Below are 552,947 nucleotides of genomic sequence, written 5' to 3'. Positions count from 1 at the left end.
ATTCTCGAATATATATATATATATATATATATATATATATATATATATATATATATATATATATATATATATATATATATATATTCAAAATATGCAAAAAAAAATTTTCGATTTTTTCAAAATTACAAGTGGATATAACCCCTTAAATCATTTTAAATCAGGGGCCCCCACAACCCCTCTTGTGGGTGGAATTTCGTAAAATCGGTTCTTAGCTGGCTTCTACTCGGCGGAAGGAATATTCCTGCCAAATTTCAAGTCTCTAGGTCTTATAATTCCACAGATATCGTGATGAGTGACTATATCTATAAAAAGTCTGCTATATATAGCTGCGTCTCGGTTGAAAATTGCTATTCACTCCAAAAATTAAGTTTCCATTTCTGAAGTTCCACAAGTATCTCATCCACAAGCTCCAACTTTTTTTTGGGCTAACGATACGGTAAAATGATGTTATCACTTTTTTGTAGAGAATAATTTTTCCCATAAATCCCACCGATTTACTAGATGAAATTAAGATACTTGTTGAACGTCAGAACACTTAGTAAGATTTTCTACATAACACTCCGTAGGACAATCAAGACAACTTGTATGACAATAGGCAGGAGAACCAGCAATACTAATTTTAAGACCATAATTGTATTACTCGAGTAAGCCCGAGGAAATGCGCGAAATAATTTTATTTTCTCTAATAAAAATATTAAAGTTTTTATTTATTCGAAACAAAAGAAATAACATCTTATATTATTTTTAAAATAAATAAGTCAATAATATCATTCGTTATGAAGTTCGCTTGGTAAATTTTATTGTACTTTTTTCTTTCTTTAAATCTGTAACGAGCTCTCTGATTGGTCTATTTCAATCCTCAATAACTCCCAAAATATTGAGAATTTCGAAAAATTTTATTCTTGCAATTGTGCTTAAAATCGCCTCTTCTATCCAAGTTTTCTTGGTCGGACACTAATTCTGAATCACCCTGTATATATATATATACATCATAAATATCATATATATTACATCATAAATAAAAGCTTCCAATAAAACTTCGAGTCCATAGAAATTATTATTTTAAAATGAGAGATTTTCATTGTTAACGCCCTGGTAATTCCTTTTAGAGTTAGAATTTAAGAAAATTCAATCTCAGCCGAACTTGACATTATCCACGAAGATTCCAACTAAATTTCGAGACTGTAAAAGTTCCAGTTTGGAAATTAAAATTTTCGATTTTAACACACTTACCCCCGCAATGCCGATCGGAAGTAGAATTTTTTAAAATTTGTTTTGAGATGATCTCGTGAATAATAAAAGATTTCTACCAAATTTACAGCTTGTAGAAGCTATATATTTTAGAAATTATGATTTTTTATTGTTAACCCACCCCGCGATCCTTATTAGGGGTGGTTCGTCGTAAAATCCGCTCTTAGATCATTTCTGTATCACATACAGAAAAGAGAAAACTTTCGCCAAAATTGGCCACAATAGGAGCTATAGTTGGGAAATTAAAAATTTTAATAGTTAACACCCACCCCCGCAAACCCCGCTGTAAGGTGAGCTATCGTAAAATTCGTTTGTATATTATTTCTACATCTCTCACAGAAAATTCCTACCCAATTTGGAGCCTATAGAGCTATAGTTTAAAATCGGGAATTTTCCATTGTTAACGCCCCCGCAATCTTTTTCGGGGTGAGATATCGTAAAATTCGTTTATGAATTCTTTCTACATCATATATAAAAGATAGCTTCCAAATTGAGAGTATGTAGCACCTATAGCTTAGAAATTTAAAATTTTCATTGTTAATACCCACCCCGCAATTTATATTGGAAGTAGGTTGTCATAAAATCCGCTCTTAGATCATTTTTCTACCTCAAATATAGCAGATTCTTACCAAATTTGGAGCTTATAAGAGCTACACCTCAAAAATTAAAAATTTTCATTGTTAACACTCACCCCCGCAACTCCCTGTGACGTGAGCTATCGTAAAATTTGTTCATAAATTATTTATACATCACGTAAAGTCGATTCCTACCAAATCTGAAATCGATAAGAGCTATAGCTTGAAAATTAAAAATTTTCATTATTAATGCCCACCCCCGCAACCCGCTGAGGGGTGGAATATCGTGAAATTCGTTCATAAATTATTTTTACATCACTTACAGAAGATTCCTACCAAATTTGAAGTCGATAGGAGCTATAGCTTGAAAATTCAAAATTTTCATTATTGATAGCCACCCCCGCAACCCCCTGTGGGGGTGAGATATGGTAAAATTCATTGATAGATTATTTCTACATCTCTTGCAGAAAAATCCTACTAAATTTGGAGTCGATAGTAGCTATAGTTTTGAAATGAAAATTTTTCATTGTTAACGCCTTCGCGAACCCCTTTGGGGGTGGAATTTCTTCAAATCCGTTCTTAGCTGACCTCTACATGGCAAAAGTAATATTTCTCCCAAATTTCAAGTTTCTAGGTCCGATGGTTCTCGAGACATCGTGATGAGTCAATTTATCTATAGAACAGCTTCTATATATATATATAAAATTAAAAAGAGTCTTAGAAAAAATTAGCCATTGAATATTTATTGATTTTAAAATAATGATTTTTTTTTTAAATGTAAAATCAAATGTTGACTTACAAAAATTCCTATAATTAAAAATTCATGATTGAATTGGAGTCGTTTAGCGTTGAAACTTATCGGAAAAAAATGGTTCTAGATTCTTTATTGGCGGTTAAGATTAAAGCTCACACCCGGCACATAATTTAAATTTCTAGCCTTATTAAAATTTGAAAATAAGTATCAAGATCAAAACAACTAAATTTCAAGATTTGGAATTATGAAAATAGGTAGAGGTCACTATCATCTCCGTTTTTGGACCAAACATGGCTATACCGTCATTCCCATGTTCTGCAAACGTCGACCAACATTTGGGAATCTCTTAGAACTAAGGTCAATTAATAGTATTACTGTAGTTTAAGTAAACAGAAAACTATAGAGTTTTATGATTAATACTATTACCTGTATTAAAATCATAAGTATAAAAAAACATCAATTATATAACAGCATTACAATCATTTCAACGGTTTTACAAAATTACCTGGATTAAACATGGAAGTTTAAATGTTTCAACAGTTAATAATGCCAACAATAAACGGTATTGACTTTTAATTTTTCATCAGTTTTTATACTTAAAAAATTTTTTAACCATTATAGAATTACTCTTAATTTAATTATCAATTTTTAGACATCGCTTTCTTTTATTTTAGAAATTTTTAAATAACTTATTTTTATAGAACTCAGAGACATTAATTTCACGCATCCAGTTAAAGTGATACTATTATTGGTTGTATGCGAATTAGGTATAAATGTGTAAGTATTCAAGAAATAATTATTACAATTAAAATTGATAAATAATAAGTAGCCTATCAATCAAAATTTCAGGGAAATGGCTTTGCTCACTGGGCAATGCTTAATATCATGACCGTTGTTATATTAGGACTTCAGTTTAGGTCCAACTAGGTTTTTACTAAATCGCCATATATTCTATTATTACAATTAATTTTGTTAACTATCTGTATAGCATTAATAAGTATTGTGGGTTATCTAAGGTGTATATTGGAGATAATTATGACAATCGAAGAATAGATTGATAATTAAAATAACTGATATGTTTATGACTCATTGTCACACAGGTCTACCAAAGAAGAATAATTTATAAAATTCTTGAATTAAAAAAAAAAAGTAATTTAAGGGGTTATATCCACTTGTAATTTTGAAAAAATCGAAAATTTTTTTTGCATACTTTGAATGTATATATATTCGAGAATATTATCTGTAAATTTCAAAGTAATCCGGTAAATAGTTTCGGAGTAATGAGCGTATTTGTAAAGACGTCTCCGAGCGTTTGAAAGTAGGCGGAATTGTAACTTTAAATAATAGCCAAAACTTTAAATGCGTTTTTCTCGAAACGATATTTTCAAAGTCGGTGAGTAATATTTCTCCGAAACGGCTTGACCGATTGACTTGAAATTTTCACAGGATCTTCTTAGATACTTTTGTCAGGTGATGATCGAAGGAATAAAGTTTTTAATAAAAATTTCGATTTTTAAGTCACTTTAAAGTGTAAATTTTCGTGCAAAAAGATTTTTTTGTAGGGAGGCCGCCATTTTGTCTAAAATCAAAATTTTGGTTTTTTTTTATTTCAAATAATTTGGATCAGAGATATCTTCCTCACCGCCAGACACCTTTTTTTGGAGGACCTTCAGGAGATCTTCTACAGGAACGACGGAACCCAATATTTTTATTAATAAAATATAAATTCTTAAAATACGTTAAATTCGCTAAATGTTTATATATTTTATGTATATATTCAATAAGAAGCCTCTCCAGAAAAAATTAACAAAAAAACACATTTTTTCGAACTTATAAATGGATATAACCCCTTAAGTCAGCATTCCGTACTTTGTAAAAAATGAATATTTTTATAAATTCTTATTCTGCGAGTATTTTATTTTCGGATTCCTGCTGAAAATTTAATTGAAAATTTTAAAACATTTGTAGAGTTATTGACGTGTACTGAGAATTTATAATTGGAAAATTTTCGTAAGAAAAATGGAAGTTAGGTAACTAAAAGCTATTTTCTATTTTTACTTCCCGCTAAGATTTGAAATTGAAAATTTTCGAAAATCGGGAAATTATTGGTTTTACCCCGTTTCCCGAAAATCGAGTTTTCATTAGATCTCGACGTTTTGAGGTCCCAGAAAGTTTTCCTGACTATTTCCGCGATGATGTCCATACGTCCACATGTATGTGTGTGTGGCCGTATAAAATATGTTATAACTTTTGAACGGCTTAACCGATTTGACCGCGGTTGGCGCCATTCGAAAGACCTTGACCGAACTTAGATTTCTAATACAATTTGGACGGATTCTGACCAACAGGTTTTCAGAAATCTCAAAAAAACTACAAAAAAATTTTTTTTTATTGTGATTTTTTTGGAATTCCTTTTAAACAGCTTCATCGATCGATTCCAAAAACGACTCAGCTTTTAACATAAAAAAATCACGTCGATCGTCGATGGGTCGATCAAAATTGGTTGATTTGTTCGTGAGTTATCATTGACAAAAAAGTGATTTTTTTGTATTACTCCGAAATTTTTAGGCTGATTAATTTGTGTTTAAAAATAAATCATAGGATTCAAAAAACTGCGTCGAATGCTGCCAACTGCGTGAAAAGCAGTTTATTAATTCAAAAGTAATTGCAATTTAAAAATTTAAATAATAGTGTTTTATGAAACTCTTATCAGACTTTTGAGCTGGAAGAACTCAAAAGCATAGAACAGCTAACTGTTTGCGCTCAGAGAGTTCAAAATAACACATAAATTATGTTTGTGATCTCGAGGAGCTCAAAAACGCTATGAGTGCAATTTTAAGCGTTTAGGTATGGAATTAGCGGGAAGTTGTAGGGATGGCCTTTAGAATCAGCCGTTTGCCTAATTTTTTTTTTCAGTATTTTTTTTTTTTTTTTTTTTTTTTTTGTATTTTACTGATTTCAGTGAAGATGGCAATTTCTCACGAATCAACTAAATTAAAGAATTTTTAATTTTAAAGTCATATTTTCCAAATCGAAGATTAAAAATGTAGATAGATACATTTTGAACTCTAAGAGCTGGAAATCTCAAAATTTAAAAAAATTCTAAAGAATGTAAAAATTATACTTTGAACTAGAAGAATTTAAAAATTTACGATCAAGTTCTGAAAATTAAAAATCTGTCAAAATTTCCAAATCAATAATTTGCCAAATTAAAAATTTAAAGAATGAATAAATACATTTTAAGCTTGAAGAACTCAAAATGTGAAAGACTTGAAAAGGAAACATTTTCTAGTATAGTTTTTCAATTTTACATCAGATCGAATTTTTTTTGAGAATTTTTGTAAAGCTCTCTTTACCGCGCTAAATGCCGCCAAATATATCAAAATCCGTTTATTTATCTAAAAGTTATTGTAGTTTAAATATTTTCAAAAAAAGATTTTACTGAATACAAATTAGATATTTGAAGGTCAACAGTTTTATTAATTTTTTATTTGCGTACTTATGAAAAAATTTATACGACTTTCAGTCTATGGCTGATAAAGAGGACCTGAACAGTATAGGAATCACTTACCTTAGTGGATATAAACTGGTTATTTGTAAGCATTATAACTTTTTTAAATTATTTTTCTTAACAATTTATTTACAATAAATTTTCATGAGTACTAGACATCTCCATAGAAACATCTTCCCGTGTATCATTAATACTTTTCGATAAGTTAATGTTATCATTATTATCATCATCCTCATCCTCCTCATCGTCATCGTCTTCATCTGGCTCAACTTCAGTTTCTAGTAACCGAATCTTACGATTATTTTCACTCAAAACAGCAGCAACTTTACGCTGTCCTGATACAACAATTTTATTAGCCGTTATTCCATTGAATGATTTCGGTAAATTACTCCCAATCAAATCATTAATAGAATAAATGATTTCATCGGGATTATCAAATAATTTGTCTTCTTTAATTGGCAACTGTATTAAACAAGTAGTACTATTATTTGTATTCAATACCAATAAGCTTAAGTAACTTGTTGAATAGAACTGTAAATCCACTATCTTTAAATCAGTTGAAGTTTTTGAAAACGAATCTATAAATAAAATCCAAATTACAAAATCATGAAACCACATATGATCTGAACCGGAAATGAGAAATTAATAATTACCTTGTCGATTATCCAAATCAACCATTGCAACCTTGAAATCCATTTCTACTTTTTCATCATCATTATCATCGTCATCATCATCGTCATTATCATAGTCTTCACGATAAACATCATCACACTCATAAGCTTCTATTTTAAAAATTTTAAAAATTTTACCATTGCTATCGGTGGTAGCAAGAAAAAGTTCACCATTATCATCAACAATTTGTGAAGATATGCTGTCATGATTATGATGGTAATTGATGTTATCATTTTTGTGCGACTTATTGGTAAGTTCAATGAAATTGTTTTTGAAATGATTCACCAGTCCTTTGTAAGCATCAAGGAATACTTTATCAATAGTATCAACAACAGCATCATAAGATTGTAAAAGTGACATATTCAAATTTTGCTTGATAATTAATGGATGCTCGAGTAAACATTTATTTTCTTGTAACATAGAACCCCATTCACTACCTTCGACGGATAATGGAATTTTCAATGGCTCTCGGCGTAGATACTGCCCTAATTTTTCTAAATTTACTCCTTTCCGCCGTCCCGTACTTGAATTATTGTTATCAATGTCATTGTTGTTGCTACTGCTGGTACTAGCGTTGGTATTATCAATTATAGTTAATGTACTCGCACTTTGGTTCATTGTATCGTTGGCTTTCGTATTTTTGCTAGTGTCAAAATTTAGTAAAAATTCTGCAATAAATGTTAATTCTTGTTGTGATATTTTGCTTGCATCTTGTTGTATTTTTTCGTCGGTCAATTTTGCTATTTCAACGTATAACCATCTGAAAAACATTAAACATGTAAGTTTTATTTGAAATTTTATATTTTATTATATCTCGTTCTGAAAAGTAATAATTTTGAAAAATAGCAAGTTATAGATTTATATCCGATTTTAAGAATTTTACCTGAAAAATGATTTATATTCCTTCATACTTTGATCAATAACCTGCTCGATTTCAGACGACTTAGCCAGAAATGTTTCAACTGCATGTAATGCTATTGTTATTTGTTTATCATTTTCCAACCCTAGTGCTTTATAGTCACCACCGAATCTCGCCATGCCTTGCATTTCTCCAAGTTGATAAGCTAATGCCATACCGACACTATTCAAATGTTTCATCACCAGTTTCTACCAGAACAAGTTAAAATAAAAATAATTAACCTATCAATAAAAGAAATATTAAATTTTAAATAAAAAAATTACCTGGATATTACCATAACAAATATCAATACTGTGTGCTAATTTCTTCAACCCTTTATCTGACAAATCATGTAGTAAAAAGCTAGCCAATTTACTTGAAGAAATACCAATCATTAGTAATTCTAAAAAGTCAGCAGCTAGTGTACCCGGTGGTTCATTGTCTTCGTAGCGTGTTAACTTTTCATCCATTTCCAGCAAAATAGTTTCCCAAGCCTCGGAAATGGCCATCAATGTTTGCGATAAATAATCCATTAAATAATCTATTTGTGCTTGCATTTGAGCTATTTTTAAAAATGCTCTGCTGCTTTCTAATAAAGAACACGATAATCGGTATACTTTTATTGTTTTACTATTGTTAACTCTGCAGCTCACCCAAATTGGATTGCCGCAACCTCCTGTTATCTCTGACACAACACCATCGCAAATTTTTAATTTCCCACAATAAAACATGCCAAATACATACATCGATATTTCACCAGTTTCATGACCTAAGAATAGTATGTCAAGAGATTTAACTGAGAACTCCTTACGCCCGGACTCTTGCGTAAACGTGTGATTCAAACTTGGTAACGGTGGCAAGTACGGACCAGTTGGTGTTATTGCAGACTTTTCATCATTTGCTTGTAAATTTAATTGTTTGAAATTGTCATTTGATGAATCTTGCTGAGATAGTGATAACCAAGCCATACATGTTATGTGATTATTTGGTTTATATTTCTGTTTGTGTATTATATTTTTATTTTCAATGTCAATCAAATGGAGTACTTTGGTATTGTCATATGAAACAGCCAACAATTTACCTTCAGGATGCCACGATATATTTGAGATTGTTTCTGATTCTTCTGGCGGGCTCACTAACCAGACACGTTGCCATGTTAGACGATGAAGTGATACTTCACCTAAAAAGTGAGAAAAAATATTAACATATGTTTTTACTCAAAAATGGGAAATTAATAACACTGAAATCAAGAGACCTCTGGCAATTTTTAGTTTTATTTAACAAATAAATTAGTGCATCAGTGCCAAAGTTGACGACATTAAATTTAGCTGTCACTTCATAATTGTTTTAATTTTTTTTTTAACAAATAAGTTACAGCAAAAAAAAATTATTAAAAAAATGGACTTGAAGAAATTTTTAAAAATTAAAAATGCAATTTTTTTAAAATAATTTTTTAGAACAAATTTTTTGTTAAATAAAATTAAAAATTGTCAAGTGTCAGCTAACTTTAATGTCATCTAAAGTTGGGGAGACTCGAGTCTGAAGAAGAAAATTATAATAAGTGGCCAGATTTTAATTACTTAAAAAAAATGTCATAATTACAATCATAGTCATATATTGCCATGGTAAATTTTTATTTCTTGTCAAAAATAGAATTCGTAAAAAAAAACTTTAATACATTAGGTGAATATAAAAAATTTTTTTAATCATAAAAAATTTTAACAGTGAACTCCAAAAATTTCTTTTACTAATCATTATATTTTTAATAAATTTAAAGAAAAAATAGATTTTGGTTTTACAAAAATTGAATCATAAAAATTTTAAGCAATAAAAAAATTTTTCAATAAATTATGATTTTCATAATTTAATAAATTTTATATTTTTATACATATAAAACAACAAAGAAGAAAATTTTGACAGTTACTTAACTAATTAATTGAATTTATAATCAATAATTAAATTAAAATGGATAGTATTTAAAAAAAAATTAACCTTTTTTATTAGCTACAGCTAGAAGATCCATTTTAGGTGACCAACGCATTATTGTTACTTCTGTAGCCAGTTGACGTTCTTCTAATTGTCTTATTGTTCCGGACATTTTTTTTTTTTTTTATAAACAATGATATCTGTATTAAAAATTTTTTAAACTTATTACCTAAGTAGAAAATTTTAAAATTGTATAAACATAAACAGAAAATCAAATAATAATCATAATAAAGCATGTCAGCGTTCTCTGGCAGGAAATTCATTATGCGCATGTGCCAGGTTTGCAATAACACTGAAGTTAGCCGTCAGCTGTTAATTTAAAAAAATTTTTTAATAAATTAATTACAATAAAAAAGTGCTTCTGAAAATTTTTACTAGTGTTTTTTATTAATTTTAACATGTGAAACTTTTTAATTGAATTTTTTTTACAATAATTTAATTGTTATAAAATTCTAAAAAAAATTTTTAATAACTGTCAACTTCGGGGTCATTTGAGTGATCCGAATGGAAATGTAGCCAATGTAATAATTGTAAAGGAATTCAAAAAGTAACTTGCTCTCTAACAAGTTATATCCTTTAAATTAAAATAGATGAAATAAAAATAAGTGTGTAGTTAACTAAGTATCGAATTATCGCAAAAATATGGTCCCCGATTCCTTATTGGCTAAAAAATCATGGCGCGCGAAGCGCACAATTTAAATTTCTAGTACATTTAATACTTCATACATAACACTTAATATAGGTCAAATAACAGTAAATTCTATGGAATAAAATACACACATTAAAACATTTAAATATCATGTCTATGAAAAAAATTAAACTGTAACCCATGAAACATTACAAAAGAACGACCATTGATCTGTCTTCTAAGTCTCTAAGTCATAATTAAAAAATTAGCTGTCGGTAAGGTAAATTTTGTTAGGTAACTAGCGGTGGAGGAAATTTAAATTGTATATCTAATTCAAACACAACCTTTTTATACTAAATAAGAATAATTCTTTTTGAAAATATTTATTGTTTTCATTTATTAAAATATGTAAATATTAAGTAGTAAAATAAAACAAAAAATCGCTTATTTAATGGGAAATTATTTATTTTTCTTCATAAAGTAATTTCTTTTTTTTTTTATATAAAATATTAAAATCAAACTGTTTTTTATTTGTTTCAACTTAAACTATTATTTATTTATTTATACACTTTCTCAACATTTATCAATAATTACGTTCTTGTCATATGAATATTATAAAACAAACAATTATTTTTTATATAAATATATATATGTAATTAGAATAACATAAATTCGCTAAAAAATTATAAAAAACAGATTTAATCTTGAAAATGGTTGAGCGATTCGATTTTTTAATGATAAAAAACGCAACCAAAAATGATCAATTCCTGGGAAATATTTAATTATTTAAAGAAAAGTTTTAATTTCAATGACTAAGATTGTCTATAAAAAAAAATTTTTTTCATTTTATTGCCGTAAATTATTTTTATTACATTTATGTATTTTTAAATCCACTCTTATAATTTAGATGAAAAAGATGAAATTATATCGTGTAAGCAAACTATTCGTAACGTGATTGGTCAAATATAGCACAAGCACGAACATGTATGCAAACCCTAAATTTAGGCGCTCGCACAAATTTGAATTTAATCTCTATGAAGTTTTCAATGTTATTGAATCAATCTAATTCAATTAGCCGGTTAAGCTGTTAGCTCAAAAGTTAAAGCCTAGAAAATTACATTGAGAAAAAAAAACAGAATTAGTTGATAAGGAAAAAAGTTAATGATTAAAAATGACAAAAGGATTCCTCATGGAGTCTTAGGACTAGGAACGAGATGGTAATTACTCATGTGCCGACGGCAGTTCAAAGCACACCCCTTAACGGTATGGAAGCTGCATTACTTCTTCCCCGATAAGGGCCCATCTCCCCGAGGCTGTTGAGTTTCAATCCGTTAGAGTACCGCATTTACTCGTAATTGAAATCTCAATCGCATCGTCGAGCCTTTACAGGTTTCCAACCATGACTTGTTGGACCGCCTTGAGGGTCCCTGGTGTCAATCCTTATATATTGAAACTACCCAATGCATAAGCACATGCGAGAAACTTCTACTGTGGCGCCATCCGTCTTCGTTAATGGTCACTACAATAACTATTAGATTGTGCAGTATTTAAAGTAGAACTTTTTAAATTTTTACATCTTTTTACTTTTATGTAATACACTTATACTATTTAAAAAGCTTTATTGGTTAAAAAATTTTCCCCCTCAATTACTTTCATTTATTATTAATCCAGTCATTTTAGCGAGGTAAAATTATCCTAACAATTTTCAATTTTTTCAAGTCATAATATTTAAGCACTTAACTTTTTAGTTCTTTTAAGTTAATTCTATAGTCCAGTCGGTGTGGACATAAAAAGGGGTTTGTTGGCAACTTTTCGACAAAATGGTCCGATTTTGGATTTTTTTTTTTTTTTTAAATACTCAGAAAAATATTCTGAACATTTGTGTGTATGTGTGGGAAGTGTTGTTGTTTTGTTTTGTTTAAAAAACAGCGTTTTAGCGTTAATTTTTAAATTAAAATATCTCGGAACCTACGCAAAAGTACTCGAGATATGTGGCGTATAAAATTTAGAAAATTAAATAGGGAATAAAATGTGCTAAACCCGATGTCTCTACGACCGATAGTTTACGAGACATTAATTTTTTAATGAAAACAAACGCGGTTCCGCTCGAGCGCTTATAAACAAATAGCTAGAACTCCGCAAAAAATCAATCGATTTCGTTGTTTTTTTAATCGAAGCTTTTACTATCTTGTATAAGCAAAAAAATTGGCTAAGCTTAAAAAATTTTATTTGAATTTATATGAATAATTTTCAGTTTCTTCTTAATTTATGCCATAAAAAATATTTACAATAAAAAAAAAATTTTTTTCTTGCATAAATAAATTTTTTCGGCAAAAAAGAATCGACCTCAGAAAAAACATTTGAAAAAAAATTTTTTTAAAACAAAATTACAAATTACTAGTTTAAAAAAATATAAGCTCTACAGGGTTTCGATGTCCGTACCGAAGTATTGAATATGCGCCATTCCCCTCAAACCGCTGTCGGAGAAAAATGGGGGAAATAATCATAATGTGAGGCAAATAATAACAATAGTCAGCGGCCGCTCAGAAACTCGGAGTAATTTCTTTTTACACGCTTATTTATATCAGCTTCACTTGTGTGTATATGTTTGTATGTTTGTAACCGATTTCTTTGGGCGCGATTTTGACGCACTTTAAACGGCCAGATTTAGTTCAAACTTTGTAGATTTATCGAGGACCGATGACAATACACTAATTTGATAAAATTATTCCGTTTTTCAATTTGCAAAATAAGATTTTTGTTAATTTATATAATTTTTATCTATAGTCGATAAGTCAGAAATTTTTATTTTCTAACCATTATCTTTAGACGATTTATCTAATATTAACAAAGTGCATGCTGGTAAGTTAGTCACCAAATAATAGTTTAAAATTAAAAAAACAAGCTATTATAAATAAACCAAACTAAAAAGTAGAAAATCAATAATAGTTTAAAGAAACAAAAAAAACATGCTTTTTATAGAAAACCGAACTAAAAAAATAGAAAATAAGTTTTAATAAATTTAAATTAAGAATAGTGTTAAAAATTTCAAAAAATATAACTAATAACAGTGTAAATCAAAAAAATGTATTTTATTTTAAAAAAAGCGTGAGGTGCATGGGTCAATAGATATAAATATTCTATCAACAGATATGAGTAGAGTGATTATCATTTTTAGAATATCTTAAAAAGCACCCCACGCTTTTTTTTACAATAAAATACATTTTTTTTTAATTTACACTACTGTTAATTTATATTTATTGGAATTTTTAACACTATTCTTAATTTAAATTTATTAAAACTTGTTTTATCTGTCAAAGAGGACCAAAGAGGTTGTGCTGTCGTCTATAGCGAGCACGAAGAGCTCTATAAACTACCAAAGGCATTTTCTATATTCTCATGCGAGTCCTATGCTCTGGAAAAAGCAATCGAACTAAGTATCAGGCTCAAACTGAACAAAACACTCATACTAACTGACTCCAAATCCGTACTCGAGGCCGTTAACAACTACAATAATAGCGATACGAGAATACTGAGTATCCAACAAAAACTGCAGAACTAAGCTCGCCAAGGATACTGCACTGTACTAGCTTGGGTTCCGTCACACCAACAAATCCCTGGTAATGATAAAGCCGACTCAGCGGCTAAAAAAGCTCTTGGAGAAGACCTGGACTGGACACACGCCCCAGTGACGCTAAATGACTTCAAAAAGTCTATCGATGAATATATATGGATAAAGTGGAACGGCCTCTGGAACTCCAAACAAACAGTTCTCCACTCAATAAGACAGCATGTGTGAGAAGTCCAACCCAGGATAAATAACAGACGGAACCAGTTCATTATAACGAGATTACGAATAGGTCATACAAGGTTGACACACAGTTACCTCTTTACAAAAATACCAGCACCTGTGTGTCCGCGTTGCAACGACAGGCTAACAGTAGCCCACATAATCACCCAATGCAACAAAGCAGAACTGAATGACAGAAGAATACCAGGAGACATCCGGAAGTGCCTCAACGATCCTGACAATATTCCCAAAATCTTAAAACTACTTAATGACAATAAAACTGAGATTTAACCCACGTAGTACCATAGATAATCAACTTATGATATTCTGGTAAATTAAGTAAAAATAAACAAACATGTATCTGTAAAATAGTAGTCGCTAATAACCTATGTAGTTGATGCGACTTTAAATAAAATAAAAAAAAAAAAAAAACTTGTTTTCTATTTTTTTAGTTCGGTTTTCTATAAAAATCGTGCTTTTAGTTTTTTTAAACTATTATTTATTTTTTATTGTAACTATTTTTTATGGCATAAATTAAAAAAAAAAACTAAAAATTATTCATATAAATTCAAATAAAATTTTTTAAGTTTAGCTATTTTTTTTTGCTTATAGAAGATAGTAAAAGCTTCAATTAAAAAAAAAGAAAAGTAAATCGATTGATTTTTTGCGAAGTTCGAGCTATTTGTTTATAAGCGCTCGAGCGGAACCGCGTTTGTTTTCATTAAAAAATTAATGTCTCGTAAATTATCGGTCGTAGAGACATCGGGTTTAGCTTATTTTATTCCCTACTTAATTCTCTAAATTTTTTACGCTACATGTCTCGGCTACTTTTGCGTAGTTTCCGAGATATTTTAATTTAAAGCTTAACGCTAAAACGCTGTTTTTTAAACAAAAATAAAAAAAAAAAACAACACTTCCCACATACACACAAATGTTCAGAATATTTTTCTGAGTATTTGAAAAAAAAAAATCCAAAATCGGATCATTTTGTCGAATAGTTTCTAACAAACCCCATTTTATTTCCACATCGTCTGGACTATAGAATTAACTTAAAAGAACTAAAAAGTTAAGTGCTTAAATATTATGACTTGAAAAATTGAAAATTGTTAGGATAATTTTACCTCGCTAAAATGACTAGATTAAAAATAAATGAAAGTAATTGAGGGGGAAAATTTTTTAACCAATAAAGCTTTTTAAATAGTATAAGTGTATTACATAAAAGTAAAAAGATGTAAAAATTTAAAAAGTTCTATTTTAAATACTGCACAATGTAGTAGTTATTGTAGTGGCCATTGACGAAGACGGATGGCGCCACAGTAGAAGTTTCTCGCATGTGCTTATGCATTGGGTAGTTTCAATATATAAGAATTGACACCAGGGACCCTCAAGGCGGTCCAACAAGTCATGGTTGGAAACCTGTAAAGGCTCGACGATGCGATTGAGATTTCAATTACGAGTAAATGCGGTACTCTAACGGATTGAAACTCAACAGCCTCGGGGAGATGGGCCCTTATCGGGGAAGAAGTAATGCAGCTTCCATACCGTTAAGGGGTGTGCTTTGAACCGCCGTCGGCACATGAGTAATTACCATCTCGTTCCTAGTCCTAAGACTCCATGAGGAATCCTTTTGTCATTTTTAATCATTAACTCGATCATTAACTTGTTTCTTCATCGATTATTTCTCTTTTTCTTCTTAATGTATTAATTAAGGCTTCAACTTTTGAGCTAACGGCATTTGAACGGTAATTTTTAAATAAAAATTTTCTCCGTGTAGTTCGATTAATTCAAACTCAAATATTTTTTATGAAAATCGGTTCATTCATTTAAAAATTATTGCGGTTTGAAAATTAAAAAAATAGTGTTTTTTTGAACTTGTATTAGACTTCTAAGCTCGGAGAGTTCAAACTTACACGAAAATTATATTTAGGAGCTCAAAGCGCTCAAAAACGTCATGAGTGTAATTTTCAACGCTTACGTATGAAATTAGCGGGAAGTTGCGGGGATGGCTTTTAGGGTCAATCGTTTTCCTAATTTTTTTTTTTTTTTTTTGAGAAATTGCATTTTCTTCGAGTAAATAATTTGTATTCGCTTGAAAAGATTATCATAATTCAGGAAAATAAGTTTGTTTTATAAAATTTTACGTGTAAAAAAAATTGTCCTAAAAATTTCAGAAGCGTGGACATCCAAGCGTCACACAACGAGGAAAATTTTTGGGACAATTTTCAAACATCACATAAATAATCGGAAATATAAAAATATACCCGACAAATAGCAATCGATAGAGTATACTACTGTCTTCACCAAATAGTGTGTGATTCATGTTTTAGTATCGAATAATAATAAAACTCTTATGACCATTGGGTATACTCGATGCTTTAGCGATCAGTGATAAAAATTGAAGCCATTAGTGGCTTTATCTTAAAATTTTCATTTATAATCTATTATTAATCACTTTAAGCTATGTTTTTAATGACCTACACTATTTTATACTTTTAAATCCATATTGGAAACTTGAACGTGGCTCTGGCCGAGTATTGATTTAAGTCGTCATAAATTTTCACAAAATTTTGCAGAGTTATTTGATTCAAAATCGAGTTATGTCTGTCCAAAATACATTTATAATCGATACACGGAAATTGTTGGGTAATATTAAAAGTTTTGAGTTGAAATCAAGAAATTAAGAATGAAATTGATGTGCATTTTTTTCTTTGTGTTAAACATCTGTTGTGGGTAGTCTAATTATTTAATTTTTTTGTTATAAGTTTTTTGACTTTTCTATATCACCAACTTGTAAATTAAATATTTTTGTTACATTCAGTATCTTTGGCATCAGATTTATCAATAAAACCAGATGATAAAGAAATTACCATCAATGAAGGTACTTTATTACAAATAAATTGTACAGGTTCAAAAAAAATGGATTTCTTTTATTCAATAAATCTTGCAAAACTGGTAAGTAATAGAAAAATAAAATTAAAGAAAAATGTTTAGTTTTGATTTAATTAAATCTTTTCTAAAGATTATATGATTGATCAATACTATGTTAAATAAATACATATAATAGTATGACAATATTGTAAACTTTTTACATCTAAACATCACAAAAAGACATTATTCGACTGGAAACATTGCGATAATGTTATTAGTATACAATAATATTTTTTTTTTTCATTCTTAAATAGAATATTCTACCGAAAGAAATTTTAAAACAGGAAGATAATGATGGAAACTTCAGTACAATAATATTTAATCGACAAAACGCTAGTTATTACGATATTGGATGGTATGGTTGTGTCAGCAATAAATATAACTACTTTCATCTTACAAGAATACCAGTCACGCCCAATTTACTTAATGACCCAAATATGAGATGGATTTATGTTAACGTCAAATGTAAAAATACAATATAGTTTTTTTTTTTTTTTATAAATTAAAAACAAAAATTTGAACTATACGTTTATTGATTTAAATTATCTCATAATTATTTTTTGTTGAAGTGGTGTATTTTAATTTTTCCTTAAAGAGATCCTCGTAATAGATTATCAAACGTCTACCTTCTCAGCACTTATTTCTTTAAACCATGATCAACAATTATTTGTGATTTCATCTTCAGAAATTTTTTCTTCCTCTTCTTCCTCCATTGGCATTTCTTCTTTTTCTACTTCTACCTCTTCAAGAGTTTCAGTTTCGTCAACTATAACTGTTTTCTGTGGCTTAACAGCTGATGAAATATTGGCGTACTGTATTTTACTTCTAATCGACTAAGTAAAACCGGCAATTTCAGTCATATAGAAGTAACAGTTATGCGAACTAGTTGGTGAAGTCTAGATCATGGGAATTGTAAATTTCAAGTTTTTTCTGTTTTTGGTTTTTTCCCATCGTGTCAACATAATATTACATCGACCACAAATTTATTAGAAAGAATTGAAAAGTTTTAATTCAATTTTATTTCTTTCAATCAATAAAAAAGAGAGGAATTATGAAGTATTTACCGATAGAAATGAATCAATAACAATTAAAAGATATGAATTCCTTTTAATTTTCTTCTATTACAGGTGTGGAAAGAAATAAGGATCATTTACCGATTAAAATGAATTAAAAGAAATCGAAAGTTTTTAATTCATTTTAATTTTTTTCAATCGTACAAACAAAACAAAATTAAGGATTATTTACCAATAGAAATGAATTGAAAAGAATTCGAATTTAATTCTTTTCAATTCTCAGCAATGCTGAAAATTCAAAAGTATTTACCGATTGAAATGAATTCAGTAGAATTAAAACCCGTGAATTTATTTCTATTCTTTTTAATAATTCGGGAAGCCAGAAATTGAAAAAGTATTTATTGATTGAATAGAATTGATTTGAATTTATTTTCTAGATACGACGAAAAAATCCAGGAATTAAAAGTATAGAAATGAATTCATTTTTCGTCATTTTCAATTCTTTTCAATTGATTTTTTTAATCAGGGATAAATAATCCTTCCTAAAATCAATTGAAAAACGTTCAAAATTATCCAAAAAATTTTTCAAAAGTCTCTAAAATTTGTTTTCAAATAATTAAAAAAATATTTTAACATCATTAAAAAAATGTTTCACATAAGATTGTAAGGATAAAATTTTAACTAAAATGTTTCAAAGAATGCGCATTGATTCAAAAGCTATCTTAGAAGTATCCCGAAAATCATAAAAAAAAAAAAATACTTGAAATTCACGAATAAGTTACTAAAATGCACTATCTTAAAATTTCCGATTATTTATATGATGTCTCAAAGTTGTCTCAAAAATATCCTTCATTGTGTCACGTTTGGATGTCCACGCTTGGGACATTTTTGGGGCAATGTTTTTTCACACGAGTTGGCAATTGTTGAATAACATATCGTGCATAGTTGACCCGACGACTTGTACTATAAACATTGCCCTCTTCACAGATGACTATCCAATTATCTCGACTATGCAATATACTATTTTTAAATGCTTAAGAAAAGATTATAAGACATCATTTTTCACCAACATTAGAAAAACTCTCGAAAAATTCGAGGATCTCTTTAATATCATCACATTTATTGTTAGTTTTATAAATTAATTCTTTTCGTTAACTCTTATGACTGATAAAAATAATTTTCAGCAACACCATTAATACGAAATAAGGAAACAAACATTGGTTACTATTTACATAATACAACAAGGCAATTTAAATGTGAAGCTTATGGATATCCATTGCCGTCTATAGAGTGGAATTACTCAGACAATTTCAATGAATTAATAAGCAATTCTACAAGAAATATAAATACTTCGGCTATAAGTATGACAGAAGTAATATCTACTATTCAGTTAATCATAGGACCCTCCGATAATCTTTCGTGCAAAGCGTGTAATGATTTAGGCTGTTATACTTCGATCATTAAGACTATATTTACTCTAGGTAAGGAATCTATATTTAATTAATTAATCTTAATCCCAATATAAAATAGAGATAGATATATGAGGCATCAATTTATTCGTGATGTGATTGGTCGAATATATCATAAGCATGAAAATATATGCAAACTCTATATTCAGGCGCGCGCTTGCGCGCGCAAATTCAAATTCTAGTAGAACTAAAAAACTAAGGTTGCATGACCATTTGAGAATGTTTTTATGAAAAATAGTTGATGTAATGAACATAAAAAATAGATCTCATGAAATTAACATATGCCCGTAAGATTATTTTCCTAAGATAATTATCATACTTTTATTAAAAATACAATATTGTTTGAATCAAAAAATATTGATAAAATTTAAGTAAGGCTGACAATTTTTGAGAGACAGTTAATTATCAATAATATATATTATTTCAAGACTTATTTAATGTGACGATATTAATGAAAGTTGTTTACTATTTCATGAAGGCTGCATAATTTAAAGAAAATAAATTTGTGTAAAGAATATATTAAATACATATCGAGTATTCATTAGAATAAACTTTGTATATGGTGAGTACAGATAACAAGGCCAAAGTGACAGAAATGATATTTAAAATAACCGCTTCCGCTAAAGGGTACTCTAGTAGAAGTGTCTAGCACAGAAATGTCGCGAAAAGCTTTAGAGTACGCATTTTTTAGAATTTTATATTTAATAATTTAAAATCATCGTTCTAATTTTTATCAATATCTGAAAAAGCATTGTTGCTAAAATTGAGTGATGATTGCTATGATGTAATACCAATTTCATTAAGTATAGTAAACTATTTCTAGTATGTTTAACCCATAGGCTTTATCATTTTGCAGTATTAAAATAAGGTCTATTGGTAAGATTTTTGAAAAATTCAATTTTGTGTTGATATAATGGTGTAAATTACCATTATATCGTTACATTTCAGGGCTAATGTATTAAAATGAGGATTAATGATACATTTCGATAACACCGGTACCCTTTACCGGCCACACGGGCCGACTAGTTACCCCAGGCTTAAAAAAAGTGGAATTAAAGATCTTAAAACTTCAAATTAATACAACAAACGGCGTCTGCGTGGGGTGCATGGTGTCAATAGTTATAAATATTTTATTGATAGATATGAATAGAATGATTATCATTTTGAAAATATCTTTTTTTAAAATGAAATTATTTTTTTTTTATTCACACTATTATTAATTTATGTTTATGAAAATTTTACCTCGCTAAAATGACTGGATTAAAAATAAATGAAAGAAATTGAGGGGGAAAATTTTTAACCAATAAAGCTTTTCAAATAGTATAAGTGTATTAAATAAAAGTAAAAAGATGTAAAAATTTAAAAAGTTCTATTTTAAATATTGCACAATGTAATAGTTATTGTAGTGACCATTAACGAAGACGGATGGCGCCACAGTAGAAGTTTCTCGCATGTGCTTATGCATATGGTAGTTTCAATATATAACGATTGACACCAGGGACCCTCAAGGCGGTCCAACAAGTCATGGTTGGAAACCTGTAAAGGCTCGACGATGCGATTGAGATTTCAATTACGAGTAAATGCGGTACTCTAACGGATTGAAACTCAACAGCCTCGGGGAGATGGGCCTTTATCGGGGAAGAAGTAATGCAGCTTCCATACCGTTAAGGGGTGTGCTTTGAACTGCCGTCGGCACATGAGTAATTACCATCTCGTTCCTAGTCCTAAGACTCCATGAGGAATCCTTTTGTCATTTTTAATCATTAATTTTTTTCTTTATCAACTAATTCTGTTTTTTTTTTCTCAATATAATTATTAAGGCTTTAACTTTTGAGCTGACGGCTTAACCGACTAATAAATTAGATTGATTCAATGACATTGAAATTTTCATAGACGTTAAATTCAAATTTGCGCGTGCGCCTGAGTTTAGGGTTTGCATATATGTTCATGCTTGTGCTATATTTGACCAATCACGTTACGAATAGTTTGCTTAAAACTTTCGCAAGCGGAACTTTATTTTTTTCAAAAATCATCTAAATGCCATTCTAAATCGAATGGCACCTTAGTTATTATATAATTTTCGAAGACTGCTGAAAAAATTTTACCAAAAGGCCCTAATTGACTAGACTACATACCCTCTATGTTACGTCTTAATACTCACGCCTGAAAAGTGAAAGGTGTACAAAATAGGTTTCGCACAAAAAAATCTTACACTTCACATTTCTTTCATACTGGGGGCCTTATGTGAAAATCGTTTCTTAAGGAGTAAACTTAAAAAAAAAAAAAAAAAAAAACGGTTTTTTTTTAATTCGTAACTTTTTTTGGGTTTGGTAAAAAATTCTGAAATAATTACTAAAAACGTCTTTTGGGGGGTAAAAAAACATAGAGAACTTAAATCGAAAGGGGTCGGGTAAAAAATTTGTCGATTGACATGGAATGACCCTTATGTTTTTCAGATGTACCTCATGGATTTGGTATGGAAAAGCCAATTTCTAACGTTGCAGTTGGTGATGTGTTTAAATTGACGTGCTATGCATCAATTTATCGTCATACTAACAATATTAGATGGTTCAATGGAAGTAAACATATAACAAACTCTGGTAAATATTATTACAATCTAAACGTTGACCCATACCTGTTGCATAACGTGAATCAATATGAAAAGAATTAATGATGCAGAAACAAGCTCATATATAACTGCAGTTATATCATGATGTGTTCGTATCAGAAAAAAGCGCTATTCAACCACACCCGACATCGATCAGTAGATTTCTTGTTTGTATATGGAATAAAACCCGTTATTTAAAGGCAATAATATCCTAAAATTTATTTTTTATTATTTTTGCAAACAACGACGTTAGACCGACTACAACAAATAGATATTCAAAGACATTTACTCAAAAAATAGAATTTGTAACAAATTAAAGTCATTTCATGATAAAAGCTAAAAATTCATTCATTCTTGATTTTTTTTTAATTTTCCCAATTACGAAATAAATTGAAAATAGTATCAAAAGGCGACGAATGATAGCTTAAATTAAAAATAATTATGTAAGCTTTAAAATAAATTTAATAGATTTGAGCTTACTTTTTCGGCTTAAAAATTGTTTAAAGAAAAAGAGCTGAAATACGTTCGTCGAAAAATTTTTTCAAATTTTCAAAATCACGAGATTAACTAAAAAAATCATCAAAACTAGTCGAATAATAGCTTAAATCGGAGGTAATTAAATGAAGTTTGAGATAAAATTAGTAGATTTCGTTTATTTTTTACAGCTGAAAAATTATTTCCATAAAATATACGAAATTCAAAATTTTTCGAAAATAAAAAAAATTTTCGATCATTCACAAGTCGTAAACTAACCGGCCGATTTTGCTCATCTTCGAAAAGTCTCAATTTGTTATCGTACTTTTTTGAAAATTTTGCATCTATGATAAAGTAAATATCACTGATAATCATTTTATAAAAATGAATTGATTAGTAAAAACATTACTTGAGACATTACCACAAACAAAATTCAACGATATTGATGTTTGATTGCTTAAAAAAAATCAAATCATAACTTCGTCTCTTATCGTGTCAATAGTTGGGGCTTTTACCTTATATGAATAATTCGATAGATATGTAAGAAATTGTCAGCAAATATTATATTTAAGAACGCAATTTTGGCAATATTAAAAAATCCATAACTTGAATACAAGCTCGATTCCTTAGCTCAAATTTTCAGAGCTTTTTAGGAACATAATAAATCAACCTTTCTGAAAGTTTGAAGGAAATCGAAGTTCCGATAAAAAAGTTCTATCCATCTGAAAACTGTAATTTTTTATTAAATTAAATTAAATTTGATTGGTTTCAGATGACTATAACTTTACTTAATAGAATCAATCAAGTAAAAATTGCATAGATTTTACTAAAGTATACCCTAATGGAAGACATTAGCTACTGCTCGACCCTTAATTTCAAACACTGTACATATACTAGTGTTTTACAAATAGGTAAAATTTAACCAAAACAGTTCGTTAGTTAAAAGCTGTTAGCTAAGCCTTGTGTGAGTTTAGACCAAATTAATATTTTTTAGTAGATTTCATAAAAATCTAACTATTGCAATGGTCCTCATGACAAAACTTTTGAAAAATTTTGCTATATTCCGACTTAACTCGACGAGCTGAGTCAGAAAATACATATGGTTCAAAATTTTATATGTGTATGTATATATATATTTATATATATATACGATATAACGCGGCTTATCACCACGATAGCGTCGTCAATTTACAATGGATCTTTACCAAACTCAACATACTTATTCTACAGAAAGATACTGAAGTCAAGTTCGAAGATGAGCTTAATCGGTCAAGTATTTTAGAAATGCCATGATTTCAAAATTTTCAAAATCATAAAAATTTTAATTTTTTCATTTTCGGACTTGAATAACTTTTGAATGGGATAATTTTTCAAATTTCTGTAAATTGCATCTGAAAGCTCTTTAAATAAGCTTCAATTTGAGTACCATATCATATCTGTAGTCCCAAAATTATGTCCTATTCTGCTATGCTAATTATGAAATTTGCTATTGCACTCGTTTTTTTTTTTTTTTTTATAAGCTTCTGCCTGCTACTTTTATCAACGAAATGTTCTATTTTTTGACTAACTATGACTTGTATTAATTAATAGAGTAATTGAAGTCTTTAAACTGTAGATTTTCTTGATTCAAGGATTATTTTCTTGAACAAAGTTTATTTTTATTTTCATATGAACAAACTATTTTCAATAAAGTTGATAATATTTAATAATGAATTGTATAATTTTTATTTTTAACAATTAATATCTCTGGAATTTTTAATTCAAAGAAAGAAAATTTTTGGAACTAGTCATCGAAAAAGGTAATGTTTCCTTATTAAAAAAATATTGTAATTATTCAGTAAATTATGACAGAATACTTTGTCTGTAAATGTCACATTCTTTCTTAATTATATCTCATTGAAACAAATATTTTATTAAAAAATTGTTATCAACGAAATATCATCATTATCAATGAAGTATGTTAAGTTTGAAAAATGATCCATATTCATTACAGCTATCGTCGTTTCCGACCGCAGTAATTTTTGGATTCTTACATTTATTATGAAATCTACTTCCATTTCGACGGCCGAATGGTCTTTTTTAACACGCTTTTATTAACTTCACCTGTATGTTTGTATGTAACTCTCCTTTGCATAAAGAGACTACCATAATGATATTATTTAAATTTTGATTATTATCAACCTAGAACCCAGGTGATGACCTTCCTAGTCATCCTCTGATGACCATCCCGAAGTTATATCTCGAAACCAGGTGTTTTCCTCCGTAGGTTTTCATCGGAAATGGCACAGATAAACCCGTACATTAACCCGGAATCCTCTGATGACCATCCCGAAGTTATATCTCGAAACCAGGTGTTTTCCTCCGCAGGTTTTCATCGGAAATAGCACAGATAAACCCGTACATTAACCCGGAATCCTCTGATGACCATCCCGAAGTTATATCTCGAAACCAGGTGTTTTCCTCCGTAGGTTTTCATCGGGAATGGCACAGATAAACCCGTACATTAACCCGGAATCCTCTGATGACCATCCCGAAGTTATATCTCGAAACCAGGTGTTTTCCTCCGTAGGTTTTCATCGGGAATGGCACAGATAAACCCGTACATCAACCCGGAATCCTCTGATGACCATCCCGAAGTTATATCTCGAAGCTATTTGTAATCTTTCTAGATCATTCCAGAAATTTCTAGACTTTTCAGGAACATTCCATACCGATTTCAGCCGTTGCACACAATTTGGAATCTTTCTAGATCATTCCAGAAATTTCTAGACTTTTCTAGAACATTCCATACCGATTTCAGCCGTTGCACACGATTTGGAATCTTTCTAGATCATTCCAGAAATTTCTAGACTTTTCTGGAACATTCCATACCGATTTCAGTTGATCATGCAGTCATTTATCTGGGTTCTCGGCTGTTTGCTGCGGACAAGCATACGTAGCACTCAGCCGATGCAGATCTTTGGACGGGATTCGAATTGAGGACCTTGATTGCTCCAAGTTGACGGGTAAAACCCTATGTAACAGCGAAGCATTAGATGAAATGGAACGACTAAGAAATAATTCATAATAAATATAGTTTAAAAAAACTAAAAAAACACGCTTTTAAAGAATATTTTGAACTAAAAGTTAAAAATAAATATAGTTAAAAAAACTAAAGAACACGCTTTTATAAATAATATCGAACTAAAAAGTGGAAAATAATTTTAAAAATAAACTCAAAAAAGTAGTATATAAAAAATACTAGCAGAACTGAGAGAAAAGCGTGGGGCGCTCGATATATGAAAATTATGGCACAAGGCGCTCCACGCTTTTCTCTCAGTTCTGCTAGTATTTTTTATATACTACTTTTTTGAGTTTATTTTTAAAATTATTTTCCACTTTTTAGTTCGATATTATTTATAAAAGCGTGTTCTTTAGTTTTTTTTAACTATATTTATTCAATTTGCAAAATATGCCCTGATAGCCACCTTACCTATAACTTACTGTCAATCTACGTCCGCAATTTAAAGCAAACTTGACGGAAAGAGTTGGCAAAGCGAGCGATTACCTATTAGTTACCTATAACTTACTCTGCAAATAGACGTCAAAACTTGCTGTACAAGTATTTCCTTCAAATTGTAGTAAAGGTGAAAGGAAATTTAACTACAAGTTTGATTGTTAACTTGTATTCAAGTTGCGGCCGTAGATTTCTGTCAATTTGCTTACAACTGTTGTTGAGTGAAGAATTACCGCCAACTTGATGTATAACTTAACCGTAACTACTGGGAGTCATCACTTACTGAGAAAGCGCTGGCTATCAGGGGAGAGTCTACTGAGAAGACTGTCGTTTGGTAGGAGTCTAAGTTATATAGAAGCTGAAATATAAATTATTAAAATCAGTGAAAAATCAACTTTTTTGAAAATTCAAAAAATTTTCCAGTGATCGGATTTGATTATATCGGGCCTGAATTTTCAGGATCGTCTTTTTTTAAGGTGTACTTTTGAGGAAAAAATCGGCATCAAAATCGTTGACCTAAGTGCGCACATTTTCGTCGAGAATTAATGGATCTGCCCATATATAACATAAATAGATACATAGACTTTTGAACCAATACTATTTTTCGACATTACTCGATAAAATGAAACATATGGTGACAAAATTTTCTTAAAACTACGACATTAGACCGGCTACAATAGATAGATTTCTAAAGCAATCTATTTAAAAATGTCTCATAAAATTATCTAATCGATTTTTGAAACAAAACAGCTTTTCATTGCAACAAAATATCTTTGTCCGTTTGTTTAATTGTTGTACAACAATATTTAAGTAATTATTATTTCATAACAAAATTTTAGGAAGAATCCACATCCAGCCTACAATTATTAAGAATCATTCGTATGTGTCAGAGTTGTCAATTTATAATATAAACCTTCAAGATGCCAATTACTATACATGTCAAGGAGAATCAAAAGATGGTTTTCGGAAACTTGACATATGTGAACTTACTGCTTTTGGTAATCTAATTATTAACAATTGTGATAAACATTGACTTTAATTATAATTATTTATCACATAACTATTACTATTTACAGATGAAGACCTATCAAATATGTGGATTGGAACTTTTTATGAATTAATATTGATACTATTTTGTATATTTATCATCGTACAATTTTCGGTTATATCAATTTATTTTTTACTCAAACTGTGGTCTAATAATTTTTAATTATATTCATTCTGTATATTCTGTATTTTTTTATCTAACCTGCTTTAAAAATGCGAGTTTCAATGCCTGTTGAGCCTACCGAAACTAGTTAATTTCAAACCAATGCGACTATTGCCGAGCACGAATCAATTATTTCTTCCCGGTGGACAAAAAATGATGATTCTCTGCTCGCGAGATGAAGTTACAGCCTTATTTTCAATCCCATCTGAGTAACATTTGTTTATTTTATACCTTTATAATTTTCATTCTAACCGTTCACTGTGTTGACATATTATAATTCTGTTACTAAGTATAAATAACAATTACGAAAAAAAAAATTATTCAATTTACGGATAATTTTTAGTAAATAAATAATAGTTTTAAAAAACTAAAAAACACGCTTTTTACAGAAAACCAAACTAAAAAATTGAAAATAAATTTAAATTAAGAATAGTGTTAAAAATTTCAATAAATATAAATTAATAACAGTTGTAAGCAAATTGACGGAAATCTACGGCCGCAACTTGAATACAAGTTAACAATCAAACTTGTAGTTAAATTTCCTTTCAACTTTACTACAATTTGAAGGAAATACTTGTACAGCAAGTTTTGACGTCTATTTGCAGAGTGAGTTATAGGTAACTAATAGGTAATCGCTCGCTTTGCCAACTCTTTCCGTCAAGTTTGCTTTAAATTGCGGACGTAGATTGACAGTAAGTTATAGGTAAGGTGGCTATCAGGGCATATTTTGCAAATTGAAAAATGGAATAATTTTATCAAATTAGTGTATTGTCATCGGTCCTCGATAAATCTACAAAGTTTGAACTAAATCTGGCCGTTTAAAGTGCGTCAAAATCGCGCCCAAAGAAGTCGGTTACAAACATACAAACATACAAACATACATACATACAAGTGAAGCTAATAAAAAGCGTGTAAAAATAAACCATTACTTTCTTGAATTGAAGTTTTTATTTTCCTTAATAACTTTTATAATGGAATAGTATTTTCGCTATTTGTCTGAATAAATTATCTAGTTCTGGTTGGCTCTAGACATTGAAACTAGCATTTTTAATGCAACTTATATGGAAAATGTAATGTTTGTGACGCGGGATGAAACACAATATCAGACCAAATGATGCCAGCCCTCGCTTCGCTCGGGCAGCTAACTTCAATCTGGTCTGAAATCGCTTTGGTTCATCTCTAGTCACACAATATGCTATTATTAATTATGAATTATAGTGATGAATCAATAATAAATTTTCAATTAAAAAATCAAATATTTTACTTTTTTGGCTATTTAATTAAAAATCTTACGGAAAGCGAATAAAGTAAGTGACTTTGATCAGCCACCCATACAAAGAATGATGATCGATCGATTGAATATGAATAATTCCAATTAATAATACCAAAATTAGATGCTAGGTAAAAAACACTTTAAATATTAAACTGTGGTAAAAATTCTGACAGTTTACTTTTTAGTTTATATCCAATCTGGTTTGTTGACAGCACTTTTTCTTCGAGTTTCACATATCGTTTTAAAATAATTCGTGAATGATTCCATGATACCAACGATAAAATGCACTTAATTATTTTATAGAACATTATTAAACAATAAAATTTAATTTATACATTCTTTTCCTTAAAATGAAATTTTTTTCAGAAGTTTTTTTGTAATAAATTTTTCAATAAAAAAAAATTCTAAAAATTTTAAAAGTGTCAGCTAACTTTATTGTCATAAAAAAATGACATACAATTATATATATAGTTATAATGAAAATTAAGTTAACCGAAATCTGAAAATTTTTAGAATTTTTTTCTATTTAAAAAATGATTACATAAAAAATAAAAAAAAAATTTTATTTGTAAAAAACTTGAAAAACTGTAAGTGCAATTTTTAATAAGTATTTTTTTTGTTCTAATTTAATTGACGAAAAAAAATCAAAAAATTAAAAACATCAGCTAACTTTAATATTATATAATTATAAATAGTTCTATATAAATGATAAATGATTTTTGTAAATTAAATATAATTTTTTCACTTGGGAAAAACCACGTCGATTGCTGGTAATTGAAATCGGTCAACTCATTCGAGAGATATTGTGAACGAAGGAAAACCGAAAAAAGTGAATTAGCGGAAAGTTGCAGGGATGGCCTTTAGGATCGACCGTTTCCCAGATTTTTTTTTACATAACTTTGACACTTTTTTGGTCCGTTTTTGATGGGATAAAATGATTATTAGAATTCATAAAACAACGTCGACTGCCGCCAAGAACGTGGAATTCGGCTGATTAGTTCGTGAGTTATTTTTGTCGAAAAAATTTGGAAGTGAATTTTTTTTAATTTCTTTAAAATTTTTGGTTTGATCAGTTTGTGTTGAAAGTATATGATAGAATTCAAAAACCTGCGTGGGATGCTACCAACCGCGTGACAATCGGTTTATTCATTCAGAAGTTAATGCGGTTTGAAAATCCAAAAAACACTGTGTTGTTATAAAACTTCAATCAAACTTTTAAGCTCGAAGAGCGCAAAAGCTCAGAACAGATCATTTTTGAGCTGAGAGAGCTTGGAATAATTTATTAATTGTATTTTCGAGCTCGAAAAACTCAAAATCGTCATACAAGTGCAATTTTTACTGTTAGATATGGAATTAGCGGGAAGTTGCAGGGATGGCCTTTAGGGTCAACCGTTTACCAGATGTTTTTCATTTATTGAATAGTTAAAAAATATAAGATCCACTTTTCGTATTGAATTTTTGATAGTAATTGTTTATATATTATTCATATTTATGAATGCATTAAAAATTTACTTTATTATTTGCAGATATTTTTTTTACGCCCTCAAGATATTTTCCTGCATCGATAATGTCATCGATTGTTAGATCTCTTTGTCCTCCATCATAGATGAAAACGAATCGTGAGCTGGCTGGTTTTTTAATATCTGGAAAGGGGTGTAATATGGTATCAAGATCTAATATTCCTGACACAGAACCATCTACTGACACTGAGGGAAATTCAGATCGAGGTGGATGTACTCCTGATTCCATAGACGGTGAAATTGGTGGTGATGATGGTGATGGTTGAGTGGAATGATGCTGACTTGCCAGGTTATTCTTGTCCAAAAACCCGCCGAGAATGTCTCCAAAAAACGATTTTCCATTTTCTACTTTGATTTTAACTGAATCTACAACCTGATAAATAAAACAAAAATAGTGAAAATAATTATCTTATTAATTTTGGATGCAATGTTATATTACGGTCTCAAAAGAACTTACATCGTCAGCAGCATCAGCAACTCGATATTTGAAATCACCAAATGCTCTTAGAACATCACCTGGGGCAGTATGTTTTCCATCATCACGATGTTTAATTTTATTAATCTTAGGTATTTAAGAAAAATATTTCATTAAAAAATAGATCTTGCTTCAAAAATTATATAAATAAACCAATTTTATTACCAATTTATCAACTGCAGTAGCTTCTCGGTGTTTAAAATCGCCAATTGATCGAATGAAATTCCCAGGGGCACTTGGATGCACGTTTGATATATTGACATGAGGATTCTATAAAAAAACAAACAAAAGTATGATGTAAATAAAAATTTTTATTTAAATTTATTATCGTAAATTGTTCTTGTGTTTTAGACAGTAAAGAAAAATTCCCATGTTAACATTGGAAAAATTCTTAAGTTAACACTGGAAAAATTCCTATGTTAACATTCCCTGATTAAACAAAATGATTTGATATGATTAAAAATGATTATTTTTCTAATTATTTTTAATCCTGTCAAATCATATAAATCATTTCAAATCGTATCTCTTAAGGGGCATTCAACATTGTGAAATCATTTTTAATCATTTTGTTTAATAAGGGTTGGAAAAATTCCTATGTGACATAGGAATATTTCCTATGCAAAAATAGGAAAAATCCCCATGTTTTTTTCTCCGTGTATATGACTCTACAAAAATTAAATTTTATTCTATCCAAGCTGTATATTGATTGATACACATCTTTACGGCTCAGAATAAATATTTTGTTATTTTGATTAAAAACTAATTGATTGATACAACATTAAATAGTTTGTGTAACGACACAACTAACTTCCCAGTGAGCACATTGATATTACAATGAAGTAAGATCCTTTATCCCACTTCCTATTAAACTGTACGTTTTCTACAAACCTTAAAACGAAATTGATTGAAAATTTAGACTTACTTTCAGAATTAGCACACCTCGATAAAGTTTTAATCATGTACCTGCCTAAACAACTCAATTGCATAAATCGTTATAGAACAATTTGCTGTAATTTAATAGTTAAAAGTTTAAGAGAATCAGTCCAAAATGTAAATACTTTCTTACACTGAATACCATTGTAGTATTCTTTTATTTTTATTTTTGTTTTAATTTGTGAAACTTTATGTAAATTGATTAATAGTCCATTACAGAATGGACCCTATGGCAAACTGTGGACCCCATTGCAACCAATGTGTGTGAAAAGCAATTAAATATACATGTATATAGTTATAGACAAATAGGTTATTTTCAGTATAGGAGAATAAAATAAAAATTAAAGCTCGTTTAATGGGCTTTAAGATGCAATTCACATTTTCAATGAAATTCGATGTTACTTCATCCAGAAGCTGTCCGCATTTTCTTGCTATCAAATATCTGACATCTTTTGACACACAAGGGCTGAATATTTCTCACTAGTATAATGTGCGAAAACATTAAATACATTCTGTTTCAACAACTTTTGCGTGACTGATGGAGTAAGATTTAGATAGACATTAAATAAATAATAGTTTAAAAAAACTATAAAACACGCTTTTTATAGAAAACCGAACTAAAAAAATAGAAAATAAGTTTTAATAAATTTAAATTAAGAATAGTGTTAAAAGTTTTAATAAATATAAATTAATAATAGTGTAAATAAAAAAAAATGTATTTTATTTTAAAAAAAGCGTGGGGTGCATAGGTCAATAGATATAAATATTCTATCGACAGATATGAGTAGAGTGATTACCATTTTTAGAATATCTTAAAAAGCACCCCACGCTTTTTTTTAACATAAAATACATTTTTTTTTATTTACACTATTATTAATTACATTTATTGAAATTTTTAACACCATTCTTAATTTAAATTTATTAAAACTTATTTTCTATTTTTTTAGATTGGTTTTCTATAAAAAGCGTGTTTTTTAGTTTTTTTAAACTCTTATTTATTTTCTACTTTTTAGTTTGGTTTATTTATAATAGTTTGTTTTTTTAATTTTAAACTATTATTTGGCAACTAACTTACCAGCACGCACTTTGTTAATATTAAATAAATACCCTGATAGCCACCTTACCTATAACTTACTGTCAATCTACGTCCGCAATTTGAAGCAAACTTGACGGAAAGAGTTGGCAAAGCGAGCGATTACCTATTAGTTACCTATAACTTACTCTGCAAATAGACGTCAAAACTTGCTATACAAGTATTTCCTTCAAATTGTAGTAAAGTTGAAAGGAAATTTAACTACAAGTTTGATTGTTAACTTGTATTCAAGTTGCGGCCGTAGATTTACGTCAATTTGCTTACAAGTGTTGTTGAAAGAAGAATTACCGCCCACTTGATGTATAAATTAACCGTAACTGCTGGAAGTCAACACTTACTGAGAAAGCGCTGGCTATCAGGGAAAAATCTTATTTTGCAAATTGAAAAATGGAATAATTTTATTAAATTGATGTATTGTCATCGGTCCTCGATAAATCTACAAAGTTTGAATGAAATCTGGCCGTTTTATGTGCGTTAAAATCGCGCCCTAAGAAGTCGGTTACAAACATACAAACATACAAACATACAAGTGAAGCTAATAAAAAGCGTGTAATAAAAGCATGATCACACGTATGTTATCTGATAAGAAAAGTTTTCATATTTACCCAAGCGAGTCCAGAGGAAATGAGTGTTGCGAAAAGAACTTGGATAAACATTATCATTTACTTCGACAGATTCAAATAAATTACTTTTACTAAACTTAGTACAAGAACTCGATTCTCTAACAACAAAAACCTATTTATGTATCTATTTATACCTATATCACTCGTTGTCGAAAAATGTGTCATGATAATATAATATAGTCATTACAGTTGTTTAAATACTGAAGGTAATTAGCATAATTAAATCGTAATTATCATCGATAATCAAATGATAAACAGAATAACCCAGATTGTAATTCGGTCAAACAAGCTATTTGTAAATATTATGGTAGACAATGATTAAATAATTATAATTTATTTCTTAAAAAATTACGTTTCACAATCGTCATGAGTATTTATTCTAAAATAACAAAAAAAGGTTTTCTTTATGATGTTTATGATTCACTAACTCGTAATCACAGCATTAAGAGCTTCAATTACTAATCAGTTTCAAAAAATCAGTGGGTGTAAAAATTAAAAAATTACTTCTATCGATGAGCTCGGCAAGCTATAATATGAATTGCTTCCTATATTTTGTATAGCATTCGAGAAATTACTGTTCAAGTCGAAATTCTTTTCATCTTAGAATAAAATTCTACCTAGAAACATTTGTATAAAAGCTGTCTAATAAAAGTAAACTACGTGATTACTTCAATTAATTTATGTAATAGTTCGAAAAAACAGATTCAACAAAATATTTGTTCGTTACAGTCGCAGATTAGTATCATTTTGATTAGCATTTTTTAGTAATATTTTTTCAATCTTTGTCCAATATGCTTACAAACAGCATATGAAACACTTGCTCGTAAATTAAATTTAACATAATTGACTGAAATTGTTTTTCTCAATTTATGATTCAACTAAAATTAAATACTAATTAACACAATTATTAGAGATACCTTATCCCGTAAATCATCAATACACATAAATCATGAAATTTATATAATGTAAAGAATGGAATTTATTGCGAACGAAAAAAAAAAAACATGATTTTTTTTTTTTTTTTTTTTTTCAGATGTTTTATTTTTACGAATAAATGAGCTAGATAAATTATTCGTTAGTATAAAAATCCTACTTGAAAAAATATTAGTTATTAAAATATAATTGTAGGGGATTTAAATGCCAGAATTGGGGAGGAAAACACAAAAAGTATAAATGAGGAATACAACGCCAAAAGAAAATCAAAAGATAAGGTAGTAAACTCTGAGGAGAGAAAACTGCTAAAGATGTGTCAAGAGTTAGGACTGAGGATAATGAACGGAACATTAAAAGGGGACAAAAGTGGGAAAATAACATTTGTAGGAGGGAAAAGTGAAGCTCGGTGCTTTGTGCTTGATTTAATATTAATGCTAGATACACAGTAAAAAATTTTGTGTAAAATTAACACAATTTTTATGTTAAAAACGGTCCACACAATATTTGTGTTGAATTTCAACACAAAAAAAATATGTTAAATCTTTAACAGAAATTTTGTGTCAGAATTTTACTCTAGAGAAAAACAAATAATCTAACACAATTTAAGTGTTAACAGTAACACAAAATAAATGTTAATTAATCAACGCTAATTTCTATAAACAGTCTAATATCATAAAAAATGAAAGTTTTTTTGATAACAATTGATATTAATGTCGGTTTTAATTGAAAACGAAGATTAGGTGAATAATTTAAAATACAGAAATTCACAATATTTACTGCAAAATTAGATTTATTGGTAGAGTTAGTATAAGAACTTAATTATTATTATCACATATTGTTTAATTATAAAAAATAGTTTGTAATTATAACTAAGTAATTATAACTAAGTATTTGCATATTGATATAGTTCCCAGCTTTTAGTATACGGTAAATCCATCACATTGACAATAAACGTTTCACATGATGGTTCAATAGAGTAACCAAAACAAGACGGTAGAATATTTTTAGTTTTCCAAGATTCACATATTATAAAATATTCGGAGTCGTTATTAAAGAACGCTAAAGTTTTACTAAAAACTGGTAAATCATCTGCGAAAGACGTGCAAATAAATTTATTAATTATTAATTTAGTTCCTCTGAACTCGATACTATTTCCAACAGTAAAAACTTATTTGTAATATCAATACCATAAAAAGATTTTTAATAATAGTTTTAAACTGGAAATTTTCAATCTCTTGTTTCTTAGCAATTAAAAGAGTAGGTTTTTTTTTCAAAGGATGTCAACTGATCATTCCAGTATGACAATGTATGTTTTTAATGCCTTTCTGCCAAAGTGTAAGCAATGTCTTTAAAGTTTTTCAGTTTGTCGGCTAAACTTGTGAAAAACCGTTTTTACTTTCATACCTCATTGTCCATTGTATTTTCGGGGGGCCCATTTTCAATATTACCAGGAAATAGTGCAGTGCAATATGATCTTTTGGCGTAAGATTAACTGAGTACTCTATTAGTAAAAGTTTATGATGCTCTTCGATAAGATAAGGTAATGTATTCAACATTGTTTGATTAATTTTAGGCGCAAGAACAATCTTTAATATGTTTAACAGTAGTAAAATAAGCTTCCACTTGTTATAATTTTTTTTTTCAATTTTCAAAACTAAATCAGCCAAAATTAAGGGTAAAAAAGTGATTAAGCAAAGCGTTTGAGCAGCGTGTTGACCAATACTATTCGAAGCTTTATTCAAAAATATGGCACTTGGTTTGTTTGTACGGTTCTCTAAGCCATAATTAAACGCCTGCACTCGGTTGTTAATATCGTATACGTCAGTTAATTTAGATTCTACACAATAGTTCAAAAATAGTTTAATATCCCTTTGACAAAGGCCTTCAAGAAAATCATGCATCACGTCTATGCTATAATTTTCGCAAATTTTAAAATTTGAAAGATCACAAAAAGGACTAACACGTTTAATGCCGAAAAAATTGAGTGTATCGCGGTTGGCACAACAAAGTCTTCTCGATAAGTATTTGAAACTTTCGGAAGTTCTCAGTTTACATTTATTAATTTCATACGTTTTTTGAGCATCACTTTTGTGAAGCGTGCAAATTCGACAATAATAATTAGAGGCAAAAGATTCGTTCATTCCCAATAATAAAGCACCGCCTAAATTATCGAATGATAAAGATACAAGTGTTCCTTTTATGCTAGAGTTTAAAGATTGTATAAATATCCCCTCAGTCTCTAAAATTTTGATGTCATGCAAAATGACATTCAAAACCGGATCAATGCCAAATTTTTTCACATCGAGGTTATAACACAATTCTAATAAATGAATGTGGTTTAAATTAGAGTTAACATATGATGGTAAATTTAAAATAGTGAAATAAAAAGCTCCAATTTTATGAACTCCAGATCTACTACCTAGAGGGTTGCAGACCTCGAATTCATCAAAATAAATTTGCAGTTTGTAACAGGGTAAAATTACCCTTAATCGATAAGTCACCGAATATCGATAATTATTCGACATAGCACTGGCGCGTCTCGATCTTCGGGCCTAAAGGGAGAATAGGAGGGGGTGAGTTTGGGTTAAAATAGGTGAGCCGTGCAGTGGAACAGGGAGAAGTAGTGTGACCGCCAGACTGAGTGCCACGGAAATCAAGAAGGACCGATCCCCGGAGTAGTGACGAGACGAAGGAAGCCAACTACAACTAGGACTTCATCCTCAACGAGTGAGTTAGATCATCGTTTTGTTCGTCAAGGTGTCAATTATTGCTCTGTGGGAAGGAAGTGGACCGCGGTTTATCCAATACCCAGTTACTTCTCCTAATTATTTATCAATTGGATCGTTAATCGACGAAAATTTAATTCAATAATTAAATCGTAGAACATTTGCTAGTTTTTGGATTGAGTGATTTTCATGGGGGTTTATACCCGGGGATCGCTCGATCGACCTTGCGGGGGAAGTTTTAATATCTAAAAGTTTTCAATCAATTAACTAAAATCTAAGAAAATTCATTAAATTAATTTTTCAATAATTAACTGAGTAAAATTGATTGACTTTTGTCATTGAGAAAAATAGACAAATTTTTATTCGTGGAATTTTCGTCAAGCGTCAGTTGTGTGTCGCATAAATTCCAATACCCAAGGTCAAGCAAAGACTTGACTAGCGTATGTTCTAGCAATTGAAATTGACTATTTCGACCTGTGTCGAATTTTTATAATTGATAAAACGATCAGAAAATTGTTGACAATATTTTATATTAAGAATTAATTACTGGGATTGTTATATTTGGAATTTATTATTGAAAATAGGATAGATCGGAAAATTATTAAGTATTAATTGTTAAGAATATTATAGTAAGAATTTATTGTTGAAAAACAATACCGATCGAAAAATATATTAAGAAAATTATTAAGAGTTAATTATTGAAAATAATATAGATTGGAAAATTATTAAGAATATTATATTAGGAATTATTTATTGAAAATATTTTATTGTAAAACTAATTATTTTATATCACGTATAAATTAAGTAAATTTTGGGGATTAAGTCCGTAAAGTAATTAAATTAAAATAAATGACACTTGATAATTGTCAGCGTGGATATTAAGTCCAAGTAATCAGTGATATTGAGTCAAGGTCAACACGAAAAAAAGTTTAGTAAGAAATTGGTCATTATATAGGAATTTTCGTTTCACCGATAGCCAATGATTGAGTAAAATAAAATTAATAAGTAGAAATCAATTAAGCGAAGCGTGGGTTATGTGTGTGAAGAATTGTATGGGTTATGCGTGATAGAGAGTGTTAATAGTGTTAAGTGCGGTAGTCCTGTGGACTTAGTTAAAAGTGTGTAAAGTTAGTTCGTTTTGGTAGTCCGGTGGACTTGTAATTTTAAGCTTAGTTTTAGGTCAGGTGTGGGAGACCGTTCGTTAGAAAAAGCCCAGTAGTTTTAAGCAGGTGTGGGAGACCGTTCGTTCAAAAAAGCCCATTAGTTTTAGGTCAGGTGTGGGAGACCGTTCGTTAAGAAAAGCCCATCTAGTTTTAAGCAGGTGTGGGAGACCGTTCGTTCACAAAAGCCCGTCTAGTCATCGTATCGTCGTTGGAAGGTTCGTTGTAAATATCGTTTTTTTCGCAGTTGTTCTCCGCTTCGTTAGATTATAAGTGTGTGTGTGAGCGCTTAAAATTGTTAAGTTTGTTAAAATTTTATTGTTAATAAATATCGATATATTGTTAGTTAAGATTTTGTTATTCAACAGCACCTTCCTCCACTCTCTCTACCCTAAGATAAGTTTTCTCAGCTCCGGACCGGTTCCAGGAACCGTGATTAATAATCCTGGTGGCGCCCTGATAATTTTTATTGTTGTTAGTTTTGTTAGTTAATTTTAAAATTGATTAGGAGCTAACCTGAGCAGGTAAAACTGTTACAAGTTGAATTGCATTTTCGTTATCTTTGAAAAACTGGCTATTTTTAAAAACTTCGCCATCAATAAAATTAGTATAATCGGTATTATTTGGATTAATAGGATGAGTAAAATAGTTTCTTACAGCGGAAAATTGGAACAAAAACTTTAATGTCTCTAGTAGGGGAATGTACGTAAAGGTACTTTGAAGTGATACTTGTTTGTAATGTTGTTTTTCTTTATCATATTTATTATATTTATTATCTATGCGTATACCGTGACATTTTCTCAAAGGTTGTACAATTATATTTTTGACATTTTTATTGCGTAGATATTTTGATGATTGATTCAGTAAAGGAAACTTAAACTGATTAATTAAACAAATCTGGTCATCAAAATTCGAACAAGCTAAAATATCATCAAGTAAAGGATAAATTAGTTCAATATTTGTTTTGATGATTGTATCTATAGTTGTATCAGGTAAACCGAGAGTATATAATTTTCTAACATATTCGTCAATATTATGTTGCATTTTGACTTTCTTGGCCAGAATGACTTTACTATTATTTGTAGTAGATTTTATGGTATCAACATCAAGCTTGTTATTATTTTCTGATTTAAAATTATCATCGTTTGCAACTTTATTATTTGCTGTCTTTGTAATATGATTATCGATAGCAAGCACTTGAGAATTATTATTTTGTGTTACACAGCACTTTAAATGTTTTCTAAATCCATTATAAGTAGTAAAACTAGCAGAACAATTGGAACAATTTAATATTAATTTTTGTCCTTCGCGTAATAAATGAAAATTACGTAGATGGTCACATAAATAAGTTATTGTTGGACAAAGTTTCACGCAAATGTAGCACTTTAAAGACATATTGGAAACAAATATTGAAATGAAAGGTACAAGTCATATACTTTTTAAATACTTAACAAGTTACGCTAGTTAAATAATACTAAATTATGTACGTATCACAAGTTTAAAATCTAGTGACTAAAATTTTCATCAGTCCAATATATAAAAATATATAAAATCTAATCTTATATTGCAAGTGATAACATCATTTAGTTTGTCCTACAATTTTTCTACAGCTTCAAGCTTTGTAAATAAATCCTGAATCTTATTAGTGCACGTACTTGAAATGTCATAAAAATAGTTTTGTAAAAAAACCCAAAAACTTTTTAAGTCTATTTCAAACTCAACATTGAACACATAGTGTGCTTTAAAAAGAAAATCAAGTGCCTCAATAAAACTCAATGTTGGTATTGATATATAGTGCTGGTCAATTTTTAAATGATACTGACTAATGTGTTTTTGCTCGATCCAACTGCAATTAGTTTCGGCTGACGTGATAATTCTCTACTTACTGATTGTATTGGAGTTCCAATCTAAAAGTAATAATATGGATAATAATTATATACTTTTAACTCACAGTTGATAGTATGATAAGTTTTACAGATGGTTATTATACGTACGTTATTAAAAACAATCAATTTTTCGATGGCACTCTTAGCTTTTCCTCTATTCGGTCCTTTTTTACCTCTAGCTGTTGGTGGTAGAAGTTGTGTTAATGCTATTATAGAATTTGTATCCTCATCCCATTCTAAAAATTATTGAATGTATATTAAAAATTCGAACGATTTTAAAAATATTATATAATAATAATTTGTCAATTAAATGAAACAAATTTCACTATTATTTGACTTAATACACACCGAGTAATTCTTGATTGAGCTTTTCTGTTTCGTAAATTTTTAATATTGAATTTACTCGTTCAGTATAAGAGGTTTTAAAATTATTTAGATTAATTTCAGGAAAAATTAATTGAAACCCAATATCAATCTGTAACAGACAAATAAATTACAAGTTAAATAAAATATTATTATATTATTTGCTGTAAAAAAATTTCATATCGACTCACCAACTCTGGAATATTCAGAAATCGAGGGAATTCTATAAAAAAATTTTCATTCATATGATGAAATCTGCGTTCTTCAAATGTATTGATAGTGTTTTCTATAATTAAATCTTTTTCTTTCAGAGTAGCTGTTTTCATAAAATTAATAGCAGCTTTAACATCAACAGCTTTCTTATTAGGATCAATTTTTAGCAGTACATCTACACTGTTGTTTGACACCTTCTCTTTGCATAACTTTTTGGGATATTGCTTTATTTCAGATACTGAGTTTGATCTTTTTTTACGTGTTTTGTTAGCTAGAGCAGTTGCAATAAAACCTTTATTTGTAGCGGGATCGAAATAATGCTCCTAAAAATATTCCACAATAGCATCAAACTTTGTTTAAAAATTAGCCGAAATATTGCATACATTCAAATCTGTTGAGAATGACTCAAACAATATACCAGCAAATATTCAATGATTCATACTTACGTATCCCAGATCTGTTTTCAAATTTCGCAGTTTTGGAAACAATTCAACAATTGCTGATGCATATTGACATTTCTCTGCCGCATAAAGGGATCTTTTTACTTGGTCTTTGTATTCTAACAGATGATTCACAACCAACGTAACAATAATTTTACGACTCGCATCTGTCAAAATACCGAATTGTTCATACTCATTTATTAAATCCTCACCATGTGGACTGTCAGAGATAACTTTTTTTAGTTTCTAAAACAAAATTTGATATTAAATTATTATATAATAGCTTTACTCTATATACATAAAAATATTAAATTTTAATGCTACAAAAATTATCCAATTTCAAACGTAAAATATTGAAAAGATAAAAAAAATTCTTTGTGTTAGTTACCTCTTTCGTAAAAATATCGAATCTTTTGCACGGATGTAGATTTGTTTTTTTAGAAGGAAGCTCGACTGTTTCTTCGTCAGGTAGATGAACAATTTCTTGAAAAGATGAGGCAGTAATCTCAATCAGTGGAAAAGAAAATTCAACTGAATCTACTGGATTTATATTTGTAAATTTTTACTATTCATTAGATTATAATTTATTATTAAAAAAAAAAAAAAAAAAAAAAACGATTTCAAAAAGCTTACGGGTTTTTGGTTGACTATCAACAGTTTTAATTTTTAAAAAAATTAAAATTTATGGTTCGACCATCAATAGACTTTCTTTCATCGGTAAAGTGAATTTACGGTGAATTCACCGTCGTTTGACCGTAGTTTGACCGTCACCATGAATCCGCTGGGGAACTTACTGTATTAAAAATTTTTTTCTTCAGTAGTTATCTTCACGAAATTTCTTTTCTTCACACTAGTCAAAACTTTCCCTGATAGCCAGCGCTTTCTCAGTAAGTGTTGACTTCCAGCAGTTACGGTTAATTTATACATCAAGTGGGCGGTAATTCTTCTTTCAACAACACTTGTAAGCAAATTGACGTAAATCTACGGCCGCAACTTGAATACAAGTTAACAATCAAACTTGTAGTTAAATTTCCTTTCAACTTTACTACAATTTGAAGGAAATACTTGTATAGCAAGTTTTGACGTCTATTTGCAGAGTAAGTTATAGGTAACTAATAGGTAATCGCTCGCTTTGCCAACTCTTTCCATCAAGTTTGCTTCAAATTGCGGACGTAGATTGACAGTAAGTTATAGGTAAGGTGGCTATCAGGGTTATTTTAAATAAATATACCAATAAATTAGATGGAGACTTTAACGAACGAAAATAAAGTAACAATTATAATGGAAACGCTAACTAACCGTTTGCCGCGTAACCTCAAGAAAAGACGCGTCCTACCCTGATAGCCAGCGCTTTCTCAGTAAGTGTTGACTTCCAGCAGTTACGGTTAATTTATACATCAAGTTGGCGGTAATTCTTCTCTCAACAACAGTTGTAAGCAAATTGACGGAAATCTACGGCCGCAACTTGAATACAAGTTAACAATCAAACTTGTAGTTAAATTTCTTTTCAACTTTACTACAATTTGAAGGAAATACTTGTACAGCAAGTTTTGACGTCTATTTGCAGAGTAAGTTATAGGTAACTAATAGGTAATCGCTCGCTTTGCCAACTCTTTCCGTCAAGTTTGCTTCAAATTGCGGACGTAGATTGACAGTAAGTTATAGATAAGGTGGCTATCAGGGTAATAACACAAGCTTTGTGTTACCGTTTGCTGGACAACACAAAATTTGTGTTGATTTTTAAGTAACACACAAAAAGTGTTATAAAAGATGTATTAACACATTTTTTATGTTAAAAAATATGTAACACAAATAAAAGTGTCAAGTTAACATAAAAAAATCAACATAATCATTTCTAACACAGACCGTTCTTAACATAAATACTAAAAATTTTTTACTGTGTAGAGGGGAAGATGCAGGAATTGAATGGATAAAAATTCTGAAAAGAATTGAATCAGATCACCTACCGATCACATTTAAACTAAAGGAGAAGATGAAAAACAGAAGTAATCACTGCAAAAAAATGAGGGAAGAAAAAATTCAGGTGGATGATGCAAGAAAAATAGAGGAAGACAAATTACTGTGGAATAAAGAAAAAGAACAAGAGTATAAAGAAATCATGCACGAAAAATGGAGCGAAATAAACAATGCACAAGAGGCTGAACTAAAATGGGAAGACATAAAGGGCATGATTTACAAAGGAGCAAAAAAAAACGGAAATGAGTAAAAGAAGAAAAATAGGAGGACACAACGACGAGAGGAAAAAAGTTTGGTTCAATAATGATTGTAAAGATAAAAGAGAATTAGTGTGAAAAACGCTAAAGAACCTGACAAAGAGCAAGAGATGATTGATTGATTGATTTGTTTATTTATGCCAAAGCCTGCTGGCCAAATGGCAAGTAAAAAAAATACAGAATACAATAGATTACAAGTTTAAAAATATTAATAACAGAAATATAAATACAAATATTAATACAGCATACAATAGAATACAAGTTTAAAAAATATTAATAACAACAATTTTGCAGATGTAACAAGCACTCTGATTACAATTTTACAATATAATTATGATTTCGATTTCTCTTACAATCTTATAAACATTTATAAACTCTATTTATACATCTAGATTGAATAAATAGTCAAACATTTTATTCTTGAAAACCTCAAGACTGGACGCATTTACAATATCAGACGGAAGTTCTTGCCACAGACGTATAGCAGTAATTACAAATGTACCTTCATAGGTAGTGGTTGCAAAGCTAGGTATTTTAAAATTTACATTGTTTTTTTTTTTTGTAGCTAAACGATTTGATCGTCTAATATCGACATCTTCTATGAACAATTCACGTAGATAATAAGGTTTATTTATAGAGAGTAATTTATAAAAATAATTTGCTAAATAATAAATTCTACGACTTGCGATAGAAAGCAACGATTAGTCTACGTCTGTAAGGGGTCACATGATCATCACGCTTTAAGTTTAAGATAAAACGGATGACAGAGTTGAATGCTCTTTGTAATTTCAAGTTATTTTCTGAAGTAGAATTTGACATGACAATGGTGCAGTAATCTAAAAGTGGTAAAATAGTCGCCGAGACTAGTAGTCTTCTAATATCTGTAGTAAAAATATTCTTCCTCAATTTTAAACTATACAATGTTGAGTTTACTTTACTTACTGTCTTAGAGACATGGATATGGGGACAATACAGGATATAAACTGGAATTAATAAAAGCGAAAAAGGAGTATAAAAGCACAATAAAAAAAGCAAAAGAAGAATGGTGGGATGAAAAAAGAAATGAGATCAACAAAGCAAAAGACATGAGTAAATAGTGGGAAGCAATCAACAAGTTTAGAAAAAAAAACAATAAAAAGGGAAATTGTGGGAATAAAATAAGTGGAAAAACGTGGGTGACACATTTTAGAAAATTATTAAATAAAAAAGAAGAAGCTCATGTAACAGAAGGTAGAGAGGAAGCCAGGGAAAACGAAGAAGAAGGAAATGAGTGGAATAAGGTAATATCCGAACAAAAACAGTTTCACTGTAAAAAATTGCGCCAAGTCCACGTTCATAAAACTCATCTCAATAACATCTACACTTTGCAAAAAAAATAAGACTCGTTACAATAATTTTCATTCTATACAAAAAAAAGTTAAATACAAAAAAATACCAAGAAACCGTCATAATGTTGAAAAAATTGAAAAAAATTTGTTGAAAATTTAAAAATTAAGAAAAAATTTTTTATCGTACTTGGCGCGCGTCATTGAGTACCCCAAATTTTTTCGAACGAATTTCAACCCGAGAAAAACGATTTCGCTTGAATTTATGTAATGTAAATATGTATAATTATATAATATATAATATATATTAATTTTGAAAATCAAATCCTAACAAAAAAATTAAAATTCTGTTTCTCTCATAGTAGCTAGTAGCATTAAAAAACTTAACGTGACTGACCCGTGTAAACTCTTCGGTTTCAATCAATTAACTAGCTTATCAATGGGGATTTTAAATTTTTTATGTATATATAGTTAAAGTTTAACATTTTTTTGAATTAAAAAAGTTGTTAAATCTAGATTTAATGCTCTACTACACATTAATTTAACAATAACAATAATTATTTTGGTATTGATAAACAATGATAATGATACTTTTAACATCAATTTATCATTACCGATATAATAAATTTCATTTTTATAATGATTATTATTGTTATTGTTACAATGACATTATTGTTAATAAAGGGGACAATGCATCATACGCATAATTGTAATACCTATGGCCTAAAAATTACAATTATTTGAAATCCGATCGATTGAATAACAATGCCACCTACAGGCAACGACTACAAAGTCGTAGAATGTGTACACTATCCAATGAGAATTGCCTAAATCTTGAACTGCTGGCCTGAAGGAAGAAAGTAAAACTCAAACAATCTTTAGCCTGTTGTGTATTTAGTCTAGTTAATAAATGAAATTCAATAGAAAGAATAGGTTTGAAAACCATCCACATATGAAGTTGTTTGATAGTTTGTTCTAGAAATTTTGTATTTATAAAGTATTTTAACATTCTTAATTTCAAAATTAAATTTTTCTCGCGCAAAATTGAAAATTCATAAATGAATAAATTAATGCAGGCAAAGCTATTCTAATATGATAGGTTGTTTATTCATTAATTTTGATAATAAAATCCTAATAAAAAAATTGAAATTCTGTTTCTCTCATAGTAGCTAGTAGCATTAAAAAACTTAACGTGACTGATCCGCGTAAACTCCGCGGTTAAAAGCGATGAACTATCTTATTAATAGGGATTTTACATTTTTATTTATATACACTAAAAATTTTAACATTTTTTTGAATTAAAAAAGTTGTGGATTTGGATTTAATACTCTAATACACATTAATTTAATAATAACAATAATTCATTCAGTAATAATAATGATAACGATATTTTTAACCTCAATTTGGTATTACCGATATAATTAATTTCAGTCTCATAATTTTTATTATTAGTGTTATTGTTATTATGACATTGTTGTAAGTAAATGACACAATACACCATGCGCATAATTGTAAGACTTTTAACCTAAAGATTACAATTATTTGAAATCCACTTGATTGGATAACAATGCAACCTATCGGCAACGACCACAAAATCATAGAATGGTACACTATCCAATGGGAATAACCTCTGATTATGATTGTTCATATACAAAAAACCTTTGTTCCAACTTCAAATTGTTTATTTCTTGTTTAATTAACATTATTAATAAGCTGAATATTTGTATTCTAAATATTTGCACTGCGCATGCGTCAACTTTACGTTTAGACTTTCAGCGCGGACTTTTGAAAATTATATTGACCAACACAGTGATTAGAGTAAGTGTATTTTTCTTGTAATTTCAATTATAGAGGTCACAGGACAAAAGGGCAACGTGTAGTTTTTAATAATTTCATAATAAGTTTTATTTTAATAAAGTATTGAAATTTTTTGTTAATTGTTATGGATTTTTTTTTTTTTTTTTTTTTTTTTTTTTTTTTTTAATAGTTCGTAGTATTCATGAAAATAGAATTGATGAAAATAAAAAAAAAAATGTACATGCATTGATTAACAATTCTCTCGATATTTTTAAAAAATTTAGAATGAAATGAATATTTATTAGTTATTTATTTATTTACTTAATGACATTGATATTGGCTGACGTCTAACAATTTTTTTTTAATTATTTGAATTAATTAAATAGTAATTCCTAAAAAATTACACTCGTAAATTTTTTAATTTTTTACACATGAGATGTGCTTGTCACTATAATTTTCAAAAGACCGCGCTAAAAGTCTATATACGTAAAGTTGACGCATGCGCAGTGCAAATATTTAGAATGCATACATAAAGCTAATTAAAAATGTTAATTAAACAACAAATAAAAAATGTGAAGTAGGAACAAATGTTAAATATACATGAACAATCAAAAATAGAGGCTTGATGACCCAAATTGCTACCAAAATATTAAAAAATACGACAGGGGGGCTAACTTAAAGGTACATTATTAATAAATTTTTTTTAAAATAAATAAATGGAGAACGATCAAATGTTGAGAGTGAATAATAAAGAACAAACAAAAAGCTGAAAACGTGATAGAAAAAAAAATCAAAAATTAAAAGAAAAAAATTTGGGGTTCTGACTTTAGTGTGCTATCCCGTTGAATCTACAGTTTATGTAGAAATAATTCCAGTGCACTCTGGTGGTTGTAGATGCAAGCTGTGAATTAACTTTTTTCAGTGTAGTTGCGTATCTATAGTAAGATTACTACACATTTTTATTTTATCTAGTCTGTGGCGGTGACTTTTCTCCTTTTCTCCATGAAAAAAAAGTCAGGATCGAAATTTCTGGGCTTACTATAGTTTGTGCTGATAAAATTTAATAATTTTAAGTGAATTAAATGTTATAATTGATTATAATTAATTAATATCAGTAAAATAGAGTATGACTTACTTTTATGATATATCATTTTGGAAAAAGGAGTACCATATAATTAAATAAAATTTTGCAACCTCGAAATACCATTCTGCTTACAGTAAACTCAGTCGGTAGTCTGGCGCTCCGTTTACAACGGAATTTTTGAACGGAACTTGGCGCCAGATTCTACCGAATCTGTGGATGACAACGTAGGTAGTGACATCTGAAAGCGACTAAAAATATCACACTGATTTTTAAGTGTAGTCTAAAAATATGAAACATTGGAAATTAGATTTTTAGTTAAGAATTGTTTCTATGCAGAGATTTTTGAATAAAAAAATTTAATTTAAACAGTTATATTCAACGTTGTCTGAAGCGAAATAATTCTGATTTATAAAAATAAATCATTTTTTCATAAAAAAATTTCTCCCTAGCACTTTTGCTATTGAAAAATGAAAAGATGAATTTAATTTTTTAATTTTATATTTTTGTAATAAAAAGATAATTTTTATTTTTCATTTTTATTTCTGTGATAAGAAGAATACTTATCATTCAAAATAAAATATAAACTTATTTCACGAAAAATATAAGTATGAAATGAAGAATAGTTTATATTGATGAACTAAATTATCAATTAGAAGCTTTTCATTTCAGATAAATTTTAAAAGAAAATTAAGTAACTTTGAATTTAATAATTCAATGATTAATGATTTAATAACAATCATGATAAGAATAGAGATAAATATTTTTATTCCTATTATTTTTGTCATTAATTTAGTATTACCATTATTATTATTTTCAGTATTATCGTTACTATTATTATTATTATTATGATACGGCTCCGTATACATGCGAAGTTTTTCGAGTAAAATTTGAATTTCCCGAGAATCTACAGATTCGGTAGAATCTGGTGCCAAGTTCCGTTCATTCCGTTGTAAACGGAGCGCCAGACTACCGAATGTGTTTACCGTAAGCAGAACGATAGTTTTAGGTTGTAAAATTTTATTAATTCTACAGAACTTTTTTTTCTCCAATATTACTCTATAATTATACATTATATGTTATATTATCAATATTAATTGATAATGGTCATTGAAAATAATAAATTCTATTTAAAATTAATTAAATTCTCTAGCATAAACTATAGCGATCCAAATTTTTAGATTTTGAACTTTTTTCTTATGGAGAAAGTGACATGCCACAGACTAAATAATTCGAGAATGTATGGTAACTCTCCACTAGATGGGAGACTACAGTTAAAAAAAAAAGTTATGACTTCGCGTCGATGCTCACTAGGGCTCGTCAATGTTACTCTAACACAAACTGTAGTTAGAAAGTTCGAAATCGAAAATAAAAGAAATAGTAACAATCATCACCAATATTACAAAAACCATGAAAATTTATTTTACGATTTTATAAAATATAAATATTATGATTGATAATTTGTCTATCAATCTAAACCAAAGGATATACTTGATGGAATTTTATTAATGCTTATTAGTTACTCTACGAGAAATAAAAGTTTAACGTGATTTTATTGTTACAATGGTTTGTGCACTAATTTTCCGCGGCAAAAGTACATAATTTGAATTGAAAATTTTTTCAATCACATAAAATGTTGAAATTTTTTTTTTTTTTTAATAAAATCTATAGAATTTACTATCAACTTTACATATGAATTTTTTTAAATTAACTTTTTTTTAAATTAAGTTCTATTTATTAACTAGAGTCAATATCTACAAGAGCTCACATTGTTTGGATTTGGTTTCTATGTAATAGTCAGCTGATCATTGCCTTAGTAATTCTGTTCGAGTGTTCTACAGACATAGGTGGCACTGCTATACTGCGACCAAACTGCGCGGACATTCAAAACGACAATATTCTGTACATAATGCTTATATTCATTATGAGTTTGATGAATCGTATTATTTACTAACAACATAATTATGATAATAATAATATGTAATAAAAATAATCATGCTAATAATAACAATGAAAATGAAGATAATACTGATAGTTATTATAATGATAACAATAGATTGATGTTAAAAATAATTGCATTCATAATATTGAACAATACGATTATTTTATTAAATTATTAAGGATTGTGGTATTAAATCCAAATTCACAATTTCCTAAATTACAAAAATATAAAAAGTTTTTCCTACGATTTTATAAAATATAAATATTATGATTGATAATTCAAGTCTACCAATCTCATCCAAAAGATATACGCGACTAATTTTCATGAAATTTTATCGATGCTACTAGTTTCTTTACGGAAAATAAAAGTTTAATTTATTTTTATAATAATTTTATGAACATTTCATATCCGTGGGAAAAGTACAAACTTTAAATTAAGAATGTAAAAAAATTTTCTTATGAATACAAAAAAATTTACAGAGTAAACTACTAACTAAACTATCCAACAACCTTCTATGCGTATGTTGTTAAACATATTGTTCTAATTTAATTTAATTTATTAACCAGACCAAATAGATAATACGCTAAACATTGTTTGAGTTTTACTTTCTTCAGATATACCAGCTGTTCAGGGTCTCGAGAATTCCCATTAAGCAGTGTGTACATTCTATGATCTTTTGGTCATTTCCTGTAGGTGGCATTGTTATTCGATTCAGCGGGTTTCAAATAATCATAATTTTTAGATAATTCGTATTGTAATTATGCGTTTGATGCATTGTCTTATTTACTAGCAACAATATCATAATAATAATAAATGATAATTTAGGAGCTGATTTTTAAAATGGTATCTTTTCATTTTTGATTAATCGAGACACAGAACTGATTATCTCCAATTCTAAATATTTTTATCGAACTTTTTTAATTTTGCTATAAAGTGCTATCGGTTATGAAGCTACAATTTGATTTTGATTTAGGAATCTTCATAATTCTTGAAGTAATAAATATTTAAGAATTCAAAAAACTGCTTTTTTTAAAATATGAAAAGATTCCCTTTTGAAAATCAGCTCCTCAATTGTAATCATATCATAATAACAAATAAAAATAATAATAGTAATATTTATAATAATGGTAATATCGACAAAGCTAAAAATAATAATAGTTACAATATATTAAAAGTAATTATATCGGTAATAATAAATTGATGTTACAAATAATAGTAATATTAATATTTATTATTATTATTATTATTATTATTATTATTATTAAGTTTTAAACATCATAAAATTAATAACAGTAATAATAATAATAATAACAACACCAATGATGGCAATACCACAACTAATTACAATCGGCTTATTAATTTGAGTAGTGTTTATAACTGGTCAAAACTAGTGGAAATTCAGGACCCTGATAATTTCTTCATTACACTTACTGATAGTATTAAACCACTAGTTAATAATGCCAAAAGCAAGCCTAGAAATGTCCACAATAAAAATAAACCGCGAAATCAATGGATCACTAATGGTCTCATGATCTCATGTAAGACTAAGGAGAATCTTTACTATATGTGGAGATTCAATAAAAATAATGTGGAACGTGAAATTCAGTATAAATCCTATTGAAAATTCTCAATAAAGCAATTAAATTAGCTAAATGTAATTTTGAAGCGAGAAAAGTAAAAAACTATCATAATGATAGTAAAAAATTATGGAATTATGTGAACAGTAAGCTAGGGAAAAACTCTGTAAATAAGGATATTGATTTCTTAATTAATAATAATGATAAAATTGTTGCTGATAAGAAGGATATTGCAGATAATTTTATAGATTTTTTTAGTAATGTTGGAAATAAACTTGCGAACAATCTTGGTTATCTAGAAGAAGTAAATATTGAAAGAACTGTAGAACCCAAATGTAATAGTATTTTCTTATCGCCAATAAATCAGACTGAAATTGAAAAAATTATTAATGAAATGAAAGAGAAATCAGGTGGAGTAGATAATATTCATAGTAAAGTATTAAAGTGCATTGCCAAAGATATTAGTTTACCTTTAGAATATATTTTTAATTTATGTATTAGTAATGCAATCTGGCCTAACGCGCTGAAAAAAGCTGATATAATACCAATTTTCAAATCTGGCAATAAACACCTGGCAACTAATTACAGGCCAATATCACTGATATCTAATTTAGCTAAAATATTTGAAAAAGTAATTTATGTAAGATTGTACGAATTTTCTATAAGTAATAACTTGATCTCAGATAAACAGTTTGGATTCATGAAGAACAGAGGCACTGATGATGCTCTAGCTTTTGCTTCTAGTTTTATATACGATAATTTAGATAAGAATCGTGCATCAGTACTGGTTTTCTTGGATCTAGCCAAAGCTTTTGATACAGTAAATCATAAAATTTTGTTAGATAAATTGTGGCGCAAAGGAATCAGAGGTCTACCTCATAAATTGATTGTAGATTATCTAACAGGTAGAGAACAATGTGTGAAATTAAATAATTGTTCTAGTGATTATAGATTAGTAAAAATTGGTGTTCCTCAAGGGACTATCTTAGGGCCTCTTCTCTTTATAATGTACATAAATGATATATTTAGTATTCTACCTCCTAAAGCGCTTGTATCATATGCTGATGATACAGTAGTTCTGTGTAGTGGATGTAATTGGTTGGTCGTTGCTGACCGTTTAACTGACTGGTTAAATAAGCTAGACCATTGGTTAAAAGGCAATCAGCTAACGCTGAATGTTGATAAATCTACTTTTATTAATTTTGGTTGTTCTACGGACAGTGTACCTAGTAATTTTCATTTGTTCATTAAAGATAGAGAGTTGAAAAGAGTTGAAAGTTGTAAATATTTGGGGATAGTTTTTGATTGCCATATGAAATGGAACATACATATTTCCGAACTAATGAAAAAAGTCAAGTACTTTACCTTCCTCTTTTATAAATTAAGTAATTGGTTAAACCCATCGATACTGAAAATTATTTATCATGGTCTTTTTGAAAGTGTTATAAACTATGGAATTATTGCATGGGGTGGTGCCTATGAGAACGCTTTAAAACCGATTGTAAATCTGCAAAATAAATTGTTAAACAAAATGAAAATTACGGATGATTTGTTAAGACCACTGAAGATTAAACAATCTTTTATTATCCAAGCTTTAAATCATTACTTTTATGATTGTCAGAAATTATATTTTGAGAGAATAAGTAATACCAGGTCTAAACAGATAACTCTTCCAAAAGTTAATAGAACAATAAGTACCAAAAATGCAAATTACATAGCAATAAAATACTTCAATCGACTTCCAAATAATTTGAAAGAACTAAATTATAATAAAAGATTAAGAAAACGTATTGCGAGATGGATTAGTTCAATTAAACTTTAATTAATACTAATCGATATTTTGTGAAAAATTAGTAAAATTATTCTTAAGTTACTTTGTATACTACTGACTAAGTTACTCTAATATTTTGTATAAATTTTTATAAATGTATTATATTCCTTCTGGTGTCTATGCACAGGTGCTTTATGCATCTCTATAGAATATTTTTACCAGAAGTAAATGTTATTATTATTATTATATCCTAATGGCTATTATTATTATTATTATATCCTAATGGCTATTATCCTAATAAGAAGTATAATTTTGAATTTGATGTATTTGTATGCAGTATTTAACTTAACATGTAATATTCATAAATAAATATTACTATAATAATTTGTAACAGTTTTACCTGCTCAGGTTGGCCCCTAATCAATTTTATAATTAACTAAACAAAACTAACAACAATAAAAATTATCAGGGCGCCACCAGGATTATTAATCACGGTTCCTGGAACCGGTCCAGAGCTGAGAAAACTTATCTTAGGGTAGAGAGAGTGGAGGAAGGTGCTGTTGAATAATAAAATCTTAACTAACAATATATCGATATTTATTAACAATAAAAATTTTACAAACTTAACAAATTTAAGCGCTCACTCACACACTTATAATCTAACGAAGCGGAGAACAACTGCGAAATAAACGATATTTACAACGAACCTTCCAACGACGATACGATGACTAGACGGGCTTTTTTGAACGAACGGTCTCCCACACCTGCTTAAAACTAGATGGGCTTTTCTTAACGAACGGTCTCCCACACCTGCGTAAAACTAATGGGCTTTTTTGAACGAACGGTCTCCCACACCTGCTTAAAACTACTGGGCTTTTTCTAACGAACGGTCTCCCACACCTGACCTAAAACTAAACTTAAAATTTAACGTCCACCGGACGACCAAAACTAACTCCACACTTTACAACTTTTAACTTAAATCTAAGTCCACAGGACTACCGCACTTAACACTATTAACACTCTCTATCACGCATAACCCGTACAATTCTTCACACACATAACCCACACTTTGCTTAAATAATTTATTACTTTATAAATTTAATTTTATTTTACTCAATCATTGGCTATCGGTGAAACGAAAATTCCTATATAATGACCAATTTCTTACTAAACTTTTTTTCGTGTTGACCTTGACTCAATATCACTGATTACTTGGACTTAATATCCACGCTGACAATTATCAAGTGTCATTTATTTTAATTTAATTACTTTACGGACTTAATCCCCATTATTTTACTTAAATTTATACTTGTTAAAATAATTTTATAATATAATAATTTCGATAAAAATTTCCTAATATAACCTTCTTAATAAATTTTCCTTGATCGGTATTGTTTTTCAATAATAAATTCTTACTATAATATTCTTATCAATTAATACTTAATAATTTTCTGATCTATCTTATTTTCAATAATAAATTCTAAATATAACAATCTTAACAATTTTCCACTCTATAATATTCTCAATTAATAATTTTCTTAATATAAAACATTCTTAGTAATTAATTCTTAATATAAAATATTATCAACAATTTTCTGATCAATTATCAATTATAAAAATTCGACACGAGTCGAAATAGTCAATTTCAATTGCTAGAACATACGCTAGTCAAGTCTTTGCTTGACCTTGGGTATTGGAATTTATGCGACACACAACTGACGCTTGACGAAAATTCCACGAATAAAAATTTGTCTATTTTTCTCAATGACAAACATCAATCAATTTTACTCAGTTAATTATTGAAAAATTAATTTAATGAATTTTCTTAGATGTTAGTTAATTGATTGAAAACTTTTAGATATTAAAACTTTCCCCCGCAAGGTCGATCGAGTGATCTCCGGGTATAAACCCCCATGAAAATCACTAATCCAAAAACTAGCAAATGTTCTACGATTTAATTATTGAATAAAATTTTCGTCGATTAACGATCCAACTGATAAATAATTAGGAGGAGTAACTGGGTATTGGATAAACCGCGGTCCACTTCCTTCCCACAGAGCAACAATTGACACCTTGACGAACAAAACGATGATCTAACTCACTCGTTGAGGATGAAGTCCTAGTTGTAGTTGGCTTCCTTCGTCTCGTCACTACTCCGGGGATCGGTCCTCGATTTAGTCGGCCATATGTTTTCTTTTCTAGAGCACTCAATTGTATCCACTTTGAAGTAGTTTTCATAGCCAAACACGAGAGGGCGTTTTAGTAAAATCATAAATGATGTCTGGAAGATTAAAAAATTTCAAATAACATACGTATGACATGTCGATTTCACCTAAATTTTGTAAAACTTATTATTAAATAATAATAGTTGATTAATTAAATTCATGCATTTTATAGGTTGACTTAATTATAAATTTTTAATCATTAAAAGGATGTTTATTTATCCTGAAAAAATTTGGGGTACTCAATGACGCGCTCCAAGTACGATAAAAAAATTTTTTTTTTAATTTTTAAATTTTCAACAAATTTTCTTTCAATTTTTTTAACATTATGACAGTTTCTTGGTATTTTTTTGTATTTCACTTTTTTTTGTAGAGAATGACAATTATTATATCGAGTCTTATTTTTTTTTGTAAAGTGCAAACGTTATTGAGATGAGTTTTATGAACGTGGACTTGGCGCAATTTTTTTACAGTGAAACTGTTTTTGTTCGGATTTATATTGCTCTGTACACATCCGGAGCCGTATCGTTCATTTGCCGTACCTTTAGGCACAATCAATTTGAATTTATTAATACTTTCTCGCTAAAAGTTTAAAGTAAATCAAAGCAATTAAATAAGAAGGTAATTGTAAGCGAATCACCGTAGTTAATTAGAACATATGTGTGTGAGTCCCTTCAAGATTGGAGTTTACTTGAAGCTACAGTATATGTAGAAAGAATTTCAGTGCATCCTGGCGAGTGTAGATCCAAGCTGCGAAATATCTTTTTTTAACTATAGTTTTCCATCTATCGAAGGATTACTATGCATTCTCGAATTATTTAGTCTGTGGCAGATCACTTTACCCATTGAAAAAAAGTCAGGCTCGAAATTTTTGCATTGCTATAGTTTGTGCTGATTAAATTTAATAATATTAAGCAGATTAATTGCTATAATTGCATATAATCAATTAATATCAGGAAAATAAGGTATGAACTACCATTATAATACAAATTTAAGGAAAAAAAGGACCGTAGAATTAAAAATAAATTTGCAACCTCTAAAAAACGTGATTATTATTATTATTATTATATTATATTATATTGGCACCGAGAGTATGTTCTCATACGGCCGTTGGGTGATTTGTGGTAAGGGAGCTGTGTTGGTTAAGAACTTGCCTTAAACCTAGGCGGCGCTGGAGCGAACTTCAGAGAATCGAAAGATATCAGCATGTGAAAAATCTTTCGACTCGCCGGGATTCGAACCCGCGCCTTGCCACTAGAGTTGTATGAACGGATCAACGCATTGAACCGCTCAGCCAACATCGAGGCTAAAAAACGTGATGCTTACAGTAAACACAGTCGGTAGTCTGGCGCTCCGTTTACAACGGAATTTTTGAACGGAACTTGGCGCCAGATTCTACCGTATCTGTGGATTAAGGACATATTAGTAGACTTGAATTCGTAAAAGCAATAAGAATGTTAGGGAACAAAAAAGCGCCAGGAGAGGACGCAATAAAAGCGGAGTTTATCAAAAATTTGCCACAGGAACTGATTGATGAACTAAGATGGATAATAAACGAAATCTGGAGAGGTCAAACTTCCAGAAGGGTGGAAAAAAGTAAGGATTGTGCCAATATTCAAATGCGGGGATGAAGAAAAAACAGAGAATTATAGAGGAATATCACTTTTCAATATAGGATACAAAATATTGACGACAATAATGGTGGATAGGGTTATGGCATGGGCTGACAGAGAGAAAAAAATAGACGAAAGTCAAGCAGGCTTTAGATGAGGAAGAGGCACCAGGGACCACATAACTTTACTAAACTCTCCGATAAACAACAAGATTAATAGGAAAGAGAAGCTTTACATAGGATTCATTGATTTAAAAGTAGCGTTCGATACAGTGGATAGAAAAAAATTAACTAAAAAAATAACAGAGGCAGGTATAAGCGGAAGGATGAGGAATATGATAGTGGAGATTTACAAAAAAATAACAAGTGAAATTCAGCTAGGAAGTATGAAATCTGAGGAGTTCGAGGTAAACCAAGGTGTCAGACAGGGGAGTGCATTGAGTGCAATTTTATTCAACCTATTTATAGATGACATAGAAGTAACAATCAAAGCGAAGTATGTAGGTGGTACAGTAATAGGAAAAAAAATAAATAATAGTTTTAAAAAATTAAAAAACACGCTTTTTATAAAAAACTAAACTAAAAAATAGAAAATAAATTTGAATTAAGAATAGTGTTAAAAATTTCAATAAATATAAATTAAAAATAGTGTGAATAAAAAAAAATTATTTCATTTTAAAAAAAGCGTGGGGTGCATGGTGTCAATAGTTTTAAATATTTTATTGACAGATATGAGTAGAATGATTATCATTTTGATAATATCTTAAAAAGCACCCCACGCTTTTTTTAAAATGAAATAATTTTTTTTTATTCACACTATTTTTGAGAGATATTATTGTCGCGAAATCGAATTTCTTTTTGAAAATTTTGGTAGAGCTTTCTTAACCACGCCAAATGTTGCCAAGCATCCTAAAATCGGATGGTTTGACCAAAAGTTATTGTGGCTTAAATATTTAAAAAAAAATTTTTATTAGATACAAACTAGACGTAAGAACTCAACGAACTCAAAAACTTGGTAACAGGTTGAATTTGGAGCAATTTGCATTTGAAATTAGTAGGAAGTTGTAGGAATGGCCTGTAGAATCAACGGTTTTATTAATTTTTTTTAACACTTTGTAACAAATGAAAAAATCAATACAAGTAATGATTATATCAAAGTCATTACTGTAATCAACCAATGAAATTATTGATGTCGTGTATAGTTTATCTCTTAAAAAGAAATAGGAAATAACGTGAAGGTTGATGTGACCATGACACTTTTTCAAACGTATTGGTGACTAATGACTTCTTTAATGCATCAAATATTATAAGTTTACATAATAAATCGATAATGATATGATGAATCAAATTACTTTTGACGTCTATTATTTTTAATGTCTTTTTTTCAGTATAAGTTTTCACTTCAAAAAAATTTTGAAAACGGTTGACCCTAAAGACTATCCCTGCAACTTCCCGCTATTCAATTATTACACGCTTGCAATTTTGCCGCTTTTGCGATGTTTTTGAGCTCTTCTAAGCCGTTTAAAAGTGATTCCAAAAAAACCACTAAAAAAAATTTTTTTTTGCAGTTTTTTTTAGATTTCTTGGAATCTACCAGTCCGAATCGGTTTAAATTTTCAGGAAATCTAAGTTTGGTGGAACTTAATCGAATGCCACCAACCGCGTTTCGATCGGTCAAGCCGTTCAAAAGTTATAAAACGGTCACACATTCACACATACTCACTACATATATACACACACATATACATATAGACATTGTGACACCTTCTCGGGAACCCTCGAAATGGCTTCCTAGGATCTTAAAACGTCGAGATCTGTTGAAAACTCGATATTTGCAAAATAGGGTAAAATCAATAACTTCCCGATTTTTGAAAATTTTTAATTTTCTTAGCGGGAAGTTAAAAAATTAGAAAAACGGTTGACCCCAAAGGCCGTCCATGCAACTTCCCGCTCATTCCACCCGATGATCTTACTATATTCTTGATATTCTTTATATTCTTTTTCTCACCTTTCCTCAAACTTATTCTCTAAAAATTTTAAAAATTTATCTTTCCTCTATTTTTTTTTTTCTATAACTTAATCTATTTTATTATTATTATTTTTATCGACAGATTCGGTAGAATCTGGTGCCAAGTTCCGTTCAAATCCGTTGTAAACAGAGCTCTTATATATCCCGTATACCGTAATGTATAAGAGCGTTCAAAACTCAAACTTTGAAATTAAATATCTCTGAAACGAGGTGGTCAAAATTTTTCAAATTACGCCAATCGATGCAGAATTATATGAACATTAATCTGCCAAATTTAAAAAGAAATCCTAAAAAAACGACTCTGGCGAGGGTACTATCTTAAGTTAATACTAATTGTCAATTTTTACTATAATTACAAAAAATACTAAAATCCGAATAAAAATAGTTTCACTGTGAAAAATCGTGCCAAGTCCACGTTCATAAGACTTTTAAGGAAAAAAAATTTTTTTTTCTTTACAAAAAAATATAAAATCAAAATATTAAAAAATTCAAGTAACCGATATGATTGTATATAATTTTCGGAAATTAAAAAACGTTTTGTTGTTAATTTAAAAATTAACGAAATACTTTTGGAACGTACTTCGTGTGCGTCATTGCGTATGTCAAATTTTTTTTTCAATCTTAGTAGATCGATTTTAGAATTCCATAAAAATTATATTTTTCACACTAAATACGTTCTGAAAGTATTTCTTTAATTTTTAAATTTACAAGAAAATATTATTTAATTTCCGAAAATTATATACGATCACATCGGTTCCTTGGATTTTTTACACGCTACTTATTAGCTTCACTTGTATGTTTGTATGTTTGTGACCGACTTCTTTAGGCGCGATTGAGACGCACTTTAAACGGCCAGATTTCGTTCAAACTTTGTAGATTTATCGACGACCGATGACAATACACTAATTTGATAAAATTATTTCATTTTTCAATTTGCAAAATAAGATTTTTGTTAATTTATATAATTTTTATCTATAATCGATAAGGCAGAAATTTTAATTGACAACCATTATCTTTAGCCGATTCATCTAATATTAACAAAGTGCATGCTGGTAAGTTAGTCACCAAATAATAGTTTAAAATTAAAAAAACAAGCTATTATAAATAAACCAAACTAAAAAGTAAAAAGTAAATAATAGTTTAAAAAAACTAAAAAACACGCTTTTTATAGAAAACCGAACCAAAAAAATAGAAAATAAGTTTTAATAAATTTAAATTAAGAATAGTGTTAAAAATTTCAATAAGTGTAATAATTATAGTGTAAATAAATAAAAATGTATTTTATTTTAAAAAAAGCGCGGGGTGCTTTTTAAGATATTCTAAAAATGATAATCACTCTACTCATATTAATTACATTTATTGAAATATTTAACACTATTTTTAATTTAAATTTATTAAAACTTATTTTCTATTTTTTTAGTTCGGTTTTCTATAAAAAGCGTGTTTTTTAGTTTTTTTTAAACTATTATTTTTAATATTTTGATTTTATATCTTTTTATAAAGAAAAAAATATTTTTTCTTCTTAAAAATCTTATGAACGTGGTCTTGGCGCGATTTTTTACAGTGAAGCTATTCTTGTTCGAATAATTTTTAACAGGCTGTATTTTGCATGGAATGACTTACATATATTGTTTACTTGTACAAATACACATTGTTGAATAGTAGAATTTCAAAAGCATGCGAATTAGTGCATAAGTAAATACTGCACAATCTAATAGTTATTGTAGTGACCATTAACGAAGACCGATGGCGCCACAGTTGAAGTTTCTCGCATGTGCTTATGCATTGGGTAGTTTCAATATATAAGAATTGACACCAGGGACCCTCAAGGCGGTCCAACAAGTCATGGTTGGAAACCTGTAAAGGCTCGACGATGCGATTGAGATTTCAATTACGAGTAAATGGGGTACTCTAATGGATTGAAACTCAACAGCCTCGGGGAGGTGGGCCCTTATCGGGGAAGAAGTAATGCAGCTTCCATACCGTTAAGGGGTGTGCTTTGAACCGCCGTCGGCACATGAGTAATTACCATCTCGTTCCTAGTCCTAAGACTCCATGAGGAATCCTTTTGTCATTTTCAATCATTAACTTTTTTCTTCATCAATTAATTCCTTTTTTTTTCTCAATCTATTTATTAAGGCTTTAAATTTTAAGCTAATAGCTGAAAACCGGTTAATGAAATTAGATTGATTCAATATATATATATATATATATATATATATATATATATATATATATATATATATATATATATATATATAGAGACTAAATTTTCAAATGAAACTCTTATTTATTTTTAAATCAATAAAAAGAAATTAAGAATCTATAAATATAAGAAAAAAAAAAAAAGGGAGAGAGAATTTTATTTTGGCCTCGGATGACTCATATTGAAATGATATTTATTTATAATAAATTAATGTAATCAATTGATAATTAATTTTAATATTTTGTTCAGAATCTATCAAAGTGATTGCTATTTCTAATAAATTAATGTGAATAATTGATATTTTTCAACAAATTTTGCTCAGAATATAATAAAGTGATTAGTGACGATGAGGAAGAATAAGAGCTGTAAATTGTTGAAATTTTTAATAACTTTTATTCATATATATTATTCATATTTTTGTATACGATGAAACTATATTAATGTTAATGTATTTTTGGAAAAACTACACTGAAAAAAAAAACTAACTTGAATCAAGAGAAAAGTTCTTGAACCAAGAAAATAATTTGAAAGAGTATAATTGTCTTTAATCAAAATGAAAAATTCTTGAATTGAGTAAAATTTACTTAAACCAAGAAAAATTTCTTAGTTTAAGAATTTTCCTACATAAATAAAGAAGATAAAATTCTTCATAATTATTTCTTTGATTCAAGTAAATTTTTTTTTCTGTGTATATTTATATATGCATATAATAAAAAAAATATCAATAAAAGACAAAAAAATTTTAAATCTCATGTATTGTTATTTATAATTCAATTCTTATTAATAATTGCGTGGTTATTATTAATTTTTTTTAATTAATTGTATGTTTATCTTGCGTTGGAGACAGTGAGACAGAGATAACTTCTCTTAGTTTTTATGAAAATCTAATTATCACTTTTTTGTGAAATAAAATATACTCAGTAATTTCTCATAAGGATCAGTGGTTAAGTCAAAAGTATTCTGATGTTAATAACTTTTTCAGTTCTTTGTAGATCTTAAAAAATTTAATTAGTTAATTATACCTTATATTGATTTACCAATATGTGAAGTTTCATTAAATTCTGAATGTTAATTTTAATACTAAACTCATTATTAGTTTTTATTATCATAACTCTCTGCTGTATTCGGATATTCTATGTGTATCCCCACTCAGTGACATGTTACCTCACCTCATACGTTTTACCACCACCATCTAAGTTTCATTTTGATGCATGTTAAAACTTATTCATACTTTAAATTAATTAGTTTATTATTAACTTAATTTTAAATGATTTGAATGTTTAAATCACTTCAAATTATTCCAAATCATCTAAAAATGCTACTTTATTTTTTAATTTGATATGACTTCAAATAATTCGTTCCAAAATTTATGCTCGAAAGTCAAATAATCCAGACAATTTGGAATGATTTAAAATAATCAAAACCGCGTCTCTTTGAATCATTGCAAATTAGATTTCTTAATCAGGGATATGACCATGCATAAATGTATAATTAATCATACATAATTATATGATTAGACAAAAACTTTTTTCATCGAATTGCTTAAGCACACAAGCTTTTTTCAAAAAGTTGTGGATATACCAATTACAAAAACGATAATTACATTTAAACGTTAGGATACGCAGATAATAAATTTATTAAAATAAATATTTCTAAATCGGTTGAATTAGTTGAAAATTATTGCAGAAAAATTCAATATTTTGTGATACCACGTGATTCTTGTGAAATAAATTAATTGAATACTTATGATTAATGACACATCATGAAGCTAGCTTCGGTATAGCACTTATCCGAAATTGAATGGCTATTACCAAGTACGTTGCGACAGTTCCTGTAAACTAGAATGAATACTATCTTTAAGCAAATTATAAGCAAATTGTACACATAATGGATGTTGTCTCACTTACCGTGGCCAATAAAGTTCGATCTAGAGGTATGATATCGCATGCATTGAAGTTAAGCGTCAAATGCCAGAGCTCATTCGCAAACTTTATCAACTGTAAAAGCAATTCAATTTTATGACATTTTCCCGTTTATATGAATTAAATGAGTAAAAACAAATATAATATAATAGTTTTAAATTAATTTTCACAAGAAGGCCAAATCTTAGAAATTTGTAACGAAGTGTTACGGGTCTTTCATTATCTGTTGAAAGTTCCTGGTCCCTGCTAGTCAGTTATCGACGGGTCCTAAGATGCTATGGTCCAAATTACTCGCGCCCCTAGCTGTAAGTTAGTAACTCCCCGAAGTGGAGGTACTGGCGCACTTGACGATTTGCGGTTACAAATAATACAAAAATCGAGAAAAAATGAGATTAGATTTTCCTGTGAGGAGCTACATGACACGGTAACCGACGGCTTTAGCTGCCTGCAAAGTCTTTCACGTGAACAAAAATCACATCATTACCGGAGACCAGGAGTAGCAAATCTTTGAGGGACTAAACAAAAATTTGTAAAATTCCAGGTATTACAATCAGGTCTTAGTAATTTCTCGAATATGCGAGAGCAGCTAAGCCGTTCAGTCAGCTGAAGGTCACTACCATTTCATGCTCAGTCACAATCGCTACGTTAGGACTGAATTTATTGACGACTAAAAGATTTATTGAATCGTGCAGTCGTAAGTTAGTATAAGAATCTTAATTGTATTTGGTATGAATGACGACGGCTACTTGACCCGTGAAAAAAGGCGACAAAGATCAACATCGGGCATCATCGATGAGAGAAAAGTTGTCTCTCGAGAAACCACTATGATCATCAGTCGACGAAGGTCAGTCATCGGAATTGAGACAACCGTGATCAAGTACGATTCTTATGTATTTTAATTCATGGAATCTGAATCTAAACGTTATGTAGCTCATTGAGCCGTCAAAATTTGAAAAAATTGCAAGAAATTCAAAAAAATCCGCAAGAAATCACAAAAAATTGAAATTATCGAGATAAATAGTATATTACACTACAAGGGCAGAAAGTTGAGATTCCTGTACTCCGCGTCCGTGAAATACACAGTTTTCATATTTCATATTTGGATTTTTGCTAGTAATTAAACTTGTAGATGTAGATCCCGATACCAGGTCATTTGTATTAATATTTGAAGATGTAGTTTTTGATGCCAGATTATTTGTCTCACTATTAGTAGACATTGATTCGGATTTTTGTTTATTTGTTATAATATTAGATGTAGATGCCGATTCTTGATTTTTTGATACAGGACTTTAAACATTAATGGAGAAATTATCTTTAGTTCAAGGTTCAGTGCAACAAAACACAAAAATAATACTTAATCTGAATCTAAGAAAACTCTTCGTCTCGATAACTTCGGTTTTTCATGATTTTTAGCCAATTTTTTCGATTTTTCGCAATTTTTTTAAATTTTGAAGGCTCAACGGGCTAATTAAAGTTTAGATTCAGGTTCAGTGGATTGAAATACATGAAAATCAAACCTGATTCGCGTCTACAAAAATTTTATCATTGCTATGATTGCAGTTTTTCGCAATTTCTTGCGAATTATTTGGGGGTTATTTGCAGTTTACGATTTTAATTTATAATGTTAATTATGAAATTGAAAAATAGTGTGGATGCGTGTATGTAAAGAGGACTACGCCGGTTTCGTGGCACCCTCTGGGTCCGGGGTAGAGATCTCTTAGAATAATGTGAGGGTCCGGGCGACAGCGTGAACTAAGATAGAGTAGCGTGGAGACCGGTGGATACTGTAGCTACATGAGGATCAGCTGGACAGCGTGAAATTATTAACTATTTTGTGAGGGGATAGTATAATTTTGAGAGGGCTGGTTACATAAAAAATTTTAGAAAACGAATTTCTCTGTAATAATTTTGAAATTCCTAGCAAATCTCTCACGATCATGTTGAATCTTTCTGTAATTGAATCCAGCTTCTGGAAACTAAGAAATAAATTCCAGTGATGCCCTAAGTAAGTAATAGGGGCAACCAAGGACAAACGAAATCCTGTTTCAAATTGTAAATTTACCTTGTTTTTAATTTTTTTATCTAACAAATACCGATCAATCAGCAGATTAATGATTCTTGCAGTTTTTCTATTCTGAAACAAAGTAAAACCGTACAGTTTACAGAACAATGATACTATTAAAAAAGGTCATGTCAATTAACATACTTGCTTTATGATTTCCGTAGCATTAGAAGTCATCATAAGGAATAAAAAAACATTGCGCAGTAAGAAAAATCCATATTCGTACAACCGAAGATCAATTTCTTGTATGTGAATCAAAATTAAAATAATGTAGTACAAATTGAAGATACTTCTAATCGAAAAAATAATAATTACTATCAAAATAGGAAGTCCAAAGAAACTCATAATACCGTCACTTATTTCACAAATTTCTACATAAATGCGTTTGATAATAAATATGTCACTAAGAACTGACTCTCGTGATAGCAGTATTTTGTTGTCAAAGGTGCCCAACTGCGAAAGAGTATTGTTCACACTAGTAATTCTCACTTTGATCATATTCAGGAACATTACAAACTGAACAATCAGCCAACTACTGATAAAATATGGTAGAGTAATTACGAATACCTTGGCAGAAGACAAGTAGTACAACACCCTTAAAATTACAATGATAGTAGTCAACAACGAAGTCATAGCAAATATTAAGTAGTTTTTATTGTTATCATCCGTGCTATGATCCGAACAATCGTTCAATATTCGGTTGACACCTTCGAAGCGATTGTTCATATTGACCAACAACTTCTGCCGAAAAACATAAATTATGGGTATTATGCTCGCGCAAATAATCGAAACAAATGAAAGTTTCACTGTCACAGTTTCTAATGTAAGTGTGCTGTTTTCCACTAATGACAAACGGAATATAATCCAAATATCAGTTATGAGCACGAAAATAACCAACAAAACGTTGTAAAATGATCCCCAAAAGGAGAGCTTGCTCTTGAAGTTCTTATCATCAGCGCTCCCGTTCTTTCGAAGCATTCTGGTATCGATAGTCCACGGTGATAATCCTAAGATCTTAAACCAGATATTCGAGAAGCATATAAATCTTAGTTTATACGCTGAATAATGATGAATTGAAGTCGGTATTTTATTGAATTCACTCAGATGATTTAGCTTCATATTTCTAAATTACTAAAACAAAAGGTATTTATACTATTCTTTTGCAACTACGACTGACTCAATAATGATTTTTAAATGCACCGGGTTTTATTCTGTGCGTGATCAGTATACATTTTTTCCATTAGCGTTATTATGCTGACTCACATCCCATCACAGTAAAAAGCATTCAAGGCCTAAAGAGAGTTCATTATGAATGTTTTTATTATCTTCAATCAAATGAAAAAGCTGTTGATTGAAAAAATTGGAAAATGTACCTTTCATGAAATTTTTGTTAGATTAAATATGTTTTTATAGTACAAAACTTTGGTTAAATTACAACTCAGTGTGTGGCCAATGCAGTAATAAAAAAGGCAATTTGGCAGCTGAAATGGAAGTAGATTTCTCAAATAAAGAAAACTTATTTTTAATAAAAAATATTGTGTGGTTTCATGAACCCACGATGCAAGTGAAACTTTTTTTTGGATTCTTGACATTCAAATAAAACATTCAGAAAATGAATCAATTAAGTGTATTAAAATTCGGTTTTTAATCACAACCTGATAATTGGTAAATGAAGTGTCTGCCCAGGGGATGTTGTCGTGATTGTGCTTATAGTTATTCACAGATCTTAATGAAATTTAGTACACATCTTTCTCAGAAGGTTATCTCAAATTAGTTCAAAGATGAGCTAAGTCGTTCGATAAGCTCAGAAATAATAGAATTTAGGATTTTGTTCATTAATTCCAAAAAAATCGTGGAGTGCATGGGTCAATAGATATAAATATTATATCGACAGATATGAGTAGAGTCATTATCATTTTTAGAATATCTTAAAAAGCACCCCACGCTTTTTTTAAAATAAAATACATTTTTTTTTATTTACACTATTATTAATTACATTTATTGAAATTTTTAACACTATTCTTAATTTAAATTTATTAAAACTTATTTTCTATTTTTTTAGTTCGGTTTTCTATAAAAATCGTGTTTTTTAGTTTTTTTAAACTATTATTTATTTTCTACTTTTTAGTTTGGTTTATTTATGATAGCTTGTTTTTTTAATTTTAAACTACTAGACTTAACACGCTCGCTTCGCTCGCCTTCATTATTTTAAAAATCCCGCCACTATCTCGGTCGACAAATCAACAACCGAATAAAATAGTCACAGAAGTGACGTAAAACGATACGACATCCGGCCATCAACTTTTTAGAAGAGGATTATTTGGCAACTAACTTACCAGCGTGCACTTTGTTAATATCAATAGATAAATCGTCTAAAGATAATGTTTGGAAAATTAAAATTTCTGCCTTATCGACTATAGATAAAAATTATATAACTTAACAAAAATCTTATTTTACAAATTGAAAAATGGAATAATTTTATTAAATTAGTGTATTGTCATCGGTCCTCGATAAATCTACAAAGTTTGAACGAAATCTGGCCGTTTAAAGTGCGTCAAAATCGCGCCCAAAGAAGTCGGTTACAAACATACAAACATACAAACATACAAACATACAAGTGAAGCTGATAAAAAAGCGTGTAATAAATTTTAGAATATTATTGTCTTTTAATAACGTGTTTTATTTCTCATACAAACAAGAAATCTACCTATCCATGTCGGGTGCGGCCGAATGGAGCTTTTTTTTAGGACAATCTCATATTTAGTACGGTCAATTTATTTTGGGTCTATACTTTAAATCAATATAACTTTTTTTTTCCCCTCCGGGTGTAAAGCGTCAACTTTAGCCCCGCTGCGCTAAACAAAGTTTCCGCTTTACACCTTCGTCAGGGAAAAAAATAGTATACACTCCTCGGGAAGTAAATAAGAAAGCCTCAGATCACATGTTTGTTGACCTCGGCTTCGCCTCGGCCAACAATTACATGTGATCTGAGACATTTCTTACTTTACTTCCCTCGGTGTGTAATATACTATTTTTTTTAAACTGGATACAATGTATCTTGCATAAATATTGTTTTTAATGGTTGTATAAGGACAAAATTTCTTTCAATAAGCTTTGAATAAATAAATAAATAATTCTAAGAAATTTTTTTTCATGAATGGTCAACGTTATAAATCCTAGAGAAATATCAATATTAAAATCTCGGTTTAGAAGGGCCTTTTTTGTAGAAAATTAAATATTCTAAAAGTTTAGTATTAACTTTTTTTTGTAAATTCCATCTTTTATGAAATACCCACGGAGGCTAGATATAAGGAGGACGATCGACATAGGTAAATGTACAGTTAGTGCGTCCGGAAAACTGAGGATAGATCATTTTCAAAAAGAAGCCGCTAGGGCGTCACTACGTTCGCTAATGTCCGGATCATGGCGTCCGTTTGTTATTGTTTATTAATAACACCAAATTGACATTCAGTTAGTTAATTAGTTTTTTAATTAATAATCAAAGTGATAATAGTTTAAAATGGTAAATAAATGTATAGTTGATGGGTGTTTGAGTGGCCGGATAAAAGATCGTAATAAAAATTAAAATTAAATAGTCGAAACACGTCTTTATTTATTGTGCCACAGGTAATATAACCTAACTTAGTATTTTTGTAAGAAATAATTTTTATACTAATTAAATTTATATTAATTAAATGATTATAAAAAAATTTTACCTATAGAAATTAAAGGAAATTATAAGTGCTCTTTTTCAAAATATTTTTTTAAATAATTTATGTTACAAGAGTCCCAAAAATTTTTATATCAGTAGATTTTAGTATCATTTTTGATCAAATTAAAAAGAAATTGTAAAAAGGTATAACGTAATTTTTTTCTTCTTAGAATTAGTTTTAAAAAAATTGCATCGTTACCATTTTTTTGGAGCTAACGTTTTACTCAAAGTAACTTATTAAAATTATTTCCAAATATAACTTCATGTCAATTTTTTGTTTGTTTATTCAAGTGTCCAGACTTGTTAAAATTGTGGTACTGTGGATTAAAGCAAGATCTCACCCCAAAAAAAGATTATGTCTGTGAATTACATTTTAATGATCAAGATATTATTAAAACTGATAAAATATTATTGACTACTGGAATTTATGAAGAATTACCTCGAAAAAGATACTCGCTAAAGCCTGATGCTATTCCGACGTTGAATCCGAACCGTGTAAACAAAGCTTGCAACAATGAAAATAACGAAGCTCAGTATATGCAATGCCATTTATTAATTACAAATGACCATAAAACTAACTCACCACAAAACCAAGAACCAATAATTAGTAATGATCTCATAAACATAATTAATTGTGAGTCACCAAAACGCATTGACGTATTTGAAAATTTTGAAGAAAATGATAATTGTGAGAACGAAATGCAGGTAAGAAAAATTAAAATTTCGAATTATTACTCTGCAACTTAAGATAAAAGCACAAACAATTAGGAGGCCTAATTACTCTTGTTTGTTAGAATATTTATTTAAGTACTTGAGATATTGAGAAAGTGAAGCTCCCTGCCTTCGTGGAGCAAAAAAATAGTATACACTCTACGGGAAGTAAATAAAAAAGCCTCAGATCACATATTTGTCAACCTCGGCTTCGCCTCGGCCGACAATTACATGTGATCTGAGACATTTCTTACTTTTCTTCCGTAGGTGTGTAATATACTATTATAAATAATAAGAAACATTCACTATAAAAATTATCAAGTTTACTCGAATTTATTATAGCAGTGTATGAGAGTTAAATTTGAAAAATATTGTTATAAAACAAATAGTCTTTCGAAAAGAAATTATTAATTATTTTTTTTTCATATTCACGTTCTTTTCTCTATTCAATTCTTTAAAACAAAAGTAAATGAAATAATTAAAGAATCATGTTATAAGATATTTCAATAAGTCAAACAATCTGAATTATGAATATGTTAAAAAAGTTAAGTCTTTAGACATGTCTCTTATATCGTCTCCTATAAATTTAGAACTATTATTACAAAAAAAATAATCATTAATTTTTGTTTATTTAATCATTTCAAGCCACGTGAGTTATCTACTCCTGAATTACGTCTTGAGAAATGTTCTTTATTAACAATTATCAACGTGTTGAAATTCAATGCTTTGCCACAAAATTGGAGTTGGACAACAGATTTAGTTAATCCAAAAATATAGTTTTATGTCATTTAGATAAAGTATCCATGAATTTAAAATTTCGTATAAAAATAAGTGAAGACTTCAATATATCAGTAAGAATTTTTAGATCTTGTAATTTATTTTTTCACAGTATAAACATAAAGTTCCGAACGTTGGTTGCTAACGAATGTTCAAATTTCTTCGAAGCGAACATTACACAGAAATATATCAGTTCTCAAAGTTATTTTCTCGATTTTTTCGCGTATTTTTGAAGATTTTGATAGAATAGCTTTCAAGAATTTTGAAAATTCATAAGAATCTAATGTTCGAACGTCAGTTTTTTTTTTTGTGGTAATGTTAACATTATACTTTTGATTAGTTACTTAACTTGAAAACGCAAGAGTCGGTAGAATTCAATACCAATTTTTCCCAAATATCTGATTTTTGGGAGTTTTTGAAGGAATTGGAAAACTGTGAGTTATGTGAAGGGACTGGATTACTTTTCCATTTTTGGCTACGGACATTAATTTTTGTTATTAATAAATTTAAAAAATTTGCTATCGATTTTCCATGTTTAAAAAATCGATTACCAAACTTAATAATTATTGTGTATCTTAAGTACGGAGCACATTAGTATACTCTACAATTGCCTAAAAATGATAATTCTAAGGTTTTTTATACTTGTTAAATGAACTTTACTAGTATCATTTCTCATTAATAATAGATGTTCATCGGCGTGTTCTGGTGTGTCATTGCCTGACGAACAATATAAGAAACAAATGAATCTTTTTCGATGCTTTGCTTGTCGGCAATTGAGACGGAAATTGCAAAATCGATCGTACAAAGTCAAACCCGACATTAAAAGTTCGTACACTGACTTGAAGTACCAGGAGAGCCTGAAAACTAAACAAATTCAGCGCCTCAAACGTAAAGTAGGTATTTACTTATTTATCGTTTCTTCATGTATACTTGATTATTTACAGGTTGTGAGTGTTTAAGATCAATATTCTTTTATTTTTTTCAATAAACTTAAAAGTTTGATACAATGCTCGTTACATTACATTATCATTTCGTCAATACGGTTTAGTTTGTGAATACAAATTTAATCAACTACAATCTGAGAACTTAAATTAAATCACCTGTAAATGCCTATTTAACTATTTAACCCTTTACAGAATGAATCACTCATCAAAATTATAGAAACGCAACGACTTAATTGTATGGCAATTAAAGATGAAGCTCTAAGAGCGGAAATTTCTATTTTGCCTCCCGTGCAACAACTAGCAATTCGTGCTTGTTTTAATGCAGTAAAAGCTAAAAATGCCAAACAACGAAGATATACGGTTGAGTGGGTTTATGAATGTTTGCTACTTGGTATAAAAAATGCTGCGGTATATGAACGACTCAGAGAACGTCAAATCCTCCCTCTTCCCTGCAAAGACACCCTTAACAAATATATCCAGAAGTTGGATAGCGCTTTTGGTTTCCCTAAAGCCATATTCGACACTCTTCGTATTAAAAGTTCACGTATGGAACCACATGAAAAACGGGGTATCCATGCACCATTCCTGTCACACTTTACTACTAACTGCAAATCTTAAAAATGCAAATCTTAAAAACGCAACCATTTTAACTATATCTAACAACTCTACTTAGCTATCGAGTATGATTATATTAACAAATCCGAGCGCATAAGTTTTTAGCTGAAAAAGTAATTCGTATTTGATATTTTTAAATAACTCTTTAAAAGCTTCATTAACTTTTAACAGTAGCTGGCTATTATTGTTAGACTACATCTGATTCACATTTATTTCATTCTAACAATTTTTTATTTTTTCTCCTAGGTACCCTTTTAATAGATGAAGTAGCTTTAAGTGAAGCCGTGAAGCTAAATCGGAGAACTATGCAGCTTGATGGTTTTGTAGACTTGGGGGCACATACTCCGGAAAATTTAATCAACAGTCGGGCTGATCATGCCTTAGTCTTCATGTACCAACCTTTTCAGGGTAACTGGGTGCAAGTAGTTGGTAGCTTCCTGAGCAGAAATTCTGTCACGAGTGCCATTCTTCACAAATTACTCATTGAATGCATCGTATTACTGGAGAATGCTGGGTTTTATGTTGATGTCGTTACTTCTGATGCAGCTCAATGGAACAGAGGAGCATGGACACTTTTCGGTGTCAAAGATGGACAATGTAGCTGTGATCATCCATGCAATTTTGACCGCAGACTTTGGTTTATTTCGGATTTTCCACACTTAATAAAATGTTTCAGGAACAAAATTATGAAACGATTGTTTTTTTGGGTAAGCTTCTCTTATAATATGATTTTTAACACCAGTGTACTGTTATTCACGATTGAATTTTCAATTTAGTTAGCATTGGAATGAATATATTCATAAGTGACCTATTTAATTTTACAACTATCAAATTTTTCAATGATTGTATTTAATTATTTATGAAAATGTTATTTATTTTTTAGACTCCAGATGGTTTTGTAAGAAAAAGTCATTAGGAAGCTTTATTATTGCATGAAATTTATCTGAAAGCCAATCTAAAAATAGCTTATCAACTAACTCCCCAGCATTTAAATCCAGAAGGATATCAAAAGATGAATGTCCCGTTGGCTTATCAGGTAATTATAATTATAAAGCTGCGAGAGTAAGTTAAAATGAATTTAAGATTATCATTAACATCGAGGTAACTGGCCTAATATTTATCTTTAATTTCTAACAATTCATATTATAAATAGCTGATTCAGTTAAAATAAATAATAAGATGTATTTATTCTTATTTTGATAAAAAATTAATTTTTATAAATTTTCAATCATAACAACTGCTTATCTAATTTTAATGAGAAAAATTAAAACTTTTTGTTTTTAGCTTTTTTCGAAAAATATACAAGTTGCAATGGCGACTTATAAGAACGCTACTCCTGAGCTCAGTGATTGCGATCCAACAGTGGTTTTTATTAAAAGAGTAAATGATTTAATTGAAGCCATGAGTTCACGTACTCCTTTGAATGCTTTACGTTTAAATGATAATTGTCCCCGAAAAAAGGTAATTTTTAATATATACATTAGGTCTTTTGATAGCTTCATACAATTTTTTCGCAATAATAAAGCGAAAATTATAGTTCTAAACGGAGAACCATTGTCAACATAAAACCATCATTATACCATGTGTACATGATCACATATTATAACCAATATTGGAAAATATTTATAAAGTATATATATGTAAGTATATAACTATAAAAATAATTTAAGACACTCCAATCTTATCATGACATTATTCCTACTAATGTTTGCACATAATCCAGTCTCGCAAGTTTACTTACATTTTCAATATGAAACTTATTAAACGAAACTTCAAATGATAGTCAAATTCAATGAATTTGAGTTTATTAGTTGCGGAAGTTCCTAATCTTTATCATAGCTGATATTCTCTTGGACTATGTATCCTATTTTCTGAAACATGCATTTTTCTAGAGTAATTTCTACTACCATAAGATAGAGGATAAATAAGTAATGCTATTTATTTTTGCTAGGTAATAAGTGATTTTATTGATTATCTGAAGATTTGGGAAGCCAAAGCTAATGAAGAAAGAGAACTTTATAAAAAGAAGAAGAAAGGCAAAAAACAAAAATCAAAAAATGAAAATGAAGTTGATGATAAATTTTTTTCGCAATTACTCCTAGTACTCTTACTGGATTAAAAATTACGTTACAGGCTACTTTAGAGCTAAGTGAATTTTTGCAAAAAGAATGTAATTTTGAGTACTTGATGACATCGCGGCTTAATCAAGATCAATTAGAAGTATGTATTAATCGTTGGATTTTTATCAAATGAATAATTAAAAATTGTTATAGTAAATATTCTTTTTTTTTTTTAATATTTGAATCTTATTTAATTTATAGAAGTTCTTCGGTATAATGCGGAGTGTTTGTCGTTGCAACGATCATCCGGATACAATCCTTTTCGGGCAAGTTTTTCGATTATTGTGTTCATATTCATTAGTCACGCCGCCGAAAGGGTCCAATGTCACAGCTGGTGAATTACTACAATCTTTAATGCAGTCCAAAGATTCTCTGGCTACAGCTAATGCATTAAAAAAATTGGCTGAATGAAATTGACGCTATTGTTGAAAATGGTATTTCTAGTAATAATTATTCGTCTAGTGATGATAATAATAATACATTTTCTCATCCAAATACCTCTGTGGCTAAAAAACCCTTTGAAAGCTTGTTAGACGAAGATAGTGATGACGATAATGATGATACTATACCGTCATTTATTAGAAAACCATTCGAAAGTTTATTAGACGAAGATAGTGAGGATGATATAGAGGACGATGATGATTTGTATCACGATAATCATTATCCGTTCGAAAATTTAACTGAGGTTGACGATTCTTCTACTGAAAACAACATTAATCATCATAATCAAAATAAAATTAATATTGATTCAAATGAAAACTTTTTACAAAGTGAAAATGATTGGGAAGGAAGTAATAGTTTTCGTGATGACCAGCATTACCATCATGATTATGATGTTGTTTCCACCAGTGATGGTATAGTTGCTTATATTGCTGGATATGTTGCGAGAAAATTTCAGCGAATGACTTCTTGCTGTGAATGTATTGAAACATTACGCTCTGCGAATTCCTCTGAACGTGATCGGGTCATATAATTAATGAGCAATGGTGGATTAATTTTTCCCAGTGAAAATTTATTCAGACTAATTAAAAAATTGGAACAAATAGTTTTAACCGTAGTTGGTACTAAAACTGTTAAAATAAATACTATGCACCAAGTGCTAGAGAAAATAGCAAAAGCTAAATGCCTCCCCATCCTAGGATGTGATGAACACAAAAAGGAGCTTACGGCTAAAATATTGAATAATTTTGTAATTATGAGAGGTAATTTTTAGCTAATCTTATCAACCGAACTCTTAACGAACGAAAGATGATGGCCAAGAAACATCGTAAAATTTCTAAACTAGCTTAACTTATTAAACTCTTCAGTAATATTCTACTTTCAACATATATACGCTTATTAATTAAGAATAAAATTACCTAAACTATTTGAATACTTTATTATTATTATTATTATTATTATTATTATTATTATTATTATTATTATTATTATTATTACTATTACTATTATTATTATCCCAATTCGCAACTAAAAATGAAATTTTAATGTTTTCTTTTGATAAATGTGATTGTACATTGCATTCCGCGTCATTTATTTAAAAACCTGACATTAGAGACACTTGCGCACTCTAGTGGTGAAAGATCTGTCCTCCAATTTTCGGACGCTTGTAATACATTACGATCGTCCTCCTTATATCTAGCCTCCGTGTTAGTTGGACTGAAACCATGGCTATCAGGGACTGATGAACGGATCTGACGTGTGTACTACCTTTCCAACAGATGACACAGTGTTATTTTGATGCTAATATGAATTGGCGGTATGTAGAGATGTGCATTTACCACGGTATTTTGATCTTATGTGACGAGACCGTCATAAATACCGTTTTGTGATGGTGAGTGACGTGTTACGTTCCCAAATTTTGGGTGTAATTAATTTTTAAATTTAAATAATTTATTTAAATGTCCAGATTTTGACCTCGTTAGGATATCAATAGACTTCAGGTGGGTCATGTCACTGATTCCTCCGCGAAGTACTTTAAATATATATAATTTAATAATTCAGATTTTTAATTTATTTATAAAATATATATTTTAATATTTTATTTTTGTTTTACCTGCCTACAGGTAGGTAATGGTAGAGTGCCTGAACGCTGGCTAGCGCTCTGGGCGATTTCACCAGGGTGAGAACAGCTAATAAGCGCTCTCACCCTGGGGGTAATAGTTAGGATATTTTGTGGATAGAATACCCGAACGCTGGCTAGCGCTCTAGGTAAAGGAACCAGGGTGGAACGCTGATAAGCGCTCTCAACCCTGGGTTGAGGTTTTAATAAATTTCTATAATTGTTTAACAATTAACAAAATTTATTATCAAGGAATTGGCAGGTTCAGCCTCGGACCAGCAGAGATTGTTCCTCTGCTAAGTCCTCGGACTGACTGCTCCAGAAGAAGTCTGAAGACTGAATGTATATATCCGTTATAATAATTACAATAAGTTTTATAAGAATTTTTAGCGACGTTGCATCTCAGGTTACCCTATGTGAACATCAACGCAGTCCAAAACCTACAACGTAGACTGTTTAGTCTACTAGGCTGCGTTGACGTTCTAGAAATCTGTTATCTCGAGGTATTTCCGTTGCGAAATACCTCGGATAATAATTCAATAATTTAAATAATTATTTAATAATTTTTAAAATAGATTTATAAAACTTTAAATAAATTTAAAATTTACGAGAACGTAACAGACGTCACAAATTTTTTTTGAACATGTGAAAATTACGGTCACATGACATCACGTTAACTTCGAATCGAAACTCACAAATGAGAAAATCATTTGTACAATCGCTATCATTAATGCCTGGGTACGAAACAAGTAAGTTGTAACCAATTCCAACCCAGGCATTAATTATGGCGATTGTACATGGGTCCAACACTCCAAATTGTGCTTCAGATTTATACATTAATGTATGAATGTACACAATTTTTTCAATGAACATTTCCAATTATTATTTACAGGTTATCTTGACATTAAGAGTCTTGGGCGCACTCAGAACCAGTGAAATATGAAATCTGAATGTTCAGGATGTTGATCAAATGATAATTTGATTTCCAGTGTCCTCAAACAATCAACGACAACAAAAATTGCTACCTTGTATTTTTATTGTTGGAAAAGAATACTATGGTCATATAACGAAATATATTTCGTTGTGGCTAGATAATTTTGACAGTAGACGTTTTGTCTTTAGTTATCATTCGGAAAAAGGTAAGCGCCAAAATATTTGGAAAAATAAAATAAGCAAAATGTCGAGAAAAGTTGCTGAGTATTTAGAGTTAGAACATCCGGAAACTTACACCGGTTTGCGGTGTTACTGACAAATTCTGGTGCAAATTTAACAACAGTCAAACAGTTGGGTGGATGGCGATCCAGTACCGTACACTGAGAGAAAATTTTATTCAAGAGTAATATAATTTTATTACTATTTAATAAAACGTTTATTTGGCTAATTCCAAATAAAAATTTATTAAATATTAATAAAATTTTCTTACATACTAATAAAAATTTTCTTAACTACTAATATACGTTTTATTAAACACTAATAAAATTTTATTAAATACCAATAAACTTTTCTACTCACTCAGATTTTAAAATTTAACAAATGAACTGATAAGAGTTCAAAGTTATTAAATAAAATTAAAAGAGAAGCAGAAAACCTGACAATTTAGAAGAACCTTTTTAAAAAATAAAGACTGATTTCATAAATTCAATAGAGTATTTATTTATTTTTATTATTTAAATATAATAAAAACTCACATGTCTACGATATTTGTTCAATATATATCATACTTAAATAATTAATTAACGAATACATTAGAAGTAGTCTATTTTAATATGTTTTATAAATATTAGCGTATTCTAAATTTATAATTGACATATTATTTTTTATAAAATCGATTAAAAAAATTTATTAGAAATTAACACTCAAGTACCACTTCAGCTATAATATACCTCCAACATTACGAGCGAGATTAATATCACTTGATTCACTGACTTTAATTGAAATCAATTAGAGTATCTTTGGTTTAGTGAAAATTTATTTACCATAAAAATAGATATCAACATTTTACTTATTAAATGTTTTAATATATTTTCAACAGCTTTTAATTATTTTGAGAAAACCATAGCTACTCTAATTGATTAAAAATTAAAAAAAAATTTTAAACCCACTTGTTCCTGATATTTTTTTTAGTATTTTTACCCTTAGTCCAGCTTTTGGAATCAACTCTTTGATTTCTTCTTGACTACTTAAAGTGATGTAGTCGTCGAAGGTTTCAAAATCGTTTAATTCATGTTCTATACAGACAAGATATAAGTCGGGAGTAAACAAATATGTTAGGTTAGGATGTTTCGTTGGAAAATCTTATTTACTATTTATGAAAAAGTTTTACTGTGAAAATTTATTATAATTAATAAAAATTAATATTTTGTTATGGAACATGAATTATGTATATTAATTAAAAATAATTTTTTTAACAATTTACCTGAAAAAATTGTTTGACTACAAAGATAATAATTGCCAATCCTCTAACAACTTTTTTATATGTGTTTTAGCACATTTAACTTCTATATTTTTATGTATTTTAATAAATTAAAAAAATCGATAAATATTTATTTATTTTTTGTTTGAATTATTATTTTTTTCCCCTCCGGGTGTAAAGCGTCAACTTTAGCCCCGCTGCGCTAAACAAAGTTTCCGCTTTACACCTTCGTCAGGGAAAAAAATAGTATACACTCCTCGGGAAGTAAATAAGAAAGCCTCAGATCACATGTTTGTTGACCTCGGCTTCGCCTCGGCCAACAATTACATGTGATCTGAGACATTTCTTACTTTACTTCCCTCGGTGTGTAATATACTATTATTGTAATACTTCAGGAGTGAGTACAAACTGCGCGAATTTGTGACAGCAAACGAACGCGACACTCGTGGTTATTTTAATAAACACATATTAGTATTTAATAAAATTTTATTAAATACTAATAAAATTTTATTAGTCTTTAAGAAAATTTTATTTATATGAAATATAATTTTATTAATATTAACTAAGTTTTTTTTTCAAGTCCAAATAAACTTTTTTATTACTCTTGAATAAAATTTTCTCTCAGTATAGCAGAAGGTTATATTGAACATTCTTTAGCGAACTGACGACAAATCTACCAACAAATAATTTATTCTCACCAAGAAATTTCATCTAGTTCCACTTCCAATTGTCAAGCTCCATCTGCTACTATCACCAACGAAACTCCATCTACCTCCACTGCCAATGAAACAAATCCAAAAACAAACTTGAATGATCATGGTATGTCCGTAGAAAATTTTTTACCTCCTGATTCTGATGATGAACTTTTTTTTTAAGTTAAATTGAATGTTTCTGATGGTGATAAAAATTTAAATCCATCGGCGACTATTGAAACTCATCATTCTGTTCCAAGATGTACAGAAATTACTAATACATCTGCCTAGAAATCAGTTCCAAAAGTGGATTCAACTCAAAAAAGAAAGTTGAATGAAATTCGCAAAATAGCTTGTGTAGAACGCTTGAAAAAACTTAAAAAATTGCAAGCTAACTTAAAACCATCTGTGATAAAAAAATTAAAAAATAATGAAAAGGACTCCATGACAGTAAATTCTTCATTTGTAAAAATCGAAAATTGTACTATTGGTCACTTGACGATTCATAAAAATCCATGTAACTGTACACAACAATAATTCGAATTAACAAATAAATTCCATAAAACTCTGAACTAAAATTCAACTTTGGTAATTAATTAATTGCAAATAAATTCTTAATAAATCTTTATCGACACAAAATTCACTACAAATTATTGGACTTAATATTCAAGCTGATAATTAACTAAAAAATAATTCTCATTGAAAATAACGAATTAATTTATCTAACAATTTTCTTGAACTTAAGTTCGATTCAATAAATTAACTACGTAGAATTATTTCAATCTCAATAAACAATTTTCAGAATTAAATTCTGAATATATCTCTCAAATTAATTTCCATAAATAATTCCCAATTGATTGAATCAGCAATTGAAATCTAACGCGTCGTAATTTAATGAATTAGATATAAATTATTTTATAATATAAAAAATATCAAGTAAAATAATTCCAATATAAAATTCCACTCTTATAATTTAGATGAAAAATATGAAAATATACACAATAAGACAAACTATTCGTAACATGATTGGTTAAAATTAAACTGAATTTAATATATATATTGTAATGTGATTGGATACTTTTACCATCTAATATAAACGACACAAAAATATATCACAAGCATAAAATATACTTTGTCGTATCAAATGCATACTACACAATGCTGCCAGAATGCGGGATATTTTTACTATTTTTATAGTAGTTTAAATTATTAATTTAATTCCACATCGTTACCAAATTTAATCGAATAATTATTGTAACTATACTAGAGTTTCGCAACGTTGAAAATTAATTTTCACAAATAAAAGTAATAAAAAAATCTTTAATTGCATCAAATATTTCAACTTTATTAAAAGATTGTAGTCATTATTATAATGAAAGATCTGACTGAAACGATTAATTTATACTATTATGGAAGATGGGATAAATATACGACTTCTAAGTTTGGATCATAATTGTGCTGTGGTTTGGGACAGTCTTGCGGGAAGAAAGATAGGTCATAGCATATTCTTACTTCTTGGATGTAGACGTTATCCGTTCTTTGTCTCTGAAAAAATTAATAAGAAAGATTGATTAGCAGTTTTCAATTGCAACTCTACCGTAAAATAATTTAAAATATCTGGCCTATAACCTTCGGTAAAGTCGTTGACACATTTCTGAGGTGAATCTACTATCAGAAACTTGCTAAAGATCCGTTCAAGACCCATTTATAAATCTACTGTAACCTTAGTAAATTTGATATTAGACAAGTTTTTTGACCAGAATACTTAAAAAATTTGAAAAATCCAAAAGTGCACGCCTCATAATCTTATTTTTCACCATAAGATTGATTAAAATGAAATGTTAAAAAAAAACTCTGCTATGGCTCTGTGTGTGTGTGTGTGTGTGTGTGTGTGTGTGTGTGTGTGTGTGTGTGTGTGTGTGTGTGTGTGTGTGTGTGTGTGTGTGTGTGTGTGTGTGTGTGTGCGTGTGTGTGAACCTCTTATAACTTCTGAACGGATTAGCCGATTTAATCGCAGTTGGTGTCATTCGAAAGGTTTTCGTCAAACTTAGATTTCCTGAGAGTTGGAACCGTACGGGCCAGTAGATTTCGAGAAATTGCAAAAAACGTAAAAAAAAAAAATTGTTTTTGTTTCATTTTTTTTAAATATCTCCGAATTAGCTGAACCGATCGACCTCAAAAACTAATCAGCTCTTAACCTTGAAAACTTGCATCGATCGCCACCTAGAGCGTCAGAATCAGTTGATGCGTTCGTGAGATATTCGTTTTCGAAAAAAATTGAAAAGAATATTTTTTTGTAATAACTTCGAAATTTTTGATCAGATCAATTTTTATTTGTTCTAAATTTTATAGAGCTTAAATAACTACTTCGATCGCCATAAACCGCGTGAAAATCGGTTGATTCATTCGAAAGTTGTAGCAGTTTGAAAATTAAAAAAATTGTGTTTCATCGAACTTTGATAAGACTTTTGAGCTCGAAGAGCTCAAAAACGTACTAAGGGCAATTTTGAGAATAGAATTAGTGGGAAGTTGCAGGGATAACCTTTAGGGTCAATCGTTTTCCTAATTCTTTGAATCATAATTGAGTGGTTATATTAATTAATAAAGTTTTTAGTGTGGTACTTTAGATAATAAAAAAAAATTATTCCTGTAGGATTATTTTTTCGAGCAATTTTCCGGTCAGATACCCGGAACCATAAACACAGGCACACGGACATCCAGAAACAATTATTTTTAATGTATTATTTTCTAATTGATTCAATTGATAACAATTGTTCAACAATTCCCGAGCAAGAATCTATTGACAGAATCTTACGCTAGAATTTTCGAAATCTAAATGCAGATACTTTGTCGATAATCTTGAGCCACACTTGCTCAAGACTTGACAAAAATGATTAATATAGAAGTTTTTTACTCTAAATATTTCACAGAAATAGCGTCAGCAACTTTTTCACCGAGTTATATTAAAGATGCTGTAAACATGCTTAAAAAATATGCTCTTTATCAAATGATATAGGAATATATTTACCTCATTAAAACTCAAAATAATTTCCGGTTTAGCTCTATGATGTCTATGAATAATATCATAAATGTCTTGCAACTTCATTTTATCACCAACATTGTAGCCTCCTTTGGCTAAAGTATCTTTAAGCTTTAACTCATGATGCAACTGCAAGGCCATTTTGAAGTAACCAGCAGTGTCACCAATCCTCTTTGCGCGTATGGCGCACTTACCGTGAGTGTTAAATTCGTGTGACCAAAATGATTCGTCAGGATTGTATTGATCATCGAAAACCGAAAACCAGTTTTCATGCAAGGGACCAGTTAACCTGTATCTTTTTAACTGATCCAGATCAAAACGAGCAGAGCGCTTGATACATCTTACAGGTGGCTTTTTGCGAGGGTCGTTAACTGCTGAGGGCCATAATCCATGAATGTACCAATCTGTCACTAAATTGTGATGGAATACTCGTCTTTGTCTCAGTTTTCGTCCTGCAAAAGCTTGCGTGATAGGCCAGTGAACGGCAAATGTAAAGTAATCAAAACAATCAGCAGCATCTGCATAGTCATTTTTACAAGTATCATCACTAGCTGCTATTGAGTGCACAGAATTCAACGAGTCCGAACGTTTAGGACTAATATTTTGAAGACTCTGAGTCCTTAGGGGAGGAAGAGCTGTTGGAAGAAAACTTCCTGCAGAAGACTTGGTAAGAGATGTTTTGCTTACAAAAGTTTCATCACTACTTTTAACACCGTTGCAAAATTCTGTGTAGCATCCAGGAACATTTTGCGCAAAATTACCTGCTACACTCAATCGTCGTTTCTTATCATCAGGCTTCAAACTTTCAGAATCTAAGATACCACTTGCAATCAAAGGTCTTTTCACGGTTAGAGAATGAGGCGGCACATCAGGGTACTTGCTCAAATCATGTTGCGTTTGGCGTGGTACAGATGCTCGAGCACGTTGCAGTTGACTTGTATATTTAGTTTGCGATGATGAACCAGCTCGCAAATTGTTGGTCCCAGGTTCATTGTATTTAAAGTCTAATGGCACTGATTTTGTCAATTTTAGATTATTTTTTCGATTATGTTCAGATATGCGTGCAGTTTCTTGAACCATATCGTTCATGCTGAATGAAAAATGATTGTTTTGCAGAGCATTATTGTTATTGTTGAGTGGTTGTTTATTACTATTACTTGAAGATCTTGGAATTAACGTTTGAAACGAGTTTGTTGATAAGGATTGTTGAGAGGTGGATGGCTGAGGTGAAGAAGATCTTGATGTTTGTGGGGATGACTGTTGTGATGAAGGATTTGAAGGAAGGTGAGGTGTTTTGGAAGATCGTGATAGCTTGAAAAAACGTGAGGAAGAGAGTGATTTCGATGATGATGGTAATGATGATGATGATGATTTCGATGATGATGATGATGATGATGATGATGATGATGATGATGATGATGATGATAATGATGATAATGATGATGATGATGATGACGATGATGATGATGATGATGACGATGATGAAGTCGATGTAGACCGTGAGCGTGATGAAAATATTGAAGGTCTAAGATTAGATAGAGCAGGAGGAGTACCTGGGGGAGTGTAACTTTCACTTGAACGAGAGCTTGTCTTAGCGCTTCCGCTATTGGTCCTATAAATTAAAAAAATATTTAATTCAAAATAACATAAATTTATTCAATAGGTCCGCAGTCTTTATGTTCATGCTTAAAACCGAATCTTAAATAGTAATTTGTCGACCAGTGACGAATTATTTATGAAAACGCATTAAAAACAATAAATTAGATTTCGCTTTTAGGCTCCATATATCGTAGAAATCGCACATACGTTAGATTAAATTACACCCGGACCGAGTTGGTGGTAGTCCATTGAAAAGTTACATTTGGGGTTGCATTTTTTAGAGGACGTATTTTTATTTTTTTGATGTGTAGGGGGGGTCAATGTAAAGCTAAAACCAAGTTTGTGGGGTCGCCACCCTTGTCCCACAGCCGCCATCTTGAAAATAGGGGTTGAAATGGCTTTTACGATATATTTACGATATATTTTTAGAAAAATGATAAAAAAAAAAGTTATTCCAAAAAATAGAAATTTTTTTGTCGAATTTTTGAATATTTTCGCTTATAAATTTTTTATTTATAGTTCTACGACAAAAAGTTACGAGACCAAAGTTGTAGAAAATTTAATTTGCAACAAAAAATGTTAACAAATTTTTTTTATCTAATAAATAGTTTAAAAGATATATCGTAAAAACCATTTCAACCCCTATTTTCAAGATGGTGGCCGTGGGACAAGGGTGACGACCCCACAAACTTGGTTTTAGCTTTACATTGACCCCCCCCCCCTACACATAAAAAAAATAAAATTGCGTCCTCTAAAAAATGCAAGGTTAGGCCTAAAAAATGTAACATTTCAATGGACTATGGTCGGAATCTGCCAAGCGCACAATGCAAAAACATTGCATTTTACACATCATTATGGATGACTTAGTCTATTTTTTACGTAAACAACTATTTTCAAATAAATATCAAGTTATTTTCAATAAAAAGTTATTCAAAATAAATACATATGTATTTATATGTATAAATACATATTCTTACATTTGTTTCTTCAAACTGTATGACCCATGAGTGCGTCCAGAGTTGGATAAATCAGGCAACAAAATTGCCAAAGCCACCAATAAAACAATAGAATGCCCCTTCATCTTATTGATTCGACTATCAAAAATTCATTTTCTGATCAACCTCTAATTAAGCGTACTTTTTTTAAGACAACCGTTTGTGTCTGATTAAACATCACTCGTTACTTATATGAGAAATTATCAAAAATACATTAGATATCTCTTTGTGTGTGTTCAATACTGATAACTGATACCCATGAAATATATACAAAATAAGTAAAAATAGCGCTCGATTAATCTGAAGTAATGATGTGGACTAATTAAAAAACTTTGTTATTTCAAGGTTAAATAGTTTTTTTGTTGTTAATTGGCATTTTATCTCATTAATGAGCACAATTACAACGAAACGAATTTTTATGGATTTGTTATTTTCAGTTTAATTGATTGCAATGACGTACATCACCATTATTTTATCATTAGATAGTATTATCGACATTATGAAAAAGTAATTGAGGTTTATTAATTAGTCTACTAAATCAAAAATAATATTTTTAACTTACCGCTAAGAAAATTGAAAATTTTCAAAAATCGGGAAGTCATTGGTTTCACCCCGTTCTGCAAAAATCGAGTTTTCAACAGATCTCGACGTTTTAAGATCCTAGGAAGCCATTTCGAGGGTTCCTGAGAGGGTGTCACCATGTCTGAATGTATGTGTGTGTGTGTAAGTATGTGACCCTCTTATAACTTTTGAACGGCTCGACCGATCGAAACGCGGTTGGTGGCATTCGATTCGGTTCCACCAAACTTAGATTTCCTGAAAATTTGAACCAATTCGGACAGGTAGATTCCAAGAAATCGTTGTCGATAAAATTAGGAAAAAGTGCATTTTTTTCATTTTTCTTAGATTTTCGGTTTGATCAGTTTGTGTTTGAAAATATATTGTAGAATTTAAAAAACTGAGTGAAATGCTGTTAACTGCGTGAAAATCGGTTCATTTATTCAGAAGTTATTGCAGTTTGAAAATTCAAAAAATACTGATTTATTAAACTTATATCAGATTTTCGAGCTCGAAGAGCTCAAAAACGTCATAAGTTCAATATTAAGCGCTTAGATATGGAATTAGCGGGAAGTTGCAGTGATGGCCTTTAGGGTCAACCGTTTCCCAGATTATTTTCATTATATACCAAGAATATTTGAATACAACATAAAATCCGTTAATTTACTTGTCGTTATTTGATTTTAAGAAATCGTCAATAACGTCCCGATTTTCGATTTAACATATTCTTTCATGAATAAATTGATTATTTAATTTACTTATAACTTGATTCAGTAAAAAAAATGGCGCTAAACCGTCATAAAATATTATTTTAGCTTTTAGAGTATAGAAAAACATCATACTGAGTTTCAATCTTGAAGAGGCACCTTTGTATTAATAAATAGATATAGTTTGAATCCGTTGGATATTGTGCTCCAAAAATGTAGTAACCTTTAAATAAACAATCGCATACTGTAATTGACAACATAAATTGATACTTGTTGATTTCGTCTACAACTAACAGCACCTGATTATGCTCTGTCATGTTCTTTTGAATGAGTACATATGGTTGTACGGTATCATGCTTACTATAAGCACGTAACGTGTTCTCTGTTGCACGCCACATAAGCAAAGCGTTGAAGTAGTGCTCTATTCTCGATACTTAAAAATAAAACGGTTTTCTCAAAACTAAAATTGATTTTTTTTATTTTTATCGCAGTTAAGTTTAAAAAAAAAGTTAGACAATTGTAAATGCACTAAAGAAATAAGAAACTTACATCATCATAAGCGAGAAAAGTTATTTTCAAATTTGCTTCAGGGGCATTGGCTCTTAATGCATCATTTAATCTCTGTTCATAATGATAATAAATTGTATTAGGATTAACCTCATGAGCAATTTGGGAACATACGATGTCTACTGTAGCGTTAAAGTTAGTTTCTGACCTGTCCGGCAAATAGGCCCAAGAAATACTAAAAGCCAGAAAAGAAAAAACAATTGCTTCAAAAATGAAAATAGATAGATCTATGAAAATAGATAGTTCTGTAAATAAACTTCATATTGCTAATAACATGGTTTCTGTTAATAAGCACAACTATCAACATACCTGTCGCATCTAATCCTGCAGGTAGAATGATATTAGTAGTTGCAATGAATATTGTAGAATAAGGGTCGAAGTGGTCAACTAACTCAGAATCGCCTATAACTACAGTTGTTTTACCTTCTTCAAAATTGGTTCGAAATTTAACTTGCATTGAGCCATGTGAATGATTCGTCAAATTTTCTAGTTCAATTCTGTTTTGGAGACACAATTTTGGTTGAGTCAACGAAAAAATCCTTGGCAAATTGTTCATAAAATTACGCTGCCATTGGCGCATATTTAATTGTTGGTTTCGTCAAGTCATTGTTCTAGGAGCTTGTGGGTACCTAAATAATGAAAAAAATAAAATAATTAATTAAATTTCAGTAATAAGTTCGAACAAAAAAAAAATTATACTTACATCTGTCTCAAACTTTCATAAATATCGTAATTGTTTCCAATTTAAGAAGTGCAAGCTCTGTGTAAGCATCTGGAGAAAGCCATTTCTTCTTCCAGGGAATGATTTGGAGCGTGGTTATGCTGCCTTGTTAAGCAAAGAATATTTCCCATTTTGATTCCTTGCCCAGTATAAAGTATTAGTCGGAGAGCTGATGACGAATTTTGAGAAGGTTCTTTAGGGATCGTGCCTCTAGAGTGTCACGCCAACTAGTGACTAAAACGCGAACCTTTTGAGCAATAATAATAATAATACTATCCTTCTGTAACATGTGATTTTCGATAGATTTGTTTTTTTATTGCGATAAATTTTTTAATAATTTACAATGTCTTCATCAATAAAGTCGTGTTGTATAAAAGGTTGTACAGAAAAATCTCGCAAAGAGCAAGGCATAAATTTGCCGGTGAAATTTTATACTTTTCCACAAAATACTAGTGTTTATCCGTGGAAGGAGAGTAAGCGTTTAAAATGGATAAATGCAGTGAAAAAATATGTGTAAGTAATTAACAATTATTACAAAAAATAAATACATCTTTTAAGTTAGTATAAAAAAAAATGTCTTCATATTTATTTTATTAAAGTTAGTAAGCAATCATGAGATAGATAATAATTAAATAAAAATATAACCTAAAATTTTTTTTTATTTCAGTAAAAATCCAAAAGACTGGAAGCCGAATAAAAGTACAAGAATTTGTAGTGTTCATTTTATTAACAATAATAAATCAGAGCACCCACTTCATCCATCGTATGTTCCTTCTATTTTTCCGGAAAAAAAAAATACTAAAAATTTAATTCAATCTGTTACATGACGATCATCATTGAGCTAAACATAAAAAATTAATGAACTTGTTAAGATGAATTTGATTAAATATTTAATTACATCAAGAATGAGTAAAAATAATAAACAAATTAATACATACTGTTAGTTTGACATTATAAACTTTAGATACAGTTGTCTCTGCAACAACATTGGCGGTTATGATAACCGGATTATTTAAAATTCTTTTTTCTATCACATTCAGTACATGTCTTGACTCGAAAAGTTTTTTGCCTTTCGAATCGTTCTGACCGCGAATATTTTCATCATTTTTTATTGGCCGAAAACCATACTTTATTATTTTTTCCATTTTTTATAATTTTTTTTCATTTATTATAAACAAATTTTTGCCCATTTTGTACACACTTTTTACACTAGAGCGCGCGAGCGTCAGCTGAAGTGCTGCCTCTACAGTTAGTGCACGATCCCTTTAGGCAAGCTGAAATTGCGAAAAATTTTAATTTCGTCAATTGGCGAATTCAGTCCTGGAAGTTTTTTTTAGCAAGGTAGCGATTATTTCGCTACTGCGCACCATATAACATTTGCAAAAAAAAAGTTCAAAAAATATATTTTAGGCAACTTGAATTTTTTTTTATCTTTTAATTTATTATTTCTAGAATTAAAAAAAAATTATATAGATAAGACGTAACTTACAGATCGACCGTAAATTGGTGTCATTTTCACTACTTTCAACGGCAATAAATGTAGTTACCTGAATTATTGTTAATGTTAATGTTTAAATTCTTAAGAGTTAGTTTCTTAACTGCGGGTTAGGAAGAAATGAATGTTGTTGATGGTAAAAAAAATAATAGAATATCCTCCCAGTTAACACAAATGAAACGAAGTTCACGTAAATCTGCTGCCGGAATTTAACGTAAAGTTTACGCTAACAGTAAGGCAACAGTAGTTGTACTTATAACTGTTGACCTGAAGTTAACCTTAACTTTCTGCAACTTTGCGTTAACTTTGAGCGAATCTTCCAGAAAATTTTGGCAGTAGATTTACGTTATTTTAATGCGTAAGTTAAAGTCGAGTTCTAGGAAACTGTTGCAAATGCAAAAGTTGACACAAAGTTAACGTGAAGTTGACGCAAACCATTGAACATCAACTAAGTTAATTGTCAACTTGTGCTGACTGGGCTGATAGCCACACTTTAAATCACGAAACTTAGTAACGATCTTAGTAACGAAGTTGTTTCAAAGTTTACTTAAAATCTTTCACTGTAGGAATCTGTATTAAGTCTGTACTAAAGTTTCTTAAGAAATTCAAATAAGCCCTGATGGCTATCATGGTTAGTCGCAAATTGCCACCAAGTTGGCAGCAAGTCTTGAAAATGCACTCGGTTCGTGTCAACTTGTTCACCAAGTTGTCAGCAAAAACTGATTTTAAAACTTCTTAACATCAAGTTGACGACAAGTTTCTCAAGAAATTAGGCGAAAAACTCGGCAGTAGATTAGTCTTCTTTTTCTTAGAAACTTATAGCCAACTTGATGCCAACAATTACAAATTTAGAACTTGATCGCAAGTTGTCGCTAAGTTGGTGGCAACTATCTGACACCAACTTTGTTGGTCTGAAACTCTGGCTATCTGGAAATCTACATCGATATCTGAACTCAAGTTATTGACAAGAATTTATTTGTAGAAGGCTGGCTAAAAGTTGTAATGACATTGCTGTAAAAAATGATGCCAAACTTGACTGTAAATTATTTTGAAAAATTTTTCAGCTGAAGTTGTATATTTTAGCCTCCAAGTTATATCGAAAGTATTTACAAATATAAAAAGTTCATCATCATCAACAAAAAGCGACAACAATGAAAACATTGCATCAATTTATTAATAAAGGATTGCCTGCCACATGAAAATCATGTTATTGCCGTATGAAAATCATGTTGACAAGTCATTTATACTTTAGTTATAGGCCCCAAAAACTATTTCTTCGGTAAATATTGTTGTTTAAATAATAAGTTTAGTTGGTTAAAGTAAATGATAAAGTTTATTAGTAATTATATACAGTTGCACGCGCTTCTACAATACATAAGTTTATACATAGTTTCACACAACGTCTAGTTGTCAAGAGTACTTGGTAATGAATGAATTGTGAGTCATGCTTGCACATACATTATTTTGGGACTCGTTTGGTTATACGCATGCGTATCTTAGATCACCGCAAGGTTTATGTGTGTGTCTTCTCAACGACAATATTGGAGTATTTCCAACAAATATAAATCGGTAGAGGCTATTGAATTCTCGGTAAAGGTTACCGATTTTTCGGTAAAGATTACCGATTTTACGGTAGAGGCAATCGATTAAGATCGGTAGAGGTTACCGATTGTAAATCGGTAGCTGCTGCCGAAAAAAAATCGGTATCCTCTACCGATTTTAATAGGTTGCCTCTACCGAAAAAAAAAAATCAGTAAGCTCTACCGATTATTTTTTTCAGTGTAGTTGTAAGAAATTTATTCTGAAAAAACTCGGATGCTATATAAAAAACAAAATGGCCGACTTTCACGAAATGTCCACAATTGGTATTCAAAACAGGTCCCTATGTTATCGATAGGCTTCGCGAAAACCCTCGAACATATTTAGCCTCCGACGGTAACCGGTCCTGAAAGCCCCCTCCCTACATCGATCAATATCTACTAATACCTAGCTGAAAAAATCATTAATTTTTATAGAAAATTTGATAATATAGACAAATGCGTCTAGAAATACTCATAGATATTATATGATTTTGAATATCTACTTGTCATTTTTTCCATTCTAAGAAAAGAAAAATTTGAAATAAATCAGCAATGATGTAATGCGAAATGAAATTGTTGACAATTTTTACCATATTGATTACATGAAATTTTGAGAAGTGTAATTGTTTTTAATGAAGACGAAGTCTTTAATTAATTAATTGTTTAATTAATTAATTAAAATTTACTTAAATCAAGGAAAATTCCTTAGTTTAAGAACTTTTTACTCACTTCAAGAAAATGAAGTTTTTCGAAATTATTCACTTGATTCAAGTCAATTTCTTTATCTGTGTATTTCTTAAAAAACAACCTCAAATATCTGAACGAAAAATTAAAAAACATTCAAACTGCTTTACTGATTATAATTTTATAATAATTTAAAGATTTCTAAGATAAAAATAGAAAATTCTAAAAACATCCGATATTTTCGCAGTCTTGTCTCTTAAAAAACGAACTCTAAAATGTGCTATATACAGGTGCGCTGCATAAGTGAAAGCAATGAGAGTTGTGATCGGTAATCAGATATAGGAATTGAACAAACTTAGGATTACTTTTATTTATTTGCGTCTCACTTAGATTAGTGTTACTTGTTTATACACATACATAAGTAACACTTAGCTGTTAGTTGTTAGTTGACGGTTAGAGAATATCAAGAAGCTAATACCTTACTCACCTCCTTACAGTTCTGGAGCTGGAGGCTCTCTTTCTTAAAGAGGGAGAACTCTCTTCACCATTTTCTCTCTCTTCTCGACTCTTTAGATACTTTTATAGCTTCACATTATTTTACAGTCACTCCAGTCATCGACAACACAACTAACCTGGAATGTAACAGTGTTCTGTGATTATTTATTATTATTTTTTCGTTTTATTTTGTTTCAAGTGTTTCTTTTTTTAATTCTTCTTCTGAATTATTTGAAAAAAATTTTTAATTTTTTTCAACTGTAAGTAGTCTAAAAATTTTTTCGGTATGTTAATTATTTTATACCTAAAGTTGTGAAAATTATTTGAAAAATTTTTAAAATTAATTTTTTTGTTATCTAAGAGAAAAATAACGTGAACATCTTTATATTAAAAGAAATTTTAAATAAAATTAAATCGAGTCCTCGTCTAACTTGAGAAAGTCGTTGAGATAACTTTGTAGGTCGTGATCCAGAAAAAAATAAAAAGGAAGACTTTTATGCTAATAAATTTTCTTTTTTATTATTTTTTATGAATTATCATTCTTGAAAATTGGGTTTTTGAAATAAAATATTTTTTCAAATTCATTATATTTTTTGAATATAACTATGATAGTTATCAGAATTATCCGGAAATTCAAGTGATTGACAAGACTAATTTTAGTGAGTGAAATGTTTTTTTTTAATGTTAAAAAATATTTTGAAACAATCAATATTTGAAAATGTTTCGATGACAATATATCTTGGACAAATGGGCTGATTTTGAACTGCATTCCGGTATCAAAATAAGCATTTTGAACTTAAAGATTAAACAAATTTTGAAAATAATTAGTTCCGTATTTTAGAAGTTTGCGGTGTTTGACGGTATTCTATTATAGACTAATCACAGAAGATTTTAAATCATAATCAAAGCATCACTTTTATTCACTTATCAAGTATCGGAATTTAATAAATAAAAATAATGTTCTAAGGGTATCTTAAAAAAAAAAGAAAAATCACCTTAGAAAAATCTTTTTTTTTTGCAAATTTCTCGAAAACTACGAACGTAACCAAAAGTTCTTTGAACAAAATCGATAGATATTAAAAGCCTCTATAAAAATAACTCTCATCATCTTCCTTGGATCCGTCATAGAAAATGAGATATTTGTTTATGAAAATTATTAAATAGGCGACCAATAGACAAAAAAAAAACAAGCTTTTGGAAAAAAAAAAGTAATAAATCATTTTAAAGAATTCTGAAAATCGATCGGTAAATAAATCTAAAAATGAGTTTGAAAAAATCGATTTTTGAAATAGTTTTTGAAAAAATATCTTCAATATATGGACCGATTTTCATTCGATTTGACGTGTTTCAAATAATTTTTCTGTACTTAATTTCTGATAAATTTTTGAGACAATCTTTTCTGCAGTTTTTGAATTATTTCAAAAAAATGCTTTTTTGAACAGTGTATTTTTGAGCTTAAAGATGACCTAACCAATTGAGTCAAAATTTACATAAACTATGAAAAAAATCAATTAAAAAATTGTTTAAGTAAAATTCAAAATGATTAAAAATTAAAAAAGTCCCGAGTGAAGATGAAATTTTTATTTTTTACGAAAAAATAATAAATTTCGTTCGACCACCGCTGCACCACCACCGCATCAATTCGAAATCATACCTACAATTTAAAAAAAAATGGCATCATAATTAATTTATTACGCAATAATTAATTAAGAAAAAATCTGACTAGAAATCTTAATATGAGACTTATTGTTCAACCTCCTTCTATTCAAACGCCTAATATTCAAATAAAAAATAGTATATTACATACCTAGGCCAGTAAAATAAGAAAAGTCTCAGATCACATGTAATTGTTGGCCGAGGCGAAGCCGAGGTTGACAAACATGTGGTCTGAGGCTTTACTTTTTACTGGCCAAGGTGTGTATACTATTTTTCTGCTCGACGTAGCCGGAATGTGGCAACTTCGTTTAGCGCAGCGGCCAGAAAGTTGCCACACGGAGGGCAAAAAAAAATTTTTTAATTAGGGCGAAGTACCGCGAAATTATTGACTTTTTTAGTCGTATTGTTGATGTAGATTTTTAATTTCATTCTCGGGTTGAACAGAACTGGCACGCCTATCGAAATACCCTGAAAAAAATTTTAAAATCAAATTGCGATGGGATTCGAACCTGGGTCGTCAGCATGAAAGTCGAACGTTACCAACTGCGTTGCAAGCCGTAAGTTTTCTAACAAAATTTAGCTTAGCTATTTGAATGATCAACAAATATTTTATTCCAATATATACCACTAAACGGCGTAACTGCAGCGGTGGTGCGACCGTCGAATGAAATTTATTATTTTTTCGTAAAAAATCATAATTTCATTTTTACTCGGGTCGTCACAGGTAGGGAGCTTAAAAAGCCGTGCAGTGGTGTTGCGTCGGAATTCTGTTTTTACTCGGGTTATTTAAAAGATAATAGATATTAATAACTTATTAAAATAAAAAGTTTTATTTGAAATTAAAAGTGTCATTAAAAGATTGCACATAAAAATTTTTTTTAACCTTTTATGGTCATGTTCTCACGATAATAAACATAAATAATGTGAATAAACTTTTGTATTTGTTTTGTTCTTATTTAAATATTAACTACGACTGAGGGGAAAATGTCACTTTCCAGAGAGTTATTTCACAAATTTGTCGGACCTACGGTGTCTAATAATAAAAAATGAATAATAAATTATTTTTTCCTATTGTGAAATAAATATAATAGTAATTCCGCTGTTATGACTATAATTATGATAAATAATAAGAAAAATAAATGAAATTTTAGTGTGTGTGGATACGTCTAATGTATGAGTGGAAAGCTGTGCGAATGTACATTGTATGTACTGTTATTATTATAGAGTTTAATACGATAATATTTTACCTCTATGGGAAAGATCACGCGTGCCTGACTGCAACTGTAGTATATATGCTCACGTTCACACACTCACACACGAAGAAGTTTATTTTGTGTAAATGAGTAGGTGAATATGAACTAGCTTCCTTAAAAATTAAAGAAAAATACATGATGTGCTCATGATTTTAAATTACGTGGGTGCGTTGCAATGAAAGATTGTGAGATGATAATCTTTTATTATTTAAGAATTACTTTTTTTTTTTTTTTTTAAATTGTTCTACTGATGATTTATATAAGTTCTGTTGTCAGTAAAATCCAAATTTTTGTCTGTGGATACTCAAACATGTTTTTTTCAGCTGAGCAAAATGTTTAATAATATCTCAATTTGCAAAAGTAACCATAAAATATCAATTTTAACGTGCTAATGTACTCACATTTTATCATTCCTAACTTAATTCTCTGTGAAATGAAGCAATTACTTTATTTATTGATTACTGCATTAAAATCACAAGGGCTTGGTTGAGCTATCAATCATCGATCATTAGTCAAAAATAGTTAAGGTAAAAGACCTAGTTATTGACACTGACGTAGTTGTTTGACACTTGCAATTTTATTATAATTAAAAAATAAAATGTTCTTGAAAAATCAATTTTCTTGAAATTTATAATTCAAAAATTATATTTATTAATTTAATAAAGTTGATTTTTTTTTATTTAATTAAAATAAAACTGCAAGTATCAATAACTAGGCTAGTTTTTAAATAATACTAAAGTATATTAACCTTTTTAGTCATGACATGGTATTAAAATAGAATAAGACATAAATTATAAATAAAAAATATTTGCTCTTGTTTCCGATTCTTTCAGGCACAATTATACAATTATAAATTCTTTCGATCTCATAATCATTTGTAATTTCTCTATCCGAAATGATCTTGGATAACAAACAACTAGGTATATAATCAAAAAAAATGTATTTTGTTTTAAAATTAAACTTAGAGAAAACGATTAAAAAAAATTTTTTTCCATTAAAATACTTTCTGATGCTTCGCACATGACTTACATTGAAATCGATAATATTATTTTATGAAAAGAATGCAATAGTTTTAATGTCATATTACGCAAATAATTTTAACAAGACACAATTAACGCACAGTAAAATCTCTCTGTCAGGAAGTATAATAACTAATAACATTATAAAAACAATAAAATTTATTATATGATTATTATTTTTGTGTGTAATTTAATTTAATTATTGGATTTTTATAATATTTTTTAGTCTTGTTAAATTAACGGCTTACAAGTTCTTACATTGGTTAGTGTTATTTCCTCACCGGTTGATTTTATATTACTATTACCCAGCAGTTGGTGCACAGAGCTCTCGAGACATTTTATAAATTAAATTCACGTACTTTGAGAGGTAAAAAAAAACTCGTTTGCTCATATATTGAGCGTGCAAATACTTACATACTCACATTGCATACCATTTTTTTTTTGTGTTTTAAATTACTTTCATCGTCTTTTACTTACGACTTACATCGTCTTCCTGTTCTATAAGTCTAAGCTCGATTTGTTTTTTATAAATTAACTCACTCAATACGCTGACTTTCGATTTAATTATTATTAGCTAATTTTATTTCTTTATTAAAATGTTGTACTTTTTCCGACAAAAAAGAAAACAATTTCAATATAATTTTGAGGTATTAAATAACATGGATTTATATATTAATTGGTATTGTTACAATTCAAAACAATGAATAAGTGAAAGTGGATAAATAACGTTTCATCATACGAAAAATATATACATAAAAGATTATTTTAGAATTATAATCAATTACTTAATCTTATAAATATATAATTTTTGTAAATAAAAAATGGAATTACACAAATTAGTTACTTTTTTTAATATTATTAAATATTGATTTTTTTGTTTAATTTTCAAAAATAATAATTTTCTTTATCGTCGCGATAATGTAATTCCATTGATGACAACTATTAAAAAAAATTAAATTATAATCTCTCTTAGAGAAACAAATATACTATATTATTTAAAATATATATGAAATGTTATGACTTTTTAAATTTTATTAAAGCAAGATCAAGATATATATGATTCCGATTCACGTGGAATAGTACAAAAGCTGGTTTAGCTTCCGTTTCGCCGGTAATGTGGAACCTTATTTAATGTGATCTTGATGAAATGTGAGTGTCAATTCAAACAAGTAGTACATCTCTATTAAGTAGGCCATGATCTCTAAAATTTGTATTTTTTAATTTTTTTTATATTTAGAATTAAACTTGTTGAATTTTTTTTAACACTTTATTAATTAGTCTGTAGGACTAGAAGTCTGAAGGACTAGAAAGTTCATATTTTTTAATGATTAGTTTGTCAAATTTAATTATTCATTTCAACTGATAGCCTATCACTTGCATACAATTATTGACAGTTTGTTTGTTTATTAGTAGATTTCATAAAAATCTAACTATTGCAACTTTTAAAAAATTTAGCCATTTTCTGACTCAGTTTGTCGAGCTAAGTCAGAAAATGTAGTTCGTTCAAAAGTTTATATATTTATACGATATAACGCGGCTTGTCAGCACGATAGCGTTTTCAATTTATAACCGATTCTTCTCAAACTCAACACGCTTTATCTATCGATTAAGACCAAGGTTAAGTTCGAAGATGAGCTTAATCAAGCGAGTAGTTTGGAAATTACAGGATTTTGAAATTTTGAAAATTCCAAAAATTGATATTTTTACCACTTCAACTTGGTGTAATTACTTAACTAAACAAGATATTCAAATTTGGTAAATTGCATCGTAAAGTTCTTTTATTAAGCTTCAATTTTCACTACTCAGAAGTGGTAATACCTCAATATTACTACTTTTAGAGTTTGTTTAATGAATCAGTTTTACTGTTGCAGCCGTTTTCGAATTATTGGCTGTATCATAGCATAAACATGATTTAGATTCAATAATCCCGATATTGATCTGTCTTTTGTCTAATGGGTTCGGGTAAGTCATCAGTAAATATGTCACAAATTATTTCTAAATATTGTTTTTTTCAACTAAAATTTTATCCGGTTTCAAAATTCTGAGTAACTTGGAAGTTGTTGTTTCTAAGCGGTTATTCAAAATTTGGACATTGATAATTCAAATCTCGTAATATTCAAAATCGTTTGACAAATATTTGAAAAACTATTTCTTTACAAGATAATTTTTGAACAAAATAAGTTCTGAATAGTTTTAAATTTATTATTGAATTTTGTTTTTCATCAATGAATTAATTTATACATTATAAGTATATATGGTCTTTTTTTAATAATTTACATACATTTTTTAAAAACTTTGAAATATTTTTAAATGTTTTTAAAGACTAGTATTTTTTTGTTGCCTAACTCTTGTTTCCGTTAATTTAGTTGTATGGAGAATAAAATTATTTAATAAAAAAACCCCAGCTTCACTCGTTCATTTCTGGTTAAATCAACTAATTCCATTAGTGACATAACACTTTACCAATTATTGTCACTCATAATAAAAAAAGGTCATTATTTTGCTCAACTAAATACAACACAATCTTTATAAAAAAATTTTAGTTTGATGCTGTCTACTTTGCTGTTTATAAGATGCAGCTTAAATTTTATGTTCCAATTATTGACACTCATTATAATAAAATTAAGAATCATTAAACTGATTTTAAATATTTTACATTTTTGATTTTTCATACTTAATTTATTTATAGTAAAAAAGTTCGAATGAATAAAAAAAATAATTAAAAATCAGTTTTTCAAAAATTTTTTCTTATAACTAAAATAGTTGAAAAATTTTTCATTCATGAACATTTGATATTTTTCACAATTATTTATTTTTAGAACTTTTGAAAATATAAAAATTGGGTACAGAAAAATGATTTTTTAACATTGTATGTTGTAAGAAAAAATTTCTCTTAAAAGAAATGAACATTGCTGAGACAATAAATCATTTCTTAGCTGTAGAGATCAAAATTTTTCTCAACGTAACTTTCTGATTAAAAAAAAATTTTCTAGATTTGATAAAAATCATTTTCATAGAAACAACTTGCGAATTTTTGTCACAAAAAAAAATTTTTTTTTTCAAACTTAGAAAAGTTTTTTCAATAAAATTTTCAATAAATTGACTTTTTGTGACAATAATCTTCATTTTTTTTAAAAGAAATTTTTTCTCTGTGTAACGAAATAAATCTTAATATAAAATAATGATTTTTTTTGCTCCAACTATTGATTTCAACGAGTAAATTCTTACAAACAAATCCTTTACATAAATTAACTGTAATTATGGTAATTTACCGAATTCCGTTAGAAATATTAACCGTATTTATTGTAAAACGTAAAACTAGTAAATGAATTTATTATGGACGATATCTTGCGAATAGGGGAAGAATGTTCCGCAAGAGTAAGAAGTGATAATAATATAAGCGTATGGCATTAAATAGACAAGTATATCAAACACGTGAGTCCTTGATCCAAGTCACTTGATCTCCGTCAATGATTATATATTTTAAGTAAAAAAAAAAATAATAAATAAAGCATAGTCGGTTAGCACGTGTTACATTCTGCTAGTACTGAGTCTGGTTTTACGGAATAAGAAGGGGCCTTATAGTATGAGGCCAGTAACCGTTGGCACGTGACAATTTGTTAGAAAGTAAAAACTCGCTCGCCCGATCAATACACGTAATTATAATTATAATGATAACAACCCAAGTAATATAATGCTAACAATAATTATAATGTAATAATAAATTTAGCAATAATTTACGGAGCAGTGTCAGGCCTAAACTTTTAAAATGTCTCTAGAATTAAACTGCACACGAAAATACCAGAGCTCTACTGTGTAAATCGATGATATTTCTCAACGTATTTTTTTATTCATTTTTTTTTTTTTTTTTTTTTTTAATTAACGGTATCGTTAAATTTAAAATAGAGCAACTGAGTATGTAATTGCGTTACGCATGATTTAATACACGTGATTTTCTTTCCTTCTTTCTTCTCAAGGACTTTTGTGTTATGTCTTATAGATACAATATGTGCATTGTAATAAATATTGTGGTTATAGACTTGAATTGATTTGAGTCATTTCACGACTAAGGCTTTTTATTATTATAATTATTTTTTATTGACCATTGGCCTTTAATATATTTATTACTATTTTTTTTAATTCCGATGACTTTTCGATGGGAATTAAGTCAGATATTTATTTTCATTATTTATGCACTGGAAGTTATTTTTAATTTTATTAATGGAGGACTTTTGAATGTTCTTGGCAACAAAGCGCTAAATTTTGCATTTTAGAATTCAAAAGAATCGATTAAAATTTTTTTTTTCCAACGAAAGTATATTAGTTTATCTGTTTTTAAGAGCCTTGTCCAAAAATCAGCATGATAAAAAATTGTTTGGATTTTCTAAACTTTTCAAGTATATTTATAATATTTTTGAAATTTTTACAAATCTTAAGAGGTAATTTTAGTTCCGGCGTTCAAAAAAAAGTAAATATTTTTCAAAAATTTTATTTTCTTCTACTCAAACATCCACATGAGCATTGTAAAATATTATGACAGTGGTCCGATCACTTAGAAATTTTGACACAATGATGTTCTTTTAAAAGATGGGAAAAAAAAACTTTTTTTTTTTAAGTTACAAATTCAAAATAATCCCTTAAAAAATTAAAAAAATTTTTTTCCAAACTTATTTTTGAAAAAGGCTTTCAAAGTAATTAAAAAATGACATTATATTAAATTTGTCATAAAAAAAAAGTTTTCTTGAAATGAGGCTTCTATTACTGATAAAAAAAAAATTGATGAGTTAATTTAATTTACTTTTATGAATTTTAATAAAGAAGAAAAAACTGCAAACCAATTATGATTAAATGAGTTTCAAATTTATTAAAGAAATCGATCTTTGACCTTATGTCTAAATAAAAATAGCAAGGATGCATCTTCACTACCGACTAAAGACCAAAAAGAAAAAAAAAGAAGAAAAACGTCGAAGGACAACACGAAGATGAAGATACGCAGAGAAAATAAAAATTAAACAAATCCGAGGAATGTCGTGTAGGATGCGGGCTCAGTTTCGCCTCTCACGAAAAATATAAAATAATAACAACAATAATAAATTAACAACCTTTGAGAGTAGAAACCGAGATCCGGGTTTATTTTTGTATAACTAAACCGGTTTACTAGATTTTTTATAAATTATCACCTGAATCATTAGAAAAAAAAAAATTCTCAAAATTAAGAGCCCATTTAAATTAGTTTTTTTTTTAAATTAACATTTTCTTCGTCGCATAGTGTATATATTTTTACAAACAAATTCACCTTTTATTCAAATAATTTGTTAATAATTATTTTTTCTTCTTCAAAACTATTATTTAACAATTTTCGTGAATTATTTATAACGGAGAATTATTGTGTTGACTTTGAAAAGAGCGGAATTAATCAAAGGTACGACAACCTTTCCTCATGAATAAAATATACGATGGTAATCTTGAATTTTTAAAAAACTCGTCATATGTGTCCTTATGTGTCTTATGCCTACTAATAATCTTGTAGTTATTATTATATACGTTATCAGTGAATAATTGCGATATAGATTTTTTTTCTTCCCACTAAGAAAATTAAAAATTTTCAAAAATCGGGAAGTTATTGGTTTTACTCCGTTTTTCAAAAATCGCGTTTTCATCAGACGTTTTGAGGTCCTAGGAAGCTTCCTTGAATGTTTTCGCGATGATGTCCGTACGCGCGCGCGCGCGTGTGTGTGTGTGTGTGTGTGACCCTCTTATAACTTTTGAACGACTTGACCGATTTCATCGCGGTTGGCACCATTCAAAAGGGCTTTTGAAATGCGTTGAAAACGCAATAAGTGCAATTTTGAGCACTTAAGCAAGGAATTAGCGGGAAGTTGCAGGGATGGCCTTTAGGCTCAACCGTTTTCCTAGTTTTTTTTTTTTTTTCTGGTGAGAGGCAAAGCATAATTTTCGATTTAAAAGTAATTATTTTAAAAACATTAGAATGACAGCACTCCGAATTTGAAATTTCCCAATTTTGAATTCAATTTTTCTAGATAATTTTTTTCACTAATTCATCTCGAGATTCAGTTCAAAATTTATTTGATGTAAGAGATTCAAAGTAATCACTTTTGCTTAAAACTTTTTTTTTTCCAGCGCTAATAGATCAGAAAATATCGACTACTCTACACGTATGACTGTTCTAGCTTTACGGTCACTGGTTTTAAAGTTCGAAATCTGGCATTTACTTACAATAATCGACAAAAATAAATTATTAGAATATTTTTTAAATATTTTAGAACATTAAAAAGATTTGAATTGTTGATTCTTTCATTTCTTTAGGAGAGTACTTTTTTATTTTTTATAAAATTTTCATCTATAAAAAATCTTGATAGTAAAATTTTATTTTCTTCTTAGTATTATATATATTATATCATATTATATATTATATATATATTATACATTAAAAGAAAATATTGAAAAAAATCTCATTTTCCAATAGTTTTTACAACGTCTGTAATCTAGCGCTTTAAATGTACACTTTACCTTACAACAACGCCTGCGAGAAAATTTTTTACAGTACCATCTATCCTCAACTTGTCGAAACTCTTTACCCGCAAAAATTCAAATTCAAATAATGTGTAATAATCTATGAACAACCCAAATTATAAAAATTTTTCGAAATCATTGGTAAAGACCATATATTTCCTGGGAATAAAAATTAATTGACTATTTTTCCTATTTAATATCATATATTATAAAAATATGCGAACATATAGAAAATTAGAAATCGTTAAATCGTTATCTTTCACTTCCGGTAATAAAACTATCAATAATATTTTTTAGGATTCTTTTCTATATTTTTTATCACATTAATTTTATAATAATCCCCCCTCCCCTTCTCTTCCACCCCGCCTAATTACAAGAACAAAAGTAGCTGAAGGAAAAATATTAAAAATTTAACAAAAACGTTTCGATACTACACAAAAAAATTTTTAAATAAAAAATACAAAAAAAAAAACCATAACATTTAAGAAAAAGAACTAAAAATGTTGCAATATCGTGAGATAGAATACGCGAGTGAAAGGCATATATTAAACTCAATAAGTTTACTTACTCATGACTTAGGCCTATGCTTGTATTAATACTTTATCGTCAGTGCTCTTATTTAGCTCTAAGCAATTTAATGCCAACGTTGTCTATTATTCGCACTACATCATTCTTCGTAAACACACATATTCATCATCTCTGTCTGTGCATGTATGCACAATAACCTATAGTTTAAATACATAAATAAGCAAACACTTTCATATCGAATTACCAAACACATACGTTGTATTATTCAATAATTAGCTCTGTTATTTCTTTAGTTTTGAATAAGACAAAGGATAGCTTTTTTGAACATTAAATAATTAATCAATTACTTGCAGGTGAAAAATATAATGATCGAAGAATTGTCCAGTGAATTGTCAATGAATTTTTAATTATTCTCACGGTACTCAGGGTCAATACGGAGAATTATTGTAAATTATTGACGGTATTGACATCGATCCAATGTATTATTCATATTTTATTTATTTACTTGTTTATTATCAATCACCATATTGTATACCACTATTATAAATATGGCATCAATATGAGAAATATTTTTCTCTATAACAATGAAATGTGAATAAATTGTATGGCAAATTTACTTGAATAAAAATGGTGATTTTTTTTGCATCAATCTTGGATTTGAAACAAAAAAAAATGGAATTAGCTAGAAAATTTTAAATTTTTAAAAATTTGAAAATTTATTATTTTTACGTTCTGGTAAATTTTTCTGTTTCTATATAATACGACTTTATGTTTAAAATTTCACCATTTTTGCGATTGAAAGATTAGATCGAATGCGATAAATCCTATTTAAATCGACTTGTTCAAGAAACGATTTCGTGAGAAAGTAAAGTTAGTGAGTTTTATAAAAAAAAAAGTTTACAACTAATGAACTTAAATAAAATAAAAATCGATCACACATAGAGCGAAAAAATGTTTTAAGTCGTCGCATTCTTTGATAATTAAAACATACCCAATCATTTTATTTATTCATGAATATTGGGTAATGTTTATGGGTAACGGGAACCAAAAATGTTAAAATATCACACACCAAATTATCTATATGTATTTAAATTGTGAATAAAAGATTTTTATCGAACTTGAACTTGAATTCAATATTCTTATAACAAAAATATCATTTTACATACGCGGAAAAAAATTACAGAAAAAATTACACTTCCGACATTATAATACAAGACCAGACTTTCAATATCTTTACTTTTATAAATTATATACATTTTAAAATTTACGTTGTTACATCGTAAAAATTCGTATATTGACTAATTTTATACGCATTTTTACAATGTAACCGTCAATTTTAAGATGTAAAATTATGAAAGTAAGGATATTGAAAGTCTGGTCCTGAATTATTGTGACAATTGTCATTTTTCCTACAATTTTTTATCCATTTATCGAGTTGATGTAATAAGTTTATAAATATTATTTGCAACTTTTTTTGACAAAATTAATGAGTCTAAATTGTACATAACTTAAAAATTAATCCTTAGATTATTTAATTCTTTTTGAAACTAGCATCTAATATGATGAAACTGAAAAAACGAATAAAATAAAATTTATTTATTCATTTCTTTTAATAAGACTCAACAACTAGATAGCCAATGACAGGATCACTTAATACAATCATTACAATTTAAATAGTAATAGAGTAACAACAGTTTTTAGGATCTATATAAAGTAAATTAATTATCATAAACGTAAATAATAAAAAAAAAATTACTTTAATATTAAACAAATGACAGAATTCATTGACGTAAAAATAAGTACTGACGCAACTACAAAGTTTCTCGGTGAAGTTAATGTAAAAACATTTTATTACACATAGAAATTTTTCCTATTTTTCCAATGGTAACATAAGAATTTTTTCCTTATTAACATGATAAAAATATCCATGTGACATAGGAAAAATTCATTTATGATTAAAAAAAAATATAAATCGAAAAAACACCATTATGAAATTTTCAGGATATTTGTAGAAAATATCGGAGTTTCATATGAAAGAAAGAAAAAAGAAATTAAAAATAGTTATCATCGAGAAATTCGGAGTTTTTTCGGAAAATCTAAAAAATAACGATGAATATAGGTTTGAATAATTTTTTTCTATTTTTTTTCAAAAAGAACATTTAATAAAAAAAATGTTGAAAAAAAAAAGTCCCGTTAAGTCAATTTTTGAAAAAGTTATTATAATTTAAGCCACACCGTCTATAATCTGCTGGATTTTTAATTTTTTCGAAATGTAAAGCAAAATTTGAAAAGAATTTCCTCGAATTTTTTTTATCACAAACCGACTGTATATCACTGTTTAACTTTTAAATTATCTGAAATTGCTTGAATGAGAAAATTGTTATGTAAATTTGTAATTATTAAATTAAGTTACATAAATTTTAGTAATAAATAAACTTTTCCTATGTTACATGGATTTTCTATCATGTTAATAAAGAAAAAATTCCCATGTTAACATTGGAAAAATTCTTACGTCAACTTAAAAATTTTTCCTATGCAAAAATAGGAAAAATCTCTATTTTTTTCGTCGTGTATTTGTTTCTATAAATTATCAATTTTTCAAAATTAAACCATAATTTCTTACTAGTTATGGATTAAAAACAATAAAAAACTATTTTTTGTTGCAGAAAATTTCAAAATCAATTAATTCAAAAATACGATGCTAAACTGATACTTAAAAATGAAGTCAAGATACATGACAATTGTCTTCTTCACCTGTTGTAAGTATTTTTTTTTCATCCAATCATATTTAATAAGATATTCGATAAATTAATGATGACAATTTTTAGTGTCAGGAATCTTATGTCAAGTGTACAAAGCTGGCTCAACTACTAGCAAAAATAGCGATAATCACGTGGTAGAAGTAGTGGAAAAAGCACCGGACACCGAGCCAATTAAAAATGAGTTAATAACGCAAACTGTTTATGGTTTTCTCGATTTTACAACAACTATTGGCAACACTGTAATGGTTTTTAGTCCCAATAGCGCTCCAGCAGGTAATTATATTTCTTTTTAATTTATTTATTCACGGTGTCCTTGAAGAAAAATCCACTGAGCTTTATATAATTCATAAAATCATATAAAGAAATGAAAACACAGCAGGTAATTAGACTTTGACAGAAGACATGATTTATGTCGTGCTACCAGAAAAATAAATATTGTAATAAATAATAAATAATCAAATAAACATCTTACGTTCGCTGCCCAAGGCAGTTCTTTCGGCTATGCCATAAATTGTCGGATCAGTATAAGGAAGTAATACAAAAATGGCTACGAGTTTTTCCGAAAAATAAAATTTCATATTTTTTTCGAAAGTTAAAATGTGATTTAAGTAGAGCGGACCTATCCTTGAAAGGGCGTAACACGTTACAAAAATGCTGTATCTCTCAATGATGGTAGTACTTAGGAATTTATTTTAAAATATATATAACAATAGATTTACATCATCGAGGGTCAAAAAGTATTAATAAATAATAAATAAATTGTCTGGTATATTTATGCGTAAGAGAAATAAAGGCGTGAAGTGATACGTGTGTTAACTTTATTGCGAAATGTGTCAGGGTTTCTTGTTGAATCATTCATCAAAACGTTTATTCATATTATATGTTGAATATGTTTATTTTAAATTTTTAATTAAATTGTTTAATTGATGAGTTTGTTTGAGTGTTCTTACGCACAAAGACTATTTTTGCGCGTTGCAACCCGCTATGGTAGTTACTTTAATGAGGGACTTTCGTAAACAGTTATAGTTTTAATAACTGTTATTTTGATGAGCAAGATTCCGCCTACTGATAGTTTGATTCATTTTTTGCATGATGATTTAAGTTAGTAGGTGGGCGTTTTAAAATTTTTTAGAATAGTTTAATTAAAATTCGCTGCCATCTGGTCTGTAAAGATCATCCGGCAAAAACACGTTTTGTTTTATTCATCCAATTTTTATTATAAAAGTATCTGATTGTTACAGCTAGAAGAAGAACATGTTTAAACAGAAAAATAATCTAACCAAATAAGATTTTTTAAACCAGAGCAAAAATTTCGACTTAATTAAAGTCAAAACTTCTTTGTCCAAAAATTGTTTTCTTGGTAAAAGTCATAACTTTCTTAGCCTCTAAACCAAATTCAACGGCTCAAAAATTAATTTTGTTAAGACAATTAGTGTATTTTTCACAATTCAATGCAAATCTTTCAGCTGACGATTTTTAGTTAACGTTCAGAAAAAATTTCACAACAAAACCAAAAATAAATCGAACCTATAAAAATTAGGAAAACGATTGACCCTAAAGGCCATCTTTGCAACTTCCCGCTAATTCCGTTAATACATGGCCGTTTTTTTGAGCTCTTCGAGCTCAAAAAGATACCTTTTCTGTGCTTTTGCGCTCTTTGAGCTTAAAAGTCTGATAGAAATTTCATAGAATACTATTTTTTGGATTTTTAAACCGCAATAACTTTTGAATGAATAAACCGATTTTTACGCGGTTGGCAGCATTCTACGCAGTTTTTAAAGCCTCATAAAGAATTTCTAAGTTTCAATTGGTCAAACTAGAAATTTCGGAGTAACTCCGAAAAAACACTTTTTTCGGTTTTCTTTCGTTCACGATATCTCTCGAACGAATCAACCGATTTTGACCGGATTGGCGGCGATCGACGTGGTTTTTTAAGGTTGAGAGCTGATTAGTTTTTAAAATCGATCAGTTTAGCCGTTTGAAAGTTATTCCAAAAAAACCACTTCTGAAAAAAATTTTTTTCCTATTTTTTTTTAGATTTCTCCAAATTTCTCAAAATCTATTGGTCCGAATCGGTTCAAATTTTCAGTAAATCTAAGTTTGGCATAGCCCTTTCGAATGGCACTAACCGCGGTGAAATCAGTTCAACCGTTCAAAAGTTATAAGAGGGTCACACATTCGATTTTCGAAAAACGGGGTAAAACCAATAACTTCCCGATTTTTAAAAATTTTCAATTTTCTTAGCGGGAAGTTAAAAACAATTTTTTGAGCCCTGAACAAAGTATTGATGCAGATCATAATGTTTTTCTCGGCTCATAAGCATGAGGTTCTCAACCTAAGAAATCTTACGCGGCTGAAAATTGTTGTGTTGACACGTTGAAAAAAAGATTTGATGCGCTAAAAAAAAATTTGTTAAGTTGTTTACTGATTAATTTAAAAATAACTCTGAATTGTCCGCGATATAACTTTAACTCCGATCTTTTTGATTACAAGTATCCAACTCTGTTTACTAAGCTATCCGTTCTAAACGGGTTCTCTTTTACTTTCATTGACCTGCGGGGGAGTCCAAGATAAAACTCTCTTGGCTCAAGACTCTACTGAACTTGGATTGAGTAAGCAACATTCTTCGCTCGAGAACATTCTTTATTGTATCATAAAATAATAATTTATAAATTAAATAATTTTACTATCCGCCGAGTGCATTATGAATGGACTGACCTGAAAGTTTTTTTCTTGATTCAAAGTTTAAAATTCAAAGAACTAATTTACTTTGTTCAATAAGTTTTCGGCTTTCGTTCCTCACTAGCATAGTCGCAATAATTGACTACAGGAAATTTTTTTACTTTTTAGAAGGTGAAAAGAAGACGACGTCATCACCCATAACGACAAAACCACCTGTGATAAAGAAGAATATAGACATACAGCCGAGTAAAATCCATAAGAGTACTAACGAAGAGACGAAGAAATTGAAAAATACTAAAATAATTGTCAACTCAGTTGTGCAGCAGAAAAATGAACCTAAAATAGTGGTACGTATAAAGAAGTCAATATCTTCAGATTAACCTTAGTGTTAAGTATCGTTTAATACCATTGTTACATAACTTTTCATTGCTGTTACAAATCACGTACTTTTTCACCGAAAAATAAGTAATACAAAATTTAAAATACCTAGTAACCTGAATTGAAAAGTTATGTTATTTTTCACACAAATTTCACTTTTTTTTGTATTACTTAACGATACGTATGGTTTCACAAGGATAAAAACTATCCGCCTCTGCTTACTTCTGGGGTAATGCGCTGAACCACGCTACAATGTTCCGGTATTTTGTACTTCGTATAAAAGATAGTTTGGTCGTAGTACGCTAATATTGCTGAAAAAGTTTGGATAGTCCCAAAATGCCCGACTGAGAATATTCATTGAATTTTTAATAAAAATATAATTGATTGCTGATTAATAAAATTATAAACTAAAGAAGGAAATTTGTCAACAAATTGAGTATAATCTAATCACACAAGCGCATAGAGAATAGATTCCTTTCTTTTTATTGTTTATTATAGTTACAAGAAACTGAATTAGATAGCAATTTAAGTTCTATGAATCTTTTTGCCAAAATAAATCTATGGTAAAGAAAATGATGTAAATATTGGATTTTTTTTTTTTTTTTTTTTTTTAATTAGTTATTATTTAGAGTCGGTTTTAATTGCTGTGGTCATATCACCGACTTTAACTGTTGGGAGTGGAACGTTGGGGTCTTTTTGGGATGTGAAAATTTTAATCTACGCAGCAAAGGTCGAATATCAACCAAGATGGTTTCAAAGACCAGCTTGGGATTCGAACCCAAACTGGGTTTAGGCCTTGCGCCTTAGACCACTCGGCTAATATCATCCGTTTTTTCAAATTATTATTTTTTCAAGTTGCAGACATTCTCATAATGTTGGACAAGACATAAATCTACGGTTTATTTTGATATTTTATTGTTTTTGTTATTCTAGAAGAATTTTTGAAAATTTAAGGATTAGTCTTCATGAAATTTTCTATCCAATAGTATTCATATTTTTGTGATAATATGCACTAACAAAAGTGTAACAATAATAATAGTTGTAGAGAAGAGGCAAAAAAATTTCAAGTGACGCACTTTTTATTGTTCTTCATTTCATTATGAAACATTTGATCAATTTTGGTCTTCAATAACTTAAGACGAAATAAATTTATCAAAAAATGATACAACAATATTTTTTAAAAGATCAAATTCTTTACAAAAGCGCAGCATGTTTGTTTCGATATTCTTATCTGTTACCAAGATACAATCCTTCAAAAAAAATTTTTTTTTCGTCTGTTATAATTCATAAAAAAAAATTTTTTTTCTTATCTTCTCAACCCCTCAACTTTTAATTATAAAATTTGAAATAATTGTTATAATATTCTATGTTATCTGTAATTTACCAAAATGATTCAAATCGAATTGCTAATAACCATCCGGTAACCTCTAACTTACCATTCATAATAAAAATAAAATTTTTTCCTAATATAGACTCTAAAAACAGTAATTGTACGTTAGATCACGTTCATATTATATTTTCTCGTATAATTGATTTACTATTTTATTGCACAACAAACCGCTAATCGGCTCATAAATCCTTTTCTACCACAGTCATCTTTGTGCTAAGAAGAAAGAAATAAAAAGGACATTTCTCTTGCACAATTCGAATACATTTAATCCATTATTTAATTATCTAAATTTGAATATATAAAACTTAATTTTCTGCAATTAATCTTCCGAAATCTTTTTGTTTAATATGAAATTACGCCTTAAATAAATTTTTTTCATCATCTTCAGTCGACTAAAAGTCCCATGTCATCTGTGATGCAAGTACACCCGAAAGAGGAGACTGCTGTCAAAAACAATTTGGCTGAACCCGAGTATGATTTCTTATCTAAGCAACCAGCTGAAATCGTTGACGAGACATACAAGGTAATGATTAATTTTAACTTCTTAATTGTCCAAGATTTCATCGGTAGTAATTAAGCAATTGTGATCATGATTATAGTTATGATTATTATTCAATTCATCGTACGGTTTGCTATTAATGCAATGTAATGGAACCAGGTGTTTACATTATAAAAGTATAAATATAATAAATGTAAGGTAAAATTGTGAGAAAAGAAATCGTTTGGGATTAGATGTGAAGGAGTCAGACGCTCGAGCCGGATCGAGAATTTACAAGTACCTCATCATTTAATCTTCCTTTCGCTTTTCAATGCCATCTTACCCTGGAAAAATATATATTACGTCGAGATCTATCATAGATAATCTGTATTTTTGTCTTGTTTTTATTCCCACGGTTATTTTTTTTTTTCATTTCCGTATTATACTGCACGAAGCAAAAAGTGACTGCTTTTGAAACTTTGAAGAATTAATTAAGCCTTGTAATTTATAATTCACTTTTGTTTTTAGTTTCTAATTTTAGAAGCGACTTGAATTATGTTTAATTTAGTAGAGTCGAGGTTAATTGAACTAAAAAATTCTTTAATTACTCTCTTAAAATGGAATTTTGAAAAAGATTAGGATTGTTGGTTAATAAATCTAAATAACAGTTGACCCTGTAAAGTAGAAAAGAGTTAACTTCAATCAAAAACATTTTGGTATTCAGAAATTTGTTCTTAAACTAAAAAAACTATTATTAGTGATTGAAAAAAAATTTGTTAATTTAAAGCTATATTACTAAAATAATTATTCTCTAAACTTAAGAAATAAACATTTGAGAGCACTAAATTTATTGGAATTAATTTTTTAAAATAATAGAAAAATATACCGAAGACCGGAGTCGAACCCTGATAGGACCGCTCTCTTGAGAAAGAGTGTCACCGCTTTGCCAACACAATATTCGTCCATATGACTTGAATCAGTTAATTATACGATTCAAAAATTTCAAGATCATTTCAATATTTTTTTTTTATTTTTTGATGCTTCCTCGTAAACATATAATTTTTTTAGGTAATAAATTTAACTCCATCATCCAAACCATCATCAAAACCTCGACCTACATCGAAAAAAGATCGTGAAAACCCAACAGGTCTGGTGACAAAACTAGGAGGCACTATTGTCAAAGATGGGCTCACTACAGTCCATGAAACTTCAGTAATTGGGACGTATATCAATGGTAAATACGCTCAAGTACTCCAAAGTACCTCTAGAATTCTCAAGCCCGGAACTCCAGCGCTTCCGGAGCAGAAAATCCGTCCTTCCCATCCTCAGAAAATTCTCAAAACAATTGGACCAGCTCACGGAAAATATAAGACGCAGTTGGAACCGACGCCATCTTTGCCTGGAGACTCTTCTTTACCTTTAGAAGAACTGTTCAGCGCCCCTTCAGGTTAGAATTATTTGAACATGTTACATTTTTTTTTTTTGTATTCCGTATTATAATTCCGTACTAAGCACAGAAGTGGTAAGTTATATTTAAAAATATTAATTTTAAGGATTAAATTTAAAAATTTGAACATTTTTTTCCTTATAATTCAATAAAATAAGTAAATATTTTATAAAAAAAAATAGCCGTTTCTTCTTTTTTCATGATGTATATAAAAATATTAAGCTGTATCAGGAAAACAGAAACACTTTTTGTTTTATTTAAATTAAATGCATAGAAAAAAAATTTGGTGTCATTGCGAGAAGAAAATTTGTGCGAAATATTTAACACTTTTTTGCGTTGACAATACAAAAAATTGTGTCAAATTTACACATAAAAGTGTGAAATATGTTACAAAATTTCTTGCTGCAACGATGCAAAATTTTTAACTGTGTATACTAACAAAAATCAAAGTATGCACAAGATACATTGATAATACCTCAGTAAAATTGACGAGTTTCAATGATTTTCCTCAGTTATGTCTATAAGAATGCCAACCAGTCGTATTGACAATTATGCAACCAGTCTTGAGTTCTTTTTTCAAAAAATTAAATATTTATTCATACAAATACCTGTTTAAAGATAATATATTGTTGATTTCATTAAATTATTTAGCATAGTTTAAGTTTAGTTATAAAACGATTGATTGATTACAAATTATTAAAATCTTAACAAATTAACTACTTGCTGTCACATGCTTGAGTATTATATTTAAGTAAAAGCTCGAGAAGGTATAAAACTTGTATTTGTGAGCTCGAGATATTCAAAATATAAAAAAAGGCCAATTTCAGACCTTTTCGAGCTCTACTATAACCGGAAGTTCAAGCAAGAGCTTGAAGAGTTAATATTTTAATTCAGATTTTTTTTTAATTAGCCCAAATTAAAATACAATTACAATTGTTTACGCGTTTGTTTCTTTGTGATATTCAATTTTGTAATTATCATATGGCATGTGGTCCAGTGCGGTTTTTAACAATGAAATTAGGTAATTTTGTTGATGAATAGAAGTTACACAGTATAAAATGTTGTGTGAAATCAACACAACTTTAGTGTTAGAAAAAGTTTACACGGATTTATGTGTTAAATTGTGATACAAAAAAAAAAATGTCGAATTGTTAATATAAATTTTAAGTGAGAATATTGTCACAAAAAATGAATAACTAGTCTAATAATTTTTTAAGTTTCAATGTTGACATAAAAAAATATTTACGAACACTGACGAGATTCATTTTTATATCAAATCCTTCATACTATTAGAATAATTTGTTTTTTTTTTTAGTTAAGCTGTTGATAACTAAACTTATCTTTATTAACTTCCTACCAAAATTCAAAAATGAATTCCGATTTATTTACAAAAAATTAACAAAATAAAACCAATTTTAAGAATTTTTTTTTTTTAAATTGTTGATATTTGTTGAAAAAGCAAAAAAATTATTTTTTTTTTTAATTAATATTTATGGTTCCATGTGTCTTGATCCCCGGACAAAATATCCCCGGATAAAAAATTCTCAAAGTAAATATCTCCAGACAAAATACCCCTGAAATAAATATCCCCAGACAAAATATCTTAAATAATTAAATTTTTCAATGAAACATTTCGAAATAATAATTACAACGAATACCACATAATTAATTGTTATCAAAAAATTTATTATCAATAATACAAAAAATATAATTTTTCTGAACTGCAACTGTCAAAATATAAAATAAATTTATTCATACACAAACACAGGTAATATCGTTGCGCCCTTTTAACATGGTTTTTGTGTGTTTATTCGACATTAGACTAACAAAAATGCGGGTAATAGTGTTGTGTCCTTTTAGCATGGTTTTTGTGTGTATTTATTCGACATTAGACCAACACAAACGCGTATAATCGTGTTGCGCTCTTTTATTATGATTTTTGTGTGTATTTATTCGATATTATTAATCTTAAAAAGATTAATGTTTATATATTTAAATATTCTCTCGCAGTGATATTAAGTCTCAGGGATATTTCGTCCGGGGATATTTATTTTGGGGATATTTTGTCCGGGGATATTTATTTTTGGGATATTATGCCGGCGATATTTTGTCCGGGATATTATGTCGGGGATATTTTGTCGGAGGATCAACACGCCAGATACCATATTTATTTAGAGTCGGTTTTAACTGCTGTGGTCATATCGCCGACTTTAAGTGTTGGGAGTGGTACGTTGGCAAGGATCAAATCTCAATCAAGCTGGTTTTTAAGACTAGCTTAAGATTCAAACCTACGTTAAAAATTATTTCATTTTTGTAATTTTTAATTATTTTACTAAATTTTATCCAAAAAAAATTTTTTTTCTTCCAAAACTAATTTTTAACATAAAAAAGTGAAGATTTATTTGTAGCAGTCAATAATTTTAAGCATAAACAAACTATAACTCTGCGATTGATAACAATTATCATTTTTTCCTCATCAATCAATCAAATTATAAGTCTACAATTACATATTATTAAAATAGTTTATTGAAAAAATTTTAGAAAGAAATAATTCATCATAAGTAAACATTTGTCGCATCACAATCTATTTTTTTAGTCAATAAATATTACTAATCGAATTTTTGATTTTACATTGGTAATTTAAATACCATGGATGAAAACTCAACATTTTAAATGTATGAAATCTATTTTATATTTAGCATGCTCCCACAGAAGAATGATATATTTTAAGACATACTGGGAATATATCCTGAGATCCTTATATAAAATTGAGATGAAATGTATGTGGCATCAAACTATTCGTAACGTGATTGGTCGAATATATCATGAGCATGAAAATATATGTAAACGCTATAGTAAGGCGCGCGCTTGCGCGCGCAAATTTGAATTCTAGTGTATTTAAATTTGACCAAAAATACATACTAAAATATATACGCATGTCATATACCTGAGAATATTAAAATTGAAGTAAACATCATCGTTATTTGGATCGGAATTTAAAACAACTAATATAAGTTTGTAATCAGGAACATATTTCACGTACATACGCCCCCTGTCAGAATTTTAAGGTACTATGCGTATTTATCTAAGTATATATATTTGTGGGCAAATTCGAATACATCTTAGACTATATTCCTAGTATATATCTTAGGATATATAATTTTTTTCATGGAGAAGACAGGTTGTACACCAAATTTGATCCCCCTAATGTATAATTCCAAAAGTTTCTCGTTTTGTATTTTTAGTCATACAAAAAATAATTAATTTTTCAACAACATATATGTTTACAATCGTTTTTTTCTTAGGAGCAAGCGTAAAGGTGACACGCAGACCTTCCAGCTCGCCACGCCCGAAATACCGTAACAAGATAATCGACGACCAAGATAATCACGAAGTAACTCCACAAGGACGAAGCTATGAAAAGAACCGTCTAACTACTGCACGCCCTAGTTACAAGTAATAATTATTATTGTTATTAATAATTAATATTCTCAGCTATTGTCATAACATTTCAGCTAACGACCTCTTTCTTCTTCAGAAACCGCGCCCAAACGACAACAACAACAGAAGCTCCAGCCCGTCGTCGTACCAATTTCCGTCCAGTAGGATCTCAGGCGCCATCAAAAGCTCAGCGACCAAAATCCGAGCAATCGCCGGTGAGCCTGCCGAAATCGAAGCTCCCAAGGACTCAGGGCCGCTGGGCCTACAAGCCGGCCCCAAAAGCGCGAGTTGCAATTCGCAAGCAGGTAGATGATGAGGAAAGGGGCCCCGATGTGGCGACTAATGAGCCGGCGACGATAGCATCAACGGAAGAGAAACCGACAGTTGCTTCTAAGAAAAGCGATGAGAATGTTTCAGACGCGGAACTAGATTCCAGCGAATCGGAACAGGTGCCATCGTCATCTGACTCGGGATCATCTGGATCTGCAGGAAATCCTCCCATAGGAACCGTGCCCACAGATCAGAATGAGAACGACGCGATCATACCCGCTGAGACTATTAACGTCGAGATTTCCACGCCCGCTGATATGACTGACATGTACTATCTCATCGCTACGATTAAATCTCCGTATACATTCCAGGTAAGACAAAATTCCAATTATCTCATTAAATTCTAAAAGAAGTTTTCTGATATTATCACGTGAGGTCCAATGAACTCTTTGCCTCTAGGTGGGAACAATGAAGAACACGCGGTTTATTACCGTGACATCAACTCAGAAGAAATCGTTCGCCACAGCAGATCCTTCAACCACCCCAACCCCCACTGAACCATTAACTGAAAACATCTTAGCGAACACTGCAGCTGCTTACGAATCCTCTCTGCCTTTGGATTCTTCGATCGCCACGCTCCCTGCAATCACCCTGGAGTCTGGACAGATGACTCCTCCACTAGAAACCTTAACAGAAACCTTCACTACCACCCAGACCCTGCTCAAAACTTACTTGCTCCCCGTAGTAGCCAACGGTAACACAACCCGTCACACCTTAGTGCAGACCTACAACATTGCTCGCATGGTAACCGCGATTAAAACACTCCCGCCATCAGAAATCTATCAGTTCATCCCCTCGAAAACACTCAATGAGTTCAACTCTAAGCTCGACGAAGCTGGTAGCGAACTTCACCTCGAGTTGGACTTTGGAGACGACGAAAACGATGACGAAGACATCCCTAAGCGCGTTGTGGTTCCTAACGCCCACGAGCCAGAACTTGATGGTCTCAAAGGAACGAACAAAGGAACCAAGCAGAATCATCCAGAAGCACCATCTCCCTCTTCAGACCCTCAACTACTTCCCGAGTCTGCGCAACATCTTGCGTTGCTCAACTACTTCAACCAGGCTGCACAAGTGATTACTACCTCCAGGCCCATTGTGGTCCTCGAGACCGTCTACGAGTCTCACGTGATCCCGTTGGTAAGCAACGGCAATACCGTGTTTTCTACCCTCTCTAGACCAGTGGGAACTGTTCCAAGAACTTCCTACGAACTAGGAACTTCAACGATTGCACCTATAGCTCAGCCGATCCAACAGATGCCCCAGATTCCTCAGCTTCCTCAAATTCCTCAAGTTCCTCAGGTGCCACTGTACCCTCCCCAGCCCCAGTTCACTGTCACTACAGCCCCGATTGTCACTCAGACCCTCGCCACAATTTCTGACTCACGAGTCCTGAAACTCACTTTCGGCGCGAAGACCGCCTACACCACCCTCTTCTCGACAAAAGTGGTGCCCACTGAAATCACCACTTACGTCACCTCAACTGTTCCTGTCCAGCCTACGGTACCTTCTTTCCCCGGGTTCTTTGGATCTCCGGTTGGATACCCAGGGTATCCGTTTGTAGGTTAAGTCATTCATTTTTTACTTACATTATGTACAATCTGGTGCTAGGCTACATTTTTCCATTTTTATCTAATAAGTTTATAGGATCAAACGCTATAACTTCTCGAAAATCCGATTTTTTAACTTAATTTTTTCAACTCTCATGTTTGATTGATGCGAAAAAGAATTTTCAAAATTTTTGCTCAACGTTGTTTTGTTTAATTACAATTGTCACATTTAATTTTCGATTTTTCTGAAGTTATCAGGAAATAGCATGGTAATCTACTTTTACCGGATTGTACTGTATTACATTTATTTATACAAATAAATTGCTCAGAAACTGTAGCTATCTGGGTTAGCTTACATATTTGTTTTATATAAACAATAAGATTTGAAAAATATCAGAAAAGTATTGTACGTATAATGGCTTTAAAAAAAGAAATTATTTTCAGACCAAAATACTTGAAATTCTGTTTAGAAGTCTATTCTTCGCGTAATTATATTAATTTTGCTGCTCATAAGAAAATGAGCCGGGTTCAAGGCCCGACGATGATGATTTCTTAAATACGTGCATTTATAATTAAAAAAAATTTATCTATATTGAATTTTATGCCAGTTAATTAGAAAATATGTTAAACTTAGACTTATATTTGTTATAGTTACTACTTAATATTTTGTGTGTAAATAAATTATTTTTATTAATCATAATTATTAATCATATATTTTAATTTAAAAAAAGAAATAACAATAAACTTTTTTTTGTAAATAAATTATTAATAAAAAATGATACATATTAAACATATATTAGATATTAAAAAATCAGTGTTTAAAAACTATTTTTATGTACTTGATATTTATAATAAAAAAAATGTTATTAATAATGGCGATTAATTTTTTTTATCTAGCGTTTGAATATAGCCGCTTCATCTTCTTTTTTCTTCGCTTCGATTAGAATTAAGGACAAAACTGCTTGAATCACCTGAAAATAATAATGATAAAAATAATAAAAATTACAATAATTGAGTAATAAAAATAAAATTAAATTTGTTACAGAAATAGTTCTGTATCCTATTATAAAAATAGGATCAGTAGTAATTTTAAAAAATAGAATTTACAGTCGACATTCATTGAGAGAAAAAATTTTATCTAAAATATACGGGAATTCTTGTGACAAGAAAGTAAATTTTTGGAAATTTTCAACAATTTTATTTCTTAGCTGAAGAAATCAAAAGTTTTCTCACAGTAACTTTCTTGGTAGAAAATAGTTTTTTAGATTAGGAAAAAACCATTTTGGATGAAAATTTTCAAGTTGTGTATCTAAAATTATTTTTCCAGAAAGGAAAAATAAAACTTTTCTCAGTGTAGCAATATTGATAATTATGGTAACCGTAATAGTAGCAGTAATACCAATAATGAAAGTTATAGGAACAATAATGAAAATAGTGATATTTCTAAGATTTAAGATTTAAGTTTATTAATGCCAAGGCACAGGCCAAATGGCAACTTTCCATTATTACATAATAATACAAAATATTTAGCGATCATATTTTCAAATTTATAGTTTTTGATTCGACAATTTGCTCAACTTCACTAAAACGATTTATTAATTTAATATTCAGTCTAAAAGTCTAGCTCTAAAAAATAATCGAAAACTTTATTTTTAAATACTTCAAGACTATTTGAGTTAACAATATCACTAGGCAATTCTTCCCTAGTAATAGTATTAAACTGAAAAAAAAATTAACATGATTCAAAAGAGAAATTCTTGAATTAAGAAAATAATTTTGAAGAGTGACGATAATCAAACAAAAATTAATTTTCGGGAATTTTGTTGACCGAGGAAATAAAGGAATATCAGGATTGTTTTTTTATTTCGTTTACGAAGTGTACATCAAACATCATTTACATAAATTTTAATGAAAAAATATTAAATAGTCTTGAAGATGTGAGCGTTGCCGTAAAAGCATATCGTTGCACGTAGCCGATTTTTTTATGGTTTTTCCAAAATAGTGACCGATTGAAAATTTTTTAGTTGCTTGACTGTTCGCAAAAATTTTCTAACCATCGCTATTTTGTGAAAATTAAAAAAAAAAGCAAGAAAATCGGCTACGTACAACGATAATTAGATTCATATACATTATAATTAACTTAGGCTTTTAGATTTTAAATAACCCATTTATAAGAAATAGATGCGACCATAAAGACAGAATTTTTTTGCCCTTGTGAAACTTCATAAAATTTAAATATTTCATTTTTGCCTCCTATCCCTGAAAAGTTAAACTTATGGAGCGATAATAACAAAAAATATCGTAGGTCATTCGGCCGTTTAATGGCGATTTTAACAACGACTTTTTTTCGATATTCGCTTTAATGTTTGTGACGCGAATGTTCGAAAACGAGCATAAATTTCCGTCCTCGGCTACGCCTCGAACGTTAAAATTACGCCCGTTTCGAACCTTCTCGTGTCACAAACCTTAAGCTCATATCGTAGTATCGTCGCTGTCAGAAAACCGCCACTTCACGACCTTATGACATATATATCTATTTTGAGCTTAAAGAGTTCAAAAACAAAATAAGTGAAATGTTGAACGCTTAGGTATAAAGTTAGCGCGAAATTGCAAGGATGGCCTTTAGGGTCAACTGTTTTTCTAATTTTTTTTAGTTCGTATTAGTAATAGACTTAGTAATGAAATTAGTAACGCTAGTAGAAATATTAATAATTGAAGTGATAATAATTGTAACAGTAATAACAGATTTGGTAACAGTATTAGGATTAAAATACTAATAATAATAGTAGTATTTAAATAACGTCGATAAGCTGTCGGAAATAGAAGATAAAAAAATTATTAATTCAAATTTAATTGGTATAACTACAATATATCTGTAGTGATGAATGATGTAAGAATGTAACTGTCCATTAATCAATCAATCAGTCGTGCTTGAGGCATCAACTTTAATTAACTTTTAAGGATTAGCGGAGTACATTCGAAGTTAAATAGGTTAAATAAGATGGATAAGATGGGGAAAATAACATTATTTATCAATAACTAAATACAAATAAGTGAGTTATTATGTATAGTGAGGGAGTAAAAGTGAAAGGATTTACGTCCTTTAAAAATCAATAGGTCAAAGATATTTTATTGAGTCCTTGGTAAATAAACAATTAAAACATTTTATTATTATTATATATGTTACCGACTTACGAAGATTACGATCTACTTGAGAAACTAATTGCAATTTGTATCATATTTTATGATTGATACATTTATGATTTCACAATTAAATATCTGAGCGAGGGGGTTGATATCAGAAGAAATATTATACTTACGTGTAACATGCAAAGAGTGAGTGATAAACCAGCGAGCCACCCAGATCTTGACTCTAAGTACCAAGTTAATTCGTCAACGCAACCATGGAAAAATGCGTTTCCTGTTACAGTATCACGACATTCTGAAGGCAATGGTTTCAATAGATCTAAATAATCCATTGGGCCATTTGCACCGCAGCAACCAATCTAAAAACAAAATTTATCGATCAATCAATCAATCATTAGTCAACGTCAAAATTTCAATGATGTAAAAGTACCAATTATTAACACTTTAAGATTTGTGGCAAGGATCACAATTTTTTCAATATACTTCGAACTAAGACTTTTTTTTTTAATAATAAAAGTCGGTGAATATCAAATGATTTTATTAATGACACAATGTTGTACTAATTATATTGACGCCTATAATGATCAAAAGTCATTAATTTGCTAAACAAAATACTACAAATCAAGTATGTAGAATAAATATTTATTTATAACTTATTATTTCTAGTATTTTAAAAATAAACCTTCAAAACAAAAATGAAATCGACACTGTTTAAACACTTGAATCACAGTTCTACCAAAGACAGAATAACCGCAACAAAATAGCAGACTAAATAGAAGCTACTGACACTGTCTCGGATAGCTTAACTGGTAGAGCCTTTAGCGCGTAACTGAACGATCCGGGTTCGAGTCCGGATCTGGGCTGTCCAAATTATTTTTTCGGTTACCGAAAATTCCTACTGAGTAAGGTCCCCCCTCACCCTTATCCTTTATTTCTCCAGTTCCCAAACTTGTCTTTAATGACAAATTTAGCTATGAATTATGGCTATTTTGTTGAATTATGAGTTATTTTGTTGTGGAGACAAATAACCGAATGACAAAATAATCGTTCTACACGATAATACCACATATTAATTTTCATAAAATTTTATGAAAAATCCGTAGTTATTTTGTGTGTGTTTATCTAAATGTACGCCAACAAATAACCTTGATACCGTGCTGTACACTATAATATAAGCTTGTTATAGTGCTGCGCTAATGAAGTTCCGAAATTTTACATTGAGTATTTGAATTTTTTGCAAATATTCCTGTAAACGGTTATTTTCTCGCGATTATTTGAGCGTGACACCGTTTAAACTGACGTATTAACATATAATATTACATAATAATATCAGAAATCATTGGGATTCGGATACAAATATCTTTTGAACGTTTAGAGTAATTAAACACGACAGACCGTTTTAGAGAGCGTTAAATTTCCTACAAAAATATATCATACTCATTTAAAAATATTTATCCGTCAATGAGGTAGAAAGTTGCTTAGAAAAAATTTTGTTTTGATAAATTTTGCATTAGACTTGTCTCATATTCTTGCATAAGATTACTAAAGCTAGTTATATGTAAATCTTGAATTAGTTCATTCTACATGAACTTGAACTAGACCCATATGTAAAAAAAGACACTAGCAACTAGGGGTTTTGTTCAAGACACTGGCACCTAAATCTTGTTCAAGCACATGTTACCTGGGCAATATCTTAGGGCAAAAATCAAAATTATTAACGCTTAATCATTAATGATCAAAATATCCATAAAATGGAAATGAATGTAATTAATTAGCCATGCGCTTCATACTAAACATTCTCTCAAGTTTCTGGTTGAAAATCGAATGTTTGAAGTAATATAAAAATTGTTTTTATAAATGTAACGCTTACATTTTCTTGGACGATTTTCAAAATTTGAGATTGTCTGTCATACTGCGAATTGACAATCAACGAAGTCATGGACCGATGAATAATAGGCTGAATTTTACTGTCATAAGTTGAGTAATCAAGCAATACTGCTGCTCCGGCCAATCCGAAAACGAATGTGAATAGTTGCAATCCGATATTCTGAAAAGTATTCAAACAGTTTTCGTATAATTGATCATTTTCATCAACATTAGTGGCTTATTGTCGGAAATAAAGAACTCACAATCCAGAGAAACAGAGCACTTTCCATTAAAGCGGCCGCAGATCCAAAGAATGCAATTATCATTACAATTACAGATGCTATTATCAATATGTAAGTTCCGATGTAATAGTCACCCAGGTCAAGAAATTCAACCCATTCTTGAAAGCCAGGCTCTACTCGCAGCCAAACAGCTAGACCAAACATCCCGCCTCCTAGAATCTGAAAATTTGATTTTTTTTTTTAATTTTATTTGAAAAATAAGTGTAATTTATAATAACTCAGAAAAGAACTACATGATTTAAGAAGGATAGTTTCTTAGAAATTCTATTTTTATTCCAAGATAGGGTCGAAGTACCGTTTGTAGCCACCGTACCTTTTATGGCCATTTATTGTTCAAATAAACAATAGAAATGAATTTATATTAATAAACCATTACAAACTCGATTTGTTTTAATACAAATTTTTTAAAACTCAACAAAAATATGGTTATAATATTATCATTTTTTATAAATTTATTCATGTTAAATGTCCAAAAACGGTGCTAAGGTGGCCAAAAACGGTACTTCTACCCAGTTCAGTTATTTCTACGTGAGAAACTAACTCTTTCTTAAAATAAAACTTGATGGCTTGAAAATTCTCAGAAAAATTTTACTTGAACCTTTCTACAAGGACTTTACGATTTTCAAACGAGATAAATATACACGAGCCAAGACTTTCTTTTTCGAGAATTAAGCCAGCTTCGATACCGATTTTAAAAATAGTACTAAAATTTTGAAATTTTTTTTATCGAAAGATTTTAAAATAAAACGATCACTATTAGAATTTCAAATTAATCCCCTATACCATTGTTAAAAAATGAACTTTCAAAATTCGTTCTTATACACAAGCGTAAATAGGAGTTGTTTTTTAAAGTGCTATTGTATTTGCCACAATAATATAATCATTATAAGTTATTCAGTACCAATAATTAAACATTTCTGAACAGAGATTATTTTTTTTAGTTCAATCAAGGGTTTGTCATTTTACTACTAACGAAATGAAAGAAAAATTTTAGTTAATAACGTCGCATGTATCGTTAAGCCGAGGAAAGACGACAACAACCTAAAATAATACAACTGCGGAAAATTTGAATAACTATGACATTCATTTATAAGTCTGAAACTTTCTTTCACTGATCGCTTATTATGATTTAATTTATCTCTCTAATATTTTGATATTTTAACTTCCCACTTTGAAAATTAACAATTAATAATTCGTAGGACTTAATAGTAGATGTAAATTATTATTTCTGAGTTTTGATTAATTTAATCATAACTTGATCTTCTTTCAAGAATTCGTCATCAATTATTTCAAAAAGTTATTAAAGATTTAAAATTAGATTTCTAAGATGCACTCTCATGATACATCAGCATTTTTTTAATTTAAATTGTAATGTTTATGATATTGAAAGGCAGTATAATAAATAATGTTAAAAAAGTTAACTGTGATTACAAGCGTTTAAATTATTTATTATTTTACTTTGTATAATTCAAATTATTTTAATTTTACAGTTAATTTAATAAGGAATAAAAAAGATTGCGAAATCATTTACTAATTTATGTTTCATTCAAAATGACGAGATTCAGGACAATAAATTCTTGAATTCAACGATCAATTGACTTCAAAATGATTTTCTTGGAACGATTACTTTTTTTAAATTCAGAGTATTCTTCTATCAATGCAAGTTATGTTGCTTAAATTAAAAATGTCTTTCAATACATTTGCGCCACTTATTACATTTAAAAGTAAAAATTTCTTTGAAATTAAAAATGTATTTTAAAAATTTTTAAAGTATTTTAATTTTTGTCAGAAGAATTTTTTAAACCGAGTTTTGTAAATAATAATTATTTTGGCTAAAATGTTTACAAAATTACTTACTGATTAAAAAATATTATATTTACGAAAAAAATTAAAGAAAAAAAAATAAGAACCAAAAAAATTTAACATAAATACTAAATTATTCTGTATTTTTTAAGACGTAAATATTCAAAATAATAATTACCCATAAAAGTGCGTTAAATGAAAATATCGTATATTTAATACAACCGATCTGTTTTTCCAACCGCATGGCTTCATTTCCTCTTATCCCAACCATTTTTCACGTCACAAAAAACGTTTTTTTTTTTCTCAATTTTTCTATTAATTAACTTTAAACTGTCCAAAAAATCACAAACTTCTCTACTCAAAAAAAAAAAAAAGATCATCAGAACAGGTTGGTACACCGTTACAGTCATACTGAGATATTTTCCGTGTAAACTTTATCTCAAACAAATACGAGATAAGACGATAAGCACGCCCTAGATACTAAATAACGAAAATGACTACACACTCTCAAATTATTAAATTATACGTACAGATCATTACTATACATACAACACTTTACTCTATCATTCATCTTTATCACCGTTATCTTTTGTCACATTTTTTTCATAATTGTTGATAACTTTTTCTTTTAAGAAGGTGATTCATACGCTGCTATTTTTATTACATATTTTACACACAAATTGTTATTCATTGCAACTCTTATCGAAATGTCAATAGACATTGGTTAAGAATCATTCCTACGAATAGTAAGTGATTACTACCCGCGTCGAAATTTAAATAGTAGATTCAACGTATTGAACATTCAAATCGTAAGTTGAGCGTATTAGATTTCGTCCCGCTGCGCTAAATAAAGTTGCCGCTTTCCGCCTTCGTCGGACAAAAAAATAGTATACAGCCCTTAGGAAGTAAAGAAGAAAACCTCAGATTACATGTTATCTGAAGCTTTCATCAGCTTTCAACAATTACATGTGATCTGAGGCTTTTCTTATTTTCCTTCCCAAGGGGTGTAATATACTATTTTGAAAACTAGAAAGTTAATTTAATATTGATAGATTTTAAAGTGGTATGATATGAAATCTACAGTAATATCACATTTTTTTTGTAAATATTTTTCAAGAGTAAATTTTAAATAAAAACATTTTCGCATAAAAAAAATATGTAAATTCAGTCAAAAATTAAAAATTTTTTTTTTGAGCATACGATAATTTTTCAGGAAACCCGATAGTTTTACGGCACTGTGTCGATTAAGCAAGCAAAAGTTTCTGGGAATACTGACTTTTAAACACAAATTGATCAGACCGAAAATTTTGAAGAAATTTGGAAAATTCACTGTTTCCGAATTTGTTCGACAACGATAACTCACGAACTAATCAACCAATTTCGACGTTCTTGGATAAGATCGACGTGGTTTTTGAGCTCGTGTAGTTATATCATTACATTCAAAATGATACGAAAAGAAATATCAGAGTTATGTGCACGAAGAGCTCGAAAACGTAATAAGTGCAATTTTGAGCGCTTAAGTATGGAATTATCAGGAAGTTGCGGGGGTGATCTCGAGGGTCAACCGTTTTCCTAATTTTTTTTGAGATTTCCGACAGGAAATAAAGAAAAACAGTATACTATTCGAAAAAAGTCTTACACTGAACGTCGAAATTCATTTTGATTTCGACTTTGGATATTTTGTTTTGAAATTTTACTTAAAGCGTACCAAGTGCACATGCTTATCCCTCGACCTTTTGCACATTCATTGGTCATTGGGTTGTCATGCCACTCACAAATAAGTTCACCTTCAGTTCATTGATATCCCTGGTTGCATAAACTTTTTATTTTCAAATCATTTCCAATTAATCGCTTCAGTTGTTTTTTCTGTTCAGAAGTTTCAACAAAAATCAGTTTTGCCACTTTCAAATATTCTCTTAAATATTTTCTCTGAAAGTGCTTTGAATGTGAGCCTCGTTCTAAAGGAATCCCATACTTATTATAATACTTGGCCACCTGAATTTGAATTTCTTTTGGTCATTCGAAATAATCATCGGATTCTTTGTAGACAAAATGCTTATCAACGGGTGTACCGGGTAAACTGAGTGATAAACTAACAATGTAACACTCTTTCACACATAAAGTTTTATACCGATCAAAGTAATAGTTAAAGTCGACAACTACTATTGAGTCTTTAAAATTTTGTCTACTTTTAGACATTCTGGAATGACTTTTGCAACCAATGTCGTCAATTTTGTATCTAATAGTAATTAAACAAATTAATAAAAATTTTTTAATTCAATTTTTAAAGTTCTTTAATTTCAAAGAACTTTGACGTTGAAAATAAATGAATCATATTTTTTGATCAGTCATCATCGATGCAGTCAAATAATCTAAAAATTTATTAACAATAATAATGAGAAATTACGGTCGAAATTAATTGCACGAAAAATTTAAAAGATCCAACAAAATTTTATCAACAATGTCGTCACTCAAGATGCTTTACTTAGAGATAAAATTATATTGTAATAGTTCACAAAATTCAAAACAACACACTTTAAGCGCTGATATTTGTACCAATATAAATATTTTCGTTCAATATATTGTTTCCATCGCTGTGTAAAAAAAAAAAAAAAAAACGGTTGACCCTAAAGGCCATCCCTGCAAATTCCCGCTAATTCCATACCTGGTCGCTTAAAATTGCACATATGACGTTTTTGAGCTCGAAGAGCTCAAAAATACAATTTGTGTTGTTTTCAGCTCTCCGAGCTCAGAGAGATAGCTTTTCAATGCTTTTGAGCCCTTTGAGCTCAAAAGTCTGATAGAAGTTTGATAAAACACTATACTATAAATTTATTATCAGAAAGAATGTGATCAATAATTCTAAATAATGGATTATTCTCTTGGTAATTAGACAAATGTATCGCACAGTTTTCTTTGAATGTAGTACCACTGACGTTTATGTAAGAAAATTCTCGAAAATCCCACCAACTTTTATTTTAAAAATATTTTTCATGTTATTTCGTAAAACAGAACCGAAGTGTACACGATCAGCGAATCCTTCTTTTTTCATGAGCCTCGAACTTGATTCAAGCTGCAATTTTGTCCCAATAGTCAGCAATATATTTATACGATTGGTAACTAAATTAGCCTGCTTTTTTAATTTTTTGTGAAATGCACCGTGAGCAATTTATTAGAATTAAAAAATTGAAGGAAAGTTAATTGCTTCATTGAAAAAATAGCACAAATAACTTTTGTATTTTTAATTGTTAATAACTAATTAAATAATTAATTAATTAAGTGAGCAATTGCGGATTTTGATTGAGCAATTAGTGAGCAATTAGGAGCACCTAATCGTTTTCTTCTAATATTACACTTCCATGTCAACTTTTTAGCGGTAAGTTTGCTTCAAATTGCGGACGTAGATTGACAGTAAGTTATAGGTAAGGTGGCTATCAGGGTAGCGTCGATTTATCTAATATTAACAAATTTTCAAACACCAAAAAAAATTTTTATTTCAACAAAACAAATAATAGTTTAAAAAAACTAAAAAATCACGCTTTTATAAATAAACCAAACTAAAAAATAGAAAATAAATTTAAATTAAGAATAGTGTTAAAAATATCAATAAATATAAATTAATAATAGTGTAAATAAAAAAAAAAATTATTTCATTTTAAAAAAAGCGTGGGGTGCATGGTGTCAATAGTTATAGATATTTTATTGACAGATATGAGTATAATGATTATCATTTTGATAATATCTTAAAGGCACTTAAAGGAAATATTGAATTTAGGAAAAAATCCTGGGAAACAAGAATTGTAGCTAAGGTAATTTTCTAAAGAAATTGTTCGTGTACTACTACTACTACCAGTCTATCTTCAATATTTTAGGAGCTACAGTAATTTAATAATTGCTACAAAGTAAAAAGTCAAAAATCATTTCCTAATCAGTATCTAGTGACTATAAAAATGACCATAACTCCTAAAATATTGATTTAATCAAAAATTTATAAGAAACAAAAATTGTAGCTTAGAAAATTTCCTATCATTGTAATTATTGTAATTTCAATTTTTATTATCATTATTATTACTTTAAAAACAATTAAAAAATTTACCAATTTAAAATTTCGCGCTTTTTATTTCTATCAATTCTGCACATGCGCACTTCAAACTTTTTACCGCGCATGCGTTAATTTTTTGTAATGGCGTCGATCTCGTGTTCTTGCTGACGCCAATTCCTCGTACGCTGATAAAAAACGATAGTTGATAGTTAATTTATTAATTTAGCTGATTACATTTATCACAAAAACTGTTAATTACCTCGAGGAACATTCCGAAACTTTTATTTGACCTGAATAAGTACCAAATTAACTCTGAAAGATAAAAATATAAATATACATAAATTAATGCCTGGAATTGACAAGTGTAGAAGATATTCATGAAAAAAAAAACAAATTCCATGGTAATTCAGTTTATTTTTATTTTTGTTAATTAGATACGTCAAAACGATAATTAAAATGCCTCTCGTAAGTATTTTTAATTATCTACTTTTTATAATAATTGTTGTTTTTGGTTTTTTTTTTGTTTCTGCTGTGAAATTTAGTGTTTTTATTCTATTTATTTCATTGTTCTCATTAACAATTAAGATAAAATTAATTTATTTTTTTTAGTTGCCATTTTTTTTTGAAAATTTTTATTTAAGTTAATTTTTGGTATTTTTTAGTTTGAAAAAATTTTTTTTTATTGTGAATTTTAGACATTAATTTTTTTAATTAAAAAAATTAATTAAATTATCTTGTAATTTAAAAAATCATTCAAATCATTTTTTGAAACAATTTTTAAATTTTATTAAAATTTATTTTGTAGGAAATTTAGTGCAATAATGTTTTAAATTAAGAAAAAAAATTAAAAATTAATTTTTTTTATTTATTTACTTCTGGATATAAATTCTATAGAGGTGGATTACACTTGTGCATAGGAACCAGAAAGAAATACAAAATATAAAAAAAAAAATTACAAAAAAAAGTATTATTATACAATTTACAAATCATAATAATTTTACAGAAAAGAAAAGCACAAAATTTCTAATGTTATAAAAAAGAACAAATTGCTATTCAATCATATCTTAGATATGGAATACTACCATAAGTTACTAACAATTAAGATTTCTAATAAATATAAGTGATAAAATTTTTAATTGGATTTTTGAAATTTTTATTGGAGTAGAAAAAAATATTTTTTTTTTTTAAACTTGTTTTTTCATTTTTTCTTATAATTAATTCATTTAATATATAAAAAAATACTAATAGATAATATATTTATTGTTTCAAGAATAAATCTCGTATTCATACAAAAAAAAAAAAAAAAATCCATAAAATATTCATAAAAAACTTTTTATGTGGATTTTTATAATGATTTATTTGATTAATAAAAATATTTCATAATTATAAAATTTTTGTGTGAAATTTAAAAACTGAGTAATAACAAAAAATTTGTTGAAAAAAATTTTCAATGGTTTGTAGAATTTTTTGAACTGTTTTTTTTTTTGTCAATCTATTTGTAAAAAATTTTAAAACCATCAAGTTACTCTCAATTATATTATATTAATTTATAAAGATTATTTTAACAATTCTTTATATTTTCCAGGGAAACCATGTAACGATGATACCTTTGGACGAAATGTCTCGAGGACAACCAGGAGGCAATGGTGGTGCTAACAGTCCGCCTCAGAACTGTATGAAAGTATTTATCCAGCGGGATTACAGCCAAGGAACAATGGTCAAATTTCAGACCAGGTTTCCGCCTGAATTATCTGATAGAGTAAGTATTCAATTATTATTATGACTATTTTATAATATAAGGTAAAAGCTCCAATTATTGACACTATGAGAGACAAAGTTATGATTTCATTTTTTTAAGCAATCAAATATCGCGTTACTAAAACCATAAAGGCGCATAGAAAAAATTTTTTTGCTGTAGCCAATGTAAAAATGTTGGAAACATTAACATCTATGGAAAAAATCGAAAAAAAATTTTTCTTTGTTATACGCCTTTATAGTTTTAAGAAAAATTTTTTTAAAAGCCAAGATACTACTTTTCCCGCATGAGTAATAAAATTAGGCACGCGATTTATTCACAAATTTTGTTATATAATAATAAAAATTTCAGCTGGACATTGAATCATTCGAGTACACAATAAACCAACTAAACAACTACTTCGCAGAAGCGGAGCGAGCAAGTTGTTCAACGTACTGCGAGGGTTGCCTGGCGTGCCTGACCGGGTACCTGATCTATATCTGTACAGAAACGCACTACGAAAAGTGCCTAAGGAAGGTCGCCAAGTTCATTAGCGAGCAAAACGACCGCGTCTACAGGCCGCGGGGCCTCCTTCTGACCGACCCGACGACCCGGGGACTCAGACTTATAGAAATTTCAGTCCTGGACCGGCCGCCCTCGTGACTGCATGTCAGCCGATCCACCGAATTTTTTATGTGACCTCCAAACTAACAATCTAATTTTTTTTTTTACTTAAAAGTAATTATCTTTAACAAATTAATTATTAATTAAAATTGCTATGCATTTACGTGCAATTACTTCCTAAAATCTTCCATTATTTTATTTTTGATTTTTCCTAGAAGAGAAGAAATGCTGGTGATTGAAATTTTAATTTAATAAGTGGATGGGCTGAATTAATTATTATAATTAATTAATTAGTTGTGTTGAGATTTGTCCCAGTTAAGAAGCGTGGGGAGAAAAAAAAAAGAAAAAATAATTTTTAGTTGCTGAACCGTGAGTTTTTTTATTTTATTATTTATAACTGCATTTGTTTTATAATTAATTATTAATAATTAACTGGGACCTTGCAATAAGTCTGAATTTTTAATTATTCATTATTAATAATTAATAATCGTAAATCCATTCACTAAAAGTGACTAATAAATGTAAATAGTGCACACGATTTAAATTTAAAATATATGGTTAATTAATAGTAGATTAAAATCACGAACGATTTAATATTATATTAATTATTATATTGATTAAGTATATAATATGTGACGAATTTAATTAAATAAATTGATGAATATTTATTTTTTTAGTCGGATTATTTTAGGAGTTTTTTTTTCTTTAGTGAGGGTAAATGAATTTTTGAGAGAAAGTTTTGATTAAGTTGAGAGAAAATTAAATAATTATGTATAAGTTGATTTAAATATTATTTTAGATAATTTTTTTGAGATATATTGGATTATGTATAATTATATAGGACTAAGGAAATTTATACAGTGCGGCTTGTTGCAATCTCAATCAATGCATAGCTTAAAGAGCATGGTTTAATGTTGGCCACTACGAAGACGGAGATTGTGGCTCTTACAGTTTAGAGGTGGTTTCCGTGTCCTTTCCAGATTCTTGCTGTGGGTCAACACATCGAGAATCGGAGGGCTTTGAAATACCTTGGAGTGACGATCAACTCGAAATTAACATTTCGAGAACAGATTGTCAGTGCGGCCACCAAGGCATCAGCGACGGTAGCAAATCTTTCCCGGCTTATGCCGAATGTCAGAGGACTAAAGAGCAGCTGCCGACGAGCTCTCATGGGTGTCGCTAGCTCTACGGAATAGAGATATGAGAAGAGGCACTCAAAGTAGACAAATATCGGAGGCAACTGGTATCGGTACAACGGAGAGGTGCGCTGAGGATAGCCTGCGCCTATCGAACGGTCTCAGAGGCAGCTTTGTTGGTCATCTCAGGTGTGATTCCAATCGACCTATTGGGTTTTAAGAGGAGACGAATCTGGGATGCTCGACGGGCTGGCGAAGGACCTTTGAAAGACGTGAAAACCCGCGAACGTGAGGAGACCTTTGCGCTCTGGCAAAAGCGCTGGGAAATTGGGGAGACGAGCCGTTGGACTTATAGGCTCATTGGGCAGATCTATGACTGAGTACTGAGGGACTGGGGGGAGGTAGACTACTATCTCACACCAGTTCCTTGCTGGTTATGGACAGTTCAATGCCTACTTACATCGTATGGGGATCCGAAGCGATCCTTACCGTATGTACGGTCTAGGAGTTGCTGACTCTGCCGAGCACACCTTTTTTGATTGTCAACGTTGACCCTGAAGGCCATCCCTGCTAAAATAAAACCTAAATATTTCGAAACCTTAATTTGAGTTTTTTTTTTTACCCCGTCTAATCGGTAGCCAATACCATAATTCGAGAAAGTTGTTAAGGTCTGACTTTCTCGTAAGACTCGGAAAAAATACTGACATTTTTAGAAATTTTTATTCAAAAATTTGCACGGTCAAGAATAAATTAAACTTCACTCGTCGATCAATAAGGGCTTTAACTATTAGATAAAAATTAATTTTATGCATAATCTAATATTTTTTATTTAACATTGATAGCGAAAGGACCCTCTTAAGTTATATTGATAAGCTCATATAATTATACAATAGTATGAATTACTGTATATGAGTTATGTCAAATTATACAGAACTCAAATTCATTTATAACTTTATATAGTGACATATGTAATTATAATTTTTTCCCGGGATATTTTTTATGGTCATAAATTATAACTTACAGGTACTAGGAGAAATAAAAACAAAAAATTCTCAATTTCCATAAATTTTTATTGTTAAAATTCACCTTATTTCATATATTATCTTAACCTTATAACATGCAGTACTATTTATCATTACTTACATTTATTACACTTTAAGTATAAGTTATTTGTCTAATTATTATCAAAAGACTAAAAATCTTTTCATTGTTTTATTATTTATTTATTTATTCTATATATTTCAGCGTGAAAGAATTTTCACGATTATAAAAAGTCTAAATTGACTCGTTTATAATTTTTTTATTTCATTTACACTGGACATTTTGATTTCGTTAAATTAAATCACAAGAAAAGACAAAATCTCACTTTTATAGTCTCCAAATTCTTATTTCTAAAAAAAATTATTTAGTTTTCAAAAAATTAAATTAAAAATTTTTTTTGCTCAAAAAATAACTATTACGTTGATCTACATAAAAAGACGCGTAAAATGACTACCCACATGACTTTTTTCGATTTTGACAACTTGTCTAATTGTTTTCAACAATTGGAACAATTATGCCATTGTTAATATTTAATATTTCAATTAATTGCCGTTATCTTGAAAATTGCTTATTTTGTTTAATTTAAATAACAATTTTTTCCAATTGTTGAGAATCACTTTCCAATTTATCGCAATTATCTAAATCATAACGTGTAACTCGATTTTTAGCACCAATTATTCTAATTGTTGACAATAATTATCCCAATTGTAAACAATTGCACTTCTAATTGTAGATACCAACTGTCATAATTTTCAATAATTAATTGAATTATCAAATTGAGACCTAATTGTCGAAAATTACACCAATTTTCATAATTATTTCAATTTTTAACACCAATTGTTCTAATTGTTCACCACAATTATGCCAATAATCGAAAGTAACTATTCCAATTGTTAACAATTAGACAAATTACTCACGATAGCCCCAATTGTTAATAATTTCACCAATTTTTAGTACCTGTTCCAATTGTCTTGACAATGGACAACAATTCTCCTAATTGTTTACATTAATTGTTCTAATTATTGAAAAAATTTTTTATTACTCTAATGTAGAGTAATTACTCCAATTATTTTCAACAATTATCTCAACAGTAGACAGTAATTGGTCCAATTGCTTACAACTATCCCAATTATTCACCATTGGTTTAATTGTTATCAATTTTTACAGTTTCTTGTAACTTTTCTAATTTTTAACACCAATTTATTTAACTGTCAAAAACAATTATCTTAATTGTTTACAATAATTGTCTTAATTATTCAACGTTGTCTCAATTGTAAATAATTGTTACAATTTAAATTGTTAACACCAATTATTTAAACTATTAACAAAAATCATTCTCATAGTTCACAATAATTGTCCCAACATAAGCTCAATTGTAATCAATAAGTCCAACGTTAAACCACCAATTATTAACTCCAATTTTTCCAATTGTTAACACCAATTACCTTCACCATCACCGAACCTAGTCATGCGGGTACTCAATCTCCGCGTAATTTCCTCCGGATTTCAAAAATCCAATCCTCTCTTCCATAAAAAATTTTTATCGTCCAAGAAGCTCACTATTCCGGTATACTTTCAAGAGCACTAGAGTTAGTGAGCCGTCAAATAAGCAAGCAGAGTTTGTTCTTATTGCTCTTCCGGTCAGGAAGCATAACCTTGACCTTGCCAGTATCTTCCGAATTATTTCTGGTATAAAGAGACTTGCTGAGTCGATGTCTGACTCCCTTCCCGAGTGACCTTCCGCCCTTCCGGAGCGACGCGAACCTTCCAAGAGCGGTCTTAGGGAACTCCTTGGCAGTTCCAGGAGTCGCAGTCGTGCAGTTGAGTGTAGTTACTGTAAATTCGATGTCTTTCGGCTCCTGGGATACAAACTCCTCGACGGGTTCCTCGATAGTGTCGCGATCGATCCACGTGAGCCCCATCTCGACTTTCTCTGCTAAATCCTGCCAGTTCTTCCGGTTCTCGGTGGTGCCCTCGTAGAGAGGCATGATCCACGGGAAGGTCTCTGAGAGGACCTTGTACAAGGGCAGGCAGATCACGTCGATGAACCCGACTTGCATCTGCGGAAGTTCGTCGCGGCGTTCGCGGTCCATCATCGCGACTGGCTGCTGGTTCAGCTGAAGCTTCTCCAGGTCGCCCTGGTCGAAAAATTCATCGGCCACCAGCTTTGCTACTCGATGCTGGACGTCCCATGGCTTGGCTATCGCGCTCACGTCGCAGGCTGTCATCATCATTCCGCAGAGTACTGAAAAATGAAGCTGTGAATGATTTTACCGAAATATTTCGGTAGGATTTAAAAAATCAACCTTGGCAAGTAGAAATTTCGAAAGAGGAGAAAATTCTGCGTAAAATAAGTATCCACATGGCTAGGTTCGAAATTGTCTCGTGAATTACGCAAGTGAAGTACGCTACTTGTACTTCATTCGTACTTAACTTGACAATTCAAAACTTAAGCTTGTGGGTACTCATTTTTTGCGTAATTTTACGCTGAGTACTTAGATCTTATTAAAATTGCGATATTGTCATTACCATTAGAAAAAAAGAGTTCAGAATTAACATTGATGCTTACGCTCTTTTTTTCTCCTCGCTTTGCCAGTCGAATTCTCCGTCGTCGATCAACTCCATGAATTTGTTTTTTTTCTTGAAGTACACGGCCAAGTCTGTAGAAAGAATTGCGCTCTCGACGACCTTCATGACGCGTCGGTAATCCTCCATTGACAAGGTCTGGAAGATGTTGTTGCTGTCGGAGTTAAGGATCATCACGCATTGATCAAAGTGGTGGTGCTCCATGGTGCTCGTGGAGTAGAGGATCGCTAACGGCGACTCGGTTTTTGTCTGGAAGGCGTTGTTTGTTCCTCGGTGGTCCAGATCGTGGCACAGACAGGCCACCAGAAGACCCAAGATCTCTAGGTCGGTCATGAATTGTTCCATTTTTCCCGTTTTTAACATTGCGAACATCGTTTGGGCCACGTTTAATGCGTGTCGCCAATTGTGGTATTTTACAGGCCTGAAAAATTATTTTATCAGAAAAAGTTAAGGGTCTTTAGGTCAACTTCAAGGTCATCAAGTTAACCTTAAGGACCAAAGGTCAACAACAAGGGCTTGAAGTTGACCTTAAATTACTATTAATCAAACAATTTTCTATCCTAAGATTTCATAAGATCTAAAAGGTCAATTTTAAGGGTTGTAAAGTCAATCAAGTTCATAAGGTCGATTTAAAGGGCCCATGATCAATGATAGGATTTCAAATTTAATATTAACTTGTGAAGTTAAGGACCTTAAAGGTTGACCTTATGACCTTTAAAGTCGACCTTGAGGGCCAAAGGTCGATCATAAGAGCTTCCAAGTTGACCTTGAAATATTTAGTAAAAAAATCTACAATATGAACTCTTGAGACCTCGACGGTTGACCTTAAGGGCCATAAGGTCAACCATAAGGGCCGTGAGATCAAGAATAAGGTCTTCCTAGTTGAACTTTAATGATTGTTCATAACACAAATGATCCATTATACAAAGTTATGACTATCGTTTAATTTTGAGGGCTATGAGGTTAACTTTAAAGGACATAAGGTCAACCTCAAGCGCTATAAGGTCCCAAAGCAACGCACCTATAATTTTTCTTAACACTAAGAACCCATCTGCAGAGCACATCGTAAGGAATATGAAACCTCTGGATAAGGTCACAAGCCTTGAACATCCTAACGGTGGCTCTACAGGTGTCCTCATCACTAAGGTCAAAATCAATGAAGGTAAAACTGTAAAGGTTGAACTGCTCGGCCGAGGGAATGGGATCAGTCGTGAGCTTAAGGGCGTCTTCGTTACTCGCGGTAGCATGGTAGCTCAGACACTCAAGGGCGACCTTTTGTTTGGCCATCAGCTTGCACGCTGATTCGTACATCTGGGTATTGTGGATCCCCAATCCGCAAAAAATCGCAAAGGCCTCGAATATAGAGACGTCGCTATCGGTAAACGAGCTTCCGTTGTCCTGAAAAAGTCAAGGACAAAATTACGTTCAACGTAAGGTCATTTTAACCTTTGACTTTGTCAACACAATAATACTGACCTTATTTATCAACTGAGCTACGCCGATGACACTTCGTTGTCCGTTGACGATCGGCATGCACAATATGCTTTTGATTGGCTCTTTGCTCTTGTCGATAACGCCCTTTCTCAGCCAGATCGCAGCGTCACCTATATTCAGAATCTGACCCGTGCTCGCGACGTATCTCGCGATCCTGCCTAAAGGACTCGCGAGCTCGCTTACACTAGGCCTGCTGACTCGAGCTTCCTGGACGCCATTTTCCATCTCGAAGACCATCGTAAACTTTGAGCTTCCGTCTGACGCCAACGCTTGCCGAGACAAAATGTCCTCCATGTCAATGTTGTTGCTCTGGAAGGTCAAAAGATTTATTAGAAACTCAATTGGGTTGTTATTAGAATTTTTTAAGGGCTTAAATCCTTGTAAGGTCAATTGAACCTGATTAGGTTCAATGAGGTTAACTTTTGTGTAGGTTAAGTCAGGTCAAATCTTATTAAGGTCCAGTAAGGTCATCTATCGATTAGGTTCAATCATATGAAACCTTATTAAGGTTTCGTTAGGTCAACTATTTGATTGACCTGAGTCTAATTACAATTTATTTAGGTTCGAACCTTGTTAAGGTCCAGTAAGGTCAACTATTGATTACGTTCAATTAGGTGAAACCTTTGGAAGGCTTCAGAAGGTTGAATATTATCGACTTTTGTCGAGTGTAACTCTTTTAAGGTCCAGTTAAGTCAAAGATTATTCAGGCTTAGTCAAATAAGACCGTAGTACTTTAAAATAAGTCAAACATTAACCGTGATTAGATTAAGTCAGATAAACCTTCTAAAGTCCGGTAAGGTCAAACATTGTTAATTTTATTCAGATGAGACCTTTATAAGGTCGATAAGGTCAACTATTGTGTAAATTTAGCTAAGTGAAACCTTATTAAGGTCGAGTAAGGTTAAAAATTGTTAACTTCAATCAAATGAAACCTTAATAAAGTTCCATAGGGTTTATTGTTGATTTTTGTCAGGTCAAACCGTCTTAAGGTCCAGTTAGATCAATTATTGCTTAGATTCAGTCAAACAAAACCTTACTTATGATGAATAAGGTCAATTATTGTCCAAATGAGGTCAACCTTATCAAGGTTTAATTAGGTCACTTAATGTTTGGGTGCAGTCATGTGAAACCTAATGCAGGTCAATCCTTATTTAAATCCAATCAAGGAAGACCTTATCAAGATCAGTAAGATAAAAAATTACCAAGATCAAAGTACGTAATCTATTTTTAAGGCCCAATAAGGTCAACTATTGTTAATTTAAGTCACATAAAAGCTTTTTAAGGTTCAACAAGGTCAAGTATCGTTGTCTTTAGTCATGTGGCACCTTATTGAGGTTGATAAGGTTAAATCAGGTAAACCCTATAAAGGTCCAACAAGGTCAGTCATTGTTTCCTTCAACTACCTTCCAAACAGCCAAAAAATTCCTCACCTCCCTTCTGGAAAGCGGTTTGCGGTCCTCTTGAACAGACTTCCCCGGCCTCTCTACAATCTTCTCCAAATGTCCAGCTTCACCACAGTCCAAATCGAGCAAGTACACCAAGCACCTTTCACACTTGAGCAACTCCTTGGCTTCCGTCATAATTTTAGTCACCAGACACTCCAAATTATTCTGTTCCTCGAAGATGCTCCTAGCTAGGTTCAGCAAAATCTGGTTTCTCCGGTACTCCAGCACAGACAGTTCAAACAGCTGAGCATTCTGGATCCCGATTCCGCAGAAGGTCAAGTATCTCTTAAAGACCTCAATATCGCGGTCGGTGAACTCTTTGCTGCCATTGGTCTTGTTGATGATCTGAGCGACTCCAATGACATCGCCCTCGTAGTTGCAGATGGGCATCGACAGGATCAGCGTGGTCTTGTACCCGGTCCTTAAGTCGATTTTGCTGTTGAATCTGGGGTCGCTGTACGCGTCTTTGATGTTGATGATCTCCTTGGTCTGGGCGACGTACCCGGCAATCCCAACCCCGAAGGGGATCCTGATCTCCTCTGAGTTGGCCTTTTGGATCGCGTCCTCCAGCTCGGTGTCCTGGGTCACATCGAACAGCTTCGCGACCAGGTATCGCTCGTCCTGCGGGCCCTTAGCTAGGAACAGGCTGCCCCTGTCTGCATGAGTTAGCAGCCCGACATTGACGAGAATCTTGTGGCAGAGCACGTTGATATCCAACTCATTGGCCACGTCCCGGATCAGCTCTATGAAGAGGTCACCTTCTTCTAACTGGGTCAGCTCTGCTCGTCTCCCGGACATGGACATCGGCAACCTGGAACCCAATAAAGCGTTGAGTTTCATAGCCTAGATGATGATGATGATGATTGGTTACCGGTTGGGGCTCTTGGAGCGCTTGATGGGCGAATTAGAAGCCAACCAGGACTGGAAAAGGTCGGTAGTTACGCTGTTTCTCTTTCTGGGCTGGCTCTCCTGGGAGTTCTGCCCCTGGACACTCAGGCTTGATTGCTGCTTGAGGAGACTCGTGTTCAAAAGCTTAACTTTTAATTCATTAGACGCTTTGTCCCGCAGCCAAGCTTCCACTACCAGAGGGTTGCTTTCCAGGTATCTAATTAACGAGATGAGTATTTAATAGTGGGGGTAGCTTAGAGAAGGAGAAGGAGGAGGAGCTTTTGGTGATAGGAATGGCCAGATGTGAAATATGTGAATTATGTATGGTCACATATGAAGCATGTATGAAAATGTAAAGTCATATATGATCAGATACGAAATACGTAAAGCTGTATATGGTCATACGAAATGTTTAAGAAAATTGAGGCTATATATAGTCAAATATAGAACTTTTTAAACCATATATGATCATATATGAAACACATGCATCATATGTGGTCATATATGAAACTCGGTGAAAGTGTAAGACCATACATGATCATTTAAGTAACATAAAAAGTATTAAAAATTTTGAGTCATATATGGCCAGCTATGGAGCATATAGATCTCATATAGTTTTATATGAATAATGTGTAATTAAAGAAGATCTTATAGAAAATATGTGAAAATTTAAGACCACATATAATCGTATAAGGAACATATTAATCATATATGATCACATATAAATTGTCGATGTTTCTTACATAATTTCATATGAAACATATGAAAAAAATTTGAGACCATATATAATCATATACGAGTTATGTGAACTATTAACAACCATATGTGGAATTATAAAACATATAATCACATACGGAATATATAAATTATATATAATCACAAACAGAAGATATTAATTATGTATGGTCACATGCGGAATATATGAACTATAAACGATCGCACACGGAATATATGATTACATACGAAATATATGAGCCATATAGGATCATATACGGAAAATATGAACCATATATATGATCACATGCGAAAAATGCGAATCATATATGGTCACAAACGAAATGTATGAACCATATATGATCACATATAAAACATATGAACTATATAGGATCGCATATAAAAAATATGAACCATATATGATCACATACAGAATATATGAACCATATATGATCACATACAGAATACATGAACCACAATGATCACATGAGGACCATATGCATAAAGTTAAGATCATATATGGTCAGATATGAAAAATATTGAATATGTAATTCACATTTAATGAAATATGGATCACATATAAAATAAAATTTTTCCAAGCTTACTTTCCAACTCGTTCCATCGTAAGACCATCTTCTTCAAACTCATAAACAGTCTCTTCGCAGAGCGTCTTTTTCTTGGCCTTCTTCTTAGCATCCTTATCGTCACTGATGTTGTAAAAGTTATTGTTGCCCGCGGTGGTGCTTGTTTCAGATAAGGGCCCCTTGGAGTCACTAGACGACACCAACGTACACTCCCTTTTGTCCGGGGTCTCCGGCGATCTTGGTATCATCGAGATCTTCATTTCTCGATAACTTTTGAACTTTTTATCTGTAAACAAAATCTTTTAGATTTGCTGTACCTAGATTTATCTATGCATTTCGATCTCCAATATATCTGGAATATTATTTTATTACCCAGATATATTTGATGTCAAATCCTTGTCAATGTCACTCGCTTCCACATCATCTCGTCCGTCTGCTTCCGTTAGTTTTTTTTATCGATGAAAGTTTTGTAATGAAATCGCGGTTTTAAGGATTCCATTTCCGGGTTGATATTGCCAGCTAATCATTTAAAAACATTTTAATTATTATTATTTATGTCGTTTTTATTAAAAATAATAGTTTATTCAAATTCATAATGTTTAACTTTCTGGGTTAAGTATTGAAATTACAAAAAAATCATAACTGAAGATTTTTTATAGAGAATTTTATTTTCTACGAGAAAGGTCTTCTAGAGTTTTGCTCTGTCTCTCTTGTTTTCTTTAGAATTTGAATTTGAAAGTAAAAAATAAAAGTATAGAAGTTTTCTGTGAATTTAAAATACAGATTTGTGGATTTAGAGTTAAAATTCTAGCTTATATATTGTGAATACTAAAAAATTGTAAGAAACTTTTTTTTAAACAATTATATTTTCAAAAAATTTTTTTTTTAATTTTACTGCAGCTCTATTCCTTTAGACAGAATTAACAAAATAATAATATAAATTTAAAATAGTCATTCAAAAATTTTTTTATTGTTATAAAAATTTTCAAAATTTAATATTAATAATAATATTGTCTTTTTTAGATTGTCTTTAATATCTAACTCTTCCTTTTTGATTTTCTGACTCAATGGTAAGAGCTACAGAAAAATTGAGCAAAGCTTTTTTCTCAAGAATAAAATAGTCTAAAAAAAAATATCAATTTTCCAATATTTTTCACTATTTCCGCCAGAATCTGCACTCTAAACTTTGAAATACCACCAATAATTTCTCTACCTCGATTTCTTACGTTCAAACTCAAGTTTTAGGCAAAGCACTAAAGATCGAGCAAGATTGAAAAGGACCTATCCGATTCTCTACAAAAAAAGCTCTGATACAATTTTTCCGTACCTAGAATTTAGTCTTGAAAAAAATTTTTTTTCTGAATATCAATTAATCCAAATTTTCTACCCCACAAAATTTTCTCAACAAAATTCAGGTAAAATGTCTTAATTAATTTACCTCACTAATTCGAAGCAATATTACCACATAAATGTTATGAATATTCCAAAATGACCTTGACAACTTGAGAGCCCGGACAAACAGCCTCGAAAAATAGTGACCTGAAACACCTGGGAGATTATCCGTATCTGTAAGTAATAATGTAAACAACTCGCCAGTCGGTAGAAAAAAAAGTAAAGAACGGCATCGAGAACCGAAGCTCCGAGCTTACTGGCAGGTACACTCGATACGAGAAGGAAAACTAGCAGTAGAGCACTACTAGCACCACCAGTAACCCCGTGGCGAGCTTCTACGTTCTCGATATATATCTGTATATATGTTATCAAATCAGCCTATATATAAATATATATATATAAATATATATGTATAGCGGGAAGAGGAAGATCGATACCGTGGATAGAAAGTGGTCCCGGACCAACCATCCAGCAGCCAGCAATTCGCCCGCCTGTGTGCGTGAGGGAGAAAAGGGGTGGGGGTGGTATGTTAAGCTAATGCCGGAGGGCGAGAAGATAAAAAACGAACCCCGAGGCATAAAATGTAGAGCTTTTTTCCTGGAATTTTAAACGAGAAACACTTAACCCGTCTCTCCTCACTACGGTAAATTCGAAATGATTTTAAAAGCGGCGCCTTGATTGGCTTTTTATAAAAGAACCGTTTCAGGGAGGAAAAACGGAGATAGAGGGGAGAAAGGAGTTTTGGGGTGAAATAATTGAGAAATTTGGGCATCGAGGGGCGAAAAGTCGGCATATGATTGTATGTGATGATGCATGGCTTGAGGATCGGCTCCCGGATGACCTTAGAAGTCTTAATTAACTATTTTGAGGAAAAAGTTTGGAATTGGAAACGTATATGACGACTTTTTTGGGGTATAAGATGCTATATGACGCTGCTGGTGTCATGTGGAAGTCATTTTTTTTTTAAATAGTTACATTCAAAAAGTTTTAAGTAATAATTCTATAATGCAGCCTATCAAAAAAATCCACATGAATTTATATGGGAATTTACATAGGAACCTGTGAATATATGGATTCCTAAATGGAAAATCCAGATAGAAAATATGAATTTCTATAGGAATCCACCCAGGAACCTGTGGGTTCATGGATTCCTGTATAGGAAATCCACATCGGAAGTATGGATTCCTCTAGTGAATTTATCTACCCGGAATAAACATAGACCTTGTAAGAACGTGACTCAGGCCAGTGAGTAGCGCAGAAGACTGTCAACCATGAGGTACCGGGTACAAGTCCATCAGCCGCAAAAAGTTTTTTCATTAGATAAAATTACAAAATCCGTTTTTCATAATTAATTTCAATTAATAATTAAATAATAGCAATAACTTCATATTTATTGAAATTTTTTAAATAAATTTTCTTTGTCTGATTAATATGGGAATTTATGTAGGATCCTACCCTGGATTCCTATAAAGGAAACCATATGGGAATCTATCCGAAAATGTGAGAATCCAGACTGCTTTCCCATATGGATTTTTTCGATAGGGCATTAAGTTAGTTAAAAACGGTATATGATAGTAATTTAGACGTATATAATACTATCTGACGCTAACAGTGTCATATAAAGTTCATTTTTTTGTATTAATGGAACTTAAAAAATCTGAAGTAACGATTGTTTGAAACAATACTTAAATTTAAACTCATTTGGAACAGTACATGATAATAATTTGAAGATATATGATGCTATCTGACACTAATGGTAAAACATCAAGCTTATGTTCTAGACTAATAGTGCTCTAAAAATCAGAAAGAACAATTATACAACTTTATAAGCTCAACAAATATCTGTATTCTGATTTAAAGTAGATTAAACTGTCATATATGTTCAGATGAATTATTTCCTGCCATATATGATCGTATACGAGATCCCATAGGTCAGATATGATCATATAGCATCATATAGCTTTTGAAAACTGCATTTTAAGTGATATTAACTGTCATACGTCGTTAGATGAGTTACTGAAGATCATATATATGACATCTGATGGATCAGATACGATCACATAACATTTATCACTGCATTTGAAGTGATGTTAACTGTAATACGTTATCAGATGAATTTCTAGAGATCATATATATGACATCTGATGGATCAGATACGATAATATATCGTTTATAACTACATTTGAAGTGATATTAACTGTCATACATCGTCAGATGAGTTTTTGAAGATCATATATGACATCTATGGATCAGATACGAGCATATAACCTAAAAAAACACGGAAATTCATTATAAAACTAACAATTGAAGACAAATTGAAAATTACTTTGCAATCGTAACTCAAGTTTTATTGATCCAAATGACTTATGTTTAAAAAACAATTGTTGGGGCAGTCATTGAAAGTAATTAGTCACCTCAGACAATGTGGCTTTATTTAATTATTCAGCACTTCTACTCGACTCTCATTATACTGAAGTGCTTCAACTGTAGGAATGGGAAGTGAATAGTAAAGTAACTCTTACATTTGCTTATTTCTTCTTTTAATTCATCTTTTTTAATCTCAGTTATTAATACACTACGGTATTAATAAATTAATTAATATTTTAGTTTTATTCTAAAATTACTCACCCGTTATATATTAATATTATACTAATGTACAATTTACTCAGCGGTGGTATCAAAGGAGAAATTAGTAATTCTAATTACTAAGTGGTTTGCGGGCACATAAACTTCGACTACCTCTGCTGACTTATATATAAACAGTCTTATAGACGCACTAAACTTTTAAGTATTCGATATAGTCGGAATATTCATCAACGATCTAGTAAACTTTCAACTTGGACAATAAGAATGATACTTAGTTTTTAGGAAAATAAAAGTTTTTTTTATCTTTTCTCCACGATAACTCACAAACTGATGGACCGATTTTCATCTAGCTTGTTAGAAACGACTGTATCGTTTTATCTTTAGGTCCCTATAAAATTTCAAAAAAATCGATCTAGTCGTTTTTAAGATATTATAAAAAAAACACCGGATCAAGAAAATTATTTTGGATATTTTCTTGGTCCATTGTTTTTTTGACGATAACTCGTGATCCAATTGACCAAATTTGACCAGATTAGTTTTGATCGATTCAGTGTTTTTACCTCTAGATCCCTACAAAATTTCAAAAAAATTCCAAAAAGACAGTAGATCAAGAATACAATCTCGAAAATTTTTTGGATCCATCATTTATTTGCATTATTTCAAACTCTTTTGAACTTCACACATCAAAAAATCTTGAAGGTAATCAAATTTCGATATATTCAAGTTTTCCAAAATAAAAAAATTAGGAAAACGGTTGACCCAAAAGGCCATCCCTGCAACTTCCCGCTAACTTCATACCTAAGTGCTCAATATATCAGTTCTTTTGTTTTTGATGTCTTAGAGCCTCACAATATAGCCTTTGTGTTATTTTGAGCTCTCCGAGCTCAGATAAATAGCTGTTCTATATTTTCGAGCTCAAAAGTCTGATAGATATTCCATAGAAGATTATTTTTCCAATTTTCAAACCGCAAAAAAAATTTGGATGAGTCAACCGATTTTCTCGTTGTTTACAGCATCAAACGCAATTTTCTGAGCTCTTTAAAGAATCTTGAATTGGGAACTAGTCAGACGACAATTTTTTAAAAAATTCTGAAAAAAACATCTTTTTCAATTTCTTCCGACAACGATATCTCACGAACGAATCAACTGATTTTGACCGGACCGGTAGCGATCGACGTAGTTTTTTGATGTTTAAAGCTGAATAGTTTTTAGAATCGATCGGTTGAGCCGTTCAGAAGATATTTAAAAAAAAAAACGAATTTTTGGAAATTTTATTTTGGAGATTTCTTAAAATTTATCGACTCAAATTTTTTGAAGTAGAATTAGAAATCTAAGAGCAATGGAACTGTTTGGAACGTCATTTATTTCGATTAAATCCGATGCGCCGTTCAAAAGTTATCAGAGATTTACACACACACACAGAGGGAAAAGGCATAGTCAAGGAAGCTTTCTAGGAACTCAAACCGTCGAGATCTGATCAAAACTCGGTAAATCTAAAAACTTTCCGGTTTTTGAAAATTTTCTATTTTCTTAGCGGGAACTTAAAAAAAATTTCGGCTAAATTTTTGATTCCTAAATCTCTGTTTCCAACTGATTTTAAATGCAATAGTAAACGTTGGAATCACTACAAACTTCCGAGTACCGCGAACCCGGTTTCGATGTATTGATCCATTCTAGAATTCCAATGAGTTCCGTTTACCTCAACAGTGTTTCGAAAAAATGATCAAATAACCTTTAAAATTAATTTATTTGGTAATTACATTGGAATACAATTCAATATTCAAATCAAAGATCATCATCATCTTGAAACCTCTCGTAGTCGTGGCTAGTTTTGTTGATAGAACTATACTCTTTTACATCTCGACCCAGCAAAGCTTGTTTCCTCGTTATGGCAAGATAGATCAGCAGTGGGCAGTACGCGAGATTTATCAGCCCGACTATCCTCATAACCCACTGGAAGCCAATCATCCGGACAAGCTCGCTACCGACAATCGGCCCTGAAAAAATAAAAAAAATCTACTTTTCGTATCCGCTAAAACAGATTCCTTTATTTCCTGCAATTTATCTGAGACGGCTGGAAATTTCTAATGACTTTTCGGTACCTTTCATTGGAAATTTCCCGCTCTACAGAAAAGCTCTGATGTGAATTTTATCTAGAACGAACTGTCTAGGAGTTACAGGACTTCGAAGTGGAACTTACCTAAAGAATAAGCAAGGCTGACCGCAACCTGCTGAATTGAATAAACAGGCCCGTAGTTTCCGTCCTGATCGACGAGACTTGCCAGCAGTGGTACCAAGGCAGCATCTGCTATGCCGATACCCAACCCCATGCCCAAGTGCGGGATAACCAGCTGCCCCATGGTATTCGCAGCCGGTAACAAGATCACGCTGATACCAACAAGTGCCATCGCAAGGACAGCTGTTTTGCATCTTCCATACCGATAAGCGGTCATTCCGAAGCAGTTTGTCCCTAGAAGGTATCCAACGCTGTCCGGGATAAAGACCATGCCCAGCTGCCACTTCTACAACCGAAATGGATTCAATTTGTGGCTCAATTTTAAGAAAATTCAGGAATTACCTTAGGCTTGATGTTAGTTTGCAGCCAAATCGGTAAACACGGCTCCAAGATGGCCATCGGAGATGTTGACGACAAAATGGCACCTGCTATGATCAGAATCTTGCCCTGGAGAAGTAGTTTTGTCCAACTGGTCTTTGACTCGGTTTTCTGGTTCTTGGAATTCGTTTCTGTGTCCCACAAGAAAATCTGAAGGCCTGGTTTGAAAATTAAAGTCAGTTTTTGGATATTGGTTGAGTCATCATAACTCCTAAATAGATAAATATATAGAAACTGGGGTTGAGAAATGTAAAAGCGTTGGGTTGCTCCCAGGTTGCTATGGAATTTGAAATAAATCGGATAGCTTTTGGATAAAAATCGAACGTGTCACCCATAAAAAAAAGGTTTTATTTTTTTTTTAAATACTTGAAAATCTTCAAATTCAGTATGTTAAATGGGGTTTTTTTAGTTTTTCAATTAGGAAGGTTTCAGAAGTTGAGATTTTGCATCCATTGCTTCAAACCGGGTCAAAATCGGTCAAGTAGTTTTGAAGATGTAAAAAAATAATGGATCAAGAAAGTTTTCAAAATTATGTTTTTGATCCATTATTCTTTTGCAATATCTCTGGAACTACTTGACCGATTTTTTTAAAAGTTTATGGACGTCTTGGAGTGATATCACAAAATCGATTACTAAAAACTGGGTCAAAACAGTCAAATGGATCAAAAGTTATCATAAAAAATTCATATATCAAGAAACTCCTCAAAAGGATCTTGATCCATTATTTTTTTGCAATATCTCTGAAACTAATTAAGCGATTTTTTTTTAATTTAATAAGAATCTACCGGTAAGAACACTGAGTTAATTGACTTAATCTATGATCAAATTTGTCAATTAGGTCAAAAGTTACAGTCAAAATACGATGGGTCAAGAAAATTTTCACAAAAATGTTCTTGATCCACTGTTTTTTTGCAATATCTCCGAAACTATCCGACCGATTTTTTTGAAATTTTGTAAGAATCTAAAAATGGATACAAAGAGTAAATTTTTACAATCCGGTTTATAATAAATAAATCTATGTGCAAGTTAACTTCAATAAAAAATTCAACTTACTGAGCGGAATCAAGATCAGTGAAGAAATTAGCAAGAATGGCGCCATCTTGCCTTCGATATCATAAAGAATGGATCCAATGGGATATCCAACAAGGACTCCCAGAGCAATGCTGCCGAGAATGAATCCCATAACCTTGGAACGTTCTCCTTCATCCGCGTACTGTGCTGCCACCATGGACATTCCGGAGACTCCAATACAAGCGGAAGAAACTCCCTGGATGCTTCGAGCCAGGAACAGAAACTCATAAGATCGTCCAAACGCAAACACTGGAACAATGCAAGGTTACTAGGCAACTTCTGACTTGAGAAACTTTGGAGCAATAAAAATACTTACAAATGGCGGCAAGGATCAGGCAAAGGTTGCCGATAAAGAGGGGCTTGAAGTACCCGACACTAGAAGTAACGCTGCCAATAAAAGGGTTCAGCAGAAGTTGAACCAGCGCCTTTGAGCTCAGAAGAAGTCCAACGCGGCCATTTTCGTCCGTCGAATTTTCGCCGATACTACAGAGGTAGTCGGGAATTATCGGCACTAGAACGAAAGTTGCTTGAGAAAATTACCGATAAGCGATAAAATACTGGGTAACTTACCGACGACGGTCAGGAGGACGTTATCCAGGAACAGGCTCAAATAGACCAGAGTCACAAGAATTAACTTCAATTTTGGGGCCTCCATCCTCCAAGAAATCTGTAACGAAGCTTCCGGGTGTCTCACGCCATTTTGAAGGCCTTCGCGGGACTCGAACCCGAAGTAAACTAAACACCGAGGTCTTAGATTCGCTTCCAAACTGAACAACTCCATGGTCTACGCACCCTTTAATACCTCCACTGGAATATATCATCCGGTGACTGTTTCTGCGCACCACCCCGTCGGACAACCCTACTCGGTAAAATAATTACTTACGAATCAGTGGGTTTTTCAATTTATTTACAAGCTTATCTCCTAGCCTCAGATGCTCAAAAATCGCTTTTAAGTTTAAACTACTGGAAAAAAAATTATTTTACTAGAAAAATACCGTCAACTCTTTGGATTTCATGATCCTTGATGGAAAAATTATTTTAGAAAATTTTTTTTATACTGGCTTAATGCAAAAAAGAGGCTTTTTATGACAATTTTAACTATTCTGCTGGAGGCGCTGGAATTTTAAGGTTAGAAATTTTTTAAAGCTTTAGGACCGGGCTCATTTTAAAACTGAGGCTTTCTCAATTATGGTCCCACTGGCAAAGACATGAAAAAAAATTTTTAAGAATAATTCCAAGCAATTAAAGCAAAGAAAAAGGCGTTTTTTTTTTAAGTAAATTAGTTTTTTGATGGAGACGCAGGAAATTTGAGGTTAAAAATTTATTTGAGCTGCCGGACTGGGCTTATTTTAAAGCTGAGACTCTTCAGATGATGATTTCACTGACGAAGCCATGAAACAAATTTTCTTACACCAATGACAGGCTATTAAACTCGCTGAAAAATAATTTTCTAGAATTGCGACAATTGTAAGTTGGATGCGCTGGAAAAATTCTGGAAAATTTTTTTAAACTTCTGGTGTGACTCAGTCTTAAAGTAGATTCTTCGAAGTTTATTTGAAAATTTTGATCGTAATTTTAAAATAAGTAGCTGCAAAGTTACGAAGATTTGAAAAACACAAAGGATTGTAGAAAAAAAGTCTGGACTAACGCTCACCGTAAAGTGATACAGATTCATCGATTCAGTGAGCACACCTGCTCTAGATTGCTGAATTAAGATAATTTCATTTCGTATCGACTTTTTTTTAATTGAAAAAAATTCTTCAGACAAAAAAAAATTAAATTGAATTTCAAGTTTTAAGGAAATTATTAATAATGCTCACAATTGGAATAGATTTGAGGCCATCACAAGGTGAAAAACTAAGATTGAAAAATTAGATTTTTTTAATTTTTAAATTAAAAAAAATTTTTTTTTTATTATTCTGCTTGTATTTACGGCGTAATTATGATAAAAAATGTCATGAAAGAAAAAAACAAAGATTTTAATAGCTTTTTTTGCTTTCAAAAGTTGGGAAAAATTTTGGCTCTCATGTTTTTGGATAAAATTTCTATTTTATCTTTTTTTGATATATATTTTTTTTTTTTAAGTATATAAAACAACAAACAAAAATAATTGAATTTCACAATTTTCTGAAAAATTTATAAATTTTTTTTTTAATTTATACAATTTGTTAAAATTGTTATAGTCAACTTTTCAAAAAATGAAAATAAAAATAAAAATGGTTGACCAAACTTGTAAATATTTACCATATATTTATTTATGCAAACACTTATCAAAGAATTATTTATGGAAGATGTGAGCGTTGTCGCAATCTGGAAAAACCTATTGCTTAACGAGGAAAGTTTATTTACGAGTTCTCCGACCGGCTAACGTTAATATAATGTGAATTGATAATATTGGAGAGAGCGATAAAATGATTAATAGTGTTAAAATAATGAATTTTATTTTTCGATATAAATTATTAAAAATAAAAAAAAATATTAAACAAAATACTTCTAAATAAATGTAATATACTAAAATAAGTATGCAGTAATATTTTTCAATCTATTAGTTTAATACCATAAGATAGAATAGACAATGATTTTAATTACAATACTGAGTAAATTACCCTTGCAGTGCAGGAGATCATACAAACTCTAAATCAAAATGCACAAAATGTTTTTAAGCAAAAAAAAAAAAAAATTCTTGGGTCAAAAAATCCGTGTCAAAGGGGGTCAAAGAATCCGTTATTTCTGTGTAGGAAACGTAAAATCACGCAGTAAAGAAAAAAATATTCACAGATAAATTACAATAATCGGTAAAAAAATAAAACAAAGCTCATTTGCTAATTGAATGGTTGACTTTTCTTGATTTGAATCACTCACGAGTGTTTGACAGAACTATTCGACCTGGGGTAAAATAATCCGTAGTTGCGCTCTCAATCTCTCAATAAACTGCCGTCGCTCCTTTTCCTGTCTTTGATATTTGGAGTGATAATAGTCAACAATGAGTTCAATTCCAAATATGACCAAACTCCACAGCAAAGTAGCTGCAAAGACAATGAAATAAAACACCAAGTTATCAAAGTCGACCCGTTCATAGTTTTCAGCTTCTTTGATTTTCTCCATTTTGTCTATCTTTTTTCATAAATTATTTACTCTCTCTTGACTGTAATGGTATGATAATCCTGTTTCCACCGTTATTGAACGAACTTTATCAATTTTTTCCCTAAGCGCCCAGTTCTTCTTTGTCCAAAACACAAAATATTTCTTGAACGTGATTTCCTTTGATACGTAGAGATTTCGAAGCTTTAAGGAGTTGTGGAGTTGGGTTACAGTCAAGTCAATGCAAGCGATGGTCGAATTTTGTTGGGCTACTTTCACACATTTTTCCAGATCACGTACATCCACTAGATGCAAGTATTTCTTGTCCTCTTCGGTAACCCATAATTTTTCATTAAGTATGTCTCTTGTCAATTCCATGCTGAAAAACACGTGATATTTGTTGTCGAATAAGTCCTTTAGGGTTTCAACATTGCGTCTTGCAGGTTGGGATAGAATTGCCGAGATTTCTCCTTGTAATTCGGGCATGACCACAAAAATGAATAAAAATCCGAAGAAATAAATTATCTTCATCGAGAGACGACCCATTGGAGAAATTATCCCCATGCTCAGTGACATGCTAACAATGTCCATGATTCCTTCGCTCACGTTAAATATATTGTTCATGATTATAATCATAGCAATCAAAAACAACACTAAGAGTGTGGTAAAGATTAACTGCAGATTTATGGGGATTTCGGTGAGTGCTGTCAAATAATCTGTTTTCTTCGTCAGAATTGAAAAGTATATTTCATGATAATCTGTCACAAAATCAGTCAATTTAGGATTCGTATCAGCTAACTGGTTCCTAATGTTAATCGCATCATACTGACGATTAAGAAGTCTTTCATCGAAACGACGTCTTTGAATTTTTCAAAAAATTTCATGTAGGCACTAACATTTCTCAGATTGTACGATTTGAGTAGAATTTTTGAACTGATAGAGACCATTAATTTTATTTCATGACCATCTAGGTGCTGGGTTTTATCAAAATCAATATTTTTGTAGTTGTGCTCCGAATCTAAGAACCAATTGAAAGAAATAATGAAGCTTATACAATTAAATCGTAAATGATATTATGAAACTTAATATTTACCTTTTGGATACTGCAAACCGTATAGTGTCGGCTTTCTTTTATTATTGATATTTGCATTTGATGATTTCACTTGATTCCAAGGTCGCGGAGCGTATGGTGTGTAAGGATTCAGAGTGTAGACCATGGTTGATTCTTTTTTCTCATCATAATACACATAGTATGATTTCAAAATATCGAGGTTTCCAAGGAATGAGAAAATTATAAGAACGTTTTTATCATGAGACTCTTCAGATATCCTTCGATTTGTTTCCGTCTCGGATCACCATTTATGACAATTAGCGGACTTCCATTATCAATACTCCGGCTTGCCACTTTGTCATCAACTAAGTCAGAAGATATTATCAGTGAGTTAGAATTATTTGCAAACCCTTTATCAATTAATTCTATCTGCAAGAAAAAAGAGTAATTCTAAAAACTGTTAACAATTATTTAAATTTAAAAGAAAAGTTTGGTCACGCTTGAGCTCAAGGCGTGCAAAAAAATCAACTCACCGTATGATTCATGAGGCGTGATTTGATTTCTGAACCGTGAATGCTGCTTCCATTTGAAAAGTGACCAGTGAATACGCAACAGAAGCAAAAAATAATTCTAATCAGCGGCACTATTATTATGTTGATGATTAATTTAGAAAATAAATCCTACAGAATAGAAGATTAGAAATGTTTTGAAACTCTCAAGGTCTTTGAAGTATTTAAAAAAGTAAAGACGATTTGCCTGACGAGCTAGCGACTGAGTAGTTTGAAGTAATGTGTCTGACTGAATGTATTGCAAAATGTATGACTTTGCTTCGAATTGTTGCACATGACAACTGCAAGTAACAATGTGGCAAAGTATCGTAAAAACTAATGCGGAGCTACGTGTAAAAGACACGTCAACTAGGCTAGCCAATACTTGGTTCGAGAAAAAGGAAGTTTTATTGTCTCCATAAAACTGGCTGAGGCCTCCAGAAGAACTACTGGTGCTGTAGAAACTATTGACCAAAACTCTCTCGGGAGCTGTGCTCTAGCTCTTTCATTTCACTAATCTTCCATCGGTAAGCAAATAATAACATACATTAAAAACTTGACCGTAGGGTATTTTCATCAGGAGCAACCAACGTGTCGATTTGTTGAATAGGTGAAGGAATCAATAAGAAATGACAAGAAAGAATAAAAAACGGTTACCGAAAAAAAAAAAACAGATCTTTTGTATACATCACAGCTCAAAAAGGGCAGTAGTTTAGAAATTCATTATTGTACTGGAGCGAAAAGACCTCCTTAAATATAAAAAAATATTTTCGAAGCTAATAAATTTAATATTTAATATTAAAAACTCTAGACTACCCGGTTCATTTACCTTAAAAATATCTTTAGATATGTTGAACAAAATTTTACGACCTGGAACAAGTTTGTATCCAAACAATATTGTAAAAAATGAAGCATATCAATTTGCATCTAAATTATTATCATCATTTCCTTCCAAATCCACAAAATAAGGAAAAATAAATATACCAGCTTCTATTTATAAGTAGGAATTACCAATGACGTCAACTTTAACAGGATAAACCACTTAATTATTATTATAATCATCATTCTCGAGACTTTCCTTATTCTGCGGAATTTTATCACTCTGCAAATTTTTCTGTAACAACCTTCGAGGGTATAAATATAAAAGGCTGTCGAGAGAAGAAATCAGTTACAATTTCTGCCTTTTAACAGAAACATCAATTTAAATAAATAATAATAATAAATTTTGTCAGTGATTGAGAAGACAAAAATGGCGAAAAACTACCGCTCAATGTTATTGCTAATATGCCTATCGTTCTTAGTAATCGTTTCGTCTCCAAAAAATGGCGTTCAAGCGGACAAGTTGATCGGAAGCTGCGTCTGGGGCGCCACCAACTACACTTCAAACTGCAACGCCGAGTGCAAAAGACGTGGGTTCAAAGGCGGACACTGCGGAAGTTTCTGGAACGTTAACTGTTGGTGCGAGACATAAAATGGCTGATGGATACTAAGATGGCAGACGGAGAAGCGAAATGGCGCTTGGACGTTTTTTTTTCAATTGATTTTGAGGCATTCGAATTTTGTTAAATTACTTTTAGAAAATAGATTATTTTGAGTACAATATAATTAATTAATACTATTGCAAAATAGTAAATAAATAAATAAGAATTTGTTTACATAATAAAATATCAAAGATTAATTATTACAAATTTAAGTTAAAAAAATAATGATAGTAATTAAAATAATACGTCTGGAGAATAATATGTGTTTGTAGATAAACTAATATACCTACACTGATGAAAAAAAATATCTTCATTCAAGAAAAATACTCTTGCTTCAAGAAAATTATTTTGAAGAGCACTAGTTGTCTTATTTCGAGAAATTCTTGTCTTGATTTCATATTTTTTGGAGTAAGAGATCTAATCACTATTAAAATTTAACTCAATAAAAATTAATTTCGGGTCAATTTTTATTTTTTCCTACATTATTTACAACTTTACAAAATTGAGAATGATATCAAAATCAAATCTCAATGTCAGAATCGAGTGACCCTGGCAGCGTCTTCGTTGGTCTCGTTCTCCTCGTTGATGGTCGCCTCCGTTTGATAGAGCCGGGGGCTTGAACACCGGGAGGGGTAAGCTTCATTCGGGCTTTTTCGTGTCGGAGAGAGCCGTTTTCCCTCGACGTAGATTTCCGACTCTGTGCAATCGTCGTTATTGTCCGAGTCGAAGTGCTGCGGATGGCCTCGGGGTAAATTATCGTGGTAGCTGTGGCCTTCGTAGGTCGGCTGTGCGTAATTTACCTCTACTTTAACGCCCTTTTTTTTCGTCTGTTGGTCAATTATTTATTATTTATTATTTATTATGAAAAGAGAAATTAAAATTTTTTTTTATTTCAAGGCTTTCTAACCCCTTTTTTCCATTAATAAAAATTCATCGGTACTTTAATCCAATGAAAATTTTCCCAAAAAAAAAATTTTTTTCCCAAAATACCAAAAATCCATGCACTTAAACTCTCGCTTCGCGAATCCCCCCCTCTCTCTCTCTCTCTCTCTCTCTCTCTCTCTCTCTCTCTCTCTCTCTCTCTCTCTCTCTCTCTCTCTCTCTCTCTCTCTCTCTCTCTCTCTCTCTCTCTCTCTCTCTCTCTCTCTCTCTCTCCTTCGCGGTTTTAGAAATGCTCCAAAAATTTGATATTCATACGATATAAATGCTGTATGTTTACGGTAATACTTCAGTTACTTTAAGCCAATTCTTTTGCCGAATTATTACAAAAAAATTACAAAATAAATTCAGAATATTTACGGCAATGCAATAGGAAAATTACGCTATATTAACAGCATTAAAACTGTAAATGTTACGCATATTTACTGTACACTTATTTACTCATCGCCGAACTTTAAAAATTCTAAAATTCCCATTGATACCCAAAATTTACGGTATTTAAAAAACCGCGAGGGCTTTAACTTTACTTTCTTTCACCTCAAAAAAAATTATTTTTCACTTTTTCCGCCCCAAAAATCACCAAAAACACGCTCTGGACCTTCAAAAATCCCAGAAAAAATTACATCAAAAAATTTTGTACTTACATGAGGATTCTGTACGCAGACGCGCGGAACAACATAGTGGTTCTCAGTCTCGTGCATGTCAGAGAACGCGTAATTGTTGAACCCGATTGCAGAATCCGCCTTAAGGTTGCCTTGCCTATCGCGGGTGTCTTGTCGTTGCGAAGAGTGCCCACAGATGCCGCCAGCCCTCGAGTTCCGATCAGCTGGACTGGAGTTTCCGTAGTAGTTCGGCTCGGTTTGAAGTCTCGCTTGGTTCCCGACACCCTCCATGGGCAAGACGTAGTCGTGGAATGGCAGCCTCGACTGCGGATAAAGATCACCAGAGTTAGATATTTAGAGAGGGTAAGCTCTATTATGTCATCAATGCATCATTGATCCTCTTAGGAAGCCCCAGAAGCTTTGAAGGTCAATAGCAAGGCAGTGACAATCATACGCATATAAACGATTTTATTCCTCAAATGAGGATATTTATAGTAGCAAATCCATTAGTTCCCTTAACAAACATTAGTCAAGTCGTATTAACAAACCAGTTTGTTTGTTACGTCACTAAATTAATCTGAATTCAGAAGTTGTTACCTGACGAAAAGATCTGCGACGAGATTCCGAGCGGAATTCTGCATTCTCAAATGGACTTCGGACATCGTTTTGCCGCTCTAGGTGTGTTAGAATGTAAAAGACCTTGAGAATTAGCCCAGAGATCAGCGTGTAGGAGCTTGCGATGAGAGACAGAGCTATGATAGTCTCTCGCCATGGAGGTGGAACTAGGAAGAAGACCAGGATCCAGATACACCAGACGCCTAAGAGACCTAGGCTGGTGAACAAGAAGCACCGTCCTTCGCGGTAGTTCCGCGGAACGTGGAAGATTAGAGACGACATGATCAAAAGAGCTAGTAGAAGGAAGATATTGTACCCTGCAAGAAAAAAGAGGTTTAAATCAATTGGAAAGGTATTAGTGATGGATCTCGGTAAGGGGTGATGGAAAAAGAAAATTTATTGAAGAGGAGCTTGATAAAATGTCTTATTAGAGCAGAAATGATAGAAATTCGAACTAAAAGTGGTTGCAAGGCTATGAAAAATAAGAAAGTTGGATAGTTGAGATCAATTTTGCAATTTCGAAGGTTTTCGTGATGAAATATGGCTAGAATGATTGAAAAAAAAAGATTCCTTAAAGAAAGACGCAGTATAATGCTTCGTCCGAGAAGAAATCGTAAAAATAATGGAATTTTGAGGGAAAAGATGCTAGGATTGATGAAACAGAAGAAATTTTAATGTTTCAAATGAATTCTAGAGGTTTTGCCGATGAACTCTGGTTAGAATTGATAGATAAAAAAGAAATATTGAAAAGGGACTTGATACAATGCTTTGCCAGCGTGAAAATGAACGAAGTTTGAAAGAAAAACCATGAAATAGCAGGAAATATGGTGATTTAGATCAATTCGGATGGTTTTGATAATAAATTCGGGCCAATATTGACATAAGGAAGCGTTTTGGAGAAAAAAATATTGATCTACTGAAGAAATCTAGATGGAATGGTGTTAGAAATCCATGAAAAACCAAAAAAATGGATGATTTAGATTGATCTTGAAGGTTTCGCTGATGAATCCTGGTTAGAACTGATGAAAGAAGAGGATAAATTAAAGAAAAGCTCGGTAGAATACTTAGCTGGGGTAGGAACAATTGAAATAAGTAGAAATTTGATGATTTAGATTAATTTTGAAGGTTTTGATGATGAATTTTTGCTAGAATCGATGTAACAAAAGAGACACATGGAAAAGACTAACTTACCAGACAAAGCAACAAATTGATAGCTGCTGAGCACATCCTGGGACCTGCTATCGTTTACGAAAAAGAAGACAGTTGAAATAGCAAGCTGGACCGAATTGACAAAGAAGGCCATGATAGATTGCAAATATCCATTAATATGACTAGAAAAGACTCCCTTGGTAGAGAACGCCAGAAAAAAGCTCCTGGCCAGCATCAGCGAGAAAACAAACCCCGTGGAAACCGTAGATGAGAAGATCTTCCATTTATTTAAGACTTCCTGATCCTCATTATCAACCAAGCAGAAGACCACCACAGAACTCAGCATGGAGACCGTTCCAACAATCAGCACCAAAGTCAGAACCGGGTTCCCGTCCATGAACTCATCAATAATAAGTCTATAGCCTACAAATAGAGCGACGCAGAGACATAGCAGGGCGCCGAAAACTGCAAGAACTAAGAAAATGATGCACCAGGCATCTATTAGCACAAAAACTTCATAGTTTCCAGCAGCTGGAGGTTCCGTGGTCCGGATTCTGGGCTTGTTGATGCAAGAACAGGTCCTGGCTTGACCAGAATCCTCACAGATGACTTTGGTCTGATTCCAAGGGCGTGATTTGCCCTTTAGAGGCCTAATTTGCGCTGAATCATCAACTTCGTAGCTTAGAATCGACTTCAAGGTCTCTTCGGATTCAGTTTTCTGCAAGACTGTCCACTTGGTACGCTGAGACTCGATTCCCAGGAGCTCCAGAACTCTTGAACTGGGTACAGAAGGCACCAGTTTAACGTCAAAGGCTGGCAGGGTGCAGGATTCGCTGCAATTCGGGCCTTTGAGAGTCGATAAAAGCTCTGCGATGCCAACCAAGGGCTTTCCTAAGCTGGTGATCATCGGAACTGGGATTCTAATCTGGTCCTCTTCAGATTCCGAGTCCGCAGGTTGGAGGATCTTGGTCTCCGGTGCTAAGATGAAAGATCCAGGTGGCAGGATGTCTGCAACATCGGAATCGTCCAAGGGAATGATCACCCAGGTCTTCAAAGAGGCTTCGCTGATCCAGGACCTGATGAAGGACTCTGGTCCGGAAAGCACGATGGTGCCTGCTAAATTGTCCTCTAGCTGTGCAACGTTGTCCACGCTTTTAATGCAGAGGTTCAAGCTCTGGGACTGGTTCATGAAGAGATCTAAGGTCGAAATTGAATCGGTGAGCAGCAGATCCACTTCCGAAAAGCTTCGGGTCAAGAAATCCAGGGCTATGGAGACTTTCGGGATCAGGAGAGAGCTGTAGTAGGTTACCGGTAGCTCCGCGAAGCTCGCAAGCGGACTTAGGACCTCTTGATAGTGCAAGGGGACTAGCAGACCTAGTGAATAGGACTCTGGACACTCGATTGAGGTCAGCAAAGCTTCTCGCGCGGCGATTGATGAGTCCTGACAGGTGTCGATGATCTTCAGACCTGGAATTTTGAGATTGTTAGATGGGGGAGGGGTTGAGATTGAGAAGGGGCTGACCTAGAGAAATCCCGGGAGTAAAGTCGATTTTGTTTAAGGTTGATGTTACGTAAAGAGTCGTCGTTAATTCTTGGAAGCCTTTTGATGACGTCTCGTTGCATGATTGGCCCTGGAAGAGGTCGATGAAGACTGAAACAAGAGAAATAGAGAAATATTTTGATAACAGTTCATGGGAGTTGTTGAAAGTTAAATTTGATAGAATTTTGAAGGTAATTGATCGAGTGGTTTTGAAAATATTTAGAAAATTCAGGAGAAAGTGAAAAAATTGTGGTTTTTTTGGGGATAACTTTTGAATTTTTGAACCTGTTGACTCAAAACCTTATATAAATTTTTTCTACTTAGCAAACTACGTCGATTGCCATCAAAAAAATCAACATCGAACAATGCGTTCAAAAGTTGTAACTTTTTAATACCATTTTAAAAATATAGTTTTTTTTAGGGTAACTTTGAGATTTTTGAACCGATTGAAATTTTTGATGTGGCAATTGATAGGGGTCGTTGAGAGTTCAGTTTGTCATTATTGAATCGTTAATTCTTCGAGTCGTTTTCAAAACATTCAAAAAATATTGAAAGAAATTGGAAAATTGCATTTTTTTGAGATTTTTGACGATAACTTTAGAATTATTTAAGCGATTGTAATTTTTGATGTGGCAATCAATAGGGGGCATTAAAAATTGAGTTTGACATCATTTTAATGCTAATCGATCAAGCCGTTTTTAAATTATTGAAAAAAAATGAAATTTTTTGAGATTTTTGGTGATAACTGTAAAATTTTTGAACAGATTGATTTAAAACCATATAAAAAGTTATTCTGCTTAACAAATTGCGATAATTACTTCCAAAAAAGTAAAAATTAAACTTCTTGTTTAAAATTTACAGCAAATGAGAACTTTATCTGCTTTGCAAACTTAAAATTATTTAATTAATTATATTTTTTAAAAATTTACCTGTCAAAATAGCGTCACCACTAGTTTCCAAAATAGTTTGATTCTTTGCACAATTTCCATTGTCAATCGCTATCGTTCCGGTAATAATTATCAACCAAACAAAAATCATTTTTTAAAATTATTTAAAATTTCTAATAAATTAATTATTACCCTAAATATAGAAAAAATCACTTTTAATATCAAATAATTGTCACATAGCTTATTATTGTCTTCTTTTTCACTCAGAAGTTTAAAATAAAATATTGAACCCTCCCCATGAGATTAATTGACCTTTTAAGAACCACACCGCTCATTTTTTACAATTTAGATGAAGTTTGTGGGATTTAATAGTTAATAATTGATAATTTATAATAATTGGTGAGGAAGGTAATGGAAAATAATAATATCAATAGGATGGATTGTGAGGTAAAGACTAAAGTGCTAGTAGAGAAGAAAAGAAGGTAAGAAGGTATATTGTACTGAATAAATAACATTGGATTGTTAGAGCTCATAATTTGCCGATACATTAGTTTAGAAGCCGCACTACTGCCACAACTACTTTTATATTTACCTCTGTACTTATATGTGTGTAACGCACATTTTATAAATGAATTATGTCTTAGCGCTGGATTGTCAAAGACATTTATTTTTTTATTCATGGTCACTTTTATTATTATTATTAATATTATCATAATTTTTTAAATTTAGATTTAAAAATTTTTATTAGTTGATAATTTAATTTTTTAGAAATTTATTGTTTTTATTTTTCAATAAAAAAATTTTATAAAAAATTCTTGTGAATTTTCATGAAAATCTATCAAATTTTCTTTTATAAAAAATTTTTATTGTAAAAGAAAATTTGAATTTTTAATTTTTCGCGCTTAATTTTTAAATAGAAAATTTTCAGATTCAATCAACTGAAATAAATTTTTAAATCAAATTTTGATCAAAATTTTTGAAAATTTATTAAATTTTTTTTAATAAAAAAAAACTAAACTAAATTTTCTAATTTAAAATTTTTGCGCTGAATTTTTGATAACATTAAATTTATCAGCCATTGGACCATTTTTTAATTTTTTTAAGCAAAATCATTAGTTCCACAAAATTATTGGAAAAAAATTGCATTCTTAACTTTTTAAAATTTCTACAGATTAATTTCTTTTTTTTTTTTTAATTTTTTTTACACTAGGTTATTTATAAAATTATAAAATAGGTACTAAATAAAATTTCATAATTTTTTAAATTAATAAAACAATTTTTTTTATAATTTTTAAAATTTCATTTAATAAAATATTCTTTTTAATTGATGAAATTGGAATTTTTAAATTTAAAAATTTCCCGCGCAAATAAATCAGCTGGTAACTTAGAAATTTTATTTAACCATCAGAGCGCGAGATATCGTTTGAATACATACACATACAGTGAATGAAAACGTTTTCGTACGTTCAGAGCGTCACGCTTGTAAAATATCAACAATTGAAAATATTAAATAACAAATAACAAAAAAAAATGGAAAACGCATTGGAAGCAGTTGAGAATAATGGAGACATTAGTTTTGGAGTAAGTATTTTTTTTGCTTTTTTTTTTAAATAATTAACATCACTCTATTTAATTATTATTTTTAAATTGCAATCGCCGAGAATTTAAGGTTAAGGCTCCGGCTTATTTATTTATTTTTGTTTATTTCTCTAGCAATAAAATTTTTATATTAAAAATTAATTGATTTAGAAATTAGTAATTAATAATGAATAATTGTATTTTACAGGAGGCGAGGTGTAACAAGTGTGAAAAATATAAAATTGACTTTTTGTGTCTCAAGTCAAAAATATTTAAATCAAAGTAAGTTTATATTTTTTTTTCTTTTAATAAAACACCGGTAACATTATTATTAATTTTTTTTATGATATTAAAATTAGCAGATAAAAATAAATTTAGTATATATTTAACAATTTCAAAAATTTTATTACAAATAAATTATATGAAAATTTAATAAGCCGGTATCTAAAAATTTTTAGAATTTTTTTATTGAAAAAAATAATTACAAAAAATTTTTAAAATTATAAGTGCAATTTTTTTAAGAATATTTTTTTACTTAAAAATTTTATTAATTAAAAAAATCAAAAATTGTCATATGTCTGCTAATTATAGTGCCAGAAAAATTATGTCAAAAAAATATGACATTGAAGTTAGCTGTCACTTGACAATTTTTGAATTTTCTTTAACAAAAAAATTTGTTCTAAAAAATAATTTAAAAAAAATTGCAGTTTTAATTTATTAAAATTTCTACAAGTCCATTTTTTTAATAATTTTTTTTTGCTAAAATTTATTTGTTAAAAAAAATTAAAATAATTGTGAAGTGACAGCTAAATTCAATGTCATCAAAAAACTGTAGAAAATTAAAAAAAAATAAAAAATGCAATTTTTTAAAATAATTTTTTGGAACAAATTTTTTCGTTTTTTATTTATGATGGTTTTTTTTATGAAATTGGTGATTCTCTGTGAGGACGTCTTAAATCTTTACAAAATTGCCCGACCAAATTATTTTTGATTTTATTAAAAAAAAATTAACAATGGGTATAAAATTATCAATTTAATAATAATAAATGCACAGTCAATTAAATTTTTGTTTTTTCGATATTTGTGTATCTTTTGCCATATAACATGACCGGGGACTGTTTTCTTTTATCAAATTGAGAAAAATCAAGCAAACTATTTCAATGCATTCAACTTTTAAAATTCTCAATAAATATTTATATTAATTAGAATAATATTAAGACTTATGGATCCAATTTTATAAATAAATTATAAATAAAAATAGTTGCTAGGGGACTGAGTTTCTCGTGGCCCAGACACATGTTTCCAGCACAAACGGTGTTTTTGACACTAAATAAAATGGCGATAAAGCGCTAACAGCTCTATGGTTATTAACTTAAGGCTAGTTAGACCCTTATAAACTTTACAAAACGTAAAATAACATGCTGGATTTTTTTTTTGGCTTTGAACTTCTGGCAGGAGACTGTTCTTAAAACGCCTGGGACAAACTTTGGTTTAATGAAACAAATTAATTTTCGGTACTTTTTATTGAAGAAGATTGTTAGTTAACTAATTGAGTTTATAAACATTGTGGACCAAATTATATATTATGGACGAATAATTTAAAATTCAATTTTAAAGTTTGAATTTTGGGAATGGGACAGCCCAGGGGACTGTTATTTCGGTGGTTTACGAATTTATAGCAAAAAACCAAAATTTATTTCATTTTAGTTTCCAATGCTCCAAATAGAAATGTTTTTTTACTTTCGTAATAAATTTTTTTTAGTTACAAAATAACAATTTTTCTTATAAAAACATGTCTGGTACAGCAAAAAACATCCCTACAGAGAATCACCCATTTATAATATTATTATTTTTTAAAAATAATTTTCATAATTCATAATCCTTTCTTTTAAAATTAAATTCTTAATATAATAAATTTTCCAATTAATCCTCATAAATAAATGAAATTATTTAGTTTAAATAACATTAAAACACTGAAATTTGTGTTAATAAATTTTTACATTAAATATTCCGCAAATTATCTTCATTTAATTAAATAAAATTATATCAACATCGTTACAAAAAATTATAATTAATTATCAAATTTCAGAGAACTAATTGAAAAATACAAAATCCTGAAAGAAAATCTTTATAGAGCAAAAGAATGCACAAAAGAAAAAGAAAAACTCCTCGAAAGCGAGCGAAGCGCCAATAAAGCGATTCGCCTAAAGATGAACTCAGAAAAGCTCGCAATAAACGCAGTAACAAAAGAAAAATCTCAGTTGATAAAACAGATCGAGGAACTAAACACAAAGGTCCAGGCCCAGGCGAAGTTTAACGAGCAGCTGACTTCAAGAATCGAAGAGTTGGAGAACGAGAACAAAGAAAAATTAATGGACAAAGACCTGAAACTGTCGGGACTAAAATTAGACAACCAAGAGCTGAAGCAAAAGCTGCAGGTGTACCAGAAAAAAGACCCGAAGTTCTCGAAGAAAATGGAGCGATTAGAGAAGCAGAAGAAGCTAAAAAAGTCCCAGCCGTTTAACTCGACCCGGAATACGGGCTTGGTCGACCTCTCTGCCCTGGATAACGTCTCCGAGGAACCTGGAAGCCCCATGGAACACGAGGTTGACACATCCCTGGAACAAGAGTGCGACATTCCCCTGGAAAATCTTCCAACAAGAGACCAAGGAACCGACACTTGCGACCTCTCCTTCGAGCCAGTTCCTTCCCCCAGAAAGTGCGGTTCCAAAAACATCATGCGGAACATGGAGTGCCAGGTTGGTCTCAAGCTCCAGGATAAGTCTACCATGACCGAGGACGTGAGTCGTAGTCAGGAATTGTATCCTCTGTATTGCAAAGAGTGCCACAAGTCCCTCGGCCCGAAACCGATCGACGAAATCTTGAACACCATGACCTACCTGTCGCCTAAACTTGATGCAATAGAGTCTCCAGAAGCCCCCAGGAAGTCCCTACCGGCGATTTTACCCTCCACGAGCACCTACAATGACGATGCAACCCAAAACGCGGGTGAGATAGCTCATTTTGCACTTCGACAAGATGGCGGACAGATGTCACAAAATGGCGGTGAGAAAATTGAGAAGAGATTGGGAAGGATTGAAAAACAGCTTAAAGGGTTACAGAAGGGACAGGCTCCATGTTGTGGACACACTGGTGGTGGAGGGGACTTGCAGGTTAACTTGCTGACAACGCTACTGGAGAAAGTGTTGAGGAAGAGTCCGGTTAAGAGAAAACGGAAGGAGCTGAAGGGAAGAGTTGCTAAGAAAAAAATCAAGCGGAGCTCTCGGGGACGAGTTCATGATAAGAGTTCTAGATCTAGGAAGAAGAAAAGTTCGAGGATGTTTAGAAGTTCGTCTAGAAGTTCATCTGAAAGTGTTAGCTCTTGGAACTCGAGCTTTTCTAGAAGTTCTAGATTCTCGAGTTCCTCGAGAAGTTCTGTGATGTCTAGAAGTTTGTCTAGAAGCTCTAGAAAGCCATGTTCCAGGAACCGTAAACGTTCCGAGGGTTCAAGTTATAGAAACCCGTCTCGTGTTGGTTCTAGGAACCGTAATAGTCCTAGTCCAAGTTCTAAGAACAACAACCGTTCTTTAGATTCCCGATCTAGGAACCGTGAGCGTTCCGTAGGTTTCAATTCCAAGAATCCTTCTCGTTCAAGTTCCAGAAACTGTAATAGTCCTTGTCCAAGTCCTAAGAACAACAAAAGTTCTTTAGATTCCAGATCTAGGAACCGTGAGAGTTCCGTAGGTTCCAACCCCAGGAATCCGTCGCGTTCAAGTTCCAGGAACTGTATTAGTCCTAGTCCGATTTCTAAGAACAACAAGCGATCTGACAGTTCCAGTTCCCAGAATCGCAATCGCTCTTTAAGTCCCGTGAACCGTGAGCGTTCCAAGAGTCTCAGTAAGGAACCAACTCCCAGAAGTTCTTCAAAGGATTCTATTCAAAGCCGTGTTCGTAAACCTAGAAGAAGATTAATATCAGACGACGAACTGGAACCATTCCAAGAACCTACAAACAGCGAGAGTGACATAAGCGTTCCAAAATTCAAGAACCCTGTGTCTGCAGTTAAGAACCGACCTAATCCTAGAATGTTTAGTCCAGATTTGATCGAGAAAACTATAAATAACACTCTAGAAGTTCCGGAACCTAAACGCAAGGGAACCAAGGCTCCGAAGACTACTGCACAGGTACAGACGCAGTTACTCAAGAAGTTGAGGCGGTTGAAGACCAATAAACCGGCGACGACACCCTGTTCCAGTTCCTTGACGCCCACAGAAGTTTGTGAAGTTACGAAGCGCAAAAGAATTGCGCACGTTCCAAAAGAACAGGGAGAAGTTACGCAACTGATTAAAAAGAGAAAGACTAGATCGATGGCCGCTAAGAAGAGTGATTGTTCCAGTGAAATACCGAAGGATGTTATGGAACCTGAGAGCGGAACCGAAAACAGAGAAACTAAGGTTTCAGAAAGTTCTTCACCGGAGTCTGTTTTAGTGAAAGAAGTTTCGCCTGTCAAGAGGCGGGTCGGTAGACCTCCGAAAAATAGTGGGGTTGCAGGTGCTAAGAAAAAGTATTCTAAAAAGACAGTTCTAGAGAAAAAAGCGATTCTAGAAAGTTCCGAAGCTTCAGACAATGTTTTAGAAAGTTTGGGAACGAAAGAAACTCCAAGTGAAGCTGAGAGCAGTAGAACGGAAGTTCTGGAGAGTTTAGAACCTAAAGCAGTTGAGGGTTCAGAAGTTCTGGAATGCTCTGGGGCAGATGTAGGAAATTCTGATGTTAGTCCAGCTCTGGAAAAATCGGAGGTTCTAAACAAGACACAAGCTATGGAAATTTCTGATACTCCAGTTGTAGAAAATTCTAAGGAGAGTTCAAAAGTTCTAGAAAGTTCGAGCGATCAAAATTCAAAAGTTGTGGAAAGTTTGAATTCTAAGTCTCCGAAACTTCTAGAAAGATCAATTCCAGAACGTTCAAGTGTCCAGTCTTTGGAAGGTCTAGAAAGTTCAGATGAAGAAACTCCAGTTATAGAAAATTCAAATTTTAAGACTCCAGATATCAAAGAGACTCCAGAACTTCTAGAAAGTTCAACTGTCAAATCTTCTGAAGCTACCGAACTGACTGACGCAGGACTCCCACTTCTAGAAAATTTAATCGACGAGACTCCAGAACATGAACATTCCGTTAACAGTCCAGAAGTAATAGATAGTTTTAATACCGAGTCTCCACTAAGTCCAGTTCCAGAGGGTTCCATTGAAGCAAATCTGGCAAATATATTCTCTGAAACTTCAGCAGAACCCAAGAACCTAGAACCAGAACCACAAGAATTAAATGCCGAAAACATTCTAGAATGCCCTGAATCTCCAGATCCTACATCTGACGAGCTAATTCTAGATACCGCCACAAGTTCTGAATCGCCTGAAATTTCTCTCGGCATCGACATCGCAATGAATTTAGAAATTTCCGAAGAAGAAAGCGCAGTAAGGTCGGAGTTGAAGGATATGGTCGTGGAAAGTTCCTCGGAAGCTTCCGATATCGAAATGGACGTTGAGACGACCCTAGAACCTGCAATTCTAGAATCTGAGCCTGAAGTTGCGGAAAAAATTTCAGATAGTTCGGAGAACGCTTTTATTCCAGTTCCGAAGATTCTAGAACCAAGAAAACTAGTCACAGTACCTAGAATGCTTCCAAAAACCGTCGAGAAACCTTGCAAGTCCAATAAACCCATTGCTCTGGGACGCAAAAGTTCCAACGCCAAGACGCCGGAAGTGATTGTCACGAAACCCGATTCTGAAGTTCTCGAAAGTCAGAACAGTTCCATGAATACTAGAACTTTGAGAAGTCGCACTGTTTCTATCAGTCCGTCGCGGGTTTTGCCTAAAATTCGTAAAATTTCACCAACAAAGAATGATTCAGAAGTTCCGTCGATATCTCCTGGAACTCAAGAAAATGATTCGAAAACTTTGGAATCTAGAACTTTGGTTCCTAGAACACTGGTTCCCGGAACAACCAGTCCTGTCACTGATATTCCTAGAACATCAATTCCAAAAACATTGGTTCCTGATAGCTTAGTTCTTGAAACAGCAATTCTTAAAAAGTCAGTTCCTGAAACTCAAGTTTCCAGAACATCAGTTCCTGGGAGTTCAGCTACCGGAACAGTAACTCACCGAAATTCAGTTCCTAAAACACCAGTTCCCAGATCATCAATTCCTGGAACAGTGAATCTTGAAAGCTCAGTTCCTGGAACGTCCGTTTCTAGAACCATGGAACCACCATTGACAACTGAAATTTTATTGAAAAATTACGATTCTTTTCTAGAAGGTTCAAATGTTCTTTCAAAAGAACCTCAACGCCAACGAAGTATCCAAAATCTTCTCGATTTCTACCTCCTGACAAGAACCACGCCTGTGATCATCCAAAACTCTGCCTTGTACAGAAATGTTGCCATAATGTTGTCAGACTCCGCGAAGAAGAAAATCCAAACCGAGTTCCAGCGCTTTCTAGATTACGAATGGACCTGCGAACTCAACAACAGCCTGATCGCGAACTTGAGGAACCTGGAACCTGTCACCATCGCTAGTGCTCTTGTAGAAGTTCTAAAAGAACGCGCAGAACTACATGAACCTCTAAGTTACAAACACACGCCACCAGCACCTCCGATGACTGTTTCTCAGCAGAAGCTCATCGGGTTCCTGGCTAAATTCGAAATTGATCGACCTGGAACCATGGAACACGTCATGGTTATCATTGCTCAATCTTTGTTCAAGGTAAAAACAATAAAAGATGACGATGAAGTCGATATAGAAGCTCTACAGGGTCTATCCAGGTTCTTTATTTTGATAACCAAGATCAAGAAAGATCGGGAACGCGCCAGGATTTTCTTATGCGATGCCCTCTACGCTCTTCAGACAAAAGCTTTTTATGTCTTGCATATCATCATTACTTGCTGGGCTGAAGTTATTCCTCGTTATGACGAAAGTACCATGAGTTTTTTATCAACTGGAGGAAATTTGACACAAAATGGCGGCCAAGGAACACAAAATGACGGCTCTGAACAAAATGACGGTCAAGTAAGACAAATTCCTAGCTTTTATAGTGAAATAAGTGAAAATCTGGCTCTAAAACCTGTTAGAAGTCAAAATGGAAGGCAAGGATCACAAAATGGCGGCGGTAGCCAAAATGATGTGATAGAAACCCGGAAAAAATATTTAGTAATAAGTATCGCGACTGTTATAAAGAATCACCAAAATCAATCGAAGAATGATAACATAACTAAAAAAATTATTAATGTAAAAAGATTACTCAAAACATTGTACAATTATCCCGATGAATTTATAAGTACAAAGATAATTGAGAACTTGTTGGAAGCGATAAAGGTCAAGAGAGAAAACAGCTGTTTGATAGCCGCCATTGTTCTGCTCGCTAAGAAAGAGGGCGTGATTTGGGCTTCCCAACACGTCGTACCGAAGTTGGTCAAAATGGTCATCACAGGTGGCGCCAGCAATAATGCCTATGAAATTTTAACGTTACTCGGTAAGTTTTTATTTTTATAATAACAATAAGGCAATGTATCCAATAGTTGAACAGGTTTTAAAGTAAAACGTATTTGACCTTGCTTTTTTTTTTTTTTTTCCGAAAAAAGTTTCTCTGAGAAAAATAAATAACATCTTTACATAATCCTAACTAAAATTGACGTTAAAAATTTTTAATAATTAATTTTAAATTTTCAGGTTACATTTTGCGGCCATTCCCATTAAACGAAGAAAACAAACAAGTAGAAAAAGTTATCACTCGATTATGCCAAATTTTGGACACTAAAACTAGTAAATTTTATAATTTTAATTTAAAAATTTTTTTGAATTTTAAATTAAGAGCTGAAATTTTTTTTTTTTTTTTTTTTTTTTTTTTTTTTAAGAACCAGCCGAATTTCAAGAAGGAGCCGCAATGGCGCTAATGTTGCTTGCAAGGAACAGTTTTGTCAAAAGTGCGCCGACGCTCCTCAGGTGGCGCCCCACTCGGCCAATCACAGGTGAGCTAAAAACTAAGCTCCAGCACTGGTTCGAGTCCAGGACTCCGCAATATTGGAACCAGTTCCTCAAAAATAATGACCTCCAAGTTGGAAAAGGGTTAAAATTGAAATAATTCTTCAACAAATTGGTCTAATTAATTATTATTTAATTTCATTTTTTAGAAAACAAAAAATTTGAGGCTAAATTATAAAAAAAAAAAATTTTTTTTAATAGTTGAATTTTTTTAAGTGATATTACTAGTTGAACAATTTTTATTAATCATTGTTCATCTTAATGTTAAATAATTATTATTGTTAAACTAGAAGTTTATTATTATGATGAACTTAATATGAACAATTGTTTCTAATAAAAGATGGATTTTCATAAAAAATTATTTTTTTGAGAAAATTAACAATAAAATTTTTAAATACGAATTTTATTATTATAATTATAGGGTAAGTGTGGGTATTACTGCGGTTTTTTCAGTAAGTCAAGAATGTCCTAAATTGTCCCAAATTGTACTAAAATTTTTCATCCATTAATTTCAGGACAAATCGAAAACTGTTAAAAAAAAATGATATTTTTTTAAACCATTTGAAAATCGTTTAAAATTGTCGTGAAATTATTCTGAAAATGTTCAAAGTTGGTTGTAGATACATTACAAAACTGTCCCAAAATTATCCTAAAACTATCCCAAAAATGTCCTGAATTGTCTCAAAAACTGTCCTAAAATTGTCCCAAAAATGGCCTAGTTGTTTAAAAAATGACCTAAAATTGTCTTAAAATTTTTTATCCATCAATTTCAGGACAAATGCATAAGAAATTATCATTTTTAAATCTTTTAAAATTGTCATGAAATTGTTGTAAAAATGTTCACAGTTGGTTGTAGAATTATTACAAAATTATCATAAAACTATCCCAAAAATTTCCTAAAATTTTTCATCCATTAATTTTAGAACAAATCTCCAGCTGTGCAAAAATAAATTATCTTTTTTAAAATCATAAAAAAAAACGGTTAAAATTGTAGTAAAATTGTTTTAAAAAGTTTTCAAATTTTTTGTGATAACATTTTTAAAATGTTTAAAAATTGTCCTAAAAGTATTAAAAATTTATTCTCACATAGTTAAGAAAATTTTATAAAATTATTCAAAAAATATTCCGCATAAAATTATAAGGAGAAAATTCCAACTAAATTGTTTCAAATAAAACGCGTTAATTCTAAAATTATTTTAGAAGTATTCCGAAAATCTTTAAAAAAATATTTAAAATCCACTAAAAAAATTACTAAAATGCAAATATTTTAAAATTTCTGTATATTTTTAAGATTCCCCAAAATTATCCTAAAAATGTCCCTTCATACATTTTTTTTTACACGGGTAAGAACTCCTAGATCTCCTAAAATATTAAAAATAAACATATATTATAAAAACATTTTTTTTTCTAGCCATTTTGGTAAAATAATAATAATTATGGCTCAAAAATAAAAATAAAAAAAAAAAACTTCAAATAATTTTTTTATTAAAGCATTTTTTATTGTTTATAATTTAATAATAATTATCAATTATTATTATCAATAATTACAACTATAATCTCTAATTATTCATACTCATAACTGAACTTCATTACAAACTAATTCTAACAATATTTTTATTTCATCAATTAATTACTCAATTAACGATTAAATAGAAAACTTAAAGGCCACCTTCGGTAGTAATTAATAATTGATAATTATACACGTGTCTTTACAAGCTTATTATTTCTTATTTCTTTTTTTTTCTTCAATTATTTTTTTTTAATATATATATATATATATATATATATATATATATATATATATATATATATATATATATATATATATATATATATATATATATATATATATATATATATATATATATTGTAATACATAAATAAATTTAATAATTACGTCATTAATTTTGAGTCACTGGCATGTAATTAACATAATGTTTAATTAACGGGAAAATAATTTATTTTTTACATTCATTTTTTTTTTAATTATGCATTGTTCGATTATTATTATTATAATTAATATTATTATTATTTTTAATATTTACTAAACAAATTACCATTTATTTCTAATAGTACAATCAAAATATATGACATATTACAATACAATATTATAATAATAATAATATTATTTAATAAATTAATTAATTAATAATAATAATAAAAATTAAATTATTTATAAGTAATTTAATTTCATTATCAATTTTTATTAATTAATATATATATATATTAAATTGTTTTAATAAATTATACAAAAAGATTACAAATACAAATTAATACAATAAACATTTATCATAATTTATTTTATTTTTTTACTATTTATAAATCTATTTGTAATTGATTTTTATATATAAGATTTTAGAAAAAAAATTATTTTTTATTTTTTTTGAAGTTAGTCTGAAAAAATACAAAATTTTTTGTTGGGACAATTTTTAATAGATATTTTAACAATTTTTTTTTTTATTAAAAAAAATTGATAAAATTTTTTTAATGTAAAAAAAAATTTCGTTAAAATGACGAAAAAAAAAATTTCTGATCATGAATATGATCATATGTGGTCACATTTATGATCATACATGATCATAAATCGACACCTATGATCATATGTATGGTCATAAATGGCCATATCTATGATCATGAATGGTCATATATATATGATCATAAATAACCAGATCTATGATCATATGTATGATCATAAATGGTCAGATCTATGATCATATCTATGATCATATGTATAATCATAAATGGTCATATCTATGATCATAAACGATCATATGTATGATCATAAGTTGTCATATGTATGATGACCAATAATGCCTTTATAGACCTATACATGATATTAAATGATCACATTTGATCACATTAATGATCATACATGATCACATATGGTCATCGATTATCACAAATGACAATTTACCACAAAAACTAACGTCAAAAAAATTCAAACAAAATTTTTTTTTAATAAATCTTACATACAAACATAAATTACCAAAATATTTTTTAAATGCATTTTAATTTCTGGCGTCTATTACAACTACTTTAGTTACCATTTAACTTCCTACATTAGTTAGTGAAAAACAAATACTGACAAGATATTAAATATATATTATATATAATATATATATTTATATAAAAAATTATATATAAACGTTACATTTGTTGGTTACTTAAACGGACAAAAATGCGAGTACTTTGGATTAAATCTTTTTCTTTTTCTTCTGTTTTAGTTTAGTTATTAATGTTAATATTGTTATAATAGTTTATTATTTTGGAAGGCACTGGTGATAGGCAACTCCTTGAGCTTTTTTTTTGTTTGCTATACTGGGTATTTTTTTTTTTGACCAACAAAAAAAAATTATTAATCGCCTTTTTTTTTTTTTTGAAAAATTATTATATAGAGAAAAAAAAATTCTAACGTACAAAATTATAAAATGACTAGCAAAAAATCCTATTGATTATTATTATTATTTTATAAATAAATAAATTTCTTTTTGAGTCTTGAGATTTTTTTTTAATATTAATTAATTAATTTAAAAAAAAAATTAATAGATTTTTTACAATAATTTTGTACAAAAATTTTTTTTTCCCTATTTACAGAAAATTTATTTTATTATTTTTTTTTTTCGTTAATTAACCGATTGGTTAATCGATTAATCGTCAATTAATCGTCATTAATTGTCTACATCTTTGTTAATAAAAAAAAAAAAAAAAATGAAAAAAGTGTAGAATGCCGTTTACTTTCCTAAATAAAGGCGCGTCATAAATTAACCAAAATTTTGTTTTAACCATTAATTATTAATCAATTAATCAAATTAACGGTTATTAATTAATTAACCTAATTAATCGTATTAATGTTAATAATAATAATAAATTAATAATAAGTCTTTGACTCTTTCATTTTTTCGGACAAAAATGAAGAATTAACGGATGATTAATCACACCATTAATCATTAATCATTTTGGATTAGTGATTAATCATCCGCTGGTAAAATCAAATATGTTGTTGGCAGTTTCTTTTGTGATGTTTCGATGGTTAATTGTCGCGTTAATCGTTGATTAATCCTCGATTAATCGATTAATCGATCACTGGCTGGAGCGCTTCCCTTCGTTGACGGAGGCCAGTCTCGTCAGCTCGACGTTCCAGCTCGGCATTCGTGTCTGCTCTATCGATGGAAACATTATCGGCTGAAATGAAAACGATTAATTGATTAATCGGATGATTAATGGGAATGGGCTCTAGAGAGCGAAGGAGTGGATTAAGAGAAAAATTGTAAAGATTTTTTTGTAGGAAATTCTTTGTTCAAGAGCTGGGGCATTCCATAGGGACTGGTGGGACATTTGACTCTGGAATTCCATCAATTATAAGCTGCAATTATGTGACTGAAATTTGTACTATAGTAAAATGAATCTTATAATATAGAAGAATAATTAATTAACGACATCACTTTGTCAAAAACCTTGATCACTTTTTAAGTTTCTCGTAATTATCGTTTGACTGAGTGTGACTGGAGGGACATCGAAAAATCCTTCTCTCTTACCGCGGTATACTTAAAGTCGAATTTCAGTTCGACCACTAAGCTTTTAAAAAATACTTCTCTCTCAATACAAAATTTATCCTACAAACATTCAAAATTATGAAGAATTAGACTGATTACCTGCGTAGAAACAATCAAAAAAATTTTTTTTATTGTGACTGGTGGGACAAGTACAAAATGCGTACATGAAGATGTTTATTAAGAAGCTTTTATATTATTCCAATCTTAGAAACATTATTGTTTATATATTAAACTATTAATTATTTAGGATAAATAAAATATATAATAAAAGAACAGAAATAATGGATTAAGCATGCTGACAACACGATCTTGATAAACTTAGGTGTTAATTAATAGAGAACATAAAATAAATTTGTTCTTAAAACTCGTCCGTTTTTTATCCTGTTTTTATCGGGTTATAAATCTTAGGAGAATAGGAAATATATATGTACTCCGAAAAATATACGAGAAATGAAGAGAGAATAGGAGAAGATTCATAAATAAGGATGACACGCAAAATCGTGAAGCGTTCCACATTTTTAAAATTAAATAATTTTGTGAAGCAGGAAAGAATAGGAGTTACGGCAATTATTATGTGAAACGTGTCACATTCACGTAACAGGATAATTGGGAGGATAATTCGGCAAGAAAAATCGCCAAATTAGTGATTACTTAGGTTAAAAAAAAAATTAATCATTCAATTGAAGATTACTAAGAGAAACAAAGCTGTAAATTTCAATACTTTCACTAAATTCCATGATACATTGACTATAAGCCAGACTCCCACCAGTCACATGTGACTGGTGGGATATATTTTAAATAATCCTGAAAACTATATTTTGGATTTTTGGCAGTTATAAGAAGTTTAAATCATTTTTAACATGATTATTATTACTTCGAGAAAGAAAAAAAATTGAATAAGTCAGATTTGAGGTTCGGAAAACAATTTTTCTATCTTCTTGCGTGACTAGTGAGACATGTGATAAGCTTATGTTCAAATACAAAATATACAAAAACTAACGTATCTTTTCGTTTGAATTAAACGTAATTCTTTTCTTTTTTTAATTCTTCTTCTTAAATAAAATGAATCACTAGCTGGATTGATAAGATTATTTGTAAAACGTGTTACTGACTTAAACAATATTTGGCCCGGATAATAGTTAGTACGACTGAAAAGTTGCTAGGAGAGAAAAATCGATTTTCTTATTGATTGAAATAGTATATTACACACCGAGGGAAGTAAAGTAAGAAATGTCTCAGATCACATGTAATTGTTGGCCGAGGCGAAGCCGAGGTCAACAAACATGTGATCTGAGGCTTTCTTATTTACTTCCCGAGGAGTGTATGCTATTTTTTTGCTCGACGAAGGCAGAAAGTCGCAATTTCGTCGAGCAAAAAAAAATTTTCTTTACAAATTAGGAAAATATAGACTTTTAATTTTAAATTAAGAATAAATTAGAATTAACTAGAAAAATTTTTAAATTTTAGTTATTATGTAGGAAATGTATTTAAGGAGTTAATCGGCATTAATCATGATTAATCAGCCTTACTTACAGAGAAGTGTTGATTCTTGGCCATTATTTTTGCTATTGATCGATTACGACTAAATGGCCTTAATTCTGGATCACGACTCACTCCGTCGACTGTGTCTGTTCCGGATCTGAAAGTTATTAATCGTTAATATTTTATTAATCGAGATGATTAATTGATTAATCAATCGATTTCAAATAATGGTTAATTATTTTTAAGTCAAAGTTTGGCTTTATGATAAATTAGAGCCAGGACTTTAATAATAAAAATAATAAAAAAAAAAAAATACCTTGCACGTAATTCTTTTTGTTTGCGTTTACAATGAATATAAGCAGCTATGCAAATAATAACGACAAGAAATACTGCTATCGTCGCACCACCAGCTATACTCGCTGTTTCTAACATCATCCTTTGCCTTGACGCTAAAAAAATAATTATAAAAAATTTATTAGTGTAATTAGAATTAACTAACATATTATTAATGTGATGAATAATAATTGGAATAAATACTTACGTGTATATGAACCTTCTAAGTCTTTAAATTCACACCTTTGGCCTACGAACCCGTCAGCGCATCTGGAAAAAAAATTTTTTATTGTTTATAGTCAATTTATTATGATAAGTATTTAGGTTGCATTCAAAAATGCTCTATTCCTAGATACATAATTAAAAAATGAGCTTGTATCTTGTGAACTATTGACATTTTTAAAGATATAAGCTCATCCCGGCATTCCACTCATCGAGACCTTTCATTTGAGTACCCACATCAATTTTTCATATATTTTTTATATTTATATATATTATATATAAGTATATATGAAAAATATACCAAAAATGCATGTGGGTACTCGAATGAAAGCTCTTGATGAGTGTAACATCAGGATGAGCTTATACGTTTAACAATGTCATAATTTAAGAAAGTAGTGTTATTATTAAAATTATTAGAATTGAAATAGAAAAATCATAATTTTTTTTAACAAGAAATCTTAATTATTAAAAAATCAAAATTTTTCAAAAAATTAATCAAATTTTTCAAAAAAAATTAAAAAATTTAATTTATCCATTTTATGATTTTTTTTTATATTTCTATTTAATAACTTAATTATACTTAAAAAAAAAAAAAAAAAAAGATGTATTTTTTGTATTGTTAGTGTTGTTAAGATCTTAATCGTTAAATTTGATTTTAATTGTATTTTAACTCTTTTTTTGGTAATAAAGGGAAAGGTAACTTAACTACTTTATCAGATATCAGATTCAGATTCTGATATATACTCTTTTTTTTTTTTTTTTTTTTTTTTTAATATATAGCGGAAATAATTAAAATCAAGATTATATTCTTTTTAACCTCTATTTTTAGTTTCTTTTTTTTTTTTGATTAAAAAAATTAATAATTATTATTATCATTATTTTTTTTTTTTTTTAAAGAAAATTTGTGAATTAAACAATCAAACATTGATCTAATTACTAAAAATTAAGTATAACTCCTAAAATAATAATTTTAGAGAAAAATTATAAGAGAGCAAAATTGTAGCTTAGGAAATTTCCTCCAAAAAACGTTACTATTCTATAGGTTTATCTTTAATATTTTAGGAATTATAGGAATTTAGATAATAATTCTAAAATGAAAAATGGAAAACTATGATTTAATCATTCTAAAAGCGGTCATAGCTCCTAAAATATTGAGTTTAGGAAAAATTTAAAAGAGACCAAAATTGTAGTTTAAGAAATTTCCCACAAAAAACGTTGGTATTCTATAGGTCTATCTTCAATATTTTTGGAGATATAGCAAATTGCGCTCACAGTAAAAAAAATTTATTAAACACAGTAAAATTTTTATTATTATTATTGATATTATTATTATAGAAAATGTCAATTAATTAAAAATAAAATGGAAAAAAATTAAAATATATTTATATTAATGAGATGTCGGTAGTGTCAGTACACGTGAATAACGCAATGAGAGCGAGAAAATGGGATAAGTAGACCATTTATACCCACACACACTCATACAAATTCTATATGCACATATATTTGTATATATTTATTATTTATAAATATATAGGATTATTAATATGCAGTGTTAATAATAAAACAAATGACCAATTAACAGTAATGATCAAAGAAAAGAAAATAAGATATTATTACTATTTTAAATAAATACCATTGTTAACGTAATTATTGTTATAATCGGTTATTTTACATGCTAATTTATGATATAAGTATATATGTACATACTTTCATATATATGTACCGTATTACATGTCATTGTACCGAGAATTAATTATTTTATTAAAATTTTTATTAAATTTTCAATAAAAAATTTCAAATATCCCTTTTTTTCCCCTCCGGGTGTAAAGCGTCAACTTTAGCCCCGCTGCGCTAAACAAAGTTTCCGCTTTACACCTTCGTCAGGGAAAAAAATAGTATACACTCCTCGGGAAGTAAAGTAAGAAATGTCTCAGATCACATGTTTGTTGACCTCGGCTTCGCCTCGGCCAACAATTACATGTGATCTGAGACATTTCTTACTTTACTTCCCTCGGTGTGTAATATACTATTTTATTTTAATTATTACTACTGTTTATAATTATCCAAAAAAAAATAAACTCATACATGATTTTGTTCAGAAATTTATAGACTTTCTAGTGCAATTTTTTTTTTATCAATAAAAAAATTTTCCACTCCAGAAAATCGATTATAAATAAAAAAAAATTTATACTGTTCAAAAATCACTTGAGGTGTGAAGTTTAGATTAATTATTATTATCAATAAACATAATTTTAAAAAATTATGGCATATATGATTCTACGCAGAATTTAATGTAAAATGTTATAGAATTTTTTTTTATTCAAAAAAAAATTTTTTTAATATCAAGTCAAGTTTTAATATAAGAAAATTCATACATCACTCATAAAACAAAATCTTATTTTAATTATTACTACTATTCAAAGTCATATAAAAATTTTCAGTAATACATCATTTCATCTAGAATTAAACACAAAATTTTCCATGATTGGTCTTTTATTTTTTAAAAATTTTCTTTGCCCCCAAAACTCTATTTTAAACTCGCTAAAATTATCACAAACTAAAAATGACTCTCTAAAATGAATCTTACTTTAATTATTATTATTCTTTACAATCATCTAAAAAATTAAAATGACACTTGATTTGCTTCAGAATTTATTGCAGAATTTTCTCCAATTTTTCTTTTTTTTGTAAAAAATTTCTTTCACCCCCAGAAATCAATTTTAAACTCTTCCACCTCCAAGATTCTCAAAAATCGCTTTTATATAAAATTCTTATTTTAATTTTTTTCTCCCCTCCAAAATTCCTCCAAAAAATAATCCGAGCCCTCAATTACTTCAGAATTTCTTTTAAAATCTCCCCGAATTTTTCTCTTATTTCTAAAAAAATTTTCTTCGTTCCCAAAAATCAATTTTAAAGTCCTCTACCTCGAAAATCACTTCTACATACAACTTTTATTTTAATTATTACTCCCCTTAAGATTCTTCCAAAAATATAAACTCACCCCTTAATCCCTCCAAAATTTTCTCCAGAATCTTCTCCAATTTTTTTTTATTTTTAAAAAATTTTCTTCATCTCCAAAAATCGATTTTAAACTCTCCCACATTTAAAACCCTCAAAGATCACTCGAATTTACAGTTTTTATTTTAATTATTACTCCCTTTGAAATTTCTCCAAAAATTTCATCTGACGCCTCAATTTGTTCAGAATATCCTCCAGAATCTTCCCAAATTTTTTTTTATTTCTAAAAAAATTCTTTGACCTCCAAAAATCGATTATAAACACCCCTACTTCCGAAATCTTTTAAATTAATTCCAATCTACAATTTTTATTTTAATTATTCCCTTCTCCAAAATTCTCCAAAAATTAAACCATACCTCCCACTCCCTCCAGAATTTCCTCTAATTTTTAAAAAAATTTCCACTGAAAAAATCTCCCGCAAATGTTCAATTAACTGCCCGAGCTCCCAAAAAACCAACCGACCGGTGGTCTATGGCCTCAAAAAAAAAATAATAAAAAAAAAGTAATAATATGACCATTATATCGTAAAACAGTGTTAACGCGAAACGAAAGATTTAAAGAGTGCCCGTATCAACTGACAAAGCAAACACCGTGGGAAACTGGAAGCTCCACCGAGCACCGCTCCTCCCTCTCCTCCCAATCCTCCATTGTTATTTTTATTTTTATTCTTATAATTGTAATTTTTAAAATAACCGTCCACTTGTCTTCTCTCTCTTTCTTTCTCTCTACCCCCCCCCCTCCTTTTTTTCGGTAAAACTTTAAGAAATTGAAAATTTATTCTTTTGAACAAAAATTCTGCCAATTTAAAATTTATTCCGTTCGAGTAATTCGAAGATTTTTCTTGACCTGAGTCGGGACCTGTCGAATTTTTTAGATTTTATTTTATTTAGTGGCAGGTCCTTTGCGACTATGGGACACTTTAAATAATAATAAATTAGGCTTGAGGACTGAGGACTGTCGAGAGGTTAAAACTCTTTGGCGTCTAGAGATTATTCGCTTCTATTCTGTTTTTCTTTTTCTTTTCCTTGGGAAAATCTAGTAACTAGATGGTAATTTCGGACAATGAGGATAAACCTCGAGATTAATTTAGTTTTTTTTTTTCTCACGCTCGGGTAGTGTGGGAATTTTTTTAGAGGTATAAGAAAAATTAGGGGAAATTCCAGAGAAAATTTTGGAGGATTCCAGGGATCAATTTAATTGTTTTAAGAAATTTCAAAGGGAGTAATAATTAAAATAAGATTTATTTCAGAGAGTCATTTGTACTGTGTATTTATTTTAGCGAGTTTAAAATTAATTTTTGGGGATGAAGAAAATTTTTTTTAAATAAAAGAAAAATTGGAGAAGATTGTGGAGAAAATTTTGGAGGGATTAAGGGGTGAGTTTATATTTTTGAAAAAATTTTAAGGAGAGTAATAATTAAAACAAGAGTTGTATGAAGAAGTGATTTTCGAGGTAGAGGAGTTTAAAATTGATTTTTGGGGGCGAAGAAAATTTTTTAAAAATAAAAGAAAAATTCGGGGAGATTCTAAAGGAAGTTCTGAAGAAATCGAGAGGTCAGATTATTTTTTTTTTTTTAATTTTGGAGGGAAGAAAAAAATTAAAATAAAAATTGTACTTAAGAGTGGTTTTTGGGAATTTTAGAGGTGGGGAGTTTAAAATTGATTTTTGGGAGTGAAAGAAATTTTTTACAAACAAAATGAAAATTGAGGAAGATTCTGCATTAAATTCTGAAGAAAATGATGCATTAGTTAATTTTTAACATAATTATTAGTGATAATAACAATTAAAGTAAGATTGATATATGAGCGATTTTTAGGAATTTCTAATAGGAGAAAAATAAATTTTTCGGGGAGAAAAAAAATTTTTAAAAATAAATTCAAAATTTCAAAATAAACTTCATTAAATTCTAAAGAAAATACTGTATATTTTTATTTTTTTTTATTAATAAAAAATTATAAATTAGTAATATAATTATAAAAAAAAAAAAATAAATTAAAAGGTTTATGACCTCAGCGTATATTTAAATTTTTATGGCTCTAGTATAAGCATCGGTGCTCAATCTAATCCACGTACTCTCTACATACATACTATACCCTACATATTATACTATACCCTAAATATATATAGAAGAAATACATTGCATATAATGTAATAGATGCATAGGTAAATTTGCAGTACCGGCACTCAAGAATACGGCAATGCGGCAGAAAATCCTTTACTTGTTTGTGCCGCACGCTACCGACCCAATCTTACATTAAATCCACTCATCACTTTTATTTATTTATTTTTCATTTTATACAAAATACATTTATTATTTTAATCAATTTTTTTTTATCATCAATCATTAATAATTGAAGGAAATACTTTTTTTACGTGTTCGGGCAAGAAATTTAGGGATTATCCGATCGAAGATACCGATTCATAAAATTTATAATTCAATACAATAAAAATCTAACACGTTTTTTCTAAGAATTTTTTTTTTTAAATATATTTGAATTATTCTAAGTTGGAAAAAAAAATTGAATTAATTTTATAATAGCTGAAAATTTAACTTTTATGTGCGTACATAAATAATGTTTTAATTATTACGACTCTTACAATTAATCAAAAAAAAATAAAGTCGTGCATAATTATACGCAGAATTTAATGGAGTTTAATGACAAATTTTAAATTTTTCAAAAAAAAATTTTTTTAGCCCAAACAAATAAATTTTAAACCTCCCAAAATTTATCATGTCCAAAAGTCACTCTTTTACATGAATCTTATTTTGATTATTACTCCCCTGGAAATTTTTCCAAAAAAATAAATTCATCCACTAATTTTTTCAGAATTTAATGTAGTTTCTTGTACAAATTTTTTTTTTTTAAGAAAAAATTTTTTAGATCCGAAAAAATTAATTTCAAACTCTCTTTAATTTATAATTACCAAAAATCGCTTCTATGTATTTTATTTTATTTTAATAATTACTACCATTAATAATAATTCCAAAAAATGAAATTATACATTATTTTCTCCAGAATTTCCTCCAGAATCGTCTCCAATTTTTTTTTTTTTAATAAAAAATTTTTTCACCAAAAAAAAATCAATTTTTCTTCCCAAAATCGCTCTTTTTTTTTTAAATATCTTAAAAAAAAAAACTATTTAAAATTTAGTAAAAATAATAATTACTTACAGGCAGTTATAGAGTAAAGAGTCTTGTATTTTGACAGTAAAACAAGTCGCTTGGTTCAGACAATACCATTCCGCGTAATCAGGCGGGCATGGATTTTGACGGAATGTGATGCTGGGGCGAGCTGTCGTCGTTGGAGGCCGCGGTTTCGGTGTCGATTTTGAAGAACATGCATCTAAAAGTAAAAAAAAAATTTAATTTAAAAAAAAAATTTCCCAAACAAAAATGGGACCATTTTTTTTTTCGAAATTATTGTTTTTAATATTTAAAAAAAAATCTAATTCCAAGTTTAAAAATAATAATAGTAAAAATTCTACCCTTTAAATGACAATAGAGTTGTGAGTACGATATTTGAGAATTCAATGAACATATATATATATATATATATATATATATAAATATGTGTGCGTGTTTTGAGTAAGAAAAAGAATAGAAGAAAAAGAAGAAACGGTTTGAATTGCAAGTTATAACGTGTATATGTTTTGTCGGAACAAAATATTTGGTGGGTCGCATCTGCTTGTACTATCTGTCACCTGTTCAAATTCAACGATTCCCTGGGTGTGTAATAATAATAATCATTGTAATTATGTGTATCCATGTCAAAATGTGTCAAATATCGTAAGTAGTATGGTAGTATACTGTATATTGTATTATTATATTATTAAATTATAAGGCTGTGTTTTTTGAACATACTAAGTAGATACAATGTATAGGCTTTTGTGTTACAGATACAAAAAAGACATGAGTACAGAGAAGGAAGAAAGAGAGAAAGAATTTTTAGTGTAGAAAATTTTATAATAATTTTCATGTGAAATTGCATAAATTTTAAATGTATATAATGTTACATTGTTTCAAACAATGATGTAAAATTGCATGAATTTCGGTTGTATATAATTTTACATTGTTTCAAAGAATTATGTAAAATTCTATGACGTTGATTGTATAAAATTATATAAATTTCAGACTTGTATAACTTTACATTGTTTTGTATAATTGTAAAAAATTATGTAAATTTTTGTTTTGTATAATTTTATATTGTTTCAAATAATTATGTAAAATTCTATGACTTTGATTGTATAAAATTATATAAATTTCAGACTTGAATAACTTTACTTTGTTTTCTATAATTGTAAAAAATTATATAAATTTTAGTTTTGTATAATTTTACATTGTTTTTAATATTTATATAAAATTATATGACTTTGATTATATAAAATTATATGAATTTTGTTCATAAATAATTTTAAATTGTTTTGCATAATCATAAAAAATTATATAAATTTTGGCTCAATATAAGAATATAATGTTTCATATTGCTGTAGAAAAATATATGAAAATTTGTTAATGAAATTATAAGAATTTTTAGCATGTATAATTTTACATTGTTTCATGTAATTATTGTAAATTATATGAATTTCCAACTTAAACAACTTTGAATTGTTTTATATAACTATAGTTATAGAAAATTATTAAAATTCTGATTCTACATAGTTTTACATTGTTTTATAAAACAATATAAACTTTTTTCATAGTAAATTTATAGACTGCAAGGTTGCTAGTTTTTTATTAATAGTTATATAAAATTATACGGAAAAAAAAATTTTTTTCAATTTTTAAATTTAAAATAAAAATATACTAACCTGCTATTCCAAACAAGGCATATGACAACAATAATATCGTCGCTAAATACGAAGGAATTCCATTTCTTCTATATATAGTATCAACAGTTCTATTCGTGTCTCGACATGTTTCTCTTCTTGTTCTTTGTCTCGTTTGTAAAATTTGTTTACTATTATTTATTTCAACATTACCACATTCTATATTATTATTATTATGATTATTATTATTATTATTATTATTATTATTATTATTATTATTATTATTATTATTATTAGTATTATTAGTATTATAATTAATAGTAAAGTCCCGTTGCGAAGAAGATATCGTCGGAATAGTGGTAGAAGTCGTCCTTAGCCCCGTTATCCTGGTGAAAGAGTCATCAGAGGAGTCCTGGAGTAACCGGTTGTCCGAGGAAGCAGTATGCCTCGAGGAAGACGACTCTTGTCTGCTCCGATTGTCAGCATCTAGATCGAGATAACCTTCTTGGTGATGAGGATGGTGGTGACGACTATGATGATCGTGAAGCTGGTGGCTCCTTAGCCGGGAGTAGCAGCACCCTAATCTCACGTCATAGTTGTCTTCTTTATCCTGCAAGTGGTTCAGTCTGCAATCCAGCTTGAGAGTTTCCGGGCTTGGTAATGGGCTCGAGAGACTGGAAGCTGCTGCTGCCGATGATGATGATGATGATGAACAGTTTGGAGCAGGTGCACCGCAACTCCGACACACGTGTCGTCGCCGACCTGGAACAAGATTTTTTGGATTAAAATTAGGAGATGATGTTGACTAAAATTGTTATTAATTTTTTTAGACTTAGAAATTTATAAAAGACTTGGAAAAAATGAATTTTCTAGAATTTCTGGAAAATTTGAATTTTTTTCAGAAATTCTAGAAAATTTTAAGTTTTTTAGGATTTGTTGGAAAAATTTAATTTTTTACAATTTTGGGAACTTTGAATTTTTTTAAACTTGGAAAATATGAATTTTTCCAGAATTCGTTGGAAAAATGTAACTTTCTACAAATTCTGGAAAATTTTAAATTTTTGGAAAGTTTACATTTTTTTTAGGATTCGTAGAAAAAATTTAGTTTTTTTTTTATGTAGAAAATTGGAACTTTTTTTAGAGCTTTTGGATAATTTAAAGTTTTTTTAGGATTTGCAGGAAAATTTGAACTTTTGGAAAGTTTGAATTTTTCCAAGATTCATAAAAGAATATAATTTTCTATCAATTCTGGAAAGTTTTAATTATTTTAGAACTTCTGGAAATTTTCAATTCGTCAGGATTTGTAAAAAAAATTTAATATTCCATCAATTCTAGAAAATTTGAAATGTTTATAAAACTCCTGAAAAATTTGAACTTTTTTAGGAATTCTAGATTAGTTCAACTTTTTTATAAAATGTAAAAATTTAATTTTTCTAAAACTTCTAGAAAGTTAAAATTTTTTTAGATCTCTTCGGAAATTTCATATTTTACTTTAATTTCTAGGAAAAGTGAACTTATCTAAGACTCTTAGAAAGTTTGAACTTTCCATCACCTGAAAGTTTTATTTTTTCTTAGAAGAACTTCACTAGATCTTTAAATTCTCATAAATTTTGCGTTGAATTTCCTAGATCTTCAAAGAAGTTTAAAATTTTCTAAAATGCTACATCTTCTAGAAATTTTTATCCTAAATATTTAACTTGCGGAAGACTTTGTCCTAAACTTTCCTGAGCTATAAAAATATCATTTCTAAAATTCAATTTTCTAGAACTCCTAGAATGTTTCAAGCTTTTTTTATTTTCTATGACTTCTAAGAACTTTGTTTTGAATCTTTTAGAACTCTTAGAATCTTTAGAATTTTCCACAATTTCTGGAAAAATTTACCTCTCGAATCTCTCGAAAAAAATTCGAAATTTTATTACCCTCTATGACTTTTAGAAAAATTTTATCCCGAATTTTCTAGAACTTAAAAAAACTCCATTTTCAAAAATTAACTTTCCAAAAATTCTAGAATGTTTTAAATTTATCTTTTATAATTTCTAGAAAATTTCGCTTTAAATGTTTTAGAACTTCGATTAAAATCTTATTTTAAAAAATTGTCTAGAATTTCTAGAATGTTTAAAATTTCATTATTTTCTATAACTGATAAGTTTTTAACCTAAATTTTCTGGAACTTAAGAAATTTCATTTTGAACTCCTTATTTTAAAAAGTTTTTCATCTCCTAAAAAATTTTTTTTTTCCTCAAAAAAATAAATCTTGTCATCCAAAAAAAAAATCCTATTTTTTTTTTTTAAGCAGAGAAATTTAATGTAAGACTTTTCAAAAACTGTCACCAGTCCGTCACTTATTAAAAGCTCGACAGGAATCTCTCGACGAAAAATAAAAAAAATAATAGTACTCTTGGTTATCCTCCATAATAAAATAATTATATTATAAAGTGTAATAACTTAGAAAAAAAAGGCCGGGAGTTTAATATAAGAGGGAAATGGCCAATTATTAATGAGTGCTCGCGTTACTGCACGTGGGACGATGACGACGCATGTTTTTAATCTTAAAACCTGTGTCTCAATACACATAACATGTGTGTGTGTGTGTGTGTGTGTGTGTGTGTGTGTGTGTGTGTGTGTGTGTGTGTGTGTGTGTGTGTGTGTGTGTGTGTGTGTGTGTGTGTGTGTGTGTCACCTACTTAATGCTTACATAAAGTCACGAGTTTTATTCCATACAATAATTTTCTCCACTCACCTCCTTTTTTTCCGTGTGACAAAACACAACGTCTTTTATTTTTCTTTTCAGTTTTATCTACCGATAAAGATAGCGCCGATAAGATTGTCATTTACAATAAAATCACCGAGTGTGTGACTTTTTTTTTTTTAAATAAATTAACCGACTGATGAGCGATTGATGATTAGCGATTTTGGAATTGGAGCGATGTTTAAAATTTAAGTTATTCGATGATTCACTCAGAGTGATGCGATGATTTAATAATCATATTAGATGTGTGATAATGGGGGCAAGAGTATAATGTGAAGGATGAATAGGAAAATTGAGCAGGATGATGTTTTATGTGATAACCAGTACCATTATTTTATTATCTCCAATAAAGTTTATGGTAATGGTAACACAGTTTACGTCACGCTCGGCCTTGATTTTTATTCGTTTATTGCCAATTCACTGATATTTATTGTGTCTGCATTGATTTTTTTATTGCCAGTGAGATTTTTAGAGGAAAAAATTTTCTAGGAGTTCTGGAAAATTTTTCAATCCTAGAAATTTAGACTAAAAAATTTTTGTGTGGTTGTATACGATTTTGAATTTGATTCTGAAGAGAATGATGTATAACCCGATATATTTTGATCATTTTCAAAAGGCGTAATGATAAAAAAATAGGTTCTAGAATGTTCAAAAAAAATTATTTTTGAATTTGAAAATTTTTTATGGTTGTAAAAGATTCTTCATTCAATTCTGAAGAAAATGATGTGTCATTCCACATTTTTGGATCTATTTAAAAAGGAGTAATAAGCAAAAAACAGGTTCTAGAAAATTTTAACATGTTTTAGTGCAGAATAGCTGAATTTCTCTAAAAGTTCTAAAAATTCGGAAATTTCAGATAGTTCAAAATTTTTGTTTTAGAACTTCTAGAGAGTTTTCAAGTCTTAGAATATTCTACATTTCAATGCTAACGCTTTAATTTCTAAAGTCACAAAGCAATTTTCATAAAAAATTCTAGAGCCCATAAGATTCTTCTAGAATTCCTAGAAAATTTACAAATTTAAAAAAATTGTAGACTCAATTTTCTGAAAAAATCATCGAATTTTTTGGTTTCTAAATTTTGGAATTTTGAATTTAATAGAACTTTTAGAAAATTAAAGAAAATTAGAATTTTGTATAACTTCTAGAAAATTTTTAAATTAAAAAAATTCAAATCGTAATTTTCCAAAAAAAATGATCAATTTTTTTGTACCATTCTATAAAATTAAAATTTTTAGAAAATGATGTAGAATCTTATAAAAATCTCAAAATTTTTTAGAATTTCGAAAAAATCTCAAAATTCTAAAAAATTAAAAAAATTTCTTAATTTTCTAAGACTAAAATTTTTCAGAACTTCTAAAAAATTTATAAATTTTCTAGACTTTCCTAAAAATCTTCTAATTTTAGAATTTTTTAAAAATCACAAAATTTTCTCTAAAATTCTAGAAATTAAAATTTTCTGAAATTTCTAAAAAATGTTCTGGAATCTTAAAAAAATCTCAAAATTCTAGAAAATTAAAAAAATTTTTAATTTTCCAAAAATTCTGGAAAATTTCAAAAATTTTCCAGAACTTCTGAAATATTCTTTTATTTTCTAGACTCATAAAAATCTTCTAGTTCTAGAATTTCCAAAAATGTTTCAAAATTTTCTCTTTTACCCAAAAAAATTTTATTTTCCACAAGCTCTAAAAAAAAAAAAACTTCTATCTCAATTAAGCCGAAGATTTTCCAAGTGTTATTCCAATTTTCCAAAGTTAATAATTTTTTTTTGACTCAGCACTTGTCTACCCTCGTAATGAGGTCATAAAATCCCAAAAAAAACCCCGGCTTAGCTCCCTAAAAAAATAAATAACCTTCAGATAATTGAATCCACGCTTAAGAAAAAATAAAAAAAAAACACTAGAGGATTTTCCAGCCGGCACGTGGCGGATTCTGAGGCAGCAGCTGCGAAAAAAATTTTCGGGTGGTTATTTAATAGACCCTCGACTACATATATGTTATTCGACGTTTAGTTCGAGAGGACAAAAAATTGTGACCCCTCAGAGAATCCTTAGATATAATAATAATAATGATAAAGAGGGTTTATTTAATATAATATCAGATGCGATGTGTACTCAAGTCACAAGCTGCAGCTTGTTCTTGAATTTCTCAAACCCACCCTTACCCATTTTTATTTTATATTTAATATTATATACTTTCCTTTCCACACACGCGGATTTATATTTACTATTTTTATTTAACAAACAGAAAATCCTCAAACTCATTCAATTTATTTAGATTGGATCTCGGTGTTATGTTCAAAAATCCATTTTTTCCATCTTTTGTGTCTTTTGTGTTTTTGCTGAGGTTTTGTACTTTTACGAAGGAGGAATTTTATTTTATATTAGAGATTTTTTTAAACTCTTTCATTTAAAATAAACAAAAAAATTTTTTTTAAAGATTTTACAACGTGAAAATTTTTCTATAAGTTCTAAAAAAATTCTAGACTTTTTCAAAAGGCTTGAGTGATTTTTTTAAAATGAAATTTTAAAGATTCTAAAACTTGAAATTTTTTTAGAAGTTCTAGAGCATTTGAAAAAAATTCTAGAATTCTAGAAAATTGTTGCAGTAAAAAAATATGAACTTTCTAGGAACTATCTTTTTGTTATTTCTACCCTTTAAAAAGGTTGGAATAATTCGAGTGTTAGATCATTTTCTTCAGAATTTCATACAGAAATCTCCTCAGAATTTAATGTAATTTCTTAAACAATTTTTATTTAAAAAAAAAATCCTTCCTCCCAAAAATTCAATTGAAAACCCCCCACCTTTAAAATCCTCCAAAAATCACTTTTATCTAATAATCTTATTTTAGTTATTATTCCCCTTAACATTCCTCCAAAAAAATAAAGTTACGACTCAATTTTTCTTGAATTTCCTTCAGAATCTTCCCGAATTTTTTTTTTATTTTTAAAAAATTTTCTTCACCCCTAAAAATTCATTTTAAACTCGCTAAAATTAACACACACTAAAACTGACTATCTAAAATGAATCTCATTTTGATTATTATTATTATTTATAGTCATATAAAAAATTTAAATTACACTTCATTTTCTTTAGAATTTAATATAGACTCGACTCCAATTTTTCTTTTGCTTGCAAAAAATTTCTTTCACTCTCAAAACTTAATTTCAAACTCCCTTACCTCCAAGATTCCCAAAAACCGATCTTATATACAATTCTTATTTTCATTTTTTTCTCTCCTCCAAAATTTCTCCAAAAAATAATCCGACCCCTTAATTTCTTTAGAATTTCTTTTAGAATCTCCCCGAATTTTTCTTCAATTTCCAAAAAATTTTCTTCATCCCCAAAAATCAATTTTAAACTCCCTGATCTTCGAAATCCTCTAAAATCACTCATATTTACAATTCTTATTTTAATTATTACTCCCTTTAAAATTTGTCCAAAAAAATAACCTGACCTCTCAATATCTCCAAAATTTCTTCCAGAACCTTCCGCAATTTTTCTTTATTCCCAAAAAAAATCGCCCTCCCCCAAACCCTCAAGCTAAAAAAACATCCTCCCCCAACAAAAATAATCGCCGGACCTTCCATATGTTATTACCACACATCCATATAAATCGGACCCAAATTGATATGTATATCTGAATATCTGGCTGAGCACATGCTCTTCCTCCGGGTCTTACAACAAATTCTCCTCAATATAAAACACAAAATATGCATTCAGAATCCGCAGCTGCCGAATGAACTCGAGATAGCACACGCTCGCTTCCCCCCACTCCCGATCTCCTCCGCGCTTCTTTTCCCCCACTTCTGGCTCAACGCGCTCCTCTTCCCCCACTCTGTGGTAGTTGGCGCAACAGACCGCCGTCTCTCTAGCCGAGCGAATATATTTCTGATGGATATACCTGTCCCTTTTCATTCTCTCCTCCTTTTTATCCTCATATGTGGAATGGATCGCTTTACTTTAATTCTTTACAAGACTAAACTCAATAACATCAGGCCAACGTACAGTATCAGGTAATTTGATTCTACCACGTGCTCGGCAGCTTCCTCAAAATATTTCAATATCGACTATCGACACACTTTTATGTTACACCACCCCCCGCTCGTCGGGGTGGCTTTTTCAGTTGCATGTTACATATATGTGCCAAAATTATCGGCTGGCACATCACACATTCGATTATATTGTTATATTACTATCACCGAGGGATTTTATTAACGGCCCACGTGACAACCTACGACTTCGCCTCTAATACCTCTCACTGAGTCATACTTCCTTTTCTTTATTGTTTACCATCACGTGTTGAGATGTGTGCGGATATCAAGATGTTTAATTGTATTTTTTATATGTTCTTGTTCGTATTTGAGAATTTAGGGAAATTTTTGAGATTTTTTGGGTTAAAAAAAATTTTAGGGAAAAAAAGAAAGATTTGGGGGTGAAAAAAATTTTTAAAAATTAAAAAAAAATTTCGGGGAGATTCTGGAAGATATTTTGAAGGAATTGAGAGATTAGATGAAAATTTTGGAGAAATTTTATCAGGAGTCATAATTAAAATAAAAATTGTAAATATAAGTGATTTTTGAGGATTTTGAAAATGGGGGAGTTCAAAATTGATTTTTGGGGGTGAAGAAAATTTTTTAAAAATAACAAAAAAATTGGAGAAAATTCTGGAGAAATTGAAGATTCAGTTTTTTTTTAGTACAATTTTAAGGGGAGAAATAATTAAAATAGGATTCGTACATACAAGACCACTTTGTAACCAATATGAATTTTTTGTATTAAAAATTGATTTTTGAGGCTAGAAAAATTTTTTAAAAATAAACAAAATAATTTATCGTTAACTGTCTTAAATTCTGTGGAAAATAGTGTAATTTTGATACGCTTTGTACATTTTGATCAATTTAAACCTTAAAAATAACTAAAACAAGAGTTACAGATAAAAGTTGTTTTTTGGGATTATGAATTTGGGGGACTTTATTAAATTATTTTGAGTAAAAAAATTTTTTTTAAAAAAACAAAAAATTGTAAGAGATTCTATATTGAATTCTGAGTAGAAATATGCCTGAGTTTATTTTTTATATTGATTATAAGTATAGTAATAATTAAAATAAGATTCATAGATACGACCGATTTTTGATCATTATAAATTCGAGCAACTTAAAAATTCAATTTTTAACTAAAAAAAATTTTTTTTTTTTAAAACAAAAATAATCCAAGATTCTACATTAAAATCCAAATGAAATCATGCATCAAAAATTTTTTTCCGATCAATTATAAGGACAGTAATAATTAAAATAACATTCATATTATATACTACTAATTTTTGAACATTTAAACCCTAACTTAAAACTAATCTCAAACGCCCAAAAAAATTTTTTTTCTTTTAAATTAATTTTCTACTTCAAACGAAAACAAGTATTAGTAACTATTAGTCTTATCCAAACATTTCAAACTCCTCCTCTTCTACTTTTTTAAAGAATCTCCGCCCAGTACAAATTTTGGGCTTGCCCAAAAAAACGGCACGTGATTCAAATTAGAAAAATTAAATTGTATTTTATTTTTCCGACCCGGCCCCAAAAATTCAAGTGGAAAAATCAAAAAATTGAAAAATCTGAAAATTGAAAAAAAAAAAAATTTAACTTTTTAAAAATAATTAAAAAGTATTGAAAATTTGTAATGGGTACAAATTTAAGTCACATGGATGGATCTTGTTTTAATTATTAGCAGAGTTAATAATTAGATTAAAAAATTGGGTTAGCCATGATTTTCTTCAGAATTCAATGTAGTTTTTGAAAAAAATTTTTTCTTTTCAAAAAAAAAATTTTTTTATTAGAAAAATTAATTTTAAACCTTTAAAAATTAATAATGATAAAAAATTAGATTTTTATTTATGAATTTTATTTTAATTATTACTACTACTACTAATTACTTTAAGAAATTTATTTACGTATGGTTTAACTCAGATTTTAATGGAGAACCCAATATGATTTTTCTTTTAAAAAAAAATATTTTTTTTCACTCTGAAAATAAATTTTAAGCTCCTCTAAAATTCATAAAATCAAAAAATCGCTTATATCTCCGATTCTTATTTCAATTATTTCTCCCCTAAAAATTCCTCCAAAAAATAAAACTCACCCCTCAATTTCTTCAGAATTCTCTCCAGAATCTTCCCTAATTTTTCTTTCATTTTTAAAAAATTTTCTTCACCTCCTAAAATCAATTTCAAACTCCCCCTCCTCCATAATCCCTAAAAATTTTCATCTTCAATTCTTATGTTAAGTCTTACTTTCTTTAAATTTCTCCAAAAAATTTTTTTTCTCAATAAATATTTGAATGCGTGTCGGCAGCACGCGTCGTAAAAAATTCAATAAAATATCAAATATAATCGAGCACTTGGAGCTGTCCGTGGTCCAAAAAAAGACTTTACTTTTATTTGTATTGGTATCGCACATGTTCCTTCGTTCTGGGACGGGGTAGTGTGTGTTACCCTTAAAGCCGCAGCTGCCAAGTCGCCTCCAACACCATTATCTCTTTTTTATATTAAATTTTTAAAAAATGTGTGTAAAGAATTTACGGAGGAAACCTTCCTCTTTTTTTGCTCTTCGAATGTGTGGGTATTTATTATTATTATATGTTATATATTATATATTATGAAATTTATATAATAACCACCGACGCTTAACTTATGTCGTTTTGGCAGCAATGACCTCATAAATTTTTATTGCGAAGCCGAATAAGTTTAAAAACGGGGGGAAAATTGGGCAAGGTGGAAAATTTAAGGTGGTTCTGATTATCACAGATTTTGGAGGGTAGGAATTTTTTTTTAGGAAAAAAGAAAAATTTTCGGCAGGTTCTGGAGGAAATTCTGGAAAGATTGAGGGGTTAGATTAATTTTTTGGAGAAACTTAAGGGGAGTAATAATTAAAATAAGAATTGAAGATATAAACGATTTTCGGAGATTTTATAGGAGAGAGAGAATTTGAAATTGATTTTTGGGGGTGAAGAAAATTTTTTAAAAATAAAAGAAAAATAAGGGAAGATTCTGGAGAGAATTCTGAAGAAATTGAGGGGTGAGTTTAATTTTTTGGAGGAATTTTTAGGGGAGAAATAATTGAAATAAGAATTGGAGATAGCAGTGATTTTTTGATTTTATGAATTTTTGAAGAGCTTAAAATTTATTTTCAGAGTGAAAAAAATTTTTTTTTTAAAAAAAGAAAAATTATATTGGGTTCTCCATTCAAATTTGAGTTAAATCATGCGTAAATAAATTTATTAAAGTAATTAAAAGTAGTAGTAATAATTGAAATGACATTCATAAATGAAAATCTAATTTTTTATCATTATAAATTTGTAAAAGATTAAGATTAATTTCTGACAAAAAAATTTTTTTTTTTAAAAAAGAAAATTTTTCGAAAAACTACATTAAATTCTAAAGATAATCATGCCTAACTTAATTTTTTAATTCTATTACGAACATCAGTAATAATTAAAATAATAATCATACATAAAAATCGAACTTTGACTCGTTAAAATTTTACAAGACTTTCATTTTAATAATTAAGTGTAAAAATTTTTTTTAAACAAAAGTCCAAATTTTTTAATCAACTCCATTAAATTCTGCACAAAAAAATTTCCGAGTTTATTTTTTCTGACCAATAACAAGGGTCTTAATAATTACAACAAAGTTCACGCAAACAGTAATTTATTTTCAAACCAAAAATTTTTTCAAAATTTTTCGGACCACCCAAGGGATCTCTGAAACCCTCGACAAAATCAAAAAGACGATCTACCCCATCGGAAGTGGCGCTCAATGAAGATCTTGAGAACCCTATACACTATAAGGGATTAAAAGATCTCTCGATCGGAGTCTAGTCGTGGCGTATCATCCCGATCGTTGATCGTTAAGGAGGTATCGGGTTCCGAGCACGCGTGAGGGGTGGCAAGGAGGTAATGCATGCTGCACAATACAAAAGGGGCGGGCGATAATGAAATGGTGTTACAGTCTCTAAAAATATAAAAAAAGCATTTGGCTCATGCATCGAAGGATCGACGAGTAATATCAGTGTTGTTTCTTGGTGGCTCATATTCAGCTTCTGCTGCTGGACACAGTACAACACATGGTCCGCCTTACCTCGAATTATTGCGACTCGGAAGCCGCAGATGGTCCTCCATCACGATTATTGTTATTATATTATTATGTTTTACTTTACGTGTTTTTTTTATTTTTTTACAAGTATTTAGAGGATAGGGATCCACTGCACCAATTTTTATCCGGCCAGTTTTTTTTTCGAAGCTTTGAAACCCCGCCGGCCAATTATTATCGGGTTGACCGGGCTTGTAACCTGACATATTACCAAAACAATAAAAACACCCTACTTTACTTCGTGATCGGCTCGAATATTTACATTATGTCAATCTTATTTTAATTATTAGTGACATTTAGAATTGGATTAAAAAATTGAATTAGGCATAATTTTCTTCAGAATTTAATGTAATTTTTGAAGAAAATTTTTTTATTTCAAAAAAAAATTTTTTCGGGTGAAAAATAAATTTTGAAATGTGAATTTATAATAATCAAAAATTTAATTTTTGTGTGAATTTTAATTTAATTATTAGTAGAGTTTATAATTAGATTAAAAATTGAGTTAGTCATGATTATTTTTAGAATTTAATGTAGATTTTCGAAAAATTTTCTTCTTTCAATAAAAAATTTTTTTTTGTCAGAAAAATTAATTTTAAACCTTTACAAATTTATAATAATCAAAAATAGGATTTTTGTGTATGAATTTTAATTTAATTATTAGTAGGGTTTATGATTATATTAAAAAATTGAGTTAAACACAATTTTTCTCAAAATTTAATGTAGTTTATAGAATTACTTTCCGTTTTGTAAAAAAAAATTTTTTTACTTTTTAAAAATAATTTTAAAGTATTGAAAATTTATAATAACTAAAAATTTGAGTCACATGTATGAATCTCATTTTAATTATTAGTAGAATTTATAATTAGATTAAAAAATTGAGTTATCCATGATTTTCTTCAGAATTCAATATAGTTTTTAAAAAAAATTTTTCTTTTTTCAAAAATAAATTTTTTTTATCAGAAAAATTAATTTTAAACCTTTACAAATTTATAATGATAAAAAATTAGATTTTTATTTATGAATGTCATTTTAATTATTACTACTACTTCTAATTACTTTATTAAATTTAATTACGCATGATTTAACTCAGATTTCAATGAAGAATCTAATATATTTTTTCTTTTTTAAAAAAAAATTTTTTTTCACTCTGAAAATAAATTTTAAGCTCCTCAAAAATTCATAAAATCGAAAAATCACTTCTATCTCCAATTCTTATTTCAATTATTTCTCCCCAAAAAATTCCTCCAAAAAATAAAACTCACCCCTTAATTTCTCCAGAATTCTCTCCAGAATCTTTCCTAATTTTTCTTTTACTTTAAAAAAATTTTTTTCACCCCTAAAAATCAATTTTAAACTCTCCTTCCTCCAAAATTTCTAAAAATCGTATCTCTTTTAATTTTTGTTCTTTCTCAAAAAAAAATCAATTTCAAGCTCCCAAATCATCAGCTTAAAAAATACCCGTCAATAATAATTTTTAAATGACTCTAAAAATCTGCTCATATTCCTCAGAATCCCCCAAAGTGGAGCTCCCGCCCTTTAATTTAATAATTGAATAAAAAAAAAACCCAAAATTCGGGTATTGAGGGACCACCCACCCAGAATCTCCTCGCCCGGTGACATCAAACAAATTTAATACGTCCAATATCTGGATCTGGAATTCCAGCTAGTTCATTGTCGCCGAGAAATCACCCCCGGTACGTGACCGTGCAAGTAGAATGAAAATAAAAATTCCGTTTGTTGAAAACTCTAAAAGAAAAATTAAAATTTATAATTTTTTATTTAAAATTTATTTATTTATGGTAATTCAATTGTCCAAGTAGTTGACGGGATTCCGAATAACGAAAAAACGTTCAAGTTCGGTTATTTTAGTATTTTCTTTGTGTGAATTTAAATTTGTGTGTTGGAATTAATGGAGGGCTTGGCTGGGCTGGTAATTTACCTTTTTACCATTTGACTTCAGTGCATGCCCTGTCTCTATTCGAGTGTGCACTGTACTTAGTTACCTGCCCATGCATTAATGGACGGAGAAATGTAACGCCCGGTGGCTTTATTGAGGAGCAAGTGCCTGGCTTATGATTTATGGACACCAGCGATTACTTTTGCTCACTTCGGTCACACCGAAATTGAGGAAAATGGAGTATTTAGAGGGGAAAAAAATTTTTTTTTGCAAAATTAAAAATTGCGCGAGATACTGAAGAAAATTTTGAAAAAGTTGAGGGGTCAGATGAAATTTTTGAAGAAATTTTAAAGGGAGTAATAATTAAAATAAAAATTGTAAATATGAGTGATTTTTGAAGATTTTGAAGATGAGGGAGTTTAAAATTGATTTTTGTGGATGAAAAATTTTTTTTAAAATAAAAAAAAAAAAGGGAAGATTCTAGAGGAAATTCTGAAGAAATTGAGGGGTTAGATGAAAATTTTTGAAGGATTTTAAGAGGAGTAATAATTAAAATAAGAGTTGTATGTAGAAGTAATTTTCGAGGTAACGGAGCTTAAAATTGATTTTTGGGGGCGAAGAAAATTTTTTAAAAATAAAAGAAAAATTCAGGGAGATTTTAAAGGAAACTCTGAAGAAATTGAGGGGTCAGATTATTTTTTTTTTTTTTTTAAGAATTTTAGAGGGGAGAAAAAAATTAAAATGAGAATTGTAGTTAAGAGCGGTTTTTGGGCATTTTGAAGGTAGGGGACTTTAAAATTGATTTTTAGGGATAGAAAAATTTTTAAAGACAAAAAATAAATTGGGGAAAATTTTGGGAGGAATCGTGAAGAAAATAAAGGGTCAGATTATTTTTTTGGATGAATTTCAGGGAGAGTAATAATTAAAATAAGAATTTTTTTGCATTCATGATTTTTGGGTATTTTTAAAGTAGGGGAGTTTTTAATTGAATTTTTAGGGTGAAAAAAATTTTTTGGAGAAAAAAGAAAGATTGCGTATTATTCTACAATGAATTTCGAAGATAATCATGTGTAAGTTTGATTTTTAGAGGAATTTTAAGGGCATTAGTGATTAAAATAAGATTCATGTAATATTATTCATAATTAAAAAATTTTTTTTCACCCCTAAAAATCAATTTTAAATCCCTTAAAATTCTTAACATCTAAAAATCGCTCATAAATGAAAGTCTTAATTGAATTATTACTCCCCTTAAAATTCTTCAAAAAAAAATAAACTCACCCCTCAATTTCTTCAAAATGCAGTTTTATATAAAATTTATATTTTTTCCAAAAAAAATCTTTTTCAATTCCAAAAATTCAATTAAATCTATCGAAAATCTAAAAATACTCAAAATTCAGGCTTTTTAATCTCTAATTTTTTATTTAATAATTACTATCCTTAAAATGAATCGAAATATGTCGGATAATTTTTTCGAGAAATGACCTTACTTTCCCCAAAATTTTTTCCCCGCTTAAAAAATCCCAACTTTTGTTCAGGTCTCGTTCCGCGCGACTTAAGCCTCGACATCAATCCTTATCCGAAAAAATACATCCTCTGAGAGCGTAAAGACTTCCCTCTAATTTAACGCGGCGTCCAATTATCCCCGGTAAGCTGCTATTGTCCTACTACACATTAGCCGACCTCCCATCGGTGTGCAAACACCAAAGAAATACCAAAAATTACCAAATAAAGAAACTATCAATCCTTTTAAATAACAAATAAAATCCTCTTTTCTAAGATCTCGAAATATGACAAATATTTTTCGGCTCAGCCTCTAATCCGGCCTCTTACGCTTCAATAATCCCTCCTTATTTATTATTGTTATTATTATTTCTTTTTGTAGATCTCGATAATTAGGAGAAAAAAATTAATTTGTATCGATGGAGCTCTTGTGAGTATTTATGACCAATTTGCCCGATGCGGCGAGGATAATAAAAAATAAATCTAAATTGATCGGTCTATACAGTCATGAGGTTAATGCGGTAATTCAATCGGCCTAATCGATGTAATTTTATATGCTACTTATTTTTTTTTAATTTTTTGATAGTTCAATTTTGGGCTTTTATGTTTTCTTAATAAAATTATGGAGGTTTTTTTGAGTTTTGGAGGTGAAATAATTTTTTTTAAAAGAAAATAAAAATTGTGGATGATTCTCCATTAAATTTTAAAGAAATTGAGGGGTGAGTTTATTTTTTTGGAGGAATTTCAAGGGGAGTAATAATTAAATTAAGAATTTCATTTATGAGCCACTTTTGGATAGTAGGAATTTTAAGGGATTTAACATTGATTTTTAGGGGTGAAAAAAAATTTTTTAAACATAAGTAGATAATTTTATGACATTCTATATTAAATTCTAAAGAAAATTTTGTGTGAATTCATTTTTTTGAAGGTATTTTAAAGGGAGTAATAATTAAAAGAAGATTATTTAGACTCCAAAATTTCATATTGACCAAAAATCGCTCATATACATGAATCTTATTTTAATCACTAATGTCCTTAAAATTCCTCTAAAAATCTAACTTACACATGATTATCTTCGAAATTCATTGTAGAATAATACGCAATCTTTCTTTTTTCTCCAAAAAATTTTTTTCACCCTAAAAATTCAATTAAAAACTCCCCTACTTTAAAAATACCCAAAAATCATGAATGCAAAAAAATTCTTATTTTAATTATTACTCTCCCTGAAATTCATCCAAAAAAATAATCTGACCCTTCAATTTTTTCAGGAATTAGTCTAGAATCTTCCTCGGATTTTATTTTATTTTTAAAAAATTTACGTTACTAAAATAATAATTATAAATCGGAGCGATTTTTGAGTAATTATCAGTTTAAGGTAGATTAAATTAGATTTTTGGGGGTGAAAAAATTTTTTTTTGAAAAATAAAAAATTGCTTGGGATTTTGTATTGAATTCTGAAAATTTTGATCCATAATTTTTTGGAATTTGATTTATTTTAAGGGTAGTAATAATTTAAATATGATTCACATACATGTAAGAGAGATTTTAGACATAATGAATTTTTAATTCTAAAAATTAATTTTTGGGGATGAAAAAAATTTTTTCAAAATAAAACACAAATCGCGGGATATTCTACGTTAAATTCTGAAAAAATTTATGTGTGACTTATTTTTTTAGAATAATTATTAGTGACAGTAATAATTAAAATAACATTCTAAAATATAACGGATTTTTGAGAATTTTGAATTTTACGGAGTTCAAAATTGATTTTTGAGGATGAAAAAACTTTTTTTTTTAAAAAAGAAAAATTTTTCCTGAATCTACATTAAATTCTAAATAAATTCATGTGTAATTCAATTTGTTTTGATCAATTATATTAGAAGTAATATAAAAAGTAAAATAAGATGTATATAATCAAGTCAAAATTTTGAAAAAAAGAACTCGCAGTAGTAAAAATGACAAAATTCCTCGCTTTCAGCTTCCAAAATTAATTCCTAATGCCTCTATATTAAGTATATATACCTCAAGAGAAGCCAGGTGTTTTTCAACCATTCCACACACACAAATTATTATTTATATATATTTGTAAAAAGGAAGGTCGACATTGAAAACGGTCACCTAATCGTGATTCAGTAGCCTCAAACCTCTCTGCAAACCCATCAAATATTTTCTTTACAATCCTAGATTCTTTTCTTCCTTTCTTCTACTTCTATTTAGTTCTATTTGCTCCACCATTTCGATTATTGTTATGCTTTTAACGAATCCATTAAACCAAATGATCCGCCAAAATTACCAAAATCGTTATAACTTTATTATTTTACAAAACAATTACGGTAAAACTTCCAAATATTGACCAGTTTAGATAAAATTAAGACGAATAAATTATTTGTAAATTTATTGAAAGAATTTATAAGCTAAAACAAGTGTTTTTACTTTTTTTATAGTTTTAACTTGCAAAATATAATACTTTTTTTTTATTAATGACATAAAAATAAAAATGTTATTATAATAATTAATGTGACATTTGATAGCTCAGAATATTGACTATTATTTACTAAATACTGATATTGTATGCTCAAAATACTGACTAGTAAGTACACTGATAGAAGGATTTATTAACTATTTATAATTTAATTTATTTGAAGATAATAATTTAATTTATTAAATTTTAATAAATATTTTTTAACTATTAATAAATATTGATTAAATTCCATGATGCTCAAGAAAATAATTGGGAAGAAAAATATTTTCTTGGCTCCATTTAAAAGTGAACCATTTTTTCTGTGTACTTGAACAGACTTCATTTCATTAAATATCCCGGAAAAATACTGTTTTTTAACTTTTTTATTAATTACTAGGCTACGTAAATAAATTTACAAATTTTCAGGAATTTTTAAATTTTGACTATATAAAATTAAATCACTAGATTTTAAAAAAATTAAATTTTTATCATGCCTGGTCAATATTATATTTAAATTTTTTAGTTTTTGGATTTAAGATACTTTGTTGAGAGCAGACTTTAAATGTGGTAAAAGTCCATAACATTATACCTGTAATATTATACCAATCGCCAACCGTCTGTCCCTACTTTATTACAAATAAAACCTGGCAACTTGTGTGTAAGTGTGTCTTGTCCTTATTGTCCTCCTGCTGTCATTTTTTCTCTTAAACTATATTTATAATGATTATAATAATTCATTATTCTCAATTCGGTTGAGAAATTAATTATTGGTCAATGTAAACATAGTCGAAATTTTATTTGGTAAAAATTGGTCGTATGTATGAATCTTATTTTAATTATAAATTATAACTATACTTATAATTAATGTAAAAAAATAAACTCAGAAATTTTTCTACTCAGAATTCAATATAGAATCTTCTACAATTAAAAAAAATAAATAAAAAAATTTTTTATCAATAATAACTCAATAACAATAATAATCTCTATTATTAAGGGAATATTAAGAAAAAATTTGTGTCCAGGATAGGCACATGACAAAATTTATTTTTTTAGTGGAATTTAGTGACATTACAAAGATCTTGACTTGAATTTGTGCCCTTTCAAAGTTTCATTTCATTCTCTTCAATAGTTAATTTAGTGTGATAAGTATTTAGGCTGCATTCGAAAATACTCTATCTCTAGATACATAATTAAGAAATGACCTTGTCTCTTGTGAACTATTGACATTTTTAAAGATATAAGCTCATCCCGATGTTTACACTCATCAAGAGCTTTCATTTGAGTACCCACATCAATTTTTCATATATTTTATATATTTATATATATGTATATATGAAAAATATATCAAAAATGCATGTGGGTACTCAAATGAAAGCTCTTGATGAGTGTAACATCGGGATGAGCTTATATCTTTATGAATGTCAATATTTAAAAAAGTACAGTGCAATTTAACAAAAAGTTATTATTTAATAATTTAAAATTTTATTCATTTATAGTTCACAAGTCACACCAGTCACATAGTGACTGCAGGTTACTAGTAATAATTATTCTGACATAAAAAATGTCGCTTTCTCAATATTATTCTAAATCCTCCCAGAATTCCTAATTTGAAATGCAAAATTTTTTTCCCCGAAAAAAATAACCTGTACAAAAAAATTATTCCTAAAAACTTTTCAAAAAAATTATCCAAGTTTAGAACAATATTATAAAAAAAAAAAAAAAAAAAAAAAAAAACTTATAATTTCGCTTCCCAATTAAACTTTTTTTTTTATGACGTCACTTCCCGTCGAGACTTCTCATAAGAGCAAAAATATGAGCAGCAAGCGTGTTATGGAAACTAAACAAGTAATTTTCGTATTTTATTTTTTAATTTTTTTTTATTTTATTTTTATTCACTTATTTTTTTGGGTCTAACACCCTGTCGTGGCTATAAATAGGACAACTTTATTTAAAACTTAGGATTTAAATAAGGGCAACGGACGCGACATTTTTTTTTTTTTTTTTTTTTGAAAAGTCTAGTCTGTGCAATGATTTCAAATCTCGACTCTTACGGAGGTAGTTTACACAAAAACTTACGAATCGGTGTGACTAATTTAATACCGAGCTACTATACCTTTAAATTTCATTATTTTGTTAGCTATCATAATATTTTTCTTTCTCAAAGTTGTCCTTTATTTTCATCGAGGTCCCTGGGTTCTTGGAAAACTATTCACTTTTTTTGTTGGAAGGGAAAGCAAAGTTATGGAAATTTTACGGGGAATTTAATTTAGTTTTAAGTGTAATAGCGATTGATGGCTTTTAACGCGACAATACTAAGATCTTTTTTTGATTATTACTATATCTTGTATCGATAGAAAAAAATTTTATCATACATGCTTTTGTTCAGAATTTAATGCGGAATTTGGAAAAATTTTTAATTTTTTGAAAAAAATTTTTTTTAACCTGAAATATGATTTTCAAACCCCCAGAAATTCATAATTACCAAAAATTGGTAATTATATGAATCTTATTTCAATTACTACTACCTCTTAAAGTGATCTTAAAAAAAAAAAAAAAAAAAAAAAAAAAAAGTTACACATGGTTTTCTTCAGAATTTTATGTATATTTTGGAAAAATTTTTACTTTTTCAAAAAAAACATTTTACCCACCTTCAAAATTTAATTTTAAACTCCAAAAAAATTTACAACGTCCAAAAACCGCTTGTATGTGAAAATTTAATTTCCATTATTACTGTCTCTAAAATTCCTTCAAAAAAACAAACTCACCTACCAATCTCTCTAGAATTCAATATAGTTTCATGTAAAATTTTAATTTAAAAAAAAAAATTTTTTTTCTTCCCTAAAATTCAATTTTAAACTTCAAAAAAATTTAAAACATCCAAAAACCGCTCATAAATAAAAATTTTATTTTAATTATTACCCCCTCTAAAATTCCTTCAAAAAAATTAAAGTTCCACTAATCTCTCCAGAATTTAGTGTAGTTTCATGTAAAATTTTTGTTTTTACGAAAAAAATTTTTTTTTTCCTCCAAAATCCAAATTTAAACTCCAAAAAAATTTTAAACATCCAAAAATTGCTCATGTCTAAAAAGCTTATTTTAATTATTACCCCCCTTTAGAATTTCTTCAAAAAAATAAACTCCCCCACCAATCTCCTTAAAATTGACCATTCTACAACACACAATAAATTCTCTTGTTAAAAAAAATTCACCTATTCCAAATCTCGACTATAAAACAAGAAACATGTCGAAATTCCGTAATTCTGATTCCCATCATTAAGCCCTCATAAACACAGCCATAAAACTAAAATATCTAAATATACAAATATATGTAAATACCATAAATAAATAAATAACCACTTAATCAAATGGTCAGCCGTGGTGGCTGGCAAATTGAGTTTTTATAAACCAAAGCTGGCTTTATTTTATTATAAATTATAAATAACTCACAATCTAATCTTCGGTCTCTGGAGCTAGATCCCACACCTTCTCTTTCCATCCAGGTCCATTTTTTCGAGGACACACACACACACACACACACACACACACACACACACACACACACACACACACACACACACACACACACACACACACACACACACACACATATCGGTGAAAGATGCCAAGATAGCAGGTAGAGCCGCTCTGTAATGTATTAGTAAAGGTATTGGTTTTTCCGGGTGGCCTAATCGAATTCTTAAAGATATTTTTTTCTCACTAGCGCTCTTTACTTATGGATCTATAGATCTATCGTGGTGGATTACTCACTCTTTTATCCTTACGACTTAAATATTTTTATCTGCAGACAAATCATCCTGAGAATTTAAACTTTAACCATTAATTATTTTTGAGGCGCCTGTTAGCGATAAACACGCTTATAGTAGTCTTATTTTTCTATTTTTTCAGCCTCATCCTCACCTAGGAATCGCTTTTTTATTATGCTCCGTTTTCCATCCCGGTAACTAGACTAGTTTTATTTTTATTATCAATTTTTTAGATTATTTGGATGTAAAGAATTTTAATGATTTTCGAGGTGGGGAGTTTAGAATTGAATTTTGGGGGAGAAGAAAATTTTTTAAAAATAAAAAAAAATTCGGGGAGATTCCGGAGGAAATTCTGAAGAAATTGAGGGGTTAGATAAAATTTTTGGAGAAATTTTAAAGGGAGTAATAAATAAAATAAGAATTGTAAGTACGAGGGATTTTTCAGGATTTTAAAGGTAGAGGAGTTGAAAATTGATTTTTGAGAATGAAAAAAATTTTTTAAAAATAAAAAAAAATTGAAGCTGAATCTGCAGTAAATTTTGAAGAAAATGAAGTTTCATTAAAATTTGTCATGTGATCATAAATAATGATAATTCAAATAAGATTGATTTTACAGAATTATTTTTCGTATGTATTAATTTTAGCGAGTTTAAAATTGATTTTTGGGGGTGAAGAAAATTTATTCAAAATAAAATAAAAATTTCGAGAGATTCTAAAGGAAATTCCGAAGAAATTGAAGGATCAGAATTGGTTTTGTTTTTTTAATTTTCGAGGGAAGAAAAAAATTAAAATAAGAGTCACATATTAGAATTTAATTTTTGGTAATTGTAAATTTTTTGGAGTTTAAAGTTAAATTTTATAAATGAAAAAAAATTTTTTTTAAAAAACCAAAAATTGTATGAGATATTACACTCAATTCTGAAGAAACCGATACGTGAGTTATTTTTTTTAACAAAATTCAAAGAGAGTAATAATTAAAATAAGAATTTTAGACAAGAACGATTTAAGGAAATTATAAATTTGAAGAAGTTTAAAATTCCCAAAAAAATCAAAATGTTTTAGAAGATTATTGAGAAAATTTTAAAGAATTTAAACCGAACTTAAAAAAATTTTTATTTAATTTTTTAAACTATTAATAACGTAATATTTATAAAAAACTAAAGAATTCTTTTATACATTTAATTTTAATTTCTTTAAATGACAGCATACGCATGTTGTAATTATTTAGAGTTCACATGAAAAAGTAGCTAATAAAATGTAATTAAAAAACGTTAGAACAAATTTGTGAGAAAGAAGAAACTGAACTTTAATTTCAGGTTTTTATTTTTGTTTATGGATTTTTTAACGAAAGATTATTATTATTTTAGCGAGCTTGGAGGCGAAAAGTGTAGGACAAGTAAACGTATCTGTGCACTTGTCGGCTTTCTCAAACTTCGAGTGTTTTGTTTCATTTTTTTTATTTTTGCCGATACAATACGCACCCTCGTACCCTCTTTATATTACTCTTACTTAGTTATGTAAGCTCCGATACTCGGTTTTGAGTAATCCCAGTGAAATAACTTCGATTCATTCCTTAACCAACTTAGATTATTCTTGATTTTTTACAACAAAAACTATTATTACAACATGAAAGTATTAAAAAAAAATTTTTTTGTAGTTATTTTTCGATTCTTTAGATTTTCCTCCACAATTTAAAAAAAAAATTCGTTGAAAAATTTCCATTTTTACGGATATTGTCACGAATTTTCCAAATCCAAAACAACTCAAATTTTTTAATTTTCACAAAAAATTAATTATTACTACTTGAAATAATTTTTTTTTTATTTTTTCGACTTCACTCCTAAAATCTTCAGTTATTGCTCTACAATTTAAAAAAAAAATTCATTGAACAATTTCAATTTTCCCAGAAGTTATCACAAATTTCCCAAATCCAAAATAACTCAAATTTTTTAATTTTCACAAAAAATCAATTATTACTACTTGAAATAATTTTTTCAAAAATTTTTTGACTTCACTACCAAATTATTAAGATTTTTTTCAACAATTTCCAAAAAAATTTCTATTTTTCCGGGAATTATCACCAATTTTCTAAACCAAGGAAAAATTAAAACTTTTAATTTTTTACATTAAATCAATTAATACCAGGTGAAAAAATTTTTCGAAATTTTTTTGACCTTACTGCCAAATTTTCCAGAATTTTCAAAAAAAAATTCATTAAAAAATCATAATTTTTCTGGGAGTTATAAAAGAGCAAACTTGAAAGCCGCCGACTGGCCATAAAATAAGTTAACAAAATTAAAAAAAAAAAAGAGGAAAAAAAATTAGCGGCTATAAAAATGGGTCTATAATATTTTTTATAACGTACTAAATATTGAGCTGAAAAAAAAAAATTTAATTGGCTCAGAGCTCTGAAAAAAAAAAATAATGAGTAAGAGCGAGAGGGAAACAGGAAGGAAGTACATACTTACGTAGATGTGTGTGTGTAATTTTTTCCATGTAGGTAAAAGTAGTGTAAGGTAACTAAACGAGGGATTTTCGTGTCTCCAGGCGGTTAACTAACAAGGTATATCTAGAGTGAATATAAGAATAATTTTATTTGAGAATATATGTGAGCGTGAATGCTCGGCTATCGCTCAATCTTTTTATTTTGCAAATGGTAACGTTGAAAAAAATTTCCCCTGATTTTATATCGTTAAATATGGACTCGTATCTTTTCAAATCTTCGTGTACTTTTGACATTACGCTTATTTTAATAAGGACATTTCGGAGGTTTATTAGCCGAATAATTAACGTCTTCATTTACTTAAAAGTTCTTTTCGGTAACGAATGGGAAAAATTTAATTTTTTTTTTTTTTTTTTTTTTTTTTAACTGTTTAAAAAGAGACTCGAGAATTTGATCGAGATCTCGAAAAAATTTCGAGAAAATTTTTTCAAGTAATAATAATTGATTTAATGTAAAAAAATTAAAAATTTGTAATATTCTTGGTTTGGAAAATTGGCGATGGTTCCCGGAAAAATAGGGATTTTTTAATGAACTTTTTTTGTAAACTGTTGAAAAAAATCTCAATAATTTGGTAGTGAAATAAAAAAAAATTTGAAAAAATTATTTAAAGTACTAATAATTGATTTTTTGTAAAAACTTAAAAATTTGAATTTTTCCTCATTTGGAAAATTCGTGATAACTCCAGGAAAAATTCAAAATTTTCAATTAAGTTTTTTTGAAAATTGTAGAGAAAATTCTCTAGAATTTGGTAAGGAAGTCAAAAAAATTTTGAAAAATTTCTTTCAAGTACTAATAATTATTTTTCTACAAAAAACTTAAAATTTTAAAAATTAGCGAATTCAAAAATTTTTTTTTATCTCAAAAACTAATGAACCAAAAAAAAATTTTTTTTCGGAAAATTTTTGAGAAAAGTCTAGAGAATTTTAAATAAAAATTGAAAAAATTTTAATAAAATTTTTTTACGTACTAATAATGACTTTTTTTTTATAAAAAAACGGAAGATTCAAAAATTCCGATGAAAAAAAAATGTTAAAGGTCAGACAGAAATGTTTTTTATTAAAAAAGTATGTAAGTAAAATGGTAAAATGCTCAAGACATATTTAAAACTCATGTTATAGAACGATTGCTATTTCCGTTTGAATAAAAAATAAAATTTGGTGGGCCATATACTGATATGTATATAGTGTCTATCGTCTATCCTCGTCAGCGTCTGTGTCTCCTGGTCTGTCTGGTCTGTCTAAAGATAAAAGCGCGAGCCCAGACGGTTTAACGCGAAAAATCGCGACTTTCTTTTTCTAAACTCCGCCGATCCTCAATCTTTATCCTCGCTCCTTTTTTCACTTACGAGTCGAACCCGCTGTCTGTCTAACCCATTTTTTGCCCACATTTTTCCACGATTTTTCCATTGAATTGATTGCTATTACACCCTTCATGCTTATTATTTAATCGCTCGATTTTATTAGTAAACATTTTTTTTTTTTTTTAAATCAAAGAATCAGTTTCATGATTTTATAATTTTTTTGACTTTAAAAATTGATTTTTGGGGTGGAAAAAAAATTTTTTTTTATGAATAGATTTTTGGAGAGAATTCTGGAGGAAATTCTGAAGATATTATGAGATTATTTTATTTTTTTAAAGGAATTTTAAGAGTAATAATTAAAATAAAAATTGTAGATAAGAGCGATTTTTGGAAATGAAAAATTTTTTAAGTTTAGAAATTGATTTATGAGGTTAAAAAAATTTTTTAAAAATAAAATAAAAATCCTTTCATAAACTACATTAAATTCTGAAGAAAATTACGTATGACTTAATTTTTTTATGTTAATTAAAGAAGTAGTAATAATTAAAGTAAGAGTCACATATATGAACTATTTTTGGGAATTATGATTTGAGAGAAATTTAAAATTAATTTTTTGAGTTAAAAAAAATTTTTTTTTTTTAAAAACATAAATTGTACCAAGTTCTGCATTAAATTCTAAAGAAAGTGGTTTATGATTTAATTTTTTTAAAATGATATAGAATGTAGTAATAATTAAAATGAAATTAATATCTATGAGCAATTTTTGAAAGTTATAAATTTTTTAACTTTAAAAATTGATTTTTGGGGTTGGAAAAATTTTTTTTAAATAAAAGAAAAATTTTATATGAAATTACATTAAATTCTGAACAAAATGATGTATCATTTTAAATATTTGTAAAATTTATAAGAGTAATAATTAAAAAAGTTCAACATCTCTAAAAGTCATTTTTAGTATAACCACAAATTATTCACCAAATAGTGACTAATTGAATAACTTGCAATTATCATTACTATGACTAATATTGCTATTTAACAATTATTCATACAATTATCATTAAAAAGACATTTTTAGATAAAGAATCAATCACCTATACTGATATAGTTATCAATAAAATCTTAGTATTAGATTCTTACATTTATTTTTATCATAATGATTCACTAAGAAACTATTTTGTGTTTTTTATGTAACTCGTAAATAATTCTTACATAAAATTTTTTATAGTGTTTAAACAATAAAGAATTACAGTTATTAATTTTTTTAAATAATTTATTTGTTCAAACAACTATTAAAATTTTCTTAAATAAATTACCGTAAATAAATTTTATCTTCTCTCGTATAAAAAACTTAAAGAAATTTCTTTAATTATCATAAATGAAAAAAAATTACAATTATATTTTTTTACAATTTCTACAAGTGAAATTTGAAGAATTTTGTTAATAAATAAATTATGGCAAGCAAATTAATTAAAAAAAATTGACATGTAGAAATTTATAAAAAATTGAAAATACAATTTTTAGCAACACATTTGTTTATTAAATAAAATTAAAAAATAGTCAAGTAATTGCTAACTTTGACGTCATTAAAAAATTTAAACAAAATAAATTTAGAAGATAATTTATAATTTTAAAAACTTTTATAATAAACAAATTTTAGCAATAAAAATTGACATTTAAAAATTTTAAAAAATTAAAAATGCAATCTTTTTAAAATAATTTTTTGGAACAAATTTTTTTTTACCAAATAAATTATGGCAAAAAAATAATTTTAAAAAAATTGAAAATTTAATTTTTTTTATGAAATACATTAAAAAAATGACTCAGTGAATATTAACTAAAGTGTCATTTTTTATTAAAATTAATTCAGTAAATAGTTAACAATTAAAAATAATTTTTTAACAAATAAATTATGTCAAAAAAAATTATTTATAAAAATTAACAATGCAATTTTTTTCAAATAATGTTTTTTATTAAATAAATCTAAAAAATGACTCAGTAAATATTAACTTAAGTGCAATTTTTTTATCATAATGCAGTTAGCCGTCAGCTGTCAATTTAAAAATTTTGTTTAACAAATCAATTACAATAAAAAAAAACTTCTAAAAATTTTCACTTGTAATTTTGATCAATTTTCACATATGGAACTTTTTAATCAATTTTTTTTAATAATAATTTAATTGCTATAAACTTCTAAAAAAATTTTTAATGTCTGTCAACTTCAGTGTCAGATTTTTTTTCAATTAATTTTTTTTATTAAATAAATTTAAAAAATGACTCAGTGAATATTAATCTGTCATTTTTTTATGAAAATTAATTCAGCAGATATTTAATAATTAAAAAAAAATTTTTAACAAATAAATTGTCAAAAAAAAAAAAATGAAAATTAATTTAGCAGAAATTAATAATTTTTGGAATTTTTTTTTAACAAATAAATTATGGCAAAAAAATTGACATTCAGAAATTTTTAAAAATTAAAAATGCAATTTTTTAAAAATAATTTTTTGGAACTAATTTTTTTGTTGAATAAAATTTAAAAATTCTCTCGTGATTGTTAACTTTAATGTCATAAAGATTAATAAAACCAAAAAATGTAATTAAAAAAAAAAAACTTACCTGAAAGTCGTGTGAGAAATCGCAGCATACCGCAAGTTGCAGCATCAGCCCACAACCTCGTGAACCCTCGGAGCACTCACCAACCAACAACCAAATAAACAATTACTCGCACTCTTTCGAAGCACCGTTCCATCTGTCATCGACAGAGCTCCATCCACCAGTACAGATCTAACCCCACTTATCTGTCAATAAACAATTAAATAAAAAACCAACTGAGTATTCCCATCAATAACCAACAATTACTAATTTTAAATAATCAATACAATAAATACCACCAGTTGTATTCTATAATCCAGCACTGGCACCATGTCACTCAAAAAAAACGAACGGTCATTTTTTTCACAAGCATTTTCCTATTCTTTAAATATTTTTTGTTCCTTTTCAATTGCTGCTACTGCTGCTGCTGCTGGTGATGTTCCTGCTGGTAATCCAACAACAATTAGATCCAAGTTTATTTATCAGCGTTAATATAAATCACTTTGTATATTTATATATATTTAAAATATATGAAGCACTTGACTGAGGGCTGGAGCCCTCAAAAATTAAATATTATATTTTATTTGTAAAATAAATAGTGATCGTTGCCGGACACGAACGCCATTGCTACATCGGACTTTTTCGTCTTTTATTTAATCGTCATATATTATACACTTTTATGTATGTGCGTGTGTACGTGTGTGTGTGTGTGTGTGTGTGTGTGTGTGTGTGTGTGTGTGTGTGTGTGTGTGGAAAAATGTATTATAAGAGTGTGGATTGAGTCAAGTGTGTTAATATTTACCAGTTGCAGTGCACAAAAACGAGAGCGACGCGAGGAAAATTTTGGCGCGCAATTCAAAAGTTTAAAATCGGAAAAGCTTATTATTGTTTTTGGGAGCTTTTTTTATTTTTTAAAGGGGAAGAGGTAATTTTACTTTTGTGGGGAGTGACAGGGTGGACTGGTGTCGACCTAAAGACGGCGAGGAGTTTACTGAGGAGACGATGACGGTGATGGCCGTCGCGAGCAGCTGGGAGTTGCGAGTTTTGCTGGTGGGGGTGGGACGGGGAGTGAGGCGCCATCTCGAGGTGATGAGAGCAAGCTTGCTGGAAAATTTAGCGGGGTAGGGGAAAGAAGGTAAGATGGAGGATCACCAGCTGAATGACAGATTGTTTTTAATATGGACCGGTAAGTATGAATGAAGAGGATTGTTTGTGACGGGTTCGTATTTTTTGAATGAAAATTAATGAAAATTAAGTATGAAAATTAACTTAGCAAATAGTCGATAGTTTTAAGAATTTTTGTAAAAAATAAATTATGGAAAAAAAAAATTTATTAAAAAAATTGACATTTAGAAATTTTAAAAAACTACAAACGCAATTTTTTTTAAATAATTTTTTGAAGAAATTTATGTGTTAAAAAAAATTAAAAATTTTTCAAGTGACAGTTAACTTTAAAGGCATAAATGAATGAAAATTAACTTAGAAGATAGTTGATAATTTTAAGAATTTTTGTAACAAATAAATTATTCCAAAAAAAATTGATGAAAATTAATTTAGCAGATATTTGATTATTTTTAGAATTTTTGTTAACAAATAAATTATGGGGAAAAAATAAGAAAAAAAAATTGACATCTAGAAATTTTAAAAATTAAAAAATCCAATTTTTTTTTAATAATTTTTTATAATAAATTTAATTGTTAAATAAAATTAAAAATTGGTCGGGTGACAGCTAACTTTAATGTCATAAAAAATTGACATTTAGAAGTTTTAAAAAACTACAAATACAATTTTTTAAAAATAATTTTTTTGAAGAAATTTATTTGTTAAAAAAAATTAAAAAACTGTCAAGTGACAGCTAACTTTAATGTCATAAATTAAGTTAGTTGACATTTAAAAATTTTAAGAATTGTTTTTTCATTGAAAAAGTTATTACTAAAAATTAAAAAAAAAATTTCATTTGTAAAAAACTTAAAAAACTACAAGTGCAATTTTTTAAAAATATTTTTGAGTTCTAATTTAATAAATTAAAAATAATCAAAAAATTAAAAACGTCGGCTAACTTTGTTATTATTGAAAATTAAATTAGCCGACATTTGAAAATTTTTATAATTTACTTTATTGAAAAAAAAACTTTTAAAAAATAAAAAGAAAATTTTTCACATGTAGAAAATTTTTAAAATTATACGTGCAATTTTTTAAAAATATCTTTTTAGTTCAAATTTTATTTAATAAGAAAAATCAAAAATTATTGAGTGTCGGCTAACTTAATTTTTATATTTTTTTAAAGTTTTTAGGGCTGGTTTTCGATGAAAATAAATTATGAAAATTAAATTGGCTATTAAAAAAATTTTGAGTAATAAAATACCTGATATTAATTTAAAATTTCTAAATATTAGTAAAGTAAATAAATTAATAAATTAATAATTTAATAAATTAACTATAAAATTTTTAAATTTTGTGGGAAATTAACCTGCAACTGTACATTCCAAAAGAATACCACAGATGTCGCTACAAATTTAAAGGAACTCAGGAAATAGAGACAACTAGTACATGGAACCGAAGGAACAACAAGGATTAACATATATTTTATAAATCAGATAACAATGTACCCAGATTTTTGTTTTTTAACGGTCAAAAATGACAGTTTTTATTTCTTTATTATTAATACAATTAAAATTTTTACATAAAAATTAAAACAATATTAGTTTATTCATAAATTCATATAATTATTTTTGGATTAATTTTTTTTAAATTGAGAAGAAATTAAATTAATTATCCTGGTTAAAAATACTGATTGAAAAAAATTGAGAAGCGGTCGCACCATGCAATCTGTACATCTATATATACAAACGAAAGAATTGGAATTATTGAAAAGAATTCGAATTTCATCATTTTTAATTTTGAATTGATTAAAGTGCAAAATAGCAAAGATAATTTAATATTTGTATTTTGACAACGTATTTAAAATTGACTATGAAAGGAGTAATAAACTTTTTCATGATAAAAATAGTATCTATCGGCTTTTCTCGAGATGTCAACTTTTAAGTTAACAAAAATATAATTGTTTTAATTTATAATTGAAAAAAAATTACAGAAATCAATTACTGTATCATTGAATAATTATAACATGCGCATATTACTCATAAAAAATATTAGGAATTTGTATTAGAACAATTCGCAAAGTCTATTCAACTACTGGTCCCATTTTTATAAATGTTCAAGTACTGGGTAGAAGAGAAGGGGGTCAATTGAACCAAAAAAATTTAGTAATTTTTTACTATTCGAATTAAAACTAAAAAATAAAATTTTTTTTTTTGAAATGGTAGTTTATTATGTCAACTATCATTATCAATACATAAATTAGTCAATAAACAACGTGAATTTTTAAAAATTATTATTTTTTCCAAACGCGTCGAATGGTTCAATTGACCCCCGCTTGGGGGCAATTGAACCACTGCTTGGGGTCAATTTAACCAATAATATTTAAAACTCAAACCCGAACTTTTAATAAATAATATATTAATTGTTACTTGCTAGTATTACTGTTGCACCGTTTTAATGCACAGATATTACATTAAATAAATTAAAAATCAATTTAAAAATAATTTTCATTATAAATTCAGTTCATCAAATTGTTAGGTTATTTCCCTGAGTTTGTTCACGTAGAGTCAAGATGCGCGCGCATGTCCCATGCTTCTTCGTATGGTTCAATCGTCCCCGGGACTGCTGGTTCAATTGACCCCATATAATTTTATAACAATTAATAGTAAATAATAAATAAATAAATTATTATATCACTATAAAAAAAGTTAAGGATTATAAAGTATAAGTATATACAACGACTACAACTCAAACTTTATCAATTAATTTAAAAATTGAAATATTATTACATAATTTATCACCACCCGAAAAAAAAGTTTGCATGGCTAAAAATAAAAAAATTTCAATTTTTCAAAATTTATTAATCGCAATGATTTCAAATTTTGATCACATCCGAGTTTAACATATTAGAATCTAATTCTAAGAGCATGAAGCGTTTTTTCAATTTTTTCGATTTTTTAATTCGAATGGTTCAATTGCTCCGTGGTTCAATTGACTCCCTTCTCCCCTACTTTACTGATATGAAAAAAATAAAAATAAATTTTTTAAAATTTATAGAATAGAATGCCCCTTTAAAATACAATAAACATATAATTAATATTGTTTAATTATATATGAAATATTTTTAAAACTTTCTCACTATTTTATTTATTTACCACAATTTTTATTATCATTATTTTCATATATATCATAATTATTATTTAACTTTGAAAGAAGATATAAAATAAACATTGGTCTCTTAGCAATTTAATTTAATCGATGATAAGCCAGTCACGCAATGTCGTGTACATTTATGTCCGTCAAACATTTTATAGAACATCGATCGCTAAATTATTATATACATCCCATTATTTTAATATATATATACATATAGATAAATGGATTTTAATGTTTCAAATACTTTTAACTTATAATCGACTGTGACGATGCAAATGCATTTTGATTCTTGTTGTCGATAATTATACTGATGATTTACCATCATTCATGATAAATCAATCTGCACACACATAAGTTAAAAAAAAATTTTTTACACCAGAATTATTTTTATTTTTTCATTGCAAAAAATTTATTTTGAACACTTTCACATTTCTTCCAAATTTATGAATATAATTGTAAAAATTATTACGTATGATTTAATTCAATCTAAAAAATAAACTCTTACATTATTTTCATCAGAAATTGATGGAGTTTTTTGTATAATTTTTTTTTTGTTTAAAAAAATTTTTTTAACTATAAAAATTGATTTTAAAAGTTGAGAAATTTTCAATTTTTACAATTTTTTCTGATGTATATTAATCTTATTTTAATTATTACTCTCTTATAAATGAATTTAAAAAAATCAAATAATACATGATTTTTTTTAGAATAAAATGTAATTTCGTGAAAGAATTATTTTTTTGTGAAAAAAAAATTTTTTTACTTCAAAAATAAATTTTAAAAAGTAAAAAACTTAAAATTACCAAAAATTGCTTCTAATACATATCAATCTTGTGTTAATTATTACGCTTAGTAAAAATGATCCAAAAAAATAAATTGATACATTAATTTCTTCAGAATTTAATGCAGTTTTTCATACAATTTTTCTTTTTTCCAAAAAAAATTTTTTCCTTCTCAAAAATCGATTTTAACATAAAAAAATTAAAAATTACGAAAAATCTCTTACATATATTTATTTAATATTAATTATTATTCGTTTTTGAATGCATTCAAAAAAATAAATTAATACATAAATTTCTTCAGAATTTAATGCAATTTCTTATACAATTTTTTTTTTTCAAAAAAAATTTTTTCCATCTCAAAAATCAATTTTAAAATAAAAAATTACCAAAAATCGCTCCTAACCCATCAATCTTATTTTAACTATTACTCATTTCAAAATCCATCCATAAAATTAAATTTGCTCATCAAGTTCTCTGTAACTCTCTCCAGAATCTCTAATAATATTTTTTTTCCCAAAAAAAAATTTTTCCACCCCAAAAATCAATTTAAAAATTTAAAAAATTCACAACTCCAAAAAATGGCTTCGAATACATATCAATCTTATTTTAATTATTACTCAGTGAAATTTATCCAAAAAAAATAAATGAATACATCAATTTCTTCAGAATTTAATGCAGTATCTCATAAAATTTATTTTTTTTTTTTTAATTTTTTCCACCTCAAAAATTAATTAAAAAATTACAAAATCCCTAAATTACCAAAAATCACTCACATCTATTAAATTAATTTTAATTACTATTCGGTTAAAAAAAAAAAAAATGCTACATGAAAATCTTCAGAATCAATCGCAGAATCTCCCAAAATTTTCAAAAATTTTTTTCCCTAAAATTCCAGCCAAAAATCTTAATTCAAACCGACAGCAGCCGAAACCAGACAAAATACAAACATAAAAAAAATCATTGCAAAATGAACAAGGGGTGCCTTGTGAATATATACCAGACAAAAGTAAATAAAAAATGCACATTACCACCCAGATTATTTAAATAACACTGACAAAGCATAATATTTCGTTTGTGGGATAGATGATGTCAGAATCGCGGGCGGTGAGGCATTTAAAAATACTCTCGAGTTATCGAAGCATCTCTTTTCACCTGCCGGTCTTGGAAGCACTTCTTCGGAACATCTGCAACGCAATCACCTCTGGATTTTCCCTCTCGCTTCCTCGGAATATTTTATTGAAATAGAGACGCTCTGTCTCTTTTTCTCTTTGAGTTTTATTTACTGGAGCCGTGAATTATTGTAGCCAGGTTGGGGCAATGGTGCATCACTTATGTACTTTAATCTCTGCTGATGCTTCCTCGAGCATAGAAATTAATCAACCTCAGTATTATACTCACCGATGTGAAAATTTTGATTTTATTTATGGATTAATTTGTCGGCATTGTTGAATTGCTGTTCAGGCTACTGTTTTTCGGCTATTTTCAGGCGGGAAAATTTTTTTTGGACTTGTAATTTTTTTTGGAAAAAACTAGATTAAATTCTGGAAATAATGATGGGTGAATTTTAATTTTTCGTCATTTTTTAAGGCGAGTAATAATTAAAATAAGATTTTGTATATAAATCACGATTTTTGGACTTTATAAATATTTTTTTGTTTTAAATTGATTTTTTAGGGCAAAAAAAATTGTTTTTTTGAAAAGCAAAATTTTTTTTAAAAACTACATTGAATTCTAAATAAAATCAACCCTCACTTAATTTTTTTCCATAAATTTAATTGGTGAATATAATTAAAATAAAATTAACATTTAATATAAATTTTTGGAAATTTAAAAATTCTTGGTTTTAAATATTTATTTTTGGTGATGAAAAAAATTTTTTCTTCAAAAAACCAAAATTATCTCAAAATCTGCATCAAATTTTGAGTAACTTTATACCTGACTTAATTCTTTTCAATCGATTTTATCCTTCTTAATAATTTAAAAAAAAAAAATACCTACATGATCAAATGTTGGAAAATATCAACTTCTCAAGTTTAAAAATCGATCTTTTGGGTTAAAAATTTTTTTTTTGTAAAACAAAAAATTGATTCGAAAACTACATTAAATTTTGAATAAAATCATGCGTGACCTTATTTTTTTCGATCAATTTAAGTGGTAGTAATAAATAAAATAATATTAACCTACAGTCTAGATTTTTGGCAATCATAAATTTGTTATCGTAAAAAATCGATTTTTGATGCAAAAAAATTTTTTTTTCTTAAAACCAAAAATTTTTGGAAAATCTACATTAAATTCTGAAGAAAATCATACTTGGCTTAATTTTTTTCGATCTATTTAAATCCTCTTAATACCCACATTAAGATACCCACATACGATCATTTTTTTGTAATTATAAATAAAAATTGAATATTTCCTCCAACTAATCACAATGACTCGCGCCTTTCCACTACAAAGTTCCCAAATTCTTCTCTTTTCCTATCTAGTCACCATCCTAACTTCTTCAAATCAATATATAGCCATACAAAAGAAAGAACAACCTTTAAAGGCCTAAATCGCCAGAATTCGACGTCCTGCTAAATAATTCAGGGCTCGCGTCATATTCTCCATTTTTTGTATTCTAGTCCTCTGCCCCTAAAACTTATCAATTCTTACAATACTTACCCCGTGCATTAATTCAGTCAAAGCGCAAGCGTCGTAATTATTTTCGCGGATTCGATTCCTCCCGCGGCGGCTCTTGTTACATTATATGTTTAGATTCTTGCTCCGACGCATCAATTTTTTTATTAATTAATTAATTTTTATTATTAAAAAAAAAATTAATTAATAATAATAATAATCGATGGTAAAATGTCAATCGAAGCAACATTTTTATTTTGTGGAATTTATTTTATCAAATTTATCCTCGCGCAAGACATTGTTAAAATGAGTAATTATTTTAAAAATTTTTATTTGCTTTTAATTAATTATTAATTATTTTCATTTTTTTTTTTTTTTTTTTTTTTTTCTTCCAGTGGTAGTGATGGAAAGTACGGACAGACATGGTATAAATATTGTTAAAAATACTTTACCGGAGGCGGTAAAAGCTGCGGGTGGAACTGAAAAAATAGATATTCAACTTGTTGAAGTTGAATTAGATCGGAATAATGTTACAGAAAGTAAAAAACGAGGTAAATATTTTTTATAATTAATTTAGTAGCTTTTAAAATACTAGTTACCTTGCAGTCACTGTGTGACTGCCGTGACTTGAGAAATTTTGAATTATTAAATAATGAATTTTGTTAAACTGCACTGTATTTTCTTAAATATTGACGTCTTGACAGATATAAGCTCATCCCGATGTTACACTCATCAAGAGCTTTTATTTGAGTACCCACATGCATTTTGATATATTTTTCATATAAACATATGAGTGATTCTCTGTAAGGATGTTGTTTACTGTCCCAGGCATGTTTTTATTAGAAAAATTATTATTTTGTAACTAAAAAAAATTTATTACGAAAGTAAAAAAACATTTCTATTTGGAGCATTGAAAACTAAAATGAAATAAATTTTGGTTTTTTGCTATAAATTCGTAAACCACCGAAATAACAGTCCCCTGGGCTGTCCCATTCCCAAAATTCAAACTTTAAAATTAAATTTTAAATTATTCGTCCATAATATATAATTTGGTCCATAATGTTTATAAACTTAATTAGTTAACTAACAATCTTCTTCAATAAAAAGTACCGAAAATTAATTTGTTTCATTAAATTCATTAAACCAAAGTTTGTCCCAGGCGTTTTAAGAACAGTCCCTTGCCAGAAGTTCAAAGCCAAAAAAAAAACCAGCGTGTTATTTTATCATTTGTAAAGTTTATAAGGATCTAACTAGCCTTAAGTTAATAACCATAGGGCTGTTAGCGCTTTATCGCCATTTTATTTAGTGTCAAAAACACCGTTTGTGCTGGAAACATGTGTCTGGGCCACGAGGAACTCTGTCCCCTGGCAATTATTTTTATTTATAATTTATTTATAAAATTGGATCCATAAGTCTTAATATTATTCTAATTAATGTAAATATTTATTAAGAACTTGAAAAGTTGAATGCATTGAAATAGTTTGCTTGATTTTTCTCTATTTGATAAAAGAAAACAGTCCCCTGTCATGTAACATGGCAAAAGATACACAAATATCGAAAGAACTAAAATTTAATCAGCTGTGTATTTTTTATCATTAAGCTGATAGTTTTTTAGTCCTTGTTAATTAGCCCTTGTTAATTTTTTTTTTTCTAATAAAATCAAAAATAATTTGGTCGGAAAATTTTGTACAGATTTAACATGTCCTTACAGAGAATCACCCATATATATATAATATATATAAATAAATGAAAAATTGATGTAGGTACTCAAATGAAAGGTCTCGATCTGACACTAGTTTACCCCAAAAAATAATATTCATTACTTTTTTATTATAATTTATTTGACAACTTTAACCACCACTTTTTTATATTTAATTAATTATATTATTTTTAATTAATTTATTTAACTGTCTTTTTAAATTACAGATACATTATAGAACAATTAAATGGTTTTTTTATTTATAATAATATAGTTAGCGTTAATAATAAATGGTATATATGATTAATAAAAGATTATTTAGCTAATTATCGGAATTAAATCTCTCAACAACTAAATAACAGTTATTATTTTAGTTATTAAATACCTTTATATATTTTTTAAATCATTAATAATATATTTAAATCTCACACTTGACTATTCAATTATTCAAATAATTATATTTTTATTTTTAAATTTCAAAACTTGGTTGTTTTTTTTTTTTTTAATAACAAAAATTATTGGCTTGTAATATTTAAAAAATTAGTCCGTATTGTTTTTTAAATCTTCCAGATGTACTTGGGTACGTTTGTCTTTTTTTTTTAATTTGTTGGTTGAAAAACCAAAAAATCGTCAGATTGATTTTTTTAGTATTATTAGAAAAAATTTATATTTACAATTACAATTATTTTAAATTCAATTCTGGATAAAAAAGGTCCTTATCCGCGAATTGATTTGACCAACCGTTTAAAAGTTATTGAAATTAAAAGTACCGAAAATTTTCACTTAATTAAATGATTATTTTTCTTCTAATTTTTTTTTTACGATTCTATTGTTACTGTTTCAGTTTGCGAAGCATTGGCCGACGGAATTGCTGTCACACTGGACATGACCCACACAGGCTGGGACAACGTTCGTGATATCGTGGTCAACAATTCAATAATTTACCTGCGTTCGGACGGAAGAATAATTCCGTTTACACAAGCCACCGACGACTTACTGAAGAAAAAGAATGCGACTGATTTTGCGTTGATTTTTGAAAATCACATGGATGTAGATCCTGCGCTATTTTATCTATTAGGCGCATCTAGACTCCGGCTAGTGATCATTGATAACTTCAACAATGCTTCTATACACAAGTTACGTGAAATGAAACCTCAGCCGTCGCATTATATGATTTATTCCAGTACTAAAGGAATGGAGAAATTGTTCCAAACGGTAATGATACATTTTTTATTGCGCATGCGCAATACTTGTTCCATAATGCGCAGTAATGGTTCCACTATGCGCAGCAATGGTTCCGCTATGCGCATTACAAGTTCCAGTCATATACGATAAAATCTTCACAATGATTCATTTTTCAACCTATCTATAATTAATCAATCAACTTCAATATTCTAAATTAATTGTTAACAGAATTTATAAATAAAATTTGAGAATATACTAATTCTAAATATTTTCTAGGCCCTAGCTGGGAACTTGGTAAAAAGATCCGGAATATGGAACCTAGTTTTTACAGACATGGACTACAAGAACTTCCGATACATAAAAGGACCAGAAGTTTTGGAACACTCTATAGGAATTTTTTCTATGAATGTCAGTATCTGCTGTCGTTTAATTAAAAAATTAACCTGCGACTGCCCCCCTGATTTTAAGGTTAGTATGTAAATATTTCTATTCAATTTTTAATTACAAATTCTTAATATACTCAACAGATTTTCGATTCGTATATACAACTATTAATAAACCAGCTAGTAGCGACACTGGTGCAGATCAACAGTGAACCGGGTGCTAAATTGAAGTCAATCAAGGGGACCTGTTCTCCAAACTACCTAGAACAGGAGGATGAAATCATTCAGAAATTCAAGAAAGCTATTACGACCGTAACCATAAATAATTATACTATTTATAATAATTTAAATATTAATTATAATTATGTAATTTACAGGATAAGACAATTGCGTTGGAGTATATGCCGAAATCGTCGATAGTGGTCTATCGGGCGACGATGGGTATCGAACTATTGAATAATGGAACATTGACGCCATTGGCAGAATGGACTAAGGATGCATTGACACCTTATCCAGGTCAAGTGATTGTTGCCAGTCAACCTCATTTTCGCATTGGAACTACTGCGGTAATTATTTTTTAGTAATTTTATCGATGCGCATGATGGAACAGGTACTGCGCATCATCGAACAGGTACTGCGCATGCAGGCACCATTTTTGCGGATGCGCGTTATTAAATTCAAGCTAATAAATTTTTTTCTCTAACTAATACAATATAATTAAATTCCAGTCAGTACCATGGGTAACAATTCACACAGATCACTTAGGAAGGCCTTTAGAAGACGCGAACAACCGCGTAATAGCCGAAGGCTACTGCATTGACTTCATCGAAGAACTTTCCAAAAAAATGAAATTCACTTACGACTTAATCGTTCCTAAAGACGGAAAATTTGGGAAAAAATCAGAAGACGGTTCCTGGAACGGACTCGTCGGTGATTTAGCCAATGGTGTAAGTACATATGTTCCATTTTATTTTCCTAAGTTCCTTTTAACCTTCATACTTCTGTACCACGCCCTCTTAAATTGATACTTTTGTTTTCAACTTTCAATTATCGAATCGATAATTTTTCTTCATGTTAATTAGAATAAATTATTCATAAGCTGTAAGATAATAGTATGTTATTAATTGTGTTCTATATGAACGTGACGATTTATTGAAAAATAACGAAAATGACAGTAAACATTTTTATGACCTTCAGTTTATTGAATCTATAATTTATAATCAAATTAATTAGGGGTACAAAATATTTTTATAAGTACAAATCAATTCTTATTTTATTATTTTATTATTAAGAGGAAAGAAGAGGAGATGGAAAAATTCTTGGGTTAGCCATTTCGTCGATGATTTTTGGGCCATGCGTTTCGCGCATGGCTGGTAATTGTTGGCGAAATCGCGGCCATATTTGTGACGATATCTAGGCTGTTATTTTAACTATAATTTGTTAATAAATCATTACTTTATTCATTATTCGCTAATTAATTATTATTATTAATTAATTTATTTATTTATTTATTTCTTGATTAGTAATTAATTCATAGTGAAATAATCATAAATTAATGATTTAAACATATTATTAGCCTAATCTTCACCATATCTAGGCATGCTTTTTCAATAATTAATCTTTCATCAATCGTTGATAAGTCAGTAATTTATGATTTCAGCATGAATTTGGTATGTTTAACCTTATTTTGATCATATCTACGCCTAAGTGTCAATAAATTTATTTCTAATGATTGTTATATAAGAATCGATTCGTTTTTGCATTCCCTAAATGATTTTTAGACCAAACAGTTGATTAGTTTATTATTTTTTTAGATATTTAGAATTTTTTATTCTACTTCTTCGCATTTCCGTGCTGCAGCGTGCTAGGCTTCAAATTAAGTGTCAAAAAATTTATTTCCAATGATTGTTAAGGTAAAGTACCCAGTACTTGAACACTTCGAAAAATGGGACCAGTAGTTGAACAGACTTTTAGAATTGTTGTTATAGAAAATCCAAGTATATATTATGAGTAATATTCACATGTTATAATTATTCAATGATACAGTAATTGATTTCTATGAGTTTTTTCAATTATAAATCAAAAAATTATATTTTTTTTAACTTTAAAGTTGACATATTGAGAATAGCCGATAGATGCTATTTTTTTTTCATGAAAAAGGTACTAAACCGTAAACCGAATAATCAGAAAAAAAACGGTACTTCATCATTTTAAGTAAAAAAAATTCTACCACCCAATGAAATAGTCTTTTCTTAATATTATATATTTTTTGCAAAGACATAAACTAAAATTTTTATATTAAATTTTAGCGTTCAACTATACCTTCAAATTTTCCAAGCGGTACCCAGAAGTTGAACAAGCTGAGGCCGTATAATTTTAACCGCACTCTAACCTCTAATAGGTTTATAGACTAGTGATCAGCATTGTGATTTATATCAATTATTGCAAATTAAATAAGTTTTATAGCTAAAAATAAATATAGTTAAAAATTATTGAACGTTTTGAATTGAGTTTTCTTTATTTATAATTGAAAACTTGCTTTGTTATTCATAAAAAATGTCATTAAAAAATTAAATACAAATATTTCTCATTTTAAAATCAATATATTATATATTCTCAGCGTTATTTATCATATTAATCAATAATATGTTATAATTCTTCTGATATTTCAATGAAACGTTGACAATTTATGGTGTGCCCATTGCAAATATATTTTACTTGTTCAACTACTGCTCCCGGAGTGTTCAACTACTGCGGCTTGTCAGAATTGATCGTTCAACTACTACTCCTTTCATAATCTATCTTAAAAACGTTGTAAAAAATATAATTATTCAATTATTTGCGTTATTTTGCGCTTTAATCAATTCAAAATAGTTTATATTTTCGTAAAAAACACTAATTTGAACTAATAATTACATCTTTCTATATTAAAAGTAGGATCAATTACGTTTTACTTTGAAACCCGTTCAACTACTGGGTACTTTACCTTATACTGTTTTTAGTAGATTTCATAGAAATCTAACTATTGCAATGGTCCTCATGATAAAACTTTTGAAAAATTTTGCTATATTCCGACTTAACTCGACGAGCTGAGTCAGAAAATACATATGGTTCAAAAGTTTATACATGTATGTATATATATATATATATATATATATATATATATATATATATATATATATATATATATATATATATATATATATATATACGATATAACGCGGCTTGTCACCATGATAGCGTCGTCAATTTACAATGGATCTTTACCAAACTCAACATACTTATTCTACAGATAGATACTGAAGTCAAGTTCGAAGATGAGCTTAATCGTTCAAGTAATTTAGAAATGCCATGATTTCAAAATTTTCAAAATCATAAAAATTAAAATCTTTTCATTTTCGGACTTAATACAAGATCATGGATATTCTTATAAATTATTTTCTTGATTCAAGGATTATTTTCTTGAACATAGTTTATTTTTATTTCCATATCAACAAACTATTTTCAATAAAGTTGATAATATTTAATGATGAATTGTATAATTTTTATTTTTTACAACTAATATCTCTGTAAGTTTTAATTCAAAGAAAGAAAATTTTCAGAACAAGTCATCGAAAAAGGTAATGCTTCCTCATTATTAAAATATTGTAATTATTCAGTAAATTATGACAGAATGATTTGTCTATAAATGTCACATTCTTTCTTAATTATTTCTCAGTGAAACAAATATTTTATTAAAAAATTGTTATCAATGAAATATCATCATTATCAATGAAGTATGTTAAGTTTGAAAAATGATCCATATTCATTACGGCTATCGTCGTTTCCAATCGCAGTAATTTTTGGATTTTTACATTTATTATGAAATCTACTTCCATTTCGACTGCCGAATGGTCTTTTTTTTTTTTTTTTTTTTTTTTATGATATTTCGGCTTACGGTTTAGTAGCTTTTTCATGAAAAAAATAGCATCTATCGGCTATTCTCAACAAGTCAAATTATAAGTTAACAAAAATATAATTGTTTTGATTTATAATTGAAAAAACTGACCGAAATCATTTAGGTACTTTACCTTTATGTAAAATAAAAAATTGGACAATTTTAATTTTAAAGATGTTAAAAAAAATGAAATCCTAATCATGTCTCTTATGGTATCAATAATTGCTGCTTTTACCTTATAATAAATTACGAAAATGTCTTTTTCATCTACCGGTACACATAAATGTGTACCGGTAGATAATATAATATAAAACTCTTCAATGCTAAGCTACACATGAGTAGACTCTCACTTCTTCATACTCTCCTGATCCACGAGACGACGACATTGGGAATTTTGCTAACCCATAGTATTAAATTTACAAAACATATTGTGATAAATATTAGTAACATGTTTTGTAAATTTTACTACATTATATATATATAGATATATTTAGATATATAGATATACAAATTTATCAAAATATCATTAATATATACAGGAGTCGTTCATGTTCTCCTGATACTCGAGGCGTCAAATGTGACCGAGTTTGATAAATTTTAAAATATATGTTATGACACTCTAGAATAAAATTAATTTTTTATCTTTACATTTATCACAATAAATTATTTTAATTATTTATAATTTATTGTAATAAATTAAAAATATGGATAGATGCATAAAATAATTTTTTTCTTGCAAATAATGAATTTTTTTTTAGAAAACAGACATTGCGATAGCTTCACTGACGATGACATCGGAAAGAGAAGAAGTTGTTGATTTTGTCGCGCCTTATTTTGAACAATCTGGAATACTTATTGGTAAATTATTTATATTAAGATATTTATTTATTATTATTAATAACAATAATAATCTATAGATAAAATTTTACTATTATTGTCACTTCTAAGTTTCATTTTAGTCTTCATTTTTTTTTTTAAATAATATTTTAGGAGTTATAATTATTTTTACAGTGACTAGAACAAGATTTTTTCCTTTTTTATATGTGAGCAGGAAATAGCTGTATTTCCTAAAATATTGAATATAAACCTATAGAATATTAACTTTTTTTGTAGGAAATTTCCTAAGCCACAATTTTTGTCTCTTGTAATTTTCTCCTAAAATCAATATTTTAGGAGTTATAACCATTTTTATAGCATCCAAATAATTATTAGGAATTGATTATTCATTTTTCTTTACTTAGTGTTAAAGTTCCAATAACTCCGAAAATATTGCAGATAGACCAATAGTATAATAACATTTTCAATAGAAAATTTTTTTAACTACAATTTTAGTCTCTTATAATTTTTTCCTAAACTCAATATTTTAGGAGTTACAGCCATTTTTATATTCACTAGAAGATGATTAAGTATTGTTCATTAAAAAAAATTCTTTTTTCATTTTTATTATTACTATTATTATTATTATAATAATTATTATTTTTCAGTAATGAGAAAACCATTAAAAGAAACATCATTATTTAAATTCATGACTGTACTCAAATCAGAAGTATGGCTGAGTATTGTAGGCGCGTTAGTTGCCACCGCACTAATGATCTGGATACTGGACAAATATTCGCCCTACAGTGCTAGTAATAACAAACAACTCTACCCATATCCTTGCAGGTAATACCTAAAAACTGTTTCAATTATTATTATTATTAAAAAAAAAAAAAAAAAAAAAAAAAAAACAAATAAATTATACCATCGCCGAGAATCAAACCCTGTTCTTTCGCGCTTAAAGTTTACGTCGGTTAATCAATGAAAAATTTATCGCTAAACACTCTTAAGGAAGTCCTTTCGTTCCTAAACTTCGCTAGTAGATAAATAAGGACTAACTATTAGATAAAAATTAATTTTATGCATAATTAATATTTTTTATTCAACATTGATAGCGAAAGGACCTCCTTAAATAATATAAAATGAAGAGGAATCTAAATTTTTTTATAAATTTCTAGAGAATTCACGCTCAAAGAAAGTTTCTGGTTCGCCCTAACCTCATTCACACCCCAAGGAGGGGGAGAAGCGCCAAAAGCACTTTCAAGCCGAGTTCTAGTCGCCGCTTATTGGCTATTTGTCGTCTTAATGTTGGCGACATTTACTGCTAATTTAGCTGCCTTTTTGACTGTCGAAAGAATGCAGGTATGTTTATTTTTCTATTAACCAGAATTTACTTATTTTAGATTGTTTTATTGATTCTTTTTAATTATTAATTAAAAATTCATTTTTTAGGTACCAGTACAATCACTGGAGCAACTAGCAAGACAATCGAAAATTAATTATACAGTTGTTAATAATTCTAATGCTTACCAGTACTTTAGTAACATGAAAAACGCTGAAGATACTCTTTACAGGTATTATACTAGTAACGCCATCTATTAGAATCTTCAAAAATTAAATAATAGAAGCAGACATATTAATTTTTTTTTTTTATAGGGTATGGAAACAAATAACATTGAACAGCACAAGTGACCAATCAGAGTTCAGAGTATGGGATTATCCGATAAAGGAACAATATGGTCATATTTTTCAAACAATTAAAACCGTTGGTCCAGTTGCTAATGCTAGTGAAGGTTTTGAAAAGGTTTGTTTGTTGCTAAATTTGTAAGTTTGTAAGGACAACAATTAATTTTGTATTTAAGTAATTCGGGTTTGAAAGCTAAAATAAATAAATTTGACTTGAAAAAAGCGGTCTAGTAATCTTAGAAGATTCCAGTGGCGCTTCTAGCGGGACGCTAAGAAACTAAATTTTGATCTTAGTCACTAACATGACTCTCTGTTTATTAAATTGACTCAAATAAGATAATTTAAGCAACAAATCTTGTATTTAACGTAGGTTTATTAATTTATTAGTTCTAGAAAATTATAATGGCGCCTCTAACGGGAGAACATATAACTAAACTTTGTTCCCAATCATTAGAACGATTTTTTGGGTTAAAAATTACTTAAATAAGAAGGTTGGAATAAGAAATTTAGTATTTTAGTGGAAAAGTCTAGTTAATTGATTCTAGGGCATTTCAGTGGCGCCTCTAGTAAGACGCTAAGAAACTAAATTTGGATCCCAGTCACTCAAATAACTTTTGTTTATTAAATTAATTTAAAGAAGATAATTTAGGCAACACATTTTGTAATTAACGTAGTTTTATCAATTTATTACTTTTAGAAAATTATGGTGGCGCCTCTAATGGGGTTATATAGAACTAACTTTTGTTCCCAACCTTTAGAACAATTTTTTTTTTGTTTAAAACTACTTAAATAAGAAGGTTGAAACAAGAAATCTTTTATTTTATTTGAAAAATTCCTGTTGATTGGTTCTAGAACATTACAGTGGTGCCTCTAGCGGGATGCTGTGGAACTAAATTTTTAGCCTCAACCGCAAAAATTATTTGTTTGAATGATAATAACTTGAATAGAGAATAGATTCACCAAAAAATGTTGTAATTAACTTAGAAGTGTGAATTTAGCCATCATAGAAATGTAAAATGGCGCTTCTAGCGAGACGTTTTGGAACTATGTTTTTACTCCATCTATAGAAATTCTATTTTTGGATTTAACTCACTTAAATAAAAAAATTTAAGCAATGAACTTTGTATTGAGCTCAAAAAAGGTTGATTTATATATCTTATAAAAGTATAGTGGTGCCTCTGGTGGCATTTTTGGGAACTAATTTTGTATCTCAACTATGAAAATCATATTTTTGTGTAAAAATTACTCAAATAAGATAATTTGATCATTGAATTTTGTGTTAAACTCATTAAAGTGTTTTCAGATGTTAGAAGAGCATAGTGGCGCCTCTAGTGGGCAACTTTGCAACTAACTTTTTATCCCAACCAACGATATCATTATTTTTTTCTTTATGTTCAGGTTTTAGAGAGCACAAAAGCGGAATTTGCTTTTATACACGATTCAGCCGAAATTCAGTACCAAGTTACAAAAGATTGCAATCTATCAGAAATTGGAGAAGTTTTTGCCGAACAGCCCTACGCCGTAGCAGTTCAACAGGGGAGTCATTTACAAGAAGAAATAAGTCGAGCGTGAGTCAATTTTAAATTTGAGTTATCATTAATACTTCCGCGATATTTACAATAAAATCTGCAGAATTTTAGATCTGCAAAAGGATAGATTTTTCGAGCGACTATCTGCCAAATACTGGAACGCGTCTCTGAGAGACAGATGCCCAAATATGAACGAAAACGAGGGTATTACTCTAGAGAGCCTAGGGGGAGTCTTCATCGCGACTTTGTTTGGGCTTGCCTTGGCGATGATCACTCTGGGAATCGAGGTACTCTATCACCGACGAAAGAACAACCTAGACGGAGACAAAGCCAAGGAAGCCAATGGTCGTCATGTGAAGTCACCGGTGTCGAAGCTCATGAAGCCTAAGGTCCATCACTTTAAGCCAAAGCCCACTGTCGCTTTTATTGGACGGAACCGCGGACTCAAACCTCGTGTTTCTCATATTTCTGTTTATCCTAAGACTTTCCCGTATAATGATTAATTTATTTTTTAGTCTTCACTTATTGGATATTTTAATGTCACTAGAACAATTTTTTGAAATTTTTTATTTTGATTTCTTTGTACAAATTACGCGCATGTGCAGATATGGTGCCATAGTGCGCAAAAGTGGTTCTATTGATGTGCGATTTTAATTCCATGAAATGCAGTTCTATTTCTAGTCATGCGCAGTAATTGTTCCATGATGCGCAATATTGGTTCTATGATGCGCAGTAGTAATTATATAATGTGCAGTACTTTTTCAAGTCATGCGTGATATTAGTTCCATGATGCGCAGTACTTGTTCTATGATGCGCAGTGCTGGTTCCACTATGCGCTGTGGTAATCATATAATGCGCAGTACTAGTTCAAGTCATGCATGATATTAGTTCCATGATGCGGAGTAATTGTTTTATGATGCGCAGTACCAATTCTAGTTTTTAAATTTGTTACAAGCAAAAATTTACATTAAAAAAGAGATTTTTATATTAAAAAAATTAAATTTCGATAATATTAATAAATAATTTTGATCTCAATCTCTCAATCAGATTTTTAATCGTTTAATTATAATTTAAAAAAATTTTTCTACTTCACTTAAATCAACAATTAAGAAACAACGCGTTTTACAATAATTTCTCTTCGGAACGACAAAAAGCGGATGACAATAGAGCAAAAAAGTGATTGTAAAGGCAAGGCGGAAGTTTATTAAAATCGTTGCGTTAGATATCGAAAGTACTTTTTTGCATTTATTGCATTAATTTTCCTTACACAAACACTCAAATATTGTCACAATAAATCAATAAATTATATATATTTTTAAACTTTTTCTTTTTTCTCTATCTTTATCCTGTCATTAATTTTCTTCTGTTTAATATGATAATGATAAAATATTGAAAATTAGTTCGAAAATGATGTTGAAATAAAACAATACAAACTAATTACCATTAAATCTATTCATACTATTATTATTATTATAAAATTGTACTTTCACTTGTTGACACTATTGCCGGTGTATTAATTTATACGGTAATATTTGTCTGCTTTAAATTTTTTTTGAAGAAAAAAAGTTGTGTAACTTGTGGTTTTGTTTACAACGACTTTTACTTGAGAAAAAATTTTCAGAGTGGGAGTCTTGATTACGATTCAGTGCGATTGTTACGATTTAATATAAAATCGATTAAATTGGAACAATAGAATTCATTTTATCGAAGAGATACATTCTGTAATCATTGTTATTACTTTAGAAGAAGATAATCCAGATTTTATGGTTTTTTTTTTTGAGTGGTTAAGAATTTTTGGATCAATGGAATTTTATAAGGTAATTATTTTAATATTTTAATTCAGTTTTAGATTTGATATAATTTACTGTTGATATTGCATTGAATTTAACATGAATCATTATAATTTTAGATCTTTTTAGTCGATTTTATATAATTTTATACAACTTCATCTGAATTTTTAGAATTTAATATAATTTTTGGCAACTTCACGCAAACTTTTATAATTTTATGTAACTTTTGGCAACTTTACATAATTTTATGGATTTTTTTATAATGTAAATTTTTTTATTATGTAATATCATGCAACTTCATATAATTTTATACAACTTCATGTGAATTATATATTCCCTTGTGGAAATAATTCTCTGAAAAAACTCTTGACAAGTCTTTATAACTCTGAATAAGACTTTTTGAAATTCTTCACATCCCTAACTAAGTGAAGGAAAGACTTAATAAGTCTTCAAAACTCTGCAATACTCTTCAAAAGTCAAATTTTCCCTGCAATTTCAGAATTTCTCAAAGAGTTATTAAGGCTTGATAAGACTTGTTCAGTTTTACAGGAAAAGAAGAAAATATTTCTTTTCAAAAAAATTACTTATCAGAATTAAATAAAACTATAAAAAAGAATTAATGCATGTTTTAAAAAAATTTTTTTTAAATAATATTTTCATCACGAAAATACTTTGATGGGCATAGAATCACTGATAGTTGAGCAAGTCAAAACATCAACAGCAAATGAAGTGCACTTAATGTTGGAAACAGATACTACTCAAAGAGTAAATCCAATCGGTATTTAATTTGGACTATCAAATATTAAAGTCAACTTTCTAGGTAGGAAAGAATTTTCTATCCACACGCTATCTGCTGGAATTAATTGATATCTAACATATTTTAGTTTACGAATTTACAGTTAGAATCTTTGAGTGTTCTTAGTTTCTAATAGGTGGCATGTGGTTAGAAAATTCTTTCCTTGAAGAGTATTGCAAAGTTTTGAAGACTTATTAAGTCTTTCCTTTACTTAGTTAGGGATGTGAAGACTTTCGAAAAGTCTTATTCAGAGTTATAAAGACTTTTCAAGAGTTTTTTCAGAGAATTATTTCCACAATAGTTTTTATGTAATTTTTGGCATCTTCAAATAATTTTATACAACTTCATTCAAATTTTTATAATTTTATGTAACTTCTTGTAACTTCATGCAATGTATTATAATTTTACGTGGTTCTATACAATTTCATATGATTTTGTACAACTTCATGTAATTTTTATAATTCTATGTAACTTTTTCCAACTTGAAATAGTTTTATACTTCATTTAATTTTTTATAGTTTTATTTGATTTTATAGAACTTCATTAAATTTTATACACCACGTGAATTTCAAAATTATATTTAATTTTTTGCCACTTTATGTAATTTTATGTATTTTTGTAGAATTTCATATGATCTCATGCAACTTCATATAATTTTATACAACTTCATACAAACTTTTATAATTTTATGTAACTTTTTGCAACTTCATATAATTTTATATGATTCTATGCAACTTCATATAATTTTAAATAACTTTATATGGATTTTATAATTTTATGTAATTTTTTGCAACTTCGTATAATTTTGTGTGACTCTTTACAACTTCATATAATTTTATATGATTCTATGCAACTTCATATACTTTTGAACAACTTTATATGGATTTTATAATTTTATGTAACTTTTTGCAACTTCTTATAATTTTTGATAATTTTACGTAATTTTATTTGATGTTATGCAACTTCATATAATTTTATACAATTTTGCATTATTTTTTAATTACTTCGTTTAGATTTATAAAATTTCTTAATACTTCATATAATTTTATACGACTTCATGCTACTGCTTAAGTCGCTATATACTATTTTATATAACTGCATATAATTTTTTAAAACTTCTTAAAACTTGAAAAAATTATATAAAATCTTATATAATTCAATCCAACTTTATATCATTTTACACAAAATTCAATTTTATCTAATTCCATATAATTTTACAACACTTCATATAATTTCATCTTAAAGTCATAGCTTCATATAAATCCAATAATACATATAAAATTCTCTAGTAATATGAAATTACATAAAAATATATCGACCTATAATACATGTCTATTTTTCGACTGAATATATCCATTAATTTTTATAAAATCATATAAAATTGTTTTTAAATACGTCAAAATTTCTTTAAAATAATAATTATTCCAAGTCTTAATTTTAATACGCACAATTTTCTAGGTTATCCTGATCCTGAGCGTCAGCTGTTCAGCATCAGCCATAACGTTCCCTCTAACATCCGAGTCACTTCCAGCGCCATCGACCAGCACGCCGAGTAACTCCTTCGACGAATACTTTAAACCCGAAGCATCAAAACCAAAAGCGCGGCAGAACTCCGAGAACTGCGAGAAGGTTATAAAAAACGGAATGATGTGCCTTGTGTGTTCCGACGAGAACACCGGAAAGTCGGAACAGTGTGCGTACATCTCCCACCCTCCAAAAAAGTATTTGGGACAGAAAAAACCGCGACCTGAGCCGGACATCGACGAACTGACTTCTCCACTGAAATCCTCAAAAAATAAGAACATGAACAAAAAATATAAAAATCTCCGTCGGTACGACGAGAGCGCCGAAAGCGAGGATTCCTCGAACTACTCCGAAGATTTTGAAGGGTTCGGAGATTACTACCCAGAATACACTTCAAAATCCGAAAGATTGTCCAAAGCGGAGTCTAACGATTGCGAGGAAGTTGCGAGGGACGACGGAACTATTTGTACGGTTTGCAAGGATGAGAAAAATGGCGGAAATTCTCAGAGGTGCAGACGCGCGTATCAACCCAAGGAGAGTGTGTACGGCTACAGTAGGTCCCGAAGCTTTGGGCTGCCTAAAAGTGAGAGTAAGAAGAAGCCTAAGAGTGTAGAGAAGAGCCAGAGTTACAGGCGCGAAGATAATGCCGCAGAAGATCGGAATCCGCACGGCAGCCACAGAGATCCGCAGAACAGTCGCAGAGATAATTACGACTATCCTGCGGAAAAAAGAGAAGTAGAAGAGGAGGAACACAGCGGAGAAAGAGGGAATGGAAATTGTCAGGAAGAAGAAAGAGATGGAATGATTTGCACGGTCTGTGTCAACCCCAAGACTAATGGAAAGTCGGAACAATGTTCTTATTCTTACAAGCCGGAGGATGAACTTTTTGCTTATACTAATTCAAGGTCTTACGGGTCTCCTAGTGAGAGAAAGGGATAATTTTGAAATTTTTTGTTGTTAGTTCTTAATAAAGTTGTTATGAAAAAGATTTTGGTTTTTGTTTTTCAGAATAGTGGATCTAATTAAAATTTTTGCTTTGCACTAACAAGTTTTTCGAACGATCTAAGTTTGTAAATAGCGGAAAATTCGAAAAATGGCTTGCAGGGTCAATCAATTTTTAGATATTTAATTCCTTTTATCTTTATTTTTTCAACTGTTCAATAAATCGACATTTTAGTTGCAACGAATAAAAATACCCGACCGTCAAGTTTGTCATCTATTTTATTATTTGCTTACCGATGGAAGATTAGTGGAACGAAAGAGCTAGAGGACAGCTCCCGAGGGACTTTTAGTCGATGGTTTCGACAGTACCAGCAGCTCTTGTGGAGACCTCAGCCAGTTTTATGGCAGCAATAAATACTCCTTTTCCAGAACCAAGTAATAGCTGACCTAGTTGACGTGTCTTTTCTACGAAGCTCATCACTAGGTTTTATGATGTTTTGCCACAATGTGAGCCGTAGTTGTCATTAGCAACAATTAAATACAAAGTCAAACATATTGCAAAGCATTCAGTCGAACACTTCACTTTAAATCGCTCAGTTGTTAGCTCGTCGGACGAGTTAGAGTCGCTTTTTTGAATATATCAAAAAATTATTAAGTTTTTAAACATTTCTAATTTCTGATTTTGCACAATTGGTTTTCTAAACCATCAGCAGACTGATGATGCGACTGATTAAAGTTATTTTATGCTGCTGTTGCGTATTTAGTACTCGCTTTTCAAACGGAAGCAGCATTCACAGCTCGGAAATCAAATCACGCCTCATCAATCATACGGTGAGTTGATTATTTTGCTCGCCTCGACCTCAAGCTAGACCAAACTTTTTTTTTGTATTGAAATAATTGTTAATCGTTCATATCACGTATTATTTTTGCAGATGAAATTAATTTATGAAGGATTTGAAAATAATTCTAACACACTGATAATATCTTCTGACTTAGTTGATGACCAAGTAGTAAATGGGAACATCGAAAATGGAAGTCCACTGGTGGTCATAAATGGTGATCAGAGACAGAAGCTAATCGAAGGATATCTGCCTAGTTATCCTACGTACATCCTTAGAATTGAATATCCGCTGACACTGGCACCACGTATCGTTAGGTTCATGAAATCAACAATTTGGAACATAAAGTCGCCAATGTTCATTCTCGATATCTCTAAAGGGCCTCATGATGCAAAAGCTTTTATGGTTCTCTCATTTCTTGAGTATTTCGATATTTTGAAATCATACTATGTGTGTTATGATAAGAAAAAAGAGTCAACCATGGTCTATACTCTGAACCCTTACGCACAATACGCTCCATCACCTTGGAATCAAGTTATATTGACAAATGCAAGTATTAATAATAAAACAAAGCTGGTACTATACAATCTGCAGTATCCAAAAGGTAATTTTCAAGTTTCATAATATCATTTACGATGTAATTTTACATCAGCTAAATTATTTCTCTTTATTGATTCTCAGATCTGAAGAACAACTATAAAAATATTTATTTTGATAAAACTCAGTACTTAGATGGTCATGAGATAAGATTACTGGCTCGTAAGATTCCACCGAAATCAGTCGATCAGAATGAGCAGAAAAATATCAATAGAATTCTTAAATATTTTGAAAAGTTCAAAGACTTTGGATTGAATTCATTACCTGATTATATGAAAGTAAAGGCATCAATTCATGTTCTGAAAAACTCTTTCATTTCCCACATAATAAAATACGGTGTCGATAATGATCTTATGAGCCGAAAGTATGATGCAAATAACCTCAAGACTCAATTAGCTGATACAAATCCTCAATTGACTGATTTTGTGACAGAATATCATGAAATGCACTATTCAATTCTGACGAAGAAAACAGATTATTTAACGGCACTCACCGAAATTTCTATAAATCTGCAGTTTATCTTCATCACCCTCTTTGTGGTGATGTTGATTACAGTGATCATAATCATGAACAATAAATGTCGTGTGAGTGAAGGAATCATGGACATTTTGAGCATGTCACTGAGTATGGGGATAATATTTCCAAGGGGACGTCTCTCGATCAGGATAATTTATTTCTTCGGATTTTTGTTCATTTTCGTAGTGATTCCCGAATTTCAAGGACAAATCTCGGCCATACTATCCCAACCTGCAAGACGCAACGTCGAAACCCTAAAGGACTTGTTTGACAACAAGTATCATGTGTTTTATCATGGGTTATTAGAAAATGACATGATTAATGAAAAATTGTAGGTGACCGCAGAGGACCAGAAATATTTGCACCCATCATCTGATCCTAAGATGGTCGAATGTGCAATAGAGGCCCAACAAAATTCGACCATCGCTTGCATCGACTACACATCTAAAATTCTACTTTATGCTTTAAAGCCTAAAAATCTTCATGTATCGAAAGAAATTGTATTCAAAGAATACCACGTGTATTGGACAAAGAAGAACTGGGCACTAAAAGAAAAAATTGATAAAGTCCGTTCAATTGAACGATGGAAACGGTATTAATACCGGTGGAAACGGGATTAATTTACCATTACTCAGATCAGATAGAAAAGTATCAATGGAAAAAGATAAAGAAGTTAGAGAAAATCAAAGAAGCTGAAAACTATGAACTGGTTGATTTCGAAAATTTGATGTTTTATTTTGTTATGTTTGCGGCTACTTTGCTGTGGAGTTGGGTCATTTTTGGAATTGAACTTATTGTCTACTACAGCCACACTAAATATATGAGACAGAAAAAGGAGCGACGACAGTTGATTGAGAGATTGAGAGCACAACCACGAATTATTTTTTTCCCGGGTCGAATTGTTCCGTCAAATAGCCGCCAGTGATCTCAAAATAGGAAAAATCAACCATCTAATTAGTAGATTAGTTTTGTTCAATTTTAGTACCGATTATTGTGATTGATCTGTGAGTATTTCTATCTTTACTGTGTGGTTTACTACTTTGTACACAGGAATAACTGATTTCTTAACTCGAAAAATTTTTTCTTTGGCCCAAGACAATTTTGTACATTTTGAATTAGAATCACAAGTTTGATCAGAACAAAAAGACAATTCTTGAGAATTTTCTTACATTGAATTTAATCTTTTAATTATTAAGCCAATATTATTTTATACTTCGCCCGAAATAATCTTGTATTGGAAATTCAGAAACTGTATTTTATATTTTCCTCACATTATGCGATTATTTTTAGGTACAAAATGATAAATATCAGCTTCAAAATTCACAATCGTTACACTTTAACATTTTTAGCAGTTCATTATTACCTATTATCAATTCACTATTATTAATTACAGTTTACTTTTTTTCGTGTAGCTTAAGATTTTTAACTTCCCGCTAAGAAAGTCTCGCTAAGAAAGAAGATTTTCAAAAATCGGGAAGTTATTGTTTTCACCCCGTTTTGCCAAAATCGAGTTTTCATCAGATCTCGACGTTTTAAGGTCTCAGGAAGCTTCTCTGACTATTCCCGCGATGCTGTCTATATGTCTGTATGTATCTATGTATGTATGCATGCATGTGTGCGTGCGCGCGCGTGTGTGTGTGTGTGTGTGTGTGTGTGCCTCTCATAACTTTTGAACGGCTTGACCGATTCTATCGCGGTTGACGCCAATCGAAAGGGCTTGACGAAACTTAGATTTTGAATATAATTTGAATCGATTCGGACCGGTAGATTTTTAGAAATCTCAAAAAAACTACGAAAAAAAATTTATTCAAATGTGGTTTTTAAGCTATTGCATAGCTTTTATCGCGGGCTTTGAGCGCGGCAACCGAACCAAGAAATTCCCTAACGAAAAAAACCTAACAATCGTCTAACGTCGTTTCAGTTCGGTAGACTTCGGCACGGTGTTTGTGTGCGTGCGACTATACGTATGCGTGTAGAGTCTACACTGTATAGGTATCTATCATCTATGTACAACAGTGAATAGCTGTACGCGTAAAATTTGTGTACAAATTGTTTTGAATATGAATAAACAAAGTGCATTTATTAATGAAGAAAGTGATGAAAAAATAGTGAAAGAAAATGAGTGAGTACTCTATATACATAAATTTTATTATAATCACAAATGAAGTATTTTTTGAATTTATATACAATACTGCTATAAAAATAACCTAAAAATATTTGATATTAAAATGAGCGATCTTAATTTAGTACCTTTGTTTATTGTGTATAGGTAATACACATTAATGCCGCACAGAGAAAGTATATATGATATTTTATATCTATATAAATGTTCATCGCGCGAAATCCGATGATCAAACTCTTAAAAATATCGTTTTTTTTGTTCAAATTTTTTGAATGAATAATTGTTTTGGTGTGTAATTACACTATTTATACCTAATTATTTATACCTATTATTTATACCTAGCTATTAGTAGATTTCATAGAAATCTAACTATTGCATTGGTCCTCATGACGGAACTTTTGAAAAATTTTGCTATATTTCGACTATACTCGTCGAGCTGAATCGGAAAATGCATATGGTTCAAAAGTTTATATATGTATGTATATATATATATATATTAGATATATCAGATATAACGCGGCTTGTCACGACGATAGCGTCGCCAATTTACGTCGGATCTTTACCAAACTCAACATAATTATTCTACAGATAGATACCGAAGTCAAGTTCGTAGATGAGCTTAATCGGTCAAGTAATTTAGAAATGCCAGGATTTTGAAATTTTCAAAATCATAAAAATTTATATTTCTTCACTTTCTTGCTCGAATAACTCTTGAATGGAATAACTTGTCGAATTTCTGTTAATTGCATCTGAAAGCTCTTCAAATAAGCTTTAATTCGAGTACCATTTCATATGTGTAGACTTGAAATTATTCAGAAATGCTAGGATTATAAAATTTTCAAAATTATACAAATTTACATTTTTTTACTTTCTTACTCGAATAACTTTTGAATGGGATAACTTATTGAAATTCTGTAAAATGCATCTGAAAGCTCTTTAAATAAGCTTCAATTTGAGTACCATACTATATGTTTTGTCTCAAAAGTAGGTCCTATTCCGCTATACCAAATATGAAATTTGCTGTTGCACTCGTTTTACCAAACGTCATCCAAAACTTTAGATTTTTACATTCATTTTCATGAAATCTACTTCCATTTCGGCTGCCGAATGGCCTTTTTTCGTTTTATAGAGAAGAAATACTTAAAGAGCTGAAAAGAAAAAGAAATTGTGAACGTCAAAGGGCATAAATAAAAAATACAAAAAAAATAAAAATACAAATACGATTTACAAGATTCAGTTACGAGACAAACAAATGTGTTAATTCTTACCGAAACTTGCATGACGCATGATAATCCGATTGAAATACCTAATTTCAATTGTATTGTTCAATTCAAACGAGGTACTGTTCCAAAAGGTGGGGTAGCTATTTACCAAAATAATAATAATGTTACTAATATTATGACTCCGAATATTGAAATAAATATTGCACACGTTAGCGATGTTAATGTTAGGCGCTCATTTGTTGGAGATATTTGTGCGTGCTTATGCAAACTTAGAAATGGCCTACACATAGTCATGATAGCAATTTACATTTCTCCGAATCCAAAATTGGACGAGGTAGAGCATTTTATTCATCGCACTTTACTGGAGTACACTGAAGATGGGTCGAAAATACTTGGTACAAATGGTAATAAATTTCCACTTATCTTGGCTGGCGATTTCAACATCAACTTCGCTGATAAAAAATCAGAGCGGTTGACAACTTTTCTTTCGGAAAAATTGAATTTGAAAATGAATAATGATCCACAAGAATCCACAACAAAATATGGGACCACCATTGACGCGGTATTTTCCAGATATTTAGAGGATATCAAGTCTCAAACTTATGTTTCTTATTTCAGTTACCATAAGCCTATAGTTTCAATGATAAAAATTCCAGAATAACCTACATGTATTGTAAGATAATAAAAATATTTTGAACAATATTAACTTCTCATTTATTCAATAAAAGAAAAAAATTTGTTTTCTTATCGGTCACCACGCTCAAAAAGTGTAACTTAAATTAATATCAAAGAAAAAAAAATAGCTTAATACTGCATGAATAAAATAAACAAATAATTATAATTGCATAAGTTGATAAAAAAAGCTATGCAATAGCTTTACCGTGGCAGTCCCCGAGTGCCACACGTGTTTTTTTTTTAATAACTTTTAAACGGCTTGACCGATCAATTCCAAAAACTAATAAGCTCTTCTGATCAAAAAACTACGTCGATCGCTACGAAGCCGGTCAAAATCGGTTGATTCGTTCGTGAGTTATTGTTGACGAAAAAAATCGACAAAAAGTGTTTTTTTCGGATTACACCGATATTTTCGGTCTAATCAATTTGTGTTTGAAAGTTCATTATAGAATTTGAAAAACTGCGTCGAATGCCGCTAACCGCGTGAAAATCGGTTCATTCTTTCAAAATTTATTGCTGTTTGAAAATTAAAAAAATAGTGATTTATTAAACTCCTATCAAACTTTTGAGCTCGGCGAGCTCAAAACTACACGAAAATTAGATTTTTGAACTCGAAGAGCTCAAAAACGTAATAAGTGCAATTTCGAGCGCCTAATTACGAAAGTAGTGGGAAGTTGCAGGGATGGCCTTCAGGGTCAACCGTTTTCCTATTTTTTTTTATAGGGATAGTTTCTTAATCAAAATCTTGATGTATTCTATTTGGTGGTATTAAATGAATTGATTACCAAATATCATTGCATACTCCTTTTAATATATTGAACTTAATAAAAATTTGATTGAGCTACAAAACAGGTCCTTATCCACGAAGATAAGATTGATAGTTCTCGAGTTACAACCCGCAGAATAAAAAGTTGAAAATTTTGAAAAAATAATTCAAATAAACCCTATAGGAAACTTAATCGGCTTTAAAAAAGATTCTTATCTGCGAATTGATCAGACGAACTGTTTTAAAGTTACAGCAGAAAAAAATTCTTTGAATTATTTATATCTTAAAAAATTGAAAAACAAGATTCGATGCTATGAGTTACGTATTAGAACGCCATATTTACCCCATGAAACACGTCATCGGTGTTCAAGGTGCCCAGACAGTTGTTTATCTAAAGACCACAAGTTAAATGTAGGTCGAGACCGTTTCCAACTCTGTACCTTTGCGACCTCTTATTATTTCATTCCATTTTCATTTTTATTTTTAGTACTAGTTTTACTCTCTTTTCATTTTCACTTATACTATTTTCTTATTCAAAATTCTGACCAATAATTAAAACCAAAATAAAATAAATTTTTTAATTTTAAAAACAAAAATATTTATAAGAAAAAGTTGATTTGAAATTTATATTTTTTAAGCGGTCAGATTTAAGAGAATTGAGACTTGAGACCGCGAGTCGTGGATTTAATTTATCCGTAGCCTCAGTCACGAGCGACGCGTTTGAGTGTTAACATCGTCCATGATTTTGTTTTAATAGTAGATTAAAATAGATTTAGTTTTACGGTACTAGTCATAGTCATAGTTCTAATTTTATTATTATTAATAAATTCGTTTTTGTTGTTTTGGTTTTATCAAATATTTTATTTTGATATTTTTTGTACTGGATAATATGAGTTCAATAACTATTGGGTAAGTAATTAAAAATTATATTTTTTAATTTAAATAATAATAAATATTTTACTATTAGAAAATTCCATTTAACAATTGAAATTCCATTAATCTATTAAAAATCTATTATTAATGGAAAATTCTATTATTCCATTAAAAATTAATTATTAATAAAAAAAAAACTCAATTATTCCATTAAAAATCAATTGTTAATGGAAAGTTGACCGAATCCATTAATATAATTGAGGAATAATTCTATTGATCTATAAATGTTCTATTATTATAGAAAAATTCCATTATTCCATTAAAATTTTATTCATAATTGGAAGTCGGCTTAATCCATTAATATTCTTAATTAAAAATTCTATTGGTCTATTAATATTTTATTATTACTAAAAAATTCCATTATTCCATTAAAAATGTATTATTAATAGAAAATTCCATTATTCTATTAAAATTTTATTGATCATGGAAAATAGGCTTAATCCATTAATATTTTTAGTTAAAATTCCATTAGTCTACAGTCATTCTATTATTACTAAAAAATCCCATTATTCCATTAAAATTCTATTGTTAATAGAATGTCAGCTTAATCCATTAATATTCTTGATTAAAATTTCCATTACTCCATTAAAATTTTATTATTAATAGAATGTTGGTTCAATTCATAAATATTTTTAATTAAAAATTTCATTTATTTATGGAAATTCCATTAACAATAGTAATTTCTATTATTCTATTAAAAGCCTATTAAATCATTAGAATTCTACGGTTCCATTCAAAATTCTTTTTAATATTTCATTAAATTATAAAATATTTTATTTTTAATTCGTCCATTAAAGTTCTATTGTTTAATTAAAATTAGATTATTAATAGAATATTCCACTAATCCATTGGAATTCCATAAATCCATTGAAATTCTATTAATAATAGAAATTTCTATTGATCTATAAAATTTACATTAATCCATTAATATTCTACTTTTTAAATATCATTCTTCCATTGAAATTCATTATAATTCTATTAATCCATTGAATTTTTTATTAATACCAGAAAATTGCATTACTTCATAAAATATCTGAGATAAATAGAAGATGTTATTAATCTATTGAGACTCTATTATTAGTAGAAAATTCTATTAGTAATCAAATTTCCTTAATTCAATAAATTTTAAAAAATTTTATTATTCTATCGATATTTAATTGTTAATAGAAAATTCTATTATTTATTAGAATTGCATTTCCAATATAAAATTCAATTTTTCTATTATTGATAAATGATCCACTTATACATCAAAATTCTATTAATCCAATTAACCTATTAGAATTTTATTGATTTATTAGAATTTTTCTATCCATTAAAATTCTATTTCTATTAGAAAACTCCACTTATTCATTTAATTTTTGTTATTCTATTGAAATTCTACTACAAATAAAATTTCCATTGATTTTATAAAATTCTATTATTATTAGATAATTAAAAATTTTATTAATGATAAAAAATTCTATTATTCTATTAAAAATTTATTATTAATGAACAATTCTATTAATTTGTTGGAATTTTATTATTATAATTATTATTATTTTTATGAAAAATTATAGTAAAAATTACAGAAAAAATTTTTTTTCGATGGCATAATAATGAATTGTAACAAAAAAGAAAAGAAGAAAAAAATTTAAAAAGTAAAAAAATGAAATCGCTAAAAATAATATAATCGGAAGCATTTAATACGGGCGGTGTTAGAGGCTTGGGTCAGCACATAGCTAAAATTAGAGTATTGCTTGCATATCTAAGTATCTGCGTATCTCCACACCTAAATACATTTATACATTTATACATTTATAAGAGCTATAGAGTTGGATTTCTTGGCCGGCGGGCCAACCATCAGAAAATTTTACTTTTCTTGCTCTTCACATTTTATAATTTTACATCTTTTTTTATATTTTGTATTCTACAACTTTATTTTCTGCCGAATATCCATAGACTCTATTTTTGTTTCACGGAGAAAAAAATATATAAATATATAGATATATTTATAAAATTCTAACAAACAAGTTTGTAAATCAATGAGTAATTTGAAATGTAATTAATGAAATGATAGGCTTGCAGCGGTCTTGTAATATATATATAAATACTTTCCCTTAAAAGGTATACTTCACGTTTTATAACCTTATCAGATTAATTTGTTCCTTTTTTTTTTTTAAAATAAATTATTTGGTACAATTTTATTAATATTATTATTATTTTGTTTTTTTTTAAATAACAATAATAATGATAATAATAATAAAAAGACCATTCGGCGGCCGAAATGATTCACAAATTTGTCAAATTTCATGTAATTCCACGTGATTTAAAATAATTTTATACAATTTCATGTAATTTTATATAACTTTACAAATGGTCCCAAAATTCTATTTAGTTTCGTATAACTTCGGACAATTCCAGGTAATTCCATATAACTTCGCATAAATTCATACATCCTTATGTAATTCTAACTAAATTCATATAATTTTCTACAACTTCATTCAATTTTGTATAATTTTATACAACTTTGTGTAATTTCACATACTTCCGTATAAATTCATAAAACTCAATATAATTTTACCTAATCCCATTTGAAATATTACATCATTTTAGACGACTTCATATAATTTTATACAACTTCATATAATTCGTAAAAAGTCATGCAACTCTCTACAATTTTATCCAGTTTAATATAGTTTTCTACAACTTCATTTAATTATATATTCTCTTATAAACAACTTCATATAATTTTATATAACTTGGAATAAATTCACACAACTTTGTCAAACTCTCCCTAAATTCATATAATTTTCTACAACTTCATATAATTTCATACAACTTTCTACAATTTTGCTCAGTTCTATATATTTTTACAGTTTTACAATACTTCATTTAATACTATATAATTTTATATAACTTTACATAATTTTATACAACTTCATGTAATCTCAAATAATTTCGTATGAATTCATGCAGCTTTATGTAAACAGACGAGTTCATGTAATTATATATAACTTCATATTATTTCATACTACTTATCATAATTTTAAACAACTTCATATAATTTCATATACTTCCGTATAGATTCATAAAGTTCAATATAACTTTTTCTTATTCCATTTAAAATGTTAGATAATTTCAGACAACTTTGTATAATTTTATGCAACTTGATATAATTTCATACAAATTCGTAAAAATTCATGCAATTTTCTACAACTTCACCCAGTTTTACATAGTTTTGTACAACTTCATTTGATTCTATATAGTTTTATGTAATGTGATCTAACTTAGTATAATTTTATACAACTTCGCGTAATTTTATATGAATCCATGCAGCTTTATGCGAATTTAGACAAGTTCGTATAATTTTATATAACTTCATAAAATTTCATACAAATTCATGTAACTTCATATAACTTCATATATTTTTTTACAACTTCACATAATTTCATGCACTTTCACAAAAATTCTCTATAATTTTATATACTTATAAATAAATTATATTTTATTTTTCAGACCAAATGACTCAAGTCCGCCAGGTAAAATCTCCATCTCTCTCAAATAAAAATTTATCATAAAACCATCACAACTTCACTCAATTTCTCAACACCTCACCCACTAACATACAATACTTCATTCACACAAACATTCATCTAAACATACATCAATAATATATACACAAACATAAATCTAAATAATATTATTTATTTCTACCGAACTGGCAACAACAGGATTTGGTCCTGCCCCTCCTCCGCCACCACCCCCACCAACTGGTCAGATGCCAACGATGAGGATTAATACAGAGGTAGGTCGACAACTACCATCTCATAAATATATGTAAAAACAAGTTAAACAGTCATAGTATGATATTTCAAGTTTAACATCCAATCTTTCATCATCACACTTTCTATTTTAAAAACTAGCTTTAAAATCTCCACGTGTGTCATCAAAAAGTTCTTCAAACAAAATTTATTATCAATTTTATTACTAAAAAAGTTTTACAAAAAATATAATTAATAATTAACAATCAAATTAATTTCAATAAATCTTCGATTTTCTAGAACCAGATGCCGCGCCGACCACAAACATACACTAACGACCCCTACGAGCCACCAGCGGCGATCCAGAACGCGATGATGACCAAGGACAAGAAGCCTTTTACTTACACCCCAGGCATGGGGGGTAAATTGGACCTGTCCCAGATCAGAAGTCCGAGAATGGCTCGCAGAGTCGCCAAAAACGCGAACGATGAAGGAATTGAGGGACCGCCAAAGTCTCCTTTAGCAAACGAGGCTTACAATTCGCGTTCTGTTCCTGGAACAGTCCCAGGAACTACTCTGGTTCCTGGAACGGTTCCAGGAACGGTTCCACTACCCGGAATGGGATCAGTTCCTGGAACCGGTTCGGTTCTTGGAACCGCAACAGTTCCAGTTACTCCACCAGGGCCTGCTAGTCTCTTCATCCAGCCACAGGTTGCAGTTCCTGTGTTCCCAACTAATGTTCCGAGAACTGTTCCATGGAACTCAGTGGAGAAACTCGATAAATCTCAACCGACGTCTCCCGAAACTCCGGGTACGCCGATTCAGATAACTTTGGCGAAAGCGCCGACTCCTTGGCTTCAGCAAAAAAGCAAATCTCCGGAGGAACTTCCTGAGTGGGCTAAACGGACCTCCAACGGTTCTGGACAGGAAAGTCCGCCCAGGGTTCAGATTCCGATTTCGGTTCCAATTCAGGTTCCGGTTTCGGTTCCAGTTCAGGTTCAGAAGCCTGCTGAAAGAGTGATTCCTGTCAAGGTAAGAAAATATTTTAATTGTTTTAATGTCTTAATTTGGGTTTGTTAAATAACTTTTGGTTCCAGATTGAAGACAGACCCTCAATTTTTACGATCAAAAATGAGCCGGGGCACCATCAATTCAAGACGCCGCCGCAGCAGCGCTGGGGGAACCAGAATACGACTGCAAAGGTCACAGTGGCGCCAGCTAAGCCACAGCTTACTGCGCCAGGAACTTACATTGTGCCGATTGCTGTTGAGGGAGCGCAGGAAGTCCCGAATTATGAGTTCCAGTCTACTTCTGCTAATCAGTCCCGGTTAGGACAGTTGTATATTATTATTATTGTTAAGGGTTGTGTAAAATTATATGAGCTTTCGACATAATTAATGAATCGAATATAATTTACTAGAAATCAAGGAAGAAGTATTCAAGATTTACCAGGCGCACCGGTCCAATCCCGTTCATTCAGAGTCTTGCAAAAATTAACTGACACGGACAACGACGAAATAGACAATGACCAACTCCGTAAGCTTCAGTTGACAGAAGATGATAAGGTTTTGATGAACAAATTTAAAGAACAAGGTGAATATAGACATACAATAATTATTGACAGTATTTATATTGTAAAATTCAGTTTTAAATAGAAAACTTGCATTAATTTTTTTTTTTTTATTAAAAATTAATATAAATTCTTTATTAAAATTTTTTCCAGTGGATGGCGACACATACTTACACCAAGAAGAAGACCCAAGATATCGCGGTGCGGCTATTCCATCCCGGGCATTTAGATATTTACAAAATATGACTGATTCCAACGAAGTACCCATCAACAATGGTAATTACCTTTTTTGATTATTTTTCTTCATATCAATATCAATTACTGAAAGCTGACCTCCATTTACTTAACTTGAGAATTCGCAAATGGCACCATCTCTTGGCTCTGAACCAAACTAAATGGAACATAAATCTAAAGTCGTTGGTTTAGCGCGTTTTTATTCTACGACAAAAAATCCCATGACAAAATATGACACATTATAATCATCAATATGATCGTGATCATCATAATAATCATCATTACTGTGATCAATCATCACTATGATCAATTATCATAATCATCATAATGATCGTTATGATCAATTATCATGATCATCATAATGATCACTATCATATTTATAATCATGATCATCATCATGACCATCATGATCATCATGACAATTATGATCATCATAATAATCATCATCACCATCATAATTATAATCATGATCATCATGACGATCATCATGATCATCGTCATCATTGTAATCATGAAGATCATAATAATAATTACCACTATTATGATCATGATCATCATAATAATCATCATCATTACTATGATCAATCATCATGATGTTCATTATAATCATTATCATAATCATGATAGTAATCATTACCATCATGATCATTATGATCATCACTACCATCATCATTATTGATCATGATCATCATAATAATCACCATCCCTATGATCGAAGATCATGATCATCATAATTGTGATCATAATCATCATGACCATCATCACCATCATAATTGTGATCATGATCATCATAGTAATCATCATCATTAGGGCCAGTAAGTTGTCGTTTTTACTTTATTTAAATTTAAAATTAAACATATGAATGCTCATTTCATCTGCGAAAGTCTCGGCCTTAATCATCATCATCAGTAAAATGTTTTCTCGTGAGACTTTTTATCATGATGCTGTTTTGTCGTAAGATATTTTATCATTACGATTTTTTGTCCCGAGATAAAAACTCGAATTACCAAATCTTCTATCACAATAGAATCACAAAAATTAACGTCATAACTTTTTAGCACCCAGAGCAGTCAACAGTGCACTGAAGCGTCAGAACAGAAACTCCCGGTCCTTCGGTGAATAATCATCAACTTTTCTAGTTTTCGGTTTTACCAGCATGGAGTGGCGTGTTTGCATGAAAACAATCGCCCTACCGCCTCTAACCTTAAATAAATTTCCAGATGAGCAGCCAGTGGTGCAAAATCTCCCAGCAAGCGAGCAACAAGCCCCGGAACCTAAAAAATACACCGGAAGCGCGATACCTTCGCGGTCATTCAGGATACTGCAAGCGATGACGACTCCAGATGCTTTGGGTGAGTTAATTTAAAATTCTTCCTAATAATTTAATCCTAACTAAAATGGCCCCGGTCGTTCATCCTCTCTTGCTCCTACCGTCGCTTCCATTTAAAAACCGGCGACGGGATTAGAAATAAATATTAACGCATCAGTGAGAGAGAATGGGACGTAAAGGCAATCTATCACCAAAAACAATCTATTTATTTGTTGTGCAGCAAGCCGAGAAATTCCCGTGGGCCATCAGGGTTTATTTATCCCGTACACGACGCCTGTTTATTGGGCGTATTACCCGTTAGCTTACGTCCCTAATCAAGAGCAAGTACCATCCGCTAACCCCAACAATCTAAACAATATCGGCTGTTATCCGGGTGTGTTTTACGTAGGAGTCGCTAAACTTGATGATTTTGTCACTGCCAATGACATTGCTAGTCAAGATTTAACCCTAGAGTCGGAAAAGAGTCACTTGAAAAACGAGAAATGCCAGAGTTTAGCTGCTAAAGAGCTTGGACTGATGGTTCCTGGTGATTCTGGGTATGGAAAAGCTAAAGAGCTGGTTGATAATCCTCCCCAGAGTGAAACAATGATGTATAATGGCACTCAAGCTCAAGAAATGTTGATAAACCAACCTGGAACTATGCTTAGAGAAAGTTTTAATCAAAAAGAAGCCTTGGAACCATCAAAAAACCACTTGGAACCATCAACGAACCACTTGGAACTTCAAGAAATTGCATTAGCTGATGTTCCTTGCTATTTGAAAGCTTCTAATCTAGTCACAAATTATCTTCAAAGCCAAAATATGACTCTTAATAGCGTTCAGAGTCACGAACCAGTCCCGAACCAACCTGGAACTATGATTACAGCTGGTTCCAGTTCTTATAAAGCTTCGGATCAAGCCACTAGTCATTCCCAGCCCCCAGAACTACCTACTAACGACGTCCCGACTTACAATCTCATCATAACCCAGCCGAAGATGAAGTTTTATATCAACCCAAGCCCAAATGAAGCTTTAAATCCTCCAAAATTTCAAGGAAATGCTTCTTCTAAAACTTCTAATCATTTAAAAGCTTCAGATCTGATATTTAATTCTGCCCAGTATCAAAAAATGGATGTTCCAAATCGGCCTAAAGCTTCATTCGATCAGAGTTCCACTAAAGTTCTTACCAGTTCCCAGAACCAAAATCTTCCAACCAGCAATTTGACTGCGATCCAACTTGGAACCCCACCAGAACTCCCTTGTTCCACAGTTCCAGCCTCCGAGAACCAGGAACAAGCTTCCATTGATGGTCCAAACTCTTACCAAGCAAACTGTCCCATGAACATCCTCCACGAAGAAGAAGACACCTCTGATAGTTCTAACAATGTCGACGACGGAGTTCCGGAGACATCAACTGACTCTGATTCTGATTCCTACTTGGCATACTCGACTGGCCTGAACCCGGACTCTGATTCCAAGGACACTGTTGAAGAAGCTCCAACTGTCAACGTAAGTCTTCCTTTAAAGACCAAGTCCTATTCCGAGGAGGTCCACGTGGATTTTACGCTGAGCAGACCCAAATCTTGGTGCCCAGAACCTTCCAAGTTCCAGGAACAGAAGGAGGAAATAGAAGAACATCAAGACAAAGAAACTGATGATGATGACAGTGGAGTGAATTCTCAATCTGATTTAAGTCGCATGATTTCCGAAGTTGATACTGACTCGGAATGTTCTCCAAGGAAGGTCAGTTCCTACAAGCGAACTCAGACTCACTCTAGATTGTTTAAATTGATCAGTAAGAATGATTCGCCTTTTTTTAAAGACACTAAAGAAGAAGAAATTATTTCTTTAAAAAAATCTGGCAAGATTACGATAAAAAATTTGAATTATCCCGCGCAAAGTTTGAATTCTCCCGCTAAAGCGCCGCCTGGAGGGACGCTGAAGAATTTCAGGCGGCCATTAAGTCTGGAAGTTAAGGAAGACGATTTTTACTTAAAATGGAAGGATTCTAATGGAAAAAAGGGGAATTTGGGGAGAAAATTTGTCAAACCGACTGTTTTATGCCCACGAACGAAAAGTTTTAAAAATTTAACAAAATTATCGGACTAATTAAGCCGTTTTTTTATAAATTTATCTACTTTTATAATCTTTTCTACTGATATTATGTTTTTGTAACGTGTTACATGTCTCTCACGAATGCTCAAGGATTTAAAACTAACAACTGCTGATGGATGATAAATAGGTTAACAAAATTAATAATAAATAGATAAAGAGAGTGAGAATATGAGAAATGAAAAACGAGCCGAGGGATGACGGGTCAGCGGATTATTGTTTTTGGTACATATTTTTTTTTATACGTTTTTTTCTCGTCGTCGAATCCTAACCGCTAATTTTTTAAGATTTACTTAGATAAAAAAAACTTGTTGCTAATTATAATTTTCTTTTCAGGTCCTGACACATCGGAGTTCTGATCCCGGACTAGATTTTTTGCGTGCTATTTTTCATTTCTAATTTATTTTATTTATTTATTATTAATTTTTTCGTTTTTTGATTAACCGGTTTTTTATAAACAAATTTTATTTCGAAGATGTGTATGCTTATATTTTTGATTATATATTAATTAATATTGATATTGTAAAGAATAAATAAACTATTTATGTTTACGCTCTTGACGACTTATTTGAATTTGAATTTTCCCGCCAATGCGCCGCCTGGAGAGACGCCAAGGAACTACGCACCATTTTCGCTCCATTTTTCATTAAAAAATGTATATAAGTTTGTGATTATTTTGAGGTATTTTGTTAGATAATAAAAAAAGATATCATTTTTTCAATGAATTATTTTTTATTGATATTAACATGGAAAATTTTACTGTGAAATCGTTTAAGTTCTCCTGAATACCTCCATGTTCTTTTTTTAGATGTTATTATTCAGAAATTCTGTACTCAAAAGAAGTAGGATCTCATGTATTGTCCTTGTTACAAGGATGGTACTTTTGACTCTGAAAGTTGATTTTTATTGAATTTTAAAATACTATTTTTATATAATATAATAGTATTATTATTATTAACATATAATTTATATAATAAAACTTACATCTTTTAACATTATTGTATGTTATTGTTGTAACTAAGACTGATTATTATCAGTTGAAGTCGGCTATTTTATACTAAAATTCGATGTCAAAAAGTGGGAGCTGGTTATTTTTAATCATAAAAAAAATTAATGACTTAGTAGCTTAAAAATTCCGAAACGTATCTATAAGTTAACGGATAAAATGCTGGGTTTTAGGGACTCTGAAATTTTTCGGAGCAATTTAAGGTAGCTCATTAAAAAGCTGAGAAAATTTCCCAAAGAATGATAGCTTGCACGACCCGATATCTCTCAGGTCATTTTTTTGATTAATTGATTAATAAAATATTAATCATTTAATTTCCTATTAATTTTTCAGTTAATATATTAATGTGGGTAGTCATTTTACTCGGGATGAGGATCTCTAGGTCGCACTCTGCGTCGATTTTACAATTTTCAAATTTTTAAAATCATACTTTAAAAGTCGAAGGTCAAAAGTACAAAAATCAAATTCTACTGTTTTATTTCGATATTGATAGTTTTATCTCTGATCTCAAGATAATAAATCTTAATGAGTTTTTTGACAATTTTTATACAGATGTAGATGTATTAGTTTCAAAGCAATTAAAGTTTGATAAAAAAAAAAAAAAAAAAAAAAACAAACAAACCTATTAAGTGATAAAAATCATCGATTGAAATAAAATACATTGTATCTAAATACTATAAAAATTGATGACTGAAATTATCGATCGCTATAAGAGAGTGAGTCACTTTTTCTAACGAACTTTATCGAAAATTTTGTCGTGAGGATCTGAACTATAAACGAACTTATTAATGTCACCTTGAGTTGTCTAATGGTGCAAAAACTGACTGATAGCTTCTGTGTGAAAATTTAAATACATTTGATTGTTTTCAAGAAAATAAATATTTAACCCGCGTCTCAATAACTCTACATTTAATTTATTTTTTAATTCATTGATTCTTTCAGAATTTTCTACTACAAATTAATCATAAGTTAGAAAAAGTTCAATTTTAGGGACGCAGGTACTTTTTAGAACAATTTAAGTAAGCTTATTGAACAGCTGAGCAAATTACCTAAAAAATGACACCTCGCACGACTCGATGACTCTCAGGTCAATTTTTTGATTAATTGATTTGTGATGGTAAAAAGTGAGTGCGAGCGAGACGGTAGAGCAGCAGAATTTATTTTTGATGTATCATCATTATTATTACTATTGTTATTATCGTTATTATTACTATTATTATCGTTCTTGTCATTATTAATACCGGAGTGTATTTAATATACTAAAGATGTTTTTTTAAATATATAATTGTTCATTTACATTTCTTTGTTTAATGGAAAAGTTTATTTAAATTTTAAATATTTTGACTGCGATTTATTATTATTTGGAAATACGCGCGAATTTTTTTTTGAGTACGCCGCCGCGGCGAGAGATGGCGAAGAATTTCGCCGTTCGTTCGTTTGCAGTAAAAACCGACGAGCTAATATAAGCGAAACTGCGTGGCGATAATTTTTGTTCTTTTAAAGAACAAAAATTTATTTACCTGAAAGAAAGAATTAATTGAATTCTCGAACAGATTCAAAATATATGAATAATTATTTAATTAATTATTTTCTTTGTGAATTAACTTGTTTGTACTAAGTCCCAGAAATGAAATTAGTATGGGAAATTATTTTGGTGAAAATTATTATTTGGCAAATGTTATTTTTTCTAAGTCCCGAACGACTTTTGTATGGAATTGATTTTGTATGAAATTTATTGAAATTTATTGAAATTGATCCAGACTGGACTAGGGGCAAGTAGGGCCGGGAAGGGGTTGCTTTCCAAGCACCCAGAGGGAAGTAGGGCCGGGAAGGGTTGCTTTTCAAGCACCCAGACGGGATTAAGGGCAGGTAGGGCCGTGCGCAACTGTCGGTAAAATAGGAATACTACTGCGTAAAGGTAGTAGACAGAGTTTGGCCACCAGGTGGCACCGACAAACAGAAAAACAAACGGTGTGTACGGGTTATGTGCGATATAGTAAAGTTTGACATAAAGTTTGTAAATTTTATAACTTAAGTTTCGATATTTGTTGTTTGTTGTCTTAAATAAATAGAGTACTAATTATAATCAGGCTCAAATTTCATTTATAAGTAATATAAGCTATCCCTGAAAAGATCCTGGACTCCGGCGAGATTTCATTCGAGCTAGGGGATATAGATATAGAGGTAAGCCTTGACTGTAACACAACAGTAATAAAGTCTATTTTTTTGAAGTAAAAACCGGAAAAATACCCGTTACAGATTAATAAAATATTAATCAATTAATTTGCTATTAATTATAGACTTAATATATTAATGTGGGTAGTCATTTTACTCGGGCTGACGATCTCTAGGTTGCACTTTGCATCGATTTTTAATTTTCTGAAATTTTCGAATTCCTAATTCGAACGTGAACGACATAATAAATCCTTCGGTCAATCTTGAAATAAAAAACTAGTTTTTTGCTATTCTCAGAAAATTTTTCGTTATTGTGCTTACATAGTTATTCTTATTAACGCTTAGTCACGAATAATAATTGTTTTTCCTCTGTAGAATACATTGGGAATGTGATGAATCGCTTGACCCATGCCGTTTTTTATTTCGATTATGTAGTAAGGTACGATAGGTAACTGGTAGTATGTTTCTCCGATCCAGATGCCAACAGTGAGCGGCGTAAGTTCTTTATACTCTAGATTTATTTTATAAATCACCTGATTTTTATCAGGGCATTGAATTATTGGTGGTGCTTCCGTTCGAGGTTCTTCTTTGGATGACGACGGGCAAGCATAAACTAGTCCATTAAAACCGCCTTCAAAATTCCCTAAGAAAAAAAAAATTAATTAATTATGATAATAATTAATTGAAATATTACTAGCAACCTACATGAAAAACCAAGGATGGCTACCAGAAGAACAAGCAGGCTTTTGTTGGACAACATTACTCTTTTACAATTTTACTCCTACTGCAGTACGTAGTTGTGATCTACATTTTAACGGCACGTGGCATCCAGATGACGCTCTGCATTCAGCCATGAATAATGTTGATACCATTTTTTATTAGCCTATATTTTTTTACTATTTTTTTCCTCTTCGCCGATTCCTAATCGCTGATTTTTTAAATTAAAATTAAACAAATTTACGATTTGACTACTACTCATTTTTTTCTTAAATTAATATATTATAATTATAATTTTAATCGATTTATATTAAGATTGTGAAAATAAAATAACCGAATAACCTAATTATATACTATAAAAAAAATGATATGCACAGGTTAAAATCTCCGGAACCATTTTTGCGCATGCGTAGAAATAGTTCCGACCAACTGCGCATGAGCAGGAGTTGTTCCAAGTTAATTAAGCTTGCGCAGTTTTTTTTTATGATTATGAAATGTAATTTCTAGCCTTACGGGCATTGATTTTAATGATCAATAGTAATTTAGCAAATTAATCACAAGAACCTTGAGAATAACGGTTTTAATGCGTTAATACAATAAAAATGTGCGATGCATTGCGTTTTTCTATAAATTATTTATTTTTATTTTATAATGTTAATATTAATTAATTAATAAAATAATATAATGTATTAAAAAAAGAATAAAATCAGGCCCGTAATTAAAGTCATTAATAAAAACGAGTGTGTAAGCACAATAAAAATATTTTGTCTAAAAATTACAAAGACTACTTTTTTATTTTTAAATTTATGCGAAAAAAGATAATTTCTTGGATTTTTACTGGATTTTTTTTTGTTAAGCCAGCAGTAAAAGCGTGATTTTAGGGATTTAGAATTTATTTTGAACAATTTCAGTTGGCTCATCAAAGAACTGATAGAATTTCCTAAAAAATGACACCTCGCACGACTCTATAGCTCTTAGGTCAATTTTTTGATTAATCGATTAATAAAATATTAATCAATTAATTTGCTATTAATCATTGACTTAACATATTAATGTGGGTAGTCATTCTACTTGGGTTGACGATTCCTAGGTCGCACTCTGCGTCGATTTTTAAATTTCTAAAATTTTTAAAATACTTATAAATTTATTTAATTTTATAAAATAAAAAATATTGATAGATAATTTTTTTAAATGTTCATACTGAAATGATGAGTCAAATTTTCACATTGTTAGATAACTGGCAGTCGAGTTGAGCTTTGTTTATAGCTTCGATCCTCACGAAAAGTTGTTAAATTTTTCTAGAAAAACTCGGACAAGTTTACAAAATTTTTTGATTACTCTAAGATATTTTGTTTGCTAATAAAGAAAGATATAATTTGTTTTTACTTTCTAAAAAATTTTTTATGTATCCAAAATTACTGACATATTTTTTTTTAGTTGTTAGTTAGATGCAGGCCTAAAACGACACTTTCCTTCCGAACACAGTAAAGACAAACACTCGAAATCGCTTTGGCACTGAAATTTAATATTATTTACGTTTTATTCATTAAATTTTTAAATAATAAGACTTACTTCTTCTACTACAGCGATTGCAACTGCAATGAAAAATAGGATCAATAAAATCAACGCTTTAATCATGGCTGTATTTTATTGTTGGATATAAGACTAATTATTGTTAGTCAAAGTCGGCATTTTTATACAAAAGATAGATGTCGAAAAGTGGGAGCGGGTTATTTTTGTTTCTAAAAAAATTAATGCCTTGGCGGCTTAAAAATTATGAAATGCAATTATGAGCTAACGAATAAAATGCTCGATTTTAGGGAATCAAGAATTTTTTGGAGCAATTTAAGAAGGCTCATTAAAAAGCTGAGAACATTTCCTAAAAAATGATACCTTGCTCGACCCAATATCTCTCAGGTCAATTCGTTGATTAATTGATTAATAAAATATTAATCAATTAATTTGCCATTAATAATTAACTTAACATACTAATGTTGATAATCGGTGTCGATTTTTAATTTTCTAAAATTTTCAAAATCCGACTCCTTAAATTTTTGATTCTAAAATTTATTGAGCCATCTCCAATCGCTTTGAAAAATTTCGGGAACCCTGTATTTAGATTCTCAATTTAGATACGATGCATTTCTTAATAATCTCGATTTTATCGTAAGCAATCAGTTGAAAATAATCGTTTTTTGTTTTGATTGTGTCTGTGACTGGATACAGTTATATCCTAAAGTTGAAGAATCCGTGTTACTCTTACATGTTGGACAGCAAACGATCACTAAAATAGGCGAGAGTTAACGATTAAAAATAATTAGCAGTATAAGTCAACCAACTATTCTTTAATATTAATAGAATTCATATACTACGCATTTTTGTTTAATCGATCATTTTCATGCCTATAAAATTATTTTATAGAACCTTAATCGTTTTTGTACTAATACACAGACACCGTATAAAATTTTCAGAAAAACAAACTAATTATTGAAAATTACTACCTTTAGATTCAAGAATAGGCTACCAATATCTAAATAAAACAATTTAATTTCATTTTTTATCGTCTTGACCTACGAACTCTGAAGTAGAATTTTTGAAATTTTCGAAATTTAAAATTCTACGCAGAGTACGACCTAGAAATCGTCAGCCCAAGTAAAATGATTACCTACATTGATATTTTAATTTAACAATTAATGGGAAATTAATTTATTAATATTTTATTAATCGATTAATCAAAAAATTGACCTGAGAGGCATAGAATCGTGCGAGGTATCATTTTTTAGGAAATTTTATCAGCTTTTCAACGAGCCTACTGGAATTGCCCTTAAAAATTTTCTAAGCCGTTGAATTCTTGCTCTTTCTGCCTTGTAATGAATTCATCTGCACTTAGTATTATTCAATGAGATTTTTTAATTTCATCAAATTTCATGATAAGTTTCTAAGATATTTTGAGCGGATGCAATTATATTTAATAATAACCGTGCTGTCGTCAGTTACTTAAAAATAAATATTATTTTATTTCTAATTGTTCGGACAGAGATTATGATTACGAAGAATTTTGTTTTGTAGATTCACAAACTTGCCCGTAAGTGTGAGTTAATCATAAATGTGTGGGTAGTAATGGAAGAATCCATGTGGAACATTAACCACACCCGAACTCTTAAACTAAAATGATAAGTCAAGGTTTTCGATGTCTATAAAAACATCTTACTTATTTTTTATATGATTCTAACAAATAATAAACTGAATAATTCACTTTTATCTAATTTCGACGCTCAGCTTTTTATAATTAAAGTCTTATCTTAGGAATTTTTTAGAGAAATTTTAGTAGGCTCATTAAAAAGCTGAGAAAATTTCCTAAAAAGTGATACCTCGCACGACTCTATACCTTTTAGGTCAATTTTTTGATTAATCGATTAATAAAATATTAATCAATTAATTTGATATTAATAATTGACTTAACATACTGATGTGGGTAGTCATTTTACTCGGGCTGATAATTTCTAGGTCGCACTCTGCGTCGATTTTTAATATTCTAAAATTTTCAAAATCTTACTCCTCAAATTTCTAATTTTAAAATCAGAAAATTAAACTATTTTGAGATTATAATGTTCAAATCGCGTTAATTGAAAATTTATGATAGCTGACGCATCAATTTCGAGCGGATGTTGAGGTATTTTTATATCTCCTACTCCCTAGACTCTTCAAATTTTTCGGTATAAATAATCCGGGTCCAGTTGACAGTAGTCAGTACTCAGCAGAAGAATTAGAAAATCATTGTCTCTACTGTCTTCAATAAGCGCAACCATGAAAGTGTTGATAATTTTCCTAGTCGTCTTAGCCGTCAGTTCTCTGGCTGCTGCATTGGTAAGAAAATTTTATTTTCATTATTTACTGGATCAATAATTAATCAAAATATTCTTGTTTAACAAAAGTCTTGTGAAAGTGAAGACGAATGCACCTGGACGCACACTTGCAAGGATCACCAATGCGTCTTTCGCGATGGGACTCGTCCTTGCGCCTATAAAGAGGAATCCGATTGTACAGTGAGCTATGCTGCTATTTACAGAAATTGGAACTATAGAATCTCCAATCCATTGATCTTGTATCCTTCTCAATAATCTACAATTCATCCAGCGGACCAATTAATCGAGCATGAATTTGGATCTATTAATCTATATTATTAATCACAACTAACGTATATACAAGTTCTCAATGCACAAAGTAATTTTATAAATTTATTACCTCAATATAAAATCGAACGCTATAAATTTCGGAATACAAAAGCAAAATTATTTTTTCAATGATTTTGATCTTCAAGCTTCGAATTAGAGTTAAAAAAACTTAATAAATTTAAGATTCTACGCAGAGTGCGACCCAGATGTTATCAGCCTGAGTAAAATGACTACCCACATTGGTATATTAAGTTGATAATTAATGGCAAATTAATTGATTAATAATTTATTAATCAATTAATCAAAAAAATTGACCTGAGAGATATCGAGTCATGCGAGGTATCATTTTTTAGGAAATTTACTCAGCTTTTCAACTAGCATACTCATACGGCTCCAAAAAATTTCTAAGTCCCCCAGATTGAACTAAGAAAAACATGTCGGTGACTCGAGATAACTTATAACTTTTTATTGTACAACCGTTCATCTTGATATTAATGAAAAACAAATTGATAAAAAAAAAAAATTAATCTTTCTTTATTTCCCAATAACATACCTCAAAATAATCACAAAGTTATGTATATTTTTTTATAATGCAAAATATAAGCGACGACAACCCAAAGACCAGTATCCCACATTGCGGTTATTGTTTTCCAGCCATGATAGTTCATGTTCCTGTATTTCCAATGAAACGGGAATATTTGGTAGCAAATGTGATGTCCGATGTACATAACAAGGGCGTTCATACCTTAAATTTCAAAAATTAATCTTAAAAACCTCGATAATAACCTCTTTAGTAAAAAGATACTATAACAATATGCTCTTCGCAGTTTAACTACTCTGGAACCATTCTTGCGCATGCGCAAAAATAATTTCAATCTACTGCGCATGCGCAGGAATTGTTCCGGCGTACTACACATGCGCAAGAGTTGTTTTTATGTAATTTAACCTGCGCAATGCTATTTTAAGATTATAAAATGTAATTTTTAGACTTTACAGTACATATTTTGCTAAATAACAATTATTAAATACTACAATTACCTGGAACTCGGAACGTAGATCCATCCCAAAGTTTTATTACGTCAATTAATATGTAAAAAATACTGAAAACCGTCAGAGCAAAGCTTGTCGTCACTAATACGAACGAAATAGACCTAGAAATTGATAAAATTTTCAATTCATCTCTTTCTTATACATTAATTTTGCTGATTAATGATAAAATGTTACCATAAGTTTTTGTTGACAGGAATTATATTGTTGAAATGCAAAACTGAGCCAATAACAGCGTAAATAAGTGCCAAAGTCAGCCATCTTGCCACTCGCGATCGCCAATCTTTATAAACTCGAAGGATTTTTCCAGCTTGAACGCCCAGGAACGTTTGGAGAATGGTCGGCAGGCACCCAATGAGGCCCTCAGGATCAAACGGCCCAGATTGGTAAACATCATTGATGGCGGGAGACTGGTAAAGATGTTCTGGGGTTAAAATTTTTTTATCGAGAAGCCCTAGAGCGCCACCTGTACAGTTCTGGAACTTTTGGTTGTCGTGAAGGCCGCCAGGTCCGAAGTAACCCCTGGAAAAATTGGAACAGGTTAGAACAGTGAAGTTCCAGCTTGAAACAAAAAAGTTTCAGGTTGAAACAATGAAGTTCCATATTGTTCCAATAAAGTTTTATATTGTTCCAACATAGCTCCACATTGGAACAATAAAGTTCCATATTAGAACAATGAAATTTTATATTGGATCAATTAAGTTCCATATTTAAATAATAAAGTTTCATATTGGAACATAGAAGTTCCATATTAGAACATAGAAGTTCCCAATTAGAACAAAGAAGTTTGGAACTTACCTTGGACATCCAGGAACATCTAGATGAAAGATGATACCAAAGTAAACCACGAGAAGCGTGATGTAAAAAATCCACTGAGGAATCAGCAGAATAAAATCAGTAAAGAACTGAAAGATTCCTCGCTGGAACGTCAAGTCTCGCCTACGGCTCATTAAAGTATAAACCAATCCGACCACTAGGTATGCGACTCCGAATCGCTGCAGGACTCCGAAGATTCTGATTGTGGCCAGGTCAGCGTCAGTTCCAAGAGTGTTCAAGCTCACACCGATGAAGAACAGCAAAAAGCTTCGCTTCAAGATACTCAAAATCAGTTTGACCCGATGAACGTCTCGAGACAGGGATGATGAGAGCGACAAGGGTATGCAGACCCCCATGATCCAGATGAAGCAGGGGAAAATTAGATCGCCTACTAAGAGCCCGTTCCAAGTCGCGTGGCCAAGTTCCGGGTACCCTCCAGCACCGTTGTTGACGAAAATCATCATCACTATGCTCAATCTGGAAACAAAAAAATGGATAGTTGTGCGGAAGACTGGGTAGGAACTTGGAACTTACCCCCGAAAGCTGTCAATAGACTGAATTCGCCTGGTGAGAGGCTTAGGAGGCTCATCGCTGATGGTCGAGCGTTTATTGGACAGATAGTAGGTCACAGATGTCTTTAGAAGGGCGATGATCATCAGTGATAGTACCAAAGCTCCACAGATGATGAAAAGAGCTGGAAATTTAGAAGATTATGTAAATAGTAAGGTCATAGTAATTAAAAAAAAATTTTTTTTTACCGTTGAATGTGAACAATTACTCTTCAAAATCTTAGATATAAATACTATTAGCTCAAAATATACCAAGAACTATTACTGCGCAGCTATAATCACTCGGAACCGTTTCTGCGCACGCGCAAAACTTGTTCCAAGCTTCTGCGCAGCTTAAATTGCTTGGAACCTTTTCTGCACATGCGAAAAATCTGTTCCAAGCTAGTGCGCAGCATAAATCTTTCCTAAAAAAATTCTTACGCATGTTCAGAACTTGTTTCAGGCAATTACACAGCTAAAATCACTCGGAACTACGATTGCGCATGCCCAAAACCTTTTCCAAGCTATTGCGCATGCGCAGGAGTTGTTCCAAGCTCTAATACATGCGCAGAAGGGTTCTATCGTTAGGAAATCAGTTTTTTAGCATAGTTAGCGAATTTTAACTCACGTGTGTAAGGATTGGACGGTCGTTTTGTAATTTCGAGCTCGCATTTTTCCGGAAAGACTTCATACACTCCAAATTGTCCTAAGTCGGGCCTTAATTCGCACACCAAGCCCCTAAAAAGAGGGTGATTATAGGTTGGAATCAAAAATTTGTTAGGAATTTTAAAAATACTCACTCAGTTCCATAAGTTCCAAGAACGTCATCTAAATCTGTTCCGTTAAAAAATCTCCAGTTCCAGGTTTTAAAGCTGTTGAAGACAAAACTTGTGTTTGATTCTACCAGCTGGGCTAATTTGGTAAAAGGACACTGGAAAAATTTTTGATTAAAAAAAATATAATTTATTGATTATCAAAATTTACTCACCAAATTGCAGTCGGAAGTCAGAGAATATAGAGAATAATTATTTCCAACATTAAAGGTTACACATGCCTGGTCTAGTTCAAGTTCACGGTCACACCCGTCTACTTCCATTTTTTTAATTATTTTTTTTTTCTAGGATTTAAAATAATTTGTTATTTACAGGAAAAATATTTTATCGGAATAAACACACGACATGTTCATGACACACTTAGTAAGCGACTGATAAAATACCTTGCGATTGAGGTAGAAAGTCACTGGCATGTGGATCTATTAAAACGTCTCAATAAAAAGTGTGAAAGTCCTCCTGTGAGATAGTATTGTTTAGTGATTATTATTGAATTATTGGGTTAATTGTTGACATTATTCAGCGTAATCAAATTTTTTTCTAGAAATTAACGACGTTATCGGGGAAAATTTATGGGTAGAATTGCTGGTAATTTAGAATTTATTACTATGAGAGTCATTTTTTATTTTGACGTTATGCTGAGAAAACTTTTTTATGAGGATTCATTTTAATTAATCATTGAAAACTTTCTTTTTTATTACAAGAGAATCGCAATTGAAGAATAAAGTCTTAAAAAAATTATATAATTGGATAATAAGCTATGGAAAGCATAAAACATACATAATTTGTAAAAAAGTTTATATACTTCGACGTTAGATGGCGCCATTCCTTAAGAACCGATGGAACCAAATTTTGACCATCGTTAAATTGTATTGTTCTTTTAACCTACAAATAAAGAACAAATTTTATAGATAATTTCATCGTAAAAAGCCGTATAAGTACTTAGGAACATTTGGAACCGATGGAACCAAATTTTGACTATCGTCAAAATCCATCATTGTTCTTACTCATAAAAGGAAGATAAATTTTAAAGATAATTTCCTCGCAAACAGCCGTATAAGTACTTAAGAACATTTGGAACCGAATTATCACTATCGTTAAAATTTATCGTTCTTTAAACTCTTTAAAAAATAGCATAGTTGCATCGTAAAAAACCATCTAGAGGCCCAGGAACATTTAGAATCGATGGAATTAAATTTTGACCATCGTTAAATTATATCGTTCTTTTTACCCACAAAGGAAGAACAGATTTTTAAGATAATTTCATCGTAAAAAGCCGTATGAGAACTCAGGAACAATAGAACCGATGGAACCGGATTTTGACCCTCGTCAAAATGTATCGTTCTTTAATCTCTTTAAAAAATAACAAATTTGTAACATAATTGCATCATAAAAAATCATCTAGAGACTCAGGAACATTTGGAACCGACGGAACCAAATTTTGACTGTAAAGAAATTGAGCTTCTTTTCACATCCATGAAAGAAGACCAATGTCTTGAGGTAATTCTATTATATAAAGTCATTTTAATACTCAGTCACATTTGGAACAGAAGAAACCAAATTTTGACTAACGTCAAATCACGCCGTTTTTTTTTTACATTAAAAAAAATAAAATTATTTAAAAAAAACGTAAAAAATTTGATATATAAATTTATTTATTAATTTTTTTACATTGACCTTAAATTTCTTCCTAGTTTATTCATTAAAATTATACATATATATATATCAATCATTTAAACCATTACAAATAAATGATAACAAAATAAAAATTAAAAACTAAATAGTAACATACTTCATTTAATCATTAAATCATTGAAATTATAAATATTACTTGCAATTTAACCAAAAATTGAGATTTAATTTTGTCCGTATTTAAAAATAATGCCAACAAATCATGATTATTTTTATTTTAATTCTGATATTTGATTTCATATAAAAAAAAAAAAATAAAAATAATCTAACAAAAAATGGAACTTATTGACTTTTAATTTAATTATTCATAATTGTTTAATTCATTTGTAGTTATTATTATCATTATGATTGATTTAATAGAGATTTTATTTCCTTGTGCATATGACAAAGAAAATCGACGTAACTCGGGCTGCTGTCGCTGGTACGATCTTCAACTAAGAAGTGACGTAACACCATTTCTAATTTGTCTCGCTGTCGGACGAATGTTAACTGTGAACAATAAAGTTTGTAATATAAAATATTTTTTTTTTTTTTTTTTGTAAATAATAAAATAAAATTTGATACATACCCTCATACAGTGATATCTTTCCGCGCGGACGCGACTCACGATATCTCTAATACGCTTGTTTAATGGGTTGTCTAATATTGGTATCGAAGTACGATCGGTGTCGACTACTGTGGTGCCAAAGACAGCTTGAATCCATTCCGTTGATAATGACAAACCGAACCACATGAACATGTGAATTCCGTTTTCTGAAAAATTTATATAAAATTATATAAAAAAAAATTTTTTTTATTAGGAGAGAAGGGGATCAATCGAACCACGGTGCAATTAAACCATTCGAATTAAAAAATCGAAAAAATTGAAAAAAACTCTTCATGCTCTTAGAATTAGATTCTAATGTGTTAAACTCGGATGTGATCAAAATTTGAAATCATTGCGAATAATACATTTTGAAAAATTGAGATTTTTTTATTTTTAGCCATGCAAACTATTTTTTCGGCTAGTGACAAATTGTTTAATAATATTTCAATTTTTGAATTAATTGATAAAGTTTGAGTTGTAGTCGTTCTATATACTTATACTTTATAATCCTCAACTTTGTTTATAGTGATATAATAGTTTATTTATTTATTATTTACTATTAATTGTTATAAAATTATATGGGGTCAATTGAACCAGCAGTCCCGGGGACGATTGAACCATACGGAGAAGCATGGGACATGCGCGCGCATTTTGACTCTACGTGAAAAAACTCAGGGAAATAACCTAACAATTTGATGAACTGAATTTATAATGAAAATTATTTTTGAATTGATTTTTAATTTATTTAATATAATATCTGTGCATTAAAACGGTGCAACAGTAATATTAGCAAGTAACAATTAATATATTATTTATTAAAAGTTCGGGTTTGAGTTTTAAATATTATTGGTTCAATTGACCCCACGCAGTGGTTCAATTGCCCCCAAGCGGGGGTCAATTGAACCATTCGACGCGTTTGGATAAATTAATCATTTCTAAAAATTCACGTTGTTTATTGACTAATTTATGTATTGATAATGATGGTAAACATAATAAACTACCATTCAAAGAAAAAAAAATTATTATTTAGTTTTAATTCGAATAGTAAAAAATTACTCAACTTTTTTTGGTTCAATTGACCCCCTTCTCCTCTACATCTAATCACAAATAGGTATGCATAATTATATGCAATTAAATCCTATCACGTTAAACTACAATTAAATATAATTATCCAAAAATACATACCTAATAAAAACGCTCCATCATCAGTGAACTTATCAAAGGAACACCTGACTTGCTGTGGCAGTTCCGTCGCCTGAACATCAACATCATGAAGCGGCAGTAAGCTGGGATAGAAGTATATTACAGAACTATACAGCGGCATGGTCACGACAGCTTGCATCACATACGACCTGTCATCAATGGTCATATCAGCACCTGAAAAAAAAATCATCATTACAATTTCAAGCCTACACACAAAAAAAAAATTTTTTACCCGGAAAAAAGTAAACTGTAATAAATAATAGTCGATTTACAATAAGTAATTATCAACCGCTAAAAATTACCTTTTCAAACAGTAAAATCGTGATTATAATAATCACTATGTAATATTTATCATTTAAATGTTACAATTTTTTCTTTACATGGAAGAAAATATTATTTCAAACAATAATAATCGTTAAGGGGGAACACCACTGGGACGATAAAAAAAAGAGGTGATTTTCGGGAATTTTTTTGACAGGGAAAACAAAGGAATTTGGGGATCGAATTTTTTTTTGTTTTATTAAGGATGTATTAAAGATTGTTACCCTAAATTATTATTAAAAAATATTTAATCATTACAAAGTTATTAACAATCTCGTAAAGCACTAGAAAAAATTTCCCCTTCATGGTTGGTTCGATAACTCAAAAACGAATTATCTGAAAATAAAAACCCAAATTGTTTTTTAATCGGTAAGGATGTAGTTATCATCGCACGTACGGAATTTCAAAAATTTTTTTTTCAAAGATTTTTCTAACCGGGTTAAAACAAAAAAAAAAAAAGAGTAAGATCGGTGAGAAAATTTTCAATCAGTTGCCATTTTTTTTTAAATGAAAATTTTCAAAATTCCGTCCATGCGACGATAACTATATCCTTACTGATTAAAAAGCAATTTGGGTTTTTATTTTCAGATGATCCGTTTTTGAGTTATCGAACCGACTATGGAAGGAAAAAAATTTTTTAGTGCTCTACGAGATCGTTAATAACTTTGTAATAATTAGATATTTTTTAATAAAAATTTAGGGTAATAATCTTTAATGTACCCTTAATAAAATGAAAAAAATCCGATCCCCAAATTCCTTTATTTTCCTTGTCAAAAAAATTCCCGAAAATCACCTCTTTTTTTTATCGTTCCAATGGTGTTTCCCCTTTAAGGAAATTAATAGATTTGTTTATTATATTCGAAGAAAAAATTCCTTACCTCCAGACAACGCGTCGCTCTTCAACAAGCAATTAACATAAAGCGGTAGTAGCTTCATGCACTCCGGCAGTACCAGTTGACTAGCACTAAACGGACTAGCACAGTGTTTCCTATAAGCCGCGAGAATAGTCGCACACCTAGACACCAACTGGTCCTTGACCGCCTTGGGAGAGTGTTCAAGAATCTTAACCACACTCTGTTTAGCAAAGAAGTTCACCATGGCATCAGGATCGCAAGTCCTGTACAGTTCCGTCATCTGTGAGGAAGTTCTCAAACTAAGATTGATAACCCTGAGCCTCCTGACGCCCCCTACAGAAGTATAAAGCAGCGCCACCTGGACATAAACGCCCTCCTCTTCAGTGAGCTTGTCATCATGCTTAACCTCAACGGCAATGGCCTTGTTGCAGTCAATGCTCGCGAGTTCCATATCAGTTGTATTGGACATGAAAAAGTGCCCAAAGAAATCCGTGGGCCTGACTCCGGTGCTGGTCCTGACCCTCATCACCGCGTCGAAGGCAATCGGCCTGGAGATGTTATTGATGACATCCTGAACCAGCCTCTCTCCATCAATGTCCGCCTGGAAGTAAGTGTACTTGAAGATCTCTCCTCCAGTGAGTCTGCAGACTTGGCCGATGGTCGCCAGATCGACGTAGGAATTGTTAAAGACGAACAAGTCGACGGAACACCCGGAACCGACGCAATCCTGACCTAACATGTTATAAACCGTGTTCTGGGGGCTAAGAACAGTTTTTTCCTTGTCGGTTCCTAGAACCTTGCGGTCGTCGCGGTTCTTGAGCTTCCCCGGAGCTTCGGCGTTCGGGAGGCTGGAGTGGAACACTAGGAGCTTGCCAGCGCACTTGGAAGCCTTGAGCGCTTCTAGCCCAGCTTGAATCGCTGGAGCGAGAATAGTCTCGGTTTCGCGAGTATCAGCGAACATGGCCGGAATCTGAAGCATGAGCGCGTCGATTACTGCTGCAGATTCCTCGGGGTCAACTAGGAACCCGTCTAGCAGGGGCATGAAGACATCCTGGACGTCTCCAACGACCATCATCTGCGGCTGGGTCAGGTTCGGGCTCACGTTGTAGAAGTGCACCGAACTGGAGTAGGTTATGAAGCCTACGCGCATGCGCGTCTTCTGTTCGAAGGAATCTCTTGGGAGGTGGGAGATTATCTCCTTCATAGAACTGCAGAGCAAGTGGACCATCCCGGACTTTATGTTGTTGTAGGAGACGTCGATGACGAAGATCATGGCGGGAGGAGTCGGGAAGGTGGTGTTCCGGCAGTATTCTTTAGTAGCGAGGAACTCGTAGGTTCCAAGCATAAGTTCCGGGCGCTCGAACCGGTCCATTCGCTGGCCGGTGTGGTCCAAGTGCTGGAAGTACTCCTGGGGGACGTCGGTGATAGCTTTGCAGAAGCTGCATTGGAACCGCCGTCCGGCGTCGATGAACTGCATGAAGGGGGACATGTAGGCCTTGCACCGGGTGCAACGGATTGGTCCAATTTCTCCCATATCGATGATGGGAGGTTCTTGTTCGCCTTCGGAGATCTCTGCCATGGGGCTGAGGATAAGGCCGAAGGGCACTCCGGTTTGCTTCATCATGTCCGTGGTGGTGGGGACGGTGTAGATGGTGGAACGGATGAATCTTGGAGAGGCGTTACCTTGGTCCTGGACGATGAATTTTGTGGTCACGAAAGGCGGAGCTAAGCCTTTTTGATTGGTAATAAATGTCCCGCCGCGGGATTTCTGGTCCTCTTGCATCACTGGGATGGGAGACGGCATGCACTCTGGGTCCAGGCGCTTTGCTTGTGCGGGTTGGGTTCCGGTTTGGTAAGGCGCGCCGGGCATGGTCACACCCTGGGGGTACGGCCGGCCGTAGGGATCTTGGTATGGGTATTGGGGCTGCTGGGTGCCTTGGTAGGGGTACGGTTGGCGGGGAGCTTGGGCTTGGGTGGGAAAGGGCCCGGGTTGACCGGGGAGAGGTTGGTAGTTCAGGTTCTGCTGGTAGTTTGGTCCTTGGGGAGCCGGTTGGCCTGGGAGCGAGACTGGGCCTGGTTTGGGGGGATGGGCTCCGTGTGGGCCAGGTGGCATTTGTCCTGGGCCTGTTGGTGGTAGTCCTGGGCCGGGTGGTGCGTGCTGAGATGGCCCTGTGGGTGGTAGTTGAGATGGACCAGTGGGTGATAGTTGAGATGGGCCTGTGGGTGGTAACCCAGGACCTGTGGCTGGTAGTTGGCTAGGAGGGCCGTGAAAACCTGGTGGGCCACTGGGTGAGCCTGTTGGAGCCATTTGTCCTAGTGGTGGGCCGCTGGGTGGTGGTCCACCTGAAAAATTTAGATTATTATTAATTTTTGCTGGAAATTTTTTTATTTAAAGTTTATTTAGATTTAAATTTACTACCTTGTGGTGGACCATGTGGACCAGGTGGTCCAGGTGGACCATGTGGTACAGGTGGACCGGATACTTGTGATCCAAATGAATTTTGTGGAACTTGTCCATATCCTGCATTCCAACCGTGATAATTACCAGGTGGTCCAGGTGGTCCACTCTGCATACCAGGATTAAGTCCTGGGGACCCTTGGCCTTCAGGGTAACGATTAAAATTAGCGTTTTGTGGAAGACTTGACGCTGATCCAGGTGGCCCAGGTGGTCCAGGAGGCTTATCGGCTCCATGATCGCCCGTAAAGCCGTTCATGTTATTACCAGGAAAGTTCTGAAAAGATGGATTGTTTAAAAAATTCTTTAAATATAAATTAAGTAATTATTATTGATTATTAATGAGTTACCGTAGCAAGACTCATGTTGGACATCTGGTTGTTCAATCCTGCGAGCCCGTTTGGGCCTGGTGGACCGGGTGGTCCAGGTGGACCATTAGGAGGCGGACCTTGGAAAGATTGGTTCTCTCCCTGGTAGTAGTAGTTTCCTTGACCGGCTGGTTTTTGGGCGTAACCCGGGCCAGGACCACCCTGGCCCATCGGGGGCTTCATTGGGACATTCGAATTCAATCCGTCAGATGGTCGGGGGCCACCGTAGAGTGGCTGCATGTATTGCGGGTTCATTTTTTTGGCTTTCTGTGAAGAATTTTTTTGATAGATCTTTGAAATTTTTTTTTAATTGAAAAAATTATATCTAAAAATTTGTCAAAAAATTTCACATGCAAAAATTAAAAAAAATAATCAATAATTTTGTACTAATTTGTGTATCAAAATTTTTTTTAATTTGTCCCAAAAAAAAAATTTCTAAAAGTCAGAATAAAAATTTTTTTATCAAAATTTTGAAAATTAATTTGACTTTAAAAAAAAATTTTTTTAAAATCAAAATAAAAATTTTTTTAAATTTATTTAACCTCAGAAAAATTTTCTTAATCAAAATAAAAAATTTTTTATAAAATTTTTCAAAATTAATTTAACCTCAAAAAAAAATTTTATTTTTTTTCAATGATCAAATTTTTAACCGCTTACATATGGAACTTCACCAACAAAAACATCAAATAACAATTTTTGAATTAAAATTATCATTCCATCAAAATGAAACTTAAAAATTTTTTTTTAATAAAAATTAAATATTAAAATTATAATTATTATGATTATGATAATTATTATAAAAATACTTACATTTAATGAGAGTGATAATTCATCCCAATCCCGATAATTTATAAAGTGACCCAAAATATGTTTGAAGTGTCACGTTGACTGGAAACCAGATGACCCTTGATTGACTAAATCCAGCAGATCAGTATTTAATAAATCACAAATAATTTAAAACTTAACTCGCGTGATAAGTGTAGAATAGTGCTTGAAGTTTATTTAAATATCTGTGCCTGCAATATATTATTTATTAATATAATTATTATAAACTGTAGAAGAAAAAATATTTATTAGTTATTATTTTTGCTTTACTCACAACGGCACTCACTGCTGTCTCTTCGCTCGTGATTGTACTGCCACGTAATGTAGCTCTGCGCATGCGCAGACACGTTAGATCCGTACACGTCACTTGAGATTATTTTTCAGATTCTCTCTAGAGTTTTCTTGGAGATTTTCTAGAAAATTTCGAAAAATTATTTGTGAAATTTTGTTGAAATTTTTTTTTAAAAGTTTACAGCGAAAAAATTCTTTTTAAGAATGAAGAAATTTTAAGTTTGAAGTAGAAAATTAAAAATTTTTTTTTGAAAATTTTGAATTTCCCGCGAGGTTTTATTGACAGGTGGCGCGCAAGGGTTTTATCTATTGTTGGTAATCCCCAAGCTTGTGGAAAATTTTGAAATTTTATCTTGAAAATAAAAAGTTTGTTAATTTTTAGGGAATTTTGTCGTTTTTTTGAGAAGAAATTTTTAAAATTAATTCCAGAATTTTTTAAAGATCTTATGTGATTTTTTCTTTCATTTTTTATAAAATTTTTAAAGTAAAAAAAAATTAAAATAAAAATTGAAGTGAAATTTAAAAATTTTAGGATAATAATTTTGAAAATAAATTAAAAATTATTAAATTAAAAATTTTTTTTTATTTAAAAGCTTAAGTTTTAATAATTTTTTTCTACTCTCTGTAACTTTTTTCCTATCAATTTTTAGTCAAAAACTTAAGAGATGAATTTTGTGTAGAATTAAATTTCCTACAAAAATATTATAACAAAAATTTTTTAAAAAATTTCTGATATAGTTAATTTAAAAATTGAAAGAAACAGAAAATTTTTTTGTATTTTGTACAAGAACCTTAATTTTAGAGGTATTGAGTTGAAATTGTGAGATAATTTTGAAATTTATTCGAAAAAAATTATGATTATTCTTTACCGTCTAATTTTTTTGCAACAACTTGAAATAAAAAACTAATATTAATTTTAATTTTGATATGATTTTTTCAATAAAAAAATTATTAAAATTTTCAGATGCCGGCTAGTTTAATTTTCATTTTATTTCAACAATTTTAAGAATTTTTTTAACAAATCAACTATAGCAAAAAAAAAATGAGAACAAAATTTGACATATAGGAATTTAAAAAAATTAAAAATGCCATTTTTTTAACAAATTTGTTCGTTAAATGAAATTAAAAAATGTTCAAGTAGCAGCTAACTTTATGACAGTTCTTTTATTTTCCTTTAAAAATTATTTTTAAAAAATTGAATTTACAATTTCTAAGTGCTTTTATATAAATTAAATTTTTCTTATAATTTATTTGTAAAATACTAAAACTAGCCGACTTTTAACAATGAAAATTAAGTTAGCTGACATCTAAACTTTTTTAGAACTTTTTTTATTAATAAAATAATAACAAAAAAATTTTTTTTTAAATTTACATGTAAAAAATTTGAAAAATTATGCGCGCGATTTTTTAAAAATATTTTTTTTATGGCTAATTCAATAAATAAAAAGAAAATAAAACTTTTTCGCTAAAAATTGGTTATTGTTTTTAACAATTAAATTACAATTAAAAAAATATTTCAAAAAAATTGCACACATAATTTTTGAAATCTTTAACATGTGAAATTTTTTCTTTTAATTTTTTTGTAATTTTTTCAATAAAAAAAAATATTAAAATTTTCAGATGCCGGCTAATTTAATTTTCATTTTATTTCAACAATTTTCAGAATTTTTTTAACAAATCAATAATAGCAAAAAAAAGGAAAAAAAAAATTAACATGTAAGAATTTAAAAAAATTAAAAATGCCATTTTTTTAACAATTGTTTTAATAATTTTTTCAATAAAAAAAATTATTAAAATTTTCAGATGCCGGCTGATTTAATTTTCATTTTTTTTTTCCATGTTAGTTTTAAAAATTTGTCACACGATTTAATTCTGAGCTTGTAAGTCCGCCTTAGTGATCACTATTAAAGTAAATAAAGTTGTTAAATTTCGTCCTGTCATGTACCTACTATATTTACGCACAGGATGCAGTACACAGGACCTGAAATAATAAAGTGATATAGTATGAGTGTAAAGTATAAATTGACAAAATTTACCTGCTGTGAAAACATTACCTGAAATTATTCTCTCATCTGGAGTTATATATTTAGTGTTATATGTGCGTAAACAGAAGTCCTAACCTCTAAAAACAGTCACAGAAAATGAGAAAATGAAATTGTATATTTATTTATTTATTTTAAGAATAAATAATAATAGTGTTTTAATTAATTGATATTAATAATCACTAATTAGTAATTAATTGTGAAAAATATTTAATAATTGTAAATATCAATATGAATTATAATGAAATTAAATTTAGCAGTCACTTCTTGAATATTTTCGGATTTTTTTTAACAAATAAATTTAATAATACTCAAATCAGCTGACATCTAAAAATTTTGATAATTTTTTTTTTAATTATTACAAAAAAATTGAAACAAAAAATTTTTTAAATTTCACGTACAATATTTTTATATTTTTTTTGAGTATTTTTGGATTTGTAAGTTAATTGTTGAACGTCAGCTAATTTTAGTATCATTGACATTTTACAATTTTTTTGGTTCTTATAAAAAACTAACAATAAAAAAAAATTATTTTAAAAAAATTTGCACTTTTAATTTTTTTTAATTTTTAGAAATTTTTAGGAATTTTTAGGAATTTTTTTATTAAAATTTTTTCATACAAATTTAGTTATAAAAATCAAAAAAATTGATGAAAATAAATTTAGCAGATATTTTATCATTTTTAGGATTTTTTTTTTTAACAAATAAATTATGGCAAAAAAAATTAGGAAAAAAAATTTACATTTAGAAATTAAAAAAAATTAATAATCCAATTTTTTAAAAATCGTTTTTTTGTTAAATAAAATTTAAAAATTCTCTAATGACTGTTAACTTTAATGTCATAAAAAATTGACAGATAGTTAAATTCAGGATTTTTCATTTTATAAAAAATTAATTTTATTAATTAAATATTTTTTTATTTCAGTAAAAATTTAAAAATGGTCGTCAACACAACAGAGCACGGAATGCAGGCAGACGTGGTATTCGTGATAGAAGGAACCGCTGCAAATGGCGCGTACTTTAACGATCTCAAGACTAATTACTTGATCCCGACGCTGGAGTACTTTAACCAGGGCAGTATCGAGGACCGGGAGTACGTCACGGAGAACAGCACCACCCGGTATGGGATTGTCATCTACCACGCGGCGGATTGTCTGCCGAGGCCTTGCACGGACACTTTTGGACCGTACTCAAATCCGCATAAGTTGCTGTTAAAGATGGAGAATCTTGAGTAAGTTTGATTACCTGAATAAAAAAAAAAAAAAATTTATTAACTTTAAAAATATTAAAGTTTATTTTAACATTCTGAATTAATTTCAGCTTTATTTCTTGTAGTGATTTTGAGTTAAATGATTAATTTTTTTTTAACCTAAATAATCACTAATTTGGCAATTTTTCTTGCCGAATTTTCTTGCGAGTTATCTTCCCAATTATCCTGTTACGTGAATGTGAAACGCTTGACGTAATAATTGCCGTAATTCCTATTCTTTCCCGCTTCACAAAATTATTTAATTTTAAAAATGTGGAACGCTTCACGATTTTGCGTGTCATCCTTATTTATGAATCTTCTCCTATTCTCTCTTCATTTCTCGTATATTTTTCGGAGTACATATATATTTCCTATTCTCCTAAGATTTATAACCCGATAAAAACAGGATAAAAAACGGATGAGTTTTAGGAACAAATTTATTTTATATTCTCTATTAATTAACACCTAAGTTTATCAAGATCGTGTTGTCAGCATGCTTAATACATTATTTGTGTTCTTTTATTATATATTTTATTTGTCCTAAATAATTAATAGTTTAATATATAAACAATAATGTTTCTAAGATTGGAATAATATAAAAGCTTCCTAATAAACATCTTCATGTACGCATTTTGTACTTGTCCCACCAGTCACAATAAAAAAAATTTTTTTGATTGTTTCTACGCAGGTAATCAGTCTAATTCTTCATAATTTTGAATGTTTGTAGGAAAAATTTTGTATTGAAAGAGAAGTATTTTTTAAAAGCTTAGTGGTGAAACTGAAATTCGATTTTAAGTATACCGCGGTAAGAGAGAAGGATTTTTCGATGTCCCACCAGTCACATTCAGTCAAACGATAATTACGAGAAACTTAAAAAGTAATCAAGGTTTTTGATAAAATGATTTTGGTAATTAGTTATTCTTCTATATTATAAGATACATTTTACTATAGTACAAATTTCAGTCACATAATTGTAGCTTATAATTGATGGAATTCCAGAGTTAAATGTCCCAGCAGTCACTATGGAATGCCCTAAAATTTGAAAAAAAAACCGCGAAATTTAATTTTTGATTTTTAAAAAATTTCTCTTGAGATTCTTAAATAAAATTTCCTGTTCTACAAAAAAAGGTCTTTATCCGCGAATTAATTTGACTAACCGATTAAACGTTACAAGTCCTTGAAAATAAAAATTTTGATTAAAAAAAAATCAACAAGGATTAGTATTAATCTAATGCCATCTATGATCACCTACTTCAGATTACTCCTATTTCAGAATGGTCGGCGGCCGCGGTGAGTCCCACGCGAACATAGCCGAAGGTCTTGCCACAGCTCTGATCTGCTTCGAAGACCTCCAAGTGGAACGCGAACCCAGCACAGCCTCCCAAAAGCATTGCATCTTGGTCTGCAACTCGCCACCATACCAAATATGCGTACAAGAGTGCTACAAGTTCCTCGGTCAGTCGATCGAGACCCTCCCACCAGTGTTCCAAAAACGGAACATCAACCTGTCAATAGTATCCCCCCGAAAAATCCCGGAGTTCTTCAAGATCTTTGAACTAGCAGGTGGCGACCTCCAGAGTTCCCAAACGAAGAACTACGCAAAGGACCCGCGAAACTTGGTTCTGCTGCACAACTACAACCTAAAAGAACGTCCAGTGACTCCTACAAACGTAGCACCGGTCCACGCAGCGCCGAACCCGGTCCAGATTCCCTCCAGCCCGGTCCAAACGCACGACAGCCCGAACACCAACCAGAACTCGGCAATTCCTCCTCCAGCTCCGCAAAACCCTGCCTTCCGGAATACTGCACCAATCATCGGAACTCCCTCTATGCCAGTTCCAATGAACCCTGGGCGTCCCGTTTTCAACCCGCAGATCACAGCGCCACCTTCGTACCACCCAGCGCGAGCTCCTCAGGCAAGATGGCGGACTCCTTTCATCGCTCCTGGCGCCACAGTGCAGTCCAACACTCAAGGCAGTGCATTGATTGCTCAGTTAACGCAGCCGCCTACGGCCTTGACCGGTATTAATGTTCCGTTCCAAGGAACCGCGCCTGCGCCACAAGCTCCCCAAACCCAACAGGCCCAACTTACCCCGCAGCAGCAACAACAACTCCGGAACATGCAGCTCCAGCAACAACAACAACAGATGCAACAGCAGAACATGCAGAACATGCCTATGACCGCTGTGAACACCCAAGGAACCGCTGGAACTGCTCAGGCGCCTGCGCAGTCCGCTCCTGCGCAACAACAGCCCGCTAATTCAACTGCGCAACGCGAAAGACCTCCAATTTGGCATGGGGTTCTTGAGTGGATTGATAAAACCAAGAATCCTCCCGATACCCCGAAACAAACACGGCAAGTTTCGTGCCAGGTGAGAAATGTTTTGAATTTAAACTACAAAATTTTTTTGTATGGATTTTTTGGAGTTAAAATAGTTTTCAAAGGTTCTAAGAACAGTATATTGTTCCAAGAACAGTATCTGGTTCTAAAAACAGTATTTTGTCCCGAGAACAGTATCACGTTCCAAGAACAATATTAAATTTTAGGAACAGTAATAGGTTCTTGGAACAATTTAAAATTTGTAAATATTTTATAAGAATTATTGTTCTGAATGGAACATTGACATAGTGGTTCTTACCAGGTGTCTGCTAACCTCAAAGAAGGAGAGGTTGAACTTAAGGCTGATTCCTGGCCGCACAAGCTAATCATGCAGCTGATGCCCAAGCAGCTGATTGGCAGCATAGGTGGTGCTTATCTCAAGAACTCCAGGAGTGTTCTGTTCCACCCGACGCCTTGCGATGCTTTGGACGCGCTGATCCAGGTCATGACCAGTGGGTTCGCAGGTTGCGTCCATTTTACCTCAGCACAATCTGTGCCGCCTTGTGACATCAAGGTTTTGATTCTTCTGTACACTCTTGAGAAACGAGCGTTCCTGGGGTTCATCCCCAACGACCAATGCGCCTTTGTTGACAGGCTTAGGAAGGTCATCCAGCAGCAGAAGTCCAGTCAAGCTGCTTCTAGGAACCAGCTATTCTCTACTGGTGGCGCCAGTGGTCAGTCTCCTGCCAGCAATATTCCTGCTCAGATGCCCTCTGCTGGTGGGATTGTCAGTCAAGGTGGAATCATGATGAGCCAGACTAATACTATGACCATGGGAGGTGGGCAGATTACTCAGGTCGCTCCGCAGCAGCAGGGGATCAATAATCAACAGCAAAACCAAGGACAGATGAATATTCAAGGTGGTATGCCCCAGCAGGTTGATAATGCTGGAAATAATATGGCTGGAGGACATCAGAGAATGTATGAACACACGCATGTTGAAGTTGCCAGGCAGCAAAATCTCATGAAGATTCATCAACTTAAGCAGACTCTTGAAGCCGCTCAGCAGCAGGAGGCTCAGTATAAGTCTCAGTTGGAAGTTAGTGTAAGTAGTTAGTAAGAAAAAATAAATAATAGTTTAAAAAAACTAAAAAGTAGAGTTTAAGTCAAAAGTTTGTTTTTGAATTTGAATTTTCGCGGGAGAGTGACGTAGTATTATATCCGGTACGCAACGCCATCTTACGGATAGTCAACAAAATATTTTTTTTTTTGTGTTTTGTGAAGAAATAAATAAACGGATGACCTAGTATAGGTTAGATTTATCGGTTAAATAAATTAATAAATGAAGAAATAAAATTTGGCGAAAAATAAAAAATTATTTATGAAAAAAAATAATCATTAAAAAGACTTTATTAATTAATTCGAAAAAATTGTCAGAATTTAAAATATTAGAACTATTTTGCAGATTCAGCAGAACCTAGAGGTCGCGCAGCAGCAAGAGATGCAGTATAAACAGCAGATTGAGGTTAGTCGAAGCTTTGTTAATTAATTTTGATGGTGGTATAATTTTTGATTAAAAAAATTGAAAAAAATTATTTTTAAAAATTTTCTAAATTATCAATAAAAACTAAAAAGAATTTGGAAGTATTTAAAAATTCTTTATTCATTTTTCCTAATCACTTTTCTTGATAAATAATAACTGGTGACTTTGTTTAGGCTCAGCAAGCACAGAGAGGTATCAATCCTAATGCTGGAATGGCAGGTCAGCAGCCCAATGCCCAGAGGATGATGCGACCGGTGATGGCCAATAATTTACAGCTAAGACATCTTCTTCAACAGGTGAGTTGAATATAGCTTCAATTTTATGTCTTAGAGAATAAACGCAGAAAAAAAATGTTTTCAAAATTTTTTTGAACACACACACACACACACACACACTCTGTTAATACATTAAAAAAATATTTTATCTTAACAACAATAATTTTTTTTGCATATAAGGCTATAAAATTGAGTTTGTTTTCCAGCAACATAACCCTCAACAATATCGCCAGCAAGTTCTTGGAATGCAACAAATGGTGGGTCCCAGAGGACAAATGAACGTCAGGCCTATCAATAATAATGCCCAGCAGAACCAACAGTTTGATGACGTTTCTAGTTATGACTTTTTAGGTTAATTTTTTTAATTAACAATCTTATCGAAATAATCAACTCAACTGTTCGCTTGGACTAGACTAGCTCCGGTGGCAATTTTGAGAAAACTCTCAATGAATTGCATATAATTTTATATAAGCTTATCGAATTCAGAGCGAACAGTCGTTCAATTGTGTAATAATCAAATTGATTAAATAAAAACCAATTTAAATATTTGCATAAAATATATTTATATTTTTAAAAAGATTATAAAATAATCCATAGATAAATTTTAAAAATATTATTTTAGCAGTGATTACGTAAATTCGATTAAACTTTACACTCTTGAATCTCACAATAATTTTTCGGATTAATTATCCTCGTTGATCACGACATTAGTCGTACAATATAAATTTATATAAAATGAATAATTATTATTCAAAGTCAGACAGTTTTTTTTCAGCCTCTCAAATCATCTTCTATCACTTTTATTTCCTTTTTGAGCCTCTTCCTTTTTTTTCATTTCTTGCCTCGCTATTTCGATATTTTTTCTTATCTGAAAATTAAATCAAATAGTTTTTTTAATTGAAATTAAACTTTACTAAAATTAATATATATACTTAAGAGAATAAGGAAAATTTTGTCTCGGACATTTTTATGTAATAAAATAAATTATTTCAATTAAATTTAGTATAATTATAAAGGTCGAAACTTTAAGAATTATCTAGGTAAATTTCAAATTAGAAATTATTTTTTTAATTTGAATTTTGGTGGGAGAGTGACGTAGTTCTGTATCAGGTGCGCAACGCTATCTTACAGAAAGTACAAGAATTTTGGCTCAATTTGGGAACTTTTAAATATTTAATTTAATATAAGAAGTATTTAAAATTTTTATTTGTTTTAAATTATCAACATTATTAAGAGAATATTTTTCAACCCCAAATTATTGAAAAAATTGTGCTTAAATGATCCTTAAATATTTTCTATCCATGCATTGCATTACATTTTTGAAAAATACATAAAAAAATGAACAATTTAAAAAAAAATTAATTATCACAAATTTTCAAAAAAATTTATAAATTAAAAAAAAAAAGTTGAATATTTTAAAATTATAACATTTGAATATTTAAAAATTTCCCATTTTTCTTTCCTATTCTTTAATAAAAATTTATACGTACATTTTTTTCTATTTGTGACTTGTAGAGGACTTCCTGACACTCAGCTTCTGCTAACAATTCTTTCAATAAATGAATTCTCATTAAATTTTGTTGCCGCGCGTTTCTTAAATTATCTAATTCAGTTTTTTGAGAAATTAGAATTCCATTGGCACTATTGTTATTATTATTACTTATCGTATTATTACTATTATTATTATTATTACTATTATTATTGTTATTATTATGAATATTATTATCACTATTATTATTAATACTATTATTATTATTATTATTATTATTATTATTATTATTATTATTATTATTATTATTATTATTATTATTATTATTATTATTATTATTATTATTATTATTATTATTATGAGAATTGCCAGCTGAAGGTTGAGGTAATTTGTGAGTTAAACTGACAACTGTTTGTTGTTTGTTTAAGTTTTCTATTCGTTGCTGCAAAAAAAAAATTAATTTTTAAAAATCATTATTATATAAAATTATATTAATTATTTCAAAAATTTATAGTTTTTTTCGTTTGTGAATCTTAAAATAAAAATTCTAGGAAAACTATTAAAGATATCAAAAAATTCTCCAATAAAGCCAATATCTGCGCAGATTTAAAGTTATTGTTTGAGAATAAAAAAATTCTAAAAACTGAACTTACATGTCGCTGTTTAATCATAGCTTCAATTTTCATTTCATCTTCAATCAACTTCCTGAGATCATTAACAAAAGTAATCTGGTCCTCGGGAAAACATCCAAAAAATGCGCGTTTTTCTTCAATGAACAGCAGAAGAAAAACTCTGATATCATTTATGGTTGTCGATTGTTGTTCTGACTTGAAAATAATCAATCCAATCTAGAATAAAAATTTCATTGTTAAATTAAGGGATCTGGTTTGTAACTTTTGAAAAAAATTTTTCAAAAGTACATGTAAGGTAAAGTACCCTGTAGTTGAACAGGTTTCAAAGTAATACGTATTGACCCTACCTTTAATATATAAAGATGTAATTATTAGTTCCATTTTTTGTGATTTAGATTAAGAAAAAATTAATTCTTTTAAAAAAAAATTATGATAATTTCCCTGAATAGTTCATAATTTTTAAAATGAGAAAAAAAAAATTTTTTCCGAGCTTTTTATACATTTTTGTTCCAGAAAGTGTTTAAATTTTCAAAAAAAAAAATTTTTTTTCAAAAAAATTAAACAAAAAAATTTTTTTAAAAGAAAATTAAAAAAAAAATTTTTTTTTAATATTTAAAAAAGAAAAAAATTTTTTTTTGTTCCCTTAATTTTTTCCAGTAGTGTATAATTTGAAACATACGTTTTTTTGGGTAAAATTTTTTTCATTTTTCCGCTCAGAATAAAAAATTTTCATACCAGAATATTCCACTAAAAAAAAAAGATAAATTTCCACTAACCTTTCCATTCTTCATAGAATTAACAAGAGAATCCAAAGAACTACATGAAATAAGATTACAAAAAATATGTTTGGACTTAAGGAGGTAGTTCTTGTCGATGCTCTTGATCAGCTTTAAAGAAATCAGCTGCATGACCAATTTATGCGGCCATAAGTTCATCTTGAATTCCGCATTGGTGGCGCTGGTGTGAGAGAGCATCTGGCAGAGAATATTGAACCTGATCTGCTTCATGTTCTCTCCAGGGCACATGGTTTTCTCGTGCCACTCCAATAGTCCTTGCCAGAGAATCAAGTGCTTCTGAGATACCAACAACGGAATCGTCTTTTCAATCTTGTTTGCGACAATTCCAGTGCCATTCAGCGAAACCACGTGATGATGGTGATGAAGATGATTGTGCTGGTGATTTATTGTCTTCAGCAAGTTCTTCTGTTCCGTGAGTATCTGCTGCTGATACGGCTTTTTGTCTTCTCTCTTCGTCTCAGGCTCCTTTTGCTTTTTGTGTTCCTGAAGAATCACAACCTTGTCGATCTTTTGTTTCTTTGATTTTGACTCGTCACTGAAACTTTGTTTCAAGTTCTCGGAACAGTTGTTTTCGTGTTCTAGAAGTTCCATAGAATTTTGTGTCACTAACTTTTGGAGTTCTGGGTCAAATTGTTGTTCCACTAGTTTTTGTTGGGATATAAAATTCTGGGGCTGTAGCAATACAGTCATTATTTTTTTGTGTTCTGTAGTACGTTGTGGTTCCTTTTGTTCCGTAGAATTTTTTTGTTCCACTTGTTTTACAGATTTTTCCTTATTTTCTAGAACAATGGAACTTTGTTGTTCCACGTGTTCCATGGAACTTTGTTGTTCCATCTGTTTCATAGAATTTTGTTGTTCCATGTGTTCCATGGAACTTTGTTGTTCCACGTGTTCCATGGAACTTTGTTGTTCCACCTGTTTTATAGAACTTTGTTGTTCCAAGTGTTCCATGGAACTTTGTTGTTCCACATGTTCCATGGAACTTTGTTGTTCCATGTGTTCCATGGAACTTTGTTCTACTTGTTCCACTGTGCTTTGTTGTTTACTAGTACTTTGTTGTTCCTTTTCCGGAACTTGATTGTTCTGCAGAACACATTCCGATTGTTTCACAACAGACGTTTCTTCCTTATTTAAAGATCGTTCTAAATGTTCCATAGAACTCTGTTGCGGTCTTAGCAGTTCCTTCAGCTGTTCCACAGAACTTTGTTGTTCCTCAACCTTCAATTGACGCTGAACAGCAATTTTTCTCAGACTTTTCTCCACCTTCTTCTCCAAGTTCTTCAGTCCAACATTCTGCTTTGACAGAACTTTGACAACTTTCTGCTTACCATTGAACCGCTGTCTTACCAGAACCTTCAACTGGCCCATCTCATTCTGCCGAACGGCTTCCTCCAGCCTCTCGCTTTTAGGCCCAAAAATTTGCTGGACTTCCTCAATTTTGGTTCCTTCAATATTGGCCTTGTTCCCTATTTTCCTGGGCATCTGTTCCAAGATTTCATTCTGGAACTTCGTCATCTCATCCAGCTTCTTCTCGGCTTCTTTGAGAACTTGTTCCTGTTCCAGTTCCAGCTGCTTTTGCTGTCTAATCTTCTGCTTTTCGAGGAACTTCTTGCGTACCCGGACTTTCTTTGACTGGCTGTTCTCGTGACACATTTTTGCGCGCTCCTTACGCTCCTCTTTTAACCTCGGGATGCTTTTCAACTGCTGGATCAGCTCACCCTTGTACTCCTCCACTATGAAGTCCTTGTAGAATGAAGAAGCTGCTGCACTAGGAACAACGGTTTTGCCTGGTTTAAAAAATGACTCGATGCCTTTTTGGTACTGGATTACTTCGTGCATTCGGTTCAGGAATTTTGTCGTGTCGTTTAGGAAAAATCCTATGTAGGTATGCCCTTGTGCTGCGTAGTGAAGGGTGCATACTTTACTAATTTTTGGTGTTGGTTGCGATTGCGGTAATTGACTGTTGGGATTAGATGAAAAAAATATACAGCCAAACTGGAACAGATAAATATTTTTTTCTTAATAATTAATGGAATTTTTAAAAAATAATTTATAAGTAGACCTAATTCATTTTTCAAAAAATTATCAAGCGTTTGCTAATTTCAGTTTCATTAAATGTCACAAAAATGAAGTTAACAGACATAAATTACTAATAAGAAAACATTTTTAAGAGAATTACAACAATAACTTTTTGGCACATGTACAAGCAGAATTTTACATGAAATTTTTATTATAATAATTTATTCGTTGAAAAAAATCCTAGAAATCATTATGTCAGCAAACTTCAGTATCATTTAAATGTCTGCTGATTTCAGTATCATCACATTTTAAGAATGATAAAAAAATGTGACATTGAAATTGACAGACTTAACAATATTGTTATTTTTTATCATAAATTATAATTTTCTAAAATATTTTTTTTATAATTAATTTATTGTAAAAATTTCAAGAGTTTTTAGATGTCTGCTAATTTCAGTATCATACTTATAATTAATTTGTAATAAAAAGTCCAAAAATTTACAGACATTTAATCATTTTCTATATTTTTATAATAATTAAATTATAATTAAGAAAAAAAAATTGTACACAAAAATTAAAATAAATCATATTTGAATTTTAAAAAATATAACAAAATTCTAAAAATTATCAAGTGTTTTGTAATATGTAAATTAATTTAGCAGATATTTAATAATTTTTAGAATTTCTGTATCAAATAAATTATGAAAAAAAAAAAGTTGCACATAAAATTTTCCCATTAATTTTTTTGTAATAAATATTTAAAAAAAAAACTGTACTGGCATGGGTTTTCTCAGTGGTTTCCCCATCGCCACTATTCCAACAACCGATCGAAAGGGGTGAGGAATAGGGTAAATGCAGTACAGAAAGCACAAGTCGGTCCACAGTCGCATGGAGAATAATGAAAGATATGTGCAGGAATAATATATTGATAATTGAAAGATTGTGTTGATAATATTAAAAAAAAAAAAAAAAAAAAAAAGCGGAGAGCATACGATGATAATAGAGAGAACAAAAAAGTGAGAGCAACTATATGTGGAGACGCTGAGACAATCAGCCTTGTAAAAGCCAGAAGTGGTATACAAGTAAAACTCATAATAATAATAATATTTAAAAAAAAAATTGTGAAAATTTATAATAATAAAGTTAGCCGACGTTTCTAATTTCTTAATAATTAAATTAGAATAAAAAAATATTTTTAAAAAATTGCATGAGTAATTTTTACAATTTTCTGCATGTGAAATTTTTTCTGTTATTTTTTTTTTAAAGAATTTTTTAATAATAAAAAAAAAAAAAAATTCTAAAAATTTTTAGATGTCGGCTAACTTAATTTTAAATAATAATAAAGTTAGCCGACGTTTTTAATTTTTGGTTTTTTTTTTTAATAATTAAATTTGAACAAAAAAATATTTTTAAAAAATTGCATGAATAATTTTTGAAATTTTCTACACGTGAAATTTTATCTTTTATTTTTTTTTTTAATAATTTTTTAATAAAATAACTTTTTAAATCTCGGTTAACTTAATTTAAAATAATAATAGAGTTAGCCGACGTTTTCAATTTTTTAATTTTTTTTAATAATCAAATTAGAATAAAAAAATATTTTTAAAAAATTGCATTAGTAATTAAAAAAATTTTTTTTTTTAATTAGTTATTATTTATAGTAATTTCAAATGCTGTGGTCATATCGCCGAGTTTAACTGTTGGAAGTGGTACGTTGGGGTCTTTTTGGGTTGTGAAAATCCTACATCTACGCAGCAAGGGTCGAATATCAACCAAGATGGTTTCTAAGACCAGCCAGGAAACTATTGATCGATAGATTTACAAAGTAAATGATTTATAGGTATAAACGTACATGACCTATTACAATATTTGACAAGCTTATCTTATTCTACCTGGCCTGCATGACTCTTATAGAAGCTTACTTATAGTGGTTTGGTACCTGAAATGCCAGAAATGCCTCGATGAGCAATGCATATTTTGTTTTTTGTTTAATTTTATTCTTAGTCCATTATACATATGAATATTTTCGAGAATAATAGTGTATGGTTAGTAAGGAATTAGCTTAAAAAAAAAAACAATGTATACTAAAAAGGCTTATAGTATTAAAAAGAAAAATAGATATAACAAAATATAAATAAATATACATAGAAGAAAGAGAAAATAATAAATAATAAAAGAAAGAAAAGGAGCAGATTAGGTAAACCACCAATAATCCTTACAATTATGCGGATTAACTAATTTGTCTTTTTGTGGGACTGAAGTGCAGTATTGTGTGTCTGTATTTGATATTATTTTAGGATCATAATTAATGGCTTTGGCGTTTAGGCCTCTTTTGATGTGGTATAAACGGTATGAACTGAGGGTCTTGAATGAGACCTAGGCTGTCTAGGTAGATGAATATTTCGGGAGGTGTGTACCCCGATGTCATTGCTTAATTGAAGTATTATGGTTGTGGGTAAAAGGGACCTGACATTAGACTATTATCAGTAGAAGAGGAAGCGTTGGCAAAATGATTGCAGCAAAGACGGATTATGGGATTATCAATATGTCCAATGTTTGCCGTATTCGCCTTAGACCACTCGGCTAACATCACCGATTTTTTTTTAATTTTCTACATGTGAAATTTTTTCTTTTATTTTTTTAAAATAATTTTTTAATAAAAAAAAATTCTACAAATTTTTAAATATCGGCTAACTTAATTTTTATAAAAATTTTATAATACTAAGTTAGCGGGCATTTTGAATTTATTTATTGAATTACGACTAAAAAAATTTTTTTTAAAAATTGCACTTAGATTTTTGCAAATGAAATTTTTTAATTTTTTAGTAAAAAAAAATTCTAAAAATTTTATTAAAATTTTTAGATGTCAAAAGAATAAAAAAAAAACTTACATAACTACCACTCATAAGCCTGGTGAGCGAGTTGAGCTCATCGCCGGCCTCCATATCAAAAACGGACCTGATAGCGTTGTCGAAGAAGCTCTTGGCAGTGCTCCTGATGAATTGCTTGGCCATCAGCGTCATGGTAAGCTTCTCCGGGAGGTTCCGCTCGAGCTCACTAATTCTGTCATCCGGGTCCCAGACGATGATTTTGCAGATGATCTCCTTGCTCTTCTGGGGCTTGTCGTCCGGGATATTTTTAATCGGCTCAGTCCACTCGAGGATCCCGCGCCAGATAACGGAACTGCCCTCGTGCTGGGACTCTTCGTCCTTGGCCGCTTCGGGCTCCTGCTTTTCGCTTACCTCCATTTTTTCCGGGTCATTTTTCGCTAATTGTTCAACTTTTGTTTCAACTGTTGTCTCCATTTATTTTTTTTTTTCACCCGTGATTGTTTAAGTTTATAATTATTATTATTAAATGTTTTTTTTTTTTTTATTATTATTATTAATTTTATTAATTAATGGTATTTTGATTTTGGAGTATTTAATTTTACAAGGCACATTAAGCGTAATTATTTATAAATATTTTATTTTTAAGAAACGAAGACTCTCAAGCGGAAATATACTAGGTTATACTCGCTAGTTTTGTATGTATATATCACTGGCTAGTTAGCGAATTGTGTGTGTAAGATGAATGGTGACTGTTACGTCACTTCACGGCCATGGGACTAAGAATTTCTTTTTTCTTGGTTCTAAATTTTTAAATTTCTTACAATACTAAAATTAGCGCGCCTTTTGAATTTTTATGACATTAAAGTTAACTGTCACTTGACAATTTTATAATTTTTTTTTAACAAATAAGTTTGCTCCAAAAAATTATTTTTAAAAAATTGCATTTTTAGTTTTTTTAAATTTCTAAATATCAAAAGCATAGAAAAGCTATCTTTTTGAGCTCGAAAAGCTCAAAATAACATGTAAATTATATTTTTGAGTTCCAAAAGCTCAAAAATGTCATATAAGTGCAATTCTAAGCGCTTAGATATGGAATTAGCGGGAAGTTGCAGGGATGGCCTTTAGAGTCAACCATTTTTCAGATTTTTTTGTATTAAACAATGATTGCAAAAAAATAGAAAAAAAATTTAATTTGTAAAAAAAATAGAAAAATTACATGTAATTTTAAAAAAAAATTTTTTACTTATAATTTAGTAAAAGAAAAAAATGACATTAAAGTTAGCAGCCACTTGATAATTTTTTAATTTTATTTCACAAATAAATCTTTTCTGAAAAACTATTTTTAAAAAATTGCATTCATAATTTTTCAAAATTTCTAAATGTCAATTTTTTTGTTATTGTTCATTTTTGCCATAATTTATTTGTTAAAAAATTCTAAAAATTAACAAATATCTGCTGAATTAATTCTCATAAAAAAAAAAAAAAATTAAAAACATCCACTAACTTTATTATTACATTTTACTTCAAATAAAAAAAAATGAAATCGAAGAAATCATGAAAATTAATTTAGCCGACATCTAAAAATTTTGATAATATATTTTATTGAAAAGTTATTTTAAAAAAATTAAAAGAAAAAATTTCACATGTAGAAAATTTTGAAAAATTACACGTGCAATTTTTTATGACATTCAAGTTAGCTGTCACTTGACAATTTTTTAATTTTATTTAACGAAAAGATTTGTTCTAAGTAACTATTTTTAAAAAATTGCATTTTTAGTTTTTTTTAAATTTCTAAATGTTAATTTTTTTTATAAATTTTTTTTTTTATAATTTATTTGTTACAAAAATATGAAAATTAAGTTTTTCGACTTTTAAAAATTTTAAGAATTTTTTTTTTATTCAAAAAACCATTACAAAAAAATAAAAAAAAAAATTTGCATCTGTAAAAAACTTCAAAAGCTGTGAGTGCATTTTTTTTTAAATATTTTAAATTAATGAATTCAAATTATTCAAAATTTTCTATATGTGAAATTTTTTCTTTTAATTTTTTTAAAATAACTTTTCAATAAAATATATTATCAAAATTTTTAGAATTTCTTAACAAATAAATTATGGCAAAAATGAATAATAAAAAAAAATTGACATTTAGAAATTTTGAAAAATTATGAATGCAATCTTTTAAAAATAGTTTTTCAAAAAAGATTTATTTGTTAAATAAAATTAAAAAATTATCAAGTGGCTGCTAACTTTAATATCATTTTTTTTTTTTTTTTTTACTAAATTATAGGTAAAAAAAATTTTTTTCAAATTACATATAATTTTTCTATTTTTTTACAAATTAAAATTTTTTTCTATTTTTTTGTAATCACTTTTTAATACAAAAAAATCTGGAAAACGGTTGACCCTAAAGGCCATCCCTGCAACTTCGCGCTAATTCCATACCTAAGCGCTTAAAATTACACTTTTATGACATTTTTGAGCTCTTCGAGCTCAAAAGTCTGATAGAACTTTGATAAAACACTATTTTTTGAATTTCCAAACTGCAATAACTTTTGAATGAATGAACCGATTTCCACGTGATTGGTAGCATTCAACGCAGTTTTCTAAGCCTCATGAATAATCTTCTTTCAAATTTAAATTATTTTTTAATTTATAAATTTTAATGTCTGTCTTCATTTAAATTTCTAAATTACTAAAACTAAAATAATTATCTTCAAAAATTTTATTGATAAAAATGTACAGACAGAATTTAAATGCATAAGTATTTAATAATATAATTAATTAATATTTATTATGCAATAATGTACGAATTATTTATTTAAAGTTTATTAGTTGTATATTCTGGTGGGAATGCAAATGTATGAGATCCAAATGCATTTACACTAGGTAATAATCCAGCATTCGGTATTATGTTCCACGACAACGTTAATGTCACATTTTTGTTTCCCCTATAACAAAATAATTATTAATTTATTTGTTTTTAAAAAATTTTCAGAATTGTCTGATGTTTTGTATGATTTATTGATACGTACTTAAGACCATTACCGTCGTCCCAGAAATAATATTTGGTGTTGACATTTTTGAAGTCGAGGACTGCGTTGTCACCACGGAGAACTATTTTATCCCACAGTACAACCTGTAAATAATAAATAATTAAGTTAGTTTTGTTGAAATTAAAAAAATAAGAATTCAGTAATTAATCGTTGAAAAAAAATTAGAAATTTTAGTTTTCAAGTATTACATGGAAATTAAAATTGAAAATTCCATTGTATTTCTTAAAATATCAAAGATAGACCTATAGTATAAGAGTGATTCTCTGTAAGGATGTTTTTTGCTGTCCCAGGCATGTTTTTATTAGAAAAATTGTTATTTTGTAACTAAAAAAAATTTATTACGAATTTAAAAAAAAATTTCCATCTGGAGAATTGAAAACTAAAATGAAATAAATTTTGATTTTTTTGCTATAAATTCGTAAATCACCAAAATAACAGTCCCCTGGGCTGTCCCATTCCCAAAATTCAAACTTTAAAACTAAATTTTGAATTATTGGTCCATAATATATAATTTGGTCCAAATGTTTATAAACTTAATTAGTTAACTAACAATCTTCTTCAATAAAAAGTACCGAAAATTAATTTGTTTCATTAAATTCATTAAACCAAAGTTTGTCCCAGGCGTTTTAAGAACAGTCCCCTGCCAGAAGTTCAAAGCCAAAAAAAAAAAAAATCCAGCGTGTTATTTTACCTTTTGTAAAGTTTATAAGGATCTAACTAGCCTTAAGTTAATAACCATAGGGCTGTTAGCGCTTTATCGCCATTTTATTTAGTGTCAAAAACACCGTTTGTGCTGGAAACATGTGTCTGGGCCACGAGAAACTCATTCCCCTAGCAACTATTTTTATTTATAATTTATTTATAAAATTGGATCCATAAGTCTTAATATTATTCTAATTAATATAAATATTCATTGAGAACTTGAAAAGTTGAATGCATTGAAATAGTTTGCTTGATTTTTCTCAATTTGATAAAAAAAAAACAGTCCCCTGTCATGTTATATGGCAAAAGATACACAAATATCGAAAAAACAAAAATTTAATCGGCTGTGTATTTATTATCATTAAGCTGATAGTTTTGTAGCCCTTGTTAATTATTTTTCTAATAAAATCAAAAATAATTTGGTCGGACAATTTTGTACAGATTTAAGACGTCCTTACAGAGAATCACCCATATCTTGCGCGAAATTCAACAATATTAAATGATCTGGATTGATTTTTTAGAGTTAAGTTTTATATTTCAGAGCAAAATTGAAAATTTTTTTATACGCCCTTTTGGCATAAATCCCTATCTAGCTGCTGTAATACGCTCTTTTGGCATTTGGGTCGCGATATATTTTATTAGTTCAACTACTGCGGCTTGTCAGAATTGATTGTTCAACTACTACTCCTTTCATAGTCTAGTTTAAAAACGTTGTCAAAATATAAATATTCAATTATCTTTGTTATTTTGCACTTCAATCCAAAATTGTTTATATTTTCATGAAAATCACGAATTTAAACTAATAATTACATCTTTGTATACTAAAAGTAGGGTCAAATACGTTTGACTTTGAAACTTATTCAACTACTGGGTACTTTACCTTACGTATAAATTTCTTTTTCTATAATTTATTTGTTAAAAAATAATTATCAAATATCTGCAAAATAAATTTTAATAAAAATCTTACCTGGTTAATATGATTCGCTTCAGTCTGATATTCAGCTGTCAAATAAAGGAACAGCTGTTTGACATTCCAATTGAACAGCGGAGTGAGATGTAATTACAAAATAATTAAGGAATATAAATTAAAAAACTAAATAAATAATTTAATTACTACTTAAATGAATAATAATAAAAAAGGATATCAGTTTGCAGGTCAAACGTCAAAAATCCAAGATCGTTTCTTTCCCTGGACGCGCTGTAGTCTGGAACATTTTTCCTGCAACAAGATTCGACGTTAAAAAAATAGAAAATTAATTTAAAAATAAATAATTACTTACACCACAACTTTGACAGTATTTAAATTAGCAACTGCACGGTAGTCGAGGAACACAGTCGACAGGAAACAGAAAAATGTCAGGAAACCGGCGACACTTACCGTGTATGCCAGAATTGCATTCGCTCTCGTGAACACGGTATGCATTTTTTTATTAATTAATTAATTTATTTATTATTTTTATTATTATAATTAACCCTATTACGTATTCACTTATTAAGATTCTCGTGAAAAAAATTCAGAGGAATTTTTCCAACATTTGGCGGATTAATAATTTATTTGTTTGGTTAACTATTAAATTAAATTTACCAACGTCATCAATTTAACATTTAGGTAAGTTGTATTTATTGAAACGTGTGTTTTACTTTATTATTATTATTATTTCTTTTTTTTCTTACTAATTATTATTATTATGATTGTTAATGTGACTGTACAAATTTTTAACTTTCAAAATTTTTGCAGGTGGCGCGTCAGCTGTTTCATTAAAATTGAGCCTGTTTTTAAAAAATGACAGTTTGGAGTCTTGAAAGAGCGCCTTTACGATTCACGTGGAGTGTTCGAGGTTAGTCGGTTAGTGTTGTTGTAAATATTGTGAACAATTATTGGAGCTTGTAATTTTTTTTTGTTTATCAAGTAATATTTTTATATTTTTATTGTTTATTGAAATTTTTATTATTATGGCCTCGCTTTATCAGTAAGTAATTTTTGACAGATGTCTAATCGTTTTTAAAATTAAAAAAAAATTATAAAAAATTTCACGTGTAAGAATTTGTAAAAATAATTGATGTTTTTTAAAAATATTTTTTTTTTTTTATGACATTAAAGTTAGCAGTCATAGGAGAACTTTTTTATTTTCTTTAACAAAAAAATTTGTCCTAAAAAATTATTTTAAAAAAGTTGCATTTTTAATTTATTAAAATTTCTACAAATCCATTTTTTTAATAATTTTTTTTTTTGCTACAATTTATTTGTTAAAGAAAATTTTTAAAAATGTGAAGTGACAGCTAAATTTAATGTCATCGAAAAAATTAGTTCCAAAAAATGATTTTTAAAAAATTGGATTTTTAATTTTTAAATTTCAATTTTTTTTCTTAATTTTTTTTTGCCATAATTTATTTGTTAAAAAAAATTCTAAAAATTACTAAATATCTGCTAAATTTATTAAAATTTTTTTTTTAATTAAAAATTTTTTGAATCAGCTGATTTGAATGTCGAAATATTTTTGTAAAATAATATAATAATAAAGTTAGCCGACATTTTTAATTTTTTTTTAATAAGTGAATTTGAACAAAATAATATTTTTTAAAAAATTGCATGTGTAATTTTTAAAATTTTCTACATGTGAAATTTTTTCTTTTATTTTTTTTTTAAATAATTTTTCTATAAAAAAAGAATTTAAGAAAATTTTATCAACAATTAAATTAATACAAGAAAAAAAAAAATTGCAAAAATTCATATTTAAAAATGTAAAAAAAAAATACGAAATTATAATTTGATAATTCTAAAGTAAATTTTCCATAAAAAAAATCATTAATTATAAATTTATACTTAACATTTAATCATATAAAACTTTTCAGAAGTTTATTAATTTTAACAATACTTAATTATTCAAATTTTGTATGTAATTATTAATAATAATTTTTTATTCTATTCTCTAGGACCCTGTATCCATCAAAATACTTGAAAGATTATTTGGTAAGTTAATGATGTTTATAAAAAAATTATTCATAGCGAAAATGGACCTAGTTATAATTAAAAAATATTTGGCAAGACTTTTGCACAACAGACCTTGAACAAATTGATATAAAAAATTGTTAATAAATAATTTTAATTTTAGTCTCAAGATATTCGACCAGACGGCCGTGAATTTTTAAGCTACCGACCAGTAAATGTCAATGGATCTTCAATAACTCAAGCTGATGGCTCTGCAATTTATAAAATCGGCAACACTAAAATAGTCTGTGGCATCAAAGCTGTAAGTAAACTACTTTTATTTTAAATCTACAACAGTACGTTTGTTTTTAAAAAATTTTAAATCTATATAAGTTTTGTAGTAATTAATCAAGTCGTTTATTAAATAGTAAGAAGTTTTCTTTTATCATATAACGAAGTTCTGCCAAAGAAAAAAAAATAAAAAAATTTTTTTTAAAAGATATGCAAATTTAAAATTTCGCTTTGGAAAAAAATTTTGAAAAACGCCAAATTTGTCAAATTTTGAATTTTTTAAAATCGTCATAAATGACGATCGGCAATCAATTTTTGGCTCAATTTTTTTTTTGTATACTACCTTGTACCAATCTTACAAGATCCTGAAATTTTTCAAACTGTGTTTTTTTCAAAGATATGAATTTTTGAAATTTGTTAAAAAAAATTTTTTTCTTAAAATGTTTTTTTTTCTCATCATAATGCCACTAAATGAAATTTTATCTGTTCAAACATCAAAATTACACGATTTGCAAAACTCAATTAAGATAAAAATAAAAAAAAATTTTTTTTGAAGAAAAATTCGGTATATTTCTGTGCATGCTCAAATTTTTATTTTAAGTATAGTAAAAAATTAATAATTACGTCCTGAATATAAAATTAAATCACTAGATTTTTTATCAATCAAATTTTTATCCTGCCTGGTCAATATTTAAAACTTGTACTTTATAACTATAATTTATTAAATAAAAAACAGGAATTAGCAGAACCAAGAGCAGAATCTCCAGACTGCGGCTACCTGATCCCCAATGTTGGACTAACACCTCTGTGTTCTTCAAAATACCGGCCAGGACCTCCCAGCAAAAACGCCCAAGTGGCCACTAAATTAGTCGACCAGATCCTTAATAATTCCCAAGCTGTTGATTTGCACGAGCTGTGTATTTGTAAAAATAAACTGGTCTGGGTTCTGTATTGCGATTTGGAGTGCATTGACTGCGATGGGTCGTTGATTGACGCTTGCATCGGTGCCTTGATGGCTGCACTATCGACTTGTAAGTATTTTTTATTTTATTAAGTAATAACTTTTTTTTTAAATTGAAAATTTTGATCGAAAAATTGCTCATAATGGTGATTTTTGCAAAAACAAAGAATTTGAAGCTTTGGGGCACTATGAAAAAAAAATCGCAGCGCTTTGAATTTTTAGGGATTTTAGGGGACACTTGGAGGTTGAAAAATTACCGACGATATCCTTTGTTCATCCAAGGTTATACCAAGTTATCCAAATATCCTTAATTATACGAATTTTTGTAGTTTTTTCAGTTAAAGTTTTCAATTCAAAAAAAATTTTTTTGACAAAAGCTATTCGCGGTATCTTATAGAGAATATCGAGAAGTTTTCAAAACCGTCTTTTGATTTCCTATCCATCATTATTTCCAGAGTTATTGATAGTCAAAGTGAAAAAGTACTTTTTTGCTTTGACTAACGATAACTCCGCGGAAAATCATTGTACAGGCTTTTTAATTATGTCAAATTCAAGGGTAGTAAATTTTCTAAAAAAGTTTTTCAGCAAAACAATGGAAAAAAATTTTTTGAATCTCGTAGACCTTTTTTAAGACGAGAAAAAATTTGTAAATTTTTTTTTTGTAGTTTTCTTAGGATTTCTCCAGATCCGAACATGATAAAAAATTTCTCATGGTCATATCTAAATATTAGACACTTGGAGCTACAATTTGCTTTTTTTTTTTGCTGTACGATCATTTTTCTCGGAGTTACAACTCGCTGAAAATCATCCAAAAATTTCGAATTTTTTTTTATATCCCTTAATTTTCGTGACTAGTGTAGATTATTTATTTTATTAATAATTAACTAATTGATTTTTTTTTGTTGATTTAGTAACGCTACCGGAAATTAGTTATAATGCAGAAGCTAAAACAACGGTGGTACATCCAACAAATCGACAACCATTTACGCTTAAATGTTTGCTGTCGTCAACTACTTTTGCGATTTATGATGAGTTAGTAATTTTTATTATTATTAATATTAGTATTATAAGTATTATTGTTACTGTCGTCATCTACTAGCTATAAAAATTGCTATAACTTCTAAAATATTGATTTTAGGAAAAAATCATAAGAGACTAAAATTGTAGCTTAGGAAATTTTCTATAAAAAATTTTCTCATACTATAGGTCTATTTTCAATATTTTAGGAGATAGAGTAACTTAATTAAGCAGTGTTTAGATAATGATAAATAAAAAATCAATATTAACTATAAGAAATTTTAATTGAATTGTTATTTTTCAGTGATTTGTTGCTAGCAGATCCAACGGATGAAGAAGAAGCATTGGCGTTGAGCAAAATAACTATTGTTATGGATAAAAATGAAATATGCTTCTTACATAAATCAGGTAATTCAATAATTACATCAGAAAATTTTTTAATCTTAAAAAAAGTTGAGTTTTAAGATATAGATAAAATAGGAGAAATTTATATAACTTTAACATAGTAATTTTTCTTGCATTAAAATGAAGAAATTTCTGTATTAGGATAACAATTTTTCTTACGTCAACATAGTAATTTTTCTAATGTATAAAAAGATTTTTATGATCGCAGATTTACAATTTTAAAGTAGAAAACATATTTGGAAGTTTTTGTAACCTCTATTAATTTTCTACTTTTTCATGAAAAAAATATTTTGTTAATACAGTAATAACTTCTACTTTTCCATAGAAAAATATATTTTTTAGTATAGTAAAATTCTTAGTTTTTCATAGAAAAAAAAATATTTAAATAGTAATAATTTATAGATACATTTCTATTTTTTTTGTGGAAAAAAATACTTATATCAAAACATTAATATCGGTAATTATTTACAGGTGGGGTCGAAACCTATTTTTGGCCATATCTAGGTGAAATAATCATTTTTAGTAGATTTCATAAAAATCTTACTATTGCAATTGTCCTCAAGTTTTTGATATATTTTTTTTTTTTTTTAAAGTACATAAAAAACTGAACAAATTAAAAAAAAAGTTTAATATCACAATTTTCTAAAAAAGTCAAAAATTTTTTTGAAAATTTCTTAAAATTGTGATAATCATTTTTTTTTTAATTGTTTATTTTTTTTATGTATAAAAAAAATGTATCAATAAAATCAAATCGTAATTTCGTTAAAAAAAATGAAAATTAAAATGATTGACCCCACTTGTAAATATTTACCAAAATTTCTTTGTACAAAAAAAAATTCCTAAAACTAAATAAACAAATAATTTTAAACATTTGATAAAATCAATATAAATAATAATTTCCAAATTCTTCCAGGTGGCGTCCCAATTTCTTCCACATTACTAAAAACCTGCATCGACCAATCAAAGAAGCGCGCTGAGAAAATCTCCAGCCTCATAAGAACAGCGATCAAGGATTTATAAACCAATAAAAAAAAAAAAAAATATATACAAAACCTTAAAAAACTTTATTGCTGCCGTAAAAACAATCCTGAGACACACAAAAAAACACAAAAAAATCCAACTTTAATACAAACAAGTTTTCTTCATGATCCTGAGAAATTCCTCTGGTGAAATAGCACCGTCGCCATCGCGGTCGGCCTCGTCGATCATCTCCTGGATCTCCTCGTCAGTGAGAGTCTCCCCTAGCTCTTTGGCGACGCGCTTCAAGTTTTTGAAAGTAATCTTCCCGGTTCCGTCGTCGTCAAAGAGTTTGAACGCGCGCATCACCTCTTGCGTGTCATCCTTCTCGGACATCTTCTCGGCAACTAGATGCAGAAAGTCTTCATAGGAAATGACGCCCTCGTTGTCAGGGTCGACCTTAGAGGTGAGTTTCTTGAGCTCTTCGCGCTTGTACTCGAAACCGAGCGCCCGGAGAACTATTTTTAGTTCCTTGCTTGCGATTATCCCGGTCCCGTCTTTGTCGAAGAGGTCGAAGGCTTCTTTTATGTCTGCTCGCTGCTGCTCCGACAGGTCCAGCTTGGATTTTTTAGAGCCTTTTTTTGACGTCGATGCCTGGAAAAAGATTTTGATGCATATAATTAAGAGAATGAGAAAAACTTCGATAAAATGAGTTTTTTAAAATTAAATTTAGTATAATTAGAAAGGTCAAGACTTATATAATTGTCCAGGTAAGTTTTAAATTAGAAATTATTTTTTAAATTTGAATTTTGACGGGAGAGTGACGTAATTTTAATTTATTAATAACAAACTGAATACTTGTTGCACGTGTGAAACTACTATGCAAATATTTTCTTGAAGATTTCAATTATAAGAAACAATTTTTTTTAATTCAAAAAGCTCAAATACGATTATTTATTTATAATTGAAATAAAAAAATCCGCAGTAATACCTACACTTACCCAAAATGTCAATTTTTTTTATAATACTGAAGTTAGCGATCAGCTGTCAATTTTAAAAATTTTTTTAACAAATTAATTATAATAAAAAAATGCTTCTAAAAAATTTCACTTGTAATTTTCATTAATTTTCACATGTAAAACTTTTTTTTAATAATTTTATTGTTATAAAATTCCAAAAAAATTTTTAATGTTTGACAACTTCAGTGTAATTTTTTTTCTCACAATTTATTTGTTAAAAAAAATTAAAACAATTGTGAAGTGACAGCTAAATTTAATGTCACAAAATTGTCAAATATCTTTTATATTAATTCCACTATTTCCTTATTTTTAATCAGTAAATCTCTGCAGTCACTGTGTGACTGCAGATTGCTAGTAAAAATAAATTTCTTTATTTTCTAAATTAATTAATAAATAATAAAAATTATTCTTACCATTTAGGCAAATGAAGTTTGTTTATATATTTTATATACTTGAAAAGTTTTGTTGATTTGACAGGATGTTGATGGTTTGTTGTTTTAAATTAATTGTTTAATTGTTTGATCAATAAAACACTCAACTTTTTTTTATTAAGGTGACTAGTTAGTTTAGATTAAAAAATTAAATATAGTTTTAATAAACAATGTCACATTTTAATAATCTTGGTATTCAAACATAAACATCATTAAAACATTTCGTAAAAATAAAAATGAAAATAAAAAATAAACAAAAATTGTTTTATCAGGCAAGTGGTCAAAAAGTTTGTAAATTCCGACCACAGATGGCAGTGAGGTAAAATTATATTATTTTTACAATCTTATAGGATTATAAGATTATAACTATATACTTAAAAAAAAAAAAAAAAATTATATATGGCGCCAAAGATCAACAGATTCGGTAGAATCTGGCGCCAAGTTCCGTTCTCAAGCCAGACTACCGAGTGTGTATATACCGTAAGCAGAATCGTTTTTTGAGGTTACAAGTTTTTTTTCAAATTTAATTTGATTTTTTTATATGATATTTTATAATAGTAGTTCATGCTTTTTATTACGCGTATTACTTGATTATTATCAATTATCTTTATAATTTCTATTTAAAATTATTAAAAATAATCAGCACAAACTATAGCGACCCAGATTTTTAGATTTTAACTTTTTTCTTATGTAAAAAGCGGACGGCCAGAGACTAAATAATATAACGATGCATGCTAATCTTATAATAGATGGGAAACTACAGTGAAAAAGATATTTGACAGCTTGCAATTACACACGCCAGGCGGCGCAAGAATAACTTTTACATGAACTATAGCTTAAAGGGGATAGTTTGCCATCGGAAATGTATTAAATTAAAATTGTCAATTTTTATTATAATTACAAAAAAACTGAAATCGAACAAAAACAGTTTCACTGTAAAAAAATCGTGCCAAGTCCACGTTCATAAGACTATTAAGAAAAAAATTTTATTTCTTTACAAAAAGATATAAAATAAAAAATTAAAAAATCCAAGTAACCGATATGGTTGTATATGATTTTCGAAAATTAAAAAAATTTTTGTAAATTTAAAAATTAAAAGAAACAATTTTGGAACGTACTTGGTGTGCGTTATTGTGTACTTCAATTTTTTTAAGTGTCCTAGTAGATACAATTTAGGAATTTCATAAAAAGTGAAATATTTCGTAACTACGCACACTAAATACGTTCCAAAATTGTTTCTTTTAATTTTTAAATTTACAAAAATTTTTTTTTAATTTTCGAAAATCATATACAACCATATCGGTTACTTGGATTTTTTAATTTTTTATTTTATATCTTTTTGTAAAGAAATAAAATTTTTTTTCTTAATAGTCTTATGAACGTGGACTTGGCACGATTTTTTTACAGTGAAACTGTTTTTGTTCGGATTATAACTATATAAGTAATTCTACAATCTTTCATTACTTGTGATTATTATTATTATTCTTTTCCAGTTTTCCCCTTCTCTAACTTTAACTATTATAAACCAGTGTGGCCAGATCGTACGATTTTTTTACCCCCACTTTGTACCACTTTCAATGTAGTCAGATGAGAGTGTCCTACAAAAAGGGGGTAAGAAAAGAGCACGTTCTGGCCACACTGTTATAAACACGCCACTATGATATTCACTTATTTATTCTGTTATTCCAGATATGTACTAAAGTACTAATTACGTCAGCTGTTATCGGTGAAGTATATCAGTGTCGTTAAACGTTGGGAATACCGGTGTAATATGCGCTTCAAATTTGCAAAATAAAATTATTTATTCAACTATAAAATTATATTAAACCATAACAAGTAAGTAATAATAATTATTATTAACTTTTGATTTTTGCAAAAATGTTATATTAAATAAATATAAATAAAATACTATCAATGTTTATAAAATGAAAGAAATAATAATAACTAGAACAAAATATTAATTTTGAGTCAGCATTTTATTATTATTTTATTATTATAAATTGATTAACAATAATATCATTATTATTACAATACATTTTTGTTTAGAAATGGAATTATTAAAAACAAACCACGATCCTGATGATAATATAGTAGCTCGTGACTACCAAGTGGAGCTATTTAAGAAAACCCTTACTGGCAACAGAATTATTTTTCTACCTACTGGTTCAGGAAAAACTTACATCGCAGTAATGCTGATTAAAAGCTTGAGCGATAAAGTGAGAATACCCTTCGACAAGGGTGGCAAACGGACGTTTTTCATCGTCAACACAGTGGCTCTTGTAACTCAGCAATGCGCTTACGTTGCACGAAACACCGACTTGAAGTGCGGAGGGTACTCTGGTGACATGGACGTTGACTCTTGGGAAGACGATAGGTGGTGTGAAGAATTTCGAAATAATCAGGTAGCTAATTATTTTTTTTTTATTATTTATTAAATACATTTTTTTTATTATTCAAGATTTTTTTTCAATTGTTCATTTAAAAAAATTTTTAGTTGAATGCCAAATCATAATCTTAGTATAAAAATGGTTGCAACTCCTAAAATATTGATTTTAGGAAAAAATCATAAGAGACTAAAATTGTAACTTAGGAAATTTCCAATAAAAAATGTATTCATTCTATAGGTCTATCTTCAATATTTTAGGAGCTATGATAACTTAAGGAGGTCCTTTTGCTCCAGTTGAGTCACAACAATTGTAGTAATTAATATTTGATAAAATAAAATAAAAAACTCATAAAAATTCCTAAAATTAATTTTATATTTTTAACTTCTCGCTAAGAAAATTGAAAATAAAATAATATAAAATTCATAAAATTTTATATTATTTTTTATACAATAATATTTATAAAATTTATAAAATAATACAAAAACAAAATAAAATTTTTCCAGGTGCTGGTGATGACAGCCCAGATTTGCCTGAACCTACTGGATCACGGAATGATAAAGCTCTCGCAAATAAACCTGCTGATCTTTGACGAGTGCCACCACGCAACGAAAAGTCACCCAATGCACGAGATAATGAAAAAATTCGAGGGCTTCAAGGAGCACGAGCAGCCGCGAGTCTTGGGCATGACTGCGACGCTCCTGAATTCCAACATCAAGCCGGAGTCAATTGACAAAGTGATCCACGAGCTGGAGATCACGATGCACGCGACCATCGACACAGTGAGCTCGATCGAGTCCGTCGAAAAATACGGCAAGCCCGAGGAGATATTCTTAAAGTACTCCGAGGCGCCTCGTTGCGACATCACCAAAGACCTGTTGTCCATTTTGACTTACGCGAAGCAGATCCTCACCCAAACCCAGTTCCAGAAGAACCTAGAAACTGTCAACAAGTCCAGCAAGGTCTTCTTGCCTAAATCTAAAGATGAGAGGCTCAAGAACCTCCTGGAAGACATCCAGATCCATTTCCAGATCCAGGGGCTCTACTTTGGCAATTTTTCTATTTTGTATTACTTGAAGAAGATTGAAGAGATCAAGCGGATCACCAACGATCCCCAGTCCCTGGTCGTCCTTGACTTCATCAAGACTCAGATGGTCGTCATGCGCTGCATCATCAACTCCACTATGGAGCAGCCGACCGAGCTTGGGAATATCAGGAAACACTCCAGTGATAAGTTGCTCAAATTGTTTGACTATTTGCATCAATTCTCGGCGAAGAATGGCGAGAAAAAATTCTGCGCGATTATCTTTGTCCAGAGGAGGTTCACTGCTAAAGTCATGTACAAGGTGCTGCAGAAGCTTCATGAGCATGATCCGAGGTAGGAAATTTTTTCAGAAATTTAACGCTTTGGATTGTTATTATTTAGTTTTAGGGACAATTAGTTAGTTAAATTGTAGAAACAATAATAATTTGGTAAATCTATTAGTGATATTTCTTCCTAATCTTTTCAAGAAAATCAGTAATTTTTTTTAATAGCTAATATGTTGGGACAATCAGTAACATTTCTTTCTAATTACTGATTTTTTTTCAGAAATTAATGTTATTTATTTTTTAAATATTAGTTTGGTAGAAATATTAGTAATATTTTTTCCTAATTGTTGGATGAAATTAAAAGTATTTTTTATGGATAATTTTTTGGAATTATTAGTAAAATTTCTTCCTAACCGCTAATTCTTTCAAAAATTACTATATTTTCAGAAAAATGACCAACATTTCTTCTTAATTGCTAATTTTTCTTAGAAATTACTATTATTTCTTCCTAATTTTTAATTTGACATGCCAATTAGTGAAATTTCATCTTAATTTCTTACTCACCACTAAAATCACTATTATTTCTTCTTAATTGTTAATTCTACTAAAAATCACAATTAGGTCTTCCTAATAACTAATTTTTCTACAAAATTGTCAATATTTTTTCCTAATTATCAATTTTTCTCAATTTATTATTATTTTCTTCCTACTTTGTCATTTAACTGACCAATCAGTAAAAATTTTCCTTAATTTCTTACTTAGTTCATAAAATACAACTATTTCTTCCTAACTATTAATGTTACCAAAAAATTAGTTAAATTTCTTCCTAACCTCTAATTTCCCCAGAAATTACTATATTTTTAGAAAAATGATCAACATTTCTTCTTAATTGCTAATTTTTCTTAGAAATTACTACCCTTTCTTCCTAATTGTTAACTTTTCTTAAAAATTGTTATTATTTCTTCCTAATTTTTAATTTTATCAAAAATTACAATTATGTCTTCCTAATACCAATTTTCAATATTTCTTCCTAATTATCAATTTTTCTTATAAATTACTCTTATATCCTTCCTACTTTTTAATTTAACTGATCAATTAGTAAAAATTTTTCCTAATTTCTTACTTAGTTCTTAAAATACAATTATTTCTTCCTAATTATTAATGCTACCAAAAAATTAGTAAAATTTCTTCCTAATCTTAAACCTTTTCTAAAAATTAAACCAAAATTTTTTCTAATCACTATTTTTCCATCACAACCACAATTAATTAATTCTAACTAATATTTCTTCCTAACAAAACTTTCTAGGTTCAAGTTCCTGGTTCCAGATTACATTCTCGGCAACAGCGCAGACTCCTTCAAAACCCCAATCGAGGGCATCTGTTCTAACGAATGGAACCGCAAGGCGCTGAAACGGTTCCGAGACGGAGAAGTGAACTGCCTGGTAGCGACAGACGTTTTAGACGAAGGTGTAGACATTCCATTGTGCAACTTAATAGTCTGCTACGACCCGCCACAAAACTACCGCGCTTACATGCAGAGCAAAGGCCGAGGTCGTTACAAGCATAGCAAGTTCGTGGTACTCGTCGAATCTCACGACAGTTCGTACCTAGCAAGGTACAACCTGTTCCAGCAGATTGAGCAAACTCTCCGGAATTCGCTGGTCGGTAAAACAGCGCAGCGCCCTCAGCCGACTCAGGACGAGCTGGAGAGTCTTTATGAGAACGAGATCGAGCCTTACACAGTTATAGACGCGAATGGCGGCGTAGCGATGATAACTGCTAGTGCAGCAATCAATCTTTTGGAACATTACTGCGGAACTCTGACGCGAAAGACAAAATTCTCCCACAAATCTCCAATTTACAAACTTATAACAAAAAAAGCAAGATGTCCGCTCAATTTTGCTTTGGAGATTGAAGTCTTCAAAGTCTCCGTGAGGATGCCTATCAATTGCCCACTTAGGGAAGAAATTATAGGCAGGACGATGGACAACATCAGCAGCGCGAAACAAGCAGCGGCACTGGAGGTCTGCAAGCGGCTGCACCAAATGGAGGAGCTGACTGACCGACTGCTGCCCAGAGACACCAAGGAAATTGTTGGAGATATTATTGATCTGCTGCCCTATTGGAGGCACGAGGATCAGGAGAACAAGAAGATCGTTGGAACCAAGAACTCCAAGAGGTTCTACAGCTATGCTGACCCGGTTGCGTTTTACAAATGCTTCCCGGTAATTGACCAAGAGAATTACTTGCACTTGATCAAGCTTCAGATGCTACCGCTGCCGAACAATCAGGTTGGAATAAATTATTTATTTATGTTGTAATTTTTTATTAAAAAACAAACCCAATAGCTTGCGCCATTAATGAGGTTAATAGAATTATACATAATGTAAATGTAAATGTCCGATAACTAATATAATATTTATGCTTAAACCTCAAATTTTAAATTCTTACTAGCAAATTTAAAAAATTGTTCTAGGTATTCTGCAAGATGATAAACAACCCATCAAACTTCGCTCTACTAACATCCCGCCCGATAAAGCAGATCCCCAATTTCCCGATCTTCATGACCTACGGCCCAGTGAACGTCTCGATCTCCGCAAACTTCAAGCGCTTCGCCTGTTCCGCAGCAGAACTGGAACTTCTGCGCAAGTTCCACTGGATCGTCTTCAAAGACATCTTGGAACTGCTCAGGAACTTCATGGTTCTGCAGAACACAAACTCCGACCCAATAAATCCAGCAGATAACTACCTGATAGTTCCTCTGAACGCGGACAATAAAATAGACTGGAACGTTGCGCAGAATTACGATACAGTTGAGTTGAAGCCCATCGAAATTGATGCGAACAACTGCCCAGACGTCCAGGAACTTGACCTGGTGATCCCCAAGTACCGAACTACCGAAAAAGCCTACATTGTTCTCCAAGTTCGCGACGATATGAGTCCTAAAAGCTTCTTCGCGAACAACAAGTTCGAGTCTTACATCGATTTTTATTTAGAAAAGTACAATGTGCAGATCGAGAACGTCAACCAGAGGCTTTTGGAGGTTAGAACCATTTCCAAGGACATTCATTTTATAAAGCCGAGAATGTACAGCATGTCGGCGGAACCTAGCACCAAAAAGTACCAGAGAATTATTCATCTTATTCCTGAACTTTGTGCGAAGGTTAATTTCTCGTCGATTTATTGGCTAAAAGCGCGTTGCTTGCCGTCAATTCTCCACCGCGTGAGATACTTGAGTCTCGCGGAAGACTTCAGGGCCCAAGTGGCGCGCGAGGCTAAGGTCGGAACAGAGGAGATTGTATTGTCAGCTGGCGATAAGCAGTTCTTTGAACTACTTGAAAGTAGTCCACAGGTTGACGAAGAGGAGGAAATTGCTAACAAAATGGACGAACTTATACCGGTTGAGAGCTACGATGATCTGGAACCGGTTACGCACAAGCGCGAGCCGGGTGATCTGGAACGACAAATTGAAAATATTTCTGTGATGGATATTATGGATTTTCAGGTTAGTTTGAAATTTTAGTTAAAGTTTATAAAAAAAAAAAAAATTAATTTAATTATCTAGGTAATTTTTAAATTGGAAATTATTTTTTTAATTTGAATTTTCACGGGAGATTGACGTAGTATTATATTGTAGATTAAAAAGGGGCTAAATCTACTTTAATTATAGAAATGATAACTAGCTTAATTAAACAATCAATGATTAACTTTATTAACAACGATTTAATAAGTACAGGTAAGAGAGAGTAATGCACTTGGCGGTAAAACTTGTAATAATAATAATTAATTTAGCGTTGCTTGTCCGCTATAGCTGTGGCGTGTCTCAGTATGTATTTGTGTGACTGTTTTTGTTTGTATTTGTGTGTTTGGGTGTGTGTGTGAGTGTGTTTGTTAATCCCAACTGTAGTTGGCGCTTTGGTAGCGTTGTTGCCTGCCGAGTCCGGTAGAGGCATGACAGAGGTGCCAATTCCGCCACAATATCTGGTGTGCAGCGCCATCTTACGGATAGTCGAAAAAATACATTTAGATTTTTGGTGTTTTATGAGAAAATAAATAAACATATGACACAGTATAGGTTAGATTTGTTAGTTAAATAAATTACTAAATAAAAAAATAAAATTTAAGAAGAATAAAAAATTATTTATGAAAAAAAATAATTATTAAAAAGGATTTTTTAATTAATTTAAAAAATGAATTTGTTGATCAAAAAAATTGTAAGAATATTAAAATAAAAAACTTTTTTTTTTTAGGACTACACATGTGAAATTTTAGCAAAGGCAAATTTCATAAGAAAACTCGTGCACGTTGCAGAATTTTCAAAACGCGCTAATGTAAAAGCACCCCTTCTTAGAGTTCTGCAAACTTCAAGCCTCAACACGCCGCCGAACGCCTCCGAGATTTTGTGCGCACTAACCCCGAAATTCGCTAACGATGCTTTTAATTTTGAACGTCTTGAGACTTTGGGAGACTCGTTCCTCAAGTTCCTGAGCTCGATTTTTCTGTTCGAGAAGTTCCCCAATAAAACTGAAGGGTACTTGACCACTTACAAGGGCTCTATGGTCAGCAATCGCCATTTGTTTTATTGCGGGGAGAACAAGAAGCTTCCTTCGTTTATCAACGCTATTGACTTTGTTCCGACAATTAATTTCGCTATTCCTGCATGTGCGCCCCCTACTGAGGTAACGTATTTTTATTTTTATTTTTATTTTCTATAATTATTGTTATTAATTTTTAAATTATATACACGTAAAAAATAAGATTTAACTGGTTTCAATGTCAGATGGAACCTAGTTCCATCTATAGTAAAAAAATCTACAGATAGTAACTCTTTCTAATTAGATTGTAGTGGAGATAATCTTCGTTGAACTGAATCTCATCTCGGATTGATCGATAAATAATAATTTTTTTTTTCTTGGAATGATAGTTTATTATGTCTACTATCATTATCAATACATAAATTAGTCAATGAACAACGTGAATTTTTAAAAATTATTAATTTATCCAAACGCGTCGAATGGTTCAATTGACCCCTGCTTGGGGGCAATTGAATCACTGCTTGGGGTCAATTGAACCAATAATATTTCAAACTCAAACCCGATATTGACCTTCTCCCCTACTGATAAATTCTAAAATATCTAAAAAAAATTTCCAGGTCCTCGATTTCATCCGCGACAACGGACGAACCCCTGACGTCTTGTACGAAGTGAACATTCCGTTACAGGAACAGTTCTACGGTGCGATCTCGGAAGCCTCCCGCCTAGAAATCTTCCGGAAAATAACTTCCTACGAACCAGGTGAACGAGATGACCTCGCGTATCTGTTCCACGGCCAGACAGTTCCCGACAAGTCAGTCGCGGATTGCGTGGAAGCTTTGACAGGGATCTACCTGCTAAAATCTGGTCTAGCAGCGGCCGCCAGATTGCTCCAGTGGTTCGGAGTTGTTCCGCCAAAGGTCTCCATAGACCAAGTTCTCTTCGGAGCGCCACTTAGCGCCAAGGTCGGCGACGGAGAAGTGGACTACCACATGCCCTGGCGGCGTTCCATCGAGGAACGGATCGGCTACACATTCAGAGACAGGTCCTTTTTATTGCAGGCCTTCACTCAGGCCAGCTACACCGTCAACACAGCAACGGCCAGCTACGATAGGTTAGAGTTCCTTGGAGACGCCATCATTGATACATTGATCACCAGTTACATTTATGAGAACTGCGGGGACTTGAGTCCCGGAGACTTGACCGATCTGAGGTCCGCGTTGGTCAACAACATAACCTTCGCGTGCTTGACGGTCAAGTATGGGCTCCATACTGCGATGCTAGCGTACGCGCCGAGCTTGGCCGAGAGTATCGAGCGGTTCCTTAAGTATCAGCAGGAACGCGACTACCAAGTTGATGACGAACTGCTCTGGGTGCTAATGCAGGAAGACGAGTGCTACATGGCGGAGTATGTTGATGTTCCTAAGGCACTCGGCGACCTCTTTGAGTCGGTCATTGGAGCTGTTTTCTTGGACAGTGGCAAGGACTACCAGCGCACTTGGCAGGTAATAATTCAAAATTTCTTGTAATTTACACACGGTTGGTCCATTTAATTCTAAAATTTTATGTAAGAATCTAAAAAAAAAAAATTTCTAAAAATTAAAATATATTAATTTATTAATTATTAATCATTTTTTTCTAACTATTATAAATTTTCTATTCCTAGGTCCTCTACAGTCTGATGAACGCCGAGATCGACAAGTTCAGCAAGAAAGTCCCCAAGCAATCAGTAAGGAAGATCTACGAAACTTCCGGCATCAAACCTCACTTTTTACAGTCAACAGTAGTGGAACAGGGCAGGTGTGTAATGGTTCCTCTAGAAATAGAACGGAACGGAAAAAAAAAAGTCTTCAGCGGATTTGGGGCGACTAAGAAGCAAGCTAAGGCTGCAGCTGCTAAGCTCGCGCTCAAGCACATCTTCAAGAAGAACGTGAACTTTTAGATCGAGTTCTAGTTCCCGATCCAGTTCCTGGTACTGCTCCAGTTCTGGTTCCTGGCACTGTTCCAATTGTGGTTCCTAGTACTGTTTCAGTCCTGGTACCGTGCTTGAAACTATTTCTGTTCCAACTCTGGTTCCTAGTACTGTTCCAGTTCCTGGCACCGTTCTTGTAACTATTTCTGTTCCAATTCTGGTTCCTAGTACCGTTACAGTTCCTGGTAACGTTCTTGAAACTGTTCTTGTTCTAAAGTATTTATAGACTTGAAAGTGATAAGTGATTATAATGTTTTAATATTCTTTTTTAATATACTAGAATTCAAATTTGCGCGTGCAAGCGCGCGCCTGAGTTTAGGGTTTACATATATTTTCATGCTTATGATATATTTGACCAATCACGTTACGAATAGTTTACTTACATGATATATTTTCATATTTTTCATCTAAATTATAAGAGTGGATAAATATCTATTGCTGTATTTTTTTTATTGATAGTTAAATACAATTTTAGTTTATATTGTACTGTTTGAGATTACAGATTAATAAAAGAGTAGTTTTGGCCGTCGAGGACAATCTGTTGGTCTGACGCATTCTTTGTTTTTTGTCAGGTAGTAGCCATCAAGACATTCGCATCCAAAAGTGCAATTCTAGAATGAATATTTTTTTTTAATTAAGATAAGAGTTCCTAATATTGACCAGTTTAGATAAAATAAAGATAAATAAATTATTTGTAAATTTATTAGAAGAGTTTATGAGCTTTTTTCATCATTTTAATTTACAAAATATAATACTTTTTTTTTTAAACATGCAAAAATGAAAATATAATTCAATGAAATTAATAATTATGTCCTGAATATAAAATTAAATCAATTAATTTTTTTAAAATTAAGTTTTTATCCTGCCTGGTTAAAACTTGGTTTTTTTTTTTTTTTTTTTTTTTTTTTTTTTTTAAATATCTAGCTTTTGATGTAATACTTACAAAAGGACAAGGATCTATCAGCTTTTTCCGCAAGTTAACGGACAAGGTGACCTGCAGAAGGAAAATTGCTGATTTTCTCCACAGTTTTGAACAGATAAAATTCGGTGATATGTTCTAGGAACACAGTCTTCTGGCTTGACGCAATCTAGAGTACTGTTCAAGTAATAACCGTCTTTGCATTCGCATCCAGGACTGCAAGGCTGAGAAAACAAAGCTATTAACTATGTCATTAGTTTTAAAATATTGATTTAAAAAAAAAAATCATAAGAATACAGAATTGTAGCTCAGAAAATTTCCAATATAAAAGTTATGAATTATTATCTATTTAACAAACTAATTAATTATTATTATTGTAAATTTGTATTACATATGGACAGTCTTATTTAGCCAAATTCTTCTTCCCACAAGAAAGAGGGCATGCTGTTACACAATCACTGTAACGCTGGTTATATTAATTTTTAGAAGTGTGTAACCAATTTTAACTGAGAAACTTTTTTTTTTAATTTAATAGAAGAACATTAGGAACACCAGAAACACTAGTAATATCAGGAACATCTGGAACACTAGGAACAAGCGGAACATTAAGAACAATCGGAACACTGGGAACAAGAGGTACATTAAAAAAAGAACACTATTCAGAAAATCAGAAATATTAAGAACAACAGAAACATTAAGAGCAAAAAGAAAATCAGGAATAAAAGTAACATAGAGAACATGAAGAACATTTAGAACAATAGGAACATTGAGAAAAATAATGCCATTTGGAACATCAAGGCAGTAAGGAACATCCGGAACTAAATGAACACTAAGAACATCTAGAGAATTAACAATATTCAGAAAATTAAGAACTCTAGGAACAAAAGGCACATTAAGAATAAAAGGAACATCAGGAACATAGGGAACATGAGGAACATTTAGAATAAGATGAACATTAAGAACAAAGGGAATATCAGGAACAAGAGGAACATAGAAGACATGAGGAACATTTAGAACAAGGGGAACATTAAGAAGAATAATGCTATTAGAAACATCTTCAATTAGATGAATACTAAGAACATCTAGAGAATGAACAATATTCAGAAAATTAAGAAGTCTAGGAAGAAAAGGCACATTAAGAATAAAAGGAACACGAGGAACATAGGGAACATGAGAAATATTAAGAATAAGAGGAATATTAAGAGAACTTAATGCTATTAGGAACATTAGGAATTAGATAAATACTATGACCAAGAGAAGCATCAAGAAAAATAACGTTATTTAGAAAATTATGAACACTATGAACAAAAGGAACATTAGGAGCATCAGGAAGATCAGGAACATAGGGAACGGAAAATGCTAGCAGTGCTACTAGCAGTACGCTATGGAACTAACTTTGTATCTCCCTCATATAAGTATAAAACCGCATCTCTTTAATTTAAATTGACTTATTTAACTAAAATTAATATTATCAATTGTTTTTAGGTTTCATAACAAAAAATATTCAACTTACTAGTAAATGCAAATGCGAGAGCAACAAAACAAAAGCTCAACCTCTGGAACAACATTGTAAACTCTGCTACTAAATTGAAGAATTCAATTTAAATTAATGGTATTTCAATAATAAAAAAATAATACGTCAAGTACTTACGTGAATTACATTCTAAAGCGACATATAAACCTATTTTCTAATTATTATTATTATTATCTCAATAATTTTCAGGTGACTATTAATAAAGAATTACTAAGTTACCTTGGAAGTGATTGCTTTCGCCTGCGGGTGTTAAATTTTTAATCATCAACTACGCGGTAAATTATGGAACTGGATAAAATATTTATTAGATTTTTTTATTTTATGGACTGTAATATAATTTTTACTTTATTCAGCAAATTTTTTGCTGTGATGTAAAAATTAATGATACAATTATTAAAATTTTAGTTGGTAATTTTAGTTAATGATTTGTTATTTGATGAGTCATAACTATAAGCCATTGTTTCCAACTCTGGTATTAATTTAGTTTTATAGCACTCGTCAATGTTGATGCATTTTTTGGTAACCAGATTTCGGTAGACGTTTTTAGAACATTTGCAACCGTGCCAACAGTTCTGTCAATTAAATATATAATAATTATTAATTGTGGTAGATAATTATTGAAGATAATTTTGCTTACTCCCGAAACTGTGTGTTTCAATGCATAGATACGCCATTCTTCTTTTTCATTTTTTTTCCGCTGATGTTCCGGTAACATATGGTCAAATTCAGGCTTTGGAAAAAAAATTACATAGAATTGTTAGTTTCTAGCAAGAAAATAGTGGCTTGTACTGGATTGACGCTCAAAATCAATGCAAAATTATTTTTATTAATTATTATAATATCTATCGTTGTAATCACCTTAAAATTTAAATTGACAAGATTTACAGACTGTAAATAATTTTTTAAACTACATTGACATTCAAAATCAATGCATTTTTTTTGGTCAATATTGTGATTGATTATAATAGTATTTATCATTATTATCACATTTAAATTTAGATTGAGTAGATTTTAAGACAATAAATAATTTATCTGAACTGCATTGACGCTCATAATCAATGTAGAATTTTTTATTAGTCATAATAATATTTAACATTATTACCACTTTAAAATTCAAATTAAGTAGATTTTTAGATAATAAATAGTATTTTTTAAACTGCATTAACACTCAAAATCAACGCAAAAATTTTTGGTCAATGTTTTGATTGATTATAATAATATTTAATATTTTTATTACCTCTAAATTCAAATTCAAAAAAATTTCAAATTTTTTTATATTCTATAATTTTTGCGACTAGTGTAATTATTTGTTGAGTAAATTTTTCAAAAATGTTATTAATTAATTTAAAAATTAATTTTTAGATGCATAACAAAAATTTTCTACATTTTATTTTTTTGTAGATATTCTTCACACTAGGAAGATACTTGGATCTCCTTAACTTCTTGAGTCTATAATAATAATAATAATAATAATAATAATAATAATAATAATAATAATAATAATAATTGTAATAAAATACTATTACTTACCATCAGCCGAAATGTGATTATACTACTGTCGCCAAATATCTTTCCAGCACACAATTCTTCACTTTCTTCATGACAAGTACTAAAAATTTCATTAGCTCCACACCCAAAATCCTCTGCAGTTATTATTTTATTTTCTGATACCGGAGTTGCCGCAACTGCAAAAAAAAATTTTATCTAAATTATTCAGACAGTAATTTAAAATATAAAAGTTACAAATTAAAAAATTTTCTTACCCAAAAAAAAAAAGTAAAAACAACCCAAGTTTGAAAATTCATTTTTAAAAGTTTTTTTTTCTTGTTTAAATTAAAATCCTTTCTTCGATATTCGTAAAAGACATATTTTATGTTCAAGAATTTATACTTGTTATTTATCCAAAGGAAGTCGTTAATTTTATAAATATTTTTATTTTCTTGTTTTTTTTTTTTTTTTTTTTTTTATCAATTCTTATCTTTTTCTAAAGTTTCGAAACATTTGAAAATAATTGATGGTCGTAAAAATGAAAAAACTTAATTGAAAAAATTGTTTCATAAATTTTTATCGATAAAATTTTTTATTTATAAAAAAAAAAAAAATTTGTTTTTTTCTTGAAACGATTTAATTTTCAAAATTTAAAAATATTTATTCCAAAAATTTTATTTTAGCGCCAAAAAAATTTAAGTAATTGAATTCAAATTTAGCGCTATTTTTTAATTTCTGACAGCGACTCTGGCGGGTTTTTTTGAATTAAAACATTAACCGGGCTAATGGAGGATGATTATCCGAAAATCCTAACCTTAATTTTAACCTCGGAATAACAAGTAGCGCTTTGTGTTTTTATAGAGTCATACTCTGTAATAAATATAATTTATTATTAATTATAAATAATTAATAATTGATATCAAATAACCATAAAGTTTGATAAATATTTTGCGGTTGAAGTGTTAGAAAGTTTTTTGATCAAAAATGGTAAATAAAATTAATTCTTATAAAATAATTTTTGTAATTTTGACAATTATTATTATTGTTAATATTTTGACTAATTCATCAATTTTTAGAATTTTAAAATGTTTTATTTTTATTTTTAAGAATTACAATGTTTATTGTTTTTATGATATTTTTTTTTTTTTTACAAAAATCACGGGCGGTGATAATTTTAATAATAATAATAATAACAATGATGGTTTAAAAAATTTTGAATTATTATTATTGTCATTATTAAATAATAATAAAGTTAGCCGACGTTTTTAATTTTTTGATTATTTTTAATTTATTAAATCAGAACTAAAAAATTACACTTATAGTTTTTCAAGTTTTTTACAAATGTAAATTTTTTTTATTTTTTTGTAATTCTTTTTATAAAAAAAAATTCTTAAAATTTTTAGATGTCGGCTAACTTGATTTTCATTATTATTAATGAACTTTAAATTAAATTATTTTGTAAAAAAAATTAATGACATCAAAGTTAACTGTCACTAAACAAATTTTTAATTTTATGTAACAATTAAACTAACTCTAAAAAATTATTTTTTAAAAATTTCATTTTTAATTTTTTTAAATTTCTACAAGTCAGTTTTTTTTATTATTTTATTTTGCCATAATTTATGTGTTAAAAAAAATTCTAAAAAATATTAAATATCTGCTAAATTCATTTTCATTAATTTAGCAGATATTTAATAATTTTTAGAACTAAAAAAATTAGGAAAAAAAAATTGTCTTTTAGAAATTTAAAAAAATTAAAAATCATTTTTTGGAACTAATTTTTTTGTTACATAAAATTTAAAAATTCTCTAGTGACTGCTAACTTTAATTTCATCTAAATTAATTTACATAAAAAATTAGCAGATTTTTTTTTTAATTCAATGAAGTAAGTTAAAAATTAATCAGCTGTCATATTAAATTTAATAAAAGATTTTCAAAAAATATATTTTGCCGCTTGAAAATTTAATAACTTTTTTCTAATTTTTAAACAAATAAACTATCATAAAAAAATTAAAAAATAAAATTTTATGTATAGAAATTTCGAAAAATGATAAATAATCAGAATTAATTACAATAATAATAATAATAATGTAAATTTTTTCACTTCATCATGAATTTGACATTTAAAAAAAAAAAAGTATAAGTAAAAATAAATTTATAAAAACGAGTATCATTATTATTATTATATTTATTTGTTTGCAACTGTCCAATTCATAATAATAATAATAATAATAATAATAATAATAATAATAATAATAATAAATCTGTCACAATAAGTATCTTTATTGTTACTGTACTTATTTTAAAAAAAACTCAATTTAATTCCAATAATCATAATGTCGAAATTTGAAAATTTATTATTATTAATTTGATATTTTTAACAAATAAATTATGGCAAAAAAAAATGAGAAGAAAATTGACATTTAGAAATTAAAAAAAATAAAAAATATAATTTTTTAAAACAAATTTTTTTGTTAAATAAAATTAAAATATAGTCAAGTGAGTGCTAACTTTAATGCCATGAAAAAAACTTGACAAGTATAAATTTTTAAAAATTAAAAATGCAATTTTTTAAAATAATTTTTTGGAACAAATTTGATTGTTAGAAAAAATTAAAAAATGATCGTGGCCGCTAACTTCAGTGTCACATAAATGTTTCAAAATAAGTGTTATTATCATAATTTTTTTTTTTTAACAATGTCAAATTCATAATAATAATAATGTACAATTTTTCACATTTATTATTATTAATTTGACATTTTTAAATAATAATAATAAATGTAGAATAATGGATTTTTATAAGAATTAATTAAAAAATAAAAAAATTTTACAGTTTCGCAACCAGTATGACAGTGATGTGACAGTATGGAGTCCTCAAGGACGTTTGCACCAGGTAGAATACGCGATGGAGGCAGTTAAATTAGGCTCAGCGACAGTGGGTCTAAAAAGTAGAGACTACGCGGTTTTAATTGCACTGAAAAGAGCCTCCTCTGAATTGTCCGCTTATCAGAAGAAAATAATCCCCATTGACAAGCACATGGGGATCAGTATCGCTGGTTTGACTGCTGATGCTCGTATGCTCAGGTAATTTCTTTATTTTTTAGATAATTATTTTTTAGTTTTAAAATGATGAAAAAAATTCAACTAATTATTTTAATTAAATTTGAAATTTTTATAATAATTTAATTATCACTGAAAAAAATTTTCACAGGTGAAATTTTTTTTTTATAATTAAATTAACTCAAAAAATTGAAAAATTTATTAATATAATTTTTGAAAATTAATTCAATTAATTGTTTTTGCATTAATTTTTAATTGTCAAAAATTTCCTGTAAATTATTTTACATAAATATTGTTAAAAAATTTTTTTTTTATTACAGCCGTTACATGAGAACAGAATGTTTAAATTACAAATATTCCCACGACGACCCACTTCCAGTTGGTCGATTGATTGGAACTTTGGGTAACAAAATGCAAACATGCACTCAAAGATACGACAGACGTCCTTATGGTGTTGGTTTACTAGTTGCTGGTTATGACGTAAGTGTATTAAATAAATTTGTACGCCCTGTATAATTTTTTATTAATCACATTTATAATATACTATTTATTATTAACTATTATTATATTCTTATAAATAAAAAACCATTTGGTTGTTTAATAATGCATCTGTGATTTAATAAAACAATTAAAGATAAAAAATATGATGGTTGAAGTTGTCAAATAAATTATAATAAAAGAAGTAATTAATATTATTTATTGGGTAAAACTTTTTTGACAATTAAAATAAATTTTCAGGATCAAGGGCCTCATATATACCAAACATGTCCATCAGCAAACTATTTCGACTGCAAAGCAATGGCCATTGGATCAAGATCTCAAGCAGCTCGGACCTACTTGGAGAAACACTTGAACGAATTTCCAACTTGTGATTTGAATGAATTAATCAAACACGGATTACGTTCTCTGCGTGATACTTTGCCCAACGAAGTTGATTTATCTATCAAGGTATCTTGCAATTTTAATCACTCCGTTATTTTCAATTTTTTTATCTAATTAATTATTAATAATTATTGTTAATTATAGAACGTGTCCATCGGAGTCGTAGGCAAGGGCCAGGTCTTTGAAATTCTGACTGAGGAACAGACGGAACGGTACTTGACCGAAATTGAGGGCGATGAGAAACGTGGCCGCCCTGCTGCTGCTGGTCCAAGTACTGACGATGACAAACCTCAGGACCCACCAGCTGAGGAAGTCGAGCCACGTCCTGCTGTCGCTATGGACACTGAATAAATTTAATATTATATTTAATATTTTTAATTTTTCCTACAGGTTGCATTTTATTACTTTGTAATTTTCTGCAATAAATGGTGATTTAAGTATTTTTTGATTTTTACAAGACTAACTAAGGCATATGGTACCAAAATATATTTAACCAGGAGTTTGATAAATAAATCAAGAGAGTCAATAAACAAAAATAATTTATTTTTAACAAAAAATCTATCGACAACTATTACTCCAGTACATGAGATTGACCATCAATTAATTAATTAATTAAAAAATTAATTAATCAAACATTGACATCTACATCTTGGTTGCGTTGCTTAATAATATTCGCGAGATAAAACTCCCCTGCCTTGTACGAGGATCTCACCAGCGGACCACTAGCGGTGTAGAGGAACCCAGAAGCGTTTCCGAACTCCTCCCAGTGCTTGAACTTCTCCGGAGTAACGTACTCGATCACCTTAAGGTGGCGCTTCGTCGGTTGCATGTACTGGCCTAATGTCAGCGCGTCAACTCCTGCAGACCTCAGGTCTCTGATTGTGGTTTCTACTTCCTCGTCGGTCTCTCCCAGACCTAACATTATTGAGGATTTGGTTATTAGATTCGGGTTTAACTCTTTCGCCATTTTTAGGACTTTCAACGATTGTCTGAAATAAGTTTATAAAAGATTAATGTTGTTACATGGTTTAAAGTACATTGTTGAATAATAATAATAATAATAATAATAATAATAATAATAATAATAATAATAATAATAATAATAATAATAATAAAATACTGAATCAAAATCATATTATTATTATTTTGTTATTAAATGCTCAGGGGGGTTATCCCCGGAGTCCGATTCTCCGAGGGCCCAGCCTGAGCTCCATCCGTTACTGCTGGACCACTCCGCACAACAAGGCGGTTAGTGATCACAGCAGGCCAAAGTCATTTCCCTTAAGAGACGGAGAGAACCAAGTAAAACAGCCTTCTGCATCCTAACTGCCAAGAACTCAGCTTTTGATGAGCAAGCTGGAACTTTGGCAAGTGAGGATACAAAAGACTGTTTCATCCCTCCTAGGACGCCAACAATCAGGACGACAAGCTTGACACGGTAACCTGGGTAAAGTTTGCCAATTTCAAACAGGAGATCCTGATATATTTGTCTTTTGTGCGCTTCTTTGGCTGAGATGTTGTATTCAGCCGGGGCCGAGAACTCAATGACATAAATGTCACGAGTGGCCTTGTCGAAGAGCACAATATCAGGTTTGTTGTGATCTATCCGCCGGGTTGTTGCAAATGGCATGTTCCAATAAATTTTGCAACTGTCATTCTCAACAACCTGGGGAATATCTCCTGGCAAATAAGGCAGCACTGGTGTCACGTCAATACCGTAGCAATGACGAAGATAGTAGTACAGTACTCTCAGGGCAGCATTGTGACGCTGGATATATGCACCTCTCGCCAGCACTGGACATGCCGACAAAAGGTGCATAAGCGTCTCCGGATGTTGTCTACACCTCCTACAGGACGTGTCCGGAAGCTGCACCTGGAGCACCTTGCTACGGTACTCAAGAGTGTTAATGACACCATCTTGGCAGGCAAATATGAACCCTTCAGTCTCGGACATCAGGCCCGCTGACTTTAAGAAGGAAAACGTCAGCTGGATGGACAAGCCATGATCACGCACGTGTTTAATTAAATAATATTATTATTATTATTATTATTATTAATATTTTCATTATTAATCATTAAATACTTTCGAATTACAATAATAATAACAATCAAATTGTGAGTCAAATATTGTTTTATTATTATTTTCTGTATAATTAAGAGAATAATGAAAATTTTGTCCCAGGCGTATTTATATGATAAAATGAAGTTTTCTTAATTAAATAATTAGAAAGGTCAATACTTATATAATTGTCCAGGTAAGTTTTAAATTATAAATTATTTTTTAAATTTGAATTTTGGCGGGAGAGTGACGTAGTTCTGTATCCGGTGCGCAACGCCATCTTACAGCAAGTTTTAAAAGCTTTGTTAAACCCGGGAACTTTCAAATGTTTAATTTAATAAGTGTTTAAAAATTTTAGATTATCTATATTATTGAGAGAATAAGAAAATTTTTTGGTAGTTATTATCATGAATTTATTAAGTATGACATTTATTTGCAAACTTACTTATAATGTGCTCGTCGATCTCGTACAAATGGCGTCAAGCGTTCTACCGTTTCAATGTTATGAGCAAATACATCCAATTTTGAGTTAACAATTGTTTTTATACAAGTTTCATTTCCTGTAAAATCAGGTACTAATGCCTCTACTAAAATATTACTCCTGAAAAAATTTATTTATTATTGATTAATTAATTTATTAATTTACAATTCAACAGGCTTATAAATTTTTCAAAAAAGAAATTCTTACCGATTCTTGAGTTCCTTTATCGTAGCTGCAATGTGATTGGATCCTCCATCGGGTAAGTCTAAAAAAAAAAAAAAAAAATAATACAGATAAATTTTTGTATTTAACTATTTTTTTTTCAACTTTCAAAATTTCAACGATTTCATTTTTTAATTTTAGGAATTTTTATGATTTTCAACTGGAGCGAAATGACCTCCTCAATCAAATAAAAACCAACTTACCATCACGATCAACGGAAGTCAATACAATATAATCAACTCCCCATTTTGCGACGGCTATCGCGGTGTTAACAGGCTCCTCAGGATTGAGCGGTGGAGGCGCTCGAGCTGTTTTTATTGAACAAAATCTGCAACCTCGAGTGCAAGTGTCTCCCATCAGCTAAAATTTCTCCTTTTTAATAATCTAATCAAAAATAATAAATAATCAATAAAATTACTCACCATAATAGTCGCCGTAGAAGTTCCATGCTCGCCTCCTCCCCAGCACTCGCCAATATTCGGGCACCTGGCCTCCTCGCAAACAGTCGCTAGCTTCAGATCTCTCAATTGCGTTTTTAATTGCGCATAATTTTCACCCATGGGAATTTCGCGCTTTAACCAGGGTGGTAATCTAAGCCTAGACTTGTCATTTTTGTCTAGTTTTAATTTTCCATCATATTTGGGAATTTTTTCACTAAAAAAGTCTTCAAAATTTGGACCCTCTTTTAATTTTTCTTTAAAAGTTCCTTCTGCTGTTTTTGAATAATTTTTTACCTGAAAAAAAAATAATAATTATCATAATTATAAAAAGAATAAATGTTATTATTATTATTATTATTTACAAATAACAATAATAATAAAAATTATTGTGTAGAATTTTTCGCCTTTTATAATGATAATAATAATAATAATAATAATAATAATAATAATAATAATAATAATAAAAATTAAAAAATGAGTGTTTTTATTATTTCTACTACTATGATTACTATTATAATGGTTTTTATTATTATTATTATTATTATTATTATTATTATTATTATTATTATTGTCCTCATTTTTTCAAGATGTCAAATTAATGATAATAATGCAGAATTTTTAACAATTGTTATCATTAAATTTTTAATTTTGTCAAAATAAATAAAAAATAATCAATTAAAAAAAAAAATACTTACATTAAATTGAATACTAAAATTTGTACCAACTCGTCGATACATTTTTAAAAATAATTATCTTTACAATGATAATAAATAAACAAACACAATTGCATAATTATAAATTTTCCTTTATATTATTCTTTAAAAAATATAGGTTATATATCCATTTCCCAACATTATGACACTTCTGCTGTTCTACTCACCCTCGTGATCATGATTATCAATAACAACTGTTATTATTATTATTACTCCACTTCAAACAATAACTTTCAAAAAACTCCGCAAGATACCGCCTAATTTAAAATTCCGCGCGCCTTTTAATTTAAACATTCCCGCGCTAAAATTCAAATCTTTTATTCGCCATTTTCTTTTCACCCGCTGATAAGTAAAGAACTGCCATTTTGTCGACAGTTAAATACACAGCTTTAAGTCATTAAAAATAATAAAAATAAGAAACTATACCCAATAAAAAATAATTAGAGATGATAATCGTAAATGAGGCCATTTAAGATAATTAAGGAGTGAGGTAATAAAAATATTTTTTTGTCTGGAGGCATTTATTTAAGATCTTAACAGTTTTTATCAATTTACACCAGAAATAAATAATTAATTACTTGGAAGTGAGTATTCATATCGGTACAAATTAAAAATTAATATTAAATATATATATATATATATATATATATATATATATATATATATATATATATATATATATATATATATATTTATTTATTTATTTATTTATAAAGCGTTAATGTTTACGTTCATGTGACTCGATACTGAGTTCTCATTACTTTGTCGATTGCTTCATAGGTTAGCCCATGGCCGATTGGAATAACGGTCGTGTATATGGGAACCAATTTTTCTTCCTCATCGTCTTCATATTCATCATCACTATTTTCCCTGGTTTTCTCTGTTTCTAAAATGAAGCGAGCGTACTTGGAAATAAATCCAATTAAAACCCACTCGCGATTAGTGTATCGCCTGCAAATAACTGGACTTCCGGAATCGTACTAAAGAAGAAATAAATAATTAATGTAAAATAAAATACGGAACAACTGGAAAATATGTTGAAGTGATAAATGAGGATATTTATAGCAAATCTATTAGTTTTTTTTAACAATGATTCGTCAAGTTGTAATAAACAAAACAGTTTGTTATTTTATTACATTGATCTGTTGTCTTAACAACAATTATTTCCTTAAAATAATTGTGTAAAAAAAATTGGCCAAAAAATTTCCCAAATGTATCACAATAAGGGACATTTTTTAGACAATTTTAGGACATCATATAAGTTATTGGTTTTACCCCGTTTTGCAAAAATCGAGTTTAGGGAAGAAGGGGGTTAATTGAATCAAAACAAGTTTAGTAATTTTTTACTATTCAAATTAAGACTAAATAATAATTTTTTTTTCTTGGAATAGTCGTTGATTATGTCTACTATCATTATCAATACATAAATTAGTCAATAAACAACGTGAATTTTTAAAAATTATTAATTTATCCAAACGCGTCGAATGGTTCAATTGACCCCCGCTTGGGGGAAATTGAACCGCTGCTTGGGGTCCATTGAACCAAAAATATTTAAAACTCAAACCCGAACTTTTAATAAATAATATATTAATTTTTACTTGCTAATATTACTGTTGCGCCGTTTTAATACCCAGATATTATATTAAATAAATTAAAAATCAATTTTCATTATAAATTAAGTTCATCAAAGTGTTAGGTTATTTCCCAGAGTTTTTTCACGTAGAGTCAAGATGCGCGCGCATGTCCCATGCTTCTCCGTATGGTTCAATCGTCCCCGGGACAGCTGGTTCAATTGACCCCATATAACTTTATAACAATTAATAGTAAATAATAAATAAATAAACTATTATATCACTATAAACAAAGTTGAGGATTATAAAGTATAAGTATATAGAACGACTACAATTCAAACTTTATCAATTAATTCAAAAATTGAAATATTATTAAACAATTTGTCACCAGCCGAAAAAAAAGTTTACATGCTTAAAAATAAAAAAATCTCAAAATTTTTAAATTTATTAATTGCAATGATTTCAAATTTTGATCATATTTGAGTTTAACATATTAGTATCTAATTTTAAGAGCATGAAGCGTTTTTTCAATTTTTTCGATTTTTTAATTCCAATGGTTCAATTGTTCCGTGGTTCAATTGACCCCCTTCTCCCCTACTCATTTGTTACTACAACATATTTTATATCGTTCCACCAAAATCGGTTTTTGCATGAAGCGAGTGATAAAGATTAATTACCAAAACTCCGCCTCCTGTCTTTGTTTTGCAGTCTAGCACATTGCTGGTCATCTTACACTCAAAGTCAACCTCGTGCTTCCCTTTTTGGCGGGTGGTGATTGAGGTCAGTAAGCACTTTCTGAAGTCAATGTCGTTGAAATCGGAAGATTTTGCGACTGGAATAACTTTTCCTCTTCTGGAATTCCTGGAGGCGTCGTGGATTATTCTATCGTAGAGGATCACTAGGCCGTAGTCGAATTTTTTTACGTCGTAGTTCTTCTGGAAATTGTGGTAAGTTACGTTTTCCATCGCATAGATTCGCCGCCTTGTTGATTTACGGGAATCGTCTAGGATTTCGCCGAAGATGTAGACGGTGGTGTCTTCAGATAGTGGAAGTGATCTGGAAGTTAACGTAAGATTTTAGAGAGTGATGAAAAAGTATATGGAACAATGTAAGAATCTATAGAACAATGTAAAACAATATAGCACGATATAGAAAATCTATAGAGAATCTATAGAACGATGTAAAATTGTATGAGACAATTTATAATTATGTGAAACAATGTAAAATTATATGAAACGATGTTAAATTATATGGGACAATGTAACAATTTATAAACAATCTAAAATTATATAGAACAATGTAAGATTCTATAGAATAATGTAAAATCGTATGGAACAATGGAAATTATATCGAACAATGTAAAATTATAAGAAATATTGTAAAATTATATGGAATAATATGAAAATATGTAAATCATCGTAGAATTATAAGAAACAGTGTGAGAATCTATAGAACAATCTAAAATTATATGGAATAATGTGAATATATGTGGATCAACATTGAATTATATAAAACAATGTAAAATTTATGGAAAATTATATGAGTCAGTATAAAATTATGTGAATATCATAAAATTATATGAGGCAGTTTTAATTCATGTCAAATCATATAAAACAATAAAAAATTATTTACAATGTAAAATTATATAGGATAATTGAAAGTCTCATAGAACAATATAAGATCAATGAAACAATGAAAAAATATTTTCAACTGTATAAAATTGTATTTGATCAAAACTTATATCGTTTTACATCTTCATGAAAAACTATCAATAACATTAAGTGTGTAGAACACTGTGAATGTAGACGAAGCAATGTAAAATTATATGTTATCAGAATCTATTTTTATACGGTTTTATAGAAAATTATATGAAACAAAATAAAATTGTAGTAAACAAAACTTTTTGTAATTACACACTTTTATACAATAATGTAAACAATGTATAATTATATAAAGGGATGTAAAATTATATACAACAAAAATCGATATAATTATACAATTTTACAGAAAATTATATGATAGAATGTTTATAATTACACATCCTTATATAAAACAATGTAAAGTTATATGAAACACTGTAAAATTATAAAGACTAACATGAAATTATATAATACTAGCAACCTTGCAGTCACTATGTGACTGCCGTAAATGATGAACTATAAATAAATTCTACATTATTAAATAATGACTTTTGTTAAAATGCACTGTACTTTCTTAACTATTGATGTTTTAAAAGATATGAGCTCCTCCCGATGTTACACTCATCGAGAGTTTTCATTTGAGTACCCACATGCATTTTGATATATTTTTCATATATACATATATATAATATATATAAATATATGAGTCGGCCGCGATAGCCGTGCGGACTAATGCGTTAGTCTGTACAGATATCGTGCCGATAGGCGCGGGTTCGAGCCCCAGCGGTTGTTAGAAAATTGATTTCAATAACAACCGCTGAGGGTCGCTCTAGTAGCCGAACTGTACTGATCAGGTTTTCTGTGGTTTTCCTTGGTCACTGTGCTAAAGCTTAAATGGGCAGGCACAGGCAAATGCGTACAGTACCTGTAAGTCGGCCACAGCCGTTACCTCGAACGCATTAAGGTGGGGTAGAAATCTACCTCACCGAGAGGGTGAGGGAAAAGAAGGAAATAAATGTGGTAGTTACTAATGTATAAAAACATAGTAAGAATAGATGAGAGACAAAAGTGGAAGTAAAAATAATCCCCACCCTCTCCTTGTAAAAACACACTAAGGTTGGATACAAGTGAAAATCACATTTATTTATTTATAAATACATGAAAAATTGATGTGGATACTCAAATGAAAGGTTTTGATGAATGTAACATCGGGATGAGCTTACAACTTTAAAAATGTCAATAACTAAGAAATTACCTTGTATCTTGTGAACCATTGACATTTTTAAAGATATAAGCTCATTCCGATGTTACACTTATCAAGACGTTTCATTTAAATACCCACATGCATTTTTTATATATTTTTCATATATACATATATATAATATATATAAATATATGAAAAATCGATGTGCGTACTCGAATGAAAGGTCTCGATGAGTGTAACATCAGGATGAGCTTACATCTCTAAAAATATCAATAGTTCACAAAATACAAGATAATTTCTTAATTATATATCTCAAGACAGAGCATTTTCGAATGCAGCTTAAATACTTATCATAATAAAAACAAAAAAAAAATTTTTTCCTTCAAAAGGAGGTCATTACTCCGGAAAATGGGTATAATTACCTGTTAAGACACATGGCACTGGTAAGAACAGCCCGTTCGTGTATGAGCGCACCTACGCAATGGTACGTTGTCTTATGTCCTTTAAAGTGATCAGTGCGTTCCAAAGAGAGATCGACCATCCAAACATGGTCCCAAAGTTGTTCCGGGCTGAACTTCCGAATTTCCCCGAGGATTCGCGAGTTCAAGAAGACTATGCCCTCTAATACCATAAAAACCAGGAGGAATCTTACCGGGAACATTTCTTCTCTGTGAATATATAATTATATTTTATTAATTTTTCCACATTTAATTTTTAAAAATTATTTTTTTTAACGTTTTATTATTTCATGTCTCACACTGTCCACGTTTTAAATTGTTTTAAAATAGCTTGACTGTAATGAGTGTGAGCGCACTTGATAAATGGCTTGAAACAAGTCTAATGTGATATTAATGATGATATTAAAGTTATAAAAGTTTATATATATATATATATATATATATATATATATATATATATATATATATATATATATATATATATATTATTTTAGAAAAAATTTATTTCTATTTTTTTTTTTCTGTCCGCTGGAATGTCAGAAGGTATTAAAATTATTTATGGACTGTAATAAATAAAAATTTTTTTTTAATCTGTTTTTAGAGGAAGAAATATTAATTTTATTTTTTTTTTAATAAATTTAAGTATTTTATTATTTTTTATAGGGAAGAAATAGCCGGCAGGCTGGCCGCTGTTATCATTATTATCAGTACGCTTAATGATAGATAATTGATTTGGAGATAAGTTTATTAAAAGACGCACCTGTAAGTTACGCGCGTGGAGAAAACTATTTGGTGGGAATCACCGTCAGTTTGTAAACTTTTTTTTTTTTAATTTGATTTTAAGGCTGACTAGGTAATTTTAGGAAACTTTATATAATTTTATATAATTTCTACAATTTTATATAACTCTATATAATTATATATAGCTTTGTATAATTGTATACAAGATTATATAGTTATAAATGAGTATATAGATTCATGTAATAATATTGATTAATATAAAATTATATGCGGATTTTATAGTCATTTACAATTTTCTATAATTTTCCATGGTTTCATATAACTCCATATAATTTTATATGATATATATATATATATATATATATATATATATATATATATATATATATATATATATATATATATATATATATATATATATATATATATATATATATATATATATATATATATATATATATATATATATATATATATATATATATATATATATATATATATATATATATATATAATTTTTATATAACGTTGTTTATAATTTTATAGGATTCATATAATTTTATATATTGGAACGAAGTTCCTTATGGCGTGTCGCGAAAGGGGGCTAGACGGAAAAAATTCTTACGAAAAGTTGTCACGACACTTTTTGTTATAGTAAGCTATTGTAAGCTATAGTAAACTATTGTAAGCTCATATATGTAATACTCCTATATGGACAGTTTCTAGAAGTGGAAGCTGTTCCGATAAAGTGAGACAGAACATATCACTTTCTCTATCCTCCGAGTGTCTAGCTCAGTTCTGCGCATGCTCTTGTGCGCAGAACGGAAAACATCGAGTTATTCAAATAACATATACTTTGTAATAATTTTTTAATAATTTTGAAGGAAAAAACTTTTTTTTTTTTAAATATAAATTATAACACAAAATGATAATAAATATTTAAGTTCTTATTGGATAAAAGAAGGTAAAAAAATAATTTATTTTTATTAAATTCTATAAGTATTGTTAAAAGATAGAAACAAACAAACCTTACTCATATTCTTTTTGTTTTTCGCAAATGTTTCTAAAAAATGACAAGTTAATAAAAATATATCAAGTACTTGGAAGCAACAGTATTAGTAAAATTGAAAACAAAAATAAATTCAGCTAATACAACTTTATTTAACACAAAAAATTGTAATATAGTTTGTTAATTCTTTATTGATTATAAAATAAAATAAGTTTATTATATTTTTGCCGAACATAATTATCTTTATAATAAAAAATATTATAAGTTGAATTCGTCGTCAATAACATTCGTGTAAAATATATACAATTTATATTTACAATTTACAATTAATATATACAATTTATCTAACAAGCAGTTAGAATATACTATACCATCAGAGCATCACCACTCTCATCAGTTAACATACGATTTTCCTTAAGATGATTTATTAAATCTTCCAAAGATTTAACTTTTTTTTCGAGATTCCTTGTTTGTCTCTGTAGCTGTTTTATTTTTTCTTTTTTTTTTTTTTTTGATCATCAGTCTTTATTAAAGAAATTGTTCTTTTAGCCCTTTTGGGTGTAGCAAAATCTGATAGTGATATTTCACTAACATGACGGGGCTCAAAAAATTTACGTTTTCGATGTTCACTGATAGAATTATTTTCGTCTGGAATTTAAAAAAAAAATATAAAACAGTATAAAATTTGTCGGAAAAATAATTAAATAATTAAAATTTCAATCCTTACCAGTATTTTTGTCATCGTTGCCAGAATTTGTTGCATTTTTCATAAATTCATTTAAATCAAATTGCTTATCGTAGTCCCTAAGTCATCTAAAAGTAAAATATTTAATAATTTATAAAATTTAACTATCAATAAAATGTTTTTTATACACTTACCAGAATTAATGTTACTTTTATTTGACGTCTGATCGTCGAAGCTGTCTAATTCAATATAGTTTTCTGGACCTAAAAAATAATGAACAAATGTTTTATTCGTACTCTACATCTTTCAAATTTTGTACATAAATGTTATTTCTTCACTTTTTTCCACAATACCGAGTATATTATTCTCGTCGACAATATTATTGTCGGAAAAAAATGATGAGGATTGATTGGTAACTTCATTTTTATTAAATAATTCCGATAATGGTGTGTTTGGCTCTGATTTATTACTTGAATCGATATTGAGTGGATTCGTAAGATAAAGTGTAGGAACTGCATCACGTTTGATGGAAGATTTAACAGCTCCGAAAATATTAGATACACAAATGTCTTCAATTTTAAAATGCCTGGAACATATGCATGTTCTTCTTACATCATTTTCTACAGTTAATCCACAAGCCTTTAGCCACTTTATACGAATCTCCAAATTTTTGGGAAATCTATAATTAGTAAAATTTAAATTTTATTTCGAACGTATAAAAGTTGTTAATTTGAAAAATTAGAAATAATTTACACTTACCGATGCAATGAAATATTGTCAGTTCTTGATGCTTTTTTATTACATAAAAAACAGAAGTTCACTATAATTTTTTTAATAATTAGTAATTGAAAATTTAGAATTACCTTTCTGAATTATAATAATAAATACATTTGTATATAAACACAATTCTAACCACAAAATTATTTCCCTTATTCTTTCCCCACTACTGATATTTTAAAGAATTCATAAGCATGCGCAGCATGACCAAAGTATCTCGGAGGAGAGAGAAAATAAATATTGTCGACACCGTAATGTTGAGACATTCCTTCCCGTATAAACTGTCCATATAGGAGTATTACATATATGTGTAAGCTATATTGTAAGCTATTGTAAACTTCGTTCCATCCGGGTGTCCCTTGACACCTCTCAAGTTTTTTCTATATAATTATGTATAGCTGTGTAAAATTGTAAAATTCTATACAAGATTATATAGTTACTAGAATTCAAATTTGCGCGCGCAAGCGCGCGCCTTAGTTTAGGGTTTGCATATATTTTCATACTTATGATATATTTGACCAATCACGTTACGAATAGTTTGCTTACATGATATATTTTCATATTTCTCATCTAAATTATAAGAGTGGAATGAATGAGTAAATGGAGATTCGTATAATAATATCTATTAATATAAAATTATATGGGGGTCTTATAGTCATGTATAATTTTATATAACTTCGTATAACTATATATAGCTTTGTAAAATTGCATACAAGATTATATAGTTATAAATGAGTAAATGGAGATTTATATAATAATATTTATTAATATAAAATTATATGTTGGTTTTGGAGTCATGTATAATTTTATACAACTTTACATGGTTTTATAGAACTTCATATAATATTGTATATAACTTTGTATTTTCTATGTATTTTTATATAACTCCATACATCTCCAATTCGATGAAAAAAGCCATATAATTTTTTGATCAGATATAATTTTATAAGATCGAATAATAATTCTCCAACCTCCAACAGAACTCTGAAATATATCTTAACTCAATTTATTATTATCAGAAATACATATAAAAAATAACAATAAAAAACTTTCTTGAATATAACTCAAATTCCATGCACCAGCGCCACTGGAACAGAACTACTCCAAGCACCAATCAAACGCGTTCTGGAAGATCCTGAGCCAGGGAGAGGTTTTATTCTTCCATCCAATCGGAATGTACGGCCACTGCCACATCTGGGTGCATCTCTCAGGATGTGGCATCATCGCAAGATGTCTGCCGTCATCGGAACAAATTCCTGCAACGCCACCTACGGATGGAACACAAACTATTAGTACTTGTTCTTGCTGATAGATGGCGTAGAACGGCAATAAAACTTACCTTCGCTGCCATTCGGGTTCATCGGATACTTCTCTGTGGGAGTTCCGCTGTCGTCGACATACCTCAGGGCGACACACTCCTGGACGGCCATTTTTTCGAGGACTCCTTCCTTGAAAGTAAACTTGCCTTCTCCGTGAGCGATCCAGACTCCCATTACGGATTTATCCATTCTTCGGAGCATTATTGCCTTGGACCTCTCGATCATGACGGAACTCCAGCGACATTCGAACCTCTCTGATTTGTTGTGTTCCAGTAGAACCTAATCCAGGGGTAGGGAAGAAAAAATTAGTAAAGTTTTTGAAATTAGCAAGAAATATTGTTCATTGTTTTAATAATTAGCAATTAGGAAGAAATATTACTAATTGTTGTGAGATATTGGCAATTAGTAAAAAAATGTTAATTTTGTTTGAAAAATTAGCAATGGGAAGAAATAATAATAATTTTATTGATTTATAAACAATTAGGAGAAATGTTAATCATTGTTCTATATAAACAATCATAAGAAGAAAAACAATAGTCGTTTAGTTGATAAATTAGCAATTAGGAAGAATAAATAGTAGTTTTTATTGATAAATAAGCAATCAGGAAGAAATATAGAAATGATTTACATGTAAAATTAGCAATTAAGTAGAAATATAAATAATTATTGCAACTAATTAGTAATTAGGAAGAAATAATAGTATTATGTTGGAAAATGAATAAATAGTAAGAAGTGGCACTAATTATTTTTAAAAATTAGCAATTAGGAAGAAATATCAACACTAATGTTATACAATGAGCTATCAGTAAAAATTAATTGTAATTTTTCTTGAAATTTAGCAATTAAGCAATTAAGAAGAAATGTTACCAATTAATTCAATTAATTAGTAATTTATTAAAAAGAAATTTTGTAATGAATTAATTTTTAAGATTAACTGTTAGGAAGAAATATTATAATTAATTTTTTTGAAGATTAATTATTAGGAAGAAACAATATAATCAATCTAAGACTGACAACCAGGAAAAAGATTAGTAATTATTCCTATTAATTAATCATTAATTAGGAAAAAAATTATTTAAAAATTTTTTTTAAACATTAGCAATTAGGAAGTAACGTTACCTAACCTTACTAATTATTGTAACTAATTAGCTTACTATTAAAACTAAAATTAATGTTACTAATTAGGATTAAGAAAGAAATAATATTATTATGTTAGAAAATAAAGAATTCATAAGAAGTGACACTAATTATTTTGAAAAATTAGTAATTAGGAAGAAATATTACCAATTATGCCACCCAATAAGCTATCAAAAAGAAATAATTTTAATTTTTTTTTAAATTTAGCAATTAGGAAGAAATGTTACCAATTATTTTAATTAGTTAGTAATTTATTAGGAAGAAATTTTAGAATGAATTTATTTTCAAGATTAACTATTAAGAAGAAATATTATGATTAATTTTTTTACTATTATTAGGAGGATGTAACAGGGTAAAATTACCCTTAATCGATAAGTCACCGGATATCGATAATTATTCGACATAGCACTGGCGCGTCTCGATCTTCGGGCCTAAAGGGAGAATAGGAGGGGGTGAGTTTGGGTTAAAATAAGTGAGCCGTGCAGTGGAAAAGGGAGAAGTAGTGTGACCGCCAGACTGAGTGCCACGGAAATCAAGAAGGACCGATCCCCGGAGTAGTGACGAGACGAAGGAAGCCAATTACAACTAGGACTTCATCCTCAACGAGTGAGTTAAATCATCGTTTTGTTCGTCAAAGTATCAATTATTACTCTGTGGGAAAGAAGTGGACTGCGGTTTACCGAATACCCAGTTACTTCTCCTATTTAATTATTATGGATCGTTTAATCGACGATTATTAATAAATTAATAGTGGAACATTTGCTAGTTTTGGATTTGGTGATTTTCATGGGGGTTTATACCCGAGGATCACTCAATCGACCTTGCGGGGAAATTGTAATAACTAAAAATTTTTCAATCAATTAATTAACATCCGAAAATTTCGTTAATTTTATTGTTATAATTTTTATAACAATTAACTTAGTAAAATTGATTGATTTTTGTCATTGAAAAAAATCGACAAATTTTTATTCGTGGAATTTTGGTCAAGCGTCAATTTTTGTATCGCAGTAAATTTCAATAACCAAGGTCAAGCAAAACTTAGCTAGCGAGTGTTCTAGCAAATAAAAATTGAATATTTCGACTTGTGTCGAATTTTTTATAATTTATAAAACGAGTAGAAAATTATTAATAATTTTATATTAAGAATTAATTATTGATAGTTCTATATTGAGAATAATATAGATTGGAAAATTATTGAATATTTTATATTAGGAAAATTATTAATTGAGAATATTATAGAGTGGAAAATTATTAAGAACATTATATTAGGAATTATTTATTGAGAATATTATATTATAAAATTATTCCGTCAAGTGTGAATTTAATAATTTTGGGATTAAGTCCGTGAAGTAGTTAAATTAAAATTACTGAAACTTGATAATTATTGGCGTGGACATTAAGTCCTAGGAATTAGTTAATTGAGTCAAAAATCGTCACAGTAAAAATTTAGTGAGAATTAGTTAATTAAACTTGGGTTAATAATTTTGAAATGATTGTAAGATTTATATTGTGATTGATTTAATTATCAAAAGTTAATTCAGGATATTAAGACCTTTTGTTTTAAATAGTTATTGTATATTGTTAATACCATGATTATAAGTTACTGAGGAATTTTAATCCATCTAATATTTTAACGGAATTAAAATTAACAATTGGAATTTGAGCATTGATTGTAAATTGAAGGTTGTCGTTTTATTAATTTACTAATGATTGAATAATTGGTTTAAAATAATTAATTAGAATTAGTTACAGTCCATTTTAGTAAAGTAAAATTTATAAAGTAAAAATTAATAAAAGTCAAGTTAGTAGTGTGAGTGTGAGACAAGTGTGGGTTATGAGAGTGTGCAGCAGAACATCTAGGTCTATGTTTCGTCGCTGGGCTGTTACTCCTGTGAGCCGAGTGAACGAGCCCGGTATATGATTCGTCTCTGTGCGGGTGATATTGTAGGTTTAGAAATCGGGTAGACGCCGGGAGGGGCTCGTCGAGATTAAGATATTGTTAAGTGTGGTTAGTGTCTGCGTGAGTGAATTTTGTTAACTAGTTTTAAGTCAAACCTTGTTAAGTTTTTTTTTTATTGTTAATAAATATCGATCGATCTTGTTAATTAATTATTTATTATTCAACAGCACCTTCCTCCACTCTCTCTACCCTAAGATTAAGTTTTCTCAGCTCTGGACCGGTTCCAGGAACCGTGATTAAAAATCCTGGTGGGGCCCTAATAATTATATTGGTTGTTAGTTTTGTTTAATTATTTAAAAAATTGATTAGGGGCCAACCTGAACAGATAAAACTGTTACAAGGAAATAATATAATTATCGTTTCATAGGACTAACTATTAGGTAATGTGTTACTAATTACTACAATTAATTAATTAATTATTAATTCGGAAAAAAAATTTCAATGAAATTTTTTTTAAATATTAGCAATCAGGAAGTATTGTTTCAAATTGTTCTAACTAATTAATTATTATAAAAAATGGCTAAATTAAAAAAAAAAATAAATCCTAACCTGAGGATCATTTTGAATGGTATCAGAACCAACCCATCCTAGAAGACTCATCAGCTGACATCCATTACAAACTCCAAGACTGAAAGTATCAGTTCTGCGTCGGAAACCGTCTAGCTGCTTGCTTAAATCAGGATGGAACAGCAAACTAGCAGCCCAACCTTTAGCGGAGCCTAGAACATCAGCATAGCTGAACCCTCCTGGGAAAATGACCCCGCGGAACCGGTCCAGGGTGACCTGGCCGTTAAGCAAATCAGTGACCGTCACGTCCCAGATCTCGAACCCAGCTTGGATGCAAGCAGCCGCCATTTCCCGATCACCGTTGATGCCTTCCTCGCGGATGACCGCCACTCTCACCGGGGTCTGCTTCGGAACCCAGGAATCGGGATCAAAGGTCAACCTGGCGTAGGGAAATTTTCTGGTCTCAAGTCCAAGGAACTCTTCTTCCGCGCAGGAGACGTTGCTCTGCCTCTTCTCCAGCTGTGCACTCGTTTCTTCCCAGATTCTCATCAACCTGAACACACTCTCATGCAAAACTTGCTGACCAGCCACTCTTATTGTGATCTTCTCCCCAAGTCCTAGGTTCGCTGTCATCCCCACAAAATACGCAGGTACGGAGTTTGACGCGAAAGTCTCCAGCGTAGTCATTAGGTCTTCTACTTCCAAGATCCAACCGACTTCCTCGGAGAAGAGCACGTCTAACACCTGGTTTCCCTTGTGTGAGATTTTTATGTCGACACCTATTATAATGATAAGAAAAAAAAAATTTATTATTCCTCTTCTAAAAAGTTGATAGCCGGATGTCGTATCGTTTTACGTCACTTCTGTGACTATTTTATTCGGTTGTTGATTTGTCGACTGAGATAGTGGCGGGATTTTTAAAAGAATGAGGGCAAGCGAAGCGAGCGTGTTAAGTCTAGTTTCATTAAATAGAAGAAAATTTTTACTAATTTTTTTTTAAGAAAATTAGTAATATTTCTTTACTAATTATTAATTAAAAGTAATTAATAATCCTTTTTTTTAACTAACTAATAGTTAAAAATGTTTTTGCCCTTATAACTACTTGAAATATGATTAATAATATTGTTTCCTTTATTACTAGTTAAAAAATGATTAGTAAAAATTTTTCATTGGTAACTAGTTAAAAATAATTAGCCATTTTTTAACAATTACTAATTACTAGTCATTAGTATTTTTTAACCTATTACTATAATTACTTATTTTTACTAAGTACTTATTACTACTAATTTTTTTCACTAGTTATTAGTAAAAAAATTATTTTCTGCAAAATTAGTTATATTAATCACGAATTACTAGTTACTAATAATTAGTAACATTTTATTACTAATTACTAGTTATTAATCATTAACAATATTTTTTTTACTAATTATTAGCTGTCAATAATTAGTTATCTTTTAGTCTCTAATTACTTGTTACTAATAACGACTAATTTGTACTGAGCACTAGTTACTACTAGTTTTTTTCACTAGTTAATAACTATTGAAAAAAATTGTGTACTGAAAAAATTAGTTATCTAACTGTCCAAAAAAAACTAATTACTCACCAGCCATTCCAGCGAATGCCATTTCCAGGAGACAAGTAATAAATCCACCATCACTGACATCGTGACCTGCCAGGACCTTATCTTCATCAATAAGCTTTTGAGTAACCTCAAATGCCCGGACGACTTCCTGGGCATCTTCCACATCAGGAGCCTCACTCCCCAGTTGATTGTAAACTTGAGCCAGGGCGGTTCCTCCCAGACGACTATTTCCATGTGACAGGTCGACGAAGACAAGGTAGGTCGTCTTCCTCAAGGTCGGACCCTTCAGGTCAGGAGTCACCACCTTCCTGATATCCGGGCAGGGCGCGTAGCACGAGACTACCAAAGTTCCTGGAGATTTGACGACCTCGGAGCCGACTCTAGCAGCCATGCTCAAGGAATCCTTGCCTCCGTCGATGGCGATCCCCAGGTCGCTCATCAGGTCACACATTGCGGCGCAGGCGTCGAAGAGTTTCGCACCTTCGCCGTCTAATTTAGCGGCCCACATCCAGTTTCCACTGCACTTTACGTCTTTCAAAGAAGAAATCTTTGCGAAAACCAGGTTGGTGACTGCCTCGATTACGGTCATCCTGGCACCTGGTTTTACATTTACAAGACCCTTGATTGGCTGTTCTCCGATTGAGGTTGCGATACCTGAGTCATGGAAATGAAAAAAAAATATTAGTAATTTCTTGGGGAAATTTATAATTAGGAAGAAATAACAATTTTTCTACTAAAAATAATCTCTCGGGAAGAAATAATGCTAATTATTTCAATAAATTGGTAATTAGTAAGAAATAGTACTAATCTTCCTTACAAATTAACAGTTGGGAAGAAATATTAGTAATTGTCTTGAAAAAATAAGCTTTAAATTACCAGAACTACTAATTTTTAACTAAGAAGAAATAATAGAAAATTTTCTGATATAAATAAGTAATTACGAAGATTATTACACCAATTGTTTCGAGAAATTAACTGCTAAAAATAATTTTACTAACTTTTATTTAAAAATAAGTGATTAGGAAGAAATGTCAAGAATGAAAAAAAAATTAGTAATTAGGAAAAAATTTCATTAGTTGTTCTTTGATATTAGCAATTAGGAAGAAATAATAGTATTTTAGCGTATAAAAATTGCAGCTAAAAAGAAATATTGGTAATTGTCTTTTAAAATTAATTGTTAAAAATACTACTAATTGTTTTAAATATTTAGTAATTAGGATGAAATGTCACTGATATTATTGAAGAATTAGCAATTAGGAAGAAATATTACAATTAACTTGGACGAATAAATGGTTAGAAAAAAAATAATACCAATTTCTTTTTAAGAAGTAATAAGTAGGAAGAAATAGTAGAAATTTTCATTTTTGAATAACAATTAGGAAGAAATATAACTTATTGTTCTAATGAATAAATATCACTAATTTTTTAAAGAAAATTAGTAATTAAAAAAACATTATATAAGAAAGATCAATTAACAAACCCGAAGTCGAAAAATGTGATATCGCAGTGACAGCGACATCAGCCAGAGGAGTGTGCAGGGGTCCAACGCACTGCTGCTGGGCGACGAGCCCGGTGACACATCGGTCGACCTTAGAGGTCAAGTACCTCTTGCTCCCGACGCTGGGAAGTCTCAGCACGCGTTCTAGAGCTTCCAGAACTGAAATTTTCCCAAGTTCCAGAGGAAGACGTTCCTCCCGGAGGTGACTTGAGGCAAAGGTCTTTTGAGGCATCTTTCCGAGAACAAACTCCAAGTCCAGGTCCACGGGGTGTTTTCCATCGTCCCTGCCCTCCAGGTGTTTGGCGACGTCGGGGGCCTTCTCCTGGGACAGGACAATCCGCCCGGAACCTGTCACTGTCCCAACGAAGTTCACGGGACACTTTTCCCGGTCAGCTATTTGCTGAATCAGCGCCACTGAGGATTCATCGCAGAGAATCGCGTCGTTCTCCTGGTACTCGGCACCCCAGAGTTCCAGGATGCTGATGCTCGGGTCCCCCAGGTCAAACTTCTCGGAGAAGATCACCGCACCGGCTGGTTCCACCAGTTCCTTGAGGACGTTGCCGTTCCCGCCGGCACCTTGGTCGTGGATGCTCAGGATCGGGTTCCTGGAACCGAGTTCCATGCATCCACGAACCACTCGGTTCAGTTTCTGTTCCATCTCTGCGTCTCCACGCTGGACTGCCCCGAAGTCGAGGTCTGCTGATTGGGTTCCTTGGACTGCCACGGAAGATGCTGATCCTCCGCCGACTCCGATTCTGTATACTGGGCCTCCTATTTTTGCAACCTATTAGAATAGAAAAGAAGAAATCATTAAATATTGGGAAAAAAATGAAGAACAATGAGAGATCAGAAAAAACATATTAGTTTACTGACAATTATATTATTAGGAAGATATATTACTACTTTTTTTTATATCTATAATTAGAAAAAAGTGATAGAAATTTTATGAATGATTGAGCAATTAGGAAGAAATTTTATTGATTATTCTGAAATTATTAGTGATGAGAAGAAAAATAATAATTTTGTTGACAATTTAGTAATTAGGAAGAAATAATAGTAACTTACTGATTATTCTTAAATAATGATTAAATTATTCTTAAATTCTTAGTAATGAAAAGAAAACAATAATTATTGTGTTGATAATTTAGCAATTAAGAAGAAATAATAGTAATTTACTGATAAATAAGCATTTAAGAAGAAATGTTACGATTTTTTGTGAAAAGTATATAATTAGGAAGATATTATAATAATTCCTTCTTTAAATAAGTAATTAGGAAGAAATTTTACAAAGTGTTCTGACAAATTAGTGATAAGAAGATATAATGATTATTGTACTGATAATTTAGCAATTAGGAAGAAATAATAGTAATTTACTGATAAATAAGCATTTAAGAAAAAACCTTACGATTTTTTTTAAAAAATATATAATTAGGAAGATTTTGTAGTAGTTTCCTTCTTGAATCAGTAATTAGGAAGAAATTTTACGGATTATTCTAAAAGTATTAGTAATTAAAAAAAACATTACTAATTTTTTTAACAACTTAGTGATTAGAGAATAATTGTAGAAGTATAAAAAAAAAAATTGGCCAATAGAAAGATATAATGGTAATTTCATGAATAATTAAATAATTAAACAATTAGGAAGAAATATTACTGATTATTCCAACGTATTCTTAATTGAAATAAATGATAGTATTGTTTGTTAAAAATTAAAAATTAGGAAGAAATCATAGTAATTCTATTGATAAAAAATTGATTAAGAAGAAATGTTACTAATTGTTCAAACATAGTAGTGATTAGAAGATTAAAAGTTTTTTTTTGTTAAAAAATTAATAATTAGGAAGAAATGAACGTACTTTAATAGATAGTGAAGCAATTGGGAAGAAATAATAGTAATTTTCTTCAACAAATCAGCATCTAGCAAGAAATTATAATAATTTTTCTTGAGTAACTAGTAACTAGGAAAAAATAATACTGATTGTGACTAAAATTCGTCATCAGAAGAAAAGTTAGAAGAAATGAGTTCAATTATTTTAACAAATTAGTAATTATAAAAAAACTAATAGTACTTTCGGTTAAAAATGAGTAATTAGAACTTAGAGGTTAGAAAATTAAAGTGTTACCTGCATTCCTTTTTCAGGAACCTTCTTATCAATCATCCCAGCATCAACTGTTCCACAACCACCACTGAACATGATCGGCTTGATCCACTCCACCCTGGACTTTTCTATCTTCATCCCAAAAGTTCTCGCGAACCCTGAGATAACTGGTTCCCCGAACTTATTCCCGTAATCAGAAGCTCCATTGCTGGCTTCGACAATTATATCCAAAGGCGATGCAAGATTCGAAGGATAATCGGCTGGAACTTCCCAGGGCAGGTTGTACCCGGGAATGAACAAGTTCCCCACACTGTATCCAGCAGTTCCTGCGATATAATGACCGCCGCGACCACAACCTTGAATATCACGCAGCCTACCACCGGTTCCAGTGGTGGCGCCACTGAACGGTGCGACGCCTGTTGGGAAGTTATGAGTTTCTGCGGTGAAAATCAAGTGGCGTTCCACTTTGGTCATCTAAAAAAAAGTTGTAAGTAAATTAAAATAAGTGCTTGTTGTTTAATTTCATTGTTTTTTTAAAGTTTAGTTAAAATTATTAATAAAGTAAAGAAAAAATATTTAATTTTTTTATCCAGAAAATTTTTAAATTGGAAATTATTTTTTGAATTTGAATTTTAGCGGGAGAGTGACGTAGTATTATATCCGGTGCGCAGCGCCATCTTACAGATAGTCAAAAAAACAGTATCTTAATGCAAATTTTTTATTGGAAGCCTTATAAAAAAATTAATTCTATTAATTAAACTAACCTGAAAGGCGCTGGGTTCCCAGGTGGTTCCTGGAACTAACGTTGGAACCTTGAACCCCTGGATGGCGCTGCTGTTGTCAGCGAATTTGATGACATTGTTTGGGTTACTGGACTTCTGGGTTCCTATGATCATGTCAAAGAGCGTCTGAGGCTTCTCGACGCCATTTATCACCAGCTTGCCGCGGAAGAACCAGTGGCGACTGTGTTCGCTGTTGGACTGAGCGAGGTCGAAGCATTCTACGCTGGTAGGGTTCCGCTTGAGCTTCGTTCTGAATAAGTCTGTGTAGAAGTCCAGGTCCCAGTCGTCGAAGGCCAGTCCTAGTTTGCTGTTCACGTCCTCCAGGGCTTTCCTGCCGTTCTGAAGGATGTCCACCTCGAACCAAGGTTCGGGTCTGAATCCATGGTCGAATGTCTCGATAGGTGACCTAGTGGAAATTTTTTATTTTTGTATCATTGGTTTGATAAGAAAAAATTATTAATTATTATGTAGAACTCTGTATAATTAAATGTGGTCCAATAATTTTTTAGGAACTCAAAATAATTTTTCATTAATTTAGAAAATTTTTATACAACTCTATTATATGCCTAGAAAATTATATGGAACTAAATACAATTATACAGAGCTTAAAAAAATCCTTTGAAGCCCCATTTAATTTTCTACATCATAAATTGGGTATTTACATGATTTTGATATTCATAAACTTTTGATATTTTTACATTCTATATAATTTTTTAAAATTTTTGGAAGAAAAATTTTTCGATTTTGTTCTTAAAAATTTAAATAATTTAATAAATAAAAGTGGTCCTAAATTACATAAAAGTCACGTGATGTAAAACGTGATGTGATTGGTGTGACGTCATTGTGCTGTTTGTAGCGCGTATATTTGAATGAGCATTTAAGTCATGTATAATATTTTACATTGCTAAAAAACTTAAAGTTAAGTTTTTTTAAATTTCAAGTTTTATACATCCTATTTTTAATGCTAGATTTTGTTGAAAATAATTAAAAGTGAAATAAATTTTTGTGAAATGTTTTTTTAAATTTAAAGTGAATGTGTTTGGAGGTTATGAACATGTCAATGTTGTTATACTAAGACTTTTGAGAAGCATCAGTTCAACAGTGTAGTTTGTGATTATCAACGAATTAATAAAAATGCCTCGGCGAAAAGTGGATCCTGATTTTTCCGTTTAACAGAATTTAATGAAACATTTATAAAAATTTTTTCTGGTGTCGATTTACCAGTATTTCTACACGTTGGAACTATACACCAATAAAACTCATTTTTTGACGACATTTCGAGTAATTAAATAATTTTATTTTATTATAAACAACACAACCAGATCTTTTTTTAATCAATCACAATTAACACAACAATTGTTTACACCTGCCACGTGTTTACAAGAGATTGGCGCTTAAAATTTCAAATGAAATAAGCACTATGACGTCACATACACGAGATGGAGCTACTTATTCATTTAAATATCTGCTTTTTTTATTTATTAAATTATTTAAATTTTTAAGAACAAAATCGAAAAATTTTTAAAAATTATATAGAATGTAAAAATATCAAAAGTTTATTAATATCAAAATCATGCAAATACCCAATTTCGACTCAAACTCAACAAAATAATCCTAGCTCCCAAATTTCTACCAACCTGTAACGACACTCAGTCATCCGATCATGAAGAGCATCCACAATTCTCCCAAAATCCTCGGAACTCTCTGGAACATCAACAAGGTACCTAGTAGATTTCTCCACCCTCGAAACATGACTCAGCCCCGCGGACTTGAAAATAGAGACCGCGTTACTGGAAAACGCCGTAGAAAAATTCAGCCGCGGTCCAATTTCCACAATAGTGGACCCAGGTGGCGCTGACAGCTGAGTTTCCTGGAACAACTGCGGGTCAAAGGGCGACGTGAGAGCGAAAGTAACTATCTTCAGGTCCTCAGAGGTCAAAGGTCGGCTACTCTCGATGTAGAAGCAGGTTTCAGTCCTCAGCTCGGTTATGCAGGGATTCACTTGCTGCAAGGACGCTAGTTTTGATGCCAGCTGACCTGACAACAGTCCCGATGACTTGTAGAGTCTTGTTATCGCCATCTTGCTGTTCTGAAATTTATAAATGACGTCAAATTGTTTACCAGGGATTGAGTAAAGGTTATCCGGGTTATCGGTGTTTTTATTGGGTAATTGTTACCGCAATAAATTATTATTTTTTTTTTTTATTTTAATAAATTCAATTTATTAATTATTGAATATTATTTTTGCATAGAAAAATTTATAAAAATTTTCTGAAATTTCAAAATTATAAAAGAATTTCTCTCATTAAAAAAAAGAATTCAAAATGATTTCATTTTTAATCATTTTGAATACTTTCTAATCCTTCAAATCCTTTTTAATACTATCTCTTATGGGCATTTAACATGTGAGATCATTTTTAATTCTTTTTTTTAATAAGGGTTTTAAATCAAAAATTTAATGTCAAAATTTTTATTCTTTCAATTCAGAAAATTTTTACAAAAGTTTTTTTTTAACTTTCTGAAAATTTTATTAAATAAAAAAAAAAATCCCCAAAAAATTATTAACAATTAAATATAATTCATTTATTATAAAAAAAAATTGAATATAAAATTTTAGAAAATTTTTTTTATTTTAGAAAAAAATTTTTTTTTGTACCAGAAAAAAATTTTTTTTATATTAAAAAAAATTATAAATAATTAAATGTGATTAATTTATAATAATAAATTTATTGTCACAATTTTCGATTTTAAAATTCTAAAACATTTTTTTTTTTTTTATTTCAAAAATCTTTTTTACTAAATAAAATTTTTCAATAAATTATTAACAATTAAATTTACTTCATTTGTTATAAAAAAAAATTTAATGTAAAATTTTTTTTTATTTAAGAAAAAAATTTTTTTACATTAGAAAAAATTAATAATTAAATTTAATTATTTAATAATAAATTTATTCTCACAATTTTTAATTTTAAAATTATAAAAAATTTTTTTTTTTTAATTTTAGACATTTTTATTTTGTATAAAAAAATATTTTTTAAAAAATTTAATCAATTTTCATAAAAAAATTCAATGTGGAAATTTTTTATAAAAACATTATTAATAATTAAATTTAATTACATTTTAATAAAAAGTTTCTCACCTTGATAAAAAAAAAAACAAACAATAACAATTACTAAATAAATCTTCTAACAAGTTTCTCTAACAAAAAAAAAAAAAAAAACAAATAATAAAGAGCACGTGGTTAACCTTTCAAGGTCTACTTGCAACTGATATCCTCAAACATCACCATCAACCACCTCTGTTGTAATTTTTTTCTAAATTAAAATTTAAAATTCAGATGGCGCTGCTCGAAAATTCTTGGCGGCCATTTTGAAACTGTAAGCCATTTCGCTCATTTGTTAAAATTATTTTCAGTGAATAAAAGCAAAATTTTGTTATTTATATTTGTGCAAAATTACAAAATTAATTATTTAATTATAAATAATAAATGTTATTAAAAATTTACTTCTTTTATGAACTTTACCGAGAGTAAGTAATATTATTGAGGTGACAATATAGAAAATAGTGAAATTGAAGTTAAGAATTGAACTGAGGCTCAATAATGTCAAGAAATTAGTGGAATTTAATTATTTAATAAAAATACTGGCCAATAAAATAAAGTATTGATGGTACGCGGCAAACGGCCATATTTTGAGATTGAAAATTTCTGATTATATCAGGAGAACATCAAGTATCTAGAGTGTCTGGAATCGAAGTCGCCATTTTGGATAAATAAACTTCTTTTGAGATGGTAAGTTAGATTTCTTAATAATGTTAATAATAATAATATGAAAATTAAAAAAAAAATAATTGGTTACAGTTTTAAAAACAATAATTAATCTTTCGTTCAATAATATTAATAATAATTTTTTTTTTAAAAAATACTAAAGGTGCGTAAATTTAATTAATTTTTAAGAACTGTCAAAATTTTTAAATGAAAATTAACTTAGCCGACATCTAAACTTTTTTAGAATTTTTTTTTTAAATAAAATTATAACAAAAAATTTTTAAAAAATATCCACTTGTAAAAAATTTGAAAAACTATACGTTCAATTTTTTTGAAATATTTTTTTATTGCTAATTCAATTAATAAAAAAAAAAATTAAAATTTTTCGCTGTCGTCTAATTTTAGTTTCATAATTTTTAATGATACTTATGTACGTACTTATTTCTTAAAAATCAATAATGTCTAATATCTATAAGTAACATTAGTTTATAACTTTTTAATTGATTTCTTAAAAAAAATTTTTAAAATTGACAGCTGACGGCTAATTTCATTATAATTAATTTTTGTTTTCTAGGTTAGAAATTTGAATTGCTCACCAAAATAAAAATGTAGAAAAAAAACTTCCTCCTTTCTTTTATGATACCCGGATGGTATCAGGATCACATGTCTAATGAAGAGCTTCTCATGGCTCACATGTGTGTGTAGACAGTGGATTGTAACCTCAAAGTCGGCAGAATCTGAGAAAAGTAAATAAATGACAATTGACTAAAAGTAAGTTAATTATTGTTGAACAATAATTTAATTTGACATGTCATTTCATGAAAATTATTATAGTACTCAAATTGGGAGACATCTGATCATTTTTACAATTTTTTTTTTTTTACAAATTAATTACATAGCAAAAAAATTTTATTTATAGAAGCTCTAAAAAATTAAAAATGCAATTTTTGAAAATAATTTTGTTGAATTAGATGATTTTTAAAGAATAATTAAAAAATTGTCAAGTGTCTACTAATTTTAGTGTAATCAATTATTAATAGTAGTCGAATAGAATAGTTTATTGATTTAAGTTTTTATTTCAGGTTCATTTTTTTTTGACAGTAATAAATTGAGATTAAATTTCGTAAGTATTTTTTAAGTAATTGTAATAAAAATTTTAGTTTAGAAGTTTTAATTTTATTATTTGTGATTAAGAAAAATGTCAATCTTGAAGAAAAAAATTTGAAAACAACAGAAATATTATAATACTAAAGCAAGCCGACGTTTTTAATTTTTTCTCATTTATTAAATTGGAACAAAAAAATTTTTGTTAAAAATTACACTTGTTTTTCATATTTTTTACAGACGAAATTAAAAAAAAATTTTTTTTGTAATCATTTATTCAATGAAAATAATTTTAAAAATTTTTAGATATCAGCGAATTTCATTTTCATGAAATATTTTAGAAATTAAAAAACCTACTTTTATTCAAAATGATCACTCTCAATCACAAATAAAGTGATCAAAGTTAATTTCAAATTTGAAAAAAATTTTTTTTCGTCATTTCTACGCGTTTCAAATAAAAATACGTTGTTTCCAGAAAAAAAATTTTTTGGTACGGTAGGTATCCTGGGTGCTATTAGGGCGTACCAAATTTTTTTTTTGCATTTCTGCCCGTCTCAGGCATAACTACTTCGATTCCCAGAAATTTACCTTCCATCAATAATTTCAAATTTCCCTTTAAAAATTTACCCTAATAATTTTTTACTTTCAGTATCTTCGAAGAAAGTCATGCTCTAATCTTACACCAAGATGCTATCACTGCACCGACTGCTAACCCTCCAAAAGTTATCGCCACTATCTTCTCTACTCTCCCGTAAGTTCCTCTCGGCAGCGTACCCATGTACCGAAGCGTGGAACCGTCGCTTAGAATCTCCTCTTCTGAGCAAGATAAACCCCCGAGACTTGTTCCTAGAGCTCGACAAAAAACTGTCTCCATCCGGTAAAGTCTCGGCAGTGGACTTGGACCTCTTCGCCCACACCATCGACGAGGAAGACGCAACCGAGGAGTTCATGGACATCCTTCACAGATTTCGAATGACAGCCGAGACTTCAAAAACCCTGGAGTCGACCCACCACGCAGTGATCAGGTTCTTCCTGGACAACAACCACATCGACGAGTTGCTGACAATCCTGGACGACAGGCTCAACTACGGGATTTTCCCGGACCACTTTTCTACAAACTTGATCCTGAACCAGCTGCTGAAGGTCCCGAACCACGTGGCAGCTGTAAAGGTCGCCTCCTTGTTGATGCTCCAGGAGGACAAGGAAAATCCGCTGTGCAACACCCTGGCGCTTTACTCCTGCGGAAAACTCCTCGAGGAAGGCTTTGACAAGTGGGAGCTTCCTCCAGAGCCTGTCGTCGACCCCAAGGAGGAGGTCGTCAAGATCCGGGTCAGGTACCTCAGGAACCCCTACTTCGACGACCATTTTGATCTCAAGGACCCGAAGGCCATCACCGGGAAGACGATGGTCTTCTTTACGAAAAACAGGGACGACATTCTAGGACGCAGTTGTCTGCTTCTTGGGTATGTGCTCTGGGGCAAGCACGAAATGGCCGCCGAGTGTGTCGCGAAATGGCGGAGCGTAGATGGCGCTGTCTTTAAAGAGGTGTTGGAGAAAGTGGAAGGGGAACTGAAGCTTCAGAAGGAGAAATTTAAAGAAGGGGAGGATTTGAAAGATTTTGAGAAGCTTAGGGAAGAGGTTAAGAGCTTGAAGAGCCAAGAGGGAAGTTTGGTTGACAAAATGGCTGCCGAAGTCAAAATGGCTGTCGAAGAACATGAACAGAAAATGATTCAGGATCAGATAGAGGTATAGAAATATTTTTGTTATCTTTCTGGAATTTTGAAAAATAAAAATCCAATTCTTAAAATTGGAATTTTGAGTTCCGTTTTTAATTTTGGGAATTTCCTGACATATTTTGAGTGTAAGGGATTTATTTAATTCTCATAGAATTTTTTACAGGAGCTTTGTTTAGATGCTTCCGGCCAAATTTTTAAATTTGAGCGGGAATGCTCAAATAAAGCTCGTGTTAAAACTTTTTATGATAATCAAATAAATCTCGTCCAAAAAAAATTTTTGATTTGAAGAAAATTTTTTTTGCATTTATTCACGTTTTATACAAAAAATACGTTGTTTTTTTTTTTTTTTTTTTTTAATTTTTAAGGATTTATAATTTATTTCAGACCTTTAAAAAATGGGAGGAGGTCCGTATGGCCGAACTGCATCGTCAACTGGATGAACTGGACAAGCAGGCAAGGATGGAGAAGGTGAAGAAGATGAAGGAGGATATGAAGAAAGAGGAGCGCGTGCTGACTTTCTTCGATCACGAGGAAGAAATCGAGCTCAAGATCGAGGACAAGCTCCAGCGAGAGCTCGAAATTTACGGGCCTCCGACCAAGAAAAAGATCGAAGAGGACGAAAACTACGTGCCTCCGGAAATCAGATCGCATACTGCCGGTAGAAATCGCCGCTAGATTGTATGAATAAAGATTAACACTTTTGTAATTTATAAAATTAATAATAATTGTTACAGTAATTTTTAATTATGTTTTTAATCACTTTGAGGAACTTCGGCAGCCTTTGCCTGCCTTTTCTTTTCTAATTGTGCTGTCAGAGACGCCGTTTCTTGGCGCATTTGTTCCAGGTCGGCGGTTATGCGCTCCAGGTTGGCGCCGATGTTTTTCTTGGACTCGGTGTCGATCTGGAATTAGAAGACATGAAAAATTTTTTTATTCTAAAAAAAAAAGGGAGTAGTAAGGTAAAAGCCCTAATTAGTGTTAAAAAAAATCAACTTTTGTTATTTTTTCAAATGGTCAGCAAATTCTCTCAGAGAATCCCAAAATAAGGACCTTGTCAAAGTCTGAGTTCTTGATTTGAAGATTTACAGGTCACGGATCGTAATTTTTTATTTCCCATTTAAATAACATAGAACAGAAAGATTTTTAACTTTGCAATTTTTATCTTCGGATTTAAAAATTTTTTAATTGCCATAACTTTTTCAAAAATTGACTTATCGGAACGTTTTTTTTTTTCAAAATTTTTTTTATTAAATGTTCATTTTGGGAAAAAATAAAAAAAATTATTCAAACCTATCGTCATCGTTATTATCTGATTAAGTGCCATATTCGGAAAAAATGTTAAGTTAAAAAACATTTTCTTGCTTAGCTAAGCTAAATGTCTTTATTAGTTTAAGAATTATTGCATTTGAAACATCATAATCATGTATATTAAACCATTTGATGAAACCGTTTTAACCATAAAACTCAGAGTATCGGAAAATTATTTATTTCAATGCCCACCATTTATTAAGCAATGAATAAAAAAACAACTGTTTTTCAATTTTCTTTGTTTTTAAAAAAATCAATTTTCTCGATGATTAACATGTTCAACTTTTGGTTCTATACTTTTTTCTTGTTTTTTAAGGATTGCCGGAAATTTTTGGAACGGTGTTACAAAAAATAAAACTAAAAAAAAAAAAATTTTTTTTTTTCAAAAAAATTACCTGTTCCTCTAGATCTCTAATTTCCCTGACAACAGTCCCAATCTCCTCCACCAGATTAATCAGCTCCGCACAATCAGTGTGCAAAGTAGCCAGCAGCTTGTAAGCTTTCCTCGAAGTTTCGTTAGTCTTAGCATCGCGGAATATCAACTCATCAACAACAGTAAAAGACCGCTCGACTTTTCCGGTCAGGATATTAATCTCCTTCTGAATTTCCCTCGTATCTGCCAGGACCTTGTCAATCTCGTCCTTCTGCTTGCGCACATTGTTAATTATCTCCAAGATCCGCTGCGTGTACGCGGAGCGGTTCATGTCCTTAGGAAGCTTGGACACTTCAGACAGCAACTGGGTGTATTGCTGGTCCTTCCGCTGACATTCTTCTAATAACTCGCGCTCTGTTTCTTTCAGCTGGCGGAGTTCGTCCAATTTCTTCTGACTTGTACTCTGAAATTATAAAAAAGAATAATCAAAAAAAATCTTTTTAAGAATTTAAGAATTTTTTATCTTGAATCAAGACAATAAGCTTCTTAAAAATGATTTTCTTGGTTCAAGAATTTTACTCTTGATTCAAGTTAATTTTTTTTTTCAGTGTAAAACTTTTTAAATATCTTATCACTTTTTTAAATCACTAAATAATACAGAAATTTCAATTCATGGAAAAATTTATACACAGAAAAAAAAATTAATTTGAATCAAGAAAAAAATTCTTAAACCAAGAAAATAATTTTTAAGAAGCTTATTGTCTTGAATCAAGACAAAAAATTTTTGAATCAAGTAGGGGAGAAGGGGGTCAATTGAACCACGGGGCAATCGGACCATTCGAATTAAAAAATCGAAAAAATTGAAAAAACGCTTCATGCTCTTAAAATTAGATTCTAATATATTAAACTCGTATATGATCAAAATTTGAAATCATTGCGATTAATAAATTTTGAAAAATTGAGATTTTTTTATTTTTAGGCATGTAAACTTTTTTTTCGGCTGGTGACAAATTGTTTAATAATATTTCAATTTTTGGATTAATTGATAAAGTTTGAATTGTAGTCGTTCTATATACTTATACTTTATAATCCTCAACTTTGTTTATAGTGATATAATAGTTTATTTATTTATTATTTACTATTAATTGTTATAAAATTATATGGGGTCAATTGAACCAGCAGTCCCGGGAACGATTGAACCATACAGAGAAGCAAGGGACATGCGCGCGCATCTTGACTCCACGTGAAAAAACTCAGGGAAATAACCTAACACTTTGATGAACTTAATTTATAATGAAAATTATCTTTAAATTGATTTTTAATTTATTTAATATAATATCTGTGCATTAAAATGGTGCAACAGTAATATTAGCAAGTAACAATTAATATATTATTTATTAAAAGTTCGGGTTTGAGTTTTAAATATTATTGGTTCAATTGACCCCAAACAGTGGTTCAATGGTGACCCCCAAGCGGAGGTCAATTGAACCATTCGACGCGTTTGGATAAATTAATAATTTTTAAAAATTCACGTTGTTCATTGACTAATTTATGTATTGATAATGATAGTAGACATAATAAACTACCATTCCAAGAAAAAAAAAATTATTATTTAATTTTGATTCGAATAGTAAAAAATTACTAAAATTGTTTTGGTTCAATTGACCCCCTTTTCCCCTACAAAAGGCTTCAAACCCTTCTACTCACAGCTTGTTTATAAAATTTGTCCCTCTGGTCCCGATACTGATTGATCAGCGGCGCGCGATGCTTTTCCCATTGCTCCGCCAAGCTGACCAATTTACCCTTACCCGCCTCAATAGCCTCCTCTAGCTTCTTGACATTATTTTCCCCATCATCCAGCAGCTCGTAAATTTTATTCTTCACCTTGTGCTCCTCCTTGAACTTCTCAAACTTCACTTCTGCCTCTTGCACCTTCCCCCTCTCCTCTACCAGCTGCCCCTCCAGTTTCCCAACTTCAGCCACCAGTTCTTCGTACTCTGACCGCAAGGCGTCGCACTCTGTCTTTAGAACTTCCAACTTGGACTGTTCTTTTTTTTCTTCTTCTATTTCTTCATTTTTCGGCTCTTCAATTTCTTTATTTTCATTTTTGCTCTTTATTTTTTCAGGAGTTTTATTTAATTTTGTGTTTTCGTACTTAATCAGCGAAAATCTGCTCATCAGTCTTATATTATTATTATCATTATTAATATTTTTGTTAATATTATTGTAATTATTAATATTATTATTATTTAATTTAGAATTAAGCCAGTCAATGCGTGAAGAAATATCACAAGGCTTAGAGTATAAAATTTTTGAATCACTGGAAATTATTGAAGGCATCAAAGTACTAGGACTCGGTAATTGTTCATTAATTGCTAATTGGTAGCGTGTTTGGTAATCTTTTACATCATCTGTAAAAAAAAAAAAAAAAATACACACAAATAAATAAAGCTTAATAAATAGTTTTATAAGTTTGATATAAAATTATTAAAAAATAGAAAACAATTTTTTGGATATTTACCATCAGCATTTAAAGAAATAACTTCAACATCGACATTCCGGAATGGAATTTTCCTGTGGCCGCCACTGAGAATCTTGTGACAGTAATGGGGCAACCATGCCCTGGAGAATTGCTCGACCAAAATATTCCCTACTCTTCGTTCCAGCTCGTCGTACCTGCTCAGTAACAACCCATTGGCTTCCTTGTCGCTGTCTTTCGGCAGCTTGTCTATCAGGAACATGAAGACCCTTCTGAGGTCGCTTTCGGAACTGTAAAGGAATGTCTGGTAGCCGATGTCTCCTCGATATCCCAAATCCTGTAAATACAAATTCATAGAAAGTATTAAATAAATTGAGGAGTTTTGAATGGTTATAAATGTGTTCATGAATCAAAATTTCAATATTTAGCAATTAAAAAATTTTTTGAGATATTATTTATATAATGAAGAGACAAAGAAAAAATTTTTAACGGGTATATATTTATCGTAAATTGGTTTTGATATTTTTTCAGCGATAGTCATTTATGATTTAAATAATTAAGGGGTTATATCCACTTGTAATTTTGAAAAAATCGAAATTTTTTTTTGCATATTTTGAATGTATATATATTCGAGAATATTGTCTGTAAATTTCAGAGTAATCCGGTAAATAGTTTCGGAGTAATGAGCGTATTTGTAAAGACGTCTCTGAGCGTTTGAAAGTAGGCGGAACCGTAACTTTAAATAATAGCCAAAACTTTAATGCGTTTTAAATGCGTTTTACTCGAAACGATGTTTTCAAAGTCGGTGAGGAATATTTCTCCGAAACGGCTTGACCGATTGACTTGAAATTTTTACAGGATCTTCTTAGATACTTTTGTCAGGTAATGATCGAAGGAATAAAGTTTTTGATGAAAATTTCGATTTTTTAAGTCACTTTAAAGTGTAAATTTTCGTGCAAAAAAAGATTTTTTTTGTTAGGAAGCCGCCATTTTGTCTAAAATCAAAATTTTGACTATTTCTTTGATCATTACCTGTATTTATCTATCCTAAAAGTAATCCTTTTAGTTTTTTTTATTTCAAATAATTTGGATCAGAGATATCTTCCTCACCGCCAAACACCTTTTTGTAGAGGACCTTCAAGAGATCTTCTACAGGAACGACGGAACCCAATATTTTTATTAATAAAATATGAATTCTTAGAATACGTTAAATTCGCTAAATGTTCATATATTTTATGTATATATTCAATAAAAAGCCTCTCCAGAAAAAATTAACAAAAAAACACATTTTTTCGAATTTACAGGTGGATATAACTCTTTAAGAGAGTAAAGAAAATTTTGCAACGAGGATATGATTATTTTTAGAAAAATTTTTATAGTTTAATTTTGTACTATCAGAAAGGTCTTCATAGTAATTAGTGCCTTTTAGTTTTATGTATTTTTCAGTAATCAATTTTTTATGCCAAGTTTTTGAAGGAGTTTTTAATAGTTTGTTGGTTCTATAAATTTGTTCACAGTTTATCTCTATACAACCCTAACTTCAGTTGATCTTCTGGGTTTTAATCAAGGTCATAGCCACAGCACTAATGTATTTGCATAGTTGTTAATATCCCTTAGATAATTTTAAATAATTTTAAATAATTTTAAATAATTTTATATAATACTAGATTATTAAAAACAATCTCAAATAATTTTTTGCTACAACTAGTGTATATCGTTAATTTTATCTATCTCTGATAATTACAGAAAAACTTTATAATTCAATACTCCTTCATAAATATGGCCAAAAAGCTCTTATTGGGATCTAATTAATCAATTTTTCTAGATAAATTAATTTATACCTACATTTTCTATTTTTCTCTATTATTTTGGTATCCTGATAAATTTCACCGGATAAATATTACTATATTTACAAATTTTAATAATGTGAAACTGTTTTTTATTTTTTATTTATCTTTTTCTTTGTTTCTCTCGAAGTTATCATTTATAAATTTTAAATATTTTCTTTTTTAATGTAATTTCATGAATGTATATTGCCGATTGGCGTTTTTGAAATAAATAAAATAAATAAATAAATAAATACTGTTAATCTTTGTAAATTATAAACATAAATTACTAAGTTATAAACTTACTTAACAATTTTAAATGTTAACTTGTATTGCGCACTTAGTTTAACTTAAATAATTTAAATAATTGTTAAACAACACAGCATTCAACTTTGTATTATATTTCAGAGACCCTGTTATTGGCCATTTGGCTGTTGGGTCGTGTAAAAAGAAAATAAATAAATAAATAAATATTTCAGCAGTCACGTAGTGACTGCAGGTAACTATTAATTATGATCAAATTTTCTAAATAATTAAATTACCGAACATATTTGTGCTAGCGTAGCACCGGTGCGAAATCTTGCAGCCATATTAACAGGCAGTGTCCTGGACAGTTCAACTCCCGGCTTTATTATCTCCAAGCATCTCACTGCTGCGTTTACAGTCAACTCTGTGGTAAATCTATTTAAATTTGTTATTTCTTCATCTATATCACTGGAAAATAAATAAAAAATAATTAATTAATAAATAAGATACTAAAATCAGCTGTTTAAAGTTTTTTCATTAACCAAGAACTAAAAAATATTTATAAAAAATTGCACTTATAGCTTTTTAAATCTTTTTTAAGCTAATATTTTTTTTTTTAAACAAAATAAATTTTAAAAATTGCCAGTGTCGGCTAATTTTATTTTTATTAATAAACAATAATAAATTATTTTCAGATTCTGATTTAATTTGTATAAAAAAAAAAGTTATCTTACCAGCCGATTTGACGCAAGGAATGGATAATAATATTGTCAACCTCTTCCATCTTGATGAGTTGTTTTTATTTATTTATTTATTTATTATTCTTCTTTATTATTGTCATTTAGTTTCATTTTTTAGGCCCGAGTTGACTTGAATTGTTGGATTGTTTTGATTATTTCGAAGGTTCATGAGGGGTGTGATCAGTATGATCATCTGTGAGGTTGGTAGCATAGATTACTATTAAACCGAGATATTTTTAGTAGATTTCATAAAAATCTAACTTTTGCAGCCGTCCTCATGGCGCAACTTTTAAAAAATTTATGAAAATAAATTTAGCAAATATTTAAAAATTTTTAGAATTTTTTTTAACAAACAAATTATGGCAAAAAAATTAAGAAAAAAAAAATTGACATTTAGAAATTTAAAAAAATTAAAAATCATTTTTTTGGAACTAATTTTTTTGTTAAATAAAATTAAAAAATTCTCTAGTGATTGCGAACTTTAATATCATAAAAATTTAGCTATTTTCTTATAGTTTATATATGTGAAGGGGAAGGAGAAGGGGGTCAATTGAACCAAAACAAGTTTGGTAATTTTTTACTATTCGAATTTAAACTAAATAATAATTTTTTTTCTTGGAATAGTAGTTTACTATGTCTACTATCATTATCAATACATAAATTCATCAATAAACAACGTAAATTTTTAAAAATTATCAATTTATCCAAACGCGTCGAATGGTTCAATTGACCCCCCGCTCGGTAAGCTTCTTAAAAATTATTTTCTTGGTTTAAGAATGTTTTTCTTGATTCAAATTAATTTTTTTTTTCTGTGTATAAATTTTTCCATGAATTGAAATTTCTGTATTATTTAGCGATTTAAAAAAGTGATAAGATATTTAAAAAGTTTTACACTGAAAAAAAAAAAAAAAAAATGAACTTGAATCAAGAGTAAAATTCTTGAACTAAGAAAATCATTTTTAAAAAGCTTATTGTATTGAAACAAGATAAAAAATCTTTAAATCAAATAAAATGTACTTAAACCAAGTGAAATTTCTTAGTTTAAGAATTTTTTAACTCAAGCCAAAAAGATGAAATTCTTCAAAATTATTTACTTGATTCAAGTAAATTTTTTTTTCTGTGTACAATTAAAAATCATTAAAAATGGAATTTAGATATTATTTAGTGATTTAAAAATATTGTCAAGAATTAATTACTTTAATTTTTTAATTTGAATGGTTCAATTGATCCACTTCTCCTCTATGTATTGAGGTGTTTCAAAAAAATCAACTTTTGTTATTTTTTCAAAAGATCAGTAAATTCTCTCAGAGAATCACAAAATAAGGACCTCGTCAAAGTATGAGTTCTTAATTTCAAGATTTACCGGTCGCGGATGGTAATTTTCTATTTTCCATTCAAATAATATAGGAAAAAAGGTTCTTAACTTTGGAATTTTATATCTTGAGTTTTGATCAATTTACGGCAATGATCATCTTGGATTCTTATATAAAATTGTACGCTTTACAAAAAAGGTGCGCGTCTCTTATCATTTTTCTATATATTGATTTCTTCCCGAGTTATTTGAAGTCAAAATTTAATTTTCATCGAATTTTTGGGTATTTTTACCTCAGATTGAATATTTCTTCTATGTATTTTGCTCCACTGAATTTAAACCTGAAATCTTGTCCCATTAACGCTTTAAAATTTTTAAAAATCTCAAAACCAAGGTTGTCAGTAAAAATGTCACAAATTAGTTCTAAAAATTGTTTTCTTTAATTAAAATTATATCCAGTTTCAAAATTCGAATTAACTTGGAAACTATTGTTTCTAAGCAGTTATTTAAAATTTTAACATTGATAATTCAAATTTCATAATCTTTAAATTTGTTTGACAAATATTATTTCTTTACAAGATAATTATTCGAACAAAATTAGTTCTGAATAGTTAGATTTATTTTTACTTGTATCACATAAATATTGCGTTTTACAAGGTGTTTTACATATATATTTTTCTCCTGACTCTACTATACATATAAAGGTATCTGTTATTTTCGTATATAATTTTTATATTTTACGTGGAATTTTATTGTTAATTCTCTATTTTTACCTATACCTTTAGCCTATAGTTTTTTTTTTTTTTTTTTTTTTTTTATATACTCATTCACTCTATTCATTTCTTTCTTTCTTTAAAGTCTATTTTTCCTTTTTCCCTATCTCTCTTTCTCTTTCATTTTTCTTTAGATTATTTTCTATTTCCCTTATCACCTTGCATGTGCTCGTTCTTATCCTCCCTTTCATTATCCCCACTATTTCTTTTTTTATTTTGTCTTCATCCTCTGATTCCTCCCACCATTTCTTTATTTCCTCCTTACTTTCTTTAGTGAGTTTATTCCTTATTTTTTCACATGTTAAAACATGCATCAATGTCTCTTCCTTTTCTCTGCATTCTCTACACTTCCAATCCTTTTCCCCTTTTTTTCCAGCTTTTACTAGGTTTCCGCACCTTACTCTTGCCCATAATTCTTTATCTGCACTTCTAATTTTCTTGTTTTTCCAATATATTTCTTCTTCGCTTTCTTCCATTAGTTCTGTATATATTTCACTAAACTTCGATGCTCTTATCCTTGACTCTTCTTTCTCTATCAATTGCTTCTTTAATAGTTCTATTCCTGTCTTTATATCACTCTCTATCTCTTCTATATCTTCTCTGTTATATATTTTTTCTATTACTTTCTCGCATTTCATTCTCTTCGCGTTTTCTTCTATTTTCTTTCCCCATTTTGTCGGTTTCTTAATTATTATTCCTCTCATCTCTTCCCTTAGGCATATTTTGGCCATCTTGTGTCCTCCATTCCTGCGATTTCTATGATGTATCTCCATATCCTTTCCCTTATTATTTCTTCTATTATCCCACTTCCCGTTTCCCTCCTTACTATGCATCCTGGGGTATTTTTTGACACTCCTAGTGCCATCCTATTTAATTTGTTTTGTACTACTTCTATTTTTTTCACCTCTCCACATCCCCATATTTCTACTCCGTACATGCATCCTGACCTTACCAGTGTATTATATAGGTACATCCTGTCCTTCATATTGTTTCTTTCTGTTCTTCTTATTACACCCCATGTCGCGTTCGCCATCCTGTTCGCTTTATTTTTCATTATATTTAGGTGCATTTCATGGCTGTTTTTGGCTGTGAAATTATATCCTAGATATCTAAAGCTCTTCACTACTTCCAACTTTTCTCCTTTGTATTCCCACTTCCCTTTTTCATTTCTTCCTCCGTTTTTGAAAATCATCACTTTTGTTTTTTTGCATTTATCCTTAATTTATTTTTATCCGCATATTTTTCTAGTTCTTTCAGCATTCCTCTTAATCCTTCCTGTGTATCTGCAATTGCTGCTCCATCATCCGCATATTTTATCATATATATTTTTTCCTTCCCTATTACTGTTCCTCCTATTCTTTTTCTCACTATTTCGTCTTCCATGTCGTCTATGAATATGTTGAATAGCACTGAACTCAGTGCGCAACCTTGTCTCACCCCTTGATCCGCTCCAAATTCTTCTGATTTTGCTCCATTAATTACTACCTCATTTATTGTTTTACTATATATCAATTCTATCATCTTGTACATTCGTCCCTTTACCCCTATTCTCCATAACTTCTTCAGCAGCAAGTCCCTGTCTACTGTGTCAAACGCCTTCTCCAAGTCTATAAAGCATACATACAGTTTTTCTTTGTCTCTTATCTTTCTGTTTATTAATGCATTTAGTGTGAATATGTGGTCTCTTGTTCCTCTTCTCTTTCTAAATCCCGCCTGGCTCTCTTTTATCTTCCCTTCTCTGTCTGTCCAGCTCATTATCCTCTCCGCCATCATTGCTGTCAGTATCTTGTATCCTATGTCTAGCAGGGATATCCCTCTGTAGTTTCCCGCTATATCTTCGTCTCCTGCTTTATATATTGGAATTATCCTTGCTATTTCCCATCCCTCTTGTAGTCTTCCCTCTATCCACATCTTGTTTATTACATGTCTGACATCTTCCATCATTTCTCTTGGTAGATTCTTTATAAATTCTGCCGTGATCCCATCTTCTCCCGGCGCTTTATTCCTCCCTAACTTTCTGACTGCGTTTCTGAATTCTTGTCTTCCAAATTCCTCGTCTAGCCTTTCATCCTCACTGTTTTCTTCACTCTTTTCTCCATCTTGTTCTTCTGTATTTCTCCTTTTTTCTTTACTATTTAATAGGCTAGCGAAATGTTTTACCCAGTTTTTTCCATTTATTTTTTCTCCCTTGCACTTTTTATTTTTTTTACTTCTGAACTTGTTTATCATTTCCCACCATTTACTCATGTCTGTCGCATTATCTATCTCCTTTTTTTTCTCTTCCCACCATTCTTCTTTCACTTTCTTTATTTCTTCCTTGTATTTTTTTTTGCCATATTATACTTTTTCTTTTCTTCATTATTGTTTCCATATTTCGTCAGTTCTTTCAATTTTTTCCAAACGTCTTCTCTTAGTTCTTTGCATCTATCACTGAACCATTCTTTCTTTTGTGTTCCCCCCCTTTTTCCATTTCGTACCTTTTTATTCATTTTTGTCATCTTTGCCACCTCTTTTATTACTTCTCTTATATCGTTCCATTCTATTTCTTCTGTGCTCTCTTTTTTTCTCTCCATTTCTCGTTTGTCCCCTCCATATATTCTTCCGTTTTTTCTTTTTTCCATCGTAGTCTTTCTTCCGTTATCTTTTTAGATCTTCGTTTTCTCTTATTTCTTCCTCTTTCCTTTCTATCTTATTCTCTTGTCTTTTCAGTTCTATTTCAATTGGCAGGTGATCCGATTCTATTCTTTTTATTACTTTAAATTTTTCTACTCCATCTTCTTCTCCCCTATCTAATACCATTCCCAAATCTATTACTGAACAGCTATTTTCATTTTTTCCTCCAATGAACGTGATTTCTCCTGATCTATCCCCTTCTTTTGCTCCATTTAATATCTTTAGTCCTAACTCATTGCACATTTTTATTAGTCTCCACCCTTCTGCATTTATTTTTTTATCTTTCGATTTCCTCCCTTCTTTTTTACTCGTCCCTTCTGCATTGTATTTTCCTATTCTTGCATTCAAATCCCCTATTGCTATGATCTTTTCAAAGTCAGTCTCATTTTCATTTATTATTTTTTTTATTTTATTCTCTATCTCTTTCATTCCTACATTATTATATATTGCTATTATTAGCTCACTCTCTTCTCTGTTCGTTATTTTAAAGCCATGCATCCATTCCTCTACTTCCCATTCATTACATATTTCTTTTTTTATTCCCACTAAGTGGCCTCCACTTGCCCTTCCTCTCTTACATCCTACTCTTCTTTCTGCTACTTTGCACCACCACTTCATTTTGTCGCTCATCCTTTCTATTACTTTCTCTTTATTTTTTTCTTCTACCCATGTTTCCATTAGGTACACTATTTCATATTTCTCTAGAAGTTCTCTCACATCCTCATACTCTTTCATACCTGCAATGTTCCAGCTCATCATTCTACATTTTCTTTCATTCTCTTTACATTCTTTTTCATTCTCACTCCCTCTCTTTAATGCTTTTTCCATATTAAAATCTTCTGTTTTTCTTTTATATTTTTTATCTTTGATTCTATTTTTTTTACATTTACTCTCCCTTTCTATCCCTTCTCTCGTATCACTTCCCTTTCTCTCTTTTTCTGTTATCTTTTTCCCCCTTTTTTTTGCTTGCTTGCTTTTCAGCTCATACCTCACTTCACTACTCATTGTTTCTTCTACTTCACTTTCACCTCTGTTTTCTTTTCTTATCTGTGCTCCGTTTGTTTTTTCTCCTTCTGCTCTCTTCTTTTTTTCGCTGTCGTACCATCATTCCATCATTTCTCCTTTTGTCTCGTTCCAGCTTCTCCAGATGTCTCCAATTTTTAGTCTCTTTTCTTTTATTTCCACTTCCTTTCCATTGCTTTGTTCCCACCTTGCTACTTTTCTTATCCATATCTCAACTTCTCTTTCTCTTCTCGTTTTTTCGTCCATTATCCATATTCCCGTTCCCTTCATAATTTTTCTGTTTTCCCATATTATTTTTTTTTCTCTTACACTGTTGCACTCTATTCTTATTTGTCCTCTTTTTATTAGTGTTGTCCTCTTCTTTTCTATTCTCATTTTTAACCTTTCCTCTAGGTGCATCATTACTTCCTCCCACTTTCTGTATTTTTCCACTCCGTATTGTATGTGCAAGTTCGCCCTTACTCTTTTTCTTTTTTCCATTTCATCCTCCATCTTTTCATTTAATCCCTTTGGTTTTTCTTTTTCTAATTTCTCTCTTTCTTCTTTTTTTTTCCATTCTTCTTTTTCTCCTTTTCTCTCTTTCTTGTTTCCTTAATTAAGTCCTCCACTCTCCTTTCCAGTTCTTCTTGTGCTTCTTCTGCACCTTCATTTCTCTCTTCGTTGTCTCCATCTTCGCTTGCTTTACTTTCTCTGCTTCTTCTTTTTTCTCTTTGGTCTGTTAAACTCCTTGTTAATTCTTCTTGTCTCATTATTCCATATCTCACTAATTTCTTTAACTTTTCTATTTCCTCGTTTTTTTCCTCTATTATCCACTCTCTTTTTTCTATTCCTTCCCTGCATATTTCTAGCTCTCTTCTTGTTTGTATTTCCTCTTCACTCCTTATTTCCTTGCACTTGTACTTGCACTCTGTTTCCTTGCTTAGTTTTCTCAAAATTTTTTCAAATAATTCCCCTGCTTTTCTTTCACCATCTGTTCCATTCTTTCGATTTTTCTTCCCACCATTTCTCTTTCATTATCTCATTATTTTCATCTTGTGCCTGCTTTTCTTCTAGCTCACGCTTTTCTTCTATTCTCTTTTTTTTTTGCTTGTGCTTCTACGTTTTCTTTATGTGTTTTTTCCTCTTCGTCTTTGCTTTTTTCTTCTCCTTCTCCTCTTCTTTCTCTTTTTTTCTTCATCATCTTTTCTATTGTCGCTGTTGTTTTTTTCTGGTGTCCTGTTTAGAGTGAAACTTGTTTTGAATCCTTTTATGTATTGTTCCAGTGCTCCTTTTCTCATTCCCGTTTTGTTTTCTCGCGCCAATTCTTTTTCAATGGTGGTCTTCCCTCCCTCTTTTTTCTTTTACGCTTTTGTCGTTGTCTGCATTGCTCTCCACCTCGTCCTCTTCCCCGCTGTCTATATCACTCCCTGTGTCGCCCTCTTTTGTCGGCTTCCTGGACTCCTCTATTCCGTCTTCCACTGTTTGCTCCCTAACCTTACTTTCATTTTCACCTTTTTCCTTGTTCATTTTACCTATAATCCGCTTTTTCTGCTTCCACTTTTATTTTCTTTTTTCAATCACCTATTTTTTCTCTCTGTATTGATTATTTTCCCTTATTTCTCTCTATATTTTGTTATTATTTCTTTAATACTATCTTTACACTGATTTTTTACGCGTCTTTACTATCCAGGCCAGTGTTGCCAACTCCTAGTTCTGAATAGTTTTAAATTTATTATTGAAGTTTGTTTTTAATCAATGAATTAAGTTATCCATTATTAGCATTAATTATTTTATTAAATTATACATTATTAGTATTAATTATTTAATTAAAAATAAATTTTCTTCATTTGAAAATCTACTTCCATTTTGGCCTTTTTTTATTTGTAGTTTTTTCACTGTTGGCAAAAAAGAACTCTAAAGTTGATTAGTTGAAATTTATTAATTTTTTAAAGTCGGTACTTCGGGCGTCATTGGGATTTTTCAAGTTTTTAAGAGCTAAAGCTGTCTAATAAAAATATATTAAGAAGTTATTGAAGAAATGGCTTAAATTTAATAATAAAATTAATGAATTATTCTAATAAAAATAATTAATTATGAAAAAATTAAAAAATCTTTTAAATAATATTAATAATATATAAATTTTTGGTGAAATTAATAAATTAATAAATGACGACAAAAGTGCGTATTTAATTATTTTTAATAGTAAAATAATAGCTATTACACTGATTGCTGTTATCATTAGTGCTTTATAGATGATAATTTAGTTGATAAGTTTATTTAAAGATACAATATTGTAGCTTTCCGAGGAGAGAATAATTTTTTTTTGAGTTATAATAGTAAAAAATTGTCGATTTTTTTTTAGAGATGTTTATGAATATAATTGTATAAAATTTTGTCATTGAAAATTGAATTACTTTTATTTATTTGCAGTAAGAAATTGAGCTTGTTACGTCTTTAATTTATGTTAAATAATTTTAAGAAAAACGATTTGGTAAGATTAAAAATAAAAAAATTTAAATACTTTCAAATTCTTCTGAAGTTTGAATTTTTAATTTTTGAAAGAATTCTTTCAAGGAATTTCAAAACTAGAATTTTAGAGCTTTTATGTGCATGTCTAAAAATTTTTGTAGAATTATTTTTCACTGAAACACTAATTGTAGAAAATTTCTAAAACTATTCTTAAAAAAATAAAATTTCTTAATAAAAAAAGTGATTTGGAAAAATTAAAAGCAAAAAATTTTAAATACTTTCAAATTCTTCTATGGATTTTAAATTTCCAATTTTTGAGCATTGAATCCTTAAAAAAATTTAATACGATTTGAAGTTATTTAATTTTCAAAATTCTTGACAATAATTTAAAATCATAAAATAACATTAGAATTTTTAATTGGTTGAAAGACTTAGAACGATTCAAGAATCTAAAATTTATAAAAATAATCTTCAATCCTTTTAAATTTCGTAATAATAATTAAATTTAATTCAATTATTATTCAATAATTATTTAATGAGTCGACTCAGAAGAAATGAAAAATATTAAAATTTTAAACCTATATAACTTTAAAATTTTTTTAAGCCGCTAAAAAATTGCTAAATTTTGATTCCTGGAGCGATTTGGAACAATTCAAAAGTAATTAATTCTTGACAATATTTTTAAATCACTAAATAATATCTAAATTCCATTTTTAATGATTTTTAATTGTACACAGAAAAAAAAATTTACTTGAATCAAGTAAATAATTTTGAAGAATTTCATCTTTTTGGCTTGAGTTAAAAAATTCTTAAACTAAGAAATTTCACTTGGTTTAAGTACATTTTATTTGATTTAAAGATTTTTTATCTTGTTTCAATACAATAAGCTTTTTAAAAATGATTTTCTTAGTTCAAGAATTTTACTCTTGATTCAAGTTCATTTTTTTTTTTTTTTTTTTCAGTGTAAAACTTTTTAAATATCTTATCATTTTTTTAAATCGCTAAATAATACAGAAATTTCAATTCATGGAAAAATTTATACACAGAAAAAAAAAATTAATTTGAATCAAGAAAAACATTGTTAAACCAAGAAAATAATTTTTAAGAAGCTTACCGAGCGGGATCAATTGAACCATTCGACGCGTTTGGATAAATTGATAATTTTTAAAAATTTACGTTGTTTATTGATGAATTTATGTATTGATAATGATAATAGACATAATAAACTACCATTCCAAGAAAAAAAAAATTATTATTTAATTTTAATTCGAATAGTAAAAAATTACTAAACTTTTTTTGGTTCAATTGACCCCCTTCTCTTCTAAAATTTACTTGAACCAAGAAAAATTTCTTACTTTAGGAATTTTTCTACTCGAATCAAGAAGATGAAATTCTTCAAAATTTTTTACTTGATTCAAGTAAATTTTTTGTTCTGTGTAACTATTCAAAAATTCTTAAATTTTTTTTAATACCTCCAAATCCTTTTTAATTTTTATCAACAGAAAGATTGAAAAATATTATTTTTTTTCTAATCGGTTTTCTAAAAAAAAAAAAATTATACTTTTTATAAAATATAAACCTATAAAATTAATAATTACTCTAATCAATTACAAAAATAAACGGGCGTTATAATTTACGATAAATATATTTTAAGATATAATTGATAAGCCTAATGATCTCTTTAAAAATCAAAAATTTTAGTACCCTAAAAATAAATTAATTCTTTAAATTTTTCTTGAGTGAAGTAATAACCAAAATTAATGAACATATATTAAAAATTGAATTACCTAAAAAAAAAAAAAAATTTAGCCGCTAATCTAAAGTTCTCGTAAATTCGGATCGTTAATGAGCCATTAGTTAATTACACTTAAAAAATTGTGAAGTTATTATTATGATTTATCAGAAGAAGCGAGGCCACGTAGAAACAAAGCTATTAAAAAATATATAACGTGGAACAAAGAGCAAGCGGCTTTAGTTAATTATCCGACGTGAAGAATAATTTTATTGGAATTCGATTCATCAAAAAAATATTTGATAATTATTGAAAAAAATTGTGTTAATTAATTAATTTCATAGTAATTAATAAAGTAAATAGTTATTTTTTAAGCTAAATGAAAATGAAAATCCTGGTGAAAGTTCTGCTTGTGATGGCCGCGTGTCTGCCATTTTGTTGTGCGTCTCCAGTTGGCGACTCGACGCTCTATCTTGAAGTATGGAGAAGCGTCTGGCGGTTCACTAATGATTCCTACACCAACGGGATATATGTTAACAGATTTTATCACTGCGTCGGGAGTCCAATTATGCGTAATGTAATCCTTACCAGCGCTAAATGTATCTCACGGTAAGTTTGTAATTTTAGGGTTAAGTCTTTGGACTGATGCGTGTCCAAGTTTGATTATTTAGAGGAAGTTAAAGTTGCAACAAAATTTATTTTGTCCTGAAAATTAATAAAATTAGTTAAAAATTAAAATTTTTGGAACAGATAATTTTTTTGAGTTAATTACAAGATTCAAAATTTTTAGGATCGAGAAAAAGGTTGTGACGTCATTATATTCGGAATGTCTTTGGTATTTATCTGTCTACGCTTTTTAATAATTGTTATTCTTTACGAATAATTTTTTTTTCTTCCCAAAATTTTATTTCTTCATTTATCGATTTATTAATTTATTTAACCGACAAATCTAACCTATATTATGTCACTTGTTAATTTTTTAAATTATAAATCTGCAAAAGTCTAAATATAGTATCTTGAATATCCAATAGATGGCGCTGCGAACCGGATATAGTCTATGTCACTCTCCCGCCAAAATTCAAATTAAAAAAAATAATTTCCAATTTAAAACTTGTCTGGATAAATAAATTAAATACTTTATTTTTATTTTGTTAATAACTTTCACTAAAAACTTAAAAAAAATAATGAAATCGAAAAACATGCAGCTGATTTATTAATTTTTAGTAAAAAAAATTAATGCAACTTTTTTATTCAAAACAATAAAATAAATGTTGTCAAGTAATACAACATATATTTTCTTTAAATTAATGCAAAATAATCTAAAAAATTTATTTCCTTAGAAGACAATAAAAATCCAAATTTACTTTTTAGAAAATCTGATAGATGGTGTTGCGCGCTGGATATAACACTACGTCATTCTCCCGCCAAAATTCAAATTTAAAAATTGCCTAGACAACTAAATTAAATATATTTATCTTTTGTTGTGTTAATAAAATTAATTAAGCTTAAAAAAAATTAAATTGCTTCCAGCTTCTACTTATCGAAGAACAATCCTGAAATTTACCTTTATGGAGGTTACAACCAAACAGAGACGATGATCGACAGAGGTTCGCCGTTCTTCGTCCACTTTCTGGTAAACCGAATGCAGTCTTCCAAAGTATACAGCCCCATGGTTTTCGAAGTTCGTGAAGTTTTCTACCCCCAAGTCTCCGATCCCTCGGAGGTCCAGACGGATGCCGCTTTCCTGATCCTCATAGACCCGATTTACCTGAACGACGGCCTTGAATTCATAAAATTGGCCGAGAATGATCGCGATAGATATTACAACAACTGCATCATGGTGTCTGTCAGCCGGAGCAATACTAAACGTTCAATTAATCTCACCTGCGATTTTTATATCGATGAAAGCTTCGACGATCAATTGGATTGTTATCCTGTGAACAATTCTGATTACTTACGCGTAAGTTCTCAAATAATCAATTTAAATGATTACAAAACAATAAAATATTTATTTATTATTAATTTACTCAGCAGGTATTCTTCGACCCGGGCAGCCCGATTTTCTGCGAAGAAAATAATTCTATTGGTTTTGTACAAGTTGGATTTGTAGCTCAATATCCTTATTTGTTTCCTCGGTTTTCTTTCAGTAATCCACTGAGGATTGAAGCTATTCAAAAAATATTTTGAGTTAAATAAGGGACTTTTAGTTATAATTTTTTATTTTTGTTATTACATAATATTACTGCAATGACTACTTATTGTTAGTTGTTATAATATAAGTTGTTATAATACCTTTTTTTTTTTTTGGAATTTTGGAGTTTTTTTTCTGAAAAAATTAATTAAGTTTGATTTATAAATTTTAATTAATTCAAAACAATTAAATATCTACCCGATAAAAAAAGTTTTTGCCTAATTATAAATAATTATATAAGGCAAAGTACCCAGTAGTTGAACAGGTTTCAAAATAAAACGAATTTGACGGTATTCTTAATATATAAAGATGTAATTCGGCGCGCAGTAGCCTATCGGATCCGCCCCTTGTTTATCGAAGCATTGGACCGGGTTCAAGTCCAGCGTAGAGGAGAAGGGGGTCAATTGAACCAAAAATAGTTTAGTAATTTTTTACTATTCGAATTAAAACTAAATAATAATTTTTTTTTCTTGGAATGGTAGTTTATTATGTCTACTATCATTATCAATACATAAATTAATCAATAAACAACGTGAATTTTTAAAAATTATTAATTTATCCAAACGCGTCGAATAGTTCAATTGACCCCCGCTTTAATTGTACATGGGATTATATATAAGCCTATACATAATTAAATCTGATAATATATAAGATTATATATGGGTGATTCTCTGTAAGGACGTCTTAAATCTGTACAAAATTGTCTGACCAAATTATTTTTGATTTTATTAGAAAAAAAATTAACAATGATCAGACTTGCATAGTCAGATGTTATCAATATTTTTTCTTTGAAAAAAATTAATTAGTTATATGTAATTATATATAGTTGTATATGATTAGACAAAAACTTTTTTCATCGGGATAAATTAAAAAATAATCAATAAAAAATTTTTTAATGCTAAAATTAGAAAAATAATTTTTTTCATCTAATAAAAATATAATAAATAATTGTATATTAATTTAGTAAATAATTTATCATATAAATATTTTATTTAACTTATTTTACTTAAAAATAATTTTCTGAAATAAAATATTTTAATTAATCAACTTGGAATTTTATTATATAAATAAAAAAAAAAAAAACAATTTATCAAATACATATTTTACAATTCAAATTTCCATAGTCAAATTCTAAAATTTATTTAAATAGTACTTCAATACTATCAATTAATTATTAATAATTAATTAATAACTTAAAAAATAATAGTCATCGTATTAACAGATAATTTACACTTTCGATAAATAATGCAAGAGATATACAGTAGATTCTGTACTGGCAATTACACTGGGATTTCCGTTAAAGTCGGTTATGTTCAGAGATATTATAGGCTTGGTGTCAAGTTTCACCGTCTTGAACAAATCCACGCGGAAATTAACGGTGTCCAGGTCCTTGAATTCATTGAAATATTTGAGGCACAGCGTACCTGTAATCAATTTTTATTATTTTATTATTTTATTATTTTATTACAGTTATTTGTAGGTGCATTGAGAGGGAGAAGTCTTCTGCGCTTGTGCGATAGAACACACTCTTTGCTCGTTGTCTCAACCTCACTCAGTCTCTCTAAACCTCTCTTAAAAAATGACCTTGTACCTTCTGAACTGTTGACATTTTTTAAGATATAAGCTCACCCCGACATTACACTCATCAAAACCTTTCATTTGAGTACCCACATCAATTTTTCATATATTTATATATATTATATACATGTATATATGAAAAATATATGAAAATGTATGTGGGTACTCAAATGAAAGGTCTTGATGAGTGTAACCTCGGGATGAGCTTATATCTTTAAAAACTTAAATATTTAAGAAAGTACAGGGCAATTTAACAAAAGTCATTATTTAATAAAGCAAAATTTTATTTATTTAGTTCACAAGTCACGGCAGTCACATAGTGACTGCAAGGTTGCTAGTTTTTTTCTTTATTTCTGTAAAGTTATATTTTTAGCTGTTCCGCGGTGTTTGATTAAATTACAAGCTATTGCAGTACTATCTACGATATTTAATTTTTTAACAAAAAAGTTTTTGTTAAAATTTTTAATAGAATTTTCTTATCAATTTTCTTAACAAAAAATTTTATTAAATTTTTTATTAATTTCTTTTACTACAAATTTATTATTAAATTAAAAATAAATTATTTTTTTAATTTTCTAATCAAAAACGTTTCATTAAATTTTTTAATAAAAAATTTTTTATTAATTTTTTTTACTGAAAATTTATTATTAAATTGAAAATAAATTTTTTTTTTAAATTTTTTAATCAAAAACATTTCATTAAATTTTTTAACAAAAAATTTTGCTAAATTTTTCAATTAAAAAACTTTATATTAATTTTTTTCACTAAAAATTTATTATTAAATAAAAAATAAATTTTTTTTCAATTTTTTAATCAAAAACGTTTGATTAAATTTATTATTAAATTTTTTAACAAAGAAGTTTTTGTTAAAATTTTTAATAAAATTTTCTTATCAATTTTTTTAACAAAAAATTTCATTAAATTTTTCATTAATGTTTTTTTCACTAAAAATTTATTATTAAATTGAAAATAAATTGTTTTTTTAATTTTTTAATCAAAAACTTTTCATCAAACTTATTATTAAATTTTTTAACAAAAAAAATTTTGTTAAATTTTAAAATTAATTTTTATTTAATAATAAATATTACCGTCATTAAGTCCCATAATTATTAAATTTGAATGCATGATAATAGAAGAAACAGGAATCTTCAACCGTCGATAGGGACCACGAGTGCTGTAGTTCTCATCCGACATCTTAGTTCCGAGACCATCGAACAAAATATACAGGTGTTTGTCATCCGCAACAAAGGCAACTTTGTTTATCGCAATGTACCTTATGAACAAATCAGTGGCCTCAATACTATCCGGATGCAACTTGTAGAACTCGGTGATCGTAATGTTTCGCCTCCCATTCTCTAGGAAGTCTATTGTGTAGGTAAATATGTATATCGAGTCCGCCAACGCTTTCAGTATCAACTACAATTTTCAACAAATTTATTACTAATTTTATTAATGATTATTAAAATAATTATCTTACTCCGTTGTCGTCGTGGTACATTGCCAATATTTTTCTCGTACAATCGCCGTGGTTCGGACAGCAAAAATCAAAGGAACGCTTGACGGACAGATGGGGGGTGTTCCATTGGTGTTCCGTGATTCGGCAGTTCCACTCGGAGAAAAAACGATGCGTTAATCCAACGCTGTAATTAAAAAAAATTTTTTTAAATAATTTATTTATAATTAGCGCGAATTTTCGAGCATTGAATCCGTAAAAAGTTTTAATTCACCCGTTATCGAAATTCTTGACAATAATTTAAATTCAAATTTATAAAAATAATCTTCAATCCTTTCAAATCACTAAATAATATCTAAATTTCATTTCTTAGGACTATTTTTAACGATTTTAAATTATAAAATTTCTCAAATGCCTCAAAACTGTTTTTAATTTCTAAATAATACTGGAATTTTAATGCATGGAAACATTTATGTACGAAAAAAAAAAAAAATAAATAAACAAATTTTATTCATCGCGAAATTCGGAGTTATTCATAATTACTTCGGAAACTTAAAGTAATGAATTAACTCTTTTAGAGAAGCATGAGACAAAATTTTTCTCATTGTCTTAATTATATAGATTACCATATATTTGTTGCTGTAAACGATGAAGTTGATATAAGTTGTCGTTTATCAATGTCCCAGAATTTAAGGTCGTAATTATTCGATAAAGATGCCATTAATAATTTTTTAGAATCTGAAAAAAAAAATTTTATTTAATAATATTAAGCTAATTTGAAATTTATTTACTGGAAAAAAATTTTGATATTATTTTTTATAAATGTGGCCAATTTTTTTAATAAACAATTTTATTTAATTAAGTAAAATTTTTTAAATTTAAAAAAGACACAAAAAAACTTAGAGAATTTTTTAACAATTTTTAAAAAATTGTTTTTTATAAATAATTATATGAAATTTATATATTTTTGATAATTACCTGTATACCAAAAATGAATTTTCATTAACGCTTGCTCATTATTTAAAGTAAAAATTATTTTCAGGGGTTTTTCATTATTTACAGTCGCGTAATGAATAAATCCATTGCTTGTTCCCATAGCCAGGCAGTTTTCTGAAATAAAATAATTAATTATTAAAATGAACAATTATAAGTTAGTGATTAATTACAAGCGACCTTGCAGTCACTATGGGACTGCCATTACTTGTGAAGTAAATAAATAAAATTTTGCTTTATTAAATAATAAATTTTGTTCAATTTTCCCGTATTTTATCAACTATTGAAGATTTTAAAGATAAGCTCACCCCGATGTTACACTCATCGAGAGCTTTCATTTGAGTACCTACATGCATTTAATTTTAATTGAAAAATTTAATAGAATTTTTTTTAATAAAATTGATAAGAAAATTTTATTCAAAATTTTAACAAAAACTTTTTTGTTAAAAAATTTAATAATAAATTTAATGAAACGTTTTTGATTAAAAAATTAAAAAAACAATTTATTTTCAATTTACTAATAAATTTATAGTGAAAAAAATTAATGAAAAATTTTTTATTGAAAAATTTAATAAAATTTTTTGTTAAAAAAATTGATAAGAAAATTTTATTAAAAATTTTAACAAAAACTTTTTTGTTAAAAAATTAAATATCGTAGATAGTACTGCAATAGCTTGTAATTTAATCAAACACCGCGGAACAGCTAAAAATATAACTTTACAGAAATAAAGAAAAAAACTAGCAACCTTGCAGTCACTATGTGACTGCCGTGACTTGTGAACTAAATAAATAAAATTTTGCTTTATTAAATAATGACTTTTGTTAAATTGCCCTGTACTTTCTTAAATATTTAAGTTTTTAAAGATATAAGCTCATCCCGAGGTTACACTCATCAAGACCTTTCATTTGAGTACCCACATGCATTTTGATATATTTTTCATATATACATGTATATAATATATATAAATATATGAAAAATTGATGTGGGTACTCAAATGATAGGTTTTGATGAGTGTAATGTCGGGATGCTTACATCTTTAAAAATGTCAATAATTAAGAAATTACCTTGTATCTTGTGAACTATTGACATTTTTAAAAATATAAGCTCATCCCGATGTTTAGTTTAGTTTAGTTTAGTTTATTAATAATTATGCCAGGGCTGATGCCAAATGGCAAAGACAAAAAAAAAATTACAAAAGAATTTGTACATTATTTACATTATTGTGCATTTTAAACTAAATGTAATACATTATTTACAGGAAAGATTAGAATTTATATAAAGAATTAACTAACAGATTTAAGAGTTTATGAAGAATTAACTAACAAATTTAAGAGTCACAGAGATAAAGGTAACACACATTTAAGGGAATTATAATTATAAAGAAAAAGAACTAGAGAATTGACTACAAGCTTAGGATCATACATCAAGATTAAATAGATAATCGGACATTTTGTTTTTGAAAATTTCCATATTAAATGATTTTATAATATCCTCTGGTAGTTCTTCCCATAATTGTATTATTATGACAACAAAAGAAGATTCATATTGAGTTGTACTGAAGTTCAAAATTTTTCTCATTCTCTTAATAATATAGATAATTTATTGGAATAAAAAAATTCAATTAATTAATTTTTCATGGCTTATTAAAAAAATTAAAACTGAAATAAATCATAAACTAAAATTATAATTATTTTAAGATAAAAAAAAATTTTTTTAATTTTTAAAATTCATTATTTATAAAAAAAATTATAAAATTTTTTTTCTACATAATTATAGAAAATGATCGTTTATAAAAATAAAAAATTTTATGATATTTAAGTTAGCTGTCACTTGACCATTTTTTAATTTTATTTAACAAAAAATATGTTCCGAAAAATTATTTTAAAAAAATTGCATTTTTAATTTATTAAAATTTCTAAGAGATAATTTTTTTTTTCACTTTTTTAATGCAGTAATTTATTTTTTAGAAAAATTATCAAAATTATTAAATGTCTGCTAAGTCAATTTTCATAAAATTTTTCGAATTTATTAACAATAATTTTTTTTAATTACAAAAAATTTTTTTCCAAAAAAATGTTAAAAATAAAAAAAAAAACTTACTCCAAATACTGGTACAGGTAATTAAGGCATTTCCGTCACTAAATTTTCCACCAAAATCAAAGCTATCATACTTCTTCTCAACCTTGGGTAAAACGGACCATTTTTTGTAAGAAAAAAAAATTCTTTTCCAGGTGCGCTGGTGGAGATTCCTGGAGAAGTTGTTGTTATTTACAACCTTTGGAAACCTCGTCCTGACAATGTGGTCCTTCCAGGGCAAAATATTGTGCTTCAGACATAAATTCTCCCATAACTTTGAGTTCACTAGCTTTACCTCGATCAGATCGTGGAATTTCCGGCAGACGCACCTCAGTCGCATCAGCTCCCCCGGGTCGTCTATGAAATTTATTATCAGCTCCCAAATTTCTGTAGGAAACATTTTATTGCTATTTTTTTTTTTTTTTTTTTTTTTGTCAACTGTCAAAATTTTTAAGTTTTGTTTGTAGTCAAAGTAAAAAATTGTTATTCTGTTTCCGAAACATTTTTGCACTTGTTTTTTTGGTAATTTATGATTAAAGCTGTTTTTTTTAATTTTTACTTTTGATTATTTTTATTGGTCTGATTTTTTTACGAGAGACAGTACTTTTTTCTTGATGTTATTAATATCGGTGTTTATTCTCAGTGTTATGGTGTTTTGATTGGAAAATTTAATGGTTATATTTTTGTGTTTAACTTGAAGTTGCTGAAAATGAATTTGAAAATGGCGGTCAATGTTCTGGCGGGAAAAATTTAATATTTTGATTTGAATTTAAATATCAGAAATAATAATGAAAATAATAATAATAATAATAATAATAATAATAATAATAAGTTTTAAATTATATGTAGTTGTGTAAAATTTTTATAAAGTTGTAAAAAATTATATGAACTTATGTGAAGCAATATTAACTTATATTAAATTATATAGAATTACATGAAGTTGTAAAAAAATTATATTAAGTTATGTGAAATTATATAATTTCAAATAAAGTTAGATGAAACAATATGAAGGAGTATAAATTGATTTATTAAGTTGTATAAAAATATAAAAAATCTGTAGAAAAAATGTATGAAAATATGTAAAATTGATGTTAAGGAAAATTTTGTAAAATTATATGAAGTTATGTATAATTATATCAAGTTATGTAAGATTCTACAGAGTTATATAAAAATATTTAAAGTTATATACAATGTATGAAATTATGTAAAATTGTGTAAAATTCTATTAAAAAATAGGAAATTGTAAAAAATTGCACGGAGTTATGTAAAATTATATGAACTGATGTAAAAATCTATGAAGTAATATAAAATTTATGAAGCATTGTAAAATTGTGTAAAATTATATGAAGCTGTAAAAATTATGTGAAGTTATATGACATAATATAAAGTTTTGTAAAATTGTGTATAATTATAAGCTGTATGAAATTATTCTATTAATTTATGTAACTTTTGTGAGATTACATAAAGATGTATAAAATTATATGTGAAGTTGTATAAAATAAGTTATGTAAAATTATTTGAGGTTATATAAAATTATATGAAGCTATAAAAAATTAAGCAAAATTACGTAAAATTGTATTGACTCTTAAATGTGTAAAATTATATATGAAATCGAATAAAATTTAATGTAAGTTTTGAGAAATTATATGAAGTTAAAAAGAAATTATATGGATCCATATGGAAAAATTTCTCAGAATAAACTCAAAAAAATTTTTATTTAGTATGAATAATAATTCTGAAATTTTTAAATTCTCTTAGAAACTCTGAAAAAGTATTATTGAGTCAAAAAAACTTTTTATTTGACTCAATAAGTCAGAGTATTTGCAAGATTTGGGACTCTGCCAGAAGAGTTAGTAAGAGTTAATTAAGTTTATCGTAGAAAAGTTGTGCGGCTTCGGAAAAAGTTATTCAGAGATTTTATGAGTAATTAAAGCTTTCCATGAAAAATTTGTGCGGCTGCTGGAAGAGTTATTCAGAGATTTTCTTAGTTAATAAGTTTTTCTGGAGAAAATGCGTGCGGCTGCTGGAAGAGTTATTCAGAATTATTCTGAGTTATTAAGATATTAAGTAGATAATCAGTATCATTTTAAAAAGAAATATTCAGAGTTCTTATTTGTTAGTGAATCTTTTAACAGATAAATAATATGGGAATAAAAAGAATTATTTAGAGTTTTTAGACTTCATCAATACTTCCATCAGAAAATTTTTGTAGTTTCTACAAAAACTATCCTCAATTTTTACCAAAAAATTAAATTCTAAGAAAAAAAATTTTGTTATAAAAAATTTTTGTTTTCTTAGGCTTAAAAGTTTTTTGTTGAAGAAAAAGTGTATGTTAATACAATTACTTATTAAGGTGATTAATTAAAATTTATATTACTTCTATATATACATATATAATCCAAGTTTAAATATAATTTTGATACTCATTTTCATTTTATTTGTAATTTTCAATTTTTTAAAATCAAAAATTTTTTTTTACTTCTCGAAAAAATTTTCAAAGTTTAATTCAATTATTTTGTTATCCAGTTCTCATTTCCAATTTATACATTTTCAAATTTTATGAATCTAGATAGTTATTTTCATTTTATTTTTAATTTTCAATTTTCTAACTAAGTTGGAAGAAATTATTACAAATGTATTGATCATTTCATCCCAAATTGATTACTTTTGACCCAAAACCCTCATTAATAGGCTAAAACGTTGTCATTTCTGTCAATCACATAATAAAAAATTGCAGCTTTTTATCGATTCTTTTACCCATCTCTAAAAAAGTTAAAAATCTTTGAAAGTATTGGATTTGATAGTTTTAAAATCGCTAAAATTTTTTAAATAACTAACATCTCAGGGTGTCCCTCTATTTAACTTTTTGGTTCTTAAATGCACAAAAAAAAAAACAAAATTTGCGAAAAACTGTAGGTTTCTCGAAGTGAAACTAACTTATTATTTTGTATCATCAAATAAAACTTTATTCAATTTTACAATTATCTTCGTAAGACTCGGAGTACACCGACTTCTTGTTTTATTACATGCAAACCGAGCGGTTTCGAATTCACTTGGTTAGCATAACTTGGAGGCAATAAAAATTCATATTTAAAAATAGTAAACTTAGGAAAATCAACGGCTTAAAAAAAACTACAAATTTATTGGAATTTGACTTTTGAAAATTGTTTTTTTTTTTCTCGGAAAAACTGCATTTAAAACACAAAAATTAAAAATCAAACATCTTGATTCGTAATTTTTTTAAAAAGTTATAGCTATACGAAAATATAGATGCAACACAGTATACAAAAATTTAGAATATTTGATGGAATAAAAAAATTGTTAAAATAAGTTTAAATCGTCACATCTTACTTGAACTCTATCAGCTTTAATTTTTTATATTTATTGAATCCATCACTACAATATTAATATAAATATATAAACAATAAATTAATCTCCGTGGCATCCCTGCGGAATGAAAATTACAAAATGCTTATTTTGTGTAAATGTAAGAATACACGGATTTGCAATCATTTCTATTTCACAAAAATCTAAATTATTGGTGATCGAACATTCTTCGATATGGTGAACGATTACATCGCTTGATGAATTATAATATTTCTTCAACATCACAACTTCATTATAAAAAATAAATAATTTTCTATCATTTTCACTGCAATTAAAATAACAAATGTTTTGAATTATGCCTACTTTACCATCTTTCAATAGTACTACAGAATCATTTATTTTTTGGCATAGACGATAAGTTTTCGATGTATACCGAGTACTATTGTATATAAATCTATTAAATGACTTGCATTCATCAGATCTGTTCACAATTCTTCTCTCTTTGGAATTCAAAACATATTTTTTTCCTTTCCCAATCAAGATACAACCATTCACTTCAAAAGTGTTCTTTAAGTGTCCTGTTAAATTTTTCTCACAAAACTTGAAGAATTCTTCACTTAAGTTTATTTTATTCTTCAACGGCAATAGTGCTTTCTTGAATAAATATCGCCTTGCAATTTGAATACTTATATTATTAGGACTCTTTTGTAATAGTAATAAGAAATGATTTTCATTTTCGAAAATGAAAGTGTTGTGGAATTGTAACGGTCCTAAGTTAAAAACACTGTGCGGTATATGAGTAAGTAAATGAACATTATATGTCATTGATTTTTCACCGAAGTATTCCTGATAATATATTACGTACTTGATAATTAGAGTTTCAGCTATTTTTAGGTCATCATTTGTAATTTTGTTGCTAAGTAAAATACATACTGCTTCTACCAAAAGAGCTAAATGATTTACATATTTCTGAGGAAGAATTCCTTTGAGGCAGATTACGGAATAAAAAAGCAGCCATGAGCGCCATTCTGTTGCTTTCCACATATCTCTTTCGGTTAACTGTCTTGGTGATCGCGTTATGCAACTGGGATGTTTAAAATCTAGGAGTTTTTTATTTATTGCTTCAAGTTGGTTTGGATTACCAACATAGTACTCTTCACCAAATGACGATAGCAATATTTCAGTGTGCTGCTTTACTACACCTAGTAGAAGGGCATGCATGTAGTCTGGTGACATTCCATCAACTAAATTAAAATAATTTAAATTCATCAGTGGTGATGGTCCCCAAACACCCATAATATCATTATCATATTCGTTCGCACTCGCAAGTACCATATTTGCTTTGATTGACTCGTCAGTTCGAGATTTTGGGACATTAGTGGATATTGGGAACTTTAGATTGTTATCGACACGTTGTGTTGGATGTTCACAGAATGTGCAACCGTAGGTCCCATTGTATTGCTTCATATTGAGGATTTTACATCTAGCAACGGAGTCAGTCACAGCACACAGTGGAATAAACTTGCTGGTTATTGTTTGATCTCCCAACTTCCATTTGACACCTTCATCGGATAATTTATTAGCTTCATCAACAAACGGTTTTAAAAAAAGTAACATGTCTGGTTCTTTTTTATCAACCCATAGTCCCGTCATAATCATATGTTTTGACGGTAACTCATTAATACAAGCGAATATAGGCCATATCGAAAGTTTGCTCGACTTCGATGGTTGGCACCCATCCGTGTTAAAGGTGTACGTGAAATTATATTTATCCGAAGGAGAATTAAGTTGCATTGATAATTTCTTATACACATGACCATCACTCATACTGTGCAAATCATTTTCTGACTCTTTATTTTGATTGCATTGGAAACGCTTCATTACAACTTGTTGAACTTCAGGGTCTTCTAATGTTGATTTTAATTGTAAAGACATGTCAAACGTCAAAAAATAACCAATATCTGAATCGATACCATTATTATTGCAAATTTCGCATACCAAATTTTTCTTATCGAATTTCTCCGTAGCACCGAAATAACAGAAACACTCGTCACAGTACGGATGATATACTACTATATTTTCATTCAACTGCAGTGTTTGAAATATCTTATACTTCGAAGCAGGAACTACATTGTTTTGGAATAACGTATTAATCAATGATAGGATTGCAGTTATAGTTTTCCAGGTAAGTGATTCTTCAGCTCCAAGTGTTAGTGTCATCAATAATGCTTCTCCTTGTGTAATAGTCGTGCAACCACAGAGGGTTTTTTCATAATCATGATCAGTGCAATTTCTTTTATCATAATACTGTAAGTAAAAAAAAGAACAATTAATTACATTTTTTTATTGTATTCATCAATATAACGACCAAGGAACAAAATTGCAAATAAAATTTAAAGAGAAGAGATGTTGTTAAACCATGTTCTCACGATACGATGAATTGAAGTATTTAAATTTTACCGCCTGTATGAATAATATTGGTTTAAGATCAAAAGTAAATAAATTACATAAAGAGCACATTTCATTATAGGTGATTACTAATGAACTTTGAATATTTTTGATCACAAGCTTTTTATAACGATTTTCTTTCCATCACAAATTTACGATATTATTCACTTTTGAGTTATTATAACACTCGATCATAATTATTTCATCTATTTAACTCAATACTAAATTTAAAAAAAATTTTTTTAAATGCAAAATACCGGGATAGTAATCAGTGAAGGCAACGTAAGTATTTCAATTTTTTATATAATTAAAATATAAGCACAATAAATTCTTTTACAAAAATCCATATTTACCTGACTAGGCTCATCAATATAATCCATATCATAATCTACAGCTGATGGCAAGTCTTCAGCCTGTGAAAAGAGATAAAGTTATTTACACGGAAAAAAAAAAATTCCAAAAAATACTATTTTTAACGTAATGTAGCGCTTCGGAAAAAAAAAAAGTGGACAAATTAAAGTTTCATCTGTAAATTTTGTTATCTTGAAAAAGTAACATTTTAAAAATTTAAAGATTAATATTTGAAATTGAATTTAGAAAAATGGTATTTTTAACAGTTATCATAAAGGGTGTTAAATTATTCTAATGCCTTTACAGCATGAAAAGAACCCCTAAATTTGTACAAAAAGAAATTTTCGGTTTAACAAGTATGTTTTTCTAAATGTGAAAAATCTTTCTGCAAAGATAATAAGAAACGTCTTTGCAATTGTATATTTTTCAGCGCGTTAGAGAAAACATGTCGCGTTACATACGCCATAAGGGAGTACGAAAGGTTAACCCGAAGCAATAAAAGCATATAAGGATAATTTTTTTTTTCGGAAATCGACGTACTTTTGCCTAACACATGTAGAAATTAAAAAAAAGAAAGTTCTTGTTCAGAAAAATACTTTTTTTTAGTTCCCGTTTTTTCAGGTAAAAAAAAATTTTCTCATACGCCTTCAGGCCTTTTCACCGGTACCTTTTGCCGGTATATTCAGTTATGGCATCTGTGACACAATATTTTAAATAATAATGCTAACAAAAATAATAATAGAGAAGTAATGTTTCGTCTTATATATGTTTGTATGACAAAATGTGCTTTTTTGATGATTAATTTCTATTTAAAAGATATTAATAATCTCTCCATTTAGCATATTTATAAGTAGACTAGAATTGAGCGCCAGATAAACTTTTTTTTTGTCAAGAATTAATCCATGGAATTAATAAAATACGGAAAATTTTGTGATAGGCGATTTTTGACTTTAAAAGTAATTTTAATACTGAAATTTGCTATCATCAGAAGGATTAACACGGGAATCAGTGCTTTACCACAATTATGTTCATTTTTTCATGATAATCAAATTTTTATGTCAAGTTTTGAATAGTTTATCGGTTTTATACAGTGCTTTTGTCGAATTTCTTCATAAAATTATTAATATTTTTTTCTTAAAATAGAAACAATTTTTTTTATTCATTTCAAAAGCACCCAATGTATGCGTGCATTGTAACCGAAAATATCGAAAAGAAATTGAGTCAAATTTAATTCATTTATAATTCGTAATTCTTGCCAGTTACTATTAATTACTATTATTATTATACTTTTTGAGTCTAATGAAACTCACGTGTATGCTGTATTTAGACTACACAGTACTATATAATAGTAATACTATTAAACAATCTCTATAGATGTTATAGGTTGTACGATTTTTTTCATTTTTAAGATAAAATCAAATAACTTACATCAAACCAGATTTCCCTGTCTAAAGTTTCTTTATCATATTCTTCATTTATCCATGATGCTGGTTCTGTATTTACTATAATTGAACTGTATTGATCATCAGTTAGAGGAACAATCATTTCATCAACACCGTCCATTTGTATCAAGTTATCATTAACAATTTCTTCATGAAGTAATGGATTAACTTCGCATATATTATCATCATTGTCGTAAGGAATTTGATTATCATTTGCAACCTGCAATGTAAAAGTGTAAACTATAACTATACAAATAACATCAATAATTTTTTACATACTCTAACAAAATTTTACTTTCAATATTAAAAAAAAAAATACTTTACCGTAAAAGACAATTCGTATAAATGAAAGAGAAAAGTTTTGACTTAATAGACATTTTGAATTTAGCACCTAGCCAAATATTTATTTAAATTAAAATCTACGAAGGTATGACATTGTTGGAATTTAGAAAACTTGTAATTTTGTCAACCAGCTGATTTTCAATGAAATTTGTTTCGCAAATTTAAATAAAAATTTATGTTATAAGTCGATTAGGTTATATAATATTTCCAACCTTAAAATTTTACAAAACTTGAATATATCTAGCGAAATTCAACCTTCTGAACTAGAATCAGAATTTAAACAGAAAACTATGCAATAAAATTTGTTGTTAAGTTAATTATTTTTTTTTTGTTTCTTAAATTCATATTACTTACGTGGATGCGTTGATATTTAGCCAATTTCCTATAAAAAGTTGACCGAGGGATAACGCCGTCACCATCATAAGCAAAATGGGATTTATATGGCCCTCGTTTCATATTTGTATTTAATTTACAACTACTTATGAATAACTAAATATCTTACTATTAAGTAATAAGACTCATCTTCAACGTATTTGAATCACAGTTAAAAAGTTACTTTATAAAAACTAAAATCAAAGCAACTTTTAAATTCTACCGAGCCACATTCGTATCAATACTTTGAATTTTCAGTTCTTATTATCGACTTTTATTCATTATTATTAACACTTTGATAATAAAATATTACATAAAACTTTCACCATTCATGATGGTGATGATAAATTGCACAGTATTTAAAATAAAAACAATTTTCAACTTCAACCTCACTAATGAAACACGTTCGTAAATGAACATAAATTCGAAAAAATTTATGTTTAAAAGCACTAAGTGATATTTGAAAATATAATATCGATATAAAAACATTGATATATTATTTCAAGTTCCTGTGACACCAACGGTGCGCACATGATGTAAGAGAGGCCACTCACTTCTCCGTCTGCGGTCTGTCTGCTGGGTCTACAAACGCATTATTTCTAAAATTAGTAGTGGGGGTATGGGGCATGGGGCTTAGGCATAGGCTACACGGAAAAATTTGAGTGTCCAAACCGTAGTTCTGTATTATTATTTAATTATTTGTGGTGGGGCACGCTGTCAGTTTATTTTCTTAATAAATATTTATTTAAATTCGTTGTAGCTTAATAAATGAATATCAAAATTGTGTTTTGCTCGGTGAGTAAGGACAGTGAATTTCTTTTATTTTATTAATTAAAACTATTTTTATTAATGAGTAATATCAATTTTTTTCAAGTCAATTCATATATCTAATTTAAGTTGATAAAATTAATGTTATTCTTGCTGTTCATTTATTTTTAAAAAATCTTGTAAGGTTCGAACAAAACTCTCAACAATCATAATAACATAAACTTGTGTTTAGATAATGACTAAGATTATAATAATGTATCTCGAGATAGTATGCTTGTCTTAAAATAATATTTATCTCTGTATATTTATATTCTCTCTTGTATTATAACGAATGAAATTACAAAATATTTATATTTCAGTATTTTTTAAATAAATAGAAACAATATTTTGATTTTTCTACTTTAATAATAAAGTAAAATCTACAGTTGGAATATATAAATATAAATTGACTAAGTTTTTCCGAAAAAAAAAAAAAATAATTTTCAAAAGTCAAATTCCAATAAATTTGTAGTTTTTTTATAAGCCGTTGATTTTTAAATGTGAATTTTTTTGCCTTAAATGAAACTGAAATAAAGCTTACAAATAACACGAAAAAATACACGTTGAAATTCAGAGACTAATTGGTAGAAAATCTTGGCAAGCTCATCAACGGATGATGAAGATCCAGTCAGTGACGTAACTGAACTCGAAGATGAGGTTTTTGCTAATGTAGCCGAAGTAAGCATCACAAACGCCTTACACAGTGAGGCATGTAAAGAGTGGAGAAATGCTATGGAAGCTGAGGTGCTCAGTCTTGTCAAATTGATACCTGAGAAGTTGTAAAAATCTGTGATAAAAAAGACATCTTCGGATGTCGTTTTGTGTTAACAAATAAATACGGTTCAGAAGGCAATATTGAGAGACGCAATATTTTCTTGTGGCGTATTGAAACGACGACTGATGAGAGAATTCGAGATACATAGTATTGTAATTATAAGCATTAAAAAATTAAATGCACGACGTGGAAATATTAAATAACAAATTAAATTCAACTTTTTCTTATTTCTTGAACATAATCTGAAAGTCATCCTTAACCCAAGATATAATTCATTATTTGTCCTTTTTTTACTTCATTTAAAGTTATTGATGTCACTTATCATCTTATTAACATGAAAATGATTTAAAATTTGAGATTGAGCAACGTTAATGTGCATAAGTTTGTAAGTAAACAAGTATTCGAAAGAACGAAAAAAAATTGATATTCTTATCACATTACTTCTGATTTTTATAGAAAATTAATATCTGTTTGAGTTATTTGGCGTTAAAAACTATAATTGAAGTGAAGAAACGAACAATATTTATCATCATGCGTTAAAAAAATAAGAAATTATATCATGTGTTGAGCATAAGTTTAAGATTACGTCCAAAAAATAAAAAAAAGTTGAAATCAATTTGTTATTTACTATTTCTACGTCGTGCATTTAATTTTTTAATGCTCAAAATGACAATACTATGTATCTGCATAACTTTATCTTATTTAGAAATTGCAAAAAACAAAAAAAATTTTTTTTCAAATTCAAAAATTTATATTATTTGAAAAAACAACAAACAGTTCTAAAAATTTCAGGATCTTTTAAGATCAGTACGAGGTATTATACAAGAAAAATTGAGCCAAAATTTTAATCTTAATCGTCATTTTTAACGATTTTCAAAAATTCAAAATTTGACAAATTTGTTCAAAATTTTTTTCCAAAATATTTTTTTTTTCAACAGCTTCAAGTGTCCACTTTAAAACATACAAAAGGTCATTCCTGTATCTATAATAGCGTTCGAGATGTTACAAAAACAAAATTGAAAAACTGGAAAAATCGCAAAATTTTGAATTTGCATATCTTTAGAAAAAAAAATTTTTTATTTTTTTTTCCTTTGGCAGAACTTCGCTGTATGATAAATGAAAACTTGTGACCAAAATTTGTCCAAATCGAAAGGAGTCGATTTGGGATGGAATGACCTATTAAATGAACTTCTTTGGAACGGGTTCCAAATGTTACTTTCCTCGTACAAAAGATAACAACTTATTTTTTTAGTTTCTCAGTAGCATTCTCTTTTTTCGCAGCGATTAGAGCGATAAATAATTCTTGAAAGCCATGATTTTCTTAGTTTCAGACGGTGATAAGTTTGATTGTGATAGATTTATACCTGTAATAAAGTGGAATTCTTAATAAACTTATTAATAGATTTTATTAAAAATATTATCAGCTAACTTACCTCACATATTGAAATTTCTTCAAAATGTTTATTTCAATTAGTCAAAGTAATCTTAGATATTAAAAAATGTCAAAAGTATACAGTATGTTCAAGAATATTTTACCTTTAGGGAAACAAGTTTATACAATAAATTCAATTCAAGCGTTGAAACAAAGTACAGACAAAACGTCTACTTCTGACAGTCTGCTATTAAAATAATTACAGATGATAGCTAACGAGAATTCCAAATTCAAATTATATGTTCTATCGACTGTAACTTAAGTATAATATGCGTTAACTATTTTCGTATTTCCGCGTTTAGTAATTATTTATTCAAAGCCTCCTGGTTCTACAAAGCTGCTATTATAAGGTATTGTTAGATTCTGCATTGTACGTCTAATCGATATGAAGCAATCGCGATTCAAAATAACACCTGAGAGCGCAGTTAATTTCATAAGAGTCACCGTGTACTTGACTTGCATTTCGCTGCCGTTGTCGGGAAGTCCAGCAAAATTTAAATTCGAGATAATATTATGGCTGCTCGTGATTTTAGCGATTTCATTATTCATTCCGCTTCTTGTTTCGATAATAAAGTACTCCGACGACACGTTCATTGTCATGAAGTCATTCATCTTGATGTCGGCAATCTCCAATTACGTTTTCAAAGTTATAATAGTTAGGATTTACCACAAAGAACTGCAGGTTTGTTTCAATTTTTCTAACTGTGTAGTAAAAATTAAGTACATATTTTTTTTCTAGCAACTGGGATCCGCATTAAATGAATTTATTAAAAAAACTAGTGTCAGTGAAAAAGAAATCCTGCAAAGATATGTCAACAATTGTTGGATGTTTCATGGATTCATGACATGTAGCTACTACTTAACTACGACAGCAGTAATCCTCGGGCCCCTGATTCTTCCCCAGAAGTTCCCCACCGATGCAGTTTATCCGTTTTCAGTGGAAAATCGCTTTGTTTCACGGATAGTTTACTTGCATCAAAGCATTGTCGGGTACCAGTGTTCGGCAGGAATGACTCTAGATTGTCAAGCTGCTATGTATTTGTGGTATTTGAGCGCCAGGTTTGAGATTCTAAGCTCCGAAATCAGAAATGTCGATAGTCATAATGACTTACGTAATTATATTAAGAAACATCAAAAGACGCTGATGTAATAATTTTTATTAATTCCCTGGCGGATCTGAAATACCATAGAACTACGGTATTGTACGGTAAAAATACGGTCGATATACCGCATGGCCACCGTAGATTACAGTAGTATTCTACTTGCACAGTAGAAACCGTAAAACACCGTAATGTACAGTAAAGAACGGTAAAATTACGGTAGCGTACGATGCTAAAATATGACTGCAGTTGCGCGGAACACTTTTTTCATCATTAAATAAAAATTATTGTTGTTGAAGCTAGAGTTCCGGGAGTTAAAACTTTTTTTCCGAAATTTCCTCCTCTTTAAAGATCTTATTTCCGATTTTTGATATCACCTCTAGTTATTGAGTTATTTACGAAAAACCGAAATTTTTTATTATATTTATGTTTTTTGTTAATAACAAATTAAAATTTTGACCAAAAAAATGAAAAAATAAATTCATCATATTCAGAATTTAATTCTACAACGAATGAGTGGTTGTTCATATTCTTATCACAATTTCTAAGATTTTTATAAGCAAATTTGCACAAAATTCTCACAAAATTTGCGTTACTACGTAAAATAGTAATGATTACCATTCTACTATAGGAATAAGATCTATTCTTTTCTCTCCGTGTAATCTACCGTCAAATATACCCTATTTCAGCGATAAGTTACCGTACAATAACGGTAAATTACTGTACAATGTCCGTAATTTACGATATCATACTGTATTATGGTAAATCAGTGTAAGTACCGTACTCTACCGTATCCTACCGTAAATTTACCGTACATTACTGTAATCTACCGCACTTTGGATCTGTCAGGGAAGAAATATACTATCTTATTGTTGTTTTTTTTTTTTTTCAACTATTACTTTTTAGGGATGCTAAGGAATTGATTCGTCCAACAAGGTTATTAGCTCTGGTCACGGTTATGATGACCAAAATTGGGATGATTTTTGGAGGAATCGTGTTAATTTCAGTAAGGATTTTTGCGTGAAATTTTTAAGATTTTGATAAGAAATTACTTTTTTTTCTTTTTTTTTTAAGGATGAACCAGTGGTTATTAAAATTCAATTTGGAATTTTAGTTATCAGCACAACGGTTAATATTTATGTATATGCTTGGGCTGCAGATAATTTGATAACTGTTGTAAGTGAAAATAATGTTTTATTTAAATTTCCAAGATATCAATGAAATCATACTTTTGATTTTTCATCAAAGTGACATTTGAGGACGGTTCAAAACCGTTTCGATCAAAATAACTCTGGCAACAACTAGGAAAGAAATTAACTAACCAACAATAATTAATAAGAATGATTTCTTTTAGAAATCCCAATGAAAAAAATTTATAAAAAAAATATAAAAAACAAATTTTTTTTATATTTAAAACTGAAAATATCAGGACTAGAAATTTTGAATTACTTTATTTTGAGAACTGAAACATGATTTTTTAGTGTATTATTAATTAATTTCCTACCAATTTGATAAAAAAATGACTTAATTTTAAATATGATAATCCCAAAAAAATTTTCAGTCAAGCACAAAATTATCAAACGCAATTTTTGAGACGTCATGGCGGCATGAACCAAAAATGAGAAATTTACTGCTTACAATAATATATAGAACTCAAAAACCTATCATTATCAAAATCCCCGGCCTTCTTGATACTTTATCCAATGAATACTACGCTGAGGTAAGGAATTTCAAGAAAAAAACAAAAAAATAAAATAAAATTTTTTAATAACACTTAAATGTGTAGTTTCTATCAGCAGCATTCTCTTGCTTTGCAGCAGCGCGGGTCGCCGTAGGCTAAGAAATTATAAGAAGTATTATATATTTTTGTATTGAAATTTTTTAACAAAATGTATCAGCTGGAACAAACAAATTTTATTTTTCACAAAAATATATATGTACACTGAATGTAAAACAAATTTTAAATGCTAACACTTTAATCGTAGTACAAAAATTAATAATATTTTTTCAACATCAATTTTACCCTTGACTTGAATAATGATATTCTTGAAAATCTTTGATAAAGTGAGGCTATGAGATAACTGAAAAAATCATGAAAGCAAGTATAATTATTTCTCAGATATTATAATGATATTGTAGAGGTACCATATTAAATAATTACTATATATTGATTCTATTCGATTATAAACAAAAAAACAAATATATCCTATATTTTTAAGATAGGAGTCTAGTCTAGTTTTGAGATAGAAAAACAAGCTTCGATTCCAAGCGAATCCTCAAAAGAAAAAAGGTTTACCGATTAATTCCAAAAACTAATCAGCTCTTAACATCATAAAACCACGTCGATCGCTGCCAGTCTGGTCAAAATCGATTGATTCGTTCGTGAGTTATCGGTATCGAAAAAAGTGTTTTTACACGCTTTTTATTAGCTCCACCTGTATATTTGTATGTTTGTTTGTAACCGACTCCTTTGGACGCGATTTTGACCCACTTTAAACGGTCAGATTTCGTTCAAACTTCGTAGATATATTGAGGACCGATGACAATACATTAATTTGATAAAATTATTCCATTTTTCAATTTGCAAAATAAGATTTTTGTTAATTCATATAATTTTCATCTATAGTCGATAAGACAGAAATTTTTATTTCCAACCCTTATCTTTAACCGATTTATCTAATATTAATAAATTTTCGAACATCAAAGATAATTTTTAATTCAACAAAACATATAATAGTTTAAAAAAACTAAAAAACACGCTTTTTATAGAAAACCGAACTAAAAAAATAGAAAATAAGTTTTAATAAATTTAAATTAAGAATAGTGTTAAAAATTTCAATAAACATAAATTACTAATAGTGTAAATAAGAAAAATGTATTTTATTTTTAAAAAGCGTGGGGTGCTTTTTAAGATATTATCAAAATGATAATCATTCTACTCATGTCTGTTAATAGAATATTTATATTGACTCATACACCCCAGGCTTTTTTTAAAATAAAATACATTTTTCTTATTTACACTATTATTAATTTATGTTTATTGAAATTTTTAACACTATTCTTTATTTAAATTTATTAAAACTTATTTTCTATTGTTTTAGTTCGGTTTTCTATAAGAAGCGTGTTTTTTAGTTTTTTTAAACTATTATTTATTTTTTCAGAATTACTTCGAAATATCTTATTTGATCAATTGAAACTTAAAGATTCTTAATGAGGCTTATATAAAAAAAAATGAATTACCCAAAGAAATATCAAATTATCCGTTGAACTGTTTAAAAATGTTTGAAGTTATGTAAAATTATAAGAAGTTATATAAAATAATATCTTGATTAGGTTGGGTCAAAAAAATCGAATAATTTATTTTTGATTTTATACTCTGAAAAATAGGTTCGTAGACACCTAAAAAGAATTCTCTCCAAGTATAAGCTCTTAATTATAACGGGAAGGTCCTCCGCTTTGCGGGTTTCTATTTTTTTCGAATAATCAGATAAAAAAATTTATATCTCGCTTCCAACTGCTTGGAAAAATATTCCGTGGCATAGATTTTGTGAGAAATTGAATGCTTTACAAAAAAGGTCTCTTATGACTTTTCAAAAACTCAACCGATTAAAAGATATTCATAGTTGAAGTTTGGCTATTTTAAGGAAAATATTCGTTTTTATTATGAATTTTATAAGTCGATGAAAAAAATTATTTCGGATTGCGGAACTCATGATTTTGTAGGAAATTTACTGCTCTACAAAAATGGTCTCTTATGATTTTTTGATTAAGTGAAGCCGTTACGAGATATTCATCGTCAAACATTAACGAATATCAATATTTCCAGTTTTTGATCAATAATTCGATAAATTTTAATTTAAACTATGAGTTTCAGGAAAATTTACATAAATTTGAGTTTCGATCGATAAAGAAATGTTATAATAAGTTAGATAAAGAATTATTGGAATTATCATTGATTTTCCTTGGAGAAATGCCTCAAGAAAGATTTCTTTCAAACGTCCTGGTGCTGTTCATCATGCTAGATGGATGGCTAAGGCCATTTATAGTTTGAAAATGTATCTATTCAGAGATGAATTCAAACTCTCTCAGAAAGAATTGCATGGTCTTCGTCATTTCTGTATTTTTATAGTCACATTGTATTTAAAAGCTTGGTTTTCATCAACTTCTGCAACAACTGCTGCTTATCATGACTTGCAGTTTATGAAAAATTTATTGGAGTACAAACATATCAATCCTTTGATTTCTTCAGCTACGTGTGAAAAAATGATTTCGCACTTATGGTATTTGAGCGATGAACTTGCCATTTTATCACTGTTTGACGATGGCGTTCCATTAGAAGTAAAAAAGTATTGTTGAAGCTGTTAATACTCGTGAAGGTACAGATTCTAAAGCTAAAAGATTTGTAATTGCTAAAATGAATGAATGAATTCAAATCTTTTTAGCAATTACAAATCTTTTAGCTTTAGAATCTGTACCTTCACGAGTATTAACAGCTTCAACAATACTTTTTTTTACTTCTAATGGAACGCCATCGTCAAACAGTGATAAAATGGCAAGTTCATCGCTCAAATACCATAAGTGCGAAATCATTTTTTCACACGTAGCTGAAGAAATCAAAGGATTGATATGTTTGTACTCCAATAAATTTTTCATAAACTGCAAGTCATGATAAGCAGCAGTTGTTGCAGAAGTTGATGAAAACCAAGCTTTTAAATACAATGTGACTATAAAAATACAGAAATGACGAAGACCATGCAATTCTTTCTGAGAGAGTTTGAATTCATCTCTGAATAGATACATTTTCAAACTATAAATGGCCTTAGCCATCCATCTAGCATGATGAACAGCACCAGGACGTTTGAAAGAAATCTTTCTTGAGGCATTTCTCCAAGGAAAATCAATGATAATTCCAATAATTCTTTATCTAACTTATTATAACATTTCTTTATCGATCGAAACTCAAATTTATGTAAATTTTCCTGAAACTCATAGTTTAAATTAAAATTTATCGAATTATTGATCAAAAACTGGAAATATTGATATTCGTTAATGTTTGACGATGAATATCTCGTAACGGCTTCACTTAATCAAAAATCATAAGAGACCATTTTTGTAGAGCAGTAAATTTCCTACAAAATCATGAGTTCCGCAATCCGAAATAATTTTTTTCATCGACTTATAAAATTCATAATAAAACGAATATTTTCCTTAAAATAGCCAAACTTCAACTATGAATATCTTTTAATCGGTTGAGTTTTTGAAAAAGTCATAAGAGACCTTTTTTGTAAAGCATTCAATTTCTCACAAAATCTATGCCACGGAATATTTTTCCAAGCAGTTGGAAGCGAGATATAAATTTTTTTATCTGATTATTCGAAAAAAATAGAAACCCGCAAAGCGGAGGACCTTCCCGTTATAATTAAGAGCTTATACTTGGAGAGAATTCTTTTTAGGTGTCTACGAACCTATTTTTCAGAGTATAAAGTCAAAAATAAATTATTCGATTTTTTTGACCCACCCTAATCTTGATTCAAATACCATGTATAATTATATGCAACAAAAATTAAAAATGACCGAAAACATCACTTTATTATCAAAACTTGTACAAATATATCTAATTTGTTCCCAAATAACCCCATAAAAAGTCATTTCTTCTTAAAAAATACTCTTAAACTCAATATTTCCTCGACCCGGTCAGTACCCGAGGTTGCGCGCTTTGAATCTTCCTCAGCATCATCTGCAACACCAGAAACCATCAAAACTCTCCTTATCTTCTTTATAAATCAATTAATTAAGTAAAATAGCCAAAAAATCACTTGCCATATTTTCTTCCTCGATTTTCCTCTGCGATTTCCTCCTATTGATCGCCGAGCTGCTGAGCCTATTAGCGAACCCCAAGCTCTTGTTGTCGGAGATCGGCTTATGATTGGCCATGATCTTGTTCAGCAAGCACTGATTGTCCCTCTCGATCTTCATAACCTGCATATTAGTGAAGCTCATATTCTTCCTGGGATACCTCGGGTGCATGTCGTGGTCATTGAACCTCCGAGCGATCCTCACGCGCTCGCTAGAGGTCATCGAAGAGGACAGCGAAGAGTAATTATCGTTCCTCTTGAGGTTAGCGACTGATTCTTCATCTTCCGGAAGGTCTAGTCTCATTTCGCTGGGGCTGATTGTCTTCGTTCGGAACTTCGAAGAGGTTGATAAAGTTGATGATGATGATGATGATCTTCGCGTGACATTAGTGACGTCTGAATTGCTGTCGGAATCAAACTCGTCACTGTACAAATAATCACAATCATTATCGGAATTTTTTAATCCATTTTCAGATTTTATTTCTACACCGGGGTCGTAAGAGGTCATAATTGGTTTAAAGTATTTTTATTTAGGGTGAATAATTACGATGATTATTTTTAGATGACATGGACTGATTACGGGAAAAAACGTGGTTTGATTTTTTGTTTGTGTTTAAGGTTGCCATGGTTACGGTTTTATGTTGTATACATTTGTGTAAGTGAGTGTGTATGTTCAAGTACAGTCAAAGTAAAAAAGGCCATCCCTGAAATTTCCTGCTCGAAGAGCTTCGTTGAATACATTCTTTTAAACTTCCCGCTTAAAAAATTACAAATTTTCAAAAGTTATTAATTTTCCCGCGTTTTTTGAAAATCAAAAAACCGGTATACGGCCGTATGTAAACCTCCTCATAACTTTTGAACGGCTTGGCCGATTTGATCGCGGTTGGTGTCATTCAAAAGGGCTTGAGCAAACTTAGATTTTGAATACAATTAAAACCGATTCCTACCGGTAGATTTTTAGGAATCTTAAAAAAACTACAAAAAAAATTTTTTTCAAATCAAGTTTTTTTTAAATAATTTTTAAACGGCTTGATCGATCAATTCCAAAAACTATTCAGCACTTAAGGGGTTAGGGGTACTCAGAGGCCTGAAAAAATGATGATTTTCAATAATTTTTTTTTTGTAGTTAATTACTTTATTTGACAAAAATAAAAACATAGCTTTATTAGAACACGTTTCGATTTGACTTCACAAAAATTAAAAAAAAAAAAAATTAATAATTCAAAAAGTTATCGCTGTTTTTGTAGAGCCCGTTCCTCCCGAAGTCCTTTGCGGTGATCATCATAAATCCTTGGAGATTCATCTAAAATCAATCGGACAAGAAAAATTAGTTTTATTAATAGATAATCTTGTGCCTGATCGAAGCTTTTTTTTTTTTTTCGAAATTAACAAAATGGCGGCTTCAGGAAATTTTTTTCAAATTTTCGAGAAAAAAACCGAGCAGTTTTTAAGTTACAGTGATCACCAGTTCAGAAAACATAGTTTTGAGAAAAACGCATTTAAAGTTTTGCTATGGATTTATGTCGAATTATAAGAATTATTTAATAACTTACACTGAGTCATCTATTCCTGGACCATATAATAGCTCTTCAGCCGTCATAGCAGCTTCCAAAATATCGATTTGCTGGTGCCTACGTTGCAATCGACCTTCTCGGGTGTTATCATTAGCGCGCTTATCTGCTACTTTCATACGTGCAGCATCCATTCTTTCTGCATACCGATGAGAATTAGGCCCACAATTAAGTCTTAGTGTATTCATCAAGACTAATAATGAATTTATACCCTCATTAAATATACACATAGCAACGTATGCAGCTATTTGTACGATAGTATAACTAGTATTTACCGTTTTTGGGCATATTTTCCATACTAGTTGGTTAAAGCTTTCATTATTATTCTGATCTGATTTTATAATTCCTGAATAGGTCTTGGAGTCACCATCACCAATATAGTTGGCATACTTAACTCCATATTTAGTTTCAGAATACGAAAACATTTCGACCATCGCATCCACCTCCATTTTCCCAGAAGACCCTTTATGATTAGCAGAACACACATCTTCATGCGATTGATACCATTCCTAGAACTCAACAGTATTTGGTTTTTTTTTCCAATACTCACATAGCTTACAATATGCACTTTTAATGTTTATGTCAAGAATCTTTCCAGTAAAATAGCCAATTATAGAAGAAACTCCAAATGACGATGTATATCCCCGTTGTTGCCAGGTTCCATCTCCCGATACAGTTAGATGATTTATATCTTTATTTTCAGTTGTTGGCATTGCTTGCTTTTCTTCATTCACAGCTTTCGTCATGAAGGTTTCTGCGACGGTTTTACTACAATTCAAAATCTGTTTCAGTAAAATTGTATGCGTAGATTTATCTAAAAAAGACGGCATGTCCATCAGGCCGCAAAACTTGCACAATCCTTCGTATCCTACTCCTAGTATTCTCATTACAAAAATGAAACGTCTGTTTATTTCATAAGAATGCCCAACGAAAGAACAGGAAGGAATATATTCATTTCCACAGTTATTACATGCAACTACAATTTTGAATCCCAGCCCACGTGTACTTGCTGTTTGAAACACTACATTTCCATCACATTTTTTACATTTTATAAGAGCAGAAATTGCAGTGAATACCTGAATAAAATTTATTATTCGAAATTCAGTACTGCTGTCTTCAGGTACATCATCTTCAGTGTTTTGTTTTAATTTTTTAGAAGATGTACTCTGAATACTTTCATCACGTTCGGCTGTTTTCGGATTAAAAACATTCTTTCTTTTGACTGAACGCGACTTATTAATTTTTTCAGAACTCCGAAGTTCTCTTGAAACCTTTCTAGAATCACGTCCCATGGTTAATAATTTAATTCACTTGAGAAATAATTTATCACAAAACTATCGACTGATCAGTGCAACGACTACAGGTATACTGGCAACCAAAAATTATTTTTCAGTTCTTGTACTACCTACAAATTGTGAATATATGTAGAAGGATTTATATATATATATATATATATATATATATATATATATATATATATATATATATATATATATAATTATACATACATTAAAATGGGGAGATATTCATGACAATGAAACCCGAAAGGTCCGTTGCTTGCAGCTGTTTCTAGCTACCTGCTCTCGAATGCCACGTAGCACCCGAGTGTCCTTTGGTCATTGTTAAATAACTCGAAAAGAATTTGTCGGATTCACTTCAAATTTTCACACAATATTTTTAAAATATTATACTTTAAGAAAATGCAAAAAAAAATCGATTTTTTGAAAATTCTGACTACCCCTAACCCCTTAAGGTAGAACCCTCGCAACTTCCGTAGTCAAAAGTTTATGTTAGAGTGTACGGTACATATACTTGAGAGTAAGCAAACCTAAAAGAGAAAGGAGAGTCCCGAAAAAATAGGCAACTAAAGAAAGTATGTCTTTTAGAGAAATTTAAAGTTTAAACAAGTGCATGACATTTTGATTGAAAAATACATTGTAACAAGTAACAAATTTAAAGTAAACGTAAAATTCATTAAGCAAATTCAATTTTCAACTGTATTATACAAATAGAATAATAATTTACGAATAAATAGTGATAAAACAAATTGTAAAAATTAATAACTACTTCAGGTATTGTTTATACTTTTGTAATTCTCACATGTAAATTTAGAATGTTAATTTACTTTTAGATAAAATTTTTGAGTAATTTAATCAATGAAACTAATTTTTTGTTCAAGAATACACTTTATATACTAAATTTAAATTATGCTATCATCAATAAAACCTGTTTAATTTCTCTAAAGCTTCTGGGTTTCTAGTCTAATGGTTGAAACGTACCAAGTTCAAACTAAATTTAATTCATTTGTCCAATCTGGATATTAAAGTAGTGTTTTATCAGAAAAATCAGTAATTAAATTTTTTGTGTTGATGTATCAATTGATTCAAAATTTTACTATTTTTTATTATTTCATCTGACTGTTATTTTTATAACTTCTCAAAGATTAATATATATTATTATATTAAAATAGTTCACTTTTTTTAATTTTTAATAAATATAGAAAAATACTTATTTTCATAAAATAATCATTGTTATTTTTTTTTTAAATAAATAAAATTAATAACTATAATATTACACCTGGCGCACATTAAACTTTTCAAATTTTTCAGCGCATGAGCGTCTCATACTTTTTTCGCGACTCACAAAACTTGCGTTGTTGCCATAACTTTATTAACGTATCCTTTCCTCGGCTAAAGTCTGGTAAATTTTTCATTACTTATTAATAAATATTTGTGAAACTCTATGGTAAATTATCAATGAAATTATTTTTAAAAAATTGTTTAGTTTTTAGGTAACGTTACTCTAGTTTTTTAAAAAGATCCTAAGAAAAGTTTCTGAGATATAAAAATGTTTGTAGGTAAACTTTTCGATATCCCGTATACCATAATGTATAAGAGCGTTCAAAACTCAAACTTTGAAATTCATTATCTCTGAAACGAGATGGTCAAAAATTTTTTAATTGCGCCAATCGATGCAGAATTATATGAATATTAATCTGCCAAAATTTTAAAAAAATCCTAAGAAAACGACTCTGGCGAGGGTACTACCTTAAAGGCCATCCCTGCAACTTCCCGCTAATTCCATATCTAAGCGCTTAAAGTGCACTTTTATGACGTTTTTGAGCTCTTCGAGCTCAAAAATATAATTTATGTGTTATTTTGAGCTCTTCGAGCTCAAAAGTCTGATAGAAGTTTGATAAAACACTATTTTTTGAATTTTTAAACTGCAATAACTTTTGAATGACTAACGAACCGATTTTCAAGCAGTTGGCGGCATTCAACGCAGTTTTTTAAGTCCCATGAAGAATTTTTGAGTTTGGATTGATCGAACTCAAAATTTCGGAGTACTTCTAAAAAAAACACTTTTTTGGTTTTCTTTCGTTCACGATATCTCTCGAACGAATGAACCAATTTTGACCAGATTAGCGGCAATCGACGTAGTTTTTCATGATCAAAAGCTGATTAGTTTTTGGAGATGATTGATCAAGCCATTTAATAATTATTCCAAAAAAACCACTTGACAAAAAAATTTTTTTCACAGTTTTTTTGAGATTTCTCGAAATCGATCGGTCCGAATCAGTTCAAATTGTATTCAAAATCTAAGTTTGATCGAGCCCTTTCGAATGGCGCCAACTGCGATGAAATCGATCAAACTGTTCAAAAGTTATAGGAGACTTACACACTTAAAATGGGGTAAAACCAATAACTTCCCGATTTTTGAAAATTTTCAATTTTCTTAGAGGGAAGTTAAAAATGTAAAATTCTATAAAACAAAAAATTATATTTGACCAAAATCTTCATAATTGTATAAATTAACAGAAAAATTATATAAAAATTATATAAATGCATATCTATATATTTGGCCACACATGGGCGCTTCCGATCTTCTCATTTTTATTTTTTTTATTTGGATTTTCCAAACTTTTCTTGAATATTTTCTCTGCAAGAATAATTTATTAAATCTGTACTAAATAACTCATCTAGTTTCGGTAATCACCCAAAATGATATCCTCAATTTATTAGAAATTAATCTTATCTCCTCTCGAAAGATCATTATCAATGGACTCTAAACTATTGATAATTTTACCTTAAAAGCCTATATATACTTATAGCTCTCTTATCAATTAGCGGTCCTCAGTTTCTTCAAACTTCCGAAATTAACTTGCTAAACTTTCAACACTCCCCAGGAACAATGTCGAAAATTTTGCTCTTCTTCCTAATTGGATTGATTTTAATCATCCAAAGTAATGGAATTCTCCTGCCTTGTAGACTTGGCGGCCACACGGTAAGTTAAATTAATAATAATTATAATTATTTCTTGAAATTGCACAATATCTTAAACTTTCAGTGCGAAGACACAAAATCCTGCTGTGGCGCTATGACCTGCGACGAATTAACAAAACACTGCGTATCAAGCTTGATTATCGCCACCAAGCCTTAATTTTCTAAATTTAAAAAAATTAGTGTAAAAATAGATCAATAAAAATTAAAAATTATTGGGTGAGTAAAAACCTTAAAAATCCATAATAATTTTTTATTCTCAATTTCGCAATTGCAATTGATAAATTTTACAAAGTGAGTGATTTTTCCAACGAAAAAAATTTCTCAATTATCTGCTGAATAAGTTAACAAGTGTGCGAAGAAAAAATATCGACAATCAAAATCACAACCAATTTTTATCACTCCGTATCACATATGAACGCATCAGCATTTAAATAACTCAAAATAACTAATAAACAAATAAATAACTATTCTTTCTTCGTATCCCAACTTGTATTTGGTGTCCAAATTGTACTCAGAGATCTGAAGGGGTCGAATCCGGAGCGTTCCTAAAGAAAAAAAACCCGCAATTAACTTCCTGGCTCAAATTACCCCGAATTGTGCGGCCCAGGAATTTTTCCGAGCAATTTGAGTACGCTCGTTAAAAAGCTAACAAAATTTCCTAAAAAATGACTCCTCGCACGACTGGATACTTCATAGGTCAGTATTTTGATTAACCGATTAATAAAATATTAATCAATTAATTTGGCATTAATCACCGGTTAACCTCCTAAGTGTGTATGCTCATTTTACTCGGAGCGACAATCCCCAGGTCGCACTCTGCGTAGAATTTCAAATTTCCTACTTACCTGAACTTCTTTCGTGACCGGGGTGGGAGGCGTGGGTGCACCCCAGGGTGCAGCAGCCCAAACTCCGCCAGTGTTAACTCCCCAGACCCCACTCCTCTCCTCTCCCACAGCTCCTCTAGTATACAGCGGTTCCCAATTAGTTTCCACAGCCAGCCAATTGTCCTTCAATGAATCTTCAATTCCATTACTCAACTTTTCTTTCTCTAACCCTGCGTAGTTCTCCAGCAAGCCCATCATCGGACTCTTGTCCGTCCACAGCCCATTCCTGGTATCCTCCTCCAGACTCTCCAACTCCACCAATGGTTCGTCGGTCTCCGGAAGATCGTCATATGGAACCAATTCTGGTTCGTAGTTCGTCTCGAACGTGTTAATAAAGAAACTATTCAACGGAGTATTAAGAATCGAGCTCAAGCTCTCCTCCCGCCTCTTACCCTGGAACTGATTCTGCGTATGCGCAATGGCTTCCTTCTGCGCCAGCCCCTGTTTAGGCGTCATCTTGTCAAACCACTCCTTCTCCTTCTCCTCCTTTTTTTCCTTCCCAAAGCACTCAGTGCTCCTCACGACGTCACTGAACTTCGCCCTATTCTCCCCCCAACATGGCGGAGGCGGAGGAACCACTGGCACTTGAACCGTCTTCAACTCCTTGTTCTCCACAAGAACCACTTTTTTATCATTCCTCCTCTTTTGCGCCATCTTGTCTTTCTTCGGCGCCATTTTCTTAACTTGTTTCTCCACGACAGTTTTCACCTCTTTCTTTCCCTTGTTCGTGTTTGTCCGCCATTTGTTTGCATTGTTCTCCCTCTCTTTCCCGTTTTCGTAGTACTCGTCATCGTCGCAGTCCCCTTCGTAATTATCAGGCAGTGGCGCCACCTGCTGGACTCGTTCCTGAGCTCTCGGCTTTTTCTTCGGCGCTTTCTTGCCTACTTTCTCCATTTTAGGTGGCGCTTCTTTGAAAGCGTCTTCTTGCAAACTGCTTTCGGTGGTAGTGGAAGATGTCTCTTCTTCCGAATAGGTTTTTTGACTAGTTTCATATTTTTTGTACGTACTACCATTGTTATTACTATTATTATTATTGTTATGATTACTATTATTATTATTATTACTACCACTATTATTGTTATTATTATTACTATTAGTATCATTCTTATTACTATTGTGCTTCCTCTTCTCCAAATTCTTGACACACTTCGGACTCTTGTCTTCTTTCTTCTTAACCTTTTTGACCTCTTCTTCCTCCAAGGTAGCCATCTTCTCGTCCTTCATCTGCATATCAATTTTGAACCTTCTTTCTTCCTCAGGCGACCAATCAGGAATTTTGAACCTGTCTTTCTCTTTCTCCTTATCCTTGTCTTTCTTCTTCCCATTCCACTCTTCCTTTTTAGTCACCATCTTATCATCCCTGACTGCTAAAGACCGAAGATCCAAAGGCTGAACTGTGCTAGCGTTGTTCCTCGATATAGTCACCAATGCGTTCCGGAGGATCCTATCAGCTTCTAGAAAAGATATAGCCAGGACGCAGATCAGGAGGATACAGGACAAGCTGACCGCAGCCCATTGAACTGGACGTTCCCAAGATGGCCGGACCAGGACCCGGGAGCAGAGTTCCAAGCTGTGCATTGGGACAGTTGTCAGCAGGGTCAACTTGATCATTCCGCGGGTCAGGTTGTTCTTGTCGTCTTCAGTCCCAAGACTGGTGGAGATCATCAAGGTCCGTTCGATCCTGACTAGAGTGAAGTCGGGAGTGAACGCGATGTCGATTTTCCTGGTGGCGTTCGGCTGGAGGACAAAGGGCTCGCAGTTGAGGACCTTGAACCCGTATCCGACGCATTGGAGCCCGTTGATGAAGAACCCGTAGATGTTGATCGGTAGCTCTCCGGTGTTTCTTGCAGTGAAGGACCTCTTGACGGTCAGGTTAGGAACTGGATTTTTACGAAGTCGCTCTCTTTCGCAGTCCTTCAGGTGCTTGTCGGACAATTCGAACAGCAGGGGCGTAGGAGAGTTGGGCTTCCTGTTACCAAACTTGAATTGAGCGTACCCTCCCCTGCCGACGAAGCGGACCACTTCCAGGACAGTCAGGTTATTCCTTACGAACAGTAGCCCGGTGGTTAGTCCTGATGATTTAGGTGTGTAGGACACCTTGAGGATTTTGGTAGCGTTCGGCTGAAGTATCAAGGCAAAAGAATTCTTCTTAACGATAATGTTCCAGGAAGATTCGAAGCGCCGGCGCTCTTCTTCCAGGACTGGGTCATCAGTGAGTTTGAAGTCATCAGAAGTTGCGCAGTCGTTGCAGGGAGTTTTGAATCTAGAAGGCAGCAGGTGGTACAGCCGTTGTCCTTGAGGGTAGAGCCAGTCCATCACTAATTGAACCACTATCACTTTAGTACTGGGATTGTGGATCTTCAGAGTCTTGAAGGTGGTGTTCCCCACCTGGGTCAGCGGAAAGATCAAGCTCTTGTTGGACCTGCCATGAGTCTCCAGGATTGACGGCCAGTTCGGTCTGACGTCGATGTTGAATTTATAACCGCGAACTTCGGTAGTTTCAAGTTTCATGGTGATGTTGTCGATGGTGTCGTTGCTGGAAGTGTTCAGGAACGTGTTGTACCTGGAGTTCAGCAAGTTCAGGTCTAGGTCCCGGACGTGGGATGGCAGGTTCATGGTTTGCAGCCATTGGGCGCCAGTGGTCGTGTTTAAGGACAGTCCTAGGTAGCAATCTTGCTTGCAGGTGATTGCAGTGTCGATGACAATGGTTCCTACGTTGTTGTCTCCCTTGCTGATGGTCACCGTCTGCTCTAGTGGTAAGTAATGAACCCTTGCGTCTTTGTTAGTTGCAGCTATAGACAGAACTTTCATCGGCCTTGCAAAGGAGGAGTGGATCTTCAACGCATGCGTACAAATTGACCCAGGAAAGCAGTCTGTGAATGTCAGTTTCTTCAGGGTGATCTTTCCATGAGCGACTCGCATGTACACGGAAATGGTCAGCCGCTCGTAGGTAGTTCTTACAAATAAATCTCCGACAATAGTATCTTCTTTAACGGTTGGTGTCTTCACCTTGATCTTGAAAATTGCAAGATAATTTGGCTTGATCTTCTGGCCGCCAAAAACCGCGCAGGCTGTTAAATTCCTGAGCCCCTTGCTGAACAGTTCCGTGGGTCCAAACTGGCACCCCATCAATTCTAGCACCGCTCCAGGCATGTTGACTCCCCAGCCGTGAAGTTCAATGTTCACTGGGTTCTTGTTCTCCAGGGCAAAGACAGCCTCGTTTTCAGTCCCACTGCTAACAGTTCCAAAGTTCATCACTCCACGCTGCTGATCATCATCGTACTCAACAGGAATCACCTTGTTGACCTTCCCGTTGTAGATCAGCAGGGGAACCACCGTGGTGGTGACATTTGAGTAAATAAACACAGAGGAGTCTAGTTTATCATCATCTTTGCTGTTCTTCTGCAGAGTCAAAGTGAATAACGTCAACTTCTCACCAGGTTTTAAAATTCGCGGGCTGAAGTTGCTGAGTTTGAATAACAACCGGGCAGATGGCGCCAAAGTGACGTTCGTTATCGCCAGGGGGACACTAAACCGGTTCATTACACTGAAATTCCTTGGCTCATGGGAATAAGGCGCACAATAATGAGTGACAGTGGCGTTCAGCTCAAGCCCGCCTTGGAGAACTTCAGCAGTCCAGGGTATGGAAATTTTTTGGTTGCTACCACCAGGACCCAAGCTCTTGATCACTAACTTCCCTCGCAAGTGCTTTAGGTCCAGGGCAGATTCCCAGTCATAGGTTAGGGTGCCAACTGTTAGGGGAATGTCCGTGTCCGGGGGGATCGTCATCGGCTCGAAGTTTATCTTCAGAGCCTTGGATATGGGCGTGCTGATGACGTTCAACACCCGGACAGGTTTTTTAGCACTATTTCGCAACACTATTGGGTAGCTCAGGGGCGATTGAAGCGAGCCGCCGACTCCGAAATTGATCCAGGCGCTCTGACCCGCCCAGTGAATTCCAGCCCCATTGCCCACTTCAATTTCCACGGCGACTACCATCAACTCTGCGCTGTTGTTCATTTTGAACCTAACATACGCGGTGTGGTTCTTTTCCATGTACGCGTTGAAGTGCAAGCGAATGACAGGCTTGGTCTGGTACGCGGGAATTTCCCAGAGTTCGCGCGGACCTTCGGCTTCCCCGGTCGGCAGCTCAAGCTGGAACTCTCCCCCGGAGCTGTACACTTCCACTACTTGGATCGTTTCACTGTGGGGGTTGTGCATGTAGATCAACGGGGTGAACGACGCGTTCAGGGGAAGCTTTACTCCGATCACTGGTTTTAGGCGGTACGGGGAAGATATGCTCAGGCCCTTCACGTGGTACTTCAAGGATCCTGTCGAGGTGTGGATCAGCAAGTGGCTCTCGATTTCACCTTCCTCGCGGCCAAGGAACACTACATTGAAGCTGGTGTTCCCTGACGGCGGGATCACTTTGTCCTGGAAGAACGAAGAGTGAAAGTGCTGCGTGCTTCCTGAGATTGATTTAAGGTGGATCGTTCGGTTCTTGTCCAAGTTTATCAGAGTTACGGTTTCCTGGTACGGAACACCCAGTTGGCTGAAATAAAGCGGTTTTATCAACTAGTAAAAATTATACGAAAAAAAAGAGGGAATTTTGGATAAAAAAAAATTTGGTTTTCTGTGTACTGATTATTATTTTGGGTTTTAGCTTACCGTTCTTTGAAGTCCAGGATACTAGGCTTGAACTTGACTTCCGGGAGTGAATCTGGGAGCTTGTTATCTTCCCTGGAATGAAACTTATTGTTAAGTGGAGCTTGGAGGTCAAAATAAAAAAAAATTGATACTTACTCGGAGTCGTATATGGTACTGGTGAAGTCCTAGAAGATGAAAAAACATTTTTTTTTTAATAATTCCAAATAATTTTTTATTTCTATTGACAATTTAGAAAAATTAAAAAATGGGTTGAATTTTTTTTTAATTTTTTTCAATATTGCTTTTCTTAATTTATTGTGTGAAGTTTTTTAAATTATCAATTTGTAATGAAATTTTTGGGAAAATATTGATGATTGTAAAAAAATTGAATTTTTATAGAATAATGAAGAATTTTTAATTAAAAATTAAATTTCGTTCAAATATTCAAAAATAAAATCAATGCCCTAAAATAATTCCATTAAAAATTTTCGATTTCAAACTAATAACTTAATTGTGTTAAAACCAAATTTCCATGAATTCCATTCAAAGTCTAATTAGAACAGTTAGAAGTAATAAAAATTGTTGATTATTAATTATCAATAACAAACGACTCGCTCCACATCGATTACCTCGTGCATCGAAATAGGGATGTTATCCAACAAATACGGTACGTCACTCTCGTCTTCAACAAACGCTGAAAAATAAAATTTTCTATTAGATAAAAAAAAAATATTAAACTTACATACAAGAATTTGAAAAGTTTATTATATAAGAATTACAAATTAGATATGAAAAATAAAAAAAATTAAATATTCTTTTAAAAGAAAAACAAGGTCTTTTGTGATTTAAAATTGCTTTAGGCATTTTAATTACTATCATAAAGCTACTATTATTTAATTACTGTAAGAATTTATCTATTGCTTATTTTATTTTTTTAAGTATAACGCCTGAGAATAAAACTGTTATTATTATTATTATTATTATTATTATTATTTTGTTATTAAATGCTCAGGGGGGTTATCCTCGGAGTCCGATTCTCCAAGGGCCCAGCCTGAGCTCCATCCGTTACTGCTGGACCACTCCGCACAACAAGGCGGTTAGTGATCACAGCAGGCCAAAGTCATTTCCCTTAAGAGATGGAGAGAACCAAGTAAAACAGCCTTCTGTATCCTAACTGCCAAGAACTCAGCTTTTGATGAGCAAGCTGGAACTTTGGCAAGTGAGGATACAAAAGACTGTTTCATCCCTCCTAGGACGCCAACAATCAGGACGACAAGCTTGACACGGTAACCTGGGTAAAGTTTGCCAATTTCAAACAGGAGGTCCTGATATATTTGTCTTTTGTGCTCTTCTTTGGCTGAGATGTTATATTCAGCTGGGGCCGAGAACTCAATGACATAAATGTCACGAGTGGCCTTATCGAAGAGCACAATATCAGGTTTGTTGTGATCTATCCGCCGGGTTGTTGTAAATGGCATGTTCCAATAAATTTTGCAACTGTCATTTTCAACAACCTGGGGAATATCTCCTGGCAGATAAGGCAGCACTGGTGTCACGTCAATACCGTAGCAATGACGAAGATAGTAGTACAGTACTCTTAGGGCAGCATTGTGACGCTGGATATATGCACCTCTCGCCAGCACTGGACATGCCGACAAAAGATGCATAAGCGTCTCCGGATGTTGTCTACACCTCCTACAGGAAGTGTCCGGTAGCTGCATCTGGAGCACCTTGCTACGGTACTCAAGAGTGTTAATGACACCATCTTGGCAGGCAAATATGAACCCTTCAGTCTCGGACATCAGGCCAGCTGACTTTAAGAAGGAAAACGTCAGCTGGGTGGACAGGCCATGATCACGCACGTGTTTAAAGAACACGCTGTGCATGGACTTGTCCATCAATTCGCCAAGGAGTAGTTTTTCCTCGGCGTTCCTGATGACGCTCTTAAATTCCTCCTTTCGGAGTTCCATAAGAGCGTTTATTTCTCCAAGACCAAGGGTTCTTGCCGCATATATTGCTGCCTTATACAAGAATGACCCCTTATGTTCATTTTCATGTTTATGTACAATTTGCATTTATTATTATTATTATTATTATTATTATCATTTTTTATAATAATAATAAAATTAATAATAATTAAAATAAAATTTTGAGTCAAGATCATAATTATTAAAAATTTGAAACTTTTAAATAAAAGTAAAAATGAAAATAAAAAAAATGGAAATGATAATAATAATAATAATAAATTTTTGATTCAAAATTATAATTATAAAAAATTTGATATTTTTTAATAACAATAATAATTTTCACTTAAAATTTTATTATTTATTTAAAAATATCAAGTCATTCACAATAACATTAATAATGATAATAATAATTAAATTTTTAATTAAAATTGTAATTATTAAAAATTTGATATTGTTAAATAATAATAAAAAGAAGAAAAAAAAAACTTACCATTATTGTGACCATGAAAAGACGGTCTAATAAGAAGAGCAGACTCGAAAAAAATGAATAAAAACAAATACCAGTAAACTCGTTTCTCGTTCATAATAAATCTTTTTCTTCTTCTTGTTAACAATAATTATCAATAAACTGATAACAATTAACAATTATAATGAATAATAACAAAACCCAAAAATTTCACTGATAATTTCCATAGTAAAAATTGATGAGTTAAATCTATGCGAGGGTTCCTTGAATTTTTTCTTGTTCAACTTATAAAATTTTTTGGACAACGTTGTTATTATGATGATATTATTTAATATCATATTTTAAGACATGTTTTATATTTATGATGATCATTCCGAGGATTGTATTTTAGTTTCACAATATCGATTATATTCTATATGCATTTATAATATCCCTGTAACAGTAACAGTACATAATAATATATTAATATATAATACTAGTATTTAAGTGTTAAAAGATCACTAGTGATAAATATATAAATATATAACACTAATACATACTTACCAGCTTTTATAAATAAAGAGTTATGATTATGTTATATGTTATATACTGCGGTGTATTGTTATGAACAAATATCTTATTCCACAGTCCTACAATGTTATATATATATATCGTTAACAAATAACATTCACGCATGGCGCATGTCCTCAGCCGCCATTTTTTATCGATTATAGCGACCACGGGTGAGTTTATGAGTTTCGCTGTAGCGATTGTTGGTAAGCTCGCCATTTTGTCGATTTCTCCGCGCTCAACATTTTTCAACCGGAATTATCAATTAAAAGGTATTTATTTTTAGAATTTTTGACTTTTTTTGTGGTAATTGTAATTAATTTGCTTTATTGTTTCAGGTTTTGGAAATTTATTTGAGTTTTGGTTGAAATTCTTTGAGGAAAAGAAGAACTTTAGTCGGCTGCCATCTTGTGGATAATTTTGATTTGAATTTTTTTGAGGTTTTATTTAGAATTAGAGAAATATTGAAGTCCTTGTTGATAATTAGGTTAAGTTAATAGAATTTCAAGTAATTTGGAAGAATCTTTAAAAAATTGAACGCTTTTTGTGGAATTTTGTAGATTTTATGAAAATTTTTGTTATTTTTTTCAAATCTCTTGTGAAATTTTAATTTCTTCACAAATTCATAAATTTCAATGAAAAAATTTTAGTTTTATATACATTTTATGACAATATTACTAGTTTAAATAATTGAAAAAATCTGAAAATGTTTTATAGTTATAAAAATTTATTGAATTTTAATGAAGAATTAAAAAAAAATTGAAATTTTTTACGAGACGGTAAATTTTACGAAAATTTTTGTTTTCCTCGTTTTTTCTAGTAGAATGTTATAGAAATTTTTCATTCTTCGTTTAATTTTGTTAATTTAGATTCGAAAATTTTTTATAATTGTAAAAAATTTATTGAATTATAATGAAGAATATTAAAAAAATTGGAATTTATGAAAATTTCATGAAAATTTGAAAATTTTAGGGAAATTTTAAATGTTCTTGTGTTTTGTTTCGTAGAATTTTATAGAAAGTTCGTATTTCATTGATTTACATTGAAAAACTGTTAATAATTATAAGAATTTTCTGAAATTTTAATGAAGAGTGTCCTAAAAATTTGAAAATTTCTCCTAAAATTTCGAAATTCTTATAAAAATGTTAGTTATTTCTTAATTTTTCTTCCAAAGCTTTCTATAAAATTTGAATTTCTATTCAAATTAATTAATTTCCATTCGTAAATTCCAAATTCACATATTGTTCTTTAATAAATTTTGAATTGACCATTAAATTTCATTAATTTCATTGATTTTTTAAAAATTTTTCTAATTTTCAGATAAAAATTTTAATAATTTGGCTTAATTTTTAGAATATTTACATTAAATTTAATAAAAATCTTCAAAATTCTTCAAAAAATTCATGAAATTTCGTTGTTTTGCAAAAAAACAGCAATAAATTAATTTTGAAAAATCGTAATCTAAAACTTAATTAAATATTTCAAATTTTTTATCTTAAATTTTATGAAATTCTCGTAAATATCCTAAAAATTCTGTAAAATTTCATAAATTTGCCCTAAAAAAATTCCAAATACTAATTTTTCAAATTTCAAATTAAAATTCTTCAAATTCGATTCAATTTACAATCAATGTTCCGAAAATCTCAATAATTCTTTAAAAATATCGAAAAATTCATAAATATTTTCTTAAAACTCACAACTAATTATTTTTTTTTTCAAATTTTCAGCTCAAAATTCTAATACTTAAATAAAATTTTATGAAACTAAAATAAGCAGACATTTAACACTTTTTGGAACGTCTGTAACCATCAATCAATAATTGTAAAAAAAAGTACTTTAAAAAATTCGTACTTTTTATTTTTATATGTGGAATTTTTTTGCAAATTATTTTCTATTATAATTGAATTTTTACAAAAATCTGAGAAATTTTTCGATCTTTTTTAAATTCAGTATCATAAAATTTTCTACAGCACTAAAATTAGTCTACGTTTTTAATATCTTGATTTTTTTTTATTCATAAAATTAGAACTAAAAAATATTTATTTTTTTTTTTTAAATTGCTCTTAAAGTTTTTTACAAATGTGAATTTAAAAACTTTTTTTAAAACAATTTTTTCGATAAAAAAAATTCCAACAATTATTAGATGTCTTCTCACTTCATCTGAATAAATTTTCTTTATATTTATTTAAAATATTTCTAAAAAATTGCCAAACATTTATAATTTATCATAAAAATTTACAAAATTTTCTTCTCCGACATTTTCTAATTCAAATAAAATTCCCCGCATACCTTAAAGGTGGATTTTCACGTCAATTTCCGCAATTTTACACTTAAAATTTTCAAAAATTTCTTTAAATTTCCCGACAATCTTTCAAAAACACTTTCCTCCTTAATTTCGAAAATTTCAACCCTTATCCTCTTAAAAAAAATTAAAAAATTCATTTTTCAGGTAACTTACGACAAAATGGCGGGAGTTGAGAGGAAGCGAAGCTTTAAAATTTCACCACTGAGCGAAAGAGCGCCTCACACCAAAAGATTGCAAACTGCCTGAAGTCTGAAGTGAGCAAGTGAATCAGTCAGTCCTCTCACTCTCACTCGAGCATCCTGCGAAGCAACCTCACTTAAAATTCGTTGATAATTTTAACCACGTTCTTTCACATTTACATTTTCCGGTACGTATTTTATTTCTTTAACCACCTAATTAATTTTAATTTAATTAATTTAATAATTACAATAAATTATCCGAGTTTTATTAATAAATTCAATTGAACAATTTTTTTTGGCGCATCGTAAGTTGCAAATTGCAAATCGGACGTTTTATCGAAATTTCGATCAAACAAAGAGTCCATGTGCGTGTTAATTTTTTTGTCCTTCGGAAAAATTAACACTTAATTTTAATAAGTGATTATTAATCTCGGAATATTTATTTATTTATCATTTAAATTTAATGAGTTATAAGATTAATCTTGAAAATTTGTTGAAAAAAAAAAAATGTCACATAATGGCGGTCTTGGTTTGTTAATTCTAAAATAATTATTGACTGGATAGGAATTGTTAAGAGAAATTAGTAATTGGGTAGTCAAGAAATTATTTGATTTATTATTTTATTTTATTACTTTTAATTTATTAGTTTTTTATAGCGGTTTTTAGTCATTTATGTTGAGATTTTTTGCAACCGAGTTTTGAGGTTAGAAATTCTGTAATTATTTAATTAAATTAAATTAATTGATTTATTTATTTTAAAGTTAGAAAAAATTTGTTTTATTCATTTTTGGTATTAAATCAATTTTTTTTTAATTTAAAGGTCAATTTTAAATTCAATTTCTTTTTTTCAATTTTAAATTTAATTTTGTGAATTTAATTCATAACTAATTTTCTTTTATCTAAAATTTAATTTCGAAATTAAATAAAATTTTTTTTTTTTAATTAATTAATTGATTTATTTACTTTAAAGTTGAAAAAAATTTTTTAAAATTAATTTTTGGTAATAAATCAATTTTTTTTCCTAATGTAAAAAAAAATTTTCTAAAATTGCAAATTTATATTTTCAAATTTATTTTCTTTTTAAATTTTGAAATTTATTTTTTCTTTAATATTTGAATTTATTTTTTTTCTTAATTAGAATTTTTTTTCAGTTTGAAATTTAATTTTTTCTAAATAGAAATTTATTAATATTTTTTTTTTGTTAATTTTGAATTAAATTTTTTTAATTTAATTCTTAATTAATTTTTTTTATTTAAAATTTAATTTCGAGATTCAATTAATTTATTTTAATTAAAATTTCAATTTTTTTTTTTTTTAATGCAAAATTTAATTTTTTTTTAATCAAAAAAAAAATTTAATAGAAAATTTGTTTTATTAAAAAATTTATAAGAAAGTTAAATTTAAAATTTTTTTTAGAAAGTATTGATTCCGTAAAAAAAAGATTGATTTTTTTAATTAACACTTATTATTTTAATTTTTCTTTAACAATGTCTTTAGTTAATTTTTTTTTATTTTTTATTTTTTTTTTTTTTTTTGGGTTTATTTTTCTAACACTAACCAATAAAAAAAAAGTAGTTGAAAACAATCAGAATGACTGATTCAGAAAGGATTGCCGACGACAGCGACATGGAGTCTATTGAAGACGGTGACAACATCTGCGTAAACAACATTATTATGAATCGTCCAGATTTATTGGCTGCTTTACAAAATCGTTTCCAGATTACAAACGTTATCCAGGTATGTTGAATAATTATTTTCTGATTTTTATTTAAAATTGTCTGAGCACTCTTGAAATTGCCATATCACCTAAAATATTAGGAATAAGTCTATCATATACCAACGTTCTTTGTAGGAAATTTTCTAAGCTACAATTTTAGTCTCGTAAATTTTTCCTAAAATCAATATTTTTGAAGTTACAAATATTATTATTCAAAGCCTTTAAATTTTTCCTAGAAATTATCTCTTTAACATTCATTAATAAATTTATCAAAATATTCCAGAACCTGCCAGCCCCAGTTAAGAGACGCGTGAAAGCTCTTAAACAGCTACAGCTCGCCCAAGTTAAGATAGAGGCCAAATTCTACGAAGATGTTCATGTTCTTGAGTGCAAGTACAACAAAATGTGCGCCGAGCTCCATGACAAGCGCAGCAACATTGTTTCCGGGATTTACGAACCCACCGATGAGGAATCTGTCTGGGAGACTGACAATGAGGAGGATGACATCGCTAATGATATCAAGGAAAAGGTCAAGATTGAGGAGGTTAAGGACCAGGATGAGTATGTATTTTTTATATTATTTTTTCATTTAATTATTTAGTAAATAATTTTTAATTAACTTTTAAAAAAGAATTTTCTCAAAAATTTCTAAATTTTTTTTTTATTATTAATTTGCACTAAAAAAAATTAATTATTTAATTTAAATTAAATTAAACAATAAAAACTTTTTTTTTTTTTTTTTTAAAAATTTGAAAAAATTAATTTTTTTAGTTTTCAGTTAAGAGCAGTTAATTTCCAAACCTGTTTTGCTCATTAGTAAGATAGAATTTCGAAAAACAAGCTTTGCTCTTCGATACTTAGATAATTTAATTATCTATCCAAGAGCGAAGCGCTTTTTTAAAAATTTATATTTATTGATGCATAAAATGCGTTTTAAAGTTCCATTCGATGGAATTTGAAATTTGTGCAAGTCAAAACAACACTCCAATTAAATTTCAAGTTTAGATCTAAAAATACAATTCTTTAAAATTCCCAACGAAGTGGACGGGTAACAGCTAGTTTAATTCAATGTTGAAAATTAATGATAAAATATTTTTATTTTTTTTAGGAAAGAAACTGATAATGTGAAAGGAATTCCTGACTTTTGGCTCACTATTTTCAAAAATGTCGCTATGCTCGATGAGATGGTACAGGAGCATGACGAGCCTATTCTAAAACATCTTTATGACATTAAAGTTATTTTCCTTGAGTCTGATCCAATGGTAACTTTTTATTTTAATAAAAAAATTAAAAATAAAAAATTTTTATTGAGCTCTAAAAATTATTTTTCATTTTTTAGCTTGATAAAAATTTTTATTTAATTTTGAATCAATTACATTTATATTACAATAATTTTTTAATTTAAATTCAGATTAAAAAAAATTTTTTTAATTTATTTAGAATCGTAATTCTATTTTTAATTTTACTATTAAAAAATTTTGGAGGCAATAATTTAAATCTCTTATTTATGTTATTATTAAAAAAAAATTTTATGGAGTTAAAATTGCAAACAAAGCCTAATATTAAGCTTTATAAAAAATATTAAAATTTTTTAATTCTAACTAATGTTATTTTTTGATTGAAAAAATTTCTAGTCTTATTTTTTTCAAAGTTTTAATTAAAAATTTTTTTTTTTCTAATTTCTTATTAAAAAATTGATAAAAACATTTTTTATTTAACAGTAAATGAAAAAAATGCATTAAAAATTAGATTGCAAAAATTAATTTTTCTAAATTATAATTAGAAGTTTAATTTTTTGAATAATAATAAAAATTTGTTTATAAATTATTATGAAATATTAATATAAATAAATTTTCAGGGCTTCATCCTAGAATTCCACTTCGAACCCAACGAATACTTCTCAAATTCCGTTTTAACAAAAGAGTACCTCATGAAATGCGCCCCTGAGAAGAACGACCCCTTCAGTTTTGAGGGCCCCGAAATCCACAAGAGCAAGGGTTGCACCATCGACTGGAAGAAAGGCAAGAATGTTACTGTGAAGACCATCAAGAAGAACCAGAAGCACAAGTCACGCGGACATGTTCGCACTGTCACCAAAACTGTCCAGAATGATTCCTTCTTCAACTTTTTCACTCCTCCAGTCGGTGAGTAATCACTTCCTCAATTTTTAATTTATTAATTAAATAATTATTTAGAAAAATTAATAAATTTATTTTATTTTAGTGCCAGATGATACCGAAGTCGACCTCGACGAAGACATGAAAGCGTTGTTGACAAGTGATTTCGAGATTGGACACTATATTAGAGAGCGTCTTGTCCCTCGTGCTGTTTTATATTACACAGGTAAAAATTTTCATCCAAAAACTATCATATTTTTTTATATATTTACAAAATTCAAGTTTTGAACTTAATTTTGAGTTAAAAAACATTTTTTTTTTTTCAGCAATTTAAGAATCTTTTCTTGTTTTTACAAAAAAATAACAAATTTGGCTAAAATTTCGCGGAGTTTTTTTTTTTTTTAAATAGTTGTAATTGAAAAAAAATTTTTCGTTCAAGACCTTGTAAATTATATCTCGAAGATCTGTCTAAAATTTCACCAAGATCGGTTGAGTAGTTCTTGAGAAATCTTGGGTACCGTCTTTGAAAACACAATTTTGAGAAAAGTAACTTTTTAAAATTGTATCTCCGAAACCATTATTCGGATCGATTTGGAGCTCAAGGAAAATATTTTAGAGATATTGTAAAATTTAATAAGACAAAACAAATCGATTTTTTAAAATTGTGAAACCCATGTAACTCCTTAATCTAGAATTTTAATTTAAAGTTTTTGAAAGTTGATAATAATAACAATTTTTTACTCATCAATTTTAAAAATTGAAATTTTAACAATAATAACAAGAAACCTTCTTTGTAGAGAATTTAATTTTCTATAAGTCTTGTCTAAAAATTTTTTTCTGTAATTCTAATAGTTTAGGAGCTACCGCGGTTTAAAATTTAGTTGAGTAAAATATGTTGATCCGAATTTTGCAAGTCCCATACCGATATTTTTGAAAAGTGCCGATCTTTTGGTATCATTGGGTCCAGGGTGGGATATAGAACCAATTTATAAAAAAAAAGTGCCGATTTCTATATCAGATCGGTAACTACAGCCGATTTTCTGTAATTTTATCTAAAATACTTAAAAATTTCAGGTGAAGGCTTGGAAGACGAAGGCGATGATTATGAAGAAGATGAAGATGATGAAGACAATGAGGACGATGAGGATGACGATGACGAGGATGACGACGACGAATACTCACCTCACGATAACAAAAACAATAAAACAGGTGGGGATCAAAGAACTGCTGAGTGCAAGCAGCAGTAATCATCATTAATCGCCATTTTAACCTTTTTTTTTAATTGATAAAATAAAATTTATGTAATTACCGATGTCATTTTTAATTGATTTATTTCTTTTATTTTTGTGTAGCCGTCTGAGCAAATTCAGTTTCTTTTATTAAAATAATTATTGTATCCAGTCGCCTCCGGAGTAATATTAGGGAGCAGCTATTTTATAAATTTATTATTTGCCATAATCTTCTAGTATTTTTTATTTTTTTATTGAATTTGAAATTCAAGTCCGTAAGTCTAATAGTTTGTAATAAAAATAAAATAATTAATATGTAATTAAGAAAATTGTTTCTCATTCACTGGAATTATCTTCGTTTATGTATGAAATAAAAGTTCAATTTTGTAATTAACATTTTTTATTTACCTCCGCCACTTTGAATTTACCGCGCCAGCGCCATTTTAAATCGTATCTGCGCATGCGCAAGTCAAGGATGAGTATCAGAGATTTGAGGCAGAAAACGGTCAGTCTTTTGAGAGTTGAAATTGGACAGTTAAAAATAATAAACTTATGAATAATAAAATATATTTTTAAAATAATTGAAATGTTGAGTTGTAGTAGAATTGTTGGACAATTGCTACGCACTACAAGAAATAGTCATTTAAGCCGTATTCAGAGCACTAATCCTATTATCGGTGAGTTTATTTATTTCTAACCTATTTTGCGTCTCCGACAATGAAATAATAATCATGTGGAGTAACAAAGAAAAAGAAATTGTTTGTTTGAAAAATCTATGGGATAGAAACTGCGCAGTTTTTTTTTTAATGAAATTTTTATCATGAAATAAATATTTTGAACTTAAAAAATTTTTTTTGAGATTATTTTTTAATAAAATATTGATGACATTAAAATTAGCAGTCACTAGAGAATTTTTCAATTTATTTAACAAAAAAATTATTTAAAAAAAATTGGGTTTTTAATTTTTTTTAATTTCTACTAAAGTTAGCCGACGTTCTAAATTTTTTGATTATTTTTTTAATAATTTAATTAAAACAAAAAAACATTTTTCAAAAATTGCACTTGCATTTTTTGAATGACATTAAAGTTAGCTGTCACTATTATAATTGTTTTATTTTTTTTATTAAATAAATTTTCCCCAAAAAATTAATTCTAAAAAATTGCATTTTTTACTTTTTTAATTTTCTAGATGTCAATTTTTTGTTCTTATTTTTTTTTTGCCATAATTTATTTGTTAAATAAATTTTTAAAATGAATATTATCTGCTAAATTGATTTTCATACTTTTTGAAGTTTTTTGCATGTGCAAATTTTTTTTTATTTTTTTGTGATAAATTTATAATAAAAAAAAATTCTAAAAATTTTTAAATGCCGGCTAACTTTATTTTCGTATTTTTTTGCTACAATTTATTTGTTATAAAATTATTAAATATATGATAAATCAATTTTTATAAATTATTGACTTGAAAATAAAAAAAAAGTAGTATTCAATGATTTTTTTATTAAAATTTATTTAACAAGTCTAACCACTAAATTTTTAAAATATTTAATTGTCTTATTAAATTATAGATATATTCAAAAAATTAAATTGTTTTTTATTAAACAATAAAGTAATCGTTAATAATAAATGGTATATATAACCGAATTATTTTTTGTTTAATTCAAGTGAATCTATTCATTTTTTAATCTATCAAAATTAATGCCAACATTTTATTAACATAATAGATATTATTTTGTCAAAGAACCAAAATTTATTTTAAACGATTCTTGAGCTAAGAAATTGTTTTCTGGACAAAAAATTTTTTTTTCTCAGTGTAAAAAATGTCAAACCCAATTTACGATGAAGATATACCAGTTACTAAATTTTTCTTAGTCTCTTAATTATATAAATTAATTTTTGACTTATAACCACATTGACATGTACAAAATAAAATAAATAAATAAACAAATTTTGTTTATCGCTAAATTCTAATCTATTTGTAACTACTTTGAAAACTTATCATAATAAATAAACTATTGTAGAAAAACATATGAAACATTGAAAAAGCACAACTTCAGGTCAATACCTTTCCAGCGATACCAAATTTAAACGTAAAAACCCATTTTATCACATACATATACTGGCTACAAAATTTTGCTTATTCTCTTAGTAATATAGATTTAAATCTCACACTTAACAATTTAATTACTGAAATAATTATATTTTTATTTTTAGATTTCAAAACTTAGTTTTTTTTTTTCAATAACTAGTTATAGGCTTGTAATATTTAAAAAACTAGAAATTTAAATACCGTGCTACGCGCGCGCCGTAAAGTAGTACCCTCGCCAGAGTCGTTTTCTTAGGATTTTTTTAAAATTTTGACAGATTAATGTTCATATAATTCTGCATCGATTGGCGCAATTTGAAAAATTTTGACTATCTAGTTTCAGAGATATTTAATTTCAAAGTTTGAGTTTTGAACGCTCTTATACATTACGGTATACGGGATATCCAAAAGTTTACCTACAAACATTTTTATATCTCAGAAACTTTTCTTAGGATCTTTTTAAAAAACTAGAGTAACGTTAACTAACAACTAAATAATTTTTTAAAAATAATTTCATTGATAATTACCACACAGTTTCACATATATTTATTAATAAGTAATGAAAAATTTACCAGACTTTAGCCGAGGAAGGGATACGTTAATAAAGCTATGGCAACAACGCAAGTTTTGTGAGCCGCAAAAAAAGTATGAAACGCGCATGCGCTGAAAAATTTGAAAAGTTTAATGTACGTTAGGTGTAATATTATAGTTATTAATTTTATTTATTTAAAAAAAAAAATAATGATTATTTTATGAAAATAAGTATTTTTCTATATTTATTAAAAATTTTTAAAAGTTAACAATTTTATTATAATAATATATATTAATCTTTGATAATTTATAAAAATAATAGTCAGATGAAATAATAAAAAACAGTAAAATTTAAAATCAGTTAATACATCAACACAACAAAATTTAATTACTGATTTTTCTGAAAAAACAAAACAATACTGTCAATTATTTTTTTTTCAGACACTGTAATTATATTTCCGAATAAATGTTTGTAAATAAATAAATAAACGCATGTATCAAAACAGAGGTTATTCTACAGCTGGTTCAAAACACTACAGTGTAACCATTATAAAAAATATTAACGCTCATGCAGTGTTGCCAGACTTTTTAAACGGTCAGTTTCTCGTTCGTGATTAACTAAAATAAGTACATAAACAGAAAAAAGTTTTAGGCTTGTCAATAATGACTCTCAAATATATGTACCATACACTCTAATATAAACTTTTGACTATGGAAGTCTCGAGGGTTCTACCTTAATTTTAACCAATAAGGAATCAGGTGCCATTTTGTTGCGAGTTTCATCTATTGACTAACTTCACACTCTCATGTATTTTTATTGTATGGATTAGTAAAATCGATTTAAAAAAACCAAAAAAAAATTTTTAGCTATTCATCATGTCCGCTGCTACATAAAAAAGATCCCAAAGTCGAGCTTAAAAGACCTTCCGGAAAAACTTCCAAAATGTCCAGAAAAATCCAACAAAAAGCTTCCTCCAAAATGCGAGGAAATCTACGGGCCCACTGGCGGCGCTCCGATAAGCTACGACAGCTTTATGACGAAGTGGTGGCGCCAAGTACTAGCAGCGCTATTATTCACCAGCGTGGGGATATCCTTTTACTCAAAGCTCCTCAAAGAGGAGCCGGCTTCTGTCAGCTCAGAAGGAACCACTAAACCCGCCGGTTCCAAGAGTTCCAAGTCGCCAGACGTCAGCACCAAAATACCGACAGAAGTTCCGTACCTGCTGATAGGTGGCGGCACTGCTGCGTTCTCCGCGTTTAGGTCGATTAAGTCGAAGGACCCGACCGCTAAAGTCCTGATTATTAGTGAAGAGTCGGACTTTCCTTACATGAGACCACCTTTGTCCAAGGAACTCTGGTACGACAAAAACCAGGTTCCTAATGACTTGAGCTTCAGGCAGTGGAACGGAACCGAACGCAGTCTGTTCTACGAACCGACGGAGTTCTTCAAGTCGGTTGAGGACTTGATGGCTTCCGATAAGGGAGGCATTGCTGTTGCTAGCAGGTGGAAGGTAATGATTTTTATAATTGTGACCTTAAATTATTTTTTAGGATTGTTTTGATCTAATTGATAATTTAAAAAACAAAATAGGAATTTTTCATACAATTGATAATTTTTTAGAAAAATTAGAAGCTTTTTTTTGCAGGTGTATTGATTTGTTAGAACAATTAGTCGTATAGTCTTCCTAAATTCTAATTAAAGAAAAAATTAGTGACATTTCTTCCTAACTACTAATTTTTTCAATATAAATTATAAATATTTTATTAGCAGCTAATTTTTCGAACTAAATTAGTATGATTTCTTCCTAATTGCTAATTACTTAAAATAATTAGTCACATATTTTTCCTAGTTGCTAATTAATTAAAAAATAGTAACATTTCTTCTTAATTACTAATTTTTGAACAAAAATTTACTAAAAAAAATTTAATGGCTAATTTTTCTAACTAAATGACTGATATTTTTTCCTAATTGTTAATTTTGTAAAATAATTAGTTACATATTCCCATCAGTTGCTAACTAAACAACAAACAAGTGATTTTTCTATTCAAATATTAACATATGAATAAATTAGTAAAATAATTAGCATTATCTCGTTCTAATTACGCATTTCTTCAAAAATTGACATCTCTTTATCATCGTTTAGATAAAAACTATATTTATTTCTTCCTAATTGCCAATTAATCAATAAAAATTACTATTATTTTTCTTCCTAATGGCTAATTGGTTATATTTTTCCCTAATTGTTTATTCATCAATAACATTACTATTATTTCTGTCTCATTACTAATTTAAAAATAAAATTACAATAATTTTATTCTACTTAGTAATTTGTCCGAACTATTTGTGAAATTTCTTCCTAATTACTTATACATTAGAAGAATTAGTAATATTTCTTTTCAATTCCTAATTTTTGAGTAAAATTACTATTCTTTCTTCTCTAATCTATTAGTTGTAGCAATTAGTAATTATTTCTTCCTAGTAGCCCACAAAAAATTATTAGCATTTCTTCCTTATTGATAATTTAGTCTGGAAAATTGATATTCTTTGTTAATACTTTTTTTTTATGCTAAACTAGCAGTATTTCTTCCTAATTGCTATTTTTTCAGAACAATCAGTAACATTTCTTTCTAGTTGCTGATTTTTCAGAAAAGTTACTGATATTTCTTCTTCATTGCTAATTTGTCCGTACAATGAAAATTTTTCTTTGTACGTATTTTTTCTCAAGTGGTTATCTTTCTTCTTAATTGTTAATATTTTTAAAATAATTACTCTTACATTTCTTCCTAATTACAAATTTGTTACCTTATTTCTTCCTAGTTACTAATTTATCAAAACAATAAATAGTCTTTTTCTTATATTGGAAGACAGTAATTATTTCTTCCAAACTGTTAATTTCTTAAAATAATCAAATAATTTTTTCTTCTCTACTACAAGGTCATCGCCGTAGACGTGTACCACAAAGTCGCCATTTTAGAAGACGAAACCGAGATAAAGTTCGACAAGTGTCTCCTAGCAACCGGTTCGACCCCCAAGATGCTAAACGTCTTCAAAAAGCTCCCCAAAGAAGTCGAAGACAAAGTCCTGACCTTCAGAACTAAGGACGACTTCATGAAGCTGGCAGAAAAGGTGAAGAGTCCATCAGTCAAAGACATCGTCATTATCGGTGGCGGGTTCCTGGGCTCGGAACTAGCTTGTAGTTTAGCCCGACATCTGTCGGAGGTCAAGAAGAACGTCTACCAGATCTACAAGGAGAACTTCATCATGCAGGCCGTGCTCCCCGAGTACCTGTGTCAGTGGACCACCGAGAAGTCTAAGAAAGAGGGAGTAATCTCAGTAGCTGGGGAGGAGGTTAAGAACTACCAGGTCCAGGATGGAAAGCTGAAGCTGTTCCTGACCAGCGGGCAGGCTGTCAATGCTGATGCAGTGGTGGTAGCAGTTGGCTCTGAAGCTAACACGGAGTTGGCTGAAGCCAGTGGCCTGGAAGTCGATAATAATTTTGGAGGGTTCCTGGTGAATTCCGAGCTCCAGGCTAGGAAGGACATCTGGGTTGCTGGAGACGCTGCTTGCTTTCATGACATCAGGCTTGGCAGGAGGCGGGTCGAGCATCATGACCATGCTGTTGTCTCTGGGAGACTGGCTGGGGATAATATGACCGGAGCGGGTGAGTACCAAGGTTGTTCCTGAGAATAAATTTGCTACTGGAGACGACCAGAATTGTTTTAGCTTCACAGCAGTGTGCCCCTTGAAATGTAAAGGAAATTCTGAAGAAAATAAATACCCACTTGCCCAAGTTTGGAGTTGTGCCATGAAGTACGAATGAAGTACAGTTGATCGTACTTCAATCGTACTTCACGGGGTGACTTCGAACTCGGGCTTGTGAGTAGTCATTTTTCTCGAAATTTTCTACTGAATCTCGGTGAACACTTAATTTTTGTTTCCAACGAACTTAAAGGCTCAAAAAGCACTAAATTAACTCAGCTTTGAAAAATTTGATAAATGTCGGGAATAAACTTAATTATTAAATCTTGAGTAATTCCATTAGGTTCTAGTTACCTACTAGAGCCGCTTGATTTTTCTTACAAGCTACCAATTAGAACGCTTTTTCAGGTAAGCCTTATTTGCACCAATCTATGTTCTGGAGTGATCTGGGACCTGAAGTCGGCTACGAAGCTGTTGGTATAATAGACTCTTCGCTACCGACAGTGGGGATTTTCGCCAAAGACTACCAACCAGAGGCAACTAACGCTCTCAACCCGCAATTAGTATCTCAGAGTCATGAAGAGAAGGAAGATAAAAATGATGATTACGGAAGAGGGGTTGTTTTTTATCTTAAAGACGATACTGTCGTGGGTATCGTTCTCTGGAATATTTTTAATCGCATGTCCATTGCGAGACAGGTAATTTTTTGTTTTGATTCTAAGATTTATTTATTGTTATAATATGAAAACTTACATAGTAATGTGATCATGCAAGTCTGATGTAGGATTTTATTATATATTGTTCTATATAATTTTACATTGTTCCATATAATTCCATATTGATCCAAATAATTTCACATTGTTCTATTCAATCTTATATAGAGATATAACTATATGAGTCTTGATCATAAGAAATATTTAAAACAATGTGAAAATTTTGAACAGCTTCATATAATTTCAGATTGTTCCATATACTTTGATACTAATCCATATAATTTTATATTGTTGAATTTAATTTGATAAAAATGTGTATAATTATGTGAGGTTTTGATCCTATATAATTTTGCATTGTTTCATTAAATTTTAATTGTTTCATATAATTTTATATTGTTCCATAGAATTTTACATCGTTCCATATAACATTAAATTTTTTTATATAACACAACCTTGTTTCATATAAATTTTCATTTATATTGTTCTATGTAATTTTACATTATTTCCTATACTTTTATATTAATTCATATAATTTTATATTGTACGAAATTTTATAATGATGGGTATAATCATGTGAGGTTTTGATCCTATATAATTTTACATTGTTCCATATAATTTTATGCTATTCCACAGAATTTCACATTGTTCTAAATAACATTACATTTTATCATATAAAATGACCTAGTTCCATATCAATTTACATTGTTCTATTCGATCTTATGTAGAGATATAACTATATGGAGTTTGATCAACAAAATTTTCATATTGTTTTAAATATTTCTTAATAGCTTCATATAATTTTATATTGTTGTATTTAGTTTCTTAGAATTGTGTATAATTATGTGAGGTTTTGATCCCATATAATTTTACATTGTTTCATAAACCTTTTTGTTGTTCCATAGAATTTTGCATTATTCCACATAACATTAAATTTTTCCGTATAACATTACCTTGTTTCATATAAATTTACATTGTTTCATATAATTTCACAATTTTACATATTCTATACAATTCAAAAATTTTTACCCATATTAAACATTTAATCTCCTTAATTTTATTTTCTAGGTATTAACAAGAGGAAGTAAATTAGAAGAAATAAACGAACTAGCAAAACTGTTTACAATCCACGAGGACTAATGATATTAATTCCTAATTTAATTTAACTTTAAATATCTCAGGACGTGAAAATGAGAGTGAGCGAGAGTTTGTACATAAGAGGATTTTTAAATATATATACATCTTAATCATGTTTATAGCTCGTAAATTACTTTTGCAATTAGATGAAATGGTTAATAAATTTATTAATTTATGAAAAAACTCAGTCTTCATTTTCCTCCTCGAAGGCTTGGTGCCTCATGGAAGGAAGAACTTTATTCCTGTATCTTTTTGCCAACCTATCCATGAAACTGAGATGGTCGTGGCATTTGTACTCACTCAGGTCCTAAAAAAATTAACATCAATTTTTCTCGATTTTCAGATTAGAAATTTTTAAGTCTCACCAGAAATTCGGGCCAAGATTTTCCGTCAATAACGTCTTTCATTATAGTCGGCTCGCAGTGTTCAAGTAGCGAGACGCAGTAGTAGACGATGTAATCTGGAAGATTTATGAGGCAGACACATAGAAAGTTCAAGATTTCATTCCATGGTAGCGCCCCTATGAACATCTGCGTGAGTAATCGGTCGGAAATTATCCACCATTTTATTCCGTATTGTCTCTGGAGAGAATAGAAAAAAAATAGTAAACTCCGGCCGCTAGGGGTTAATTCTATGGGTCAATCAATCGATATTTCAATCAACTAGGATTTTTTTAGAAACCTTATAGATGATTTGTGCAAAATTTAAGCTTTTAATTCGCGATAGAAGCAGAGAAAAAAAAATTATTTCTAATTCCGGCCGCTAGATGGCAAATGCCGTAAAATACCTTGAGCGCGAAATTTAACTTTGGAAGTTCAGTGCAAACAATGGCTTCGATATGTCGAGCAATAACAAACTGCGTTCCGTTCTCTTGCTCATTGTTGGTATCAAAAACAGCCGCAAGATTGCGCCACATGTAAACGGCTGACGGCAATCTTACCAATTGTTTAATAAACCCCTTGCATCTGAAAAATATAAAATAAAATTAATGAGTCAATGATGAATTTGCGAACTTTATTCAAAAGATATGATTACAATTTTATTGTAACTAGGTATAAATCTTTTGAAAATGTAAGATAAGTTTTCAATCTGAGACTCATTGCTAATTTTTATTATTTACCTTTCGACGTTTCCATCACAAACAACAAATATGGCGGTCAAGAACCAGTCGAATCCTCGAAACTTTCCGTCTTTTTCATACTGAATGAATCCGTGAATTTTACCGAAAACTTCTTTCAAGTTTTCTTTAACTTTATCGGGTTCTTCGAGTTCACAGTTGTCTTCCGCGAACCTCGCGGCTAAATCAAACCCTATTTCTTCTTCTGGTAACCAGAAGTGTGCGGATTTTTCCTCCCATTGGAAAATTTCAACCCATTCTACGGTAGGTATTGCTTGTTCCATTTGTTCCAGGAGTTTTAAGATTGTTCCATGCTGGAATAAAGTTTGTTTTCATGTAATTTATTAAAATATTCATAAATTTGTAAAAATACAACTTTAAAAATGAGGTACGACCACAACTTCAAAAATGAAGTACGACCACAACTTCAAAAATGAAGTGTGGATAAAACTTCAAAAATGAAGCATAACCGCAACTTCAAAAATGAAGTATGACTGGAACTTCCAAAATGAAGCCTGACTGCAACTTCAAATAGGATTAAACAATACAACTTCAAAATGAAGTACGCTTCATTTAAGAACTGCATTTTCATCTATGAAGAATAACTTGATTAATGAAGTATGAATACAACTTCATTCAACCGGTAATAACAGACCTTTATTAATTAATGTCACTTCATTTATGAAGTATTAATTCAACTTCACTTGTGAAGCCCTAATACATCACCTATGCTTCGCTATTATAATTCAACAAGCGATATAAAATAACAACTTCATTTATGAAGTACGAATGACACTTGTTACAATGAAGCTGTAGTACATCTTTATTAATGAAGTACTCATACTACGTCATAAATAAAGTACTCAATGGACTTCATAAATGAAGTTCAAGATGAACTTCACAAATGGAGCGCTAGTTGTACTTCACAGTCTTACCTTAATAATCCCAGGCGAACTTTTATGGGCCTTTTTAATCTGCGAAGCCCAAGAACTATCTTTAAACCCTGGCTTGCATTCGCTAAGAAGTTCGTCAAGTTCTGACTCCGACTCAGAACTTCTTCGACCCACTTCATCTTCAACTGCTAGAGGAAAAGCGTCAAAAATTTTCACTCGCTCTGGCTCTTCACCCCAACTAAGTTTATGCTTGAAAAAATAAGAATTCCAAAGTATCTTATGCCTCAAATAAGCGCTCTGATCCACCGCGAAAACTTCATGAACTTCACATATTGCACTTTCACCTTCACTCTCGAATCTGTAAACTTCGTACCCATCATAAATCTCATGTACTTCACTAACTTCACCACGTACTTCATTTTCCACCGCAACTTCCTCCTGAAATTCATCATCTTCCTCGACTTTTTCTTTAAATTTCGAAACTTCTAACCGACAATTCTTCTGAAGTTCGAGCAATTTTGTCTGTAGATCATAAGTGTGCATTAAGAGAATCAAAATATCCAAATTCCAGACCATAGTTTCCAAAACCCGAAGACTCAGCTCATGATAAACCGATTGTTCCATCAACGAGTGACTGAGCAGCTCTCCAAAGCTCCTTGGATATTCTTCCTCCTGCCAGCTGTCGCCCGAGTCCAGCGCAAATATACTGTAACCTAAAATCCCAAATTACCCCATAAATATCAATCCTAACTCCTTCCAAAAATTTTTCACTCCCTCGCCAATGCATCCTCCAAAAAGCCAAGAAAATTCTGAAAAAAATGAGTACCCACAAGTCTATGTTCAAAGTCACACCGTGAAGTACGACTTATCGTACTTCATTCGTACTTCACGTCACGATCCCAAATCTGGGCATGTGGGTACTCATTTTTCTCAGAATTTCTTCTCGAATTCTCTGGCATCCTCAATTTTTGTCCCCGACCATCCCAGTACCAAAAATACTCACATTCAGTGTTTAAAGCCAGCAGCGCTACAATATGCCCAAACTTCTTAACATTCTCCTGCTCCCAGGGCTCCGTAAACATCTCCCTCTCCTCCAAGTTCTTAGAAATATCCTCTAGAAGCATCGAAAAAGTTTGAGCCACTAGTTGCCGCATGATTCCTCTCGCCTGATGAAAGAACCCTGCAGCGCTGATAAAACACACCGTTTCCAAACTATCCCACGAGTTCTTTAGCGGATTAATTGCACCCCGAATCACTTCTTCGAGCACCGTCTCCCTGTCCTTGACCATTTCCAGTCCCCTCGGAGTTGTCGCTATCTTCATCACAAAGCTCTTCGCAGCCGCATCAAGTTGCTGGGTCCAATTTTCAAACCCAATCCCACACTTATCAATCTTATTATAAAAGAACTCCAATGCCTCCATGAGTTCCTCAAGCTCATCCACCACCACTTCAACTTCAAAAAACTGTTCCAAGAACTTGAACATCTGGACCACGAGTTCTACGTCCATCACTGCGAACGGCTGCTTTAGAAGTTCCCCCGCCAGCTTCAAGATCTTCCCAACGCCATTTTCCATCAAGAACGCCCGTCCATCTTGGAGTTCCGTCATCATCAATAAAGCATCGACAGTGTGCGCCCAAATCTTCCCACTTTGAAGTGGCTTCACCACCAAGTGGAACAGACCAGTGTCCACCGGAAACTGAGGAGTCAGAACTCTGCTCAAAGCCAGCCTTGTTTCCCTGTAAACTGGCCTAGACGAGGTCGAGTTCCCCGCGGAACTGTTCAGAAACGCCACCAACTTCTTACAGAACTCCGCAGACGATGGTTCCTCGGTGATTACTTGCCTGCCATCCGCGGAACCAAAGACCAGTGCCATAAAATGGAGGCAATGGAAGTACGTCAAGGTCTCGACAGTTTCTCCGGATATGAACACGGAGTTCTCTATAGTAGCGACGATAGTTCCAGAGTTCTCAAGACCAGTCTGCACCTGGTGAAGCATCATTTGCAGGAACTCCGAGTTCTTGGTGACTGCAGCTATAAAAATCTTTCTAGCAGCAGAACTCCGGTTCCATTTTCTCACCCAAGACGCTCCGGGTTCTAAAACAGCCACCAGATTGAGAACTTTTAAATTTTTCTGCAGAGTTCCGGAGTTCCGGGTCAGGAACTCCAGGAACTCCTCGATGGTTTCCTCAGTTTGAGCCTGGGGGCGGACTTGGGCGAGGTCAGAGATCTGTGAAATGATCAAGTGCAGAACTCTGAACAATTTTTCATGGAAAAAAATCTTGAAGTTCACTCCAGTGTTGAAGTTCGGAACTTGTTCCAAGTTTTTTTTGTCAAAGTACGCATCGAACAGACCCAGGAGGCTGCTGAAGACTTCGGTGCTCTTCGGAGTGGTCAGCAGGCGATTGTAAGCCTGTAAACTGGCCGCGAAAATCGGACTGCTGGAGTCCAGTAGACCCTGGCGTAGAACTCCGAGCAAACTTTGGAACACTTCGTCGGGCAGGGGGGAGGTAAGATCGCTCTCAAGAAGGATTTCGAAACTAGCCAAGCGGACGTGGTTAGGTTTCGACGGAGCGAGAGACTCCAGCAGGTTTGGAATGTCCGTTTGGCTTTTGAAGGGGCTCCAGGGGTCCGTGTCGAAGGAGAGGGCGCTGCAAGCACTTTCTTCCTCGGCGGGGAGGGTCTTTTGCTTCGAAGCTGCCAGCAGGCGCTGGAGTTCTGGTGTTGAGGTTAGTTCGGCGACCAAAGACTCGATGTCGGTGTTTTGGCGCAATTTTGAAGTTATCGAGGGCAAAAAGTCCGATTTTAGGGCTTCTAACAGCCATTTTTGTTTCGTAGGTGTCAACTCGGTCATAATTCGCGGGATACTGAGGGGTATTGATGTCTTGTTTGTTGTGCTTTGTCGTTGCTAGGCGACCGACAGGTACGGGGTAAGCTGGGTGTGACTCTAATTTTAAAGAAAGAAGGAATGTTCAGTGACAAGAAATTAATTTGTTAAAATTTTTATTCATTAATTCGAGAAATTAAAATTTTTCTCACAGCAATTTTATTGTTGAAAAAATATTTTCTAGCTGCAAAAAATAATTTAAATTGAAAAAGCCTAACATTACAAAATAGTCCATTAAAGCAATTTAAATTTCTTATAAATGCAAATATAAACAGAAAATACAAAGGAAATTAAAAAATAAAAACAAACAAATTCAAAAAATTTGAACAAAAGACATCAAGGTTATTTGATTTTTAATGAACAACTCTGAATATAGAAAAGCTTTACAAACGAACATCTCTGATTATAGGCAAGAAAATTCCGCAATCTCTTAACTTAGACTTCTTAATGAAATCACCTTGCCTCTTAGTGATAACGAGAATAGCTGATATTGTATTTTATTGTATGATGAAACATTTAATGAGTAATTTATTATTTTGTAAAATTATCAAAATGTCGAAAATTCAGTTGTGATATTAAATTGCAAGTAGCTAAGCTCTGCCATAAATTTCGAATAAACAATTTACAACTCTCTGAAAATAAAAAATAATAATCTTTAGAGTAATAAATAGAAATTGTATAATTTTCTTTCCAATTGAAAGAATGATTTTGTAGAACAATTCAATTACAAAACACAAGACTCCCGAGAGTAATCCAAAACAAAGATCTCCAAATTCAACAGGCCGGTAGTAATTTTCGGCTCGGTCTTGAATTATTTTGAATTTTCTTCTGATCGGTTGATTTTTATTTTCGTGCCAACGTGTAAGAATATGAGATTCTGTCCACTTCATCACGACTCTATTCACTCGCTCACATAAGCCCCAATTTCCTCGCATCACTACTGTAGAAAAGTCAAATTTGAGATATGACTTTGATTTGTGAAAATTGTGTTTAAGTATTAACGTATTAATGTATTAACGTACATTAAACTTTTCAAATTTTTCAGCGCATGCGCGTTTCATACTTTTTTCGCGGCTCACAAAACTTGTGTTGTTGCCATAGCTTTATTAACGTATCCCTTCCTCGTCTAAAGTTTGGTAAATTTTTCATTACTTATTAATAAATATTTGTGAAACTGTGTGGTAATTATCAATGAAATTATTTTTAAAAAATTATTCAGTTGTTAGTTAACGTTACTCTAGTTTTTTAAAAAGATCCTAAGAAAAGTTTCTGAGATATAATAATGTTTGTAGGTAAACTTTTGGATATCCCGTATACCGTAATGTATAAGAACGTTCAAAACTCAAACTTTGAAATTAAATATCTCTGAAACTAGATGGTCAAAATTTTTCAAATTGCGCCAATCGATGCAGAATTATATGAACATTAATCTGTCAAAATTTAAAAAAAATCTTAAGAAAACGACTCTGGCGAGGGTACTACTTTAAAGCGCGCGCGTAGCACGGTATTTAAATTTCTAGTTTTTTAAATATTACAAGCCTATAACTCTAGTTATTGAAAAAAAAAACTAAGTTTTGAAATCTAAAAATAAAAATATAATTATTTAAGTAATTAAATCGTTGAGTGTGAGATTTAAATCTATATTATTAAGAGAATAAGCGAAATTTTCTAGGGCCGGTTATGTCATTTATATATAAACTAGAATTCAAATTTGCGCGCGCAAGCACGCGCCTTACTATAGCGTTTGCATATATTTTCATGCTCATGATATATTCGACCAATCACGTTACGAATAGTTTGATGCCACATACATTTCATCTCAATTTTATTATGGGAAAGGATACATCCACAAACTTTTGAACCATATGCATTTTTTGAATCTACTTGACTATGTAGCTTCATGAGTTGAAATGTAGCAAAATTTTTCAAAAGTTCTGACATGATATACAATAGTTAAATTTCTATGAAATCTGCTAAAAAATTTAAGTCAAGTGCATTTTCATTGAAGTAAATAAACAATTACCAAATAATTTATTAATTAATTTGAACTCCTATTGTAAAGAAAACCTTGTTATTTAAAATATAATAAATTAATTCTCAAGATAAAATTATAAACAACGTCATTGTTAAAATTATTATTAGTTAAATTAATCTTCTACTCTTTAACATCCAAGCAAGTTTTTTTTTTTTTTTATAATAAACTCGAATGTATATATATTTATTTACTAGATTTTTTATGGCGCAGCCGATTACAAAACGTAATTTATTGAAGACAGAAAATAAATAAATAAATGTGATTGCACGGTCAGATGTACGAGTGAGACCTTGTCACCGGCAAGTAACCTTGTGCGGATTTTTCTTACGGCGGGGTGTGAGTTAATCTGTAGGTAAGTGTGTTAATATGGATATTATGCAGACTCGATGCTCCCGATTGCAGACCCACTGATCGAACCTGTTAGTCTTTTATAAACAATCGTAGTGATCAGTTCGGGATTTTTTATTTTTACACAGTCAATTTTTTTTTTTTATTTCCCACCGAGAAAATTTTTTTTTTCTAAATTTTTTAGTAGAAAAAAATAAAAATTTTATTCAAAATAAATTTTTTAAAACTAAAAAAAAAAAAAAGTGATTTTAATTTGAAAAATTTTATAAAAATTTTTTAGTGTAAAAAAAATTAATTTGATATTTTAAAGTGAAATTTTTATTTTAAAAATTAATTTTGATATAGAATTAAATTAAAAAAAATTTCTAATAATTTTTTCAAGATTATTTTTTTATTTAAAAATTAATATCTGACTTTTTTTTTTATTTTTTTAAGCTTACGAAATTTTAAACTATTATCGCAGCAACTCTCTAATTAAAAGAAATAATTTTCATGAAAATACTTCTAATTATAAATCACCGATATCTAATTGACAGATAACAATTAATTATCTCGAAGGTAAAACGACGGACATGCAAGTGATTGAAGCATTTAACTTTCAAGATTAAATATTAATAAATAAAAAGAATAACATTGAATTATAAAAAGGACCGATTGAGTAATTTTTAGATATCCCACATATGTACACAGAATTCCATGTTAAGTTCAGAGAGTTGCGCAACTGCGAAATAAAAAAAAATCGAAGAGTTACTAATTTCTAACGCGGAACTTCCAAGGGAAAAAAAATAAAAAATAAGATAGAAAGCACAAGATATAATTAACGAAATTTATTCATAAATGCCTATCCGGCATGCCTTCCCGAATCTTTCAAAGACTTTTCATTATATCGACACGCGTGACGCTTGTATCGGTAATATGTGCGGCAATCAATTGTAAACAAAGTTAACTTTAAAGTGTTAAGCTTAAATTAAAATTTTTTGCAATTAATGATAATTTTTAAAACGTGTAAGTATGCAGAAATATTATAATTTAAGATTGTAATTTTAATTGATTAGTCAATTTATAATTTGAATTTAAACTTGTTTCTAGATGCCTGAAGCTCACTCTGCATTTTGACATTTACCCGCTGGCATGTGAGTATATGTTAATAAATTATAAATAATAAATTATAAGTTGCAAGTTATTAGTGAATGCACAGTGATATTGATTTTAATTCTCATTAGTATTCGCGGGTTGTTCTAATCCATTGTTTTTATTTTTTATATTGTGTTACATTGTTATTTATTCAGGTATTTTGCATATTTTTATTGTAAAAGGAAAAATAAGATACTACACTGTAAAAAAAAAATTAGGAAAATGGTTGACCCTGAAGGCCATTCCTGCAAATTCCCGCTACTTTCGTAATTAAGCGCTCAAAATTGCGCTTATTACGTTTTTGAACTCGAAGAGCTCAAAAATATAATTTTCATGTAGTTTTGAGCTCTCCGAGCTCAAAAGTCTGATAGAAGTTTAATAAAACACTATTTTTTGAATTTTCAAACCTCAATAACTTTTGAATGAATCAACCGATTTTCCCGCGGTTGGCAGCATTCGACGCAGTTTTTCAAATTTTATATTTTTAAACACAAATTGATAAGACCGGAAGTTTCGTTGTAATTCGAAAAAAACGCTTTTATTCGATTTCTGTCGTCAACGATAACTCACGAACGAATCAACCGATTTTGACCGGCTTGGTGGCGATCGACGTGGTTTTTTTGATGTTAGAGCTGATTAGTTTTTGGAATTGATCGATCGAGCCGTTTAAAAATTATTTAAAGAAAACTTAATCTGAAAAAATTTTTTTTCGTAGTTTTTTTAAGATTCCTCAAAATCTACTGGTCGGAATCGGTCCAAATTGTATTCTAAATCTAAGTTTAGTCAAGCCCTTTCAAATGACACCAACCGCGATCAAATCGACCAAGCCGTTCAAAAGTTATGAGAGGTTTACATACATACAAACACACATACATACATACATACAGACATACAGACACCATCGTGGGAATAGTCAGGGAAGCTTCCTAGGACCTCAAAACGTCCAGATCAGATGAAAACTCGATTTTCGGAAAACGGGGTAAAAACAATAACTTCCCGATTTTTGAAAATTTCCAATTTTCTTAGCGAGAAGTTAAAAATAATAATACTTTTTTAAATGTATTAATTAAGTATAATTATTCTTCTAATCCAATAAACTTACTATTTTTCCAGCTCAAAATGGCCGCAATCGTCTACTATCTCCTTATCGGTATAACATCAGCAACAGGCCCACTGTCCTACATGACCAACCTTCTAAAATACTACCAACAGTACCCACCATTTCCCGGTCTGCTAAATAAAGAACCCTCGCTGCTGAACAATTACGACTTCATAATAATTGGCGCAGGTTCGGGAGGTTCAGTTCTCGCTAACCGTCTGAGCGAAGTTCCGCACTGGAAAATCTTACTGCTAGAGGCTGGTAGAGATGAGATATTCCTTACCGACATCCCCCTGCTAGCCGCGGCGATGCAGCTGACGCCATACAACTGGGGCTACCGCACAGAACCGAATTCCGGGTTCTGCCGATCGATGATAGAAGGTCGCTGCAACTGGCCACGTGGCAAAGCCGTTGGAGGAACTTCTGTTATCAACTTCATGATCCATTCCCGCGGATTGCCTCGGGACTACGACCAATGGGCTGCCTTGGGCAATAAAAGATGGCGATACCGTGACGTCGCTCAATATTTCGCTAAATCTGAGCGATTCGTCGATTCAACGGGCTACAATTTGTTGAACTCCTCAGTTTATGGCCACGATGGCTTCCTTGATGTTACTTCAGTCCCTTGGAGGTCGAAGTTGCGCGACAGGTTCCTGAAAGCGGGCCAAGAACTCGGTTATAACCTCAAAGACTGCAATGACGCGACTCCGACGGGTTTCTGCCCAGCAGCCGTCAATTTACGTCACGGAAGACGACTCAGTGCTGCTAAAGCTTACCTGAGACCTGTCAGAAACCGACCCAACCTCCATGTGTCCAGAAATTCACGAGTGACTCGCGTGATTATTGATGAAAACTCAAAAGTTGCTCGAGGCGTAGAGTTTGTCAAAAATGGCCGGCAGATGAAAGTAATGGCTGCTAAAGAAGTTCTATTGGCTGCGGGAAGCTTGAACTCTCCCCAGATTCTCATGCTCTCTGGTGTTGGTCCAAAGAACCATCTTGAGAACTTGAGAATTGAGGTTTTGGCCGATCTGCCAGTCGGTAGGAATCTGCAGGATCATGTCAGTATGGCGGCGCTGACCTTCCTCGTTAATGATACTGTTTCTATTGTTGAATCGAGAATTGCGACTAACTTCAAGGATACTTTTAATTACTTGGCGTATGGACAAGGACCTTTTACTGCGCCATCCGGCGCCGAAGCGCTGGCTTTTGTGAATACGAAAAGTGGAGAGGGAAAATATAGCAAAAAGGTAAGAGTTAAAATTTTATTTTTATAAAATAGTAGGTTGTTAATCACTTAAGTATTTTTCGTCGATAAATTAGTTCAGAGTTTGTCATTTTAAGAATAAGTAATTTCATAACTACGCATGCGTCAGAACAGATCATGCGCATGCGCGGGATCTGTTCTAACGCATGCGCGGTAGAATTACTAGTTTAAATTTTTTGCGGTTAAATTTGAAAATTGAAGTAATAAACTATGAAATTTGAATTTTTCCAACTATTATATTTTAATTTCTAGAATATTCCAAGCTTAGAAGTCACCGATGAAGTAAAGAGTTCAAAAATTGAAGAACCAGACATTGAATTAGTTTTCGGAATTGGATCAATGGCCGGTGATTTATCAGGCACTCTTCGAAGTATTTTCTCCCTCCCTGATTCCTGGTACCGTCAAGTATTTGGCGATTTTATCGGCAGAGACGGATTCAGCATAGTTCCTGTACTCTTACACCCAAAAAGCCGTGGAAGCGTCAATTTGCAGAGTAAAAATCCTTTCGACGCGCCAATTTTTAACCCAAACTACTTCGAAAATGAACAAGATCTAAAAACACTTGTCAGAGGGATCAAAAAGGCTTTGGAAATTGCGGACACTCAAGCTTTTAAGAAATACAACGCGACTTTGTTGCCGGTAAAGTTTCCTGGGTGTAAAAATATCGATTTCGGAACTGATGAGTACTGGGAGTGCGTCTGCAGGCAGATTTCCACGACGCTCGGGCATTTTGTGGGCACCTGCAAAATGGCGCCGAAGGAACAAGATGGCGTTGTTAATGATGAACTTAAGGTGTATGGTATTGAAAGGTTAAGAGTAGTCGATGCTAGTGTGATGCCTAATTTGATTTCGGGACACACTAATGCGCCGACTTATATGATTGGGGAGAAAGCTAGTGATATGATCAAAGAAGAGTGGTTGAATAAATAATGTTAATGTATTGTGAATATCAAGGTGTTTTACAGTTTCTACTGTGCAAGTAGAATACTACTGTAATTTATGGTGACCATACGGTATACCGACCGTATTTTTACCGTATAATACCGTAATTCTACGGTATTTCAGATCCGCCAGGAAATCCTTAATCCTCCAGGAAAGTTAATATTAAATTTGTGGTCATCCCTTTTTTTCTACAACTTTACTGAAGAACTTGCACGTCAAATTTCAGAGCAATTAGATAAGCTTAAATCAATTGTTTTAGTATAGCAGTTAAGTTCATTTAAGTTAATTTTTTCAATTCGGGTTTCATTTTCAATTGTGTACGGTAAATTAGTCATCGATTCCGGGAACTGCTCAACGATTTATACACTTGAAAGAAGTTTTATTTGAAAATTACTGTTAAATTCGCCGTAATGATAATACGGATGGTATAGCTTCATCATTTGTCGGTAAGCGAGATAACTTTTAAGTTCCGTAAAATTTTCTCACTGAGCACAAATGACATCGAGTTGATGCAAGCTTGCGATCATATCCCAGTTAGCACAAACGAAACGAAGTTCACGTAAACTTACGGCCGGAATTTGATGTAAAGCTTACGTTAACAGTAGAACAACGGGTGTAATTATAACTGTTGACGTGAAGTTAATGTTAAATTCCTGCAACATCGCGTTAAAGGGTTATATCCACTTCCCCTTTAAGTTCGAAAAAATGTATTTTTTTTGTTAATTTTTTCTGGAGAAGCTTTTTATTGAATATATAGATAAAATATATGAACATTTAGCGAATTTAACGTATTCTAAGAATTCATATTTTATTAATAAAAATATTGGGTTCCGTCGTTCCGGTAGAAGATCTCCTGAAGGTCCTCTACAAATAGGTGTCTGGCGCTGAGGAAGATATCTCTGATCCAAATTATTGGAAATAAAAAAAACCAAAAGGATTACTTTTAGGATAAATAAATACAGGTAATGATCGAAGAAATAGTCAAAATTTTGATTTTAGACAAAATGGCGGCTTCCCAACAAAAAAAATCTTTTTTTGCACGAAAATTTACACTTTAAAGTGACTTAAAAAATCGAAATTTTTATCAGAAACTTTATTCCTTCGATCATTACCTAACAAAAGTATCTAAGAAGATCCTGTGAAAATTTCAAGTCAATCGGTCAAGCCGTTTCGGAGAAATATTCCTCACCGACTTTGAAAACATCGTTTCAAGAAAAACGCATTTAATGTTTTGGCTATTATTTAAAGTTACAATTCCGCCTACTTTCAAACGCTCGGAGACGTCTTTACAAATACGCTCATTACTCCGAAATGATTTACCGGATTACTTTGAAATTTACAGACAATATTCTCGAATATATATACATTCAAAATATGCAAAAAAAATTTCGATTTTTTCAAAATTACAAGTGGATATAACCCCATAACTTTGAGTGAACCTTTCGGAATTTAAAGATTATTTTTAGAGAAAATTTTTTCCGTGTACACGATAAAAAAAATCGAGTTTTTTACTTTTTTTGCATGGGAAAAATTCTTATGTCAACGCAAATTTTACCGTGTCATAGAAATTATTTTTGTGTGGCATGGTAAAATTTTCTATGTTGAAACTAATTATTTTTATGTCGGCACAGCTAATTTTACCACGCTAACATTAAAAGAATAGCAATAATAGGTTGACGTAGAAAGTTTCCTATTTTGGCAAAGATATATTTTAATTATCAAATTAGGAAAAGTTTCTATGCAAATTTTTTCTGTGTTAAATTGCTAGTTTGTAGATTTTTGTCACATGTAAATTTTTGCTATGTGACATAGAAGTTTTTCCCATTGTAGCAGGAAAATTTTTGGTGCTAAAATAGGAATTTAATATTAAATAAGAATATATTTTTTCCTATGTTAACGAAAGAACTCTGCTTATTTTGACATGGAAAAAATTTCTTCGCCAACATAAAAAATTTTTCCGTGCAAAAAAAAAATTCGATTTTTTTTCTTCTTGTACGTTATTAAATGTAATAATCGTCTATAAATTTTAAATAATTAAATTAAAGTTTTATAACTATAAATTTTTCATAAAAAAATTTTTTAAAAATTAAATTTAAAAAATAGACACAAAAACTTGATAATTTATTGATCGTTCGCTAATTGAAAAAAAAAAATTGACGAAAATTAAGTATCAAAGAAACATAATAGGGCTATAGTATTTCGTGCTGACTCACAATATATGTTATACAATATATATTGCTCATCCTCAAACAAACGGGATCGAGAACCGACAAAAAATTCGAGACCTAAATTAGACTTAGTCACGCAACCTTTTATCCAACAACAATCGATAGGTCAATAGTTCATGTGAACTCTTGAACGAACTTTTAAAATAAACAAATCAATCATCCGCAAGTGCAATCATTGTAAATATTTAATTTTTATTTTTATAATAAACATAAAATGTTATTTTTTAAAATACTTTGGTATTTTTCAGTAAATTAAGTTTTTTTTTTTTTTTTTTTTTTTTTTTTTGTTAAAACAGGTACTTAAGTATCTAAGTAAATTTAAATAAATAAATAGAGCCTCTAGTTTGTTAATTAGTTAATAAGTTGAAATTTGTAAATATAGGTTAAAGTATTTGTAGTATTTTTATGGTGATTAAAATTAATAATGAATGAGTTTTTATTTTTCCCGTTCCTGGAAAAAAAAAATTTTTTTTTAGATTTAATTTTTTTATTATGAAGAGAACACTTACCATTTTCGCTGAATCTGATACAGTCGGTTTTGTCTTCAGTCAAAGTGTAATCTTGTGCGCATGAACAAAGTCCTGAAAAATTTTTCATTTTGTAAAAAAATTTAAATTTTTGAAGTTAGAAAACAATTTTTTATATTAACCTGCGATACAATCGACATTAGCGACCTCTGTGTCTTTAAGATCAGAATCCGCTGGCGGATAAACACATTGTGATCTACTGAAACATGCTTTACCGATCATTTCTGGATCTAAAAAATAAAGAAGATTATTTTTCTAATATTCTTCTTTAAAAACTTATTTCCATAAAATTTAATTAAATCCTCACTAATTTTCCTTAGGCAAAGAGATTCACGTGGCTTAAAATCGAGTACGCATGAGCAGACTTTTTCTTCATTGCATTTTGTATTTTTCAAAAAAGCAGAGCATTGCAAATCCTCCTCGCAAGGATCTCCCATAACATTAGCCGCTTTCAGACATCTTTTTTTGTCTTTAGACAAAACGTAGTCAATTTTGCAACTGCATAATCCAATACACCGTGAATTTTCTGCTACGCATTCTTCATCGATAGAACACATTTCTCCTAAAGCTAAAAAGAAAATTTAGTTACTTAAATAGTATTAAAAAAAAAAAATTAGGAAAACGGTTGACCCTGAAGGCCATCCTTGCAACTTCCCGCTACTTTCGTAATTAAGCGCTCAAAATTGCGCTTATTACGTTTTTGAACTCGAAGAGCTCAAAAATATAATTTTCATGTAGTTTTGAGCTCTCCGAGATCAAAAGTCTGATAGAAGTTTAATAAAACACTATTTTTTGAATTTTTAAACCGCAATAACTTTTGAATGAATTTTCAATTTTCTTAGCGGGAAGTTAAAAAAAGAAAAATAATAACTTTTCAAAACTTACCAGTACTTTTCAAACATTTTGTTTCATCGCTACTCGGATGGTGTAATAAAGGACAAATGCAATATCCATTGAAGCAAAATGTATCTGAGCCCTCTACGTAACAATTGTAACTTGTCTTGCACATTTTTCCGATTCCTAAAACAGAAAAAATCTCAATTTTTTGTTATACGGTTGCTATGGTTACCGTAGAGCGGTGGGGGAAGCGTAGCAACGACGCGGAATAGGAGGAGCTAGCGCGGAGTGGGGGGTAGTTACATTAGCAACGGTGCGGAGTAGGAGGAGCTAGCGCGCGGAGGGGGAATAATTATAACCACAGGGTGGGGGTAAATTTTCCCAAAAAATTATTTTTTTCTCAAATTTTTTCTTCTTTCACAAAAACGTATCGAAAAAAATTTTTTTTTTTTTTACCAACAGATTCGTAGCAGCGCCTCTGCTCCTCTTCATAGTGTGACCCATCGACGCAGGCACAAACTTTGTTTCGACATTCGGCCTGGCTCGTAAATGTCATTTCACACTGTATGTTCTCCTCGCACGCGTCTCCCAGGTTTGATGCGACTGAAATGAAAGTTAATCAGATGAGCATGACAAAGATAAGTGTGTTGTTTGGTAATTTATTGTAATGTTATTTTTTTTTTTTTTTCGAGTCATTGCCGAGTAAAGACAGACAAAGAGTCAATACCCTTATTCAGCAAGAAAAGAAAAAGGTAAGGAGGAAAGAGACAGTTTAGTTTGACGGCTCAACGAGCACGTTTTAGTTCATACTTCATATATGTATATGTATATAATATATGTTATATATTGTACATTATATTATATGGTGGACTTGAGATTGTCTGGATCTGGATACGCTTGAAGTAGTGGAGAAAACGTAGGGGAGACAGAAAACCGTGAGATAGTGGATCCCCTGTATGTTATTTTTATTTTAAATGTTACTCATTCATTCTTCGGGATTATACTCATTCCCAGATTGTAAATATTGTAATCCATTGTCGGGAGCGGAAGTTTAAAATTTTAAGATTTTTTTGATGTTTTTAGTAGGTTTTAGAGATGAGGTACTTACTCTTCAGGCATTGCATGTGAGTGTGGTTACGATTGATGACGTGACCGTTTTTACAGTGACATGTTTCACGATTGAAACAATATGCGTTCTCAATGCAGTCCGTGTCGTAGGTACATGATTTCATTGTTTCTGTAAATATAATTGGGGTAATTAAAAAATAATTTACGCTTCAGAAGTTTTATAGTTTTGTTTTGGGGAAATGTTTTTTTATGAGGAATATTATTTGGATAATTGGAGTTATTGTCAGGCTTTAAATTCAATAGAGTAATTCAAAAAAAATTGTGCTAATTAAATTTTTATTTTTGTTCAATTTAAACTTCAATTAAAGTCGTTAATTAATTATAAAAATTTCAATCGGAAAAAAATTCGAATTTAATAAAAAAATTTAAAAAAAAATTTTTTTTCTATATTTAAAAAAAAAAGAAGCAAAATATTAGAATTTTGAAATTTCAATAGAAAATTAATTCTAATTTTAATTTAAAAAAAAAAAAAAAATTCAGATAAGACGAAAAACTCTAGTTCTATCGAGAAATTTAAAGAAATGGAATAAAAATAATTTTTGTTGATTTTAAATCAATTTTCAAAACGGTGAATTTAATCAAAAAATATCGAAGTGAGAATTTTGAATTATTTAATGAGTAAAAATAACCTCAAGCTTAAATTTTAATTCAAATGTCCGATTTAATTTGAAAAATTGTCTGATTCAGTGAAATAAAAATTGAATTTTAATGGAAAATTTCAGATTCAATAAAAATTTTTCGATTATAAAATGAAAATAATAATTTATCATTTTACTGAAAAAAAGTCGGAATTTTTTGTAAGTAGTAAAGTGGAATAAAAAATTGAGCTACAAGAAGCTAGGAAAAAAAATATTTAATAAAAATGAAAATTTTATTTTGATAGAAATCAAATTTAATTAATAAAGAAAGCGCGCAGTAGCCTATCAGTCCCGGCTCTTGCTTACCAAAACATTGGACCGGGTTCGACCCCGGTGTAGATCAATGAATATTAAGGGTATTATTGTGCTTAGCCCAAAAAATTAAACCAGTAATTTTTTAATAAATTAACGAGTCCTTTTTAAATAAATAAAAAAATAGGTAACAAAGAAAATTTAATTTAATTCTTAAATTGATAATTTGGAAAAAAAATAACTAGATTTTTTTTAAATAAAAAAATTTGTTACAAAAATAAATAATTATAAAAATTGATCATAGTATTGAAAAAGAGGCGAATTTAATGTAATAAAATTTGAACTGAAAAAATTTCTTAAAATCGTAAAAAATGAAAAAATAGTGATTTTTTCGCAATGAAACAGAGTAATAAATAAAACATACGTGTATGAGATCTGCGATCATCACAAGGTAAAACATGATGTCTAAATGCAACGGAAACCGTGGTGCATAAAACCGTGACGGTGTACAAAAGAATAAGAAACGCGATAACACTTGTATTCTTCATGAGAAGATCTTGCCGTATCTCTTCTTTTTCTTCTCTTATTCATGACACCTTTAAACCCACGACCATCACCGATCACCGATCTTCCTCAATTCCTCACTGTCGATCCTAACTCCTCGATCACCATAATCATAATCATAATCGACTCAATCGTTCTTTCTTCTTAGCCCGGTCTCACGCCACTTGCTCATCGGAATTCGAATCTTATGACTTGCCACTAATTAATTAATAATTAATCTCAATTATCTTTCCTCCGTTATTAAATTAACTAAATTATTTTATCATTAATTTAATTATTTTATTATTAGCACTCGGGTGTTACAAGATTGCTCTCTTTAATTCAAGGCCCACTGTTGTTATGTGTCCCATCGATGACGCAAATCAAATAAAGCCACTACGTTGTATTTTATTTTATTTATTATTTTTTTTTTTTTTTTCAGTCCCGCCTCTACTTTTTTATTGTGCCACACTATTATTTATATTGTATGCATTACGTAATCATTTTGTCTATTGTTGAATCTGCGAGTATTACACACGTGTCTAAACAGATGTCATCAATTTTATTTACTTATTTTTTTTTTTAATATTTTTAAAAAACTATTTAATTTTTTTTTTCAACTTTGGTAAAATTTTTTTTTGTTTTTAACAAAAATTAAAAAATTTAATTTTTGAAAAAAATTAAAAAATTAAAAATTTTAATTTAAAAAAAAAAATTTTAATTTTTAAAAAAAAAAATTTTTTTTTTTCTAAATTTTGATTTTTTGTAATAAAGTGTTTTTTTTTGTAAAATTTTAAAAATTTTCACGTCACAATTTTTTTTTTTAATTAAAAAAAAAATAATTTTAATTATAACAAAAATTAAATCCGTTATTCTGTCGCAATATTAATTCAAGTGTGGACGAAATTTGAATATAAAAAGATTTGGAAATAAATAAAAAAAATATTTACACTAGATAATTTGATGATTTATCAATAAGATTAACGAAAAAAAAAATATCTAGGAGCGTGAATAGAAGTTGCCCGAAATAAAGTTTGTTTTATACTGATCCCTTTCTGCTCGACTCTGTAATATAATTCTGTTCACTCTTCCTTAACACTATTACGGAGCGAGTGGGTGTGTAAGTGTACTTATATACATAGCAATATTATACTCTACATTGTGAGGATACAATGAAAGTTCATACAAAGGTACTGGGCGCAATAAAAACGCAGTCAGAGCCGAAGTTAATACACATAAACGCGCCAAAGGTAAAGATAAAGGGTTAACGGATTATTTTATAAATCATTTTTTGTTATAGATTCTCACTACAATAACTCGCATGGAAAAAATTACCTTGGGAAATTACATGAATGGTGACGTAAAATTTACATTTTTAAATAATTTTCAATTGACAAATAAATTATTTTGATTCTTCAAGAGTAAAAATACGGATTTAAAAAACTGAAAGAAAGAGACGTCAAAGGATTTGAATTACTGATTGTGTTTTAGTTCATATTCGCAGAGCTTATGTTTGAAATCTTTTTTAGAGGCTAGTGTACCTTTAATTGAACATGAAAAATATTTCTTGCAAGTTTCTTAGAAAAAAATTAGGAAAACGGTTGACTTTGAAGGCCATCCCTGCAACTTAGTGCTACTTTCGTAATTAAGCACTCAAAATTGCGCTTATTACGTTTTTGAACTTGAAGAGCTCAAAAATATAATTTTCATGTAGTTTTGAGCTCTCCGAGCTCAAAAGTCTGATAGAAGTTTAATAAAACACTATTATTTGAATTTTAAAACCGCAATAACTTTTGAGTGAATGAACCGATTTTTACATAGTTGGCGGCATTCGACGCAGTTTTTCAAATTTTATGATACATTTTTAAACACAAATTGATAAGACCGGAAGTTTCGGTGTAATTCGAAAAAAACGCTTTTGTTCGATCTCTTTCGTCAACGATAACTCACGAACGAATCAACCGATTTTGACCGGCTTGATGGCGATCGACGTGGTTTTTCGATCTTAAGAGCTAATTAGTTTTTGGAATTGATCGATCGAGCCGTTTAAAAGTTATTAAAAAAAAACTTGATTTGAAAAAATTTTTTTTCGTAGTTTTTTTAAGATTCCTCAAAATCTACCGGTCGGAATCGGTCCAAATTGTATCCAAAATCTAATTTTGGTCAAGTCCTTTCAAATGACACCAACTGCGATCAAATCGGCCAAGCCGTTCAAAAGTTATGAGAGGTTTACCTACATACACACATACACGCACACATACATACATACATACATACATACATACATACATACACCATCGCGGGAATAGTCAAGGAAGCTTCCTAGGACCTCAACACGTCAAGATCTGATAAGAACTCGATTTTTGAAAAATGAGGTAAAAACAAAAACAAAACCGATTTTTGAAAATTTTCAATTTTCTTAGTGGAAAGTTAAAAATTGAAAGTAGGTAAAATTAATGAATAAATTTTAACAAAGAAATTTTTAACTCACATTTTTTCGACGAAATTTTGATCAGACCGTGAATAGATTAGACGAAAAATTTGAGTTATTTTTAAAAAAACAAAATTTATTTTTTAAGAAATTCTCCAGCGGTAAAATTTTCAGGATCGTTTTTTTTAACCTACTAAAAAAAATTGGTGACTTAAGTTCGCGAACTTTTGTCGAAAAGTAATGAATTTGCTCAAAACTTAAAAAAGTTTATTTTTTCTCAACAAATAAAATCTGTTTTTTTTTTTTTTCTAATACTATAATTGACGACTACAAGTATAAAAATTTCCCAAAACTTCAAATAGAAAATTAAAAAAAAATAAAACTTACGTCTAAGCCTAAGAAGGATTCTTGGCTCGTCAAAATTGGATTGAGATTGGGACCACAAAAATTCCGCGGTAGCAATTGTCAGCAAATAATTTACCAAAACTAAATTATCCAACCACTTTATTGTCCGAACCATTATTACCTCCCCACAATATTTTATTGCAATAAAAAAGACTATTATTATTTAAATAAAAACGATTACTTTGTAATAAAATATTATTTTGAAAAGTACAGACAGTCAAGAGCAACTTGGAGGCTGCATTTTACTTGACATGAAGGCGAAGGTACAGAACCACTACACGAAAATAATATACTTAATCCAATCCGGTGGTTTGTGTTGTACCACCTACTCCTTGAGTCTTTTGCTTCGCGTCTTCACTTAAATCTGGTTCCCTTTCTCTTTCGCGAACTCCGAGGTCCTGTGTTATCCTCACACAGATGCAGCGAATAGAACACTAACACCGATTCTTCTTCAGTGTTTATCTTAATTTTAGAGTGTAGCAAGAATCGAACCCAGAATCCACACATATGCAACGTCGCTTCTTTCTTCTTTGGTTCTTTTTGTTCTCTGGACCTTTCACTTCCCTTTCAAGGTTCTAGATTTCAAAAAAATTTTTTACTGACTTTAGTTTTTTTTTTTTTTTTTAAGCGCGCTAAATAATTTCAAAAAATGTTTTAAAAATTGGTTGTTAGTAATTTTAATTTTGATTATTTTGATCAAGTTTTTTTTTTTTCAATTCTTGTAAAGTCAAGTCAAAACATGGTCTAATAATGCCATGTTATTAATTTGATCAAATAAAATGATTTATTGGCAAAAAAAAAATTATTGAAAATTTTAATTTTTTCCTCTAACTACCCCTAACCCTTAAATTAATAAAATTTCACACAGTTTTATGAAATTTTTTACAGTTACTGTGGAATTCATTGAATTTTTCAAAATTCCGTTTAATTTTATTAAAATTCGATGAATTTTTTAAAAATTTTAGAAAATTCTTTGAAATTTAAAAAAAACATCATAAATGTCTGTAAATTTTTATAAAACTCTAAATTTAATGAAATTTTGTAAAATTATTAAAAATAAGATTTTTAAGACAAAATTCAATCCGAATAACTCTTAAAAAAATTTTTTAAATCCACAATATTAATACCTCAATATTTCTTTAATTAAAACTTTCGCAGCTTCTTATTTAGCATTAAAATTTTCAAAGAAAATGAAACAAAAATCACCTCAATTACTTAAACTTTTCTTACAAAAATTCAAAAGAGTAAAATAATATTGTTTAGACTTTAGAGTCAGGTCGCACACTACTTAGAAGAATAATAGGAAGTTGACTTAAATATATATAATATATGTCATGCTTGACTCATGTTTCATGTTAAAAAATATCTGTATGTATGAAAAAAGTATGATATCTAATCTTTCATACAGGTACGGGTACAAGTATAGTATAGGTGCCGGATGTCTCGTCTAAAAAGAGAAAATAAAACTAATATAATGTAATGCATAATATACGCACCAGTATATTTTTGCGGGTGGGGCTTCGTTACGAAACCAAAGTTATTAAATTTTTATTTTTTCTTCAAATAAATATAATTCTTTAATGCGATTATCCAATCATGCAATTCGAGATAAATTTATTGAAAGTAGAGTATAAAGTCGTATTGTATTTTGGAATTTTAGTTTTTATAACTTGATAAATTGTGATATTGCGGAGCAATAATAATTAATAAAAAAATCTGGAAAACAGTTGACCCTAATTACCATTACATATTCAAATAAATAAACTTTACTATTAAGAAATTATACTAATAGACGTATAACATTGATTTACCCGTGTAAAAAAACTTGTTCTAAAATTGCCCTTGCGACTTTAAAATCATTCTGACAGCAGTTTGAAAAAATTCTGGAAACATTATAGAATCATGATGATTCCAGAGTGTTTCCAGAATTTTTTTGTGCCTTTTTTCCAGCATGAAACCATAGTAAAGTTAGAATGAAACTAGAACAGAATCGAAGTGGATTTAAGCTAAAATCAGAATAAAACCAAAATAAAATCAAAGTAAATTTCAAGTGAAATCAAGATGAATACAGAGCGGAATCAAATGGGAACTAGAATAAAATCAGAACGGAACCAGAGTAGAATCAAAATAACCCTTGTGAAAATAATTCTCTGAAAAAACTCTTGAAAAGTCTTTATATCTCTGAATAAGAATATAACTATAAAAAAGAATTAATGCATGTTTGAAAAAGATTTTTTTAAAATAATATTTTCATCACGAAAATACTTCGGTGCGCATCGAATCACTCATAGTTGAGTAAGTCAAAACATCAACAACAAATGAAGTGCACTGCTGTTGGAAACAGATACTACTCTAAGAGTAAATCCAATCGGTATTTAATTTGGACTATCAAATATTTAAGTTAACTTTCTAGATAGGAAAGAATTTTCTAACCACACGCCACCTATTAGAAACTAAGAACACTCAAAGATTCTAACTGTAAATTCGTAAACTAAAATATGTTTAGTATCAATTAATTCCAGCAGATAGCGTGTGGATGACCCTAAATGAGTCATAAGATTAGTATTCTAAACGTGACACAATTCAAGGCATTTCAATAAAAAACTAGAATTCAAATTTGCGCGCGCCTTGACTATAAAGTTTGCATATATTTTCATGCTTATGATATATTTGACCAATCAGGTTACGAATAGTTTGCTTACATGATATATTTTCATATTTTTCATCTAAATTATAAGTAGTGATATAGGATTATAAGAGTGGATTTATGACACCAAACCGAAATCAAGTTTGAATTTTGGAAAAATATTGTTATTATTACTCAGAGAAAAAATATTGTAAAAGGTATTTTTGTGACATTTTTAGAACAATTTTATGATACTTTCATAATAATTTTAGGATACTTTTGTGACGATTTTAGGACACTTTAAAGACAATTCATACGTTGTCATAAAGGAATTCTAAAGATATCTCAAATTTCCTAAAATTACAATATATGTCATACTACACCGAAAAAAAATTAATTTGAATCATGAGAAAAATTCTTAATTTAAACCAAGAAAATAATTTTGAAGAGTTTCATTGTCTTGGATCAAGATCAATAATTCTTGAATCAAGTAAAATTTATTTAAACCAATAAAAATTTCTTAGTTTAAGAATTTTTCTACTCAAATCAAGAAGATGAAATTCTTCTAAATTATTTACTTGATTCAAATAAATTTATTTTTCTGTGTAGTGCCGCATGAACTGTCATAAAATTGTCATAAGAAAAAACGTAACGACACCTCGAATTTTCTAAAATCGTCATCGATGTCATACAAGTGCCTTATAAAGTATCTTGAAAGTGTCCTAAAACTGTCGCAAGAGTACTTTTTACAAAATTTTTCTCTGAGTAATAGCGACAATATTTTTCTAAAATCTAAATGTGATTTAGATTTAGTGTCATAGTTTTATCATCAAAATATCTTAAATTGTGTCAGGTTTAGGATCTTAAGCTTGTGACTCTTTTTGGACAAGTTTAGAACAAGAAATCAGAACCTGACATTTGAATAAACAGTAAAAATAGAGAAATCTCGGATCTATTCCGCGTGATTTTTTTTTTCCGAATAAACATAAAAAAATGAATGATATATCTAGATTAAAATATGATAAGACTTAGTCACAGAAAATAAATACCGATAAGAATTATCTCACGATGGGAGTCAAAAAGGTATGAGTTCAGTTTATAGTTACAGTTGTACCAGTTAACATCAAGATTTGTAAAATGAGTGTTGTTTATTATTATTTTTCGGTTTTTGTTTTGCTACCAATTGTTTGTCCTAAAGATCTGGAAGAAATGAGTGGTTATTTATAATAATAATAATAATAATAATAATAATAATAATAATTTAGTTTTTGTTTTGGATAATGACATTTTTTTTTTAATCAGGTTTGGGATCAGCTAATACTTTGAAAATTGGTGAAAGTTGTCTTAGAGATTATCAGTGTATTAAAAATGCATTTTGTCGGTCACAAAGGGATTGTATGTGCGATCCACCATATACACCGAATATTGAGGGTACTGTTTGTCACGCAGGTAATTGAAATATTAATTTTTAGCTTCCCGCTCAAAAAATTGAAAATTTTCAAGTTAGGAAGTTATTGGTGTTACCCCGTTTTTTGAAAATCAAATTTCCAACGGATGTTAAAAATTTGAAGTCTTAGGAAGCTTGTGTGAATATTTCCGCGATGATGCCCGTAGATCTGTTCGAAAGGGCTTGGTCAAACTTAGATTTTGAATACAATTTGAATCGGTAAATTTTGAGAAATCACAAAAAAACTAAGAAAAAAAATCTGGAAATTTGGTTGACCCTAAAGGCTATCCCTGCAATTTCCCGCTAATTCCATATCTACACTGATAGAAAATTTATGTTGACTCAAGAGATATTTTCTTGATCTAAGAATTTATTTTGGAAGACAAATGATTATTTTGCTTTAAGAATTTGTTGTCTTGATTTAGATTTTCTTGGCTTAAGAGCTATATTATCTTCAATCGATACATTTAGTTTTTCAACCAAAATAACATTGTCGTTAAAAAAAATTAAAATAATTCATCAAAGTATATTTCAAAAACTAAATAGTCTTTAATTGTTAAACCGAAAAAAAAAATTATTCCTTGGAAATAAGTAAATTAATGACTCAAAAAAAAAGCCATTCTTAACACCAGTCGGTAACATCTTGAATCAATGTTATCGCCTATCTTGAACCAAGAGACAAAAATTTTTGAAAGAAATATATCTATATCTAGTTTCAAGAGTTCAAATTTTGAAGAAAAAAAGTTTCTTGAATCAAGATTGTTTTTCAATCAGTGTATTGCACTTTTAAGATATTTTTGAGCTCTCCGAGCTCAAAGAGATAGCTTTTTTATGCTTTTGAGCTCTTCGAGCCCAAAAGTCTGATAGAAGTTTGATAAAACACTATTTTTTGAATTTTCAAACCGCAATAGCTTTTGAATGAATGAACCGGTTTTCAAGCGGTTGGCGGCATTCAACGCAGTTTTTTAAGTACCATAAAGAATTTTTAAGTTTAGATTGATCGAACTAAAAATTTCGGAGTACTTCTAAAAAAACACTTTTTTGGTTTTCTTTCGTTCACGATATCTCTCGAACGAATTAACTGATTTTGACCGGATTAGCGGCAATCGACGTGGTTTTTCAAGATTAAGAGCTGAGTAGTTTTTGGAAATGATCGATCAAGCCGTTTAAAAGTTTTTTCAAAAAAACCACTCGAAAAAAAAATTTCTTTCACATTTTTTCATGGTTTTTTTGAGATTTCTCGAAATCTATAAAAAAAATTGAAAAAAAAAAAATGTTTTTTTAGAATTTCTATGAAATTTCCTATCTGACTAGTTTTTGCTTTAAGATTCCTCAAAGAGCTTAAAAAATTGCGTTAAATGCCGTAAGCCGCGGCAAAATCGGTTGATTCATTCAAAAGTTATTGCGGTTTGAAAATTCATAAAAAATAGTGTTCTATGAAACTCTTATCAGACTTTTGGGTTTAAAAGCATAGAATAGGAATCTCTTCGAGCTCGGAGAGCTCAAAATAACACATAAATTATATTTTTAAGCTCGAAGAGCTTAAAAAAGTCATAAGTGCAATTTTAAATCCTTAAGTATAGGGAATTAGCGGGAAGTTGCTGGGATGGCCTTTAGCGTCAACCATTATCCTAATTTCTTTTTAATAAATTCAAATTTTAATTTCAATTTTAGGATGCCAAAATTAGGTAACAATTTTTTTATGAAAAGTCACATCACACACTAAAAGCGCCTCAGAATTCATGGAAAACAAAAAATTGTCAGGTTTTTTTTTGTCACGAAAATAAAAAAAAATCAGAAATTATAATAAAAGATCTTTTGATAGTTTAAATATTAATACCATTGATTTATCACAAAATGAATCATATTATTTCTGAATCACAATTATAACTATCTTATCTAAACGTGCGAAATGTGTAATCACTCGTTAGATAGAATTAGACTCGTTTATATTAATTTAAATGAATTGAATATTGTTGGAAAAAATTTTAAGTAATTACATATAACTTATAATAATAATCATAATCAATTCCAGCTGCAGGAACAAACTGTGGTCCACAAATCGAAGATTGTTCCACAATGTCAAATTCTGAATGCATCCAAGGAGTCTGTGCTTGCAGAAATAATTATTTTCTCGACATCAATAACTCTTCGAACTGTATAATAAGTACGTTTTATTTTCTTCCTAAAAGAAGAAATACATTTTTTAATAATTGTAACAAATAAATATAAAAATTTAGGACCATCGCGGGTCGACGACGCTTGTCAGCGCACAGACGAATGTGCAGACACATTAGACGGTGCATTGTGCATCAACAATAAATGCAAATGCTACGGCAATTTCATATTTGTCAATCAGACTGGAAAATGTATCCAAGCTGTCGGTAATTAAAATTAATTTTCTTTCATTTTATTTCCTAGTTTTTATAAGTTTTAAGAATTGATATACTAAACAAATTTTTAATTTTATTACTTACTATTTTTTAGGAATTTTCATGCCGTGTAAACACAATTATCAGTGTTATGAAAAAGATAAACCTGATGAACTCATTTGTACTGACGGAGAATGTGCTTACAAACTTAATGGAGGTTTGTTATTGCTTTTTTACTTGTTTTTTTTTGTATCGTTTATTTATATAATTTTTTTTCTCAGGGACATCAAATTTTCCTGTACATTGTTTAACCGGCGTTCTAGTTTCTTCTCTTTATTTTTTACGAATTGAAATTTTTTACTTTTAAGTTTTTTTGATTAAATTTGTGTATTTAAATTATTTCTCATTTAATTAATTATACACATCATGATTATTAATTTACGGTATAATTTTCTATCCCTTAATTTCTAGGATTAAGTTTATTTTACAAATTCTAAAATTTCCCAGCACAAAATCAGTCACTATTGGAATTTGAAACAAATTGATTTATTGATTAATTATTTTAGTTGATAAATTATTTTTTTTTTAATTACAAGAATTACTTCCATACACAGTAAAAAATTTTTAGTATTTATGTTAAAAACGGTCTGTGTTAGAAATGATTATGTTGATTTTTTTATGTTAACTTGACACTTTTATTTGTGTTACATATTTTTTAACATAAACATAAAAATGTGTTATTAATACATCTTTTATAACACTTTTTGTGTGTTACTTAAAAATCAACACAAATTTTGTGTTGTCCAGCAAACGGTAACACAAAGCTTGTGTTATTAGGACGCGTCTTTTCTTGAGGTTACGCGGCAAACGGTTAGTTAGCGTTTCCATTACAATTGTTACTTTATTTTCGTTCGTTAAAGTCTCCATCTAATTTATTGGTATAATTATTTAAAATAAAGTTTTGACTAGTGTGAAGAAAAGAAATTTAGTGAAGATAACTACTGAAGAAAAAAATTTTTAATATACAAATACATTGTCATACTGGAATGATCAGTTGACATCCTTTGAAAAAAAAACCTACTCTTTTAAATGCTAAGAAACAAGAGATTGAAAATTTCCAGTTTAAAACTATTATTAAAAATCTTTTTTATGGTATTGATATTACAAATAAGTTTTTTACTGTTGGAAATAGTATCGAGTTCAGAGGAACTAAATTAATAATTAATAAATTTATTTGCACGTCTTTCGCAGATGATTTACCAGTTTTTAGTAAAACTTTAGCGTTCTTTAATAACGACTCCGAATATTTTATAATATGTGAATCTTGGAAAACTAAAAATATTCTACCGTCTTGTTTTGGTTACTCTATTGAACCATCATGTGAAACGTTTATTGTCAATGTGATGGATTTACCGTATACTAAAAACTGGGAACTATATCAATATGCAAATACTTTAGTTATAATTACAAACTATTTTTTATAATTAAACAATATGTGATAATAATAATTAAGTTCTTATACTAACTCTACCAATAAATCTAATTTTGCAGTAAATATTGTGAATTTCTGTATTTTAAATTATTCACCTAATCTTCGTTTTCAATTAAAACCGACATTAATATCAATTGTTATCAAAAAAACTTTCATTTTTTATGATATTGGACTGTTTATAGAAATTAGCGTTGATTAATTAACATTCATAAGTTAACATTTATTTTGTGTTACTGTTAACACTTAAATTGTGTTAGATTATTTGTTTTTCTCTAGAGTAAAATTCTGACACAAAATTTCTGTTAAAGATTTAACATATTTTTTTTGTGTTGAAATTCAACACAAATATTGTGTGGACCGTTTTCAACATAAAAATTGTGTTAATTTTACACAAAATTTTTTACTGTGTACATTTAAATGTTACTTATTTCTCTTGTAAAGCTGATAAAAAATTTCGAAACTCTACAGCCAAATATTTTCATCTTTTAGAATTTTCCAAAATAATGCCGTCGAAACTCGTAATCTTCAAATCCGCGCAAGAAGAGACGTATGTTTAGATAGAAGAAGTCTATATACTCATTTTTCCTCAGCTTGGAAACAGCTAAAAAATAATCGAGGAGGAAAACCACAACATCGGCCTTCCAATCGCGGTAATATTCAACCATCATTACAACAAAAAGATATCAACAACTTTTCTGTACGCTTATAACTTCCTAGAATACCTTCTCCGGAAAAGCGCAAACCCTGACAAGCCAGAGTCGGTAATGGAGTAAGCATTCCTCTCTATCGAGTCATAATTAGCGAACGTGCAAAGGTCTTTGAAAATATAACTAGAATTCAAATTTGCGGGCGCATGAATTTAGAGTTTGCATATATTTTTATGCTTTGATATATTTGACCAATCACGTTACGAATAGTTTACTTACATGATATATTTTTCATCTAAATTATAAGAAATATAAGATTGAATCGAGTAAGGCACATATCTGAAGCGAAAAATAGGACTTCGCAAAATGAGACCGCTAATCTTGGTCTAGCTCGAACTTCTGGTCGACGCAGGTGCTAACGTCGAGAACGCCTTATTAATTTATTAATAATTTTAAAATGTAATTTGAATTGCAGAAACACTTACTTTGATTGTTTAAATTTTGTGGTAGTTACTTCTTTAGATTGATATTTAACTATTAAAAATACTGAATTTTGATTTGATTGAAAGTGTCGCCGAAACTAGTTAAAATAATAACGAATGATATAAATAAAGAATTCTAATAAAAATATATAAATACAATTTTGGAATGAATTATAAAATAATCTTCATAGTAAAAGTAATTATTTTATTTAAAAATTTATGTTAAACATTTAAAATATATACACACGGAAAAAAGAAAACTCGAAAAATTACAGTATATAATGCAACATGGCGCTTCGTGATAAAAACTGAAAAAATTACAGTTTAAAATGTAATTATTACAGATTTTATAAGAATTACATTGTAAAATGTAATATTTACATTGAAAGCTCTGAATATTAAATGAAAAAATTGAATTTAGAAAAATGTTATTTCAAACTGTAATTTTTCTAGTTTTGATTACGACGGGACCGATTTTACATTTTATACTGTAATTTTTCGAGTTTTCTTTTTTCCGTGCAACCTCATAAAATTCTCATCCATACATTATTATATTTACAAAACAAAAATTTTAATTAAAAATGCATTCTTCGGTCAGATTAATGCCGGGCATCGAACTTAATATTTCAACTTCCGTTTCAGTCTTTAGAGCCATATCATTAATTAAGTCAATAAACAACCAACAGATTGAATTTTTGCTTCAGTTTTTTGGTGATCTCTTTTGGTTGTCCAATAGTCTTGAACAGTAAGTTGATTTCAGAATTCGCAGAATTAACTAGTTTCGGCAACAAGGCATTCGTTACGATTCTCCAAAGGATTTCAACGTCCGGCTCTGACTCCAACTTGATCAGCATTTTTTCGAGAATCGGAAACTTTGATCCAAAGTGTTGCTGAACCATAAATAAAACATGAAAATTAATAAATATTGTCAAATTAATGATTGATTAAAAATCCTATCGACTACTTACTATCAATGAAGTTTTGATTTCAGATGTGAAGATCCAGAATGTTTCAGGATCTGTCATGACTTTAATTTCTCCAACAGACGTTTCACTTGAGTAACTCATTTTATTAACAAAATAGTTTTAATTTCAAATGCAAACATGTTTATCGATAATTCCTTAATTTTGAATTACCGCGGTAATTTTTGTGACGCTGTTGTATGATTCTGAACGGAAATTTTCGTCATCGACAGATAAAAAAGAGAAATCTCTGTTATCAATCAATAATAACTAAAAAAGTTAATTTTTATTAAATGCATGATTTAGTTATAATCAACATGATGACTTAATTACACGTAAATATTTATTTTTCTGCGAATCATAAAAAATTTACTTCTATAATTTTTTTAAATTTTCATAAAATTTTTCTAATTATTTTTTTTAATCAAAATTTTAGATTCTACAGTCCTCAAAATTAAAAAAAAATTTCTTACAATTTTAAATATCAAGTAAAAAAATTATCCGATTTTTTAATTTTAATTCTTAATAATTCAAAAAATATTTTCTAAAAAGATTCAAATTTTCCCGCCAGAACTTCAGAGCGCTAGCATCGACATCAATCACACTAATAAACAAAAATAAACAAAAATACTTACAAAGTAAAAATTCTTTAAAAAATCAAAAATAGTCATCAGGACAACAGAAAATTAAAAAAAAAAAAAATAAATAAAACTAATAACAATAAATAATCCAAAAAATAAATATCTGTAACTACTAACCGTCGAGAAAATTCCGGTACACACTGTAGCGAGTACAGTAAATTCCAAAAGTAGGTGAGTTTGTAAATAAAAAATGAATTAACTCACCCAGTAAAATACCCGTCGAATCCTATGGGGCATCTAAAATAAATTTTTCTTCATAAAAAGTTATCTCAATTTAGTTATTACAGTTTTCCTCTAAAAATCTTCTAAACTCCATTAATTTAAATACTTAGCTGCTAATTCCGGATATTAATTCCGCCATTTTTCTCCACAGACTGTACCAACGGACGCTACGGTGCCGCCAGCTCTCCACCAGCCTCAAGAGTGAGACGCAACGATCAGAGACCCTTGAGTCACATCCAGATTCAGTACACACTCAGTTGCCAGCAGAACGTACATCAGTAACAACCTATTCCACGTAAAGTTAAAATGGCGGACATAAGTAAAGATGAGCTACGCAAAGAAATCACCGGTAACAAATAACTTATTTATTTATTAATTAATTATCTGAAAAATATTAATTCCATTAATTATTTTTATTTTATTACTAATTATTTTAATCAATCATTAATATAATTTTATACTTACTCAATTTTTAGAATTTTGTGTATTTGGTTTTGTGCGAGTTGGTTGGCGTACCCCACGCCGGCCATTGCAGTCACATTTTATTTATTTACTTCTTTATTAATTAATTATGCGTATTTAATTGTTTTTTTTAATAATTATTAATTATTTCATTTAAAAAACAGTTTTTTTTTTTATAAATTTATAAATTATAAAATTAATTTTAATTTTTGTTTTTATTTTCTAGATTAACAGTTTTTAAAAGTTGCCGCCATTTTGTGATTCGTTTCTTTTATTGTTGTGTTATAATTCAGGATTGTTAAAAAAAAAATGTAAAAAAAAAAAAAAAAACAAATTCCCGCGTTGGCTAAAATTTGCAAAAGTGATAAATTGATGATTAAATAGATGGCGTTTTTTATTTATATACTTTGAGGTATTTTAGTGGCAAGCGTTATTGTTGATTTAATAATTAATTGTTGATCGAATTGTCGCGCGACTGATTTTTTATGTCTATTGTTATTTGGGGGAATTTCGAAATAGCAGATGGTCGATGACGCTGAGTATTGATGGAGGTGGGTAAAAAGGGTATGAGTGTGTTGTAGCGTCGTGTGGTGTCTGCTGCTAGATATGTTCGTTGGTTCGAGTCTACGTTCGATATTCCTACGACGTATTTGCAACGACGCGGGAAACCAGTAGATGCGCTCTGTTGCTATGTTGGGTCCTTTGTTTTACGCACCCTAGTTTTTTCGGGTGCATTTTTATTTTTTTTTTTATTTTACTTTTATATTTTTCGGATTTTTTTGTTTTAATACACAAGTTAGAATTGGCGCGCAAAAATATAAAATGGCGGCAGGTTTTAAAAATGGCGGTTATCGAGTTGGTTTATTCGAAATCGATTAGATAAGTGGGAAGAAAAATTTATTGATTTTTATGAACTTTGATAACAGTTATTTTTGTTAAGAAATTAAAAATTGTAGTTGTTAATTGATTTTTTTTTAAATATAATTAATTGGTTCATTCTAAAAATTCAATACTGCTCAATTTTTTTCTTTGGTTTTTTAAAAATTGTTGGAGTTGAAAATTAATAATTTTTTAATTTGTAAAATTTTTTGTTACTAATTTTTTAATCAAAAATACTGAGATAATTTTTTTATAATAAATTCAAAATATTTTCAATTTTTTAGAAAATTTTGAATTAAAAATTTTCATAAAATTCAAAAAAAATTTTTAATATTTTTTGGTTGTATTTTTATTAAAATTAATTTAGCAAATATTTGATAATTTTTAGAATTATTGTAACAGATAAATTATGGCAAAAAAAAAAATTATTGACTTTTTCAAATTTAAAAAAATTAAAAATGCAATTTTTCTTAAATAAAATTACAAAATCGTCGTCACTGTTAATTTTAAAATCGCAAATTTTTACACATTTTTAAAAAATACTTTAGTGCAATTTTTTTAAGTAATTTTCAAAAATAATTTTTCGTTGCATTTTCACAAGAAATTTTTATTAAAATTAATTTTACAAACATTTGATCATTTTTACAATTATCGTCACAGATAAATTATGGTAAAAAAAAAATGAAGAAAATATTGACATTTAGAAATTAAAAAAAATTAAATATGCAATTTTTATTTTAAATAATTTTTTAAGTGAAATTACTAACTTTAATGTCATAAATTTTTATGCATTTTTTCAAAATACTTTACTGCAAATTTTTGAGTAATTTTCAAAAATAACTTTAAAAATATTTATTATGTAAAAATTAAATTAATTTTTAAATCTATGATAATTTTTTTAATAAAATTTTCTAATAAAAAATTATATATTTCAGCTATTCTTAAGGATGCTGATTTAACAGCCATGTCTGCTAAGAAAGTGCGGCAACAAATTGAAGAAAAATTAGACATTGACTTATCTGAAAGGTAAACATCATTACATCTTTAATAACTTAACTAAGGACATGAAAATAAAAAAAAAAAAAAAAAATTCTTTTCTCAATAGAAAAAGAAGATTAAATTGTCCGATATAAATTGCCAAGGGTCTCTACGTGTTATTTAGAAAACAAAATAATTACGTCGTTCCCCCTTAAACATTAAAAAAATTCTTAAATTAATAAATTGATTTATTTATTTATTTATAAGCAAAAATTAATCAAAAACATTTACAGGAAAAAGGAAGTTGACGATTTGGTGATGGAGCATCTCCAAGAGAAACAAGACGGAGGCAAGAAAAAGAAGAAGGCAGCCAGCGAAGAGTCTGAGGGAGAGGAGGAGGAAGAAGAAGAAGAAGAGGAAGCCTCTGAAGAAGAGGAGGAAGAAAAAGAAAAGAAACCAGCTAAACGTGGTTCTCCCAAGAAGACTGCCACTAAGCGCAAAGGATCTTCTGATGACGAGGAAAGTGGAAGCGATGATGACGCTAGTGATGAAGAATACAGTCCTAAGAAAGTTGCTGCCAAAACAGCAAAGAAAGGTTCGTTTATTTATTTATTTATTTTTTTTTTTTTTTTTATTTGGAATTTTATAATTTTTCAAATTATTAATTGACTGATAATTTTACAGGAAAGCCAGCAGCGAAGAAAGGAAAGAAGAAGGGTAGCGACAGTGACAGCGACGAAGACTGGGGAAAACAAAAAAAATCAGCCGCTGGTGCCAAAAAAGGAGGTGTTGGTAAAGGAAAAGGTTACACGAGAGCTATTACTTTGTCTTCAGAATTAGCAACTGTTGTTAATGCTGAAAAAATGGCGCGCCATGAAGTTGTTAAGAAAATCTGGAGTATCATCAAAGAAAGAAATCTTTACGTAAGTTTTTTTTTGTTCAAATTTTTTAGTAAATACTAAAATTAATTTTTAATTTTTAAATAATTTTTTCACTTCTGAAATTTTCTTAGAAATTATTATGAAAAAAAAAAAAAATTAGCTTTTTTCACTTTAATGCAACTATTAAAAAAAAAAATTCAAAATTTTTTTAAATTAAATATTTTTTTTTAAATTGAAAATTTTTTTCGTCAAGTAATAATTTTTAAACATTCTTTTAATTCAAATTTTTTAGCAAATATCAAATCTTTTCATTTTAAAATAATTTTTTCACTTCTGAAATTTTCCTGAAAATTGATATTAAAAAAATAAAGTGGTTTTTTTGACTTCAATGAAACTTAAAAAAAAAAACCACAAAATTTTTTTAAACATTAAAATTTTTTTCTAACATTGAAAATATTTTTAATAAAGTAGTAATTTTTAAAAATTAATTTTTCAAATTATAAAAATTTAGTTTCATTTTTTTATTTCAAGTCCAAGATAATTTTTTGAATTTTTTATAACTCAGAAAATATTTCATTTAAAAAAATTAAAATTTATTTTTAATAATTTATAATTCAAATTTATTTAAATTTTTAAAGTATAAATTGAAAATTCTTAACAGAAATTTTAGGAATTTTTACAAAAATTTAATTAATTTGTTTGATAAAAAAAAGTGAAATTTTTAATAAAAATGATTTCAATAAATTTATAAAATAAAAAAAATATTAATTATAATTATTTTAAATTACAGGATCAGAAGAATAAGCAATTTGCCATTTGTGATGACGAACTATTCAAAGTATTCGGTGTAAAACGTTTCAGAACCTTTGGTATGATGAAGTACCTTAAAAATCATTTCCTAGACTAAGATAAAGTAACAATAACAATTACAATGAATCAATATTAATTATTACTATAATAATAATAATAATAATATTAATAATAATTAAAAATTAAAAATGAAAACCACCAACAACAACAACAACCAACAACAAACGAAAAAAAAAAAAAAAAAAAAAAAAAACATTTTTTTTTCAAATTAAGTTTTTCCGTCACAACTCGTCGTATGATCTCCGACACAATTCCTTTTATATGTTTCTTTATTGACTATTGATTAATTTTAAGTCTCCGATTCGAGGTAAATTCATAACACTATTATGATGACCATGTTCCAAGTAATAAAATGTTTCTCTTAATAGTCAGCCCATCATAAAATCCATTAAATCCGGGATATTTTATTGTTTGTAATCCCTGAACTTTTTTTTGTATATTTTTTACGAGACAAAATTATTTAAATAAAATAAATTTTAAAAAAATAACACTTTATTTTCATTCCAATTAATGGTCGGGCTGATAATCGACGAGTGAAAGAGAATGTTTTAAAAGTATGAATGTTTAATTGATTAAAAAATAGAAAAGTGAGAGTGTGAATGTCAGTTTTAAATCATATTTTTTTTTTTAATTGTATAATAGTAAAATCTAATTATACAATACACTTAAAAGTGTGACGATAACACGTGAATTTAATTAATAATTAATATACAATTAATTTTTAACTTCCGAGTGAGCGAGTTTCATTAAAAAAAATTCAATTTTAATGTAATTGTATTACTAAAAAATAAATGTGTAATTATAATTCATATTACTTGTCTTTTATTTCAATTTTGAATTTCGCGGGCTTTTAATTCTAAAATTGCCGCGAGGGGGAAGGGGATTTTTGAGCTTTATGGCGGAAAGTGAGGTTAGAAGACAACTTGGACTCAAGAAGATGAACAAAAATCAAATTTAATCAATCAGAAGCGTAATTAATGATTTTGACTTGATTTTTCGGAGGTAAATTGTAAATAAGTGTTTGAAAATGCGTTGTATTGCACTCATTGTCCCTAACTGTTTGACAAGAAGTATTTTTTGGCACAGAAGCTTGAATACTTGCCGACCTTTTGAAGTATGAGATGCTTGTCTGCGTACTTTTAGTCATGCATTTTGAAATATTTGCCTGAAATTTGAAATAAAAATCAAAAAAACCTTATTAAAAATAATTAAAATAAATAATTACTAATTTTAATGCACTGTAGCGATGATTCCAGAGGCTATGATGATAATCAGGATCAATGTACGGCTCCAGGATGTGAGTATCCGTTTGCACACACTGATCTTGATGAACCTGCAAGTTATAATCTTGCGTCGTGCTAAAAAATGATTAATTTGACTTAATTTTCAGTAATTTGTGATGCAGAATTGAATTTTTTACTTTTCCTGATTATTTAGAGCTTTGATGTCTTCATGGAGGTGAAAGAGATGAATGTACTCCGGGTTTTTTCTCACAAAGTCCAAAGCTTCGTACATGAATCTGTTCAAACAATACTAGTTACTAAAATTGTGTAAGATAATTAAATAGTGAAGAAAATAACCTGCTTGGATCTTCACTGAATTTCTTCGCAGCTTCATCGGAAGAAAAAGCAAAGTATCTAGTTCGCCATTTTACGATGCCAATGTTGGGATTCCCGGGTATCAGAGCTCCGAAACCGACCACGAAGGTCCAAGCGCAGAACCCCAGGAATTCAAGCTGGATATCTTGGAAATTTTTTGTGGTGTTGGGGTATAAAATTACACAATCTCCGCATTCATCTGTTGGAATTTTTAAGGTTGGTAATTTAGTTAATAAAATATATGGGTGATTCTCTGTAAGGACATCTTAAATCTGTACAAAATTGTCCGACCAAATTATTTTTGATTTTATTAGAAAAAAAATTAACAAGGGCTACAAAACTATCAGCTTAATGATAATAAATACACAGCCGATTAAATTTTTGTTTTTTCGATATTTGTGTATCTTTTGCCATATAACATGACAGGGGACTGTTTTTTTTTTATCAAATTGAGAAAAATCAAGCAAACGATTTCAATGCATTCAACTTTTCAAGTTTCCAATGAATATTTACATTAATTAGAATAATATTAAGACTTGTGGATCCAATTTTATAAATAAATTATAAATAAAAATAGTTGCCAGGGGACTGAGTTTCTCGTGGCCCAAAAAAATGTTTCCAGCACAAACGGTGTTTTTGAAACTAAATAAAATGGCGATAAAGCGCTAACAGCCCTATGGTTATTAACTTAAGGCTAGTTAGATCCTTATAAACTTTACAAAAGGTAAAATAACACGCTGGATTTTTTTTTTTTTGCTTTGAACTTCTGGCAGGGGACTGTTCTTAAAACGCCGGGGACAAACTTTGGTTTAATGAATTTAATGAAACAAATTAATTTTCGGTACTTTTTATTGAAGAAGATTGTTAGTTAACTAATTAAGTTTATAAACATTATGGACCAAATTATATATTATGGACGAATAATTTAAAATTTAATTTTAAAGTTTGAATTTTGGGAATGGGACAGCCCAGGGGACTGTTATTTCGGTGGTTTACGAATTTATAGCAAAAAAACCAAAATTTATTTCATTTTAGTTTTCAATGCTCCAAATAGAAATATTTTTTTACTTTCGTAATAAATTTTTTTTAGTCACAAAATAACAATTTTTCTTATAAAAACATGCCTGGGATAGCAAAAAATATCCTTAAAGAGAATCACCCATATGGCAATAGGCCGTTTACCCTATAGTATGATTAGGAATATCAAAAAATTATTAAGCAAAAATTTTCTGATTTATAATCAGTAAATCTCGGCAGTCGCATAGTGACTGCAGGTTGCTAGTAAATAATAAAAAAATAATCTTAAGATTACTTATGAGTTTTCCCATGGAACGTTCAAGTCTTTCAGCGTCAGAAAGAATCTCAGAATCCTTGATGAATTTTTCTAGGCGTATTTTTTCATAAATTTTTGTGTTCTGCAGTATAATTATAAATTCATTATTAATTCTAATTTACAAATATTAATTACTTACCTCAATACTCAGCAAGTTTAACTGCTCGAAAAATTTATTTATGTTATTCAACACAATTACTTCATCTTGCAATCGCATCCAAATAGAAGTCAAATCCATGAATTGTGGCTGGAAATAATAAAAAAAATATGTAATTTATTAATTAACTCTAATCTAACTTTTACTAACGTAAACTTGGACAATAGGGATCGCCGTTCGGAACTTGACGGTATCGTGTAACTTGTGCAATCGGGACTGTAAGTGTTCCATCAAATTTTTGAACTCGTCTTCTATGTTCTCTAAATCCGACAAAATTTTTCTGAAAAAAAAATTATAACTGAATTTTGATTAATTTATCTGATGTGATTAGATAGAAAACTGAAATTACCTGACATAAATTTCCTGCTGCCGGCACGTGGTTAGTGTGCTGATAATCAATTTGAAATCATCGAAATTTTGGTCATCAAAATAAACTGATTTCTTCTTTTTATCCAACAGTTTAAGAAGACTGTTATCCACCGCTGCCGTTAAACGGTAGACCATAATCATCAAATTCTCAAGAAGTTCAAGCGTTGAGTTTCGTGATTTTTCGAGGGACTCTTGGAGGATTGTTGGTACTAAAAAAATTAATTTATTTGAGGGAAGAATTTACTCTGATTTATTATTATTATTGCTTTTGACGTGAAATGTTAAGCTCTTAGTTATGGAGTTAGCGGAAAGTTGCAGGTCTTTAGGGTCAACTGTTTTCCTAATTTTTCATAATGAATACATAATAAAAAGATTCAAAATATAAAACAAGTAAGAAACATATTGAGTTTTTTGGGGACCCGTTTTACCCTACTGTTCTTAATTTTTTTTATTTCGATAAACACACAAGAATACCATAAACTCAGTAAAAGGCCAAAAAAAGTAAAACAAGCTGAAAAAGTCATATTATAAAAATTTTCTGAAAGTGGCCCATTTTGCCCCACATTTTCAATTTTTTATTTTCAATGAATAGAGCAAATTGAGGTCAAATACTCGGCAAGGGACTAAAAAAAAGTAAAACCAGAGAAAATGAGTGTTTAATTAAACACTTAAAAAAAAAAATTATTTTTACAAAGAATTTTTACATGAAAAATTATGTAAATTCTACCTATTTTGTCTGATAGTAGGCTATTAACCAGAAAAATACTTCAAAGGTAGCTATACAAGCTATACAAGCATAGAATTATAACATTCGATGCTTGTAAAGATCGACCATCTTCCCCCGCCGTCCATCTTACGGTTTAAAAAAACACATTTTTTTCTTAAAGTAGTATCCTCGCCAGAGTCGTTTTCTTAGGATTTTTTTTTTATTTTAGCAGATTAATGTTCATATAATTCTGCATCGATTGGCGCAATTTGAAAATTTTTGACCATCTAGTTTCAAAGATATTTAATTTCAAAGTTTGAGTTATGAACGCTCTTATACATTACGGTATACGGGATATCCAAAAGTTTACCTACAAACATTTTTACATCTCAGAAACTTTTTTTAGAATCTTTGTAAAAAACTAGAGTAACGTTAACTAACAACTAAACAATTTTTTAAAAATAATTTCATTGATAATTACCACACAGTTTCACAGATATTTATTAATAAGTAATGAAAAATTTACAACTTTAGCCAAGGAAGGGATACGTTAATAAAGCTATGACAACAACGCAAGTTTTGTGAGCCGCGAAAAAAGTATGAGACGCGCATGCGCTGAAAAATTTGAAAAGTTTAATGTACGTTAGGTGTAATATTATAGTTATTAATTTTATTTATTTAAAAAAAAAATAACAATGATTATTTTATGAAAATAAATAGTTTTCTATATTTATTAAAAATTCAAAAAAGCTAACAATTTTAATATAATAATATATATTAATCTTTGATAAGTTATAAAAAGAATAGTCAGATGAAATAATAAAAAATAGTAAAATTTAAAATCAGTTAATACATCAACACAAAAAATTTAATTACTGATTTTTCTGAAAAAACAAAACAATACTGTCAATTATTTTTTTTCAGACATTGTAATTATATTTCCGAATAAATGTATGTAAATAAATAAATAAACGCATGTATCAAAACCGAGGTTATTCTACAGCTGGTCCAAAAAACTACAGTGTAACCATTATAAAATATATTAACGCTCATGCAGTGTTGCCAGACTTTTCAAACGATCAGTTTCTCGTTCGTGATTGGCTAAAATAAGTACATAAACAGCAAAAAGTTTTAGGTTTGTCAATAATGACTCTCAAGTGTATGTACCGTACACTTTAACATAAACTTTTGATTACAAAAGTCGCGAGGTTTCTACCTTAAGGGGCCCGTTTTGCCCCGCCCTCCTTCCCTTATGTATTAGTAGACGAGATAAAGCGATTCAAGGGCTAAATTATCGCTTTATCTCTTTATCACAAAAAACCAAATTTCCTACGTATGAGTTATCAATTGATAATAACGTTAATTACCAAATACTTCATGGAAAACCCGATACTATTACCTTATCATATATTGGTATCACATTTAACGTAAAATGTATCGATAAGAACAAGTTTTTTTAAATTTAACTTCTGAGCCACCAATAATTCTTCTGCAATCTAATCTGCTTAAAATACCACGATCGAAACAATCGTTATCATTTTTACTTATCATTCGTTGATGTCAACGCAACCGACATATTGCCCTACGGTACAACTTTTAAAAATAGGGTTTGCAGCACGAATCATACTAGTAACGTAGTTAGTCGTAATCAAACTTAAGAAGAAATCGGTTGTCTTCTACCAAAGTTCCGAAAATGACAATGACAAAATTAACGATCATAACAATGATCAACTACCTGTTGACATTAATTGTTTCAATCGAATCATGTCCGGAGTACACTTATCGCCCGTACGAATTTTGACTAGACTTCCAGACAATCAACAATTGAGCAACCTTTCATTGATAGGAACTCACAAATCGATGGCAACCACCCGATTCTGGTTCGCTGATCAATATCAAACTTTGAGTTTGAACGAACAATTGGATTACGGAGTGCGTGTTTTTGACATCGGTGTCCGTGCAACGACCAATTCCTTCGCGACCAACAACCAAGTTTATTTCTTGGATCTCATGTTTGGAAGAGGCGTTTATCGAGTCATCGAAAAGTTCTTGATCGAGCATCCAAGAGAATTGGTAATTTTGATACTACACCAAGAATACGAGTCAAATAGTGACGTCACCTTCACCAATTGTCAAATTCTGGAGGGATATCGCTCTACTATGGGCAGATACAGAATGGAGTTAAATTGGTCGCTGAAGGACACCGTTGGGCAACATCGAGGAAAAATTCTGCTGGCTACAAATGGAGATCCTCGCTTCTCCGGGTGCACGGTGGATCTTCGGGAGATTTGTTTGGGGCGCAATCAATCAATGACAAACATTGAGAGTCTGTGGGACTCAATAACAGATTTGCAACGGGCGAGTTTTGATGAATTTTTTGATTACAAATGCTTCGTTTATGATTTGACGGATAAGTACGATGGTCAGCCTGAGGCGGAATTTTTTCAAAATCCACATCGGGGCTTGGTTGTTGACATTGTTGATTTGATTACGCAGGAATTGATCGATCGGGTTAATAATAGTAGCTGAAAGTCTTTTAGTTCGATTTCTAAAAGTAATCTATTAAGTTTGTCCTTCATGTATTGTTTATTTATTTATTTATTTAATAAATATTATTAATTGTTTTTTAGAGTTTAAGGATTCCTTTTACTCACTTTATTTTATTTTGTTTTATTTATTTATTTAAGATAGAACTCTCGCGACTTTCGTAGACAAAAGTTTATGTTAGAGTGTACGGTACATATACTTGAGAGTCATTATTGACAAACCTAAAACTTTTTGCTGTTTATGTACTTATTTTAGCCAATCACGAACGAGAAACTGATCGTTTGAAAAGTCTGGCAACACTGCATGAGCGTTAAGATATTTTATAGTAATTACACTGTAGTTTTTTGAACTAGCTGTAGACTAATCTCTGTTTTGATACATGCGTTTATTTATTTATTTACATACATTTATTCTGAATTATAATTACAATGTCTGAAAAAAAAATAATTGAGAGTATTGTTTTGTTTTTTCAGTAAAATCAGTAATTAAATTTTTTGTGTTGATGTATTAACTGATTTTAAATTTTACTATTTTTTAAAGTGAAACTTTTATTGGATCGTCTCAGATGTTTTGGGCTGTGTGTCGCATGTCGCGTTACGGTCGGCCGCGGAGTAGGGATAAAGTGAAAGGCGCTCGTCAGAGCAGCCAAGGCCAATATGGCGGTGCCTACAGTTTACAGCAGCTGAGCGTGTAGTGTATAGACTAACACTTATATATTATTGTGCCAGTGATCCACGCTATTTTGTTCGTTTTAAATTGAAACATTTATTTTGTCAGTGTTTAATGTTAATATTGTTATTAAAAAAACTGATCAACGAGGAAAAAGCAAAGAATAGTGCAAAAATGAATGATGATAAATTATAATGAAGATGAAATTGATAATATAATGGTTGAAAATAATTGAAAAACGGATCAAAATCATTCAACTATAATGAAATATAGTTTTCAGTTTTTTAATAAGTGTATATTATCTAAATAATTGTTATGTATTATGTATGTCGTACTCTAGAATCTTAGCTAACACACAGAATTTAATAAAAATATTAGTTGGAGACTTAGTCTACTTTCATTATTTCCCATTATCATTCCAATTTTCCAAGTATAAAATTAAGATTGATAAAACGATTTTTATACCCTTAATGGAATATTATTCCAAAAATTTTTAGTCATATGTTTAGTTAAAAGTTTCACTTTTACCGTGGTTTCATAAAACCACACAATTTTTATTATTTCATCTGACTATTATTTTTATAACTTATCAAAGATTAATATATATTATTGTATTAAAATTGTTAACTTTTTTGAATTTTTAATAAATATAGAAAAATACTTATTTTCATAAAATAATCATTGTTATTTTTTTTTTTAAATAAATAAAATTAATAACTATAATGTTACACCTAACGTACATTAAACTTTTCAAATTTTTCAGCGCATGCGCGTCTCATACTTTTTTTGCAGCTCACAAAACTTGCGTTGTTGCCATAGCTTTATTAACGTATCCCTTCCTTGGCTAAAGTCTGGTAAATTTTTCATTACTTATTAATAAATATCTGTGAAATTGTGTGGTAATTATCAATGAAATTATTTTTAAAAAATTGTTTAGCTGTTAGTTAACGTTACTCTAGTTTTTTACAAAGATCCTAAAAAAAGTTTCTGAGATATAAAAATGTTTGTAGGTAAACTTTTGGATATCCCGTATACCGTAATGTATAAGAGCGTTCATAACTCAAACTTTGAAATTAAATATCTCTGAAACTAGATGGTCAAAAATTTTCAAATTGGGCCAGTCGATGCAGAATTATATGAACATTAATCTATCAAAATTTTTAAAAAATCCAAAAAAACACGACTCTGGCGAGGGTACTACCTTAACATGAGTAAAATCATCGATTATTAAATTGTTCAAATTATTTTAAATTAAAATAAAGGATTTTGACGAATATTAGAAAGACTGAAAGTAAAAAAAAATTAAAACATTATTTTGACTCATAAGTAACCCTCGAAGCTCTTTAACAAAAGTAAAAATTTTTAAAAAAATTATTTTTTTCTTGACAGTATTTTCTTAACTTCTCGCGATGAAAAATAATAAGTATTTATTTTCCTATAGGGAATAATCTCCAATCATAAAAAATTTTCTATGATTCATAACTTCCAACATAAATTTTGTAATTTTATTTTAATTGCGTAATGAAGTTTCTATTGGTAGAAAAGCAATGCGATGCTTCTTGCTTATTTTATGAATCATTTGATAGTTAAAAAAAAAAACTTAGTATTCCATCATTCTTATTCGATATCTTCTTCAAGAACGTTGGAATCTCTCACCACTTAGTGAATACTTTTAAAATGACTTCACATTTTACAAGAAAATTGTTAATTAGTATCGTTGTTACAACCTACTTAATATCCGCTGCAGAAGCATGTTGGTCAAAATGTCCGGACTACATAAGTAAATACAAAGAAAATGAACTCCGGAAGAATGTCATCAGTCATTTATCGGATTCATTGAAACTAAACCAGTTGGCACTTATTGGCACACGACATTCAGCATCACAAGGTAAGAAATTCCAGACGCAAGATCTAACGATCTCACAGCAGCTAAATTACGGTGTGCGTGTGCTGGATAGTGCGATTTGGTCCTGGACTAATGTATTCTATTTGTATGGTTATTCGAGTCATTTTATGCCCTTCCATGAGTTTCTCGGACAAGTTAATTCCTTCCTGACCGCTAACCCTCGAGAATTCGTGATGGTACTGATGCGCGAAGAGTGGACACCAGCAACAGATGTGACCAAGAGCAACTGCGAGGTAGTTCAATATTACCGTAATTTGGTGGTCGGACGTCGAATTGTAACCAATTGGTCACTGGAGGACACTATCGGTCAACATCGTGGGAAAATTCTACTAGCTGGGTTAGATTCCGCATTCAGTAAATGCGACTTTGACGTCACTGATAACTGCCAAGTGCAAAGAACCTCAATTTCGAGTAGAAGTACATCGGATCTCGAAGACAAGTGGATTGATGTTCAGAGATTTCACGACCGAATTTATCAGAGGAATACTGGAAGTTGTTTCGTTAATTTCCTGGCTGATTTCGCGGATACCAATACTCGGGCATTAGCAATTATAGGTTATTATACGAAGAGAAATGGATGTGAAGCGCCGCTCAACGTTCGCATGGCAAGTTATTTTAGTACCCCTCATCGTGCGCTGGTCATTGTCATGGCGGATTTTGTCACCCAAGATTTAATTGATAGTGTTTTAAGTACTAATTTTAAAGGTAGTTCATTCTATACGAACTATACTGATAATTCTTAGTGAATCGTCTGAATTTCTACTACTTTTAGAATATCCATTCTTATAATTTAGATAAAAAATATGAAAATATATCATGTAAGCAAACTATTCGTAACGTGATTGGTCAAATATATCATAAGCATGAAAATATATGCAAATCTCAAATTCATGCGCGCGCTTGCGCGCGCAAATTTGAATTCTAGTATCTTTATAATAAAATGTTATTGTTTAACTGCGCATGCGCTGAAATAGAACCTACGCATGCGTGGGACACGTTCCAACGTATGCGCGGTAGAACCATTAATTTAGCTACACGAAAAGAAATTTTCTTTAAAATTTACCCTTAAATTAACGAAAAAAATTACCGGAATGTATTGTAATCACGGGGCGCTAAGTTGCTGCTTTACCATTTACTAAAAACAGAAATACTTTCTACAGTTGTGTGAGTAAAATTTACCGGAGTCTCTGGTAAAAAAATTTTTTAATTTTCAATGCAGCTTGCCTCACACATGGAATATAATTATTATTGGACACATTATTATTAATGGTTGATATCACTTCTAATTTAATGAAACAGAAATTTAAATATAGGATAATATATTTTAACTATAAATTTGGAACTTAATGTATCACTTGCTTATTAAATTAATAAAGAAATCTTGTTATCAACTTTTATTCATTATTTAATCATTTCTTCTTATCTATTGTTAAGTAAAAGGACATCGATTGTCATACGGATAAAGATCGAACTGTAAAAAATTATTTTAATTCAATTAAGATATTTTCTTCATGAAAAAAACTATAATGAGGGTCGGCTTTGATCAATGATTTTTTAAAATCCAACTTCTTAGACTTCCAATCAAAAAGTGCAGTCACTCAAATTCAGAGTATGTCTCCATAAATTTTCCAATTCTCCAAACTATAAATTCTCTAAAGTTAACAATAATCTCGTTTCCTGCTAAGAATATTATTTTTTTTCTTTAAAAACAAGTTTCTTTGTTAAATATAACAAAAAATAAGATTTAAATATCGAAAAAATATTTTATTTCATTCAAATACTGTTTTCTCAATGTAATAGTCTAGAAAAAAAATTTTTTTTTAATTTCTAAAAGATAAATGCATTTCCGTAATAAAACGTGACAAAAATGTCTATAAAAACACAAACATTTTCCGTCTTAAATAACTTTAGATATTAATAATAATTTTTTAATAGTTCAATAAAATTTCTGTTGGTAGGGAAGTAATGCGGTGTATCTGGCTTATCTTTTGACTTTACACCTCGTAAAAATATTGTTAACTACTTGATAGAAAATAATTTTTTATACTTATCGATGAGTATAAATGTTTATGAAGAAGATTATGATTAATTATAGTTAGAATTGTATATATAGTTATTCATAATTATATACTAGGCTAATTTAAAAAAATCGACTATTTTTTTTTTAAAACCCCGACTGAAATGTCCAGGGTAGCTAAAAAAGATGTCTGTGAAGACCAGAACTCTTAATATTAACAATTAGAGATCGCGCATCGGGGATTTCTATTTTCTATTTAAATAACATAGGTGATATTAAACCTTTCTTATAGGGGTGAAGGGGGTAAATTGAACCATTCGAATTAAAAAATCGAAAAAATTGAAAAAACGCTTCATGCTCTTAGAATTAGATTATAATATGTTAAACTCGGATATGATCAAAATTTGAAATCATTGCGATTAATAAATTTTGAAAAATTGAGATTTTTTTTATTTTTAGGCATGTAAACTTTTTTTTCGGCTGGTGACAAATTGTTTAATAATATTTCAATTTTTGAATTAATTGATAAAGTTTGAATTGTAGTCGTTGTATATACTTATACTTTATAATCCTCAACTTTGTTTATAATGATATAATAGTTTATTTATTTATTATTTACTATTAATTGTTATAAAATTATATGGGGTCAATTGAACCAGCAGGCCCGGGGACGATTGAACCATACGAAGAAGCATGGGACATACGCACACATCTTGACTCTACGTGAAAAAACTCAGGGAAATAACCTAACAATTTTATGAACTGAATTTATAATGAAAATTATTTTTAAATTGATTTTTAATTTATTTAATATAATATCTGTGCATTAAAACGGTGCAACAGTAATATTAGCAAGTAACAATTAATATATTATTTATTAAAAGTTCGGGTTTGAGTTTTAAATATTATTGGTTCAATTTACCCCAAGCAGTGGTTCAATTGCCTCCGAGCGGGGGTCAATTGAGCCATTCGACGCGCTTGGATAAATTAATAAATTTAAAAAATTCACGTTGTTTATTGTCTAATTTATGTATTGCTAATGATAGTAGACATAATAAACTACCTTTCCAGGGTAAAAATAGTTGTTATTTAATTTTAATTTGAATAGTAAAAAAATACTAAACTTTTTTTGGTTAAATTGACTCCCTTCTCCCCTAAGTGCTTTCAATTTCAATTCATACTTTTTTCTCTTCCCGGCTCTTATGACTGTGATTAAAAACTCGATCGTTGTCCTATATAAATAATTAGAGATGACCAATTAATAGGAGACCTCTGTTATTAGGATAAAGTCTCATCTTGTAAAAAAATTAATTCACACGATAACTTCATTAATAAGTAGGTCAGTTTATTCTACAATATTTTAAGCAGTAATAGTTGCATATATTTTACTATTAAAATCAATGACTCACGTGATTCTTCTTTCGTTCATGTCAAAAATAATTACTGTCAGTAAGGCGTTTATTTGTACTGTAATCGACAGGTGCAATTACTAAAATGTCAATATAGTTAGGATCAGTGCAAACAATAAATACGGAAGTAAATTGCTTGCATGATCTGATTAATATAGAGGTAATCTACTTGAGAACAGATTATTATACAAAGCTATTAACTCCACGTAATAACATTAATTGCATTATTTTTTATGAAGTGGCACGATTGATGACAACAGTGGAGTAAATTTTGAAAATGATTGCTCTTAAATGGATTCAAGTACTTTTTTATTTTTTATTCTTCAACCGGGTTGTTCTGGTATCGAATATGAACATTAGTTTCGCAGAGAACCGATTTTCCGTATTGTCAGGAATTTTGGTAAGCTATGAAAAATTTTGAAATCTTTGTTTTAATAACCATTTCGTTTTAGAAAAATCTTATGGAATGTAATAATAATAATAGAAGAGCTATAATCAATTGTGACGCTGATGAAAATCTAATCAAATCATTTTCTGACTTAGAATCAGCATTTACTATTGGTTTGAATTGTAATTTATCAGCAGTCAATCAACATGTTATTACAAAACGGAGTTCGTTTATTGCGGCATTTGATGATTCTTTGCAAGAAATTGAAAGAATTCTCCACAAATTTAACGAATCACCTTGGTGGAATGTTAATATACTTTTTTATATTCTAAGCGGATCAAAAAATGGCTGCAATGATGCGGAACAAGTTCTAAAGATGGCTTGGAAATTAAATATCCTGAATTGTTACTTCGTATGCTTTGATTTTAAGCAAGAGCCATTTGTTTTTACTTTTAATCCTTATTCAAAATATGCGCCGGATCCATGGAAAATTGTTCGAGAAGTTACCGAAAAATTTAATTATATGGCAATTTACAATCGAGCTTTCAATAAAAGTGAGTAAATTTAGTTCTAGAAATATTTTTGCTATGTCACTAGCAACTAGGGATTTTGCTCACGACACTGGCACCTAATTTCTGTTTAAGCACATGTTACCTGGGCAACAATTCGAATAATCGAAATAATTTACAGAAAACATATGTACGGGCTTCAGTTTCGATAGGACTAAATATTTAGATAAAGGAGCATTAAATATAGCTCTCTGCATACCTTTATCAAAATCTCACTCTCTACCAAATTTAAGTCAAGAGAACCACAATTTACTTTATACGCACTTCGAAGGTGATATGTTCAAACTGTTAAAAAAGGGACTAAAAATTCCCCTTAAATTCGATTACGACTTGGAACCATTTGACGATCCATCGAAACCTGGCGGTGTGTTTGTCCGTTTAAAAAACAAAACTTCTGACGTTGCTATGTGTTTGGCCGTTCACGAATTGATATTTGATTTTGTTCCTAGCCATCAAATTATTTACTCCGGTTTTACAATATTCTCGAAGAACCGTGGACTTCGCAACCCATTGGAAAAAATATACAATTTCTACGGACCATTAATGATCACAGCTACAATTATCATTTCAGCAATCACCTACTTTGTTATTTGGTACATTAATAAATTGCAAGGTCATTGGTTCGCGATTTTCGAAATTCTCCGTCTCTGGACATTGACATCACTTCACTCGAAAATTGATTCTCTGGCCCTTCGAATTTTTTTTGGAGTAATATTCATCTATTTTTTAATAGTACAGGCAACTTTTAGCGGACATTTGTCTAAATTTCTAACGAATCCTGAATTGAGACCCAATGCTGAAACATTAGAAGACTTGAAGAGCAGCAGTTATGGAAAAGTTGGCTTTTCTCCATCCAGTAAATATATATTTATACATGACACCACTTTAAAACTGAAGTCTACTCTTACAACATTTTTTAAGGGTATTGAAGCAATTTTGAAGAATGAAATGGATGCGATGATCGGTGTTCACCTGGGTTACCTCGTTGCTTTTAAACGCATGAAGTTGACGAAAGATAGTCTTAAAAATTATTACCTGTCCAGAAAATTTATTAGAAATAATTATATATTATACGCTCTTCGCCATGATTGGCCGCTCAATGATAAATTTAATAAGCTTTTAATAATGCTGGAAGACACTGGAATTTTACTAAAGCTGAACAACGATTTGATCCATGATCTTGAATTTCTATTAATTCCAGCTCCACTCATTCCTGAGTTTAAGCCTATTGATATCGAATCGTTACTGTTTATTTTCTATTTTTTGGGAATTGGGCTCACTACAGCTACTTTTTGTTTCATACTTGAACGATGGCAGCCAAAAAAACACAATCCATATCCATTTAATAAAAATCGAGCTCGAATGATTAAACAAGGAAGGGGGCGAAAATGTATTATTCGTGTTTAAGTCTTTGAACATCACTTAACGGTTGATTTGTTCGTGAGATATCGTTGCCGTAAAATTTGGAAAAAGTCTTTTTTTTTTCTTTTTTGAGTTCTTGAAACTTTAATTTAGATCGTTTAATGAGTAAAAGATAATCTTTTTGTGCTTAATTAGTACGATCGATTATTTTGAATTAAAAAAAATGATTCAGTTTTGCTTTGTCTCCGAAAGATCTTGATTTCCAATCCTGATGATGCCTAAGTTTAATATGTTGTTCCAATATAATTAGTTATTTTACTAATTTTATCTAAAAAAGATAAATCCATCTATGTCTAAAACATGACAAAAATGCTTATCAATTTCAAACCATCACGTACCTCGAATAAAAATTATTAATATTATTTCCTAATCTCAGCTCATAAAAATATTTGTTCCGCCTTACATTGCCATTATTCATGAACAATTCATTTTTTTCACGCTTAAATATTCTTTTACTTTGTCAATAACGTAATGAAGTTTCTATTGGTAGAAAAGCAATGCGATGCTTCTTGCTTATTTTATGAATCATTTGATAGTTAAAAAAAAAAACTTAGTATTCCATCATTCTTATTCGATATCTTCTTCAAGAACGTTGGAATCTCTCACCACTTAGTGAATACTTTTAAAATGACTTCACATTTTACAAGAAAATTGTTAATTAGTATCGTTGTTACAACCTACTTAATATCCGCTGCAGAAGCATGTTGGTCAAAATGTCCGGACTACATAAGTAAATACAAAGAAAATGAACTCCGGAAGAATGTCATCAGTCATTTATCGGATTCATTGAAACTAAACCAGTTGGCACTTATTGGCACACGACATTCAGCATCACAAGGTAAGAAATTCCAGACGCAAGATCTAACGATCTCACAGCAGCTAAATTACGGTGTGCGTGTGCTGGATAGTGCGATTTGGTCCTGGACTAATGTATTCTATTTGTATGGTTATTCGAGTCATTTTATGCCCTTCCATGAGTTTCTCGGACAAGTTAATTCCTTCCTGACCGCTAACCCTCGAGAATTCGTGATGGTACTGATGCGCGAAGAGTGGACACCAGCAACAGATGTGACCAAGAGCAACTGCGAGGTAGTTCAATATTACCGTAATTTGGTGGTCGGACGTCGAATTGTAACCAATTGGTCACTGGAGGACACTATCGGTCAACATCGTGGGAAAATTCTACTAGCTGGGTTAGATTCCGCATTCAGTAAATGCGACTTTGACGTCACTGATAACTGCCAAGTGCAAAGAACCTCAATTTCGAGTAGAAGTACATCGGATCTCGAAGACAAGTGGATTGATGTTCAGAGATTTCACGACCGAATTTATCAGAGGAATACTGGAAGTTGTTTCGTTAATTTCCTGGCTGATTTCGCGGATACCAATACTCGGGCATTAGCGATTATAGGTTATTATACGAAGAGAAATGGATGTGAAGCGCCGCTCAACGTTCGCATGGCAAGTTATTTTAGTACCCCTCATCGTGCGCTGGTCATTGTCATGGCGGATTTTGTCACCCAAGATTTAATTGATAGTGTTTTAAGTACTAATTTTAAAGGTAGTTCATTCTATACGAACTATACTGATGATTCCTAGTGAAATATATGAATTTCCATCAGTCTTATAATGTATTAACAATTTTTTTGAATAAAATATTCGTTTGTTCTTAACCTAATTATTTTGCGCAGATAAATTACTCATCTAATTCTAACATGGGCGATAAAATGTAACCTTTAATAATCAATAAACTTAGAAAACCAAAGCAACTTCGAAGATTTATCTTCCCAATAACACTCAAAATTTTGCAACATTAATAATAACATCAGCGAAGATGATAATAACGATTTGAAGTTTTTTTTCGTTAGGAAAAAATTTTTAAATTTCAAAATGATAAATATACGCATGACAAAGATCAAGACAAAAATTTCTAGACACTTCGAATCACCACATTTGAAAGCGTACAAAAAAAAAAAAAAAAAAAAAAAAAAAGCGTGTCTACAGAGTATACATGTTAGAAGTGAAACTTCTTTGGCAAATTCAATTTAAAATTTATTAATTAATAGTTAATAGATATCAAAGACAGGTACATAAAGGATTTATGCATATATAGTATTGAAAAGATTAAATGAGAAAAATTTACACTAGTCATGTCACATATTCTTTCAAGTTATTTCTTCAATATGTAAAACATTATCTGATGGTATTTGTAATGGTATGGTTGTCACTAAAGCCTTATGGTAACTAAAATATGAAACATATGTTCTTGTTTCAATATTTTCTAAATGTCGTGTAAAAATGGCATCTATTGTGATTCCGTATTTAGTTGTCGACATGTTAGAATTATTATTTGATTGGAGACTAAATTTTTCATATAAAAAGTTAATTAATGGTGTCGAATATTAAAATATCTGAATGAAAACGTTAATAAAACAGTCCCATAATAAAATTCAGATGAAATGTATGTGGCATCAAACTATTCGTAACGTGATTGGTCGAATATATCATGAGCATGAAAATATATGCAAACGCTATAGTAAGGCGCGTGCTTGCGCGCGCAAATTTGAATTCTAGTATAAACAAATACGAGGTTATAAAATACATAATAATAATAACATTTAAGAGCAGTGTACCTACAGTCTAAAATACAACGCATACAACGCATTTCATGAAAATAACATTTCTATAGTGTAAAAGTATAGTATTCCTTTATATATTTATCTTTTTCTTTCCGATGTAACGGGTGTACGTTTTCAACTTTTTCAAATTTTTAACCAAATTCCCGACTCGAAATTTGTTCGCCGGAGTCCAGGGTTATAAACGCGATCTTGAAATTTTACCCTCAACGCGCGAAAAGAAATTTCACTTCAAAAAATTTTACTTTTAATGGCCTTCAGCCGTAAATAATTTATTTATTGAAACCTAAATACTTTGTAATGATTATTTTTAATGGCTCAATTAAGTTTCTATTCATAGCGAAGCATTGCATAGCTATCTCTTTATCGTGTGATCAACTCATTCGTATAAAATAAACACTTGATAATGATCATACTTGTTGGAATTTTGCGGTGAAAACTTGATATTTAATCTAGTATTACAAGTTAAAAATGTTAAATTTTGTGAGAGTTTTGTTAATTAGTATCGCTGTAACAACTTACTTCATATCCGACGTAGAAACTTGTATCCAAAAATGCCCTGACTATATAAGTACTTCAAAAAGTAAAGAAAACCGTGAAAAATTCATCACTTATTTGTCGGATTCATTAAAATTGTGCGATTTAGCGCTTATTGGCACGAGATATTCGGCATCATACATAACATCTGTTCCACGTTACAAGACACAAGATCTAGCAATCGACTTGCAGTTGATTTCCGGTGTACGTGTGCTAGATTGTGCTATTTGGGCTTCATCAGACCTATTCTACCTGTATAAGTGGTCTAAGTATTTGATGACTTTCACTAAATTTCTTAGACAAATGAATTTTTTCTTGACCACAAATCCCAGAGAATTCATTATAATATTGATGCACGAAGAGTATAAACAGGGAAGTGATGTGACTAAAAGCAACTGTGAAATAGTTCGATTTTACCGTTCCTTGAGCAACGGACATCGAATTGTAACCAATTGGTCACTGGATGACAATATCGGACAGCATCGTGGAAAAATTCTACTCGCTGGATTGGATTCGTCATTTGACGACTGTGCGTTGAGCATTGCTAGTAACTGCCAAGTGCAAGACACGGAAACTTTAGTTGACAGCTCATCGAAGCTCGAAGATAAGTGGATTGACATCCAGAGATTTCACGACAAAAGTTATTATGAAGACAGTGGACATTGTTTTGTTAATTTCATGGCTGATAAAGCGGATACCAATACTTGGAACATGGCGGTTAAGGGTTTCGCTACTACGAGAAATGGATGTGAAGCGCCGCTCAACGTACGCATGGCTAGTTACTTCAGTAACCCTCATCGTGCGCTGATTATGGTCATGGCAGATTATGTCACCCAAGATTTAATTGATAGTATTTTAAGTACTAATTTTAAAGGTGACACATTTTATACTAAGTATGTAAATAGTTCAGACAAGATTAAAATATCTCTCTCACAGGTTTTTACAATAAAGAAGTAACTTATTTTGTTTAAAGAGTAGATTGTTATTAACTTAATCTGTCATTTTATTTTAATAATAATATGTATTTGTATTACTGCGCGTGCGTTGGAACAGACCCCGCACACACCTAATGAAACCGTTGCCCGGGTAAAAAAAAATTGTATATAATTCTATAGAGCTATATATAATTACATATAATTTATGTATAACTACATGTCATTACATGTGTTCGTTTTTAATATTTGCTCGAGCATAAATATTCAAGTTCTCATCAAGAAAACCTTCGGATATAGTCAAAAAGCGATCATTTTCGTGGGCTTTATAATTAATTGAATTTCCCAACAACGAATAAATTTGTAACTCTCGAGCTTGTTCATTATGATTAGTTTCTTCTATCTTACATTTAAGCATTTATACACCTTGAATAATTTTTAAGTTATTAACTTCAAGACTTTTATATATTTTAATTTAGAGGATTTATTGAAATTTAACCAATTAAATAATTGTCTTCGAATAAATTAACTTATTAATAGTCAATAAATCTTTCTATCAGTGTATATTGATAATTAATAATTTAAAAACAAAATTTTCCAAGATGAAAATCAATAATGTTTGAAATTTTCAAGTTATTGTTTCCATCCCAATTCTTGAAAATTAAAAAAATGGTCTAGTTAACCTCTCTTTGACTTGTTATCACACGTAACCTGCTTCGCGTTCCGTCCCCTTCCTCTTTATTCCAGTCTATGAGGCTTCCGCTTCCATACCGCACTCCTTGCTTATCTTTTATTGGTCCGCGAGCTTCAATTTTTTCCTTTCTTTTTATTTTTCCATGACGCCGTAATCTTAACTCGTCTCTGGTTTCGTTATTTTGGCGTGACCTTGGATTCTCTAGCTTACCAATACTCTCTTTTCGGATACTTAATTCTCTATTTTTTGTGCGTGCGCTCTTTATGTAACTTGGATATCCATCAAGATTATTTAGTAAAAATAATTTTAATTCTAATTTAAAAGATCAATTAAATCGGATGAATAGAATTTTAAAGCCAATGGTCTTGATATTATTACAATTTTAAACATAGTCTAAATTTTCGAACTTAAAAGTGTAAAAAATTGTATTTATGACCTCAAATATGTATCTAAAAATCTCAGGGATGTCCCGCAAGGTCAACTATTCTTCAAATTTTTTTTGGTGGAAAAACACAAAGATAATCTTCAAAATAAATATTTTTAATTTTACTGGAATTACCAAGAACCATATTTAAATTTAAAAAATATACATATACCTACGTCATAGAACGTGACAAATATTTCCATAAATTTTTTATCATCACGCTCCTCGGATAAAAAATATGAATTTTGTTCTAGTTTCAGCTCATAAAAAATTTTTTCGCCTTTGATTGCCTTCAGTCGTGAACGTTTTATTTATTTTTTTTTTAATTTAAATATTTTTTTAGTATTCTTTTTTTCAAATAGCTCAATTAAATTCCTATTGGAAAAAAAAAAAAACGATTTCACGACAAAAGTTATTATGAAGACAGTGGACATTGTTTTGTTAATTTCATGGCTGATAAAGCGGATACCAATACTTGGAACATGGCGGTTAAGGGTTTCGCTACTACGAGAAATGGATGTGAAGCGCCGCTCAACGTACGCATGGCTAGTTACTTCAGTAACCCTCATCGTGCGCTGATTATGGTCATGGCAGATTATGTCACCCAAGATTTAATTGATAGTACTTTAAGTACTAATTTTAAAGGTGATTTTTTCCACACCAAATATTCTGATGATTTATAGTGAATTATATAAATTCCCATCGCTCTTATAATGTATTAATAATTTCTCTGAAATAAAATCTTAGTCTGTTGTAACCTTAACCATTTTACGCAGATAAATTACTCATCTAAGTGTAGTATTGACGATCAAACATAATTAGTATAGATTTTCATCCTTGGTCAAATTTCAAAAACTAATTTTTAATCATTATATTAATATTGAATATTTAATAAAGTACTTACAATTATCGATACCTTGACCGCCACGCTGACAATCCTTGTTGAACAATCTGATTCCTGCAACGATGCTCATCAATTCAACCAGCTGTTTGTTTTTAGCCTTTCGCGAATATGTTACAAAGTTGGTAACTTCTGAAGGTAAGTAAACAGTTTGTAAGGCCATGGCAGCTTCTCTAAAACAACAATCCATGATTTAACGTCAATTAATAATAATAAAAAAGATATATAGACGAATAGTCAAATAAATGAATTAATGATGTTGCACGTCTCATAACGCGAAGCGTTTGAGCAGTGCTTGACTTTCACTCTCTCAAGTTCAAGTAATTATCTCGGCTTAAAGTGCCTTTATCCGATCTTTTTTGCACTTTGAGTATTAAATGAGTTGAAAAATATCAACAAAAACACTTTTTTTATGGCAATAGGTAATTAAAAAAAAACACTTTTTTTTTTCAAGACAATATAAAAGAAAACCGTTTTGAAAAAATGTTTTGGTGGACGTCGGATTGCTTGTATGTGCGGATGATGTATGTGATCACGATAACACCCAAAAATCTTCACTTTTTGAGTCCATTTTTTTTTATTCGCTTTAGTATCATTCTGAGTAATAGCCTATTCAAAATTACCGTTCAATTCAACGTAATTAAATTAAAAAATGAATAAATTCATTAACAATGAATAAAGAAGCGTGATAAGACGTGCACTTTTGGATTTTACAAACTTTTTGATTTATAGCCTTAATTAATGTTTTCAAGATAAGAAATAAATACTTCAAGACAGGCGGTGTCATTGAATTTCCAAGGCCGCTCATCATTGTTATGACAATTAAAATTTTTTGATAAATTTTCTCGATATCTCGGTCAGCAGCCACTCGAGAAATTTCACAAATTTCACTAATTAATGGGCATAATTTTTTTTCTAGTCTTTGTCGGCATTTTCTTATTACATCACCTGAAATTAATTTTCAAGTAATTATAATTTTTTTTTTTTAATATTTCATAACCTCCTTTATAATAAAGAATTTTATGAAAATTCAAAATTAATTGAAAAATAACATATACTTTTATTCAAATAATAACGCGCAAAATTTAACTGCATTTTCAAAGTTATCAAACTTGGATTTTTCTCCAGTAATTTATTAATAATAACGCTGATTTTTTTGTTCATGTCTTCATTCAGATTGAGTGGATTCAACTGATGCAAGTTAGCCTAAAACAGTCAAGCAATAAAATACTTCTAACATCATATTCAGGAGGTTATAAATCTCTTTTTTTTTAATACTTACAAAAAATAGAACGAATTCTTTGGTGACAACAACATTTTTGTCGCGACAATCGTCGATGATTATATTTATAATGTTTTTCTTAGCGAAAGTAACCGACTCATTCATACTTACAGATATATTGCACTAAAAAAAGTAAAGCTTACATGGAAAACATACTAAATGTTTGATCGATTCCTTTTAGTTATACTGAGTGAAATATCTGTTAGAGAAAAAATATTCTTTTTATAAGTACAGCTAAGCAATTTAAAAAAATTTTAGTTTTAATAAATAAAAAAGTTGAAAAAAAAAATTTATCTAGTTTTTTTATATATTCTGAGCAATTAAAAATAAGAATAATTTTCTTTACAAACTCATTAATTCTTATAAAGTATAATTCAAATTTAGGATTGAGTATTTTTTAAGGGATAAAATAATCATCGCTTGTAAAGAAAGGTTATTCTGAGAAAAAATTGAAGTTATTATTAAAAAAAAAAAAAAAAAAAAAAAAAATATTTAATTGACTCGATAATTATTATTATAAAAAAAATCTACTCTAATAAAAATTTTGAAATAAATTTACTTTTAAAAAAATTTTTAACTTAAAGAGTTACCTCGGAAAAACTGGTCCACCTCGATCATAGCCTCCCTTTATTCTATGAACATCTGGCACCTGTAATTATTGGCAACTTTTCTTCTTTTTTCTTGAGCAGCAACTTTCATTTCTTGAATTATCTTCTTCTTCTGCTCATCAGCGTCTGCCAAGTCAAGGAGCCTCATAATTTCTGAAACAGAAGTTTTATTTGGCTCAATGACTCTTGGCTGATGATCAATTTTCCTTTTCTTGGTTAGCGGAGCATAATCTTCATTGTCTATAAGAAGATTTTGTACCGCTCTCTTTTTTTCCTCTTTGTGTCTTAGTACCGTCAGATCCTTTGAAGTTTGAAGTCGAAGTCCCTTGATGACTCTTCTAAATACCACATTAATGGCCGTCTTCTTCGTCGGTGAAGTTGAGTCCAAGATTTTCTTGTTTGAAAGTTTTACTTTCATCACGCACATCTTTAAATTATATTTATTATTCTTTATTAGCACACTGAACGATGTAATCACTTCGTCTAGTTTGTGATAAATAAAATAAATACCTACACTAATTGAAGGTAATCAGATTTTCTTAAAGGTGTAGTAAGTGGAGGGGGTTAAATAGCTGCAAGACATTGGTCGCAAAAATATAGACGCGTCAAAAGTACAAAGTCAGAAATGCGAAGTAAAAGTATGAAGGGAGAGGGAAAAATCGGAGCTGCCGAGTGTAGAAGCGGATGCCTAATAGGCCGGCTAGAATAGAAGAGAAAGAGACAGCGCTCGAAGCTTTTGTAGTCCAGTCAAGGTCTTTAACGACCGATATTTCAAGTTTCAAGTCGGTAAACCAGAGTATACCACTGCGGCAGTCCAGTCAAGGCTTACGTCGCTAGAGATTTCATCAAGTCGACAAGCCTGAACATGCGACGAACTATTCATTGCAATCATTCTATGTAATTCTGACAGTTTCATTTTATAGCATTGTTCATCTTCTCCAATTCCAATTTATTTTCGTCCTAACCCAAATCGGAGGATTAAAAAAATCGAACGGGCATGTACCGTTGCAAAAACATTCATTTATCAAAATATTTAACCATACATTAGAACAAATTCTTCGGTAACAACAAAATTTTTTGCGCGTTATTTATCTATGAATATATTCATTGTTTATTTATAGCCCAAGTAATTAGCTATTCATACTTAAGGATAGATATATTGGACCACACCGATTAAAGCTTACATGACAAAGATACTAAATGGTTGATCGACTTTTTTTGGTTATGCTGAGTAACAGTTTCATTTAAAAAATATTATTTGTAGAAGTTCATCCAAACAATGTTATTAGCCTTTTATCAACCAAAAAATTGAAAAAAATTCATAAATTTCTTTATTTTAAAGAATCAAAAATAATATGGCTGCAAATTTCACAAGGCGAGAGGGGTTGAATAGCTGCATGACATTGTTCCTAAAACTATAAAAACACCAAAACTTTAGTGTCAAGAGTACAAAGTAAGAAAATAGAGGAAAAGAGAAAAATCGGAGCTCGCGGACTAAGAAGACAGAGGTTAAGAGTGGGGTATCGACGCGGAAGTCTAATTAGCCGGATAGAACAGAAGAGAAAGGGAGGTAGCTCGAAGCTAAGTTGTAGTCCAGTTAAGGCCGTCAATGAGCGATATTTCAATTTCAAGTTTCAAGTCGACAAGCTAGAGTATACCACTGCAGCAGTTCAGTTAAAGTTTACGTCGCTAGAGGTTCCATCAAGTTGACAGTCAAGAGTATACGACTACGGCAGAGTCCACTGAAGACGTGCGTCGCTAGAGATTTCATCAAGTCGACAAGCCTGAGTATACGACGAACTACTATTTACCATCGTTCTATGTAGTTCTAACTGTTATAGTTTATAGCATTATTAATCTTCTCTTATTGGCACTATGCAAGATCAATAGTAATTATGAACTATCGTAATTTACATAAATTATACATTGTAAATTTATCGTCATTTTATATAAATTTATAATAATTTAATTATAGTTAATTTTTTTCTTCTAAAAAAGAATCATCAAAGATAAAATTGGTTTTGATTAAGAGTTTTTTTAACTTAAGGGGTTATATTCACTTGTAAGTTTGAAAAAATGTGTTTTTTTGTTAATTTTTTCTGGAGAGGCTTTTTATTGAATATATAGATAAAATATATGAACATTTAACGAATTTAACGTATTCTAAGAATTCATATTTTATTAATAAAAATATTGGGTTCCGTCGTTCCGGTAGAAGATCTCCTGAAGGTCCTATACAAAAAGGTGTCTGGCGGTGAGGAAGATATCTCTGATCCAAATTATTTGAAATAAAAAAAACCAAAAGGATTACTTTTAGGATAAATAAATACAGGTAATGATCGAAGAAATAGTCAAAATTTTGATTTTAGACAAAATGGCGGCTTCCCAACAAAAAAAATCTTTTTTTGCATGAAAATTTACACTTTAAAGTGACTTAAAAAATCGAAATTTTTATCAGAAACTTTATTCCTTCGATCATTTCGATCATTACCTGACAAAAATATCTAAAAGAAGATCCTGTGAAAATTTCAAGTCAATCGGTCAAGCCGTTTCGGAGAAATATTTCTCACCGACTTTGAAAACATCGTTTCGAGTAAAACGCATTTAAAGTTTTGGCTATTATTTAAAGTTACGGTTCCGCCTACTTTCAAACGTTCGGAGACGTCTTTACAAATACGCTCATTACTCCGAAACTATTTACCGGATTACTTTGAAATTTACAAACAATATTCTCGAATATATATTCATTCAAAACATGCAAAAAAAAATTTCGATTTTTTCAAAATTACAAGTGGATACAACCCCTTAAAGGCTCGATTAAATTATTGCTTACTTCTACAAGCTTTTCATTGTTTAATTACGTTTTTTTTTTTTTATATAATTACGTAATTATTTTCAATGTAGCAAATATCAGATCATTAATTGATTTATTTCTTATATAAATTATAAGAATAAATATAAATCAAATTTATTTCTGCTCCAACTCAAATACTAGGATTTTAAAAAATCAAACGTGTACCGTTGCGAAAACATTTATTTAACAAAATATTTAACGATACATTTTCTATGACAACTATACATACATGCACTTTACATATTCATCTCATCTCAATTCATAAAAAAAATAAACAAAGAATCGTACATATTTTATAGAAGAAATGATTATCATCCATAATTGGAATAATGATCAAAAATCGTAATTTAAGTACTTGATATGGCTATATGATTATACTCCCATTTTTATACATTAAAAAATAATAATTATAGAAGTGTATTAACATATTTAATCGATAATTTTATAAAAATATGTACATTGCATTAAATTAAACATGAAGCTAATGTATTTTAGAGTAATTTAATTTATTCACAATACATGAAAGATATATTAGTTGTTAATCAACATTTAAGTAGTTGCATGGGGAACTTATAATCAGTGTCAATGAATTTTAGGGATTATAAACATGCTCTATCCAAAAATTTCCTGATTTTTTCAAAAGCCGCAGTTGCTTAGTGACATAGTAGAAAATTTAGTTTCAGTTTTTGTTTAAATTCGTATCGATAAAAATTTAGATAATTTTGTAAAATATTATTTCAAAACTATATTAATTTTTATATAAATTTATATATAAACAAAAATGATAAAAAATATTCCATAAACATACTTCTTAAAAATGAGTTTAAAATTATGTTTCTTACTAGTCGATAAGCGGCTATTTAGAGTTATTTTCAAAATTTTCAAAATCAAACTTGAGTGAATAAAAAAATTATATTTTTTAGTTATTTGGTTTGATAACAAATGATAAAAATCTTAGACATTATTTTGATATTAAGAGACAATTTATATGAAGAAAAAAAAATTTTTAAACTATTCAAAATTTCAAATTGTTTTTCTCAGCAAAGAAATTACACCAGATGACTTATCACAATAAAACATAGGAGTATAAATTTAAATATTAAAAAGCAAGCCTAAAGTCGTATAATCATTTACATAAATTTTTCACAGCGAAACCTAGTATTTTATTAACCGTGGCTACTTGAATAACCTAGCCTTAAATAACCGGCTGATGCCAAACAATTTTTCCACTGAGACACCCAGAGACCAACAAACAATGTTTCGGGGAGAACTTTGTACTAAGAACAATGTCTGTATGACTAAGAGTAGTAGCTAATTCACACAATTTCCTCGGCTTATCAGGTTCCGGAACACAGGATGACAGTTCCTGACATTCCTCGGAGAACCCGAGCAATCTAACGCCATAACCAAACGGCGAACAAATCAACCGTCCGTCTGCTGAAAAACACAGTTCTTTGATGTATCCTAACCCAAGATTGGGTTCTTGAATGTAATTTATTAGCCGAGGAACATTCTGATGGATCTTGTGGTTCCGAGGAATCGCATACGCAGCCTGGGTTCCAGATAGCGTAGAGTTGTTCCCAGAACTTCTTTCACCGACAATAAAAACAGTGTGAGGACGATCATCTCTCATCTGGCGTCGTCTCATCATGAAATTTCGTTGATAATCAGATTGGTTAAGGTTATTGATGATCTGTTCCCGTTCCCGTTCTCGCCTTGTTCTGTTCTCCCGAACTGCGACCAGCGCTTCCCAGACATCAGTGGAACTGACATGCAGTTCCATATTAGCAGCTGAGAAGTTTCCATTGTTATAAACATGGTGGTGATTCCGGCGATCTTGTGGTTGAGGTTGCGGCAAGTTCCCTGGAACTCTAGGATCATTGTTCGCGTTCAGATTGTTCAAGTTTGATCTTATTGCAACAACTTCAAAGTTACTAGGAATTCGGTTGTCTGGACGCAGCTCTGATAGCCTAGAATTTAGATTGTCTATCACGAATGAGTACCTTATTGATGATTGATCATCGTTTGCTCGAACATCAGAGCTTTGTTCTGTGGAACCACTGGAACCGCTAGTGTTCAAATTGTAGAGACCGCTCAACCCAGCACTGGACGATTCCTTGTCCTGCTTTTCATCATCAGCGACAACTTGGTAGTCTTGAATGTCATGAACACAGGTGAACTCGGATTTCTCTTCATTTCCGACATTTCGTGACAACACGCACCAGCCTTGAGGGTGAACTTGAAGACTTGAGATGAATTCAGCGTCGTTTCCTTGCGGAAAATCTGTTATGAACTCAACGCGGTTATGGACGCGTGATGGCGAGAAAAGATGAGTGAAACTGGCAGCTGCCGGTAACGTCGTTTGAGACAGTTGCATCAGCCGGTAAACGTTTGGCTTGAAACCGTTGAGATCTTGGGCTAGTGTGCTTAAACGTAAGTTGTGAATTATTATTAAGTAGCCTGAAGTGGTGCTGACTAGAATTTTTTTTGCGTCAGGTGTCAACCGGGTTCGCATCAATCCGTTTGTATGGAACACTTGAGTAAACAGAAGACTGTTCTCTGTGGCACTGTTTATATCCCAGGAGAAAATGCTGCCGTCGAAACCGCTGGTGAGCAGAAGCTGATCTTGCGGACTGTATTCTATGCTTTTCACCCATTTTGTGTGGCCTGATAGGGAACGGATTTTGTGCTTGAGGTTACGCGCGTCCCAAAGAGCCACGGAGTTGTCGTCGGAACAGGTTGCGAACATTCGGTGGTCGAGGAACCGAACGCAGTTCACGCAGTCGTTATGAGCGTTGTCTAAAGCTTTTATTAGGCGGCGGCCCAGCGGGTCGAACATCAGGATACTTTTTTTTTCACAAGCTGCCACCAGGAGGGAACTGCAATAAAAAAAAGGAAACAAAGTATGAGTTTATTTAAAGAATATAAAATTCTGTCGTGCTAAGCACAAAAGTGCTACCTAACATTTTTATAAATGAGTTTTAAGAATTAGATTGTAAAATTTGAAGATTTTTACTTTATAACTAAGCCAAATAGTAAATGTTTAATTAAAAATTCCTCCATAAATAGGATTCTTTTTTCAAAAGAATAATTTTTTAAACATTTTTTTTCATCATTTAACAAGCAAAATGTTGAAAGTGTTGAAACTAGTATTTTCCATGGTATTTATAAGTAAATACTATTCTACAATTGCGATAGAAAATAAATAGAGACAATTTTAGTTAAAAAAAATCATTTGAAGTTTGTAAGACGAGAGTAGAGCACTACTTCATCCGCTTTGCTTATGAAGCGTACAATAAAATAAAAATTTTTTTTTATTTATTTTTAATGTCGAATTTAAAAGCATGTAAATTACAATTAAACTCAAACTTGAACAAGTTTAAATAAAATTTAACAATTCAAATTGCGCGCGCTCTAAGATTTAAAAAATTCTGAGTGCAATTTTTTAAAAATATTTTTTATTTATGAATTTTAATAATTTGAAAAATCGAAAATTATTAAATGTCTGTTAATTTTAGTATTTTATAAAAAAATTTTTTAATTAGTGCACGGATAGATTTTTTAAATTTTCTACATGTGCAATTTTTTTGTGATAATTTTTTTGATAAAAAAAAATATAACATTAAATATTAAGTTAGTAGTTACTTAACCATTTCTTAATTTTTTTTAACAAATAGATTTTTCCAAAAAATTATTTTAAAAAATTTCATTTTTTATTTATTAAAATTTTTACATGTCTATTTTTTTTTTTTTCTACTATTTTTCCCAGAATTTATTTGTTAAAAAAATTTTTAAAATGATCAAATATCTGTCTGCTAAATTAATTTTCATAAAAATTTATTTTTTTAATTTCCACTTCATTTGTTTTCAAATTTATTTTTAAGAAATATCTAATTATATTAACTTTATTTTAATCATCAATTTTATATTATAGAATTACTATTTTGTAAAAATTGAAGGTGCTGTTTCTAGATTTAGTTTAAGAAATATCAACTTATTTTCATACTATTCAAAATTAAGGGTTTAAGGCGAGTAGGAAACAATTGGGTTTTTTTTGTTTAGAATTATTCTAAATTGTTTAAACTTTCATATTTTTATAAATTTTGTAGTTGTTAAATTAGTAACAACTTAGTTTTAAGGTGAAAATTTTCATGATACTAAAATTAGCAGACACTGAACCATTTTTGGATTTTATTTGACGAAGAAATTAGAAAATTATTTTTAAAAAATTGCATTAATAATTTTTTTCACAACTTCTAACTATTGAATTTTTTTATTAATTTTTCTTCCTCTAATTTTAAAAAATTATCAAATGTTTCCCAACTTCAGTGTCATAAACTTGTCAAAATATCAACAATAATAATAATAATATGATCTTCAAACATGCGTGTCAAAAATAAATTATTAAATAATTAATAGTTAAACTATTTCTATAGAAAATTAATATGTACGCTTCAGCCCCAAACTAGAAGAGGTGGAAAGTCATACAAATTTTAATCAAAAAAATGATTCCAATAAAATTTCAATTTCAATTCTCGACCTTGGACAATTTTTGATACATACCTGAAAAAAAAAAAAAAAAAATATAAATGTAATATTTGATGCAAAAAATAAAAAATACATGTGTTATCGTTATTGTACTGAAGTTGTCTGAAAAAGTTCTTATAAAAATCAATAGCAATAATAAAAATGCTTTTAAAAAATTCCACTGATAATTTTTTTTTAATTTTTGTATGTAGAATTTTTAAAAAATTTTTTTCATAATAATTTAATTGCTATAAAATTGTAAAAAAATTTTTAATGCCTGTCAACTTCAGTATCATGTTATTATCTAAGATCTTTACCCATCAGGAGAAAATTCAAGGTTGAAAACACCACCGTGTATTGCATTGTTTAAATTATTTCCGTGGTCCCATGATGTAACTGGTTGAATCGAGGAGTACAATGTTTTGTAAAAACGATCGCCGTAACCTAATGGTGAATTTAATCCTATTTCGCGTTGACGTAACCACCATAAGCTGCTACCCGGTGAATCAAGTTTTTTTATTTTTGGCATTTTACTGTAATTAGTGATGACTTTTTATTTCAACTAATTTATTATTTTTTTTATAAAAAAAAAAACACGACACTACAATTGATTATTAATAAATGACATTTATGTAATTTTAAAATAATTTTCTTATCAATTGTACAAAATTTTATTATTAAACTACACTATATAACTTCATTTTTGTCAGATATTATATATATACAACTATGTGTATATATATATTTGTCATCGTAAGGTTAGGACATTATTACTCAGACAGTTGTTAGTTGTTGTTTGAGTTGTTTGTTCAATTAGTAATAAATTAATTTTTAGCTTTATTTTGATTTTTACTTACGTGGTCAGGTTTTTTATTTCTTCCGCTAGATGTCAGAGTTTTATCTTTACTTCTCAACAGTAGGTATATTATCAATAATTACTTGACTACATCTTAAACATCTTTTATTGAATTTTTTATGAAAAATTTATAATTATAAAAATTTAATTTAATTATTTAAAATTTATAGACGATTATTACATTTAATAACGCACAAGAAGAAAATAAATCGTAATTTTTTTTTGCACGGAAAAATTTTTTATGTTGGCGTAGAAATTTTTTCCATGTCAAAATAAGCAGAGTTCTTTCGTTAACATAGGATAAAATATATTCTTATTAAATGTTAAATTCCTATTTTAGCACCAAAAATTTTCCTGCTACAATGGGAAAAACTGCTATGTCACATAGCAAAAATTTACATGTGACAAAAATCTACAAACTAGCAATTTAACACAGAAAAAATTTGCATAGAAATTTTTCTTAATTTGAAAATTAAAATATATCTTTGTCAAAATAGGAAACTTTCTACGTCAACCTATATAACCCCTTAACTGTTTTAATTTTTTGTAAATAATTTTTTTCAAAAAAAAATATTAAAATTTTCTGATGGCTAATTTAATTTTAATTTTTTTTTATTTATAATTAAATTATTTAAAAAAATGACACTGAAGTTAGCAGACGTCTGAAAATTTTTGTTTTTGTTTTTTTTTTTTTTTTTTTTTTTTTTAATTAATTAAATTACAACTAAAAAGATATATCTAAAAAATTACACATAATTTTTTTTTTTAATTATTGAATTGAAATTTTTTCAATAAAAAATTTCTAAAAATTTTGAAGTGTCGGCTAACTCCAATGACATTAAAGTTAGCAGTTACTTGATAATTTTTTAATTTTATTTAACAAATAAATCCCTTCTGAAAAACTATTTTAAAAAAATTGCATTTATAATTTTTTAAAATTTCTAAATGTCAATTTTTTTTTCTCATTTATTTTTGCCATAATTGATTTATTAAAAAATTCTAAAAATTAATAAAAAATATTTTCATAAAAAAAAATCTAAAAAATAAAAATTTATTTACTGACTAATTAATTTCCTATTGTTGGTAATAATTCCGTTGAAATCGTTGAAATTCATATCTATACGTATCCAACACACACATACGACTTAGCCATTAAATGTTGACATTTAAAAATGGCGGCGTCCACAGGAGAATCAGTGGATGACCGAAATAATTATAAAATATGTATAATTGGTGGTGGCATGGCTGGTCTATCAGCAGCAAATCACTTGTTAAAAAATAACTTCAATGATTTTGTTATTGTTGAAGCGCGGAATCGCATCGGTGGACGGATCTGTTCGACAAAAATAGGTAACCTAACTTAGTAACTCACTCATGTTTTTTAAAATAATTTTCTTAAGCATAATTTTGAATAATAATTATTAAAAAAGGTGAAAAAGAATTTTTAAAAAATATTTCTTCCCTGTTTAGGTGAAGACAATATCGAATTAGGCGCAAACTGGATCCACGGAGTGCTGGGCAACCCAATATTCGAGCTAGCAATGGCAAACGGCTTGATAAACATAATAAACTGTCCAAAGCCGCATAAAGTAGTAGCAGCGATGGAAGACGGAAAGCAATTACCGTTTCCGATTCTCCAGGAAATTTATGAAGCATATGTGTGTTTTTTACGACGCTGCGGTGAATATTTTTTAAGTGCTTACATGCCACCCGAAGGCATCAACAGTGTTGGCGAGCACATTAAATTAGAGTCTACGTTGTATTTGTCGTCGTTACCTGAAGATCAGCGTAAAACGCGACAGTTGTTGTTCGATTGTTTGTTGAAACGTGAGACTTGTATTACTGGCTGTGATAGTATGGATCAGGTTGATCTATTGGAGATGGGCAGCTACGCAGAATTGCAAGGAGGCAACATCAGTTTACCTGGTGGTTACAGCAGCATATTGGAACCTGTTACTAAACACATTCCTAAGGATAAAATTTTGTTGGGACATCCTGTTACTGAAATAAGGTTCATTTTTTTTTTTTTTTCATTTTTAAAATATTTCGTTACTAATCAGAAAAGATTAATTAAGGTAAAGTACCCACTAGTTGAACATTTTTAAAAATTTTTTTTTTTTCAAAAATAAACTAAACTTCACTAGTAGATAAATAAGGATTTTAACTATTAGATAAAAATTAATCTTATGCATAATCTAGTATTTTTTATTTAAAATTGATGGCGAAAGAATCTCCATAAATTATATTTAAAAAAAATTTATGTAATTAAGCAAAATTATTTGACATTAAATTTAGCTGTCGTGTCCAAATTTCGAAGAATTTGTTAGTGACTTCCTTTTTATCAGCAAATTGAGTTAATTGCATTATTAAAAACCTTACTGGATTTTATGTCATCTGATGATCATAAAATTACATGTGGTGAAGGAATACACGTTGAAATAATTGTAATTTTATTTTAATTTAAACTGAAAATTTTACGAGGATTGTTCCAGATTTTTTTAAAATTAGAAAGATATTTTTTTCTAATTAGAAAAATTTATAGAAAAATTTTTTTTCGTTAAAACGTCGTTAGGACTAACAAAGAAAAGTAAAACCTAATTAGAATTAGAATTAAAAAACTCCATATAATTTTATACAATTATATGTAACAAAAATTTGTATACTTTTATACAACTATCTATTAAATTACTTGTCAAAAATTCATATAATAATGTAAAAATTATATGTCACAAAAATCCATGAAATTATATGCAACTGTGTAATATTATAGGTGACTAACTTATATAATTTTATATAATTTTTATGGCTGAAATTTTTGCCGCAATTTTCAAATGAATGATTTAAACGTGTAACATTACGGCTAAAATATTGAATCTAAGTATATGAAAATTTTCCAAATGAAAGTTGGTCAAAATTTAATTTTATAAACTAAATGTTTCTTATGATTTATAATTTAACGTTAAAAATTATATAAAATTATTTGTGATAGAAATTTCATAAAATGATGTGGAACAAAAATTTACATCAATTTTTGCAACTACATGAAATTATATGCTGTGTAAAATTATATCTGACTAAAAGTTATATAATTTGAACTAATATATAAAATTACATTTGAGTAAAATACATAAAATTATATGATAAGGTAAAGTACCCAGTAGTTGAACAGGTTTCAAAGTAAAACGGATTTGATCCTACTTTTAATGTATAAAGATGTAATTATTAGTTAAAGTGAGTGATTTTCATGAAAATATAAACAATTTTGAATTTATTGAAGCGCAAAATAACGCAGATAATTTAATATTTATATTTTGACAACGTTTTTAAGATAGACTATGAAAGGAGTATTAATTGAACAATCAATTTTGGCAAACCGCAGTAGTTGAACATTCCGGGAGCAGTAATTGAACTGATAAAATATTTTCGGCAATAGGCACAGCAAAATTTTCAATGTTTTATTGAGATATCAAAAGAATTATAACATATTATTGATTAATATTAAAAATAATACTGTGAATATTTAATATGTTCATTAAAAAATGAGAAATATTTGTATTTAATTTTTAATTACATTTTTTCTGAAATGTTCTTCAACCAAGAAAAATTTCTTTACTCAAGAATTTATTCTCTTGACTCAAGAAAATCATTTTCTTTAAAATGGTATTCTTGGTTCAAGATTTTGGCTCTTGAGTCAAGTTAATTTTTTTATTTTTTTATCAGTGTATATTTTTTACAAAAAACTAAATAAATTTTACCATTTTACAGATGGCAATCCCCAGCAGGGGATGAATCACCGAAGAGTTCAATCCGTGTAACCTGTTCAAACGGAAAAATAATAACTGCTAATCAACTAATCTGTACATTACCACTAGGCGTATTAAAAAAGCACCCGACAATCTTCAACCCACCGCTGCCTCAGTACAAACAAGAAGCAATCGACAAACTAATGTTCGGTACCGTCGACAAAATTTTCCTCGAGTACGATCGCCCGTTTCTGAATCCTGGAGTGTCTGAAGTGCTTCTTCTGTGGGACGATACTGCGAGTGACTCAGAAGACAGTAAATACAAAGACATCAGCAAGACGTGGTACAGGAAAATCTACTCGTTCACAAAACTCTCAGAGACATTGTTGCTCGCGTGGATATCCGGTCGCGAGGCTGAGTACATGGAGTCGCTGACGACCAAGGAAATATCTGATGTGTGTACAATGATCCTCCGAAAATTCTTGAACGACCCGTTTGTTCCTCTTCCGAAAAATTGTTTAAGAACTAGCTGGTTTTCTCAGCCCTGGACTTGTGGGTCTTACACTGCCGTAGCGATTGGTTCCAGTCAGCTGGATATTGAAGCTCTTGCGGAACCCTTGGTCGCGGAGGATCCGGAAGATCCCGAGGCTGGCAGCAAGGAGATTATTATTGCCTTCGCCGGTGAACATACGCACTCTAGTTTTTATTCTACTGTTCACGGTGCGTATTTGACTGGTCGCACTGCTGCGGCTAGTCTTATTGAGTCGAAGAAATTTTGCAATGAGACTAGAGTCAGCAGTGAGCAAAGGTTGAGTCTTATTTGTGAGGACACTAGTGATCTTAGTTCGTGGATACAAGGCATTTCACTTAATTAATTTAGTTATCAATTTTTTTTTTTAATTCAAAGGAATCTTCTTGTTATTGTTGAAAAAGTTTTAGTCAGCCGAGTATTAATTAGGCTTTTTATAGAAATTAATTCATGTGTCTTGATAGTTTTTATTTTGTAAAATGCTGAAAAGTAACCGGGAAAAATTTTTTTATATAATTATATCATACAATGTATAATTATATGAAAAAAAATTCATATAATTTTATATCAACATAAATTATTTTATGTAATAGTATCTTTATTTCAGATAATTGTGTAATTTATCTGAAAAATTATAATTATAATTATACATACAAAAATATAATTATATATGCTTTTAAATTATTATATAAAAGTATCTGAAATTATTTTCACCATAAACATAACGGAGTATAATCTGAGATGATATCCAGTGTCATATTGTTCTTTCCGTGTAGGTGACTAAAATTCTTATAATTTTATGTAATTATATCCAGCTAAGTATATACATATATAATTATATGATACAGCGTTTAATTACATCATGTCAAAGTAAATTTATAATTTTATATACTATCATACATAATTGTTTATTATTATATATTGAATTTGATATAAGTTTGCATAATTATATAGAGCAATGTATAATTATATAAAATTGTAGGTCATACAAAATTATATAATTTTTCATATTTTAAAGACTTGCAGATAATTTTATATAGTTATATTCAACTAGATAGAAGTGTATATAACTATACGATACAACGTTTAATTATATCATTTCAAAATTGATTTATAATTTTATATAATATCATACATGATTGTTTATTATTATACATTGAATTTGATATAAGGATGCATAATTATACAGAACAATGTATAATTATATCATGTCAAAGCTGGTTTATAATTTTATATTATATATAAAATTGATTATTGTTTATTATATATTGAATTCGATATAAGTATGAATAATTATATGAAACAAAGTAAAATCATCGATAACTACATAAAATTATATGTCACACAAAGTTATATAATTTTACACATTTTAAAGACTCATATATAATTTACACAATAGTATCTGGCTAGATAGAAGTATATATAATTATATGAAACAATGAACAATTTCTGATAATTATATAAAATTATAGATCATACAAAATTACATAATTTCACATATTTTAAAGACTCACTTATAATTTTATATAACTATATTCAGCTAGATAAAGGTACATATAATTATATGAAACAATGTAAAGTTATATGAAATTATAAGTGATCAAATTTCATATAATTTTGTAAATCAAAAATTTTTTTCCCGGTAGCAAAATTCTAGGTAAAATTATTAAATTATAATTTTTTAAGTTTAAAAAATTATTCAGCAATTGTAAAATATTTATGATATTCAATTGGCAATTCGATTGTTTTTCATAAAAAATTTCTAAACAAATTTCTTAAATTATTGCTTAAGTATTTTGTTATGCTTAAACTCTTTGTTTGTAAATATTCAAAGAAAAAATTAATATTAATAATTATAAAAATAATAATGCTAAAAATAGAGATTAAAGCTTTTGTACATATGAATTGCCTAATTAAATATAAATAAAAAATAATTAATCTAGTCACTAAACTGAATCGAATTGTCACCAATAATAATTTTTTTGTATTATTTAATTAGTGCCATATACTTGCACTTATTAATAATAGTTTATAATTTAATTGTTATTTTTTTATACACAAAACCAAAGGACAAAGCAATTGTTAGGTTAATAAATTCTTCGCATTTTGTTCATAGGCTAAACTACTATTTTGTAATTTTTGTTTGCTTCACGGAATTTATTTAATAAAAATACATGTACAGAAATATTTAAAATAAAATTGTATAATTCAATTAAGACATAAGTATTTTAATAAATAGATTGTTTATTTATAAATATAAATTATTGTAATATTTAATGTAAGATAGAGATTGACTATAAAAACTATTGAGATGAATAAAAAAAATGTGTTAAATAAAATTATAATTTTTGTTTTAAAATGAAAAGGCATATTTAGTTGGTACACTATTTTTTTATTTTTTTTTTTCATTTTAAACATAAAAAATACAGCAGAATTAGTTAAAATTAATTAACATGCACATGAAAAAATAAACAAATTTTCTTACAGATTATTAATAATAAAATAATCGATTGTAATTAATTATTTATTTATAAAAATACGCAAGTCTATTTTTTATAAATAAATAAATAAATAGTAATAATCATTATCATTAATAATTTTAAAGATTAGTCAACTTAAAAAAAATAGTCTGGCACATAGAACGATTAAAAAAATAAACAATATCTTCTTCATAACAACGACGATTAGATAAAAAAAAATATCATTATTTTAATTAAAAATTTTTCAGGAACTTTTCATCTTAATTAATACCTCGTTTAATTTTTGATTCGCTTTCATCGATAGTTTGGATTTTTTCGGAAGAAATAAAAGGATTTGTTGAAAATTTTTAAGATTTGATTGGTGTTTTAATATTGACTATTTTTTATTTCTCCGGAGATGAAAATTAAAAAAAAAAAAACTTCCAATAAACTACACATAATTTTTTATAACAAAAAAAATTTGCAACAAATTCATTTTCACACAATTTTAAAACCCCAAAAAAATTCTACAAGTACTTGAATTTTAATAAACATCAAATAGTTTATAACTCTACAATAAACTTAATAAAAATTTTTTTTATTCTGTAAAAAATTATATCTTAAAATATAAGCAATAAATTTCGTTTAAATTCACAACTGTTTAATAAAAATTGATTAAATTTTGATTTAAATCAATCATATAAAAAAAATAAAAACTTATTTCAATTTTGCATAAACGAATTTAAAAAAAAAAATTTTTTTTTTCAATTTAATGTTCTCAGTAAACATGATTTTTTATAATCATAATTTTTAAACTTATCAATACAAACCGCTTTCGATGTAAATATTTAAAATTTTTAATTTATCAAACATTTATAGAGAATAACTCACGTATAATTTTTTTTTTTTTTCAGGAAAAATACTATAGCTCTAAAAAATTCAATATTGAAAGAAAAATTTTTCTTAGAAAATTTAATCTTAAATTTTAAATTAAATTTAAAAAATTAAAAAAAAATGTATAATATTTTTTCTGAGTACAATAACTTACACCATAAAATTTTTTAGGGCAATAATCAAAAAACTACGAATTTTAATAAAAAAAAAAAAAAAAAAAGAAGAAAACTTTCAAAAGTAGACCTTAAAAGATTAATTAAAAAGCTACCAGAGCTTTAATATTAATTGAATAGATACTTTTTTTTAAATATCCTTAAATTACTTTTTTTCTTACAACCTAAACTTCTAAAAAACAAAATTTAATATATATGTATCCTTTTCTAAAAAGTTTATGTAAATATCTTATTAAGCATTTGAATGCTATGATATCAATATTAGTTAAATATAGTTTAAAAATAATTATGCAGGTATAGCGTTTCCTCTGAGGTAGACCAAGTTAGCCAACTAATTTAATCATTAATTAATATACTTCTTACTTATTAGATTATTAAAAACTATTACTTTTCAATTAATATAATTTTTCAGTTTTAAGAATAGACTCCATTTCTTTATCAATACGATAAAAATATAACTCTTTCTCGATAGATAAAAAATCATATTAAATAAGAATAGGCATTTTATGTCGTAATATATCTATTTTTTTTTTTTTTTGAATAGTGATGGTGATTTTTGTGATGATTCAGTATCAATTTTTTTTTTAAAAGTCGTCAATACCGCCGTCAGGAACTCCAGATTTTATTTTGTCCAAAATTTTGTTAACAAATTCAGTCGAATGATTTGCAATACGTATTTCTGAAAAAATTAAAAGATTTTCGTTAGATTATTCTAAAAATTTTTTAAAGTATTATTATATAAAATCATATAATTTTATATAGATGTATAAAATTTTATGAATTTTAATATAAATTCATACATTTTTATACAAGTCTAAGAATTTTTGCCATATATATTTATACAATTATATAAAATTATACAAGAACAATTTATATAATTTGAAAGTGTCTTTTTTATTATCATATTATATTTTATGTAAGTATATAAAATTATATAAATTTTTTTACATAATTTTATGCCTCTCTATAAAATTATATAAGAACAATCCGTATAATTATATGATTGTTCATTGTACTATATTTTTATATAACTTTATAAAATTACATTGTTTACATAGTTTTAGGCCTTTTTATAAAATTATATGCATTTTTGCCATATTTTTTTATAAAATTATACAAGAACAATTAATAAAATTTTTTGATTGACTTTTTCATAATCATGTTATATTTTATGTAAGTGTATAAAATTACATGGATTGTTTTGTAATGGAAAAAAAAAAAAATAAATAAATAAATATATCAAATATATATACATAAGAAAGAAAAAAATATACATAAAGTAAAAATTTTACGGGCCATTTACTTGACGGTTATCGTCAAGTAAAAGTGCCACCGCCAAGTTGGCACAACAAAAATTACATAACATTAAACCGTATAATTTTATATGATTGCCTTGTATATCATTACATTATGTCTTATATAAATTTAGAAAATTATATGAGCTGTTGTAAAATAATTTTATGATTTTATATATAATTATATGAATTTTTTTCCATATATTTTTTACACAATTATATACTAACAATTCGTATAATTTTATATGATTATTTTTTGTACTACTATGTTATATTATCAATTTATCATATTATTTTTTATATGAGAGTATAAAATTCTATGGATTCTTGTTCTATATTTTTGTGCAGTTACAGAAAATTATATAACAATTTGTATAATTTGATATGATTATCTATATAATATTATGGTATTATTTTTTATATAAATGTATAAAATTATATAAATTGTCATATAATTTTCTATCATTATACAAAGTTGTAGATTGTTCTTATATAATTTTAGATAATGATATAAAACTATGCATGAATTTTTATCGGGTTCAATGAAATATTTTCAACTTTTTCTCAATTTTTTGTTGTTTTTCAAAGAAAAAAAATTCTATGTTTAATTTTAAGAACTTTACTTCTAATAATTGAAATATAATTTTCCATAAAACAAGACCTTAGTCAAAAATTAAAAAAAATTGAACTTAGAAAGAATAAATAAAATAGTAAATATTTTAAAAACTTACTCGTAGAAGATTTGCAAATTTTATCCATTTGTCGTGTTAATTCTTCCTGTTTTTCCGAACTTTGCTTGGTTAATTTAACCGCCAATATCGTCTTTATCTGTGCAATACCATTAATGAGACGTTTATGCTCAATTTCAAGTCCGTGTAACTTTATTTTATTAGCTTCATGCTGAGCTTTCTTTTTCAATCGACAAGCACGTGAGGCAAGTTTATTTTTTTCTTTGCGTGTTTTAGGCCGAGCAGGAAATGGCAGTTCTGACACTGGGGTCATGTCGTTAATAATACGAGACAGTTTGTCTAATTCTTTACCAATAATGTACAGTTTACGTGGATTTGGTGTTAAATCATTGCCATCACCCTTGCGCGCTTTACCGGAGTGTTTAATACCACGCAGTGAACAGCTGGGGCTGAAAACAGGGTCTGTTGCTTGATTAAGAACGTGTGGATCTTCGAGACGTTTGTGTGCTATCAAACGCTGTCCTTTAGGTCCTTTTGCTTGTACGTTATACTGCCAGAAATATTTTTCCTTTTTTGACATTTTCGATGGTCCTGATGATGATGCTGTTGGGTCCCGGGAATCTCTAATACTGCTATGATCCTCACCGTCACTTCCTGAGTCTTAAATTATAATCAAATAATATATGTTTGAAAAGTACTAAAAATTAAATTTTTTTTTTTTTTTTTTTTTTAAAAAAATTTTATATAAATATTAAGGCCAAAATTATAGCCGCAATTTTAAAATAAATGTTCAACATTACGGCTAAAAATATTGATCCTATAAGAAAATTTTTCAAATAAAAGTTGTTTAAAATTTTATTTTATAAAATATATAGGTGATTCTCTGTAAGGAAAATAATAAAAAAAAGCATACCATTATCACTGCTGTAGTCATCATAATGATCACTATCATCATCACTGTCCTCATAGCCTTCATCATGACTAAGTGGATCCAATTGTCCAAGCGGATCAATTTGAGGATCAGGACTTAGAGCACCGCCAGTACTCAAGCTGCTCGTTGATTCAGCTTCAGCGACTCCAATACTCGATGTGCTCAACAAATGACGTCTTGGTTCACGTCTAGCCCATATTTGCTCCAATCCTAGGCTCTGTGTTGGCGCAGACATAGATAATCTTGATACTTTTATTTTACTGGTGTTGACAATGTCCATTGGTACTGGGTCCACTCTTTTTATCGGGCTCATAGTATTGCTTTCAACTTTCCTCATCAGCAATTCGTGCAAAGTTGAGGTTGAACCAACTGTTACAGGTTTGTTGTTCATTGTTGGATTGTTCATAGCGATATTGACATTGGTAGGTATCATATGTGGCGAAGTTGATGAACTTGCTGTTGAACTTCCAATGTCGTAGCATGAATCCATTGATTCTGAAAAAAATTCAAATTAAGGCATCATTGAAAGTTCATTTGTGAGTTTTTAAATTATGTCCTAAAATTTAAGTTCATTTATTGTCTATTTGTCTTGTAAAAAATTATATGTAATTTTTATAAAAAATTATATGTAATTTTTATAAAAAATTATATGGATTTTTTTTTTATCAAATTCTTAAAATTGTCATCTGTAGCTCTAGTTTTATTTTTTTTTTTTTTTTTTTAGCGCAAGTATTCAATTAATAACATGAAATGAAAAAAAAGTAGTTAAATAATAAATTTATTACTCGAAGGAAGCTTTTTTTTTTGAAAATTAAAAAAATGATAGTGTCAAACAGTTTACTTGCGAAATAAAATAAAAAAAAAAAAGGATAAAGGAACCAAATATTGACCAGGCAGCATAACAACTTGATCTAAAAAAATCTAGTAATTTAATTTTATGTCCAGTACATAATTATTAATTTTTAATTGTACTTAAAATATTTACGCAGGCACATAAATATGTGCAGTTGATATAATAAAAAAAAAAATAAGTTTGTGTACAATTGTCAGAAATTTGTGAAAATTAGTCATTAGAACTTAACTTCGCCATGTTTTTTACGAACATTTGTGATTAATTTATATAAAATTAAATACTTCATAATCAATAATTAAGTATTTGTCAAAAAAATTGATTATCGAATATTAATAATCAATAATTTTTGTCAGAAAAAAAATGTTAATAATTGAAATAATACTATGGTCAAAAATTGGTATTGTAAATTGTCTGATGTATCTAATATTAGTATGGCTTCGGCTATTGATTTCAATATGAGTACTGAAGATAATATTGTATCAGAATACAGGACAATTAACAACAATACTGAAGTTATTAACACGTCAGTAAATAGATTACCTAATATCGAAACTATTATAGATTAAAAATAAAAGTTATTTATAATTCTAATTCGTATAATACTACTGGTCAGTGTTTGGAATATAGGCAGTCAATATTTAGTGCGTAATGGTCAATATTCGGAGCAACCGGCTGTAACGTTAATCATTACAATTTAATGTATATTATTCAGTATTTAAGAAACAAAAGTGTTATAGTTTGCAAGTTAAAACTGTTAAAAAACGCATTACACTCGTTTTGACTCATAAAGTTATTCAAAAATTCACAAATAAATGAATAGCTTGGTATAATTAGTGCCAAATACTAACCAGCAATGTGACTGGTGCTTGGACTAACATAAACAACTTCATTATCAAAAGTCCCCGCAAAGTTCGTAGAATAGGTCGTCGTTGGTTTGAAAGTAATCGTACTGCTAGGATAGCTAGCAGCAAAACCGCTGATCCCAGTTGTCAGTAAACCAACATTGGAACCAAGAACAGGTGGTGCTGGTGCCAGTGGAACAGGTATCTGCGGGACCACAGTTTGTGGTGACACCGGCTGCATGCGTTCTTCAGGCAGGAGTAAGTCGTCGAAATTCAAATCACCGAGCAGAATGTCATCATTGGCGTTCAACTCCGCCAGTGTAGGACCTTGAATTAGGTCGGCTTTGTCTACTTGGAATATGTCGTCGTCTTCCATTTTGAATGTTATTCCGAGTTGCTCTGGGTCTATGGAGAAGTCCTCAGGCTCGACACGGCAACCCCACATTGACGGCAGAGTCAGAGGTGATGGCGAAAATTGGTCATAGATACCACGACCTCCGCGATGGCTTCCTGGGATTGGTACTGACGCCGTTGTTGATGTTACTTCTAGGCCACTGGGCTCTTGCTTTATTAGGTTGTTCATTTGACTTGAGTTGAGATCATTTAGTACGAATTCTTGAAAACTATCACCCATCTTTGTATCTGAAAAAGTTTTTTAGGTTTTATAATTGAAAATTTGCTTTGTCATTCATAAAAAATGTAATCTAAAATTAAATACAAATATTTCTCATTTTTTAATGAACATATTAAATATTCACAGTATTATTTTTAATATTAATCAATAATATGTTATAATTCTTTTGATATCTCAATAAAACATTGAAAATTTTGCTGTGCCTATTGCCGAAAATATTTTATCAGTTCAATTACTGCTCCCGGAATGTTCAACTACTGCGGTTTGCCAAAATTGATTGTTCAATTAATACTCCTTTCATAGTCTATCTTAAAAACGTTGTCAAAATATAAATATTAAATTATCTGCGTTATTTTGCGCTTCAATAAATTCAAAATTGTTTATATTTTCATGAAAATCACTCACTTTAACTAATAATTACATCTTTATACATTAAAAGTAGGATCAAATCCGTTTTACTTTGAAACCTGTTCAACTACTGGGTACTTTACCTTATCATATAATTTTATGTATTTTACTCAAATGTAATTTTATATATTAGTTCAAATTATATAACTTTTAGTCAGATATAATTTTACACAGCATATAATTTCATGTAGTTGCAAAAATTGATGTAAATTTTTGTTCCACATCATTTTATGAAATTTCTATCACAAATAATTTTATATAATTTTTAACGTTAAATTATAAATCATAAGAAACATTTAGTTTATAAAATTAAATTTTGACCAACTTTCATTTGGAAAATTTTCATATACTTAGATTCAATATTTTAGCCGTAATGTTACACGTTTAAATCATTCATTTGAAAATTGCGGCAAAAATTTCAGCCATAAAAATTATATAAAATTATATAAGTTAGTCACCTATAATATTACACAGTTGCATATAATTTCATGCGATTTTTGTGACATAATTTTTACATTATTATATGAATTTTTGACAAGTGATTTAATAGATAGTTGTATAAAAGTATACAAATTTTTGTTACATATAATTGTATAAAATTATATGGAGTTTTTTAATTCTAATTCTAATTAGGTTTTATTTTTCTTTGTTAGTCCTAACGACGTTTTAACGAAAAAAAATTTTTCTATAAATTTTTCTAATTAGAAAAAAATATCTTTCTAATTTTTAAAAAATCTGGAACAATCCTCGTAAAATTTTCAGTTTAAATTAAAATAAAATTACAATTGTTTCAACTTGTATTCCTTCACCACATGTAATTTTATGATCATCAGATGACATAAAATCCAGTAAGATTTTTAACAATGCAATTAACTCAATTTGCTGATAAAAAGGAAGTCACTAACAAATTCTTCGAATTTTGGACACGACATCTGTCGGGTTAGTCAATCCAATCTTAACTCTCATCTGAGAATTAGAAAACTAATTGATAATACAAAATAAAATTAATTCTGAGCTTCCTTTATTCATTCATCAAAAGCTACAATTTCCCTACTATTTATCAGTAACAAGCATGCTCATAGTGTTCCAGCTGCCTATCCCAAGTTTATCTGAGGGGAACTATTTTCCATGAAAATACTTTCGATTTTCTTCTTCTAAATAATAACAATAATTATCTCTTTATTCTCCAGTAAAATTCTTCTAGCCTTGAAAAAATTGAAGTAATCTTAAGCCTTTAAAAATTTATTACTGAAATTAAAAAACATCCGATCATTTTTTTTTTAAAGAAAAAACAAAATAAAAATTGTTTGAATAACTTTTTAGATTTTATACAGAATTTTTTTTAAATAAAATTGTTAAATAAAAAAAAAGATACTAAAATAACACATATTTGTCCATTTTTTAGTTTTTTATTACTAAATTTTTGTAAAAAAATTTGAATAAAAAATTCTACATCTATAAATTAAAAAAATAACAAGTACAAATTTTTAAAAAATACTTTTTTTTTTTAATTAATTTGTAATAAAAATTTGGAAAATTTTCAGACGTCTGCTGATTATGAAAATTAATTTAGCATATATTTAATAATTTTCTAAATTTCATAACAAATAAATTTTGGCAAAAAAAATTAGCATGTAGAAATTAAAAAAAATAAAAAATGCAATTTTTTAAAAACAACTTTTTTGTTAAATAAAATTAAAAAATTGTCAATTGACTGCTAACTTTAATTTCATCTGCTGATTTCAGTGTCATTAAAAAAAAAAAAAAAATAATAAAAACTGTTATTCTTAATTTTAATATAAAAATTTGCATGAGGCTGAAGTTAACAAACACTTGACAATTTTTTGATTTTTCTTGAAAAATGAACTAGGCATAGAAAATTATTTATGAAAATGTAATTTACAATTTTTCAAAGCTTCTAAAGATGAAATTTTTAAATAAAATTTTTTTGTTAACAAAATTCTAAAAATTATCAGATGTCTCTCAACTCCTGTGTCATAAATTTGCTCATAATTTCCATAAAAAAATACCGCTTAGTTGTCAATATTATAAAAAAAACTTGCGTAATATTAAAATCCATATTTACATCAATATAATGTAAAGTTTAATCAAAATCAAACGTTCTTGATCCGCCTGCTATTTTCCATACCTAAAAAAAATATAAAACATAAATTGCCAAGAAAAAATAAAAAAAAAAAAAATAAACAATGTCATTCATTAAAACTTACATTTTTTTTTACATGAAGTGATGAAATATCCAGTTTAATTAGGTTAGAAAATCTTGTGAGTAAGAATCACCACTGATCACAATAAAAATAAATAATAAACTCACAATATCACATAATTGAAATTACTATTACAAATATTTAATCACGACCATGACTTTCATAAAATTTGACAATGAGATTATTTCTAATCTTACTTCTATTTTTAATCACAAAAAAAAAAATTATTAAAAAAAATTCAGTGTTTTTGTTATTGTTATTGTTGTGGAAAAAAAAATCAATTAGTAAAAACACACCCCCTCGGTCGCTTGTTCAACACAATTAGAAAAAGGTCAACTGGAACCCAATGTGTGTATTTTACTTATTAACAATAACAATAACAACAATCATAATATTAAATATTAATAATAATAAATTAGTATGTTATGTTGTGTACCGAAGAAACACGATCATACGATCAATCACAAAACACATACATAATTTATCTACACGCGCGGAAGTGTGTGTAAAAATAAAAATCCAAATACATATGGCTTAGATGTGCTGTACATAGTAAACACAACACAACTACGAAAATAAACTTTATCTCTCTTGTTATTGCTTGTTACTTATTCAACCAATGAGAGCGCTGGATGCCAGCTCACGTCACGAAAATTTTATTATTTTCGTCTATTTTGTCCACACAAAGAAACCACGCGACTGCTAATGCAGCTATTTATTATTTATTATTATGTTGTTTAACTGTTAATATTAAAATGGTTGCTTCAGAGTTTTTTTTTTTTTTTCTTTAATTTTAAGGGAAAATTCACTGTGAATTTATTAACTATGGTTAATCAATCACGGAGAATAAATTTATTTATTAGCAATTTTCGGAGACACTTTTTTGTGAGATGTTTACGTTTTTACACTAAGATTATTTATGTATCGAAACACAAGAATCGATTGTTTGGAAGTTTTTTTTGTTCTGGGAAATCGATCGTGTAATTTCGATTTTTTTAAAGTTTAGTTCTGCGCATGCGCCGAGCGGACCGGGAAAATTCAAAATTTTTTATACGTTTAATTTTTAAAATAATTTTATAATTAAACTGAAAGCCATACGCAACTATACAATGGTAAAATATATAAATTATGTACATAAATTTTTATTACAATTATTTTTATTATAAAATATTATAGTAGGGGAGAAGGGGATCAATTGAACCATTACATTCGAATTAAAAAATCGAAAAAATTGACAAAACGCTTTATGCTCTTAGAATTAGATTCTAATATGTTAAACTTGGATATGATCAAAATTTGAAATCATTGCGATTAATAAATTTTGAAAAATTGAGATTTTTTTATTTTTAGGCATGTAAACTTTTTTTTCGGCCGGTGACAAATTGTTTAATAATATTTCAATTTTTGAATTAAGTGATAAAGTTTGAATTGTAGTCGTTCTATATACTTATACTTTATAATCCTCAACTTTGTCTACAGTGATATAATAGTTTATTTATTTATTATTTACTATTAATTGTTAAAAAATTATATGGGGTCAATTGAACCAGCAGTCCCGGGGACGATTGAACCATACGGAGAAGCATGGGATATGTGCCCGCATCTTGACTCTACGTGAAAAAACTCAGGGAAATAATCTAACAATTTGATGAACTGAATTTATAATGAAAATTATTTTTAAATTGATTTTTAATTTATTTAATATAATATCTGTGCATTAAAACGGTGCAACAGTTATATTAGCAAGTAACAATTAATATATTATTTATTAAAAGTTCGGGTTTGAGTTTTAAATATTATTGGTTCAATTGCCCCCGAGCGGGGGTCAATTGAACCATTCGACGCGTTTGGATAAATTAATAATTTTTAAAAATTCACATTGTTTATTGACTAATTTATGTATTGATAATGATAGTAGACATAATAAACTAGCATTCCGAGAAAAAAAAAATTATTATCTAGTTTTAATTCGAATAGTAAAAAATAACTAAGCTTTTTTTGATTCAATTGACCCCCTTCTCCCCTAACTAGTCCTTTGTTGATGTACTTCTTTTAAATTTGCGTTCGACTCGAATTGATGACTTCTTGAATCGTGTTCCAATATCTTCTGGTTCAGAAACTTTTGGACCTCTTTGGTTTGGAAAATGCGGGCCGAGCTTCCACCTCGATCTTCGTTGATTGAGGATCAGACGGAAAGAGTCTATCGATTTCCTTTATTCCTTTAAAAAAGAGATGTAACCGAAGAACCCAGGATTCTATTTCAGCAAAAATCGACATCTTGATAAATTTATCGAATAGTAGATGATGTTAAGCTTGAATAAAAACTTGTAGAATAACCTTGGGCGATGTCAAGTACCCTTTATATATGTGAAAGTTTAGAAACTTACCCCCTCCGCTAGTTTTTAACCACTGACCCCACTCTGGCAATTTTCAACAGCGTGCCAATCAGATTAGGCAGAGCCAGTGGAGGGGGAAGTCCGTTATCCTTTGTATATAGAAAGAGACGAGATCAGTCTACAATTTTTCCTTCTTCCTTTTTTTACTACAATTTTTCCTTCAACGCTAGCAACACCTGGCTAACTCAACACATTCGTCAAGATGCCAACTTACGCTAAACTATACGTAGACGTACTTCGATTATACTTCTTTGTTGAAGAAATGAAGGAGATAGACAAAATCTTTCCGTCTGATTCTCAAGCATCAAAAATCGAGGTGGAACCTTGGCTCGATTTTCCAAGAGGTCCAGAGAATCCAAATCCAGAGGATGTAAAATCATTCACGAAGCTTCTAGTTGGAGCTGAACGTAAAATCAAGAAGAGGACATTAAAAAAAAAAATAATCAATCAACTGGATAAAATTACCAATGGCCCTTTTTAGGGCCGCCTAATTTTTCACAACGTAAAATTTTTTTTAAGTTTTAATTTAAAATTTCATTCACATAAAAGCGAAATTTTTAACAACTAAACAATTTAAAAAAAATTAGAAATATGAAGAACATCGCTTAAAAAAATTTAAGTTTTTTCAGAAAATGTTACAATTCAAAAATATAAAGGAAAATACAGAATGGCCATCTTTAGAAACTTTTAAATCGTTTCGGTTGCCTGAACTTCAAAATTGTTCGCTATTCCCGCTTCAGCAATTATCGGAGCCTGCGGGCGAACTAGGCGAACATTAGAGTTAGAAGTGGAAGGGGAAGGTTTTAAGCTCAAGTGGATAAAAATAAGGGTCCCTTTATCGTCAGAGGTCATTAAGAAGTTCTTTGTTTACAAATTACTCCGAGAATGGCTCCATCATTGGTACACTTGACTAAAACTGACAGCGACGAAGAAGTCAACGAAAAGTGGCTCAGGGACGCCGTAGATCCGATGAGGGGTCTGACTCTGGAGGACATCGAAAAGATTTTGCCCTTGTTAACCAGAGAGCAGGCTCAGGTCATTAAGCGGTATGTGGCGGTCTTGAGCCGTATTTATTATGGGGAGTCGCGGAAACCAAAAAAAGAGTGGCTCAGTAAATATTTGAGAGATATTTCGAGGCATAAGACTTGCTAAAAATAGCAATGAAAAATAAGGTTGCACCTTATCAAGACTACTTGTTTTGTTATTCTTTTATAAATAAATACACAGAAAAAAAAATTTCTTGACTAGAGAAAAAAATTGTTGGGTCAAGAAAATTTTCGGCTGCCTGAACGTTAAAATTCTTCGTTACTGCCACTTCAGCAATTATCGGAGCCTGCGGGCGAACTAGGCGAACATTAGAGTTAGAAGTGGAAGGGGAAGGTTTTAAGTTCAAGTAGGCATAACTACGGATCCCTTTATTGTTAGAAGTCATTACTAAGTACTTTGTTCAACGTGATTTTACGAATCCCAAGAATGGCTCCATCATCCGAAATTCAGAACGTCGAAGAAGTGAAGGAAGAAAAGCGGCTCAGGGACGTCGTGAATCCGATGAGGGGTTTGACTCAGGAGGACGTGGAAAAGGACGTGGAAAAGATTTTGCCCTTGTTGACCAGAGAACAGGCTCAAGTCATCAAGCGGTATGTAGCGGTCTTATACCAAACCCATTCTGGGGAGACGCGTAAATTAAAAAAAGAATGACTGAGCAAATATCTGAGAGATATTTTGAGGCTGAAGCCTTCATTTGTTAAAATAACAATACGAACAATAACAGAGAATAAGGTACAGCGCTTGGTACAGGGTCTCTACCCCCTCTTATGCTCACAGCGCATGCTACCGTCTCTACCACTTAATCGTCCATCAGGTCGTTGCGCGAGTAACGCTTGAGTCCAGTGTGGCCAGATCGTGCGATTTTTTTACCCCCACTTTGTACCACTTTCAATGTAGTCAGATGAGAGTGTCCTATAAAGTGGGGGTAAGAAAAGAGCACGTTCTGGCCACACTGCTTGAGTCTATAAGTAGCCGTAAGGGAACGAAAAAGTTTTATTACTTGGACATCTACCGAACCTAACGGATCTCCGTTTGACTATATATATATATATATATATATATATATATATATATATATATATATATATATATATATATATATATATATATATATATATATATATATATATTTACTAGAATTTCCATCAGTTCCGAAACAAAAATGGATGGACTAAAAGAATTAATCGATCTCATGACGAATTTAAATCTTCGATGAAATCTAGACTATGACCACGACTACATTACCTTAAGTGTAACTGATGAAGACGAACGATTTCTCTTTAGTGACGACTGTAACATTAATGAATTTATTGCAAAAGATAAAAAAGTCGCTGACAAATCTGACGAACTGAAGATGAAAGACACAGAACTAATAGACAATCGGCGTAGATTTAAAATATACCGTAGAAGACTGCGCAATCTTCAACAACATTTAAAATTTTGTCATAATGATTTTGACTACTCAAGTCAAAAAGACGAAAGTCTAGACGACAATGAAATGGTCCTTTTCAGGACCAAAAAAAACCTTTTACTAGTTAAGAAAACTTATTCAAGTACAATGATTTACTTAAACCTAAAAAAAAAAATGAATTACCTAACTCCAAATACCCATGTTAAATGTTGCCTGTATTAGAGAAAAGCAATACTAACAATAAAATTAATTTTCTTTATACCTTGGTAAAAAGTTCGCATCTATTTCGAGGCAGAAAGTTAAAGATTCGTGCATTAATTGAAAAAAATCAAAGTTTCAAAAAAGTTTAATTTTACAAAAATTAAAATTAGAAAAAAAATCGTTTTTCAAGTTTCCATTCACCGTAGAAGTGTAGCAAAAAAAACATTTTGATCACCATCAATGTATGCAAGTAGTGAAAATATGAAAACGGTCCTCAAGATCCTTACCCTGGTTAAAAAAAAGTATTGATCGAGAACAATGGAAATGGAATTAAAAATAATTATTTTTACAATGAATCGAATTCTTTTCAATTCCATTTCTATTGTTCTCAATACTTTTTTTAATCAGGGTACTAGAATTCAAATTTGCGCGCGCCTTACTATAGCGTTTACATATATTTTCATGCTCATGATATATTCGACCAATCACGTTACGAATAGTTTGATGCCACATACATTTCATCTCAATTTTATTATGGGATCTTTGATTACATTTAAGTAGTAGTACAAATTCAAACTTTAAGTTGTTCAAGTCATATTGTTTGAAATTAAATAGATATTTGCCCTACCTATCATAACTTTTGAACAGCTTGACCGATTTTATTGCGGTTGGCGCCACTCGAAAGGGCTTGACCAAACTTAGATTTGAATGCAATTTGGACCGATTCGAGTTCAAAAAGATAATTTTCATGTCATTTTGAGTTATCCGAGCTTAAAAGTCTTAAAAACACTATCTTTTGAATTTTCAAACCGCAATAACTTTCGAATGAATGAACCGATTTCCACCCCGTTGGCAGCATTCGATGCAGTTTTTTAAGATCCATAAAGAATTTTTAAGTTTGAATTGATCGAACTAGGTATTTCGAAGAAATCCCGAAAAAACACTTTTTTTGGTTTTCTTTCGACAAAGATAACTCAAGAACATATCGGCCGATTTTCACGCGGTTGGCAACATTCGACACAGTTTCTCAAATTCTATGATACACATTTAGACATAAATTGAACAGACCGGTAATTTCGGTGTAATTAAAAAAAAACACTTTTTTCGTCAACGATCACTCATGAACGGGGTGAAAACAACGGCGATTTTGCAAAACGGGGTGAAAACAATAACTTCTAGATCTTTGAAAATCTTTGATTTTCTTGGCGGAAAGTTAAAAAATTGATTTTATTTCCATTTCTAGACAAAAATAGCCCTTGATTATGTAGATTATATTTATAGATGCAAAATTAAATAAAATTGTATTCAATCAAAACTAATTTGTAATTTAATGGGGTAATTTATGTAAATTTTTTTTAACATTGTAAAGGTGTAGAAAATTATGAAAGAAATAATACAAAGTTATATCACGTTGAAACTGATCTATACTTTTGTATAATCGTTTAAATAAAATTTGACTGTAAATAGATCAGTTTATAATTTTACGTTATGGCTTAGATTCTATAAAATGTCTTCTAATGACACAAAGTTTTATAAAATTTCAAAGGCTAAAATTTAATATAAATTCATACAAAAATTTTTTTGAAGTAATAATTAAATTACAAATGTATGTACTAAATAAAAATATAATAAAAAAATAAATTGTAGTTGGCGCGAAAATTCAAATTTAACTTTCCCAGCTGACTCCAGATGTCACTTAACAGCGAAGCTAAATGAAAAAAAATTTGTCATACGATGTACGATTTACTGTAGAAATGTCTGCCGACATGTCCTATATATGTCGATAACACGAGTAACGAGTTAATAAACACGAGGATAAATAATATATATACACATTAACGGACACTGTTTTTTTTACATGAAATATTTAAATAAAAATTAATAAAATAAACGAACAAATTAATTTGTTAAAATGAATACAATTGTGTATAATAGAACGATGATTGCTGTTAATTCTAACCTCATACGAAGTAAGCTTTCCATTTATTTATACGCGTATTATCACGCAAATATTACTATGTTTTTTGGTTATTATTTAGCATGACATCATTAACATGTTGATTTATATAACAATTATTATTATTCCTAACTTATTCATTCACTTTATTTGAGTTGTTTTTAATTAATATATTTTTTTTAATATTCCCAGATTTTTTAACAATACTTTAACCTTTTATTGTCATGTGTTACTTTTTTTATTTTTTTAATAATGAAATTTTTTTTTTTACTCTTACATTTTTTTGTTTTGATAAATTTCAATTCAATTTTGTTCAAAATTTTTGATAAATTTCAATTCAATTTTGTTCAAAATTTTTTATTTAGTTTAAAAAAATTTTTGTTAATATTGCATAATTTTTTTTTCTGAAAAAAAGCGAATGTGGAAAAAAAATTGTATCAAATTAAAGTTAGAAATTTATTTTTAAGAAATTACAATACTAATTTAAATTGCAAGTTAAATTTAAACTTTAAATAAGAATTAGCTGAAATTTAAATACCGAATATTTAAAATAATTTTTTTCTAATTTCAATAATGTACTAATTTGTTGTAATAATTATAATTACAGAACATACTGGTTTAGTATAAAAATTTTCAATTGGGTATTTGCATGATTTTGATATTCATAAACTTTTGATATTTTTACATTCTATATAATTTTTTTAAATTTTTCGATTTTGTTCTTAAAAATTTTAATAATTTAATAAATAAAAAAAAGCAGATATTTAAATGAATAAGTAGCTCCATCTCGTGTATGTGACGTCATAGTGCTTATTTCATTTGAAATTTTAAGCGCCAATCTCTTGTAAACACGTGGCAGGTGTAAACAATTGTTGTGTTAATTGTGATTGATTAAAAAAAGATCTGGTTGTGTTGTTTATAATAAAATAAAATTATTTAATTGCTCGAAATGTCGTCAAAAAATGAGTTTTATTGGTGTATAGTTCCAACGTGTAGAAATACTGGTAAATCGACACTAGAAAAAATTTTTATAAATGCTCCATTAAATTCTGTTAAACGGAAAAATTGGTTAGATGCATGTGGAAATAAAACTCATTATTCATCATCAACTCGGCTTTATTGTTGTGAAGATCATTTTGACGTAAGTATTTATTAAAAATTTATTTTAATGTTTACATAAAATCATAACCTAAATTTGTGATTTTCGTCTCATTGCATGAATTGATGTTGAATTTTATTCATTTTAGCTCAAAGTGGATTTAGAAAATTGGCTGGAATGGACAATGGTTGGTGGTAACAAACGTATGAGGAATAATGTTATACCTCATAAATTTATTGAGCAATCAAAATCATTAAGCATGGGTGATGGAAGTAGAGAGAATCCTCAAGCTCCTTCAATGAAAGTTGATAAAGTAGGTACTGAAGCAATGGATCTAAATATTGCCAAGTTACGGCTGGATCAAAACTTAGGAGGTATAATGGACGATTTACATTCTGACCTATCAAATTTCAATACACCAGAAGATTTTCAAAAGAATAAATCCAATGTTTGTGACGATCCCCCTGCCACTGGAGGTCAAAAACTCCATGTTGATGTCCAAGTAAAAATAAGGAGTTCATACAGAAGTGTAAAAGTTCAATGTAAACCTGTGACTAAAGATCGTTCATCATCTCCAATTGAGCAGTTGGTTGATGATATAAATGCGCATAATTTTATTTCTCAACCAGCTAATAATGATCAATTATTGAATCCTTCACCTAATACTACGAATTTATCTTCTAACACAACGGCTAGTTCATTCCCTACTTCATCAGATAATTTTTTAACATCAAATGGAAGTACAGAAAATGAGTGGAAAAATGCATTTCAACAAGAAGAATTTCAGAAGCGTAATTTAAAGCAAACATTTGAAAGAATTCGGCTGTCACCTCGTAAATACATCGGGATTCCAAGTGATTGCATGGATATTATCGATATTTTACGTATGGCTAATTTAAGTGACATTGATATATTTATTACGTTAAAAAAAATAAGATTGAATGAGAGTTTTGCGATTTTAGCTGATGATTTTGGAATGTCCACTTCTAATATAAGTCGTATCTTTAATAAGACTTTGCCAGTCATGGCAGAATATCTAAAAGACTTTATTATATGGCCTTCATCAGCAAGAATTAAACTTCAGTTGCCAATAAGTTTCCGAAGCCGTTATGCAGCAGTAGAATCAATCATTGATTGTTTAGAAATTGAAATTGAAAAGTCAACAGATCCTGTTAAACAATCATTAACCTGGTCTGAATACAAACAATGCAATACGGTCAAATATTTAATTTCTTGTACACCTGATGGCATAGTTAATTTTATTTCACCGGGATTCGGTGGTAGAACATCGGATGCTGAAATAGTTTCTCAATCTGGATATTTGGATTGTTTAAAACCAGGCGCTGCTATACTGGCTGATAGAGGCTTCAAACACATAGAAAATTTTGTAGTTGAAAAAAAATGTACATTAATTAGACCACCAACAGTAAGTTCTGAGAAGCAACCAAGTCATGATGAAGTGTTAGCAACAAAACGAATCGCGAGCCTCCGTATTCACATTGAAAGATTAACAAGAAGAATACGAGAATTTGAAATTTGCGAACCTCATTCATGTGTAAATATTAAACTTATTCCACAGATGGATAATATAATGACAATCGCCGCAGCTTTAACTAATCTACAATGACCATTGATCAAAAAAACATAAGTTTTAAAAGTTGTTGTTCAATAAAAATGTAATATTTATATTAAGAATTCAATTTTTGTATTTTTTTTTATTAAATAATTTAATTTATTTCAATGAATTAAATAAACGCTTGAAAATACAATTTTTCCAAAATTTACTTAGGTCTTTTAGTAATTTTTCAACTACTTGTGAATCATAATCGATAATAATAGATTTGAATTGCCGTGTTTCTTCAAAAGTTGGGTCTGTTACGATAAACATTGCTTTATTTCTTCCTGTGAAAAGCATTTGCATCTGCATTTGAATAAAATATTTCATTGCAATTTTATTGTAATTGTCAGTGTCAATATAAGTGCGAAAGCTTTTTTGAGACGTCGGGCATTTAATTTCTACCACGAATTCGTCATCTATTGCATCTGGAGAAGCTCCTAAGTACGGGTGATTTTGGGATAAGAATAAACCACACTTTTGGAATTTACGCTTCAACTTCTGCTCAACTTGTTGTAAAACTGTAGCTTCCAGCTCTTTACCTCGTTCCATAGTTTTTGTATTGCGTAGTTTTTGACCTCCAACTAGCAACTCTACTAACGTTCCATTAGGTGTATTACAGCGGGATGCTTCATAAGCTTTCGACGCTGTTATTCGTCCATACCGCAATGAAAACCAAAGATCACAATCTGCTTGGTTTTGAGTTTCCTTTTCTATATTATCACACAAGTCAGGAGACATTCGATTTGCACTAAATTGTATAAAATTATCGCATAATGTTCCTCCTAAATTAATAAAGTCCACTAATAAATTGTGTATTGAGAGGCTTTTTTCAGTATTCTCAGAGTTGAAATACTTCAAGATTTGGCTCTGTACGTTTTTTTGTTTTGTTCTATTGACAAATTCTTGCAAAGTATTGAAAGACTTAGGTACAGCAGTAATATTTGTCTCAGAATCAAAATCTGTCACTCGAATGAATTTGATTGCTGACCCAACTTGAGATAAAACTGATTTACGCCAGTAACATTCAACATCAGTTGGAGATGGTTCTTCCGATCGTCTGTGTAGCCACATTAAAAATGCGATTGAGTGCTTACATCCACCTAAAAAAGGTATTACAAGAAGTGATTATTGGTTATAATATTATCAAAATATTTATTTTAGCATATTATATAACGTGTGTATTAGATATGAATGTTTATGCAGGAAATTATGAAACAAACAATAACCGCAATGATTTTATTACTTGAATATTGTTAAATTATTTTATTTACCTGACGATGCGGCGCAATCATGACACTGAATCAATAAAATTTCTTCATCAACAATATTTATAACTACAGTCACTCTATATGATTTATTATGTACTCTGTGTTCAGGACAAATAAGACACTTGAGAGTACATTCAGGTCCCTGAAGCTTAATTTGTACATATTCAATGGCTGCATCTTCATATGACTTTCTCCCAGATCTATAATTCAAAATATTAAAATAAATATTATTTATGTAACAGCTAATGAATACTTTATGAACTTGTTGATAAAAAAGCACCGATTTATTTATAACTAATATCTAAATAAACAACTGTATTAAAATATACGAACATGCTAGCTTTTGCTCCTTTCATTTCTGCTGATACAAAATCAGAGTTTGTAGCGAGATAAGTTGCAACCATGAATGCATCAACTCGCGGTAAATTATCAGACCGTGCTTCACTAAAACCAGGATCCACTTTTTGCCGAGGCATTTTTATTAATTCGTTGATAATCACAAACTACACTGTTGAACTGATGCTTCTCAAAAGTCTTAGTATAACAACATTGACATGTTCATAACCTCCAAACACATTCACTTTAAATTTAAAAAAAACATTTCACAAAAATTTATTTCACTTTTAATTATTTTCAGCAAAATCTAGCATTAAAAATAGGATGTATAAAACTTAAAATTGAAAAAAACTTAACTTTAAGTTTTTTAGCAATGTAAAATATTATACATGACTTAAATGCTCATTCAAATATACGCGCTACAAACAGCACAATGACGTCACACCAATCACATCGCGTTTTACATCACGTGACTTTTATGTAATTTAGGACCACTTTTATTTATTAAATTATTTAAATTTTTAAGAACAAAATCGAAAAATTTTTCTTCCAAAAATTTTAAAAAGTTATATAGAATGTAAAAATATCAAAAACTTATGAATATCAAAATCATGCAAATACCCAATTTTAAATTAAAATTTTATTTTATATTATTACGATCGATTATTAATTTTTTTTCAAATTTCAGGAAAAAAAAAAAAGATGAAATCTTGGGCAAAATGAAATAATTCTTCAGTATTAAATTTTTTTTTGGAAAATAAGCAATAATCTCGTGTAAAAAAAAAACTTGTTCTAAAAGAATCATAAGCTTAGTGATCCTAAATGTGACTCGATTTAGGATATTTTTTGATATACATTTATGACACCAAACCGAAATGAAATTTAGATTTTAGAAAAATATTTTGGCCATTACTCAGAGAAAATATTGTAAGAAATACTTTTATGGTAGTTTTAGGCACTTAAATGACAACTTTATGATACTTTTTTGACACTTTTAGGACATTTTTATGACAATTTTTGGACTTCTTTGTGACACTCTTAGGACTTTTTTATGACAATTTTAGAACTTCTTTATGACAGTCTTAAGAAATTTTTATGAAAGTTTTAAGATGCACTTATGACAATTTAAGATAATTTTATAAAAATTTCAGGACAATTTTATGACACTTATATGACAATGTTAAGACTCTCTCCTGACAATTCATATATCACTTGTATGACATCGATGACAATTTCAGAAAATTGAGGTGTTGCTAAGTTTTTATTATGATAATTTTAGAATACTTTTAGTATACAATGACTCGATACACACTTCTAACTTAAATAGTTTTTGATATAACCCCAATTATCTTAGAAGAAATAAATTAAATAATCTCTAGTGTATTTATGTACTTACTGCTCCAAAATTCCATCTTTTTTTTGTCTCCTTCGCTTTCATTATAACATTACCATTTTTGATACAATCCTTATTTCATCTAGGATCCATCATATAAATTTATCATTTTAAAATTCTAAAGTTCATAAAAGTATCATAAAAATGTCCTAAATTTTGTCACGTTTAGGATCCTAAGCTTATGACTCTTTTAGGACATGTTTTTTTTTTTTTACACGGGTATATCATAATCAAAATTAAAGAGAAAAAATTTTTAAAACTGTTTTTTAAACAGGGATGTGTGAATCCGAATCCCTGTTTAAAAATCTTCATTGAAAAAAATTCGCTCTATGCAAAACGAGCATTGGTTTCTTAAAAATTATGAACTAGTTATTGACACCCATTATTTAAATATTCCAAAGTATGCAATTAATTTTGATTATTTAATTTTATAATCTGCGATTATTGTTTAGCCAAAATTTTTCAAATAAAACCAACGACTAATTAAAACCCCTAATTTCAGGATGTTACTGTACAAAGCACTGGTGTCTGAATCACAAACTGCTCTACCCTCCAATAACAAAATTATCACCAATTTTCCCAGCATCATCCACAAACTACATATTAAATCCACCATCTTCCCTCCCAGCTTCTTTGAGCAGCCTCCAGATCCGTGATTTTCACCTTCTGACGGCTTTCCGCGCGCAAGAGCCCTCATCAAAGGTTGAAGAAACCGTAAAACGCCTGAAAGAAGAACAAGAAGACAAAGAAAAGTCCGTCCTTGCAGTGGAAACTGCTGAAAAAGCAGTAGCTGAAAAACGAACAATCTGGCAAAAAGTAAAAGCTGAGTTGCTTCACTATTACCACGGCTTCCGTCTTCTTGGTCTTGACATGAAGATAGCTTTCAAACTGGTCGTAAGGATGTTACAAGGCCACGAGCTGACACGTCGTGAGCATCGTCTTCTTGTAAAGACAACCGGAGACATGTTCCGCTTGATTCCTTTTTCAGTTTTTATAATCGTCCCTTTTATGGAATTTTTGCTGCCTGTTTTCATAAAATTCTTTCCGGGAATGTTGCCCTCAACTTTCCAGACAGCAACGGACAAAGAGAACAAACTGAAGCAAGCGCTGAAAGTAAAGATAGAAATGGCGAAATTTTTACAAAAAACTTTAGATGAAATGGCTGTTCAGTCTTCGGATCACCGATCTGCTACAGCTAAAGAATTTTCCGAATTTTTTTGCAAATTGCGTTCTACTGGAGAAGTTGCTTCCACGGAAGACATAATGAAGTTCTCAAAATTGTTTGAAGATGAAATAACTCTTGATTCATTATCACGGCAGCAATTGGTAGCGCTGTGTCGGGTGTTGGACATCCAGACTTTAGGTACCAGCAATTTCTTGCGGTTCTTACTGAGGATGAAATTAAGAAACCTAGCTGCTGATGACAGAGTAATTGAAAAGGAAGGAGTTGAAACTTTGACAAGAGCTGAGCTTCAACAGGCTTGCCGAGCTCGTGGTATGCGAGCGTATGGAATGCCTGAGAACAGACTACGTGATCAGCTGAACCAGTGGTTGGATTTGAGCATCCACAAGAAGGTTCCACCTTCCTTGTTGCTGCTTTCCAGAGCTATGATGATCCCAGACACCATTCCGATGTCCGACAAGCTCAAGGCGACCATCTCAGCGCTGCCTGATGATGTCTTGGCGAGAACAAAGGGTGCCATTGGAGACAAGGAAGGCAAAGTCGACCACAGGACCAACATTGAGATCATTAAACTTGAGGAGAAGAGAATTGAAGAAGAAAGACAGGAGCAGAAGGCTCAGGAGCAAAAGGCTCAGGAGCAAAAGGCTCAGGAGCAAAAGGCTCAGGAGCAAAAGGCTCAGGAGCAAAAGGCTCAGGAGCAAAAGGCTCAGGAAGTACCGGAACCTGTTGTTGAGAAGGAGAAGGTTCCTGAGATAACTACGACTGATGTTAAAGTTCTGGAGCAGGCTCTGGACTCAATTGGTCAGGATAAGAAGATGGCCGTTGAGAAGGAAGAATTGAAGGAACTCAAGGAAGAAATGGCTGAGTATGTTGAGGATATTCAGGAGTTGGATGAAATTAAGGCTGAGGCCAAGAAAGTTGGAGGCAGTGAAATTGAGGATCTCAAGGTATCCAAGGGAGCTAGTAGATTGTATAAGAAGGTCAATAAGATGATTAGTAAGATGGACAAGGTGCTCGAGGAGTTGGAGGTTGAGGAGAAACAGGTTAAGGAGAAGATTGAGGGATTGAAGCATGAGGAGAAGAAAGTTGAAGGGGATGTTGTCGAGGAGTTGGTTAGGATTGACGAACTTATTGCTGCGATTAAGAAGATTCAAAGTGTTCCGGATGATGAGAAGTTGAATAGGATGCAGGAAATTTTGGGAGAAATTGATGTTGATAGAGATGGTGCTATTAAAATCGAGGATGTTCTTAAAGTGAGTATAATTTTGTAAAAATTTGTTTTATTAAGGTAGTTGTCGTGGTACAGTATTGTCAAAAAATTAAAGATTATATGCGCTGCAAAAGTATACGAGCTTGCAGCTAAGTAAAATTTTCGATTTTTTCTGAAAATTTGAAGAAAAAAGAAACGATGAAGTTTGGTATGAACAATTTTTTTTCACTTTTTTAATAATGCATTTAAAAACAAAAACTAAAAAAAAAAAAAAAAGTCTTAATAAGATGAAAATAAATTCATCAGATATTAAATAATTTTTTAGAATTTTTTTTAACAAATAAATTATGGCAAAAACAATTAGAAAAAAAAATTGACATGTAAAAACTTAAAAAAATTAAAAATTTAATTTTTTAAAAATAATTTTTTGGAAAAAATTTGTTTGTTAAAAAAAATTAAAAAATTCTTTAATGACTGCTAACTTTAATGCCATCTCAATAAGTCAAAATTTGGAAAAGTTATCGTTATTGCAAAAATAAAAAGCCATTATTTTAATTGTGCACAATTATCATTCGGATAATATTTTAAAAAGCAGAATTGTTTATTACAGTTTACTTTTTTCCGTGTGTAAAAAAATTTGAAAAATTTTCGAAAAATGTCTTTTATTGGGTAGAAAAAAATAAAAAAATTTCAGCCAAATCGAAAGAGATCGTGTTCAAATAAAACTATTAAAAATAAAATTATTTTTCAGGTAATCGAGTTAATAGGCAAAGATGACATAAAACTGAACAAAAAGCAAATGAACGAATTAATAAAACTAATGGAAAAAGAAGAAGTCCTGGAAGTTGAAGATCAAATCCAAAAAGCTTTGCTGAAAGAAAGCAAAGAATCAAAACAGAGTACCAGCACTAGTAAATCAACTGTACCAGCAACACCAGTAACTAAAGCAGAGAAAATCTCTGAAGAAGGTTTCATTAACGAGATACCAGAGATTTCAGTCAAGGCTACCGACGTAGCCAATGATGTCCAGCCATCAAAATCTGTTAAAAATAGTAAGAATAAAGTAAGCGCTACAGAGAAGAAAAGCGATCCAGAAGAACTGAAGGATCCAGCGCCGATCATCACAGATTCAATTGACAAAACGATTTCATCGACACCCCCGGTCACATCGACAGTACCTCCGCCAAAAACAAAAAAATTAAAAGGTTCTAAACAACTATGATTCACTCGAGTCTGAAAGTTATTTAAATAAAATTGATTAATTAATTAATATATTTTATTTAATTATTAATTAATTAATTAGTTAATATATATTTAATGCTTAGTCAAAACATCAAACATATTTTTTTTACCAGATTAAAATATCGCTACGTGTTTCATGTGGATAATAGAAATAGAAAAACGGATTTTATTTATTAATTTTCGAGTTATGGATCTGGATTGAGGTAATTTTCTGTTTACATTTCTTGGTTGTAAAATTAATCAGTTAAATTGAAATTACGTTGGATCGTTATCATTCCGTAATCTTTAAACAGTAAAAATTTTTTATGGAGTTATTAATACTTCAGAAACATCAATCGTTTTTTTTTTTTTTTTTTTTTTTTTTTTTTTATTGTTTTAAATATAATTAATGAAAGCATTTGTAATGTCTTTTTTGTTACGCTAAAAAATGCGATAGTAAATTTTTTAATTGAAATAAATGAACAAGTCAACGCACTGGTATCTCGAAAGAGATAATTGTACAATTGTAATAAATAAATGTATTAATATTATTATTATTGCTATTAATAAATTAAATAAGTATAAATTAGTTTTTATTTAGGATAAGCAGAATACTAAAATTTTTAAAATGGATTTTTATTATTCTGATTTATTTTTTAACTCTAGGTAGAAATTTAAAAAAAATTATAAATGCAATTTTTTAAAAATAATTTTCAAGAACAAATTTATTTTAATAAATTAAAAAATGAAAATAAAAAAATTAAAAAAAATTTCATTCGTAAAAAGCTAGAAAAACTGTAATTGCAATTTTTTAAAGTTTTTAACAGATGACAATTTGTTTTTCTTTTTTTTATAGTCAATTTTTCAATAAAAAAATTTTTTTAATTTTTTAATGTCGGCTAACTTCGATAATATCAAAAATTATAAAATTTTTTTTGTACACTTTTTTTACGTCCCTGAAGATTAAAAGCTTAAAATTTTTCAAAAATTTACTCAAAAATAAATTTTCACATATGATAATTATTCTATACAAAAAAAAAAATTAATTAAAAATAAAATAAAATTTATCTGTCACTTGACAATTTTTAAATTGTCTTTAACAAAAGTAAATTGTTCCAAAAAATAATTTTTAAATTATGACATTCAATTTAGCTGTCACTTCACAATTGTTTTAATTTTATTCAACAAATAAATTATAGCAAAAAAAATTATTAAAAAAATGGACTTAGAAATTTTACTAAATTAAAAATGCAATTTTTTAAAAATAATTTTTTAGAACAAATTTAATTGTTAAAGAAAATTAAAAAATTGTCAAGTGACAGCTAACTTTAATGTAATTTTTAAATTCCAATAATTTTTACCTGTTAATTTTTTTTTTTGTCATAATTAATTTGTTACAAAAATTAAAAAAATCATCAAATATCTGTTGAATTAATTTTGATAATAAAATGTAAAAAATAAAATCTGACAACAACATGGCGCCAAAACAAGCTTGTACGTTACTGAAGGAACGAAAGAGAGAAAAGAAGGGAGTGGTAGCCATTGCTAGTGGCCGCCATGTTTTTCACCAAGTGGGGTGTTTAGAAGGCCGGGGTGAAAAAATCATCTCTCAGGATATGCAGGTAATTAATAATCCCTTATTCCTTGATAATTACATTAAAAAATAACCAACAAACATTATTAACTAAATAATTGACAGAAAAACATTGACACACTAGAAATATTTAGCAACGTCATTTGGTGAAATCGCACATAGTCCGTCGTTATGACTCACTTACCAAACGCGTAGTCTACGACAAGGTTATTTCCAATTATTTTAAATATTTTCGTCAGCTATCACAACAAATTCATGGGTTATTGCTCCTCTTTCTTTGTCGTCCAGTGACTCGAAAATAATACTACATTTTTCTTCTTTTAGTAATCTGTACAATTGTCACCAAGGATTTATTTATTTAAATATAATATTCCATTAGTCATAGAGATTGCATCATTTATGTCCATTATTTCTCTACTTCTACTTCTACTAATTTTCATTTTCTTCTCATGCTCTTCAACTTTACTAATCTTTTTTTAATTACTTTTTTATTTCTTCCTTTATTTTCAATTTACTCTTTTAAATGTCCTTTTAACCTTTGCGCGGGATTATTTTACTATACATTCCATTACTTTTTTTATGTGCCATTTTTTTTTATTGATATTCGCTATTTAGGTCAAATTTTGTTTTTCCAAAAATAATTTTTTTCTATTTAAAAATATTAAAATTAGAAAATTTTTTATGAAATTTAATTTAGCGGATATTTGATAATTTTAAGAATTTTTTTAACAAATAAATTATGGAAAAACAAAATGTAGAAATTTAAAAAAATGAAAAATGCAATTTTTTTTTAAATTATTTTTTGGAAAAAATCGATTTGTTAAAAAAAATTAAAAAATCGTGACTGCTAACTTTAATGTCATAAATATTTTGTTAATTAGTCTTATGTAATAATTTTTTTAAAATTAACAATTATAAATTTAAAAAAACAAAATTAAATTTTAAATGTAATTTATTTTTTTTTCGGACTGTCTATTTGGACACTGTGAGTGAATTCCGCGTGAGGCTAGCGTGAATATTACAAATTATTTGCCATGCTAAAATTCACGCTACAGTGTCCGAATAGCCTCAGCCTATTTTTTTTTGTGGTTTTTTATAAAATTAATTCATTAAAATTTAATTTAAAAAATGTAAAAAATTTTGAAAGTATGTTTTAATTTATTTCTTCTAATTATATTTTTCATTATTTTTAACAAATTAATAAATAAACTTTGTGGTCTCTAAATTCTTATTTTATATTAAAATATTTCTTGAAAAAAAAAAAAAAAAAAAAAAAAAAAAAAAAAAAAAATATATGTTTATTTCATTTCTTCATGATATTTAAACTAGCAGTCACTCAACAATTTTTTTATTTTATTTATCAAAAAAATTTGTTCCAAAAAATTATTTTTCAAAAATTGCATTTTTTATTTTTAAAAATTTTTACGTCAATTTTTTTTTTCTAATTTATTTTTGTCATAATTAATTTGCTCTAAAATTTTTAAAATTATTAAATATATGATAAATTATTTTTCATAATTTCTTCTTATAATAAATTTTCTTTTATCTAAATTCACTGAAGGATTAAAAATAATTAACTAAAAAATCTTAACTCCATTTTTTAATAATTGAACAATACATTTTTTTAAATTAAAGTTTTATGTACAACATAAGTGAAATAAAAATTTTTAAGTTTTCTTCCTTAAACAAAAAAAAAAAAAAATGTCTTTTTAGCTTTAAAATTTTTTTTTAATTTTAAGAAGAAAAAGAAAACCAAAAAGTTTTTACTTTCAAAATTTATTAAATAATTTTTATAAAAATTTTTATTACAATAAAAAAATTTTTTATTTTATTTTTACGTCTTTAAAAATGAAAATTTTGATTTTTACTAAATGTATAGAATAATAAATCAAATCGCAAAATATTTTTTTTTTTTTAGAGTCAAAATGGGAAGGAGATTTAATTTTTCCTTCACAAAGACATGCCATCCCATCAACGACAGCGGAACCTCCACCCAGGTACGACAACCGGAACTACTGTAACTTAATAAATAAAAAAACAAACAATAGAAACCTTAAAAAAAGTCAACATCTAAGAACTCATTTAAATAAAAGAATAAATAAAAAAAAATCAACTAAACACAAGAGCAAGAACAACCAACAGGGTTTACCGATAATCTTCAATCTCGAATCTAAAATCTTCAAATGAAAGGAACAAAATTCAACGGATTCATCGTTACAGATGAAAAAATGTGATTTTATGAGTGATTAATTTTATTAGTAACATATTTATTAAAAGAGTTTGAAGTAATTTCGTGGTGGTGGTGACCTAAGTCACTTTTGAGGACGGACAATAAATTTAATTAAAAAAATTTATTGGTAAGTTATTTTTTAATATATTATTTTACTGTTAATTAATAATTATTACTAATTATTTTTTATTTTAGTTCCTCAGATTGGTTTCACATGTAACATGTAACATGTATTTAAAATTATTAATTTTGATACTAACATCTGTCTGTAGGCGATTTTTAAGTATTAATTATTACAAACGGCATATGTAATCAAAACGCTTGAAAAACCTTTTATGCAACACCTGTTATATGAAAGATTGTTAATATTTCAATTGTATATTCCAGGAGAAATAACATTGGATAAAAGTTATCATAATTACTGATAATATTATTCGAAATATTATAACTCAATATTTATTTAAATTTGATGTCGGAAGTCGGTAGATTTTAAAGCTTAAAAGTAAATAATTTTTGTTTCAGTTTAAAAAATTTTAGTTGTCCATTTAAAACTGGATTTTTTAAAAAAGTGGTTGATAATTTTCCCAGGATTTATAAATTTTTTAATATTCAAAAAATTTATTTAAACTGCCCTGATAGCTATCGTTGATGTTAACTTGTACAAAATTTGTAGTGCAACATTAGCTATCTGCCCCAATGATGACTTCTGTTTCATTTGCTTGCAAACTGCATGCATGCTGACAGAAACTAGAGAATTTCCTTTTTGAATTTTTGTAATACAAAATCCGGATATTTATTATGAGCAATGTGCGCAAGTTATAATTCTTCAATGATACAGTAATTGATTCCTGTAAGTTTTCTCAATTATAAATCAAAACAATTATATTTTTGTTAACTTGAAAGTTGACATCTCGAGAACAACCAATAGGTGCTATTTTTTTCATGAAAAAGGTACTAAACCGTAAACCGAACATTCAGTAAAAAAAAAACAGTATATTATCATTTCAAGTAAAAAATATTGTTCCACCCAATGGAATAGTCTTTTCTAAATAATACCGATTTTTTCAAAAGACATGAATTGTAATTTTTATATTAAAATTTAGCGTCTAGCTATACCTCCAAATTTTCAAAGCGCTACCCCGGATTTGAACAAGCTGAGGCCGTGTAATTTTAACAGCACTATTACTTCTATTAGGTTTATAGATTAGTGATCAGAATTATGATTTGTATTAATAACTGCAAATTAAATAAGTTTAATAGCTAAAAATTAGTGTAGTTAAAAATGATTGAACGTTTTGAATTGAGTTTTTTCGATTTATGATTGAAAATTTGCTTTATCATTCAGAAAAAATGTAATTAAAAATTAAAATACATACAGAAAGAAAAATTTATTAACTGGAGAACAAAATTCTTGGCTCAAGATAATTTTCGGATACCTGAAGAAAGACCGAAGTTGTGTTGGCCAAAGAAAAATTTTTGTTAAAATTCTATTCTTGGTGGAAGTAATTTTTTCTTAATTCAAATTATCATAAATACTTGATACAATAAATTTTTATATTTGATCAAGATTTTTAGATACATTAGGGAAGCAGCGCCACCTACTTCAGCTGAGAAAATTCTCACTTTGAGAATATTTTTCTCTTAAGTATTTGATAGCTATTTTATATTATTTTAGCGTGCAATTATAAATATTGAATGAAAAAAATGATTTAATATTATTTGATCTTCTCATCTGACATGTTAACCAATAACAATATTAATCAAAATTTACTATCAAGATATTTAATTTTTTGGAGCAAGAGAAAAATTTTCTCAAGGCAAGAAAATTTACTTCTATCAAGAACTAAATTTGTTGAAGCACGAGGCTGAATTTTCTCAAAACAAGAAGATTCCTTGACTTAAATAAATTTTCGTAGATTAAGATACGAATTTCTTAAAGCAAGAGAATTAATTTTGTTGGAATAAGTGAAATTTCTTGTGTCGAGAAAAAAAATATTTTCCTGGCTCAAGTGAACCTTTTTTTCTGTGAAGGTTGCCGTGGAATTTACAGAGAAATCAAAATTATAAAATCACAGAAAATTTTTAAGTAACCTACATTTAAATGGCGTTAGAACATTTGGCAACGTTGCGTAGCTCGCGAGCTTCAGACTATTCAATAAATTCAAACTAAACTTTAACGCGCTTATATTTTCCATTCACACTTATTAGTTAATTTATTGTTGTCAAATTTTTATATTTTATAATTAAAAAATCAAAGAATAATTAAAAAATACTAGCTTCTTGCTTTGAGAGATTCGAATTGTATGGTTTTATAACTAAACATTTTTAATTAATTTATTTATTTACACCGATTGCGGAAACTTAAACGTGGTTAAAGTTATATTGTGCAAATGAAAATGTAAAAATCCGAAATATAGCGTTGCTAAATCATAGACAGATTACTAACAGCCTGATTTACAAGTCAAATTAATTTTTGTATTTAACTATTTTTTTTTAATTTTCAAAATTTCAACGATTAATGCCTCATATACTATCTATTTTTTAATTTCTGGAATTTTTAAGAGTTTTTTACTTTAATTTATCGAATATTGACTACTACAGTTATTATAACTCAATTGGAGCGAAAAGATCTCCTTAATTCAACAGTTTTAAATGATTAAAATTATCTTTTTAAAATAAAACTGAATATCTTTAAACAATATTACAATTAAAAAAAAATGTCTGTTTTTGAATCAAGTAATTTTTTTGTCAATATGAAGAATTATAATGTTACTTGACATATCTTTACAAATTTATAAAGTTATGATAATTAGTAAATCAAGATTAAATATATTTAAAAAATTATATAATTGAATCCATTACACATGAATAGTTTATGCTTGTGTATATTAATAAGAAGCTTATGTTTAATTAATTTTTTATTAATTACTTACTATTATACTAGCTTTGTACAAAATGGAATATTTTAAAAAATTATTCAATTATATAATCTTCTCTGTAATAGCAGTATTAAATTTAAAAATGAAAATTCTATTCTTTATTTTTAAAATTCTTGCTCAATGATTAAAGATACGGTAAAATTGACAAGGACTTTTTTGGTAGAGAATTTAATTTTATATAAAAAAAAATCTGATATGATTTTTATGTATCTTCAATATTTTAGCCACAATCATAAATTAAAAATTTTGAAACCTATGGATAAATTCTATAACTTTATTTTTTAACTTTAAATTGAAATTTTGGAAATAAAAAAGATAGATAGAGCAGAATTGATGAGGAGCTTTTTTTGTAAATAATTAAGAAAGTACTTTCGCTCCAGTTGAGGCATAAAAACTGTAGTAGTCAATATTCGATTAATTAAAGTAAAAAACTCATAAAAATTCCTGAAATTAAAAAATAAATGGTATATGAGGCATTAATCGTTGAAATTTTGAAAATAAAAAAAAAGTAGTTGACAAAAATTAATTTGACTCTAGTAAATCAGCTGTTAGTAACCTGTCCGTGATTTAGCAACGCTGTATTTCAGTTTTTTACATTTTCATTTGCACAATATAATCTTAACCACGTTTAAGTTTCTGCAGTCAGTGTAAATAAATAAATTAATTAAAAACGTTTAGTTATAAAACCATAAAATTCGAATGTCTCAAAGCAAGAAGCTAGTATTTTTTAATTATTGTTTTATTTTTTAATTATAAAATATAAAAATTTAGCAACAATGAATTAACTAATAAGTATGAATGGAAAATATAAGCGCGTTAAAAATTTGTTTGAATTTATTGAATGGTCTGAAGCTCGCGAGCTACGTAACGTTGCCAAATGTTATAACGCCATTTAAATGTAAGTTACTTAAAAATTTTCTGTGATTTTAAAATTTTGATTTCTACGTAAATTCCACGGCAACCTACTCAGAGAAAAGGATCACTTTAGTCACGAAAGTATTTTTCTTCCTAATTATTTTCTTGAGCGGAAAATTTTTTTTTTTTTTTTGACAAGAAATTTCACTTATTCCAACAAAATTAATTCTATTGTTTTAAGAAATTCGTATCTTGATCTACAAAAATTTATTTAAGTCAAGAGAATCTTCTTGTTTTGAGAAAATTCAGCCTTTTGCTCTAAAAAAATTTAGTTCTTGATAGAAATAAATTTTCTTGCCTTTAGAAAATTTTTCTCTTGCTCCAAAAAATTAAATATCTTGATAGTAAATTTTGATTAATATTGTTATTGGTTAACATGTCAAATGAGAAGATCAAATAATATTAAATTATTTTTTTCATTCAATATTTATAATTGCACGCAAAAATAATATAAAATAGCTATCGAATACTTAAGAGAAAAATATTCTCAAAGTGAGAATTTTCTCAGCTGAAGTAGATGGCGCTGCTTCTCTAAAGTATCTAAAAATCTTGATAAAATATAAAAATTTATTGCATCAAGTATTGATGATAATTTGAATTAAGAACAAATTACTTCCACCAAGAATAAAATTTTAACAAAAATTTTTCTTTGGCCAACACAACTTCGGTCTTCCTTCAGGCACCCGAAAATTTTCTTGAATCAAGAATTTTTTTCTCCAGTCAAGAAATGTTTCTTTCAGTTTATTTATTAAAAAAAAAAAAAAAAAAAAAAAACAAGACAAGTATTCTACGTATTGAAAAATTTTGCGGCCTTGAAAAAGGCCATTTTTATAAGGAGTAACCTTATTTTCTCTCAATATTCTTATTGAGAAGGCTTCAGCCTCGAAATATCTCTCAGATATTTGCTGAGCCACTCTTTTTTCGGTTTTCGCGACTCCCCAGAATGAAGACGGCTCAAGACCGCCACATACCGTTTGACGACCTGAGCCTGCTCTCTGGTCATCAAGGGCAAAATTTCCTCCACGTCCTCCCGAGTCAGACCCCTCATCGGATCTACGACGTCTCTGAGCCGCTTCTCCTGGTCTTCTTTGCCGTTGTCGGTTTTGTTCGATGGAGCCATTCTTGAAATTTGTGAAATCACGTTGAACAAAGTACTTAGTAATGACCGCTAACGATAAAGGGACCCGCATTTATACCTTCTTGAACTTAAAACCTTCCCCTTCCACTTCTAACTCTAATTTTCGACTAGTTCGCCCGGAAGCTCCGATAATTGCTGAAGTGGGAGTAACGAAGAATTTTGAACGTTCAGGCAGCCGAAAATTTTCTTAACCCAAGAATTTTGTTCTCCAGTCAAGAAATTTTTTTTTCTGTGCATATATCTTATTGCAATAAATGAAACCTGAATATTTCGAAAACCTTATTTTGAGTTTTTTTCTACCCCATCTAATCGATAGTTAATACCATAATTCGAGAAAGTTGTTAAGGTCTAATTTTCTCGTAAAACTCGGAAAAAATACTAACATTTTTAAAAATTATTTTTCCAAAAATTTGTGCGGTGAAAAATAAATCAAACGTCACTAGTAGATAAAAGAGGACTCTAACTATTAGATAAAAATTAATTTTATGCATAATTTAATATTTTTTATTTAATATTGATGCCGAACGGACCTTCTTAAATTTTCTATAAAAAAGATCTGATATGATTTTTTTATGTCTTCAATATTTGAGCTACAATCATAAATTGAAACTTTTGAAACCTATAGATAAGTTCTATAATTTTATTTTTTAACTTTAAATTAAAATTTTTGAAATAGGAAAATTGAGGAGGAGCTTTTTTGTAGAAAATTAAATTTTTTATGAAAAAAATCTGATATGATTTTTTTGTATTTTCAAAATTTGAGAATTAATAATTTAAAAATTTTTTAACATAAAAATATTTATTTTCAGAGAGATGATCACCCCGGAGGCAGTGGAGTTAGCAAAATTAAAAGGTTCATGGTGTAGATCGCTGCTTAGGGAATGAGGAATCCGGGCCTACGTTTAGTCGGGCTCACGACGTCACCAAGTGGTGGCGGCGTATTTGGCACACGGGCCGAGGAGGAGTTGCGACATTGGCTTGAATCACGCTTGGATGCATTGGGTATAGACCCGGTTGCGTACTCGCGTTTTGTACTTAGCCTACTACGTCGCCCCCCCGACTCGGCCCTGAGTCCTCTCGACGAAGACATTGACTTTGCCGGGGTTAATCGTCCTGCCGGTGGCGGAGGTGCTGGTGCTGGAGGACGTCGACATCACCATCGTGTCAGACCTAGAGCCCGGATATCTGGTGATCGTGATCAGCGACGTGCTGTTGTTCAATGTCTCACAAATGCTGCTGATCAGGTAATTTTATTTTATTTTTTTTTTATTTTTTGGAAAACTACAATGAAAAAAAATTAAAAAAAAAAAAATGAGTATTGTGACAGGTAATTAATTTTTAAAAAATTTTGAACAATTTTTTTTAAGTGAAACTTTTTTTCAATCATTCCAAAAAATTTAAACGCAGTAAAAATAGAGAGAGGCAGTAATATTGTGATGAAAAAATTGTAAAAAGCATAATAGTAACAATTGTAAAAAATAGTAAAAAATAGTAAAAAATAGTAAAAAAGCAAAATAGTAACAATTTTATCTATCTAGAAAAAAAAACTTGAAGAAAAAGACCAAAATCCAGTAGATGGACAAAATCTCCAGTCAACTGATATTTTAAAATTATTGCTTATATCAGTAATGATGAATTGATTAATTTCTTCTTCTAAAAACTAAAGCTTGATAAAATTAAAAAAAAAAAAAGGTGATAAATGGAATAATAATTTTCAAAATATATCGGAAATTAATTTTATCATCCTTTAACACGTTGTACTCTCTGATGCAAGATAACGTAAAATATGTATTAACATAATTAGATTATTAAATAATAATCTATATAAATTTATAAATTACAACGTTCAAAATATTTTATGCTGACTTCTTCTTTTTAACAGGTCTGTTCTTTTTTACTTTCAAATTTTCTTCTTGCAATTTTTTTCTTACATTCAGCTTTTTCTTCCTTCTCTTTTAAGATCTCTTTTTATTTTTTTAATTTCTCTAATTTTTTTATTTTTCTGTTCCTTCATTTCATTTTCGTCTTTTTTAATTTAACAAATAAAATTGAAAAAAAGAGAAGGGGAACTGGCTAGCTGTTACATGCGTTACTAGTGGTGGTGCTCTCTAAGTTAAAATTCGAGATCTCAAATAAAAAAAATTTTTTTTAAACAATTATTTTTAATATAAAAATTCAAAAATTCATTTTTCATTCTCTGAACTATGTGTAGTTATTAAAAAAAATTATGGCTTTACATTTTTATTCTTAAATTTAATGCAATTTCTTTTAGAAATAATATTTGTCCATCTATTGATGTATTTACCCTACAATTTAATTTTTTCTTAAGAAATAAATAAGCATTATGAAGAAATTTAATACATTTTGTACACTTTTATAGGAAGTTCTTCCAAATAAATTGAAAAAAATTTATTTTTTCAGAAATGTGGAGTTGAACCATTGGTTGATGAATTGTGTGCTAAATTGCGGAATCTCGAAGGTAGCAGTGGGTCTACAAATGATACTAGTGACACTGAAACGGAAGAAAGTAAAAGAAAAAATCTAGAAAGTGTCAACAATAGTAAATTTGAGACCTTAACACCTCGAGATAAAGCGTTGAGATATTACGCAGCTTTTCCAGCCTTACAGCCTGCCACCCCAAAGAAAAATAATAATAATTATAATCATAATAATAATAATATTAATAATAATAATAACAATTATAATATTAATAAAAATAATAATAATAATCTCAAGAAGGATAAAACCTACAGTGCCACCATTAATAATTTGAATAAAAAAAATTACAATAATAAAAATAAAAAGAACGATAAGAAGAGGAAAACTAAAATGTCCATTGTGAGTATAGTATATTAAATTAATTTTTTGCTTTTTTTTTTCTCCTTTTCTTTCTTGCAGGACTCATGATGCGAAGCATCAGAGAGTGCTTTATGACCGAAAAAATTGTTTTGCCTCGATTTCGCAACTATTTAATAAATTACATGATTGGTAATCCACGTAGTCGAATTAATTTGCACATCATTCGATAGATAATTTAATGGAGATTACTGTCACTGATGAAAATGAATTAAAAATAATAGAACCAGAAAAAAATATCAAAATAGTTAAAAAAAAAATTTCTATCAGTTAACTCAAATTTCTGTTTGAAACACGATAACTTGTGTAATAATTCACGAATTCAATCATTTTTTTTTTTTTTTATTAGCTTAGAATTTATTTTGCGGAGATTACCATTTTATTTAAATTGTATTTTCTAAACTTAATTTGTAAATTTTTTGGAAAACTTTGAGTCAAAACGAGTGTAATGCGTTTTTCAACAGTTTTAACTTGCAAACTATAACACTTTTGTTTCTTAAATACTGAATAATATACATTAAATTGTAATAATTAACGTTACAGCCGGTTGCTCCGAATATTGAACATCACGCACTAAAGATTGACTTCCTATATTCCAAACACTGACCAGTAGTATTATGCGTACTAGAATTATAAATAACTTTTATTTTTAATCTATAATAGTTTCGATATTAGGTAATCTATTTACTGACGTGTTAATAACTTCAGTATTGTTGTTAATTGTCCTGTATTCTGATACAATATTATCTTCAGTACTCATATTGAAATCAATAGCCGAAGCCATACTAATATTAGATGCATCAGACAATTTACAATACCAATTTTTGACCAGAGTATTATTTCAATTATTAACATTTTTTTTCTGACAAAAATTATTGATTATTAATATTCGATAATCAATTTTTTTGACAAATACTTAATTATTGATTATGAAGTATTTAATTTTATATAAATTAATCACAAATGTTCGTACAAAACATGGCGAAGTTAAGTTCTAATGACTAATTTTCACAACTTTCTGACAACTGTACACAAACTTATTTTTTTTTTTTTTTTATTATATCAACTGCATATATTTATGTGAATGCGTAAATATTTATTTTAAGTACAATTAAAAATTAATAATTACGTACTGAACATAAAATTAAATTACTAGATTTTTTTAGATCAAGTTGTTATGCTGCCTGGTCAATATTTGGTTCCTTTATCCTTTTTTTTTTATTTTATTTCGCAAGTAAACTGTTTGACACTATCATTTTTTTATTTTTCAAAAAAAAAAGCTTCCTTCGAGTAATAAATTCATTATTAAACTACTGTTTTTTCATTTCATTTTATTAATTGAATACTTGCGCTAAAAAAAAAAAAATAAAACTAGAGCCACAGATGACAATTTTAAAACTTTGATAAAAAAAAAAAATTACATATAATTTTTTATAAAAATTACATACAATTTTTTATAAAAATTACATATAATTTTTATAAGACAAATAGACAATAAATGAACTTAAAGAAAATGTAAATGCATTAATTTTAGGACATAATTTAAAAGCTCAAAAATAAACTTTCAATTTTTTTTCAGAGAACAATTGATCATAAAGAAGATAAAGGAACTTTTGGCTTTGCAAAATCAATGGAACGAGAACGAGACAACGACCGAGAATCAGAGATGGACAAAATAAAATTGCAAGAATTGCAAGCTAAATTTGATCACAGTCTTGAGGCACTTTGGGACAGCGGGCCAGGTAATGCTGGCGACAAGGCATCAATTTGGGCAGCTCCGTCATTGTCGATACCATCAGGCCCACTTTGGCCTGTTGATCCGACAGAATTGTTGATATTGCCTATTATTCATGATGATGATGACAATGATGAAGATGAGGATGATGATGATGTTATTAATGATGAGAACAGCAGCATTAATTGCAAGAAGATTATTAACAGTTGTAACAACACACCCTATTTTTACAACAATCACTATCATGTTGGCGACGATGGAACTATTGCTGACACTGAAACTGTCATTCCATGGGATATTGGGATTATTGGGGTTGGAAAGTTCATTGATGATTCTAAAGATAAAATTGGTAGGTTTTTAAATTATATTTTACAAGCTAACAATCAAATCATGTTTTTTTTAAATTGATATTAAGAGGGAAGACCACTGTGACAATCGAAAAAAGGAGGTGATTTTTGGGAATTTTTTTGACAGGGAAAATAGAAGAATTTGAGGGTTGGATTTTTTTTATTTTATTAAGGGTACATTAAAAACAGTTACCCTAAATTTTTATTTAAAAATATTTAATTATTACAAAGTTATTAACAATCTCATAGAACACTAGAAGAAATTTTCCCCTCCATAGTCGGTTCGATAACTCAAAAACGGATCATCTGAAAATAAAAACCCAAATTGTTTTTTAATCAGTAAAAATGTAGTTATCGTCGCACGTACAGAATTTAAAAGATTTTTATTTTAAAGATTTTTTTAGTCGGGTTAAAACAAAAAAAAAAAATAGTAAGAATAGTGAGAAAATTTTCAATCAGTCACCATTTTTTTTAAAATGAAAATTTTCAAAATTCTGTAAGTGGATTAAATATTTTTTAATAAAAATTTAGGGTAATAATCTTTAATGTACCCTTAATAAAATAAAAAAAAAAATCCGATCCCCAAATTCCTTTATTTTCCCTTTAAAAAAAAGTCCCGAAAAAGTTCCTCTTTAAAATTAGTCTAATATGAAAAATAATTATCTTTATCATACACGAAAATTCTGGTTATACCGTGTAAGATTACACGGTAGATATAATCCGAAAAAATATCCTGTGTAATTTGAATTATACTCAGTAGAATCTTGGATTATACAATTTTTTCAAAAATTTTGATATTCAACTTTTTTTTTTAATTTATAAATTTTTTTGAAAATTTATAAAAATTTTGACCCCACTTGAAAATATTTACCAAAAATTTTTCATCCCCAAATTATCGGAAAAATACTATTTCGTTTTGAAAATTTACTGGCATATTTTTGAGATAATATTCTAATGATTTATAAAACAAAAAAAATTGATTTTTTTTTTTTTTTTTCTAAAAAATTATATTATTTCAAGACTGATGTATAATTTTATATAATTAATTTTGATTGTAATTAACTAAAAAACTTAATTTAATAATAATGAAATTAATTATCATTTTAGATTATAATTTAAACTGGTCAGATTACGGCGGCGATGGACCATGGAATTGGAGAGACCTTGGCAATAATTTAATAACAATTGATAATCCAAAAATAAATTCATTCTACTCATCACCTCACGATGATATTAATTTGATAATAAAACAACAACGACAACAAAAAGAGCAACAGCAATATTTATCAGCAACAAATGATTACAAAGAAAAATTAAATAATTTAAAAAATGAAATTGATGGAAATAAAATTATAAATAATGATGGTGGAAATTTTGTAGAGTTAAAATTAAAAAATGAGCAAGAACAAAAGCAAGAAGTTGAAGCTAAAGTAATAGAAGTTATTGAAGACAAAGAACAAGTAAGAATTGAAGTAAAGAATAACGCCAGTGAAAATGTTAAGGTCGAGCAATCTGAAGTTGAAGAAGAAGAAGAAGATTTGTTGACATCAGCCCGCACACACTTTCGTCCAATAAAAGACGACGGGAACTGGGTTGATGGGACAACATTTCCTGTCAACAATAATTATGAATCAGTTAATTATCGTCGATCATCCTGTGGAAATTTATTGTATCTACCGAATGATGATAATCCGTACATGGAGTATCATGAAACAATCATAGTACCATTATCATCTTCATCGGCATCAAACACTTCAACTACTGCTGCTGCTGGAGACGGAACAGCAGTTAGAAATTTCACATTGAAGTTTCGTGTCAAACAGTGTGATAAGTCAATCCAAACAGATCCGATACGTTCGCCGGTCAAACGACGGATTATCGCTGAGCCGGATCACCATTTTTACTATACCAAGTTGATAAATAATCTTGGAGATGATGATGATAATGGTGATCTTCATGCTGACGATGACGACGACGACGACGATGATGATGATGATGATGATGATAATGTTAATATTTTAACACAAGAATCTTACGATATTGATAAAGATTCTTTCATGTTAGATCACATGCATTGGAAACAACCAAGTTTGTCATTACTTAATGATAGAAAACGGTTAGTATTTTTATTGTGAGTCATAACTTTGCTATAAGTAAAAAATAAAAAATATTTTTATTATACATTTTTTTAACAGGCGTTTATTAATGTTTTGAGAATAAAAAAAAAAATAAAAATAGTCAAAAAATACAAAAATGAAAAACTTATCAGGCGTTAAAGTGTGGGGGGTATAAAAAAAAAGGTGCACCAATCTTGTTACGATTACAAGCTTTCTAATGATCTGAAACAAAAAAATAAAAAATATTATTAATTTATATGGATGCTGCTACTGTACTAATTACGAAAAAATGAAAAAAAAAAAAAAAAATTTTTGTTAAATTACGTCTGTCCGAAAAAAAGATACATTTTTTTCAATTTTTTTGGAACTTTTTGAATTTTTTAAAAATAGTAAAAATTTTTAATTTGTCATAATAATAGTTAGTACGATAGAGACATGTATTGAAAAGACTCACACTGAATTTCAGGTAAATCGGTTCAATAGAACTTGAGAAATCATGCCAAACGATTTGAAAACGGTATATCGAATTTTTTTTATTGATTTTTTAAAATGAGATTTGAAACTAAGGCAGTTGCAGCGGTAAGAAAAAGTCGAGTTAATTTTTTCAATCATAGAGATTAATTTTTCGAGAAATTAAAAAAAAAAATTTTCTCAAAAAAAAATTGATTTTTTTTTTTTTCAAATTTCTTGAAAAATTAATCTCTTTGATTGAAAAAATAAAGATTTTTGAGAAAAAATTTTTTTTTCATTGAAGAAATGAATAAAAATCGAAAAATTGCTCATAATGGTGATTTTTGCAAAAACAAAAAATTTGAAGTTTCGGGACACTATGAAAAAAAAATTCTAACGCTTTGAATTTTCCAGGGATTTTAGGGGACACTTGGAGGTTGAAAAATTATCGACGATATCCTTTGTTCATCCATTTTATCCAAAGTTATACCAAGTTATCCAAATATCCTTAATTATGCGAATTTTTGTCGTTTTTTCAATTCAAAAAAAAATTTTTTTTGACAAAAGCTATTCCCGGTATCTTATAGAAAATATCGTGTAGTTTTCAAAACCGTCCTTCGATTTTCTATACGATAATTATTTCCAGAGTTATTGATTGTCAAAGTGAAAAAGTACTTTTTTGCTTTGACTGACGATAACTCAGCGGCAAATCATCGTACAGGCTTTTTGATTATGTCAAATTGAAGGGCAATAAATTTTCTAAAAAAGCTTTTTAGCGAAACGATGGAAAAAAATTGTTTTGAAGCCTGTAGACCTTTTTTAAGACAAGAAAAAATTTGGAAATTTTTTTTTTGTGGTTTTTTTTAGGATTTCTCCAGACCCGAAAATGATAAAAAATGTTTCATGGTCAATTTTATGTAAGCTGGTTAATATTCAGAGTCAACTCCATATTAAAATGAAATTTTGATTATTTTATGACTCTAAACGTAGAAATAAATTTTTTTCTTATTTCAGGAGACACAGCAGTAGTTTCAACTGCCGACCATTGGCAGCTTTGCGCCCATTAACACTTTAAAAAAAAAGTAGGCATCAACAGCAGCAAGTGAGATAAAATAATCGCTTATTAAAAGCACGTGGAGGATAATGATACCCAATTAATGATTAATGGTTAAAGAATAATTAATTATTAATAAATGTAAACACTATATTAATTAACACGTCGAACAACAGCATAAAGATAAGTATCGCGAAAAATAAAACAAATTCAACATAATATATTATTTATGACGGTCAACTGATCTATCGATCATAAAATGATCCAATGATCTATCGACCTACTAATCTTAGTTAATTAATTAATTAAAAAAATTAAACCATAGTAAGGGAGTCCTCGAGGCATGTGGAATTTGTTATGCATGATAAGAGGCACAGCTAGCTCCCTTGCATTATTTAAATAAATTATATTAATTTAAAACGAAAAAATTAAAAAAAAAATAAATAAAGAAATTCATAAAAATGACAAAAAAAAAAAAAAACAAGAATCAAAACAACACAGCTGTCTCAATTAATCAATTAATTAATTAATTAATTAATTAGTCTGGTTAATTAATTGATAAGGATTATAAATAAAAAGGCTTTAAAAGTAATAGTGATAGTAGAATATACAATTGTATTAATACAAAAATATTAATTACTTAATTGTTAGGAGTAGATCAATTGTTTATTAATTATTAAAAAAAAGCTTCTAACAATATTTAAACTTTAAAAATTTTTATTGATTAATTAACTTGCAGTTGTTTTAAAAATCTTTAATTAATTAATTAATTAATCACTCGAAAGGTTTAAATATTACTACGCCTGAAAATGAGACAGAAAAAAATAAATAACTTAGAAGAAAACAAGTAAATATTATTCCTATTATTAATTATTATGTCCTTTAACGAAAAAAAGGAAAAAAAAAAATCTAAAAAAAAATTCCAACGCATCACCTGTGCGTTAATAAAAAAAATTAACATAATAAATAAACAAAAAATAAATATATACCTCACCTCAATTTTATTTTGTTTGAATAAAACATAGAATAATATATAATTCATAAATAATGAGGTGATTATTTATAATGAGGATTTTTTGTTTAGAAGAGTGTCTTTATATTATCTTCAGTTGATTTTTTCTTGAGTTTTAACTAATTATAGTTTTAATATAATCTTAATAAGTTTTATTTGTTGGATGTTATTTAAACTCAAGCGTTAATTTTAATAAATTAACGGTCTTTATAATTAAAAATTTCAATTTAGTCAATTTAAATATTAACTTTCTGTGAAAATAATAAATAAAAAAAAAAAAATTACCTTAACCGGGACTCGAACTCGGGACCCCGAGATAGAATTCTGGAGTTGAAAGTCTTAGTTCGTGACGTCATAAGTTGATTCGTCGCTTCAAATTTAAAAAGTTAATTATTAGCGATAAAACTAAATTTTTTTTTAAAATTATTTATGTTTTCTTCTTTAAAATTTTGGCAAAAAAACAGAGAGTTGATATTAACTATCAATTAACCTTAAAATATGTCATTAATTTATTGATTAATCATTAACGAATGGTTAATAATCACATTAAGTAGAAATAGATTTATGAGAAAAAAAAGAAAAAAAAACAGGAGTTTTTTTTTCTTTTTTTATTTCAAATATTTTCTTTTCCTAATATAGTAAAACCCTTTTAACGATTCATCAAATAAAATAATTTTGATGATTAATTTTGAATTTAGTCAATAAATTTATTATTATCTTCATTAAGCACGTCGTTAAAGGGTCTCATAGTTTAATTAATTATTAATAATAATCGACGCCTTATTAATAATTAATAAAACAAATTTAATCAATAGAGGATTAACAATTATAATTATTATTATAACTATCATAATTTAAAGTCTCAACTAATTAATTAACCATCAAATTAATTAATTGATAGAAAAAAAAAAATGATCTTCGTAGTCAAAAGAAATTTATTTATTAACACATTCCTAATCACCTTATAGCCTTTTCTTGAAACTTTAAAAATTTTTTCAAAAATCAAATGAATTAAAATATTCAAAAATCTTTCTTTAATTTAAAAAAAAATTTATTTTTGCCGAAAATTTAATAATTTATGTCAGTGAGAAAACTGGAAAAAAAAAAAAAAAAAAAAAAAAGAGAGAGAGAGAGTAATATATGAAGAAATTCAATGAGAATTGAACGCGGAAGAAAAATAGAGCATGTTCATTATTATTACTATTATTATTTTAATTATTATTATTATTGTCATTATTTTGTTGTTTTTCGTGTTTTATTTATTTTAAAGTTTCTTCTTGTTTGCGAAAAAAAAAAAAATTATAAGCACGCAAGATGAGTAATAAATGAATTGATGAATGGTAAAATGTGTTATAAAAAAAAAAAAAATAGATTGAGTGAAGAAATGTAGAAGGAAATTCAGATTGAGATGTGAAAAATCGACTAAATTAGAAGTGAGAAGGTGGAATAAATTGTTCGAATTTGATTGAAATAATAAATTGAATACAATGTATGAAACTTGTGGAATAAAGTGACGAGAATGTAATTTAATCGGTTAATTATTTATTGCTTCTCTTCCTGATCAAGGGGTTAGATGGGTTTCACGGCTCCAAAAAATCGATTTTTTTTTATTTTCTTGTTAAATGATTTCATAGATATTAAATAGTTTCATTCATATCTGACTGCTTCCCATCTGAGGTCATCAATACTACATCTGATGTTCCACAGGGTTCCATTCTTGGTCCTATTCTCTTCTTAGTTGTTATACTAAAAACAAGATGACTACCATAAAGTGAAGAAATGAAGGACATTACATATTTTTTTTTCCATCATTTATTAACAACAATAAATACATCATTGTCACACGAAAGTAAAATAGGCGTAAAAAAATCACAAGGGCGTAAAAAAATTTTTTTTTCGGGAATCGACGTGATACTGAAATTCAAATGTAATTCATTATTAAATTATTGAAAAAATTTATTAAAATGTAATACTCAAAACAAAACGTTTGAATTTAGAAAAAATTCTTCCGTTAGTTAAAAAAAGTTTTTTTGTTTTTAGTATCATACTTTAATAACAATTTTATCGATTCCTGAAAAAAATTTTTTTTATACGTCCTTACACGGAAAGAACATGATGACACTGGATATTATCCCAGATTATACTCAGTGATATCTGTGATGAAAAAAATTTCAGATTGTAGCTAGAAAAATCTAGATTATACTCATTGTAATCTGGATTATACTCAGTGTAATCTGGATTATACTCAGTGTAATCTGGATTATACTCATTGTAATCTGGATTATAGTCATTATAATCCGGATTATACTCATTGTAATCCGGATTATGTTCATTGTAATCTGGATTATACTAGTTACTATCTAAAATTTTTTTTTCACAGTATAATCTAGGATGATATCCAGTGTTATCTTGTTCTTTCCGTGTAAGGCATCTTTAACGCAATATTGTTTCTATATTTTTATAAACCAGAAAATTTAATAATTTTCTTTTTATAAATATTTTTATATTGTCACTAGTCACATATTTGTGTAAAGTTTTTTATTATTTACAGTTCGATACTGTAATAATAGAATTTCTTTTTCGGTCTTTGTAGTACTTGACTTTTAAAAAATTTTCAAAAAAAGAATAACCGAAAACAAATTTAATTTTTCATCAAAATTTAGTACAAATTTCTAATTATATTTTATAAGAATTTAACAGTTTAGCTAAAATACATAATTTCAGGTAAAAAATTATAGGAAAAACTTTACACAATGTTTTATTTCAATGCAATGGAAAAACTTTTTACTCCACTCTGAATGTAATATTTATCACACATTTTTTATTTGTTTAAAAAAATATACTTCACATCTATAACATCAAATTTTTATCAACAGTGCTGAGAAAATTTAGTTCTTAAAAATTCATATACTGTACGGTAAAATTGAATCACAGAGATTTTTCTCAAAATTTAAACATTTCTTCTTTGAACAATTTAAACTTACTAGTTAGAAATAATCAACATTAAATATTAAAAATTACACACTAACTTCATTACCGTAAAAAATATGATTTTTTTCTAAATCAAATACTTTTAACATTAACAATAATTTTTTTTTTCGAATCTTAATTTTTCGTATTACGGTAATCAATAATTTATAATTAAAAAACAATTCATCACACAAATGAAGTTTTTTTTTTATTTTTTTAATAGACTTTAACAATTCAAATCTTACGCAACAGTTAACAAAGGCAACAATATTTTTTTGAGAAGAAACTGTACGCTCCGAAGAATATAGAAATAGCGCCAAAAGTAACAATTTTTAAAACTTCACTCTCAATAAATTTGATATAATTTTTTATAACGTAATTTGTGCCTTGAGGTAGTTCCAGCGTGAGACTACAAACTATTTTTGGACATATTTTGTTAATTTTTCTGTTATATTAAAAAAAATTGGAAAAAAGCTTCGAAAAATAAAAAAAGAAATTTTTTTGATAAGCTTATTAAAAAAGTAGCACTTTATCATTTTATTGTTCAGGTATAATAATTAAAAAAAATTTTTTTTATCATTTTTATGGTAAATAAAGACTTCACAGTTGTTCTGATCACAATATACACCACGCTGGAACTACTTTAATAACCAGAACTTCATGGTTCAACACAAACGCACAAAAAATGTGAATTTGGAGCGAATAATACTTTATATTTTCATATTTTAAAAAGTACTTAAAGTAGTTTTGTTGTTAAAAATTCCCGAAAAATTTTATCAGCCAAATTTATGTCCCTGGAACATTATTTTTTTTTTTTTAGTTTTTCAAAATTCAACAAATTTCTTTGAAATACAGTGTATTTTTCTAATTATTAAAATTTTTAAACTTACAATAACTTCGAAATACTAAAAATTAAATTAAAAACATAAATTTCATATTTTTTTTTAAATATTTACTAATTAAATTGTTAAAATTCGAGAAATAAAATATAATTAAATATTTTTATCACAACATTACTATACTTGAGCATAATTTGGATTAAAACTTCCACAACTAAAAAGAAGAATTGAAAACTATCACATAAACATTAATAGGTTAACAAATTTTCTCAAAATACCAAAAAATCCCGAGTGAGTACTTTCCACTTCAGACCACCAACGCAGCGCCACTTCCAACCTATTAGCTCTAAGCGCGCGAAGTTCAAATCAAAATTTCTACAATTCGTCAACTACGACCCCCGCAGAAGGATTTTCGTCCGCGCGGATAATTTTTCTAGACTTTGTCTTGACCCTGAATTTCTTTGGCTTGACTTTGTCTAATGAAAAGCCATTTTCCAGCAGCCTTCTGAGGCGCGTGCGTGATCTAATGCAGTACCACCAGTACTGTAATATTACTAGAAGAAAGCCAAGTACATTTCCGACTGCTAGCACGATAAAAATACCACCGATGTTTCTGATGTGAAGGCCTTCGCTTCTGTTTATCCGCTCAGGACAATTGTACACTCTTTTGGGGTTGTTGTCCCACCATTTTTTCTTCAGTCTTTCCATTGTGTAATTCTTCTCTAGTTCGATCAAACTGAAGCAAAAAAATTGTGATTTATAATTATAAAGTGAGCTTTATTCAAAGTTAAACGTTGAAAAAATTGGTTTTTTTGGAAATATCTAGCTTTCGATTTAATAATTGATTAATAAATTAAAAATTACACTTACGCATGGTCAAATAGATCCTTGATAGGAGACCACGATTGAACGGCAATAGCATACGGTTTCTTCGTAAATTCCCCTTCGAATAGAGAGAACGAGCAGTTCGTCAAAGCCCAATAGCGCAGCTCAGTAGACTCCGCAATGAGTGCAAAATTTGAATCATTGGGGTACGGAGGAAGGCCAAACATTCTTTTTAGAGCATCTTCCTTTGATACTGGGTAACCATATTCGTTCATGTGAGAAACTATCCTTGAGAACGCATCGTCTATTGGGTAATCCCAAACCGCGTATTGAGCTCGTTCTCTATCTGTTAGACTGTCGTTTAAACTTATGCCTTTCCATATGCTGTTGAAGAGAAAATATATAAGTTCTTCACGCAGAAAAAAATTTTGTTAGGATAATTTAAGATATGTTGTGGTGGCAAATTCATTTGTTAACATAGGGATAACAAATCATATGTTAAAATAAGAAAATTTAGGTTGTAACAACTTATTGATATGTTATGACAACAAAACAGTTTTGTTACTATAGCAAAATTTTTTAGTTGATTCGACAAAATACTTTAGTTGGTATAACAAATTTTTTTGTTGAAACAGAAAAATTATTTTATTAAAATAACACAGAGAATTTGTTGGAGTAACAAAGACAATTTGTTGAGAAAATAAAGAGAATTTGTAAGAATAACAATGGAAATTTATTGGAATAATAAATAAATTTGTTACAGTAAATTTTATAAGAATACATTTGAAAAGCAACAAAATGATTTTGTGAGAGCAACAAATTGATTTTGTGACTTAACAAACTGATTCGTTAGTACAACTTGAAACATTTTTTTAGTGCAACTAATCGATTTCTTGCTATAACTATACTCATTTGTTACCATTACATATTTTTCAGTTATCTCATCTTTTGTTACACGCTTTTTTATTAGCTTCACTTGTATATTTGTATGTTTGTATGTTTGTAACCGACTTCTTTGGGCGCGATTTTGACGCACTTTAAACGGCCAGATTTCGTTCAAACTTTCTAGATTTATCGAGGACCGATGACAATACACTAATTTGATAAAATTATTTCATTTTTCAATTTGCAAAGTAAGATTTTTGTTAATTAATATAATTTTCATCTATAGTCGATAAGGCAGAAATTTTAATTTTCCAACCATTATCTTTAGACGATTTATCTAATATTAACAAAGTGCATGCTGGTAAGTTAGTTACCAAGTAATAGTTTAATATTAAAAAAACAAGCTATTATAAATAAACCAAACTAAAAGGTAAAAAATAAATAATAGTTTAAAAAAACTAAAAACACGCTTTTTATAGAAAACCGAACTAAAAAAATAGAAAATAAGTTTTAATAAATTTAAATTAAGAATAGTGTTAAAAATTTCAATAAATGTAATTAATAATAGTATAAATAAAAAAAAATGAATTTTATTTTAAATATCGCGTGGGGTGCTTTTTAAGATATTCTAAAAATGATATTCACTCTACTCATATCTGTCGATAAAATATTTATATCTATTGACCCATGCACCCCACGCTTTTTTTTAAAATAAAATACATTTTTTTTTATTTACACTATTATTAATTACATTTATTGAAATTTTTAACACTATTCTTAATTTAAATTTATTAAAACTTATTTTCTATTTTTTTAGTTCAGTTTTCTATAAAAAGCATGTTTTTTAGTTTTTTTAAACTATTATTTATTATTTTAACAAAATTGTTTTTATGAATTTAAGGAGGTCCTTTCGTCATCAATGTTAAATAAAAAATATTAGATTATGCATAAAATTAATTTTTATCTAATAATTAAAATTCTTATTTATCGACTAGTGACGTTTGATTTATTCTTCACCGTAGAAATTTTCGGAAAAATAATTTTCAAAAATTTTAGTATTTTTTCCGAGTTTTACGAGAAAATCAGACCTTAATAACTTTCTCGAATTATGGTATTAACGATCGATTAGATGGGGTAGAAAAAAACTCAAAATAAGGTTTTCGAAATATTCAGGTTTCATTTTTTGCAATAAGATATATGCACAGAAAAAAAAATTTCCTGACTGGAGAACAAAATTCTTGGGTTAAGAAAATTTTCGGCTGCCTGAACTTTCAAAATTCTTCGTTACTCCCACTTCAGCAATTATCGGAGCTTCCGGGCGAACTAGTCGAACATTAGAGTTAGAAGTGGAAGGGGAAGGTTTTAAGTTCAAGAAGGTATAAATGCGGGTCCCATTATCGTTAGCGGTCATTACTAAGTAGTTTGTTCAACGTGATTCCACAAATTTCAAGAATGGCTTCATCGAACAAAACCGACAACGACAAAGAAGACCAGGAGAAGCGGCTCAGAGACGTCGTAGATCCGATGAGGGGTCTGACTCGGGAGGACGTGGAGGAAATTTTGCCCTTGATGACCAGAGAGCAGGCTCAGGTCGTCAAGCGATATGTGGCGGTCTTGAGCCGTCTTCATTTTGGGGAGTCGCGAAAACCGAAAAAAGAGTGGCTCAGCAAATATCTGAGAGATATTTCGAGGCTGAAGCCTTCTCAATAAGAATATTGAGAGAAAATAAGGTTACTCCTTATAAAAATGGCCTTTTTCAAGGCCGCAAAATTTTTTAATACGTAGGCTACTTGTCTTGTTTTTTTTTTTTTTTTTTTTTTTAATAAATAAACTGAAAGAAACATTTCTTGACTGGAGAAAAAAATTCTTGATTCAAGAAAATTTTCGGGTGCCTGAAGGAAGACCGAAGTTGTGTTGGCCAAAGAAAAATTTTTGTTAAAATTTTATTCTTGGTGGAAGTAATTTGTTCTTAATTCAAATTATCATCAATACTTGATGCAATAAATTTTTATATTTTATCAAGATTTTTAGATACTTTAGAGAAGCAGCGCCATCTACTTCAGCTGAGAAAATTCTCACTTTGAGAATATTTTTCTCTTAAGTATTCGATAGCTATTTTATATTATTTTTGCGTGCAATTATAAATATTGAATGAAAAAAATAATTTAATATTATTTGATCTTCTCATTTGACATGTTAACCAATAACAATATTAATCAAAATTTACTATCAAGATATTTAATTTTTTGGAACAAGAGAAAAATTTTCTCAAGGCAAGAAAATTTACTTCTATCAAGAACTAAATTTTTTGGAGCAAAAGGCTGAATTTTCTCAAAACAAGAAGTTTCCTTGACTTAAATAAATTTTCTTGGATCAAGATCCGTATTTCTTAAAGCAAGATAACTAATTTTGTTGAAATAAGTGAAATTTCATGTTTTTTGAAAGTAATATCTGAAATTAAACTATTTATTTCAACTGACAAAGTTCATCACCCGTAGACACTAACTAATATTGAGAGCTTGATAAAATCAATTGATCTTGATCAATTGATTCGACTTTAAGCATTTTAATAAAAATAATTATAAAAGTTTCATAAAAACTTACTTATAGAAGCTGTCCTCTATATCTCTCATCCCGACGAAATAGTTGTAAGCATTAGAACCCACAATAGGCGCGTACTGGATCTTGAACTGTTCTCTGACCTGATCCCAAGTCTTGATAGTCGGTTGAAGTCGGCCTACAGTCGTAGAAGCTGCTAAATTAGCGGAATAAGCGGCGACAGTGATGAACCCAAAGCCCCACCAGCTACAGGCGAGGATTTGTCCAGAAAAATTCTTGGGTGGAGGGCCACCTCCCGACGGCGACAAACAAGACAACGTGTACCAAAAGCTGTTTCTTAAAGTGAAGATACGTGTGTGCTGTGTAGTACATTTGCCATGCGGGTCGTTGCGAAAGCTGTATGGTGACCATCGGTCGAATATGTAAATCAGAATACTGGTCGATACGAAGGCCACAAAGCTGCTGGCCCAAACTTTCCAGCTCATTGATTTTCTGAAGACGAACAAACTCGTTGAATCCAATCGACGATTCGTTATCAGCGAGTAACCAACGGGCTCGTAGAACGGCACCGTAAAATCAATTACGTATTCTCGTGCTGCTGTCACCGACAGGGCACCCAGTGCAACATCAGCTTTGTGTGTGATTAGTTCATTTATCATGCCGTTCCATTTACCATCGTTGCTCAGTGATCCATATTCGCCATCTGGAGATTCGTAGATTTCGAAGCTGAATTTTGTATACATTTGCATTTCTTTCAGCAAGTCGATGCAGATGCCTTCCCATTTCTTCGTTTCTTTGTTAAACTCTATGAATGGCGGCCTTTCTACTGTAACAATCTTGTAGGTTGGGACTGGATCGTATTGGACGAGAGCTAAATTAGCTTTGCTTGTGAACTGAAAGTTAGATTTTTGAAATTATTGAAGTAAATTTGATATTTGTATTGCACGCCTCATAACGCGAAGCGAAAAATAACTTAGAATGTATTTTTAAATATGTTTAAGGGGTATTCTGGTCTAGAACCATGAATTTGAGGTCATTTTTGAAGTGTCGTAAAAAAAAAGGGAATCATTATTTTTACAATTGATTTTTAACTTCCCGCTAAGAAAATTGAACATTTTCAAAAATTTGGAAGTTATTGTTTTTACCCCGTTTTCCGAAAATCGACTTTTCATCAGATCTTGACGTTTTGAGGTCCTAGAAAGCTTCCCTGACTATTCCCGCGATGGTGTCTGTATGTCTGTATGTATGTGTATGCATGTAAACCTTTCATAACTTTTGAACGGCTTGGCCGATTTGATCGTGATTGATGTCATTTGAAAGAGCTTGACCAAACTTAGATTTTGAATACAATTTGGACCGATTCCGACGGGTAGATTTTGAGGAATCTTAAAAAATCTACGAAAAAAAATTTTTTCAAATCAAGTTTTTTTTTAATAACTTTTAAAGAGCTCGATCGATCAATTCCAAAAACTAATCAGCTCTTAACATTGAAAAACCACGTCGATCGTCACCAAACCGGTCAAAATCGGTTGATTCGTTCATGAGTTATCGTTGACGAAAGAAATCGAATAAAAGCGTTTTTTTCGAATTACACTGAAACTTCCGGTCTTATAAATTTGTGTTTAAAAATGTATCATAGAGATTGAAAAACTGCATCGAATGCCGCCAACCACGTGAAAATCGGTTCATGCATTCAAAAGTTATTGCGGTTTGAAAATTCAAAAAATAGTGTTTTATTAAACTTCCATTAGACTTTTGAGCTCGGAGAGCTCAAAACTACATGAAAATTATATTTTTAAGCTCTTCGAGTTCAAAAACGTAATAAGCGCAATTTTGAGCGCTTAATTACGAAAGTAGCGGGAAGTTACAGGGATGGCCTTCAGGGTCAACCGTTTTCCTAATTTTTTTCTAATGTAAGCTTTGCAGTTTTTCTTCATAAAATCTAAAAATTTTCTCATAATAAATTAAAATTTATAATTACATTTGAACGCTTTGAAAAATTCCTGAAGAAAAATACTTTTTTCAAGTTTTCTAAAAAAATTTCAAAAAGAAAAATCTCATTTAAAAAAAAATCCTTACCATGACGTTAAAAATTACTTTAGAAATCTCCTCCCCCCCCTCCTATCTTCTGTTGTAATGTAGAATTTATAGATTTCTTATGAAAAATATAAATTTTCACTAGTAAAACTATAAATTTAAAAATTTTTTCCTGTAATTTTGAAATTTTAAATGCAATTAATTTATTTTAATTGATTCTTAAATTTTCTTTTTATATATAAACAATATTCCACTCTCTTTGGCACTTAGCCACCTCTAATTCACAATGCTTTATTCTACTCCAAGCCCTCTCTTTTAAAAAGGATATATATTTTCATAATAGCTCCGACAAAGATAAGTGACATTCAATCTACGATTTGTATAGGTTTTTTCGAACAAAGTTCCTTTCATACACACTTCATTATAACAAGTGAGAATTTTTTGTCGAGTGTATACACTTCTACACTTCGATTAACACCTACAAAAATGTGGCATTTACTTGCGTCGCACAACACTCGGATATTGAACTCTCAAAGGAGGAGTTTCAAAAAAGTATACTTATAAAGTCCTTGTAGTTTCTTTTAGAAGGTAATACTTTAATTAAAAAAATTCGGTCAAATGCCTTTGTGAAAGAGACTTTTACTTATCCGCCAGTATTTTTTTAATTAAATAAAATATTTTCATTCATAAAATAGTTATTTTTACACCAAAGTTTGTTATTTATTCAATGTGGGATTAAAATAAATTCGTAAACACGTTATTGAAAATAACTTATATACTCACCGGTGAACGAATATCGACATTCCAGAGACCCAAATCGTCAGAGAAAATAGAATTTCCATCGTTGATAACCACTATATTGACACGAATATTAAATTCCGCGTGATGCTCACCGTTATTTTCACCCCAATAAAATCTAGTGAATGTCGGTTCAAGTTTATTTGTGGTTGCGTTACGTAATTCACCAAGCAAATCAAAATTATGAGTTCGAATATTATTGCCATTGTATTCTTCGCATGTTATAAATCGAGGTTCCAAAGAGGTTGGCCAGGATTTTTTTTCGATTGCTGATTTCATGGCTCTAATTCCGATACGGACGACGTCGTAGTAAAATGCCACTGTTAACCAGACTGGAGGCAGTAAATTCTGGGCAGTCAGAGATCGAAGATGCGCTTGATTTGATCCTATACCTGTAAATGAAATTATATAGATCTAGATCTATCAATAACCTCTATTTAAAGAAATTTGGTCATTGATCAAGTGTGACCATTTCTGATCACTGATTAGTGATCATATCTGACCTTTGTGACCATTTATGATCACTAATTAGTGATCATATCTGACCTGTGTGACCATGTCTGATCACAGGTCAGTGGTCAGAGTGTGATCATTTCTGGACTATGTGACCATCTCTGATCCCTGGTTAGTGATCAAGACGTGATCATCTCTGACTTATGTGACCACATTTGATCAGAAATGATCTTTTTTGATCAGTGGTAAGTGGTTAGATGTGATCATTTAGATCTGATTGTGTATTAAAATATTTACTATTTTGAAATAATATATTACTACGCTTAGTCACTGATCATTAGCTACATGTGATCATGTCTGATCACTGATCACATGTGATCGGATCTGTGATCAAGCGTGACCATGTTTGATTATATGTGACTACGTCTGACAATGATCGAGTGTGATCATGTTTACTCATATCTTGCCATGTCTGATCGCTGATCAAGTATGACCAAGTGTGATCATTTATGACCATGTAGATTTGGTCAGATCTTTTCATAATCTTTATTTAACAAAATTCGGCGAAATATAATCAGACATGATTTTATCTGGTCAGATTTTTATTTTTTTCCTCGGAAAAGCAAAGCATCATTAATTAAAATTTATTATTGAAAAATAACTATATTTAATAAACAAACTCGAATAATAAATCTTATTTATTGAAATTAATTTATCAATAGAGGTGTGCGAATCTTAATGGAATTGAATATTGAATAGTTGGAAACTTTTCAGAGTTTCAAGTACTCACACTCCTACTCATAAACCAAAGCGATCAACAGTTTATTGGGCGGAGAAGTTTATAAAAATATTTAATTCATCGAATTAATTTTATATATAAATATTAATTTGATAAATTTAGTATTAATCTTCGTAACAATCGAACATAAAAAATAATATTTTTTTTTTTAAATCATAAAATTTTTGAAATTTTTGGAATTAAATTCGAGGAGCCTTAATGAGTTTTGGCTCTTGGAGTTTTTAAAAAACAAAAAAATTATTTATTTAATGAAATAAAGTAATAAAATTACTTTCGTATTTATTTATTACAGTTTACTTTTTTCCGTGTGAAATATTTTCTGTGCTTATAGTTGTTGATTATTCTTAATTTTTTTTTGATTTTTCTACAAAAATGAAAATTACTTGAAATCATAATTAAAACAAATAATTCTTACCGTATCTATATCCCGTTAAGTTTTTATCATCCGCAATATCTAAATAATTGGTCAGCGTGTTTTCATTACCAAGTACAAAGTAATTAACAACATCAAGGTCCCGTATGCGATCCAGCTGCTGTTCGATATCTGGATTGTTGGCTTGGGCCTGAACAACGATATGCTGTGAAGAAATATTCTGCAAGAGACCTTTGTACATCCGATTCTTGACATAAGTGTCATCAAAAATAATAGCGACATTGGATACGTTTTTTTCACAATCCAATTGCCTGAAAGCTTTGGGGATAAGATTCACCGGAGGCATTATTTGGACCAGGTAGTTCGTCTGGTTCGCAGTCAAGTTTTCCCAATGCTTTACATCACCTCGCTGACCATACCGGGCTGAAATTTTTGGAATCCCAAGGAAGGCTGTGAATATGTTGACTGTCTTTGAGCCGAAGTAACTGCGTGTTGTGTCAAGAACCAAATCTGGAACTCCTGAAGTTCCGCTTTTGACTGTTGAGTCCCAGACGCCGCAAACTTGGTCCAAAGCTTCTTTTGGCTCGGACTCATTCAGTTGGACGACAATCACGTTTCCTAAGACAGTCGGGTCCTTAGCTCTGATATCCGCCAATGCGATATCTATGCTCTGGTTTGCTAAATCGTTTCCTTGGTCGTTAATTACCACTGAAAATTTTTTAATTACTGTCATTAGTTTTTACAAGCAGCAATTTTATTAAAAATTTTAAGGAGGTCCTTTCACTCCAATTGAGTCACAACAACTGTAGTAGTCAATATAATAAAATAAACGATATAATAAAATAAATAATCCATAAAAATTCCTAAAATAAAAAAATTGATAGTATATAAGGTATTAGATCATGCATAAAATTAATTTTTTATCTAATAATTAAAGTCCTTATTTATCTACTAGGGAAATTTAATTTATTTTTCACCTGATAAATTAAAAAAAAAAAATAGATGAAGTAAAAAAAGCTCAAAACAAGGTTTTCGAAATATTCATGTTTCATTTTTTGCAATAATTTTTTTTAATTTCATAAATTTTTATTTTTTTTTAAATTGGTTGTTTTTTTTATGTAGGGGAGGAGAGAGTCAATCGAACTATTCGAATTAAAAAATCGAAAAAATCGAAAAAATTGAAAAAACGCTTCATGCTCTTAGAATTAAATTTTACTATGTTAAACTCGGATATAATCAAAATTTGAAATCATTACTATTAATAAATTTTGAAAAATTGAGATTTTTTTATTTTTAGGCATGTAAACTTTTCTTTCGGCTGGTGAAAAATTGTTTGATATTTCAATTTTTGAATAAATTGATTAAGTTTGAATTGTAGTCGTTGTAGATACTTATACTTTATAATCCTCAACTTTGTTTATAGTGATATAATAGTTTATTTATTTATTATTTACTATTAATTGTTATAAAATTATATGGGGTCAATTGAACCAGCAGGCCCGGGGACGATTGAACCATACGAAGAAGCATGGGACATACGCACACATCTTGACTCTACGTGAAAAAACTCAGGGAAATAACCTAACAATTTTATGAACTGAATTTATAATGAAAATTATTTTTAAATTGATTTTTAATTATTTAATATAATATCTGTGCATTAAAATGGTGCAACAGTAATATTGGCAAGTAACAATTAATATATTATTTATTAAAAGTTAGGGTTTGAGTTTTAAATATTATTGGTTCAATTTACCCCAAGCAGTGGTTCAATTGCCTCTGAGCGGGGGTCAATTGAACCATTTGACGCGTTTGGATAAATTAATAATTTTTAAAAATTCACGTTGTTTATTGACTAATTTATATATTGATAATGATAGTAGACATAATAAACTACCATTCCAAGAAAACAAAAATTATTATTTAGTTTTAATTCGAATAGTAAAAAATTACTAAACTTGTTTCGGTTCAATTGACCCCCTTCTCCCGTACTTATCAAAAAAATCAAAAAAAGATAAAATAGAAATTGTATCTAAACAGATAAAAGTCAAAATTTTTTCCAACTTTCCAAGGCAAAAAAGCTATCAAAATCTTTATTTTTTTTTCACGAAATTTTTTATTATAAATGCGCCGTAAAAGCAAGTAGAATAAAAAAAAAATTTTTCAATATGTTAATCTTTCACCTAGTTATGGCCCGAAATGAGATTGACCCCACTTGTAAATAATTACCAAAATTTTTTTTTTAAAATTCTTGAAAATTTTAAAAAATTTCACATTTTACGAATAAATTTTTAAAAATCCCAGATAATTTTTTATTTCACAATTTTTTTTCGATCACGTACATTTATTCTCAAAATTTTACCGAAGTCGATTAATTTAATAAAAATTCCAAAAATTTATTTTTTTGGAAAAAAAATAAATCATCTATATTTTTGAAATATTTGACAAAAGAAGGTAAACACTTCAAGAAAAGAACCAAAATTTTAAAATAAAAAATAAAAAATTCGATTTTTTTAAAAATCTTATATTAACATTGAAATCCCATTAAAGTTTTGAATTTTTTAACTCGTTCAGAAATAAAAATCCGATGATAAATAATAAAAATTAGAACACAAAAAAAAAAACATGAATACACAAATTAACAAAAATTCGAAAGAATACATACGCAGATTTACTGGCCTGAGATCGGTTGATTGCTGGACAACTTGTTCAGTGAAGACGAACCATGGCCAAAAGACCAAAACCCTAAAAATGGCACACCAGCGGAAATTATCCATGATGTTGAACGGACGAGTGCATCAGGATGTTGTTCGTAGCTCTTGATGATACTAGGTAGTGGTAGCAAAAGTCCTGGGTGACCAGATACCCGGGAAAATAGTGTTTGCAGGTCGGTTGCCGCGGGGATGACCCTACGGATCCACCACATTACCTCTTATTTCCTTTGCCCGGGCGCATTTTACGTTCGTCAAGCCTATCAGCGATAGTCCTTTCGCTGACGTGTCTACTGCAATTGTTTTTACTTACCCGGTTATTGTTATTGATATGTTACTTTGACGCATTATTGAACGACACGTATGCCTCCTCCGTTGCGCATTCCGCAGGAAAAACGTCAAATGAGCAGGGGAGCGCGTCAGGGTAGCAAATTGATACTTTTCAAGGTCGCCAAAGTTTTGAGAGATTTTTAAAAATTTTAAGTGAATTTATAAAAAATATTAGTATACACGGAAAGAAAATTATGGGAACTTTTCCGATACCATTATGGGAATGGTTCCTATAATGCTATAGGAATGATTCCTATACTATTACAGGAATCATTCTTATACTATTATAGGAATGGTTTCCATAATTTATGGGAATAGTTCCTATATCATTATGCGAACTATTCCTATAATGATATAGGAAAGATTCCTAGAATATTATGGGAAAAAACATTTCTTTTTAATTTCTCTCATTTTCTTATGCACACAAATTATTGAATGTTTATTATTATTATTATTATTATTATTATTATTATTATTAACATTTTCGTAAATATAAGCTCATTCTAATTTTATACTCATCGAGACCTTTCATTTGAGTACCCACATAAATTTTTGTATATATCTTATATATATAATATTTATGAAATATATAAAATATATGAAAAATTCAAGTGGGTACTCAAATGAAAGGTCTCGATGAGTGTAACATCGGGATGAGCTTATATCTTTAAAAACGTCAATAATTAAGAAATTACATTGTATCTGGTCAACTAATGATATTTTTAAAGATATAAGCTCATCTCGACATTACACTCATCGAGACCTTTTATTTGAGTACCCACATCAATTTTTCATATATTTTATATATTTATATATATGTATATATATAAAATATATCAAAAATGTATGTGTTAGTTAACAAAATATATTATCATTCGTTAATTAGTAACATTTTTGTAAATATAAGTCCATTATGATTTTATA

The 552,947-nt window shown here is 29.6% G+C and overlaps 60 protein-coding genes, 3 long non-coding RNA genes and 1 pseudogene across 106 annotated transcripts; 30 read left to right on the top strand and 34 right to left on the bottom strand.

Annotated features, from left to right (window-relative positions):
* Positions 1 to 6,043: 6,043 nt before the first annotated feature.
* Positions 6,044 to 9,854, bottom strand: Apc4 (anaphase-promoting complex subunit 4). Its single transcript, XM_074239539.1, has 5 exons — positions 9,654 to 9,854; positions 7,946 to 8,841; positions 7,647 to 7,870; positions 6,745 to 7,523; positions 6,044 to 6,669 (listed from the first exon to the last, which is right to left on the bottom strand). Exons 1-5 carry the CDS (start codon positions 9,757 to 9,759, stop codon positions 6,221 to 6,223), a joined length of 2,454 nt encoding a protein of 817 aa, XP_074095640.1. The 5' UTR covers positions 9,760 to 9,854; the 3' UTR covers positions 6,044 to 6,220.
* Positions 9,855 to 16,656: 6,802 nt separating this feature from the next.
* On the top strand, positions 16,657 to 17,463 carry LOC141525161 (uncharacterized). The gene is made up of 3 exons (XR_012478813.1): positions 16,657 to 16,791; positions 16,884 to 17,017; positions 17,248 to 17,463. It is a non-coding gene; the product is annotated as an uncharacterized LOC141525161 (long non-coding RNA).
* A 1,439-nt stretch (positions 17,464 to 18,902) lies between these two features.
* Positions 18,903 to 27,086, top strand: LOC141525481 (uncharacterized). The gene is made up of 4 exons (XM_074239995.1): positions 18,903 to 18,966; positions 19,191 to 19,487; positions 21,932 to 22,075; positions 26,893 to 27,086. Exons 1-4 carry the CDS (start codon positions 18,903 to 18,905, stop codon positions 27,084 to 27,086), a joined length of 699 nt encoding a protein of 232 aa, XP_074096096.1.
* Positions 27,087 to 29,939: 2,853 nt separating this feature from the next.
* LOC141525402 (uncharacterized) lies at positions 29,940 to 33,317 on the bottom strand. Its single transcript, XM_074239891.1, has 4 exons — positions 33,163 to 33,317; positions 30,697 to 30,801; positions 30,514 to 30,618; positions 29,940 to 30,429 (listed from the first exon to the last, which is right to left on the bottom strand). Exons 1-4 carry the CDS (start codon positions 33,217 to 33,219, stop codon positions 30,037 to 30,039), a joined length of 660 nt encoding a protein of 219 aa, XP_074095992.1. The 5' UTR covers positions 33,220 to 33,317; the 3' UTR covers positions 29,940 to 30,036.
* A 28,165-nt stretch (positions 33,318 to 61,482) lies between these two features.
* Positions 61,483 to 65,743, bottom strand: LOC141525369 (uncharacterized). Of its 2 annotated transcripts, XM_074239840.1 has the most exons (4): positions 64,826 to 65,743; positions 64,682 to 64,753; positions 62,605 to 62,694; positions 61,483 to 62,535 (listed from the first exon to the last, which is right to left on the bottom strand). In XM_074239840.1, exons 1-4 carry the CDS (start codon positions 65,657 to 65,659, stop codon positions 62,458 to 62,460), a joined length of 1,074 nt encoding a protein of 357 aa, XP_074095941.1. In that variant the 5' UTR covers positions 65,660 to 65,743; the 3' UTR covers positions 61,483 to 62,457. The 2 variants fall into 2 exon arrangements, with proteins under 2 accessions (XP_074095941.1, XP_074095940.1); XM_074239839.1 differs by lacking the exons at positions 61,483 to 62,535; positions 62,605 to 62,694 and having other exon boundaries at positions 64,397 to 64,753.
* Positions 65,744 to 79,601: 13,858 nt separating this feature from the next.
* On the bottom strand, positions 79,602 to 87,031 carry LOC141525363 (uncharacterized). Of its 3 annotated transcripts, XM_074239828.1 has the most exons (6): positions 86,894 to 87,031; positions 86,614 to 86,819; positions 85,759 to 85,846; positions 84,341 to 84,457; positions 81,753 to 83,376; positions 79,602 to 80,269 (listed from the first exon to the last, which is right to left on the bottom strand). In XM_074239828.1, the coding sequence occupies exons 2-6, from the start codon at positions 86,768 to 86,770 to the stop codon at positions 80,132 to 80,134; spliced, it is 2,124 nt and encodes a 707-aa protein (XP_074095929.1). In that variant the 5' UTR covers positions 86,771 to 86,819; positions 86,894 to 87,031; the 3' UTR covers positions 79,602 to 80,131. The 3 variants fall into 3 exon arrangements, with proteins under 3 accessions (XP_074095929.1, XP_074095930.1, XP_074095931.1); XM_074239829.1 differs by lacking the exons at positions 84,341 to 84,457; positions 86,894 to 87,031 and adding an exon at positions 86,173 to 86,365 and having other exon boundaries at positions 79,604 to 80,269; positions 85,759 to 86,056; positions 86,500 to 86,752; XM_074239830.1 differs by lacking the exons at positions 86,614 to 86,819; positions 86,894 to 87,031 and adding an exon at positions 84,921 to 85,174 and having other exon boundaries at positions 79,605 to 80,269; positions 84,341 to 84,607; positions 85,783 to 85,802.
* Positions 87,032 to 87,124: 93 nt separating this feature from the next.
* On the top strand, positions 87,125 to 87,848 carry LOC141525379 (uncharacterized). Its single transcript, XM_074239852.1, has 2 exons — positions 87,125 to 87,424; positions 87,579 to 87,848. Exons 1-2 carry the CDS (start codon positions 87,255 to 87,257, stop codon positions 87,736 to 87,738), a joined length of 330 nt encoding a protein of 109 aa, XP_074095953.1. The 5' UTR covers positions 87,125 to 87,254; the 3' UTR covers positions 87,739 to 87,848.
* Positions 87,612 to 102,542, bottom strand: LOC141525380 (uncharacterized). The gene is made up of 4 exons (XR_012478844.1): positions 102,196 to 102,542; positions 91,158 to 91,302; positions 87,850 to 88,185; positions 87,612 to 87,752 (listed from the first exon to the last, which is right to left on the bottom strand). It is a non-coding gene; the product is annotated as an uncharacterized LOC141525380 (long non-coding RNA).
* On the top strand, positions 91,246 to 117,279 carry LOC141525358 (uncharacterized). Of its 2 annotated transcripts, none has more exons than XM_074239818.1 (9): positions 91,246 to 91,425; positions 104,822 to 104,914; positions 104,984 to 105,190; positions 107,768 to 107,946; positions 109,756 to 109,890; positions 110,914 to 111,292; positions 114,598 to 114,748; positions 114,831 to 115,374; positions 115,463 to 117,279. In XM_074239818.1, exons 2-9 carry the CDS (start codon positions 104,875 to 104,877, stop codon positions 116,630 to 116,632), a joined length of 2,805 nt encoding a protein of 934 aa, XP_074095919.1. In that variant the 5' UTR covers positions 91,246 to 91,425; positions 104,822 to 104,874; the 3' UTR covers positions 116,633 to 117,279. The 2 variants fall into 2 exon arrangements, with proteins under 2 accessions (XP_074095919.1, XP_074095920.1); XM_074239819.1 differs by having other exon boundaries at positions 91,246 to 91,449.
* Positions 117,280 to 117,424: 145 nt separating this feature from the next.
* Positions 117,425 to 124,125, bottom strand: Tsp2a (tetraspanin 2A). The gene is made up of 5 exons (XM_074239844.1): positions 123,910 to 124,125; positions 121,890 to 122,087; positions 121,631 to 121,807; positions 119,934 to 120,119; positions 117,425 to 117,584 (listed from the first exon to the last, which is right to left on the bottom strand). Exons 1-5 carry the CDS (start codon positions 124,000 to 124,002, stop codon positions 117,507 to 117,509), a joined length of 732 nt encoding a protein of 243 aa, XP_074095945.1. The 5' UTR covers positions 124,003 to 124,125; the 3' UTR covers positions 117,425 to 117,506.
* A 3,797-nt stretch (positions 124,126 to 127,922) lies between these two features.
* Positions 127,923 to 130,778, top strand: LOC141525376 (golgin subfamily A member 7). Of its 2 annotated transcripts, none has more exons than XM_074239848.1 (3): positions 127,923 to 128,174; positions 129,359 to 129,532; positions 129,881 to 130,778. In XM_074239848.1, exons 1-3 carry the CDS (start codon positions 128,151 to 128,153, stop codon positions 130,169 to 130,171), a joined length of 489 nt encoding a protein of 162 aa, XP_074095949.1. In that variant the 5' UTR covers positions 127,923 to 128,150; the 3' UTR covers positions 130,172 to 130,778. The 2 variants fall into 2 exon arrangements, with proteins under 2 accessions (XP_074095949.1, XP_074095950.1); XM_074239849.1 differs by having other exon boundaries at positions 127,925 to 128,238; positions 129,881 to 130,776.
* Positions 130,779 to 132,365: 1,587 nt separating this feature from the next.
* Positions 132,366 to 141,594, bottom strand: Pde6 (phosphodiesterase 6). 2 transcript variants are annotated; one of them, XM_074239824.1, is made up of 9 exons: positions 141,459 to 141,594; positions 140,393 to 140,539; positions 140,042 to 140,306; positions 138,706 to 138,939; positions 137,820 to 138,645; positions 136,372 to 136,698; positions 135,917 to 136,293; positions 134,881 to 135,316; positions 132,366 to 134,567 (listed from the first exon to the last, which is right to left on the bottom strand). In XM_074239824.1, the coding sequence occupies exons 3-9, from the start codon at positions 140,278 to 140,280 to the stop codon at positions 133,911 to 133,913; spliced, it is 3,096 nt and encodes a 1,031-aa protein (XP_074095925.1). In that variant the 5' UTR covers positions 140,281 to 140,306; positions 140,393 to 140,539; positions 141,459 to 141,594; the 3' UTR covers positions 132,366 to 133,910. The 2 variants fall into 2 exon arrangements, with proteins under 2 accessions (XP_074095925.1, XP_074095924.1); XM_074239823.1 differs by having other exon boundaries at positions 134,322 to 134,554; positions 134,879 to 135,316.
* Positions 141,595 to 145,735: 4,141 nt separating this feature from the next.
* On the bottom strand, positions 145,736 to 148,937 carry LOC141525367 (synaptic vesicular amine transporter). The gene is made up of 6 exons (XM_074239836.1): positions 148,254 to 148,937; positions 148,000 to 148,194; positions 147,666 to 147,932; positions 146,577 to 146,770; positions 146,199 to 146,520; positions 145,736 to 145,995 (listed from the first exon to the last, which is right to left on the bottom strand). The coding sequence occupies exons 1-6, from the start codon at positions 148,462 to 148,464 to the stop codon at positions 145,784 to 145,786; spliced, it is 1,401 nt and encodes a 466-aa protein (XP_074095937.1). The 5' UTR covers positions 148,465 to 148,937; the 3' UTR covers positions 145,736 to 145,783.
* Positions 148,938 to 150,092: 1,155 nt separating this feature from the next.
* Positions 150,093 to 152,791, bottom strand: LOC141525377 (uncharacterized). Its single transcript, XM_074239850.1, has 3 exons — positions 152,349 to 152,791; positions 151,858 to 152,244; positions 150,093 to 151,782 (listed from the first exon to the last, which is right to left on the bottom strand). Exons 2-3 carry the CDS (start codon positions 151,979 to 151,981, stop codon positions 151,559 to 151,561), a joined length of 348 nt encoding a protein of 115 aa, XP_074095951.1. The 5' UTR covers positions 151,982 to 152,244; positions 152,349 to 152,791; the 3' UTR covers positions 150,093 to 151,558.
* A 1,045-nt stretch (positions 152,792 to 153,836) lies between these two features.
* On the bottom strand, positions 153,837 to 160,169 carry Boss (G protein coupled receptor bride of sevenless). The gene is made up of 6 exons (XM_074239822.1): positions 159,619 to 160,169; positions 158,672 to 158,800; positions 157,192 to 158,616; positions 155,983 to 156,317; positions 155,428 to 155,709; positions 153,837 to 154,671 (listed from the first exon to the last, which is right to left on the bottom strand). The coding sequence occupies exons 1-6, from the start codon at positions 159,725 to 159,727 to the stop codon at positions 154,378 to 154,380; spliced, it is 2,574 nt and encodes an 857-aa protein (XP_074095923.1). The 5' UTR covers positions 159,728 to 160,169; the 3' UTR covers positions 153,837 to 154,377.
* Positions 160,170 to 161,029: 860 nt separating this feature from the next.
* Positions 161,030 to 170,160, top strand: LOC141525353 (uncharacterized). Its single transcript, XM_074239814.1, has 5 exons — positions 161,030 to 161,157; positions 161,363 to 161,436; positions 163,244 to 168,675; positions 168,873 to 168,965; positions 169,058 to 170,160. Exons 1-5 carry the CDS (start codon positions 161,107 to 161,109, stop codon positions 169,282 to 169,284), a joined length of 5,877 nt encoding a protein of 1,958 aa, XP_074095915.1. The 5' UTR covers positions 161,030 to 161,106; the 3' UTR covers positions 169,285 to 170,160.
* A 1,953-nt stretch (positions 170,161 to 172,113) lies between these two features.
* LOC141525368 (uncharacterized) lies at positions 172,114 to 211,425 on the bottom strand. 2 transcript variants are annotated; one of them, XM_074239838.1, is made up of 8 exons: positions 211,262 to 211,425; positions 210,484 to 210,904; positions 183,602 to 184,321; positions 181,965 to 182,136; positions 175,761 to 175,822; positions 175,536 to 175,668; positions 175,271 to 175,376; positions 172,114 to 173,366 (listed from the first exon to the last, which is right to left on the bottom strand). In XM_074239838.1, exons 2-8 carry the CDS (start codon positions 210,509 to 210,511, stop codon positions 173,265 to 173,267), a joined length of 1,323 nt encoding a protein of 440 aa, XP_074095939.1. In that variant the 5' UTR covers positions 210,512 to 210,904; positions 211,262 to 211,425; the 3' UTR covers positions 172,114 to 173,264. The 2 variants fall into 2 exon arrangements, with proteins under 2 accessions (XP_074095939.1, XP_074095938.1); XM_074239837.1 differs by having other exon boundaries at positions 210,484 to 210,665; positions 210,756 to 211,421.
* A 103-nt stretch (positions 211,426 to 211,528) lies between these two features.
* On the top strand, positions 211,529 to 233,485 carry Ir8a (Ionotropic receptor 8a). The gene is made up of 15 exons (XM_074239821.1): positions 211,529 to 211,645; positions 218,510 to 218,665; positions 220,658 to 221,028; positions 221,275 to 221,466; positions 221,526 to 221,693; positions 221,759 to 221,947; positions 222,110 to 222,328; positions 226,077 to 226,176; positions 226,803 to 226,980; positions 227,313 to 227,496; positions 227,587 to 227,708; positions 227,791 to 227,938; positions 229,219 to 229,388; positions 229,453 to 231,166; positions 233,394 to 233,485. Exons 1-14 carry the CDS (start codon positions 211,600 to 211,602, stop codon positions 229,850 to 229,852), a joined length of 2,643 nt encoding a protein of 880 aa, XP_074095922.1. The 5' UTR covers positions 211,529 to 211,599; the 3' UTR covers positions 229,853 to 231,166; positions 233,394 to 233,485.
* LOC141525371 (uncharacterized) lies at positions 233,201 to 237,752 on the top strand. Its single transcript, XM_074239843.1, has one exon. The coding sequence runs from the start codon at positions 233,580 to 233,582 to the stop codon at positions 234,396 to 234,398; it is 819 nt and encodes a 272-aa protein (XP_074095944.1). The 5' UTR covers positions 233,201 to 233,579; the 3' UTR covers positions 234,399 to 237,752.
* Positions 237,753 to 238,390: 638 nt separating this feature from the next.
* Positions 238,391 to 251,588, top strand: LOC141525366 (uncharacterized). Of its 4 annotated transcripts, none has more exons than XM_074239832.1 (10): positions 238,391 to 238,475; positions 245,568 to 245,590; positions 245,783 to 245,856; positions 246,113 to 246,844; positions 246,910 to 247,139; positions 247,233 to 247,405; positions 247,536 to 247,658; positions 248,675 to 248,731; positions 248,837 to 248,968; positions 251,374 to 251,588. In XM_074239832.1, the coding sequence occupies exons 1-10, from the start codon at positions 238,414 to 238,416 to the stop codon at positions 251,394 to 251,396; spliced, it is 1,629 nt and encodes a 542-aa protein (XP_074095933.1). In that variant the 5' UTR covers positions 238,391 to 238,413; the 3' UTR covers positions 251,397 to 251,588. The 4 variants fall into 4 exon arrangements, 3 of the variants coding, with proteins under 3 accessions (XP_074095933.1, XP_074095936.1, XP_074095935.1); XM_074239834.1 differs by lacking the exon at positions 238,391 to 238,475 and adding an exon at positions 241,842 to 242,048; XM_074239835.1 differs by lacking the exon at positions 248,675 to 248,731.
* Positions 251,589 to 259,666: 8,078 nt separating this feature from the next.
* LOC141525365 (heparan-alpha-glucosaminide N-acetyltransferase) lies at positions 259,667 to 263,156 on the bottom strand. Its single transcript, XM_074239831.1, has 8 exons — positions 262,510 to 263,156; positions 262,322 to 262,452; positions 262,150 to 262,259; positions 261,508 to 261,667; positions 260,956 to 261,450; positions 260,335 to 260,679; positions 260,149 to 260,261; positions 259,667 to 259,855 (listed from the first exon to the last, which is right to left on the bottom strand). Exons 1-8 carry the CDS (start codon positions 262,615 to 262,617, stop codon positions 259,674 to 259,676), a joined length of 1,644 nt encoding a protein of 547 aa, XP_074095932.1. The 5' UTR covers positions 262,618 to 263,156; the 3' UTR covers positions 259,667 to 259,673.
* An 875-nt stretch (positions 263,157 to 264,031) lies between these two features.
* Positions 264,032 to 270,900, bottom strand: Sec24cd (COPII coat complex component secretory 24CD). Its single transcript, XM_074239816.1, has 7 exons — positions 270,641 to 270,900; positions 269,813 to 270,097; positions 269,427 to 269,739; positions 267,032 to 269,350; positions 265,815 to 266,006; positions 264,612 to 264,796; positions 264,032 to 264,532 (listed from the first exon to the last, which is right to left on the bottom strand). Exons 2-7 carry the CDS (start codon positions 270,083 to 270,085, stop codon positions 264,386 to 264,388), a joined length of 3,429 nt encoding a protein of 1,142 aa, XP_074095917.1. The 5' UTR covers positions 270,086 to 270,097; positions 270,641 to 270,900; the 3' UTR covers positions 264,032 to 264,385.
* Positions 270,901 to 272,870: 1,970 nt separating this feature from the next.
* On the top strand, positions 272,871 to 278,747 carry LOC141525362 (mediator of RNA polymerase II transcription subunit 25-like). Of its 3 annotated transcripts, none has more exons than XM_074239825.1 (7): positions 272,871 to 273,103; positions 273,914 to 274,219; positions 275,511 to 276,609; positions 276,880 to 277,662; positions 278,023 to 278,082; positions 278,274 to 278,396; positions 278,582 to 278,747. In XM_074239825.1, the coding sequence occupies exons 1-7, from the start codon at positions 273,096 to 273,098 to the stop codon at positions 278,729 to 278,731; spliced, it is 2,529 nt and encodes an 842-aa protein (XP_074095926.1). In that variant the 5' UTR covers positions 272,871 to 273,095; the 3' UTR covers positions 278,732 to 278,747. The 3 variants fall into 3 exon arrangements, with proteins under 3 accessions (XP_074095926.1, XP_074095928.1, XP_074095927.1); XM_074239827.1 differs by having other exon boundaries at positions 272,872 to 273,044; XM_074239826.1 differs by having other exon boundaries at positions 272,872 to 273,207.
* Positions 278,748 to 278,919: 172 nt separating this feature from the next.
* Positions 278,920 to 286,867, bottom strand: LOC141525357 (uncharacterized). Its single transcript, XM_074239817.1, has 5 exons — positions 286,204 to 286,867; positions 281,273 to 283,288; positions 280,518 to 280,712; positions 279,866 to 280,306; positions 278,920 to 279,243 (listed from the first exon to the last, which is right to left on the bottom strand). The coding sequence occupies exons 1-5, from the start codon at positions 286,615 to 286,617 to the stop codon at positions 279,160 to 279,162; spliced, it is 3,150 nt and encodes a 1,049-aa protein (XP_074095918.1). The 5' UTR covers positions 286,618 to 286,867; the 3' UTR covers positions 278,920 to 279,159.
* Positions 286,868 to 288,850: 1,983 nt separating this feature from the next.
* On the bottom strand, positions 288,851 to 291,521 carry Spase22-23 (Signal peptidase complex subunit Spase22-23). The gene is made up of 5 exons (XM_074239846.1): positions 291,179 to 291,521; positions 291,044 to 291,117; positions 290,866 to 290,954; positions 289,176 to 289,279; positions 288,851 to 289,091 (listed from the first exon to the last, which is right to left on the bottom strand). The coding sequence occupies exons 1-5, from the start codon at positions 291,319 to 291,321 to the stop codon at positions 288,962 to 288,964; spliced, it is 540 nt and encodes a 179-aa protein (XP_074095947.1). The 5' UTR covers positions 291,322 to 291,521; the 3' UTR covers positions 288,851 to 288,961.
* Positions 291,522 to 291,704: 183 nt separating this feature from the next.
* LOC141525370 (exosome complex component RRP43) lies at positions 291,705 to 296,553 on the top strand. Its single transcript, XM_074239842.1, has 7 exons — positions 291,705 to 291,868; positions 292,833 to 292,869; positions 293,012 to 293,149; positions 293,855 to 294,149; positions 294,991 to 295,111; positions 295,401 to 295,504; positions 296,415 to 296,553. Exons 1-7 carry the CDS (start codon positions 291,852 to 291,854, stop codon positions 296,519 to 296,521), a joined length of 819 nt encoding a protein of 272 aa, XP_074095943.1. The 5' UTR covers positions 291,705 to 291,851; the 3' UTR covers positions 296,522 to 296,553.
* LOC141525375 (uncharacterized) lies at positions 296,545 to 298,354 on the bottom strand. Its single transcript, XM_074239847.1, has 2 exons — positions 297,891 to 298,354; positions 296,545 to 297,112 (listed from the first exon to the last, which is right to left on the bottom strand). The coding sequence occupies exons 1-2, from the start codon at positions 297,891 to 297,893 to the stop codon at positions 296,624 to 296,626; spliced, it is 492 nt and encodes a 163-aa protein (XP_074095948.1). The 5' UTR covers positions 297,894 to 298,354; the 3' UTR covers positions 296,545 to 296,623.
* A 756-nt stretch (positions 298,355 to 299,110) lies between these two features.
* Dcr-2 (Endoribonuclease Dcr-2) lies at positions 299,111 to 308,821 on the top strand. Its single transcript, XM_074239815.1, has 9 exons — positions 299,111 to 299,374; positions 299,598 to 299,744; positions 299,955 to 300,310; positions 300,799 to 301,670; positions 302,910 to 303,894; positions 304,080 to 305,108; positions 305,854 to 306,282; positions 306,756 to 307,640; positions 307,802 to 308,821. Exons 3-9 carry the CDS (start codon positions 299,957 to 299,959, stop codon positions 308,075 to 308,077), a joined length of 4,830 nt encoding a protein of 1,609 aa, XP_074095916.1. The 5' UTR covers positions 299,111 to 299,374; positions 299,598 to 299,744; positions 299,955 to 299,956; the 3' UTR covers positions 308,078 to 308,821.
* Positions 308,582 to 312,147, bottom strand: LOC141525378 (uncharacterized). Its single transcript, XM_074239851.1, has 7 exons — positions 312,091 to 312,147; positions 311,798 to 312,009; positions 310,780 to 311,290; positions 310,678 to 310,707; positions 310,540 to 310,608; positions 309,051 to 309,264; positions 308,582 to 308,718 (listed from the first exon to the last, which is right to left on the bottom strand). Exons 3-6 carry the CDS (start codon positions 310,823 to 310,825, stop codon positions 309,068 to 309,070), a joined length of 342 nt encoding a protein of 113 aa, XP_074095952.1. The 5' UTR covers positions 310,826 to 311,290; positions 311,798 to 312,009; positions 312,091 to 312,147; the 3' UTR covers positions 308,582 to 308,718; positions 309,051 to 309,067.
* On the top strand, positions 310,303 to 310,672 carry LOC141525381 (uncharacterized). Its single transcript, XR_012478845.1, has 2 exons — positions 310,303 to 310,441; positions 310,512 to 310,672. It is a non-coding gene; the product is annotated as an uncharacterized LOC141525381 (long non-coding RNA).
* A 727-nt stretch (positions 312,148 to 312,874) lies between the features above and the next one.
* On the top strand, positions 312,875 to 316,430 carry Prosalpha6 (Proteasome alpha6 subunit). Its single transcript, XM_074239751.1, has 5 exons — positions 312,875 to 313,035; positions 314,882 to 315,132; positions 315,429 to 315,588; positions 315,847 to 316,056; positions 316,135 to 316,430. The coding sequence occupies exons 1-5, from the start codon at positions 313,033 to 313,035 to the stop codon at positions 316,339 to 316,341; spliced, it is 831 nt and encodes a 276-aa protein (XP_074095852.1). The 5' UTR covers positions 312,875 to 313,032; the 3' UTR covers positions 316,342 to 316,430.
* Positions 316,431 to 316,512: 82 nt separating this feature from the next.
* On the bottom strand, positions 316,513 to 320,077 carry Las (lipoyl synthase, mitochondrial). Its single transcript, XM_074239749.1, has 6 exons — positions 319,888 to 320,077; positions 319,175 to 319,486; positions 318,956 to 319,112; positions 318,738 to 318,795; positions 318,495 to 318,650; positions 316,513 to 316,979 (listed from the first exon to the last, which is right to left on the bottom strand). Exons 1-6 carry the CDS (start codon positions 319,927 to 319,929, stop codon positions 316,619 to 316,621), a joined length of 1,086 nt encoding a protein of 361 aa, XP_074095850.1. The 5' UTR covers positions 319,930 to 320,077; the 3' UTR covers positions 316,513 to 316,618.
* Positions 320,078 to 320,588: 511 nt separating this feature from the next.
* LOC141525315 (uncharacterized) lies at positions 320,589 to 325,651 on the bottom strand. Its single transcript, XM_074239750.1, has 4 exons — positions 325,539 to 325,651; positions 324,743 to 324,988; positions 322,154 to 322,532; positions 320,589 to 320,885 (listed from the first exon to the last, which is right to left on the bottom strand). Exons 2-4 carry the CDS (start codon positions 324,979 to 324,981, stop codon positions 320,637 to 320,639), a joined length of 867 nt encoding a protein of 288 aa, XP_074095851.1. The 5' UTR covers positions 324,982 to 324,988; positions 325,539 to 325,651; the 3' UTR covers positions 320,589 to 320,636.
* Positions 325,652 to 327,013: 1,362 nt separating this feature from the next.
* On the bottom strand, positions 327,014 to 342,140 carry Pfas (phosphoribosylformylglycinamidine synthase). Of its 3 annotated transcripts, XM_074239534.1 has the most exons (14): positions 342,014 to 342,140; positions 340,512 to 340,963; positions 338,857 to 339,280; positions 338,117 to 338,566; positions 335,976 to 336,777; positions 334,517 to 335,149; positions 332,956 to 333,692; positions 329,330 to 329,588; positions 328,077 to 329,258; positions 327,973 to 328,003; positions 327,552 to 327,892; positions 327,408 to 327,476; positions 327,256 to 327,341; positions 327,014 to 327,176 (listed from the first exon to the last, which is right to left on the bottom strand). In XM_074239534.1, the coding sequence occupies exons 2-9, from the start codon at positions 340,952 to 340,954 to the stop codon at positions 329,089 to 329,091; spliced, it is 3,918 nt and encodes a 1,305-aa protein (XP_074095635.1). In that variant the 5' UTR covers positions 340,955 to 340,963; positions 342,014 to 342,140; the 3' UTR covers positions 327,014 to 327,176; positions 327,256 to 327,341; positions 327,408 to 327,476; positions 327,552 to 327,892; positions 327,973 to 328,003; positions 328,077 to 329,088. The 3 variants fall into 3 exon arrangements, with proteins under 3 accessions (XP_074095635.1, XP_074095633.1, XP_074095634.1); XM_074239532.1 differs by having other exon boundaries at positions 327,973 to 329,258; XM_074239533.1 differs by having other exon boundaries at positions 327,567 to 327,892; positions 327,973 to 329,258.
* Positions 342,141 to 343,214: 1,074 nt separating this feature from the next.
* LOC141525278 (uncharacterized) lies at positions 343,215 to 346,224 on the top strand. Its single transcript, XM_074239695.1, has 4 exons — positions 343,215 to 343,411; positions 343,723 to 343,763; positions 344,394 to 345,490; positions 345,865 to 346,224. The coding sequence occupies exons 3-4, from the start codon at positions 344,432 to 344,434 to the stop codon at positions 346,153 to 346,155; spliced, it is 1,350 nt and encodes a 449-aa protein (XP_074095796.1). The 5' UTR covers positions 343,215 to 343,411; positions 343,723 to 343,763; positions 344,394 to 344,431; the 3' UTR covers positions 346,156 to 346,224.
* Positions 346,179 to 352,588, bottom strand: LOC141525277 (coiled-coil domain-containing protein 22 homolog). The gene is made up of 6 exons (XM_074239694.1): positions 352,447 to 352,588; positions 352,009 to 352,180; positions 349,683 to 349,977; positions 348,869 to 349,572; positions 347,184 to 347,624; positions 346,179 to 346,382 (listed from the first exon to the last, which is right to left on the bottom strand). The coding sequence occupies exons 1-6, from the start codon at positions 352,494 to 352,496 to the stop codon at positions 346,233 to 346,235; spliced, it is 1,812 nt and encodes a 603-aa protein (XP_074095795.1). The 5' UTR covers positions 352,497 to 352,588; the 3' UTR covers positions 346,179 to 346,232.
* Positions 352,513 to 365,525, top strand: LOC141525279 (uncharacterized). Of its 3 annotated transcripts, none has more exons than XM_074239697.1 (4): positions 352,513 to 352,652; positions 362,789 to 363,022; positions 363,944 to 364,373; positions 364,445 to 365,525. In XM_074239697.1, the coding sequence occupies exons 2-4, from the start codon at positions 362,793 to 362,795 to the stop codon at positions 364,598 to 364,600; spliced, it is 816 nt and encodes a 271-aa protein (XP_074095798.1). In that variant the 5' UTR covers positions 352,513 to 352,652; positions 362,789 to 362,792; the 3' UTR covers positions 364,601 to 365,525. The 3 variants fall into 3 exon arrangements, with proteins under 3 accessions (XP_074095798.1, XP_074095799.1, XP_074095797.1); XM_074239698.1 differs by having other exon boundaries at positions 352,526 to 352,652; positions 362,777 to 363,022; positions 364,448 to 365,525; XM_074239696.1 differs by having other exon boundaries at positions 352,526 to 352,652; positions 362,777 to 363,022.
* Positions 358,195 to 359,739, bottom strand: LOC141525480 (uncharacterized; annotated as a pseudogene).
* A 123-nt stretch (positions 365,526 to 365,648) lies between the features above and the next one.
* On the bottom strand, positions 365,649 to 371,385 carry LOC141525216 (uncharacterized). Of its 2 annotated transcripts, XM_074239606.1 has the most exons (7): positions 371,001 to 371,385; positions 370,730 to 370,934; positions 368,614 to 368,745; positions 368,262 to 368,373; positions 367,660 to 367,822; positions 367,271 to 367,598; positions 365,649 to 366,028 (listed from the first exon to the last, which is right to left on the bottom strand). In XM_074239606.1, exons 1-7 carry the CDS (start codon positions 371,103 to 371,105, stop codon positions 365,832 to 365,834), a joined length of 1,242 nt encoding a protein of 413 aa, XP_074095707.1. In that variant the 5' UTR covers positions 371,106 to 371,385; the 3' UTR covers positions 365,649 to 365,831. The 2 variants fall into 2 exon arrangements, with proteins under 2 accessions (XP_074095707.1, XP_074095706.1); XM_074239605.1 differs by having other exon boundaries at positions 370,730 to 371,385.
* A 2,667-nt stretch (positions 371,386 to 374,052) lies between these two features.
* LOC141525232 (uncharacterized) lies at positions 374,053 to 379,528 on the bottom strand. Its single transcript, XM_074239624.1, has 4 exons — positions 378,970 to 379,528; positions 378,260 to 378,493; positions 376,834 to 376,893; positions 374,053 to 376,339 (listed from the first exon to the last, which is right to left on the bottom strand). The coding sequence occupies exons 1-4, from the start codon at positions 379,069 to 379,071 to the stop codon at positions 374,135 to 374,137; spliced, it is 2,601 nt and encodes an 866-aa protein (XP_074095725.1). The 5' UTR covers positions 379,072 to 379,528; the 3' UTR covers positions 374,053 to 374,134.
* Positions 379,529 to 382,259: 2,731 nt separating this feature from the next.
* Positions 382,260 to 395,012, top strand: LOC141525442 (uncharacterized). 5 transcript variants are annotated; one of them, XR_012478850.1, is made up of 7 exons: positions 382,260 to 382,683; positions 382,741 to 383,147; positions 384,008 to 384,107; positions 384,176 to 384,277; positions 384,663 to 384,821; positions 394,714 to 394,811; positions 394,875 to 395,012. XR_012478850.1 is itself a non-coding variant. In XM_074239950.1 (6 exons), the coding sequence occupies exons 1-6, from the start codon at positions 382,387 to 382,389 to the stop codon at positions 394,744 to 394,746; spliced, it is 1,098 nt and encodes a 365-aa protein (XP_074096051.1). In that variant the 5' UTR covers positions 382,260 to 382,386; the 3' UTR covers positions 394,747 to 394,890. The 5 variants fall into 5 exon arrangements, 3 of the variants coding, with proteins under 3 accessions (XP_074096051.1, XP_074096052.1, XP_074096050.1); XR_012478851.1 differs by lacking the exon at positions 384,663 to 384,821; XM_074239950.1 differs by having other exon boundaries at positions 394,714 to 394,890.
* On the bottom strand, positions 388,616 to 392,086 carry LOC141525240 (uncharacterized). The gene is made up of 4 exons (XM_074239633.1): positions 392,036 to 392,086; positions 390,510 to 391,932; positions 388,922 to 390,259; positions 388,616 to 388,838 (listed from the first exon to the last, which is right to left on the bottom strand). Exons 3-4 carry the CDS (start codon positions 389,462 to 389,464, stop codon positions 388,776 to 388,778), a joined length of 606 nt encoding a protein of 201 aa, XP_074095734.1. The 5' UTR covers positions 389,465 to 390,259; positions 390,510 to 391,932; positions 392,036 to 392,086; the 3' UTR covers positions 388,616 to 388,775.
* A 34-nt stretch (positions 395,013 to 395,046) lies between the features above and the next one.
* Tmem131 (Transmembrane protein 131) lies at positions 395,047 to 403,454 on the bottom strand. Its single transcript, XM_074239942.1, has 7 exons — positions 403,318 to 403,454; positions 402,799 to 403,207; positions 400,971 to 401,035; positions 400,498 to 400,526; positions 400,363 to 400,434; positions 395,656 to 400,246; positions 395,047 to 395,355 (listed from the first exon to the last, which is right to left on the bottom strand). Exons 2-7 carry the CDS (start codon positions 402,890 to 402,892, stop codon positions 395,275 to 395,277), a joined length of 4,932 nt encoding a protein of 1,643 aa, XP_074096043.1. The 5' UTR covers positions 402,893 to 403,207; positions 403,318 to 403,454; the 3' UTR covers positions 395,047 to 395,274.
* Positions 403,455 to 405,858: 2,404 nt separating this feature from the next.
* Positions 405,859 to 411,260, top strand: Nap1 (Nucleosome assembly protein 1). 4 transcript variants are annotated; one of them, XM_074239947.1, is made up of 8 exons: positions 405,859 to 405,995; positions 407,380 to 407,544; positions 407,808 to 408,085; positions 408,633 to 408,786; positions 409,383 to 409,668; positions 409,748 to 409,867; positions 410,716 to 410,850; positions 410,994 to 411,260. In XM_074239947.1, the coding sequence occupies exons 2-8, from the start codon at positions 407,398 to 407,400 to the stop codon at positions 410,999 to 411,001; spliced, it is 1,128 nt and encodes a 375-aa protein (XP_074096048.1). In that variant the 5' UTR covers positions 405,859 to 405,995; positions 407,380 to 407,397; the 3' UTR covers positions 411,002 to 411,260. The 4 variants fall into 4 exon arrangements, with proteins under 4 accessions (XP_074096048.1, XP_074096049.1, XP_074096046.1 ...); XM_074239948.1 differs by having other exon boundaries at positions 407,411 to 407,544; positions 410,716 to 411,260; XM_074239945.1 differs by having other exon boundaries at positions 410,716 to 411,260.
* A 110-nt stretch (positions 411,261 to 411,370) lies between these two features.
* Positions 411,371 to 419,217, top strand: Aif (Apoptosis inducing factor). Its single transcript, XM_074239944.1, has 5 exons — positions 411,371 to 411,547; positions 414,355 to 414,998; positions 416,423 to 417,149; positions 417,596 to 417,885; positions 418,966 to 419,217. Exons 1-5 carry the CDS (start codon positions 411,457 to 411,459, stop codon positions 419,035 to 419,037), a joined length of 1,824 nt encoding a protein of 607 aa, XP_074096045.1. The 5' UTR covers positions 411,371 to 411,456; the 3' UTR covers positions 419,038 to 419,217.
* Positions 419,218 to 425,374, bottom strand: LOC141525438 (protein broad-minded). The gene is made up of 7 exons (XM_074239943.1): positions 424,952 to 425,374; positions 422,048 to 424,866; positions 421,087 to 421,757; positions 420,155 to 420,465; positions 419,822 to 419,999; positions 419,400 to 419,615; positions 419,218 to 419,341 (listed from the first exon to the last, which is right to left on the bottom strand). Exons 2-7 carry the CDS (start codon positions 423,894 to 423,896, stop codon positions 419,219 to 419,221), a joined length of 3,348 nt encoding a protein of 1,115 aa, XP_074096044.1. The 5' UTR covers positions 423,897 to 424,866; positions 424,952 to 425,374; the 3' UTR covers position 419,218.
* An 877-nt stretch (positions 425,375 to 426,251) lies between these two features.
* On the top strand, positions 426,252 to 433,211 carry LOC141525323 (glucose dehydrogenase [FAD, quinone]). 3 transcript variants are annotated; one of them, XM_074239758.1, is made up of 5 exons: positions 426,252 to 426,316; positions 426,748 to 427,317; positions 427,402 to 427,445; positions 428,560 to 429,792; positions 430,062 to 433,211. In XM_074239758.1, the coding sequence occupies exons 4-5, from the start codon at positions 428,566 to 428,568 to the stop codon at positions 430,737 to 430,739; spliced, it is 1,905 nt and encodes a 634-aa protein (XP_074095859.1). In that variant the 5' UTR covers positions 426,252 to 426,316; positions 426,748 to 427,317; positions 427,402 to 427,445; positions 428,560 to 428,565; the 3' UTR covers positions 430,740 to 433,211. The 3 variants fall into 3 exon arrangements, with proteins under 3 accessions (XP_074095859.1, XP_074095861.1, XP_074095860.1); XM_074239759.1 differs by lacking the exon at positions 426,252 to 426,316 and adding an exon at positions 426,432 to 426,554; XM_074239760.1 differs by lacking the exon at positions 426,748 to 427,317 and having other exon boundaries at positions 426,306 to 426,316.
* LOC141525327 (uncharacterized) lies at positions 433,152 to 441,055 on the bottom strand. 3 transcript variants are annotated; one of them, XM_074239769.1, is made up of 9 exons: positions 440,947 to 441,055; positions 439,723 to 440,315; positions 435,452 to 435,580; positions 434,800 to 434,946; positions 434,392 to 434,526; positions 433,814 to 434,074; positions 433,629 to 433,736; positions 433,489 to 433,560; positions 433,152 to 433,430 (listed from the first exon to the last, which is right to left on the bottom strand). In XM_074239769.1, exons 2-9 carry the CDS (start codon positions 439,853 to 439,855, stop codon positions 433,363 to 433,365), a joined length of 1,053 nt encoding a protein of 350 aa, XP_074095870.1. In that variant the 5' UTR covers positions 439,856 to 440,315; positions 440,947 to 441,055; the 3' UTR covers positions 433,152 to 433,362. The 3 variants fall into 3 exon arrangements, with proteins under 3 accessions (XP_074095870.1, XP_074095869.1, XP_074095871.1); XM_074239768.1 differs by having other exon boundaries at positions 440,868 to 441,051; XM_074239770.1 differs by lacking the exons at positions 439,723 to 440,315; positions 440,947 to 441,055 and adding exons at positions 436,786 to 437,446; positions 437,855 to 437,933.
* LOC141525333 (uncharacterized) lies at positions 434,978 to 446,623 on the top strand. Of its 3 annotated transcripts, none has more exons than XM_074239778.1 (6): positions 434,978 to 435,095; positions 443,669 to 443,815; positions 445,849 to 445,980; positions 446,054 to 446,197; positions 446,301 to 446,402; positions 446,467 to 446,622. In XM_074239778.1, exons 2-6 carry the CDS (start codon positions 443,764 to 443,766, stop codon positions 446,550 to 446,552), a joined length of 516 nt encoding a protein of 171 aa, XP_074095879.1. In that variant the 5' UTR covers positions 434,978 to 435,095; positions 443,669 to 443,763; the 3' UTR covers positions 446,553 to 446,622. The 3 variants fall into 3 exon arrangements, with proteins under 3 accessions (XP_074095879.1, XP_074095878.1, XP_074095877.1); XM_074239777.1 differs by lacking the exon at positions 434,978 to 435,095 and adding an exon at positions 442,956 to 443,579 and having other exon boundaries at positions 446,467 to 446,623; XM_074239776.1 differs by lacking the exon at positions 434,978 to 435,095 and adding an exon at positions 442,961 to 443,582.
* A 2,452-nt stretch (positions 446,624 to 449,075) lies between these two features.
* Positions 449,076 to 450,849, bottom strand: LOC141525334 (uncharacterized). Of its 6 annotated transcripts, none has more exons than XM_074239780.1 (4): positions 450,743 to 450,849; positions 450,527 to 450,646; positions 449,775 to 450,038; positions 449,076 to 449,696 (listed from the first exon to the last, which is right to left on the bottom strand). In XM_074239780.1, the coding sequence occupies exons 3-4, from the start codon at positions 449,871 to 449,873 to the stop codon at positions 449,475 to 449,477; spliced, it is 321 nt and encodes a 106-aa protein (XP_074095881.1). In that variant the 5' UTR covers positions 449,874 to 450,038; positions 450,527 to 450,646; positions 450,743 to 450,849; the 3' UTR covers positions 449,076 to 449,474. The 6 variants fall into 6 exon arrangements, with proteins under 6 accessions (XP_074095881.1, XP_074095885.1, XP_074095883.1 ...); XM_074239784.1 differs by having other exon boundaries at positions 449,775 to 449,974; XM_074239782.1 differs by having other exon boundaries at positions 449,775 to 449,974; positions 450,614 to 450,748.
* Positions 450,840 to 455,189, top strand: Non2 (upstream activation factor subunit spp27 homolog Non2). The gene is made up of 5 exons (XM_074239775.1): positions 450,840 to 450,980; positions 452,908 to 452,998; positions 453,244 to 453,545; positions 453,635 to 453,873; positions 454,622 to 455,189. The coding sequence occupies exons 1-5, from the start codon at positions 450,938 to 450,940 to the stop codon at positions 454,736 to 454,738; spliced, it is 792 nt and encodes a 263-aa protein (XP_074095876.1). The 5' UTR covers positions 450,840 to 450,937; the 3' UTR covers positions 454,739 to 455,189.
* LOC141525324 (cilia- and flagella-associated protein 206) lies at positions 454,766 to 478,272 on the bottom strand. 4 transcript variants are annotated; one of them, XM_074239763.1, is made up of 14 exons: positions 478,098 to 478,272; positions 477,788 to 477,958; positions 477,198 to 477,396; positions 476,974 to 477,121; positions 476,683 to 476,863; positions 475,919 to 476,088; positions 458,139 to 458,367; positions 457,940 to 458,069; positions 457,772 to 457,879; positions 457,612 to 457,714; positions 456,282 to 456,498; positions 456,122 to 456,220; positions 455,927 to 456,059; positions 454,766 to 455,866 (listed from the first exon to the last, which is right to left on the bottom strand). In XM_074239763.1, the coding sequence occupies exons 3-14, from the start codon at positions 477,300 to 477,302 to the stop codon at positions 455,660 to 455,662; spliced, it is 1,830 nt and encodes a 609-aa protein (XP_074095864.1). In that variant the 5' UTR covers positions 477,303 to 477,396; positions 477,788 to 477,958; positions 478,098 to 478,272; the 3' UTR covers positions 454,766 to 455,659. The 4 variants fall into 4 exon arrangements, with proteins under 4 accessions (XP_074095864.1, XP_074095863.1, XP_074095865.1 ...); XM_074239762.1 differs by having other exon boundaries at positions 477,788 to 478,272; XM_074239764.1 differs by lacking the exons at positions 476,683 to 476,863; positions 476,974 to 477,121 and having other exon boundaries at positions 477,341 to 477,396; positions 477,788 to 478,272.
* Positions 463,634 to 465,377, top strand: LOC141525331 (uncharacterized). Its single transcript, XM_074239773.1, has one exon. It carries the CDS (start codon positions 463,758 to 463,760, stop codon positions 464,727 to 464,729), a length of 972 nt encoding a protein of 323 aa, XP_074095874.1. The 5' UTR covers positions 463,634 to 463,757; the 3' UTR covers positions 464,730 to 465,377.
* Positions 466,866 to 470,160, top strand: LOC141525326 (uncharacterized). 2 transcript variants are annotated; one of them, XM_074239767.1, is made up of 3 exons: positions 466,867 to 468,354; positions 468,491 to 469,225; positions 469,291 to 470,160. In XM_074239767.1, the coding sequence occupies exons 1-3, from the start codon at positions 467,874 to 467,876 to the stop codon at positions 469,296 to 469,298; spliced, it is 1,224 nt and encodes a 407-aa protein (XP_074095868.1). In that variant the 5' UTR covers positions 466,867 to 467,873; the 3' UTR covers positions 469,299 to 470,160. The 2 variants fall into 2 exon arrangements, with proteins under 2 accessions (XP_074095867.1, XP_074095868.1); XM_074239766.1 differs by having other exon boundaries at positions 466,866 to 468,354; positions 468,491 to 470,160.
* LOC141525330 (uncharacterized) lies at positions 470,284 to 471,469 on the top strand. Its single transcript, XM_074239772.1, has one exon. The coding sequence runs from the start codon at positions 470,419 to 470,421 to the stop codon at positions 471,388 to 471,390; it is 972 nt and encodes a 323-aa protein (XP_074095873.1). The 5' UTR covers positions 470,284 to 470,418; the 3' UTR covers positions 471,391 to 471,469.
* Positions 471,803 to 475,777, top strand: LOC141525329 (1-phosphatidylinositol phosphodiesterase-like). Its single transcript, XM_074239771.1, has one exon. The coding sequence runs from the start codon at positions 472,899 to 472,901 to the stop codon at positions 473,919 to 473,921; it is 1,023 nt and encodes a 340-aa protein (XP_074095872.1). The 5' UTR covers positions 471,803 to 472,898; the 3' UTR covers positions 473,922 to 475,777.
* A 2,549-nt stretch (positions 478,273 to 480,821) lies between the features above and the next one.
* On the bottom strand, positions 480,822 to 485,976 carry LOC141525398 (DDB1- and CUL4-associated factor 10 homolog). Its single transcript, XM_074239886.1, has 2 exons — positions 485,504 to 485,976; positions 480,822 to 483,538 (listed from the first exon to the last, which is right to left on the bottom strand). Exons 1-2 carry the CDS (start codon positions 485,713 to 485,715, stop codon positions 481,855 to 481,857), a joined length of 1,896 nt encoding a protein of 631 aa, XP_074095987.1. The 5' UTR covers positions 485,716 to 485,976; the 3' UTR covers positions 480,822 to 481,854.
* Positions 485,977 to 487,205: 1,229 nt separating this feature from the next.
* On the top strand, positions 487,206 to 491,405 carry LOC141525287 (spermine oxidase). The gene is made up of 3 exons (XM_074239711.1): positions 487,206 to 487,392; positions 487,513 to 488,053; positions 489,808 to 491,405. The coding sequence occupies exons 1-3, from the start codon at positions 487,215 to 487,217 to the stop codon at positions 490,658 to 490,660; spliced, it is 1,572 nt and encodes a 523-aa protein (XP_074095812.1). The 5' UTR covers positions 487,206 to 487,214; the 3' UTR covers positions 490,661 to 491,405.
* A 1,295-nt stretch (positions 491,406 to 492,700) lies between these two features.
* Reptor (repressed by TOR) lies at positions 492,701 to 502,646 on the bottom strand. 2 transcript variants are annotated; one of them, XM_074239710.1, is made up of 7 exons: positions 502,014 to 502,646; positions 501,721 to 501,916; positions 501,579 to 501,641; positions 498,457 to 499,092; positions 496,738 to 497,250; positions 495,867 to 496,484; positions 492,701 to 494,519 (listed from the first exon to the last, which is right to left on the bottom strand). In XM_074239710.1, the coding sequence occupies exons 4-7, from the start codon at positions 499,082 to 499,084 to the stop codon at positions 494,425 to 494,427; spliced, it is 1,854 nt and encodes a 617-aa protein (XP_074095811.1). In that variant the 5' UTR covers positions 499,085 to 499,092; positions 501,579 to 501,641; positions 501,721 to 501,916; positions 502,014 to 502,646; the 3' UTR covers positions 492,701 to 494,424. The 2 variants fall into 2 exon arrangements, with proteins under 2 accessions (XP_074095811.1, XP_074095810.1); XM_074239709.1 differs by having other exon boundaries at positions 501,721 to 502,646.
* Positions 502,647 to 508,527: 5,881 nt separating this feature from the next.
* On the top strand, positions 508,528 to 518,643 carry Letm1 (Leucine zipper and EF-hand containing transmembrane protein 1). 2 transcript variants are annotated; one of them, XM_074239747.1, is made up of 4 exons: positions 508,528 to 508,742; positions 514,946 to 516,879; positions 517,588 to 518,041; positions 518,192 to 518,643. In XM_074239747.1, the coding sequence occupies exons 1-4, from the start codon at positions 508,685 to 508,687 to the stop codon at positions 518,194 to 518,196; spliced, it is 2,451 nt and encodes an 816-aa protein (XP_074095848.1). In that variant the 5' UTR covers positions 508,528 to 508,684; the 3' UTR covers positions 518,197 to 518,643. The 2 variants fall into 2 exon arrangements, with proteins under 2 accessions (XP_074095848.1, XP_074095847.1); XM_074239746.1 differs by having other exon boundaries at positions 508,529 to 508,742; positions 517,588 to 518,643.
* Positions 509,345 to 511,502, top strand: LOC141525313 (uncharacterized). The gene is made up of 2 exons (XM_074239748.1): positions 509,345 to 509,870; positions 509,977 to 511,502. Exons 1-2 carry the CDS (start codon positions 509,679 to 509,681, stop codon positions 511,453 to 511,455), a joined length of 1,671 nt encoding a protein of 556 aa, XP_074095849.1. The 5' UTR covers positions 509,345 to 509,678; the 3' UTR covers positions 511,456 to 511,502.
* Positions 511,561 to 513,652, bottom strand: LOC141525450 (uncharacterized). Its single transcript, XM_074239962.1, has 3 exons — positions 513,048 to 513,652; positions 512,718 to 512,914; positions 511,561 to 512,546 (listed from the first exon to the last, which is right to left on the bottom strand). The coding sequence occupies exons 1-3, from the start codon at positions 513,188 to 513,190 to the stop codon at positions 511,561 to 511,563; spliced, it is 1,326 nt and encodes a 441-aa protein (XP_074096063.1). The 5' UTR covers positions 513,191 to 513,652.
* Positions 518,644 to 519,556: 913 nt separating the features above from the next.
* Positions 519,557 to 537,969, top strand: LOC141525163 (uncharacterized). 3 transcript variants are annotated; one of them, XM_074239530.1, is made up of 8 exons: positions 519,557 to 519,679; positions 521,570 to 522,008; positions 527,683 to 528,117; positions 529,295 to 529,711; positions 531,309 to 531,813; positions 532,919 to 533,927; positions 535,246 to 535,295; positions 535,393 to 537,969. In XM_074239530.1, coding segments are annotated over exons 3-8 (2,346 nt in total). In that variant the 5' UTR covers positions 519,557 to 519,679; positions 521,570 to 522,008; positions 527,683 to 527,754; the 3' UTR covers positions 535,395 to 537,969. The 3 variants fall into 3 exon arrangements, with proteins under 3 accessions (XP_074095631.1, XP_074095632.1, XP_074095630.1); XM_074239531.1 differs by lacking the exons at positions 535,246 to 535,295; positions 535,393 to 537,969 and adding an exon at positions 534,007 to 534,529; XM_074239529.1 differs by lacking the exon at positions 535,246 to 535,295 and having other exon boundaries at positions 519,558 to 519,679.
* A 330-nt stretch (positions 537,970 to 538,299) lies between these two features.
* On the bottom strand, positions 538,300 to 552,554 carry LOC141525479 (ionotropic receptor 25a-like). The gene is made up of 5 exons (XM_074239994.1): positions 549,025 to 552,554; positions 547,343 to 547,749; positions 544,568 to 545,415; positions 541,124 to 541,462; positions 538,300 to 540,989 (listed from the first exon to the last, which is right to left on the bottom strand). The coding sequence occupies exons 1-5, from the start codon at positions 549,713 to 549,715 to the stop codon at positions 540,629 to 540,631; spliced, it is 2,646 nt and encodes an 881-aa protein (XP_074096095.1). The 5' UTR covers positions 549,716 to 552,554; the 3' UTR covers positions 538,300 to 540,628.
* Positions 552,555 to 552,947: the final 393 nt, after the last annotated feature.

The sequence above is a fragment of the Cotesia typhae genome, unplaced genomic scaffold (assembly GCF_013202065.1).
Source record: "Cotesia typhae breed Kobodo isofemale line unplaced genomic scaffold, CoteBio_Ctyphae contig_26, whole genome shotgun sequence".
In the NCBI taxonomy this organism is placed as follows: Eukaryota; Metazoa; Arthropoda; class Insecta; order Hymenoptera; family Braconidae; genus Cotesia; species Cotesia typhae.
This window is presented reverse-complemented; position numbering and strand designations above follow the sequence as displayed.

Bases quoted from the DNA above. Each gene is read 5' to 3' on its own strand.
- Apc4 (XM_074239539.1), bottom strand. From the start codon at position 9,759: ATGTCCGGAACAATAAGACAATTAGAAGAACGTCAACTGGCTACAGAA. The intron at 8,842-9,653 runs GTTAATTTTTTT...CTCACTTTTTAG, and splicing joins AGCTGTAGCTAATAAAAAAG to GTGAAGTATCACTTCATCGT. The intron at 7,871-7,945 runs GTAATTTTTTTA...TTGTTCTGGTAG, and splicing joins TTTGTTATGGTAATATCCAG to AAACTGGTGATGAAACATTT.
- LOC141525481 (XM_074239995.1), top strand. From the start codon at position 18,903: ATGTTTTTTCACACGAGTTGGCAATTGTTGAATAACATATCGTGCATA. The intron at 18,967-19,190 runs GTACTATAAACA...AATAATTTTCAG, and splicing joins CATAGTTGACCCGACGACTT to CAACACCATTAATACGAAAT. The intron at 19,488-21,931 runs GTAAGGAATCTA...TATGTTTTTCAG, and splicing joins TAAGACTATATTTACTCTAG to ATGTACCTCATGGATTTGGT.
- LOC141525402 (XM_074239891.1), bottom strand. From the start codon at position 33,219: ATGATAATGTTTATCCAAGTTCTTTTCGCAACACTCATTTCCTCTGGA. The intron at 30,802-33,162 runs GTAAATATGAAA...GTTTTTTTATAG, and splicing joins TTTCCTCTGGACTCGCTTGG to AATCCTCATGTCAATATATC. The intron at 30,430-30,513 runs GTAAGTTCTTTT...TTTATTTATCAG, and splicing joins TTGCTGATGCTGCTGACGAT to GTTGTAGATTCAGTTAAAAT.
- LOC141525369 (XM_074239839.1), bottom strand. From the start codon at position 65,659: ATGCTTCGAAAGAACGGGAGCGCTGATGATAAGAACTTCAAGAGCAAG. The intron at 64,754-64,825 runs GTATGTTAATTG...ACTTTGTTTCAG, and splicing joins CTACGGAAATCATAAAGCAA to AATAGAAAAACTGCAAGAAT.
- LOC141525363 (XM_074239828.1), bottom strand. From the start codon at position 86,770: ATGCGCCAATGGCAGCGTAATTTTATGAACAATTTGCCAAGGATTTTT. The intron at 85,847-86,613 runs GTAAAACAACTG...GTTTATTTAAAG, and splicing joins TCGAACCAATTTTGAAGAAG to GTTACTACATTTTTGGAGCA. The intron at 83,377-84,340 runs GTAAGAATATGT...TTTAATTTATAG, and splicing joins TACAGTTTGAAGAAACAAAT to GACCAATAGCGGAAGCGCTA.
- LOC141525379 (XM_074239852.1), top strand. From the start codon at position 87,255: ATGTCTTCATCAATAAAGTCGTGTTGTATAAAAGGTTGTACAGAAAAA. The intron at 87,425-87,578 runs GTAAGTAATTAA...TTTTTATTTCAG, and splicing joins AATGCAGTGAAAAAATATGT to TAAAAATCCAAAAGACTGGA.
- LOC141525358 (XM_074239818.1), top strand. From the start codon at position 104,875: ATGAAGTCAAGATACATGACAATTGTCTTCTTCACCTGTT. The intron at 105,191-107,767 runs GTAATTATATTT...TTTACTTTTTAG, and splicing joins TCCCAATAGCGCTCCAGCAG to AAGGTGAAAAGAAGACGACG. The intron at 115,375-115,462 runs GTAAGACAAAAT...CTTTGCCTCTAG, and splicing joins AATCTCCGTATACATTCCAG to GTGGGAACAATGAAGAACAC.
- Tsp2a (XM_074239844.1), bottom strand. From the start codon at position 124,002: ATGGTTGGGATAAGAGGAAATGAAGCCATGCGGTTGGAAAAACAGATC. The intron at 122,088-123,909 runs GTAATTATTATT...TCAAATTTTCAG, and splicing joins CATTTAACGCACTTTTATGG to ATTCTAGGAGGCGGGATGTT. The intron at 121,808-121,889 runs GTGAGTTCTTTA...AATACTTTTCAG, and splicing joins GTGCTCTGTTTCTCTGGATT to AATATCGGATTGCAACTATT.
- LOC141525376 (XM_074239848.1), top strand. From the start codon at position 128,151: ATGAAAAAAAAAACAAATTCCATG. The intron at 128,175-129,358 runs GTAATTCAGTTT...TATATTTTCCAG, and splicing joins AAAAAAAAACAAATTCCATG to GGAAACCATGTAACGATGAT. The intron at 129,533-129,880 runs GTAAGTATTCAA...TAAAAATTTCAG, and splicing joins CGCCTGAATTATCTGATAGA to CTGGACATTGAATCATTCGA.
- Pde6 (XM_074239824.1), bottom strand. From the start codon at position 140,280: ATGAAGATCTCGATGATACCAAGATCGCCGGAGACCCCGGACAAAAGG. The intron at 138,646-138,705 runs GTAACCAATCAT...ATTGGGTTCCAG, and splicing joins CGCTCCAAGAGCCCCAACCG to GTTGCCGATGTCCATGTCCG. The intron at 136,699-137,819 runs GTGAGGAATTTT...TTGACCTTCCAG, and splicing joins AACCGCTTTCCAGAAGGGAG to AGCAACAACATTGACATGGA.
- LOC141525367 (XM_074239836.1), bottom strand. From the start codon at position 148,464: ATGGAGTTGTTCAGTTTGGAAGCGAATCTAAGACCTCGGTGTTTAGTT. The intron at 147,933-147,999 runs GTAAGTATTTTT...GCATTGTTCCAG, and splicing joins CCTGATCCTTGCCGCCATTT to TGTTTGCGTTTGGACGATCT. The intron at 146,771-147,665 runs GTAAGTTGAATT...TTTTCAAACCAG, and splicing joins ACTGATCTTGATTCCGCTCA to GCCTTCAGATTTTCTTGTGG.
- LOC141525377 (XM_074239850.1), bottom strand. From the start codon at position 151,981: ATGGTCTACACTCTGAATCCTTACACACCATACGCTCCGCGACCTTGG. The intron at 151,783-151,857 runs GTAAATATTAAG...ATTGGTTCTTAG, and splicing joins CGGTTTGCAGTATCCAAAAG to ATTCGGAGCACAACTACAAA.
- Boss (XM_074239822.1), bottom strand. From the start codon at position 159,727: ATGATTTTTGTTTGGTTGATAATTATTACCGGAACGATAGCGATTGAC. The intron at 158,801-159,618 runs GTAAATTTTTAA...CTCTTGTTTCAG, and splicing joins TGGTGACGCTATTTTGACAG to TCTTCATCGACCTCTTCCAG. The intron at 155,710-155,982 runs GTAACAACTTCT...CTTTATCCGCAG, and splicing joins GTCGCAGATCTTTTCGTCAG to TCGAGGCTGCCATTCCACGA.
- LOC141525353 (XM_074239814.1), top strand. From the start codon at position 161,107: ATGGAAAACGCATTGGAAGCAGTTGAGAATAATGGAGACATTAGTTTT. The intron at 161,158-161,362 runs GTAAGTATTTTT...TGTATTTTACAG, and splicing joins ATGGAGACATTAGTTTTGGA to GAGGCGAGGTGTAACAAGTG. The intron at 161,437-163,243 runs GTAAGTTTATAT...ATCAAATTTCAG, and splicing joins TCAAAAATATTTAAATCAAA to AGAACTAATTGAAAAATACA.
- LOC141525368 (XM_074239838.1), bottom strand. From the start codon at position 210,511: ATGCTGCGATTTCTCACACGACTTTCAG. The intron at 175,669-175,760 runs GTAAGTATTTAT...TTATTTTTTTAG, and splicing joins CTTAGAAGGTTCATATACAC to CGTCAAGGCAAAGGATGATG. The intron at 173,367-175,270 runs GTAAGTAAGGCT...TTTTCATTTCAG, and splicing joins CCAAGAATCAACACTTCTCT to CCGATAATGTTTCCATCGAT.
- Ir8a (XM_074239821.1), top strand. From the start codon at position 211,600: ATGGAGGATCACCAGCTGAATGACAGATTGTTTTTAATATGGACCG. The intron at 221,467-221,525 runs GTTAGTATGTAA...TATACTCAACAG, and splicing joins ACTGCCCCCCTGATTTTAAG to ATTTTCGATTCGTATATACA. The intron at 229,389-229,452 runs GTGAGTCAATTT...TAAAATCTGCAG, and splicing joins CAAGAAGAAATAAGTCGAGC to AATTTTAGATCTGCAAAAGG.
- LOC141525371 (XM_074239843.1), top strand. From the start codon at position 233,580: ATGATGTGCCTTGTGTGTTCCGACGAGAACACCGGAAAGTCGGAACAG.
- LOC141525366 (XM_074239832.1), top strand. From the start codon at position 238,414: ATGAATAAACAAAGTGCATTTATTAATGAAGAAAGTGATGAAAAAATA. The intron at 247,140-247,232 runs GTTAGGACAGTT...ATAATTTACTAG, and splicing joins ACTTCTGCTAATCAGTCCCG to AAATCAAGGAAGAAGTATTC. The intron at 247,659-248,674 runs GTAATTACCTTT...ATAACTTTTTAG, and splicing joins CGAAGTACCCATCAACAATG to CACCCAGAGCAGTCAACAGT.
- LOC141525365 (XM_074239831.1), bottom strand. From the start codon at position 262,617: ATGGAAGTAGACGGGTGTGACCGTGAACTTGAACTAGACCAGGCATGT. The intron at 261,668-262,149 runs GTGAGTTAAAAT...CTAAATTTCCAG, and splicing joins ACCGTCCAATCCTTACACAC to CTCTTTTCATCATCTGTGGA. The intron at 259,856-260,148 runs GTAATTGTAGTA...TTGAAATTTAAG, and splicing joins ATCTACGTTCCGAGTTCCAG to GTATGAACGCCCTTGTTATG.
- Sec24cd (XM_074239816.1), bottom strand. From the start codon at position 270,085: ATGAACCCGCAATACATGCAGCCACTCTACGGTGGCCCCCGACCATCT. The intron at 269,740-269,812 runs GTAACTCATTAA...CCATCTTTTCAG, and splicing joins CCAACATGAGTCTTGCTACG to AACTTTCCTGGTAATAACAT. The intron at 269,351-269,426 runs GTAGTAAATTTA...TAAATTTTTCAG, and splicing joins TCCACATGGTCCACCACAAG to GTGGACCACCACCCAGCGGC.
- LOC141525362 (XM_074239825.1), top strand. The intron at 277,663-278,022 runs GTAAGTAGTTAG...ACTATTTTGCAG, and splicing joins AGTCTCAGTTGGAAGTTAGT to ATTCAGCAGAACCTAGAGGT. The intron at 278,083-278,273 runs GTTAGTCGAAGC...GACTTTGTTTAG, and splicing joins AGTATAAACAGCAGATTGAG to GCTCAGCAAGCACAGAGAGG.
- LOC141525357 (XM_074239817.1), bottom strand. From the start codon at position 286,617: ATGGAGACAACAGTTGAAACAAAAGTTGAACAATTAGCGAAAAATGAC. The intron at 280,713-281,272 runs GTTAGTGGAAAT...TTTTTATTCTAG, and splicing joins ATTCTATGAAGAATGGAAAG to ATTGGATTGATTATTTTCAA. The intron at 280,307-280,517 runs GTAAGTTCAGTT...TTTTTTTTGCAG, and splicing joins CTATGATTAAACAGCGACAT to CAACGAATAGAAAACTTAAA.
- Spase22-23 (XM_074239846.1), bottom strand. From the start codon at position 291,321: ATGCATACCGTGTTCACGAGAGCGAATGCAATTCTGGCATACACGGTA. The intron at 291,118-291,178 runs GTAAGTAATTAT...ATCTTGTTGCAG, and splicing joins AATACTGTCAAAGTTGTGGT to GAAAAATGTTCCAGACTACA. The intron at 290,955-291,043 runs ATATCCTTTTTT...TTTTGTAATTAC, and splicing joins GACGTTTGACCTGCAAACTG to ATCTCACTCCGCTGTTCAAT.
- LOC141525370 (XM_074239842.1), top strand. The intron at 293,150-293,854 runs GTAAGTAAACTA...AATAAAAAACAG, and splicing joins TAGTCTGTGGCATCAAAGCT to GAATTAGCAGAACCAAGAGC. The intron at 295,505-296,414 runs GTAATTCAATAA...AAATTCTTCCAG, and splicing joins ATGCTTCTTACATAAATCAG to GTGGCGTCCCAATTTCTTCC.
- Dcr-2 (XM_074239815.1), top strand. From the start codon at position 299,957: ATGGAATTATTAAAAACAAACCACGATCCTGATGATAATATAGTAGCT. The intron at 300,311-300,798 runs GTAGCTAATTAT...AAATTTTTCCAG, and splicing joins AAGAATTTCGAAATAATCAG to GTGCTGGTGATGACAGCCCA. The intron at 301,671-302,909 runs GTAGGAAATTTT...AAAACTTTCTAG, and splicing joins CTTCATGAGCATGATCCGAG to GTTCAAGTTCCTGGTTCCAG.
- LOC141525378 (XM_074239851.1), bottom strand. From the start codon at position 310,825: ATGATTAAAAATTTAACACCCGCAGGCGAAAGCAATCACTTCCAAG. The intron at 310,609-310,677 runs GTAAGTACTTGA...TCTTCAATTTAG, and splicing joins CGCTTTAGAATGTAATTCAC to TAGCAGAGTTTACAATGTTG. The intron at 309,265-310,539 runs GTAAGTTGAATA...CATAGTTAATAG, and splicing joins TCTCGCATTTGCATTTACTA to CTTTGTTTTCTCAGCCTTGC.
- Prosalpha6 (XM_074239751.1), top strand. The intron at 315,133-315,428 runs GTAATTTCTTTA...TTTTTATTACAG, and splicing joins GCTGATGCTCGTATGCTCAG to CCGTTACATGAGAACAGAAT. The intron at 316,057-316,134 runs GTATCTTGCAAT...TGTTAATTATAG, and splicing joins AAGTTGATTTATCTATCAAG to AACGTGTCCATCGGAGTCGT.
- Las (XM_074239749.1), bottom strand. From the start codon at position 319,929: ATGTATCGACGAGTTGGTACAAATTTTAGTATTCAATTTAAT. The intron at 319,487-319,887 runs GTAAGTATTTTT...TTTTTTTTTCAG, and splicing joins ATTTTAGTATTCAATTTAAT to GTAAAAAATTATTCAAAAAC. The intron at 316,980-318,494 runs GTAAGTTTGCAA...AACTTATTTCAG, and splicing joins GATCGACGAGCACATTATAA to ACAATCGTTGAAAGTCCTAA.
- LOC141525315 (XM_074239750.1), bottom strand. From the start codon at position 324,981: ATGTTCCCGGTAAGATTCCTCCTGGTTTTTATGGTATTAGAGGGCATA. The intron at 322,533-324,742 runs GTAATTATACCC...GTTAACTTCCAG, and splicing joins AGTGCCATGTGTCTTAACAG to ATCACTTCCACTATCTGAAG. The intron at 320,886-322,153 runs GTAATTAATCTT...TTTCTTCTTTAG, and splicing joins AGACAGGAGGCGGAGTTTTG to TACGATTCCGGAAGTCCAGT.
- Pfas (XM_074239532.1), bottom strand. From the start codon at position 340,954: ATGGCGATAACAAGACTCTACAAGTCATCGGGACTGTTGTCAGGTCAG. The intron at 339,281-340,511 runs GTTGGTAGAAAT...AATTTCCACTAG, and splicing joins ATGACTGAGTGTCGTTACAG to GTCACCTATCGAGACATTCG. The intron at 338,567-338,856 runs GTTAGTTTAATT...ACTTTTTTTTAG, and splicing joins GGGAACCCAGCGCCTTTCAG to ATGACCAAAGTGGAACGCCA.
- LOC141525278 (XM_074239695.1), top strand. From the start codon at position 344,432: ATGCTATCACTGCACCGACTGCTAACCCTCCAAAAGTTATCGCCACTA. The intron at 345,491-345,864 runs GTATAGAAATAT...AATTTATTTCAG, and splicing joins TGATTCAGGATCAGATAGAG to ACCTTTAAAAAATGGGAGGA.
- LOC141525277 (XM_074239694.1), bottom strand. From the start codon at position 352,496: ATGGAAGAGGTTGACAATATTATTATCCATTCCTTGCGTCAAATCGGC. The intron at 349,978-352,008 runs GTAATTTAATTA...TTGTATTTACAG, and splicing joins CGCTAGCACAAATATGTTCG to GATTTGGGATATCGAGGAGA. The intron at 349,573-349,682 runs GTAAATATCCAA...TTTTTTTTACAG, and splicing joins TATTTCTTTAAATGCTGATG to ATGATGTAAAAGATTACCAA.
- LOC141525279 (XM_074239697.1), top strand. From the start codon at position 362,793: ATGAAAATGAAAATCCTGGTGAAAGTTCTGCTTGTGATGGCCGCGTGT. The intron at 363,023-363,943 runs GTAAGTTTGTAA...AATTGCTTCCAG, and splicing joins AGCGCTAAATGTATCTCACG to CTTCTACTTATCGAAGAACA. The intron at 364,374-364,444 runs GTAAGTTCTCAA...TAATTTACTCAG, and splicing joins ACAATTCTGATTACTTACGC to CAGGTATTCTTCGACCCGGG.
- LOC141525216 (XM_074239605.1), bottom strand. From the start codon at position 371,105: ATGTTTCCTACAGAAATTTGGGAGCTGATAATAAATTTCATAGACGAC. The intron at 368,374-368,613 runs GTAATTATCAAA...TTTTTTTTTCAG, and splicing joins AATTCATTTTTGGTATACAG to ATTCTAAAAAATTATTAATG. The intron at 367,599-367,659 runs GTAAGATAATTA...TGAAAATTGTAG, and splicing joins TGTACCACGACGACAACGGA to TTGATACTGAAAGCGTTGGC.
- LOC141525232 (XM_074239624.1), bottom strand. From the start codon at position 379,071: ATGAAACGAGGGCCATATAAATCCCATTTTGCTTATGATGGTGACGGC. The intron at 376,894-378,259 runs GTAAGTTATTTG...CTCTTTTCACAG, and splicing joins ACAGGGAAATCTGGTTTGAT to GCTGAAGACTTGCCATCAGC. The intron at 376,340-376,833 runs GTAAATATGGAT...TTTTACTTACAG, and splicing joins ATATTGATGAGCCTAGTCAG to TATTATGATAAAAGAAATTG.
- LOC141525442 (XM_074239949.1), top strand. From the start codon at position 382,387: ATGAAGCAATCGCGATTCAAAATAACACCTGAGAGCGCAGTTAATTTC. The intron at 384,108-384,175 runs GTAAGGATTTTT...TTTTTTTTTAAG, and splicing joins GAGGAATCGTGTTAATTTCA to GATGAACCAGTGGTTATTAA. The intron at 384,278-384,662 runs GTAAGTGAAAAT...AAAAATTTTCAG, and splicing joins CAGATAATTTGATAACTGTT to TCAAGCACAAAATTATCAAA.
- LOC141525240 (XM_074239633.1), bottom strand. From the start codon at position 389,464: ATGACCTCTTACGACCCCGGTGTAGAAATAAAATCTGAAAATGGATTA. The intron at 388,839-388,921 runs GCAAGTGATTTT...CTGGTGTTGCAG, and splicing joins AAATCGAGGAAGAAAATATG to ATGATGCTGAGGAAGATTCA.
- Tmem131 (XM_074239942.1), bottom strand. From the start codon at position 402,892: ATGAACGAGAAACGAGTTTACTGGTATTTGTTTTTATTCATTTTTTTC. The intron at 400,527-400,970 runs GTAATCGATGTG...TTCATCTTCTAG, and splicing joins TCCCTATTTCGATGCACGAG to GACTTCACCAGTACCATATA. The intron at 395,356-395,655 runs GTAAGTAGGAAA...TTTTTTCTTTAG, and splicing joins CGGTCACGAAAGAAGTTCAG to GAACGCTCCGGATTCGACCC.
- Nap1 (XM_074239945.1), top strand. From the start codon at position 407,398: ATGACTGATTCAGAAAGGATTGCCGACGACAGCGACATGGAGTCTATT. The intron at 407,545-407,807 runs GTATGTTGAATA...AAAATATTCCAG, and splicing joins AGATTACAAACGTTATCCAG to AACCTGCCAGCCCCAGTTAA. The intron at 409,868-410,715 runs GTAAAAATTTTC...TAAAAATTTCAG, and splicing joins TGCTGTTTTATATTACACAG to GTGAAGGCTTGGAAGACGAA.
- Aif (XM_074239944.1), top strand. From the start codon at position 411,457: ATGTTGAGTTGTAGTAGAATTGTTGGACAATTGCTACGCACTACAAGA. The intron at 414,999-416,422 runs GTAATGATTTTT...CTCTACTACAAG, and splicing joins CTGTTGCTAGCAGGTGGAAG to GTCATCGCCGTAGACGTGTA. The intron at 417,886-418,965 runs GTAATTTTTTGT...TTTATTTTCTAG, and splicing joins GCATGTCCATTGCGAGACAG to GTATTAACAAGAGGAAGTAA.
- LOC141525438 (XM_074239943.1), bottom strand. From the start codon at position 423,896: ATGACCGAGTTGACACCTACGAAACAAAAATGGCTGTTAGAAGCCCTA. The intron at 420,000-420,154 runs GTAAATAATAAA...TATATTTTTCAG, and splicing joins TGTGATGGAAACGTCGAAAG to ATGCAAGGGGTTTATTAAAC. The intron at 419,342-419,399 runs GTGAGACTTAAA...TAATTTTTTTAG, and splicing joins AATCTTGGCCCGAATTTCTG to GACCTGAGTGAGTACAAATG.
- LOC141525323 (XM_074239758.1), top strand. From the start codon at position 428,566: ATGGCCGCAATCGTCTACTATCTCCTTATCGGTATAACATCAGCAACA. The intron at 429,793-430,061 runs GTAAGAGTTAAA...TTTAATTTCTAG, and splicing joins AGGGAAAATATAGCAAAAAG to AATATTCCAAGCTTAGAAGT.
- LOC141525327 (XM_074239769.1), bottom strand. From the start codon at position 439,855: ATGGTTCGGACAATAAAGTGGTTGGATAATTTAGTTTTGGTAAATTAT. The intron at 435,581-439,722 runs GTAAGTTTTATT...TTATATTTACAG, and splicing joins AATCCTTCTTAGGCTTAGAC to AAACAATGAAATCATGTACC. The intron at 434,947-435,451 runs GTAAGTACCTCA...CTTTCATTTCAG, and splicing joins TCACATGCAATGCCTGAAGA to TCGCATCAAACCTGGGAGAC.
- LOC141525333 (XM_074239776.1), top strand. From the start codon at position 443,504: ATGAGTGTTGTTTATTATTATTTTTCGGTTTTTGTTTTGCTACCAATT. The intron at 445,981-446,053 runs GTACGTTTTATT...ATAAAAATTTAG, and splicing joins CTCTTCGAACTGTATAATAA to GACCATCGCGGGTCGACGAC. The intron at 446,198-446,300 runs GTAATTAAAATT...ACTATTTTTTAG, and splicing joins AAAATGTATCCAAGCTGTCG to GAATTTTCATGCCGTGTAAA.
- LOC141525334 (XM_074239780.1), bottom strand. From the start codon at position 449,873: ATGAGTTACTCAAGTGAAACGTCTGTTGGAGAAATTAAAGTCATGACA. The intron at 449,697-449,774 runs GTAAGTAGTCGA...TTTATGGTTCAG, and splicing joins AAATCAAAACTTCATTGATA to CAACACTTTGGATCAAAGTT.
- Non2 (XM_074239775.1), top strand. From the start codon at position 450,938: ATGGCGGACATAAGTAAAGATGAGCTACGCAAAGAAATCACCG. The intron at 452,999-453,243 runs GTAAACATCATT...AAACATTTACAG, and splicing joins GACATTGACTTATCTGAAAG to GAAAAAGGAAGTTGACGATT. The intron at 453,874-454,621 runs GTAAGTTTTTTT...TTTAAATTACAG, and splicing joins TCAAAGAAAGAAATCTTTAC to GATCAGAAGAATAAGCAATT.
- LOC141525331 (XM_074239773.1), top strand. From the start codon at position 463,758: ATGACTTCACATTTTACAAGAAAATTGTTAATTAGTATCGTTGTTACA.
- LOC141525326 (XM_074239766.1), top strand. From the start codon at position 467,874: ATGGAATGTAATAATAATAATAGAAGAGCTATAATCAATTGTGACGCT. The intron at 468,355-468,490 runs GTGAGTAAATTT...AATAATTTACAG, and splicing joins CAATCGAGCTTTCAATAAAA to AAAACATATGTACGGGCTTC.
- LOC141525330 (XM_074239772.1), top strand. From the start codon at position 470,419: ATGACTTCACATTTTACAAGAAAATTGTTAATTAGTATCGTTGTTACA.
- LOC141525329 (XM_074239771.1), top strand. From the start codon at position 472,899: ATGTTAAATTTTGTGAGAGTTTTGTTAATTAGTATCGCTGTAACAACT.
- LOC141525324 (XM_074239762.1), bottom strand. From the start codon at position 477,302: ATGAATGAGTCGGTTACTTTCGCTAAGAAAAACATTATAAATATAATC. The intron at 456,221-456,281 runs GTTATTTTCTTC...TTGTTTGAACAG, and splicing joins TTCAGTGAAGATCCAAGCAG to ATTCATGTACGAAGCTTTGG. The intron at 455,867-455,926 runs GTAATTATTTAT...TTCAAATTTCAG, and splicing joins GCTACAGTGCATTAAAATTA to GCAAATATTTCAAAATGCAT.
- LOC141525398 (XM_074239886.1), bottom strand. From the start codon at position 485,715: ATGCCAAAAATAAAAAAACTTGATTCACCGGGTAGCAGCTTATGGTGG. The intron at 483,539-485,503 runs GTAAAGATCTTA...TTTTTATTGCAG, and splicing joins CTTGAATTTTCTCCTGATGG to TTCCCTCCTGGTGGCAGCTT.
- LOC141525287 (XM_074239711.1), top strand. From the start codon at position 487,215: ATGGCGGCGTCCACAGGAGAATCAGTGGATGACCGAAATAATTATAAA. The intron at 487,393-487,512 runs GTAACCTAACTT...TTCCCTGTTTAG, and splicing joins GATCTGTTCGACAAAAATAG to GTGAAGACAATATCGAATTA. The intron at 488,054-489,807 runs GTTCATTTTTTT...ACCATTTTACAG, and splicing joins CATCCTGTTACTGAAATAAG to ATGGCAATCCCCAGCAGGGG.
- Reptor (XM_074239709.1), bottom strand. From the start codon at position 499,084: ATGGGTGATAGTTTTCAAGAATTCGTACTAAATGATCTCAACTCAAGT. The intron at 496,485-496,737 runs GTATGCTTTTTT...TTATAATTTAAG, and splicing joins TGACTACAGCAGTGATAATG to ACTCAGGAAGTGACGGTGAG. The intron at 494,520-495,866 runs GTAAGTTTTTAA...TAATTTTTTCAG, and splicing joins AATTTGCAAATCTTCTACGA to AAATACGTATTGCAAATCAT.
- Letm1 (XM_074239746.1), top strand. From the start codon at position 508,685: ATGAATACAATTGTGTATAATAGAACGATGATTGCTGTTAATTCTAAC. The intron at 508,743-514,945 runs GTAAGCTTTCCA...CCCTAATTTCAG, and splicing joins TAATTCTAACCTCATACGAA to GATGTTACTGTACAAAGCAC. The intron at 516,880-517,587 runs GTGAGTATAATT...ATTATTTTTCAG, and splicing joins AAATCGAGGATGTTCTTAAA to GTAATCGAGTTAATAGGCAA.
- LOC141525313 (XM_074239748.1), top strand. From the start codon at position 509,679: ATGTCGTCAAAAAATGAGTTTTATTGGTGTATAGTTCCAACGTGTAGA. The intron at 509,871-509,976 runs GTAAGTATTTAT...TATTCATTTTAG, and splicing joins GTTGTGAAGATCATTTTGAC to CTCAAAGTGGATTTAGAAAA.
- LOC141525450 (XM_074239962.1), bottom strand. From the start codon at position 513,190: ATGCCTCGGCAAAAAGTGGATCCTGGTTTTAGTGAAGCACGGTCTGAT. The intron at 512,915-513,047 runs GTTCGTATATTT...TTTGAATTATAG, and splicing joins AAAGGAGCAAAAGCTAGCAT to ATCTGGGAGAAAGTCATATG. The intron at 512,547-512,717 runs GTAAATAAAATA...TACCTTTTTTAG, and splicing joins TGATTGCGCCGCATCGTCAG to GTGGATGTAAGCACTCAATC.
- LOC141525163 (XM_074239529.1), top strand. From the start codon at position 527,755: ATGAGGAATCCGGGCCTACGTTTAGTCGGGCTCACGACGTCACCAAGT. The intron at 531,814-532,918 runs GTAGGTTTTTAA...TTATCATTTTAG, and splicing joins TGATTCTAAAGATAAAATTG to ATTATAATTTAAACTGGTCA. The intron at 533,928-535,392 runs GTTAGTATTTTT...TTCTTATTTCAG, and splicing joins TTACTTAATGATAGAAAACG to GAGACACAGCAGTAGTTTCA.
- LOC141525479 (XM_074239994.1), bottom strand. From the start codon at position 549,715: ATGACAGTAATTAAAAAATTTTCAGTGGTAATTAACGACCAAGGAAAC. The intron at 541,463-544,567 runs GTAAGTTTTTAT...TCTCTTCAACAG, and splicing joins ATAGAGGACAGCTTCTATAA to CATATGGAAAGGCATAAGTT. The intron at 540,990-541,123 runs GTAAGTGTAATT...TTTTTGCTTCAG, and splicing joins AAGGATCTATTTGACCATGC to TTTGATCGAACTAGAGAAGA.